General features: G+C 51.9%; 15 protein-coding genes and 4 long non-coding RNA genes across 68 annotated transcripts; 11 read left to right on the forward strand and 8 right to left on the reverse strand.

Annotated features, from left to right (window-relative positions):
• The first annotated feature begins 288 nt into the window (after positions 1–288).
• Positions 289–37,172, forward strand: CD6 (CD6 molecule). 3 transcript variants are annotated; one of them, XM_081280532.1, is made up of 13 exons: positions 289–452; positions 25,974–26,042; positions 26,961–27,311; positions 27,767–28,078; positions 28,594–28,896; positions 30,074–30,139; positions 31,860–32,000; positions 32,369–32,467; positions 33,464–33,586; positions 34,987–35,058; positions 35,284–35,538; positions 35,809–35,916; positions 36,276–37,172. In XM_081280532.1, exons 1-13 carry the CDS (start codon positions 392–394, stop codon positions 36,338–36,340), a joined length of 2,025 nt encoding a protein of 674 aa, XP_081136658.1. In that variant the 5' UTR covers positions 289–391; the 3' UTR covers positions 36,341–37,172. The 3 variants fall into 3 exon arrangements, with proteins under 3 accessions (XP_081136658.1, XP_081136659.1, XP_081136660.1); XM_081280533.1 differs by having other exon boundaries at positions 35,812–35,916; XM_081280534.1 differs by lacking the exons at positions 32,369–32,467; positions 33,464–33,586.
• Positions 37,173–97,003: 59,831 nt separating this feature from the next.
• CD5 (CD5 molecule) lies at positions 97,004–341,356 on the forward strand. 2 transcript variants are annotated; one of them, XM_081311653.1, is made up of 11 exons: positions 97,004–97,114; positions 106,760–106,798; positions 108,947–109,258; positions 109,677–109,739; positions 109,971–110,309; positions 112,027–112,317; positions 113,177–113,302; positions 113,997–114,050; positions 115,076–115,195; positions 115,740–115,831; positions 340,892–341,356. In XM_081311653.1, exons 1-10 carry the CDS (start codon positions 97,063–97,065, stop codon positions 115,826–115,828), a joined length of 1,485 nt encoding a protein of 494 aa, XP_081167779.1. In that variant the 5' UTR covers positions 97,004–97,062; the 3' UTR covers positions 115,829–115,831; positions 340,892–341,356. The 2 variants fall into 2 exon arrangements, with proteins under 2 accessions (XP_081167779.1, XP_081167780.1); XM_081311654.1 differs by lacking the exon at positions 340,892–341,356 and adding an exon at positions 116,095–116,528.
• VPS37C (VPS37C subunit of ESCRT-I) lies at positions 119,438–145,846 on the reverse strand. 6 transcript variants are annotated; one of them, XM_081275570.1, is made up of 5 exons: positions 145,597–145,846; positions 127,011–127,109; positions 123,477–123,648; positions 122,763–122,845; positions 119,438–121,720 (listed from the first exon to the last, which is right to left on the reverse strand). In XM_081275570.1, exons 2-5 carry the CDS (start codon positions 127,101–127,103, stop codon positions 120,992–120,994), a joined length of 1,077 nt encoding a protein of 358 aa, XP_081131696.1. In that variant the 5' UTR covers positions 127,104–127,109; positions 145,597–145,846; the 3' UTR covers positions 119,438–120,991. The 6 variants fall into 6 exon arrangements, with proteins under 6 accessions (XP_081131696.1, XP_081131699.1, XP_081131698.1 ...); XM_081275573.1 differs by lacking the exon at positions 145,597–145,846 and adding an exon at positions 145,156–145,315; XM_081275572.1 differs by lacking the exon at positions 145,597–145,846 and adding an exon at positions 133,737–133,761.
• On the forward strand, positions 165,827–174,721 carry LOC308641906 (pepsin F-like; the record flags this gene model as incomplete). Its single annotated transcript, XM_081280483.1, has 9 exons — positions 165,827–165,879; positions 166,835–166,994; positions 167,790–167,911; positions 168,004–168,118; positions 168,985–169,184; positions 171,633–171,749; positions 173,187–173,331; positions 173,408–173,506; positions 174,572–174,721. The coding sequence occupies 9 exons, from the start codon at positions 165,827–165,829 to the stop codon at positions 174,719–174,721; spliced, it is 1,161 nt and encodes a 386-aa protein (XP_081136609.1).
• VWCE (von Willebrand factor C and EGF domains) lies at positions 200,538–226,708 on the reverse strand. Of its 2 annotated transcripts, none has more exons than XM_081281695.1 (20): positions 225,863–226,708; positions 223,450–223,544; positions 223,231–223,320; positions 222,654–222,782; positions 220,190–220,306; positions 217,880–217,996; positions 216,908–217,036; positions 215,462–215,904; positions 215,288–215,381; positions 213,584–213,666; positions 211,496–211,583; positions 210,486–210,571; positions 209,619–209,736; positions 208,935–209,020; positions 207,621–207,717; positions 206,426–206,508; positions 204,942–205,032; positions 204,770–204,852; positions 204,447–204,537; positions 200,538–201,477 (listed from the first exon to the last, which is right to left on the reverse strand). In XM_081281695.1, the coding sequence occupies exons 1-20, from the start codon at positions 225,970–225,972 to the stop codon at positions 200,873–200,875; spliced, it is 2,835 nt and encodes a 944-aa protein (XP_081137821.1). In that variant the 5' UTR covers positions 225,973–226,708; the 3' UTR covers positions 200,538–200,872. The 2 variants fall into 2 exon arrangements, with proteins under 2 accessions (XP_081137821.1, XP_081137820.1); XM_081281694.1 differs by having other exon boundaries at positions 215,462–215,928.
• Positions 229,434–262,430, reverse strand: DDB1 (damage specific DNA binding protein 1). The gene is made up of 27 exons (XM_081311603.1): positions 262,225–262,430; positions 260,900–261,048; positions 259,634–259,750; positions 259,063–259,284; positions 257,095–257,209; positions 255,859–255,956; positions 254,903–255,061; positions 254,308–254,391; positions 253,555–253,671; positions 252,622–252,724; positions 248,177–248,252; positions 247,980–248,088; positions 245,332–245,510; positions 245,075–245,238; positions 244,891–244,998; positions 244,526–244,733; positions 243,484–243,579; positions 243,283–243,394; positions 241,256–241,379; positions 240,780–240,944; positions 240,014–240,108; positions 233,217–233,387; positions 232,741–232,850; positions 232,310–232,479; positions 232,008–232,110; positions 230,759–230,882; positions 229,434–230,227 (listed from the first exon to the last, which is right to left on the reverse strand). The coding sequence occupies exons 1-27, from the start codon at positions 262,283–262,285 to the stop codon at positions 230,144–230,146; spliced, it is 3,423 nt and encodes a 1,140-aa protein (XP_081167729.1). The 5' UTR covers positions 262,286–262,430; the 3' UTR covers positions 229,434–230,143.
• On the forward strand, positions 262,524–274,657 carry TKFC (triokinase and FMN cyclase). Of its 4 annotated transcripts, none has more exons than XM_081311613.1 (19): positions 262,554–262,628; positions 262,881–262,949; positions 263,928–264,043; positions 266,616–266,805; positions 267,648–267,758; positions 267,856–268,037; positions 269,373–269,451; positions 269,723–269,812; positions 270,428–270,462; positions 270,541–270,625; positions 270,713–270,802; positions 271,507–271,623; positions 271,997–272,116; positions 272,306–272,443; positions 273,448–273,554; positions 273,657–273,760; positions 273,904–273,937; positions 274,052–274,141; positions 274,477–274,657. In XM_081311613.1, exons 3-19 carry the CDS (start codon positions 264,041–264,043, stop codon positions 274,636–274,638), a joined length of 1,737 nt encoding a protein of 578 aa, XP_081167739.1. In that variant the 5' UTR covers positions 262,554–262,628; positions 262,881–262,949; positions 263,928–264,040; the 3' UTR covers positions 274,639–274,657. The 4 variants fall into 4 exon arrangements, with proteins under 4 accessions (XP_081167737.1, XP_081167739.1, XP_081167740.1 ...); XM_081311614.1 differs by lacking the exon at positions 262,881–262,949 and adding an exon at positions 263,321–263,376 and having other exon boundaries at positions 262,578–262,628; XM_081311611.1 differs by lacking the exon at positions 262,881–262,949 and having other exon boundaries at positions 262,524–262,628.
• CYB561A3 (cytochrome b561 family member A3) lies at positions 277,512–287,047 on the reverse strand. 10 transcript variants are annotated; one of them, XM_081311716.1, is made up of 8 exons: positions 286,913–286,962; positions 285,128–285,216; positions 283,549–283,654; positions 282,048–282,246; positions 280,541–280,749; positions 279,766–279,920; positions 278,818–278,974; positions 277,512–278,224 (listed from the first exon to the last, which is right to left on the reverse strand). In XM_081311716.1, the coding sequence occupies exons 4-8, from the start codon at positions 282,229–282,231 to the stop codon at positions 278,201–278,203; spliced, it is 729 nt and encodes a 242-aa protein (XP_081167842.1). In that variant the 5' UTR covers positions 282,232–282,246; positions 283,549–283,654; positions 285,128–285,216; positions 286,913–286,962; the 3' UTR covers positions 277,512–278,200. The 10 variants fall into 10 exon arrangements, with proteins under 10 accessions (XP_081167842.1, XP_081167840.1, XP_081167841.1 ...); XM_081311714.1 differs by having other exon boundaries at positions 285,128–285,212; positions 286,909–286,962; XM_081311715.1 differs by having other exon boundaries at positions 286,866–286,915.
• Positions 287,371–296,198, forward strand: TMEM138 (transmembrane protein 138). 6 transcript variants are annotated; one of them, XM_081311806.1, is made up of 6 exons: positions 287,371–287,509; positions 289,300–289,412; positions 289,553–289,820; positions 291,136–291,307; positions 293,134–293,209; positions 293,441–296,198. In XM_081311806.1, the coding sequence occupies exons 3-6, from the start codon at positions 289,693–289,695 to the stop codon at positions 293,551–293,553; spliced, it is 489 nt and encodes a 162-aa protein (XP_081167932.1). In that variant the 5' UTR covers positions 287,371–287,509; positions 289,300–289,412; positions 289,553–289,692; the 3' UTR covers positions 293,554–296,198. The 6 variants fall into 6 exon arrangements, with proteins under 6 accessions (XP_081167932.1, XP_081167933.1, XP_081167931.1 ...); XM_081311804.1 differs by lacking the exon at positions 287,371–287,509 and adding an exon at positions 287,675–287,792; XM_081311802.1 differs by lacking the exon at positions 287,371–287,509 and adding an exon at positions 287,762–287,900.
• On the forward strand, positions 313,664–319,142 carry TMEM216 (transmembrane protein 216). Of its 3 annotated transcripts, none has more exons than XM_081311856.1 (5): positions 313,664–314,476; positions 315,081–315,182; positions 315,855–315,947; positions 317,476–317,677; positions 317,926–319,142. In XM_081311856.1, the coding sequence occupies exons 3-5, from the start codon at positions 315,902–315,904 to the stop codon at positions 317,939–317,941; spliced, it is 264 nt and encodes an 87-aa protein (XP_081167982.1). In that variant the 5' UTR covers positions 313,664–314,476; positions 315,081–315,182; positions 315,855–315,901; the 3' UTR covers positions 317,942–319,142. The 3 variants fall into 3 exon arrangements, with proteins under 3 accessions (XP_081167982.1, XP_081167981.1, XP_081167983.1); XM_081311855.1 differs by having other exon boundaries at positions 314,360–314,462; XM_081311857.1 differs by lacking the exon at positions 313,664–314,476 and adding an exon at positions 314,982–315,000.
• Positions 321,838–344,830, reverse strand: CPSF7 (cleavage and polyadenylation specific factor 7). Of its 3 annotated transcripts, none has more exons than XM_081311685.1 (10): positions 344,743–344,830; positions 344,004–344,112; positions 338,452–338,670; positions 337,502–337,605; positions 336,958–337,103; positions 332,962–333,376; positions 332,366–332,484; positions 329,732–329,900; positions 328,817–328,984; positions 321,838–323,914 (listed from the first exon to the last, which is right to left on the reverse strand). In XM_081311685.1, exons 2-9 carry the CDS (start codon positions 344,055–344,057, stop codon positions 328,822–328,824), a joined length of 1,389 nt encoding a protein of 462 aa, XP_081167811.1. In that variant the 5' UTR covers positions 344,058–344,112; positions 344,743–344,830; the 3' UTR covers positions 321,838–323,914; positions 328,817–328,821. The 3 variants fall into 3 exon arrangements, with proteins under 3 accessions (XP_081167811.1, XP_081167809.1, XP_081167810.1); XM_081311683.1 differs by having other exon boundaries at positions 336,931–337,103; XM_081311684.1 differs by lacking the exon at positions 344,743–344,830 and adding an exon at positions 344,670–344,693 and having other exon boundaries at positions 336,931–337,103.
• A 33-nt stretch (positions 344,831–344,863) lies between these two features.
• On the forward strand, positions 344,864–379,135 carry SDHAF2 (succinate dehydrogenase complex assembly factor 2). Of its 3 annotated transcripts, none has more exons than XM_081311781.1 (4): positions 344,864–345,010; positions 351,707–351,924; positions 352,003–352,112; positions 379,074–379,135. In XM_081311781.1, the coding sequence occupies exons 1-4, from the start codon at positions 344,975–344,977 to the stop codon at positions 379,118–379,120; spliced, it is 411 nt and encodes a 136-aa protein (XP_081167907.1). In that variant the 5' UTR covers positions 344,864–344,974; the 3' UTR covers positions 379,121–379,135. The 3 variants fall into 3 exon arrangements, with proteins under 3 accessions (XP_081167907.1, XP_081167905.1, XP_081167906.1); XM_081311779.1 differs by lacking the exon at positions 379,074–379,135 and adding an exon at positions 364,758–365,490 and having other exon boundaries at positions 344,866–345,010; XM_081311780.1 differs by lacking the exon at positions 379,074–379,135 and adding an exon at positions 364,758–365,490 and having other exon boundaries at positions 344,991–345,121.
• A 9,282-nt stretch (positions 379,136–388,417) lies between these two features.
• On the forward strand, positions 388,418–394,984 carry SAXO4 (stabilizer of axonemal microtubules 4; the record flags this gene model as incomplete). Of its 2 annotated transcripts, XM_081281207.1 has the most annotated exons (12): positions 388,418–388,526; positions 388,888–389,005; positions 389,284–389,437; positions 390,318–390,446; positions 390,898–390,961; positions 391,352–391,464; positions 391,875–391,934; positions 392,049–392,135; positions 392,373–392,486; positions 392,575–392,669; positions 394,280–394,444; positions 394,915–394,984. In XM_081281207.1, 12 exons carry the CDS (start codon positions 388,418–388,420, stop codon positions 394,982–394,984), a joined length of 1,278 nt encoding a protein of 425 aa, XP_081137333.1. The 2 variants fall into 2 exon arrangements, with proteins under 2 accessions (XP_081137333.1, XP_081137334.1); XM_081281208.1 differs by lacking the exon at positions 391,875–391,934.
• Positions 394,985–400,362: 5,378 nt separating this feature from the next.
• Positions 400,363–403,692, reverse strand: LOC308642840. Of its 2 annotated transcripts, none has more exons than XR_014020653.1 (3): positions 403,614–403,692; positions 401,410–401,699; positions 400,363–401,259 (listed from the first exon to the last, which is right to left on the reverse strand). It is a non-coding gene; the product is annotated as an uncharacterized lncRNA (long non-coding RNA). The 2 variants fall into 2 exon arrangements; XR_014020654.1 differs by having other exon boundaries at positions 401,410–401,694; positions 403,614–403,671.
• A 4,006-nt stretch (positions 403,693–407,698) lies between these two features.
• Positions 407,699–410,565, forward strand: LRRC10B (leucine rich repeat containing 10B). The gene has a single exon (XM_081282282.1). The coding sequence runs from the start codon at positions 408,632–408,634 to the stop codon at positions 409,508–409,510; it is 879 nt and encodes a 292-aa protein (XP_081138408.1). The 5' UTR covers positions 407,699–408,631; the 3' UTR covers positions 409,511–410,565.
• A 2,259-nt stretch (positions 410,566–412,824) lies between these two features.
• On the reverse strand, positions 412,825–473,865 carry SYT7 (synaptotagmin 7). Of its 9 annotated transcripts, none has more exons than XM_081278761.1 (13): positions 473,700–473,865; positions 451,555–451,658; positions 447,055–447,134; positions 443,367–443,498; positions 442,271–442,495; positions 438,629–438,946; positions 434,364–434,486; positions 429,422–429,557; positions 425,283–425,553; positions 422,075–422,244; positions 421,559–421,673; positions 420,846–421,045; positions 412,826–417,741 (listed from the first exon to the last, which is right to left on the reverse strand). In XM_081278761.1, the coding sequence occupies exons 1-13, from the start codon at positions 473,728–473,730 to the stop codon at positions 417,637–417,639; spliced, it is 2,010 nt and encodes a 669-aa protein (XP_081134887.1). In that variant the 5' UTR covers positions 473,731–473,865; the 3' UTR covers positions 412,826–417,636. The 9 variants fall into 9 exon arrangements, with proteins under 9 accessions (XP_081134888.1, XP_081134887.1, XP_081134886.1 ...); XM_081278760.1 differs by having other exon boundaries at positions 438,629–438,997; XM_081278762.1 differs by lacking the exons at positions 451,555–451,658; positions 473,700–473,865 and adding an exon at positions 448,611–449,037 and having other exon boundaries at positions 412,825–417,741; positions 438,629–438,997.
• On the forward strand, positions 449,404–462,241 carry LOC308640836. Its single transcript, XR_014020363.1, has 3 exons — positions 449,404–449,768; positions 460,307–460,613; positions 461,301–462,241. It is a non-coding gene; the product is annotated as an uncharacterized lncRNA (long non-coding RNA).
• An 8,351-nt stretch (positions 473,866–482,216) lies between the features above and the next one.
• LOC308642802 lies at positions 482,217–484,053 on the reverse strand. Its single transcript, XR_014020643.1, has 2 exons — positions 483,942–484,053; positions 482,217–482,603 (listed from the first exon to the last, which is right to left on the reverse strand). It is a non-coding gene; the product is annotated as an uncharacterized lncRNA (long non-coding RNA).
• LOC308642801 lies at positions 483,405–502,637 on the forward strand. Of its 8 annotated transcripts, none has more exons than XR_014020635.1 (7): positions 483,405–483,777; positions 492,487–493,109; positions 494,056–494,145; positions 495,938–496,005; positions 499,886–501,986; positions 502,271–502,420; positions 502,528–502,637. It is a non-coding gene; the product is annotated as an uncharacterized lncRNA (long non-coding RNA). The 8 variants fall into 8 exon arrangements; XR_014020637.1 differs by having other exon boundaries at positions 499,886–500,984; positions 501,780–501,986; positions 502,271–502,604; XR_014020641.1 differs by having other exon boundaries at positions 492,487–492,602; positions 492,904–493,109; positions 502,271–502,604.
• The last annotated feature ends 37,705 nt before the right edge of the window (positions 502,638–540,342 follow it).

Raw genomic sequence — 540,342 nt, forward strand, 5'->3', positions numbered from 1 at the left:
GTGCTAAATGCCAGTGTCCCCTCTGTCACCAGGAATCAGGCATGGCCCTTTTGCTTCCTTTTTTCCTTTCTGAGAAGACTTTTGGGGAAGTGTGTTCCTCTAGGACTCTCTGGGTTCGTGTGGGCTTGGTGGGATCATGGCACAGGCAGCTAGGGCTCCCCCACCAGCCCTTGCAACACGAGCCCGGCTTCCTGGAGACCAAAACCACAAGCAGAATGTAGAGGCGTGAGATCTCACAGGCTGAGTTTGGTCGCTTGTGTGTAGGAGAGAGCAGCAGAGAGAAAGACACCAACAGGAACAGAAAGGGCAGCCCAGGAGAGACGGGCACACAGCGTCCTCCTCCAGACCCAGGATGGTGCTTCCTGTGGACAGGCACGCGTAGCAGTCAGAGATGGTGCAAGACATTTGGCTCTTCTTGGGAATCGCTGGATGGCTGACGGCAGCCCTCTCAGGTAGCCACCCTTCTGTCACCTCTTGCCATTCCGGCTGGGTTCTACCCTCTTGGCCCCGTTCTGGTAGTCTCCTCGTGGCCACCTTTCTGGAGCCTGTTAGCAAGACATGACCAGGAGGCCCTGGCTGGGGTGACAGCCCTGGGGCTTGGAGAGGGCCCAGGAACCCCCCTTAAGGGGCTGAAATGTGGCTGGGCAGTGCTGCTATCCAAAGAGTCCTCCTGGGAGTGAGGTGTTGAGGCATCGCGGGGCCCCGGGGTCTGAGGAGGGAGTCACACCTCCCACCGGTAGGCTGGGAACTCTCCCTGCCCCATTTCTTACCAGCTCACAGGAAGGAGCCTCACCTTCCAGAGAGAAAGGAACATGATAGTCCTATTTTCGACGCCAAAGCTAAAGCTCGGGGCTCACCAGATCCTAAAACCCAAACTCAGAACTCCCAACAATCAGTCGCTGGTGGCTTTGGAACAACCTCTTGGGGTAGTTGAGGGCACAGATAAGCAGGAATGCTCTTGAGAACCACGCCTCGACATTCTGACTGCCTCTGAGTGCCAAGGTACCCTCCCCATTTGGGCCCTGGACCAGGTGGCCACAGAGCTGCTCTTACTAAATTCTTGGGCCCAAGGACCTGTGTGGGAGACAGTCCAAGCCAGCCAGAGCTGGGCAGGGGCCAGAGACGCAGGAGCTGCTGTCCTGTCGGGTGCTCCCATTTGGGACACAGCACTCAGCCTGGGGGGAAGAGGTCCACCCTGCAAAAGGGGAATCGGGTGCTTTCAATTTGGTGTGAGGGAGACTCAAGAAGGCCATGTCAGGCACGGGCATTGAGCTGGCTCCGGGGCTGGGAGCATGTGGGGAGCTCTGAGGGGTGGTCTCTTCTCTCAGTCTCCATCTGCAGGTGTGTGCTCCAAGCCCCTGATGGCACACTGGTTCAAGGAAAGCCACTTAGCTCTGGGAGCCGCAAATCTGTGCATTTTCGGCTTGCAAGGGTCAGGCCTTGCCTGAAAGGGAGCTGGGACCTCAGGGGCCAGGGCAGAGCTTAGAGGGTCAGAGCTGGTCCTTCGAGCCCAGCTCCCTGCCCGTCAGTCTCTCTCGCCCTAAGAGCTGCCCGGCCCACCAATTCCCGGCATCATGCTCTCCTTGGTGTTTTTGAAACTTTGTTGATGTTCAGTTGACTCACTTTTTGTTACAAATACAAGTTTAGTTTTGAAAGGAAAGTTTACATCACGGTTGTAAATGGAAAACCAATATCATTTGCCATAAATAAAAGGTAAAGAGAAGCATTAAAATGAATGGCGGCAAAAAAACATTTTGGAACCGCGGGGTTGTGGCACACGCCTGTAATCCCAGCGACTCGGGAGATTGAGGCAGGAGGATTGAAAGTTTGAAGCCAGCCTCAGCAATTTAGCAAGACCCTGTCTCAAAAGAAAATAGAAAAGTGGTTGGGGACATAGCTCAGTCGTAAAGCACCCTTGCGTTCAACCCCCTGGAACAAGGGGGAAAATCTGTTAATATTCTAGCTGAAAGTTGAAAGGACCTTGAGTCTGAAGCTCAAGGGCACCTCCTTGTTAAAGGGGTGATATGAAGGAGGTGATGAAGACCTTGGCTCCAATTGCTTTTTTCTACTAGGCTTTTCGGAGGGACCAAGGCTCTGAGCAGGGTGCAGCTCCCTCACTATGATGTAATGGCATTCAGAGCTACTCCCTGAGACTGTGCAGGGCCACACATGGTCTGATTTTTCCTGTTGAGAAACACAGCCTGGTGGGAAGGGCTTTCTGGGCAGAAGAAAAACCGCACCCCAAAGCAGGCTAGCATCCCAGCTCCAGGGCCCACGGGAGGGAGGCTGAGCCGCCAGCCCGTGGCTTGTCTGAGCTGCTTGCTGTCTGTCCTGGTCCTCTGTGTCCTAGATCTGCATGTGGGGGGGGGGTCCTGTTTGGGGCCAACCATGTTTGGGGAAAGGAATTAGAGCCTCTAAAGAGAAAAGGGAAATAGGGAGGAAAAGAACCCGAGAACGAGAACGAGGCCTGGGGACTTCCAGGACCTGGAGCCCAGGAGCTACGAGGTCCAAAGCCTGAGTGGGCCGCCTGGCCCTGTGGGCTGGTAGAGTCTGGCTGGTAGAGTCTGGCCCTCTGACCACTGGCAGACCTCCCTGCCTTGCTCCAGCTCTCCAGCCTGGGTCTCCCACGGCTCTCGCTCTGCCCAGGTGGCCTGGGTTCTGGGGTGGCCTCTTGCAGGGACTTTATGTTGTTTGGGTGACCAGGACTTTAGGGATCCAGGCCTTTTGATTTTGCTGCTGTTGCTCCCTGCAGCCCTCAGTCCAGAACCTTCCAATTCTGTGCCTCCGTTTCCTGATCTGTCAACTGGGGATGAAGGGGGCAGAGAGAAGGAACTTTCACTAGGGAGGAAGGATGGGGTCAGGAGACCTGAAGCTTTGGCCCAGTCCTGCCACTAATTCACCATGCACCCAGCTGCTGGTCTCCTCTGGACCTGGTTCCCTGTCCGTGGAAGGGGAGTGTTTGGGGCAGAACTCATAAGGGCCCGTGCAGACCCAACTCTCTGAGGTGGTCACACAGAACCAGGCCCATGACTCTAATCCCATCAGTGCCGTAGGTGGTATGGTCCTTAAGGGCTGCATTTGTGTGCTGAAAAGGCAGTTTGTGGTTACTTTAAAATAACAATATTTTGGGCTGGGCCTATGGTTCAGTGGTGGAGCACTTGCCTAGCATGCACAAGGCCCTGGGTTTTATCACCGGCCTTGTGCAAAGGGAAAAGCAAGAAAAAAAAATATTTGCCTCTTATTAAAAAATTTAAGATGGGGCCAGGGATATAGCTTACAGGTAGAGCACTTACTTATCATGTGTGAAGCCCTGAGTTTGATCCCTGTACCACAAAAACAAAAAAACGGATGGATAAAAAATAAAAATTTAAGAATCTGTTTTTTCCCCCTTAACTTGCAAATTCAGCACACAAACATCATTTTATCAATAAGCCCATTGATTTTTAACAATGACTTTCATAAAGTCTTTAATATTTGAACCAACCAAGCTGAACAGAGTAAGCATCCTTAAATAATACATATCCTTGACATCTGCCGCTAATGAATTCCCTTAGATCTGTGCTGTCCGACATGGTAGCCACTAGAAACACACTTAAAATGTGGTAGTTCAAATTGAGACAGGTAAAGTGAAGAATATATAGCAGATTCTGAAGGTGAGTTCAAAGAAAGGATTTAATCTGTAATCATAGTTACTTGGGAGGCTGAGGCAGGAGGAGTTCAAGTTTGAGGTCAGCCTTGGTAGTGTAATAAGACTCTGTATCAAAGTAAAAATTTTTCAAAAGGGTTGAGGATATAGCTCAGCGGTAAAGTACTTGCATATCATGCTAGAGGGCCTGGGTTCAATCCTCAGTACCAAAAAAAAAGTAATTTATCTCATTAATAAATTGTGAATTACATGTTGAAATGACAATATTTTAGATATGGAGGGTTACTATAATCAAGTTTGCCTCCCTTTTTGCTTTAAACATGGTTACTAGCAAGCTTTAAAATACACATGTCGCTTGCATTGTATTTATACTGAATGCCACTGCCTTTGATATTCTAAATTGCATTTATGAATTTAATGAATCCCATTTTCTTCCTTTTAATTCTTAATTTTGTGGTTCTGGGGATGGAACCCAAACTGCTGTCTGAGTGGAGTGGGAGACAAGCTCCCTACCACCTGGGGACACCCGGCTCCATGGGTCCCATTTTCTTACAGAACAGAAAACAAGGGCAGGGGTGTAGCTCAGTGGTGGGGAGCTGGCTGAGCACGCGGGAGACCCCGGCTCCCATCCTCAGCACCGCAGAAGCAAAACGAAAAGACTTTCCCAAGAATTTCAGAGGAGGCTTTTAGTTCTTAAAAAACTGAGATGGGCCCTGACTACTCAGATCTGGTAAATATTCTAATGGCACTCACAGGCATTGTGGAGTTCCCCTAAATGTTAAACTTGAAATTTGAATTGAAGTCGGTGACTCCATCACATCTGTGAAAAACTCTAATGGCCCACAGGTTCTAAATCCTCCCAAACACAGGACTTCAGGCCCCAACACACAGAACTTGACCCACTCAGTAAAAAAGTACAGCTCCTAGGGATTTTTGTTCATTTTCTTATCTCCACTTTCTGAAGTTCAATCTTCCTGGGATTAAAAGCCCCCTACTAAGGAGAAATCAATTGTGAAATCAGGTGACTTGGGTTATCCCAAGCAGGTTGGAATTTTCCATCTCAGTGGACTTGAGTTCAGGTCAGTTTTTTTGTTGTTTTGCCAAAATTAAGATACAGTTCCCCCAGGCTGCTGCTGACGGACATGTTGCATCCTTTGGGACAGCTCGTATCCTCCCATTGGGCTGGTCCCTCGTCCCCCAACCTCTGCATCCAAATGACACAAACCTAATCCTCTACATCTGTCTCCTCACGCTAAGGGGCTCCCCATTTGATTTGGATTAAATTAAATGCACACATTTATTTTCTGTTCGCCTTTCTTTGCACATTCTTCCTGTTTGCAAGACTCTATCTTTGGGCTGGTGATGTGGCTCAGCAGCAGAGCGCTCGCCTAGCACATGCAAGGCCCTGGTTTCAATCCCCAGCACCCAAAATAAACAAATAAATAAAAGACTAGGTGTCTCAGATGTATCCATAATGTGGGACCAGCTTAGTGTGGCTGTCTAGGTGCAGGTTGGTGACTGGTGAGGACGGTTAGCATGGCCGTTACTGCAAGGGCCATCCAGGGTGGTGGGACTGGTACACTGACCCAGATGGTCACAGAGGGATCTGGAATGAGCCAAATACACTGCCTCCATGTTCAGCCATTTCCCAACAGGAATTCTACTGGGCTCTAGCTGTTGGAGTCTGAGGCTAAGGAACCAGCCTTCTCCCTGGGACGGGTAGAAACAGGCAGGTGGCCCCTACTGAGGCTTCAGGATGGGGGCTGGAGGGCCTCCAAGAGCTGCCTAATTGGAAGAGCACCCAGGTACGAGGCCACCTTCCCCTGGCCTGGACCACAGACGTGAAACCACTGACTTCGACGCCCACGCCGGGTGCTAGGCCTGCACCCTGTGGGGCTGGTGTCCCCAGCTCCCGTCTGCTTTGCCAGCCACAGTGTCCTCTGACTCTCCCCTCATCCTCTGCAGTGGTCTACCTGGCCTGGGGTGTGCAGGGTCAGAGCATGGGGAGTGGCCCAAAGCGTTCTTCCGGGGGCCTCTCATTCTAACCTCCTTTACCTCACCATCCACTTAATGCTCCTTTAATTGATGCTTCGTTTTATTTTTGTTTAAGGAACTAACCACCTAATGAACTGCTGTATTTATTTTTGTGGTGCCGGGGATTGAACCCAGGAGTGCTTTTCCACTGAGCTCTGTCCCCATCCTATTTTATTTAGTTGCTTTTTAAATTTTGAGGCAGGGTCTCACTAAGTTGCCCAGGCCGCCCTCAAACTTGTGATCCTCCTGCCTCAGCCTCCTGGATCACAAGGATTATAGGAATGGGCCTCCATGCCTGGCTTCATCGATGTTTTATAGTGTAAACACATTTATATTTAGAAGAAACTGTATATGGCTCACTCGAAAGGAAAGCAAATGTAAAGCAGCATAATGAGGATAATGGTGAAAACAAACTTAATGGACCCAAAACTATGTCATTCAATCCTAGCGGATGCTTTGCTATTTTTTTTTTTTTCTGGAACGGAGCCATGTGGGTATGGAAAGGCATCATAATGGCTGAAATAAAGATAAAGGGACATTTACTTCCTCATGTAACTTAATGGCACATGTGTCTCGTTGGTGACCACCTGACCATTGTTCGTACCTTGGAGTATGTGCTTCTTGCTTTGAAAACACTGATCCAGAGGGGCTGGGCACCATGCCCCCTTACAGGATTCAGGGGGAGGCCGCCTGCCCAGCGGCCTGAGGACATTCTGGATGGAAGGGCTCCAGACAAGCAGGCCCCAGACACCTAGCAAGCTCCTGCATTTCCCTGGTGAGCCATGAAGTTGGGGGTGGTATGCAAACCATGCTCCCCACTTCAGCTCTGGGAAACGGAGCCCCTGCAACCTGAGGAAGAGAAGGAGCCCTCAGAGGGGTGAGGTAGGAATGGAGTTTTGAAACTATCTCTGACCTTCCCTTGCAGGGTCATCTGAGACAGGTGTCTTCTTTTCTCTGACCCTAGTGCCTCCCTGGAAAAAAAAAATGGGCAAATTGAACACTAAGGATGTTGCTTAAAAATCCTTTCCCTCTAAGTATGGTCCAGGGCACCTCAGAGGCGTGGAGCAGGGCGGCTGGCTGTGAGCAGCAGAATTTAGCTCTAGGTTGGGCTACAACTCTAGCTGGGATCCTGGGGTCAGGCGGGCTTAGGTTTCCCGTTCTAGTCTGCATGACCCTGAGGTTGATTCTGTGCTGCACATGAGAGATAAAACTCCCAGCTCACCAAAGTGTAAAAGTCAATTTAGATAATGCTTCTGAAAATACTCAAGCAAAATGCAGTGCTCAAACAAACAAAAAAAAAAATGTTAGCTTATAAATGTTGCAAGACCAGGTCAAAGAATCCCTGTGCAGAGGAACACAGGGTTTGGTAGTTAACACTATTCGCACGATGAGCTTGTTGACCCACGTGGCAAACCCATTTTATAGATGAGAAAACTGAGGTTTAGCGAGGCTTAAGAAATGTGTCCAAAATATGTAGCTGGTAAGTGCCAGAACTTGGGCTTAGTCTCCCGCAGGCAGCGCAGGGCTCCTCAGTCACAAGAGAGTGGCCTGGCTTGGGTCCAGGAGGGCTGTTCTCAGTGCTCCTCCACATGCCATCCCCACCCCCCCCCCCGGCTGGTGACCTCCCTTCGGAGTTCAGCAGCAGCTGTGAGGGGCCTGACTCCCAGCTGAGGAGCTGAGGTCCTGGGACACCCTCCCTGAAAGGCCTCTTGGCCACAGATGAGAGGGAGCCTGGCTCCCCTGCCCATGGTGGCCCCGCTTTCCTGCCAGTTGTCAAGTGGATCAGGGCCAAGAAGGAAGGAAAAGTCAAAGAGGCGCCATGAGCCAAGGGAAAGCTTACCTGAGGGGAGGCTTCGTCTCTGTGCATTTATTCAGCACCTGCTGTGTGCCAGGCCCTGTGCTGGCGCTGAGATATGAAAGGTTTCTAGTGTGACCAGGGTCAGCCTAGGAATGGCAGCTTACCACCCTCACTGCAGGGACTCACCATCCTCCAAGTCTCTCCTTGGAAGGCTCACCCCACACCGGGACTCCTCCAAGCCAGAGTCTGTGGAGGGAAGAACGGCACCACCTTGGGTTGACTAGTCGACCCCATACCCCGCCGAGCTGGAACTATCGCCCCCATTTAGAGGGTAGGGAAACTGAGGCTCGGAGAGTTATGTAGCTCATCCCCGGTGGTACCTGATGCTGAATTTAAAAGTCCATGTCTGTTCATCTCCTGAATCCTCACTCTAAATCCTTTAGATTTAGGGTGTCTCAGGGAGCTGGGAGTCAGGGCAGGGAGGACGGGACAAGGCTGTTTTTCAGAAAGGGGGACATTGCTGTCTCATAGAGTATGGCATTGAGGAACAGAAGGTGTTAGTACACAGAGAAGGGTGCCGGGAACATTCTGGGCACAAAGGCGTTTTAAAAGGAGAGCGAGCCAGCAAGAACTGGTGTGGGAGCTGATCACGCACCAGTATCGACTTCCTGGTCTTGGCCACCTGCTCTAGCCATGTAACCAGGAAGCTGGGCAATGGCTACACGGCATGTCTCTGCTCTATTTTTGCAATTTCTTGTTATAATTCTTCTATAATTTCAAAATTAAAAGTTAAGGGAAGGAAAAGGATTTCAGGCAGAAAGATTCACGTAAGCAGGGGCTGGCTGTGGGGACTGACCATCGGCCAGCCCCATTGATCTCAGGGGTCCTGTTGGGTGGGGGAGGCCACAATTTCCAGGGAGTTGCAGTCGAGGCTCCTCCCAGCTGGTGTGTCGTGAGGATGTCAGGAGCTGACAGCCGTGAGCACACCACACACCGTGACCGACTGAGCGATGTGCACACCCAAGATGCACACCTACCCGGGCAGTGGCAGGGACAGTGGCCTCAGGGCACAACTCTGTAAATACATAAAACTGCCTTCTCATGGATTTATGATCAACTATCCCCATTTTACTGATTGAGTGACTGAGGCCCGGGGAGGTGAAGGGACTCTTCCTGGATTGTAGCAGATACCAGATCTCTAACTCGACCTCCATCTCCAAAGCCAGTGCTCTTTCTCAGCCCTAGAAATCGGGCAGGGGACCCCACCCACCTCAAGATTTCTGCAGGAAAGACCTCATCCTGTTCTCTGGATACTTTCCACACCCCACCCACCCTCAGCTGGGCTGTCAAGGACCCGTGTAGAGCCATCTCTGTCGCGGCCAGCCTGGGTAGCTGCGCTGAGCCTCGGCTTCCCCAGCTGGGCAGCAGTGTGAAGGGCAGTCCTCAGAGCCCAGGGGTGGGTGCAGCTCCATGAGAGGTGGGCGGTGGGGCACTTGGAGAAAGACGGGGCTTCCTGGGAAGGCTGGCCTGCTAGGAGACCCCCTGGGCCCCAACAGCCAGGGCAAGATCTCACGAGATGGGGCTGCAGAGGGAGAACCGAGAGGGGCCCAGGTTTCCACCCACAATTTCATGGGCTCCTGCGGCCCCACTGCCTTCTGCCTGAAAACCGCACCTAAGAGAGGCCATGAGGCGCCCGGCAGGGTGTTGGGTGGAGGAGGCTGAGTGGCCAGGCCTCTGGCCCTTGGGTGATCCTGGATAGGTCCCCAAATTGGGAAAGTAATTCCTGCTTTCCTCTGCAAGGGAGGGTCTCCCACTGTGTTTGGGCACACAAAGAAGATCCAGCCTCTACACTTCCGGCCACTCCTAACCTCTGTGGGGGACTCCAGGTGGCACGAGCAGATGCCCAGATCCCCTCTGGGGTCCCCCCCCACCCGGCCAGATCACCACAGAGGTTAGGAGTGGGACACAGGCTGTGAAGAGAAGCCTCAGATCTGGGGGGTGGCTCAGGGGAGCCCACCCGAGCACCCCACTTCCACTGCGGAGGTCACCTCCTGCTCTGTCTCAGGCTGGACATGGAGGTACAGTCATTGTCTTCAGAGCCAGAAGCAAAGCTGAGCTCTGCCCATTTTATATCAGAGCAAACTGCTGCCCAGAGACCTTAAGCGGTACGATCGGCGGCTACCGCCCTGGGACCTGAGTCGCCTACTGGCCACTGGCCCACCCCCACCAGCTGCCTCTTTCTGAATGGAGTTGGGGGTAGATTTTATGCGCCTGTCAGTATGTTTTTTGCTGGGGTGTTCGTCAGTACCAGAAGGGGATCCTGGGGGCAGGCAGAGGCGGGGGGAGGGTGGCACATCGACTGCCGGCTGCCCACCCCCACTGTGCCCGGCCCCTTGCATCCCTTCTCCCATCCAGGGATCATGCTCTCCCAAGGAATTAAACCACTGGAGAAACGTGTGGCCCTGCCCAGATGGGCTTCTAGGAATACAGCAGCGTCCAAGCTGGAAGGAACCCAGAGAGCCAGCCGTCGGGTCCTCTCATTTGTCAGAACCGAGCTGCACGTGGGAAGGGAGGCTCCTGAGGTCCAGAGCCCCGCGAGAAGCCGCCTCTGCAGGTCCCACCAGGGCCTCTTCCCACGCGGTACCCCACGCATGCTCAGCTCCCCACCTCCCTGCAAGGTGGCCGGGCAGACTGGGTTCAGCGTGAGCACCGGTGACCCTGGGCTCTGGTGTCCCTGCTGGGGGAATCGAGGGGTGGCCTGTACTGCAGCTCTGCCGAGCCCACCCAGCTGCCTCAGTCCCTGGGCTCCGGCATCTTCTCCCAGGGCTTCTTAAACGGTTTATTTCAGCATGATTTCTGACCTATTGAGACGCTGCAGGACTAACACAGCAAGTTCCAGATGCAGGCTCCGACTGCTTAGAGAACGCCATTTGCTTTATCGTGTCTATATTTTTCTCTGACCTATTACTTTTTTCCTGGACCATTTGAGAGTAGGTTGGGGAAATAAATACTCCAATACATTTTTATTTTGTTTCTTTTTGCTGCTGTTTTTGTTTTCAAGACCCAGTTGCTATTTTATCCATTCTGGTCTCGATTGAGAACTCCCGTCTCAGCCTCCCAGGTAGCTGAGACCACAGGCACGCACTACCACACCCAGCAGATGATAACCTTTACGACAAAAGGAAATTCTGTTCAATGTGCTGCATTTAATTCTCACTTCTCATTCTTCTCCTTTGATCTTGAGCACTTCCTCAGATTTTCTTTCTCTTGGATGACATTGATCTTAAAGCATACGGGCCGCGTGTTCTGTAAAATGTCCCTCCTCTGAGTGTGTCTGATCATTCCTCATTGCTAGGGTTAGATCATGCCTCTTTGGGAAGGAGTATCTCAGATGTGATGTTTGTCCTTCTCCGGGTACCGTCAGCAAGTGTGTGGTATCGCTTGTCCTTTGCTTCGCCTAATTGATATCCCCGCTAAGGTGTCATCTGCTGAGGGTCTCCACTGTAAAGTTCCTCTTGGCCCCTTTTGTAATCTTGTAGGCAGATCCTTGGAGAATAGGTAAAGATCTTGGTGCCCTCCCCGCAGTTGTGACATTATGAATGATCCTAACCTAAGTCGGTTCTTCTAATTATGGTTACCTGGCGGTGATGTCATTCGGCTCCATCATCCCCTCTAGGTTTATCTTTATCAACTGGGTATCCTTGGCTGGATCCTGGGTGGGAGCCAGTGAAAGGCTTGTAGGAATGAGGCAAGTAGGAGCGCTCCCGCAGGCCACCATCTTGCTCTGCCTCAGATTTTGGAGGTTGGCTCCATTCCTCTCCGCCACTATGGCCAGTTCTCATTTGTCACCTCTCTGCTATCATGTGTGGGTGCCATTTTCAGTCACAGAGGTCATGGAACAAAGCCCCAGTCTTCAAGGAGCTTATAGTTGAAGGAGAGACGTGAACAAACAAGTAAACACATTTTCAGAGTAACATAATGTCAGAAAGGAAGGGGGTCGACCTGCTAGAGGGGATTTCGGAGGAATGGGAGAATGGGGGAGATGAAGTTGGAGAGGTTGGCGGGGTTGGGGGCATAGGTACTAGGGTTTAGGATTATTTCAAGGGAAAGGAGAAATCATCAGAGAGTTTTGAGCGTAGGAGTCTGTGATGCGATCTTCCCTTCGTGTGTACAAAATTACTCAATGAGTATTTTTTACATCAACACCTTTTCCAAATCTAAGTTTATTTAAATCTAGAAATCTTCCTTCGCTACCATGTGTCTGGAACCAATACTACTTCAGGGAATAGGATAGACCCAAATACACACATAAAACGTGGAGAAAGAAGGCGTCGGTGCTCAGCCTGCCTGTCCAAGCCTGAGTGAGCTCTTCCTTTGTTACAAAGTGTGGGGTGTCAGGGGCTGAGCAGCCCCCCGCTGAGATTTTTTTTGCAGGAGTGAGGAATTGGAAAAGGCATAATTTTCTTATTGTGTGATTCAACACTATTTCATCTTGCATCTTCAATTGCCTTCTGAACCCAGGCTGGCATGGGAAATGGTTCACTAATTGGTAGAAGCAGCAGGTGGCAGAGGCCGCCAGGGCTGCCTGGCGCAGGAGAAAAGCAACATACAATCTGAGGTGGGAGGCCGGGAGGATACCCCCGACTCCTGCAGCCAGACCTCAAGGGGTCCAACCCAGTCTCTGACCACGGAGAAACTGAGGCCCTGAACAGGGGCAGGGACTTACCCGGGGTCCTAGTCAAGGCTGGCCTCAATTCTCCCGGCTCTCTGCACTCCCACCCAATTCTGGCTGAGAGTTTAGACATGATGTAAACATTAGTCATCCTCATTGTAAAAACCTTGCAGCAACCACATTAAAAGGCACGAAGAGAGAAAGGCAATCTCACCCAGCACCTTCGCACAGCACAGTCATTCGTTCTTGGAGGAGGGAATTTTTGAAGTCCCGGGAGTGTCCCGATCATCTCCGGGGCTCATGGCTTTGGGCTGGTTTTCCTCCACATTGGTGAGGTGGCCGTGGAAGTGTGGTTTCTGGGATTTGTGTTGATTTCAGCCTCCACTGAGAACTTGGGCAAGTTCCAGGACCTCTGAGCTAAGATGGGTACAACCCAGAGGTCGGATCCCCAGCTTCTGTGCTGTAGATGGAGCTCCTTGAAGACCCCGATGGATAATTTTTGGTCACCTGCAACTATGGGGCTCAGTTCTCAGCCACCTCATCATAACCCCGAAACTCAGCCCTGCAAAGCTTTTGTGTGCTGACAGACTCCATGGGTACTGGAAGTGAAGGATGGCATCTCCCTCCATCTTGCCAGCTTCTCTCCTCCCTTCTAGAACTCTAGAAGCTCCTCTGAGCTCCCGCCCCTGGAGGCCTTTTTCTTTTTTTGTGGTGCTGGGGATTGAACCCAGGGCCTTGTGCATGCCAGGCGAGCACTCTACCAACTGAGCCATGTCCCCAGCCCTGGAAGCCATTTTTTGTTGCTGGGCCTGGGTGTAAAAGTGGGTGACTTCATTTCCTAGGGCTGTCACAGCCAAGTATCACAGACTGAGTGACACACACAACAGAAATTTATGTTCACACAGTTCTGGAGGCTAGAAGTCCAAGATCCAGGTGTCAGCTGTGAGGGAGAACCTGCTCCAAGCCCACCATAGCTTCTAGAGGTTTCCTGGCAGCCCCTGGCCCGCCTTTGGTTTGCATCAACGTCTTCCCAATCTCTGCCTTCATTTTAATACGGCTTTCTGCTACAAGGGTATTTGTGTCCTAATTTTAGGACACCTATTGGATTAGGGTCCACCCTCCTGACCTCATTTTAACTTGATCACCTCTTTAAAGACCTTCAAGTAAGGTCTCATTTGAACTACTCGGACATAACATTCCAGCATATCTTTTGGGGGTGGGGGGACACAATTCAGTCTACAGTAGCGGGTGTGTACGTGGGTCATTCGTTACTGTAGATTCAGGCAGAAGTGAAAAATCCCAACCCTACACTACTCAGGAGTGGCATCTCTGGATCATGATGATGGACATGTTTTCCAGAGTGACTGTACCAAGTCTATGCCCCAGCAGTGGACCCGTGGCCTGCCCTTTTACCCAGTCTCCTTGCCCATCTAGGGTGCAGAGTGTCCCCCTGTGGCTGGGCCTCCCTTGGACCACTAAGGCCGGGGACTTTCCTGTGTTTGTGGTCCTGTGGCTCCTCATCTGCCACGTGCCTGTTCCTTCCTGATGCTGGGTTTCCCTCTCTCACCTTTTCCTTTTCCTTTCCAGAGGAAGCTCTCCAGGTGCAAGCGAGGAGAGGCAGAGGAGGGGGAAGTGAGGGTGACCTTTCTGGCCTCATCTGTGTATGTGTGTGTGTGTGTGTGTGTGTGTGTGTGTGTGTGTGTGGTACTAGGGACTGAACCCAGAGTGCTCTACTGAGGAACTGCACTCCCAGACCTTTTTATTTTTATTTTATTTTTATTTTTTTGAGATAGGGTCTCCACCACCGCACTGGGCTCTGTCCTCACGCTGTAACTGAGAGCTGCTCATCCCTGATACCCCTTCAGGGGAGAGGCAGGAAACCTTTTGGGGTCGCAGTCTGTTTCAGGAACCCGCAGGCCAGGAGCAATGGAGAGTTTAGAGTGATCTGGATTTCAAAAAGATGATAGCGTCTGGTCATTATCCATTATGTAATGTCTCAGCAGGGGCCAGGAGAGCTGCTGCAATCAAATACCTTCACACTTCTGTAGCAACATGTGCAGTTATTCACACCACAGAGAGGAAGTCAAGGCCATGAACGTCCTCAGAGGGGTCCAGGTCAGGTCCTGCCACCGAAAGTTACGGAAACACTTTCAAGTGGGGAGGCTCCGCGGGGCTTCCCTTGCAGTAAGGGGTGGTGCAAGAGGATTCCCAGAATGCCACTGGCCAAGCCCCTGGGTGCCTGTTCCCTCTTCGACACCAGTACAGGCATTAAGAGGAAGCAGGGGATTTGAACACACACCTGGATTTCCAAAGTCTACACACTTCTAACTCCATGAAACTGGCTTCTCTGCTCCCCAGGACTCCAAAGTTTGGAAGCAAAGAGGCCAACCACAGGGGCAGGCTGGAGTGGGTGGGGGGGGGGAGGCTGAGCCAGACCTTCACCCCAAAACTAGCTAGCTGCTGGAGGCTGAGGTGCCCTCCCCAACCTCTTCAAAGGTTCCCAAGCACTCATCCTACTAAGGCAGTGACCAAACATGTCTCCAAGTGTCACTGGCTCCGGGCGGAAGGGCTACAGACTTTGCACCACAGAGAGAGGCATTGACCAAAGACACTCAGAGGCTGAGAGAGCCACAGCGCATTCCCGGCCTTAAAGTCAGGGCTTGCATGCCTTTTCCGGGAAGCCCAGGGACCTCCTTGATGCCAGGCTAATGGTGGATCAAAGTGTGTGTGCATAGAGGTGTACAGAGAGAGAAGCCTGTTATCACCCTACCTTCCTCACCGTGGAAGGTGCATGTTAGACAGCTCAGGTTGGGCCAAGGCCTGGATGTCTACTTCTCTCCATTGCTTTTTCATCCCTGAAAACTCCTACTCACCCTCTAAAACCCCTCCAATTTGTCCCTTGTTCTTTGAAGTTAAAATTATTCTCTCCTCCCTCTGTTTTTTTTCCCAGAACACTTTGTTCTCAGCCCTAGGATAGTACTTACATCTGATCATCATCAACTGTAAGCACATCTGTGCCCTCCACAGGGGCATGGGCCAGGCACAGAGCTGATTGAGAGTGAGGAGTCAATGGCGGATGAATGAATGGCTGAGCGTTCAGAGAAGTGAGCACTGGAGGGCTGTGGGCTCCTCAAAAGCAATCTAGATGTGACTTGCAGAGGGGAGTGTGGGGTGATGGTGCATGGGACAGGGGAGAGTGTAGTTGGGATGTAGAAAGTTCTGAAGTCAAATTCTGGGTCCACTTCTTAGTAGCTGTGACCGTAGAGAGACCGTCCCATGCTGCTGAGCCTCAGTTTTCTGACCTGAAAAGCTGAGACTTCACAGGCCCCCTACAGAGGACTGAGGAGTGTGCTAGTCTGTAAACCGGGGTAGGCGGCGGCTGTTCAGAGGCTACCTCCCTTCCAAGAACCCACGTTCATTTCCTGAACTTGAATCCCTGGGTCCACTTGGACCCTGAGCCACATGGATCCACATGGCCACTGGCCACTGCCAGTCCCCAGCAATTAAGGACATGTGGAGGTCACAGAGCATCAGGCTGAACATCCGCAGCTTCTCTGTGAACCCGGATTTAGTGAAAGAGAGGAGGTGGGTGGTGGGTGGGAGAGGGGACCCGTGGGCACAGGGGACAAGCAGGTAGCCGGGGCTGGTCCCAGTTTCCAGCCCAGGCTAAAGTGCCGCCCGTCTTAGAAGGACCATGTTTCCTGCCAAGAAGGGATGCCGAAGACTTCCGGGGGCTCCTGGGCGCCCCACCTCGAGGTTCCTTCTCTTAGAGGTTTTAGGCCACCTTGAACGGTCTCAGCCTCTCCTCCCGGAGTGGGGACAGTTTTCACACCCGGGTTTCATCCACCCAGAAACTGCTGCTCCGGCAACTCTGGGCGACTAAAGCAGGGCCCCTCCGAAAGCCAGTGGGTGGGGGCAGGCCCCCTGGGAAACCCTGCAGGCCGGCGGTTTCAGCTCCATTCCTCCAGCCTGCAGGGCCCAGCGCGCCTCCCCAGAGGGCCGTGCTCTGGGGGATTCATTCTCGAATTCAGTCTCTTGAGTCTCTAGCCCAAAGCACCAGGCCCATGCTCCTTCCAGCGTTTGCTCGTGCTCTGTCCTCTGCTCAGCATGCCCTTCTCCCTCCTCTCATTTGTCCAGGCCACCTACCGTCATGGGAAGGGTGCATCTGGGCAATAAACTTGGGTCTGAATCCCGGCTCTGTGGACTCCAAGCTGTGTGACCTGGAGCGGGCAGCTGAGTTTCTCCGAGCTTCTTTGTGGGTAAATGGGTTTTGAAATAGCACTTCCTCATGGGTTGTAATACGTATCAAACACAGAGGAAGTCCTCGGTAAATGTGGGGTTGCTCCCCTGCCCAGCAACAGCTCCTTGACCTTTAAGCCCTAGCCCAAAGGTCACCTTTCCTGTGTTACATCCTGGACTCTGGTCAGCTCCGCCTGGTCTGAGCAGACCTCTCCCTCCTCTGGGTTCCTCCAGTACAGTAGCCGGTGACTCTGTCCACAGAAACGATTCTAGTTGGCTCTTGACACTCAGACCTCCTAGGTGGACGCTGCAGGGGTGGCTGGGGTCCCTCGCCTCCACCTTCCTCAGAGAAGAACAGGCCTTGGAAATGCTGGGGAAGGTGTGGTGAGTTCTAGAGGTTTCCATCCGTAATTGGGGCAGTTGGGATTTGTTGAGCACTTACCGTGCACCCTGAGGTGATGAGAGGGTGTGATTAGGGGAGCCCAGGAGACCCTCTGTCTGGGTTCAAATCCCCACTCTGCCTCTTATGAGCTCTAGAGTTCCTTCACCTCCTGAATCCTGAATTCTCCCATCTATAGTGGTGATAACAATCATGTTCACCTCTGAGTGCTGTTAAGAGCTTTGCCATAGTTTTCCCAGCAGGGCACAAAGATCCCTGGCACAGCACATCGGCATGGCTTGATTTACCAACGTTTTCCACATATGGTTGTTTTTAAAAATTACTTTTTTTATTTTGATCACTAAAAATCATATATTCTAAATTGTCACGGAATTAAGAAAATACAGAAAGACAAAAGGAAAAAACTTTCCAATGATGCTTCCAATTTTGGGTGGATGGTTTTCTCCTGCAGAATCTTCTACAACGTACACTTATCATTGTCTCTAACATCCATCTAGGGGCGAGGGGAGATCTAGTTCATTCATTTAATGGGAGAATCCAGTCTATGATACAACACAGTATATTTATTTCCAACCGGTGGACTATTGTTACCGTACTTCTAATTTTCTTCTGTTACAAACAGTGGACATCCCTGAGACTACCTTATTTTCTGGGATATATGTATACACATAAAGGTATAGTCTGGGGATTAAGGATCTTGAACTTTATTTATTATCAGCACTTTTTTTTTACTTAAAGAAATTTTTTAGTTGTTGATAGACCTTTATTTTATTTATTTATTTATTTATTTATTTATTTATTTATTTGTGGTGCTGAGAATCGAACCCAGTGCCTCACACATGCCAGGCAAGTGCTCTACCACTGAGCCCCAGCCCCAGCCCCTATTATCAGCACTTTTTTTTTTTTTCTAGAGGGAGGGAGAGAGAGAGAGAGAGAGAGAGAGAGAGAGAGAGATAATTTTTTAATATTTTATTTTTTAGTTCTGGGCGGACACAACATCTTTGTTGGTATGTGGTGCTGAGGATCGAACCCGGGCCACACGCATGCCAGGCCAGCGCGCTACTGCTTGAGCCACATCCCCAGCCCCTTATCAGCACTTTTTAATGCATCATTTTCTAAAGACACGGTCATCCTGTATATGGAGTTGTGATCTGCTTTTCCACCCTCCGTGCATGGGCGAGCACATGCACCTATCTCCTTGGGCACTTACGGAGGCCCAGGAGCTGGATTTGTCTTGTGAGTTTGCCTCAGTCCTATGAGGCTTTCCCAACCATGTGGTGAGGGAGGTAAGTCGGGCACATGAAGAGATTTACCCAAGGTCACACCAGAGTAAAGAGGAAGCTGGGTTTGGAGCCCAGACATTTGACTCTGATCCCATGCACCTTCTGCTGCCCAAGACCTGGTAGGTAGTTTTCTCCTACCGGATCTAAGGGCTCCACGCAAGACCTCCCTGTGAATGGGACTCTACAGGAGGGACCTGGACCTCCCCCTCCCCCACTCAGTGGTCTGAATTCTATGGCAGACCAAGAAGATGGATTCCATGAAAGTTCAGAGTTTCTGCCCCTGTGGGTTTTCTTGGAGCCAAATCCTCACAGTGATCCCTTGGGATTTTGACTGAGGGACTCATGACCCTCCATATGGAGGAGTCTCATCTTAACACCTGGTAGCTGCAAAAAATAAATAAATAAATAAAAATAAAGCACAGACCAGGCAAGCCTTGAGGCCGAGACCAGAACCTCTTCTTTTTAGAGAAACTCCCGTTGCCATGGCAACTGCAGCCCACCTCTCCTCTCCAGGAACACCTGTCGCCATCTTTGCAGAGCCAGGGAAGCCAGCAGGCAGGTTGTGAGTGAGAGGGGTTCTAACAAGGTTCAGAAGAAAAATGGGGAGGGAGGAGGGAAGGTGCAGCCCTGGGGAAACTGGACTTGGTCCTTTGGATAAGTCTAAGGGGCCCTCAGAGTCATCTCGATGCCCAGGATGGAATGAATGTGGAATGAATGGCCAACTGCCCTCTCCTGTCCACTCGGACTGGAGATATATGTATCACATAAAGGTAGAGTCTGGGGACTAAGGAAGTGTTATGGGGGATCATAACAAGAACAACTGCCAAAGCTCAAGTCCCAAGCACTTTCCATACATCATCCACAAACCCCTCAAAGCAATCCTGTGTGGCCTGCCTACGGTGCCCAGAGCCCGATCAGAGCCCAAACCCAGCAGGGCTTAGAGACTTCCCCCAGGTCCACGGAGTTGGTTCCGATTGCTGTTTTTTTTCTGTTTCCAAAGTCCCTCTTCTATGACACAAAGAGTGTACTGAGTTTGGAGGCTGTGACACAGATGGATGGGTGCCTGGGGAAGGTGGCACCTCTTCTCCTCTCTAGATCATTCCACTTACACTTATCTCTCAAATACCCGCCCCAGCTCCCAGCCCAGGGAGCGAGTTCAGCAAATGTTAATGGAATTGAACGCAGGCCAGCAACAGACTCATTTCTCAGCCTTCCAGGGGAATGTGGCCCACACGCTCTCACTTTCTCAGGCAGCCGGGGGAGTTCCAGAAATTTAACATACCCCGGAGCCTATCGTGTGGCATTGATCTCACCGTCCGCTTCTTCACGGCAGAGATTAGGAGTTGTCCTTTACTTCTCCTTGGATTCGGTGGTAGAGGAGGGGCGAATTAAAACCCAGGCATGCGTGGAAGGTGACATGCAGGTGCACGTCCTCTGCTGTGTGACATGGTGGCAAAGTCTTAAAAGTCTGCCTTTCTTTGGCCTGAGTGACTGAAGTCCTTCAGCCCTGGGACTCAGTGAGCCTTTGCCCTCTACTTCTCTGGGTCAGTCAGGTGCATAGTTTTCTTTGGGTCCCCAAGCCTTTCCTGATTATAACCGAAAAGTATAAAAACAGACAAAAACTCCTGTAAAAGAATACCACCACCTGTAATGACTGGCTCTCCCTTTGGCCCTAAAGGGAGAGAAGTAATTCCAGCCTTTCTTCGTTTGGAGACCCCAGAGGGTATGAGCTGGTGCAGTTAATGCAGCAGGTCACATGTGTGAGCCAGAGTGACAGATCCAAAGAAGCCCCCAGCATAGCTTCAGTTTGTTGAGACAAAGCACAGTCAGCCCATCTGGATGTTCAAAGGCAGAACACGGTCATCCTTTCTGATCCAATCATGTTTCTGGTGTAAGCCAGCCCGACACTTCTCCCCAATTTTAACAGAACAGCATGGTTTTTCTTCTTTGTAGTTGCCTAAGTGATTGCTCACGACCAACGACACTAAGCGAATCTCTAAACCCCTCCCGACAGCACGAGCACCCTCCCAGGGCTCCTCCCCTGCTAATTCAATGATTCTGCTAGTTCTAGATCCTTCCAAATGGTCTGTCTCTCCAGCCTCAGAATTGAAAAGAGGGATGTTAGTGACGGAGCCAGGTGTGGGAAGGTGTGGGCACAGCTTGTGGCTGGAGGACCCACCTCTTGTCCCTGCTGTGAGGGGCTGTGGGACAAATGTCCCCTGGGCCCCCTGCCCTGTGGGGAGGAAGGTCTCCTAGTGGCTGCTCATCTTTGGAGTCAGGGACCCCCCTGGTGCTTGCTGGGCTATGTTACTGGTGCTGGGGAGAGGTGGGTGAGGGTTTCTAAGCTCAGGGCTGGTTGAGCACCATGGATTCTGGAGAAGTTTGGAAGATCACCTGGGGCTGTCACCACTCCCTGCCTTCCTCCCTTGGCATGGTCACCCAAGCAGAAAACAATGTGAGTCTCCAACCCAGGGGGAGGGAGTGATTAAGAATGCAACCCTGGAACCGGACAGCCGGCGTCCAAAAAAACAAAAGCGAAACGCTCTGTGCCTCAGTTTCCCCACCTGATAGACTGACTATGAGAATTACATGGGTTCATTCCTCTAAAGTCATTTTTAAAGGGTTTGGTGGGTAAAATGACTGTCTAAATGCCAGCTGTCATTGCTGAGCGGGTTTGTGTCTTGGGGTCTCCCTTTTCCCTATCAGAACATGGGGAGCATCACAACATCCTTCTCTTATCTGCATCTTGGACTTGGGATAAAAAGTAGGTAACTGTTCCCATCAGGGGGGTGGGAAATAGAATACTAGGCACCTCTGGTTGCCTCTCGAATGTCCTGGGAACGTTGGTGTAGCTGGCCACCCACTGCAGCTCAGGGCCAAGGGCAGGCAGGTGTTTGGGGACTACCTCCTGAACCAGCCTGAGCCAGGGCATTGGGAGGCAGGCCAGCCAGGGTGCTCACAGCCTGAAGACACAAAAAAGCTCTTGCTGAAGACACAAAAGACTGGTCTGCCTACCTGAGATGATGGTGGTCTCCAGGTCAGCAGAGGCTGTTAATTAAATATGTTAAAGTAATAGATACTTTACTTACCCCAATATATCAAAAATATTGTCATTTCAACATGCTACCTAGGAAACAATTACTAGTGAACCATTTTTACATTTTTTTTCCTCACTCAATCTTTACAACACAGGGTGGATTTTACCAGTGAAGTACATCTCAATTTGGACACCAAAGTTTTCATTAGCGATACTCCATCTGTATTTAGATGTTAACTTTTCTCCCACGTCATTAAGAACTGTTTATAGCCAGGCACGGAGGCACTCACCTGTAATCCCAGCAGCTCAGGAGGATCACAAGTTCAAGACCAGCCTCAGAAACTTGGCAAGGTCCTAAACAATCTGTCTCAAAATAAAAAATAAATAAATAAATAACATGGGCTGGGATGTGGCTCAGTGGTTAAGCACTTCTGGGCTCAATCACGGGTACTAAAATAAAGGAACTCTTTATAGTTTTCAGCAAAAATTTTTAATGTGCTGTTTCCTAACCAATCCCCCAGTCATTTTTAGACAATTTTCTTATCTCCAGGTCTTGACTATTGTTTGGTGGCTTGTTTTGGATTTTGTTGTTTTACTATGAGAAACAACACGGCCGGAAGCTTTTGTCTCCAAAGCAAAGTGCTTCAGAGCTCTGTGCTCCCTCATGCAGTGATTAAATGTCATCTCGTCTCACCCTCACCACAAGCCTGCAACCTGGGTACACCTCTGTGGGGGCGGGTACTCGAGATTAAACCCAGGGACCACTGAGCTCCATTCCCAGCCCTTTTTATTTTTGATTTTGAGACAAGGGTCTCACTAAGTTGCTGAGGCTGGCCTCAAACTTGCAATCCTCCTGCTTCAACCTCCCAAGTGGCTAGGATCACTGGGGTGCACCACCATGCCCGGCCTCCTGGGTACCTCTTATTGGCAGCTCACAGAGGGACGACCTGAGACTCAGAGGGTTTCAGTGATTTGCCTGAGTCATGCCAATTAGACGGGAAAAGGCATCTCAAACCATCCAATTCCAAGGTGTGGACTCTGGTCTCTATGGAAGGGTATTTGGGACATTTCTTTGGGAGACGTTTCAGAAATGGAAATACTGGACCCAAAGGGCCTGGTTTGCTGCAGCTCCTGTCATTAAAGGCTGTTGACGCATGGACTTACAAACGCTCTCCGTGGATCTTCTCTTCTGGCAGGTGACACATGCCACACTTCCCACACTCGTTCTTTTTGTAGCTCCCACCTCCGTCTTTCTATAACCTCCACTCTCCCGGCCTCCTCCCCCTGCATCCCCTCGGCTACCATTTATTGTGCACCTACTTGTTTCCCAGGGCATCTAATGGTGCCACCCTCCTTTTTGGCACTCACCTTCCCCCCGGTGGCTGGTGGTACCCGGCAGTGTTCCTGTGTTCCCCCAAGACACCTGAGGATCTGTCCCCGGAGTGTGCGCTGGCACTGGGAAGGCCAGGGGGGCCTCGGCTTTCTTCAGTGTCTACACCTCCTCTCTCCCCAAGTCCCTCACGGGAAATCCCAGGGGCCCGGGGGAAACAGGAGACCTCAGAGCCCCATTTCCTCCGTCCCTGGACCAGGAGGCTCTTGGGTGCTCTCACTCCTGCTGTGCCCAGTCCTTTGAGCTGCCCCTTCCCTCGGGGTCTTCCTCAGACTGCCCTCGCCCAGGGTCTCGCCCAGCTCAGGGGCTTCCGCTGGGGACTGGCTTGAAGGGCTGCTCCTTCCTGGGCTGGGGGACCCCCAGCACCTTTCTCCTCCCCCACCCTTTCCTCTTCTTGGTCTGTCACTTTCTAAAACACAGGGCACAACTCAGGATGATTTCTAGGGACACACCAGAAACTTTTAGGCGGTGAATGAACTTAGCATTAAGTAACAGTGCGTCGTGTGGTAAAGAAAATTCAGTGATTATCCTCAGTTCCTTCTGATTCTATCAAAGAACTGGTCTATTTGAGGATGACGGTGTTCCATGCCACTTCTAACAGGGTTTCAGTTGTGCTATGTTTATTTTAACGCCATCTATTTTAAGCAAGCCCTCTAAAACACATCTTTACGTCTGAGTAGTATTTTTGCATGTCAGCCTGTGTAACTAATTCTGCATACACGAAGCCATAGCACACACGATTCTTCAAAGCATGGCCTTTAAAAAACTGCTTCTCTTCATCACTCTCCTCTCTGCGTCTTGCTTTCCCCACTGGACCCAACGTGAAAATCCCTCCAAGGGATCTGGGTCTGTGTCTTCCTTTATAAGAGCTGACAAGGCCCCACGCTGGAAATGGAACCGCAGGTTCCCCCACAGACGGATCCTCACTCCATTTCCAATTTTTTGTCGTTCAAAAACCTAATAATGAACATTTTTATGTCCAGGTATCTTAAGGCAGTAAAGCAAATCCACAGGTTTCTTTTCAAATACATTTAATGCATTAAAAAATAAATAGAATTAACTTGAGGTTAGTTAACTTCAGGGCCAGGCAAGACAGGTAACGGGGACCAGAAGCGCCCACCTTGCCGTGGTCCTGTGTGCAGAGACCAGGAAGGAAGGGCAGCTCAAGGTTGCTTTTGCTTGCTGTTTCAATAGCACCGGAGAACACCAAAGCCAGGCTCATGCCTTGGGAACAGGGACCGTAAAATACCTGTGACACAAAAACCAAAATGCCTGAGTAAAAACCATTTCACTCAACTGCCTTGGAGACAGCTGTCCTCGAAACTGGCAGCTGCCTGCTCTCTCTTCCCTTCGGTCAGTCAGTCGACAAACAGCACACACTAGGGCACAGGGCTGACCCAGCCTTGGGCCCTGCCCACCTGGATTTTCTGGTCTGGAAGAACCCTTATATGACTTAACTTATGAGAGAATGATCCTCCACACCCAGAGAGAAAAGCAGAACTGAGTTAGAGTTCCAATACACACAAGGTCATACAGCCTATCCTCTACTAACACACAGTCCCTCCTGCTCACCCATGTGGGTGTGCACACACATATACACACTGTAGCCAGCACCACGATCTCCTGTCCCCCTCTTCCTGCACATATACGAATAATTGAAAGCTACTCGGGAGAACTGGGACTGTTGCTGTGGGAACCAGAATTCTGAAATCCCAACTTGTAGGCATCTAAATTATTGCTCTGAATATTACATTCGCTGCAGAGTTGTGCTCTGAATTCTGAGCCATTTCCCCTTCAGGGTTCAGGCTGGGCAGCCAACCAGGGAGCTAGCAAGGAAGGGCAATTAAAGCCTGATTACTTCCTGTCGGGGTGATGGAGTGGCCCCGACAGCACTCACAGGAGGGCTGTATCTGCTGGGTGTGTGTGTGTGTGCGCGCGTGTGCATGCTCATGCCCATGGGGCGTGGGTCCACCGGATGTTCTAGGTGAGGCCCTGAGAATGTGCAGTAGCATGCCCAAACCTTCCGCTTCTGCTTCTGGCCAGGCCCAGATGCCCAAGGCTGTGGTAACAACTTTAGCCAGCCCCACATCTTCATGGCTTAGCACAATAGAGCTCTATTCCTTCTCATATGAAACCTAGCCTGGGTCAACATCCCCTCCACCTCCCAGTGCATCTGGAACCCAGGGCATCTAATATCCCACAAGATGAAGGAGGCTCACCTCCTCTGCCCTGCATTGGCCCGGAAGTGGACACATGTCATTCTGCCCAGATCATAATGGCCCAAACTTAAGTGTGTGAGAAACAGGGAATGCACAGGGGCTCACCTGTGAGCATGTGGGCCCCTGCCACAGCCCTCCCCTCAGGCTTGCAAACTAGAACATTCTGGGTCAGAGTGGGATGAACTCCTTGGGGACAGTTCAAATGCTGGTTCTGTTGCTTGCTACTTTGGTGGCCTCAGGTCATGCACATATCAGTCAGGGTCCCAGCAAGAAGCAGGTAGCGCACTCAAAATACAGGAGTTTGGAGAGAAAAGGAAAAGGAGCACTTACGAAAGGTCTTGTGGTAGCCAGCAGCTAGGATCAGCTGAGGTCTTATTTCCCAGGGCCCAAGAAGATAAGACCAGAATGGTTAGGAGACCCAGGAGATGGCAGAGGAGAGGTAACCACCTTGAGAGGAGTCGTGACCTTCAGATAAGGGACAGCCTGCTCAAGGGACCAGAGTAAGGGGAAGAGAAGCCACAACTTCACTCGCCTCCTTCCTCCCTACTTTGTTGGGGCTCCCCATTGGTTGAACCCAACAGGAGCCAAAAGGCCCAGGAAGATGCTAAGGTCAGCCTCCTGGGGCAGAATGGATCGTGGCTCTGGAGGTAGGAGAGGACTCTGTCTGGCCTCTATCATTTGGGCCTCCCTTTCTGAATCTGTAAAATGGGACTGCTATTACCTCCCTTGCTTCTTTGTCAAAAGTAAATGGAGACTGTAAGTGAAGACCTCACGTAGGAAAGACCCTTCGCCAGGTCAGTTTCTCAGCATCTAAAAGCACCCTGGGGTCTGTGGTTCCCAGGCCAGCAGGTGCCAATTAGCCTAAAGTCTGGTATGAAATTCTCAAATTCTCCAAACAAGAATGTTTTTCCTAAATCACTCCCATTTCCCAGCTTCTGCCGTAGGCCAAGTATCTTACAGATTGTCTCACCGTAGCCTCATGATACTTTCCTAAGTGTCACTGTCAACAAACCAGGACTGGCAGAAATAGTCACACAGCCAGCAGATGGGTCTGGCCTCAAAGGCCACACCGTTCCTCCCTGCTCTACTCCCCGCCCCCCACATCTTTTAGTTGGTGCCAAGGACCACGTTCCGTCCAGAGACCTCATATAGACAGGCTCCAGAAAGTGCCACCCCCAGCCCTACCCGCCATCGGGTATCTCTGCCCCCTGCCTGAGCTCACACACCCACCACGGCTGCTGCTGGTTCATTGCAGGTCTGCCGTCTCCAGGCCCTGCAGGCCAGCTCAATACCAGCAGTGCAGAAAGCAAGGCTTTGGAGGCAGGTGAGCAAACAATCTTGGGAGTACGGGGAGGAGTCCATGGTCAGCTTCTTGAGACCAAACAGGTGGACGCTTGGGGTAGTGAAAAAGGCAAGCAGACTTTTAGATGAAGATTCCTGACTTCCAACAACACAGCTCCTTCCTGGCCCAAGGGCTGGAGTCCACCATTAGACTCACTGTGAGATCTAAGGTCTCCCGTGTTTGGACAGTCACCAATAAGTGGCAGGCATGGGCAAGGCATGCTTTTAGCACCTTGAGGGGATTTTTTTGTTTCAAAAATAAGCTAAATCACTCATGGTTGGGGTGCTGGGGTGCCCCCAGATTAGCCTTGCATTTACTTAGCACATGTTTATTAAGGGCACACTGTGTGTGGAGCACACTGGGGTACAATCCTGGGCAAAAATGGGCAGGTGGTTCCAAAGGAAGGGCTTTGGAGTGGGAGGACCAACTTTCGCTGCAGCAGTCTATCTTCCATGTGTGACCAACCCTGTGTCAGTCCTGGGGCCAACTTCAAGACAGTACCTTCAGAGTAGCTGAGGGGTCCCCTGGGAGGGGACACAAGGCCTCCACTGGGCCAGGGCCCCTGAACCTGAAGTTTGCCCTTCTTTGACAAAGGGTGTCCCTAGAGACAGTGGCAAAGGAGAAATGTTTGTAGGACTGGGTGTCCGGTTCTCTGTCACCTCAGGCCTAACCCTCCTAACCTCTAGAATCGCACTAGAGCCATCCTCCAGACTCTAAAGAAAACCAGAGAGAAGGTCAGGCTTGGAAGGGACTTGGGAGTGACCTAGCCTGGCCCCATTTTGCAGACTGGGAGGCTGAAGCCAAGAGCCCTGGGAGGAGGGGTGTTGGCCAAGGTCATTCTGGGTTAGTGTCACTGCAGCTGAATTGAAAGAGGTCCCATCTTGCATCTGACACTTCCAGGGGAGCCGCTGGGGGTCCGCCTGGTGAACGGGAGCAGCCGCTGCAACGGGACAGTGGAGGTCCTGCTCGGGAAGTCCTGGCAGCCCGTGTGCGGGGCGCTGTGGGACAGCAGCGCCTCCGAAGCTGTGTGTCGCGCCCTGGGCTGCGGTGCAGCGGGGACAGCTGCCCCGCGGGTCCTTCCGACTATGGAGGTGTCTCCTGAGTCACCCATGGGGAACACCAGCCGGGCCCCGAATGTCACGCAGGCCCTAGCGCCAGCAGTCCTGTGCAGCGGCTCTGAGTGGCGGTTCTGCCGGGTGGTGGAGCGCCCGTGCAGCGGCGACGGGTGGCTGGCCCAGCTCACCTGTGCAGGTGCGTGTGCCCACCCATACCCTTGGGCCCCACTCCTCGAGTTCTCAGTCACCACCCATCGCTCCAAACACTGGACCCAGGCCTTGCTCTGGAACCCCGTGGAGAGAACCGCAGGGAGCCAAATCTGAGCAAACCCCTCCCTTGCTAGTCCTCGAAGTCACCAACTGGTCCCCCTAGGGTTCTAAATCCTAATCTGGTCTGTTGCTTTCCTTACTGGGCCACCTCACACCCCTTCTTTCTATAGACAGGATCCCTTAGCGCTGCAGCTCCACTGCCCCAGATCCCTGGCCCAGACCCCTGGCCTGCAGTTCTGCCCACGGGTGGGCAGCCCAGAGGGGGTTCCCAGTCCTGCCCTCCAGGTTGCAGGCCCTCTCCCCAGGCCCACACCCCGCCCACACCCTCTGACCCCTCCCTTCCTGACATCGCCCCCTGCACCCAAACCCTCCCACCCTCAGAGACCCGCGATTTGCGGTTGGTGGATGGAGGTAGCCCCTGCGCTGGCCGCGTGGAGATGCTGGAGCACGGCAAATGGGGGACAGTGTGCGACGACACATGGGACCTGAAGGATGCCCAAGTGGTGTGCCAGCAACTTAAATGCGGCCAGGCAATCCAGGCCCTGCCAGGATTGCACTTCACCCCCGGCAAAGGGCCCATCCACCGAGACCAAGTGAACTGCTCAGGAACTGAGGCCTACCTGTGGGACTGCCCCGGGCTGCCAGGAGACCAGTACTGTGGCCACAAGGAAGACGCCGGCGCCGTGTGCTCAGGTCAGTGGGTCCTCAGTGGGCACATCACAGAAGGAAGTTAGTTAGTTACCCATAACACCTCGGCCTAGTGCCCAGGTTAGTGCCGGAGAGCTGGGCCCTGCTCACAGTCCAGGAGGGGAGATGGGACCCAAACAATGCAAGGAGGAGGTGACATTAGGGGTGGGACTCACCCCGGGTGAGAGTCGGTCATCTGGTTTGGAGCAGGAAGGGGGACTGCAGGCAGGGAGTCCTCTGAAGAGCTATTGGGCCGTCCAGGTGAGACTCCAGGTTCTGGTCCGGCCAGCGCGGCTTATTCACATGCACGAGAATGGGGGACACACTTTGGGCAGCCAGGATCTAAAGTGCAGCATCAGGGGTCAGCCGGATGCGGGGCAGGTGAGAGGGGACCGTAGACACAGGAGGGAGAAGACCCAGATCTGGAGGCTGGAGGGCTGCGTTCTTCTCCGCATCTGGGACCTGGAGTTTCAACCTGGAGGATCTGGACCTGACTCTGCCCCCTGCCCCTCCCCCCATAGAGCACCAGTCCTGGCGCCTGACGGGGGGCATCGACCCCTGTGAAGGGCAGGTGGAGGTGTACTTCCGAGGGGTCTGGAGCACCGTGTGTGACAGTGAGTGGTACTCCTCAGAGGCCGAGGTGCTGTGCCGGGCCTTGGGCTGTGGAACCGCGGTGGAGCAACCCAAGGGACTGCCCCACTCCCTGACAGGCAGGATGTACTACTCATGTGAAGGAAAGGAGGTCACCCTCTCTGACTGCTCCTGGCGGTTCAACAACTCCAACCTCTGCAGTCAGTCAATGGCAGCCAGGGTCCTCTGCTCAGGTATCCTCCCCCTGCGCACCCCATTCCACCACCAGATGGGCTAGGAGTGCCCCCTGAATCTCTGTACCTAAGGGCTTGCAGCCCAAGGGCCACAGCTTAGACTGGATCAGCAGGGACCATTCCCTTACCATGCTCAAGCAGACATTGGTAGTTAATCAGGACTTTCTTTACTGCAGGTGCCCAGCTCAGTCTCAGAATCATGAATCAAATGTGTACGAAGGCATTATTGCATGCTAAGCAGTGGTCTCCACTGAAGGAAAGGAAACTTTCCAAGTTGGCTCGGGAAATGAAGCCAATTTGCCATCCCAGAGCTGGTGATCATGGGAAAAGTCACCTTAGGAGACACCAGTAACAATAGCTGCAAGAGCATCTGGGCATTGCCCAGCACTCAGGAGCTCATTTGGGTCTAGCCTCATACCCAATCTATGAGGTGATATTGATCATGAGTCACAGTATCATCATCTTACGTACCATAAAGTAAAACATTTGTTTTTTTATTTATGTGAAATCAACTGTTGACCTGCTGTCAAAAGGTAATAAGGCCATCTTCCAATTTCAAAGGTATAAGTATGAAAAGTGAGATTGACACCTGAAGAAACACAGTGTTGGTACCCTGTGGAGCTCAGACACTTGATCACGGTGTGATTCTGGCTCTGCCGTGTATCGGCCAGGAAGCTTTGAACAGTCCCTTAATCTCTGTGGCTTCAGTTTCCTGAATACGTGGGCGCTGCTAGGCCTTCCATGTGGTAGCTGGGAAATCAGTCATGTCTGTCAAGGGGCCTTGTCATGTCCGCTCCTATGTGGGCAGAGCTGCTCCATGGGAGTGCAGATTATGGTAATGAGGCTAACACACAAGCGTCCCATCCCCTGAAGCCCACAACTGACTAAAGACTGAATGGAAGAGGGATTTGTGGTCTGCAGCAGATTGTACATAAAGAAGGGATAATTCTTCCGTCAGCCCCTATTCTGACCAAAGCACCTTCCCAGGGTGTAATTCATGATCCTCCTATTGCTGGGGGTGAGGGGAGGCAAGTTTCCTTAGCCATGTGTCCCCGATGGGAACACATCCTGTTCCAGGTCACTTGTCTATCTAGTTCAGATTCTAACACAGGACCTGGCACACAGGAGGTGCTCAGTAAATGTGTTGAGTGAATGAATGAGTGGTGCTTTCTGGCAGGTTCTCGAAGATTGCAGAATATCTCTACTCCTGAAGTCCCTGCTAGTGTTCAGCCAGCCACCATGGGTGAGTGCTGCTTCTCTTGGAAGCTCAGTTGCCTCTGTGGTGTGTGAGCGCGCGCGTGTGCACCTGGTGGTGGACTGGTGGTTTGTCCCCCCACCCCCACACAATGCACTTGCCTTTCTGGGCACTGTGCTCCCCTCCCTGACAACTAGCCCACAGTTCACAGGAGTCTCCTCCCCGACTGCTGTGACCTCTTGCTGGGCTGGAGACCCCGGGGTCCTGTAGTCCTGATGCCCTCCAGTGGGGGCACTCCTGGAGCAGACAGGTGGTAGGCTGCTGAAGGTACCAGCCAGGGTGTGGGTCAGGTTCCAGGCACTGCACCCAGTGCCCCGTCACCCTTAGTTCCAGGCCTGTACTCCTCCTGGCAGCTCAATGGGAGCGGTCTCATAACCCTTGCACGGATGAAGGAAGAAGCGAGGCTCAGAGGCTGAGTGACAGCCAGCAGTGTTGCCCAGGACTGGCACCTGCAACTCTAATGCCAGACCCAGGCTTGGTCTGTCTGCCAGCTGTGTGTAGCTTGAGGGGTATCAGAGCAGACTCCTGGGGTTCAAATCCCAGCTGTGCCTCTTGCTAGCTGTGTGACACTGAGCAATTCTTAACCTCTCTGCCTCAGATCCCTGAGTACAGAGGGTAATAATCACAGTTCCCCTCCCCTAATGCTGAATTGATTTTTACCGAGCACTAGCACAGGGCCTGCACTGGGGGAGCACTGCCAGCCGTTCTTATGATTATCTAGTGCAGGCAGACAGCCCCTGGCAGCCCTGGGCTACCCCAGAGTACCTTCCCCTCCCGCCTGGGTTCCCCTCGCCATCTCAGACATCCCAGACAGGGCTCATGGAGAGAGCAGAGGGGCACAGTCCTGCTGGAGGCCCTGGTGGTGGGCGAGGGGCTCAGGAGGGAGTGAGATGCTGGGAACTGCATATGCTGCAGGGGGGCACCTGCAGACCCCAGCACTCCTGTTTCTTCCTGAGGTCAGGGTGGGGGGCCACGCCTCCCCTAAAGAGCAGAGAGAGCAGCCTCCCAGGTCCATGCCCCCAGGACAGCCCTGACCCTGACCCATCAGCTCATCTCCCTGAAGCCCCCCAGCCCAGCTTCCCACCCTGGCCCCCACTGCCACGCAGCAGACCCACAGGGAAGGAGAAGTGAGGGCAGGTGAATCCCAGGCACAGAAGGGAGATCCAGCTTTCCTGGTGGCTTGGTCACGGCCAGGGGTGGCTCAGTCACCTCTCCGAGAAGTCAGCCTTGGTTGCCCCCACAAAGAATAAGGTGGTCCTTGTAGGGCCTCATGTCCCCAAGTTCTCTGTCCTTATCTCCATCACAGCACACGTCTCACCATGTGGGATTGGATCTCTGTTGATCTCCCTCTAGAGAGCCCTAAGAAGATCTAGACAGCCTCCTGAGGCTTTTAACACTGGTGTCTTAACTGCCATCCCTGGGATTCAATGCCTGGTATGCAGTGGGTGCTCAATAATTGTCTATTGAGCAAAGACTAAGGACCAAAGTCTCACAGAGAGTGTCACCGGAGGAAAGTTTTGGGCAATAAATTCCTTTAGTCAATTATTCATTAATTGAGCAACTACTGTATACCAGGCACTTAAAGGGAGGAGAAAGTTAGGTGGAAAGGGAGGTGGCTCTGCTATGGGGAAAACGGAGAGGCAGGCAGAAGGGTGGAGAGTCGCCTGGGCCGCTCCTTTCTCGCTCTGAATGGAGCCCTTATTTCTAGGGTCGTCTGTGACAGTGAAGGTGGAGGACTGGGGGTCCCGGGAGCTGACGCTCCTCGTTCCCTGCATCCTCCTGGCAGTTCTCCTCCTGGTCTCCCTTATCTGCATGGCTGTCGTCCTCTTGAGAGTTAAAGGGAAATACGGTAGGTGGCTCGCAGCAGGGCACAGCAGGCCTCAAGTGTGGCCCTCCCAGGGGCACAGGAGCCTCCGAGGGACCCCAGCAGGAGTGGCATGATCCAGCAATGGCCACCCAGACCTGCCCCTGGGGAGCTCCTCCTGGTGATGGGAAGGATTTTCCCAGCATGCCTAGAGGAAGCGGCAGACCAGATGGGTGTGTGTGTGTGTGTGTGCACGTGTGTGCGGGTGTGTGCGTGCCTGTGAACAGGTATGTGTGTGCCTCTGTACTGGGGTGTGCAGGGAGCATGAGGAGGAGGTGTCTCATTGAGACCAGAACCTGGAAGACAGAGAGGGCAAAAAATGACGTGTAGACTCTCTGCCCGCCCTCCCTCAGCCCTCCCTGTTCCAGCGAACCAGCAGCACCTTCCCACCACCATCCCAGCAGGGAGCAATAGCTATCAAGCGGTCCCCATCACCATCCCCAAAGAAGAAGGTAGGCTGTCACCCACCTGGTGGGGGGGGGACAGGAAGGGTCGACTTTCTGGAAGGTCGGTACCACCCAGGTCTAAGCAGGACCTGGCTGGGAGGAGACCTGGGCAGGTCAAGTCCCTCTCTGGCTTGGAGGACAGATGACATGCCAGTCCAGTCCTCCTGGACTCCGGGCTTTCCAGTTCTGGATAAACGTGGGCCACGGACACTTGGGATCGTGGTTCTCAGAGGGAACCTCTGCTCTATTAATTGGCTCATCCCTTTGTGATATTGGCACCTCCTGCACTATCCTGCCCCAGCAGCTGCCCTGCAGAGCCCCATCTAGATTCTCCGGGGACATAATTTTATTTCATATTTCTGACTATAGACGATCGGATCAGTTGTCTCGATTAATTGGATCAATTACCTCTTGAAAGGCTTGCACAGGAGTTTGAGTTGAATCATTTGCATTCTGAGCAGATCCGATCACCTTAATTTGGGAAGCGTTCAATGCCATGGAAAGCAATAGAAAACTCAGCCACATAGTAGGAAGATGATTTGCACACAGTATCCATGTATTTGAGAAAAGGCTATAATAGAGCGTGGCACCCGCTGAGCCCAGGGAACCTCCCGGAATAGTACCACCTATAATTTAGAACTAGGTAGCCTGCTTCCCTGGGCAGCGGGAGAACCTCTCTGTGCCTCAGTTTCTTCAGCTATAAAATGGGGTTGATAATATCCCTATTTTGCTGAGTTATTATGAAGGTTAAATGAGACCATATTTGTACATGTTAAATATGTTAAAATAGTGCCTGGCACATGGTATTAGCTAAATTAATAAAAGCCATTTAGTTCTCCATATTTGACATGGGGGAGGACCTTGGCAATCGGGGTGGAGGGTCCTGTACAAGATGGACCACCTGGCGCTCTTCCTGCCACCCATGCTCTGGGCACCCCCATGTCCTCCTGCCCACCACATTGCCTGTCCTCCACCCCCCGCCCTGCTCTGTTCTCTCCCCAGTTCCCAAGCTGCCCATCCAAGTCCGGGTCCCACCCCCCGAGGACTCGAACTCCAGTTCAGACTCCGACTATGAGCACTATGACTTCAGCTCCCAGCCTCCCGTGGCCCTGACCACCTTCTACAGTGAGTGCAGGGCCACCTGGCCGCCTCAGGGAGAAGCCCCAGCTGATCTGGGACCTTCAACAGGCCTGGCTGGACAGAACGGCCCTCCTAATCCACCCCCCCCCCCCCGCTGTGACTGTCAGTGGCCCTACACTCAGGTTTTCAAAGTGTCTGTGACCCCAGAGGCACTTGACTCCCACCCCTGTCTCTGGCCACGAAGGGTCTCAACGCCACAACCAGGTCCTGGACATTCCCTTGAGGGGCCATCTGTGTGAGGAGTGGGAGGTGCAGGCGGGGGACGCTGGGATGCCCCTCTGGCCTGCCTGGCCCCTCACCCTCTCTGTGACCCTCCACAGTCCTGCCTGCTCTAGCTCCTCCCCTGCCTTCTGGGATTTAGAGAAAATGGCCCCCACAGCAGGGCCAAGGTGGTGCTGGGGGTGGGTGGACCAGAGGACCCCACAGGTCTTGAAGAGTCAGTGGAAGCTTGTTAGACATTCCCAGCCAGACTCGCTTCTGCTGTTGAATTGTGATGGGAGTTTGTCTGTGTGCGACAGAGATCCCCGAAGGACTGGGCCCTGAAAAACGGGCGGCTTTCTAGCTGCTCTGCAGTCCTTAAGAGGTCACTCCTGTCCCCACTGTCCCCTGGGCCACCTTCCCATGGCAGCCTACATGAAAAGCAAGGTAGACATGGAGGAGTCGCAGCCTCTGTGCCCAGGCTGAGACTGCGGGCTGCAAGACAGGCAGGCACTGGCCACCACCCGGCAGCATGTGTCCAGACCCAGGCCAGAGGGAGAAGGCAGCAGGGGAGCAAGCAGCCAGCCCCGCCCGCCTGCTGGCTTGGCCTCCAGGGAAGGGGTGGGAGGTGCCACGTCTGGGAGCCCCAGGAACGAGTCCTCAGGACCCGGGCTCTGAGCTCAGGCACGTAGGGCACACATGGAGTCCCAAATCCTGTGACACTGGGACTAAAGTCAGTGGTGCTGGATTCCAGGACTGGCTCCTGTCCTGGGTGCTTAAGACTGAACCTCCGTCCATCTGTCTCACTCTGAAACAGAAGGTACCCCAGGGTCTGTGACAGGATTCTAGCCCATGGCTTCTGCTGGGGACAGGTTCCTCCCAGGGCCCCATCAGTCCGTTTCTGGAGCCACCAGGTCCCAGGAGGAAACCCAGGCTCGACTTTTCCCGAAGTGGTGGGAAGCGCCTGGCACTCGGGCCTCTGGCCAGAAGCCGCCTGTCTCGGGGCTGGCTCCGGCCCTGGACTGAGGTCAGCAGTCGGCCTGGACCAGGGCAGGGGCTGGAGCCCTGCAGGAAAGGCTGGCCCCTCTCTCCCTGTGGTGTCCCCCCAGAGAACCGCAGCCTCCTCCCAGGCCCCAAGACAGGGAGGTGAGCCTTACCCTCCCTACTGCCACCTCTACTTTTTGCAGATTCTCAGAGGCACCGGGTCACGGAGGAGGAGGCCCAACAGAGCAGGTTCCAGATGCCCCCTTTAGAGGAAGGTGAGTCTGGGTGGGGGTCGTGGTGAGGTGGTGGGTGGGACGCCAACCTGGCCTCAGCCTCAGGAGCTCAGCTCAGCTTGAGACACACCGGCAGCAACCTCCCTCCATGGAGGGGCCCTGACTTTAACCATTCCTATAGGCAGTAAGTTCTTTCTGGAGTCTCACTTAAGGCCCTCTTAGTATGTTGCTTCCTCTTTCCTCATCATTGTCTCTCTACTGACGCAGGGGCTGAGGAGCTGCATGTTTCCCACGTCCCAGCAGCCATCCCCGGACACCTCATTGCAGACCGTCCCTCTCTGGTCCCCCAGTTTCACCCAAGGATCAACAGTGGGTCCAGCACATCTTCTGGGGAGGATTACTGCAACAGCCCCAGCACCAAGCCACCTCCGTGGAACCCCCAGGGATTTTCTTCAGAGAGGAGCCCCTTCCAGGAGCAGCCCCCCAACTTGGAGCTCGATGGGTCCCAGGCAACTTTTGCAGGTAGCTGTGTGTCCCCCTGTCTTGCTTCCTGTAGCCAGCCTGGCTAGAGGAAGCATAGAGTGGGAGCCCTGAGCCAGGCCAAGTTCAGGATTCCAGTTCCAGATCAGCAGCGATTTGCTGTGTTACCTTGGACAAGTATCCTCCCCACTCTGGGCCTTCATTTCCTTACTTGTCACACTGTGGTCTTGGCACTCCAGAGGGCCTCCCAGCTCCAGCAGTTCAGGAGCTGGCTGTGTCCTGGCAGAGGGTCACTGGTCCTGTGGATCCCAGCAGGACCCTCGGCTGACGACAGCTCCAGCACCTCATCTGGCGGAGACTGGTACCAGAACTTCCAGCCGCCACCTCAGCTCCCCTCCGTGGAACAGCTCGAGTGCCCAGGTGCTGGGCAGGGGGAGAGACCCTGGGAGAGGGGACGGAGAGTGACTGGGGAGTGAATGAGTTGGGCGGGGCAGGCTCTGGGTTCACTGGATCCATCAGCCCAAGGGGGAAAGGGAGGAAGGCGGAGGAAGGAGAGGGGTTCCGCAGTGAGTGAGAGGCTTGTGAGTGAGCTCCTTTGGGGGCAAGGATGCAGGCCCCTGGGGGAAGCCTGCCTGGACCCCAGCTTCGATAGACAGGCAAGGCTCTGCCCTTGGCCCACACCCTGGCCCCGAGGTGCAGTGAGGACCCAGGTCCAGACCTGCTCACTCTGTCCTGTGGGGCAGCAGGGCAGTGACTGGGCCTCCTCCCTGTCCCCACAGGGACCCACAACCCCCATCGGGACTCCACCGACCAGGAAGACTATGATGACATCGGAGCTGCCTAGCCTGGGTCCAGCCCGGCTCCAGGGAGGGCCCCTCTCTGCCCTCCTGCTCCCCTCTCCCTGCCTTCCATCAATCCCAGGGGTCAAGGCCTTCCCTGGGGAGATGGAAGGGAACGTCCCTGAGCCCCGCAGTCTCCGTCCATCCAGCAGACTGCCCACACGGCCCCAAACAGTAGCCCCTGATGGAGGCGGCCCTAGAGCGTGGGCTCCCTCTCAGGGTGAACAAGCAGGGCTTGGGCCATCTCTCTGCAGCTGCTGGAGGGTGGTGCTGGGTGATCCTAAAGCCCCTGCCACCCTTGGGTGTCGGGGCATTGATTTCCTGAGCCTCAGGTAGCTCAGAGGTACTAAGAGTGGCAGAAAGGGCTCATCCTGATGCCACCCAGAGAGGCCCTGGACTGGGATGGCTGAGCACAGCACCTGAGAGGTGGGTGCCAGCCACACACACTGGCTGAGCCAGGCCCTCACTCGCTGTGGTCACTGCACTGCGCGGCCAGCTATCAGCAAGCAGGATGACCATGCATCCCACCTAAGAGCCAGGGCCCAGGGCCAGTCCTGCCTCTGAGACTACCATGGACCCAGACGGTTCTGCTGTGCCCATCCCTGGACACTGATCCTTATTCTGAGCTTCTTATGGTTTATGAGAACTTGGGGGCCCAGTCCCCATGGGGGAGGGGAACAGAGATGATTTCCAGGAAGGGCCCAGAGACTGCACCAAGCCCCGGGTGAACCAGAGAATATGCAGCAGCACGCTGAGAGCCACACGTTTCCAGGCAGCCTCGAGAGGCTCCGCCAGGCCTTTGGCGTCCTGTGCTGATTATCCTGAGATTAAACTGAAATGCTGAATGAAACCAGGACGTGGAGTGAGAGTCCTTGACCTTGGCCAGGCCCAACTATGTGCATGGGAGCATGCGTGTGTGCGTGGGGTCGCCGCAGATGAGGAGAGGCGAGCTGGAGCCCTTATCTAGGGAGTGTCCAGGGGACACCAGCAAGAGCGGGAGGAAGACAGGGGGAAGGACCGAGAAAGTGTTCTTGAACAGGCTGATGTTGTGGGCAAGTGCTCTGCTGAGTACCGGGTCTTAGGACTGTCCGCCAAGGGCAAGGGAGCCGGGACACTGGTCCCCGACCTCTGCCTGCCATTGGCTTAGGGGCCACCACGCCTACCCCCAGTACCCCCCAGCTGCCGTGTACGAGGTGAGCTGAGCCTGCCCCAGGGTCCAGAGGCACTGCCACCAGCAGAAGGCACACCTTCTAGGGCGACGGTGGGGAGGGCGCTCTGCGCGTGCGCTCGGCTCCAGTGGGTGTTGGGTGCGGGCCAAGCAAGAGGCAGCTGTTGGACGACGTGTGAGTGAGCTGGAAACCCTCGGTGGCCCGGCACGTGGAGGATGTTTGGGACACAGGTGCTGTGCTGAAAGAGCCCCCCTGCGTCCCCGGCCAAGGGACTGCACACCGCCCAGGAGGGGTGGAGCTGGGCTGGTGGGGACAGGACTGCAGCCCTCTGTCCACTCAGTGGGGATGGAGGGGACAGAGCCACGGATGCCCGCGCTGGGCAGCGGGGCGGGGCCTGCCTTCCGTTTGAGTCCCAGGGGTGGAGAGAAGGCAGGCGCTCCCCAGGGCAACCGTCACAGGATGTGGTTTCCTGTGATGGGCCCCCCTGGGCCAGCGGGGGATTCCTAGGGGAGGAGCCACGGCTGCGGTGGGCGGGGCCCGTCTCCCGCGGAGCCGGGTGAAAGCCTGTTATGTTAGACAACGGGTTCAATGCCCTGCTCCAGCCTGTCCTGGCTGTGTGTCCTCGGGCAAGCCACACAACATCTCTGAGTGTCTCCTTGCTGTACATTTGTCTGTAGGGTGTGCACGGCAGGAGAGCGCAACTCCAGGTGGTGGAGAGGGTCAGAGGTTTGAGAATGAGTGTCCCCTCTCATTGGTAGACCAAGAGGATGAGCGAGAGACCTCCTTAGAAGGAGGAAGGGGAGAGAAAGAGAGACACGCTGAGGTTTGGAGGCGGAGTGACTTGTCCAGGTCACTGAGTTAATAGCAGAGTCCCAGTTCTGCCCTGTCCCCACCCTCAGAAGGACCTCAAAAACCTTCGGGTCCACTTCTCCCACCTTGCCAGAGCTGCCCGCCTCAGCAGAGACACCCCCAGGCACACAGGGCCAGCAAAGGAGAAACCCTGACACATGTCCCCTGACACTCCACTCCCTGGACAGTCTGGGGACACAGGCTGAGGCGGGGTAAGGGAACTGAGGTCCAGAGGGTGACCACAAGGCCTACGGAAGATGATGAGATAGGAATTTGGGACTAGAGGGACAGACTGAGTCTCAAAGGAAGTGCCCCCAAAGTGTTAAAATCAGGAAACACCAGCAAACCTCTGAAATGCAGAACACGCCCCCAAACCATGGCCACTCCTGAGCAGCAAGCCCTTGGCCCTGACCTTGACCCATGCCCTTAGAACATGAGGGCACCAGGCAAGTGCCGAGAAAACTGGCCAGAAGCTCTGCAGCTCCGTCCGGGCTCCACTTCCAGTCCACCCTAGCAACTGTCCCTCTGTGAACCTCAACAGCCCCTGCGCGCCCCCCTCTGGACCTGGCCCACTCTCCCTGGGGACCACCTACTTTCCTAAGTGAACCTCGATGCCCTCGGCTGCCTGGGGCTGAAGTCTCCCCTCACATGCGCCAAGAACCAGCCTCTCTGGGAACTCCTCCGGCCCCTCTTTGGAGACTTCTCCTCTCCTGGGACAGCAATGGGCACTGCACCCAGAAAGACCCTTCCCCATCTCCACAACCTGCTCCTGAGTGAACCAGCATGTGCCAGGCAGAGCCGGGACAGGGAAACCCAGATACGTGGCGTCCCGTAGGCCGGCTGGCAGGGGAGCTGAGAAGCGAGCAGGTGGCTTTCCTGCTCCTTCAGGAGCCCCAAGGATCAGGATGCCTCAAGAACCCCGGGGAGGAAACGCACAGGTTCAGGTTATGTGAACCTGGCAGGTGGATCCCTGCTGTGGGAATGGACAATATCCTAGCTGTGAGCTCACGGCCCTGCTAGTCCAGGGAGAGAAGGAGGTTCTGGGGAAGCACTGGTCCTGCTGGAGCTGGGGGAGGCCATCCAGAAAGGGTCACCCTGGGAGGGATGCCTGAGCTGGTCCTGTAGGCTGAACGGGCAGTAGTGACCCAAGCTGAGAGGGAGGCGTTCCAAGCCAGCGGGAGTGATGAGCTCAAGACAGCAAGAGACTGAGGCTGGGGACAGTCAGTTCTTATACCAACCCTGTTTTGAAAGCCATAGAACTAAGGCTCAGAGGGGGTAAGTGAAACTCCCAAGGTCACAGAGCTCAAGAGTGGCCATTGGGATTTAAACACAGGACATCTAACTTCAGAAGCTGAGCATTAACTTTGCCTCTTCTGTTGGAAACTTATTCCTGTCCCTGTGGCATTAGAGCCATGCTGAGGGGCCCAGCCAGAGCCCCAGCCTATCTATTTGGAGACAGCGGCCTATCTGTCTACCAATAGCACAGCCCCATGGTGCACTCTGGGATGTGGGGCTTGGGGTCACGACCTGGGTACCCACGCAGAGCCAGACTCTGTGCTGAGCCCTGAGGGCACAGAGAGGAATGAAGCCTGGCTCTTACCTTTGGGGAGTTTACAATCTGGAGGGGACTGATAGAGATGGATGACTGCAGTATGTACCACAGATTGGTGGTGGGGGTGACAGTGAGGTGACAGTGATCAGGTAGGTTGCATTTACCATGTGCCCGGCAGGCATTATGTCATAAGGGCACTCTGAGAAGGTATCATCTCCTCTCTTTATAAATAAGTCAACTGAGTCCCAGAGAAGTTAAGCAACTAGCCAGAAGCCACACAGCTTGGTGGGAAGCATCACTTTTCTACCTAGTTCAGAAACCCAAATGTGAAACACTGCATGGCATAGTGAGGGTGCATCATGGGCACGTTTAACCCACACGAACTTCAGTGTCTGCTCAGCAGCAAAAAGAAAAGAGCCGCGGAGGACACTACTCCTCGCCTGCCGTCCCTCCCTCCCTCTTTTTAAGTGGGAAATACTCCTAAGGGGCTCAAATCTGCAACACCAAGGACCCACGGCAGGATGCTCTCCTCCTCACCTCCTCCCTACCCTTCCCTTCCCCTGCCCCACCTCACCCCAGTAAATGCATCGGCTGATGCAAACAAACAGGCTTGCAACCTCTGCTGTCCCTCTTTCCTATTAAAAAATGGGGTTCTGTCCACACACTCAGGCTCAGAGAACTTCCTCCGGATCCTGAAGAGTAATGTCAATGTGTTCAAGGTCCACCCCGTGTGCCGCTCAAGGCTGTAGGACCTCCACAGCAGATGGGGCTCCACCACGTGGCGCCGGAGGTTGCACAGTCAGAGGAGAAGCCGCTGCCTGGGCAGGGTTTGTTGAAAGGGGGGACACTGGCAGGCCATTGAAGGGTGCGCGGAGTTTGCCGGATGGAGCGTGAAGGACGTTCTCAGGGACTCTCACGTCAACCGAGCAGCATTGTGAGACAGTCCTGACACCTTTCTTCCCACACACATCCCTCCTCCAGCCCGTCACTCCCGAATTTCTGGGGGACATCAATCAGGGATCCTGAGAACTTTGAGGACACCATAAACCATCTTGTGACCACCAGACCCACGCCAACCCCTCATGCCTTCCGGGACCTTCCCCTCCCCGAGTCTCCTTTCACAGAAGAGCCGGGGTGGGCCGGGGGCTTTGGCGCTCGGGTGGCAGCGCTCTCATCCAGCATCTCCGCTTCTCTGGGTGAACCTCTGGCACCCGACTGGCACGTCCTCAAACTCGTCTCCGTGACGTTTGTCATGGAACCCACTCATCCCGAGGTCCTCAGTTGAGGTCCCCATCTCAGGAGCTCCCTCTGTGACACAGGATGGTGCTCATTGCCGGAGCCGGGAGAAAGGGCACCGGAGAGAAGGACCCGGGCACAGGGGAGTGACGAGCAGTTTCTGGGACAGGGGAGTGACCTGGTAGGACAAAGCTCCTGTCATGAAGCAGTGTGAGGGGCAGGAGCCTGAGGAACAGAGGCCAGATTGGAGGTGGCCACGGAGCACAGGTGGCCACAGGGCACAGGTGGCCAAGGAGCACAGGTGGCCATGGGGCACAGGTGGCCAGGACTGGGGATGAGATGAGGGACGGGTCAGTGAAGGTTCCCAGGATGCAGAGCGCAGACAGATGACTTCCCAGCATGCAGCCTCCAGCCCAGGGGGAGGGGATGGCGGTGACATTAACAGCAGCAGCTGCCATTCCACAGTCAGATGGGGGCACGGCATCGACACCAGCCTTGTTGATCCCATCTTACAGTTGAGGAAACAGAGGCTCGGAGTCTCCCCCTTCATCATGGAGGAAGGACCACAGCTCCCCCGAGGGTGGGACGGGCCCACGGAGCTCTTGCTCTGCCTACTGACTGCATGCCCTGCTGGGCAGCCATGTGCCCTGCCGCAGGCCCCGTGGTTCCCCTGCACCCCCAGATGCCTGGAGAGCCCCAGGAGCTCTGGGGGATGGGGGGAGAGCCCAGGCCCGGGCTCCCCTTCCCCGTCCTGCTGGTACCCATCCCTGTCCCTGGAGACCTCACCTGCGAGGTACACCTGCCGCGCTCCACCCCCTCCCCATCCCCCATCTGTGGTTTCCTCTTCCTCTCAGAGACTCCCTGGACAGCTCTGGGGGTGGGCAGAGGAGATGGGCACCCGCGTGGCCGATCAGGGGGCCCCTCTGGGCCACCTGGCCTGCTGAGGATGGGACGGGGTCTCCAGAGCAGGGCGGCGCAGGGGAGCCCCATGAAGGGAGAGCTGAGTTCAAAGTTGCCTCAGTGGAAAGTTCATCTCCCACCACATCCTTCAGCTGTTTACCAGCTCGACAGGGCTCTGCATCCTGACATGAAAAGAGGCTCACCCTCGCCATCATCATGGAGGAAGGACCAAAATAGCAATCAAGGAAGAAGAGCAGAGACGGGTGGGGGAGGGAGAGGAGAGAAGGGGATCCGAGCAGACAAGGGAAAGGATGGGCAGCAGGGCCTGAGGAAGCCCTGTGTCCACCCCCACCTGTGTTCATCTCCACCTGTGACCACCCCCACCTGTGTCCACCCCCCTGTGTCCACCCCCACCTGTGTCCACCCCCCTGTGTCCACCCCCCATGTCCACCCCCACCTGTGTCCACCCCTGTGTCCACCCCCTGTGTCCACCCTCATGTCCACCCCCACCTGTGTCCACCCCCCTGTGGCCACCCCCCGTGTCCACCCCCACCTGTGTCCACCCCCCATGTCCAACCCCTGTGTCCACCCCCATGTCCAACCCCTGTGTCCACCCCCCGTGTCCACCCCCACCTGTGTCCACCCCTGTGTCCACCCCCTGTGTCCACCCTCATGTCCACCCCCACCTGTGTCCACCCCCCTGTGTCCACCCCCTGTGTCCACCCCCCGTGTCCACCCCCACCTGTGTCCACCCCTGTGTCCACCCCCCATGTCCAACCCCTGTGTCCACCCCCATGTCCACCCCCCCTGTGGCCACCCCCCGTGTCCACCCCCACCTGTGTCCACCGCCTTCTGAGCAGGAGAAGTGGCCGCAGGATGGGGGCGGGATGGGCAGGAATGGGTGGGGACGCTTTCCTGGGGAGGGAATCCAGCCCCCCAGGATGGCAGCCAGTCCTGCTCTCTCTTTCCAGGCCACCACTTCTCCAGATGGCCACCCCCCTGAGTCAAAGGAGTAGGGGACCTGTGCCCTGGGGCAGGGACCCTGCTGAGAAGTATTTGGTTCTGAAGGACCAGCTCAGGAGCATTCCCCTGCCTCTGAGTGCCCTGCCCTGGAGCCCTGGCTGGCCTCACTGCCCACACCTTGACCCCCTCACACAGCTGGAGAAGGAAAATGACCCACGTCCACACTCGCCCAGGGCCACCCAGTTCCCTCTTCGAGAACCCATCGCCCTGACCCTGCTCCAAGCCTCCCCTCCTGGCGTCCAGGTGGGTCCAGGTGGCTCTCATCCAACAGGAGATCCTCAAATAATGGGTCAGCTGTCCCCCAACTCTCCTGAATGTCAAAGACACAGAGACTTCCTTTGCCATGTGACCATGAAAGTCACCCTCCGCTCCCCAGTGCCCTAGGTCCTGCAGCTGGCTCTGCCCCTCCTGTTTTGGCCCCCATTCCTCCCACCTGCTCACCTGCTGGACAACCCGAAAAGGTGGGGCAAGTGCTGCAGCATAGGACAGAGAGCACCTGCCCCCAATAATTGCAGCCCCAGCGTGGGATGTGTCCCTGGCAGGGGCCCCACGACAACTCAGGCTCAAGCTCTCCCTCTGGCAGGACTCTCAAGCCCTTCAGAGGGCCCGCTGAGCCTGGTGCAGTGGCACATGCCTGTAATCCCAGCGACTCGGGAGGCTGAGGCAGGAGGATGGTAACCTGAAGGCCAGCGTTGGACACTTAGGAGATCTTTTCTCAAAAATACAACTAAAACAGCTTGGGATATAACTCAGTGGTCAAGTGCCCCCAGGGTTCATCCCAGTACCAGAGGGTCGGGGAAGAGGGCCCTTCTGAGATCTAGAGCCAGGCAAGGCCACCCACCATGGCCTCTGTCCCCAGGCCACCTGCCCTGGGGAGAGGTAGTCCAGGCCACAGTAGCCAGGTCACCGTGCTCATGTTGAGGCTCCTTGGCTGCGGGAACTCTCAAGGGTGGGGGTGATGACTATGGACCCCTGCCCCATAATGACCCCGAGAGCCCACCCTTCGTTCCAGCTCACTGGTGTCCCCGCTTGTCCCCACCCCCTGGACAGGCTTTCCTTTCTGTCAAGGTTATCCGGCACCTGCAGCTGGGACCTACAGGCACCACCTTGCACAAGCACATCTACCTCCCAGGCCCCACCAGCACCCAGGGGAGAGCCCAGCACCCTCCTCTGCTGGGTGAGATGAGCCCCCACCCAGGCCTGGGACAGTCCTCGACTTATTGCCTTAGCCCTGGACCGTGTCTTCTTTTCATTACATGGTTTTTCTTTCAATAGAGATACTGAAATAACTTGGGGTCAGCAACCCCCCAACTTGCCTGAACATCCAAAGCACAGTGACATTCTTTGTCACAAGACCATGACAGTCACCAAACTCATGGCCTTTTCTGCTGCTTTTAAAACAGAAATTTATTTATTTTTAAAATTTATTTTTTAAATATAGATTTATTTTTAAAGGAGTCTTCACACATTTTACGAAACATCGGCATGTACTGTTCAAACATGATGATGTCACAAAATACAAAAATTCAAGAACTGTTTTGGACTAAAGGAGCCAAGGAGACATGACAGCCAGGCATGGTGGCACTCTCCTCTAATCTCAGACACTCAGGAGACTGAGGCAAGAGGATTGAAAGTTTGAGCCCAGCCCAGGCAATTGAGGGAGACCCTATCTCAAAATGAAATATAAAAAGGTCTAGAGATATAGCTGTGTGGCAAAGCATCCTTGGGTTTAATCCCTAGTACCACAGAAAGAAAGAGAAGGGGAGGGAGAAAGGAGGCATAATACAAAGGAGGCATCTTTGTATTATGCTTAAAACTTTTTTCTATATCTGAAATTGTATTAAAATTTAAAACCTGCCGGATGCAGTGGGGCACATCTGTAACCCCAGCAGCTCAAGGGGCTGAGGCCGGAGGATCACAAGTTCAAAGCCAGCCTCAGCAAAAGCAAGGTGCTAAGCAACTCAGTGAGATCCTATCTCTACATAAAATACAAAATAGAGCTGGGGATGGGCTCAGTGGTCGAGTGCCCCTGAGTTCAATACCCAGTGCCAGATAGATAGATAGATAGATAGATAGATAGATAGATAGATAAAACCAATTTAAAGGACACTTGTGTTGCTATTGCAAGTGGAAAACTGTTTCTTCTGGTATTAATTGAAAATGATTCTAAAATAAAGCAACACCGGTACTCTTGCTGGGTACATTTGTCTGCTCAGGTCTGAGCCGAGGACTTCCCCTTCCTGGCCATACGCCAAAACAGCCGAGAGGGAGAGGAGGGAAGATGTCCTGCACCTGGAGTGTCTCCTCGCTGTCATGAGAAGACAGGCACAATGTTAAAAAGGACATTGCTTCCCACTGTGTAGAGAGTCCTGTGTCCTTGAGTTCCAGAACATTGATTCCATGAAAGTCTAATGGCACCCGGTTCCACTGGGACGCCCTGGTGCCAGAGGACAGGCCCTTGTCCTCAGGAAGCTCACAGCCTGGCGGTCCTGGGTGGAAGGTGTCGAGGACAGGGCAGGCCCCTCTGAATCCCAGTGTTCCCAGGGCCCAGGTGTCCAGGGTGGCGGCCACAGAGCTGGCAGGGACCCCAGGAACTGAGGCAGCGGGAGCAGCTCAGAGCTGGGGAGGAAAGAGAGCATCGTCAGTATGGGGGGATGAGCAGCAGGACCGGCCCCGCCTCTTCACCCCAGGAAAACCAGCCCCAGGGTCCAGGTACCCTTAAGCGCCTGCTGGGATTCCTGCTGTCCCTGCTGCCTGCAGGCCCTTCCTCCCCAGCGCCAGACTGCTAATCTCTCAAAGCCACCATCAGGATCAAAAATAAAGACAGCCTGACTTGCCTGATATTTTTGTCACTCACACTCTGACGGAGGTCCTGGGACAGGAGGAGGGGGACCCTGGAGGTGAAGAGCCATTGTCCCGACTTCTAACCCATGAGGTGTGCAGGTGAATGAGACCGGTCACCTCCTGGCCAGGGCCACGCTTGTCCACTGTGGTCACTCTTGCCCCGCCCCCACCTGCTGTACCATACTGAACTCTCTGGAAGGAGCCCATGGTGCACAGCCACCCCTAAGGAGTGGGGAACTGCACTCCACCCCTTAAAGGGCAAAGCTTCTCCATAGATATTTGAAGTATTTCCTCAGGGGGGGTTTGCCTCTGTTCCTCTATCTGTTCAATTATTTATAAATATATATATATATCAGCCGAGCCCAGTAGTGTTTACTCTGGACTGTAGCCCAATACATTTTATTTTATTGCTCAGTTTCTCCCGTTTCGGCCATAGTGAGCAATTTCCATTGGCCCCGTGTGACAGTCTCACATCCTATCCCCCTGGGTTTGTCTTGAGGATGTTCTCCTTATTTTCTGGCCCTATTAAATGTTCCAAGGCTTTAATAAAGGAAGGGTTTCATTGTTGTTGTTTTTGAAACTGGGTCTCATCAAATTGCCCAGGCTGGCCTCAAACTTGTGATCCTCCTGCCTCAGCCTCCAGAGCAGCTGGGATTAGGGATCCCAGATGCGCACTGCCACACCCATCTTAAAAGGAAGGAAATTCTGACTCTTGCTGAGATGTGGATGAACCTTGAAGACCTTATCCTCAGAGAAACAGACTAGGCACAAAAAAAAAAACAAATACCGTACAGTTCCATTTTTAGGCAAATCACAAAGACAGAAAGTAGAGCGGTGGGTGGCAGGTGCCGGGGACCGGGGGTTGTACAGAGGCAGGTATCGGGAGTATGGTATAGATGGTGTGCTGCAGTAGGTGTAGATGGTCACAAAACATTACATTTACGATCACTGAACTATATGCTTAAGAACAGGTATATTTTATGTTATATGTGTTTTACTATCATAAAAATATTGAGGGGGAAATAAAAAGACGCTCAGGCTCATCTGGTCCATCCCCTGCTGCAGCCTTAGAATCAGCCCCACTTTCCCAAGGAGCGCTGCCTCCTTTAGATGGGGAATATCAGAAAATGGGACCTGGGTGCTGCCTGTGGCTGCTCCTAAGCCGTGAGTGTGCGTTAAGGTGGACACGAGTTCATACTGATGTCCCAACCCTAACCCCCGGGGATCCTCCTGCCCTCTCTTTTCTTGAACTGTAACCCCCCCACCCCATGTCTTTTCAAAACAACCTAACCAGTGTTTCTTGAGCACCTACTACAGGTCACGTTCTCTGCTCATCTCCAGGGATGCCCGGGGTCGGGGGTAAGATGTGGTGCTGACCCCCCAGGGGCTGGCACCGCCAGTAGATATTGGATGAACAATAAACGAGGGTCTTGGTGCCGGAGTGACTGATTTTTGCATCCCAAGGAAGGGGACTGTACAGAAACAGGAAGCAAACAGGAATGTAGCTCCAGCAGGCAGGGGCTGTTGCCTCCGCACCGCACCCCAGCACCCCAGCACCCCAAGGAGAGTCTGGCCCCCCGCAGATGCTCAATAAATGTTTGAAAATGGGTCGGGAGGAGCAGTCCGTTTCACCGGGAGCACCTTTCAAACGCCTGGTGCTTTTGTTCCGCACAAGACACGCCTCAAGGTCCCCTCCTGCGCTGAATCTGAATCACCCAGAATCACCCACATCGTCGGGGCGGGTGGGAGCTGCTGCCCGTCTGCCACCCACCTTCCTAACCGTGCTGCTGTGTGCAGTTATCTAGTCACATGGTCTGACTCTATGAAGGTGAGTGGAAAATGGAGACACCAAGGCTTGATTCCAACGAGAAGAGAGGGTCTCACTGACCCAACCCGGCTAAGTCCCAGCGGAGACCCCCGAAACTGGTCCTGAGGTCCACCTTGTCACGTGGCCTGGCCTGGCCTTTACAGGGGGGTTGGGATGAGGAGCCACCAGGCAGGCACACATGCCCGCTAAGGAAAAGGTTCTGCAGCGCACGCGCAGCCTCTGAAGGTCTGGGTTAACTGTCTCTGTGGAGAGGTAGGTTTGCTCTTCCTTTGACACGTTTCTATAAATAGGCCCGCTACAGCCTGAACATCTGTGTCCCACAAAGGTTTTAAAAAGTTGTGAATGGTGTCACCATCTCCCCCATTCCTGCCCCAATTTCAGACAAGGAAGGGGCTCGGCCTTGTCCCTCCCCCGCTCTCCCCAGGCAGCCCCTCCCCACCCTGGTCCAGGACAGGCCAGTTTTCTGAGGGTCCCAGACACCGCCCCTGCTGTCCTTCTCCATGTGTCCTGAGCCAAAGGGGCCCAGGTCCTCCTGGGGGACAATAGAGCCCCTGGGGTCTGGGAGACCGAGTGACACCTCTGAATATTAGCACTCTTTAGCGTACCACTTTTTAATCAAGCAAGATGAAAAGATGAGGCCCGATCAGAAAGCCAGCCTGGGGCGGTGTCCCCAGGCAGAGTGTCTGTGCCGCCTGCTTAGAACCAACAGTTACTCCTGCATTGCCTCCAGTTTTCATTTAATTTGCGAAACATAAATCCTGCTCCTGCTCCAGCCCCTCCTCCTCCCCTTCCACCAGGCCTCTATGGCAGCTACTGTCATTATCTCTGACGTCTAGGGGACAAGTGACAAGAGATCCAAAACTACCGGGGCCCTCGCTCTGCCACCGCCCTCGGGTCTCCAGGACCAGCCTGGCACCAGGGAAGGGAGGAGAGGATGGACCCTTCTCCCGGATCCCCTCAAGGGCTCTGATTTTCCTCTAAGAGAAGGACGCCCACGCGAAGCCCAGAAAGCCGACCTGGGCGTTGTGCGTGCGATGAGTTTATCGTCACCATCTCGGCAGCCGCCCCCTCCCCGGGGTCTGGATCTGTGGGGCGCTGAGCACCTCCGGTCTGAGAGGCTTCCTTAGGTGGGTGGAGGGGCCACCTACACTGGCAGAGCGCGGGTGCCACCGCCCAGGACCCCGCGAGTCCAGCCCCCTGCCCGAAGCAGCAGAGGACGCAGCCCGAGCAGACCCGGCAGCCCACCAGCCTCGGTCCCCTCGGTCATCAGAAGACACTGCAGAGCTGCCAAGCCAGGAGGAGGGACACTTATGGTCCCGGCGCATCTGACCCTCTCACTGGAAGAGGGGCTGAGTCTCACGGCCACCTGCAAAGTCCAGGCCTGTTCCGGGCTTTGGAGATGAAGCTGATGCTCAGAGGCTAGGTGACAAGCCCCCCAGCCAGTGTCCCAAAAGTCTCAAACCGCAACCTGAGGCCAAATTGGACCCGTGGGTGTGTTTTTGAGGCCAACTCAGTGTTTATTTCTATTTCTGGAATAAATGACCAACATTTGAAATCAGGAGACTGGACAGAAAATTCCAGATCCTGAAAGTGCGTGGCCTCCGTTTAGAACCAACCAGGGGCTCCTGGCGGCGCTGGCTTTGCCATGGCTGCCTGGCTGCTCAAAGCTCCCCTCACCAAGGACAGCTGGTCATGCTTGACCCAGGGGAAGGCACAGCACGGAGCCTGGCCAGGGCCAGCTGGAGAGGACAAAGGGGACTCTGATCACCCAGCCCTCCTCTCCACGCTCTTGATGTGCCTCCTTCTGGCCCAAACCCTACAGCACAGCCCACTGGAGTGGATGGGGCCATACCGTTTCTTTCTGGGGGACCTGGAGGGCCTGGACGCTGTGGCCTGTCCCTGTCTGCCTGGAACTCACTTGGCACCTCCCGTGAGACCCACAAGAGATGAGGTTTACAAAGACAGGGTGGGTGGAGAGAAGATACGTGGCCCCGTCCTGCCGTGGAGGCTGGCACCCTGGGTGGGCTGGCCTGAGCCCTGGGTCTGGTCCTCCCCGAGGCTTCTGGGAAGTGTGTGGAAAGGCCAGGATGAGCTTCTGGGGCACCGGCAGGTATTCTGACTAGACAGACTGACTTGCACAAACCTTGTCTGTTCACCACAAACACTGAAAGGGACCAACGCTGGGAAGAGCCCCCTCACCAAAATGTCCCCCGCCAAGCCACCTGTGCCCTACAGGTGTTGCTTCCTCCGGGGTCATTTTTAAAGACAGGTACTCCTGGCAGGTATCGATCATTAACACCTGGGTGTGAATTGCTTTCTCAGACTTCTCAAATCTTTAAAGGTGGGCTGGGGATGTGGCTCAAGCGGTAGCGCGCTCACCTGGCATGCGTGCGGCCCCGGGTTCGATCCTCAGCACCACATACCAACAAAGATGTTGTGTCGCCGAAAACTAAAAAATAAATATTAAAAAATTAAAAAAAATCTTTAAAGGTGGAACAAAGATCACTTTGTCCAAACAACACTTTTTTTTTTTTCCAGATTTAGCCACAGTCAGGAGCAGAGGCTTCCTGAAAACATCCAGATAGCAACTATCTCAGAATTTGCTGCCCATGCCTGCTCCCGTGCAACTACTCAACTCTGCCATAGAACCATAAGGCACGTGCTGACAGTACATAAAATAACATGTGTGGCTGTGTTCCAATTACATTTTAATGCTGGGCGCTAAAATTTGAATTGCATATCATTTGTACATGTCATGAAATATTCTTTTTTCCTTCCCCCCCCACCCCCAGTCATTTAAAAAAATGTAAAAACTCCTCTCAGCTCTCAGGAACTCCAGAGGGCCACAGTTTGCTTACCCCCTCCCTCCCCACCTAGTGGGATGGTTTCCAGAAAGCCACCTTGTAGGCCTTGCGCATTTCAAAGCTGTTTTCTAAAATGTTTCATCAAAAGTGCAAAGAAGCAGGATGTGATTCATATCTCATCGCCAATGTCATATTTTCAATACTGATATTTGAAAAGAAAATTTACACCATCCTTTTAAATAAAACCAGTGGAATTGAACCTTGATGTCCATCACTGTTTATTAGGTATTTTTGTTATTCCTTTTCCCCTTGGAACTTTTATTCTCCATACAATTTTTTTTTTTTTTTTTGGTACCGGGGATTGAACTCAGGGGCACTCGACCACTGAGCCAATCCCCAGCCCTATTTTGTATTTTATTTAGAGACAGGATCTCACTGAGTGACTTAGCACCTCACTGTTGCTGAGGCTGGCTTTGAACTCTAGATCCTCCTGCCTCAGCCTCTCTGACCTCTGGGATTACAGGCGTGTTCCACCACGTCTACATTCTCCATATGATCTTATCCTGATATCTTTCCACGTCATCTTGTCCTCATAAATTTTCATGTTGCTAAGTCTTACAGTGACCTTGAATGATTCTTACATGATTCTTTGAAACCAAAATATATATAAATTAAAATGCTAAGATTTTATCTTAATTCACTGTGGCCATAGGCTCTGACAAGCTTTCCTCTTAAATTATTTGCCAACTACAATCACTGTAAGCACACAAAGCAATATACCCTGGGTATTACAGATTTTGATATTATTTATTTTATCAATATACTTATATTATTTAATGTTATACTTATATTAGCCATAAAAAGCTAAATTTAATTGGAAGTTTATCTTAATGTATTTAGAGTATTTTCCCTCTCACTTAACATTTAATTATATTATTAATTGCTGGAACAAGATAGGAATTAGCATCCTATTTTTAATTTCTATAGATATGGGTACTGAATGCATGGAACTCGGGGGTTTTTTATAGTGATTCTAAGTTCTTCAATCCTGTTGGATGCAAAAAAAAAAAAATCACAAAATAATCTCAATTCAAACCACTTTTTATTTTATCTTATTCTATTTTGTTTATGGGGATTGAACCCCAGGCCTCGCAAATGCTAGGCAGATGCTCTACCGCTGAGCTACATCCTCAGACCTACTTTTTATTTTTTAAAATGTTGAAAATAAAAACTGGAAACCATCTGACTTGCAAAATGATTTGTTCCCCGTGTCAGAGTCATCTAATTCCTCAGCACTCATGCCGATACTTCAAACTGTCCCTTGATTGTGCCACCCAAGTTTTTCCACCCAGTAGAATCCGGAATGGGCCCGGACGGCATCTCTTTAGTGAAGAGGGAGAAGAGCAATTGTGAAGGACACGAGAAGGTCAAGGAGTGTGAGAGGTGACCTGGGAGGAAGGAGGCCCAGAAGGAAGCCAAGGACCCAGAAGCGGATTCCCCCGAAGACCTTCCCATCTGAAGACCCCCAGCTCAGCACAGAGGAAGACGAGCTCGTACCCTGCTTGAGAACTAGAAGTGATCTAAATCATCTTGTAAGAACAGTTCCATGTGACACCCGCCCCCAGACACCAGGCTCTGGCACAGCTTTTAGCAGCCTCAGGTAGTGTCCACAGGATGACCCCGCTCCCTTTGAGTCCCTGGAAAAGCTCAGGGCTCCCCAAAGAGTTTAACGGTTGTTCCAGCCCATAGCTGAGGATGGGCCCTGACCTCCCTTTTCTTAGAGCACTCACTTTACAAACTTCCAATCATAGATCCTCTCTTTGTCCCTGAGAGATGTACCTCGGTATCTCCTGTGACCCAGGATCATCTTCCTCAGGGGCCTGACAGCCATTCCTTTGACCTTCGGTCCCCGGGACACAGAAGGCCTGCCCTCCCAGTCTCGAGGGGAAGGTGGGAGCCTCACTTTGATTCCCGTCTGTTCGCTGATCACACTCGGACCCTTCCTCAATCTTGTCACTTTTCACTTGACTCTGCCTGAGCCCCCTCCCTGACCCCTTGTTCTGCCCTAAGATGGCAGGTCACCTCGGTGCACTGGACTTCTTCCCTACTACAGTGGCCACCACAGAATGACATCTGTCTTTGATCCCCTCAACTGGGGCATGGTTTTGTCTGTCTCCGACAGTGCACAGGCCCCTTCCCCTGGAAGAACCAGTGACACATCGGTGTCCCTCCCCAAGGGACCAGAATTCATCAGACCCCTTCTCCAGGGTGCTGGAGGCAACTGCCAACAGTGGTCACAGGAGCCACCAAGAGGACCCTGAGCTGAGTGGCCCAGCCACCATCACTCCTGCGGAGCCCCTGCCCGCCTCCCCCCAGGCCCGCCGGCCCCTCACAGAGGATTTATTCATCTTCCGGTTTTGTGGGAAGCCCAGTTCAGACGTCCAGGCAGGACAGAATGAGGACCTCTGAGTTCGAGAAGGGCCTCCTGTTCTGGGAGAGGAGAAGCAGGACCCTGATGGGGGCCTGAGAGGAACCTTGATGATCCATGAAGATCACCAAATGTACAGGGCAGACTGCACAGCGGAGTGGATGGGGAGGGCAGGAGGGCACTAAGTGACTTTCCTGAGGCTGCAAAGCTGGTGGAGAACCTCATTCTCCTCCTTCTCAAGCCACCCTGCATGGCCTGACACACGGCTGACATGGGTCAGGTAAATGTCTGCCGATTGACAGCATGAACCCAAGTCCCTCACACGGCTCAGACTCGTTCACCTTGGCAGGTCCCAGATGCCACCGCAGGAGGTCCAGGAGACTGTTCTGGGCGTGGGAAGCCAACGTGGATGTGGATGTGATAAAAATCCAGGTTGAGACTTTCCCTTCTGAAATGGAGCAATGTCCCTCCCCCAGGGAGCTGTCTAGCTGCCTCGTGGTGGGTTCTGGAAGGCCTTCCTGGGGCGTGGGGGGATAAGCAGGAACATTTAACGAGGAGGGTACCTGGGGCAGGGGCTTGGATTCTGGCCCCCCAAGGAGCCCTGACTTCAAGGCCCCTGGAATGACCAGGCTCCATGCAGACACAGGAGTGAGGTCCCATGGTCCCCTGAAGGGGTCTGGTGGCAGCTGCCTCTGAGCTAAAGAATGGATCATTTCAGGGACCTAAGCTCTCCATCCAAAGCCCAAGGGGAAAGGCGGCCACAGGGGCAGGGCCAGGACCAGCCACTCCAGGAGACCCGCAGGCTGCTGGGAGGGGCTTAGACAGTTCCTCTACGGAGCCCCTCATCATGTGGGGCTGAGAGTCAGTGATTGTAAAAAAGTGGAAAAACCTCCGAAAATGCAATCAGGACTGGCTGATCGGTAGTAGCACAGCCTGCGATACGCTCTGCAGAGACCCTTATGGAGCTAGACCAGCTGTCCCCGGGAAGGAGCCCAGTAAGGACATAGTTTAAAACAGCACATGGCAAGACCTCGTCTAGGTAACAGTCCCCTCCCTCTCTCCCTCTCTCTGCCTCCCTCCCCCACCTCCACACACACCAGGCATCTGTAGTCAGCAAAGTGTCAGGGTCAGCGTCCTGGGCTAGGACCTGCATCAGGACCCACACTCAGGGGGGCCTTAAGCTGCAATCTCAATTCTTTTTTTAAAAGAAATGTTTATTTTTTAGTTGTAGTTGGACACAATATCTTTATTTTATTGATTTATTTTTATGTGGTGCTGAGGATCGAACCCAGGGCCTCACACGTGCTAGGCGAGCGCTCTACCCCTGAGCCACAACCCCAGCCCCCTGAGCCCCAGCCCCAGCCCATCTCAATTCTTAATCAAGTAATTGGCCCTGTATGGAATAAATTCCCTTTTTAAAAATCAATTTTGCTGAGGCATAATTTACATGCAATAAAACCCACCCATCTTAAGTGGACAATTGGATGAATTTTGACAAGTGTGTGTGTGTGTGTGTGTGTGTGTGTGTGTCCATGTCCCCACCACCCATAAGGCTCCTCATGCTCCCTGCAGTCAAGGCCCCACCCAGCCCCACCCAGACCAGGTGACCACCGATGGGCTCTGTCTCTAAGGTTAGTTTCACCATTTCCAGAATGTGCTGAAATTGGAATCTCTCTCTCTCTCTCTCTCTCTCTCTCTCTCTCTCTCTCACACACACACACACACACACACACACACACACACACTTGTTTCTGCCTTCCTCCCTCTGGGCCCTTTCCTGGAGTCTCCACATTGTCCTGTCTCAGCAGTTTGTTCTCTGTCTTTGGAGTGGAGCACGGAGACACATCTACACTGCCATTTGTCTCTTCTCCCATCAACGGACATTTTAGAAGTTTCCAGTTCGGGGCTGTAATGAGCCGTGCTGCTCGGAACTCCCACATACGCACAAACATGCTTGCCTTTCTCTTACCCCTGAGCAGAATGGCCTGTCGTATGGTAGGAGTGTGTTCAGTTGAATAAGACGCTGTCAAACGGTTTTCCCAAGTGGTCGGACCATGTTTACATACATAGCTGGTTGCATTTTTAAATACGAGGCACAATATATTTTTCTCCAACTTCTAATGCAAAAAATAGACATTCTAGACTAATGTCCCAAAAGTCTGGTAACAAGAGTTAAATAGGCATCATTTATTGTACTGCTTTCCGCTTCTAATTTACAGGTGCTTCCACCTGAGAAGGTGCCTGGAGGTTGACAAAAAAATATACTGAGCACAGTGGCTGGAATGCGACTCACATCGTGTTGTTTGTTTCATTTGGTTTTGTTTTTCATGGCTCTGCGGATTGAACCCAGAGCTCACGATGCGAGCTAGTCAATGGCTCGACCGCTGAGCTACACCCCAGGCCTCACCTAATGCTTCAAAATGAGTTTATCCTGTTTCCTGAATTATAGGGCTCTCTGATGGTATAAAAGTGACTCGTAGGGTCACCTTGATGTTTCAGGCACTTTATAATAATGGTTGCTTACTTCTCACGACAGAAGCTACAATTACTTGTTGTATTTTTTTTTTTTTTTTACAAATACAAAAGGAACAAAAATACAGTTCAGAATCCTGATTATCATAAGGCCATTTCTGTGTTTGTGTGGGTTTGGTATTCCTAGTACTTTCCACCTGATGTAATTAAAAACCTGAAGTTCTTATCTACAAAAGCAGCACATTATTCTCACAGTTATTTAAAACAAAATGCTAATAATTAAAAAATTTTAAAATATAAGAGGCCCCTCCCCTACACTAACCCCCTTGCTGTGAACCTCCAAATATTTCTCAGGTCTGCTCGGTCCTCATATATACATGTATTTCAACGCTGTGGACTTTTAAACACATGATTTTAAAATTTATATAGTTCTACATCCTATTTTTTTCATTTAGTACCACTCTTTCAATATTCTTAGGGGAAAAAAAAAGGTCTTTAATGTATGCATAATATTCCACTATGTTTGAGCACCTTCATTTATTAAACTATTTCTAAAATGCTAAAGCATTGGATTGAGTCCATTTGTGTGTGTGTGTGTGTGTGTATGTGTGTGTGTGTGTGTGTGTGTGTGTGTGTGTGTGTGTGGTGATGACGATGCTGTCATTAGAATTCTCATCAATAAAACTTGGCTGCCTCTTTGATTCCCTTCTCAGGTTAAAGTCCTAGAGCTAGAATTTCTGGATCAAACATGTATTAAGTTTTTTAAAAAAACTATTAACAAATCATCTCCAAAATATTATGACCTATTTATCCCTTGAGGGATCAAAATTCAGTTGCACCATTCCACAATTTTTAAACTATTTTAGGGAGGAAAATTCTTTTCTAGCTGGTAACAGTGGCACACGTCTATAATTCCAGTGGCTCGGGAGGTGGAGGCAGAAGAATGGTAATTTCAAAGTCAGCCTCAGCAACTTAACGAGACCCTGTCTCAAAATAAGAAGATAAAAAGGGCTGGGCTGGGGATGTTGCTCATTGGTAAAGTGCCCCTGGGTTCAATCTTTGGTACCAAAAAGAGAAAGCCCTTTCTTGTTGCTGAGTTAATGTGCAGGCTCACGGTCATTAGGGAGGCTGGGTGTTCTTTTTCTATGTTTTTGTCTTTTCCTTTAGGAACACACGTCTTCCCATTAAGCTCTTCTCCTTCTCTTATGAAAATGTTAATCATTTAATGTATTTTTGAATCCCCAGCATTTATAACAATGCCTCAAGCGTTGCAAGCTCTCAATAAATGTTAAACGGATGAATACCCATGAGATATCCATCTCTCTTCCCATATGTTGCAAATACATGTTATCAAGCAGCGTACATTTTCTCATGGTGCTTTGTGATTTACAGAAACTTAAAAATCTATTTCTATTTTCGTTTTGATGCTTCCTTCATTACTTTATTGAAAATGAAATTAAATACACATCGCCTATATTATCTTCTAGTTTTGTTTTTATAAAACAATTTTTTTTTTGCAGTGTTGGACAGAACCAGGGCCTCCTGTCCTCAGCCTAAAACGTTTAAAGCTTAATGTCTGGAAGGGCAAGTTCCATTTCACCACTCAAATAGTTTTAGGAAAATTTCTTGGTAACTTTTGTGACTTTATCCTTTAGTTGAACTTTAAAATTACCTAAATCTGCTGGGTGCAATGGTGCACACCTATAATCCCAGCAGTTTGGGAGGACTGCAGGAGGACTGCAAGTTCAAGACCAGCCTGGGCAATTTAGCAACATCCTGCCTCAACATTAAAAATAAGGGGCTGGGGGTGGGGGTGGCTCAATGGTAGTGTACCCCTGGGCTCAATCTCCAGTGCCCCAAACAAACAAAAAAACTAATCTACTACCTCTACCACATGAGTGCCATCCAGGTTTAGGGAGAGCGTCCTGTAACCTATAAATTTCAATACATGGTCTTTTTGTCAAGTACGAAACCACTACTTCTGTCCCCAGGGCTTTGCTGGGAGAGGTGGGAGAGCCACATTCAATGACGCCCATGGCACCCCGGGCTCTGCACCAGCCTGCTGATGTTCAGCCCAACAAGCTCAAAGAGGTGATTAATTTATTAATGAATATCTTGAAAAGACAGCGCCACGTTAATGAGACTGGGGTCCAATAAGTGCTCTCTCACACCTCCGACTGGAATACCAATTGAGACTGTATTTTGAAGCAACTGGAAAATGTGTACTGAGGGTTTCAACAATGTCTGTGCCGTTTGACTAGAAGACTTCCATTTAGGAGCGGCTAAAAAAAAAAAATAGGGGAAAAGGCATATGCACAAAGATGTCCTTGACTATATGAATCACAAGGGAAAACTAGACCTAGGTGTCTCATACCTCGGAAGCCTGTTTAGTCAATTCTGGAATGGAGAGCAGATAGGACTCATGCAGTTTTCAGAAGCGATTCTCTCTACAGATCATAGCAAGAGGTCCAGCAAGCTAGCCTAGAGGTGGTCAGGATACCCTGATGGTGGCATTGCATGGGATGCTTCCCACCCCCGCTAGATTTTAAGAATAGTTTTCCTCATTTCTGACTATGAACATTTATTTGTTTGATAATTTTTTTCATGTTTTACATAAACAATGAACATTTTTTTCAAAATCAATGTAGCTTTTTATTATAACAAATCCAGACTCATCCAAAGAGCGGGGTGGGGGGGGAGATAAAACACTACACAGTGCACAAAACCTAAAGGTAATAGGTAAACATAACTGACAATCTCACCCAAATCCTCCATTTTGCACAATAATAGTAGATATCCGTGTGCATATGCACACCCACCCACAGAGATGTGCTTTGTTTTGCAGGTTGCTTCTTTCACTCATCAATACACCATAGACCTCCTTCCACATCAATAAAGGTCCGTCTACCCCACTCTTTTTAAATGGTCTGCAATTAAATATTTCCACAGCGCGCATCTCATTGTAGGGACCTATCATCCCATATTGAATCACCGTCCTTTGGATGCCCGGGTTGGTGGTCAGCATTGCACTTGGTCATGAGCCTGTCAATAGGTGAGCTGCTCTGGGGTCAGCTGGGTGCAAGTGCACACCTCTCCCACTCAGGGCCTCACTTTCTCGCTTTGTAAGAGGAGGACTCGAGGGAGGCTGAGTTAGCCCTGCGATGCCTCCAGCTGCAGCAGCCTCTGATTTCTTGAGGCGGCAGCTGATTTCTCAAGACGACCAAGTGCTTGTGTGACATTCACAGCAAATGGCACAGCTAAGAATAAGTGTTTCTCTACAAAATGACACTGTAGCAGCCCTCAAACACCTCCCCTGCCAGCTTAAGTGGCACTCTGCGAGGCGGCTTCGGATGCCACCTGGGGTGCAGCTCTGCCTTCAGCCACGCCAGCACCCCCCAAAAACCATGGCCATGCAGCCCCCAGCCTTTCTTCTGAACACAGAGAGCTGTCAGAGTTCTGCCTGTGTTTGTCTTCATCTTTCCTTGAAGCACACACACACACACACACACACACACATGCACACACACACACACACACACGCACACACACACACAAGTCCCTTAAGCTCCGTGTTTGCTCTGAAGCAGATCTCTCAATAATCCACCTTCCTTTCACACCATGTCCCCAGAGATTGCTCAGGTGGTGGGTCCCTCCTTTGCAAAGCATTTCTGATGTTGCATGGCAAGCAGGAGAGTGGCATTTAACTGGGCACAGTGGCTCCAACCCAATGATGACAAGAGTAAACATTAATTGAGTACATACTATGTGCCAGACACGGCTCTAAGCACATTTTTGTGCATCATTTCATTTGTGCAGACTGAGCGGTTTCTGAAGGCAGTTATGGGAAATTCTCCTCAAGAATCCTAGCTCTAATCAGGAAATGAGGCTTAGAAACCAAGCTTAGAAAAGTCCAAATCTTTCTTCTACTCCAATAATTATACCTAGTGGTTTATAAACATCTTTCACGAGCACTAACCTAATTTGTCCCCTGCAGAACTGCTTTTATTAAACTGTCCTTTGGGGCAGACCTTCAGCATCAGGAGATTTTTATCAGAAATGGACCCATGAAACATGGTGTTCATTGTTCAAAGAGCCAATGAGACATCTACTGTTTCAGGACAGAAGAGAGGCTCCCCAGGCTTCCAGGTTACCTCTTTGCTTTGGCCACCAGGAAGCTCAGAAGTAAATCCATGCTCTACAACCTATCAAATTGACAGATCTTTTTTTTTTTTTTAAGAGAGAGTGAGAGAGGAGAGAGAGAGAGAGAGAGAGAGAGAGAGAGAGAGAGAGAGAGAGAATTGAGTGAGAGAGGAGAGAGAGAGAGAGAGAATTTTTTTAAAATATTTTTATTTTTTAGTTCTCGGCGGACACAACATCTTTGTTTGTATGTGGTGCTGAGGATCGAACCCGGGCCGCACGCATGTCAGGCGAGCGCGCTACCGCTTGAGCCACATCCCCAGCCCTCGACAGATCTTTTGATGCATGGTGACAACCTTCCCACCAAATGCACCTCATTTTCTACCCTTGTTTTCCTATCACCCAGATTTTGGTTATTTCCCATCCTTTCCCCAAATGTACTGTTGCCTTATATCCATGGTGGAATGGGAAGGAGAATAAGTGAGAGGCAGGGCCCAGGACTGCTCTGGACGCCCAGCCTGGTGAAGGTACCACCAGATGAGAGAGTCCGTTGATGGGCTGACCTAGTCACGCCCTGTTGCCGCAACTTCACAACAATGTGCAGGTTGCCCCCCTCCATCTTCTTCAGCCGCTCCACCTCTGTTCTCACCCATCAGACAGACCTGGTCTTCTTTCCCACATGCAAAGACAACGAAGACAGCAAACTAAAATGGGCCGTCTCCTGTGGGTCCAGAACTCTCAACTCCCAGCCTGCCAGGTTCCAAGGGAGCAGGCAAGACAGTCTCAACCACCTGGTGGCAAACACCACCTTCTCCCTGGTCCTGAAGCGGTGCCTGGCTGCCCACCCTCTGGGTCCAGCCACCAGGTGCAACGGTGAGTCCTGCCTCCCCCAGAAGCTCTCCCTGACCCATCTATAGGAGGGCAATCTCCCCTCTCCATTCCCACCTATCGCAAGCTCAGCAGGAAACCACTTCCGGTGCCCCCCACCCACCCCACCCCGTGGCTGCTGCCCCTGGTGGAAGCCCCAGGGCTTCTGGTCCTTAAAGCACTAGTCTGGTTCCGGTGAGGTCACTTGAAAGCTCCCGGCTCTGCTGTCCGCAAACCCTCCTTTTTGACTAAGTTCAGCCAAATCTGTCATTAAGAGCTGGCCACGACAAAGAGCCATGGGTAAACCCCAATCTCCCCAGCCCGGCACCGCAAAGCAACAGATCTAAACAGGCTCCTCCATACCTCGTGCACCAACTGCACCAGTGCCCGTGACCTTGAGTTGCACACTCCGCCTCCCCCCGGGTGCCCACCCCCAAGGCTGACTCACTCCCTCTGGGAGTTTCCTCATCCCACCCCCCACCCCAGGGGCTGAGGCATGAGAGCACTGAGAACAGCCTCACAGGACAAGTGCCAGGCGCTGCCACTGATCCCATTATCCAATTAGCGCGTCGCCGTGTCTCGGGTGCAGTGCCAGCACAGGAGCGCCCAGCGGACCCAGCGGCGAGGCCGTCTCTCCGTTTTCAAAGCCCTTGGCGTCTATTTCCCACACGGTCGCAGCTCGTCCTGCTCCAGAGGCTCTCTGTGAACCACCCGACCCACCGCCCTGGGCAGAGGATGCTCCTCTCTCCTCTCAGGCCTTTGGTCTGATTTTGTTTTCGTCTTAAATGAAGTGTCTGGCTTTTCCCTCGCTTGGCTCCTCTAAGTTCTAAAAAGGCATAAATGAAACATCGTCACCACCAGAGACCAAAGAGGAGAGAAGCCACCTGCAGCCCCGATCTGTGTCCCCTGCAAACTGCTGCGCCTGACCCTGGTCCCTTTCTGGTCTTGCTCTGAAGCTCCTTCTCCTCATGTGGCCCCACTGGCTTCTGCTTCCTGCCAGGTCATCAGGCTTTCCCAGCTGCTCCATCTCATCCCAGCCTGTTGGGTTTTGTTTTGTTTTGTATTTGGTTTTTGTGTTTTTATTTTTTTGTTGTTGTTGTTGTTTAGGTTTTCATTATTATTATTGTTATTATTTTGTACCAGGGATTGAACCCAGGGGCGCTTAACCACTGAGCCACATCCCCAGCCCTTTTTAGTTTTTGTTTTGAGACAGGGTCTCACTAAGTTGCTGAGGCTGGCTTTGAACTTGCAATCCTCCTGCCTCAGCCTCCCGAGCCTCAGGATGACAGGCGTGTGCCATGCACCCAGCCTGCAGCCTGGGTTTTAGGTGACCATTCCATCCTGGTGCTTTTCAGCCCTGCCCTCATTTCCTAAGTGGCACACCAGTGTCCTACCCAATGTCTGCAGTGGACATTTTAAATGCATAGATCTTCCTCCTTTAAACTGAGCCCTTAAAGCCAACACATTGAGAATAAGAACTGCCATCACATTTTTGCTGGTTTAATTGTAATCTGCGGTGAAAGGGGGTTGGAGGATGCACCCCCAAATAGAACACTTGGCATCAGGATTGTTTTGAGTGGGATGTAATTGGCCCTCTGCCCTCCCCCTTTCTATCTACAGTGGGGCCTGTATTTCCCTTTGGAAAAGCAGCATGAATTCCTCCATAAGAGGGTCACCCTTCATCACTGGAACTAGACAACTCTTGTCAATGGGGGAGGCAGGGACCTGAGTCTGCACAGCGGCACTTACTATATAAGGTCATCATGCATTAGTCCCCGTCCCATTTACTTACCTTTCCCAATCTGCTAGCCTGAAGCCCAGTCCCCTGCCCCTTCCCTTTCCTAGTTCTGCACTTGTCATCCTTTGCTAAAGTGGTCTACGACCCCGGGTTCTAATCCTCCTCTGGTGTCCACTTCTTTCTCTGAAGTTCCCGTGGGCGTGGGAAATAAGACTTTTCTCTTGGTTATCTGTCAGGTCCCAGCTGCTGAGCTGAGAGTCAGTAGAAGGTGAAGGAAAAGAATTATTTTTAATACCTCCCGTGCACAGCCATATATTGATATTGTAGAAAATACGCACACATCTTAAAATTTTTCTAATTGCCCATGAATAATCTCCCTAGAGGAGAACTAGCCCACCGAGGAACGGGGGGGGGGGCGGGGGGGGGGCCAGGGGCTACTTCTCTCTTCTCTTCCTGGTTGTGTGACCTTGGGCACATCCTTTAACCTTCCTCAACTGTGCAATGGGCACAAAAGGGTGTGCCTCACAAGGTCGTGGTGAAGATTCTATAAAAGTCAGACACAGCAAGGGTTACCGGGTAAGTGGTCAGTACCCACTCAGTGTTAACTATTTCAATCAAAACTTGCATTTTAATCAGTAAACATTAGTAACCTACATTTTACAAATTAAAATTATAATGTATGTATATACGTTATGCATTTAGAATTTGATGTTAAGAATGCAAAATACAGATTATAAGTCCGAACGCGAGGTAGCTGTGATTACCCTGCAATTCTACATTGTGGCTTGATGGTGGCCTGTCACACCCTGCCAGTGTTTATCGCCATTGCAGACTGTTGTTGTAGTGGCAGCACAATCCTCGACCCGTGGAGTCTTTTAACATGCCCGCGTTTCATCTCAATGTCATACCGACACAGTCAGAGAGAAGCTTCATTAGGTTCCCTTTTCCAGGCCCTAAAGAAGCCTTTTGCAACCGGGTTCCCTTGGGCTTCCTTGATGTTACTCTAAAAACGGCTTCCTGTGCATTTGAGCCTTTGATTTACAATCACCAGCTAAAACGAACACGCTGTCTCTGGAGGAATCAAACAGCCAGGGCCTCCACTCTAAGCGCTTGGACAGAACTGGCTTCTTCCAGACCACGCGGTTACTAATTCCTGCGGACTGGGAAGGAATCCACAGAAATAAGAGTCTTGTATACCCAACAGATCACAGCGATGCCTGACAGAGCCAGGACCCAATTAGGCCGGGCTAGGTCCCTGTCTGATGCCCTCCCCAAACCCCCGACTGTGGCTTAGGAGAGAGGCATCCTGAGACCTGGCTCAAAGCAGCCAATATGTGCAGGTCAAGGGCACAGGCATCCCCACCACACCGACGCTTCCATGCCTGACCAAGGATCCCCCCCTGAGCTGAGCACTCAGGTCACATTGGTCATCCTGGGTAGTTCTGGGCAGGTCCTCAACCAAGGATCCTACTTTGCCTGGAGCAGGGCTTCTAACCCTGGGGAGAGGAAGAGAGCCTGGCTTCACCACCAGCTCCCCACCCACTTAATCACAAGGAGCCGCCCTGGGTGGTGGACCCACAGACAGGGTTCCTGCCTTGCCCCCAACTCCCCAGCCATGGCCTGAGCCCTGTACCTTAGGGGACTCCCAGCCTGGGGGCTGGAAACTTGGGGCTGTGGTTGGGGAAGGTGGGTGTCCTGGGAAGTGCTTGAACAGTGAGCCCCCAGCACCTCCAGCACAGCCTCCCCAACACTGTGGCACAGGAAGCAGAAAACACAGCGTGAGTACCCCAGGGTGCTCCTTCCTGGGTCTAAATCCCCAGCACCTTTTTAAATTAACACCCAAGAGCCAGGAGTTTAGAGCGCTCTTCACTCTCCTACCGGAGGGAGCTAGGTCAAACCCAAACCACACATCACTGTCCTCTTTCCCACGGCAGGAAATTACCCTTGCCCCTTGGGAGAGAGTGAACCGCTATTCAGTTTAAATTGATTTCCATGGCTGGCTGGAGGCCGCCCCACGGGGAAGCTGGAAATGGAGTAGAAACTCCAAAGGCAAATGGGAAAATGGCTATCAGGGCTTCTAGCTGAAATCAAGAGCGTAAGGGGACCATGGCTTGGGTCAGGGCTGACATTTGAGGTAGGTTCACCAGCAAGGGACTTCAGCTGTAGAATGGGGGTAGTAATAATCCTCAGAAATAATCCCCTTGAGCTGTAAAATGGCACGATAATGCAAGAAACCAGTGGCAAAACTAAAAACAACCCAAACATCCATCCACTGGGGAATGGACAAGCAAAAAAGGGTCTATCACACAGTGGAACACTCCCCGGAGAGGCGAAGGTACCCAGTGTCAGTACCTTCCACAACCTGGATGGGCCTCCCAAACATTAGGCTAAGGGAGAAAAGCCCAGCACAAAAGCCTACCTCCTGTGTGAGCCTACAGAAATGGTCAAAGACCAAACTACGCAGAAAGTAGATTGGTGGCTGCCCAGGGCCACAGTAGGGATGGAGAGTGACCCCCTAAAGGAGTGTTGGAACTGTTGTAAAACTGGATTGTGAATAGGGGCTAGGGATATGGCTTAGTGGTAAAGCACCTGCCTAGCATGCATGAGGCTCTGGGCTCAATCCCCACGAGAGAGAGAGAGAGAGGACAAAAAAGCTTGGATCGTGGTGAGTATTGTACAGCTTTGTCAACTTACTAAACATCATCCAATGCACAATTAAAATGAGTGAATTTTATTGTATAAAAATCATTCCACAAAGAAAGCTGTCTTTTGAAAGACCTGGCAAATAGTGTTCTTGTAGAGATCAGTTCAGATCCCAGCTAAGGACCTAGCTCAATCAGTAGAGTGCTTGCCTTGCATGCACAAGGCCCTGGGTTCAGTCTCCAGCACCACACACACACACACACACACACACACACACACACACAAAAGACTAGCTGGGATCCTTCAGAGGAAAGGGCTTGGAGTACCGTGGTGGGGGGAGGCCATGGCAGAAGGTGGTATGGCTGCACCACCCACTGAGATCAATCCCAGACTGCAGCACTCACCAGCTAAGACCCTGGGCAAGTGACCTAATGCCCTAGCCTCTGCTCCTGCATGTCCACAATGAGGACAGCACCAGTGTCAGCCTCCCGGGCTGACAACGTGAGGACTAATGAGTTAGGACGTTAAATAACCACAAGCCAACAAACCACGGGCTCTGAAACAGACGGCTTTCATCTTCACTATCCCTATCCCCACAGCTAGAAGAGGTCCCCAAGACCAACAGCAGGGCTGGACACACATCCTGCTCACCAGTGTCCCTTCTGTGGCTCCTGCTGTTTGTCACATTCCCTTGGGCTTCAGATCAGACTCAGTCTCTTGTCCTGAACCCACTCCCATCCAGGCTGGGAGCTGGCTCTGTCCAGCACAGAGATGCTTCCTGTTCCCCAGGTCTCTCCATGATGTGGAGAAGAAGGTGGGGTGCACAGGCCCCAGGTAAGGAAGGAGGTGTCCAGGGGTCAGGAAGAAGAGACAGGTGAAGTCGTGGGGAGCCCCACCTGGCACAAAGACACATAACACCTGCTGACTGGGGTTCAGAGTTGTCTCCCTGCATTATAGTCAAAGAAATTGGGGTTCAGAGAGATGGAGCACCTTGCCCTGGGTCACACAGCTGTTAGCAGCAAGCAGGGGTCTAGCCTGTTTCTGCCTAAGCCCAAGGTCAGGTGCCCAAAGGAGAAGTGGTAAATGGCGGGTTGGGCTGTGAAGGGTCCCTCTCCTCCATACACACACTGAGCACGGATCACCCTACGCTTCCCCCAGGGAATCTGTGAAGTGCTGGTTCCTGGGCACTACCCCAGACACACTGAACAGAACCGCTACCAGGAAACAGGAACCTGCATTTTTAAAAAAGTGCCCACAGGTAATTCTTAAGAAGTTGGAGAATCACCATCCCCAAATAATGCCTGAAAATAGAAATGCACACAGAGAAACATCCAGATGGTCATGAAGTTGCCTATTCAAAGCCCCTCCTGGCTCAGAGAGCTTCTGCTGCATCTGCAGCATCCCCCTCCGGATGATTAGTAGTCACAGTGACTAACAGGCCTTCGAATTACCATCAGACCCGGATGTAGGGCTGAGTATGGGGTGCTCTACCTGGAACCCTGGTGCTGGGTACTGGTGAGCCCCGGGAGCTTGAATCCTCCTCACACCTATGCTCCCCAATCCAGAATCCTGACTTGATGGACCTGGGGTGCTACCCAGGCAGGGAGATTTTTTTATTGCAAGTTTCCAGAGCATCCTAAAGAAAAGACAAGATTGGGTACCTTGGGCCCTACAGGACATCAGGCTGGACTTCAGGCTCCTCTGCACACAGCTGCAGCTTTCCAGTGTAGACACCTGTCCCTGACTTCCCTGGGAAATGCCCGTCAGCCCCGTGACCATGGCAGGCTCACCTGCTTCCGACTTCCTGGCCCCGGGCTGCACCCCGACAGCCACGGCAGATCCTGCGAAAACACGTCTGAGCCAGATCCCAAAGTGCACCCCAGCCAGCCTGCTGGACCCCTCCCTGCTCTGGTGACTCAACTCCAGACCCACCTCCTCAGTGAAACAGGCACAGAAGTCCCTACCCCTGCCTGGCAAGCCCCACAGCTGGGCAGGGGCCACCAGTGTCCGGACTATGCCAGCAGAATCGGCTCTGCCCCGGAAGTCACTCAGGCCAGTGACCTGTCTGAGACAGTACTAGCTGCAAAGGACCTGGAATATTCTAGAATGTGACATTTCCCCACAGGGGCCTGAGGCTCTTCGATGCCAATGCTCACGTCACCACTAGGACAGTCACATCCTCAGTGCAAGCCGTGTGCCGAGAGGTGTCCACAGGTTCTCAGCCCACCCGCAACCAAGGCAGTGAGTGAGGCAGCCGTCGCCACCTCCATTTACAGACATGGAAACAGCCTCGCAGAGGCGAAGGAGCTAAGGGGTAAGGACAGGGCCAGCACTGAGAGTGGCCAGGCCTGGGCTTTTCTTACAAGGCTTCATCTCAGCTCTCACAGGAGGGAGGACATAGGGCAGCCATTCACTAGCTAGGTTGGGAGGTCCCAGGTCCAAAAGAAACAGACTATTAATAATGAGGGTGGGACAGCCCCTGTCCATTTAAACCATCACAAGTGAGCAGGAAGGACATAAGGCACCCAACAGAACACAAGGCACCTCTGCAGACCTGAATCTCCTCACACTCAAAGTGGGGAATTAATGAGGACCCACCAAAATAATTTGTGACGATGCTCCATAACCACAAAGCCTCATCTCCAAGCATCAGGCATTTGGGTTTGCTTTCTAATTCATAGTAACGAGCAATGCTGAGACTGGCGGACTCACTCATGGTCCACCTTGACCTTGGGCAGGTCACTTGGCCACTCAAGACCTCAGTTCTGGTGGTGTAATGAAGGGATTTGAGATGCAAACTGACAGCACAGGGTCCACATTTGCCTTGGGTGACAAGATTTTTTTTGGCCATCAGAGTTTTGAAGCTTTTGAATTTGAGTGCCATAGCACTGTCGTTCCCTGTTGGTTGACATAGGCAGGACACTCTGCCTGGACCCACGGGCATCTGAGTTTGCAGTCCTTGGAACAGACACATCCAAAAGCCCTTCTAGTCCAGAGGGGCTGGGTGTCTTCCGAGCACTGATGAACCTTCGATTCTCTGTAGCTGCACGAGAATTTCAGAACCTCCAAGGACACCAAAACTCGAGACTTCACAAATCCCTTATATAACATGATGGAAGATTTGCATAAAATCTACACTCATCTTCCATATAATTTTAATCATCTCCAGATGACTTATAATATCTAACGCAATGCAAATGCTATGCAAATAGTTTCCTACACCATGTCATTTAGGGAATCACAACAAGAAAAAAAAAAGTACATGTTCAACACTGGCATGATTTTTTTAAAAAATATTTTTGATCCACGGTTGGTCCAATCCAAGAATGTGGAACCCGTGAATACAAAGGGCCTAATTCATGTCCTAAGAAGATACAGACTCAGAGGAGCTGGTGAAATCCAGCATTAGCCTGTAGACGGGGAACACTTGACCTGCATCCAAAACAAGATAATCTCCCCACACACAATACTGAAGGGGGGTGGGGGACGAGTCATCGAATCAAAGGTCCTCACACCTCAAGTGGGTGTTTTGGTTTTCTACAGTTGAACTCATGCCAACCTCCTTGGGTTAAACTTGAATCCTGACCACCAAGCGGACAGTGGGGAAGGGAAGCGCTTCCACCTGGTCTTCCACAGACCCAGGAGACCCATGTGAGCCTGGTGGACTGAGGCCTTGGAGAGGTCCCCGGAGCTCAGAGCCCAGCCACAGAAGGTTCTAGATCCAAGGAGTCCTCACCATTCACATCCGCTCTCCTCCACCCACAAGGCAGAGTTCAAATGGGGTCACTCTTGATGAAGGAGAAATGTCTGCCAGCAAATCCAGCCCAGGGGTCTTCCCCGTGTGCGGCTTCTTGGAGAAGCCACCAGGTACTAATGGCAGGACCACTGACGTTGGAGTCTCGATGGCTTGGCTCTCAAGTCCTGCCGCTGCAGCTTCTACTGTAGGGGCAGTGGGACCTCGACTGAGCTCTGCGACCTCTCTGGGTCTGTATGTGGACCTGCTAAAGGGGATCATAGTGACCCTTTCCTGCCCACCCCCCAGGACACTATCCTAACCCTAGATGCTCACTCCTGGGATCCAGCAGTGGCCGACAGACATGCTGAGAAACTCAACGACCACCCAGCCCTCACACTTCCCCGTCTCTGTCCCAAGCAGGCATTCAGAAGGCTGGCATGCTGGACCTCTCTCTCTCTTTTTTTTTTTTTTTTTTTTGGCAGGGACTGATGGTAGTTATCATCTACACAGAGTGACTGGTTCCAACAGTGTGATTCTTCCCAACTCCATACTAGGTAAACAAAGGTGCCATTAATTGGGCCCTAGCAGCAGGTGAAGCCAAAATTCTAAAGGAACGAGTTCTTTATTGTTCACAATGCATGATCAGGGATGGGTCTGAGGGTTACGTAATTCAGAGACCTTCTTTTTTTTTTATTAATTGTTCAAAACATTACAGAGCTCGTGATATATCATCTTTCATACATTAGACTCAATTGGGTTTTGAACTCCCATTTTTACCCCAAATACAGATTGCAGAATCACAACTGTTACATACTCACATTATTACATAATGGCATATTAGTGACTGTTGTATTCTGCTACCTTTCCTATCCCCTACTATCCCCCCTCCTCTCCCCTCCCCTCCCATCTTCCCTCTCTACCTCCTCTGCTGTTGTTCAATTCTCTCCCCTTCTTTCCCCCCCTCCCCCTTGCCCCTCATAACCTCTTATAATTTTGTGTATCATTGAAGGTCTCCTACCATTTCCATATGCTTTCCCTTCTCTCTCCCTTTCTCTCCCCCCATTCGTCTTTGTTTACTATTAGTCTTTTCCTCATGCTCTTCCTTCCTGTTCTGTTCTTAGTTGCTCTCTTTATATCAAAGAAGACATTTGGCATTTGTTTTTTAGGGCTTGGCTAGCTTCACTTAGCATAATCTGCTCTAATGCTATCCATTTCCCTGAAAATTCTATGATTTTGTCATTTCTTAGTGCTGCATAATACTCCATTGTGTATAGATGCCACATTTTTTTATCCATTCATCTATTGAAGGGCATCTAGGTTGGTTCCACAGTCTAGCTATTGTGAATTGTGCCGCTATAATCATTGACCTTCTTTAAATGAATATAAAAGTACACAAATGAGATTAGATAAAGGACCTCAGAAGGGGTTGTCAGTGAGGGGCCCTGAAGGTAATCTCCAGCTTCACGGTCCATGCACCCAGTCCCTTTAATTCTTTTCCAACCATCCCCTATCACAAATGCCTGGCTGACGAGGAGAATCCTGGGGGTCAGAAAGGACCTTGTCCAAGCAAACTGTCCAGGAGGGACCAGATTCAGGTGCCTCGGGACCCCATGTTTTTTGGTCATACTGTGGGTCTCTTGAAGAAATGTTGAGACGTGGGGAATCGGTACTGATGAATGGAACACAAATTTGGGGCAAGTTTCAGGTTCACCCCATCCACACCCCACCCAACTCCCACCAGAACTCCCGAAGATCATCAATATTCTGTCAGGAGCCCACCCAAAAAAAGTCCCGGGTCATAACTGTATTAGAGTCATGGAAAATGAGAAAATGGAAAAAACCTCCAACATTCCCAGAGAAGACCTGACAGGCCCCACAAAGCTCCTCCCTGTTCCCACCGAGCCGCTTCCGGCAAGCACCTGTTTGTACAACCAGCGAGAAACACACTCACACCAGGCTCCATTTCTTACCCCGCCCCCTTGCTTGGTTCCCTTATGACGCCTGAGTTCGGCTGAGTTTCACAGCATCCTCAAAACGTGCCAGAGTGGGCTGCATGGGACTCTCGGGGCTCGGAGTCTATCATGACATCTCGGTTGCGACCACAGAAAGTTTTTTTCTTTTTTTTTTTTAAACCTAGCTCTCAAAGGCAGAAGAATTAGTCAGGGCTCAGAGGTTCCGGATCGCTACTGTATGGGACCCAAACATCAAGGCCCCACGGCTCAGCCTCCAGCCTCAGCGGGAGCAAAGAAAACTCCCTCCCGGTACTTTACCAGACGCAGAGAGCGGGTGGAATCGTTTGGCGCCGCAGGTTCTTAACCTAGAGTAATAGCGCTTCATGCTTTTGAAAGTGAAAAAGACATCCAAAACAATCTTGATGACACACCATGACTCATGTCAAGCCTGGGGGAGAGGGGCTCGGTCCCTGTCATTCATACCCGACGTGAAACCAGGCTGGGCAGTGAGCGGCTGTCAATTTCACTTCCTGGGTCCTTGCTTCCGTCAGAAGCTGCTAGGAGGGATGCATGTCAATCATAGTGGAGCCAGACAAGCCCACCCCGTTGGGCTTCCAGAAGCACATCTGTGGCCTGGTGGCAAAAATAAAATCTGGATGGAAAGAGCAAGTGCTCTCAGGCCTCCAGGACGCCACCTTTATCAAGGTCCACCACCTGGAAAGCCTCTTGCAGGCCAAGTTTTGTGAGCAGTTGTTTATGGAAAGAAAGACATGCACCCCGCTCTCAAGGCGCATGCAGCCCCCGGAACCTGGGAGGCCAGCGGGTGGTCCACAGGGCACTGTGGGACCAGGGTGGGTGGCACTCTGGAGTCCCTGAGGAGCCTAGGCAGGCTTCTCCAAGGAGGTGACAACCAAGGCTGGAAGAGTGGCGGTGATCATGGTGATGGCAGTGACAATATTAGAGTACCCGGACTCAGCACCTACAATACGCCAAGCGCCTCCAGACCTTCACTTTCATTCTCTCACACCATCTGCCGGGTCACCATCTTGCCTGAGCCAAAGAGATGGCAAATAACTGTCCCAAAGTCACATAGCTGGCCAGGGCACAACAGAACAAGCAGGTTGGCCAGAGCGCAGGAAGCAGGGCAGGACACGGGGAACAGAGAGCGGCCTCCCCCGCACTCACAGCACCCGGCCCACGTGGTCATGCGTGGCCCAGAAACGCTTGTTGGTGTTTTTAAAAAATACATAAACCAATGTTGGAAAATTGGGAGATTTCACATAAAAACCCAGAAAGGGTTGAATAAGCTGGGAATATGGAGTCCGTACTTTCCTGTGGCCTCCGCCTGCCCCAGTTCACAGCATCCCCCCGCGCTCCCTGACGCCTCCCCTCACCCCCTGTCAATCAGTTCATGACCTGACCTTCCTGTGTGCACATGGTGGGCCTCGCGGGGTGCAGAGCCGGGGAGCGAGGACTGAGGGCAGTGTGATTGCTGTTTCAGAGAGAGCCCTCCAGCTGTTGCGCAGAGGAGGGACGGGATGGAACAGGGCATAATGTGGGGGGTGGGAAGGGATGAGGAGACCCACCAGGCTCTGACCAGGTGGGGGGAGTGTAGAAAAGCTCCATGGCTAAATTCCCATGGGGCCTGGTGTCACCGGGAATTTTTGCTCCGTTTGCTCCCGGGGCTCAGGATGTACTGAAGAAGCAGTAGGTTTCCACGTGGAAGTCTGAGGCCACAGAGACTCTGGGGAGATGACTTACAGAGAGCCAGGCAACACGAGGAAGGTACCCTTGGGAGTGCACTTGAAGGCACTGGAGCATTTAACGCGTGAGTCCTCTTCCTGCCCAGCAGACCAACGGCAGAGCCTCAGAAACAGCGGCCAGGATGTGTCTGGGGACAGGAGGATAAAAGAGGGCAGAGTGCTTTGTCCACTGTGGAGTGACCTACCACGGGGAGGGCCTGTTGCCATGGTGTTATTGCTGTCATTGTGGTCGTGTGTCTTTTTTGAAAATAGGGCTGGCCCCAACTCAAAGGGGCAGTTGGCAGAGGGTCAGGGGGCCTCCATCTTTCCTCTCTGCTTACCCAGACTCCTCCAGCTCTGACGCTGTCCCAGGCTATAAAATCCAATCTAAGGAGCTCTTTAGAAAGACCCCCTCTTTCTTCCTTTTAAAAGGGTACCAAGAGGGGCTGAGGCTGTAGCTCAGTGGTAGAGTGCTTGCCTCACAGGTGTGAGGCACTGGGTTCAATCCTCAGCACCACATAAAAATAAATAAAGATACTGTGTGTTCATCTACAACTAAATAAATATTTAAAAAAAAAAAGGTACCAAGAAGTGACTCTCAAATCCCACCTGGTGAGCATCTCTTATAAGTACCGCGTGCTAACCAATGGCGCCACTGGAGCTCCAACCTGGTGAGCATCTCAATGAAGTCAAGCCAAAGCCCCAGATGACAGCTAAGGAGCTCAGCCGAGGTCTAAAAGCGCCCGAGCTCGATGGATGCTTGGCTTTGTACAGACCAGAGTTTGCAGCAGGTTCCAGTTCACAGGCCAGATCTGATGGCCCCAAACAGGGGTTCCAGTGACAATGAACCTGAGCTGCCTCTGGACACCACAGAAATGCTGCCATTGATTAGTGATGCCTGTCAGGGCACAGGATGGAGTAGTGGTACGTGTGCCAGATATTTATTACTCGTGTAGACAGACATCAGGCTCCTTGCTGCCTGAGACTGGGTGTCTGAGGGCACTGCCACTTCATGCTACCCCACCACCCGTCTCACTTTGTTTTCTATTGAAAGCACCCTGTTACCTCTTACGTTTCCACTCAGCCAACAACAACCACGGAACAGAAAGAAAACCAAGATCCCACTTGCCTTGATGGATTCATTTCGATACAACTTCACTCAAGAGCTACCCGCTTCCTGATTTCACATTTCACCATCAAAGCCCAGCACCAGGGCAGAGCTGGGGGGAGCAGCCTCATCGGCATTGCGCTGGGACAAGTGACAGCCTTCTGCCTGCAGAAGTCAATCTGGGATAGTAACTTTGGGCCACAGCAGCCCATCCCAGTAGCCAACATCCACTGTGTGTCCCGTGCTACAATCTCAGACAGCTTTGGCAAAGATCAACCCAAACCTGAGAGACTGTTAGGTCACATGAGAGAAACAGTCCGTGAATCCAGGCCCTCTGCGTGGCTAGCATTCAGCTCTGGCTGAAGGGCAAAATAGGGATGCGTTCATTCATTCATTCAACAAACTCTGTGCCCAGCTCTGCACCTGGCTCTGCGACACGGCCCTGAGGTCTTCAGACTGCTTAGAGTAAAACCATTAACACAAAGCAGAACGCAGAGGCCACACAATGGAGCACAGCACAGCGAGTAGAATAATGCCAAGCGCTGCACCCCAAAACCACCGGTGGCTCTCACAGGCGTCACGAGAAGCCAGAGGACCCATGCTCTGTGGTTCTAGACATCAGAAGCTCGAAAGAGGAGCTGATGCTCATCCACAGAGCCAGAGTTAGAACAGGGCTTGGTTCCTGGTGAGGGGAAGAAGGACGGGAACAGCCCCAGGGACCCTTTTGTTCTATTTCCTGAGCTGGACGGGGTTACAGGGGGTATGTGTGTGGGTGTGCAGCTCACCAAAAGCTTGTTTTTTAAGCTGTCACCACATCTGCTCGCACACCCGCTGGCAGGGCTATGGTTACCTGTGCTCCACCAGTGATGAGCGGCCCAGCCAGCGTCCGTTTTGCGTGAGACGTGAGGCTGGGACCTGCCAGCCCAGGTCCATTTTCTGGTGATCACAGTGGATGGTCCTCCGCACCAGCCCAGGGAGCAAGAGTGTTGGGGGGGACACGCAGCTTGACCTTGGACAGGTCAGCCACGTGTCATTCTGAGCTCAAAGGGAGGGTGACGAGAGCCACGGGCAGCACGGACGGTGACTGCCGGGAGCAGGAACACATGAGTCTCTGGTCGATGACAGACATGGCGGGGAGCCCTGGGCTCCAGGGTGACCTACTTCTCAGAGAGCTGGGGCTGACATCGGTGGCCTCCGAGCCTCTTTCCTCCGCTCAGTGCGAGGTGGAGGGAGCCCAAAATAGCAACCCCCTCCCCAACCCACACAGACAACAGGTGACTAGAAAAGGGAGGCTGGGGGAGGGGAGGAGCGGCCTGCGGGCAGAGCCGGGTGGCCAGGCACTGAGGTCTGGCTCTCTCTGAGGCACAGCTAAGGGCAGGGAAAGGAGGGAAAGTGACTTCACATGATCCTAGTAACAAAGCACCAGCCTGCGTCTCTCGTTGACCATGGTGATGATGTCAACATGTCCCCTGCCTGGGCCTCTCTTGGGACCCAGACCCACATCGGCCCTCTCAGCCCCTCCACTTGGCTGTCTGATGGCATCTCGAGTGTGATACGGCCGGAAGTGAACTCCTGACGGTCCCCATCTCAGGACATGCCTTCTCCATCCTTCCAGGTGCTCGGGCCAGAACCCATGACATCGCCCCAACTCCTGCTTCCCCCACAGTCCATCCAGGAATCCTGCTGGCTCAGCCTCCAGAGTGGGGTCACCTTCTGGGGCCCCAGCCATTCTCACCTCCCACCTGGGCTTCCTGCCTCTTCCAGGGCTCTTTTTGGTGTATTCCCCACACTGACGGCACAGGACCCTGCATCACATCCTGCCATCTACCCCTCTCCCGTTGCTTGGGTCACTCCGACTCTCCTGTCACCCAACACACCACACAGCTCCTGCCCCGGGCCTTGCACGGGCTGCTCCTTCTGCCTGGAAAGTTCTTCCCCCAGATATCCACCTAGCTCCTCCCTCGCCTTGGGCAGGAACTTCCCTGACCACCCCTGCCTCCCGGTCCCCTCCCCTGCTCTCAGCCCCTCTCAGTGCCTGGCACAGGCTGCTGGTTTACTTATCTGTTTATCATCTGTGTCCCCAAGTTTGACTGTAAGAAGCAGGAAGCAGGGACATCTGGGGTCTGTCTTGTTCATGGCTCTATGTCCCCATCACCCAGAGCAGTGCTTAGAGCTATTGTTAATTTAAAAAGTGAGCCCAGGGTTAGCAACCTCCCTGTGGGAGGTGAAGCTCTCGGCTCCCCCAGCCCCTTGGTGCCCACAGTCGGGAGAGGATCGCAGGCATCCCACGTGGTCCAACAGCGCCCGGACCTCCCTGGATCCGATGCCCCAATGCGCCTCTTGCCTCATTGACCGTCCCTCTCCCTCATACTTGTCCTGCCTTCTTACAAGGAGCTGTGGCACCCTGGGAAGGATTACAGCGTCCTGCAGGGCTGCAGGCGGGGACACCAGGGCAAGACCCCAAGACACAAAGCACAGAAGGGGCGAGAACGGCCCTCCTGACACCGGAGCTGGCTCTCACTCAGTTTCGCCCTGTCTCTGCCACCTGCTTCCTCCAGACCAGCACAGGCAGACACCCAGCAAGGACAGTGAGTGCGCTGGGGAGACGATGCACAAAACCAATGTGGCCCTGGCCTCAGGGACAATGAGCCAGAGAGAGACCAGGAGACGGGGGCTGACAGAGGGGTGTGGGCAGGAGTGGGGACTCAAGTGGGCCCGGGAAGACAGCGGCCAACTGTGATGACACAGAACCTGCTCAGAACACAGACGCAATACCCATGGGCCTCGAGTGCATCCTGGTGACCCCGTAACCCTGAGCCTGGGAACTGGCGATAAGGCCACCGAAGGGGTGCTCGTGGTAACCGTGCGTCGGAGTGGCACTGAGAGAACAGTGGACACCATCTCAGTGTCCCCAGGTGGGCACAGGATTAATAAATCATGACTCCTCGAAAACCATATGAGTGCAACTGCACATCCTAACCCAGGAAGCTGCTGGGACACTGGGTACGAGCCCTCGGGTGCCTCGGACTCAGTGTCTCTTGGTTTTGTTTTTAAAATGCATGTTTGCACAAGAAAGTGTCCAAGAAGACTTAGCTCAGAGGTACAGCGGAGCTTGTCTCCAGTTTGTGAGCAGAGAGGGAAGGCTTTCTTGGATTCTCTTCTGTGTTCTATGAATAATTGAAGCTGGTGTATTTCAATGTGCTGAGTAAATAAAACAGGAAAGTCGCCTCCATTTTAGAGAGATCAATGCTCCCAAGGCTTCCCCAGGGCCTGTCCCTCAGATGCTCTCGGCTCAGCCTGTGGAGAACAGCCTGTAGACCTCCGAGGCTAACAGCCGGGCACCTCGGCTGAGCCTTGCTGTGTGACAGATGGGGGGACCAGAGAGAAGAACCACTTCCTGCAGAGCTGGTGGCGATGACAACTCTGGGGGAGGAAAGACACCCACCCGAGGTGGGGCTCCCTTAGCAAACGTGGAGGCAACTCAGGGGGCCGCCCTGACTGGCCAGGAGTATGGTCCCCAGTGCGGTCAGGGCTCAGCAGCACTGCCATCAGCCGCGAGCCAGTGATCGCCGGCCTGCACAGGGGGGTGCAGAGCCTCGCTCCGCTTCAGGGAGCTAAGCCTGAAGCAAAGCAGCAAGGTCACAGGCAGTGGAGTCCCCAGTTGGGGTCCAGGGCCACACTCACATAGGGGCCTCTGGATGAGACGCTGACCTTCTCCAAGGAACATTTGGGCACAGGCCCAGCAGCCCAGGAGAAGTTTAGCAGCCCCGCAACACCAACACCACCATCCCCACCACGGGACAGCCACCCACCTGGGTAGGACAGAGTACAGGGACTGGACTATTTTCTCCCTGGCTTTGTATTCAGGGAGGCTAGTCTGGATCAAATGCGTGGCCCGTGTTCACTAAATGGACAGATGAATGAATTAACAAACCACCACCTACACTGCTGCTTTGAAAAGAACCATTTCGCCAGGTTCAGTGCCTCACACCCGTAATCCCAGTGACTTGGGAGGCTGAGGCAGGAGGATCGCAAGGCCAAGTTCAAGTTCAAGGCCAGCCTCAGCAACTTAGCAAGGCCCTATGTAACTGAGTGAGATCTCGTCTCAAAAAATAAAAAGGGCTGGGGATGTGGCTCAGTGGTTGAGCACTCCTGGGTTCAAATCCTCAGCACCAAGAAAAGACACACCTGGGTGCTCCAGCTGGGCTCCTCGGAGCTGGAGTGCAGCCACGTCCCCGGGAAAGAAGCTGTTCAGAGGTGAGGAGGGAAGAACTAGGCGTGGGGTGTGAGGCCTGGTTACGGGAATGGGGCCGAGGACCCCGTGGCTCAGGGGAGGGGGAGTCGGCTTCTGGGAAGAAGTGGGCCTCACCTGGGGCAGTCCCATAAGTAGGAGGTGACAGTGCAGGGCCTCAGTTTCCTGGTTTTGTGGGTGAGGGCTCAGGATCATTCCCCATGGGCTCCCCACCTGCCCCATGAGGTCCCCAGTCAAGTGCCCCTCGGGTTAGGCTGTGTGACCTGGGATGCTCAGGCTTTCTGTGGGCCCTGTGCCTGGGCCACCAGAGGCTGATCCTAGAGCGCTGGGTGCTGCAGGGAGATGGGCGACTTGGTGAATCAAGATGGCTTCACAGTATGTCACGCTGCCCTGACCCTGTGCTACCGCACTGGGGCCTACATGCATCACCACTGGTCACTGTCACTCCCCAACCACACACTGACTGTGGTCACACACACCCCAGGCAGATGAGAGGGACGCACAGAGCTGCAGACCCCACCAGGGGCTGAAATGACAGAAAGCGCAGGTGAGCCTGCACTGGGGGATCAGGAACCTGAAAGGAGGGCATGGAACCACCTCCCTGGGGTGTTCTCCCCGCAGGCTCCGAGAACAGAGTCCCCTCTGGGATCAGGAGCTGCGGCCCCAGAATCCACAGGCTGTGCATCATGGGAGTTTTCAAGATAAAAGTTGGGGCCTCCAAGAGGCCTGAGTCAGCAGGATGTGGTATCTGCTTGGCCCATTGTGGGGGGAAGGGCAGTCCCCACTCCCCAGCTTAGGAGACCCTCATGCTACGAAACTGGGAATTGTGGGGTGCAGCGTTGCAACTGTCCCCATAGAGGAGAGCTGTATCCTCCACCCCCGAGGGGAATGGGACAAACCCCAAAGCACCCACAGCACCTTCTGAAGTCTTCCTGGCTCTAAAGTTGCTGTGTGACCTCGGGCAAGGGCCTTCCCTCTTGGGGACTTATTTTCCTGGTCCAGAGGTTCCATGTGACCCTAGGAGCTGCGAGAGGCCAAATCTGAACACATTGTAAGTATGGGAAGCAAATAATTAGATTACTAATAGATACACGCCAAAAGCAATTTAGATACAGGCATCGCTTTTACTTTTACTTTTATTTTTTCCTAAGTTTATTTCACTAAAATTGTTTTTTCAGTGGTTGGAGTTAAACCCAGAGCCTCACATATGCTAGGTGAGCACTCTACCAGTGAGCTACATTCCCTGTCGTTTATATTTTTTATTTTGAGACAGGTTTGCTCTAAATCACCCAGGCTGGCCTCAAACTTGTGATCCTCCTCCCTCAGCCTCCGGAGTCGCTGGATGACAGGGGTATGCTACTCTACCCCACCCCAACTGTGAGCTTTTAAAAGGCCACCATACCTGGCCACTCATTATTCCACTAAATGTAGTAAAGAATTTTGCCACCTGCAAAATATTCCCAACGCTGTTGGCCAAGTTGACAGCTGAAGTTCCTTCCATAATATTTTTTTTCCTTTTATCTGCTTTTGCCCATGAATCTAGAACACATGCACTAAGCATTTTGGCCACAAGGTTCTTATATGTGCTTAATCTCACCTGAAAATCCCCCAGAGGTTTGGAGTTATATCTTCTATGCCTTTGTACCCCAGGGCCAGCGTGGTGCACTAGACCCCAGAATGACTCTTACTATTACTAATGGTGTGGTGGAAATACAACCCGAAGGGACCTTCAAATCCAATTCAATCTCTTCTCCTTTACCAACGGGGAAACTGAGACCCAGAGCACAACTTTTTAGTCAAATACCAGATTTTCAGTGGGAAAGCTCAGTATTGTAAACATGTTGACTCCACTTCAAATCAATTGATAAATTCACTGAAATTTACATCTGATTGTATTTTGTTCTGTATTTTTGCTAAGTCAGAAGATTTTAGCTGCTTTGCCCCCACCATCTCCCCCTACACACAGACTAGATAACTAACCGTGGGATGACGGACATGTTAATGTGCTTCACCACAGGGACAGTTTTACTATCTATATGTATCTCATAACCTCATCTTGTGTACTTCTTGTGGGCACAATAAAATGTATTTTAAATAAATGAGTTCAATAGATGTAACAGGATGTTTCAGGGGTTTAACAAACTCGTGTTAAATAAGTTCAACAAACTTATGTTTAAATGGATGAGAATAAGAATTGTCTAAGAAGAAAGAATAATGTCCTTCCACATGTCAAGAGTATAGTTAAAACTTTGGGCTGGGGATGTGGCTCAAGCAGTAGCGCGCTCGCCTGGCATGCGTGCAGCCCGGGTTCGATCCTCAGCACCACATACAAACAAAGATGTTGTGTCCGCCGAGAACTAAAAAAAAAATAAACAATAAATATTAAAAAATTCTCTCTCTCTCTCTCTCTCTCTTTCACTCTCTCTTTCTCTCCTCTTTCACTCTCTCTCTCTCTCCTCTTTCACTCTCTCTCTCTCCTCTTTCACTCTCTCTTAAAAAAAAAGAGTATAGTTAAAACTAAAGGTTTGAAACTGGGTATGCCATTTTAGGAATACCTAAATTAATGGAAATACCTCAATAATGGAAAGAAGGGAAGCCAGAAACTCACATCATTTATAAGGAAATCCAAAGATGTGATGTATTCCTAATCAGCAGGGAGAATGTGGAACTTTCAAAAAGTGGTTTCAAAGCAACTACTCTCCCTTTGAAGAAAAAACTGAAAAGATAAAAACTTTAAAGATGATTTAAAATAATTACACCAAGTCACATCTCACACCATGCTCAAAAATAAAATGCAGTTGAGTCAAAGACTTCTAAGTCACAAAATAAAACAACAAAAATACTAGAAGAAAATATAGGGCCAAATGTTTATAACCTCAATGTGGAGAAGGTCTTTCTAAGCATGATATAAAATTAAAAGTCATAAAGACAAACAAAAAGAATTTGACCATGTAAAAATTGCAAACTTATAAACTGGGAAACACATGATAAAAATAAATAGTTGCAAACCAATGGCAGCCAGAAGAGAACTCGGGCCGCATGTTCAACGGACAATGAATAAATAGCCATTCTATATAAAAAGGTTCTATCGACCAGCCAGAGAGAAAAAAAATCAATACAGAAGACAGGCAAAGAACAGAACGGATAATTAACTAGCAAAAAAGACAAATGTCCACAAAACAGGAAAAAATATTTGATTTCCCTGATAGTTACAGAACTAAACATGTAAAACATAATTAGATACTTTAGACCTATCAGATCAGTAAAAGTTAAAAATATCAGCACCATCAGAATGAGGAGGGGGAGGTCATCAGAGCTTTCCTACCTTGACAGGAGTAATATCAATTGGTTCGGCATTTTTTAAAAGCACCACTTAGAAATCATCTTTCAAAATTGCAAATACTCAGATGCTTAGAGTAACAACACAGATACCATCCTACCCGACGCTCCACAGACAGGATTGTTGACTACAGACCTGTTCTCTGTGCTCCTTTGAAACAGGGGAGCAGGCCAAGTATTGATGAAGAAGGAAAAATATGTCTATGCGGACATTAAAGAGAATAACATAAATTCTCAAGCACTGATACGGAAAGTCACTCACAATTTATCAGAATATTGGGGGGAGCAATTATATAGTCACTAATGTAATCCAATTTTTTTTTTCTTTTTTGGTACTGGGGATTGAACTCAGGGGCCCTCGACCACTGACTGAGCCACATCCCCAGCCCTATTTTGTATTTTATTAGAGACAGGGTCTCACTGAGTTGTTTAGTGCCTCACTAAATTGTTAAGGCTAGCTTTGAATTCACAATCCTCCTGCTTCAGCCTCCTGAGCCACAGGGATTACAGGCGTGCACCACTTTACCCAGCTTAATGTGAACCAAATTTAGGAAAATAAACAAATAAAGATTCAGACCACATTTGTAATGGTGGTCCGTCTGAGGAATGGGGTTGGTGGGAAGTGGTAAAGATGAAGGAACATTGCTTTGTAAAAATTGATGTTGGGGGCTGGGGTTGTAGCTCAGTTGGTAGAGTGCTTGCCTCGCATGCGCAAGGCCCTGGGTTCAATCCCCAGCACCAAAAAAAAAAAAAAAAAAAGAAAAGAAAAATTGACATTGCGTTGGCATTCACTGAGTGTGTTTTGATGATATAGGCAATTTTGTATTCATGTGTGCTTGTAAAATTAACACCAAAACAACATATGCTCACTCACCCTGTGCAAAGCCATCATTATTTTTAATTTTACAAGAAGAGGGCCCTGGGTTCTATGACTTGCTGGAGAAACTTGCACACTGTAAATGACTATGAAGAAATTCCAATCTCTGCCTGAACCAGAAGCCAGGGAGGACCCTTCCCCATGAGAGCCCGCCTGCCCTGAGCACAGAGTTTAGCCATGGGAATCACAGACTTAGAGGATGGCCACAGGGACCTGCAAGAAGCAAGCAATGGATACGTTGTTTCTGTGCCTTCTGTATTTAATAGTAATCAGCATTTTGAAATTTTGTGAACAACATGAATAAAAAAAGTAAAGGTCAAGTAGCAAGTGCTGTCGTTAACTGGGGACCTCTGGAATTGTTAAGAAGCAGAAAGAGGAGAAAAGAAAAGAAAAATAAATCAACCACCAAGAGATCATGACTACTAAAAATTTGGAATTTAAAAAAAAATTGTTGCATTTTTAAACTTTGGTATTATATTGGAGATATGATTTTATACTTTTGAAAATGACCTTGAACCAGAGTCACTTTCTTACATCATGAAAACCACAAATATCAAAATTTGGGACATATAAATTCTTCTAAATAGCAGTACTATTTAATTTCACCTTGCTTGCCCAGGGCCCATCCTGACCTACCAAGGACACCAAAGTGTCCCATATAGGACAGGCCCAGAAATGACCAAGACATCCTACCACACAGTGAGATCAATTCTGGGTGAACTGCAGCGGGGGAAGGGGTTGGGGGGAATCACAGAAAGACTCAAAGTCGATCAGAATATTTATCAAACCTCTGTGTGGGGGAGGCCTTCCCCCCCTAAGGCTATGGCAGAAACCACAAAAGAAAAGATCACTAGATTTGGTAATTAAGATGCTTCAGGAACAACATGAATGAAAAAGTAAAGGTCAAGTAGCAACCTGGGGGAAAAAAAATGCAACAAATATTGTAAAAGATTTCTGGGCATGGTGGCTTACCCCTGTAATCCCAGGGTCTTGGGAGGCTGAGGCCAGAGGATCAAAAAACCAGCCTCAGCAATTTAGCAAGGACCTAAGCAATTTTGAGACCTGGTCTAAAAAAGTGGGGGGGGATTTGCTGGGGATGTGGCTCAGTGGTTAAGCATTCCTGCATTCAATCCCTGGTACAAAAAAAATGAATATATATATATATATATATATATATATATATATATATATATATATATATATCTCCAAGCTGGCTAGGTAGTACACTCCTGTAATCTCAGCTACTTTGGGAGGCTGAGGTAGGATTGCAAGTTCAAGTCCAGCCTGAGCAATTTAGTGAGATCCTGTCTCAAAAGTAAAATAAGATAAAAAGCTGCAGATTAGTTAAGTGGTAGAGTGCTTGCTTAGCATGCATGAGGCCTTGGGTTCAATCCCCAGGACCACCAAAAGAAAAAAAATTAGATTAATAGCCATAATAAACAAAGAGCTTATACAAAATGATAAAAACCACCCACTGAGACCCCAATACCTAATTGGGGAGAGGCTTAGAAGTGTGCTACCCACTAGCCCCTAGTCACAGTGGCTACATAGATTTAAAGTAATGTAATTTAAATTAAAAGACACACAAATGGTCAAAAAACACACAAATGGTCAAGCACCATGGCACCCCGGGGCTGAGAGCCACTGTTTTTCTTAATATGGAAATGTTTAAAAATTCAACTCCACTAAGAATTAAAGAAATGCAGATTAAAACAAGGTAATATTTTATATTCATCTAATTAGGAGTAAACAGGACACTGCTAACTGAACGGCAGAGTTAGTAACCGTCTGGAAAATAATTTGGCAACAAACACGGAGAATTCCTGGGCCAGGAATTCCATTTCCAGGGATACATCCCAAGGAAATAGATAAAAATACAGAAAACGTTTTATGCAGAAACTTATTTATCTCTGAATTATTTACAAATTCAGAGAGACCTAGGCTGAAAGTCCAAGTTCAGGAAAAGTGGTTACATTCATTAAGATTAACCACTCAAAAAGATAAACGAACAATAAAAAATGTTTTTCCAAGAATTTAATGACTTGGGAAATAAGATTCCTATAAGATTAGATTTAGAACACAACAACAACTCATTCCAAGCTGAACAGGAGAAAACCAACCATAAAAAGACGAGGAGGATGTGCACACAGAAAACTGCCGAATTCAGAACAAATATCCCTGGGTGAGAGCAGCCTGAGTGTTCTTTATGCTGCTTGGTGTGCCCTGAATTTTTAACAGAGGTCACTGGTTTCGTTTATATAAAATGAGGAAGGCTATTTAAAAATTCATGCAAGACATAACCCACAGGTAAGAGCAAGAGACTTGGGTTGGGGCTGCAAAGCCAAACCTCTGCTGCTTCCTGCCTCTCAGACTTCGGCCAAGTCAGCTCAGGCTCAGCACCTGCTTCGCCACCCGCCATGTGATAGAATTCAGAGAGACGGTGTCTGCCAAGTGCTAGTCCACCCAGCTACATGGAGACCTATGTATGTAAAAGCCACCGCTTTCCTGTTTTGTTGGCAGGGCTGGGGATTGAATCCAGGGGTGCCCTACCGCTGAGCTACACTCCCAGCCCTTTTTGTCTTTTGAGACAGGATCTTGCTAAATTGCAGAGGCTGGCCTTGATCCTGCAATCCTCCTGCCTCAGCCTCCCTAAATCACTGGGATTTCAGGCAAGCACCATGGCACCCCGGGGCTGAGAGCCACTGTTTTTCTTAATATGGAAATGTTTATGTTACACTGTTGCATGACAAACCAGGACCCAGAATCCTCTACATAAATCTGCTCTTAACTGGGGAAACATATGCTTTTTTTAAAAGTCCAAAAAGATAAGAGGGGGCCATTTCAAACAATGAACAATGGTCACCACGAGGAAGGTGAGAATAATGAGTTTCCTTTACTTAAAGAAGCAAGAAAACATCTTCCTGAACTTTCCATATCTCCCCAAGAAGAATGCCTCCTTCACAATGAAGGAAACAATTTGGAAAGTTTTAAAAAGAAAGAACAAAATTGGAATCCACTGGTTTTGCCAAAGCGGTAAGATTAAAGTCCAGGGTGTCAGCTGACCAGTAAGAGGACCCACCCTGGTGGTTAATAGTGGGGCCTCTGGGCGGTAGGATTCTGGGGTGACTTAAATCTACATGTGTATGCATTTCCCAAACTTACACAGGGGTAGTGAATAGCTACTATATTTTCTAATAAAATTTACAAAGCAATAAAGAAACGAAAACCAGGCTCCCTTCCCCTGCATCAGTGAGTAGACTGAGTGGAACAGCCACGAGTTCTGAGGGACAGGAGGCAGAGGAGGTGTCAGGACAAACACAGCCCAGGGGCCACAGTCACCCAAGATGGCCAAGATGGAGCCCACCGCACTGGGCCCAGGCTGGCGCTGGACCAAGCAAGCCTCAGAGTCTCTCCTGCTCCCCTTGGAGTTTCCCTCCCCCCAGCTCCCCACGAACCCAGGCCCAGCCCAGCTACAAACACCTCGAGGTGACAGTGACGGTGACGGGGGGGGGGGGGGGGGTGCAGATTATCTGCACTGGGAAGCGGTGCCTTGTTATTTTTCTGACCTTATAAAATGTCTCTGAATTCTCTCAGAGCAAACCGAAAAGGAGCTTGCATCCTGCAGTTCACCTAGCCGATAACGGATCTGTCTCTGTCACTGACAGCTTTGTTTCCTCTGAGAACCTGGGAGTGGTTGTCCCCAGCCTACCCACAGGATCTGTGAAAGCTGGACCCGGTCAGGACAAGAGCTTCAAACCCACGGGTCCCAGGTCCCCGAATACCCTGGGAACAAAGGAGAAGCACAGTACATCACAGAGGTCTGCCACCACTGGGACAGGGCCACTCAGACCGGGACAGGGCCACTCTCCCCCCGCCCCGCAGGGACAGGCCAGTTTGTGTGTCCCGATTCCCTCTCCTCCTCGCTGAGGGCCTCAGATTCCCAGGGGCCCAGGTCTCTTTGTCTGGCTTTGCCATCTGAGCCCCTGAATGTGGAATCTGGCTGTAAGAGGAGTGAGCTGTCCCCGGGGCCTGAGAGAGGGATGCAGAAACATGTCATGCAAATTGGAGCAAACAGGGAAAGGAACACACAGGCACTCCAGGGTCAGTTCACAGGGCCATCACCCTGTTTCTGTCCACTCTGGGTCATAGCCTAGTACACCAGCTGAGATTCTGGGGTTACAGGGCTGTGGTGAGCAGTAGGTTAAATTGGTCAACACATGGAAAGTACTAGCAAGTATCAACTCACTCTGGCCCCTTTTCTGTTGTTGCCATAGCAACAGGGAAGGCCCAGGACTGGGGACTAGTTGGGAGAAACCACCCAGGATCCAGAATCTGAAGTTCCACACGTCACTCCAGACTGGCCACCACTTGACCTTGGGGCCTCGGCCTCCCTCTCTGTACATGGGACTTATTTCACCCTAGATGTGAATAAAATAAGCCCCCGCAGCCAGAACAGCCTTGTCACAGGACTGGGGGACACAGAACGATGAGCCACTCCAACCTCTGGCAGAACAACTGACGGCACACAGAACCGAGGGATAGAGACAAAAAGCTCAAGGCGGTCACCGGGTGGCAGTTTCCCAGGTGGGGAGCGACGACACCATCTGCAGCCAACCCCAGCAGACTAGCAAAACCCAAAACCACACTTCCACACGGTGCCGTGACCCTGCACCAGGGACCCGGGGTCTTTGTGCACGTGTGTGCAAGGGAGGCACAGAGACCGGGAGGCCGGACGGACAGCGTGGCCTTCTCCACAGACAGTGCGCACAGTCCCCAGGATGCCGGGCAGCAGGTAGACTCTGGTGCCCAACCGGGCCCCCAGGCGGGGACTGCGCTCCTCCTAGGCAGCAGGAGACCACGTCCCAGGCCAGGGGCCTCCCTGCGAGGAAGCGGAAAGTAGCTAGAGGCCAGGCTCTCAGTGGTCTGTCTGGGCAGGGAGCTCTGCAGCTCTGGAGCTCAGGGCCCGTCACTATTGGTACCTTTCTGCTGTATCTGGGTGGCCTCGTCCCCACTCCCAGGGATTTCCAAGCCCTGGCCAGACAAAGGGCTTCCTCTAAATTCATTCACAAAAGGGATTGGCAGGTAACAGGACCCCCAGAAAGCCGCTGTCTACCCCAGGACTGTTGAGCATCTCTGAGGCTAAAAGGCTTCCCACCAGCACATGGAACCTGGCCCTCGGGCTGTGGCTGTCCCTTCCCTTCAAACCCTTCATCACAGATGGACCGGGAGCTTCTGCACACAACCATCTGCTCTGCGGCATATCGCCATCAGCAGAGCCTGGGGAGGAAGGAGGCTTCGGGATTACAGCTCCGTGGACTTTTCAAGTTTCCATTCAACCTCTGTGTCCAAGAGGGGAGTCAGAGGCAGCCTCGAGGAGGGGGAAGATGGAGGTGGGGAGCCAGGTCTCCACCCACAGTGGGAACCAGAAAGCGCTCGCTGAGGAGGGGGCCTGGGGAGGGCCTGGGGGGCCACCTCCTGCTTCCTCCCAACCCACCTCCTTCCCGGGCCCACCTGACTCATCCGGTGCCCTGCACAGTGGCCAGCCCCACCTTGCAGGGGCCCGGAAGGCACTGAGAGTGGTCTCCACTAGGGTGGGAACCTGTCCCCACAGACAGCCCAGACCCGGGGTTTCGCTGTGGCCTCTCCCAGAGCGCCCACAGGTGGCTTAGTGCGCCCAGGTGGCTTAGTGCCCACAGGTGGGTGCCTTCCACCCTGGTCAGCAGGGGGGTCTGTGACAGAATTAAAGGAAGCACATTCTGGTCAGTCCCCCCACTGGCTCCACCTGCCTCTGAGGGTGGACGGTGTGCTGAGGGCCTTCCTTCCGGAATACCTCCCGGGGGGCAGTGTATGCTCCCTGTGAGGCTGGGGGCTGCTGGCAGGTGGACCCACTTCACCTCGGTCCACCCTCCCCGGGCTCCAGCGAGGTGGGGCTGCTCTCAATCCCATTTCACAGGGACACTTGCCCGGGTGGCGAGGGGCAGAGTTCTGCAGGGGACACAAAGGCGATCTGGAGGCCACACCAACCCCCTGGCCCAGGAGGACTCTGCCACCCAGAACCAGTCTATCTTGTGGCCCTCTGCTGACCCTCAACCCACCACCTCGCGGGGCCCAGTGCTGCAGAGGAGGGGACACGGGAGCCACAGACGCTCACCAGCCCGACCCCCTCTGCTGTGGGCCTCAGGCGTGCCTGCTGACAGGGCTGGGCTCCAGGCCTCAGGCCCCAAGGTCTCAGAGTGGGGTGCAACTTCCCCTCAGGAACACCCAGTGCGGCCGGGGTGGAGTAGCCTCTCAGACTGAGCATCAAGGGCCCTGGGTCCCTATTGGTTCCTTAACCGGCTGTGTGACCACAGATGGGCCACTGCGCCTCTCTGGAAACTAGAGCGACTGTTATCTACCTCCCAGGGCAGTAAGATCACATTGATTCTAACAACAGGTGGACAAGTGCGGTGGGGCGGTCACTGATAATGACCCTGGTCCTGCCCTGGAGGGCCTCCCCCTATTTTGTAAACGAAATAAAGTGAGGCTCTGAGTTTCCACTAAAAAAAAAAAAAAAGAAGAAAAGAAAGATCAGATGTGTGCTTTAAATCGTTCACAGAAGGAAGCTCAACTCTCCAGGCGCCAAGTCCCCTGGAGGAGACAGGGCAATATCTCCGAGGCCAGTCCAGCTCCTGGGTCACCAAACCAAGAGCCAAGGACTAATCACCAGGGGATCTGAGTCCCGCCCCTGGTTTTTCTTTTGTTTCCCGCTGAAAGCCCAGGCACAGGCACCCCCCAACGCAGAGCCTTGGGCAGCGGCGGTGGGGTAGGGGGGACCAGGACCGGGCGACATGTTGCCAGGCGCCTTGTGGAGAGCCACACAGCAGCAGAAGCATGGAGACCGCCCAACCCACTCTCCACACATCCCCGCAAGGCCACTGTGCACCAGGACGGCACCCTTCTCTGTCCTGGGGCTGGGTGGGCCTCACACACCTTCCCCGGCTCCAATCTTGGAAAGAAAGTCCTGTTTCCTGTGTGGTGTGCAGAGACCTGCGGTGCTAGCAGGGCTCCAAGGTTAAAAATTGTACTTTGAGGGCCAGGGATGTAGTTTGGGGACAGAGCTCTGGCTTACAATGCACAAGGCCCTGGGTTCAATCCCAATTACTGGAATTAAAAAAATCAGACTTTGTACAACATAAATGCCTGTCTTGGTAAAGCGGGTAAATCAGTTGTGGAGTAGACGGCAATGGAATACTACACAGTCATGAAGAGAGGAAACACCTCCTAGACAAAAGAATAGGGGTGAGCTTCCACCGTGATGCTCAGTAAAAAAGGGAAAAAAAAGTACAAACTGGGTGATGCCATCTGGATAAAGTCCAAGACCTGGCAAAACCCCCAGGGCTGACAGAGGAAGGGGATACCTGGCTAGAAGCACGGGATAGCTGGGTGGACACACTTAGGGGAGTTCACGGCGCTGGTCACACGGTGTGTCCAGGTGTGAAGTCCCTGCGGCTCTTTAGGATGTAGAGCTTTCTGGGTGCGCGTAAGTGACGCTCTTTTAAATTGAGCATCTGGGTTCAAGTCCCAGCCATGCAACCTCACGCCGCACTATCTCAGGCTAACTCAATGCTCAGCTTCTGCTCTCTCCCCTTCCACATAGGGACAGTAATGACATCTGCCTCGGGTGGCCCCGAATGTCAGCCATTTAGATTTCACTTTCACGTTCCCTTTCCCCAAGTACACAGTGTTGCTATTCTCTTCATATTTTTCCTTTAAACAAACTCCATGGTTTTGCAATCTAAATAAACCATCTAAAAAGGAAACTTTCTATCGTTCCCATTTATCACCGGTTTGGGTATTAATTATTTTCTAGTATATTCAATTAATGTAACTTAAAGCCAACACAACACTACAAAGACACAAGTGTCCATCTATGAGCCACCTCAGGTCAGCCTCAGGTCAGCCTCAGGTCCACGATGGAGGCAGCCTCACTCTAAACAAAAATCAAGATGATGTCCTTAGAGCCCTCGGGGCGGGCAGGCCTCCACACTGTGACCTTTATCATCATCATCATCATCATCGACATTATCATCACAAGCAAAGCCAATCAACAAACACCATCTCACTTTGGATCGTGCAGAGGAGAGTGAGTGGAGGGGAGGGGTTGGGGTGGGAGGTGGAATGAGGAATGAGGACCTGTGCACATGTATGACTGCACCACGGGTGTGACTCTGCACCATGTTCAGCCAGAGGAAGGAGGAGTTGTGCTCCGTTTGTGTGCAATGTGTCAAATGCATTCTAGTGCCATGCATAACTAATTAGAACCAATTTAGAAATTTTTAAAAAAGAAAAAAGAGAAGAATGAAATCATGGCATTTGCAGGTAAATGCATGGGACTGGAGATCATCATGCTGAGTAGACTAAGCCAGACCCAGAAAGTCAAAGGTCAAACATTTTCTCTGATATGAGGACATTAGTCTAAAATGGGGGGGAGGGGACTGGAGTGTGGTAGGGAGATTCCATCAAAATAGAAGAAAGATCAGTGAAGAAGAAGGGACTAACGGGAGGGAGGGGGATGGGATAAGAGAAAAACAATGGAATGAATCTGACTAATTTCCTATGTGCAGACATGAGTATAATACAGTGCCTGTCACCATTGCGTATACCCCAAGAACAAATTTATAAAAAAAAGAAAAAAGAAAAAACCTGTAAATGCACAGCAGAAAGACCAATAGAGTAGAGGAAAAGGAACGAGGGGAAGGAGGAGAGGGAGGAAAAGGGGAAGTACTGGGGACTGAACTAGAGCTGATTATATATCCCAGCATTTATAATCAGGTCAAAATGAATCCTAATGTCACATATAACTAATGTGAACCAATAAACTAAACTAAATACTTAGAGGGATTTAAAAATAAATAAATAAATAAGCACCATCCCATAGGGTCAGCCCAAGGCGGCCCTGCGCCCAGCAGACCTTAAGGAACAAACCACCGGAGCCCTTCCAGAAGTCTCGGGCTGCCCGGATGCACGTCCATTCTCAGGGCTCTCTCTGGGCCCAGACCCTGTGGAGGCAGCTGGGCTGCGAACCTCCACCCTCCCCACCAGCCCAGGCCAGACCCGCCCCAGACTGCCCTGTGGCCTGCGTCCTCCCCCAGGCCGAGGCTGAGGGCCTAGACCTACTCCCCTCCCTCTCAGAACGTCAGTCTCTTCATCCCTAACAGGGGCACGTGGCCTTGGCACCCCAGAACAGCTCACCAATGGGCCAGAGCAGGGACACAACCAAAGACAACAGGAGTCATCGAAGGAGAGCCCCAACACTCAGGAACCCATTGGAAATGTGTCTTGATGTTATCACAAATTTGCCCCTGGCATTGGTCTAGGACCCTTCCTCACTAGCCCAGGGTACCCAGGGTGTCCTTCATGAAGAGAAAATCCCTGATCCCTGAAGTGGCCATGTGCCTATACAGGAGAGTGTCCCTTTAAGTGAGCTCAGCCAATCAGCATTCACCTCCACTAGAACCAAATTGGGGTGGAGGTCACTAAAAGTCTTCAAAATTGTCACAACCAAAGCTAGGGGTGGTGGTGTGCACCTGTCACCACACCACTCAGGAGGCTGAGGCAGGAGGATCGGGAGCCCAGACTGGACAATACAGCTGACCCCACCTTAAAGGAAAAAAACTCATTACAATAGTCATCACTAGAGCAAAAGCTCGAGTGTTTTATGGCATGATATGAAGACTATAAAAAACAATAATACCCTGTGTATTTCAAAAAGCTAAAGAAAGGGTTTTGAAACCTTTCACCCTAAAGACTTGATAAAGGGTTTGAAGAGATAAAATGATTATAACCCCTGATTCAAATAATTCTATATTTTAATTATTTTATATGTATCTATACAAATATATATTAGGCATTGATGGACCTTTATTTTATTCATTTATTTTCATTCGGCACTGAGAGTCAAACCTCACACATACTAGGCAAGGGCTCTACAACTGAGCCACCACCCCAGCCCCTCAAATCATTCCATTGAAATGGGAAAATGACATTTTTTAAATGGTTGTGCAAAAACATTTATCACAAAGTTTGTTCATGTGTGGGTTTATTTTTGTTTTACGTTGCTGGAATTGAACTCAGGGGTGTTTGACCACTGCACTACATCTCAGCCCTTTTATTTCCTTTACTCACTAAATTGGCCAGGCTGGCCTCAAACTTGTAATCCTCCTGCCTCAGCCTCCAGAGTCACTGGAGTTACACTTTTTTCTTTAGCAGATCTTTTTAGATTTCTGCTTTCTTTCCCTTGGGAATGGAACCCAGGCCAGGGCCTTCTGCACGCTAGGCAAGCACTCTGACCACTGAGCTACCTCCCCAGCCCTCTTTACTGCTATTTTTTAATGAATCACAGAATTATAATATACTTTCTTTGAGAAAAATTAATTTCTGAAGAGCATAAATAAAAATAAAACCCCATCCAATCTCACGCCACCATCTCTTCCAAATCCCACTTTCACTCTTAACTTTTTATCATTATTCTGATGATTATTCTGCAAAAAAAAGTAGGGTTTTTTTCTGTAGATGCAGAAACTATATCTAACATTCAAATCACTCCTGGTTTTATTTTGTGCAAATAGGATTAAAATATGCAAACTGTTCTGAAATTGAGTGTTTTCACGGAGCCAAGGCCCCGGCCACCCCCGCGTCCGCACACTGGTGTCCACCCCTCTTCCTTGGCCACAGAGGACTCCCACGTGGGGTGGGGTCAGAATTTGCCCTGGGCCCCTGTTCCGTGTTTTTGTTACACCTAAGCGTCTGCACCCCCTGGTCAGCCCAGGAGAGCTCCCTAAAAGGAACATTCTAGGAGCTTTTTTAAAAAAATGCTGTGGCTTTGGTCCTCTTGTCCTTTAAGACAGGCTGTGTCCACTGTTCAGGTCTCTAAGTGAGACTCAAGCCACAAGTCACAAATTGAGGGACCTGGGAGCCATCTGGAGCAGACAGACTGAGGCCCAGGAGGTGTGACCACAGGCACAGGGCCCGCGGGCCGAGCAGGACGGAGTGCTGGTGTGAGGACCGTGGCCTCTCTCCTGTAGCAGCACCTGTCTCCTGACAGCACCCAGAAGCCTTTGCGCTACCTTCTCTCGGCCTAGAAAACTCATCCCAGCACCAAATCGGAAAACTCCTGCTCCTTGCAGTCTCTGCCTGGATGCCGCCCACTCGGGAAGTCCTCCCTGACTTTCCCAGAGGCCGCCATGGGCGCACCTCCTCCCCAGCTGGCCCAGGCCCGGCCCTCCTCACCCTGGGTCCCAGTTGCCTACATCTTTGGAAGTCCTGCATCGGAGGCTTTAGACACGCTGCATGCTACTCTGAGGGGCCAGGAGGGTCCCCTGCTCTGAACCTGGACCATTTGGATGGCCACTTGGTGTGTTTCCATGGACACCTCAGCCAGGCCCACAATAGCCCTTCAAGTCAGGCCCTGTTTCACCTGTTTCATAACCAGGACCCGAGACACCCCGACCCAGGACACACAGCCAGGTCTACCAGCCTCCTGGCCCCCCAAGATCTCTACTGTAACACAGAAAAACTTCTTAAAGGCCAGAAGAAGCATCAGCCTGAGATGAGAGACAGAAAGGTTTGCTGCAGTCCAGCCTCACTGTGGGTTAGCTGTGTGCCTTGGGGAATTCACCTGACCTCTCTGATTCTCTGGTCCTGTTATTTCATCTGAAAAAATGGGCTTGGTTAACACCTGCCTTATACTAAACTAAGGGGCCTTATTTTCTTAAGCAACATGTACACCCTGCGGTTGAACAAGTCCAAACTCACAAGAACAGTGGTAGAGAAACACGAACGCCAGGTTGTAGGGACCACGGGCCGCAGGAAGTGTGATGCTGTAAACCTGTGGTGACGGTGGGAGAGGAAGGGGACCATCAGTTCACTCAGGGGCCCATGCACAGGGCTTCGGAGAGGAAACCTGAGTAGGGCCCAGGAGGCTGGGGTGGACCTGGGGACTCTAGGGGTGCACGAGGGTTTGCAAGGCCTTTTTGTCTCTCTCACAGAAACTTCCAGAAGCCCTGTGAAGCAGGAAGAGGAAGAGTCTCAGAAAGGGGAAGTGACTTGCCCAAGGTCACCCACCTCATTGTATGGTAAAGTCGGCCTCCAGATCCCCAAGTCCCACACCACCTGCCCTGAAACCCATCTTACGCCAACAACATGGGTTCTAGAGCCCTCTGAGTCAGGACGGCATGGTGCCCTTGACTCCGCTCTTCAACTTCAATCACATGACGCGGAAGAGGCACGGAGGCTCTTGGCTTCAGTAATTACCGGAGGCTTCACCACAGCCATTGGAGGCCGTATTGTCCAAACCAGGCTGGGAAAATAGGGGGACAACGGGAAGTCCCCGGAGCAGCTCCGCCCCCACGGGCGCTCAGGAGTCACACACTGGGACACCTCCCAGACCACTTGGCCCATCCAGGCGACCTGGAATCCTCTGTCCTTTTCCAAAAGACTGGGAGGACACTTTCTCACACAGCTCCCAGAGCAGAGAGGCCCCCACCCCACCCCCACCACTTTCCTGGAACAGGGGAGCTCCTGTCACAGAGGAGCCAGCTGAGGCCCACAGTGCGACATGGACTTGCCCAGGGTCATGCAGCCAAGATGGGTGCCCTGGGCTAGCGCCCCTCCACCACACACATGCCCACCCCACAGTGATCTGCCGTGGGCTGCAATAGAGGTGGGGGAGTCCATGCACCTCTGAGTTGCTCTGGGTGCCCACGGCCCTCCCCAAGGCTGCCAAGTAGAAGGCTTCAGGGGTTCAGGCCACAGAGTCACTCAACAAACATACACAGGAGGGGCCTCATCCTGCCCATCTCCTCCGATCACCACACCACCCTGTCATCGGGGGAACCTTCATTCAGTCACCCAACAAACACTGAGGTCCTACTACGCACAGTCACGTCTCTCCTCCCACCACCCCTCCCTTCCACTCTCAGCTCCTCCCCCCTCCCCGTCCTGGTGGCCCCTTTGGCCCAAGAGGGGGGTGACCAGTCCAGAGGGACAGGGGACTGATCGGCTGGCTGACCGGCTGACAGGCACCGTACACCCTCCCCAGGTTACCTGGTGTGGCCCAGGGCAGCACTGGCAGGTGTCTGTCCCCGCGGAGGCCGCGGAGGTTCTGTCGCCCAGCCTGGCTGCGGGGGCTCGCCAACCCCTCCCCCACCTTGGGCACCACCCGGCGGCTGCTTGGAAAACCCACGGGCTCAGCTGACTTCCTCTCGTGTCATGGAAAGTGCGGTGATGAGGACCGGAAACTCCCGCCAGGGATCTGGGGTCTGAGTGGGGACAGGGCCAGGACAGGGGCCCGGGAGGGGCGGGAGGGACGCACCGCCCTGCGGAGGTAATGGGTGCGGTGGGCGACAGGGACAGCGGAAGGAGCCTGCGGGGCTGAGGCCTGGGGTGGAGCTCGCCCCTCCACTGAGGTCCCGGGGTCCCAAGGTCCCCGACCCCAAGCAGCAAGCAGAGGCCTTGCGCTACTTTCAGTTTCTCAAACACAAAGTACCAAACAACAATAAGAGCAGAAGCCATAACCTTGCCCAGATGATGAAGACTCCAAAACTCGACAAAAAGCCTCTTTGCTTTTAGTAAGGGTGCAGAGCTGGTGACAGTGACGAGGGTAATGTGGGACAAAAATAAGGTGGATTCAAATCACAGTTTAGACCTCCTGGGGACAAGGACGGGGCTTTCTGATCCTCAGTTTTCTCATCTGTGAAATGAGAAACTGAGCCAACTTTCCATGATGGTTGGGAAGGTGAAAGGTACTGCCTGGCTCAAGACAGGTGCTCAGTAAAACCATTTTCTCCCTCTCTGGTTTGATTATGTGAAGGGAGCTTGGAACGGGGCCTCTGAGGGGCCCCTTCATACACACAATAAACACTCAGTCCTGAAGAGCAGAATAACCCAGGGGGTCTTTGGAGTGTAAGCAGGTGGAGGGTGCGTCTCTCATTTCTGCCTTCCTGGAGCTTAGCCCGGAGCAAGGATTTGTTGAATGAATGATCGGACTGAGGGCCAGGAAGCGTAGATGTGAGGCAGGGAGCCAGGCCAGGCCTGGCCAGTCAGAGCTGGGCCAAGGCAGTGCCACCTCTGGGGAAGGGCAGAGGCACCTCCAGACCTCCACCAGGTGGTGGGTGTGGCCCCCAATATCGCCTACCACAGCCTCCCCTTTCCTTGACTTTTCCTTCTGCTAAACAGTTGCAGCACCTGAAACCCTCAGGCCTCGATTAATGGAAACTGAGAAGGGCTGAGGCTGGGGAGCCTAGTGGGTATGCCAGGAAGGGGAGGCCCAGTTGCTGGGGGGAGAGGGGGACAGTGCACAGGGAGGGCCGAGAGGACAGGCACACTCCCTCACACCAGCCGTCATGTCCTTGAACTTCTCTGGGACAGCCAGATTCAGGCACCTGGCCCACTCATCCTGGAGCCTGAAGCACCTGAGAGAGGAACTGGACCCAGCCTGGCCAGGGGACAGGAGCCCTTGTCCTGCTCCAGGTCCCCATTTGCTCTGCAGAATCCTAGAGACCCTGCTTCTTCAGCAGACCCGAGGTTGATTCCAGTCCCTCCAAGATCAGCCTCCACACAGAGGTTTCTCACACACACACACACACACACACACACACACACATACACACATGCACGTGCACGCACGCGCCAACATGGAGATCACACACGGATTCCCTTAGATTCCAGCTTCATCCCTCATCAAGGGGAAGTGGGCTTCTTCCATTTTGGTTCTCGCCACTGAGCCTGCAGCAGGAACCAAGGTCACGTTCCTGACTTCCACCTCGCGCCCCCCAGCCCCACTCAGAGTCCCCTGGTGGGAGCCCTGCCTTGGCACCTCTCCTGCCACGTCCACTCCTCTGCGCTCACCTACAGCCAGGCGGACTCAGGGCCCCACCCCCCAGCCCTGTCCATCAGGATGCCTGCCCCATCCAGGTGTGGGCATCATCGGGGGCACCACCCCAGTCCTGGCACCTCAGGCAGGAAACTGGCGGAGGCCAGGGCCTCCATTCAATCTGGGTGGGTGGTTTTGCCAGGAGGAAGTTGACAGTTCAACTTCAAACACAGTGACGCAGGCCCCACTGCCTGCCGCCGCCCCCTCCCACCCCTGCTCTGCCCGCCCCGCCCGGCCCCCTCCCTCCCTGAGAGCCAGACACCGGGCCAGACACCCTCACCCACGGGTGCCGGCTTGCCGAGGCTGAGGAGGCTGCGCCCATGGGGTCCCAGCATCTGCTGCTGGCCGCTGCGTACCTGCTGGGGACGCTGGGTGAGTACCTTGCCGAGCTCCGCAGGGACGCCTGGGCTCGCTGGTGTGCAGGGGAGTCGGTCATTTCTTCCCAGGTCTGCCTCTGAGGCCTGCCGCTTACCTCTCGGATGTGTCAGGAAGTTTGGGGCCACCAGGGTCCCCGTCTGCTCCCCCAGTGCCGGCTCGGCTCTGGGCTCTGCTATTGGCACCGTCAGTGCCCCGAACCCGTTTCTGTGCTGTCCAGGGCCCCCCTGAACCCCGCCAAGCACATCTGTGCTCAAATCAGACTCAGCCCAGAAGTCAACTGTCCGGCCCCGTCCTGCGCCATGGTGGCCCCCTGCAGGGTAGCCCGTGAGGGCCCAGCTTGTGCTTGGTCCCAGGAGAAACTTGCCAACTCTCTGGGCCAGAGTGAGCCAGGGAAAGCAGGACTCCCTCTGGGGACCCAGCTGAGCAGACGTCAGGGACGCAGTTCACTGTTGGTGGTCCCTACAGCATGCAGCTGTAGGTGGGCCCCAAAGAAGGCCCCAGCTACAGATCGACCGCAGGCCCAGGGTCCTTCTGCTGGCCAGTCAGGAGGCTCCTGGGCAAGCGGGGGGGGGGGGGGGGGGCAGCGGGTGATGTGGCCTGGGAGGCCAAAGCCCTGGGTTCTAAGCCTGACCATGGGTAGCCTCAGAGAGTCCCCCAGCCTCAGCAGGTCTCCAGCTCCCATTTATAGAATGTGGGGAGCAGGCTGTGAGCTGGATGAGGCCTGGGAGCTTCCGGGGGCTTTGGAAGGTATGGCAGGGCGAGGGGTGCTGGACTCCAGCTGTGAACAGGAGGTGGCAGGGGGCTTCCCACTGCGGAGGGGACAGGCTGGGCCTCACCTGCCCAGCAGAGCCTCAGGTGGTGAGGTGTGAGTGCGGGTGTGATGGGAACTCAACATGCGTGTCTGAGTGTGAGTTCGTATGTGCGTGCTGTGTGCTTGAGTGTGAGCACTCTGTGTGCACTTTCATGGGCATTGCATGGCTTAGGTTCCCTGTGAGTGTGCTGTGACACGGCTCCTGGGCACACACGCTCACATGGCGGTCGTGTGCATAACAGCCAGTTACACAATGCCTCTGTACCGCTGTGAGGGTGTGTCTCTGCCCCAGACTGCAGCTGGCTTCCCGCACCCTGCCAAGGAGCTGCCGTGGCCCTCTGGGTCCCCGAGGCTCCTAGGAGCAGATGCTACACCTCTCGGCTCCCCCTCCCCTGTGGCTCACCCCCCACAGACTCCCCCCTGGTCCAGAGTGGGTCCTGCTCTATGGTCCCTCCCACCTGAGCACCATTGTGGGGCGAGGCTGCTGGCGGGACTGGCAGGTCCCCTGGCTCCATGCAACCCAGAGTCGGGAAGATTTGGAAGCAGCGCCTTCACCCAGTCTGGAGACCCTCTGGGGCAGGTGGCTCCTGGGGAGGTGTTTGTGTGAACTGGTGGGTAATGAGTGCTCCCTCCCTTTGCCAGGCGTGGTGGCAGATACTGGCAATCCAGCAACTCAGGCTGAGGCAGGAGGATGGCAAGTTCAAGGCCAGCGTGGGCAACTTGGCGAAACCCTGTCTCAAAATAAAAAAATAAAAAGGGCTGGGGGCGTAGCTCAGTGGGAAAGTATCCCCGGGTTCAGTCCCCAGTACCTCAAGATCATAACAACAATAGTAATGATAATTAGCACCACCTTTGTTGGGATCAAAAGTATTTTTAAAGCCATTGTCTTCTGGAACCCAGTCTGGGAAGTAGGAAGTAGGCGGACTCATTGGCCTCATTTTACAGTGAGGAAAACAGGCCCAGAAAAGCCAAGGACAATCCAGGGAGGAGCAGCAAGTGGGCAGCCGAGCCCAGCACCACCCTCCTGCCTCACAGAGCCGCCCTCTGCACCTGTAGCCGAGAGTGAAGGCCCGGAACCACTCTAGGGGGAGAGAATCGCCATAGGGCCCAGCCTGGACCAGCAGAGAAGCAGCCAACAGGGTGGGGGTGCCACGGGCCAGCACTGGGGCTGGGGGCCAATACCGCAGGCACCTGGAGCCATTCCAAGAAGAGGCACATCGGTGCCAGAGCCCTGGGAACAGCAGCCTCCTGGCTGGGGACTTTTGGGCCACTGAGGCCTAGAGATGCCCAAAGCCTGTCAGGGGTGAAAGGGGAGAGCAGGACTTTGCACAGCTGTCCCCTCTAGCCTTGACCTGCCTGGGGTGGGCTGGGGAGGTGGCTCAGGCCTCTCTCACCACCCGCCAGCCCCAGCCAACGGGACTCCAGAAGTCAGTTTGAATTGAATTCTGCCACTTGCCAGCAGGGTGGCCTTGGACTAGTTCTATAAGCCCCAGTTTCCTCCTCTGTAAATTGAAAATAATAATATACCTCACAGAGGTTTATGGGATTAAATGAATTTGTGCACATTGAATTTTAGTACCATGCCTGGCATGTAGTGTAGTACATGCTCAATAATCATGACCATAACAACAGAGTGTCAACAAGAACAAGACCAGGTAGGACAGGTCGTGGGGGAGTCTTGCCAGACACTGGCCTTTGCAAGGATCTCTTTTCCCCCAGGCCTCTTGGACAGTCTGTTCCTTCCCTCCTTCCTTCCTTCCTTCCCTCCTTCCTTCCTTCCTTCCCTCCTTCCTTCCTTCCTTCCTTCTTTCCTTCCTTCCTTCCTTCCTTCATCTCTACATGTTATAAGTATTTACTGAGCATCTTCTGCCCAGTTCTGGGCAAAGCATCAGGGAGATGGCCAGGGTGAGACCAGTGTCTCTGGCCTGGTGGATCCGCCCAGCGCACAGAAGAGGCCTGTAAGGGACACGGGGAAATGAGTGTCTGAAACACTTAACACTTTTGGAAATGCTGTCGAGAGCAACCCAGGAGACAACCCAGGAGACAGTTGGCTGGGGCCTAATAACAGGGTGACATCTCCCTGAGATGTAAGGCCAGGGGAGGAAAAGAAACAGCCAGACAGAGAAAGAGGGAAAGGGTCCCAGACAGAGATGGCGGAGGTGAAGGCCACGGGGAAAGACAGGCCGAGAGATACACACAGGGAGGGTGTCCACGATGGACTGGGGGAGCCGGCTCCCGAGGGGAGCGGAGAGCCACTGTCCTGGGCTGCAGAGCCGAGACCCTCCTTGACTCTGAGTACAAAGGGGCGCCTGTGGCAGGCCCAGAGCTCCCCACCCTTGCAGGGAATGGAGGCCCCTGAAGACAAGTGGGGCCTTCTGGTCACTCTGTCTGGCCTCACCCCTTCAGAGGGGTCTCCCTGCAGGGAGGGGATCCAGCTCCACCTGACAGAGTTGATGGAACACCTGCTCTGTGTGCGTGTAGGTGTTCTCGAGCGTGAGCACGTGTATGTGCACTGTCGTGTGTGGCCCTGGGGAAGGGTCTCTGGAGCAACGCAGATCTAATCTGATTTCTACTTGGCCACCTAAAGTGACAAAAACCTCTAGGTCTCAGTTTTCTCCTCTCTAGAGGCCAGTGGTAGAGCCCACCTCGAAGGATAATTGTAATCATGATGTTATGGAGAGTTGACTGAGCACCTACTATGTGCTGGGGATCAGTGAACAAAACAGACAAGATCCCTGCCCTGGTGGATCTGAAGGGTCGGGTGAGATAAGGAGAGAGACGAGAGACCAGGTGAGCTAGGGAGTGTCTGGATGCCAGGTCACGAGGTGTGGGCACAGACTGATAAAGGGGGACTAGGAGAGTGGCACTCTGAGAGGGTGGGCTGCACACACGGAGGGCCCGCTGGGTCTCGCCAGAAGCTAATATTTGAGCAGTTGGCTGGGGCCTAATAACAATGTTCACTCAGAGACCCCTGTGGCCGCGCAGGCAGGGGACCTCCGGAAGAGGTCCTGAAGGAAGTGAGTGAGCCCACCACGTGGGCCCAGGGAGAGCTCCAGCAGAGGGGTCCTTGGTGCACAGGCCCACAGGAGGAGCTGCCCCCCACGCCATGGAGGCCTTTTCTCCCATGAACTGGAGGACCACAGGGAAGCAGAGGTGGCCTCTCCAGGTCCTCAAGTTCTCGTCCCAAGTCCCAGGCCAGACGCCTTGGGGAATTCAAAGCTTTCCAAGGACAGAAGGTAAATTGAGCAAGCTCTGTGTGCTCCGAACATAAGCCAGAAGGTCTGGGCGGCGCTCCAAAACCAAATGCATTCCCGCCCGTGCAGTGAGACACAACTTGCACACAACTGGACCCCTGAACGGGTCCCTGACAGGCCACAGAGATGGGGCTTCAGTTCTGACCCTTCCACCAGCTAGGTATGTGACTTGGGCAATCTCTTAGGTCCTCTCTGGACCTCAGTTTCCTCTTCTGAAAATGGGTCTGAACATGATCCTGCCCCAAGGGGCTCAGGGTGAAAGAGCTCCCGGGTGGGAAACAGCACTGGTGTATGTGAAGCTCTGAACCAAAGGGAGGACATGTCACTGTGACAGCAGAGATGCACTATCTGTCATGAAACTCATGCCAATTCAGTTAAACACACCAGGCACCAGGAAGAGAGAAAAATAGCTGCTTAAATAGCAGAGGCCATTCTGACCACCATCCGCTGCCTGTGTATGGACGCAGGCCCTGTGAGCCAGATTAAACTCCAGTCTGCCCTCTCAGTTTCTTCTGGCAGGCTCCATTCCCCTCGCCTCTCCTGGCTTGGGTGATGCTCCAAATGTTTTGCATTTGAAAAGGCTCCCAACCATATCCCAACTCCTTCATCTGGTGCTCCAGCAAGACCCAAAATGTTGGTCATGTCTGATCTTTGGTTCCCCGGAAGCCCTGCTACTATTTCAAGATGGACTCAGCATCACTGACTAATGCTCTATCAGCAAGGTGGGGATCCTGGCCTCCAAGTCAGCCAACGCGGAGGGTGCCAGGGGAGAGATCCTGCGTCCCCCCCAGAGCCAGCCAGGCACCGAGTTGGATGCTGCACACAAAAGCAATTGCTTGGCTTCCTTCTCTGTAACAGTGGTGACAGTCCCCATCGATGAGGCTTCAAGGAAGAAATGGGGTCTTCTGTTGAAAACCCTTGCTCTGGGTTTGCCCCAGGTAGGAGTGAATCCACTGTGATCATTGTCAATCAGGTACCAGCCCTTCCCTGGCTGCCCACCAGATCCTGAGCTGCCCACACCCTCAGTCTCCATTTCCCAGTGTGTACCAGCCACAAACACCACACTGGACCTCTGAGTGGATCAGAGGCAGGGACAGGGGCCCAGGATCTGCAATCAGCGGGCCTGGGCTAAATCCTGTCTCTGCTGAGCCCCCTCAGGAGCACAGTAGCAGCCTCATCGTCTGTAAGACAGGATGCAGCCTGGCGCTCCAGCAACATCCATCTGCGATTCCAAAGCCGGGACTCGCTGACAATCTCTGACAAATGCATTTGGTGTTGAGCCGGACCCGATCCAATGGGAGGCTACAGATCATCTCGTGGCATCTCACTTGGTGTGGAAATTCGCATATTTCACTGCAGACGACATTGTGTGCTTAAAACCAGAACTCTCCAGACGCAGAGAGAAAGAAGGGTGCCCTCGGGTGCTGCCAGATCAAAAGGCAGCCCAGAACCAGGACACCCTCTTTTTCAAAAATATCTTAGGATTTGTTTAAAAGCAGAACAAAAGAGAATCTTTTATAAAATTGGCTCAAATGCATGAGGCCCTGAGTTCCCTCCTCCACAGGATGCGGAACTGAAGGCCCAAGTGGGAATCCTTCTGAGTGGGGAGGGGGAGAGGATCTACATGTCCCCATGCCACCCTCAGGAATTCATGTACCCTCACCAAAACCTCGGGGCAGGCCAGGTCAAAGTGACCGAATTTCTACAGATGCAGGGACAGTGAGGCTGGGGCCTGGGGACAGTGGGCAGTCCCTCCGACTCTCTGGCTTTGAGGACTTAGCAAGTCCAAGCCCTGGATCGTGGGGCTTGAGGGAAGGTGGGTGGGGAAGGAAAGGGCCTCTGAAGAATCCTCACGCCCAGCCGCCGCTCCAAGGACGGTGGTGGATGGTGGGTAAGGAGATGTCGCGATGCTCGCATCCCCTGCCCCTGGAGGCCTCAGAGCCTCAGAAGCGCAGCCGCTGCAGGAGTTCTTTCTAGAAAAAGAATGTGGCAGGACTGAACTGCAGCCCTGAGGGGTCAGGGAGACCCAGAACACAGGGCTCAGAAGAAGGAGGGTATTAGTCAGACACCGGGGAGGATCGCTAGAAAAATGAAAATAGGTGGTGGACGGTCAAAACCGGAAAGTAGCACTGGACAGGCAAAAAATAGGCACCCCATCTCAGCCGCGCATCTCTCTGCCCACCTCTGCCCCTCCTCCCAGCCCCTGAGATACATTAGGAACCACCTTATAGAGCATGGAGGTTTTAACCAAGAGGAAGGTAAGGGGTCATGGAATAGCACTTCATCACGTTAGGATGAGGAAACCGAGTCCAGAGAGGTTGAATGGCTGCCAATGTCACACAGCAAGTCCGTAGTTAACTCTTCCCGTGGCACGTACATGAACTGAACAAAGTCATAAGTTCATTCCCTTCCATCAGGGATGCCTGCCAGGAACATGCAGGAATTGGGGACACTGAGCAGAGCACCCCAGGCCTCCCTCAGAAGGGAGGGGAGATAGCTTGGTCTAACGGGCAAAGCACAGCCTCTGCCACTTGCAGCTTGGACAAATTATTTAACCTCCCTCATCTACAAAATGGGGACCAAAAATGATGACCCCCACTTTACTGCCTTGTGGTGGGGATTGAGAGAGTGAAGCACAAAAATATCCAGAGGAGTGAAAACTGTAAAAATGCTGATGGTGGTGGTGATGGTGATATTGGTGATGGTGATGGTGGTGGTGATGGTGATGGTGATGGTGGTGGTGATGGTGATGGTGATGGTGGTGACAATGGTGACATTGCTGATGGTGATGTGATGGTGACGATGGTGAGATATTGGTGATGGTGATGGTGATACTGGTGATGGTGATGGTGGTAGTGATGGTGATGGTGGTGGTGATGGTGATGGTGATGGTGGTGGACAATGGGTAGTGGACCAGGCAGGCGCCCAGAGGGAGGCAGCGCCCTGGAATGCACAGACGGCTTTTCTCAAGAGCACTTTCTTTTTCAATTCCACTCGGTTCACCGGCTCTTCTAGTCTTTCCTGAGAACGCGCTCTGAGCAGCAGCCGTGCTGTGGTGTGGGGGATCTTCAGGATGGCCAGGCCCAGTCTCTGCCTCCAGGGACTTCAGGGTCTGGCGGCCCCAGCCCTCTGGGTCGGGGTCTAGGTGGTGTCCATCTCTGCACCTCCCAATGTGATGCTTTGGAGACAGCGGCTGGGTGGCTGAGAGCCGGGGGCACGGTTTTGAAGTCAGAATCATGGTTTGAATCCAAGGCCTACCACTTGCTAGCCATGTCACACTGGCTGGGCACGTGCCTTCTCCCAACATTTATACCACAAATACACTTAAATCCCATTATGGGGCTGTGTGGGAGAGTTGCCATAATCCCCGTAAGGAACCATCTCAAGTTCCCGGTGTGCAGCAGGTGCTCCATAATTGGTAGCTGCTGTTAATAATGAAAGTTGACTGTGAGCTCTGAGAATGCAAAGTTCCCACTCTGTATTCCTGCATTCCCTGTGCTCCCTGGGTTCTGGCCCCCTGTGCTTCCCAGACAGGGCCCCTCCTGCCAGAGCAACTCGGGAAGGCCTGCCGTGCCGGCCACTCCTGCCCCAGCCCGATAGGCTCTCCAGACCAGCAGCCCTAGCTCTCAGCACGGAGCCGGGGCCAGGGAGGCACGGGGCTTCCCCTGGAGTGCTTCAGCTCATCTCTCAATGTCCCCAGATTGGTGTCCCACGCTCATTCCACACTGCCGATGAGACTTGATCCCCAGGCCCACAGGCAAGAAGTGACAGAGCCAGCTCAGACCTAGAACACTAAGGAGTCAGGAGTGCCTGAAAACCAGCCCCTGTGTCGTGCGGCAGCAAAGGGCACACCTGAACACCTCTCCCCAGGGACACTCCTCCAGCTGCCTAAGCCCTCGTGCTGTAGCCAAAGGAAGGGGACTCCCTGCTTCCACGGGGCAACTGACCACGGGGAGTAGGAACGAGAGGCCAGGGGTGAGAGGGGAGGCAAGCCAAATGGTCTCCTGCCACCTCTCTCAACATGCTAGGTGCCTGGTCCACTGCCATCAGATGTGATGGACAGCTGGACCCTCTCTTTCCACTCAAGCCAGAGCTCTGGCCAAGAGCGCCAGGCCCAAGACTCCCTGTTCGTAAGAATCAGCATCCCTTCCAAGGCCCACAGCATCCAGATGATGGTGATGGCGTCTCTTGAAGTCAAGGGAACTTATCACAGGGCCACCACAGCTCACTGCCAGGTGCCTTGTGTGGGAGGAGGACGCACCCCACCCCCCGCCCCTTGAGAACACTCAGGCAAGGACAGGCCTAAGTTTTTTAAGACCCAACAATAATTTCTCCGGAGCAATTGAAACAGCTGTTTCCTATGTATAAAGCAGCTTCCCCGACCCAGGGCTGTCCCCAGCTTCCAACAGAGAAGGAACCCCAAGAGCCGGACAGACGGAATGAAATACCTGCTTCACTCCATAAGACGGGTCTCTGAGGCCACGGGAGCTCTCTGTCCCACCCTGTCCCCACCCAGATGATACCTCCTCCCCCACCACAGCCACAGGCAAGCTGGCCTCTGCTGCTCTACCAAGCACCCCATGCCATGTGCTGCCGGGAGTAAGAACCCCAGATGGCCACTGGGAAGACAGGACAACATGCTGTGCTGCCCTGGGCCAGTCCTGCCATCTGAGCCTGTTGTCCTCTGGAATCCAGGAGCAATTAAAGATAACTCGCCGCCGTTCTCATCTGTCTAGAAAGTAGCAAGCATAGGCTTGGGTTCCCCTGGGACTGATGGCTCAGTTCTCTAAAACTAGAGAGGCTCAACTTTTGGAGTGAAAGCTACACAGGGGACAGTTTTACATTGCACCCCCAACCCATAAAAAGAAGTGATGCCCACCCTCCGGATGCACTCTGTCATTCTCTACTCTAGTCCCTTCTTTTATTTATTTATTTATTTTTTTGATATTGGGGCCCTTCACACACTAAGTCACATCTCCAACCCCTTAAAATGTATATATTAAAATATATATATATATAATTTAGAGACAAGGTCTTGCTAACTTGCTTTAGAACCTTGCTAAGTTGCTGAGGCTGGCTTTGAACTTGCGATCCTCCTGCCTCAGCCTCCGGAGCCACTGGGATTACAGGTGTGCTCTCCATTTCATTTTTGAAAGAAAAAAAAATAAAAATAAAAAAGCAATGGTTGCCTTACTACAGAAAGATAGCATGAGGAATCCCTTTGGGCGCCGGCACTGGTATGCATCTGTCTTGACGTGGATGGAGGTCATATGGGTCCTGGGCGTTAAAGGTCATAGAATCATGCACTCAAGAAAAATCCGCTTCACTTCGTACTCATTTAAAAAGTTAAGTTTTTTTAAAAAGAAAAATAATTAATGGTTGCAATCCATTAAATTGATTCATGATCACTTAGGGGTTCTGAGCTGTGGAATAACAGTCCCTGACTTGGAACCCACGAGAGTGGTCCCTGGGGGCAGCCAGGGCCATTGCTCAGCAGAGGGTGGGTGTGCGTGGGAGAGGGCGAGGGAGAGGGCGGAGGCCTCACTTCCTGACCTTCCTGTCTCCTTTCTGCAGTCACTTCCTGCCTCGGTGGGTTCAGCCTGGAGGACCCAGGTAAGGAAGAGCCGGGTGAAGGGCGGCCTGGGGCTCCGCAGGGGCTGGGGTGCTAATCCACCAGGCTGTGGGGGACCTGCCGATTAAGAAGTTGTCACCTGCACCAGAGCGAGCCCCACCACAGCAGTGAAACATGATACATATTTGTGAACTTGGCAGTTCCCCCACATTTCACCACGCCCTGTTTTTCACACCGGCTGGGAAAGCACTGGGGAGAAACGAGGCCACAAGTCTTGTGAAGTCACTGTACCATCAGAAGGAGTTGGCAGGTCCTGGGCTGGGACCTGGACCCACACTGACATCCCAGCCCTGAGCTCCAGCAAGTTCTATGAGCCTCCGGCTCCCCACCTGTGAGATGGGGAGAAAGTCCCTCCCCGGGGGAAGATTCAAGGAGTCAGCCAGCTGGGTGCAGGGTCTGCAAAGTGTCCTACCTCAGTCGGGTGTTGGATCAACCTGCTTTGCATCCAAGTAGCCAGGTGACCTCGGGAAGCCCCCAGCCTTGCGCCCAGGCCCCAAGTGTCCTCATCTGTGGGAAGCAACAGCGTAACCCGTGGTTCCCCACCAGGAAAACCTTCTACCTCAGAATCCCCCAGAAGAGCCTTTTACATTGAATTGTTTTTTTCTTGAATAAGCAATTCATTAAATTGCCTGGCAATTCTTTATAAAAAGTTCTGCAGTGGAGAGTCTCACTTCCATCACTGTCCCCATCTGTCCAGCCCCTCCTCACCCAGTACCCCAGGTAACAGCACGTTTATTTCTTTTTTGTATATTCTTCTCTAAGCTCTTGGTACATACACAAATATATATACAGTGAGCCCTCCGAGTCTGTGGACTCAATCAACGGCAGATAAAAAAATGTAGCCAGGTCTAGGATGGCTGTGTCTCTACTGAAATGCACTAATTTTTTGCTTGTTATGAAAATGACATGGCATTTGCATTGTATCAGGATTGTATATAATCTAGGGATGACCAAAGTACATGAGAGGACGCATGTAGGCTGAATGCATATTTTATTTATTTTTCCGATGCAGGAGATGGAGCCCAGGGCCTTGCACATGCTATGCAGACCCCGCCTCTCACTAAGCTAAATCCTCAGCCCCCCTTTGCCATTTTATGTAAGGAACTTGAGTATCCATGGATTTTGGTATCTATAGGAGGTCCCAGGACCAATCCCCCACCAAACCAATCTGTGCTTATGGGTGTCTATATTTTTCCTTCCACTCATGAAGCATTATATAAAATCACAAAAGCCACGTACCTACTTATGTCCCAGCAATTCCACTCGGGGTATTTACCCAAGAGAAATGGAAATTTGCCCACACAAAGACCTGAGCAAGAATGTTCACAGAGCTTGATTCATAGGAGGAAAAACCCAGGAGCAACCCAAATGGTGCATAAAAAATCAAGAGTGGCAAATCCACACAATGAAATATTATTCAGCAATAAATGGGACGAATCACTGATACATACAGCAACATGCATAAACCTCAAATACATAAATAAATGAGGAGGGAAAGAAGAAAAACCAAAAAGAAAATAAAACGCTTGCTCTATGAGCCTATTCAGATGACATTGCAGAACAGGCAAAACTAATCTCTCATGACAGAAAACAGATCAGTGGTTGCCTACAGCTACCTTCAGGGAAATTAACTGTCAAGAGACATGCAGGAACTTTCCGGGTGATGGACGTGTCCCATATCTAGGTGGTGGTGGTTACATGCTTGTATACATTTGTCAAATTGCTTCAACAGTACTCTTAAAATGAGTGCATTTCACTATATGTAAATTGTACCTCAATGAAACGGATTTTAAAAGTGAAAAAACAAAAAAGATGGCAGACCCCATCTCAGACCTATGGACACAGAATCTCTAGGAATGGGTGACTGCACTGGACAGTAGGTACCTAGAATATCTTACCCACTGCTCCAGGTTTGGAACCCTAGCTTCAGGGCCTCCTGGGTACCCCAGCTTGGGTTTCTAGAACATTCCTGGAGTGCCCCAGAAGGGACGAAGCTCAGAAGGAACAGGCAGTGGGGCAGGCGGGAACCCGGCTGGCAAGGGGCCCAAAGGGGAGGGGACAGTAAGGGCTCCAGGGGAGGGCCCTTCCTCTTCATCCCCCTGACCCCTGCCGCCACTTCTTGACCCCAGATCTCCAGGTGAGGCTGACCGGCTCCAACTCCAGGTGCCAGGGCCAGCTGCAGATCCTGAGTCACACCAGGGCCCTGTGGCACTCGGTGTGCAGTGAGAGCTGGAACGGGGCGCTGCGCCACAGGGAGGTCTCCCAGCAGGCCGCCAGATTCTGCCAGAAGCTGCGCTGCGGGGACTCCTTGGGCCTGACCACCTACTCCCGCTTCAACACACCCCAGACCCAGATCATCTGCCAGGGACCCCCGGGGTCCTTCTCCAACTGCAGCACAGACTCATCATACAAGTGCCACCCGCTGAGCCTCATCTGCTTAGGTGGGTACTGGCCAGCCGCACGGACACCCTTGGGCCGGGCGCCTCCCCAGGTCTGTGCTCTGGACGTAGGCAAGCAGGTGGAAGAGAAAGGGGTCCCCAGTTGATAACCGCCCCCCAGTCATTTATACTGCTTGGGGGACAGAGGAGGAAGACTGATGGGCTGTTGGCACTTGGGGGATGAAGACACAGGCCCTGTTCCTGCCAACTGCTGACAGCCTCATTCCTAACCTCCACTTTCCCATCTGTAGCGTGGAGGACTGCCACCTAGCGAAGGTGAGGGTCAGGTGGGAGTATTGGGCACTCATGTCACAAGCTCCAGATCTTCCTCACACTGCAGGCTGCCCCCCAGCCCTCCCCACACCCCATCCTTCCCTCTTCCACCCACCCCTCCCTCTCTCACCAGAGTGTCTCATTACAGAGCCCCAGACGACGACACCTCCACCCACAAGCCCCCCGACCACCATGACTCCAGAGCCCACAGGTAAGCGGTTGGGAGGCCTCCTGGAGGGTGCACACATAGCAAAGAAGAACCCAGGAGGCCCTGTCACGTAGGGATTTTGGAGGAATCTAGGATAAGCGTGCCCTGTGCAGTGTCTGGGATGCACCACCTCCCATGCCTGTTAGGGATTATCTGCTGGGGTCCAGCAGCGGGCTGTGCTTCAGCAGGCACAGCGCTCAGGACGGCTCCCTTCTCCCGTGCCCCCTCTCTCAGCACCCCCCAGGCTGCAGCTGGTGGCGGGGCCCCGGGGCCTGCGGTGTGCCGGCGTGGTGGAGTTCTACAGCGGCAGCCTGGGGGGCACCATCAGCTACGAGAACCACCACGGGCTCCAGGGCCTGGGAGACCTCCTCTGCGGTGCCCTCCAGTGTGGCTCCTTGAAGCAGCCTCCCGAGGCCAAGGCAGTAGAACCCCAAGACCCAGCAGAGCGCTGGGCACGTAGGCTCTTGCCGATCCGATGGCAAATCCAGAACTCCAGCTGCGCCTCCCTGCACGAGTGCTTCAGGAAAGCCCCGGCCCAGGAGGGCGGCCAAGCTCTCAGCCTGGTCTGCTCAGGTGAGTGAGCCCAGCCAAGCCCCAGGCCTTCTGTGGCCCGGAAGTGGTCATGGGCAGATGGCCAGGCAAGCTCTGGGAAGCCCTGTGCAGCCCAGGGTACAGAGACACCAGAGGATATGGGCACACTGAGCCTGAGACTCGGGGAAGGACAGGAGCGGGAAGGGGGACAGGACTCCGTGACCATGGCTCAGCTGCCCCCTGGGGAAGTAGCTTCGGCAGGGCTTCCAGGAGGAGGCAGGGCCCTGGTAGGTTTGGCAGAGCAAAGGGGAGAAAGTCCTGCAGGGAGCACCTGATGGGTGGGCCTTGCAGGAGGGAATGTGAAAGTCCCCAGGGATGAGTTTGCAGGATCATGAGGGCTGACTCGGGGGTCCCTGAGGCATGGGGCTAGAGCAAGCCCCTAAGAGGGCTCTCTGCCCGGGTCCCTGGGTCACCTCTGACAAAAGACAGAGGTGGTGGTGATAATGTGGTTGAGGCAAGAACCAGGGAGGCTGAGTCTATGGGACTCTAAGGGGCCAAACCAGGATCAATAGACAAAACCAAAGAGACCATAGTTCAAAGTAAGGCAGAACCATCGCAGCAGGCGGGGAGGCCGTGGGCCCACATGTGAAGCCGCTCATCTACCTGGTTCCAGGACCACCACTGGCGGTCTTGAGTTTTCACTGTAGGAAGCAGAAGCTGTTACTATTCCCATTTCACAGATGAGGAAGCTGAGGCTCAGACAGGTTCAGTTTCTTACCCGACATCACAGAACATAGATGGGGTTTCTCCTCAGTCAGGGCCAATCCAGACAACTGCTGCGCCTTGGCTATTTGAATTCGGTCCCTCTGTGCAAGGACCACCCAGGATCTGGTGCAATGCAGAGTCTTGCCTTGGCTGGACCTCCTAACTCTGGGTTTCGGCAGGGTCCCAGAGATTCCTGTACAACGATAGGAGGCATGGCTCTGGACCCGTGGGTTCCCCTGTAAGCAGGGCTCCCCCACTCCACGGGGTACCTGGTACAAACTAGTAAAAGGCTGTCCCCTCCAGGCAGAAATCCCCTCCAAGGGTCTCTTGGTCTGAGGAAGGGACAAGGCCTGGCCCCCAGCCCCTTGTCCTCAGCTAGAAGCCCTCATAATGCAGATTACAAGCTGCAAAACCATACCCAGGGGCCTTGCCTTTGAAATTTCTAAACAGAAGATTTACTAGGACTTTGAAGATGGATGTTACCATGGAAACTGGCCCAAAGCTGGTGAGATCACAACTCACTCTAAACTGAGCTGAGTGGGCCTCCGCCAAGGGCTCCCATCTCCACCCTGCCGAGCAGAAATGAATGAGTCTCCAGCCAGCCCCAAGTCCCTGACAGTCCAGCCCTCGGGGCCCAGGGCCTGGCAGCAGGATTCCTGGGTTCTGCCCGCTGCGAAGCACGAGGACTTAGAGCTGGGTCTCAACTCCCCATCCCTGCGCCTCAGTTTCCCCCTTCTGAAAAGCCCTCTGTCCCTGCGCTGCATCTCAGGACGGACGCTGGCATCCAGAGGCCCCAGGGAGAGTTTGGTCAGGGCAAGTGCTGGAAAGAATGCCAAGGGAAGGAAGGTCGAAAGGAAGGCATCCGACCCCGCATCCTCACAGAGCCTCCTCGCTGCCAGGGCCCCAGCTTTGCCGGTGGCACCGGCTCCAGGGGCCAGGCACGTGGGCTGGTACCAAGCCTGCCACCTCACCTCTCATGGTCTTCACTCCCCAGATTTCCAGCCCAAGGTCCAGAGCCGCCTGGTGGGGGGCGGCAGTGTGTGTAAGGGCACTGTGGAGGTGCGCCAGGCCACCCAGTGGGCAGCCCTGTGTGACAGCCATGTGAGCAGGGGCCCAGCTCGGTGGGCGGAGCTGTGCCAGGAGCAGAAGTGCAACGGCCTCGTCTCCTACCACACGCTGGACGCCAGTGAGACCTCCAGCGGGTTCTCCTGTCCCCAGGAGAAGCTGTCCCAATGCCACGAACTTCAGGAGAAAAAAACCTTCTGCAAGAGGGTGTTTGTCACATGTGAGTTGGCCACAGCCCATGGTGGGGGGAAGGCAGGGCTGGACTTTCCTTCTGGGACCTGGTTAGTGAGCATGTCTCTGAAGGACAGTGCCCCAGAGCCCTGGAAGAGGATGGCAAATGGCGGGGGTGCAGGAGGCAGGGGGGCGCATCAAGGAACAAGAGACAGCTTGACCAGAGCTCAGGCAGCTATAAGCATGAACGATGAAGAGGGGACGTGCAAGGTCACAGGCAGATCATCGTTAGGCAATTGATGGGTGACAGAACTCTGCCTTCTGTGTCCTACTCTTCCAGGGTGGAAACTAGAAGATCAACGGGCAGACAGTATATATTTGCTACATAAAGAATAATTAATAATTCATAGGAGAAAGATGGACAGACAGATGGTGGGTGGATGGATGGTAAATGGTGGATGGTGGATGGATGGTAGATGATGGATGGATAGAAGAACGGAAGATGGTGGATAGTGGATGGTGATGGATGGTGATGGATGGTGATGGATGATGGATGGATGGTGGGTAGTGGATGGTATCGGACAGAGAGCTGGCTGCCTATTGGTATGTCATATATTGGTACAAGACGGTGTATGAGAGGAAGTTGGTCACTTGTAAGAACAAAAGCTGAGAGTTGATGACAAGAGTGGCCAATAGCTGGATAACCAACTCTAGATGACAAGTTGTGGATGGGCCAATTGGTAGCAGGGATTCCTAGAGAAGGAAAGAGGGACAGCCACATACAGAATTCCCTTCCACACATACTGGTGAGTTTCCAGGAGGAGCAGGGGCATTGGGGTAGCTGCCCTCGGAGTGGACAGCTGTGGGTCCCTCAGGACTGGGACTGACGGAAGCCCTCCCTTGCCCAGGCCAGGACCCCAACCCTGCAGGCCTGGCTGCAGGCACCGTGGTGAGCATCATCCTAGCCCTGGTGCTCCTGGCCGTGCTGCTGGTCGTGTGTGGCCCTCTCGCCTATAAGAAGCTGGTGAAGAAATGTAGGTGCTGGTACCCAAAGCCGCCTGCCCTTCATCACCCCATCTTTCCTCTCCTGCTCAAAGTAACAGAATGTCAGGAAAATCATACTCTTCAATTGGCCCATATCTGGGGCCCAGTAAGGGCCCACTACAGGCCAGATGGAGGCTGTGGCCATCCTCTGGGATGTGGCAGGCCCGAGCTGGGTCATTAGCACAGCCTCTGGCGCTGGAGACACAAGGCCTAGGTAGGCCCAGCTCCACCAACCATATGTCAGCTGCTTGCGGCACTGACTGAGCCACTTCCTCCCTGAGTGCTCATCTACGCAATAGGTAACTGCAGCCCTCCCAGGGCATTGAGAGCCTTGCCCCGCAGAACTAAGGGGAAAATTACTCAGAGACAAGGAAGTGAGATTAAGGATGCTGAGAACAGAGAGCCCGGAGGTGGGCAGTGCTGGCTCCCTAATGCTCACCCAGGTCTCAGTTCTGGCTCTAAACATCTGTGGTCGCTCTTCTGGGAAACCAGTTGCATCGGCACCCTCCTGGGCACTCTCCTTTGGACCCTGATGACTCCAAGTCCCCTCCCTAGGAAGTCAGAAAAGGAGGCCCTAAGAGATTGGAGGGGCAGGACCCACAGTCCTGCCTTTGGGCCCCTCCTCCCCCTCCCACCATCATGCCCTGTGCCCTGACCTGATGTGCTTTCCTGTCTGTTGCCCAGTTCGCCAGAAGAAGCAACGCCAGTGGATCGGCCCCACAGGAATGAACCAGAACAGTAAGTGTCCCCAGAGGTAGGGTCCCCCCTCAGCCCCAGGACTCAGGCCACGGGGACAGTCAATGCCGATCATAGAGCTGGTGGCCACTGGAGGCTTCTGATCTCCACCACATTTGGTTAAGGTGTGACCGTGGCCAACAGACATCCTCACACCCGGGAGGGCTGAGGCTTCTTCAGGGGCAGACAACTGAGTGGTTTTTGCCTCTGAAGCCTCAGACACCATGGTGTCCCCCTGTCTCTGTGGTTGACTTATTAAACAGCGGTCCCTATAGCCTTCACCTACCTCAGCAAAATTCCCCAACACAGTGATCAAGAGACGCTGACAGGTAGCACTCACAAAAGGGACTGCATGATGAGAGAGAGCTGGAAAACCAGGAGTTAAGCAAAGCTAACACGGTACCACGTTTCAGGACTTATCAGAGCCTCCAAGGGCATTTTTGCAGTGTTTGTCTCCAAGGCAGGGGAGCATTAAGAAAGGTAGCCCAGCTAATTTTGTCATAGAGAAACTTAAAATTTCAATGCAATCAGTTCGCTCCAGCCCTGGGCTTCAGCCTCTCCTTCTGGTCGCAGCCAGCACTACCCTAATGGATCCAAGCCTAACTCTTTCCTGACTCCCGTTCTGCATCCTTCTCCCCTTTACAAGTCTAGGGCTAAATCCTTCAAGAAGATTCGAAATTGTTCAGTCATTTTTTTTTAATAACATTTCAAAATCCCCGGAGGACTGGGATTCCATCTTCCTATCACTGTGCTCCAAGTCCCTCTGGGTAAATGCCTATGGACGGACTGGCCAATTAGATTGCGAGCCAACCTCAAGATACTCCCAAAGTCTGCCACTACCCTGCTAGCCTGACCCCCCCGCCCCCCGGGGGGAAAGGACAGGGAGGTGCGTTAAAGAGACTGTGGGTGTTCCTGCCCTCTCCCCCCCCCCCCGCCCCACACCACCTAGTGGGAACAGGATGCGCTCTGGGCCCCTGCTGGAAGGGGAGAGCACAGATCTAATGAAGCCGTCCCCTGCATCTGTGCAGTGTCTTTCCATCGCAACCACACTGCGACCGTCCGGTCCCAGGTCGAGAACCCCACAGCCTCCTGTGTGGATAATGAGTACAGCCAGCCCCCCAGGAACTCCCACCTGTCGGCCTATCCAGGTGAGCAACAGGGGGCTCCTAGGCCAGCAGGCAGAGCTGGACCAGTCCTGTCCCCGATGGTCACGTGATGTCCTTGAAGCTCCAGTCCTTGTCCAAAGAGAGAAAGGAGACCCCAGGGGGCAGGGGATCAAACTACCCACTTGACAGCAGGTCACATCAGGGCTGTGGGAGGGACATCTTCATAGACCTCAGCTGTCCCTTTTGAGGCCTGAACCACTCATCTAGAGAGAAGAATGCACTTGGAGGGATGTCATTAACCCCAGCCTCGCTGGGACCTAATGGGACTATTTCCCTGCAGGGAGGGCCGGACAGGCTGGATAGTAAATGAGGCTCCTCAGATTCCTTCAGCTCCAAGAGAGCCATTAAGTGGCCTGCGGGAGCCCTGAACCAAGGCTCCTCGCTGGTGCTAACAATTAAGCCCCGGGGAGCCTGGAGTTCAGCATCATTAGCCATCGCTCGGCTGATTTGATCAAAACAGATACCAGGGGCTGTCGCCAGCTCATAAAGCCCCTGTGATCTTCTGAAGGCCCCTTTCTTTCCCCAGCTCTGGAAGGGGCCCTGAATCGCTCCTCTACCCAGCCTGACAACTCCTCCGACAGCGACTATGACCTGCACGTGGCTCAGAGGCTGTAGAAGGTGAGTCTGTCCCTGGTCTGACGCCGGCTCCAGGACCCCCCAGTCCTGGGGACGGCACCAGAGTGAAGCTGCTCTCCTCTTCCTACTCCCATATGTGAACAGGGGGCCTGAGCACCTCGATTCTCAAAAAAGGGCAAGAATAAGCACCAGCAACTGAGGCGACGGGGCCAACCTGGAGACTAGCAGAGGAATCGTGGATCTTATTTATTTTTTTTCTTTAAGAAAGAGAGAGAGAGATAATTTTTTAATATTTATTTTTTTAGTTTTCGGCGGACACAGCATCTTTGTTGGTATGTGGTGCTGAGGATCGAACCCGGGCCGCACGCATGCCAGGCGAGCACGCTACCGCTTGAGCCACATCCCCAGCCCGGAATCGTGGATCTTAAATCCAACTCAGAAGACAACACAAAAAGATCCCTACGTGGAGAAGCCCCTGGCAGCAGGACAGCCGCTGTCCCAAGACTGAGCTGGTGTGGGCCAGTCCCCAACTCCCCGAATCACCTCCACAGAGCTTTCACCCACCGCCCCCGACTCCTGTCCTTCTCACCCCAAAGAACTGGGAACCAGGGACGAAAAAAAAAAAAAAAAAAAAAAACCTAGAGCCAGACCAATCTGTCCTAAGGAAATGATCGTCACCACTTGGAAGCGATGCCCCCTTTTCCACTCCCAGCAGGACTTGGCCTGGACAGAGACTGGGGTGCCTTTCCCACATGTCTTCTGCCCTCCATGGCAGGCCAGCTCTCAGCCCCGCTCACCCCCAGGCCCTGACCCAGGGGAAGCCAGCTGCAACAGCTTGGCACCTTCCGGGCACCATCGCCTTGAGAAGATGGCACCCAGAGGCAAGCCCTTCCAGGCAGACTCGGGGTGTCCAGAAGGGTCCTGTTTCCTAAGCCTGGGAAGCCCCTTCCTCGTCCACTGGGGTGCAGCACTGAGTAGAATCTGGCCTTTTCCTTGGACTCTGGCCACGTGAAGAACGAGGAGGAACTCACATGTGGTGGGAGGCTGTTTCTCTGTGTAGTTTAAATCTGTTCTTTGTAAATAATGCTTTTTCTACTTCCTGAGAACTTAAGGGTTCTGGCTTCTTCTGTCCAGGGTCCACTCCTATGGATCCTTCTGGGAATGCCCACAAGAGAGACCTCCCGGGGAAGTCTGGAGCTGTCATGGTCATAGCTGCACAAAGACAGCTCAGTGCGCTCAGCATCTACCAGCCAGGGAGGGGTGGGTACCCAGGCTCACATGCCACACGCCTGTGACTCCCCAGGCCCCACATCTGAAGATGCCTTCCTCTCCAGAAGGGCTATCAAGGGCAATGATGCCACCCCAGAGGCTGGCACAAAGGGGCACCTAGTGAGTCTTGGCCCATTAAGCTTTCGGTTTTAAGTGGCAGTTGAAAGTCCCCAGCTAAGGAAGTCTCAGCCAGTCACAGTTAACCTGTAACACGAGAGTCAGAGAAACAGCCTCATGTGCTCCTTTGAATTAAATAATTCCTACAGCTAAAATAGTCTCCTCTGCCACTTGGAGATCCCACACATACAGCTAAATCCAGCAGCACGGTTCCTTAACTTCAAGGGGAGGGTACCTAACCAGGAGCCCCACATCTGATTCAGGGAGGGGCTGTGCTAGGCCACTGGGCCTTTGGCATCTGGCAGCCCCCTCAAAAGATGAAGCAGCTTGGTGGTGACCGGTCCTGGGTGGGGCCCTTCTCCACTCAACACGGCCCTGTACCTCCTGGGAGCACAGGAACTGATGATACAAACCACAACAGCCAACTCTGGGAGAGAAAAAGGGGAGACGCTGTGGTGTGTGCAGCGGTGGGTGCAGAGTTGGAGTGGGGGGGCAGCACTCCAGAAAAATGTCTGATCGGCGCTCTGCCCCCATACACCTTCCACCCAGGTTACGACAGCCTAGATGGGTCACAGATGTGCCCAGCCATGCTGGGAATCCGGAAGCAGGGTCACCCACTACCCTAATGTTACTGGACAACCCCTGGAAGCACTGGCGTGCAGCCCAGGATCTGCTACCTTTGCCTCGTGTTGAGGAAGGCAATCCAGAAGGAAAGCTCCCTTAACCTCTGAGCAACAGGCCTCGCTTCCAAGTTATCAGCATTCAGGGACCTGGGGTTCAGGACAGGCCTGGGGGTTCAGGACGGACCTGGCATCACAGCAGAAAGGACGTTTCAAAAAGGGCCTCACCCAAGTATCCCCACTAGGCTCAGAATCCCTTCCAGGTTGCATGAAGGGTCTGTCCCCTGTGCAGCCAGAGGCCCCCTGAGGTCTGGTGAGGGCCTGAGGAACACCTGAGTGTGCCCCACCATCTCAGGCGCGCAGCCCCAGGAAGGAGCATGGAGAGCAGCTGGTGGCAGCTCACAAGTCTTTCCTTAGAAAGTTGGTCCTTGGTGCCCCTGCTGCTCTGGCACCCGACTAAGGCAGGTGACCTGCTTCTGTGGCCACAGTACAGTCTATAGCTTTCCCCTACAGCTGGGCCATCCTTGGTTCTCCCTGAGGTCCTGTGTCCTCAGCCGCAGACACCCGCAAGGTGAGACCAGTGTGCAGCCAGGACAAGGGCAGTGAGCACTGGACTGGGCTGGGGGCGCTCAGCCATCCTGGAGATGATTCTGGCACCACAAAGGCACGGCAGAGTCCTGCAGCCTCTGGGATCCCACGGACCCGGGCCCCTGTCCACCTCTGCCCCCAGGACCCGGGCCCCTGTCCACCTCTGCCCCAGGACCCGGGCCCCTGTCCACCTCTGCCCCAGGACCTGGGCCCCTGTCCACCTCTGCCCCCAGGCTGGACAACCTGGCCACCGTCCCACCTGCCCTGCAGTCTCCTTCCTATTTAAAAGCAGGGCTGAAAGGGCCACCAGAGGCTCAAGGAGGAAATGTGCATGAGCACAACAATGCTGTGCAGCCCTGCGGGGGACATGGTGTTGGCGGCTGGGCACCCCATCGCCCTCCACAGGAGGCCTGCCCTTGTCACCTGGTGGGAAAGAAAGGCAGAAGGGCTGACTTAAGGGACCGTCAAAACCAGGTCTCCCAACTCCCGCAAAGCTGCTGGTCCTGAAGAAAGCATGACGTCCTCCCCGGCCTCTGAAATCCAGCAGCGGAGCACAGGGAAATGCCAGGAAGAGGGCAGGCGGGTCCTTAGTGGACCAGCCAGTTTAGTGTCCCCGGCCCCTCTGAGCAAGCCCTGCAATTGCAGCTGGATGGGCCATGGCCAGGTTGACCAGCAGACACTGCTGCCAGCCCAGCAGGTGGCAGTAATGTGCCTGTCCCAAGCTGGGCTGGGGCCCAGGCGCCCCCTAGTGGGAGTCCGTGGCCTTGCATGAAACACGCTCCCCCAGGACAAGGCATGGGAGCAGGCCCCGCCCAGAAAATACATAATGAGAACCAAAGAACAGGAGGAAAAGGAAGCCAGAAAAGCCAGGCCCAGCGGGTGAAGGGCTGGGGAGGGCAGCAGCTCAAGAGTGACAGCCAGCCAGAAGGTGTTCTGTGGACGGAAGCTAGAGGCCTTTCAGCAGAGAGTGCTTCTGAAGGCTGCAGAAGAAATTCAGGACCCCCAAGCAGCCACATCTCCATTTCTAAGCCCACCAGAGCCACAACACTACAAGTTACTCATGGAAGTTTATTATGGCAATTAATTACACGAACATATAGGCGGTCATTCATCCAGTCCAGAAGCACTCAGCAGACTCAATTAGTGATTTCTCTTCATAAATAACTTACGAGAAGCAAGCACAGTTGGAGAGGAACTGGCAGCGCTAATCTAGCATCACGCACACCCACAGATGGCACGCAGGCCCGGGACGGGGCAGGCACCAGAAGGTGAGGTTTTCTCCTTGGCCCCCACACCCCCAGGCCCACCAGAGGCTGGGTATTCTGGGAATGGATGTCTCAAGGCACATACAACTTCCTAACCCGTAGCAGCTCCAGGATCCGCCGAGACCTGGTTCACATCTGGTACAAAGTTAATGCTTCATTCGTCACCCCCTTTGGCCTAGTGTAGTCATTTTTACTACTGCACGTTTAAAAGCCCAGTGTGCTAGGGCTGCATGTGACCGTCACAATCCCTGCCCTTTACATTCTGAAGATGAGAGGTGCAGAGAAACTGACTGACGCCGGTGTAGTGATGGTGTTTTGGAAAGCACCATTTGGGAAGTCACTGTTAGGGTGTCTTTTGACGACGTCTACAGGGATATGGGGACCAGGAAGGCATACATGGGGAGATGAAGGACAGAGGGGGCTGCTTGAGAATGAGATTCAAGGCACTAAAGGAATAGGTAGGTGGGTGGGTGGGCCTCAGAAAAGCCAGCCAGAAGTGGGGGGCCCTGAGAAGGAAAGGGTGGCTGGGAGGTGCCCCAACTCCTAGCTGAGCCCAAACGTGACCACAATCTCCCAGGCTAGAGCTTCTCCATTCCCCCAGCCAGAGGGTCCAAGATGACCCCTGGATTCTCCAACCTGCAAGCAAGGTTAGGGGTCGGCTTCACATCCCAGCCCATTCGCTATGCAGGCGCCGCTGGCATTCAGAGCAGCACACGGAGCTTCTGTCCCCAGCCTACTGGGGTTAAATTATGGCTTCACAGGACATAAAAATCACTGTTTTTTCCTAACTCTGTTCTCTCCCTCCAGACTACCCCTAGCTGGGGTATGTGAGGCAGAACATTCTTGAATGGTCTTACACCAAGAGCTGTATCCCTTGGATTGGGACTCCATGTCAAATATGCCAAATCCCAGGGGAGAGGTAGGGGGTGGGCAGGGTGGCCACCTTGTCACTGAGATAACTCTGCAAGGAGTTCAGATGTCCTTGGAAGTGACACGAGAGGATGTGCACTAATGCATGCACACGCCACTAGCCCTGGTTCCCGCTGGCCTGCAGGACCTGCAACCTAGAGCCAGTGATCAACAGGAGCGGCTCCCAGGAGGGCCTGTGGCCAGAAGGTCAGCAAGTTCTGCGAGCTTCTGTCATACCCAACCTGTCACACACACCCTCAGTGCCTTTGGGGGTCCTGTATGCCCCTGGCCAGGTGCCCCTGGGGCCTCCTTGTGCTGATGCAGGCCCACGGGGAGCACTAACTCACTTCCCATTAACCTCAAATCTCAGCGACAGGTGGGCTAAAGGTCGTGGTGCAGGTGGAGGAGGGAAGGGCCAAGGAGCCAAACCACGGCTAGTATCCAGGCCAGGCAGGGCCTGGGGGTGGGGAAAACCCATATGGAGGAGTGGGCCCTGGGGGATACGGGGGCCGAGGGGGCACTGAGGGCTGGGGCTGTCCTGGGAAGCCTGGGAGCAGAGGCTGTGTTGGGTAGGGAGGCTTTCCTCCTGTGGGGAGGTAGGGGGTCTGTTGAGGATAGCCAGGACTGGGGGCCCTGCCCCCCGCCAAGGGGTACCCAGGGCCAGAGGTGCTAGTCGGGGCTACAGGATAGCCCGGCCGAGGTGGAGTGCTCCTCTGTGGGGACCAGGGGTAGCCTGCAGCAGACCTGGGTCCCGGCTGGGCTGACGGGTAGGCAGGGCCCAGAGGCCCACTGTACGAGGCAGAGGGCTGGGCCACCACAGGGAAGGGGGCCGGCTGCAGGGCTCCCTGGGCAGTGGGGCCCATGGGCAGGGCGGGGGATGGGCTGTAGGGCAAAGGGTAGGGAGGCACAACAGATGACTTCGGAGGCGGCTGTTCTTCGGCCACAGGGGGTGTCGCCTGAGGGCCTGGTCGCAGGGGCAGAGGTGGCGGGCGGGGCGGAGGGGCATCTCCAGCCAGTTCCTGGGAAGCTCGGGGCCTCCTCACCACGTCTTGGAGCTTCTCCACTCGGACCCGGCGCAGATGGGACAGCATCCTCATAGAAGAGAAGTCCTCCAGAAACTTTTCCAAGGGCACCTCGCCCTCCAGGAACTTCTCAGCCATGGCCTGGAAAACAGGTCAAGTGACAATGGGGGCCTCCCACTCACCCCTGGGTCAGAACTCTGCCAAGGCCTGTGCTGAGCCCACTCGGGGCTCCCCAGCCTTCCCAGCCCCACCCTGGAGCTTCTCTTTGAGGTCCCTCCTCTTGTGACCCATCCTGTGACCTGTGTTCCGTGTTTCCCTCATGAGAACGTCAGCTCCTTAAGGGCAAGAACTATGTCTGTCATGGTCACCCCAGTGGCCTGCCCCTGACCTGCTAGGCCCACAGTGGTCACTGCACATGTGTTGCACAGCTGGATGAGTGTGAGCTACGGGGTGGCAAATGCATGCTAGCCCATGGGCGAGAAGGACCTGGGAGCTGCTTCCACCCGGGGCAGGCGGAGACTGCCCACAGAGGCCGAAGAAATGCCCAGAGGAAGCAGCAAACAGGGAAGGGAGGAGCGGGGGACCAGGCCTGAGATCCTCGAGGTCCCTGGTGCACCGCCCTTCCATCCAGGTCTATGAGCAGCCCAGGGCCTGCGGCCAGCTATCCAGCTCTGCTTCAGCTAGCAAGGAGAGGTCCCTGACACAGTACTCCTAACTTATCTCCAGTTTCTGCTACCCAAAGACAACCCTGGCCCAAAAACATTAAATGGAAAATTCTGGAAATAAACATTTGATGAGCTTTAAATAACTTTCATTACAGCATATTGTTATAATTGTTCTACTTTATTATAGTTATAGCTAATCTCTTCCTGTGCCTAGTTTCTATATTAGATGAACAAATGCAGGAAAAAAAAACATCATAATGTATACAGAGCTCAGTACTAGCCAAAGTTTCAGGCATCTACTGGGAGTCTCAGAAAGTATCCCCATGGATAAGAGGCACTATGTATTTGTTTCCAAAGGGTCTCCACTGGACCCCAGATACCCTTTTCCTTTGCCACCTACCAAGCCCACCCCCATCTCTTACTCTACAGACACGGGTGTTCATCATGAGTGCCCTGCCCCACGGACCCACACCCCGTCCAAGGGTCACTTGCAGAGGAACATCGACCCTCCACCTCACCTCAGACTCCTCCTCGATCTTCATGCCTTCTATCTGCAGAAGGTCCAACAAAGTCCCTGGCTGGAATGCTGAGGAGAACTTCTCTGGAAGGGAGGGCAGGAAAGATTGGCATCTCAACACTGCCTGCTCCGTGCTGGAGGCAGAGACCTCGGGAGAGGCACTCAGGACACCCTCTGCACATACAGAGCCCAGCTACCACCTGGAGTCTATGCAGAGTCCCTTGGGGTAGGTCTATTGGGCCCTTTGGGCCCAGTTCCCTCTGACGATCCCATTCCTGAGTAGAGTGGGGCAGGAGAGCCCACTCAAGGGCTCAGGCAAGCAGCTCCCGATACCAGCCCCAGAAGGGAAGGGACTGGATCCTGATGGTGCTTCGCCCCACAGGGGGAAGCTCGCCAACCTGTCCGCACTGCTGGCCAGCCAGGACAAGGAATGCAGGCCTCTGGACTCCAATCCCAACACCACCAACTTCTAGCTTTGTAACCTCAGGCGGGTGCCTGGACCTCTCTGAGCCTCATCTTCCTCATCTAGACAAGGTGAATAACAACAGGACCCCTACTCTTACACTCCTCTGTGTATGGAGCACGCTCAGCTCAGGGCCTCCCTGGCGCTGGCCCTTTCCTGTCCTCCAGCTGCCCTCCCCATTCCAACCTTGAATGGAGTCCCTGCATTAACAGGGGAGCCACCAGAGCACTCTCCAGGGCCAGCTGTCCCTACCCAGCTTTGCCTTCTGTTCCTGGCACCGTTCCACAAGCCTCCGCAGCTCCTGGTATTTGTCTGAGAGGTTTGAGCGGCTGATCTCTAGGGGTCCCTGGAATTCCAGGTTCCGCTCAGCCAGGCTCCGGTTGGTGGCTAGTGCCATCTCTCGCTCCAACTGCAGGTCCTGAACCTAGAAAAGTAGGAAAACGAACAGTAAGAACAACTGTCCCTGGGCTAAGGGCTTCTGGGTTCACTACTCATCTTGGGGACACTGGGTGATACTCGGCCTTTAAGCACAGGCAGAGAAGCCTGGGTTCAGACCCTGCACTAGGCACCCTGGCGTGGGTGCCTCACTGTATCCACGACATGGCAGCCCGGTGGGGGACACACAGGAGAAACTGGCATTAAGGTTAACAGCCTGCCAAGGCCACCATGACTGCAGAACTCCAGGGAGGGAGGGAAGCGATCTGTAGGAGAAGCCAGAGGCTTCACACGAGGGACAGGATCAAAGTCCCAACCACTTAACCCCACACTTGAGTCAAGTGGACTAAGGAGGACTAAGATGGCCCAACAGAACACAAGCTGGACACTCCATGATGCCCGGAAGTCAGGCTATTCTGAGGGGATAGGGGAGCCAGGATCCTGGCGTCGACCATGATGCTGATGCAGGAGACCCGCCGCATGTGTCCTGCCTAGAAACTGTACAGATGAGCCACCCTGGACATGCCCTGGAGTGCCCTGCTGAAAACACTTCCCCAAGCCAGGCAGCACGTGCCCCTCGGCCGGGTGGTGCAGCTGCCAGAACCCTGCCCAGCCACCCTGTGCACGAAGCCCTACCCATCTGTTGAGGAGGTTTGGAGAGTCAGGTCCATCACCCCAAGAGGGTGGGGACCACATACCATAGCATCTCGTGGCACCACCAGAGGGGACCACCACAGGGGTCAGGGCACAGCTCAGCAAGACCAGCTTCCTCAGGGAAGACAGGATCCCTGAGCCATTCAGCTTTGCCACCAGCACCAGCACTGGGGACCCAGGCCAGACTGGCCCATGCTCCACCAGCAACAGCAGCCCACGGGAATCCAGGGAGTCCCAAGGAGGGCGCTGGGGGAGGTCTTCCCACCTGCTGATCCCCTGCCGCAGAGCCTCAAGCCCACACTATGAGGCAGGCCACTAGAGAAAGAAAAGCCACAGCTTCCCCCTCCATAAGGAGGCTTCCATGACTCAGGGACAGCAGCGCCCAGCGTATGCCCGGCCCAGAGCCCAAACGCTCGGCCCCTTCACCTGGGTTTGCTGCCACACACACCCTTTTCAGCGACCGGATGGGCACCCTGACCTGTAGACCCTGGTGAGTTTCACTCTATCTGTCAGCTGCGGAAATCATTTTCACTCATGTGGCTGAGTCAGAGGGCATGGCCTCCTGTCCAGGCACCCGACGGGCCGGGGCCCTCAGGCATGCCTGCGCCTCTACCGCACGCCCCGTCTTAACTTATAAAGCCTGACTGCATCATTTTCCTCTAAAACGTGTCCTATTTCTGCTCCCTCTCCCCACAATCACCTCAATTTTTTCTCCTTTAGGGGGTCACCATGAAGCCTTCTCCTATTCCTTTGTACACCGTCAACACGCGTCCTACACCCTGCTCCAAGCAGATCACTCGGCCTGTGCTGGTCCCTCAGTTCACTCTCTTCTATGCAGAAAAAACAGCTCCTACCAACTCCCTTTTCAAGCCATGATCACATCCCAAACCACATGGGCTCCTCTCTCTTCTCACAATTCCAGTTACTCAATTATCTTTTGCCATGGACCATGGCAAAAGAGCTACTCAAAGATTCTTGGAAAGTCTGAATAGCCTGCCCTGTTTTGTTTCTGCCCAGTCCACACAGAATAATTTTCTTCCCTCAGAGCCTTCAAATTGATTGGTCAGGCACAGCTACATGCCACAAGATTCCAGTGCCTTTTGCCCAAGAGGTTGTTTCATCAAGGGTGTTTCATAGAGGCTGAATCACAGATCCTACCAGCCTGCTCAGCTTGGAAGTCAACTAAAGATAATTATGTAAAGGTTTGCTTCTGCCAAGCTCCATGCACCACTGGAACTGGAATCCCCATAACACTGTGCTCATGACAGACTCATGAAGTACTTGGTGCTTAACACACACGGAGCATCCCTAATCCAAAACATCCAAATCTGAAATGCTAAGAAATCCAAAGCTTTTTGAGTGTCTACAGACACTTAAAAAGTTTTGAATTTCAGATGATCTCAGATTTGGGGATTTTGGAGTCAAGTCTACATAAATATTTCAAAATCCAAAAAACTCCAAACTCTGAAATACTTCTGGTCCCAAGCACTTTGAGTAAAGGATAGTCAACCCATGTGTGAGAAATGAATAGAAGAGAAAGGAACGAAGACCTGAGCCAGCTCAGCACCTGTGCCAGGTAAGACAGGTGCGGGCAGAGCTCACAGCCCAGTTAACCATAGAATTGGCTGTAAGCTTAATTAACCAAGACAGCCTCTGCTTCCCATCCTGGATGAATAAGTTCACCCTGCCTCAGGACAGCAGGACACACCATGCGGAGTCTCAGGACCTCTCCTGGTGCTCTGCCCACCAGGAGAGCTTTCAACCTAATCCCCAGCCTCCTCTGTCCCCCAGGTGGAGGAGCAGGGGTGGACAGAGAGCACAGTGAGGGCAGAAGCAGGGAAAACATCGAACTGGGCATCCCGAGAGGAAGGGAAGTACTCTGGGGAGGGACGAGCAGGGAGTGCTGGACAGGGAAGCTTCCTTTCTGATGTTTTTTAATACACTGTGAATCCACAGAAGACACTGTGCCAGTTCATCAGTGAATATGGAATATAATCCAAATGTGACTCAGGTGAGCTGGTGCTGTCTGTGCTTGTCTCTCCCCCACACTAGGGCCATGAGGCCGAAGCATCTAGAGCACTGGCAGGCTGCAGCCACTCAGGGGCGACCAAGCATATTTCCAGCTGGGTAGCCACAGTCAGTCACCTGGCCTCTCTCACGTTGCGGGAAGTCACAAGATCACAGGAGGTAGGTAGAGACAGGGAGAGCAGGAAAGTCCAATGTTAAGTGTAAAACTGTGTATTCCCATGAGGACTCTGTGACTAGGAGTAAGAAGATAAGGTACCAGTTCTGACGGGCACAGATCAAACAGCAATGAGCTACACCCAGCCAAGAAGGTGCGTACATGTGTAAGAGTCGCCGAAAATACAGGGTCACACAGGTCCACTGTGGGGGAAAAGGCAGGCACCAAGCCACACCTTGAGGAACCTGCTGACTCAGGCTGGAGCAAGTGTGCAGTCTCCTGGGGCTGCCGAGTCCCTAGGAGGGCCCAGGGGTCCAAGTCCACATGGGAGCTCCCTACCATTCCCTAGGTTCCCAGATGACCCAAGAACTGGCATGCAACCTCAGGGGACCCTCTGGTTGGTCCAAACCAGGGTGAAATCCACAGAAAAGGGAGATAAGTTTGGCTAAAACTGCCAATAAGCTAAAATCCTTGAAAAGTTTGGTCTTCCTTGGGCCCTGCAACAGCCTCTCTACCTCAGGGGACTCCAAAGCCAGCCGGTCAATCGCCTCCGGGTCATTCTGCATCTCCTCCAGCTCCTGCAGGGTCTTATCTTTCAGGGTCTCCATCTTTCCCTGCGAACAGAGAGTGACACCAAAGTGAGGAAGGGGCAGCAGGAAGGGAGAAAGGCAGACCTGAGCCCACGTATTACGTGTCGAAACAAACAGGAGTTCAGCATGGCACCACCTCACAGGGGAACTCAGGGGGGCAGAGTGGAGGGAGACACTCCTGCAGCTCCGCCCACGCTCTCCCCAGGGAGACCAAGGCACCTCCTTCACCCAAACCATGAGCAACAGGGCATGGGAAGGCCGCTGCACCGGCACAGCAAGATCACCGTCCACAGGGGCACTAGATAAAGCTCTGAGGAGCGGCAGGAAGGAAGGAGTGCGTCAGGCAGTAGGAATGGAGACTAAATTTGGCCAAAGGCCGCCTGCCAGTGCGGAGGCCACCCTGCCCTCTGGTGGGCGTCTATTTCTGTCTGAACCAGAAATACACCAACCCCTCATGTGGGAGCGCTGCTGCTTCCACACCACAGGCTCTGCTGTGTCCTCGCTTGTTATATTTAGAGCACCAGGTTTCCCCGCCACTGCAGTCCTCTCCGCGCGTCACCAAAACGAACTGTCATATGTATGGCCTCATCGGAGCAGAAAAAGAATCACTGAATTGGCCTCTCAGGCAGTCAGGAGGAAACGAAATCGACTGGCCCAAACAGGCCGCCTGCTCTGACAGAGAGCTGGTGTCAGTGGTCTTCTCCCTGCCACTGCCCAGAGGGTCACCATCTGTGTGACAAAAGGGTCACAGCCAGCCCAGAAGGGAAGCTGGGACAGAGAAGAGGAAGCACGGACCAGGCATGCCCTTCCTTTCTGTTGGCAGGATTCTCCATCTTTATGCCTCTCCCCAGGGCTGGGCCTGAACCCAGAACCTCACTCGTACTAGACCAGCACTCTACCCCCGAGCTACATCCCCAGCCCGTGTGGTTTTTTATTCTGTGACAGGGTCTCACTAAGCTGCTGAGGCTGGCCTTGAACTTGCCAAGTGATCCTCCAGCTCAGCCTCCCAAGTCACTGGGATTGGAGGTGTACGTCACGGCGCTTGGCTATTTTTATGCTTTTTATCTTTTCTAGCCGTGCATTTTATAGCTGCAGTTTGGGCTCTTCTCATTACCAGCGTTGCTAGTTTTCAAAAGCTTCCAGCACCACAGCAATCAAGGGTCCCAGGGTCCCCACCATCCCCTCTGTGGGCACTCAGCTCGGGAGCCACGCTGTGGCTCAGCCAAGGTGTTTGGGAAGCAAGAACTACGGTGAAGAGAGAAGTCCCCTCTTCAGGGCTGCTTCTCTACCAGATCAGGGAGGGAAAGGCGTGTCCTAGGGCTGTAGGAAGGTGAAAGGGAGACTGACAGGCAGATTCCTGCCTTTTGCCAGGAAAGTCTGGTCTCCACCCTTGGTTATGCCCTGTTGATGGTAATGCCTTTCATGCTCAAAAACACCCTGCTTTGAAAAACAAATTAGGTGGTCACCCTACTAATGAAGAGCTATCCAAAAAAGGCATCACCAGTATTGGTCATTCACTGAGGACTGAACTAGTTCCAACCTCTAAGCCAGCATGGCCAACCCATCACCCTGCAGGTGGCCAGCCCACCTGCAGCCTCCCCTTCAGCATGCCAGGCCAGGGCCAGGACCTACAGTCCCTCCTGCAGTCATGAAGCAGCTGGTCCAGGGCCAGTCTTTTGGGAAGAGAACACCTCAGGAAAGTCCTGTCACAATGGAGCTCGCTGGCTTCTGAATAGCCACAGCACAAGTTTCACCTGCAGAGTTAAGAACACAAGGTGGCAGCAACTGTCCCATACACCGATGGCAGATCAGAAAGATTAGGTTGGTTGTGGCCAGCAATAGCAAAGCCAAAATTCAAGACTGGCCTCTGTCTATGCCTCACCCTGCTGTGCCAAAACCCTCGCTCTAGAAGCTGGAGCAGAGAACGGCAGCCTGAGAAGAATGTGGGGTGCAGCAGAGCTTGTGAGGCACACTGCTGTTCCAGCGCAAGCCCGCGGGCCTGCCACGACCAGGAGCAACGCAATGAAGACTCATGAGCTCACAGGCTCCAGTCACACAGAGCCAGAGCGAGTCTAGAGCCTGCACTGCAGCCGTGGGCCTCACCCACTGGAACCTCCCTGAGCCTCAAGCACCTCATCCACAAACTGGGCCAAGCAACAGCGCCTCCCTCGCAGATTCAAGGAGATAACACCGGCCAAGCCTGGGCCAGCACAGGCCTTGCTTAAAACAAATACGAGTGCAAGATTTCAACATCACAGAGATTGTGTGGGGTTACCACGGCCTCCAGAGAACCTGCCGGGCCACAGCAGAATGTGCAGAACAGCACTGTCCAGGGAGAGGCCTGCCACCGAACAGCATCTGCTCACTTCTGCAGTCAGGGCCAAGTGCAGTACGTGCTGCAGGTGGAGGATGGAAGCCCCGCATGGGCAGCTGGCTGACCACACACCAAGAGCACCGTCAGCAGCTCCATCTGCAGAAGCAGCCCACAGGGTCAGGACCTGCTCTCACCAATGGAAGTTCCTATGCACCTCGGGAGCCCTGGGACAGTGCCCAACTTCCCCCAATTATTTACCCTGGAATGGTATTGCCAGGTGCTGGACTTTAAGGCAACAGAGTCTCAAAGAGACTGGCAAACTTTTTGTCTCAGGACCCTCTTCACTCCCAATATTACTAAGGTCCCCAAAAAGTTCACTCATGTGGATCACAGCTTTAGTACGTACCATATTAGAAACTACAAATGAGAAATGTTTCACACACAAATATACACAGCACACAGCACATCAGCCACCGGAATGGCATGTTCTGAAATGCCACTGTGCACACGAGAAGGCAGTAAAAAAGACAAAGGTGTCAGAACTATTATGAAAATTGCTCTGAGCTCACGCATAATCAGGAAGGGCCTGGGAGACCTTCGGGTCCTTATGAGAGTCACTGGCCCCCTAGAGGTTAGGAGAACAGACTCTGGACTCAGACTACCTGGGTTGGAATCCTGGCTCCCCCACGAGCTGGGTTATCTAACCTATTGGTGCCTCAGTTTCTCCATCTGACAGAGGGGACCTGGAACATGGTAAGTACTGTGTGAGCGTCTGAAGAGCCTGACAACCATCGTCAACAGTGGGCGTGGATATTACCCCATCCCGAAAGAGGAAGGTTAGAGGTGAAGCCACTAGCCACACAGCTTGGAAGTGGCAGGGCCTTAACAGGTCCAGGATACTTGGCAGGTGCATCAGAATCACCTGGGATACTCGTTAAAGCCAAAGACCTCAGCCCTCCTCCAGATGTAGAACTTCAGAATCTCCAGGGCACAGAAGTTAACTTTAAATGCAGTTTTAATTTTAACTAAGCTGCTAGGGTCAAGCTGGTTTAGCATCTACTGTCTTTATCCTCCCCATCCTCAACACTCCCCAGGAACTCAGGTGGATAGAGCCCCCCCAGCATGAAAAGGCAAGGACCCCAGGGGACAAGGGGTCTGTCAACAGGGTCACAGCAGAGGCAGGTGAGAATGTGAGTTATGCTGTTCCTGCCAAGTGAGGCTCTGCCCAGAACCCCAAACGCACTTCCTACGGTTCCCGTGGCTGCCCTGTGTGGGCATGGAGACGATTCCAAGCTGCCCATCACACCTGGGCCTGGGCTCCAGAGTAGCAGTCCCACAAACAAGGAGCTTCGCCAAGTGAGGCAGCCGCCACGTTACCAGGATCCCAGAGCAGACAGGAGAAGAGGGCCCAAGCTGTGGCCACCACACAGGAGGCGCATTAAAAGATGACGCCTCTGCTACTGCAGGCTTCCCACGGGCCAGGAAACCCGGCCCACAAGGAAGGGCCAAGGTGCTTCCATCCACTCTCGGGGTCCTCTGCCCACAGGCTTCTCTCCTCGGTTCAGAGCACACTGCTGACCCGTGGGGACACACATCTTCAATTCTTCCAGAAGGAAGGGTGCTCAGGACTTCCAAACAACTCTGCCAGGCAGCTAGAGGCCAAAAGTTCCCCTAAAGGGGCTCAGTTTTCCTCGACTCTAAAAACAGGTAAACCAACCCTTATGGTCACGTGGCCCATTTCTTCTGATATCAAAGCCCTTTGCAAACCCTCCCGTTCATTCATGTAACCACCCTACTAAGGAAAGTGAGCACGAGGCTTGCTCACATCTATTCCAGAGATGAACTGGGGCTCAGAAGATCTAACAGGAAGGTCCTATAAACCTCTGAGGGTCAAACAGCCAGAGGTCCCCGTCTCTTCCCTCTTCTGGTATTTTCCTCTGTTCCTGCTCTGCCCATAACAGGGGTATAATGGGGACTGAGTTTATTTATAAGATCCAGAGATCACAGCCACACAAGCAAGCCACTGACCCCTGGGCCCCGCCTCCCAGGTAGAGGTAGCTCACAGGGCTGCCCCCCATCTCGGGCCAGGCAGGCACGGGCTGTCTTTTGAAATCCATCACAGCACCTGCCACCAGAGGCAGCCAGTGCCCTGCTCTCACAAGTCAGGTATCACCCGCTCCTCAGTGCCACCCAGCAGGGGCAGAAGCAGCAAGCAGTTCTGGGGGCATAATTTGCAAACGGAGGGGAGAATGGGACACCACTGTGCCCAAGGCCCACAGAGCAGGCGTCTGAGGAAGCGGCCCCACAGCCAGCCATCTGCTGCTGGCAACACTCTCACTCCCCCCACCAGCCAACAGGGCGGGCAAGTCCAAACAGCTGCTTCTCGGAGTGCCACACCACCAGGGATGTCACAAAGCAGAGGACGGGGGGCAGGGGTGAGATGTTACATGGCGAGCCAGAGTCCACAGGCTTTTGCTTCTGGACAACCTAACAAGTCCAATTTCCCCAGGCTGTGGGCACAGGGTCCTGACCCAGACCCTTCCCACCACCAATGGCCAGCAGAGCTGGGTGCTCCTCTGGGGGATTCTGGAATGTACCATTGGGGGAGGGGAAGAGGAAGGGGAGGGGAAGAGGAGGGCAAGGTGAGAAAGGTAACCCCCTGTACACAAGATTGCTTTATTCACCTTTGTACCCCCTGTGCCTGGCTCACAGACAGCACATCAAAGAGCTTGCCAATAAAGTCAGTCAGCTGGTGGACAAGTACAAGGCACAGGGACCTGAGAACACAGCCTCCTTCCACTTACTCATGCTTCCTTCACTTCTCCATGACTTTACCGAAGGGACATTTACTAAGCAATTACTATGTGCCAAGAACTGTGCAAGGCCAGACATCAAGGGATGAAGGATAAACGGGGCAGAGAGATGTATCTGTTGGGTTCTTCCTTAACATGTAAGCTGAACCCACCTCTCAAGGAACTGTTTGGTTTTAAAAAGCCAATTAAAAAACAAAAAAAACAAAAAAAACAAAAAAACACTGTGAACATAGTGAAAGGAACCAGAGAGGTGGGGTCAGTGAAGCAGGGTGTGGGGCAAGTGGCTGAAGGGGTTACTCTGCATGGGAGCCACTGGGATCTCAGTGGCCTACAGGGAGCCAGGACGGATGGCGAGGCCCAGCTGCACAGCGTTCACAGGTACAGAAGAACAACACCTCTTTGGGGGGCAATGCCATCAGCAGAGAGGCGGTGAGACTGGGAATGAGGAGAGAAGCCATGCCCAAGCTCACATCCGCCGTCTCTGCACCACGAAGAGAAATGAGTCCCCACTGTCTGCCTAATGGCCCCTGAGAAGGAGCAAGAAGTTTTTCTTTTTTCCCCCCTGTTCTTTCTTTTTAAGTTTTGTCTCCTCCTCAGTTTTCACCTCTACCAGAGGTGACAACCCCAGCCACCTATGAAGCCCTGGCCAGCAAGTCAGGCTAAGCACCAGGGAGTGTGTCCCGCTGGCACAGAGCACGGACCCAGCTGGCTCCAGGTCCCTCCTGCAGGGAAGAGGGCAGGCAGCTCAGCCAGGCCCGCCAGCTCCCTGGGGGAGACCAGAGATCCAGACCCAGGCGTATCGCCCAGCTGTAAGTTTCAGCAGATAATTCAAAGTCGAGAGAGATGCATGCATGTACAAATATATATAAATATAAATGTTAAATAAATATAAATGCTTCTCTCCCCCTCCCTCCCTCCCTCCCCCCCCCCTCTCTCGGTGGACCACCAAAACCCATGGGCTATGGTGTGTAGCCTGAAATCAAACCATACCCTCTGCCAGCCACGTATGCAGGGATGACATAACACAGAGAAATGCTAAGGAGAAGTGGGCAGAGGGGAGTGCAAAGACATGTCACAGGCAGCCTGCAGACAATGCCTTTGGCCACAAACCCCTGAAGGGGGTGGTGGGGGGGACAGAGGCTTTAAAGCCAGAGTGTCACCATCAGAGCCAAGGAGACTGCATTTCCAGCAGCCCAGACCTCACAGGCCAGCCTCCGAGGGGAGGGGGCCCTCTGCATCTAGACCTGCTGCTGTGAGCACAGCTTTCAGCTTCTTTTCATTATTTTAGTTTTTTTTTTTTTTTTATTGGGGGGGGACAGCAGGGATTGAACCCAGGGGCTTGCAGCTCTACCACTGAGCCACATCCCCAGCCCTTTTTATTTCATATTGAGGCAGTGTCTCACCAAGCTGCCCAGGCTGGCCTCAGACTTGCCATCCTCCAGCCTCCCCCCAGCTGCTGGGATAACAGGTGGGCCATCACATGGGCTCTTGTTACTTAGTGTCTTAACTAAATTGTTCACATGCCTTGAGCAAGAGTGACAGGATCGAGTGGAGGATCTAGTGGAAGGCGGGAGGCCGGAAGGCAGACGATGGCCAGTGGATTTAGACCAAAGGTGGTGCCATGTCTGGCCTCCTGAGCAGAAGCAGCTGCAGAACCTCTGGGGGGAGCAGTCCAGGGCCCAAACTTGAGGCAGCCTCCAGATCCATTCTTAAAATAGGAAAAACAAACAAAAAAGCAATGTATTGATGGTTCTTGTTCAAGGAAGAACTCTGCCATGATTGTTCAGCAAGAGCAGAGTTCACCTGGTCAGGCAGCCTTCCCCAGAACCAGCTGAAAGACCAAGTACAGCCAAAACTCAACAGCAGAGATTCCTAAGCCACGAGGACACTGAGATCACAGTGTCCACACCAGTCAGAGAGCCTTTCAGGACCCCTTGCTCCTTGCCTCTGCCCAACCACTTAATGCCAGCTCTCCCTGCAAGGATGCAGAGGGAACAGCACAGTGTTCCCACACAGCCAACCTGGGTTCACGCTTGACTCCAGGCTCCTTAACTGTGTGACCCTGACTAAGTCCCTTAACCAAAGGTTTCTAACCTGGTAACTGGGGCACCATGATAATTCTCCCTTGGGGTTGTTGTGTGGTTCAGATAAGCGAGCACCCTGAAAGGGCTTTGCAAATTCCCAAGCACTTAACAAATACTATTTTTTCCACCTCTTGGGGTCACCTGATGATTAGGGGCAATGAGGTCCCCGGGGTGCGCTACTGAGTCGAGCAAAGTGGCTGCTACTATTGAATCTCCCAATGGCCCTGCAACGGGGCAGGGTAGCTGCAGCTCCGATCGCACTCCTCATGCTGCCAGCCAACTGAACTTGCCAGCAAGCCTGAAATCACACTACAAGGGGAGTTGTAAAGCCCCTCTGTTTCTTATAAATTTCCCACATCCACCTACAATACTGGCAGAAGTTATTACCATAGCAACCTGCAAAGTTCAATCGGCACGTGTTGAAGGAACTGGCCCCAGCTGACCCCTCACGTCAAAAACACCTACTATTGCCTTGGAAACCTTCCTAATCCTGCCACTTAAGGAGGAAATATTTGCTGACCTGATCTAGTTTTTCTTTTCACAGAATGATTCTAGCCACATACCCAAGTATCAGACTCCTGGCTTCCCAGAGGAGGCAATAAAAAGAAATCAAACCGTCCTGTTCTCCTCACCTTTCCCAAAACATCACTGACTCTGTCTTCCCCAAGATTGAAAAGCCGGAGTATGTCAGGCATGGTGGCACATGCCTGTAATCCCAGTAACTCAGGAGGCTGAGGAAAGAGGATCACAAGTTCAAGCCAGCCTCAGCAACTCAGCAAGGCCCTAAGCAATTCAGTGAGAACCCATCTCAAAATTTATAAAAATAAAAAGGCCAGGGATGTAACTGAGTGATAAAGTGTTCCTGCATTTATACCCAGAATCAAAAAAGATTAAAAGAAAAAAAAGAAAGAAAAAGAAAGAAAGTAAAAAAAAAAAAAAAAGAAACTGGAGCATAAGACACAGAAAGAGAGGATTTTTTGGTTTTCATTCCTTCTAAGCAATGGCTGGGCTGGGAGTTGGAGGTCCCGCCCCGCCCTCAGCACTGAAGTGTGGCACAAAGAGTATGAGGTATTAGAGCCTAATATTTCCAGATTTAACCCCGCCTGACCTTTTTACTAGCTGTATAACCTTGGGCAAACTTTTCAGCCTTTCTCAGTCTGTAAGATGGACTAACACCACCTCATCACAGGCCGCAAGGACTTCATGAGAATCCCACTCTCCAGGTGCTGGAAGGAGCCTGCAGCAGGCTGGCCCAGCAGCACTGGGTCACGCTGACTCATACACCTCACACCTTATGGCCAGGCAGCCATCGAGGTACACGCCAGAGGACTTTGAAAGAGCTGATCCCAGGGGACAGCACAGGGTGTGGCCTTCTAAAACAGGCACCAAATCGACAGAACAAAAGCTGGCAAAAATAAGCACAGAGGTCCGTCTGTGGGGCCGTGTCCACTCTCAGGGTAGGGCTTCCAGGAGGTATTATGTAATGACCTACAGCTCCTCAGGTCCACTGGGAACTCCAGACCAGCGTCCCCAGGTGAGAAGGTCCTGGAGGGACGGGCCCATTTGCCATGGGGCCCTCAGGAGTGGCTTCTCCACTCCCCGCAAAGAACCACCAGCTGCTCAGGGTGCTCCACCAGCAGACAGCAAGCTGCAGAGCCCACGCCCCAGCAAGGACCCAAGGACCCAGGCATTTTGCTGTCCCTGCGTGACCGCGCCCATCTGTACAAAGACTCCTCCCAAACCTGACCACCTCTCACCTGCAGTCCTGAGACTCCAACTCCAATTTTTCTCTCCCCCAAACCCCACTCCCCTCCAACCACCACTGCCACTGCGAGCTCAGCCTCAGTCACTCAGCGGGCCGCTCACGGCTTTGCCTGGTCAGTCTCTGGAAGCCTCTCCAGCACACCCATCGCTGCCCTGCCACAGGCACCAGACTTCTGCCTCCGGCGTCTCCTCCTTACAACCTCCTGCCACGCACCTCTGGGTCAGTCTGGATTAAAATACTGTTCCTGCTCCCTCTGCCTTCCGAAGGCTAGAAAGCTCCTCCTGCCTCCTCCCCAAACAGCTAAGTCTCAAATCACTGCCCTGAGGATGCCACATTCGCCGCCCCCTTGCCCAAGTCCCTTCTCCACTCCCTGTCAGCGGTAATGTCTTACCAGCAGGGCACAGGAGGGGGCTCTGCAGCAGAAGGGAGGGTCACACCAGGCTTTACCACCTACCTCTCTGTTCCCCTCCCAAGCCACACAGTCCATCAGTAACACAGGACCAATGACAGTCCCTGCGGACAAGATTCAGAGAGTGCTCGGATGCTGAGGGCGCTGAGGGCGCAGTAGAGCACGCAACCCCCACAGCGCTGCAGCCCGGAGGGCGCTCTCGCAGAGGAGAGGTGGTGGTGGAGCCTGAAGTTCAACCTGGGTGGCCTGGCAGGGGGCCAGGTTCTCTGCACCACACATGAAACATAGTGCCTGGCTCTGGGGGGATGAACTTAATAAATGTCATTACTGACAGCTGCCGCTAGCCTCCTAAAGAGTAGGACCCAGGGCTGGGGTTGGGGCTCAGTGGTACAGCACTTGCCTGGCATGTGTGAGGCCCTGGGTTCAATCCTCAGCACCACATAAAGATAAATAAAATAAAAGATCCATTTACAAATAAAAAAATATTTTTTAAAAAAGAGTACGACCCATTAGATTGTGTTCAGAATCCAACCAACACAATGCAGTCCCGACCAATTCTAGCACTGAAACTCTGCTCCTTTACCAGGGCCCAGGCTAAAGCCCCACATGCTCAGGCAGGCACATGGGACCTGGTGCCTCCTCCAGACCCTGGCTCTAAGGGGCAGACCCAGGGGGAAGAGCTCAGCATCTAGAAGGCGGACAACCCTGCGTGCTGGATCACCTGCTGGCTGGGCCACGTGTGGGTAACCACCTCGCTATACCTCAGTTTCTTCTCCAGGACCGGGCTGTGGTGGGGATACGGGGGCTAGCACCTGGAAGCTCCAGCACTTCCCCACCGTGGCTGAACGCAGGGCCTCCGCTCATTCTTACCTCTGTAACTTGAGCACCCCCACGGGGACTCCGGGGGAGACAGTGAAGATTCCTCCAAGACAGCTCTGTCAACAGAGTGGCATAACTCCAATGGCTGGATGTCATCAGATCAATAGTTACCAGCTTCGATCAATATGACAGCCAAGAAACAAGCGATTTAATAAGTAGCCTCCCTGACAGTAAAACCCGGCCACTTGGTGAGGTCTCTTCTTTGGCCTGCGGCTCTGACTTGAAAGAAGAACATCCTAAATCTTCCACCAAACTCCCATTTGTTTCTCCTGTGTCCCGACTGCTCAGCGGGCCGGGAAAGGATTTCCACCTGCAGCTGTCAGTCCTCCCCAGCCCACCTTTCTAATCTGCACAGAGCAAGCTGAGCAAGCAAGTTCCACCATCCCTTAAGGAAGAATGAAGGTGAAGACCAAGCAAAGACACATTCAGGACAAAGATCCAGGAGTCAGTGCAGGGTCATGCAAGGTGTGTCTCTGCAAGGCACAAGATGAGAACGCTGTTCCCACTGGTTTGTGGCAATCCTGGGCTGTAGCTGGTGGGGTGGCTGCAGAGCCCACCTCTGACAGTGATAAGCTTGACACTACGAACTTCTGGGTCCAGCAGATTTACAAACAGGCAGAAAGGTGTGGTGAGGGCAACAGGACAGCCACAGAAAAAGAGAAACTGAGCCAGAGCCTCCTCATGTCTACTTCTCAGGCAGGCCACCATCGGGCAGGCTGCACTGAGCTCTGGACTCATCTCAGGCTCCTGCAGGATGCCCATCCCAGGCCTCCTTTCTAGCAGCCGCCTGCCTGATTCTAAGAGACACACCTTCTTCCACACATCCCAGGAATCTCCAGACACACATTATATGGGAGCACTGGGAGCCATGGAAGGTTGTGCAGCTCTGGTATTTTGTTTAAAATCTTGTGTCCTTGGCTTTGCAGACAATTATCAGCTGACCCTGAACTTCCCTTCCCAGCTAGCCCTCCCTCCACCACCCCTGGGCTGCTCACTCCACCCTAACTTTCCCTGTCCTACCTCTACTTCCAGGACAGAAAGCAACGCTCCAGTCACTTGACCAAGACAGGGATCCTGCCCTCGGGGAGTTCATGGCATCCAGTGCCTTGCCTTTACACTTCGGTTCCCTCCACAGGAACGCTCTTTCCTCCCCCTTCATCATCAGGAAAACCCTGCTTATCCCCACGGGCCAGCCCCTCCGTGGAGCTTCCTTGCCACTTCCTCCCATGCCTTCCCATGGTTCTCTGTAAATGCCACGTAGGCTTTATGATCTGGCAACCAGCAAGAATGTGAGCTCCCTGGGGGCTCAGCCTGTGTCACCTTGGTTTCTGCATCCCAGCACCTACAATCAAGGCTGAACACACGTGAGCACCCACAAGTGCTCGCTAGACAGGGAACTTTGGCTTTTGGCCAACATAAAGGAACAGGGATGCCTAAAACAACTAAAAATCCACACAAAACATGAACCAATCATTTCCAAACACTGGACATCAGAAAGCCCAGAAGAGTGATCCTGAGAACAGGAAACAGGTGAGTTCTAGAGCTGCCCCAGCCTGCTGCCTAGAGTTTCCAGAACGGCACCGAGTTGGGAAGCATTGGGGAGCCCAAGAGGACCAAGGCAGCCAGCGTTCACAAGGTAGAGAACCAGGGAGAGCCACATGAGGTAACTCCAGAAACCTGCAGGGGGTCCCTTCCACTTCTTCACTAAGCACCATTCAGTACCCATCAGAGTTAGAGGGAATAATCCTTAGGTCTCAAATTAAGATAGGAATGTGTCGCCACCTGCCACCGTGGCAAAGCCTCATGGAACACAGGTCATTGGGAAAATACTAAGAAATGCATTAGCTCTGGTCCAGAGGCTACTCTGGTCTTAGCTAACAAAGCTTAAGAGCAAATGTCTCCATGTAACTTAGAAAGCCTCCCAAAACAATGAAGAGAATATTTATGTGAGTAAAAAAGATCTAGCACCCAGGAAGGTAAAATTCACAACATCTGACACCTAAGCAAAAATTACCAGCAAGCACTGGGGTTGTGGCTCAGTGGTAGAGCGCTTGCCTACCATGTGTGAGGCACTGGGTTCAAGGCTCAGCACTGCATAAAAATAGATAAAAATAAAGGTCCATTGACAACTAAAAAAATATTTTTTAAAAATAGCAGCAATGAAACAAGAAAATATGACCATAATGAAGAAAATGATTAATGAAAACAAACCCAAAAATTACATAGGTAATAGAATTAGCAAGCAAGGACATTAAAATAGTTTAACCACATTCCAAGTGCTCAAGAAACTAAAAGAAAAACTAAGCACAGTAAGTAGAGACTTGGAAGATTTTTTTTAAGGCCCAAATCAATCTTCTAGGATTGAAAACTACATTGTCTGTGATTTAAAAGTACACGGATAGAAATATCAGCAGATTAGACACAGGAGAAGAAAAGATCAGTAATTTGAAGATATAACAGTAGAAACCATCCAAAATAAATCACAAAGAGAAAGAGAGACTGGAGAGAAAAAAAATGATCAGAGAGATGTGGAACAACTTCAGGCAGCACTCTTATAAACAAATAATTGAAGTTCCCAAAAGAGGGGAAAAAGAATAGAAAAATATTCAAAGAATTTCTTGCTGAAAATTTTCCAAATCTCATGAAAACTATAAACACACGGATCCAAAGAGTTCAATTAATCCCAACATACAAAACATTAAGAAAATTACACCCAAAAAAATCATAACTAAATTGCTTAAACCCATAAGAAATCATCTAGAAAGGGGAAAGAAACGTTTTGAATAAAAAAAGCAAAACTAAGTTCAGCAGCAGATTACTCATATGAAGCAATGCAAGCAGAAGATTCTAGAACAATGTCTTTTAAAGTACTGAAAGAAAAATAGTCGACCTAGACTAATTCTACACTCAGGGAAAATACCTTTCAAAACAAAGCCAAACTAAAGACTTCCTTAGACATCTAAATGCTGAAAGAAATCATCACTAACAAAACAGCACTATAAGAAATGTTAGAGATTCTGGAGATCCACTGACACTAATTTTTTTTTTCAGTACTGAGGATTGAACCCAGGGGTGCTCAAACCACTGGGCCACATCCCCAACCCTTTCTTATATTTTATTTAAAGACTGGGTCCCAATGAGTTCCTAAGTACCTCTCTTAAGTTGCTGAGGCTGGCTTTGAAGTCTTCAAGTCAGAAGGAACATGGAACAAGTTGGAACCCCAATCAAAACAGAGGAGTAAGGCGCACTGGGACAGTGTACAAGAGAATAAATACAAAGGCCCTCCCTTTCTTTCTAATCTCCTTCAAGGTAAATGACTGTTTAAAGCAAAAGATGATGACAACGTATTGTGAGATTTATAACATACGTAGAAGAAAAAGTGGGACAGTAACATTTGTTTGAAGAAACAAAAATACCAAGACTAGGAGGGAGGAAAAGTCCTGCAGTGAAGTGCTACAGGATCACCTGAAGACAGATGACACCATGTATCTTCAAGCAGCCACTTTTTAAAAAGTATTATAGCTCATAGGCCAACAAAGGAAAGAAAATGGGAGTAAAAAACTGCTCAATCCCCCCCAAAAAAAAAGTCAGAGGAAAAATAAAGGAAAGGAGAACGAAGAACATGGGACAGTTTGAAAACAAATAGCAAGCCGATAAATTTAAACTCAAACGTCAATAATCACATTAAATGTTAAGCATGTCAATTAAAAGGCAAATTGTAAAAAGTAAAATATATAGAAATACAAGGCAAATTGTAAAACTAAAAAAAAAAAAGTAACATCCACCTGTATGCTGCCTATAAGAAATCCACTTTATATAAAGACACAAAGAGTTTAAAAGTCAAAGGATTTAAAGACAGACCATAATTTTTAATCTATTTTAAAACTGTAACAATATACACATAATATTTACCATTTGGGGCATTTTAAGTACACAGCTTAAGTACACAATTCTTTGACATTAAGCACATTTTCTTTATGGCACAACCATCACAACTGTCCATCTCCAGAACTTTTTCATTACCCTAACCTGAAACCCCACGCCCACTAGACACTACTCCCCCCTGCAACCCCCAAACACCAGGCATCCCCCTACTCTCTGCTTCTATATAAGTGACTACTCTGGAAACCTCCTCTAAGAATGACACAATGTTTGTTCTTTTCTGACTGCATATTTCATTCAGCTTAACTCTTCAAAGTCCATCCTGTTGCAGCGTGTTATCAGATTTTCCTTCCCCTTGAGACTGAGTCATGGTCTATCTAAGGTATGTAGCACATTTTGTTTACCATTCACCTGTCAATGTGCTAGGAGCCACAAGCAAATAATATGATGCATGGCACTTTCGGTTGTAAGGTGAAGCCAGCTAGCCATTGAGATGATATGATTATGTTAAGATTTACATTCATATGGAAATTGGACTCCTGCTGTTCACCTTGGCCTGCTACGGGACTCATGCTACGGGACTCATGCTACGGGACTCCTGGAGAGTTCCCATTGGTTGGGGAAGGATAGTAGGAGGGAATTCCGGAGGAGGTCCGCCCCCCCCCTTCCGGTAGACCCACAGTGGGTGGACCGGTTTTTTGGCTTGCCTGCACGTACGGAGTATTGGCGGCTTTTTCAAAAATAAAGTTTTGTTCCTGCTTGAGTGGCTCGTGATTCTGTGCCCAGCCAGACTGAGGCATCAATGCACAAGGGATTACTTCCACCTTTTGTCCTCTGTAAACAGTGCTGTTATGAACATGGTGTAGATACCTGTTCAAGTTCCTGCTTTCACTTCTTTTAGGTGTCTACTCAGAGGTGGAATTGCTGGGTCCTGTGGTAACTCTGTTTCATTTTTGAGGAATTAACATACTGTTTTCTAAACTGGCAGCACCGTTTTGCATTCATACCCAAAATGCACAAGGGTTTCGTTTCACTTTTTCCACATCCTCACTAACACCTGTTTTCTTAAAATAATAATCATCCTAAAGGGTGTGAAGTGGTATCTCACTGTGGTTTTAATTTGCATTTCAAGTGCTTTTTGGCTACTGTTTCTTTTCTTTGGAGAAATATCTACTCAAGATCTTTTCCCATTTTTGAATTGGGTTATCTGATTGCTGTTGGTGAGTTGAAGGAGTTATTTGTGGATTCTGGTGATCCACTAACACTAATTCCATTTTCTTTTTTTTTTTTTTTTTTTTTTTTTGGTACTGAGGATTGAACCCAGGGTGCTCAACCACTGAGCCACATCTCCACCCTTTTTTTATATTTCATTTAGAGACAGGGTCTCACTGAGTTGCTAAGCCCTCTCTAAGTTGCTGAGGCTGGCTTTGAACTCCGTGATCCTCCTGTCTCAGCCTCCCCAGCCACTGGGATTACAGGCATGTACCACCTGCCCAGCCACTAACACTAATTCTTAAAGACTGAACTAGCTAAATTAATATTAGGTGCAATAAATTTCAGAGCAAGGAATATTTCCAGGGATTAAAAGGGTCATTTCATAATAAGGTCAATTCATCAAGGAAATATAATACAAATGTTTATGCACTTTTAGAAATTCAAAATACATGAAACCAAAACTGACAAAACTATAAGGAGTGCTAGAGAAACGCACAACCCCCTTCAGAAGCTGTAATACCCTCTCCCGACACCTGAGAGAACAGCAGGCAGAAAATCGGCAAGGGCACAGAAGACGTGGCCACACTATCAACCAACTTGACTTAACTGAAATTTCCAGGACACTCTACCCGGACACCACAGAATACACATTCTTCTCAAGTGCTCACAGAACATTTATCAAGACGGACCATATCCTGGGCCATAAAACAAGTCTCAGCACATTTAAAGCAAATCATATCATACAAAGTATGTCTTCTTTTTATAAAGAAATTAAATTAGAAGTCAATATTTATTAGGGGAGAGAATAAAGTAATACTACAATGCTTGGGTCGCTCCTCTTACTACTTGTACTCTGGCTGAGGAGGGGCAGATAAATGAGCAGAGGGATTTAAATACTGACAGGTCTTCCATGCTAGGCCTGCCTCACTGGAGTTATGTGGTGTTCCTGGAGATGGTCCCTCCCCTCCTTTCAGGCCTATCCCAAGCCCCAGGGGCCCCACTTGTCAGCCTCAGTTGAATCAAGACAAACCTGTTTGATATTTGCTTGGTCCTTCACCCAACTGGTGAAATCAGAAACAGGAAAGAATGGAAGCAGCACCTGCTAGCAGACAGGCCTCTGTAGCTAGCAAAAGCTACGAAACTGTTGCCATTACAGAGATCTCTCCACCATGGGGCAACCATCTGGAAACAAACAAGAACATTCCAAAAACTCCCGATCCTGCGAGGAAACTGCCAACAGAATTCCCACAACGGAGGTCCAGTTGGATTAAAAAAAGGTCTTCAATGACTTGATTATGTCAATCTGGAAAAACCCTCTACTACTAGCCAACATTGTCCAGGAATGATTAATATGGCTATTTATCCCAGTGTTCTTTTTAACAGCAAATTGGCATGCTTCAAAGCAACAAGTAAAAGAAAACAAGACTCCTTAGTAATAATAATCCACTTCCAGGATACCAGTGGCCCAGCAAATCCACAAACTCTCAATCACATAACGCACTCGTTAAAAAGAGGTTCCTGGGGGCTGGGGATGTGGCTCAAGCGGTAGCGCGTTCGCCTGGCATGCGTGCAGTCCGAGTTCGATCGTCAGCACCACATACAAACAAAGATGTTGTGTCCGCCGAGAACTAAAAAATAAATATTAAAAAAAATTCTCTCTCTCTCTCTCTCTTTAAAATAAATTATAAAAAAAAAAAGAGGTTCCTGGGTTTCCCTCCAGGAAATATCACAGGAATTTCCAGAGGCAAGGCTCTGCTTGGGGTTTTTTGTTTTGTTCTTTTTTTTTTTTTTTACAAGCATCAGAGGTGATTTTTAAGGTCAAGCAAATTTGGGAAACTGAGGAACCTGGGGCAATATCACAGAATTAAAGACACACTCACTTTGAAATGAGACTGAAAGTTCAGGAATTCCAGCCCAGTCACTTACTGGCTGACACTAGCCAAGTTATCTGACTCACTCACTTCATCCGCAAAGTGGGATCAACATATCCTTGGATGTGTTCTCAGAATCCAGTATATTCAAACTGCCGCCACAATAGTGACCAGCGTGTAGCAGCCAAGCAAGAAATCAGAGCTAGTGCTCTGCAAAACAGCCACCTTCTAGCAGCTGTCCAGATGAGGACGTCTTTAATGAAAACGTCCTCCTTAATGGAAATGACAGGGGCCGGGAGCCAGAGTTCCAAGATAATCTAGGAAAAGGCTTGTCTGGGCAGGACCACTGCCAAGAACACAGACTCAGGTCAGCATCCAGTATTTTACCCCAACAGTCCTTCCTCCCACCCAGAACCCCAAAGATCAGGGCTGAACAGGGCTGCAACTCTGGACAACAGCCCCAAGTCCTTCTCACAGCCACCTCCAGCTGTAGGGTCGACGTTCACAGAACTAAGTCAACTGGCCTCATTTTGGGTGCACCAGCAGGAAATGGGACAGAAGGGGCAGAGCTGGTGAAGAGGGTGAAAAGGGCCTGGGGCAGCAATTGAAGAACGTGGATATTACTGAGGCCAAGGAACAGAGCCTGTGAAGCTGCCCGAGGTCAAGAGAGGCATTCGCAGTATGCACGCCCTGGTGTGGCCCAGACCCCGAGGTGTGGCCAGCTCTCCCGGTCACTCAACACTGCCGCAGATAACCCCTTCCCAGCCCACAAAGTGGGACAGCACCCGGCGGGCCGTGGGGGCAGCGGAAGAAGCAGGCACACACTGGGAACACACACCCCCTGCAGGGTTAGGGCTGCTCAGTGTCGCTGGGCTGTCCCACTGGGAATCCTGGGTACAGGACGCGAACAGAGTCCAGGCTGGAAGTTCCGTCCCCTCCCTGCCCTGGGGAAAGGGCACTGGCCAGGATGTCACAGGCCAGAGTCGTACGCCGCTCTTGGGCCTCAGTTTCCCCATCCGTACAAGGGGCAACCTGGCCCTAACGACACCTCTGTGACCGCAGGACGCTCGGACGCGGAGCCAGGGGCTGCCCAGGGAACCAGCAGGTGGAGGGCGGCGGGGGCGGCGGGCAGTCACGCGCCCCTCGCGCCCAATCGCCGGCCTCGGCCAGGGGAGGCGGGCGGGGGCCACCGGGAGCCGCGGCCGGCGCCGCCCCCTCCTCGCCCGCGGCTCCGCCCGCCCGCCGGCCGCGGACCGGGACCCTCCCGGGCCCCGCTCACCTGCGGGCCGCTGCCGCCGCCGCGGGAAAGCCGCAGCCGCGCCCACACTTCCGGGGTCCGCGAGGCCCGCCCCCGCCGGATGTGACTCTCCTCCCGCGTCCGGGCGCCGGAGCAGGCCGCGCTGCTCGTCCCGCGACGTTAGGCGCCCGCTCCGGGGCCCTCGGAGTTGCCACGACACCGTCTCCCACCGGTCGCGGCCTCCAGCGCCGCGCTCGCTGGACGCCCACCGGACCCCGCCCCGCCGGCCTCTGGCCCCGCCCCTCGCCTGGCCCCGCCCACGGGCTCTCGGAGCCAGTGCGCCTGCGCGGGCGCCCGCGGTTTCTCCCGCGGCCTCTCCCGCGGCTCTGGGTGTCCATTCCGGACTCTTGGAGGTCTGCTCAGAGCTCCCAGGAGGAGCCGCCGAGGGGAAACCAGCGGAATCCCAGCACCAAGGGAAGGCCTTGGGTGGGTTAGGCTCAGTCCGCAGACTCTCCGGGCCCCCGCGCACTCCTTTCCATAAGTTGGCCATAGGACTGGCCATGGATCCAAGTGTCCCCTGACAAAGGACCAGCCGGCTCCTCCGAACAGCTTCCGCTTTCCCCAAAGTAACCCGTTTTCCAAGCCCCTAGATTGCACTTCGAGTCCCTTATGTGCGGTTAGTGCTTCTTAAACCGCAGCGGGCCTTTTATGCATCCTCGCTTGTCTAGCATTGACAAGACCCGAAGTGACACAGCAGGTCTGTGAGGCTACTGCTATCTGCTCTGTGCAGCTTGTATCAACCAGGCCTGCAGGCGAATCCATTCCTTTTGCCTTTCAACAGCTGTGAGCTTAGCCCAAGGGCACCATACTCCTAAAATTCCAAGTCTAGTTAGATGTTGTTTGAGACCATTCTTGCTTACCCAGAAACCAGCTCCAACTAGCTTGTGGGAAATGCGATCCAGGGGCGGTGGTAGCACCCAGCGCCAAATCACTCCATGTCTTATCCTTCTCCACTTGACAGTGTTCTTTCTTTTTTATGTTAGCACCCTTTCAGTAAATTCCCTCAAAAGTGTTTTTTTCAAATTCTACAGTAAATGAATCTGATTGGCTAAGATAATCATCTTGCCCCTAGTGTTATTCAACTCTGTGACACTGTGTGCCAAATACCTGACAAGAACAACTTAAGGGAGGGAAAGTTTATTCGGGCTCCGAGTTCCAGAAGTTTAGTCCATGATGGGCCGAGTCCATTGCTCTGGACCCAAGTAAGGCAAAACATCAAGGCAGAAGGGTGGGACAAAGAAGCACCACTCAGCTCATGGCATCCAGAAAGTGGAGAGAGAAAGAGAGAGAGAAGGGGCTTCGGGGAAGATGAACCCTTCCAGGTCATGCTCCACTGACCCACCTCCTCCAGCCATGTCCCCCTGCCTAGAGTTACCTTGCATTCAGTCCACTAAGGTGGACTGATAAGGTTATAGCTCTCATGATCATTGCACCTTAGAATATCCCTGCATTAACATGGGAGCTTTTATGGGACACCTCATATCCAAACCAGAACATTCAGCCCCTAGCCCTTAAAAGCTCATGTCCATCTCACAATGCAAAATGCAGTTAGCTCACCTCTAAAAGTCCCGCAGTCTTAACAATTTCAGCATTGCCCAAAAGTTCAAGCCCAAAATATCAAAAGCAAGTTACACATGTCCAACATACAGTGGCACAGAGTCAACATTTCCATTCCAAAAGGGAGGAGTGGGGGCATGGAAAGAAGGGGTGGGACCAAAACAAAACCAAAACCCAGCCAAGCAAGCAGGTCCTGTATCTTTACAGCATCTAGCACAGATGACAGCAAGATGTGCTCTCCAAAGGAGAGTCCCTCCCCCTTGGCGGGTAGCAATGCATGTGGGCTGTATTAGCCTGGCTCTCTCCAAAGCAAGCTGCCTTTCTTGGGAGACAATCCATACTACTGGCCTCTCTAAATTCCTGGGGTCTCCATGCCAGCTTCAGCTCACCTTCAGAGCTTCCTGCATCACCCTCTCCAGGAAGCCCATAGGGATTCTGACCCTGGTTCTCTTTGCCTGGCCTCCCAGGCCTTCCTTGGAAATCTCAGTGGCAGCCTCCATGACTCCTTAATTCCAGCATCCTGATCATGACTGTAGTGGCCTCCGGGCAGCTGAGCGCAGTTACTTCCTAGCCCACCCTGTGAGCAAGGTGCCCCCATGATCAGATCTCAAAGGAGTTTTCCCTTCTACACCCTTGATCCTGCAATGGGTGTGGTCCTGCAAATTCCTGAGATGCCTGCAAGGCTTTTTCCCTCTTGTGCAAAGTACTCAGCATCTCTTTAGTGTCTATAACCTCTTTAGCAATCACAGCTTCCTTGGCCCCAGGTTTACACACATTTTTCTTTCAGTCAGGCTACGGAGTTTCAAAAATTCTTTAGCTCTGCTTTCTGTTCCCAATTCTCACATTACACCCAGATAAAATCTACCAGCAAAATCCATGTCACTGCTTAAATATTGTGTGCTGCCTTGAAATTGCCTCCACCAGATTTGCCGCAGTCTTGGCTGGGCACAGAATCACGAGCCACTCAAGCAGGAACAAAACTTTATTTTTGAAAAAGCCGCCAATACTCCTAGGCGCCGACAAGCCAAACCCGGTCCTCCCACGCGGGCGTCTGCCGGAACCGGGGGTCCCCCGGACCTCCCCCGGAATTCCCTCCTACTATCCTTCCCCAACCAATGGGAACTCTCCATGAGTCCCGTAACATGAATCCGGTAGCAGGCCAAGGTGAACAGCGGGAGTCCAATTTCCATATGAATGTAAATCTTAACATAATCATCTCAGTGGCTAGCTGGCGTCACTTTACAACCAAAGGTGCCATACATCGTATATTTGCTTGTGGCTCCTAGCAAGATTAATTAATCCATCATCTTTAAATTCAGTTTCACATAAGATCCCAGGACATGGGCAAAGAGTAGAGAAGTTCTTTGCCAAAATGTAACAGGGATGGCCTCTAGTCCAGTTCCTAACAGAGTCCTCATTCCCCTCTGAAACCTCAGGAGGGTTAGTGTCTCCATTCTGGTCTGCTGGGCTCCCACCATGATCAGCCCCTGTAGCTCCCGTTACAACATTCAAACCCTTTTCCAGCCTGCATCCACCACACTTTTCCAAACTCCTCCTGCAAACTAGCTCCAGAGGCTTTTGAATCCCATGGTCTGCTTAGTTACAGCCACGACCCCACTTCTGCTACCAATTTCTGTGATAGCCAGCTTTGTGCCACTGTGACTGAAATCCTGACAAGAACAACTCAGAGGAGGGAAAGTTTATCTGGGCTCATGGTTTCGGAGTTTCAGTCCCTGTCAGCTGAATCCTTTGCACTGGGCCCGAGGTGAGGCAGAACATCATGGTGGAGGGGTCCTGTCCACCTTGTGGCATCAGGAAGCACAGAGAGGAAGGGGCCCCAGGGCAGACCTGCCGGTGGGACTCACCTTCAGCCACTCCCCACCTTCCACAATCCACCCAAACTAGGACGGTTAGAACTAGGATCAGGTCAGAGCTCTCCTCACCTAAGCCTTGCATCTCTGGATATCCCTGCATTAGCACGGGAGTTTGGGGGGACACCTCATATCCAAGACCCCTGTGGAACAGAACTTCCTCGTGCTTGCCACCTCATAGGCCACCAGAGAGCCTATGGACTAATGCCCCTTGCATCAAGTGGCCACCCTCTCTAGTCAGTGGCCACCCCTCAGAGCAGCCTATTCTAGAAGGGAGCAGTGGAGAAGCCAACTCAGCTGCTGCCCCCAGTGCCTGGCAGTTCCTTGGGGGTACCTTGTTGTTGGTTTTGCAAGCATTTTACTTTGAGCCTAATGTAAGAACTAGCATTGACAGTAGGTGCCAGAAAACTAAGATGAATTATTTCACTTTAGGTCAGGAGAGCCAGGGCTGACCACCTTGTTTTTGCCACAGTCCCTTCTGAGCTATGCAGATCAGTTTTGAGGGGGAAAAAATTAGAAAGCACTACAGATGGATTAGCTGGCATTTATATTCAACGACACTTCCACTCACTCATACCATGCAGGAAGGTGGAACGTGATGGCTGGAGCTAACGGAGTCATCTTGAACCATGAGGCAACTATGGAAATAGGGGCCACACCCAGCAGCAGGAACAAAATAGTAGACCCCTGGACCCTGACACCACAGGGCACCATGACACTGCTGCATTCCTTCCTCTGGACTTTCACACGAGAGGGAAATAAGCCTTTGTGTAAGCCACTGTTGTTTCCAGTTTTCTGTCACTATTCGTCCATTAGATGTCTCAGACTCTGCTTCCTCTAGAAAGTCCCTCTTGTATCCTGAAGGTCAGGCAGGTGTCCCCTTGTATGTTATCCACGTCCCCCACGTCCCCCTCCTTGAGCATTCACATTTTTCTGCACTTAACCTCCCCCCCTTCCCTCTAGGCAATAACTTCTAAGGATGGGCAGAGACCTGGGTTCCTGCACCGTCTCCTGCCGACGCCAGGAACTGCTAAAGCTAAGGACCCGTGAGTGCCACCGGCACCTTGAAGTGCCAGGGCGAGGGACAAAGCGCTGCATTCTCAGTGCCCTGGATCATTGCCAAGCTCTGGCGGTGGGCTGGGCCCTGCTACCACCAGAGATGGGGGGCTCCGGCAGAGGCCGGGGAAGGCGGAGGACAGGTGGCCCTACACATGGGGGGGAGGGGGATTTCCTAAGTTACAGGACAAAGCCAGTCTGAGAAGCGTCGCCTCCTCTTCTCTCTCCTTCATTCAATCATTCCACGCCCCCGGACCACCTGCCCACCCACGCCGTGGACACACGGTGAGCAGGTCCCCAGGCTCAGGGGAGCCACATTCTTCACCGGGGTTGAGGGAAACGGGGAGGTCTGCCTTATCCCACATGTCTCCGCCCTTCAAATGACCTTGATCAGGAACAAAAAATACTCAAGTGGAGACTTCCAACCGCTTCCTCTCTGCCGTCTTCTTTGGGTTTCTGCCGGCTTGTCCACCCGGTGGGTGGGCTGCTCGGGTCTGGTGACGCTGGTGCAGAGGCCGGCGAGGGGCTGGGCGCCAGGGAGGCTGGACAGAGCTTGAGGCCACTGTGGAGACCTGGGACGGGGGGTGGCCACTGTGGAGACCTGGGGACGGGGGTGGAAAGGCAGCGTTTACAGGCGGGGTCGCAGGGCTGCATGCAGAGCCCCTGATGGGGTCCCCAAGACACCGTCAGTGAGCACGGGGTGCCGCCCGTTTCTCCCTGCGCCTTCCTCCGTGTGCGCAGCCTCCACAGCCCAGAAAACTACTGCGCCTGGGGCAGGGCCTGGGTGCTGCCTACAAGTATCCATTCTCCACCTTCCCCAGAAACACAGGCTATTGTAGGTAGAGTAGCAATGCTCCGCAGCTGAGAGCTGACAGTTCCCAACCTCCTGGGCTGCTAGACAGGTCTGGGTCATGTTGTGACAGAAACAGAAGTGTCGAGGTATTCTTAAGGCTTCTTTAAAGGAGCAGATTCAGCTGGGAGGTGAGTCTTTGTGACATCCCCCACCTTATTAATTGCTCTCTAAGATTTCAGATGCGATGGCTGGACCCCCCTGTAGTCATACTGGACTGTGAGGTGAGCTTGGAAATAGAAACTGCTCAAACTCTGTGGAACCTACTGTCAAATTTGTTTGAGTGGAAGAAAAAAAAAGGCAAGTTTCATCTTGCTTAAATTATGGTTATTTTAGATTTTCTATAACCTGTCTTAGAGTGCTTGGGCTGCCATTAAAAAATACAGAAGCCAGTTGCAGTGTGGTGCACACCTGTGATCCCAGTGACCCGGGAGGCTGAGGCAGGAGGATCAAAAGTCTGAGGCCAGCCTCAACAACTTAGTGAAACCCTACTCAAAAAAATAAAAAGGATTGGAGTTATAGTTAACAGAGCACCCCTGTATCCCCAGTACCAGAAACACACACACACACACACACACACACACACACACACACACACACTAGGGTGACTTAAACAATAGAAATTTATTTTCTCACAGTTCTGGAGGGTGGAAGTCCAGGGTCAAAGGACCTCAGCAAGGCCAGGTTCTGGGGAGGGCTCTCTCCCTGTCCTCAAGTGGTGGAGAGAGAAGGAACAAGGTCTCTGGGGTCTCTGGGGTCTCTGCTCAGCAGGGCACTAATTTCTCAGGAGGACCCTATGCTCCGACCTCCCCAAAGCCCCCATCTCCATCCAGGGTCGCGCTGGGCGTTAGGACTTCAATATGTGAATTGGGGGTTAAGGGGGTGTCCTCCCCTGCAATGGCACCGAGATCTGTAGCTGGGAGGGGGGGTGGGAAGGAGGGAAGTGTTGGCCCCGGGCCATGGGGGCCACTGCTGCTGCCGCCAGGTGCTCTGAGCAGGACCACGCCCCCAGGGAGGTAACAGGGGATCTACTGTGACCCGTGGAATGCGGGCAGAGGGGACGGGTGTCGGTTCCAGGTGGAAGCAGAGTCCAGCTTGCCATGTGTCCCCTGGCCTGCGTCACCAAGGAGCATCCGTCAGCCTGCGTCCCTGAGTGACGGTGATGAGCGACCCTCCCTGGCAGCCTGCTGACTGAGGGCGGGACGTAACCTCGCTTCTGAGGAACCACAGAGGGTGGGGACTGCACCTCTCCACAGTATGACCGGCTCGTCTTCACTGGAACAGGAGGACATTGCAGAGACCACTCATCACCTGCCTCTTCCTTTAGCATTGAAACCCCAGCTTTTACCCTAGACTACGGCCACCAGCTAGAGACTACATTTCCCAGCCTCCCTTTCACTAGGTGGGACTTCCTTAAGGCCAAGGAGCAGAAGTGATATTTGCAACTTCTGGGTTATGCCCTTTAAGGAAAGGGGGATATCCTGCTGCTTCCTTATTTCCTGGCAGCTGGAATGCAGATGTAATGACAGGAGATGGAGCAGCCTTAATAGACAAGGAGACAAATACCACATATTTGAGGGTAGCAAGGCAACAAGAAAGAGTTTGGGTCCCTATCACTGTAGAGTCACCTGGACCGTCATCTGTGAGAGTGACGAAATCGTCTTTTATTTAAGCCCCTGTTGTTTGGGTTTTGCTTAGAGCAGTTGAACCTATGACCTCATATAGAGGGGTCTCTCTGTGTCCGTCTTGCTGTGATGATCAGGGAAGACAGAGGACATGAACCGTGAACAAGTCAGGTGGCTCCCCGCCCTCAGGAACATGGCCTGGCAAGGGGTTCAGAAAACCAGGCCACAGCCACACTCCCAGGCAGGAAAACTTCAGGGTACTGTAGCAGCCACTGGAAGGGAGGGGACCCTAACCCAGCGCACAGTGCCACCCCGCTTATCTCTGCTGGAACAGGAGGACCTACAGAGACGGTCATCCCCTGTCTCCTCCTTCAGCATTGACGCCTCTGTGGCTGCCTGTACCAGGGCACCGCCTCAGGCACCTCTGCAGAAGTCACCTGTGACACGAGGTTTGTGACAAGCGACTTGTTTCAAAGTTGCTGCTGGAAGAAATCAGAGAGGGGACAGGAAGTAGGACAGGGAGAGGATGAGTCCTGCAGTGGAAAGGTCCACCGCCCACCAGGAATGGAAAGCACCGCTGGCCACCGACCCCAGGCAAGGGAGAGGCTGTCCTGCTCCCACCCATGCCCCTGGCCACAGGCCCCGGGCACAGCACCTGGAGCCGTTCTTAGATCCTCCATGGACAGACAGTGGGTCTGTTAGGAGGAAAAGCACCCCAAGCGGAATGAGAAATGAGCCTCAGATCACCCTGGGTGGTCCATACCCTCAGAGGTCTCCAGTCACATCAGGAATCCTGCCACAGCTTTGGGGAAGGGCCCCTCTGACACCCAGAGGCGAAAACACCCCCAAATATGAAACAGATGTTTCTTTTCTTTTTTCTGGTACTGGGGATCAAACCAGGGGAGTTCTATCATTGGATTACATCCCCGGCCCTTTTTATTATTTGATTCAGAGGCAGGGTCTCACCAAGTTGAACTTGTGATCCTCCTGCCTCAGCCTCGGAGTCTCGGGGATCACAGGCCTGTGCCATTGTGCCCTGCTCGAGACAGACGTTTCCTAGGAGCCACACGGAGGGCAGCAGCTGGGCAGGGGACCGACGTTGGGGGGAATCCCTGCTCCCGCAACCCACAGCCCCCAGCAGCACAAGCAGGTAGCGGTGCCACTGTTATCCCGCGCTCCACTGAGACTGCCCACCCAGTCCCTCTGGTTTGGCTCCCCAGGACGGTCACACGTTTGGTGCCACACTGCAGGTCCCACCCGGATCCCTGTTGGCACCGGTGTTTGGGCAGGAACCCTCAGTGTGAGTCCTCAAGCCTTTGAAAACAACTCCCTATCTGCTACGATAAGGTCCCAGAAAGTCAAACAAACCTCCTGGGACCCACAGGCCAGCTGCCCAGGCCAGCTGAAAGGACAGCCTCTCTTCTGGAGGCCGGCAGCCCCAAAGCAGCCCCCAGGCCAGCTAGAAGTCTGCCGCTCCCCGGGCTCTCCCCGGGCCCACCAGCGGTCTGCACCGCGAAGCAGCCACTCATCCCGTGGCTGGACAGCCCCGCAGCTGACCCGGGCAGCCCCTCCAACCCCAGACTTCCAGCCCCTGCTTTGCTGCTAAATCACTTTGACCTGGGTCAAGCGTCTTCCGTTTCCTGGGCCTTGCTTCCCTGTCTGTCTGTAATGTCAGGGACTGATCCAGCAACTTCCTCTTAACCCGAGATCCTGGACAAGCTCCCACCTACGGTGGGTAATAGGTATGAATTTGAGTCCAAAACGGTGCACACTACCTCACTTATCATGATCCTAAGCACCCTCTAAATATAGCTCATGCCAAGCATGTCTGTAATCCCAGCGGCTCAGGAGGCTGAGGCAGGAGGATCATGAGTTCAAAGCCAGCCTCAGCAACTTAGTGAGGTCCTAAGTAACTCAGCAAGACCCTGTCTCTAAATAAAATATAAACCAGGGCTGCAGGTGTGGCTCAGTGGTTAAGCACCGCTGGGTTCAATCCCTAGTACCAAAATAATAATAATAATAAAATATGAACTCATTAGATTGTTGTTTTCTCTATATAAAGAAAGGTAAAGCAAGGCACAGAGAGACTAAGTAATTTGTCCAAGGTCAGGCAGCACAAAGATGGCTGAGCCAGGATTTGAACCTAGAACCTCTAGGTCTGCTACTGGGTTTGCAGTGCTGAGGATGGAACCCAGTGCTTTGCACATGGTGGACAGGAGCTCTTCCACTCAGATACACCCCAAGTCCCACTACTGAGTTCTTGAGGTCCACCCTCTTAGCTACACTTCCTTCAGCTGCTGGGTGACATACCAGTGTCCTCTGTCTCCAGGAAGGTGACAGAGGTGCCCCTCGAGGGCTTGGACCAGAGCACAGGCCAGTCCTAGGACTCCTACCAGCTCCTTTCCCACGCTCCACAGTCAGCCCCAGCACCCGCAGACCTACCATCAGAAGTTCTGCCTCGGGCTGGGGCTTCGGGTCAGTGGTAGAGCCCTCCCGGAGCGGGCACAGGGTCCTGGGGTCCATCCGAGAAGAAGTCCTGCCCCTCCCTGCAGCCCCCTGCCAAGCTCAGAGCCCTGCCTCCCTGGCCCCCACCGGGGGCTTCCTGCTCCTTTCCTGGCCCTCAGTGCTACCCACCTCCAACCTGAGGGCAGCCTCGCGTGACCCACCTTCCAGACACTGGCCCGGAGGGGGGCAGTTCTCTACGGTGTGTCCTGGAGAAGTCGAAGCGGGTGCCCGCCTGCAACTCCCCCTCTGCACCAGGCCTGGCCAGCAGCTGGGACAGCAGGAGTTGTTACAGATCGAGGTTAGATCTGCCTCCCTGCCATCGCGGGCCTTTGTCCCCGTCCTGCTCTGAGAACTCTCCTGGGGTCTTCACAGGTGTCGGTCCCTTGTTGTCTGAAAACCTTTCCAGACCTTTGAGTCTGGCCTGAAGCTCCACCAAAGAAACAGCCCAGGACACTGCTGGGCTTCCTCTTCCCCATGTCCCCCCCATGTCTCCTTCCTGTGAAGGGGACGGTCGGACCCCAAAAGCCATGACCTCCTCTCAGTGTCCCCCGGCCCCCGTTTCTACTGCTCCCCTCTGTGTGACTCCACGTCCTTCCTCTTTTGCATTTTTTTCCTGTTTTAGCCTCATTTTCCTCTTTTCGTCTCTATTTTCTGCAGTCCAGCATCTCACCGACCTCCCGAAGCTTCCTTCGCCCACAGGATAAGCCCCATGCCCCTGACCATGGCATTCAAGGTCACCGACCGTGTCCTTGTTCTCCTTTCCTGCCTCACCCCATGTGCCATTGGCAATGTTCTCCAGATTTTTCCGGTCTTTTCTCTTAGCTCCTGTTGGACTCCACTGCCGTGCCCCCTTGAAATTCAGTGTGGCCATGTGACTTGTTTGGGCCAATGAAATGGAATAAAAACGACATCACTCCTGGCAGATGCTTTGACAGCCGGTGCGTGAGTTGGCATGGGTCCTTCCCCCTGGCAGATACCAGTGACATTGCAGACCCCATGGGTCTGAATCCCTGAGTGAAGGTGTCTCCAATCAGAGCCCTAGACTACCCACCATGGACAAAAAGGAGAGCCAGAGAGGGCCATTACTACTTTAGAACTGGGTGTGGCTTGTTACAGCAGCAAGCACTGCTCATTCTGACTAACATGACGTCAAGGGATTCCACGACCTTGCAATCTAACCTTGCCAGGCCACGTATGATCCCTGGGCCCAGATGATGCCAGTGCTACCCCCACAGTAGTCTCCACCCATGCCCACCTGGCAAAGTCCTTTCCTTCCCTGAGACGAGCTCAGTGGCCCAAGTTTTGGTTTCCTGAACTTCTGACTACTGGCCCCTTGGCCTGGCCGCTGTGTTCTGGGCATCTCTGTACCTTGTCCTCCTAGGTCCTGCCTGTAGGTTCCCCCTCTTGCAGCAAGTGTCCTGTGGATCTGGCTTGGAACATTCTCAAGACGTGTCCCCTGAAAGAATCAATGGTTTCCAGAATGTGGGGCCCCTTCTCAGTCATCACCTCCCTCCCCCGCCTACTCCTCCTCGTTTTCCTCTGCACCATTTCCTGATCCCCCAAACCCAGCACTAACAAGCAGCAAGATGGTCAAGGCTGTGGCCTCTGTGGTCAGAGAGACCCAGGTCCAAGTCTTGACTGGGCCACTCGATGGCCGTACATCCTTGAGAGGCTTGTTTAGCTCCCCCAAGCCTCGGTCTCCTCATTTGTGAGTGGGGACACTACAAACTCCCTAGGGCACCCGTGAACGGGACGTCCATGGGCTGGGTGTGGATTGTGTTGCACAGAGTAGCCTCTTGAGGGGACAGGCCTGGCTCTGCGACCTCCCTGTCTCCTGGGATCCCGCCCAGCACCTGAGATGGTGTGACTCGCCAAGATGTCAATCAGTCTGCTGACCACGAGACATCACGAAGCCAAGACTCCACCTTGAAACCTTATCCTCCTCTGATGTCTCCGCTATAAAAATAAAGGGAACGCGGGCTCACCGTCTCTTTTCCCGTGCTCTTTCCAGCGTGGAAGCTGACCCTTAAAGTCACAGAGCCATCCTTCCCTCAATCGGAAAAACTTCTCTCTTGTGTCGCATAGTGTTTCACCGCTTTCTTAATTTAATGTTGCATCCAGCTCTTTTAAACTCAGTTCATCTCGTCTATGCGGGTCATTGGTGGGAAACAGGTGCCTACAGGGCTCTTCCAGTGAGTCAAGTTCTGAGCCTGGGAGACCAGAGCGGCCAGGGAAGGAGGAGAAAACATCGGAGATGACAGCCAAATGTTGAGAAGGAGCCAGATACCCAAAGAGGGAATGTCCATTTCCTGTCATTACCACAAAATGCCAGAGGCTACAACTTTATAAAGAAAAGAGGTTTATTCCAGCTCACAGTTTGATTTCCAAGAGCAGGAACCAGCATCCACTTGGTTTCTGGTGAGGGCCCTGGGCTGCCCCATGCATGGAGGACTAACAGAAGGGCAAGCAATACAAAGGGAAGAGATCACATGGCGAGAGAGGAAGCAGAGAGCAAAATGCAGAAGCCAGACTCAGTCTATAACAACCTGTTTTAATAGTTTTCAGTCTGGTCTCAAAATACCTGACACAGTCCCGAGAGATAGCATTGATCCCTTTCCAGGGTGGTACCTCCATGACCTCTCTACCTTTTAAAGATCCTGATATCTCTCACCTGACACATCTCAGGCTTCTCCCTGATCAATGGGGACAAAGCAGAGAACGTTCCAGATAGGAGGGACAGTGTTGCCAAGGCCCAAGGTACCCAGGCTCCCTGAGGGGCTGCTTGTCCGTCCGCGGTCTCTCTCCCACACTTGGACACACCATTACCAACCTGGAGACAACTGGACCACAAATGACCCACCACGAGCTGGTGACAGCAGGGCTTGCTGGATCAGTCGACGCAGAGCACGTTACGAGCAGCCTGTCCCCAGACTGGCAGGCAGCGCTGGGGCTGGGCTGCATGCAAACTGAGGTCGGCCATCGGGCTGTCGATAGAGCCAGGTGTGCTCAGCCTGGCTCAGAGCCATGGGGATTGGCTGGTTATCACAGTCGCACCAGCTCCCAGGGGCCCGTGGACGCCCCCGCTCCAACAGTGACTCTGGCCCTCTGGGTTTGCTTGTCCTCCTGGGTGGGACCCCCAGCACATTGACAGGACCAGGACAAAAGTAAACGTTCTTGTCTAATCTTCGCCAGTGTGACAAGAGGGCACCCGGAGGCGGCCACTCCCTTGGCAGAGTCTGATTCCCCCACTTCCTTTACAAAAGGTGGCCATGTGAGGTATCAGCACTGGCTGTGCCTGGCCACAGGAACCCCACTGGCAATTAGCCGGGACCCAGGTGTGCCCCGCCGTTCCCGCGGGGTCTGCGTGGCCTGTCCTCTCCCTCCACCCAGATCCATGGAACAAGGTCCCCATGAAGCACCGCGGTTTCCTCCCCCATCAGGGCCTTCAGAGCGCCACGGTCCTTCCTGATCCCCAGGGAGGCAGCAAGTCCTTGAACCCAGCCTCATCTGAGCCTCGGAGCTCAACTAAGTTCCCTGAAGAAGGGCTGAGACGCTGGGTTTAGTTGTCCAAGTACAACCAGAAAGTGCCCGTGACTAAGTACGGGTCAGTGCCACGCTGGCTTATGAGGGTCAGTGTCACCGGACGAGGAGGGGAAGCGGTGAGGCTGCGAGCTGGGCATGAGCCAGGCACCACCTGGTACCACCCCTTCCTGCTTCCCGGTGCCCTCTGGCTGCACTGGCCACACTGCCTGGCACTGGGGGAGCCGGAGGCTATGGGATGGCAGGTCTGGTGCCCCACGCGGAACTAGACCCGAGGAGGCTGGGGAAAGAGCACCGGCTTCTGCTACCTGCAGACCTCTGGGTGTCACAACAGCAGGGAGCACAACAGAGCAGTCCCCGACCTCCCTTTCTCCAAGCTCCCCGAGCCCGTGCCCCTGTGGGAAGAGGATCACCTGAGACCCCAGAAGTCCTGGGTGCCAGCACTCCACAACCTTACCTTGCAAAAACCGGGTAAGCGACACACTCCAGCCCTCAGTTTCCCCTTCTCTAGGGTGAGGAGACCGGGCTGCTTCTAGAACAGCAGTTGTTCCAGACTGAGTGCCAACACCGGCTCCCGGGATGTGTGGCTGACGGGGGTGTGTGCTGCTTAGGATTCTGGGGTCACATCCAGCCATCAGGAGTGCTGGGATTGCCTGGTGATGTCTGTCTTGCACTTGGAATGGAAAGGCGCAGACCAGGTGCCCCTGCACCTGCCATAGCATGATCAGAGGACCTTCCTGCCCCTGTCCATCGGAACGTTCCGCCCCTTGGATACTGGGGATGCAATCTGATGGCTCCAAGGCAGAGGTTACCAACCAGGAGCCTTGTGGATTCTTCAAGAGGAGCCTTCCTATAGGAATCGACAACAGGACAAGAGGCCTAGGTCCAAGACAAGCCAAGAAGAGTTAGATAAATGAGTCGCTGTTTTAAAATCAGAGGGTTCTGGATGCCTTGTTCTTTGGCTGCCCAGCGTGAGCTGATCCCAACAGCCAGGGAGTCCTCAGCGGACCACTGGAAGGTGACAGTTCCCTTTCCCATGGCTTGGAAGCAGCGAGCGCCAGCTACAGCCTCCAGGTGTGGAGCAGGAATTCCAGCAGGAAGGAGGCAGCCGCCAGAACCAGCTACCTCAGGCTCTAGTGGGTCTGGACCACCAGCAGGTACTGCAGAGTCCCACCTCTCCTCCCCGTGGCCGGACGCTCTCTGTTTGAACTGGGTCTTTGGCTCGCTGCACACCTTACGCTGCTGGTGGACACCCTTTTGCAAAACCTGTTTCCTCTCTTCAAACCTCCGTCCCTTCCCAGGCTGTCCTATCCTGGTCCCTCCGGGCCCTGCACCAGCCCCCCTCCTCTGTAAGCGTGAATCCTCCTTCCTTCCCCTGAAAGACTTGTCTGGCTTCAGGCCTGGGTTCCCTCCCCACCAGGATCCCTCACCCTGCAGGTGACACGCCAGTGACACAGAAACCAGGGAGGGGGATAAATGGAAGCTGGTCCACCCAAACAATGGCGTATTGTTCAACACGAAAAATAAATGAGCTCTCATGTCATGAAAAAATATGGAGAGCGCTTAAATGCAGATGCCGGGTTTAAGAAGCCCATCTGAAGAGCTGCGTACCACGTGATTCCAACTCTGTGGCGTTTGGAAAAGGCTGAACCATGGAGATGGTAAAAACACGAGGGCGAAGGGAGGGGAAGGACCCAGTGGCCGAGCAGAGAGGATTTTGGGGGAGGGTGGAGGGAAGCGGGTACCAGGGATTGGACTCAAGGGCACTCCACCACCGAGCCACCTCCCCAGCCCTCTTTGGATTTTATTTAGAGACAGGGTCTCACTGAGCTGCTTAGCCCCTCGCCTTTGCTGAGGCTGGCTTTGAACTCACGATCCTCCAAGCAGAGAGGACTTTCAGGGCAGTGAAACTGCTCTGTAGGATCCCACTATGGGAGCGCCTGTCATTATACATTTGCCCAAACCCTCAGAATGGACAGCCCCAGTGTAAGCTGCGGACTTTGGGAGGCTGTTGGCCAATGTAACTTCCGCAGCTGAAACCAACACACCACTCCAGTGGGGGATGGTGATAATGGGGGTGTCTGTGCCTATGTGGGGGAGGGGCTGTCCGAGAAATTTCTGAACCTTCTGCTCAATACTGATGTGAACCACAATCTACTCTAAAAAAAAAAAAAAAAAAATACAAAGTATATCTGAAGGGGGAGTCTTTGTCCTATAGAATGTCCCACCTGTTGGAAATTCAAGAGGTACATGATTTCCGGTTGTCCCACCTGCAACTGTACTAGTGGTGACCGGTGGGTTCCCCTGTGGTCAACCTGATCATGAACCTCCTCTTCCACCTTCCCTGTTATGGTTTTAACAGCCATTGATGGACGACCTTGGCCACATCCATTATTCAGAAGGAGCTGTGCAATAGCAGTTCCTGATTCTATGATTGCTTGTGAGTTTAACCACTGGAATTTCTCATTAAAGAACTTTGTTTTATCAACTATTCATGGTCACCTAAAAAACAGTTTATACAAAAAAAAATAGCACGAATATTGGCATTTCCCTTTATCAATGATCAGGATGAGTTGGTGTCCTAGTATTCAATGTTTCAATATAGTGTATTAAAGTCATGATTTTTATATTTTTATTTGTTTCAATGGATCTGATGCTTTTATCAGTAGGACCCTCTTTTATGAATTCTTGAGGTTTTAAGGCCCCTTAATGGTATTTGAAGTTCCCAATTTTCTAGCCCTCAAGATGAACCTGGCTCATTATGTGCGTTTATTGGTCCAGCTCTGAAATCAACCATTTCTTTAAGAGTCCCTGGATCTTCTTAAAGGAAAATGGCTTAGAGGCCATGAGCTACACTCAGGGTATTTATTCACTGTTATTAGTTTTGTCACTGTTGCTGAGCTTTTCAGTGGCCAGAACTAGGAAATCGGTATTTTCTAAGGAAAAAAAAATAATGAATTAGTACAAACTCATACCTCCGATTCAGGTTTTAAGATTGTAGGTCATTGCATAATCTTGTTAAAACTTTAACATCTCTTTTCTCTTACTGAAAGTCTGACTCCATCACAACACTAACATGATTGTTATACTATAACATAAATATAGTAGTTTCAAAATACCGGTTATCTAGGCTTGGAGGCGGGAGCCTTGGTAGTTGGAGCCTCAGCTACTTGGGAGGCTGAGGCAGAAGGACTGCTTGAGCCAGGCTAGGCAATAAAGCAAGACCCTATCTCAAAACAAGTAGGGCGGGCTGGGGATGTGGCTCAAACGGTAGTGCAATAGCCTGGCATGCGTGCGGCCGGGGTTCGATCCTCAGCACCACATACAATCAAAACAAGTAGGGCTTTCTACAATTAGCCAGGCACAGTGGTGCACATCCTGAGCCTTCCAGTGGCTCAGGAGGTTGAAGCAGGAAGATCACGAGTTCATATCCAGCCTCAGCAACTTAGCAATGCCCTTAGCAACTCAGCAAGACCCTGTCTCTAAATAAAATACACGATACGGCTGAGGATGTGGCTCAATGGTCAAGTGCCCCGTACCAAATAAATAAATAACAGTAGCAATATTACCAATAAGTATTAAGTATTCAATAAGATAATTGAATACAGTTTCAGATTTGTTCTCTCTCTCTCTCTCTCTCTCTCTCTCTCTCTCTCTCTCTCTCTCTCTCCTGCTCTCTTATTTGTCCTTAGAAAATATCCCTCTGTGAATATAGAGTCAAAATTCTGCATTTGGGGCTAGTGTTAGCTCGGTGGTCGAGCACTTGCCGAGCACCACAACACAACAAAACCAAACCCCTTCAGCTTAAAGTCCCTTAGTGTTCTGCTGTGTGTAGCTGTGTCTACAACTAATTAACTCATTTGTTTCTGTTGTTTTTCGATCTTAAGAGTTTTTTTTAAGATTCCATAAAATATTTACATGGTTGCAAGTCAAACTATAAAACAAACAAACAAACAAAAATCTCATTTCTATCCCTGCCCTTCCATAAATAACAATTTTATTCATTTTTTGGTTTATTCTTTCACTTTTTCTTTTTGAAAATGTTGTGTATGTGTGTGTATGCACAAATATATATGTGTGTGAAAAAGTAGCCAACTATAAACACCATTTTATAGTTTGACTTGCAACCATGTAAATAAACACCATTCTGCCTTCCTCCTTTTAAAAAAAGAGAAAAGGCTAAACTATATGCTCTGAAGTCCTCACCCATTTCACCCTTTTACCATCTGCGTGAACTCCACTGTGTGTCTGCTGCCTGCAGTATAGCTTGTTCCACAGTCACTAACAATCGACATTTCTGATATTTTCTAACCTTTTGCTACTTCAAATAATGTTGCAATGAATGACTTGTGCATACTTCTTTTTTGATACTGTGCGAGTGTATCCGTGAGATAGACTTCTAGAAACAGAATTGCCCAGTTAAAGGGCATATGTGTGTGTAATTTGCTAGATGATGTCACATACCATCTATAGGAACGTAAAACTGAATCTGATCAATGTGGAGAAGTGAGAAGACCGAGAATTCCCACCCCACCTACCACCCAAGACTGGGGATCAGATCAGACTCCCCACTTTTCCACCCCAGACAGGCCTACCAACACAGCAGGGTCCTGAAAGTCCTGGAATGGGCCATATAATTCCATTTTCTTGAAGGAGGTAAGCCTGCTCATCCCAGGCTGAGCAAAAAGTCTGAGTGGTTCTTATCTTCTTTGATTGACAAGACTCTTTTTAAAAATTATTATTATATATGTTTGGGTTAGCAGACAAACTGTTTACAGTTTGGATCCTCTTAGGGGAATTATAGTAGGTGTTCATCGCATGGAAATTATTTTTAAAATTCATCAGTTTATCTGGCCCTGGTGGTCTTTCTTTAAAAATGGAAGGAAAGCCGGGTGTGGTCCATGCCTATAATTCCAGTGACTCAGTAGGGTGAGGCAGGAGGATTGCAAGTTCTGGACTAGCCTGGGCAACTTAGCCAGACCCTGTCTCAAAATAAAAAGCAAAAAGGTCTGGGGATGTGGCTCATTGGTAAAGCACCCCTGGATTCCATGCCTTGTACCAAAAACAAACAAAATGTGATTGAACCAAAAAGGAGCAATCTAATACTAATAGATCCGGCAGGAAAATCCACCAAGTCCCGTCTGTTGAGATTCTTGGTCTCTCTGTGCAGCGTTTCCTGTCCAGGGTCTGAGAGAGAAGGATTTATGTTCCACTATCAGACAAGAGCTGGTCAGAGGATTTTGTATCCTTTGCTCCAAGCCAGAAAGACAGGGGAGTTTCTATGGCCTGCCCTGGGGTCCAGCTGCTTTGAGGGGAGAGGAAGTTTTGATTCAGGACCAGTAGATGAAACCCAAAAGATATAAGCCATAATATCACAGTGACTAACATTTAAAGACTAGGAATTTCACATTAATATCCAGACATCTAACCTGTCTTGAAAACCTGGCCAACTTGGCACATGGCTGCCTTCCAGCATGGCACCCAGGGTGGGACCCCAGTAGAGGCTGCCCCCTTGTGGTGGGACAGTGTGCCCCATGCCCACCAGAGTCCCCCAGCCCTCCATCCATCCACTCGGCCAGCCAGGTCTTGAGCTCGTGAGTCTTGCCCTAGACGGCAAGTTTCCTGAAAGTAAGGATAAACCATATCTTCTCTTTGCTTTTATTTTGCTTTTTTAGAAAAATTAAACATTTGAGTTCATTAATTCATGAACGTGTCTAGCAAAAGCCAGACATGGTGGCATATACCTATAGTCCCAGTTACTCTAGAGGCTGAGGCAGGAGTATCGCAAGATGGAGGTCAGCTTCAGCAACTTAGTAAGAACCTTGTCTCAAAATTTAAAAAAATTAAAAGGCTGGGGAGGTAGCTCAGTGGTATAGGACTTGCCTAGAGTGTAGGAGTCCATGGGTTCCATCCCGAGTACCATTAAACAATAAGTAGAGCTGGTCTCCACACTCAAGGTAACTGCGTGGGACACCATGAAATCACTCACAGCTTAGAGGGGGACAAAGGGCTGGAGAGACGATGTGCATTCACCATAAGGACCATGGGGCGTCATGTACTTGTGTCCACTGGGACAATGGGACACTTGGGAGAGGATGAAAAGCCATCTTCTTCCATCCGATCGATACTGGACAGGAGGGCCTGCTAGAACAGAGCAGCCCACGGCGTCCAGGATGACCGCAGGGAGGCGGTGGCAGAGCCAGCTGCTGGGGACAAGAAATGAGGCTTAACAACAAACGCAAGCCAACCCGAGCCCATGGCAGCCAAGCAGAAAACGTAGACCGTTCTTATTTTCTCGTGCCCGTGTCTTACAGGACTTGACTTCCCAGCATCCGGCCCAGACCCAGCACGCAGTGGGTCCTCAATAAATGCTAACTGGGGAACGCAGTATGTTTTGGATGCAGGCAATGACATTTCCTGCAACCTTAAAATGGTGTAATTAGCCCGGCGTGGGGGTGCACGCCGGTAATCCCAGCAGCTAGGGAGGCTGAGGCAGGAGGATCGGGAGTTCAAAGCCAGCCTCAGCAGCAGCGAAGCGCTAAGCAACTCAGTGAAACTCTGTCTCTAAATAAAATACAAAATAGGGCTGGGGATGTGACTCAGTGGCCAAGTGCCCCTGAGTTCCATCCCTGGTACCTGGCCCCCCTGACCAAAAAAAAAATTGTGTAATTATCATCCATCTCTCACCTCCATCCTTGAAGCAGATTGGCATCCCAAATGCCTCAAAATAAGCTGTCCCCCAAGTATACCCCGCCCCCCGTCCCAGTGGGCTTCCTCCATCAGGTGCACTGTGCATTAGACCTCGCCTCCCCCGCCATGTCCTCTCTGGACTGCAATGACAGCTCCCTGGCCAGCTGGGTATGAGCGTCAGACGCGGCACCTGGCACTTATTCTGGTCACAGTCTCCACGGGCCTTTATCTCCGAGATAGCCAGGGCTCCCCCTCCTCCTTAGGTCAGGTGTTTGTGTTCCTGCAGCCGAGCCCCAGGAAGAGATTACACGGGAAATCTCTGAATTCTGAGAATTTGAGGGCCCTGGCTGCTGTTGGGGTAAAGATCATAGTTAAAAAAAAAAAAAGGTTTGCATTTCTTATCGGACCCATTGTGGCCCTGGGGTGATGAGGGCTGGACAGAGAGTACTTAACCCGCAGCCCTGGGCAGCTGTCATGCTCAGACCCACTGCCACCTGGGAACCTAAACCCGGGAGGACATGAAGGGGCTTGGGGTCCTGGGGCTCGTGGCCCTCTCCGAGTGCTTGGTCACGTAAGTGGGGGACAGGCCTCACCAGTTCTTCCTGGGCTCTTTCTGGCCCCCTTATTCTCTGGCCCTCTATTCTGCTGCCCGTCCAGGGTGGAGAAGGAAATGGAATCTTCCTTGGCTTTCATGAAGTTTAAGTCTCTGTTTATTGAAGAGTTGCTTGCCATGTGTTCTGGGGGACCCAGTCCTGCAGGGTCACAAGACACATCATCAGTTATGTGAATGGCACTCCCCAGAACTGTTCATATACAACCTGGGCAGCTGCAGGGGTGAACACATCTGGGAACAGCATTTCGGCCACATTTATTTCTAGGTCTTCTCTGTTCTCTCCTCCTCCTCTCCTCCTCCTCCTCTCCTCCTCCTCCTCTTCCTCCACCTCTTCCTCCTCCTCCTTCTTCTTTCTCTCTCTCTCTCTCCCCTTTACCTCTCTCTCTTGGGCTTCTTTGCACATGGAGAACTAACTTACTTACTTACTTTCTTTCTTTCTTTCTTTCTTTTTTTTTTTTTTTGTTTGTTTGTTTGTTTTGTTTTGTGGGTTGGGGATACCGGGGATTGGACTCAGGGGCACTCAACCACGGAGCCACCTCCCAGCCCTATTTTGTATTTTATTAGCAACAGGGTCTCACTGAGTTGCTTAGCACCTCGCCATTGCTGAGGCTGGCTTTGAACTTTCGATCCTCCTGCCTCAGCCTCCCCAGCCACTGGGATGACAGGTGTGCACCACTGCGCCTGGTTCCATCTGTTGACAGGGAGGGTAACTGTGACTTAGAGAGGTCACATGGCTTGCCTGAGATCATACAACAGAACCTGGATTCAAACATAGGTCTGTTGTTCGTGGTCTTCCCATGGCGTGCAGTGACCTGCACCCAGGACACTCACGAGAATACTTGTAAGATGCCCGCAGTCATATTGTAGCCCAGGGCTGTCTCTCATTTACCCTCTTTCCCAATGGTATTTAAAGAATCCCCCTGATGGAGATCAAATCCATGCGAGAAAACCTGCAGGAAAACAATGTGTTGGACGATTATCTGGAGAAATATCCCTACAGCCTGGCCTACAAGTTTCTTGACAACAGCCCAGACCCAGGAGTAGCCTATGAACCCATGAGGAACTACCTGGACGTGAGTGTGGGGGGTGGCTCCAGAGCGCCCCCTAGGGCTTCTTCCAGCCCTGGGCTCCTGGGGGAAGTGTGAGCCAGCTGGGGGGGGGGGGGGGTCCTGCAGGCAGAAGCAGGGGGAACGGTGGCCTCTCCCCCTAAGAGAACCCCTGGCCTCGGTGGTGGGACAGTGGAGACTGGGCCTAACAGGGACCAGGTTCCAGGTAAGTCCTTTCTGTGCCAACAATCGTTGCGGGCACCCAGGAGCCACAGCGTTTGGTTTTTCATTCTTTCCGAAGTAGTGGATCACTGATCCCCACTGAAGGGTGAGCCACGTCTAATCAAATGCAAAACTCCAACCAGAGTTCAAGTTCCATACTTGAACAGGTAGAGGCTGCTCCACCGCTAAGCTCCAAGATTTGCGCAGATAAAGTCAGTGCACCTGGTGACGTGCAGGGTATAAAAACTGGGAACCAAGATCCTCGCCTCTTCTTGCAGAATCTATAGCCCAGCCAGAGAAATGGGCAAAGAAAAACTGAAGGTCAAACACAAGGGCCAGCTGTGGAGTGCCTGCTCTGACTTTAGAGAAAGGAAGGGGCACAGGGGCTGGGGTAGCCTGGGTGCTGCATGCAGGAGAGGAGAGCGGGGTGGAAAGGACTTGAGAGCCACAGGGGAGAGTGCAGGGCGGCCAAGTGGAGGCCCTGGCCTGAGCGGAGGCGCGAGGGGGGCAGTTGGGAAGTGGTTTTGGGGAATTTGGGGCAAGCACCGGGGGAATCAGAGGGATGGGCCGGGAGCCTGAGCCTCGCCCTCCCGCCCACAGGTGTCCTACGTGGGCATCGTCAGCCTCGGCACACCCCCCCAGGACTTCAAGGTTGTCCTGGACACGGGCTCTGCTGACCTGTGGGTGCCTTCCGTCTACTGCCGCAGTGGGGCCTGCAGTGAGTGTCCCAGTCCCCTGCCCTGCCCCCTCGTGTCCCTCCACCCTCTGGGCCCCGGGCAGCCTCACTGGCGCTCCCCCGATGTCTTGCAGCCAGCCACAGCAGCTTCGACCCCCTGCGCTCCTCCACCTTCCTGGTCTCCGGCCAGCTCTTTCACCTCGTCTACGGCTCTGCAGCCATATCGGGATTTCTTGCCTATGACACCGTCAGGGTAACGTAGAATCCAGAGGCTGAGGCAGGGCGGGTCCTGGGAGTGACCTCCACTTACAGAACCTCAGCAGGGTCAGCTGGGACTGCCTGTCCCTCCTGGAGTCTCCCCCTCCACCAACCGCTGGCCACCCACCCTGCGGGGCTGTGTCCCCGGGGGCACACTGGCTCCCCTGGGGTAACCCAGAGAGTGGCCTCCTCCAACTGCAGGAGCCTGGGGTACAGAGATCAGCAGGCGCAAGGCTGGTTCTTCCAGCAGCAGGGAGATAAGTGGGTTAAAACTACCCACTTCCCACAGCCCGCTGCGCCAGGTATTCTGTTGAATTCACTGGTCGCATCCTCTCCATAACCCCACCCCCACCCACCCCCACCCTGGCAGGCACTGCTGTGATCTCCACTCTCAGAGGTGAGGGAACAGAGAGGGGGAGGGCTTTGCCCAGGGTCACACCGCGGGTTAGTGACAGACAGGGGTGTGGCTCAGTTTTCAAGAGAAAGTAGAACTGGCTCCAGATGCCACTCAGGAAAAACAGAGGACAGAATCCGAAGCTGCTGAGCGGTGGGCTCTTCCCCGAGGGGTCCTGGAGGCCTCTGACAATCTCATCAACCTGTGGCCTGCACCCTCCCAAAGTGTCCGAGTGCACACACATGCACCACCCCCAGGAGAGCTGCAGGCAGACCTTCAGAAGCCCCAGGGACGCTGGGTGCCTTGGACCCCACAGATGCCCTGGGGGCTCCTGCCTGGGAGAATCTTCTGAGGCGCCACCGTGGCGCGTCCTGGCCTCAGTGCTTTCCCAGGGAGCAGTACCCCCTCCCCACCCACTCCAACCCAGCCCCACATCCCAGCCCCCACGGTGAACCTTCTCTCCGCAGATCGGGGGCCTTGTGGATGTGGCCCAAGCCTTTGGCCTGAGCCTGCAGGAGCCTGGCAACTTCATGAAACACGCCGTCTTCGATGGCATCCTGGGCCTGAGCTACCCCAGCCTGGCCTTCCCGGGAACCACCCCCGTCTTTGACAACCTGTGGAGACAGGGCCTCATGGATCAGAACCTCTTTGCCTTCTACCTGAGCCGGTAAGTTGGGGCCAGCAAGCTCCTTCTCCAATTTGGCAGTACCACACGTCCAGTTGCACACAAAACTGTGACTGTCTGATCCAGAACATTCCTTAGAAGTAGTCGGGTCCAGTCGTCAGCAGACTGTGACCTGGGTCCAGATGAGGCCCACCATCTATTTTGTAAATGAAGACTTTTATGGAGAAGGGAATACCAGGGATTGAACCCGGGGGCGCTTTACCGCTGAGCTACATCCCCAGCCCTTTTTATTTTTTATTTTGAGACGGGGTTTTGCTAAGTTGTTGAGGCTGGCCTTGAACTTTCGACCCTCCTGCCTCGGGCTCCCAAATCGCTGGGATTACAGGTGTGCACCACAGTGCCCAGCCTTGTAAATGAAGTTTTATTGAAACACACATGTGCTCATTCATTTACCGATGTCTGGCTGCTTTCACACTATGGTGACGGTGCTGAAAGATGCAAAAGATTTTGTGCCGCATGCAAAGACCAAAGATGGAAAATCTGGCCCTTTATGGAAAGAGTTTGCTGACCCCTAGAGCCCAGTGCCTTCATCTGGCAGATGAGGCTCAGAGAAGGTCATTACATAAGACAGTCCAGTCTGGTACTGGTCAAGGCAGGACTTGCCCCCAGTCCTCAGAATGCTCCCCCACAGTGGGGGTCAGTCCATTCAGTCTCCAGCCACAGCTCTTGGCAAAGAAAAGCTGAAGTTAGCCAGGTGAAGTGTCGCACAACTGTAATCCTAGTGATTTGGGAGGCTGAGGCAGGAGGATCATAGGTTTGAGGCCAGCCTGGGCAACTTGGCAAGACCACTTCTCAAAATAAAAAAATTTAAAAAGAGTTGGGAGGTGTGTGGCTAGAGGCAGAGCTCACCTGGGTTCAATCCCCAGGATCTCAAAAGAAAAAGAAAGAAGACAAAGAAAAGCTGAAGTCTGCTGACCTGGGGTCTGGCAGAGGATCGAGGAAAGGCAGAAGCACAGACAATAGATCTGTGTCAGTGGTTGAGCCCTGAGCTCTGGGGGGAACCAAGATCAAATCTCACTCTATAGCATGACTTCAAGCAAGGGTTTTAACCTGAGCCTCAGGAACACTCCTACTCAATCAAAGGCGTTAATTCATTCAACAAACATTTATTGAGCACCTACTATGTGTCAGGTGATAAGAGGTAGAGAGGAAATCAACAAAGAAGTAAACAAATAAAAGTGAATAAACTGGGGACAGTAATCGGTTTGGTGAAAGCAATAAATCAGGCTGATAGAACAGACAGGGATGGGGTGGCCTTTCTGAGCTAAGGCCTCACGCTGGGAGTGGCTCCAGAGGCAAAGTTCCCGCAGGGGGAGGGGGAATGCAAGTTCCCCAGGAGGAAGGAGCAGCCAAGGACCAGCCAGAGGGCCGCATGGCCCAGGGTGGGGCCTGGGTTAAGGGAGTGGGGGTCTCTGAAAGGGGGTTGAGCAGGGAAGTCCTGAGACCTGTTTTTGTTTTATCTTCTATTTGAGTTTAATTTTACTTTAATCAACTTTTAATAATTGTTCAAATTTATGGGGTGCCATGAGTTGATTTGATACATGTACCTCTTGTGGAATGATCAAATCAGAGTCATTAGCATCCAGTTTGCACATGTGAAAGCTCACCCTGGGTGCTCACCTGAGAATCCCCAGAGTGGAGGTAGGGAGGCCAGGGAAGAGGCTGCCGCAGACTCTTTAGGAGAAAGGGCAGATGCTCAGTCTAGGGGAGAGGGAGGAGTGGAGAAGCCAGGCCGTAGGTTGAAGGAAGAGGTCACACAACTTGCCAGAGGATCAGATGTGGAAGGAGAGAGGTCAGTCGGGATGTTTCCTCCCTCACAAAAATTTTACTGTGAGTCCAGGACCAGATGCATAATTTGCAAAATAATATGAGGACTGTGTTCCAGAATATCTAAAAAAAATCAGGGGTGGGGGTGAGGATCAGTGGTAGTATGTGTTTAGCAATTCACCAGACCCTGGGTTCAGTCCCTAGCACCAAAATATAAAGCACTGAGGACAGCAGAGGTGTGGGGCCCTGGCAGGCCCGGGGCCTGTGGACGGCACAGGTTTCACGCTCACGAGGCCAGCCTGTGTGGGCCTGGACACATGGCCTAGTCCCCAGTAGGAAAATGCCGGGCTAGACCTGTGGAGGTCAGGCCCCTCTGGACACAGCCTCTTCCAGCTCTATCTGAGTCTGCTCAGATCCTGGGGGGCACCTGGCCCTCTTCAGAAGAGCAGGTGCTCAGAGCCCCACGGGGAAACCAGACTGACCCCAGCCTTGCCGTCAGGAGCCCTGTGACCAACCTAGGGAGGTCCCCACCCTCTGCCCCCAACTTCCCTGTCTGTAAAGTGGGCAGCACGATGGGCCCGCCCCAGGGCTGCCTGGATCCAGTGAGCAACATAAGCAACCCAACGGTGACATGCAATGACCTTCCGCCTCCTCCCCCTCCAGCAACGAGGAGAAGGGCAGTGTGCTGATGCTGGGCGGGGTGGACCCCTCCTACTACAGCGGGCAGCTTACCTGGGTGCCCGTGTCCAAGCCCTCCTACTGGCAGATAGCCATGGACAGGTAAGCCCCCGCCTCCTCTCCCCCCACCCCAGGTGACGCCGCCCGGACCCACGCACATCACACGGACACGCAGGTCCACGCTCGGACAGGCACAGGCACCACATCCACGCACAGCAACACACACGGCCACCGGGGTGGACACACACAGTCACAGTCACCAGACACGCACACAGGGTCACACAAAGGCAATCACCCAGTCGCACACTCACACACAGAGACACACACACCCTCACACACACACACACACACACACACACACACACACACACACACACACACCCCTCCTAGCCTTGGCTTCGGAACCTCTCCAGGCTTCTTGACTAGACAAAATGGAGCAGGCCCGAGCCGAAGGCTCTGCAGGAGGGCTGGGCTGCCGGCCAGGGGAGCAGTCATCTCTGGAAGAGCCATGAGGGTGCCCCATGCCCGGGGCAGGTGGGAAGCAGAGACCAGGGGTCAGGGAGAAGTCCAGCCGGCTGGACAGACACGACAAGCGACCACCATCCCGCTGTGCCTAGGACCTGGGGTTCCCCAGTACACGGGGCGTTCAGTTTGAAAACAGGGGAAACCCTGGGCAGCCAGGAAGACTGGTCACCCATGAGCCCAGGCCAGCGGCAGGGAGCAGTCTGCTGGGTTTTTAAGATCTGGAAGCGTCCACAAGAGGACACGGCACCCAGCCCAGCCCAGCCTTCCCCTCAGGCTGCCGCAGCCATTTCCTGGATCAGGGGCCGCGTCTGAGCCAGGGACTGCCACGGATGGAACCGCCATCTTCTCTCTGGCCTGGAGTTGGTCTGACCAGAGGCAGCTCTTGGCTATCCCTGGCTCCTTCCCTCCCTCAACCAACGTGTTGAGCTGCAGTGGCCGTGTGTGGGTGCCGGACCCTGCATCTGGGAGGGCTGACTATGTGAACAACGGGTCACACTGTTAATAAAGTACCACTGGGCTACCTGCTGGGAACCAGGAGGGCAAGGCAGATGTGACCAAGAGAGAAACCCATCTAGTCTGCGGGCAAGACTCCCCGAAAAAGTGACAGTTTAGCTGGAAACTGGAGGATGAGGAGAAATGAGCCTTCTAGGAAGGGAGACCTGCTTGTGCAAAGGCCCTGGGGCCAGAAAGAGCAGCGGGATTTCAAGAATGGAAAGGCAAGCGGGCAGTGGTGGAGGGCTATAGGACCAGAGGCTGAGCTGGAAGGATCACTTGAGCCCAGGGGTCGGACACCAGCAATAGAGAGAGACAACAGAGAGAGACCCCATCTCCAAAATAGAGACCCCATCTCCAAAACAAACCAAGTTAAAGGCAGTTAAAGAGGTGTAGGGTGACCGACACAGAAGGAAGCAGGGGCGCAGAGGCCAAGGTGCCGTGCCCTTCTGCAGACAGCCAGGGATCGGCCGTCGGGCGGCTGCACCGTGACCCTGGTGTCTGCTCTGCGCCCTGTCTCAGCATCTCCATAAACGGGAAGGTCATCGCCTGTGACGGTGGCTGTCAGGGCATCATCGACACTGGGACCTCGTTGCTGAGTGGCCCACCTGACCACGTCCTCAACATCCAAAAGCTCATCCACGCCCAGCCCGACCACCACGGCCAGGTAAGGGGTGGAGCCGCAGCTCACTCTGGGCTCCCCACACCCGGGACCAACCTTCTGCTCCCCACCCCCCCCACAGTATGTCGTGGACTGTGACACCGTCGACACCCTGCCTGACATCCTCTTCACCATCAACGGCGTCGACTACCCCGTGCCAGCCAGGGCCTACGTCCGGAAGGTGAGGAGCCCCATCCCAGGACCGGCCCTCCCATCTGGGGGCTGGTGGGAATCCTGGGGCTGAGAGGAAGGAAGGGCCCCCCCCGGTGGTCACAATGTGAATTACGGCGGCTGCCCAGCCCAAGTTGCTGGGCGGGAGCGTCCATAACACAAGCATCGGACAGGCATAAAGAGCAAGCGTCACCCCAAGCTGGCACAGCGTGAGGGGCAAGGAGAGGGGACTCAGATCCTCTGCCCCCCAGAGGTTATGTGGCTCCAGTGGTTTAACATGGAAAGTGAGCTATTGCCATCCCTGAAATAGGCCGAAGCAATAGTGAAGGGACAGTCCTGCCATCGTTATGAACAGCGCTCCCTTCCCATCTCAAAACCGCCCTGGTTTGGATGATACGTGCTATGGTCACCCTAGCCCGAGGTCACAACTGTGTCCTGCTAAGGTCCAGTTCTGACCTCCATAAACCTCAGCGACAGCCAGGGGGTAGGGATGTGGACGTGAATGGCGGACGCACAGGGACCCCTGGGCACAGCCCACAGGAGAGGCTCAATACAAGTCAGTGCCCTTGAGAGTCCAGAGCAGGCCAAAGGGACTAAAAGAGACTGTCCACAGAGAGGAAACCAACTCATCCCAGGCACAGTGTGGCAGGAGGGGGCCGCTGGCCAGGGGCAGGTCTACCTGGGCTCCGGGCAAATGGTGCCCAGGACTGTGTGAGGAGAAGGTGTGGGCAGGCAAGTCCCCAGAGTGGCCTGCAGACGGGGGATGTCCCAATGCTGAGGGGCACCAAGGAGTGACCCAGCCCAGCAGGCAGTGGCTGAGGCTGGGGAGCTGGGTCCAGAGGAACTGCTGGGCCCGCGGAGCCCAATGCTGTGGAGTGAGGGAGAAGCAGCAGAGGGCAGGGGAATGGCTCAGTCTGGCCCAGCGGGACACCCCACTTCTGCAGCCACACAGGGGAGCCGCTCAGTGACTCCTGTGAAAGGAGGGGTGTGACACTGGGAAGCCACCGGCTCTGAATACTGGAGGGGGGGACAGGTGGGGCTCAGAGTGACTAATCCGTGTTTCCAACTTCTCCAGAGTCATTCCCACACCTGTTACAGCGGCTTTGAAGGTCTAGACCACCCGTTTTACCCCGAGACCTGGGTCCTGGGGGACATCTTCCTGAGAGTCTATTTCACCGTTTTCGATCGGGCCAACAACAGAATCGGCCTGGCCCCTGCAGCCTAAATGCTGGGGCTTCCCCAGGAGGCTGCCGGCCCGCCCCAACACAGATGGAGGCCACAGCTGTCAGATTCCCACCCAGGGAAGCCGAGGGGAGCTGTCCGGGGCTCCACAAAGCCTCAGGGTTGGTGGAGAATAAAGGATTTCATTTGCAATGGTGCTAACACTAGTAGTCACTTTCGCTCTGTCGAGGAGGCCCCTCTCAGTGAAGGAAGATTCTAGAATATAGTCTAGAGCTCAAGGGAGAAAAGCCAAATCCAACTGGCTCGAAAGCAAAAGAGACCTAAGGAAGAAGCGTGGGCCAGCTGCAGAACCAGAGCCGGCCCAAAGACCCTAGAGGCCAGTTAAAGAGACCAAAAGCCCCTGCTCGTCCCCGTCCCTGGTCTTTGATCCTCTGCCCTCTCAGAGGGGACAGCAGTGCCACCTCACTACCTCCTCATCCAGAAGAGGGGCAAAGGATAATTGAAATAGATTCTGCTCTGTCCACCTCTAAAGGACCTTTGACAGGAGGCTTCTGCTGGGAGTGGCCCTGGGTGAGCGGCCCTGGTGGCTCCCCAGCTCCTCACAGGACGGAGAAGGAGCTCCAGCCACCAGCTCTCTGCCACCCACTCCTGCCATGTCCTTCCCAGCTCTGCTTCCCACAGGATGGGCCCCTGTGGATGCCGCAGCCATTCCCGCCCCACAGATGGCCAGCTCGGCTCTCCTGCTGGCTTCAGACTATCTTGGGGGGAGAATCCCATGAAGGGGGACCAGGTGGACAAAGCCCTCGGTCTTCTGGAGCAGGTCGCCCAGGAACAGTTAGGAAGCCATTTAGTTTAGGGTGAGACCCAAGATGTCAGAGGGCAGAGGGAGGGGAGTCCCGAAGGAAGAAGGATCAGGAAGAATAAATCAAGGGGGAAACGAGGCTGCTCTCCAGCAAAGCATGGCAAGAGTGGTGCTGTCGTCCCCCTCATCACCCTTCCCCTCAGGACCTACCTACCACCTACCCACCCGCTGTGGGGGGCCCTGGGATACAAGTTTCATAGGAAACTTCAAGCTAAAGGGCCACCTGGCTGATGGCCTGCCTCCCCCAGAGAGCCACTGTCCCCCCTGTGGTTGTCCCAGAGGTCATCTGTCCTTGGACCCAACTCCCACACCCCACCTCCCTCCTCTGGATCAGGTGACATCCCAGGAGAGAACTCTTCCTACCTTTTAGGACCTGACTGAATGAGTTGACCACAGGAAACTTTCAGAGCCCAGCCCGGCGCAGTAGCCTGAGCGGCTGCAGCCTCAAACACACACAAGACGAAAGCCCAGAGGCTAACCAGGAACCAAGGACATCAAGTCACCATGGTGACATCCGGAGGCCAATGCTAGGGGCAATTTTTTTTTTCTCTCTTCTTAGACTTGCCTTAGGTTTTTTTCAGCGATTGCTGTTAAGGAGAGGGGGAAAGCTAAGCGTTATTTTACAAAAGACAGAGCGAGAGCTGCAACACAGAGCAGCCTGTCTCTCTGGGGCTGCCTGGGTCCCTCCTGGGGCGGGTTGTTTTCCCCAGAAACAGCCTCCCCAGCACTGACACCTACAGGCCAAGGTGGGCATGACACCCACCCACCGCACACAGATTCACCAGGTCTCGGCCCATGAGTTCCAGCTACTTGAATGGCTACTTGGCAACATCAAATCACTGTCTTACAAACTCTTCTTCCTTCAGGCCTGCTAATCCCACTCTAACAAATAGACTCCACATAGGTGTATATGTAGTACATATATATACATATATAAATGACACATATGTAATTAGTAGCTAATAATTGCATACTTACACACACATATACATATATCTGTAACTATCAGCTATAAATTGTTTATTGACTCTAAAGATTTCCCCAGGGAATCTACACATACCCGTGAAAACTGGAAACCACCCCAGATTCTAAGAGCAGGGAATTTATTGACGGGAAAGACTCTTCTGCTCTTAGAATGATGCGTGTGCACTAAGTCTTTATAAAGAAAAGCACCTGGAGCTGTAGGGAACAAGCACTCTTCCCCCACAGTCTGCCCCCCTCCTGCTCCCAGCTCCCTCCGGCATTACAGTCTCACAAGCTCTAGAATTCACTTCGCTTGCTGATTTTCTGTCTCCTTTCCTGGAGCATGAGCTCCGGGGCAGAAATTTAACTCTTGTCTTGTGCTCTGGTGAACCCGCATTGCTTAAATTAGGGCCTGGGACGTAATAGATGCTCAGTAAATATTTTGGGGCAGAATGTTATGTGAAATCAATGTTCAGAAAACACGACCCAGTAACCCTGATACCAAGACCATACAAAGATGGATCAAGGAAAGAAAACTACAGAGCAATATCCCTGATGAACAGAGATGCAGAAATCCTTAGCAAAATCAGAGCCATCAGGCAAGAGAAGGAAATCAAAGAGATACAAATAGGAATCCTGGTCCTCTATACAGAAGACCCCAAAAATTCCCCACCAGAAGGCTTCTAGAGCTTATGAATGAGTTCAGCAAAGTGGTAGGACACAAGGTCAGCACCAGTCATCCATAAGTCAATAACTTTCCCATAGTCCAACAGAGATGCAGTGGAGAAAGAAGTTAGGAAAACCTCAAAAAATAAATTAAAATACTTGGGGATTAGCCTAACCAAGAAAGTAAAAGAGCTCTGCAATGAAAATTATAGAACACTGAAGAAATAAATCGAAGATGCCTTAGAAGACGGAAAGACGTCGCCCGTTCTTGGATAGGCAGAATTAATAGTGTCAAAATGATCATCCTACCAAAAGTAATAAACAGATTCAATGCAATCCCCATCAAAATACCAATGACATTCTTCACAGAAGTAGGAAAAACCATTCTAAAAATCATGTGGAAGAATAAGTGACCCAGAAAAGCCAAAGTAATACTAAGCAAGAAAAGTGAAGCAGGGGACTGCCGATCTGAAATTATACTGCAGAGCTGGAGTAAGAAAAACAGCACATAAACTGAAATCAAATTGCAGGCATGCATGAAATTGTGGGGATGAACCCAACTGCTATGTGTGACTATAAAGCTCAGATTTAAAAAAAAAAAAAAAAAACTTCAAAATAGACGTGAAGATCCGTGGGACAGAATAGGAGACACGGAGACAAACCCACACACCCACAGCCATCTGATACTTGACAAAGGTGCCAAAAATATATTTTGGAGAAAAGACAGACTTTTAGACAAGTGGTGCTCGGAAAACTGGATAGATATATGTAGAAATGAAACTAGACCCTGGTCCTTCACCCTGCACAACAGTAAATTGAAATGGACCAAGACTTAGATATTGGACCAGAAACCTTGCAACTGCTAGCAGAAAAGCTGGGGTCCACACTCCATCACATAGGGGTTGGTACCAACCTCCTTAACAAGATCCCCAAAGCACAAAAATAAAACCAAGAATCAATAAGAGGGATGTCATCAAACTAAAAAGCTTCTGCACAGCCGAAGAAATGATTAAGAGCATGAAGAGTGAGCCTACAAAGTAGGAGAAAATCTTGGCCACCTACTATTCCAAGAGGGGATTAATATCCAGAATATATAAAGAATTCAAGGGGCTGGGCTGGGGCTCAGCAGTAGAGCACTTGCCTAGCATGTGTGAGGCCCTGGGTTCCATCCTTAGCATCATATAAAAATAAATAAATAAAATAAAGATATTGTGTTCATCTACAAGTAAAAGAATTTTTTAAAAAAGAACGTAACACAAAACTTCACATACATACACACACAAAATAATAATAATCCAATTGATAAATGGGCAAAGAATTAAACAGAAGCTTCTCTAAAGAGGAAAAACAATTGGCCAGCAAATATATTAAAAATGTTTAACATCCTTGACGATCAGGGAAATGCAAATCAAAACTACACCAAGATTTCATCCTACTCCAGGCAGAATGGCCATGATTAAGAATACAAACATTAATCAGTGCTGACAATCTTGTCGGGGAAGAAGGTGCGCTTGTACATTGTTGGGGGGACTGCAGACCAGTACAACCACGTGGGAAAGCACAGGAAGACTCCGCAAAAACTAGGATGGAACCGCCATATGACCCAGCTATCCCCCCCTTGGATTTTCTCAAAAGCACTAAATTCATCATACTTTAGCAATACAGCCACATCAATGTTTACAGAAGCACAATTCACAATCGCTAAATTATGGAATCAATACCGGGGCCTGTCGATAGATGGATTAAGAAATGATGGTACCTGTATACAACGGCCTTCTTCTCAGCCATAAAGAGGAATGGAATTGTGGTGTTGGCTGGTGAATGGTTGGAAATGAGAATATCAAGCCAAGTGAAATAAGCCCGACTCAGAAACTCCAAGGTCAATTATTTTCTGTCATACGTGGAAGCTAAATAGGAAAGGAGGAGGGAAGGGTAGCATGACATAAAGATAAAGGGACCATCCGTAGCACCCAAGGGAATAGAGAGGCAGAGCAGAGGGTGGGAAAGGGGAGGCAATGAGGCCTAAATTCTTTTTAAAAATCATGTCATGTGTGCATATAAATACACCACAGGGAGTCTCACCCTTACACCTAAGTAAAAAGAATCTATCAAAGAGAAGTCAGTAGATGAGCGAAAGAAAGTTCTAGAAGAGAAGAGGAAGGAGAACAGGGGAGAGGAGGAAGAATGGGAGGGAAAAGAGAAAGGGGGGGTGTCGTGAACTGAAGTCGAATTGCATGCACCTATGAGTTTGTCGGGATGGACAAACTATGTGTAATTGTAGAGCTCTAATAAAAATCAATCAATCACTCAATCAATAAACCTTAAGGGGGGGGGGACACGATACAGGTTCCCACTGAGTGTAACTGTACAAGCAAGGATTTGGCGTTGCTGTCTTCTGGGTTCACTGAACGGCCCACAGACCAGGGGCAGAGAGGGGCTTCAGCCACAGAAACTTCTGATCTCACAGTTCTGGAGGCTGGGAGTCCAAGGTCAAGGTGCTGAGGCTGGCTTCTTCCGAGGCCTCTGTCCTTGGCTTCCTGATGATGTCTCCTCCCTGCTCATCTGTGTCCTCTTTGGTAAGGTCATTCGTCATAATTGAACCCACCCTCGTCACTCCATTGAACCGAGATTACCACTTTTGCGTGTGTGCGTTAACTTTTTACTCGGATATGCTCAGACATAGACACAGTGCACAGTATGATGACCCTCTGTGTCCCAACAGCCAACTTCAACAATTATCCTGGCCAACCTGTCTACAACCCTTAGTCTCCCCCCATGATATTTCAAAAGAAATCCCCTCCACTGTGTGATCTTATCCATAAATATTTCACTAGGTAGCTCATTAGAAAGTACAAAACACGGGCTGGGGCTGTAGCTCAGGGGCAGAGCACTTGCCTCGCATGCGCTGAGGCCCTGGGTTCGATCCTCAGCACCACATACAAATAAAACAAAGGCAATCTGTTCATCTCCAACTACATAAATAATTTTAAAATAAATAAATAAAGGCATTCTGTCCATTTACAACTACAAAAAAATTAAGTATAAAGCACGCAGTTAAATCTCCAGGGGCTTCACAACTGTCACACGTTAAAATCATAATAATTCATACATCAAAATCAACCCGCATTTCTCTCAAGCCTCTTACTCTGTAGGTTCTTTATTCCATTCTCTTTTGGGCCCCCTTGTGATACTTTTGTTGCAGACAATGGGCTGTTTGTCTCCTGAGTTTCCCGAAGCCTGGATGTTGCCGAGTGCTTCCTACCACGTTGTTTAACAGGTCCCTTTTCTCTCTAGTCCCTGTGTGGATCCAGAGGCTTGATCAACTCAGCTTCCCTTTTTCTTCACTTTGGGTTCCTGGTGTGTCCTTCGATCAAGAGGCACGTGAGGTCTCCATCGCCCATCAATTTATTAAAGATTACAAAATAATGCGACGATACTGATGCTATTTCTTTATCACTAACTTGATAAAAATCAGATTCTCCTCCACCTGTGTCTTGACCACTGGGTGATAAAGTTTGTATAGGAAAGAAGGTAAAGCTGGATTCTGCCCCTTCCTTCACCTGTTTTCAAAATAACAAGTCGCTCATTAGTATCTTCCAATTAACAACTAACTGGGCAGGATTTTTTCTTAGTTTCAGTATCATCTCATGGCTTTAAACATGCTCGATGTGTTGCAATCCATTGCAGTTATTATCTTTGTTAACGCTCTGACTGTCCCAGCTTTGGCCTCTGGAGGCATCAAAAGGGAGTTCTGACATGACCCAGGTCCTCTCTGGAAGCTTCCTTGCTTTGCTATGATCAGATGTTCCTTCCTCATCTTGAACATTTTCTGCTCAAGACCTGCAATCCGCCATTGCTCCCAGAAGTTTGGTTCAATGGGAAACCATATATCAATATCATAAACTGGATGGGGTGCAGTGGCACACGACTATAATCCCATCAACCAGGAGGCTGAGACAGGAGGATCACAAGTTCAAAGCCAGCTTCAGCAACTTGGCAAGGCCCTAAGCAACTTAGCTAGATGCTGTCTCAAAATAATAAGGATTGGGGATGCGGCTCAGTGGTTAAGTGCCCTGGGTTCAATCCCTGGTATAATAATAATAATAATAATAATAATAATAATAGGAGGAGGAGGAGGGGTGGTAACTGCTCCTAGGTTAGTCCCTGTTTCTTGACCTCTTTGTAAAAGGACCTGGTATTTAGAAGATTTTGAACCTTTTCTCTTCTTACACGTGTATTTGCTTACTCCCACATCAAAGCATCTCTGTTGTCCATGACACCCAAGGCCAGCTTCCCCCAGAGTGTTGCAAAGCAGCCGGGGGCGCCTTCTGGGTCAGTCCTAAAGGAGGAGCAGCTCGGTCCGCGGTGGACTCCTCAGCACTGGGGAGGCTGCGATGGGTCAGGGAAGACGGGCGAGCGCCCTCTGTGGGCTGCCGGCACTCAGCACAGGACGCCAGCAGTTCAACGGTGCACGCGCGCCCCCTCCTGGCGGCCCTTGCTGTTCTCACCATGAGGCTCCCGGGAGCGGCGGGCCACTTACTCACCTGGCCGTCCCCAGGGATTCTCTTGTCTGGGGCTTTAACGACCCCATCTGGCAACAGGTTAGGATTCTACATATGCACTTTGAGGAGGACGCAATTCAGCCCATAACACCGATAAACAAAGAATGTTGAGATGTGTTAAAAGAATACAGAATCCAGCTTAGAGGGGCTCCTTGAGACCAGATCAAGTGTGGAAGTGAAGATGGTAATAATGGATCACAACTCCTTGGCTAAAACAAAAATCTATGACTCCGTACTGATCACTAAATACAAATGGAGGACTGGGGGTAGAGAGCTTCAGGTGTGAGGGCCTGGGTTCCATGCCCAGTCCAACAAAAACAAATGCAGACAGCCCTGGGCGCAGTGGTGCATGCCTGTGATCCCAGCGACTCCAGAGGTGGAGGCAGGAGGATCACAAGGTCAAAGCCAGCTTTAGCCACTTAGGTCCTGTCTCTAAAAAATGGAAAAAAAAAAAAAAAGGCTTGGAGATGTGGCTCATTGGTTAAGCAACGTTAGATTCAACCCCTGATATCCGCCCCCCCAAAAAAATACAAACAGCTAAGTTAATAGTAAATTGCATGAAATGAAAGCTCTCCTTGCTGTAGAATGCCAATTAAAAGATGTAAAAGAAATGGTAGTTAGAAAGTCCCACTCTGCAACCATCATTTTAATAATGGATGTAAGCATAAATGGATGCTTAAAACTTGGGTGTTTGACAGGTTATTTATAGACCCAACTTATCTCCCTACAGAATACCTTAATAAGCACAAGGCGATAACTGCAGTGAAAATCCTGGTGTAGAGATTCCCCTTACTGTGGTCAATAATGGAACAAAACGTGATACGAGGCCGTGAGGCGGTCCACATCACTTCTCTGATACTCCTGCTAAAAAATGGGCAGCCTGAATCTAACCATGAGAAAGCAGCCAGCAAGCCCAAAGTAGGCCATTCTGGAAAAGAAAGAAGAAAAGAAAAACTGGTCAGTACTCTTAACAATGTCCAATGTCATGATGGAGAAGGCAGGACCAGCCCCAGCCTGAAAGAGACCAAGGAGACCCAGCAACCAAAACTAATGCCTGGCCCTGGGCTGCATCCTGCACCCGAAAATTTAAAAATCATCAGAAAGGGGCTGGGGGTGTAGCTCCGTGGTGGAGTGCTTGCTTAGCAAGTGCAAGGCCCTGGATTCCCAGGGTGAGACAAGACTGAGCTCGCCACCAAGAAGGAACAGGATCCAGCTAGGATCAGACCAGCTCAGAAAAGGCAGCGGAGCCCAGGTGTTACTCAGCTGGGAGCAATGTGGCAGGAGAGGGAGCAACACCAGGGGTAAAGGAGCTGGGGTCCTGTGTGGGGACTTCAGCCTCTGTCCCCAAGGGAGGCTCATCTCAGGCACCAGTTTAGTAAGTACTCCCCAGGGTCCTGGCAGGTGGGCTGGCTGGGGGAGGCGCCCTGGGGAGGAGCCGGTACCGACATTCCTTTGTCCCGCCTGGAGACTGGAGCCCAATTCCTTGGTCATGCTCCAGTTCCCAGGAATTTTCCAGTGCCTGCTTCAGGGCTCCATCCCTCCTTCTCCATCCCCACCCCCCCCCAGGCCACTCCCAGGTTTCCTCTTCTGCTTCCAGTTAACTCCTGCTCTGCCCGGTACCAAATTTCTGCTGCTACTTCCTGGAGAAGCCCTAATTCTGCATGTTACCTAACACGGGTACCAGAACCCTTTCAGAGGGCCAGGCAGCTAGTGGTGGAAGATTCGGGTTCAGACCCCCGTCACCCCCCTCTCCCTTTCCAGACTCTGGTGTGAACACATTCCTGACCCCAGGAACCATAGGGCCTCCTCAGCTTCCTGACTGTCCCCTGAGGCCCTGGACCACAGTCCTGGGCCCGTGCTGCTCAAGGGCCCCAAGATCCAGAGCTATCAGGGTTTAGAAAGGTTTATATTTTGTCTATTTTTTCCAATTATTACATTGTAAAAGATAGACATAACGTGAAATTTACCATTTTAATCATCTTAAGGGTCCAATCAGGGCTACTAAATACATGCATAATATTCTGAACCATCCCGCCCCTTCGTCTCCAAAACTCTTTGTCTTCTGTAAAACTGAAACTGCGTCCCCTTTGGTCAGTAACTCCCCAATTTCTCCCTCTCCCCCAGCCCCTGGCAACCCCCATTCTACTTCCTGTCTCTGAATTTGACTACTTAAGGCCCCTTAAATAAGTGGAAGCCAATATTTCTATTTTCGTGTCTGGCTTATTTCACTTAACGTGGTGTCCTGAAGGTTCATTCGTTCTACAGTGTTTCTCAGAATCTCCATCTTTTTAAGACTCAATAAGACCCCATTGTAGGTATAGACCACATTTCACTCATCCATTTATCCATCAATGGACACCTGAGCTGCTTCCAAGCTGTAGCTATTGGGAACAAGGCAGCTATGAACACAGGGGTACAAATATCTCTTAGGGACCCTGCTTTTTGTGTAGATGCCAGAAATGAAATTGCTAATCATAGGATAGTTGTTTTTTTGTTTTGTTTTGTTTTGTTTTTTGGTTTCATTTTGTAGTACCAGAGATGGAGCCCTGGGATGCTCTACCACTGAGCCACACCCCTAGTCCTTTTTATTTCAGTTTGAGACATGGTGTTGCTAAGTGGCTGAGGCTGGCCTTGAACTTGAGATCCTCCTGCCTCAGCCCAGTGACATCCTTCCAAATGGAGCATTGTCCACTCACCTTGGAACTACTGTCCACACACCAAGCAGTTCTTGGTTGGTCAGTTGAGAGGTGTTCATGGGACACTGCTGAGCCCGGCAGCTCTTCATGCAGTTCCTGAGTCAGTCTGGAGGAGAAGGGACCCTTTGCTTGTGTCTCCTGTGTTCTCCAGTTGACGTGGTCCCAGACAAAGCATCTCCACTTAATTATGGAACTCTTGTGGACACCCGGACACCATCCTAGACATTATGGGCATCTCAGGTTTCAAGATCATCTTATGTCCTTCAGTCACAGGAGTAGCTTCCACTAATGTCCCATCAGGAGTGCCAAGTGCCCTCGGGCAGAAATTCTGTAGCCCAAAGTCCTAGTAATTGTCAGGGGAAAGCTCACAGGCTCAGTCTAGGTCCCACAGGAGGCCATCCAACAGAGAATGGGTCCCCAGCACTCCAGCTGCCACACCTCACTCTGAGCCTAGTCAGTCTCCCTGGTCCCACTGGGCAAGTCTAATTAATATTGCTAGAAGGTGGCTCCTGTTTTACAGTACTATGAACATGAGTCCCAGTCAGACACAATGTCTGTCCCCATAATACAACCAGGTGGAAGGGAGGCCATGCTGGACATGAAGCATGTCTTAATATGCCCGCGCCCCCACAAACTCCTCCCTGCACCCACCACCCTTGGCTTCCCTATCTGTGGTCTCTGTGAGGACTTTATGCATGGCTTGTGGTTATACAGTAGTTAGGGAGGGAAAGAGCTCCCCAGCCAGGCATGACATCCCATGCGGGCACATATAGGGCAGGCGCAGGACCTCTCTACCTAAGTCCTGTTTGAACCAGCCCCTTTCATAACCCTTGGCAGCCTGGGTTCTGTGTCTAGTCCCAGAACTTGTCTTCATTGCAGACCATTTTACCTTCTCTGCTGTAAAAGGCTTTGTACCCGCAGGGGTTTGAGCCAGGGGACCTTCCGGCATTCTGTTATCTGACTGTTGCCCTGGACAATTTCAGATCAGATATCTCATTGCAATCTCTGCTTCTTGACTTCTTCAATTTCTCCAAAGGGGAGAAATGCAGGAAAAACCTGTTTGGAGCCCTTTAATGGTGACCATTAGGGGCTCCCTTGGGTCCTCTCGATGTTCTGTAGTGCCGTCTTAAAAGCCCAACTTTTTGTCTGTCTGTCTGTCTGTTTGCAGTGCCAGGGTTGGAATCTATGACCCTGCAAATGCAAGGGCTCTCCCGCTGAGCCCCCCAGCCCCAATCCACTTCCTAAAACACATCTGAAGATTTCCACCCTGCTGGGATAAGTCCCAAGACCTTCCTTTTTCTTTTTTCTCTTTTTGGTTTCACCTTTACAATGCTGTGTTTATGCCTCCTTTTTTACTGGGGATTAAATCCAGGAGCGCTCTATCCCTGAGCCACACCCCCAACCAAGACTTTTTATTTTTTATTTTGAGACAGGGTCTCGCTAAGTTGCTGAGCCTGCAGCCCCAGCCTCCTCTTATTTCTGAATGACCATTTAAAGTTTTCCACCTTCCTGGGAGAGTTCTTCGATTCTCCCCTTTGCCCTTACTGTTCTCTGGTTGAATAACCCGATATTTTTATTAGCATCTGGAGACTCAGGAGGGGAGCTGGGGAAACAAGTCCCACAAGGCTTCCCAGATTCTCTTTTATTTTGCAGCAGGGGGAGGGGGGTTCCGCAGTGCAGGAACCCCCTGTGTCACAACCATGATCCGGGCAGTGGCCTGCTCAGCTGGTCACCATGGAGCTAGTGCATGGCTGGAATATGAAGCACATGAGCTGCTTTGGCGTATTCCTCTTGTCCTTGTGAGGTATCTCTTCAAGGCCAATGGACAGTCCAGTGGCTTCGATCCCGTCCACCAGGCTGGCTAGTCCCTTGGGAGTAACCGGTGTGTCTGGCTCACATGTAATCTGCGATTGCTCCATAGAGAGCTATGGAGCCTGGATCAACCTCAACGTGTGCCGCTCTGCAGCATTTAAAACCAAAGCAGCAGATCCAGGTGCCGTGGTGCACACCTGTAATCCCAGCTACTGGGGAGGCTGAGGCAGGAGGATCAAAAATTCAAGGCCAGCATGGGCAATTTAGATCCTGACTCCAAATAAAAATGGCTGGGGCTGTCACTTAGCCACAGAGCAATTGTCTAGGATGAGCCAGGCTCTGGATTCAGTTCCCATACTGGAGGGTAAAAACAAGAGAACTGTGATTTCTAAATGATGCCTCTCACAATCCACTCCAGTAAAAGGCTCCCCAGGGAGCTGATGATGGGGATCTAAGAGATGAAGCTGGTCCTTCACACTCACCTGCTGGTTTCCACAGCTTCTTGCCCCCCCACCACCACCACCAATTGATGCCTCCTTGGGAGTCCATAGGTCTACAAGGAACTTTCTGTTTTGTTCCTGCAAAAATTTTCCCCTAGCTCTGAGGCCAGTGGCCAAAGCCCAGAGCCACCGAAATCTGAACTAGATCTTGATTAAGGTTCGGTCTGCACCGCTTTGACTTTCATTTTAGTTCTTACAGATAACAATAAGCAAGGGACTGTCCATTTTGCTCTTTGCTGATCAGTTTGCGTTGCTAGACCTCCAGGGAGCCACCTCCCCAGGAGGGGGAGCCACCCGTAAACGCCACAGGGAAACTTTTCATCACTGACTGCAGCCGCGTGGCCGCCAGGGAATCAGACCTCCTCATCCCCCACCCTCCCGTCCCTTTTCTTCCAGAACCATGAGAAGTCTCCGAGAGCCAGGGCTGCTCCAGTAGATCCCACATCACTGACGTCAAATCCATGTAGGAAAAGAAAAATCGACTCAATCTCAGACTCCCTTTCTCCTACTGTGACTCCCACAACATACACCACCTGTGACCCCAGATGCTGCGGCGGAGGAGGGGGTCCCCACACACCAAGTGATCAATTCTACAACCGTCGACCCCAGATTTAACTGCAGTCTGACACCGTCTACCTGGAGACGCTGTCCAATCTCCCAGTGAGAGGCTCGGTCCCCCAGGCAGTCCCTACTTCAGACCTAGTGGCCAGTCTGGGCCTCCAGAACTTCTGACAAACTGGCCAGCTGCAAATTGGGGTTCCCACAGTTCCACCCTGGGGTTCCATTAATCTGCTATCACAGCTCATAAAACTCAAGGAACCCTATACGACCTGTACCAATTTCCCAGGGGAACCAGAGGATGCTTTAAAGGATGCAAGTGAGCTGCCCGGTGAGAGGAATCGGGGGAGCTTTCCAAGGACAGTAGATGGGTTAGCAAAATAAACAAACAAACAAACAAAAAACCCAACCAGGCCCTTTCTCAAAACAGCTAGATTTAGGAGTAAGAGATCCAAACAGGTCTCCATGTTTAAGTGGTTTGTGTATCGTCCAGTGGTCAGTTTAATGAGCAAGCATTTGAGTCTCTCCTCGCCAGGCGCTGGGGAACGGTCCCCATCTAAGATGGCAATGCCAAGGTCGGAGGCTGGCTGAAGAGGGAAAGCAGATCCTCACCAGGTGTCGTGCCCCCAACCCCTGGAGGGGAGCAGGCAGGCTCAGAGAAGACCTCCAGGAGGGTGGACACTAAGGCTGGCCTTTAAAGATGGATACCTTGGATGGGGAGAGAAAGGCAGAACAGTGACTGAGAGGTGGAAAGGACAGGACCCGGGGACAGCCCCTGGGAAGCCCCTGCCCCTGCTGCCCAAATGGCCCCGGGGGATCCTGAATGTTCAACTCCTGGACCTCAAACAGGTCCCACGTGTAGCCTACTGGAGTCCCTCAGGGCTTCGCTCAACGAGTGTTTCCTGAGCACCTACTAGGTGCCAAGTGCTGGCGCTCAAGTGCCCTGGGATAAGAAATGATGACTCAGACGCGGTTCCCGCCCTAGGGGTGCTGGGAGATGAACGGCAGAGAGCAGAGAGATGGAGTTGGCCACAGTGAGACAGGCCTCAGGGACCCACAGGCTCAGCCCCAGGGTGAAGGTCACACGGGAGGCAGCGCTCAGAAGCCTGGAGATGAAAGAGGAGATTGGCTTTTTAATGGGTCATCGCGGCAAGCCGCGGACAGTGCTTCAGATTCCCCTTGCGGTGTTTTTGGTTGTTTTGGGGTGCTGGACTGGAACCCAGGTCCAGAGCACAGGAGGCCAGCGCTCGCCCAGGGAGCCACACCCAGCCCTCCTGGTCCAGCTGTTTAACCTGAGTGTTAGTTAGGAGGAGTCCCCGGGGACGCCCCTCATCATAACTGGCTGTCGGGGTGCCTGTCACCATGGCAGGTCTGCTGCACTGTTTAGGGCTTGTCCCGGGAGGTCCTTAGGAGGACCTTGGGTGGACTGTGACCTTCCATCCACAAGAGGGTCCCAACACTCCAACACACCAGGAATGGACCCGGGGTCCCACATGGAGTCTCTGGCTCCAAAGACCTTGGGAGAAAGGTCACCTGAGCCAGTTCCGGGAGGACACCGCCAGCCCATGACCCTCACTGGCTTTTGCACGTTGACCACGTCACTTCAACCCCTGCATGTCCTCCGCCTCTGAGTCCATCCACTGACCGGAAGCTTCCCGTCACCCGCAGCCCCGGCTGCATAGCGGTGTCCTTGGTATGACACCGTCTGGGTGAGCACTGCCACCTCCTCCTGCCCAGCCCTGGGGACTTGGGGACCGTGGCAAACCCCCCCCCAACAAGCTCGCTCCAGCCATATCAGTCTATTGATCCCAAAAGCCACCTGATTGGAACTTGGGGTGGGGAGAAATGGTGGATGTGTCCCACCCATTTCAGGCTGGGCACTCCTGGATAAGAGCCGTGGTGTCCAGAGCCTTGAGCCTCTGGATGCCGAGTGTTGGGAGGGGTGGGGAGCAGATAAGGAAAGTCCTTCTCTCAGCACCCCTCCTTGCCCCTCCTCCCCCGGGGCCCCCTCCAAGTCACAACAGCTCTACCGACCTCCCCACTTCCAGGGCCTGGCAGGGCCAAGGACTTCAGTTTGCTTTGCATCTGCTCATAAGAAACACAGGTCCACAGCCACCGTCTGTTCTGCAGCTAAATACCCCACATTGTCACAGATCAGCTCCGTGGTTTCCTCTGGTGGAACCACACGCGTTTCAGGTGACAGTCCTGTCCCTTTCAACCTAATCCCCGGAAGCCAAGTGTTACATGAAATGAAGCATGCTGTCTCTAGGCCCAGGGCGGGAGCTCATCGGTGCTCAGTGACCATGAGCTGACGGGGACATCATCTTGGTCCCCCCCACGCAGATCTGAATCACAGACGACACAACCAGATGTTCGTGCTGCCGGAGTTGGAGCCAGGCTCCTGAGGGAAACACTTCCCCTGATGGCCTCGTGGGTCTGGCTGCCCCAACATGGCCATCAACGACGCCTCGTGGAACCTGGTGCCCCAACACCTCTTCTGCATCCATAGGAGCCCATAATTTGGGTAAGAAGGGGCTTTCCCCAGAAAGGTCGCCTGGCCCAGCAGGGAACCATCCAGGGCTGGGTAGGGTGGGAAGCTCTTAGAAGCTAAGGATTCCAAAAGCTACCACCTAAGGTTGGAGCCGCACCATTGCCAGGCTCCCTCTGAAGAGCCACTGGATCCCATCCTTAGCAGCATCAATCCCCGTCCCCTTGACCTACACAACCCAAATGCCACTAGCCACCTGCTCTCCGGCCCCAGTTCCCTCATCCTTAGCCAAAAACACCATTTAAAGTGAATCCACTTAAAACTGGAACCAATAATCATACCAAAAATCGAGAATATTTGATGGGAATTTTATCTGGACTATGAGACTTCTTTTTTCCTACCAGGGGTTGAACCCCGGGGCACTTAACCACTGAGCCGCACCCCCAGCCCTTTTTATTTTATTTATTTATTTATTTGTTTGTTTGTTTGTTTGTTTATTTATTTATTTTTTGAGACAGGGTCTCACTAAGTTACTTAGGGCTTTGCTAAACTGCTGAGGCTGGCTCTGAACCTTCAGTCCTCCTGCCTCAGCCTCCTGAGCTGCTAGGATCACAGGTGTGCGCCACCACGCCAGGCCTGAACAATGAGATTTTAAAGTGATGAAAGCAAGTTTCTTACTATTTAACAAAATCTAGGTTCCCGTTATGATGCTGAGTTCATTCTAAGCATGAACAAAGAATAGACCTAGTTGGTTTGAGTTAAGCAGAGTTTTATGCAAGAATATTGAAGGGTGTCATTGATTTTAAGCTCTTCCACTCCCCTCTGACAGACACCTTCCTCTTTGGAAACAGCTCCATTGCTTCTGTTTCCTCCGACCCCCCCCCCCTCCCAGGGTTGGGGAGAGAACCCTGGGAAGGGGACACACCACCACTGACCTAAATCCCCAGCCCTTTCATGTTTTGAAACAGGGTCTTGCTAAATTTCTAAGGCTGGCCTCCAACTTCTAATCCTCCTCCCTCAACCTCCAGAGTCACTGGGATCATAGGTACGCGCCACTCCCATGATTTTCTTCCGTTAACTTTCCCACCAGCTCCTCATTTTATCGCATCTCATTGTCAGATGTGTACAGGACAGTCAGGGTGCATCAGTGACTAGGGTCATGGTTGCAAGCCATCCTTGGGCTGAGTGTGTGAGCTATGTGCCTTTGAGCGTTATGCGGGGGCAGGACTGACATTGCTGCCTAATTGGGCTGTGACGTCTGTGTGCCACTTCTCTTCCTCTGCCTGAGACCCCACACAGCCCCTGGGATGGGTGTGGCTTTCCAAGATGTCAGTCAAACGGCTGACCACAAGACATCACCCAGCAAGACTCCCCCCTCTGAAATCCAAGCCCTGGCCTTCGTTGGGTGGAATATTCTATGAATGGCCTCTCCCCAATAAACAGGGGTTCAGGTGTGCTTGCTCTTGCCTGCCTCGTGCCTCGTGCCTCCCTTGCTCTCCTGGCCCTCCAGCGTGGGAGCTTGATTCTTGAGGGGGAAGAGCTGTCCTGAACCCCGAGAAAGGTATTTTCTGTGTTTTGGTTTTTTCGTCGCCAGTCCAATCCACCTGGAGTGTCCCTGATTCCGTCACGTATTGGGACAGGTCATGTTTTACAAATGGCCAATTCTTTGATAGCTAATGTCTTCCAACTGTTCGTATTTTCTTTCCCTGTCTAAACCTGAAATGCAGATTTAGAAAATGAATATTTCAATAACAAGGACCCCTGCAATTTACACAAGGGCTATTTATCCTCCCAGCCACTTAACTATTCCAGGTGGCTCTTAAACACGACTGCCTTGATGAGTACTTAAGGGTTTCATGTGGGGCCGTTTTAGGTCTCCAGCTGGCCCACCTTTCTCAATCTCAGCTCTGCTGACATTTTGGAATGGGTTATTCTTGGTGGTCAGGGGCTTTCCTGTGCATCGTGGGGTGTTTAGTAAGATCTCCAGCCAGATACGGTGGTGCATGCCTATAATCCCAGAGGCTGGGGAGGCTGAGGCAGGAGGATCAAAAGTTCAAAGCCAGCCTCAGCATCTTAGTGAGGCCCTAAGCAATTTAGAGACCCTGTCTCAAAATAAAAAATGAGCAATCAAGGGTAGCTGTCAGGATGCATGCGGCAGATGTTCAAATGAATGAATGAATTCCCGTCTTCTCCCCTAGCTCTCCTCAGCAGTGACCAGAGGAGCGTGGTGACCTTCAGTGGCATCAGCTCTTACTATAGTGGAGATCTGCACGGGGGCCCGTTTCTGCTGCAGGTTACTGGGGGGTTGCCGTGGATGGGCAAGGCCTCCGTGGATGGTCAGGCTCCTGGCATGGGCCCCAGACGCTGTTTCTTTATGGACTCTCACTTAGCTAACTTTCCAGAATCCCCCTGGAACACACCCCAGGAGGAAGGTTCCCCAGAACATTCCAGGTGCCTCCCTGGAAGGGGAGGGGAGAGCTGTGTGGGACCCCAGAGGCTCTGCCAGGGTAGAGACACCTCCTCTTGGTGGAGAAGGCAGGGGAGCACCTCCCGTCCCCATCTCAGCACTGAGGGCACCTGTGGAGCAGGACACACTCCTTCCTCTCCAGGGGGGGGGGGGAATGGCGGGAAATGGTTCCAGGCCACTCCTGTCCACCCTCCCCTCCAGGGCCTGCCCCCGGATCTCAGCTGCTCTGCTCCTGCTGGCCCCCAAGGAAAGCCCACCATAGAGTGAGCAGGTCCCAGGAAAACCTGGATGCACTGTGGAAACCGATGTCCCTCCAGCCCGCCCCAGCTCCCGCCACCCCGACACCCGGGGCCCTCTGCCTGTCACGGCCTCCTGGGATCTTCGCCTGCCTGCAGCCTCTGGGTGTGTGTCCCCCTCAGAAGCCTTCCTGGCCCTGCGCTGTTTCTGCTCCCTGCTGTGAGCCCTGGTCACTCTCCAGGGTCACTCACCTTCCCCTGGTCTGGGAGCTCCCCACAGCAGGAAACCACGTGGCCCTCTTGTTCAGCTGCACGTCCCCTGGGCCTGGCTTGGAGCAGGCACCCAGGAAATACTTCTTGAATCAATGAATGAAAACATGAGGGAACGCGCTCGTGAGTGGGAGGAACTGGAACTCTAGGTATTGGCCAGTGGCTGGGGGTGGGACCAGGCAGGGTCAGCGGGTCTCCCCGGGGAGATGCCTCCCCAGGGGCTCGGGGACGCTTGCTTCCTCTCACCCTCAGATCACCATCCATGTGGAGGCGCTCACTGGAGCTGGAGCTGCCAGGCTGTCACAGACCCCGCACCTCTCCACTAACTGGCCCCTCCAAAGCTCTTCTCAACAGAGCTCCATCAAAGCCACCGAGGACTCAAACGGCCAGGTAAGTGCAGCCCCAAGTCCTGTGCTAGACTTAGGTAGTGCGAGTGCCACACGGAAGGAAGGGAAACCTCCTAACCCCCCTGCCTCGCTCTTTCCAGATAGCCAGCAGGGCTTAGCCTCAACACCCTGCCCCAAATCACCTTCACCACCATTGGCTTCCAGAACCCTCTGTCCCACGATGCCTACATCGTGCCATTAAGGGGACACTGGGCCATCCCCCAGAGATGCCCACACAGAATATGCCCACATAGTCCCCTCTGCACAAGAAAAAGAAAGAAAGGAAATTAAAAATGAAGCACATGGAGCTGGGCCCAGTGGCACATGCCTGTAATTCCAGCTGCTTGGGAGGCTGAAGCAGGAGGATCACAAGTTCAAAGCTGCCTTAGTAACTTAGCAAGGCCCCAAGCAACTCAGTGAGGCCCCGTCTCAAAATAAAAAATAAAAAGGTCGAGGGATAGAGCTCAGTGGTTAAGTGTCCCTGGATTCCACCCCTGGTCCATGAAGAAGAATTTGGATGAAACCTCCCGGGGGGGGGGGGGGGGGAAGGAGAGATAAAAGCTGGGGGTGTAATCGGACTCGTGTTTGGCAACAGCGGGCTGAGTCCTGGTCTCCGTTAGTAGCCCTCTGATGCTGAGCAAGTAGTGGCGGCTCTCAGCACCGCTATCCTCACATAAACACCAGAGATGTCAGCTGTCCCCACCCTCAGAGTGTGGTTAGGGCAACCAAGTGACACTGACCACATCAAAGCAAATGGAAGTCGCATTTTTCATAGGTTTGGGGTTTATTGAGGCTCCTGACATCTCTACCAAGTACTATCTTTAGTCAAATGAGCCCAGGAAACTCTCTTTTATTACAACACCAGGTGGAGAACTGATTCCACTCAGTGGGTTGACATTATCCATCAACGAGGACTGACGTCCGGACCCTGTCACCACAATTCTAGCAGAAAGTGAGGCCTGAGAAATGGGGACTCCAAAGCCCCCAGATGATTTTAAAGTGTTACCACGGTGGCAGCCAGTGACCTAGTGAAGGAAAGGGATTGGCAGCTGACCTGGCGTGCCGCTGGACGAGAGCCAAGGTCATCAGGACTTCGCAAATCTTCCCTGCAGCTCCCTAAACCCCTCTTCGGGTCTGTGTGTGCCAGAAACACCAGATAACGGCCAGTAATCCGCCGAGCCCGAGAGCCCAGTGAACGGCTTATAGAGTCAGGACCGCCAAGCCCTTGGACGCTGGGCCGGGAAGCTCCTCCCTGCGGGTGCCGCGGCCGGGACTTGGAGCCCTGGTGACATATTACCCAGTGACAGTCACGGCTGAGCCTGGCTGCACCTTAGGTTTCCTGGTCCTTTTCTCCAGACCCACAGGCTGCAGCAGCCCGCGGCTCGCAGGACATGGACATCCCCAGGGACACCTCAGAGCTCCGGGGCCTGGGCAACCTCTTCAGCCACCAGCCTTGGTCATGGTTGGCAGGACCATCCACCAAGTCGGCCTGGCCCTCCTGGCTCAGGTCCGAGGATCTTGCCAGGAAGACCTGGTGTCCGCCCGGCGCCCCCTGTAGATGTTTCCTTCCTCCCCTGGGATCGCGGAGCTGGACTCTTGGCCCCATTCTTTGTCATGTTACAATTTAGAATAAAAAACAAACTCCTAAAAAGTGTCACGGGGCAACGTGGTTCTGTTAGTATTTCTCCTCCACGTCACCAGGGTCAGACACCAGCACGGAGGACCACAAGTGACTTCGTCCACTGGGATGGTACCCAACACAGTGACATCAGTGGCAGGCCTCTCATAATGAGCTAAGAAGACCAATGGGCCTCAGTAGGTCCGGCCGTAAGCATCACAGAGAGGCGTGGGGACCAGAAATGCTAGGCTCGTCGTCCCTCTAGAATAGAGCACCTGGGCTCTTGGGGTTAGGGTCAACTTCCTTCCCCTCCCAAAGCCAAAGAGAGAACAAGGAAAGGAAAAGAAGTCGGGTGTGACCCCTCATGGTGACATGCTTAAGCAGACAGGACGAGGCAGGGTCACCTGCTAGACACAGGCAGGAAAGTGACAGAGGCTGACACCCACAATCGTCCAGGCTGCACTTTATTAGCCAAATCATCAGGGCTCTCGAGAACCTTCCAAGAGTCTGGGTCCAAGACACCGAACTGATCCTTGTCCCCATGGGTAAGTCACAGAGGTTGGCTTTCCACTTTCCACTCCCCTGAGTAGTCTGTGAGAGGGAACTGAGCATGCTCCAGGGAAAGGGGAACAGGAAGCCTTCCCAGCAGTGGTTCTCAGGGAGAGTTTGGTAGCAAAACGTTCAATGAAAAACAGTTTCAAGCCGGGCACGGTGGTGCACTCCTGCAATCCCAGCAGCTCAGGAGGCTGAGACAGGAGGATCCCAAGTTCAAGGCCAGGCATAGTGAGGCCCTAAGCAACTCAGCAAGACTCTGTCTCTAAACATAATATTTAAAAAGGGCTGGGGATGTGGCTCAGTGGTTAAATGGCCCTGGGTTCAATCCTCAATACCCAAAAAATAAATAAATAGACAGTTTCAAGGTAAGTGTGGAACACGCTACTCCAGGCCCTAGTCCCAACCTCCCAGTCACAGTCCAATCAAAGGCTCTGAGAAAGCCTGCTGCAAAGCTGTCTGCTCAGCTTGCTCTCAGTCTCTCTCTTACAAGTTGACCTTTGGTTTGCTGGTCCTGCACTCCTGGGCATGCCCAAGACTCCCACGGAGCCCACCATGGTCCACAGCTGACCACATTGTCTGCTGGAGGCGCTGGGCCCAGGGCTGGAGCCAGGCTCTTGGAAGGGCTGGGGTGGGCTGTGAGCACCCCAGCTCTCCCAGGGGTACCCCACCGTCCCCCCAGCCCATTGTCCACACCTGATCAGGTTTTTGGAAACATAAATTTGACTGCATTCTTCCCTTGCTTAAAACCTTTAGTTAGCACTGTGCAATTGCCCCTGACGGAACCTCTGGCAGGTCTTCCATGCCCTGGTCCCTGTGCCTCCCCCTGCCTCCCCTGGATCTGCGTGCTCTGAGCTCCCTGCACGCGGGCCTTCCCCCACCTCCACCCACAGCCCAGGGCTTTACTGCCACCTCCAGACCTCAGCACAGGGTGTTCCCTGTCCTTTTTCTTGGTTTGCTGTCGCTTAGAATCTGCAGATCTCAGCTGAAATGTCACTGTCCTGTGAAGTGCCGTGGGGCATCTCCACCGTAGAGCACAGCCCCCCCTTTTCCCTTCATAGTACCAGGTGCCACAGATAATCTTGCATTAATTTGAGTATATGTTTCAGGTCCACAAGGGCAGAGACTGGGGTTGTTTGGTTTATTGTTGAAGTTTCAGGAGCCTGAGCTGAACCTGGCGTATAGTAAGTGCTCAATAAAGAGTTGTTGAATGAATGACTAGAGATAACTTTTTAAAAAGAAACAGCTCAGTGGTAAAGCACTTACTTATCATGGACAAGGCCCAGGGTTCCATCTCCAGCCCTGGGAAATAAAAATATCAAAGTCAAAGGAAATAACTAAGATAAGAGGAGAGAGTAGATATAGTCTGACTTCAGCCTAGTAGGAAAACAGATCAGTTGGCCCTCACTGCCACCAACATTCTTTCCAGGCATATTTGGTCACAGTATAATCAGGTGCTTTCTCAGCTTTCTGCAGAGGAATTTTGCCACATCTGGGCTCCTTTAATCTATTTGGTGTTTTGTTTTGTTTTGTTTTGTTTTTAGCGGTGGGGGGGACATTTCCCAAGTACCAACTATAAACCAGGCACTGGGCTAGGCTCTGGGGATGCAGCCAAGTCTTCCTGGACCCTGCCTGTCCCCTGCTCCTGGTCCCATCCTTCTCTCCCTTTTCCAGGCAGCCGGCGACAGCTCAGCCTGCATCTCTCGGTCCCTTTCCTTCCCCTCATCCTGGGATTCCTGCCTCCAGATAGAATCTAAAGAGATTCCTCATCAGGAAGATAATTAGGACTGGAAGACCCTGTGCCAACATGTCTGGTCTGATTCTTCTCACGTTCTCCACAAGACAAGCCGGGTCCCCGCCACGTTCACACAGGCCTCTTCTTCCTGTATCTTTCTCTGAGGCCTCGGGGGTCTTTTATCCACACGGGTCGAGGAGCGCCCCTTTAATCTCACCGGTTCCCGGGCCATCCGTCCCATCCCTCTCCAAAGATTACTCCCGCACGTGGCTGGTGGGAGATTGAATTTGCACCTCCCCTAAGGAGGGCGACGTGTCAATATCTATCAAAATGAGAAGCGCATCTATCTGTTGGCCCAGTAACTTCGCTTCAGGTAATGTGTCTCAAAGATTCACTCGCACACGTGCAAAATGATGGAAGTACAGGGTTATTCTGTAGCCTCTGCAGTAAAGAAGCAGGATGTGAGCAGTGAGCCCCGACCCGGCTGGATGAAGGAAACAGGAGCATACTCACTGGGCACTGGGACGAGATCAAGCACAGAAAAAAATAACCAGGGCTCACTGGGGCCTGTGCTGTGATAAGATTTGCTTGTACATAGAGAAAGGAACTCAGGCTGGGCACCCAAGAACCAGAATCCATGGCAAGAAGAAGAGGGGAACCAGGTGTTTGTGAAACAGGGGAGCCTTCTAACCAGATATGATTTACAATTTTACGTATGTGAAACTGGCATGTGTGTGTTTTGAATGATGTGGGTGTGCTATACAATCAAATGTATTTCTTCAAGCTGTTTTGCAACCTCTGAAAGTTTGTCCTAACTGGAAACCTACTGGGATTTGTCTGCAGGCCTGGTTGTCGGATAACCTCCAAAATCAGGTCTCTTGAAACAGGCCTGCTCATTCGGTCCCTTGGGAAGCTCCCAGGACCCGAGAAACTGACCCCAGGGAGCAGTTCCTTCATCCCCTGGGGAGTCTTGGGCATGCCCAGACTATCCTGTTTCTCAGAACCCTAAAAGTGTAATCCTAAGTAAGGGAAAATGTGGGTGTTCCTATCTAAAACAAATAGCCCCTTGCTTCTTGAAGCCCAGGCTGCTGAAAATTCAGACCACTTCTTCAAAACCCTTCACTCCCAGCTGGGGACCCTATCATACTTCTAGCCTTCTGGTGACAGCCGACCTGGTCAGGGGATAGAGGCTTACCCTGTTTTCCTTTCCCCTCCAAACTAGGGATAAAACCCAGGGGCACTTTACCACTGACCCACATCCCCAGCCTTTTTTATTTTGAGACAGGGTCTTGCTAAGTTGCTGAAGCTGGCCTCTGACTTGGGATCCTCCTGCCCTCAGCCTCCCAAGTCCCTGGGATTTTGTGTGTGCCACCACACCCAGCCAGAACATGTTCTTACCATGTTGGATCCCACCAGGGCCCTCCCAACATGTCACAGTGAGGCCGCCTGCTGAAGGGGGAAGGAGGACTGCTCTGAGCCCCAGGGGTCCTGAGAAGGACTGTGCTGTTGATGTCCTAGTCATAGCCCTGGCCCAGCCAAAGGTCCTCCGCAGACAGCCCTGGAGCCTCCTCCCAAAGAGGCTTCCCGTGCCTGGGAGTGAGCAGAAGGGAGGCAAGCCTGGTCCTCTGAGGGGACGGCTGCCCCTGCTGGACAGCGAGCAGCCCAGGAGCAAGGCTCAACCAGGGGGACAAGCGGCAGGGGGCGCTACCCTTGCATCTTTACACCCTGGGGGACAGTCCTGAAGCATGGATGACAGTCTCCCAGCGGGTCCCCAGGACTGAGCCAACAGCCCAGAGCAGTGCTCGGCTCCCTGGGGCACCGGATCTGCCATCTGGACTCCTGTCCAAATCCTTACCTCTGAATCCTCATCAGGGAACCTGAACCGGGATCAGGTGATGGGGCACCCCGCTGTGAACTAGCCGCCCTGAACCCCGGCTGAAGGACCGAATCAAGGGAGGTGACAAGGGAGCAAGCTTGGGCTGGCGCTGGAAGGGTGAGTTCCTGGCCTGGCTCAGCTGCCATGGCCTGAGCTCCTTAGGACACTCCCCGGGCCACTGGGCCTCTGCCCTCTGCTGCGCGAGGAGGGGAGGGAATCCAGACAAGCGACACTCGGACCAACTAGGGGAGACGCTCACAGCCATCCCCCTGCCCCTGACACTCCTTTTTTAAACATTGAAAAAGAACATCCCTGACGGAGGCGGAGACTAGTATTAAAACCTAATTTCACTCTTTATTGAGTGGAGGGAGAGCGATGAGAAAACTGGCAACAATTTTTCGCCACTACCACCTCGACAGCCGGGCTTTCCTGAGAAGCTGGGACGGGAGCAGTCGCTTTGCTGGCTGCATCTGAGACGGGAGGATCTCTGGGTGGCGTCCCACTGCAGGAAGCTCAGGGCCCACAGGGCCACAGCACAAATCTCTGAGACGTCTCTCTTAGCCACCACCCTGTCTTATTGGACAAAACAATTGCCACATCCCTTGCATCTACCTGGCTGCCACGCTCCTGGCTCCAGGTCCTTCATCATTCCCACCGCTGGGCAGTTGGCCTGCAGATGCCACAGCTGAAGACTCAACCAACCGCCCATCAAAAATATTTTTTTAAAAATCGCACCTGAACTGAACACGTACAGACTTTTTTTCTTGTTGTTTCCCCTAAATACAGCACAGCAAATAACAACTATTTATGTGATATACACCTGTACCGGGTATTATTAGTAATCTAGAAATGAACACAAAGGGATGTGCACAGCTTACAAGCAAATGCTGCACCACTTACGTGGGACCTGAGCCTCCCAGGAGGTTGGGCCTGGAACTAATCCCAGGGATACTGAGATGAGGTACCCAGGCTGGGACCCAGCACCTGCTGCGCCTGGGCTGGACACCCAGGAGCCACTCTGGCAGACCCATCACCCTGGGAAATGGGTTGCAGCAGGCCATAGAAGGGCTAAGAAGAGGGGTCTCAGCAGCCCTTCAATGGTGGCAAGGTGGTCAAAAGGTTGTGATTGACAGCTGTCAGCCATAACCCTCAGAGTGCATGGCCCTGGCTGCAGAGAGCTGCCTGACTCACCCCGCCTGGGACAGCCCAGATAAAACCACTGCGCCAATGGGGCACCAGCCCAGTTCCCTTGCCCCAGCCCAGGACAACCCTGCAGGACCACCCCAGCCTCGGGCTTCCAGAAGGGAAAGGCTGAGACTTCAGCTCTCCCTCCCCGCCTTTCCTCCGCCCACTGAGGTCCTGCTGGGAACGCCCTGCCTGCATCTCCATCTCAGAGGGGCCTTCCCAGAGACCCCAACCTGCAAAGCCCTCGCCTCCATCTTTCCCCTTCTCCCTTAGGAATCCCCAACCTCAGAGGCCCTGGGGTGGGGCAAGAGTCCCTCCCCAGCAGGGGGTTAAGGCAAGAGCAGGGATTCACCACCCACGGACCTGAGGTTCACCTCCCACCTCCACACAGGCGAGATGCCAATGAGCGGGGAAGCCTGGGAAACCAGACACCTTTAATCAGGAACCCAGGAGAAGGTGGCCCGTGGCTCCTCCTCCCAGAGAGGCTTGGCAAACCCGACCTTCCTCCAAAGCCCAGCCAGCCGAGCGGTCCAGGAAGGATGCTGACGCGGAGACCACTGTCTGCGTGATTCTTACAGCACGTTCCGAATGCTTCTCAGTAACAAGGTCACGTTCAACCTTGGGGTTCCCATCCCCACCAGGAGCCCTGGGAGATCCAACCCCTGGCATCGCCTGCCAGGTCTGCCCCTAGGACTGCCCTGCAGTTCCTTGGGCCACTAGTCAACACTCTCTGTCTGGAGTCTCTCGGGTGTGGTGACCAGCTTAGACGGTGGATTCCTCCTCCCTTGAGGTCCCCTCTGTGGGCTGCTGGGAACCAGAATGAGTTGTGGCCACAAGGGCTGCAGAGAGTCTCTGAGGCCTGAGGGAGGTGGTGGAGGTCTCTGAGGGGCCAGGGGACATTGTGGAAGGTGCTGAAGCTTCAGTCAAGAGGGTGGCAGGCAGAGGCCACCTGGACGCTGTCTGGGCCCCGGAGGCTGAGAAGGAGCGCTCGGGAGTAACAGGAGGTGGCCGACGAGCCCCTGAAGAGGCTGGAGGTAGAGTGGAGGGTTCTGAAGGGGTGGAAGGCCCTGGGGAGGGCCCAGGGGACGGGGAGGCTCTGGGCTCCCCTGGCCTCAGAGCGGGTGAGGGCGAGGCCTGGGCTTTTGAGGGACCTGTGGGAGAAGTCTGCACGTTGGACAAGTTCATTCTTTGGAGGAGCTGGAAGAGGTGGAGCGCTGGCCTTGGAGGGGCTGCCGGTGGGGGCGCCAGGCAGGAGCTGCAGTTGATGGGCACCTGGGTGTCTCCGCGGGGACTCCGAGCGGCTTTGCCCAATACCACGTCGCCATGAGGGGTGAGCCCCTGCGTTTCTCCCAGAGGAAAAATGGAATCTAGAGAGAAGAGGGAGAAACAGACTGTACAAGGGTTTCCCTGGTGGCTGAGGAGGCTCCAGTCACATGGGGACAGACACCCATGCTCTGTCCTCCAGGGGGACTCAGTCCACCTGGGGAGGACCAGGCAGCCTCTGCCACCAGGGACACAAATAGAGGGAGGCAGTTCATCCAAGTGGCTCTGCCAGGATTTGCAGTGTGACTTTGCACATACCTTCCCTGGGCCTCCATTTTCTGATCTGCAAAGTGGCACAATAACAAGGACTTAAACCTGATGAAAGGGTGCAGAGGAGTCTCGGCCTAACCCTCATGTAAACTATAGACTTGGGTAGTAATGCCGCGACCACGTGGGTTCACGGATGACAACAAATGTACCACTCTGGTGTGAGACGTTGACATCAGGAAGTGGGGGTGGGAGATTACAGAGCCGGGGGTCTGAGGGAACTCTGTATTTCCCGCTCCATTTTGCTATATATGTGTATATAGCTCAGCATGTGCAAGAAAAGCCCTGGGTTTGATCCCCAGCACTGAAAAGAGAAATTTTTTTTAAGTCTTGACCAGGAGGCTGGTACACCACAATGGCTTAGCACATGGGAGAAAGATAGGGAAGGAAGCGGCTAAACAAAAAGAAAACAGAGGATGAAAGGCAGGAGGAGAACCCTGAAGAAAGGTGTGATGGGAAGATGGACGCCCTCCAGCACGTTTAAGAATCATCCCAAGGGTGGTTAACAGCTCTGTGAACAGCTGGAAACCACCTGAAATGTGTGAACTTTGTGGTCTCTGAATCATATCTCAAAGAAATCTGCTGAATTATTTTTAAATGATGGAAAGGAAGCAATTCCTATTCTGCTTCAATCAGAAGCTATTTCCCTTCAAGGTGCTCTGGACCCTGCAGCGGAGGCTACATGTAGTTCCAGGCCAAGGGGCAGGCTGTGTCCATCGTCTCCTGGGGCCTCAGTTTCCCCATGTAGAGTCCAGAGAGCAGAGAGCAGAGGAGCCCAGGGTAAGGAAAGAGAGAGAGCCCTGGGCTTGAGTCCAACACCACCAACTGAGCTTCAGTCTCCCATCTGCAAAATGGAGATCACAAGTGCAGCCGTGCCAGAACGTTCCACAAGCCATCAGTTCAATAAGGCAACACGAGCAAGATGCTCAGTATGCTGCCTGGCACGTTCCCTACCAGTGACTCTAGAAAGCCAGGGGAATGACATCTATCTGCCTGCAAAGGAGTGTGTGGTGGTTAAAATGAAGTAAACTCTGTCAACTACCAGCAGTTCCCAACATCGTGGACCCACTGGCTCCGTGGTGTGGCTGGCACCACAGACCGAAGAAGCTGCCCGACCATCAGAAAGCATCCTTCAGAAGGCTACAGGACATCAACAGATATTTTATAAAAAGACATTCAGGCCCACAAGCTCATGAAAAAATCCACTGTTCCTAGAAGTTCAGAAAATGTTAAAAGCAGCCACATTTAAGGTACTTCATGTGGACACAGAAAGTTGGAAAAGTTAAAATTCTGAACGTGGTTGGGGTGTAGCTCAGTGGTGGAGTGCTTGCCCAGCATGAGCAACGCCCTGGTTCCATCCCAGAACCACAGGGGGAAAAAAAGGTCTAAACAGTTTGAGAGAATATGCAGAAATGTCAGCAGGAGGTAGGCAAAGCAACACAAGGGAATACAGTGATCCCCCCATCCAAGGTCGTGTTCTTGCATGTTCAGTTACCAATGGTCAACCACTGTCCCAAAATTTTAAGTGGAAAATTCCAAAAGTAAACCATTTATACACTTGAAATTGTACACCATTCTGAGTAGCATGATGAAATCTCCCTTCGTCTCACTAGGCCTTGCCTGAGATGTGAATCATTCCCTCATCCAGCGTATCCATGCTGTATATGCTACCAGCCTGTTCATCGCTTAGCAACCTCCGTTATCAAATCAACAGTATCACAGAGCTTGCACATAGTACTGTTCACAGTTTCAGGCATCAAAGGGGGTCTTAGAAAGTATCTCCTATGGGCAAGGAGGGACTATCGTATTTTACAATTTTTTTAAATGGTCAGCTGGGAGCAACATCAATACTTGAAAATCATGTACATCATCATCTCCTGTTTATAACTACACAAAAAAAGATCCATATGGACGATCCAGGTGCTGCGGTGCATGCTTGCAGAGCCACCTCTTGGGCAACACAGCAAGATCCTATACATACACTAACAGGGGAAGATGATAGATGAGGCAATAATTTTCAGGAATCAATACCTTATAGTGGCTGAGAAGCATTTACTGAAGGCTCAAATTCTGGCTCTATCACCCACTGTGACCTGGATCAAATCACATCACTTCTCTGTGCCTCAGTTTCTTCACCTGGCAAAGGTGGGGATGCTAATAATATGTATCTCAGGGGGCTGCTACCAAGAGGGGAGGTGGACACTGGAAGAGCCCAACATAGAGTGAGTCCTCATTCACATGCCGGCAACGACTGTCCCACAAACCTGACTCCATTCCCAAGTAATGATTTAAATAAGGAAGAAAAGTCCCAGTTACCTGGGAGGCTGAGGCAGGAAGAAGTGTGAGGCCAACCTGGGCAACCGAGTGAGACCTAAGCTACACGCGCCTGAGCTACACTGAGCACGTAGCCCAGGGGTACAGCATCCCCGGGTTCAATCCCTACTACACCATTTTAAAAAAGGAAGAATAAAAGGAAGAAAGCAGAGGAAGAGACTGAGGAAGGAGACAATGGAGAAGAAAAAAAGAACAGGAAATAAACAAACAAACATGCCCGGTGGCCCCTAATAGTGTGGTATAAGGAATGCTTGGTGAGGCACAGGCCAGCTCCCACTACTGTGTGACCTTGAGCAAGTCACGCTCCCTCTGTGAGCCTGGGTTTCTCAGCCACAGACCTCTCTAAGATCTGTGCTTCTGAGAATGGAGAGGAAGAGGATGATGGCGGACTCCAGGACCCAGAGCCACTTACCTGGGCAGGAGGAGCAGCAGTCCCCCGGGGGCGGGGAAGAGTCGGTGCAGGCCTGCTGGCAAGGGACCTTCTCACAGCTCACCTCGCCCAGCTGTGGGAGCAGAAGTACACCCATGAAGCCGCGCGGTGCGTCCTGCCCACCCAGAGCAGCCCTCGGGAGCCTCCCGCGCCAGCCGTGGGGTCCCACAGCCAGGTCCCTGTCTGGACTTCCATAGAAGGAGATGGCCAGATCCCAGGTCTGGGTAGTCAACCAGGGCTGAAGAGCAAGCGGCTGGTTCGAGGGCTCCCCGTGGCCAGGAGCAGCGAGGCCCGGGCCAGCTCACCTGGCACGTGCAGCGGGTACAGGGCTCATCGTCCAAGGTGAACACCTGGCCGTTCACCACCTTCCTTCCCTCGTAGTTGCAGTCTGCAAGGCAGAGGGGACAGGCCTGTAAGAGCCAGGGCGACCTGGGCGCCTCGGGCACAGGTGGCTCGTCCCACTCAGCCCGCACTCACCACGGCACACCGGGCAGCACTCGCCGTCGGGGTGGAAAGGGTAGGTGCAGGCGATGGGACAGTCCACTGGCGAACAGGCCACCGAGCCCAGCTGCAGGACAAGAAAACACACCAAGCCCTTCACAGAGGGCAGCGGAGGGGACACTCGGGAAGGCGCCATGTGCCCAGCGGAGCAGCCAGCGTGGGGGAGCTGTCCGGGGCGGGGTGCGCCGGGGATGGCCGAGGTGGCAGACACTTGGTTAGAGTCCACTTCCTGCCAGAACGCACACCCCACAAGGGCAAGGCCTGGCTGGTCTACAGGTTCATCTACTGCTAGGCGTCTGTTGAACGGATGCATGAACTTCCCAGGAAAGGGGGTCACCAAGGACCCGGAAGGGTTGGGCTGTGGCTCAGGGCAGAGTGCTGGCCTGGCATGTGCGGCACCCTGGGTTCCACCCCCAGCACCGCAAAGAATTAAAAATTTAAATTAAAAAAAATTAGGGAAGAAAATAGCCAGAAGCAAAGCTCCCTGCAGCATGTGGCTGTGGACGGATGTGGCCGACCAGCGAGGGTCGGTCTCTCAAGCCCCTGTGTGTGTACCTGGCTTCTCGAGCTTTCTGCACACCTTACCCCTTTCCGTGCACCCCAGCTGAGGCTCACCCACACCCAAGATACTCTAGGTGGCTGTAAGCGCTTTCCCCCTCTGTTTTCCAAGTACTAAACTAGACCGTGTGGGTTGACCAGGCAGGATGGCTCGGGGTGTGCACCCATAGGTCCCCAAGTGAGAAGGCCGGGGTTCGGAGCTCTGCATCTTGATTTACTAGTTGTGGAATCATGAGCAAAGGACTTGGTGCCTCTGTTCTCTCTTTAGAAAGAATGAAGTGCTGGTGCCATGAACTCTTGGATTCACTGGGTTCATGCATCTCTCTTTTTTTTTTTTTTTTTGATACCGGGGATTGAAGCCAGGGGCACTCAACCACTGAGCCACATCCCCAGCCCTTTTTATTTTTTATTTTGAGCAAGTCTCTTATTGAGTTGTTTAGGGTCTCGCTAAGTGGCTGAAGCTGGCTTTGAACTTGCGATCCTCCTGACTCAGCCTCCAGAGTCACTGGGATTACAGGCCTGAGTCATGCATCGCTAGGGCTTAGAATAGGGACTGGCGCACAGGGAGGCCTCAAATGCTTGTTTAAAAGACTCTGAAACAGTTTGTGTTCCTGACCACTCCAGCAAGAGTCCCCGGGCCACATTTCATACTTGCAAGGAACCAGCCCCCAGACACTCCCTGGTGGCTCAGAAGCAGAGGACATCGCCCAGCCAGGGCTTAAAATAGTTCCCTGGTCCTGGTTAATGATTCACCCTGGGCAGGCTGGAGGGAGCTGTCTTTCACCAGGCCCCAGGAGTGACCCTTCTTGGAGAGGGCTCTGAGTTTGGCCTCTGCAGTCAGGAGCTGGTGTCGGTGGCTGGGGCACTTCCAGAGCCAGGGGTTGGGGAACGGTGGTCCATACCAGGCAGATGCAGCTCAGACACGGGTCCAGCGCCGACGGGAAGGTCTCGTTGTTGTAGAAGATTCTGCCCATGTAGGTGCAGCCTGCCAGACAGAGCACGTGGTGAGCAGCAGCCAGGGGTGTGGATGTGGTGACCGGGCCCCCAGCCAGGGCAAAGGTCTGAAGCTTATCTGGATAACAACGGTCAGGACATGCGCCTCCCTGTGCGGTGACCTGGGGGTCAGGCCAGTGACAAAACACCCCTGGGGAACTGGTATTGACTTTTGCTGTGCTGGATTTGGCAAGGGGTCACAGGCCTTGGCCTTCAGTGTTGTCACCCCAGATTGTGGGGAAAGGCCAGAGGGCATCAGAAGGAGAGCCTGGGAGACAGGAGGTCCCCGCCCTTCCCCACTCAGCCAAACCCAAACCCCATACCACAGCCTCTGGTTCCTGCACCCCCAAAGCTCAGTCTAAGACTCCACCATGATGAAAGTCATCACGTGACTGGTAAACATGACCGCAGGTGGCAGAACTATAGGAAAAGACTTTGGAAGAACACACTCACCTAGCACACATCTGTTGTGTGTGTGTGTGTGTGTATGTGTGTGTAAACTTAAGGTTCACTGTGGTGATGGGACTTTTCTTCTTTGTACTGAGGATTGAACCCAAGAGTGCTCAACCACTGAGCCACATCCCCAGCCCTTTTTTATATTTAGAGACAGGGACTCACTGAGTTGCTAAGTGCCTTGCTAAATTGCTGAGGCTGGCTTTGAACTAGAAATCCTCCTGCCTCAGCCTCCAGAGCCTCTGGCGTGCACCACCGATCCCGGCTGGAACTTTTTCTTTTTTTTTTCTTTCTCTATTTTCTTAAATTTCTGCAACTGCTAATTTTGAGATTGTGAAAAAGGTAAAAATTACTATTAAGAAAGCCAGCCTCGTTTTTATTTCCTCTCGTGGAATCTCTAATTATTTAGCAGATACAGTTCCTGGGTGGCCCCACCCAGGCCATAAGCCCTGAGTCTCCTTGGTTCTTCCCCCAGCACCCCGAGACTGCACCTGCTTACTTCTAGGAGCCTCAGTGTCCTCATCTGTATAATGGGGTTGCCCCACGGGGCTGCTGGGAGGCTTGCTTGGTGCTCAATGCAGAGGGGCCTGGGCATTGGTTCCCCCTGTGCATCGCTGCCTGGGGGCGGGGGGGGGTCTGGCCAGGAGTTACCTGCAGAACAGTCTGGGCAGCACTGTCCGGGGATGCGGATGGGGTGAGGGCAGGAGTCCACGCAGTCTGTCGTCCGGCAGCTCACCGAGCCATCTGCCTGAAGGAAGGAGCAACTTCACCAAGACCCACCTGGACGCCAGGCCCTGCCTCCCGCCCCAAAGAGGCAACTCTGCACACTGGCCATGGCTTGCCCTGAGGGCTCCAGGATGCAGCTGGGAGGTGGTAGGTCCCCCCAGAGAGGACCACTGCTTAGGCAGAGTGACAGGAGCCTTCCTGAAAGGTTTCGCGTGTCTCGGGAGAGGGGAGGTGAGAGCTGGGACTTCAGTCTCCCCGGCTTCCTGTCCCTCTGCAGTGGCAGCCAGAGGCCGCGCCATCGCCCTCTTCCAAATTCTTCTCTCAGCGTTTCCCTGGATCCCTGGCTCCCCCCAACCCTATCGAGTACCATAAAACCCTATTTTTATAGAAAACCATTCAGCCGGAAATGTCTATTTCAGAAGACAAAAATGCCAGACAAGGTTTCTTTTCCTTTTTCTTTTTCAAGAATCTGAATGTTTATGACCCTTTATTTCACCCTCTTGTAAAAGGAGTGACGAAGGCGTCCTAGGGGAGAGAAGAGGCATGAGACGGACTTTCCTCGCACTCCAGCCAGTGAAGTGCTCCAGCTGCAAGGCCTCAGGCACCTCGGAGGCTGTGCGCAGGACCACCTGGAGGTTAAAAGGCAGATTCTGCCTCCAGGGATGTGGGCAGGGGCTGGGGACTGCATGTCCCGTAGGGGCCGCCAGCGAGCCCCTCCTCGCTGCTGGGGCATGGACCTCAGTTTGAGAAATCAAACTCCCAGGGACCCACAGTTGTTTTAAAGTGGCAAGGAGCCCAGCGTGCAGGTAAACCATGGGCTGAAACAGCCGCATTTCTTGGTAAGTAGCTGAGTTTGTGCTTCTGTCCATCTGACTCTCTAACCTCGCACCTTCTCCTGAACCACTTCTGATTAGGGGAGGGCACGGGATTCGTGGACAGGAACACGACCTGCTTCACAGGGACAGCGGCACGCACGGCCTGGGCTGCCCGGTGCCCGCAGCCAGCCACACCCCGGACCACCCTCTGGGAGGGTTCCTAAGTCTGACCCCAGGGGCAGCAGCTCCCTGAATAAGCGGACTGCACTGTCCCCAGCCGTCTACCCAGGACAGGACCAGCCCTTCTGGGAGGGAGGCTGAGCCTGGCCAGAGGCAGCTCTGCCTCTGGGGGGACGGGGAGCTCTCTGGGCGAGGCGGCGGGACAGCGGGTAAAGCAGCTGAAGGCGAGCAGGTTGTCATTCACCTGGCAGATGCATAACTCACAGGGATCACCAGGTGACCAGATCTGTCCAATCGGAAACTCAACCCCGTTGTCGTCCAGAGAGCAGCCTGGCCGGGGACAGTGAGGGAGGAAGGAGTGGGCAGGACTGCCCTGGGGACCCACAGCACCATCCCACCTCGGAGGACCCCTCACACTCACGGACACACACACACACTCACACAAACCTGCTTCCACACACAAACATACTCAGACATAACACACAGACACACAAACCTACACACATGCTCAACAGACACAACTCCCACACTCACATGAACGCACAGTGACAGGGCTGGGGCTGGGGTTCGGGGCAGAGCGCTTGTCTAGCACACGTGAGGCCCTGGGTTCGATCCTCACCCCACATATAAATAAATGAATGAAATAAAGGCATTCTGTCCATCTACAACTACAAAATACACATTTACTACACACAAATGTACACACTCACAAAGACACTCCAGACACCATACATGACTCAAGCACACTAAAAATAACACAAAGACACACACACACACAGGTACACTTTCACACAGTTATACCCAGACACCAGCACAAATCCACAAACACACACAGTCGCACACTACCCGTCTTGGCAGCAGAAGCCGCACTCCCCCCTGGGCACCCCAGCCCTGCGCTCCCCCCCCCCCAGCCCTGGCTGGGCCTCACCTGTGGTGGGCGTGGGCTCCCGGCAGGTGAAGCAGCACTGCCCAGGACCCAGCCACCGGTCCTCTCGGGGGCAGTCCAGCTCTGGACATGGTGTGAAGGAACACTCCACCTCCCCCTTCTGGAAGAGAGCCCAGGGCACGGCCTTGACGGAGCTCCCTCCTGCACCCCTGGAGGCTGAGGAAGAGGCTGGCGGGTGGCAACTGCCCTCCCGGCTCACGAGGAAGTGCTGAACCCCCGGGGGAGCAGGCAGGGCTGGTAGGGCGCCCCCCAGCCCCAGCTGGGTCTCCACCTCTTGCCCTGCCCCCTGGGACCTTCCCGCAGCCCCCACTGCCCTCCTCTCTGGCCCCCATCTATGCTCCTCTGCAGCCAGAGAGTCAGCAGGCCCCAGTCTGACCAAGTCACTCCACCACAAATCCCAGCTGCAGGTGGCCCTTGGCTCCCCTGCAGAGGAGCCTGGGGGAGCAGCCGGCTGCCTCCTGCCTGTCCTGCCTCCCATCTGGCCTAGAACCAGCCTCCCCCCTCCAGGACCCCAGCCGGCGGCCTGCTCCCCTTCACTCAGTGCTGCTCCACCTCCCCCTCGGCCAGGTGACCCCCTGCCTGGCACGGCCCTCCCTCCGCTCCTGTCCCCTCCAGGTCCCCACTCAGCATCCCTCCCTCCAAGAAGGCTTCCGGTGCTGGTGACCTGGCCACGCCTGCCTAGGCCGGGGGCTCTGCCAGGGCAGTGCTTCAAGGAGCCTGGGGCTGGGGGATTAGTGGCCCTGCTGCCTCGGTCTCCATTTGGGTCCCTCGTGGTGGTTTTCCCCGTCACAGCATCCTGGGTAAACCCCTGGCGGCCCCACCCCCTCCCTGTCACCTCAGCCACCCTACCTGGCAGACACAGGTGGTGCAGTCGTCACCACCCCCACTGAACACTGCCCCGTCTGCGTACCAACGGCCGCGGAAATAGCACCTCACTGCGGGAGAGAGGGAGAAGTGGCCCGAGGCCTTCGGGCTGGGCAGGAAGAGGGGCATGTGGGCAGGGGCCTGGGGTCCCACTTGGCACCACCTGCACCACCGGCCCCCAGCTCCAGGCACAAAAGTCACAACTTAAAAACTGACAGAATCACGCAGTGGCGCAGGCCTGTAAGCACAGCGGCTGGGGGGGCTGAGGCAGGAGGATCATGAGTTCAAAGCCAGCCTCAGCAAAACTGAGGCACTAAGTGACTCAGTGAGACCCTGTGTGTGTCTCTCTCTCTCTCTCTCTCTCTCTCTCCCTCTCTTATTTTATTTTTTATTCTAATTTGTTATACCTGACAGCAGAATGCATTACAATTCACATTACACATATAGAGCACAATTTTTCACATCTCCGGTTGTAGAATGAGATGGACATCATTACCCTAAGTACATGTGTGAAGACGCGAATGGTGTGAATATACTTTGTATACAACCAAAGATACGAGACCCTGTCTCTAAATAAAATACAAAATAGGGCTGGGGATGGGGCTCAGTGGTCGAGTGCCCCCGAATTCAGTCCCCAGTACTCCCTCCACCCCCAAGAAAGGACTAGCTCATTAGGGGGTACACAATCCCTCCACAACTAGCCAAGGAGCAATGCCAAGGGTGGATGCAAACCCCTTCCTGCCTGCCCTGAAGGTGCTTCCTAGGGCAGGGGGCAGGCCTGGCTCTGAGCACAGTCCAGCATCCAAACCACCGAACCACTGGGCATATAATAGGTGCTCAGTAAAAGAGGGCAATTAAAATGCTTTACTCAATCTGAATTTCTAAAGTAGAAGCCACTCTCTCCCCATCTCCTTTCCTCCCCCAACCCAACACACACTCAAAAGACACCCCTCCTTGCACACAGAGAAAAGCACATCTCCAAGAGAGTCACTAACCTGGGACACAAGTACAGCAATCTGACTGTGGGAGGGTCTCACAGGGGCCAGGAGGACACTCGGGGGAGATGCAGGACACGTTTCCAGCCTGAGGCAGTGAAAGAGAGGGGAGGGAAGGAGGATGTGCGGGTTCTGCCACCTCCAGGTCCATCACAGGTCGCTCATGCCTCTCCCACCACACCTTTCTATCACGAGAGCTGCCCAGGGGACGCCACCTGAGAACTTCAAATGTCGCATGGTCACAGAGACTTGCTCCTGTGTTTATTATGGTGGGGCTCAGAAGGCGCCCCTTTCCAAGACATGTGGTTTCTCAAGAAAGGCCAGAAGAGAACGGAGAGCAAAGAGACGCAGACAAACAGCCTCGCAGCAGAAGGTCTGCAGGGAGACCGGGCAGTGGAGCGCACAGGACCCTCCCATAGGGCAGGAGACCTCCCCTCACCTTCCGTGCACCTGAGTCTGGGCCGGAGTGCTCTTACCAGCTCTTCAAAGAACTGAATTTTAGAACAAAATTTTTAAATTTAAAGTTAAAATCAAAAAGCCCTTGGGGGCTGTGGATATGGCTCAAGTGGTAGTGCGCTCACCTGGCATGCGCGGGGCGCTGGGTTTGATCCTCAGCACCACATAAAAATAAAATAAAGATGTTGTGTCCACCGAAAAATAAAGAATAAATATTAAAAAATTCTGGGGCTGGGGATGTGGCTCAAGCGGTAGCGCGCTCGCCTGGCATGCGTGCGGCCCGGGTTCGATCCTCAGCACCACATACCAACAAAGATGTTGTGTCCGCCAAGAACTAAAAAAAAAATAAATATTAAAAAAAAAAATTCTCTCTCTCTCTCTCACTCTCTCTCCTCTCTCACTCTCTCTTTAAAAAAAAAATATTAAAAAATTCTCTGTCTCTCTCTCTTTAAAAAAAAAAAAAGCCCCCAACTTTGGAATGAACCAGACGTGAGTTCCAGTGTCTGCCCCTCCACCGACAGGACTTTGGGCAAAGTACATCACCTCTCTGAGCCTCAGTCTCCCTGTCTGTGAGATGGGTGGAACCTGCTTCCTTCTCGATGTACACGATGTGGTCACCCACTACGCTTGGCCACCGTGTGTTAGGTACACAGGAAGAGCTCAGTGCAGGGTGCTGGCAGCTGTCCAGACACCCCTGACCTTACGCTCCAGTCCCACCATAGATGCCAGTCCACAAGCCGATTTTTTTTTGTGGCAGGGGAGGGTGCCAGGGATTGAACTGAGGGGCACTTGACTCCTGAGCTGCACCCCCAGCCTTATTTTTTGTTTTATTTAGACACAGGGTCTCACTGAGTTGCTTAGGGCCTCAGTAAGTTGCTGAGGCTGGCTTTGAACTCATGATCCTCTTGCCTCAGCCTCCCAAGATGCATGATTACAACCGTGTACCTCATGCTGGGTTAGAACCCACTGTTAAAGACAGTCAGAGGGTGGCAGTGAGGATTGGTGGACAGAGCTGGACTTAGGACTCACTCAGACCTCAGCTCAAATCCTAGCTCTGATATTTCCCAATGCCAAGGGTGGATACATCTGCTACAGTCTTTGCATCTGTAGCAGAGGGATGGTAAAGCTGGCCTCGGGGACCCCAGACAAGGGATCAGATGAAAGACACCCATGCTGCACACAGTGGGTGCTCATGATCAAATACGCACGACAGCACTCTGGCACACAGTAGGCACTTAATAACCATCCTTGCAGGCGTGGAGCGCCTAAAGCAGAGTACACTGGACAAACCCAGCGTGGTCCTGAGCTTTCTCCCTCCCAAACCGAACACCTTTGATTGTGCTGGCAAATATTTTGCCTGGAGAGAACAGGCTCCCTGGAGGGGAAGTTTCCAAGGGAATTTCATCCCGTCCCTTCCGAACAGATGGACCCTGTTCGCCTGGTGGCTCTTTCCTCCCAGCGCCCTGCAGTCTCCGGGCTGGACGCTGCAGGTTCCGACCAAAATCCACAGCCTGGGCACCCTCCTTCCTGGGGCACAAGCTTACCTTGAACATCTGGGCTCTCCCCCTTCCTCTGAAACCCCTAAAGGTTAAGAAAACACCCAGGAGCCTTCTGGGATCTGATGCCGCTTACCAGACAGACACAGACCGTGCAGTTCTCGTTGGGAGGTGAAAACACGTCGCCTTCCGCTCTGACGGCGCCACTGTAAAAGCAGCCTGGGGAAGACAAACAGGAGGGGCTCAAGCCCTCCTCAGACAGGAAATGAGGTCCAGGCCTAATGCACCTGGACCTTCGGTCACTGCCCGGGATGTCTCAGCAGTGGCAGATGCAGGGTCCCTACACTATGGAACAACAGGGGAACCCTGGGGCTCTACCTATTGCCATCTGCAAGGATCAGCTTCTCTGGTGGCTCCGGGAGGGTCCACTCACATCTGGTAAAGCCACAACTGTCTTAAGACTGCAGTGTCTTATCCCCATCAGGGAGGAAAGACAAAGGACAGCCCTGCGCTCACACCTAGCCTACCGGCTCAGTTTACCTGGGTGACCCTGGACACGACGCTTTGCCTCTCCAGAACTCCCAGAACTCTGACACTTTCACCACAGAATGGAAATATCACCCAGTGGGAGACTTGGAAGGATCTGCAAGCTAGGATAAGCTTGCAGATAAGCCCCAGTACTTTACATCCAGGGCTCAGTACCCAGTAAGGACATAGTAAAAGATGTCATTAAGAAAATCAGTAAAATAAGTGAACTTATATTTCCACATCCAACCTTGGCAAGACTTTTTTTTTTTCCCTGTAGTGCTGGGGATTGAATCCAGGGCATGCTGGGCAAGGGCTCTACCACTGAGCCACATCCCCAACCCCCTTGGGAAAACTCTATAACTGCTCAAGGCCCAGCAACCTCAGCATCATATCACCCGGAGATTCAGAGACACGCAGATTCTCAGACCCAACCCAGACCCACCAACTGGGAGACTGTATTTTAATAAGAATCTGGGCAATTTGTGTACAAAGCGGATTTTGAGAAGCTTGGTTGAAGGAGCTTGGGTCTCCATCCCACGAGCCATGGGAAGTAAATAAAAAGTTGCAAGTGGTTGGGGGTGTTCGGTGCTGGGGATGGGACCCAGGGCCTGTGCATGCAAGGCAAGGGCTGGACAGAGCCACTCCCCCAGGCTGTGCAGGAGTTGAAACAGCTGCTCCTCCAGCCAGGGGCAGGAGTTAGGCAGGGGAAGGAGACAGCCGGGTGAGTCTGGAGACTCACTCTGTGAATTAGTGAAGCTCAAGAAGGATGCCCAGAAGACAAACAGGTCCTCTTGAGGGGCACTATGGCAGAGCCAGGCGCTTCTCCAAGTGTGGTCCCCAGAGTGTGACCTGTAATCCCGTCAACTCAAGAGTCAGAGGCAGGAGGATCACAAGTTCAAGGATCAAGTTCATGTATGGCTCCTAGGTGAGAGCAGGGAGAGGGCCTTATTGCCTTGGCAATTGATACCCTGTCTCAGAATAAAAACTTAAAAGGGATTGGGGATGTAGCTCAGTGGTAAAGCACCCCTGGGTTCAATCCATGGTTCTGGGGTAAAAACAACCAAAAAATAAAATAAAATAAAAGTGGTCTCCAGCCCAGCAGCCCCTGGGAGTTTGTTAGACGTGCACATTCTCAGGCCCCCAGATGTGCACATTCCCAGGCCCCCAGATGTGCTAATCAGGGGGCGGGGCAAGGAATCTGCGGTTTACAGGGTCCTCCATATGATTCCAGTGTAAGGGACGACTGCAGAACAGCAGGACCACAGGAGGGCCAGGGGAGGGAAGAGGCAAACTGCGTCCTTCCCGCTCTTACCTGTGCACAAGGGGCAGCACCCCCCGTCTCTGGGGGGAATCGGGTGGGAGCAAGCAGCTTCACATCTCACCTCTCTGCAGGTCACCTGTCCATCCTGGAAGCACAGCAGGGGTTGCAGCCACCACCAGACCCCAGACCTGGCACCAGGACAGCCCAGGGAGCCCTCACACCCACCTCACACCAGCACTGGGAACACCTGGGCTCTGTCCAGTGGCTCCCCGACTCATGCACGGCTCCCAGGTGCCAGCAGGGAGAGGGCCTGGCTGCCAGCCTCGGGCTCCCAGGGCCCCTTGGTGAGGAAGGGGTCCCTACCACCTCCCCCTGGAGGAAGGAGGGAGGCCTGGGGGTCCTCAGCAGGGCGGCACTAGGCCCTGGGGTGGCCATCAGGGTGGACAGCAGCCGGGTAGGAGCAGAAGGGAAGAACGAGGGTGGTGGCGAGGTGGGAGATGGCAGGTGGGTCGTCCTGGTTCCTGCAGGAGGTCCTGGGGCCCCCGGAGGAGGGCTGTGTCCTGGGGACAGGGCCGGCCTTCCCGACTCGGGCAGCAGCAGAGGCATCTTGTTGGGGTGCTGCCGGGGTTGCAGGATGGCAGACGGGGCCTGCACGGCTTTCGGCAGAGCTGGAACAGAGGCGCAGGGGTCTACTGAGGAGGAGTAGGGCAGAGGTGGGGCCCAGGGTCAGGTGGGGCTCCGCTCCACCAGTCACTGTCTCTGGACCTGGTTCCTGATGGGCACAGGGGTCTAACGGTGAGCTGCTGGGGGGCACCCTGACAACCACGTGGGAAGACAGACAGGAAGGTGGCCACGAGCTGGAGGCCACAGGCTGGCGCGGCTCTTTCAGACGCTGCATGACCAGACTGACCAGATCTCCTTCCTTGCTTGCCACGGAGTGGACACAAGTTTCCCTGAGCCTGGGATCCACCCTGGGACTAACGGCCCCCCAGCTCCTATGTCCTGATGGGCCAGTGTGTCCCCTGCTACCCCACCCAGCTAGGGCTTCCCTGGCGCTGGGGATGGAGCCCTGGAGCCTGGTATCCTCCAGCCTCACAGTGTGTGAGGAGGCAGGAGAGAGAAGGCAGAGGCCGGGGGGGAGGAGGGAAGGGCCGGGAAGGGCCGGTCAGCGACCATGGGTAGGTGTGCTGGGTAGACGAGTGGGTGGCTCTGAAGGGGGGGCAGAACAGCCGCGCCCACCACCTACACGACTGCGGGTACACGTGTTCCCAGGTGCCCAAGCATGGCAGAGCCCTAGGATGCCACTGTCCAAAGCAGTTGTCCTGGGGCTCAGGTTACTGGGCTCTGACGTCACACCTTTCTCTACCACCATGGGTTTCTTTCCTCTTAACCATAAGGAAACATGAAGATGGAGTGGAAGGTAACACAAGGAGGAGGGTGGACACTGGAAATAATGGACAAGACGAACTGAACAAAGAGGGCCTAAGGACCTGGGGACCTGGGGACAGGACTGGTGACCTGGGGACCTGGGGACGGGCCTGGGGACCTGGGGACAGGCCTGGGGACCTAGGGATAGGACCTGAGGATCTGGGGACAGAGCCTGCGGATCTGGGGACGGGGTCTGGCGCTGGGCAGCTAGGCCTGTGGCTAAGAGCTGGACTCGGCACTCACCTTCACAAGACACACGGTCGGCTCGAAGCCTAAAACCAGGGTGGCAGGAGCACAGGAAGCTGCCCACAGTGTTGTGGCACGAGTGGTGACAGACTCTCCTCTCCTGCGGCCTCCGGCACTCGTTCACATCTGCAGAAGACCCCGGCCGCTAGTCTGGCTGGGATCCCTCCTTGCCATCCCTTAGTCAAGAGGCTGGGGGAGTTTTCCTGCCAGCTTCTTGCCGGGTCCTCCCTGCTCCAAGGTGCAGGATATGACTCCGGCGGCTAAAAACGGGGCCAAATCCAGCACTAGTCACCTCGGAGGTTTGTGCATGCAGCAGTCATCTAATGGGTGCATCCACAACTCATCCCCAGCACCTCGCAGCCATGATCAGGGTGGACAGTAGGAACAAGACCTGCTGGGCATCTCACTCCACACCTTCTACTGCCCACTTTTTCTTTCTGAGAAAGGACTTCAAGACTCACTGTGCTGCTCCAAGTGGACTTCAGGACCAACACCTAACTCCGCGGGGACAGAGTCTCTTTGAAGCCCAGGGGACCCCCACCTTCAACCCATGAGCCAAGCTCAAGCCAATCTCTTTCCGGAAATTTCCACTAATAAGCTGAGAAAACAGGGGTCTCCTTCTGTATCAGAGGAATCAGGTATAAACATGCTTTATTTACCCCGGGGAACAAAGAAGGCCAAGAAAAGGGGTGAGCAGGGAATCCTTGGTGTATCTGGGAGAGATCGGGGTGGAAGAGAAACCTAGTGGGATGACAGGGGCCGGTGGCCAGGAGAGGTCAGTGGCCAGGAGAGGCCGCCACAGGGTCTCCGTGCAGAGCAGTGCTGACCCCGGACAGAATAGAGGTGCAAACCCTTGGGGTTCCAGGAGACCCAGAGGCCTAAATTTTGACCTTCCAGGTCCAGGCGCTGACCCTGTCCATCTTGCTGATGGGCAGCCTAAGTGTGCAGACCACAGGGTCCTGACCTTACCTATGCATGAGTGCCGGTTGCCATGGAGATGGAAGCCAGTGCGGCAGGAACACTTGTAGCTGCCGATGCTGTTCCTACACCTCTGCTGACAGGGGGTGCCCAGGCATTCGTCGGTGTCTGTGAGGGGGAGCACAGGCTGGCATCCACCTCCCCATGGAGCTTTAGAAAGGGGCGGCCCCCACCCCACTCAGGGCGGCAGGGGACGTCCTTAACCCCCATGTCCAGTCTAACAGTCCCTAGACTCCCTTACCCTCACCCAGCCCTGACCACCTGCATCTCCCAGCTGGAGAACAGACAGCCTCTAATGCATCTCCCGGCCTCTACCTGTGCTCCTTCCCAGCCTCCTCACAGGACCCCCAGGATGTTCTTGCCTAAGGGCACTTCTCCTCCTTCCTGCTCAAACCCCTCTGGGATTCCCATGTGCAGCCCACCACAGAGGTGCTCACAAGGCCTTTAAAGACAGTCCTGTGGTACACACCTATAATCCCAGCACTTGGGAGGCTGAGGCAGGAGGACCGTGAGTTCAAAGCCAGCCTCAGCAATTTACTGGGAACCTGAGTGACTCAGTGAGACCCTGCTCAAAATAAAAAATAAAAAGGGCTGGGGATGGGGCTCAGTGGGTAAGTGCCCCCGGGGTTCAATCCCTGATACAAAAAAAAAAAAAAAAAAAAAAGCCGGCTCTGGTCTACACCGACTACCCAGCATCCTCCCCAGCCCTTACCATCACTCTAGGTTAATTAAGTCCTTGCCGTCTTCCAAACACAACCCACTTTTGCAGATTCCTCCACCTCCACTTTTCTATCTGCCCTGGATGCCTTTCCCTTATCTGGCTAGAAAACTCTTACATCTGCTAACTCAGTTTCTGAGCACCTCCTTGGCACAAGCTTCCCTGGGCTCGTGTGTGGAACTGTTCACCAACACGAGTTGGTGAGCTCTGGGACGCTTGCCCTGCAGAGGACCAGGCCGCAGGTAAACGGAACAAGGCAGGCCTGTTTACCCAAAGGTGGAAGATCTTTAAGACCAACTGTTCAGGAAAAAGAAAACAGTGGAAGAAGACCGGGTTCAAATCCCAGTTCTAATGGGATCTTGGGCAAGTTGGTTGATTTCTTTAAGCCATGGAGATAAACGGTGTCACCATCATGGAATAATTTCAGGGATGAAATGAGAAAATACAGGGAAAGCACAGAGCCAGGGACCGGGACAAGACAGTTGGGCAGGGCACTCAGCCTGATGACGGGTGCTCTGATTGAGTTGTGCCCCCTGAGATTGCTTGCTGTGATGGTGTCTGGGTGCCATCTTTGGGAGACAGTTAGGTTAGATGAGGCATGAGGGTGGGATATCGTGAGTGGATTAGTGTCTTCAGAAGTGACACCAGGCTGCCTCTCCCCTCCTCCTTTGCCATCCTGTGAGGACATGGCAGGACTGTCATCTGTAAGCCAGGAAGAGACTCCTCACCAGGAATCACATCCACTAGTACCTTGAACTTAGACTTGCAGCCCCCCGGAACTGGGAGACGAAAGCCCTGGTGTTGGACCCCCAGGCTGCAATCTTTTGTTACGCAGCGGGAGCTGACTGCGGTGGAACGCCAGGGGTAGTCTATGGTGAGAGCGGAGGGTAGCCATGGAGGGAGGGCCTGGATTGGCACCTATGACTTTTATTGTTTTTCAGATTGTGAAAGTTTATGTATGCTTTATGAAAATTTTACATGCAGAGAAAATAACAACACAGAGTCAAGGGGGTGTTTCGTCTCCTCTGCTTGGTGTGAGACTGTCTCCTTAAATAACCTGTGTCAGTGAGTCACCTGAAAAGGAGGAGCACTTATTGTAAAAGATCTTATCCAGCTCAGGTAGGAGGGGAAGTCTCTTTCCTGGGCTCTCACAGTCCTTAGGCTTCATCCCTACCTTGTTCTTCCCCAAACTGCCATACAGGGTGGGGTTTGGGGCCCTACAGCCTGGGTGTCCCCAGAGCACCAAGGCAAGAAGAACCAATGCATGCAACAGGCTGGTGACTCCATGACAACGCTCCACCCTGGCCCCTGCACCTGCTCCCACCCAGCCCTCCCAGCCCTCTTTCATCTGGGGGCCTCCACCCAGTGAGTCTGCTCCCCTGCTCACCCCTGCACCCTGCAACAGCAGAGCCAGGGCCTAAGGGCCCCGCTGGGCTTCAAACCCCGACTCCACCTTTACTAAGAGCCTTGGTTTCCCCGTCTGTAAAGGGGGATGGTACAGCATGCCACTCAGGGGACTGTGGCACGGAGAAGGTCTCGTGCAGGGCTCATCTAGAGCCCCCACCTCTCCTCTGTCCACTCACCCTGGCAGCTGTGACGGTCTGCGGCCAGCTGCATGCCCGGCCCGCACTCGCACACGAACCCACCCTCGGTGTTCACGCAGTGGCCCTCGCAAGAGGAGCTGAGGCATTCATCGATATCTGGGGAGAGAAGATGCTTGCACAGCTCACTCTGAGCGTGGCCGTGACTCAGGGAAAACTGACCCCAGGCGGAACACGTGCCCACACTGGGCCTGCCCTTGGCAGCACGGAAGCCGGTCATCCTGCAGGAAGAAAGAGCAGGACCAGGAAAGACATCAGGCTATGAGAGAGGCCGAGGGGCTGGGCCCCGCCTGACCACGCAGATCGGATGACCTCAGGACGGCTAGGATAGAACAGTTTCCGGTGGCCCCAACTGTGGAGCAACCCCTCAGGCTTCCCCAAAGAGCAGGGGCCAGTGGACAGCAAGGCTGGTTGAATTATCCAGTGTCACTGCCTTAAATATTCACGGAGCACCAACGAGGGGGCCCAGGGACCAGGAGCATCAGGAGGAGACAGGGATAGAAACGCCACAGCGCAGTGGGGCTCTCGGAGTCTGCACTGGGCCCCGCGGGGCTGAAGCTCAGTTTCCTATCAAGGCAGTGGGAGACAGGGCTAGGGTGAGACCAGGCTGTGCAGCCCAGAGGGGTCCTGCCCAGGAGGTGAGGGGAGCTGGGAGACGGGACTCCGCAGATCCTGCTGCGGGCATCCCCCGCTCAGCACCAACCGGGGCTTCCAAGGATCTACAGGACCAGCTCAGCCCACTTCAGTTTGCCCTTGAGTCTCCCCACCACCTGGCCCTCATGCTCAAAGGACACCTCCACGCTCTTTCCCCCTGCTGGGCCTCTGTCTGGCACCTAAGTGCTCTTGGGGGAGGCAGGCCCTCTGAGGCCACGCCCACCGCCTCCAAGGAGCCCACCCGACTAACCCCATCCCAGGGAACCTCATGGCTGTGGCCGGCACTACCCTGTCCTGTGCTTGCTTTGACATTGTGTGTGCCCAGTGTGCCTCTGCCGTGAGGAGCACGAGTGGAAAGCAGTCCCCAAGAAAGTCACGCTAGCAAGATGGGTGGCTCTGCGGCTTCTCCTTTCTGGAGGATGCGGTACAAGCAGCCTGGAGATCCAGACCCTTGACAAGACCCTTTCAGCCAAGAGTCCTCCTGGGAAACAGTCAGACAAGCTGGCGGGAAGCCTCTTCACTGCAGCATTATTTTTTATTATTATTATTATTATTATTATTATTACAGACTACCTGGGAGAGGGGAGGTGGCCAGCCAGGAACCGATAGCAACTACAGCGCCACGATGGCAGCCCTTAAGAATAGGTCAAGCCTGGCGGTCGATCCCAGCAGCTCCAGAGGCGGAGACAGAAGGATCTCAAGTTCAAAGCCAGCCTCCACAACTTAGTGACAGCACTAAGCAAGACCCTGTCTCAAAATACAAAAGAGCTGAGGGTGTGGCTCAGTGGTTAAGTGCCCTTGGGTTCAATCTGCAGTACCAAAAAAAAAAGAAAGAATTATGTCAAAAGGAATATTTGGGGGGCTGGGACTGTGGCTCAGCGGTAGATCGCTCGCCTAGCACGGGCAGGACCCGGGTTCGATCCTCAGACCACATAAAAATAAAGGCATTGTGTTGTATCCATCTACACCTAAAAAAAAAATATTAAAAAAAAGGATTATTTGGGGATTTCCATACTATGAAGCTAAGTGGGAAAATTAGTGAACAAAATCTACAGCTGAGATATGATCCAACTTTATAAAACATACACAAATGCATGCTTTACACATACACATATAACACACACACCCAGGGAAGAGGGCAGAAAAAATACTGCATTTTAATAGCAAGCATCTCTGGGTGGGGCACCCCGGGGATGTCTATTTTTATCTTTTTACCCTTATTTTCCAAATGTTTGCAAATAAACTATCATTTACTTTCTACTCACAGAGGGAAATAGTATTTTTACAAAGTTAAAACTAAAAAAAAAAAAAAAAAGTTTTTGTAGCCCTGGAAAGATAGGCAAGAAACCGGTTCCTCTTAAAAATCACAAGCAAATTCTAGTTTTACAAAAGAATAGTTATTGAGTTTTGCTTTGTCCATCTTTCAGATGTCACTTTCCCAAGGAGCCGTCCCTGCTCACCTGACCCTCAGCCTAGGCGCCAGGGTGGCCCCAGCATGCTGCACTTCCCCAGTTACTGTCCCCATTATATTGAGCTGACCTTGTCCTTGTCCCCTTTCCCCATCTTTGGAAGCCCCATAACAGCAGTGACCAACTGATTGTCCTCTGACCCTGGCCCAAGCTCAGTTCCTGCCCTTAAGAGGTGCTCAGTCAATATTTGTGATCTAACAAGAGTGACAGCCTCTTCCTTCGCAGGCCGTCCTGGCTCGGCCTCCAGCTCTCTGGAGTCCATCTCAGCAGGATGGGCGGACACATAATCTCCCTCCCCTCCCCCACGGCCCCAGGCCTCTCACCTGTACACCTGATGCCAACAGCTGTCTCTGTCATGGAGAAACCTAAGGGGCACACTCGGGCCACCTCCTGACAGCCACCATGGTTACAGGTAAGGTCACAGCCATACTCCCCGCAGGGGCCATGGGCTTCTGAAACAGGCATGATACCAAACTGGTGAGCACCTGCCAACAGCACAGGCTCCAGGTGGCCGTCCCAGCCCCCCTCCCACCGAGGCTCCTCCAGAATCCTGTTGGAAGGGTGTTCCAATCCAGCTCTGCTATTCCCTAGCCTTGTGGCCCAGGTTAAGACGGAACGTTCTCCTTAACGTGGGCATAAAAATGCTCCCTAGGGGCTGGGGACATAGCTCAGTTGGTAGAGTGCTTGCCTCGCATGCACAAGGCCCTGGGTTCAATCCCCAGCACCACTCCCCCCCACCACCACCAAAAAAAAAAAATGCTCCCTAATAGCAGGGGTTGAAAATAACAAGCTAGCACCCAAAGTCTGGCGCGTGACCTCAGTAAGTCCCTAAGCACTTAAGCTAAGTCCCCAAGCTAATTCAGGTGTTCCTGTCATCTATTGACCGTCCTGTCCTGTTACCTGGGCAAGTGGCCCCTTGCTCTCCGTCCTGGCAGGAACACACATTGGGAGCGATGCAGACTCCACTCCCGCAGCCGAAGGAGCAGAGAGCTGAGAGGAGAAATGCAGGTAAGGAGTTGGGGTCCCCCGTCTGCCCTTCAGACCAGGGACTGAGAGCCCTGGCAATGCACCCTGCTCACGTGTACTGAGAGGGCTCAGGGCACATGGATGGCCACTTACGCAAAGTGCAGTGCCCACTGCCCATGGAGGGTGCCCAGCCAGGGCAGCAGCCACTCCCAAAGCTAGAGAGGCAGATGTGGGGGCCCAACCGGCGTCTGCAAGAGAGGAGAGAGCATTTTCCACATTCTGTCCGGGAAGACACTGGTCAACTGCAAAGCCTCCCAGACAGTCTGTGAGTCAATTAACAAACAGTCCTCCAGAACCCCCTGGGGAAAACAATGGGAAATTTTCAAAGAAAAATGTCAATCTCTCCTGGAGGCAGGACAAAGACAAAAAGTGTGAGAGAACAGATACCAGCTTCCTATGGATGTCTTCCCCATGAACATGAATAGTGGCCTGGAGAGGGAACTCTGAGCTGAGGACACACGCTGAGGCTCCCAATATGGCTGCCTCAGGACGTTTGCACTTGCAGGTCCCTCTGTTGAGAAGGTTCTTCCTCAGACGCATACCCTGCTCACTCTCACCCTTTTCACAGGTCTCTGCTCATCATCTCACAGAGACCTTCCTTGCTTTATTCTTCTCCATAATACTTCCTGAGACACTATTTGTTAACTTGATGATTGCTCATTGTCTGTCTTCCCTACGGCTCCCTGAGAACAAGGGCTTCTTTTTAGTTGTTCATGCCAGCACCACTAGCCATGCAAAGCACATAGTAAGTATTCAATAAACGGCTGCTGAGGGAAAAGTTGGAAGTCGGGAGGGCACCCCGGGGCACCAGAGAGCTACCCAAAGTTCCCCGAAAGAGGCTCTGCTCCATCAGGGACACTGAGCTGGGAGTGAAGAACCCAGTGTCCAAAAAGGACAGAAGTCCAGACAGGCCTTCAACTGGGTGTTGGCTGCTGGTCAAGGCATGGTTGTAAAGCCACGAACATGCCACTGTCCCCACCTACAAGGAACGTTGGATCGTCAAGGAGCCAGGTAATGAGAATACAGAGTGACAGTGCCTTAGTGGGCTGGACAATGAAGCCCTGAGGAGGGCCACCGGAGGGGTCCTGAAGTGCATGCAGCATAGCAGCTCAGGTGAGAGGGGACACAGACTGGTGACTGGCACTGACTGTTCCCTAGATGGGCTGCACAGGGGCCATACATCCAGCCCAGGTCTCTGCCCACGTTCAGAAGCTGGGGGGCTGTCATTCTGCCAGGCGGGCATTTTTAGAGCACCCACCATTGCTTATTCCTACACCAGCCTCTGGGGACATGGGACAAGACAGATGTGCCCTCTCCTTGGAGAGAATCGTCTATGACAACTGTGGTGTATTCTGGAAAGGGAAGCTCAGGCGGATCGTGGAAGTACAGAAATCTGTGGGAAACTGGCCCTGGAGCCCAGGGAGCCTTTTCCGTGTCTCCGGAGTCATGGGGAGGGGGTGCTTGTCTCACCCATCCCCTCGCTGGAGCCACACTGGCAGCAGCCTGGGAGGAGGGGCTGGCAAGGGGCCGGCAGTTCCAAGCTCCTCCAACAGCTAACCAGATGAGCCTCTGGGGGCTCTGAAAAGGACAGGCGGTGCCCCCAAAGCAGCAGATGGCAGGGTTCGGGGGAGGTTGGTGGCATTGCACCCTCAGGCAGGAAAGAGTGTAGCGCCACTAGTGCGTCCCAAGGAGTCTCCCATGGCTGGTGGTAACCAGAAGACAGGTGGCAGGAGCCTGTGTGCCACCGCACAGCCTGCACCATCTGAGCAGGAACTGGTGGGGGCTGCGGAACACACGTGCGAGATGCAAGCCTAGCGGGGCAGTCCCCGCCGGGAGCCCCCCAGGACCTGGCCGCCGGCCAGGCCGCCCGCTGACACCATGTTCCCTCACTCCAAGCATTAAGCACACAGGCTCACCGCCTGCGACCGCTGGGGAGGGGGCAGCGGCGGGGAGGGAGCAGCGGCGGGGGCAGCGGCGGAGGCAGCGAAGGGCCCCACCCCCTCGCACACACCGGCGGAAACCAAAGCGTAACCCAGAGAGACGCCGGTGGCTCCAAGGTCCACTGAGCGCGCCGAGTCAGGACACAAGGAAAGCCCCCAAGCCCAGAGCGGCGGGCGCAGCACGGGAACCAGGTACTGCCAGGGCGGATCGTTCTGGAGCAAACTCCAGCCAGTCCAGAGCTCAGCGCACATCCCGGGGTCCCTTCGTCAGGGATTCGCACCCCCAAGGCGCCCTCGGGCTCAACCAGAGTCTGGGTCGCCGTCTCCCCCAGGTCAGTCCCAGCCAGAGGTGCACGACAGGCACTGACTAGAGGCACAAGTTGCTGTCTTTTTCCGGAGCCCAGGGGGTGCGCCCGCGCGGACAGAGCCCCGGAGGATGCCCGATTCCCCCCCCCCCGCCCCACCCCCTGCCCGCAGCTGGGGGGCATCCCTCGGCGCCTCGGCGCTCCACGCCTGTTGCGCTCCCCTGAGCTGCTGTGGCGGGTCGCGGGTCGCAGGGCTCTTACCTCTCCGGCGCGAAGTGCCCGGGCGGCTTCCTCCCCGTGTAGCCTCGGGCCGGGGTCTCCGGCAACAGGAGTGCGGCGCAGGCGGCCCGGAGGAGCAGTCCGGCCCACATGACCAGAGGCTGCGGGTCTCCCCGGCTCCGCTCAGCTCGGGCGCTGCGCGCGGGGGAGGGGGCTGCGGGCCCTCGCCCCTCCTCCTGGCAAGGAGGGGAGCGAACCAGCAATCCCCGAGCTGGCACGCGGAGTGGAGCAGGGGGGCTGGGGACGCCGGGAGGAGGGGCCCGGGGGCAACGGCGAAAGGTTGGGAAGTTTCCCGCACCACCGAACGGAACACAAAAGGCAGCTCCACAGGCCAGCCGGTGCCTCTCCCAGCGGAGCGGAGCCGGGGCGGGGGCAAAGATCAGGGACCCCTGGGGGCGGAGTTCAGCCCTAGGCCAACACCCCCAGCCTGGGTTTGGGAGTCGGCTTTCTGCGAAGGGCTGCGGGCGTCAGACCGAGGCCCTGGTCCGAAAGAAACTTCGGGAACAGGGCTAGCAGCGGGACACTGCGTGCCCTGGGGCATTGCCCGTCTCGGAGGAACCCTAGACGCCTCTACTGTCAGGAAGGGAGAATCGTGGAGATCCGAACTCAGGACGCTGCGTCGTCGCGCCCTCCGCAGTTCTAGGCTTGCCCTCAGACTCCCAGCAGGTCTGCACCCGGGCCCTTGCGTTCGTGGACTGGTGGGTCCGCCAGCTCCCTGGCCAAGTCTTGAACTTACAGGCTATTTGAGCACCTCGGGGTCAGATGGCCAGGCTCCCGGGGGTGAGGCGGGCGGGGAGCCAGGAAAGCAGACCTGGAAGGCTCTCTTTAGCCTCCTTTTACAGCTGGCGGGTCAGAAGCTGGTAAGCTGCTAGGGGTTTAGGTATGGAGTGATAGCCCATCCAGTGGGACGCTGAAAGGAGAACCAGATTTTACCTTCTGCGGGGACCAGGAATCTTCCCAATTAGTCAAGTTTTTGCATAAATTCCCTGGATAAGGAATTCGGTATTTGTCAAAAGTAGCCCAATCCCATTTTGAATAAGCTGGGTTTTTTGTTTGTTTTTTGAAAGTGTCTACTTCCCAAACTGGCCAATTCTTTTGGTTCTGCCTCCTCCTGTCACTGAGGTCCTTGACATTGGTGGCCACAAATAAACACTGGGTGCCTGCCAACTGTGACCTGGACACTCCCCCTTCTTCTTAGATGCCCCAGACTTTTATGCAGCCAAATGTGGCTTGGCTGTTTGGGCAAACTTATGATGCTGTTAGTTCATGACACGCTGTTTTCAGTAAAGGAAAACCTCAGGAGTGTGTGTGTGTGTGTTGATGTTGATGTCAAGTTCTCAGTGAGTCAGTTGCCAGAGTGTTCTGTATCATAGGTTGAGTGTGACCTCCATGTGTATGTGCCTTGAGTCCTAGGACAACTTTCCTTCTTGCTTCAAACATCCAAAGGTCACCTTGCCTCCTCACTGCCAACTGGACCACTCAGTTAAACAGGCACTCCTCCTTCCTGGCCCCCCACCAGTTTCCTTAACACAGACATCATGGCATGAGCCGGCTTTCTCAGCACCCTACAGCACACCTGGCAACCTCCATTCTGAACTCTCATACTTTAGGTAGGCCCGCCCCCTCCTCCATCCTGTAAATTCTCTGGTAAGGTTTACTCTGCACCATCTACAAGCAGATAGAAGAGGCTTTATGCAGCTTTGTGTTAGAAGCAGGCCCTCATCACCCCATGAGGAATTCTGGATACTTAGCAGGTACGGAATTCCTCCGAGGAATCCCCAGGCCCCTTTCCGTGCCACTGGACTCCCTTCATTTCTCCTTTCGCTTCTGGACATTCACCTTGCTCCATGGGAGCTCCACAGCTGGCTCCTTTAGTTTTGCTTTTGCTCTTCTTTTTCTTGTCCTCCTGTTTGACCCTGAGCTTCTCGGTTTGGATTAAGAGGCTCTAACTTAACACTTCTCATCTTTGAGGACTAGTTTGGGCATATCCTTTAATTCAGGTTCCTCAGTGTTTCTTCCCCACTTCTGTGGCTTGTGGCTTCTCGGGAACAAAAGGGACCCTTCACTGAGGGTGGAGGATCCAAGTTGCTGGCTGCAGACTGACGGCCTCTGGCTCAAGACCCTTCCAAATGGTCATGTGATGAGTCAGTGTTTCTATTATTCTCCCAAAGGTCCCTTCACGCAGAGGCCTGGAGTGAGGCTAGCTCATCAGCGCCTACATGGAACAGAGCCTGTCCAGCTGGCTGCAACAAGGCTCCAAAGACAACCTTTCACCCCTAGAGAGGTGATTAATAGTCTTTAAGAGGGGTGGGAGTGTGGCAGCAGAATGTCAGTGTCCAAAGGGTTGCTGGAATACAATCCCAAGTGAATATACCCAAGACTAGGAAACAAAAAACAGCAAAACATGGCAAGGACTTCCAAATTCAATACCGAGGCTACTGAATACTGAATGTAGTGGGTCCCCGTGGCCATGGGTCAGACCACTAAAGAGCACCAGAATCATCCTCCCACCACATTCTTTTTAATATTGGCACCTTATAGTCAATCCACCCATCCAGGATTAAATTTAAAAAATAATCACAATCCGAGACTGCTGCTTGCCTGCCTCATTAAAGCTTGTCTCTGGCATGGGGCAGGCCTTTTTCAAATTCAAACCATGACTTTAAGAATTCAAATCACAATATTGAGTTTCAAGTTCAAAACTGTGGCTTTTGACATGCTATTTTCTCTCTGAAGACCCTTACCCCCCACCCTCAGAAGTCTCAGGAGAAGGGAAAAAAGAGGGCAATAAAATTTTTAAAAATGACTCCTGGGCAGGAGCCTTACTTAGGAAGACCCCAAAGCTAGGATGCTCCCTTTGTGCTTGAAGCTAGAATCTCTCAAAACCACAGTTTGAACGTGAAACCACAATTTTCCTGACACTGTTTCAAAGGCTGGACTTAAAAGGACCAGCTGGTATGTCAAGATCAACTCTATCCCACTTTTGGGACAGAGTACCCTTTATTCCCACTGGATCACTGGCAGGGGATGGGTTCACTCTGACCCGCTAAGCTTAAAGATGGCAGGCTCTGTTTGCAGGACTGAAGGGCAAACTTCAAATGTTCATTTGATTAGACCAGAGGAAATGAAATTCTAAAGGGCGTATAGCAAGGAGGAACTAGGAGGTGCATGAGAAGCTATTTGGTAACCGAGTCTGGCTAGGGGATGGTTGACTGTCAAAGGAGGCTAGGAACGGCAGCCCAAGCAGCCCAGGGCCTGCAGATTACTAGCAAAGAACTGAATGGTGACTTCAGTCAAATGCAACCAAAATCACCACTGAATTTCCAAAACCAGACACTCAAATCACAGCTTGGAATCCCACCAAAACCAATATGTAACAAAGGAGAGGTGCAGATGTCATTTCACTGCTTGAGAAGCATTGTTCTAATACCAAGGACAAGTGACTGCAGCAGTTGCCATAAAGCAGGGGACAGTGCCTAGGTGTGCAGTAAATGGGCAGGATATACCTAGGATGCTGGACAACAAAGCAAAGGGAAAAAAGCAAAAACAAATGTATCTTTCTTAGAGTCTACTTTATTTGGTAAAACTCAGAAACTAACAACCAATTCCCAGCCCCCCACCTCCTTCTCTCTGAAGAATGGAATTCCCAGAGACAAAGGGCTGTGGCTTGGGGATCATCCACCATCTCCATGTTACACTGGGGCAGCCCTGGCCCTGAACAGGTCTCCAGGCTTGATGCTCTCAGAGGCAAGAGAAGTAAAAGGAAGCTCTCACTTCAGTGACAATGAAACCCTCCTGACCCTCTTCCCCTCCACCTGCAACCTCCCACACCCACAACCTAAATAATAAAGGAAGGGAGAGGACAAAGCATGAGTGTCTCACACACTCAGAGAGAGAGGAGAGAGAGCGAGCGAGCGAGCACGCGAACTTCCTTTCAACCAAAGAGCTGCAAAATCCCTCCCAGGAAGGAGGACAAGTGGCAACACCAATCAAGGCTTGGTGGTCCAAAGTGATGGCTGGAATCATATAAGACTGGTAAAAATCCAGGGAGAAAATATTCCGCCTTCAGCCCATTCCCAGGTGTCTAGTGAACTGGTTTTAGTCCTAAGAAAGCCCCATTTCCACACAGGCGAACTGCGGCCTCGGGAGCAGCTGGCTTAGGGAGAGGCCTCCCATAGCCAAGAAGACAATGGTGGGGAGGAAAGGGATGGCAGGAGGGCAGAGCTTTTGGGCAGGGCCAGGAAAGGGAAGCCCTGCCCTTGGCTAATGGATCCGGGTTAACTCCTCCACAACCTTGATCAGGTCGTCTGCAGTGGCCTCTCGCTTCATACCGCTGCCATCGTCATACTGCAATGAGAGGGGGAGAAGGTCCTGAGGCCAAGAGGGCTCCCCTCCTCAGCAGGGGAGGGAGAAGCCCAACAGCCATTGCTGCCACATGAAGGACAAAGCACTCACCAGAAACCCACCCTGCCCCTTAGGGACACATAGGTGAGCAAGGTCCTTTGAGGCAAAGCTAGCTCTTAGGCTGCCCCAGGTGCACCATCTCCAGGGAGCAACAGCCCGAACTCCAGAATCATGGACATTTCTCCTGCCTGCAGGATCCTGAGCCTACCTCCCACCCCTGGGTTGTGCCAGAGATCCCGGATATGCCCAAACGTGCCCTCACTGCTACAGTAGAGGGGCTAAGGCGCCTGCTACCTCGAGTGAACCCAGGAGCCTTTCCCTCAGACTCATTCTCACGCAGTGAGGGTCACTAAAGGCCAGACAGGTCTGCTGGCACCTTGCATCCTTGGAGGACAGTTGTCTGAGTCCTGCCATTCTTCTGGCAGGCCCTGCCCTGAATACCACTTGGCCCAGAGTGAACTCCACACAGCTCACCTGCAGGTTTGCCACGACCTCCTGCATCTTGGGGCGGCTGATATCCAGGAAACTCTCAATCAGGTCGCCATCAATGAAGCCCGTGGCAGGTTCTGTCTTTCTCTCAGTGTGAAAGGATCTCCAGGTGGACAGGTGAGTTAAGGGAATGTGTGTTTACCTGGAAACACCCTGACAATTATCCCCACTTTTCAGCAAGCCCACAATCTACAATGACTGCCAGGACTGAATGGGAAAAAACAGTTTCAGCTGAAACACATACTGCTTTTTGGAACTAAAAGAAATTTTTTGCCTAATCCAATGGTTCTTAATTGGGTAATCTTAAAATATGTCTTTAAAATATAGGTCAGGGATTAGCAGAAAGCCCTAACACACATGGGTATTTTTTTTACAAGTACTCTAGGTGAGTATGAGGTACACACCTGGTAAGAACCACCTGTCAAGTCTAGCCCCAAAGCATCACGGATGAATACACAGAGGCTCAGTGACACAAGAGGCTGCCCAATGTCCTACTTGTTAGCAAAAAAACCAAGACACCTACTCCCTCCTTGGGCCAGACTCAGAGAGGAGCCCTTCCACCCCACCCCTGGAGAGGACTCTTGCTATCTCCACACTAAACAAACTTCCAGCCACACCTGGGCTCTGCGTGTGCCTGCAAGACTGACCCCGGAGTCCCAGCTTCTTCACTCTCCTCTGTTCTCCTGCTGGGATCTCTGGTGCCAGTGAGAGCTGCCCTTCGAGAGATCCCTGAGAGGAGACACTCCTGTGCTGTGATCTGAACTGTCTGACCCCCAACCAAGAAGGCCAGACACAAACAGCTGAGGAACATGAGTCCACCTTCTTATGACCAGCTGTACCTGGGTGATAAGCACGTGGGACTCATGGTGCTATTCTCTCTCTACTACTATGTATGTCGGAAATTCTCCACACAAAAAACTAATGATGGGGCGGGGATTGTGGCTCAGAGGCAGAGCAGTTGCCTCGAAAATGTGAGGCACCGGGTTCAATCCTCAGCACCAAATAAAAATGAATAAATGAAATAAAGATTTTTGCATCCATCTATAACTAAAAAAAAAAAAAAAAAAAAAAAAAAAAAAAAAAAAAAAAAAAAAAAAAAACACAACTAATGAGAACAAGAGTCCTGTTCTGTACAGAAACATAGTCAAGACATTCCCTGAAGCAGCTCAAAATAAGCAGCTCTTTGCATTGCTGGGATGTGCTTCCCAGCATGGGGAGGGCTCACAGAGGATATAAAGAGTGCTCGATCTTGCCCACACTTTTGATGACTTTATTGAGGCGATTCTGCATGTCCAACAGGAGGTTGTACCAGCTCTCTGACAGTGAGGTCACCAGCCCTGAAGGAGGAAGAGGGCAATGAGCCACACAGCAAGCACCTTCTAACCAGGGCAGCAAGCCAAGCACCAGCAGGAGGAACATGTTTGCTGCAGCCTCTGGCAAACTCCAGGTCTGTCTACTTGCCCTCCCAGGTCCCTCCAAATGGCAGTCCCAGGAAAGAAGACTGTGTGGGAGCAAGCCCTGCAGGGGTGACCTTACCAATCATGCCGTTGACCGTGCCAAAGAGCACAGAGCCCTGTGTGGGGGTGGAAGTCTCGCCCAGATTCTGCATGACCAGAGAGCCGTGGCAGAAGACGTTGACAAACTCTCCCAGGTGGAAAAGCCCGACCTCCTGCAGGTGCTGCCGCTCCTCGTCAGTGGTGGCGGCACTAAAAGGTGGCACGAGAAGTCACTACTCAGACCCATCTCCCTCATGAGGCCGGGGTACAGAACTACCTCAGTGAACACCCTGTGCTGGGCATCCTGGGGAGCCCCTCTGAAGAGGCCGGTCGGCAGGTCCACACGGCCTTTGATTTTCATGAAGGAAATTCTACCCGTCAAGAGCAATCGAGCCTGAAGTAGCATCTGATGTCCTCAGCCCCACAGACCCAGGGCTCTACCCTGCCCACCAATCTGCCATTGTCACTCACCTGTCCTTCTGACACACAAACAAGTTAAAGGCATTTTCAGCCCCCAGGAAATTGTCGTCATCCAGGATTTCCACAGCACTCATCCAATTGGGATTAAAGTCTCGGGCAATCTTAAAACAGATGAGATGCAACAAGAAATGTAACTGGACTTTGTATGGAATCCAATTCTGGGACCTGTCTCTTTTAGTCAGAAGCCCAGACCCTACTCTGCAGAATATATAGCCCCATGTTTAACAGTTGCCTTAGAGATTTCCCCCAGATCTGCAGCCAACACAGGCTATTTGGTTGCAACTTTACAGAGATGGAGCCTACTTGAGTTCCGGTTGTGGGGGGTGGGAGGTCCTCAAGAAATACTTATGGATGCAGAATATATGCTCAGGGAACATGTCCCTGCCCCGGCTGGGCTTAAACACCCTCCGCACCAAACGCCAGCAGGGGCTTCAGCTGCCAGACTGCACCCCAAGCACCCCCACTACCTCTTCGAAGTTCCCCTCCATGGGCTTGTATGCGAGCAGCAGCACTGAGCGCATGAGGTCGCCCACCAGGATGAAATCGCCCTTGGTCTTCAGGTAGAGCGCCATGATGTTGTTGTAGTGATTGCACTCGGTGCGGAGCTCCTTCTCTGTGGTCCACTCATAGAGCCGCACCTGGAAGGCACACGAGCCTCAACCTGGGAGCCAGGTCCTTGGGTGCCCGTTCCCCAGCAATGCTCCACTGCAGCACTGCATCCCAGGGGGCAGTGTGGGTGGGCACCTGTCTGATGTGGCACTGGACGAACATTTTTTATTTTAGTTTTTATACTGCTGAAATAGGAAAGGAGGGCAAGCACGTCAAAGGAAGAATACAATGTGTCTTTTACATGAAAAAACAAGCCCACGGAAAGGAGGCAGCAGTGCTGGTGTAACACTACGGACACAGTGAACGGGGCATCTTGTGTTCAGTTTCCTCATCAGAAAAGAAAAAGAAGGGGCTGGGGCTCAAGTTAAAGCACTCGACTAGCATGCGCGAGGCACTAGGTTTGATCCTCAAAACCACATTTTTATATTTATAAAATAAAGATATTGTGTCCACCTATAACTAAAAAATAAATATTAAAAAAAAGAAAAGAAAAAGAATACCTCCCAATCACCTCTGAACCCTTCTCAAAACTCATACATTCCTGGGACTTTTTTATATGAAGCCAACAAGTAGAGAAAACTAAATGGGAAAGTCCTACAGCAAGCACTACCAGTAACTAAAGGAATCTAAAGAACCAGATTCTGTGGCTGCCCACTACTGTCCTCCAGGAGGTCAAAAGAAACCCTATTTTTCTTCTCCATTGTAATCTTTCTTTAATTTCAACCACAACTCCAAAAAACTGAAGATGGTTTATAATCAGCAGCAAAGGGCAGATAACTCAATACAGCCCCGTGCTAAGGAAAACAGATTCAAGTTGTCTGAGTGGACAGGCCTTCCCTGGCAGGTCCTTCAGGGCCCAAGTCACCCTGCCATGGCCTCTGCATATTGAGGAACTCCTGAACAGAACACATTAAGCCATGATTTCTCAAGTGATGTCCAAAGAACCCCAACTCCTCAAGTCACTTGTTGTAATTATAATTGCTACCACACCTCCATTCACGGGTCCCTCCAGAACACCCATCTTCAAGTAATCCTAGCACTTCTGGACCTCCATACTCCAGCAATGGCAGTAAGGAAGGCTCCTCAGAGCTCCACAGGCCCTGACAACACCCCACCCATCTCCCTCTCACCATCTATCATGGAGACAGTCAAGACCAAGGTCAGACTCATCAAAAGCTTGACTCCCATTCTCTCCCCCAAAAATTCATGAGCTCTGCTGTCCAATATGGTAGCCACTAGCAATGTGGCTAGTTCAAGTTCAGATGTACTACGAATATAAAATACACTTCAGATTTTGAAGTTTTAGTATGAAATAATGTAAAGTATCAAGTTATTTATACTTGTTATGGTTTGGATGTGAGGTGTCCCCCAAAAGCTCATGTTTGAGACAATGTGAAGGTTCCAGGGAAATGATTGGGTTAGAATAATCTTATCCTAATTAGTGAATTAATCCCCCATAGGGATTAACTGAATGGTAATTGAAGTAGTAGGGTGTGGCTGGAGGAGGTAGGAATTGGGGTGTGACTTTGGGGGTACATATTTGTATCTGATGAGCAGAGTCTCTCTGCTTCCTGATCATCATATGAGTGGCTTCCCTTCACCACACTCTTCTGTCATGATGTTCTGCCTCACCTTGAGCCCTAAGGAATGAAGCCGGCCTTGTATGGAGACTTCTGAAAATGTGAGCCCTAAATAAACCTTTTCTCCTCTATAATTGTTCTGATTGGGTCCTTTAGTCACAGCAGTGAAAAAGCTGACTAAAACAATGATGACATGTTGATATCATTTTAGATAGTGTTAACTATATTATTACAAGTAATTTCACTTACCATTTTTGGGAGGGAAGGGGTACTAGAAATTTAACCCAGGAGCAACTGACCACTGAGCTACATCCCCAGCCCTATTTTAATACAGGGTCTAAGTTGCTTAGGGTCTCGATAAATTGCTGAAGCTGGTCTTGAAACTATGATCCTCCTGTCTCAGCCTTCCAAGCTGCTGAGACTATATGTATGCATGCACCACGGCACCCACCAGCCTCAACTACTTTTTATATTAATGCAACTGATAGAAAAACTGATAGAAAAGTTAAAATTCATGTGGCATTTCTATTGACCAGGAGCACATGAGACATCTCCTGAGCTGACTGCCCATCCCACTCTTCCCAATCCTGACATCCATTCACTATGCATTCTGGAACATCATTAATCAAGGACATCCTCTTTCTCTGGCCAGTGCCCTTATCACTCCAACTGAAATGTGGCCCTCCCACTGTCCCTCACTCTGCTGGCCTAGAGGCAGGATGGTCTTCCATGTTCCTCCTCACCTAGTAATTTCAGATGTGTCCCCTTCCTCTCTCCAAAGACCCCAATTTTGAACTTTATACCATCAGACTATAGCACCGTGTCCCTTGGAGCAGCCACTTGGACACTCATACCACCTTAGGGCTCTTCTACAACATGCCTACAATTCTTGATACTTTACTTTCTTACCTTTCTGCCCTCTTTCCCACTCATCTTGTCCATTTATATGATCATCATTTGAGGCTGTCATTAAAAAGAACTGCCCCTGCTCCTGAATCTCATGTCCTCAGTTGCCAGGCATCTGTCATTATCCCCACAGCTCTAGAGATTCTCAACTCCCATACCCCCTCTCCCTTTATCACATTGGCCAGACGACACCTGCTTGTGGTCAGTCAATGACAGGAGAAGGTGAACAACCAGCCAGGATGACTGTGCTCATTTTAAATTCAAGACTGAGAGGAAGGGGTCTCCTACCCTGCTTAGTAACGCACACATCCCTAGTCCATTCACTTCTTTGGTCCTTAAACAAAGAATCCACAGCCTCTCTACTCCCTCAAACCTCCAGCACCTCCCACAAGCAAAAGGGCTTCCCACATGTCCCGACTCTGCCATCTCAGACCCACACGGCGTACCACATCCCACCCCTTCTGCCCATTCAAGAACGAGACTTTGGGAGTCAACCTACCAGCACGGTGTAGCAGTATGTCCCATACTGAAAAATTTAAAACAAAAACTTTCAAGCCGACATTTCCCTCTAGTCACTGTCCTCCTTACTCTCTCCTAAGGGGTTTTCTATACTCGCTGTCCTCTCCTCCTCATCCTGGTTGAACCCACTTCAGTCAGGTTTCCACCCCACCATGCAACCAAGAGAGTTCTGATCATCACTACTGACATTTATGTGGTTAAAACCAATGGTCAACTTCCTTTTTTTATTTTTTACAGTACTGGGGATTGAACCCAGGAGTGCTCTATCACTGAGTTACAACCCAGCATTTTTATATTTTTGTTTTGGAGACAGGGTCTTGCTAGGTTGCTGAGGCTGGCCCTGAACTTGTGATCCTCCTTCCTCAGCCTCCCAAGTCATTGGATGATAGAGGTGCACCATGGCACCCAGCTGAAACCAATGGTCAACTCAATGCATGTTACCTGACTCCTGGCAGCATTTGCAATTTGCCAGTTCTCTCCTGCTTGACATATTTTCATCCCACGGCTTCCAGAACACTGCTTTCTCAGTGCTCCTCCTACTTCATGAAGTCATATTCTCTGTTCACCTAGATCTTTTGCAAGCAGGAGGGTACCAGGGCTGTCTCCCTTGTCTACCACTTTCCATGCAGGGGTGATGCTAAGAGATCTAATCCAGACTTCTCACTTAAACGTCCCCTAATAGCTGCCATGCTACTTTCCAGCCTCCCTCTTCCTTTGACTCCAAACCTTTCCATCCCAGTTACCTGGGTGACATCTCTACTTAGTTACCCACTGGGATTTAATATGTTCACAACCAAATGTCTGGTTTCGCCCTTCAACCCTGCTCTACTCACAATCTTCCCCGTCAATCACCGGCAGCTCCAACCTGCCCGCTGCTCAGGCCAAGATCCTTGTTCCTGGCCTCTCGCCCTCATGGGTTTTTTGTTTTATTTACTTCAGTGATGCTTGATTTTTAATAAAACAATGCAAAGCAAGCTAATTTTTGTTTCCAATAGTTAAAAGCACCCTTTAAAAAATTAAAAGATTAGAATATGGATCACACGGAGCTGTTTTCTTTAGAAGCACATAAATAAACAAAAATGCCACAAGAATATCACATGCACATCAGATCAGCTCAGGACAGGCAGGGGGCAACAGGGTTCACCCGTCTAGCTTCATCCCGGCAGACATTCACTATAGGGCGCAGTTCTGCCTTTGGGCATGAAGCAGGTTACAGAGGTACATGAGGTATACAAGACTCATAAGACTCACATCTATGTTAGAATACCAACAACATTTGTCTTTGTTTTCTTTTTCAGATGGTCTCACTGTGTTGTTCAAGCTGGTCTCAACTCATAGGCTCAAGCAACCCTCCCACCTCAACCTCCTGAGTAGCTGAGATTACCCCAATCCCAGCTTTTACCCCCATCTTCAATGCATCAAAGCTCCCCCATCCCATCTTCATAACATGCATAATCTTATTTTTCTTTTCCTTTTGTGGGGTCTTGCTATGTTGCCCATGCTGAGCAATCTTCCTGCCTCAACCTCCCAGATGCTGGGACTAGAGGTGTGTGCAACAAACCACATTTAGCATCTGAATACTCTTTACTTTATCCCCTGGTCCCAGAACCACTAACTGACATCTGGATATGATAAGAGCCTCCTAACTGATATTGCTTTGACCCTTGGTGCCCTGTGGCCTTTCCAAAGAAGCATAGGGTATATAAGACTCAAGAGATTTCCATTACCCTCAGAATAAAACTGAAAATCCTTTTTTTTTTTTTTTTTTGCATACTGAGGATTGAACCCAGGGGATGCTACATGCAAGTCCCCAGGCCTTTTTGTATTTTATTTTGAGATAGTTTCACTAAGTTACTGAGGTTGGCCTCAAACTTATGATTCTCCTGCCTCAGACTCTCAAGTAGCTGAGATTATAGGTGTGTGCCACAGCACCCAGCTAGAACCACCAGCCTCCCAGAATGTGCCAGCCCCTTGCCGCCTTTGACTTAGCTCCCCGGACACCGGGCCTACTCTTACCTGGATGTCTCAGTCATCTACTTCAGATCCAGACAGGGCTCCTCCCTCCCTCTGTGGAGCCTGTCCCAGTGTGATGGCATGCAAGAGACCCTCCTGACTATCTGCTAGGAAAAAGGACTCCCACCCCCATGGCCCTCCCCCAGCCCAGCCCCCTTTACTTTCACTATATCATAGCTTGTGTATCTGTTTGCTCTCTTAAGCTCCAAAAGGGCACCTCTCTGTCCATTTTACTTACAACCGAATCCCAACTACAGTGCCTGGCATGCAGCAAGTGTTCAACTGGTATTTTCTGAAGGAACAGACTGACTAGAAACTTCTGATCTAAAGTATTCAAGTAACACTTCCTTACTTTCTGAACCTTTTTTTTATATATATTTTATTTTTTAGTTATCGGCGGACACAACATCTTTGTATGTGGTGCTGAGGATCGAACCTAGGACGCACGCATGCCAGGCGAGCGCGCTACCGCTTGAGCCACATCCCCAGCCCTTTTTCTTTTTTTCTTTTTTTTGAGAGAGAGAGAATTTTTCAGTTTTTGGTGGACACAACATCTTTATTTTATTTTTATGTGGTGCTGAGGATTGAACCCAGCGCCCTGAGCATGCCGGGCGAGCGCGTTACCGCTTGAACCACATCCCCAGCCCCTACTTTCTGAACCTTTAACATGCTATGATTCACTGTGACCCTCCAAGGCAGAAGGGTTCCAGGACACAGCGTTTTCCCAATTTATTTCACTATAAAATTTAAAATGGTTTTTAAACAAAACATGAAGTTGTACACCTTAAATATGTATAATTTGTTTCTTGATTATATCTCAATAAAACTCAAAGTTTTTCTTTTGCAAGGGAGAAGGTAAAGTCATGGCAGAAAAAGAAAGAAGTGGAGGGGCTGGGCTTGTGGTTCAGTGATACAGCGCTCGCCTCACGTGTGTGTGACCCTGGGTTGGATCCTCAGCACCACATAAAAATAAATAAGTGAAATAAAGGTATTGTGTTCTGCTACAACTAAAAAAAAAAAAAAGAAGACGATGTGGAATATTTTACAGCACTAGTATTTCAAGAAACGTGGTAGGATAATATGGTTTGGCTCATTATGTTCACGTGGATTACATGTTCTTTTGACACTGAACACCCTGATTTCAGGGGCTACAGCCTTGTTAGTCCCCTCAGCACTCAGGATCTGATACACTTGGTTATATTATCCAAGTGCAGAGGCCAGGTGCAGTGGTGCACACCTGTAATCACAGCGACTCAAGAGGCTAAGGCACAAGGACCACAAGTTCAAAGCCAGCCTCAGCAACTTAGTGAGACTCTGTCTCAAAAAATAAAAAGGGCTGAGGATGTGTCTGAGTGCTTAAGCACCCCTGGGTTCAATCCCTGGAGTTCTTTCAAAAAAATTAATTAAAAAAAAAAAAATATATATATACACACACACACACACACACACACACACACACACACACACACACATATATAAACCAATTGCTCTGCTCCCCCAATTCCCAACTTAGAGTTCCATCCTCCATTCCCACTAGTTTGCTATCCTCAAAATTCTATACACACAGAGCCCCAGGTAAACTTAAGGGAGAATGTTGTGCAAACATGGTGTGCAACCTGAAGTGGTGTGAGTCTCACCGTGCTATTGATGCTGGCGAGCAGCTTCCCGTTAAATTCCACCATGGAGTACACAGCCCCTTTTACTTCCTTCTCAGCCACAGTCTGTAGTTTTCCTGGGAGGAAAAAGGATTTTTCAGTCTTTTATGAGAGCCCACTTTACCTCATATGGCTAGAGCCACTCTGGTTCTAAACCCTTCATCTGAAAAGCAAGAAACACAGAATCCATATAGAGAGAGGTGAACCACCCCCTAGAGGATGAGCCCCACGGCAGGTGCAGTGATCCAGGGAAGTGTGCAAGCCACCTCCCCCCTGTGCAGACCAAACTTCATCTTGGCCTCATGGCTGGCTTCTGGGCTGATAGTTAATCTTTACAAACATCTAGGGTAGGAATGGTGAGAAAAGGTGCAGAGAAATAAATGCAAAGTGCTAAAGCTGGAATGGAAAGAGCTCCTAAGTGCTTGGGCAGCCAAGAGGAAAACCAATGGGGGTGTCTCAACTCCTACACTGGCCACAAGAGTCTCTCATTCACAGTTCATCTGTCCCCCTCTCTTCCACCTCTCAAAACAACAGACAAGGGAAGAAACCTAAGCTAGACTTAACTGTGCCTGTGCCCTGCTCACCTACTCTGGAATTCAAATAGTCAACTGCTCCAGAGGAAGAACAGAACACCTCTTCTTGGCTTCTAAGCCCAGTTCTTCTGTTGCTTAACTGAGGCTGAGACCTCAACAATCTGTCCCTTCCCGGCACTTCACATCCTTCAGAAGTGGGAGTTGGGGCCACTTACCATCAGAATACTGAAAGACGACAATTCGACCCTGCTTGGGCTCTGCCTCTTCAGGATACACCATTGCTGTGCCCACAATGAAGTATGTGTTGGGGTCTTTGCCCAACTTGCAGGAGACCAGGCTGAGTGCATATTCATTCTGTAGAAACTGGTGGGCGTGAAGCACTAAAAGGGGAACACAAGGGCAGGGCCTGGCTGATGTCCCCTTGCCCCATCTCTATACACACAATCCCATCCTTCCTTGAGGCTGGTGGCTTACATCATGATAGAACACGAAAGTCTTCTCAGGCTACCCATCTCCCATCAACCCAAGTTGACGAGAGGGTACCCAGCGCTCCACACTCACAGCAACTCCCAAAGGCCCACCCCCTTCCTCTCCTTCTAGGAGGGTCTTCTAAACGGTCAGGCTCTGGGGTTTTTTGGAAGAGCTCAGTTTAGGGAGGATGTGAGGAGGAAAAGACAGAGCTCATTTGCACCTTCAAAGGTGTGCTGGTCGATGATAAGGAGGTTGTGCACCTCCACCTCTTCTCCAAAGGAGGTCTCATGAGGGGCGGTACTGCTGGAGAAGAGCTTGCTGGAGCTGACACTGCTAGACAGGGCCTGTGAACAGAGAGAGGGCACATCAAGAACCTAATCAGGAAGGGATCAGTGAGATCAGGGCACAAGGCAGAGACTGAACAAGGAGAAGAATGGGCTGGGGCTAGCTCAGTGGTAGAATGCTTGCCTCACATGCACAAGGCCTGGGGTTTGATCCTCAGCACTGCAAAGCAGGGGTAGGGGGAGAAGCTAATGGCTGGCAGAGTGAGTGAAGCATGACAAACAGTGCTTCAGAGAAGATGTTGGAACCAATGAGAAGAAGAAGCCAGTTTATGTATGCAACTGACATTCTGGCCCAAAACCTAAAGTCAAACATCATTAAAAAACAGTTGATAGGGGGCTGGGGATGTGGCTCAAGCGGTGGCGCGCTCGCCTGGCATGCGTGCGGCCCGGGTTCGATCCTCAGCACCACATACAAACAAGGATGTTGTGTCCGCCGAAAACTGAAAAATAAATATTAAAATTCTCTCTCTGTTTAAAAAAAAAAAAAAAAAAAACAGTTGATACTTCACGGTGGTATATGCCTATAATCCCAGGGGCTTGGGAGGCTGAGGCAGGAGGATGGCGAGTTCAAAGTCAGCCTCAGCAACTTACTGAGGCTCGAAGCAACTCAGTGAGACTCTGCCTCTAAATAAAATACAAAAAAAGTTGAGCAACCCTGGGTTTAATCCCCAGTACCAAAAAAAAAAAAAAAAAGATACTGCAAATCAAGAAAACCTGAAGAGGAAAACGGGTGACCAATAAAGTGACAACTCCACCATCTTCAACAGGAAGAGCAGGGAAGCACTTCAAATGAAAACATAATATAAAGGGCTGGGGATGTGGCTCAAGCGGTAGCGCGCCCATCTGGCATGCGTGTGGCCTGGGTTCGATCCTCAGCACCACATACAAACAAAGATGTTGTTTCTGCCGAAAACTAAGAAATAAAATATTAAAATTCTCTCTCTCTCCTCACTCTCTCTTAAAAAAAAAAAAAGAAAACATAATATAAAGATCTTCATTATCAATTAAGAAAGGAGGTCCTGTCAGATGTGTGGGAGGAAGAAGAGAGAACAAGCAGCAGAAAATGATCCACTAAGCCAATGATGTACACCTCTAGTTTTTCTACTGTAGTCATTTTACAGATGGAAAAAACTGAAGGCTAGGCTTGCCCAATCAAGTCACATGACCAGCACTGACCCTCAGACCAGTTCTATCAGAACCCTCCCGCTCTTGCCTATTATACCATACTGCCAATGGAGTCATCTGACTGATAGGACAACAGGAATTGTCCCTGTTGCAAAGTTGTCAGGCAACAACCATGTTTGCTTCTCTTTTGCAGCAAAGGAGTAAATCCAGAGGCACCCTACCACTGAGCTACATCCTCATCCTTTAAATTTTTTGTTTCTAGACAGGATCTCACCAAGTTACTCAGGCTGGCCTCAAAAATCATCATCCTTGCCAGGGACAGTGTTTCACGCCTGTAACCCCAGCAGCCTGGGAAGCTTAGGCAGGAGGAGCCCAAGTTCAAAGCCAGCCTCAGCAATTTAGTAAAGCCCTGAGCAACTTAAGATTCTATCTCAAAATTTTAAATAAAAAGTGTTGTGGATGTTGCTCAGTGGTTAAGTACCCCTGGGGGTTCAATCCCTGGGCACCGAAAAGAAAGAAAGAAATTGCCATCCTCCTATCTCAGCCTCCTGAGTAGTTGGGATTACAGGCGTGTGCTGCCACACCCAGCTAGCAACCATTTTTCATAATGTTTTACTGGAACCAGCTAGGCCCACCTGTTGCCTTTCAGGCTACAATGACAAATGTGAGAAGCTAAGACTGACCCCATATGACTTGCAAAGCTGAAAACACTTCCCATCAGACCCTTTGCAGAAAGCCTGCTCGTCCCTACCATCATTTCTTTGCCTGCTGCCCTCACCTGGGTGCTGGCACTGGGCCTCAGGGCAGTTGTGCCTCCACTTGTGTCTTGAACTTCAATGCGGCTGGAAAGGACCCCAAAGCACTGGGACACTTCCTGATAACAGATCTTCCTGCACAACAAGTACAGAACAACAGGGCCACTCAGAAAATCAGAGGCGTTCTCCACCCACTCCCGGCAGTTCCCACGGCCTGCACTCACCTGGGAGACTCGTAGAGAGGAACCGTACGAATGTGCAGCTTCTGGATCTCATCGATGGTGCCAATGGTGAGGGTGCTGTTGTTGGCCAGTGCCAGGCTGGAAAGAAGGGTCTGGGTTTAGATTGAGTAGACCCAAGGAAGGGAAGGATTCCACGAGGCAACTCCACAGAGGGAAGAAAAACAAGGTAGAATTATACCAGCTTACTCTAGGGCAGGGTCTCAACCTTGATTCTGCTAAAAATTACTTGGGGAGAGTTCATTCCGATGCCTAGTTCCACCCACAAGATGCTCCTATTTAACTGGACTGGATGGGTCTGGGTTTAGATTCTTAACAGTTTTCTATGTGATGCTGATGTGAAGCCAAGGTTGACAAACCAAGTGCTCCTGATCTAAGCAGGACAGTGATTCTCACACTACCGTGTGTACCAGCAACGGCTAGCTGCAGGGCTCTTGCTGCCACCAACCTTTACAGTTCTTTTTTTCTTTTGGTGCTGGAACTCAAACACAGGCCTTCCTCTCTACCACTGAACTATAACCCCAGCTTCAGAATTCACATTTGTAAGAAGTTCCCAAATAGTGCTGGCTTTGGTTGGGGCTACCCTTAAAAAACCCTGCTCCAGAGGAGTACATGATGATGCCTGAATCTGGGGTTCTGAAGTTTAATCAACTGAATCACCTGAGAAGTTTTCTGAAAATATATATTATACAGTTGAACCTCAGATCTACCCAATCAGACTCTAAGAAAAAAAGATAAAGCTCTTTTTATTTGTCTACGGCACCAGGGATGGACTACATCCAGGGCCTCACATATCCTAGACAAGCACTCTCTACAGGACATTATCACCTCAAATCTGTGTTTTTTGTTTTTTAAAAACTTTTTAATGTTTCTAATGGACAATCAGAAGTGAGAATCTCTGCCTTACACTTCCCACCACAGTTATTTACTAACTTTGACATTAGGAAAAAGCTTGAACGGAAGGGTTTGAAGACAACATGATGACCTCAATCAGTGGCTGGTGCTGAAGAAAGAAAAAGAGGCTCACCTGTCAGGGTAACCATCTGAGTTGAGGGGACACATGTAATTCACTTCCTTGAGGTTGACATTGGAGAAGACCAACTTGTGGTTGCTGCTATAGATGACAGTGGGCCGGTCAGAGCAAGCAAAGACATTGGTGGTAGAAAGAGAACGGAAAGTCCTTAACACTGTGGGCTGGGTGCCCAAAGTCACCTTCTTTCGGTCGCTCAACAAGCCTACAGAAAGAATGGCATCAGATACAGTGAGAAGGAAAGAAAACAAGACAAACTGCTGGGTGGGAAGAAGGTTCAAAGCAGAGGCCTGAGGCCAAGAACTCCGTGTAGCTCAACACTCCCTGTCTGGAAGAGCCCCTCACTCCAACACTCTTCCTACCTGTCTCAATGTTGAGCCCAAAGTAGAAAAGGGCTCCATCTCCCAAGGCACAAAGGAGGTAGTGGCTACTTTCAAAAGTGGTCATCAGGATGGAGCGAGGAATGATCTCTGTAGGAAAGAGGGACATTAAGTTTTTGTTCCACATTCCAAGTGATCCCACCCCAAGTCACCAAATGACATATACCTCCACCCAGCATCTCCTTGTGCAGTAGTTCAAAAGAAGGCAGCTTCAAGATACGGGCAGAGATGTCTGTCCAGAGGCCAATGGCACAAAGTGGGGATAGTCCATTGCTGTCCCCTAATGGGGTGATGTCCAAGCAAGCCACCTCATGTTCCATCTCTGTATGGCTAAACAAAAAGGAATATGGCAGAATAAGGAAATTCAAGAAAGAAAGCAGTCCCAGAGAATAGGGGAGGAAACAAGTGACAAATCACACACACCTGACCTGCCGGAGCTCCTGCGGATGGATCTGCAGGTAGTAAAGGGCCCTCCCCACAGCAACCACCACCTGACTGCTATTGCATGAGGCCACGCTGATGTTCTTGCCCTGAGGTTCCTTCCACTCACTGACCAGAGCTTTGGGCTCTTGAGAGACCAACCTCACAGATGCTGAAGTGATCTAGAGAAACAGCAGCAGTGGAAAGGGGTCAATGTTGCACTTGTAGAGACCTAATAAGCTACTCTTCTGCCCCATCATCATCCCTCAGTAGCCACAGGGGACTGGGTCTAGGACCCCAGCGGAAACCAAAATCTGCAGCTGCTCAAGTCCCTCATATAAAATGGTATTTATATATACCTACACACACTCTCCCATATACTACAAATCATCTCTAGATTATTTATAATTCCTAAAACAACGTCAATGCTATGTAAGTAGTTAGAAAATGAGGACAAGAAAAAGCATCTGTACATGTTGAGTTCAAACGGCAATTTTTGCTCTCAAATATTTTCAGTCCAGGGTTAGTTGAGTCCATGGATGCAGAACATATGGATATGGAGGGCTTTTCCCACAGTCTTCCAATGATTAATTACCACCAACATTTTTGATGCAGCCCTGAAAGAGACTGCCTTAAAGCTGCTTACACACCAGGATGGGTGGATCTTATTTCACTCAAATGAGGCTTACTAGAGTAATGCAAACTGCATCCTGGGAAAAGGCATCAATAGCATCAGTCTGTGATGACTAGTCTAGCAGTTTCTTTCTTTCTTTTTTTTTTTTTTAGAGTGAGAGAGAGAGAGAGAGAGAGAGAGAGAGAGAGAGAGAGGAGGGAGGGAGGGAGGGAGAGGGAGGAGAGAGAGGGGAGAGAGAATTTTATTTTTAATATTTATTTTTTAGTTCTCGGCGGACACAACATCTTTGTTGGTATGTGGTGCTGAGGATCGAACCCGGGCCGCACGCACTCCAGGCGAGCGTGCTACCAGTTGAGCCACATCCCCAGCCCTCTAGCAGTTTCTTTCAACACCAAAATGAGACCTTCAGGATATCCAAGTTCTTAACTATGCAAGAGTCATTAAAATTACTTGAAGGTCCTTAGTGAAGGCCACAAACTGTATTGTAACATGCATTTGCTTGTTTTGGTGCTGAGGAGCAAACCCAGGCTTTCATGCATGCTATGCTTACTAAGCATATGCTCTGCAACTGAACACCACTCCGAGCCCTGAAATATATTTTATAATTTTATTTTATCACTGAAATTAAACAAAAAAAGTTGATAACATTGCATCTATTGATTTATCTGGGCTGTCATGACTGAGTTTACATTTAAGGATAAAATAATAGGTAAGTAGGCTGATGCCAGCCTTCAAATCAATTCTTATATACCAGGGACAAAACAAAGACTTATTGGGCTCATTTCACACTTGGTCCACAGACAGAACTTGCCTTTTAGTTCTTACTAGTATGTCACTGCCAATTGGCTAAGAGGCAAATCAGTGGATAAAAAGATGGCATAGTTCATTAATCTTCACCAGAAAGACCCTGACTCTGACCACAAAAACAGAGAACAGTTTAAATATCAAGGAAAAAACTAAAAGCTGTCAAGTCACTCCACTCCAAAAGATGGCTGGGAGGTGGGAGGGTGTTCAGAAATCAGGCTCTTGTCGATACATGCCAAATGGCTATCTGCCCCATGTCACAGACACATTTCAGGTAAGGATAAGCACAGAAGAAAGCACTGGTTGTGATTAACATGTGCACGGGGCTGCCAATGATCATGTAGATGAAAGCATCATAATTTTTTGTCTTTCTTTGTGCTTTCAGTATTCCAAATACACATGTATCAGAGTTACAATAGGGAAAAAGTTTGATGGTCTCAGAAGATATAATACAAAGTGCTAAAATAGGACCCAAACATATATAATTGTGTGTAAAAGAGACCCCATCAATAAATACAATACTTGTACAATTGTGGAAGAAAAATAAACCTAAGAGGAGCAACCATGAAATCAAGAATTGTTATTTCTGTTGGGCACAATGGCATACCTATAATCCTAGCAACTTGGGAGGCTGAAACAGGAGAAATAATGGGTTCAAGGCCAGCCTCACCAACTTAGTAAGGCCCTAAGCAGCTTGATGGGACCCTATCTCAAAATAAAAATAAATGAAAAAGGCTGGAGATATAGCTCAGTGGTAAAGAGACTGTAGGTTCAGTCCTTAGTACAAAAAAAAAAAAGTTGTTATCAGGTGATATCTCCCCTCACCAACCTGAATTCCTCCATTATTTTCAGTGTCATAAAAACTGATGGTTTTAAGCCAGATGCAGTGGTGCACATTTGTAATCCCAATAGCTAGGGAGGCTGAGGCAGGAGAATCATATGTTCGAAACCAGCCTCAGCAACTTAGTGAGGCCCCAAGCAACTTAGTTGTTAACTGGGATGAAAAAAAAAAAAAAAAGAAAAAAGAAAAATGGGAGGGGGAGTGGCTAGGGATGTGGCTCAGTGGTTAAGCGCCCTGGGTTCAATCCCAGGTACCAAAAATAAATAATTTTTTTTAAAAAAACATAATGGTCTTAAAATCCAGTGGTACTCTGTACTGCACTCTAGGCAAAATTTAAGTAAATGGTAAAGTGTGCCCTTCCTCAGTCAATACCTGGATAAGCTGCTGATGAGCCACATTACCACAGAAGAAAGTCTGCTGATCATCCACAAAACCCATCAGTTCAGTTTCTTCCACCTCTTCTCCATTTAGCATGAGAACTCTGCAGCAGGACCAAAGGCCTGAGTTAGTCTGGGACCAGCTTACCCACCTCACAACCTTCATCCCAGCGCCCAAAGCGCTGGCCTTACCGTGTCTGGCCAACAAAAGAAAGCACCAAAGTGTCATCAGTCTCTCGGTTAGGGTCAGACCGCAGTGGCCATAAACCTGGAACAAGGAGAAAGGATTAAGAGACACACCACAGACCAATGCTCAACTTGCATACCTAAGGGAAGGACAGCCTGGCTCACATAGGAGCAAGAATGTGGGAGTCAGAGTCCTGAGCTCAAATTCCCTTTGTGCTTTTCTAGCTCTAAGATTCTGAAGAAATCAGATTTTTAAGAACTTTTTTGAACTGGGACAGGTGGCTCACACCTATAATCCCAGGTACTTAGGAGGTGGAGGCTTGTGAATTTGAGGCCAGCCTGGGCAACCTATTGAAACCTCCATTTCAAAATAAAATTCTAAAATGGGCCAAGGATATAACTCTATGTTTCAGTACCTGCCTAGCATGCAAAAGGCTATGAACTCAATCCCCAGTACCACAAAATAAATTTTTTAACTGTTTTTTGTTTGTTTGTTTTAAAATATTTATTATTTTTAGGTTTTGGCGGACACAACATCTTTGTTTGTATATGGTGCTGACGATCGAACCCGGGCTGCACGCATGCCAGGCGAGCGCGCTACCACTTGAGCCACATCCCCAGCCCATTTTTTAACTGTTTTGAGCCTGATATTTTATATTTATTTGTTTTTGGTACTGGGTACTGAACTCGGGGGTCATTACCACTGAGTTACATCCCTAGCCCTTTTAATTTATTGAGACCAGGTCTAAGATGTCCTGGCTGGCCTCAAATGTATAATCCTCCTACCTCAGCCTTCCAAATCACTGGGATTACAAGCATGCGCCACCCCACCTAGCAATATTTTACATTTTAATTTTAGACTGGGTAATATTTTTCCATGACTCAAAGTTAAAATTTATTTTTAGTTTTGGGAATGTAGTTCAGTGGTAGAGCACTTGCCTAGCATGTATGAGATCCTAGGTTTGACCCCAGCACCCCAAAAAGATGACTTTTTTAAAAGTTCACAGAGATTTCTCACCACCATGCCTTTCCAACCCACCCCCCAAGGTCATCCCTACCCATTTTTCATCTAGCCTTCTAATTTTTTTTTTTTTAATTTAAGGAAATAGGATAAACACTATTACAAGCAAATACAGACATAATATACTATCACTGTTCTTTTTACTTAACAAGCTATTTTGGAGCCCTCATGAGAACACAGCACTTCTTCATTTTCTATCCCTACACAGTAAAATTAGACAGATAGACCCATTTATTAACAATTCTCCACTGACACTTTCTCAACATTGTGCTCTAACATATAACACCATAAGGAATGAGCTTGCACCCAGGCCACTTTGTACACATGAAGGTCTGTGGAGTAGCTTCTCAGAACCGGGATTGCAGCTAAATCACAAAAATCAACTTTTTTTTTTTTTTTTTTTTTTTTTTGGTGGTCCTGGAGATTGGACCCACAACCTTGCACATATTAGAGAAACACTCTACCACTGAACGATATCCTTAGCATTTTTTTATTTTGAGACAGTCTAAGTTGCCTAGGCTGGCCTCAAACTTGCAATTGGCTTCAGCTTCCAGCCTTCCAAACAGTTGGGATTACAAACATACATCACCATCTGTGCCTCAAAATGTAATGCTTCATGTTAACACATTTCCTTCTCTAGAAAAGAATGGTATAGGGGCTGGGGATGTGGCTCAAGCGGTAGCGCGCTCGCCTGGCGTGCGTGCGGCCCGGGTTCGATCCTCAGCACCACATACAAACAAAGATGTTGTGTCCGCCGATAAAATAAAAAAATAAATAAATATTAAAATTCTCTCTCTCCCCTCTCTCTCCCCCTCTCTCTCTCTTCAAAAAAAAAAAAGAAAAAGAAAAAGAAAAGAATGGTATGGCTGCTTGCTTTTTTTTGTACCGAGAATTGAACTCAGGGGCACTTGGCCACTGAGTCACATCCTCAGCCCTATTTTGTATTTTATTTAGAGACAGGGTCTCACTGAGTTGGTTAGCACCTCACCATTGCTGAGGCTGGCTTTGAACTCGAGATCCTCCTATCTTAGCCTCTCTAGCTGCTGGGATTACAGGTGTGCGCCACTGTACCCAGCTTGCTGTTTTTTGGGTGTTTTTTTTTTTAATGGTAGATGGACACAATACCTTTATTTATTTATTTTTATGTGGTGCTGAGCATCGAACCCAGTGCCCCACATGTGCTAGATAAGCACTCCACCACTGAACCATGTCCTCAGACCCTGCTGCTTTCTTCTGATTTGCATTTTTCTTATGTGACGCCTGTTACCTATCCATACATATCCTTTGTCAATTGGGGAACAGAAAATCTGGTGGTTTCTTTGTGAAATTTGTTATAAATTAGGGAGACTGGGCTTTTGTCTAAAAGATGAACCACAACTCTTGTATCTGTCATTTCTTCTGACTCAGCTTGCAATGTTTTCTGTTTTTATCTGCAGAAATGTTTTGATTTTATGTAGTTGAATTTATTGACCTTTTTAGCTTCTGTATCTTGATACATAGTTTAAAAGACATTCCCCATTCCAAAATTATAAAGGAATTCACTTTTTCTTCTAGACTTCATATTTTATTTTTTACATTAAATCTATTTAGCTTCTAGTAAAGTATATAATGAGCAGTAGATAAAACAGATAAAATTGTAACCAAATTTATCATTTCAGAAGTGGCTACCAATCATCTCTATCCCACTGAATCAAGATGCCACTACTATCATAAAATATATTTTCACATGCAATTCTATTTATGGACTTTATGAATCTTCTATGAGATTTTGTCTATCCATGCACCAATAATACACTACTTTTTTTTTTGGGGGGGGGGTGACAAGGGTACCTCTATATTGCCAGCTTGCCTTGGAACTCTGGGTTTAAGTGATCCTCTTACCTCAGCCTTTAGGATAGCTGGGACCATAGGTGCTTTGCTAAAGATCACACTTAGGGCCTTGATCCCACTAGGCAAACACTCCACCACTGAGCTAGCTACATGTCCAGCCCCCGGCTACACTTTCAATTACTGAGGCTTCTGAGTGGGTTTTAATATCTGATAAGGATTAGTTCCTTCTCATTACTCTTTTTGAAGTTTCCTAGCTATTCTTACTTCTTTTTCTACTTGAACTTTTTTAGGTCAAGAAAATAAAAAATCTAGTTATTTCTTGGTATTTTACATTTATTATTGTTGTCTCTTTTTTCCACTATTCCTTCTAGTTGACTATGTATACATGAAAACTATTGATTTCAATGTATTATTCTTATACCTTGTTGACTTAAGAATTCTTATCTGGGGCTGGGGTTGTGGTTCAGTGGTACAGTGCTCACCTAGCATCCATGAGGCACTGGGTTCAATCCTCAGCACCACAAAAACAAGAGATAATGTGTCCACCTAAAACTAAAAAAATACATATTTTTTTTAAATCTTATCTGTAAGTTTTTCAGCTGATTCTTAGGTTTTACAGTTATCTTTTCCTGTGTACTTCCATGCACCTCTATTTGTCTTTTCTCATCCTGTCTTTATTCTGACTTACTTTTCACAAAATGTACAACTTAAAGTTGATTTTGCTTTAGATTCTATCTGACATTTCTCCTTCCTAATAGGTGAATTCACTCACCACACTTAGTGACGTGATATGTGTGATATCAACTCTACTACTATTTCAGGTTGTGTTTACTATTTATACATTGTAAAAATCTTTCACTATATAGCCTTTCTCTAATCTCCTTTTGATTATAATTCTGAAATTCAAGAAGATTTATATCTTATTCTAAAAGTTATATTTAAGTCAAATGCGGTGGCAAAGAACTATAACTCCAGTGACTCGGGAGGCTGAGGCAAGAGGGTCCTAAGTTTGAGGCCAGCCTGGGCAACTCAGCAAGACTTTCAGCAACTTAGCAAGATCCTGCCTCAAAATAAAAAGACCTTGGGCTGGGGTTGAGGCTCAGCGGTAGAGCGCTCGCCTCGCACACGCAAGACCCTGGGTTTGACCTCAGCACCACATACAAAAATAAACAAGTGAAATAAAGATGTTGTGTCCAACTACAATTAAAAATAAATATTTTAAAATAAATAAATAAAAGAGCTGGGGGTATGGCTAAGTGGTAGAGCATCCCTGGGTTCAACCCCCACCCAGTACCAAACACACACACAAAAAATGTTTATACATGTACACTTATGTTTAAGAATTCTATCAGTTCTTCTGTCTAAACATTATGTTTAACCTATACTCCTTTCTTCTTTCCCTACTCCTCTATTTCAATACCTGAATTTGATCAGTAATTTTTTTTTAAGTTTTCCTTTTTTCTTTAATATATGTTCAAGATTCTACCACAAGATTTGTAATGCCTCTTCTTACTCCTTTATTTTGCTCTGGCTCACACCAAATGTCTTCATGATAGGTAACAAACCCAAGACCTACAGCCTTTGTCCACCGAGAAACTACCTTTGATGCCTGGTAAGTCGATGCTGGCATGTTCATGGATTCCAATTCCATTCCGGATGATCCGCAAGGAACCTTCCTTGAAAGCCCCAGAGCAAGTGACCAGCTGCAAGTAGAGAAAAGGTTTCTAAGAACTATCAACACTGGGGCAATCATACATGCTATCCCTAAATCCCAGCACCCTTACTATAAAGCTCGATTTGAGACTGCAGATTTAGCAGAGGTCGATCTCCAGAGTCGCTCAAATATGCCAAGCAGACAGGATGTCTTACTTCTGGAAGTCAAAAGTTCCCACCATTGATTGCTCCTAATAAGCTTGCTTAGATCCAAAGTCTAGTTTACTAGAAAGAGCAATGATCTGGAGCCAGGCACTCCTGCCATTTATTTATTTATTTATTTTAAAGAAAGAGTGAGAGAAGAGAGAGAGAGAGAGAGAGAGAGAGAGAGAGAGAGAGAGAGAGAGAGAGAGAGAGAGAATTTTTTTTTTAATATTTATTTTTTAGTTCTCGGCGGACACAACATCTTTGTTGGTATGTGGTGCTGTGGATCGAACCCGGGCCGCACGCATCCCAGGCGAGTGTGCTACCGCTTGAGCCACATCCCCAGCCCCACTCCTGCCATTTATTACGCAGGTGACATTGGGCAAGTTATTCAAACTTTGTCAGCCCTAAATTTCTTTACTTCTCAGATGGCCAAGAATCAATTCCTGTCTAGCAGGGTAATGTATATAGGGTGCTTGGCAGATGAAGACAGACACGTAATGAATGAAAGTTTTCCTTACATCCCTGGGATTAGTGAGTAAAGCTCTTAAAAGTATGTTCAGTGTACACTTCTAGATAAGCATAGCAAGAACAGTTTGAGTGAGCATGACAGTTTAAGTGGGCTTGACAGTTTGAGTAGGCATACCAAGTATCCATCTCCACATAACCCTCTTACCTGTCCCTGCCCCTGCCTCTCCAGGTCCACCACGCACATATCCACGATGGGTCCTAAATTGGTAAAGGTTTCCATGGCCACTACATAGGAGCCTTGTTCATTGCTGTCAACATTGAGCTAAGAGGAAAGAAAGATATTAGTCCCAGAACAACCCCTAACAGACCAACAGTAGAGATGGTTATTATCCAAAAGAAACTCTCAATCCTGTAGATCTGTCCTTCTTGTACTCCAACAGATGCTCCTAGAAGGGGACTGTTAACTTAAGGAACATGGCTACTCCACGTGACATGCTAACTAGTCAGCAAGTTCTAATTCAGGGTCTTATACACGGATTTCAGAGAAGCAGTGATTTTAAAAATTAAAGTAAAATGTTTGCATGCATTTTTTTTTTTTTTGCAGAGCAGGTCCAGTGTTAGTACTCTAGAGGGGATCCATTACCTTACACTGTGACCTATTTGAGAGTAGAAACCAGGTCTTGCTCGTCATGGCACCCACAGCACCTAGCACCTTGCCTGACACATTTGCTCAAGAACCATGAAGTCAAAGAGCTAATCAGGGGTAGGTTGTTAAATTAACTAAGTAGAAAGCTGCAGAGCAGGGATGTGGAAAAAGTGTGAGAGGCACAAACACAGAGAAATTTGATGAAGAAACAATAAGTATAGCAAAAAAAAAAAAAAAAAAGAAAGAAAGAAAGAAAGAAAGAAAGAAAGAAAGAAAGAAAGAAAGAAAGAAACCGGAAAGATGTCCTCTCACCTTCACAAGCTGGGAATCACCTAAGCGAGACCCGACAAACACAACACCATTATCGAGGTACGTCAGGCATTCAGCAATGGAGGTCTAGAAAAAGTCAGCACATGAGAGAAATCAGGATGGAGCCCACATGGCCTCTAACACCTACAGAGAAACTCTCCACTGAAGCCACCATTCAGAAACTTTTCTCCACTCAAATCCCAGGCCACACTAAGCAAATGTCACTACTATATCATTGAAGTTTATGATTCACCCCTCCACTCAGAAAAGTCTATAATTTAACTTGTACATGCCGCTCCAAACCTCTAAATGTCACTGTATAAGCATTTAGCTTTTTGGGAACCCCCTCCCAGGACTATCAACACTACATTAATCTTTTAATTCCATACTGTATCATTTGTTTCTGCTTGAGGTAGTGCCTAGGAGCCTGTGAGATTCTCTAACATATAACTCATTTGAAAATAAACTTTTTCACATCAGGACTGACAGCTTGTTGCTAGTTGTTAAGCAACATAATTCCCAGAACAGAAGTGAGAAAACACATCCATCATCACTAGGCACCTAGGAGATGAGGCAGAGGAGTAGGGACAAGTCCTACCTCTCCGAGGAGTTCCACACGGAGATCTTTGAGGGTGACAGTGCCATCCATCTGCTCCTCCTTCTCCAAAAGCAGCATGAAGAGTCGTCCCTCCATGTCTCCCAGTAGGTATCTAGAACCGTTAGGATCCACCCGATTGTGGCACACAATTGTGCTTTGCTGCCAGTGGAAGGGAACAGTCCTTAGAGTAACAGCACGCAAACCTGAGCTGACCACTCCCTTTACCAAATCCAGCCATTTCACCAGCAAGGAATACAGTCTACTTACATTACATGATAAAAAATGGACAGCTCTATTTATTTTTACCATGAAAATGATTTTGTGAGGCACTCAATTAATATATCCTAAATGTTTACTCACATATTGTTCTACGTAAAACAAAAATATATAGAATTAGGGGGCCTAGAGGGTGTAGCTCAGTGGTAGAGCCCTTGCCTAGCGTGTTTGAGCCCCTGAGTTCAATTCCTAGAACTTGCTGCAAAAAATAGAGAGAAAGGGAGAAGCTGCAGGTGCAATTATTTCACTAGACTCTGAATGTATCACTGATGTTATTCTTTATTCTCAAAAAGAAAATTTTTTATTAAATTTTTAAGGTTTAATTTTCATGATTTGAATGTTGAGGCTTGAAAATTTTTGGCTCATTTTTTAATTTCTATATAATTTATCAACATAACTTAGCAATAATTTATCAGTATATTATATGATTTGAATCAAAACTTTTTCCTTCTTAAAGTTGCCCAAGTTGATGAATAGGATAAACCTATTTTGACTGGTATTTCTTTTACTTAACAAGCAAGCTCTTTGTAAGCAAAACAGGCCAAACCATTTGTTTATATACATAGTGAGTAATGTGACAGATGTCTGTAAATCTCCTTTTGACAAAAGGGGACTAAAGGAGTAGCAGAGTAAGAACTAAGAAAGAAGAGGTCTAAGAAAAAGGTAAAAGGCTTGTTCACCTTGATGATAGGAGGGGCAATCGCCAGGTATTTGTCACCATTGTGATAGGTGATTGACTCCTGTCCAATGATGATGGCTCCTCCAAAGGGCTCTGGGACTGCAGGAGAAAAACAGCAGGGTTAGAATGCTCAGCACTTTGGACTTGCCAAACCAGAGGCAGCAAGGGCACTAATCCAGATAGCCCTAAGGCAAACTTGAAGATAATCATTATTTTAAAAAGGACATTGAAGACCTAGAAAAACAACAGCCTTTTGAGAGTCCCAGGGTCTCCAGCAAACTAAGCAGGCACTCTGCCATTGAGCTACATGCAGCCAAAGGATTCATTCTTTTTTTTTTTTAATATTTTTTTAGTTGTTGATGGATCTTTATTTTATTCATTTATTTATACGCAGTGCTGAGAATTGAACCTAGTGCCTCACACATGTGAGGCAAATGCCCTACCACTGAGCCACAACCCCAACCCCATCCTTTCTTTTAAGATGGGATCTCCCTATGCTGCCCAGGCTGCTCTTGAATTCCTTAGCTCAACTGATCCTCCCACTTCAGTCTCCTGAGGCTGGGAGTACAGGCACCTAGCAGGGTTTTTTGTTTGCTTTGGCTTCTCTTTTAGTGCTTTGCTCTTTCCATTAGCAGGGTATCTTCTTCACGTTCTCCCACGTGCATTCTCCCCATTTTCTCTCTCAAACTCATGACCCTTTCTAACAAGCCTCAATTGTTCCTTAACGTAAACTCCCCCCATTATCAGGGCCACCATTCTGAAGAGTCAATTTTCTCTTAATTTAAAGAGTTTTAAAACTTCTCTACCAGGCAAGACAGATGACATAATGTTGGGGAAAGAACACAGGATAAGGGGTGGTGCAGCCTGGATTCTCGCCCAGGTCTTGTCACTTCTGTGCAGGCCTGGGCAAGTCCCTCTGGCCCTGTTTCCTCATCTATGAAAAGAAGTCAGATTAGATAAGCTCTATTGGTCTCCTTCAGTTTTATGTTATGTCCAGCAATAAAACAATGAGACTCATCTCCATATGTCATTCTGCATCTCAAGTAAAAGGAAAGTTATACTTTCGAGGGGAGGAGTAAAAACAGAAAATCCAAAGACAAATGGAAAAAGCATTAAAAAGCACATGAAGATGAGGAAGGGTAAACAACACACACCACCAGTGCTAGAGCACCAAAGGTGAGAAAGGCAACAAGAACAGGAGAACCGAGGGAGGCAAATTCCGGAACCCGTAACCAACCTGCAATCACCATGGACGCTTCAGCCTCTACGTTTTCCTGCTTCCATGGGCCCTTATTGAACTCCTTCTCTCGGAGAGACACCTCATAGGTTTTTACGTGCCGCCCCTGAGGGTCCTGGGGAGAAGGTGGAATGATTAGCCCCTAGGAATGGTGATTCTTGAACTGCCAGTCCTGAAAGGGGCCAGAAACCACCACCCAGGTTCAGACAATTCTTCCCATCTTTGTCCATCAGCATGCAAACAGTCACCTGCTGAGCCTGTGATTACTGTTTCTAAACCTCAACCAACTGAGAAAGGTTTCAACAGAAAAAAAATCAACCTGTCACCTTGCATTGAGCACTGGAAGAGATGCGTGTATGTTCCTCAACCTCAAGGAACTTACAAAATAGTCAGAGAAAAACACATTGTGAGGGTAACTCTTAAGAGATTAAAAAAAAAAAAAAAAGACACAATTCTTAAAAGCATTCTGTGGGGTGGGGTGATGGGAGAGCTCCTCTACAGGAGGACTCCTCTTCAGTACTGCCACTGTCAATGCCATCTTCCCCTGAATCGTGACTCTTCCCCTCCTTTTTTGGAATCATGACTCACGTCAGTCGTCAGTCTTGGGGCTGCCAAAGTCACCTTTCGAAGCTAAAGAGCAGGGACAGGGAGAAGGTTATATACAGCCAATGGAAAATGGCTTCAACAAAGGCCAAAAGAGTTTAAAAAGTTATGGAAGGAATTCAATGATGTATTTCAGGGCAGGACCACACCTCAATCACTGTGACAGCTCCTGAAGCACAAGCATGAGTACTTTCACATGGGAGGCACTCAATTATTTGTCAAATTAAATTGTTGGCATGAAACAGGAGACAGTAATTTTTAGTTGATGAAAAGACCTTCCCATTAATGAGTAAGGGTAAGACCCATCTTTACAAAAAAGTTCAAACAAGGGTGGATTGGGGCCACTGAGACAGAAAAATGAAGACGGTTCACAACTGACAGCCCTGGATCTGGGAACAGTCAGCCAGCCTTGAAAAATCATCAGCACTAATGTTTTAGTGACCTGATATCTACAATACTGCAGAAGGGAGAGAAATTCACAGGTTTTTATGTTTTTTTCAGCTCTGAAAGCTAGTAGATCAAACAAAATCTCCTAAACCTGTTTCAATTTTATTTAATTAAACTTTATTTCAACCAGCCTTAGACTATAGCACTTACAGTTACGCTAAGAAATACACAAAAGTACACAAGTATTTCCAGCACTTTACACAGCTACCAGAGTGTTTATATGACACACACACTACCCTGCTATGTGGAATTAGACAGTCACTTCCTTCTGTCATTTATTCAGCCACATGGAAGTGAAATGACCTCAGGCTGGTCAGGCCTTTGTTAAAAGTCTAGGATTTTACTAAGATATTGGCATGTTAGACTGGAGCTCCACAACCCCACCCCCACTTAACAGATCTGGACCAGAGAACAGCTGCCCAGGATCAGCTCTGCTGAAGTTTTAGGCACAGACTAAAATAGAAGTCAAGAGCCAGCAAGTCACCAGAAAATGAGTACTAGACAAATGCAAACCTCTTCTTAGAAGACAGATACAGACATTTGCTCTTTGCTCACAAAGGCCAATTCTAGATAATTTCTCTACGACTAAGTTTTCATAATCCCCTAGCATTCCGGTAAGAGACTCAGACAAAGCATAAACTGGGTCACCCTATAAAACCTCCAAGGCCTACAAACAGAGTATAATCTCAGGATTAAAACCTGCTACAAGCCCTACAGAGCTTGCTGCCTCTACAATAAGGACTTTGCACTCAAGAAGGAACCAAAATCGGGCCCATATTAATTGTATCGTTCAAATACTTTAGGACAAACACATTCAACACTTCTCCCTATGCTACTACTAAATTCAGACAGTCCATTAGCAAAAACCAATTCCCATCATTCCAACCAGTTTTTCCCTCTCTCCTCCCAATTCAGTACCTGGTAGACAAAGCAAATGGTGGGTGCTTGACAACCATATAGGAACTTGACATCGATGACATGCAATTCCTCCAGGCGGATGTTAAAGGCCTTGAGCTCTTTATTGTCCCGATCTAGTGGAATAACCTTGAAGAGGCCATCGTAGAGTCGCAGGCCAATCATTCGACACTCTGGGTCAATGATACCAATAATGCCAGTCTCTGAGGGGCGGCCAATACGGTCCTAAGAAACAAAACTGGGATTAGGAAAGAATCTCAACTTCCACAAAGTAACAAAACATCAGGCCAAAAAAACTGTCCTTCCCAGGATGATTTGAGAGAGGCAGGAAAATGAGTAACATCCACCTGACGTGCCAAGGAGCCCAAATACTAGTACGTACCTTTTTGGTTTAACACTGAATCTCAATACATTATTCCCTGTGCCTTGGACTCTCAAAATAGCTCAAAACCTTAAGTGTTTTTTCCTTGTTTCTTTGATCACATAGAGGGCTACCCTGGCACTTCAGTGTTCCTCACTGAATCATGACAGCCCTACCTGAAAAACTCTCATCAGCCTGAAGCAGCCACCTCACCTGGACGTTGCCATGGGCTCGCGTAATGATATCAATGCTCTCGCCGCTCTGCTTATACTCCAGGATGCAGGCATTGTATTTAGCTGTCAAGATAAACAGCAGGTCCTTGCTCTCCCCCTGGAAACCAACATTATGCCATCAAAAGAGGTCTTTCAAAAACAGGAACAACCTGTCCAGCCTTTAAGCATCATTCTTTAAGCATGCTAAGCTCTTTAAGAACTTCCCAAATTCTTCTCTCCCTAAAGAGAAAATACATTGTGAGTTTGTAACATACACTATGTACACACAAGCCCTAAGGGTATGTACAAAAGGCCAGAACTGATCTGGTAAACACCTAGTCCTTGTTTTCATGATTCGCCATATCTGCTCTACATACACTGTTTTCGTCTATTTTGCACTCAGGCTAATCTCAATCATTCCATTCAAATTCTGAAAGAAGAATGTAATTCCTCCCCATTCCTTTCCAAATATTTAGAGAAAAAAACGTGATGATAACAATGAAAGCAAAAATGAATCTGCAAAATCTTAACACAAACTTTAAATACATTAAGTGCTTTGTTCAAAGAGTTATAATTGAAATGCTGAACCCACAGTTTTCTTGTCAGATTCAGTTAAGATATAATGAAACAATGGTGGTTATCTAGATAAAAACATTTGAATTATAATAACAATGATTATGAGAGTTGTTAACATGATGGTGAATGCTTCTTATGTGTTAACACCCTGTGTTACTGAGTCATTTAATCTTCACAACCCAAGGGATTGATTACTATTATCCCCACTTTGTAGATGGGGAAATCAAGGCTCTGAAGGGTATCCCAAGTGATAACTAAAGTGACACCTAAAGTGAGAACACGAATGAGGCTAGGACTGTTCCACTCGATATCTCCTACCCTCTGAAGCACTAAGCACTATGGTGACCCATATTTCAAACTGCTTTAATTTCTCCTTCCTGAAGAAGTCAACTTAATAAACGTTTCCCTATTGAATCTCCCCTACTTCCAGGAAGTTTGTTAGGAAAAGTATACCCTGAAATCTGCTGCCAAAACAACCCAAGGCTGGGGCTGGGGTTGTGGCTCAGTGGTACAACACTTGCCTAGCATGTGTGGGGCACGGGGTTCAATCCTCAGCACCACATAAAAATAAATACATACATAAAGGCTCATAAACAAAAATGTTAAATAAACAAACAAACAACAACAAAAAGAAAACAACCTAAGACCAACAGTTTTCCTTTTATTGCTCATCACAACTGGAAACACTTACCTTGGGCCTGAAAAGCTCCATGACTGCAATCTTCCCATACATGCCCACCTCCTTGACTGGCCGAAGCCCCTCTGCAGTGACCACATAGATCTCTAATCTCGTGTTTTTGGCAATCAACAAGTTCAAGTCTTCGGCTGAAGTAAAGTGTCCTGAAAGAACAGGTCCTCTAACTTTTGAAGCTGAAGGAAGGGCCTCCCAAGCCCTCTAAATAATCTTATCACATGTACAACTAAATACCCCCAGAACTTGCATTTACTTCATGAATTTCTGACTTCTTCTGTTTACTCCTCTTCTTGCTAAATCCAGCACCCCCAGGAGTCTCACTTCACGCATTCAACAAAGCTGCTTCCCTAATCAGACTAAGAAAAGTGAACTAGAGGCCAAAGAGCAGAGTGTCCTTCAATGGACAGTGACTGAACACCCTTCAGATGACTGTTGAATTTTACTATACAATAGACTCTAAATGAAGATGCTGGAGAAAGTGTTTGTCTCTTCCAGTCATCTAAAGCCTCGCCCAACTTTTGCCAAACAGATGGGGTCAAATGAAGAAAATTCCCAGAGCTTTCTGTATTTTCTCTATGCCTCTTGCCCTCCCAGCAATCTACCAATACCACTTTTAGACATCTAAACAACGGACGTTTTTTTCTAGAATCATTATTAGCGTTTACATAAACGCACAAGTTCGGGGTCTGCACATTCAGCCGAGAAAGTGAGTTCAAGATGAATATTCTTTGGTTCTACACCTCATTGTCCTTTATGATCCTAGCACACAGTCAACAAGGCAAATCCAGCCCGGGGCTGGGCCAACCAAAACCTCTTCTCCAGCAGCGCCCTCAAGTAAACAACAGCCCCAGGCGAGAGGGTGGGTCTGGAGAGGGCTACTCTTACTCTCTGGGTGAGTGCGGACATAGCTCACATTCCTCCACCTCCCGGGGCCCCCCAGACTCCCCACGTGAAAATTCTGATCCCAAAGGCGCCATCACCACCACCCCTTCCCCCGACCACAAGAGGCCAATCTCGAGGTTCAAGCAACGCTGCACAACCAACTCACACTTGGCTCTCGGTCCCACTGGACCCGGCCGTATTCTCGAGGCCAAGTGACCTCCCAGGACGAAAGGGGACCCTCAAGAGCAGGTTCTATTGCCCCAGAGGCGCGTGTTGGAACCGCGCCTTTGAGCTCGGGGCTGGGGACGTTCCTCCGCCGCCGGCGCCTTCCATTCCCCGGCCCGGTCCTGCCCGGCCGCCCCCGGGGCCGCGAGCCTCCCTAGGCCTCGGTTCCCACCAGCTCCCTCCCTCGCCAGGGTCTCCGGCCCTGGAAGTCTCACCGGTCACGCAGCCGTTCACGGCAGTGGGCTTCTGTGCCGTTACCACGTAGTTGTACGACATGTCGAGGCCTGGACCGGCCCGTCGGGAGCCGAGGGCGACGATAGAGAGATGGACACGAGCGAAGAGACAGGGAGCCCCCACCCGCGCGCAGCCAACTCTACTGCCGCTGCCTCCGCCCCAGAAACACGTTGCAGCCCAGAGCGGCCGGGGCGCGGGGCATCACGGGACGGCCTCACCTGGCCTCTTGGAGGACTTCGGCAGCCCAAGGCAGCCAACCAAGGGAAGCTCCACCTCCCGGGGCTCCGCCCCGTCCCTTACCGCCGGAGCTCGCAGTGCCCGGATGAGGGTGAAGCGTTGGGGGCCCTAGCGAAGCCCACTTGCTGCGGAGCTGGCCGAGACCGGGGTGAGGGGGCTGGAAAGGTGCTCCATTGTCCCCTGCGTCCTCGGAGCTCGCCCGCCGACCCCTGGCCGCAATTCTCAACCCTCGTCCTTTCGCAGACTCCGTCCTCTTTTCTCCATTCATTGCTCCAAAATTGCTGAACCCCTTTTGGAGCCGGAAGGAATGCAAAGGCCCTGATAAGGGAGGGAAGGCACAGGGATCCTGAGTAGAACCCCCACCACCACCGCACCCTTAACTCTGTTTTCTTGAATCCAGCTGAAGTCTCCACCTGGCCTTAGGACACCTACCCCGCCTCACCTAGGACCCACCAGGACGCTCACCTGGGTATTTTATTCTTCACACTCTGAAGGGTCCACTAAGACACTTGCCCAGCATTATTAGAGCCCCCTCCCACCCCAGTTGTACGAATTCTGACCTCAGACACCAAACCAGAACTTCACCGGTGAGACCCTTAATGACCCAGGAGGGCATGGCTGTCAGTCCTGCAGCCTTCAGGCCAGGCCACATCAGACAGGCTCCCCAAAGAGTAGGAGGAGCTGTGGCTTGCAGCACATGCAGAATGCCAGAGAGGAGCTAACTTATGTTTCAAAGATAAGAAAGCTGAGGCTTAGAGAGAAAATGGTTTTAAGACCCCCCCCCCAGTAAGTTGAGGCAGATGTAGGTGCAGAACCAGGTCTGGGTTGTTCTCAGTGCAGGTGTGCACAGTGAACCTGGGTGACCCCAAGACACAGCAGGACCAGGATGAGCTGAGGTATGTGATTTACACATGGGGTTTCCTACAGCAGGACTCACCTGACATGGAGCACTGAATTATCAGTAGAAGCAACACAGGCTTTACAAAAAGACTGTAGACGTACGTTTGAGCCTGACTCAAACACCAGTACACTTGGACAAGGAACTAGATAGAGCTCTGTTTCCCAGAAACAAAATGGGGTCACACAGTTGGCTCTCTCCTAGTGTAGTGCCCAGGAAAACAAGAGTGAGTGTGTGAAGACCTTTGTAATTTTTTCACCATAAGCTATGCCCATGTAAGTGATGAAGTTACTCTGTGGGTAACTTTGCTCCTTGATTAGGAGGTGGGCGCACTGCTCCTGGACATAAAGGCAGCACCGTGCCCAATGCAGATCGATCTGTCTCTTGGCAGCCAAGCATGAGTGTGAACCTTGGTCAACCCCATGCCGTTCTCCATCCGGAGCTCACGAACTAGAGTTTGAACTTGGATCAAAGTCTAAGGCAGCTCCCTAATTCCTGAGGCACTTGAGGAGTGGTTGTGCCATTCAACTCAGCAGCCTGTCCCCATAGGTGCTGTTTTCACCTCCACTGTGCTCAGACCGTGGTGACACCCATAGGATTGTCCATCCTACAGCAGCTCAGTGCAAAAGTGTGGACGCAGGTTGCTTCAGAGCCTCCCCACCATGGTGAGTCCTGGGGGTGGGAGGCCAGGGCAGGGGAAAACATGGTGATCTTGAAGCAGTAGGGCTTCCCTGTCCTGAGCATCCTGGAATTCCTTATGCCCTGACAGAAGAAATACTGTTGCCTCCTGAGTTTAGGAGGTTAAAAGAGAGGCTCATCCTCTTTCAGGGCCTGATCTCTGCTTCCCTCCCTTTGATCAGGCCACTGGTCCTAGCCAGGCCTGAGGCTTACCTCTAAGCCCCTCTGAAACCTCTCTGTCTGGGCCTGGGTTGTACATTTAGAATATTAACAGTTACTTGCTCTGTAATAGTTGCTGTACTAGTCACAAAAGGAATCAGGAAGTATGACCTTGTGCCTATTCCTGAACCACATGTGGTCTGGTCTCACAGCTGGGGTTTATGATACGGGAAGCTCTGGGCCTTTGCTCCAAGCCCACTCTAAAACTCATCTGAACCTAAGCAAACATTAAACAGATCTGAGTTTAGATTTTAGCCTGCCATCCACCAGCTGTGTGGCCTTCTACAGAAATCTTGACCTCTCTGAGCCTCTTTGTCTTCATCTGCAGAACAGCAGATTAAAGCCTGCTACCAACTGTCTGTGAGGTGTTGATCAGACCAGAGTTCTCTTGTTCTTTCATAATGCCTGATCTCCTTTCCCTTTTCATCCCCTTAGGTCTCTGGGAACCAGAGATGGCACTGGTCCTTAAGCCCTTCTCTGGCTCTGATAGAGGGGTGGTTAAGACAGATTCTTGGAGGATAGTGGTGTTGGAAGCTGAGCTTGGAGTTGACCCAGCTTCCAACTTTACTGTATGTCCCAGACCCTAGTAAGCTCTAAGAGCCACATATCCATGCCCTTTCTAGGGCAAGACCTGTCACCCTGCACCTCCCTTCAGTCACTTGAGAAAGCAGCCTGTTATGGCCAAAAGGGAACCAGCTTTGGAGCCAGGAAGACCTGGACACTTGCTTGTTGCGTAACTTTTGGGCAAAGTCTTTTAACTGTGTCTCAGTTTCCTCCTTGGGCTAATCCGTCCTCCACAGATTAACAGGGAAATGTTCAGAAGCACTTAGAAACAGGCCTGGCTCAGCTCCTGCCCGGGAGATGCAGCGGGATTCTTATTCTGCTTGCTCTCTAGTGACCTCATCTTTAAGCAGCCATCGTGGACCTGGTCCTTATTGGACCCAGGAAAAGACTTGTGGGCAGGAAAACAACCTGTGCTGGCAACCTCAGAAGGAGCTGAGGCCCGAAACGTGGCTCCTTAGGACCTAAATCAGCTGCAGGCTGCCCCTGGACCACAAGGTGGCGCTGAGAGCCTCTCTGGGCCCACACTAGGCCACCTTTCCCAGTCTCTTGAGGACAAAGGCAGGAGCTTCATCTCAGGTCCACAGCCCTAGCTCAGCGGGCTCCTGCTTTCAGGGCCTGTTTGGGGCATAGCTGCTTTTTATTGAGCTTTTGCTGAAGTCTAGTAAGTCTCTGTTTTGAAGAGAAAGACTTGAGCTCTGGCCCAGCATAGTGGTGTACACCTGTAATCCCAGCAACTCAGAGGCTGCGGCAGGAGGATTGCAAGTTTGAGGCCAGCCTCATCAACTTAGCAAGGCCCTAAGCAACTTAGTGAGACCCTGTCTCAAAATAAATAAAAGGGACTGGGGATGTGGCTCAGTGAAGACTTAGAACAAGAATGTATCTTCACTGAGTTCTCACATGTCTGCCGAGCCCAGGTTCCAACCACTCTAGCCCCACACTGCTCACCTCTCCCTGTACCCCGCCATCAGCTCCTGAGCTCCACCTGCCCACGGCCTGCCTCCTAACACTGCCCATGACCAAGCAGCTACTGTGGGGGCCCTGCACACCTCTCTTGCAGGCCCCTGGTTGCTCAGGATGATCTAAGTTGTCACCTGGAGCCACCGTACTATTTCACACTCCCAGGCTGTGGCTGGATACCCTCCGCCTCCTCCCTCCCCCAGGACCCACTCCCTTTTGCCTGTCTCCTCCGTACCCTTCACAGAGACTTCCAGTTTGTCCTCAGGAGCTGAGGTCCTCTCCTATGCTCCCTTGGCATATGTGCCTTCCCCTGGTGCAGCCTATGGAGATGGTCTCTGTTTCTACTGAGGCGGGATCAGCACTCTGCTTTCCTTACACGCAGTGCCCAGCACTGGGCCTGGCCCACCAGGAGCCCAGGCCAACGGGCCTGCATTAGAGCATTGGGTAGGTGTGGTGCCTGCCTGGACCCTTCCCCTCAGGAGCCTCAGCCCAAGGCATCTCCTTTGACTAAAGTAGGTGTTGGGCCCCAATTTCTTCAGTTTTGTATACTGAGGATTCATCTCCCCCATTTTCTTTATATTGAAGTCATGGTGCAAAAAGTGAATGAACTTGGCACTGAATAAAAAGTCACAAATTAAAAAGGGAAGTCGGAGACTAACATCTACCAGGTCAAATGTGGCCCAACTCAAGATAGTCCTGTGGTCACCCTGGAGCTCCTGAGCGAACAGGAGCAGATCTCTGGTGTAGCCCAGTGCCTAGGAAGGCTGCAGGTATCCCTGCTGACCACATCCTGAACCTCCCCCTCCTCCTCTCTCCCAGTCCTCTAAGAAACTGGTGAACTCGGTGGCAGGCTGTGCTGATGATGCCCTGGCTGGCCTGGTGGCATGCAACCCCAACTTGCAGCTCCTGCAGGGCCACCGTGTTGCCCTCCGTTCTGACCTGGACAGCCTCAAGGGCCGGGTGGCACTGCTGTCAGGCGGGGGTTCTGGCCACGAGCCTGCCCATGCTGGTGAGTATGCTGGGTTTGAGGACTCGATGCTGGTATGAGGTACAGGCCAGGTACGGAACAGGGGTTGGTTCCCACTTACCTCCCTCAGGCTCAGACCTGGGCCAGCCATAGCCTCTCTCTGCACCTTGATTTCTATATCTCGGGAGCATGAGGTTGGGCAGGTGAACCCCTGGGCTCTTGTAGCCCTGAGGTCAGTGCTTCTGTGAACTTCCCTGGCCTTCCAGGCCCAGCTGGCCCACCCCTTCCTGACTGTCTAGCCAGAGCAGGACCCGTCTTCTGCACCCCACTTTGTGGTTTCCCACACAGGGACAACCTGGGTTTTCTTCTGTTTGGAGCCAGGGACATGAGCCCTGCTTGAGAGCTCTTGGAAGCAGTTGCCCAGGCTTTGTGTCATTTGTACCTTTCCTGTCTCTCTTCAGCAAATCTGTTCATTCACTCAGCCAACATCAGTGGGCCCGCTGTGTGCCTGGCCTTGTCCTTGACACTAGGGGTACCCCAGTGAGCCAGACAGACATGGTCCCTGCTTCCATGGAGCTTAGATCCCACTTAGGGCAGACCTGTAAACACAGAGAGTGCAAAGGGACATAGAAAGACCATAGGACAGCGTGAGGACCAGCGAGCCTCTAGAGGGGGTGACTGCCTTGGGGTGAGAGGTCAGGAAAGGCCTCTCCAAGATGACCCCTGAGAAGGTGTCAGCCATGTGAAGATCTGGGGATCTTTCAGCACAAGCACACAGTAGGGCTCACCAACCATAGCTCTTAGGCACGTGGGAAGCCCCAGGGACAGTGACGGCAGACACAGTCCCCACCCAGCGTCTTCACTCCACACCTCCTGGTCTCCAGGTTTCATTGGGAAGGGGATGCTGACAGGAGTCATCGCAGGAGCCGTGTTCGCTTCCCCAGCCGTGGGCAGCATCCTGGCGGCCATCAGGGCTGTGGCCCAGGCGGGCACAGGTGAGGCTGGTGTGTGGGAAGGGGTGCGGAGGGGGGGAACACCCTGAGGGTGGGATGAGGGTCGGCACTGAGAGGGCTCTGCTGGCTGCTCCTGCAGCGGGGACCCTCCTCATTGTGAAGAACTACACTGGGGATCGGCTCAACTTTGGCCTGGCCCGGGAACGCGCCCGAGCAGAAGGCATCCCTGTGGAAATGGTGGTCATCGGGGATGACAGTGCCTTCACGGTCCTGAAGAAGGCCGGCCGGAGAGGCCTCTGTGGCACAGTGCTTATCCACAAGGTGAGCGCCCACCCAGGGCACTGAGACTGGCCACTGTCCCTTTGGGCAGCATCTGGTAACTAGACCTTTCCATTCACTCCTCGCTGACCCAGGAAGGCCCACCATCCCTCAGCACCTAAGTCCAGAGTGCAGGCACTGCCCATCCCCCTCGCTTCCCGCCCCTTCAGCCAGGTGGTGGCCCTGTTCTGGCACCTCTCCACGCCTGTGTTAGCACCTTCTCCCCGCTCCCTTCCTGCGTTGCCTTGGTTCAGGGCTCATCTGACTTGCCCACCTCACCAGGCTCCCCCTGCTTCCTGCCTGGCCAGTCGGCTCTCCACAGTACCATCAGAGGTGTCTTTCAAAAATGTGTATCAAAGCCAGGTGCAGTGGTGCACACCTGTAATCCCAGCGACTGGGGAGACGAAGGCAGGAGGACCACAAGTTTGAGGCCACTTAGGCAACTTAGCAAGACTCTGTCTAAAAATGTCATTAAAAGGCTGAGGAAATAACTCAGTACTAAAGCACTCTGGGTTTAATCTCCAATATCACCTCCCCCCAAAAAAGTGCTATCTGACCAGTGTTTGCTCACTGAAAACATCTTGGGTTACCAGAGTCAGCCCAAGCTCCTGGTCAGGTGCCCACCACACTCCTGCCCTTCTTCTCTGACCCTCACCCCTGGCTTCACCTCCCAGCCTCCCTGCCTTCCTCCATGCTCTGGTAGCCCCAGGCTCTGTGCCCGCTGGGCCAGGCTCACCTCTGAGGCTTTGCTCGCACTGTATTTATGGCCTGGCGGCTCCTTCCCTGGCCAGCCTCCTGTGGCTTTGCCAACCCTGCCGTCTCTAGCCTCAGCTCTGAGGTCCCCCGCCTGGGAAGCTCTCCCTGCTGGCTGCAGAGCCCCTGCTGGCTAGGAGGCGCTCAGTGCTCCTGTGACGCTGCCACCTTCTTCCCCACCCGTCTCCAGGCGGAGTTTCCTGAAGGCAGCGACTGTGGCTCACTCCTCTTTTTTTGTTTCCCTCACACATAATAGATAGCAAAATTGGGTGGGTGAGTATGTGGATGGATGGGTGTGTGGATAATATTCTGTGGGAGAAAACTCTAAGAAAACTGGTCACCAACTGGTGCCATTGGACAAGTCACCTCTGTCTCTCTGGGTAAAGTTCCTCCTGGCTCCCACAGCCTGGAAGTCTTCAAGATTCTGGGCAAGTACATTAAGTCGGGGAGGACACTCTGCCCTGAATGTGATAAGCCAGGTGACTGTGGAAATCCTAGGACCCCAACAAGAATTCTGTCCCCCAGCCCATAGTCTAGCCTCAAGTAGTATAGTGACTGCCCCCCTGGGGACCTGTGTGACTGCAGGTGGCAGGTGCCCTGGCTGAGGCAGGTGTGGGGCTGGAGGAGATTGCAAAGCGGGTGAGCGAGGTCACCAAAAGCATGGGTGAGTATGACCCCAGGGATGGGGTGGGCCAGGGACACTCCTGGGGACATAAGAAAGTTCCTGTCAGCTGCATGGAGGGTTTTCCATTTATTCCCTAGGAATGGACGGAAGGGCCTGGTGGCCTTGGGTACAAGAGCTAGGTTTTCTGTCATTACTGAGATATGACAGAGAAGAGGACGCCTCAGCAAGGGCTTCTATGGCATTGTGGCTGCCCATCATGATGCCGAGGCTGAGAGCAGAACAGCCATCCCTCTGTGTCTCACTCTCCTAGGTACCTTGGGGGTGAGTCTGTCCTCCTGCAGTGTCCCTGGCTCCAAACCCACCTTCGAGCTTGCGGCCGATGAGTTGGAGCTGGGTCTAGGTAAGTCTGTGGCCACCCCACTCCCAACCCTGCCTGCTCCTCTGCCTTGGGTTTTGCCCACTCTAAGCCCTGAGCCATCCTCCTAGTCCTCTCTACTCTCCTAGAGCTGTCCCCTAGGTGGTCTCAGTATTCATAAGTGGGCACTTGAGGCCCAGCCTGGCTTGGCCTGCCTGATTTCTTCCTGCTCACCATCCACCCCAGGATCCAGCCACGACTCTGTGCCTCACCCACTTTCCTTTTCTCACACCATTCCCGGTCCTGCCCTTGCTCAAATGCAGCCCTTCTGTCAGGGACACCAGGCTGCAGCTGTGACGCTTTCCCTTGTCATCCCAGGTGTCCAAAGTGATGGGTGTCAGCCTCCTGAGGTCTTGGCATGACTGATGACTGCCTCCAGTTAGAGCCACTTGGGTCCCTGGCTACCTCCATGTTGTAGCTCCCCCAGAGCAGAGACTGTGTGTCTTTTATTGTTCTGACCATTTCCGTCTCCGTTATTCTGTCCATTTCTGCACTCCCAGTGCCTAGCCTTTTGCTGAGCACTTAGTAAGTTCTTGATAAAACCTGACAAGTGAATCCCCAGGCCCTGAGCAGGTCGGCAGTGACCACATCTCTCTGCAGGGATCCACGGGGAAGCTGGCGTGCGCCGGGTAAAGGTAGGTGGACTCCCTGGCCCGGGCCAGCACAAGGCTAAGGCCACCCAGACACAGCTCATTCCTGGCTCCCTCTGACAGATGGCAACTGCCGATGAGATTGTCACACTCATGCTTGACCACATGACGAATGCCTCCAGTGTGTCCCATGTATCTGTGCAGCCGGGTGAGGAGCCTGTCATACCCTGTCTGTCCTTCCTAGACCTCTGGGCCAGTGGTACCCAAAGGACTTAATTCGCACATCCACCCACAGGCTCCGCTGTGGTTCTGATGGTCAACAACCTCGGTGGTCTCTCATTCCTGGAGCTGGGCATCATGGCTGATGCTGTCGTCCGTTCTCTGGGTAAGTCCACACTGGGAAGGGACCCACCCCAGCCCACGCTGGACATAAGAAGAGCATCTGAGCCGGATGTGGCGGCACACACCTGTAATCCCAGCAGCTCAGGAGGCTGAGACAGGAGGATCTTGAGTTCACAACCAGCCTCAACAACTTAACAAGGCCCTAAGCAACTCTATTAAAATATAAAAAGGGCTGGGGATGTGGTTAAGTACCCCTGGGTTCAATCCCTGGTACCAAAAAAGAGAAAAAGAAAAAAAGAAAAGAAAAGCAACTGAGGAAAGATATTGAGATGGCTCAAAACATGGACTGTGCAGTCACACGAGCTTGAGGAGAGTGTCACTGCCACTTAATAACTGAGGGCCTTGCACCTGTTTCCATAAATTGAGAGGAGTAGTACCTGCCTTGTAAGGTGGTTATAAGTTTAAATGAAATCAAGCCTACGTAAGACAGCACAATACCTGGACATCAGTAAATGAGACCTGCAAGTACCCAACTACTCCCAAAGAGGGGACACCTCGAGAGAATGTGGTTAATTTGGGTGTTATTGAGAGACACCCTAAGAAAATCAGGCCATCTCCCTACTGACTTCAGGGCTCCAGCTTCCAAGGTCCTGATTTTCTGTTATTCTCTTTCTTTCCCTGGTGCCCTGAGGAGGAAGTCTGGGACGAGGGCCTGTCCCTCATGGACTTCCTTGCTCTGTCTTGCAGAGGGCCGAGGGGTGAAGATCGCCCGCGCCCTGGTGGGCACCTTCATGTCAGCACTGGAGATGCCTGGCATTTCCCTCACCCTCCTGCTGGTGGATGAGCCCCTCCTGAAACTGATAGGTGAGAGCTGAACTCTGGGCTGATCCAAGCCAGGGCTTCTTGTCACCGGAAGGAGCCAGCAGGACTTGCAGAGGCCCGTCAGGCTGACTGTGACAGAGCTCTGGACCTGTGAAGGCACCCTCTGGCTTTTCCAGCCCTCTCCTCTCTCACTTGACTCTGGAAGAATTGTACTAGGACTCTCCCCAGATCCGCCTGAGTTTTCCCCAGGGACCCTCTGTGCACCCCCCACAGTAGCCTCTCAGCACATCCTTGTCAAAGGGTACAGTCCTCTTCCAGGCTGCTGAGGGAGCCAGGCCCCAGGTTTGGGTGGGAGTCCAGACTCTGCTTGATCTCTGGCTGGCCAGTTATGCCCGAGTTGTCCTGCTGTCCCTAGATGCTGAAACCACTGCTGCAGCCTGGCCTAATGTGGCCAAGATGTCTGTGACTGGGCGGAAGCGGAGCCGGGCAGCCCCCATGGAGCCCAAGGAGATCCATGATTCCGCCACTGCAGGAGGTACCAGACCCTGCTGCTGGGGAAGGAGCAGGCATCATTGGTGGCACAGGGCTTTGACTTGGGCCCCGGAGGGTGCAGGAGCGTGCTGTGAGCTATGCAGGAATCCTGGCACCCATCCCTCCCACATATGACAGGATTGGTCCTGAGAAGGGCCAGGTGGTCCTCTGCCCCACTGTCCTCCTTTTCCAGGTGTAGCCTCTAAGCATATGGTACTTGTGCTGGAGCGGGTGTGCACCACCCTCCTGGGCCTGGAGGAACGCCTGAATGCCCTGGATCGGGCTGCTGGTGATGGGGACTGTGGCACCACCCACAGCCGTGCTGCTCGAGGTTGGTGCCAGGGCCCTCTGGGGTCACAACGGGATGGTATGGCACACTGGTTCTTAGATTTGGGCATTTTATGAAACAGAGTAGCTTCCAAAATATTTAGAGAGTTGTTGGGTTGCCACCTTTTCCTTTGCCAAATAAGGTCACTTGTGGAACCCCAGCACCCCTCTCACCTATTTTCCTCAAGAAAAAGTACTTTGGCCTGGGGGTGTAGCTCAGTGGTGGAGCACTTGCCTAGTGGGAAGGAAGGGAGGGAGGGAAGGAGGGAGGAACTACCAATGTGGAAGGTTGTTGTTTCACAAGAAAATGGAATCCTTACACTGAACAAAAACGGATTCAAGCCAGACTCATCTGTCATCCCTGTTTTTCTCAGTTTGCCTACACCAGTGAAATCTTTTAATGGTCCAGCATCACTCATTCAAGAAAAATGTATTCAGTGCTTCCTGTGGGCCATGCTCATGTGTCTGTGATTAAAAGAGTGAATGAAGGGGCTGGGATTGTGGCTCAGCAGTAGAGCGCTTGCCTAGCATGCGCGGGGCCCTGGGTTCGATCCCAGCACCACATAAAAATAAATAAATGAAATAAAGGTATTGTGTCCAGCTACAACTAAAAAATAAATATTAAAAAAAAAAAGAGTGAATGAAGCACACAGAAGTCACCACTCTTGCTAGGTATGGTGGTGCATACCTGCAGTCCCAGAGACTCAGGAAGCTGAGGCCAAAGGATCGAAAGTTTGAGGCCAGCTTCAGCAACTTAGCAAGGCCCTAAGCCACTTAGCAAGACCCTGTCTCAAAATAAAAAATAAAAAAGGGCAGGGATATCAGTAGTAAAGCACTCCTGGTTCAATCCCTAATACCAAAAGCAAAAGAAAAGAAAAAGAAGGTGATTACTGGATGACCCTCAGTAAATAAGACCAATCAATAAAACATTTAGGCTGTCAGCACGACAGGCCAGGGAGAGAGCGAATCGGGGCACGCTGAATCCCTCACAGCACTTTCTTTCTGCAGCCATCCAGGGGTGGCTGAAGGAGGGCCCACCTCCTGCCAGTCCTGCACAGGTGCTCTCCAAATTGTCCGTCCTGCTGCTGGAAAAGATGGGAGGCTCCTCTGGGGCGGTGAGTGTCGGCGACCTCAGGAGCAGAGGGCTGATGGGCAGGATGCCAGCTTGGCCAGGACCTAGGCCAGCTCCACAGGCTTAGCCTTTGCATCCTCCCCAGCTCTATGGCCTGTTTCTGACTGCGGCTGCCCAGCCTCTCAAGGCCAACACTGACCTCCCAGCCTGGTCTCTTGCCATGGACGCCGGCCTGGAGGCCATGCAGAAGTGAGCCAGAGCCCTGTCCCTTAGAGCCCAGGGTGTTCTGGGGGAGGTAGTTGATGGACTTCACCTGCTCCTATCCCCAGACCTTATCCCCACTCCAAAGTGACTGCCTACAGCAGACCTTGTTCATTCTCTTTTCCTGCCAGGTATGGGAAGGCTGCGCCAGGGGACAGGACTATGGTGTGTACTGGGTAGTGCCCCCTACCCTCCTTCCCGCCTTTGAGCCTACAAGCCCTGTAGGCCATCCTCAGCGGGAAGGCCCCTCTCAGCCCCTCTCTCCTCACCTTTCTCCAGCTGGACTCTCTGTGGGCAGCAGGACAGGAGCTCCAAGCCTGGAAGAAGCCAGGGGCTGATCTCTTACAAGTCCTGACCAAAGCTGTCAAGGTGAGTTAGGCCAGGCTGTCCACCCAGGGAGACAGGCATGGATCTCCATGTGACGTCAAGCAAGTTAGTCACCTTCATGTGCCTCTGTTTCCTCCTTTGTAAAATGGGGATGAGTCTCTGTCTCAGAAGGCGATTGTGAGACTAATGAGATCTTGAGCCCACCACACCCAACCTGGGACACAGCAGGGCCGCAGTAAATGGTGTGCCTTTCCCTCTCTATTAGAAGGAAGTGAAAGGTGACCTCTCCACTCAGTGATAGGGCAGAGGGCGCTGGGTCAGGCTGCAGGGCAGAGGCCTGGTAGCCTGTCCTCAAGCCCACTCCCATGCCCCCTCAGAGTGCTGAAGCTGCAGCTGAGGCCACCAAGAACATGGAAGCTGGAGCCGGAAGAGCCAGTTACATCAGCTCTGCTCGGCTGGATCAGCCAGACCCAGGAGCAGTGGCAGCTGCCGCCATCCTCCGTGCCATCCTGGAGGTCTTGCAGGGCCAGGGTGTGTGATGGCTTCCCTCGGCCTCCGCTTCTCTCTCACTGCTGCACTGCAGTGCTCGACGTCACTTCTTTTTGCCTTCAGTGGTCACCTTCCCCCTTTCTGACCGCAGGGCCTGTCCTCTACCAGGTCTCTAAAAACTGCTCCACCGCAGACAGCTCCTGAGCTGGAGTGGGCCCCAACCCTCCAGCATTGCTCTTTCCCGCCTCAGGGAGGGTGGAGCCCCCGGGCTCTCCCCACTCAGCCGAGCTTCAGTGATAAAGCATCCTGCTGGCCTTTGGTTTTAAGATTCCAAACCTCTCCCTGTAAAAGGCCTCTGCACCTGAAACCAAGTCAGTGTGGAAAAGAAAGCTAATAAACCATGGTAAAGCCATAAAGCCACCGCCTTCTCCCAGGGTTCTCTGCCCCAGTTGCTGTGATCATGACCCCCTCTTCCCAGACCCTGTGTCGCTACCTGTGCCCAAGGCAGGCTCTGCTCTGCCGGGCTGGTTCTGTTCCCATCCTCCTGCCCACACACACACACACAGCACACTGATGTGCCTAAGACTTTTTTTTTTTTTACCAGATTAACAGTTTAGTGGGTCTTTAGGGATTGGATGGGCATTTGGGACATCAGAAGAAAAAGAAATTACTGTACTCTAAAGCTCAGCTATAGATCAGAAGTTGTAGCCATGCCAGCCCCTGGTTCTTTCTAGAACAATCATTGATGGTCCCTGGACCCCAGTTGGCAGGAGGGACTGCTGAGTGGCGCTGATAAGAGATACCACATACACACAGCCACACCTGTATGTTCTCAACACAGAGTGGCTGAAAGCACTTGGCCATGGACTCCAATATCCATGGTGTGAAATCTGATTCTGCTTTCAACCAGCTGCATGAACTCAGGTCTATGCCTCTGTGATCTGTAAAGTCAGAAGAGAGCGCCCATCTTACAGCGATTGGAAAGGATTCCAGCGAACCAAGAAGGTGATTCAAGTGCAGACTGAGCACTCGCGCTCTGAGAGTTAGTGTTATCACTATTGTCAGCCACCTGCCCCTCCCATCCATTCCACTACCATGTGGTATCTACAGCTGATCACATTAGGAAAAGGGCCCCTTTACCCCCAGCACCTATTTCACCCAAACTTGACTCCTGGTTCTTGAGCTTCTCTGCCCAGCCATGTCACAGGTACCTGACCATAGATTGGTGTCAGCATGTACAGGTATGTGCCCAGCAGGCAGGAAGAAGGCTGGCAGCAGACTGTGGATCCCAATTCTGCCATTTCCTGACTGGTGACCTCAGGCCAATCATTTGTCCTTTTTGAGTCTTGTTTTCTAGATTATAAAACAGGAAACATTTCCTTCCTCATAAGATGAGCCAGTGCCCAAAAGCCACTATTTAGGACATCCACACAGACATGAATCACATGCAATTCCAGGAAGAAACACATTATGTGGATTTTTAGTACCTTGTGGCTGACCTGTCCCTAGGTCTATCTGTGAGGGTCAGACATGTCCTGAGGTTTTGTTCTAATCTTTATTCATTAATTTATACGTGGTGCTAAGAATTGAACCCAGTGCCTCACACATGCCAGGTAAGTGCTCTACCAGTCAGCCCCAGCCCCAGCCCCTGAGGTTGTTACAAGTTGCCCCAGTGCTCATTAACAGCAGTGTCATTTCAGCAGAGACAGCTTTTGATATGTTTTGTCTTCTCCAAATTCACATGTGGAAATCCTCACCCCCAGGGTGATGGGGTCACCAGGTGGGGACTTAGGAAGGTAATCGGGTCATGAGGGTAGGGCCCTCATCAGTGGGCGTAGTGTCTTCATTTACCAGAGGCCCTGAGAGCTCCTTCCACCTGTGGTTCCAGGGAGAAGAGTTCTGTGATGGAGGGGCCTCACTAGACACCACCGCTCACATGCCTCCATCCTGGACTTCCAGCCTAACACATGTTGTTTTTTGTTTTGTTTATTTATTTGTTTTGGTACTGGGGATTGAACTCGGGGGAGCTGAACCACTGAGTCAAATCCTCAGCCCTTTTTTATATTTAGAGACAGAGTTTTGCTGAGTTGCTTAGGGCCTCGCTAAGATGCTGAGGCTAGCTCTGAACTCGAAACCCTCCTGGCTCAGCCTCCCAAGCCACTGGGATTACAGGCATGTGCCACCACACCCAGCCTAATAACGTTTTCTGAAGTCATTCAATTCATGGTATTTGTTAAAGCAACCTGAACAGACGATGATGAACTTTGATTCTTAAAAACATTTAATGGAAATCAAGCTTCAATAAACAAGTAAAATGCCCACTCATATGGAGACAGGGAACTGCTCATGACCCAGGAGCCTGGCAGTCATCCCAGCAGCACTGAAGTTTTCATCCAACCAGGAAGTCCAGTCACAAGCCTTCTGCCAACATCTGGCAATGGAGACTGGGGTAAACAACCTGGTGGCTACCTGCCAGGGAGCACAGGGCTGCAAACCCCAAGCCTCATCCTTATCTACTAAGCACAGAAGTCTGGAGCCTGGGACCTGCAGGGCTTATTTGGAGATCCAAGAAGAGCCACATGCCAGCACCTCTCCACCCACTTTCTCCTCAGAAGAGCAAAGCTTGGGGCTGCAGCATGCCACAGGAGGCTAGGTCTACCTGGGCAAGCACCACTGTGGAGCAGGAGCACCTGGTATTTAGCAAGAATCTCCTCCAAAGGTGGCGATGGCTTTGGGGCACTGCTGGGCACAGTGCTGTGCCATGCTGGCCTGCTTCATGGTGGGCTGGAGGGGAGAATCAGCTGGGCTGGGGCCCTGCCAGGAGAACAGGCTGGGCCTGCCAGCAAGGGAGGAAAAGGGGGCCAGGAAACCTCTGCTACTCATCACTCTTAGGATTCTGGGAGACAGGTAGTCTGTTCTTGGGACAGCAGGTTACCAGGGCTCGTGGGGCTGCCTGGTGGAGACAGGCATGTAAGTCACAGGAAAAGGGCGGGATCCAGGCCCCAGCTGGAGCAGCATCTGGAAGAGGTGGAGCCATAGGGTCAAAATACCACACAGACTATCTCAGAGCAACCAACACCCCCCTCCCTCAGGCTTCTCCACAGATCTGCTCCATCCTCTCCTTCTTCGGTCACCCTCCACCAGGTGCACACCTGGCCAGGGCTGGATGGGTGACAGCAGATAAAGCCGGCTCTCTGGTGGGTGGCCTGACTGAAATGCATGCCTTCAACTGGAAAGCCGACCTTCCTCAAGGCCCACTTTATGGGCTGCAGTTAAGTCCCAGTTTTTCCAAGCTGTTGGGATTTTCTGCCACATCCCTAACAGTTTAAAGGGGAAACCAGCTGGACTTCTGCAGACACAGCAAGAGTGACTGGGGTAAGGAGGGCTTGTGCAAACGCAGGCCCTGAAGTCAACGCCGAGAAGCCAAAGCCACCAAGAAAAGCAAATGGGCAGTAAGTGGCTGGAGACAGCAGGCCTGACACCAAGGCAAAGAGAAGTTTGAACCCAGGTCCCAAAGAAAGTCTGTTGCTGAGACCAGCCGGGAGCTCAGGTGGAGCAGAGCTTCTGAAGCGAGGACAGATCAACTGCTGACTGTTCCTGGGACACCCCGGCTCACTCCCCGTCATGCAACAAGGGCTGGAAAGAAGGCAGAGCACAGGAGTTAAGACTGCCCCTGACCTGCAGGAGTCACAGCAGGCCTGAGCTGCTCATAGAGACCCCCAACTTGCAGGGTGACCCTGCCCAAGCCACCAGATCTCTTAGGAAAGCCCCGAAGTCCTCGAGTCTGGTCCACACCCTAACACCCTCCAACCATCAGAAGCCCAAGAACAGGCAAGACTTGCTACAAGCACCCAACTTGTCACCAAGCACCAGTCCCACTAACCTAGCCCCAAAACTGTCACAGAAGAAGTTACTACATACCCTCATCATACTCAGGAACTTCCTTAGGGAAGGTAAAGCCATGCATACCTCATCTCTCAGCGCAACAAGAATTGGGGTGGGGGTTGGAATTCTGAGAGGTGCTGAGCCTGGACAGCCACACTACTGGGATATGCTGCTCTGAAACCACTGTCCCTGTCAACCACCCTAATTCCACCATCAAGCCACATGGCTTCTCAGCAGACTAGTGGACCTGTCTTCACAGCAAGGCCCACGTCCTTCCTGGTTGGTCCTTCTCTACACTGGCCCTATCCGCACCTCACCCTGGAATGGAGGGCAAGCAGCCATACCTGTCTGTCAGTCAGGATCCCTGGTTCTGGGCGTTTCCAGGATGAAGCCAGAAGGACGTAGAGAACCAGCAGCCCAAAGGCCACCACCAGCAGCCCAGTGCAATTGGCAAAGACAGCCTCGCTGGGCAGGCTGGCATATGGCTTGGTGGCATTTTTCCTAAAGATGACAAGACAATGTGGGTCCTCGAGAGACTTTTCTACCTGGTTTTGCCCAGGGGGAGACTTGATGCTACTAAAAGAGGAAACAAAAGCTTCTCGGGACCACTTGTGACCTGGAATTTTAACATACTTTTTAAGTCCCTGCTATAATAACAAAACTCTATATAATACTTTTGACTTATCAGGAAATTGAAGTTCAAAGGGATGAAATTAACTCACCCAGAGTTACATAACCAGTAAATAAGACAGCCAGGATCTAAACCCAGGGCTGACCTCAATCTTACTTATTTATTTACTTATTTATTTTTTGCAGTCCTGGGAATTGAACCCAGGGCCTTGTGCTTATAGGCACGTGCTCTACCACTCAGCTACTTCTCAGCCTCTTATTTGCTTTTCACTATGCCCCCCACCTCAAAAGAGTGGGCAGCAGTGAATCCCAGTTCTGCCACTTATTGGCTGTGCATTCTTAGTAAGTTACTTAGTTTATTTGTGCCTCAGTGCTCTCATTGGTGGCATGACATCATCACCAATGTCATAGGGCAGTTGAGAGGATTAGATGTAAGGCAATTAGAACAGTTTCTGAACCAGAATAGGTACTAAATCAACCTGATAATAAATATTTGTTGACCAATTTACCAGTCTCAATTTAAATACCAATTCTCTCATCTTCCAGATCGGGAATAGGCCCAGCCCCGTGGGGGGGGGTCCTATGATTGATTATACAGTGCATTTTCTGAAAACCCTCTTGCCTCCCCTCTGTCTTAAGAGGTGGGACCCCAGAGCACTCACAAACTGAAGAAAAGCTTCTCATTAATGCCGGAAATGACAGATGCAACAGACAGACAAAGGATGGCAGCTCCAAAGAAGACGTGGATCGGTTTCAGGAGGCTGCGCAGCCACAGGGATGCCCAGGGCAGGAGGAAGATGGCAAAGCCCAGGGACCACTGCGGACACAAGAAGGAAGTCCCTGACTACACCATGTGTGATGAGACGCACCAGCTCATCCACCCCACAAGCACTTCCTGCCCATCACTGTTGCTTGGCCCTTCTTTCCCACCAGCATTGCCCCACCACCATCCTTTGCCACTCATGTGGGCTGTCTGTTTCTATTACACAAGCAGCAAGAACGGTACAGGAAACCCTTAGCTCCAGTCCTGCTCTCCCAGCAAACCGTCATCCTCAACTGTCTGCTTCTTGCCAGTCCTTGCTCATAAACTCCTCTCTAGTGCAGGACTGATTGGAATACAGAAACCACTTCTACAGTTGCTTCTGGTTCAAAGAGACACAGGAGTGGGCAAAGCAGAAAGGAGGTGGCTGATCAGAGTTAGCATGGTACATGCTATGACAAAATTGGCCCAGAGGGCTCTGGGGTAGCACACAGGCTGCATGATGGCTATAAGGAACAGGGCAAGCGCAGGAGGCACCAACTCGCCAGCCATGTAGTCTGCCAAGTCTACAGGGGGTGCCCAGCAGGACCCTCTCCAGGCAGTGAGCACAGGGACTATCTGGAGTTGCTGCTAGTAACCCCCAAAGAACCCAAAGGAAGCGGGTGGTGATGACCCACCTGGCAGGCGAAGAGAATGACGGTGGTGATACCCAGCCAGCTGTGCAGAGAGTAGAGGTGGGTGATATTTGAGTGGCTGTGAAATTGAAAGACAGCAACCAGCCCCACAACAGTGAGGATAAAGGCCATCAGGTGCAGGGCCGCATGGAGGAGTTTCCAGGGCAGCTTGGGTCCCACCCATGACTGAGGCAGGCGGTACACCAACGATGCTGCAGGAGACAAAGCAGTCCTGGGGCTCAGCCTCAGTCCCCTGTGCTCAGCCACACTTCAGGGGAATCACCCTGATGTGATCCCACCCAGCCTCCCAACGAGGGGAGGAGGAAATGCTAGGATACTGGCATCGACTCTTCAGCATCTATCACCTTCCCATCATTTGTGGGGCAGCCATGAAGGGAGGAGAGAAGAGCCAGTTAAAGAGTAAGGGGCCACAAGTACAGTGGCACACAGCAGTCAGCCCAGAGATTCAGGAGCATCACAAGTTTGAGGCCAGCCAGGACAACTTAGCAAGACTCTGTCTTGAAAATACAAAGGGCTGGGGGTGAACTCAGTGGAAGAGCGCTTGCCTGGCATGCATGAGGTCCTGAGTTCCCCAGCACTGGGAAAAAAATCCAGGCTCTGCCTCTTGGCTGTTGGGCCTCTCCTTTCTGTTTCTTTACTTATCAAATGGAGACAATAGACCCCACCCCACAAATTAGTAAAAACAAAACAGATGATACATGAAGTGCACATGATAAGCTGCTATTAGCAATATCATGATATTACCATTTACAAGTGGGGGAAATGAGGCTCACTTCCCATTTTATAAGGCAAAGATTTCAATGAGGCAAAGACGCAGCCTGGAAGAATAAGCAAGTGCCTCAGCTGGGGGCCTGCCTATGCCGGGGGAGCATCAGCCTTAGAGCAGGAGTCAGCCACCATAGCTCACAGGCCCATTCCCACCTGCTGCCTATTTTTATAAAGTTTTACTGGATTCACAGCCATGCTGCTTGTTTGCTTATGTATTTTCTTTCTTTTTTCTTTTGTAGTACTAGGGATTGAATGCAGGACCTCACACAAGTTCTGCAAGTGCTCCAACACTCAGTTATAGCCCCACTCCTTTTTTAAAATTTCAAGACTGGCTCTGACAAAGTTGCTAGGCTGGCCTCAGCTTCTAGTGTAGTTGGAAGCTTCTGACCTGTTTCTATTTCTTCTGTGGCTACTCATACAATACAATGGCAGAGCTAAGTAGTTGTGATATAGATGAATGGCTGACAAAGCCTGAAATATTTACTTTCTGGCCCTTCACAGAAAGTTTGCTGACACTTGTCCCAGTGTATCTGTGAAGCTGCTCTTCTGAGATGCCCTACTCTTACCATTTCCTCCCCTAAATGGACCCAGTGGCACTCCAACCCACTCTACCCCAGCAGCCCCAAACCCAACACTGACAAAGGCCAGCCTTGGGAGAGGGGAACTGCTGACCTGTCCAGCCTGGGCTCCATCATACCTCCCATACCAACCTCTTACTCACCAGCTCCATAGAGTACCACCATGCCAGACACCATGAGCACTGGGTGCCAGTTGAACATGTGTATGCTGCCATCCCAGGCAAAGCCACCACGCCAGTACTGCATCCAATAGACAGTGAAGAGGATGCACATTGAGCCCAGGGATCCCATCACAAGGCAGGACAGGTAAAACTGTCCTGAAGCCATTCTGATTAAGAACTCCTAGAAGCAGAAATCACATGTCACTGCTGGCTGAGGTGTATCTCACACACCAACTAGCAGAAATAACACTGACCTCTCTCTTGGCCCATGGTATGGAAACTTTTTGCTTCAGTTCCCCTACCATCAGCCTGGGTACCACCCCCATAAGGGCTCAAAGGCAAAGTGGACTCCATGTCTAGTTACAGTCAATGAGTGAGGCCCCACCCCAGCACTGGCAGTGTACAGAGCAGCAAGCTTAAGCTGGATGACAAGGCCTGGTCCAGAACCCTGGGATTAGTCTCCCCTCACCAGGACCAACCCAGGCAAGAAGAAACAAGAATCAAAATCCAGGCCAGACTGCAAATGCCCAAGCCCTGACTTCTAACAGCACAACCTGAAAGGGGTATACACACTACAGGCTGGAAGCAGAAGCGTTTCAGATTTCAGAGATTTTTGAATTTTGAAGTATTTGCATATTTGAACAATTTGAGCATCCTGTTTGTGATAAAAAAAATTATATTTCAAGACAGATATGCTTGAATCAGAAGGCTGATGTAAGAGGATCTCAAGTTTGACACTAGCCTAGGCAAATTAATAAGACCATGTCTCAAAAATAAAATAAAAAGGCTAGGATGTAGCTCAGTGGTGGAGTACCCCTGAGTTCAATTCTCAGTACCGCAAAAAGAAAACGAAAGGGAAGTTCTTCCTCCCCAGATGGAGTATTCCTTGGGGCTAATGCCCACTGGGGAGGTAAGATCACGCCTTCACCCGAATCCTCACATTTCATTCCTTGAATTGAGTGATACCGCTCAGCTGTTTTCAGGCCTGAGACTTCTGCTTTCTCATCCACTAGGGAAAGTCCAGAGGAGAAAAGAGGAACCAAGAACTCATGGTCTAGAAAGCAAGAGGTTTATTTTGAGATTTCCGTGTGTACTTGATAAATTCAGAAACCAACTTTGGGTTCAGGCCTGGTTAATATTAACACCTCTGAGAAGTTGGCTCCTGAAAGCCAAGTAGAAGACATGGTGTACAGCTCAGTGGTAGAGCCCTTGCCTAGCGTGTGTGAGGCCCTGGGTTCCACCCTCAGTGCTAAAACAAACAAACAAACAAACAAAAAAGCAGGCAAAGGCACAGGCACAGGACCAGCCCTGCCCTGCTTCCAGCAAACGTGGCCAGCATGGGCCCAGACTTCCAGGCTGTCGTCCTGTGTACCAAGAAGACAATACTGTAGTTCCCTCAGTTGAGGTCCCTCCCTCTAAACCAGCTAACAGAGAGAAGAAACAGCCAATAGCTCCCAAGGAGGGACAACCCCTGGTTCATCACCTTTAGACCCAGCAGTAAGCTGACGACAGAGGGATGGATGGCCTCTGATTCTTACAAACTGCGCACCTTAAGCAAAACACTTAACATTTGCAGGACTTGTTTTCATCTGAAAGAAAAGCACAGCAATAAGAAAACTATTTATTGAGCTTTACTGAGCACCAGATCTACCACACGTCCCATTTACTCCTCCTGACAACCCTGTGAGGAGAGTCACCCCTCTCATACACATGAGGGAACAAGGCTCAGAAAGAAGTAATGAGCACAGGACCCAGTAAGTGGGCAGAGTTTCAAATCCCTATTTGTCTGTCTCCAAGGCCAATAGCTCCATAATCTCCCCTTGACCATAGGTTGTCAGTCCAAGTAAAGAAACATATAAAGACATCATGAGGGCTGGGGTTGTGGCTCAGTGGTAGAGCGCTCGCCTTGCATGTGTGAAACCCTGGGTTCAATCCTCAGCACCACATAAAAATAAATAAATTAAGGTATCATGTTCATCTACAGTTAAAAAAATATTTTAAAAAAATATGAGAGCCAAGCATTATAACTCTTCTTAGTTATTGCTGTCATAGGATTTTTATCCTAACAAAAATATGGATGGTAGCTGGGTGCAGTGGCACTTGCCTGGGGAGGTTAAGGCAGAAGGATCATTTGAGCAAAGAAGTTCCAGGACAGCCTGGGTCACACAGTGAGACCTCATCTCAAAAAACAAAAACCTAGGGCTGTATTTGTAGAGCACTTGCCTCACATGTGTGAGGCCCTGGGTTCAATCCTCAGCATCACACAAAAATAAATAAAACAAAATAAATATATTGTATCCATCTACAATTAAAATATATGTATATTTGTATATTAAAAAAAAAAACTAGAGCTAGGTGCAGTGGTGCATGCCTATAACCCCAGTGGCTTGGGAGGCTGAGGCAGGAAGATCACAAGTTCAAAGCCAGCCCCAGCAACTTAGTGAGGCCATAAGCAACTTACTGAGACCCATCTCTAAATAAAATATATAAGGGGAAAAAAAGGAAGGGGGAACTGGGGATGTGGCTATGGTTAAGCATTCCTGAGTTCAGTTCCTGGTACCAAAAAATACCAAAACAAGATCTAAAGCTCATGGTCCTGGCATTTGTCCAGTCCTCTCCATAGCCCTGATAACGTGCCACGTCGGGCATCCATCTAAGCAGGAACAGACACAGACTCTTACAAAATGATCCAAGTTAGCAGTGATCTTTGAGAGACTAAGTTCTAAGAGGCAGGGAAGAAAAACAAGCTTCCTTGAGGAAGGCTGGCAGGAGAAAAATCATGCCACCCAGCTTCATGACTCAACTACTAAGCTCAAGATTTGATACCCAGTCTCAGAGCTGCCTCCCCAATTCCTGCAAAGGCAGAGGAAGCTTTAGGTCACCACATGTTTAGCTAACACACCTTCCACTCCATTGGTGAAATGTTAAGTCAGCATTAAGGAGCTCTCGGTCAGCAGGCTCCATCTATCTGACAGTATCTCTTTCTACATTTTTTTCCTTTGTAAAGAAATATAATCCAAAAGGGACTGTATCCCTATCCCTAGAAGTCCTAGATTACTTACTGCTCTCTGACACAGTGATGACACTTTCCTGATAGAAGGCAGGAAACTTAAAACTGCTTTGCTCATAATACACAGGAGAGCCCTCCTTCCTGAAAGTGCAAAAGCAGAAGAAATGAAGAATGCAGTGAAAATTACATGCAAATGCTGAGAACATGCACTCATTTGTTCTAATACAGCAGGCTGGGCCAGGACTCCAGAATGTGCCTATCATTCCTGTTCTGCCCTCACTGCACAGAGCCCCTTCCTAAGGTAGGAGTTAGTAAACTCTTATGCAAGAACAAGGTAATATATATTTTAGGCTTTGCAGGACATATGGTCTTTGTCACAACCATGTCATGAACTTTGCTGATGTAGTGCAGAGCAGCCACAGACAATAACTTAGCAAATAAGCATTACTGGGTTCCAATAACACTTTATTTATGGGCACTAAAATCTGAGTTTCATGATTTTCATGTATCACAAAGTCTACCCTTTAAATTTTTTTCAGTCATTTAAACATGTAAAAACCATTCAGGAAGGCCAGACTTGGCCTGTGGGTTATACTTTATTGACTCTGATCAAAGGAGTCTATTCATTAATCCAATACTTTCCTTAATTCCTTGGCAGAAAGCATTCCCCTAGATTGAGCTAAACCAGGATCAGGCCTAGAAGTTAGAAATGAGTATCTACTCCAGGCACAGTGGCACATATGCCTTAATCCCAGAGACTGGAGAGCTTGAGGGAGGAGGACTGCAGTTGGGGGCTGGCTGGGCAATTTAGCAAAACCCTAAGCAACATAGTGAAATCCTGTCTCAAAATAAAAAAATAAAAAGATCTGTAATGTAGCTCAGTGGTAAAGCTCCCCTGAGTTGAATCCCCAGTACCAAAGAAGAAAGAAGTATTGCCCATTCACCATTCAACCCTTAATCTTAGGACAAAGCTCTATTTCAAACTCCTGTAATGTTATTTTTATAATTTACAACCACAGATGAAGGGACAGAGAGTCAGTTTGTTGCTTTTCCTTCATAGATGGATAGGGGGGTTTTTAAGAATCCTAAAACTCAAGCCTAGTGTGGTGGCATATGCCTGTAATCTCAACACTCCAGAAGCTGAGGCAGGAGGATCCAAAGTTTGAGGTCAGTCTCCACAATTTAGTAAGGCCCTGTCTCTGGGGGAAAAAAAATTCTGAAACCCAAACATTGGGTTCAAGCCCTATCCCTTTATCTTAACAGATCAAAAACACTGTTAACACTGGTGCCCAAAGAAGGAAAGTGACTTGGCCAAGACGACCAGCTGAGCTGGTACAGGCACTCTGGTTTACTCCTCCTCAGCTCCTAGGACTCCTTACTTCCAAAGGTAGCTTCGAAAGTCGGGATTCAGGAGTGTGTAGCCCAATATTCCAGCCTGGAGGTAGGTAAACAAAGTCTTCCTTAGCACCACGGATCACAGACAGTCCTTCAGACTGCGTCAGGTCTAGCCATTCTAGGCACCCAGGGGCCCTATTCTGACTCCTCTGCTAGGCGATCGGTCCCAGCAGATCTTGGGTGAATAACAGGTGTGCGGGCTCTGCCAGCTTTTTGAGGCTTCCGAAAGCGTTCGTGCCTTTTATTACCACCAGCTGTGGAAGGAAGGGTACGGAGAAGAGAGTCCATTTCCTAAAAGGGAAAACTGAGGCCAAGCGAGGGGTCGCGACAGCGCGAGAGGAGGTAGTGGTAGTAGCGGAGTCAGCCCTTAACTCCCACCCCGGGCTCTTTCTCACCCCTAACCACAGTGGGACGCCACGGGGCCGGGGACTCCGAAACTCGCCTCTCTCAGCCCGACACCAGAACCGCCACTCCCCAGTGTCCTGGAAGGTAGAGGTCCCACTCCCCGGCAAGCCCGGTTCAGCTGGCAGTGCAGCGCCCGGCGCCACCTCCCGCTCTTATAGGCTCACAGCACTTCCGGTGGCGCGCGAGGCCGCCTGGGAAATGCAGTCCTGGGCGCGGGATCGCCCGCTCCCTGCGCGGCCAGGTGCCGGCTCCCCGACCCGGTTTCTCCACCGGCGTTTCTTCCCCACGCCCGAGGAGCGTCACAACGCGTCTGCCCTGTCCTTCCACCCCATCGAGGAGACGGAAATGTTCAGGTTGATGCACTGCTTGCCGCCAGGATCAGACCCTAAGCAAGGTCTCCTGAGACGTGGGCGGGAGCCCTGGTCAGCGAAAGGCGACGCTGGGACGGCCAGGACCAGGCGGGCCCGGGAAATCGAAGGCCAGAACATGGAGGCTGGGTTGCCGTAGAGAGGGGAGAGGAAGCCGAGGTCAGTTCGCAGAAAGAGCCCGCGTCCGCCATCTACTTCCGGGATTTGAAGCCGGCTTCCGGAAGCCGGAATGGTGTCCCCATGACAACCGACGTTGGTTCTTTGAGGTGAGAGTGAATGATGAGCAGTGGGGAGAGTGCCCAGAAATCTGGATTTTTGTTGCCGTTCCTTTTGGTTGGGCTTTTTGCCAAGCCCTTTTCGAAGTGGTTAAGAAGGACGCGGGAAGCTGCCCCAAGAAAAGGAGAAGGCCCGAGGTAGCGGTGGACGAAGGGCGAAGAGCGCGGCTGTGCCTCGCGAGTCCCCACCGCCCGACGCTGGAAGAGATGAGCGTCCAAGTCGGGAGAGCGAAGTGTGTCTACCTGACAGACCTCGCCAGAGGCCTGTGAAGTGGTGTGTGCGTCACCCGAGTTAGGAATCCTGGCTCTGCGACCAGGAGGAGTGACGAACTCGGACCTGGTGTAGCATGGGGAGAATTCTTTCCTACCTTGCAGAGTTGTTGTAAGGATTAAAAGAAATTATCTTGTTTAACAAGTTGATTCTGGTGCTGGTACCTGGGTGATAGCTATCAATATTATTTAATTTAATGTGGGGAAACTCAAGCTCAGAGAAGCCACATTCAGCCATCCAGTAAGGTGGGACTAAACCCGGTAAGCTAGTTGAGGGCTTTAACCTTTTAGAATCTCCATGCAAATAGATATTATGTCTATGAAAATGCTTATTTGTAGGATAGTCCTAGAATTAAGTGGTTATAAAAAATAATTTGTGACTTTTTATAGTAGAATTTGTTTTGATATGATTGTACAAGCATGGAATAAATCTTATTCTAGTCAGGCTAAATTTAGAGTGTAAATTTTAAACATTTTTACAGATGCTAATTTAGTCACTCTAACACTTTAAAGCACATTGAAAATTTGATTTGATCTAAGCTGCAGGATCACAGAGCAGCTTGTGGGTCTTGAGATGTATGAAAATAAAGGCCCAGCTCCCCTTACTTGATGCCTCTGTATTTCTTCCACAACCAGTAACATAAAGTTTTTTTGGAGAGCACTGTTTCCTCCCAGCTCTTTCTGCCCTTGCCACTTCCATGTGGACATATTTTTCTTACCTCCTTACATATCAGTCTCTCAGACTTATAGACCTACATATACACATAGCTGTCTACGTAAGAGGCAGCTTAGTGCAGGGGTTAAGAACACTCTGGTTATGTAGCTCAGTGGTAGAGTGCTTGCCTAACATGTGAGAGGCCCTGGGTTTGATTCTCAGAACAGAAGAAGGAAAAAAAAAAAAAGCAGACTCAACCCTGGGCCACCTGGATGAGAACTCCAGTTCTGCCACTTACTAGCTTTGTGACCTTGGACAAATTATTTTGTCTTTTCAGTTTTCTCACCTGTAAAATGGGGAAAGTAATAAACATGTTTTCTATTTCATGAGGTTATTATGAGATTTGAATGTTAGTGCTTACAACAGTCCCTGACTCACTGCAAGTGATGTATATGACTGCTGTTAACATTACTATTGCGGGCTGGGGATGTGGCTCAAGCGGTAGCGCGCTCGCCTGGCATGCGTGCGGCCCGGGTTCGATCCTCAGCACCACATACCAACAAAGATGTTGTGTCCGCCGAGAACTAAAAAATAAATATTAAAAATTCTCTCTCTCTCTCCTCTCTCACTCTCTCTTTAAAAAAAAAAAAGAGAGAGTGAGAGAGAGAGAATTTTTAATATTTATTATTTTTTTTTAGTTCTCGGTGGACACAACATCTTTGTTGGTATGTGGTGCTGAGGATCGAACCCGGGCCGCACGCATGCCAGGCGAGCGCGCTACCGCTTGAGCCACATCCCCAGCCCCTCACTCTCTCTTAAAAAAAAAAAAAAAACATTACTATTGCTACATGATCAGGCAGACTCTTCTCTGAAGTACCCCTCGGTTTTTTGGTTAGAGAAGTTCTGCATTTAGAAGGATCCTGGCATGGAGAAAGTTTGACTGTGAGGGTCCCCAGAAGGAATGACAAGGTGGGTTTTTTGGTTGTTGATTTTGTTAACTAATGTATCCCAATCACCTGGAATCATGCCTGACATACAGTAGTAGGTGCTCAGTAAATGTTTATTATATTAGTGGATTTCTAACCTTGCCTCTCTTTTTGCCCCAACAGGTCCTTGTCTGAGAACAAGGGCAACAGCTCTTGATTTGGAAGACTTAGACACTTCTCCTCAGTGTTGGAGAGAGAACCAAGAACTCTTTTTAAGGGAATTGTGGAATGTGCCCTTGGAGGCCCAAGAAAGCAGAAGAAAGATGCTTCAGACCAGTAACTATAGCCTGGTGCTGTCCCTGCAGTTCCTGCTGCTGTCCTATGACCTCTTTGTCAATTCCTTCTCAGAGCTACTCCGAATAGCTCCTGTCATCCAGTTGGTGCTCTTCATGTGAGTGCAGAGGGTAGATCTGGAAAGCTCAACGTAGGCAGTTTGAAGGCCCTGCTTAAGTTCATGACTTAGCATTTTTAAAGTTATTAGTAGGTGGGCTTGGATTGTAGCTCAGTGGTAGCATGTGTATTTACATGTATACTTACATTCATGAGGCCCTAGATTCAGTCCCTGCCAAATGAAATAGTTATTATCAGAGAAATACCAGGGAGAATAAAATTTAACAATGTCCTGAGTTCTCATGGTATACAAACGTAGTCACATGTCCTCTTTTTATATACTTTTTTTTTTCTGTTTTTATATATGTCTAACAAGAGTTGGAGAACAGTTTAGATAGGAAATGAAGGTCTACTAACCCTGTCATTTTGTTCATCTGGGGATAGAATACTGTCTTTGCCTTAAAAGAGAATTACAATATAGCAGGTTGAAAGAACAATCATGAGGCTGAGGCTGTAGCTCAGTGGTAAAGTGCTTGCCTCGCATATATGAGGCACTGGGTTCAATCCTCATCACCACATAAAAATAAATAGATACTGTGTGTTCATCTACAACTAAATAAATATTTTTTTAAAAAAAGAACAATCACATTAATAATATATGACTCCTGTAGGATGGAAAGTGTTGGCATTTATTCTCCACAATAATTTACAGATTTCGTGAGGCAGTCCATAAGCTGCAAACCACACCCCTGGAAGGAACTTCCTTTGTTCAGTGAGCATTCATTGTCCTGGAAGCCAGTGTTCTAGTTGCAGTGGTAACCTGACCAGTTCCCCCTCAGGGTTTCTGTTCTCCTGGAGAGACAATGGCGGAGTATAGCAAAATAAGATTTTAATATAGTGACATCAGACGTTGGATGTAAACTAGCTGCAGTGAGAGGGGGGATTTACTTTAGTTAATGGGGTTGCAGGAAAGTTTTTCTAAAGAGGGAGAACGTTTGAACTGGGACTTGGATGGCACGAAGGCACTGGCCACCCAAAGATGGGGAAAGTCCATTGTTGTCTTTCCAGATGAAATCATCTGGCAGGACGAGGTTATGTGACACACAGATTTGGTGTGTGGGGGAGGAAACCAGGTTCTCAGAAATGCCTCGTTGGTTTATTAAATTAGGACTGTCAGAGGAGCACATTGTGTCTGTGGGCTGTAATTCTGGGTAATTGCAGCTTCATGTCATTTGGGTCCTAAAGCTGATGCTTTCGGTGAGGGTTCTGGGTGACTAAATCTCAAGGCAGGACAGATCTCATGATGTCCCTTAGGCCTTAGGGCCAGCTCTTGGGTCCTCACACATTTGGCCGTCTTATGTTTTATATGTCTGCAGCATCCAAGATATTGCAATCCTCTTCAACATCATCATCATTTTCCTCATGTTCTTCAACACCTTCGTCTTCCAGGCTGGCTTGGTCAACCTCCTATTCCATAAGTTCAAAGGGACCATCATCCTGACAGCTGTGTACTTTGCGCTCAGCATCTCCCTTCATGTCTGGGTCATGGTAAGAGTGGAGCTCTGAATTCTCAGATCTTTAAAGAGCTAATAAGATCTTTTCTCTGGGAATCCAGCATTACTCATGTGCTTCCCTCTGCCTCCTTGGTGGAAGATAGGTGAAATAAAGTGATGGGCTAAAGCACTGGGTACATGAGAGTTTCATAAGGCACTTGGGTCTAACTCTCTGTGTTGAAGAACAGCCTTATCCAAGAGTCTAAGGACTCTCCTGGACTATTCAGTGTACCTTTGCACCAAAGAGGCCTGTCAGAGCTAAAACAGGAAGTTGAATCTGATTTAGCTACCTGGGTAGATGGGTTGATACAGGGTACTGCATAAATTCTTCCATTTCTGGATATCTTGTGCATCTTTCATGTGGTGTGTTTTTTGTTTTTTTTTTGGATGGGCTGGGCTGGGGACATGGCTCAATGGTGGGGTGCTTGCTTGTACCTAGCATGCATGAAGCCCTGAGCCACAATCAATCAATCAAACAAAATACTCAGGGTCTCTAGTCCCTTCATTACTAGAGTTTTTTTTGTTTTGATGAGCTGACTGGGGACAGAGTTTGTGATCTCATGGAGATAAATAAGCTTATAGGGAAGGAACAGAACAATGTTGAAGTCTGAAAGTGGTACCAGCAGGTGACTTTTTTTTTTAAACTGGGAATTAAACCCAGGAGTGCTTTACTGCTGAGTTACCTCCCCAGTCTTTTTTATTTTGAGACAGGGTCTTGTTATGTTGCTGAGGATCTTGCTAAATTGTTGAGGCTGGCTTCGAACTTGTGCCTCCTGCCTCAGCCTCCTGAGTTGCTAGGATTACAAGCATGTGACACTGTCTGCTTCCTGCAAGGGATTTTGTACTCCAGGTGCGGGAACATAAATAGGTCCTCCTGGCTTTGTCCGCTAAAGCTGTTGATCTGATTACACTGAGTGTTCCAAAGCTTTTATCTGACAGGAGCTGAGCTTGACATTTTCAAGGCAAGACAGCAGCAGAACTCCTGATACAGTCCATATCATTTCTGCTTGGCAAAGGCAGTGGAGAGAAAAGGGATAAATACCTCAGTTCAAACTTCCTCTCTCAGGGTTAAAGGATATCCTCTTTGCATAAAAAAAGGGAGCTCCCTGTGCTTGCCTGTAATCCCATGGGAGGCTGAAACAGGAGGATTGCAAGTTCAAAACCAGCCTCAGCAAAAAGTGAGGTGCTAAGCAACTCAGGGAGACCCTGTCTCTAAATAAAATACAAAATAGGGCTGGGGATGTGACTCAGTGGTTGAGTGCCCCTGAGTTCAATCCCTGGTACCAAAAAAAGGGGGAGGGAGCTTGAGGGGCTAGAGTTATGGCTCAGTTGGAAAGCACTTGCCTCGCACGTGTGAGGCACTGGGTTCCATTCTCAGCATCGCATATAAATAAATGAATAAAATAAAGGTCCACCAACATCTAAAAGATATTACAAGAAAAAGAAAGGAGGAGCTTGAGGCTCCTTTCAGAAACACTCCTTCAGCCAGGATTTGGTGGTGCACACCTGTAATCCAGGCAATTTGGGAGGCTGAAACAGGAGGATTGTGAGTTCAAGACCAGCCTCAGCAATTTAGCCAGGCCTTAAGCAATTTAGCAAGACCCTGTCTCAAAATAAAAAGGTCTTGGGATGCAGCTCCACTAACAAAGGATTCAATCCTCAGTACAAAAAAAGAAACACTTCTTGGCCTTACAGAAAGCAGGAAGGAGGGGGGAATAGCATGAATTTCTACCAAGTGGCATCTCTGCCTCTAAACAAGTTGGAGACGTTAGAGCCACATGCAGCTATTAACCTTTTCCTTTCTATTCATATCTTCTTCAGAACTTACGCTGGAAAAATTCCAACAGCTTTGTTTGGACAGATGGACTTCAAACGCTGTTTGTATTCCAGAGACTGGGTAAGGACCACAGCAGCCCCAGGCTTACTTATTGTGCTGGCCTTGATCCTGGCCTTGTAGCCCCTCACAGCTGGCCTGGGATGGTTGGGACAGTCATGTCAAGAACAGAAGACTCCTTGCGGGGAGACAGTGGGAAGCCCTGAGGCAGGCCCTCAGCTTGGAGGCTGGGTTCCCACCCTTAAAGGAGTTCTCAGGGTCACCCCAGAGGCTTCTTCTCTGCTCTGTCCCCAGCGGCAGTGCTGTACTGCTACTTCTACAAACGGACGGCCGTGAGACTGGGTGACCCACGCTTCTACCAGGACTCTCTATGGCTGCGCAAGGAGTTCATGCAAGTCCGAAGGTGACTGCTTCTTGTCACACTGATGGCTGCCTTTCCTTCCTGATAGAAGCTCTGCAGGAAGGGTCGGCCTCTGCACCAGGAAATAGCTGGACTTCCCTAGGACATGCTTGGGCCAGTTGTGTTCTCACAAGTTCCCCAACAGACTCCTGTGCGTAGTGCCTCCTCTCCCCTTCCTCAGTTCCGCCCTTTCCTTCCTTCCCTGCCCTGTTCCACTCCTTCTGCACCCCTCCCCTCTGCCGAGGCTGTGGCTCACCCTTTGAACCTACTAGTCCCCACCTTCCTGACACCACACTCTGGTGACCGAAGAATGCAGAGTGGTAGCTGGGTGTTCTTGACTGATCCCCTCTTAGACATTTAGATTTTTATACCTAAGATACTTTTTTACATTTTGTAAATAGGAAATAAATTAAATTCTTTTTTTCATAAATGGTGGAATCTGTCTAGCTAGATCGCTCCATGGTTAAGAGATATACTAAGTCCTACCCTCAGCACCTATTTGACCCAGTGGGCAGATTGAGCCAGAGAACAAATATGGACATTTACTGAGTTCATTATGAGATAAAGTATTTCTGCAGAAGTTCAGGATGTAATTATCTGCTGCCTCACCCCCCGGATTCCAGACATCCATCTATGCTTCATTCAGACACTCTCCCTATCAGAGGCTGAGATTGTCCTCAGAAGAATAAAATGCTCCTTAGCTTTTTTGGCAGAAGACATTTAAAAATCCCAGTGACTCAGGAGGCTGAGGCAGGAGAATTGCAAGTTCAAAGCCAGCCTCAGAAATTTAGCAAGGTCCTAAGCAACTTGGTGAAACCCTGCCTCTAAATAAAACATTAAAAATGAGTGTAGGGGAGGTGGGGTTGTGGCTCAGCTGTACTCGCTTGCACATGCGAGACCGTGGGTTTGATCCTCAGCACCACATAAAAATAAATAAGTGAAATAAAGGTATTGTGTTCAACTACAACTAGAAAAAAAAAAGGAAGGCTGGAGTTGTAGCTCAGGGTAGAGCACTTGCCTAGCAAGTGTGAGGTAAATAAAGGTATTATGCCCATCTACAACTAAAAATATTAAAAAAAAAAAAAAAGGTACTGAGGATGTGGCTCAGTGGTTAAGCACTCCCTGGTTCAATCCCTAGTCCTAAAAAAAAAAAATTCACATGCTAATCCCAGCAATTCCATAAGCTAAAATAGGAGGATCACAAATTCAAGGCCAGCCTCAGCAATTTAGCAAGACCCTTAGCAACTTAGCAAGACCTTGTCTCAAAAATAAAGACCAGTGGCTCAGGAGGCTAAGACAGGAGGATCACAAGTTCAAAGCCAGCCTCAGCAAAAGCAAGGCACTAAGCAACTCAGCGAGACTCTGTCTCTAAATAAAATACAGAATAGGGCTGGGGGCGTGGCTCAGGGGTCGAGTGCCAATCCTTGGTACTTAAAAAAATTTTAAAAATAATGAAAAGAGCTGCAGATATGACTCAGAGGTAAAGTACCCCTGGGTTCAATCCCCTGTACTAAAAAAATAAAATAAAATAAAAAAATAAAAATTCATGTGCTATTTTCTGGTGGCAAAATAATGTGTGACAAACCACTGGCAGACTTAAGTGGGATACAACAAAAAACAGTTCCCTGGCTCCAGAGTCTTGGGGTTCAGCTGATCTGGGCTGGGGCTGGGTGGTTTCTGCTGGACCTGCTCACATGTCTGTCTGTGGTCAGCTGTGGGTGGGCTAGGCGGTTGTGATGATCTTGAGGTCCTTAACTGTTGGCTAACCCATGATGACCTCAGGTGAAATGACAGGTTACTCAGCTCTGGGTCACATGATTCATTGTACAGCTGACTAGCCTGTTCACACCACAGAGGCAGAGGAGCAGGAGAGAAAAATCTCCAGTGTGCAATACCATTGTGAGCCTCTGCTTAGACTCCCACTGGGCAAAGCGAGTCATGTGACTGAGCCTATGTGGAAAGTAATACAAGATTCTAGACAGAAGGTATGGCTAAGGGCAGGAGTGGAGCTCAGTGGAAGAGCATGTGCTTGGGATGCTCAGGGGCCTGGATTCAATCCCCTGCACCAAAGGGGAAAAAAAGGCTTAGATACAAGAAAGAGTGATCAAAAACAGGCACTATTAATGCAGTGAGTCTATCACACCAAACAGCAGTGGCTCTGTGAGGCTCTCATTCAGAGCCCTTTAGCACAGGAGTCAGCAGACTTTCTGTGAAGGACCAGATAGCAAATATTTCCGATTTTTATGGTGAACCTCCTTGACCCTGACAAAGGAGCATGAAAGCAGCCATAGATAATACGGTACATAAAAAGAATAACCGTGATGGCTATGTTCTAATAAAATTATTTATGGGCACTGAAATTTGAATTTCATAATATTCTTTTGTTCATTCTTTCAACCATGTAGAAATGTCAAAACTATTTTTAGTTGTAAAGGACTAAACAAAAACAAGTTGAATTGGCCTCAGGCCATACATAGTTTGCTGACTTCTTTAGAAGATTGGAATAAATCCTGTGAGAAGAGTATTGGAAAAAATATAGGGACTGTGGACACATCGGTGATCTCAGCCACTCAGAAGGCTGAGGATCATAAGTTTGAGGCCAGCCTCAGCTACTTAGACCCTGCCTCAAAAGAAAGAAATCAAAAAGGCTGGGGATATAGCTCAGTGGTAGAGCAGTCCTACATTCAATCCCTAGCACCCCTCACAAGGAAGAGTCTAGGTAGGGATGGGCATATAGCAAGTTGGTAGAGTGTCTACCCCACATGCACAAGGCCCTGAGTTCAATCCCCAGGACCACACACAAAAAGAGTCTAGGTAATCAGACGTCAAGATTTTGAAAAGTTAAAAAGGAAAAGGTAAGCCTGGCCCTGTGGTGCACACCTAGCTATACTAGGAGGCTGAAGCAGGATGATCCCTTAAACCCATAATTTGATACTAGCCTGGACAACATAGCAAGACCCTATCTCAAAAAAAAGAAAAATGAAAAACAAAACTCATAAAATGCTTAAAGTTCTAACAAAGCCATCATCTGCATTTATTATACCTTTGTGGAAAAGGCTGAACAGCCTAATTTTAAATCTCTTCACAAAAATATAGGGATCACAAATAACAGGAACATTTAATAACAGCAATTTAGCTCATGGCAATGTCTTAAATAAATAGGCAATTTTCGGGGCTGGGGTTGTAGCTCAGTGGTAGAGTGCTTGCCTCGCACATGTGAGGCCCTGGGTTTGTTCCTTGGCATCACATAAAAATAAAATCAAAATAAAGATATTGTGACCGTCTACAACTAAAAAATAATTTTTTTTAAATAGGCAATTTTCTGTGCCCCAAAATAAAACAGGGCTAGGTTCTTTCCTATTGTCTTTACAGCTAATAAAATAGAACCAATTACCTGTTTCCTCATTCATAATATTTTTTTTTAAAGAGAGAGTGATAGAGGGAGAGAGAGAGAGAATTTTTTTAATATTTATTTATTTATTTATTTATTTTTAGTTATTGGTGGATACAACATCGTTGTTTGTATGTGGTGCTGAGGATCGAACCCGGGCCGCACGCACGCACGCCAGACGAGCGCGCTACCGCTTGAGCCACATCCCCAGCCCCTCATTCATAATATTTATGTCACCTTCTGGCCCTATAAGACTCTGTGTGTGTGTGTGTGTTTTCCTTAATATAGTCACATGGCACAAAATTCAAGTTATAAAAATGTTTAAACCAGGCACAGTGATGCCTGCCTGAAATCCCAGTTTACTTGGGAGGTTGAAGTTGGAGGATCACAAGGTACAGGCCAGCCTCTATCTTAGCAACTAATTATTTCTTTTTTTTTTTTAAAAAAAAAAGACATTGATGAACCTTTATTTTATCCATTTATTTTTATGCAGTGCTGAGAATTGAACTCAGTGCCTCACACATGCTAGGCAAGAGCTGTACCACTGAGCCACAACCCCAGCCCATGAGATCCTTTTTTTTTTTTGGTGGTGCTGGGGATTGAACCCAGGGCCTTGTCATGTGAGGCAAGCACTCTACCAACTGAGCTATATCCCCAGCCCCATAAGATCTTTTCTTTTTTTTTCTAAATATTTTTTTAGTTGTAGATGGACACAATATCCTTATTTCATTTATTTTTATGTGGTGCTGAGGATTGAACCCAGTGCCTCACACATGCGAGACAAGCGCTCTACCACTGAGCTACAACCCCATCCCATAAGATCCTTTTTTTTTTAATTTTATTTTTTAGAAGTAGTTGAACATAATACCTTTATTTTATTTATTTATGTGGTACTGAGGATCGAACCCAGGGCCTTGCACATGCTAGACGAGTGCTCTACCGCTGAGCCACAGCCCCAAGATCCTTTCTTAATAAATAATTTTATAGGACTGGGGTATAGCTTAATGGTAGAGCACTTGCCTCCCATGTGTGAGGCCCTGGTTCCGCCACTTCTCCTTCATAATCTATATTTATTCATAACTTTGTTTTTAAATTGCAGTTCTAGGATGGAGCCCAGGGCTTGCTCATGCAGGCGAGTGCTCTACCCTGAGACCTAAACTTTAGATCCCTAGACCTTACATACCTCTGTTCAACACCAGGTTTGAAAAGCCCCCAGCATGCTGTTATACTGATTCCAGAGAAATAACTTGGAGGACTCAACAGAGAGGGTTTGGATATTTTATTACGGACACACTCGTGGGCTGTGGCGGGTCAGGATATAAGGAGAACCGCACCCACCCACAAGCAGGAGGAAGCACCTGCGGGATAGATGGCATGCCGAGGGCACAGAGGGTTCCTTCACATGTTTTGAGTACATGGCTTGACTTCACAAACAAGGCTGTCCTGCTTTGATCTCCTCCTAAAGACTGGAGATAAGGAAGGTGGCCAGCTTCCCTCCTCCTTGACCCACAACACATTCTTGGGAGTCCTTAGTTCACCTTCAGGAACAACAAGCCTTCTGGTCATTGCCTTGTAACCTGACAACTTTCAACAGACAATGTAATAATATTGCAGAAACGTTTTTACACAGAAAAAATTGCTATCATCCTGTATCAATCACTTATTTCAAATCTTTGACAATATGCATATGCATTTTATGCACATTTGTGATTATGGGGAATAGGTGATAAAAACATTTCACTTTTTTGTTTGCTTACACTGTTGGGACAGCCAGAGACCCCAAAAAAAGCAGTACCCTTTAAGGGAGTAAAATCTTTGAGAAAGGAATGAGACAGGGATTATCATAGACAAAGGGCAAATGCGCTCCTAGGCCTTGACTCATGGCTTGTAAACTATGAAGAGCATGATACACGCCCTTTCCAACTTACCCACTCTCAGTCGTATTGGCCTCAAAAAACAAAACTAAAAAACAAAACAAAAAAAAAAATAGATATCTCATTAGAACCTGGAAGCCCTCCTCATAATTCTTGAAGGACAAAGAAAAAAAAAAAAAAAAAAGGATAAAACTGCTAAAACAGCAGGTTCCCTTAACCTGTTACTTGCCATGATTTGTGTTTTCTTTTACTCTCCCTCTGTGTGTTCTCTTAACTGTTCTCTTGCTGCTGCAACTCTTCCTTAGCACAAGACAGAGATGTTTATACAGGACGCAACTTCGACATGAGAGGAGATATGCAATATTTGGCGCCAGAATGACTGGCTAACTACGCGTCCTGCAAAGTTAAAGTGCAGGGGAAGGGCTGGAGATGTGGCTCAAGCGGTAGCGCGCTCGCCTGGCATGTGTGCAGCCCAGGTTCGATCCTCAGCACCACATACAAACAAAGATGTTGTGTCCGCCCAGAACTAAAAAAAAAATAAATAAATATTTATAAATAAATAAATAAATAAAGTGCAGGGGGAAAAAACTATGAAGTATACCTAAACTCAATTAGCATTCCTAAACCTTAGTCCCCTTGCAAAGATCCTTTCACCTGAATAAAACTAGCTATCTCCTTTGTCCTGGGAGCCAGCTTGACACTCTTGGTCAGTACTGTGTCTCCCTTCTTCTCCAGCAAGATGTCCCAATCAAGAGCCTTGTTCCCAGGGCAGTGGTGCCTTTATCAGACTCTTCTGAAGGAGAGCAGAAGAAACCACCCGCCAATAACTCTGGGGACATAATTTTTAAAATTTGTTCTCTGCCTGGATTCCTGTCACATAGTTCCTAAACTCCTTGGAATTTCTAAAGTGGCAAGTGTCTTGTATGTTGATGATGATGGTGGCGGGGACTCTTGGATTGCCCCTATGTGGGCTGGGTGCCAGAGTGCCAACCATGTGGTCATAGGGTTGGAACTTTCAATCCCCACCCCAACCTCTGGGGAGGGAAGGGACCTAGAGATTGAGTTAATCACCAAAGCCAAAGATTGAGTGAATTGTGCACAAGTATCGGAACCTCTGTGGAAACTCCAAAGGACAGGGCTCAGAGAGCTTCCAGACTGGTGAACACATCCAGGTACTAGGAGTGTAGCACCCCCAGCTGGAGAGGGCACGAAAAGCCTTTGACTGTTTTCCACACCTTGCCCTGGGCATCTCTTCCATCTGGCTGCTCCTGAGTTGTATCCTTTATCATATATCAGCAATCTAGTAATAAACTATTTGTCTGAGTTCTGTGAAATTAAGTTTCTGGGAATGTGGCTCAGTGGTAAAGCACTTGCCTAGCATGTGTGAGGCCCTGAGTTCCATCCTCAGCACACAAAAGCAAAAACCACATTACAATAGAATTTTTCAAACAAGTACCAGCTGGACAACTCCTCAAATGGAGGAAAAAAACAACAGATAAGCACAGGGAGGCTTATGAAATAAGGGCCATTTGGGGCCTTTCAAAACAAGTCATTGCTTCTAACTTTTGTATCTTACCTAACATTCTTATGACTATTAGGTAAGCTTTCTGGGATGCGTGTTTGGTCTTGTTAACTATGCACAGCTTGACAAAAAACAGACCCTCATTTGACTGATCTTCTCCCCAAGAATGCAGTAAGATACCATCTCAGTGCAGTGGCCAAAATTTTCCCACTTTACCTTGCCCACCCATGTAATCCATGTGTTCCCTGAATGTATTGATTTACAATTATCTTTGTTCTCTACCTATAAACGTGATTACAACTTCTTTTCCTTGGAACCCTCATTCAGGGCATCTGGGGCACAGGTCACTCATATTTGGCTTAGAATAAGTTATTTTCCTGTTTCCTTCAAGGCAGTGCATTAGTTTGTGTAGACAATTCTGTAAGTTATCCTAACAAATAATCACTGAACTCAAGGATCCTTGAGTATTGATTTATAGCCGTTGGGTCAGAGGTGCAGAGGCAGGGACTTGGGATTGGCATCTGGAGCAGAGGCAGTCCTGTGGTCTCTCAAGCTGACTCCAGGTAGTGCCGGATGGAATTGCAGGCACTCAGCTGGTGTCCAAGAAGTAGTGGGTAGGCAAAGCCCACACACTGTGTGTCAGAAGTGAAGCGCTGTAGGGCTGGGGACAGAGCTCAGCTGGTAACTTGCCTTGCGTTACAAGACCCTGGGTTCAACCCCAGCACCACACACACACACACACACACACACACAATGTTGTGACTATAGAGGAAACGTTTCATTTCCCCTCTTATTCTCTTAGCAGCAGCAATGTTTTTTTTTTTTTTAAGAGAGAGTGAGAGAGGTGAGAGAGAGAGAGAGAGAGAGAGAGAGAGAGAGAGAGAGAGAATTTTTTTTAATATTTATTTATTTATTTTTTTAGTTCTCGGCGGACACAACATCTTTGTTGGTATGTGGTGCTGAGGATCGAACCCGGGCCGCACGCATGCCGGGCGAGCGCGCTACCGCTTGAGCCACATCCCCAGCCCAGCAATGTTTTATAATATGATATAAATGAACTCCTAAGGAGCATTGATGTTCCAAGTACAGAGGAAGGAAATGAGCACTTCAAAAGTGCTTACAGAGTTCCACTTTTAGTAGGATGAAATTGCTTCTAGCTAACCAATCTCTAGTCACAAACTAGCAAAACCAAATAAAATTTTAAAAGTCTCAGCTGCTGAAGGAAGGAGAACCAGAGGGCCCAAAATTCTAGAGTAGAGATAATCATAGAGAAGCGAGCTAAGCATTGCAACATGCTTTTTCCTGGGGCATTTGCTGATTCTGGATTTGAGCAAGAGGCTAACAATCCAAGCACTGCCTGGAGGGTAGAAGCCCATGACCAGAGAAGCCAGTGGCACTGAGCAGTCTCATAACACTGGAGGAGCAAAACTGGGGACTTGAGGAGCCTTAAAATCACAACAAACTTTTGGCTTGAGATATTTACCAAAAATATGAGGTAGAAGCTATAACAAACTAAGCCTCAAACTCTGAAAAGCAGAGAAATTTTGACTGATGTGCTGCTGATTAGTATTAAGAGCCCACTAGGGCCAGGGTGCATCTACAGGGCTGTCATCTGAGGGCTCAAAGGAGCTCCTCACTAGAAACACAATTAAACAGACAGGCTAAGATTCATCAAAAGTACAGTGCTAAAGCAGGGCATGGTGGTGCATGCTTGTAGTCCCAGAGACTTGGGAGGACAGGTAGTGGGGATGACAAGTTTAAGGCCATCCTGGGCAACTTAGACCGTATCTCACAACAAAAAATAAAAAGGGCTGGGGATGTGGGCTGGGGTTGTGGCTCAGTGGTAGAGCTCTTGCCTCACATGTGTGAGGCACTGGGTTCAATCCTCAGCACTCCACATAAATAAATTAATAAAATAAAGGTATATCAACAACTAAAATATATATATTCTTTTTTGAAAGTGGGGGGTGCTGGGGATGTAGCTCAGTGGTAGAGTCCCCTGGGTTCAATCTCCAGTACTGGGGAGTGGGGAGGGGGGAGGAAAAGGAAAAGAGAATCTCTCACTATAGTCCCACATCATATAGTCTCTGGTTGGATTAAGATGACCAGCTTCCCTTCTATGTGTCTAGTAACGGAAATGGTGGAAGAAAAACAAACTAGAAAAGCTGAGTTTTTTAATACATAATTTCTGCATCTAAAGAAAATTACTAACATGCTAAGTGATAGGATCATATTATATAAAACCAGAGAAAAGATAGAAAATAGAAACAAGATCCAAATGTTGGAAAAAGCAGGCAAGGAGTTATCTAGGGAGGGATGCTCCAGAAAATATAGGAAAATATGGAGGAAAGACCATTTGAACTACCCTCTGGGACTCTGTGTCCAGTGACGGCTCATTAGATCCTAGGAAGGGGCTGCTTCACTTACAGCTATGAAATCTGGGCAGGACACAAAAGGCAGCTACTAGAAGACACCACAAAATGAAGAGAAGGCAGTCACCAGGGAGCCCTTTCACACAAGAGGAAGCTGATGTCTTTACAGTGGCGCATGAACGTGGGGACTGGGTTTTCACACCAACCTTTCCCTCCAACCTTGTCATGACGTGCACTGCCCAGGTGATGGGGTGGGGGGAATGATGCTGGAAACCTTTCTTATGTTTACTCTGGTACCTTGGCGTCAGGCAAAGCTGTTAGCATGCGACAGCGAGGAATGGGCAGGAACCGGGAGAAAGGAGGATGACTGTAAAAGGTCCCCTGACGCAGAGGACTCAGTACCCATTGTGCATTGACCCACCCCATTTTGCAAGGAGGTAACCTTTAAGCACAGGAACCCCGCCTTCTATTGTGTTGGGTGGGGCTATGGAGGAGATCCATCTGGGTGGGTGGGCAAGTAACCCAAAACCCATCATCCTGGACCTGCAGCCAGCAAATTGGCATGGATCCTCTTTCGCAGGGCACACATCCTGTTTTCAAGGTAGCACAAGCTATGACTGGCAGCACCAAGGTCAGCTGAGGGCAATAAGGGCTTTCCTGGGTGGCACCAAACCAGAAAGGGCAAAAGGAGCCAAGGGTACAGACACAGGCATAGGCATGGGCAACAACTGCACCAGCACTGGAAAAGGAGTGACGAACTGTCGCGCCAAAGTTTTGGACCTCTTGGAGATCACACCCTTCCAATAAAAGCCCCCAAGTCCAACCATTCCTGCACAGTCAGCCTCTTGCGGACTTGCTACCTCGGACTCCCGTGTGTACCTTCCCTTTGCAATAAACCTGCTTTAAGTGCTCTGTGTCTCACTGTGATTCTGTCCTGCACCCAGGTAGTGCCCAAATCTCAGGCATTAACACCCAAGAACCGAGGACCATTCAGCTGTCTACTTTGAACACCAGGCAACAGCGCATTGTGGAGGGCATGCTGGTAGAAGACCACAGAAAAGGAGCCCCGAGTTAGGCCCCAGAAGTCAGGAAATATGGGAATCCAGGGAAGGAAAGAGCCAGACAGGGAAATTCCCAGATTTTGCCTACTTAAGTCATTTTCAAAGCTCTGAATTACACATACACAATTCGCACTCAAAGTAACCCCTTTAAGGAAAAGCAATGTAGGCTCAGTGTGTAGCTCAATGGTAGAGCGTCTGCAATTCCCAGCATTGCAAAAGGAAAACAATAACAATAATGAAACAGGAGCTCTAAGCCTGGTTTGCAGTGCTACCCACCCAAGGTAACTACCCCATGAAACTTGGAGAAAAATAACAGAAACCAGAGTCCCTGCAATTTAACACTCAAATCTGCCACTATCTCAGATATTGGAACTGACAAGGATATCAAAACTTCTGTAAAAATATGTTTTTAGTGACTAAAGACAGGAAACCTCAACCATGAAATGAATTATTTTCTGAAAAAACAGATTTTAAGAGGAAATACAATAATGATCAATGAACTAGAGGAAGGCAGACAACAGAAACTATCCAAACAGAAGAATAAAGGAAAACAGCACCTGCCTCAGGGCCTGGTTAGATAACATCAGAGAGCTTAACACACAGTCACTGGGGCCCCAGGAGGCAGAGGGAAAGATGAGCAGAAAAAATATTTACATCATTATCCAAAGTACATGTATGAAGACACAAATTGGGAGTCAACCTACTTTATATACAAACAGAAATATGAAAAATTGTGGTATATATGTGCAATAAGAATTGTAATGCAAAAAAACCACAAAGTACATGTATAAAGACATGAATTGGCGTGAACATACTTTATATACAAAGATATGAAAAATTGTGCTCTATATGAGTAATAGGAATTGTAATGCATTCTGCTGTTGTGTATTTTAAAAAATAAAATCAATAAAAAAGGAAAAAAATTTAAAAAAATAATAGCTAAATATTTCACAAATCTGGTGAAAGAAATTTACAGATTTGAGATATTCAGTAAACACAACTTGAAACACACACACACACACACACACACACACACAAAGGTATATCTGGGCATATCATTGTCAAAGTATTAAAAACTAGAGATGGAAACCAAATCTATTTGTTTGTTTTTGGTGCTGGGGATCCAAACCCAGGGCCTCAAATATATTAAGCACATGTTCTAACTACTAAGCCTAAACCCCAAGAACAAAATTTTTTTTTTCTGGTACTGGGATTGAACCAAGGGGCACTTAACCAATGAGTTACATACATTCTTGGCCCTTTTTATTTTTCATTTTGATACAGAGTCTCATAAGTTGCTTAGGACCTCTCTTAGTTGGGAGGCTGGCCTTGAACTTGCAATCTTCCTGCCTCAGCTTCCTGAGTGCCTGGGATTACAGGTGTGTGCCACCACACCTTGCCCAAGGTGTGGTGGCACACACCTGTAATCTTGAAAGCAGCATGAGAAAAACCACAAACTGCACACAGAGGAATAGCTTTTAGTTGACTTCTCACTAGAAATCACAGGCCGGAAAAGAGTATTTTAGAATAACTCTAAAATGTTAAAGGTAAAAGATTCACTCAGAATTCTATATTCACCAAAAATTGACTTCAGCATGCACAAGGTCCTAGATTAAATCATCAGTACTGCAAAACAAACAAAAACAAAAAAACCCACAAAATTTCAAGAAGGAAGCTGAAATAAGATGTTGTCATATACAAAAAAACTAAGAGCACTGGATGGTGTAGGGATGGAAAAGGGGTGATCCCTTTCCTGCCCATCACGCCAGGTCATGGACTGCACCCCTGTAACAAAAAAACAGGTGGACAAGAGGAAAGCTAACACATTTATTTGACCTTAGTTTTATATGAGATAATACTTCAGATGGAAGACCCAAAGGACAAGAAGGAACCATCCATGTTCATGCTTACGTGCAATGAAGAGGGACAGCTTGGTACAAATGTGTCTGCACAAGAAGGGTCTGAGCTGATGGAAACAGCTGGTGTGGGCACCCAGCAGGCCTGTCTGCTAAGATGCTCTCAGCCCCGGGTTCTAGCATTTCCTCCTCTTGGGTGTGAGGCAAGGTCTCTCTAGAATGAGGCTCTTGATTTCTTTATGGACAGTATTATAAGGAAAGACTATGGGGCTTAAGGAGAGTTAGAAGAATATTTTTAGGCTTTATGGCAGGCTTTGGGGAAAGGGGGCTCTGGGTTATGTGATCTGTCTTGGAGAACAGAGTTCTAATTTCTAGGGCTTGCCTTGGGAGACAATAAGGAGCAAAAGACAGGCAGGCAAAAAAAAAAAAAAAAAAAAAAAAAAAAAACGAGAGAAACTTTGCTTCAAAGGCCTTCATTTTGGAGTATAATTTTCTGAGGCCCCATACTGCCAACAGTCCTGTAATATAAGAAACCCTAAAGATTTTCTTTGGCGTGAGGGGAAATGAAAAGATGGAAACTTGGATCCTCAGAAAGGAATGAAGCACAACAGAAATATTGAGTATCTGAGTAAATAAACATAAAGATCTTTCCTTCCTTCCATCCCTCCTTCCTTCCTTTTTTTTTAACAGAGGTCTTTATAATTTTTTTTTGAGAGAGAGAGAGAGAGAGAACTTTTATTTATGTTTTTTATTTTTTTTAAAGAGAGATTGAGAGAGGAGAGAGAGAATTTTTAATATTTATTTTTTAGTTCTCGGCGGACACAACATCTTTGTTTGTATGTGGTGCTGAGGATCGAACCCGGGCCGCACGCATGCCAGGCGAGCGCACTACCGCTTGAGCCACATCCCCAGCCCCAATATTTATGTTTTTTAGTTTTCAGCGGACACAACATCTTTGTATGTGGTGCTGAGGATAGAACCCAGGCAGCACGCATGCCAGGCGAGCGCGCTACCGCTTGAGCCACATCCCTAGCCCCTTCCATCCTTTCTTGAGATGAGGTTTCCCTATGTTGCCCAGGCTGGTCTCCAACTTCTGGGCTCAACCAATGCTACAGGCTCAGCCTCCCAAGCAGTTGACAATACAGGTGTAGGCCACTGCACCCAAATGAAGATTATTTTTAATTTTTCTGTTTTTTTCAATTAATTCACTTACAATATCTAAATACAGAATGATAATTTTTCAAATACAAAGAATATTTACCAATAAGCAAGATATGCTGGGCCATAAAACAATTCTCAACAAATTTAAAAGAACAAATTTAAATAAATTTAAAGAATAAAGAGAATTTTCTTTGCTAAGTGCCATGGCATATTCCTGTAATCTCAGTGGCTCAGGAAGTTGACAGGAGTACTGTGAGTTCAAAGCCAGCCTCAGCAATTTAGTGAGGTCCTAAACAACTTAGCAAGAGCCTGTCTCAAAAGAGAAAAACTCCAGGATGTGACTCAGTGGTTAAGTGACCCCAGGTTCAATCCCTGGTACCAAAAAAAGAAGAAGAAAGAAGAAAGAAGAAGAAAAAAGAAAGAAGAAAGGAGGAGGAGGAGGAAGAGGAGGAGGAGGAGGAAGAGAAGAAGAAGAATACGAATTATTATTATTATTATTTGACAATAATGGAGCTGAGTTAGAAATCAGTAAGATAGGTAGATATTTGGTCTGGGCCAGATCAGGATACAGAAACCACACAGTAATTGAAACATGGAAAGGTTTTTGTTTGTTTGTTTGTTTGCTAGGGATTGAACCCAGGGCCTCAGATATACTAGACAAACACTCTACTACTAAGCTACACCCCAACCTCACATGGTAAGTTTAATGAAGAATTATTAAGCAATAGCCAGGCAAAGGGGTACACGCCTATAATTCAAGCCACTCAGGAGGCTGAGACAGGAGGATTGCAAATTCAAGGTCAGTCTTGGCAACTTAGACCCTGACTCAAATAAAAAATAAAAAGGGCTAGGGGTGTAGCACAGTGGTAGAACAAACCTGGGTTCAATCCTCAGTACCAGAGAAGAAGAAGAAGAAGAAGAAGAAGAAGAAGAAGAAGAAGAAGAAGAAGAAGAAGAACGAGAAAAGACTTTGGGTTTTATTCTGAGGGTGGTGAAAACTTCTGGAAGGTTTGAGCAAGGACTTAAATGTGATTGAATTTGTTTGAAAAGGTAATTTTGCTTCTTTGGTCAGGCCATAGGGGATGTGGCTCAGTAGTGGAGTGTCTCTGGGTTCAGTCCGCAGTACAGGGGAGAGGAGGAATTATTAAATGATGATAGAAGAACTATAAAGACGTGAAGAGAAGAACAGCCAAGGAGGGGGCTGGGGCTGTGGCTCAGTGGGAGAGCACTTGCTTAGCATGAATGAGGGGCTGGGTTCAATCCTTAGCATCACATAAAAACAAATAAAATAAACATATTGTGTCCATCCACAACTAAATCAAATAAAAATATCTGACTTGACAGAGTCCCCTTTCCCAGGCTGCATTCAGACCACACTGTAGTCCACTGAGTGTTAGAGAAAAGTCATTGGTTTGCCACTGGTTTGCTGCCAGAGCTGATTTACAGTTGCCTGGCAAGATACAGCCCCTGCTCCAGGACACAGCAACCGAGGCGAGTGGGCAGTTGTGCAGGTAGCATAGGGACATCGCCTGCAGGAACAAGGCCCAGAGCACACAGCACCCATGTTGGGAGGCATGAGAAACACCCCTCCTAGACCCAGTGAGCGGAGGCCATTGTGCAGATTCCCAAGGAGCTGGAGTCCTGCAGTCCACAAAGCGCATGCGGAGTCAACTCTGAGGGGAGCAGACGTACAGAGGGAGGTGGGACACTGCTGTGGGGCAAGGCATCCATTCCTGGAGGGCTTTGGGTTTTAAAACCATCCAGGGCATAGGTAAGCCAAGACAGTGGGGCAGGTGCACAGAGGTTAGTCCTAGATGCAAGGCCTGGAGTATGCAGCAACCTTGACAGGAGGACCCTAGCAAGGTAAGCACCGAGCCTCGCCCAAGTCCGCAAGTTTTCCCAGCGCCTGCCTGTGGCATGAAGAGGAGCAGAGCACCACCAGATGTCCCCCAACACATGCACTCCTGATGGAAAGCTAACCAGAGCACAGTGAAGCCAGGAAGCAAGCCCTCATCTTCCTGCACTGTCCCTCCAGTGCCCTCTACTGACCAAGTGCAACACTGCAGGCACTGAAAGGCGGAAATGCCCAGTCTATTTATTATCCCACCTAAGGTGCTCAAAGATGAATACCCAGCTGAAGGCAAGGGAGTGCCACACTAGGAAACCACTAAACATTTAGAAATGAAACAATACCCCTTAAATAATCCATAGGACAAATAACAAACCATAAGGGAAATCATAAAATACTTTGAACTGAATGATAATTAAAACGCAACCTAAATCAAAATGTCTGTGATGCAGTTTTTATCAGAAAATAAAGAAGAAAGCCTGGTGCAGTGGCCCATGGCTATAATGCCCGTGACTCAGGAGGCTGACGTGGTTGGATGGCAAGTTCCAGGTCAGCCCAGGCAACTTAGTAAGACTCTACCTCAAAACAGAAAATAAAAGAGGGCTGGGAATGTAGCTCTATGGTAAAGCACCTCTGGGTTAAATCTCCAATACAAAGAAAAAAAGAAGAAAATATTAGTGATTTTACATATATTAAAGGGATTTGTCCAGGGTGGAGGGAGGTACCGGGGATTGAACTCAGGGGCACTCAAGCACTGAACCACATCCCCACCCCTATTTTGTATTTTATTTATTGTTTTTTGTTTTGTTTTTTGGTACCAGGGATTGAACTCAGGGGCACTCGACCACTGGGTCACATCCCCAGCCCTTTTTTTTCATATTTTATTTAGAGACAGGGTCTCACTGAGTTGCTTAGTGCCTTCCCTTTGCTGAGGCTGGCTGAGGCTGGCTTTGGACTCAGATCTTCCTGTCTCAGCCTCCAGAATCTCTGGGATTACAGGTATGTGCCATCACGCCTGGCAGGATTTGATTATTTTGAATTTGTGCACACTCACACAAATTCCAGGTTTACATGGCTTCATCAATAAATTCCTCCAAATATTTAAATAAGAAATAATACTTATAATCTTTTCCAGGAATTAAAAAGAGAAGACAAGCTTTTTCTTCATTTTATGAAGCTAACTTAACCTTGATCCACAACTTGACATGGTTCTGGCAAGAAAGTAAAATTACAGACTAATCTCTCATGAACATATGTAAAAACTTGAAAAAAATATTAACAAATGAAGTCCAGTGATATACGAAAGATAATCTATCTGTACCGGGAGCCTCTGAGGCCACAGGGAGGTTCATGCACTGCTAGGAGGACTCACAGGACTTGGCATGCAGTTGTACTCATGCTGTGACTTATTATAGGGGAAGAAGAAAGCAGAATCAGCAGAGGAGAAACATGCGCGGGCTGCAGTCCAAGGAGAGCAGGAATGTATTTCCAAGGTCCTCTCCCAGCAGAATCACAGTCCTGCTCAATCCTTCAGCAAAGAGTTCCCACAATGCACATGAAATGTTGTCTACAGGGAAACTCACAGATTTAGTGTCTAAGGTTTTTATCAGGAGCTGATTACCTAGGTACATTCTGCCTACCATGTACCAAAATTCCAGACTCCCTGAAGGAAAATAGATTTTCATTATAAGCCACATTCTTTGAACAGTTTAGGCATAGGAGGTCACTTTGGATTCTTGGGAACACTTCCAAACTCCAAGTTCCCAAATGCCAGCCAAGAGCCAACCTTGCCAACAGGCCTTTCTAGGATAGTATTGTCACAACTTTTTTTTTTTTTTTTTTTTTTTTTGGTACTGAGAATTGAACTCAGGGCCTCACAAATACTAGGCCAATGCTTTCCACTGAGCTACACTCTAGCTCTTTTTTAAAAATTTGAGATCGGAGGCGCCAAAAACATATATACTGGAGAAGAGATAGTCTTGTCAACAAATGGTGCTGGGCAAACTGGAAATCCACATGCAGCAAAATGAAATTAAGCCCCCATCTTTCACCAGGCACAAAACTCAACCCAAAGTGGATCAAGGATCTAGGAATTAAACCAGAGTAATAGAATAAAAAGTAGGATCAAATCTTCATCACATCGGATTAGGTCCCAACTTCCTTAATAAGACTCCTATGGTGCAAGAAATAAAATCAAGAATCAATAAATGGGATGGATTCAAACTAAAAAGCTTCTCAGCAAAAGAAACAATCAGTGAAGTGAATAGAGAGCCTACAGAATGGGAGCAAATTTTTACCACATGCACATCAGATAGAGCACTAATCTCTAGGATATATAGAGAACTCAAAAAAACTTAACACCAAAAAAACACAAATAACCCAATCAGTAAATGGGAGGAAATGAACAGACACTTCTCAGAAGATGACATACTATCAATCAACAAAGATGACATACTATCAATCAACATCTCTAGCAATTAGAGAAATGTAAATCAAAACTAAGATTTCATCTCACTCCAGTCAGAATGGCAGCTATTAAGAACACAAACAACACAGACTGGGGTTGTGGCTCAGCGGTACAGCACTCGCCTAGCATGTGTGAGGCCCTGGGTTCGATTCTAGGCACCAAATAAAAATAAATAAAATAAAGCTATCATGTCCAACTACAACTAAAAAAAAAAATACAAACAACAATAAGTATTGGCGAGGATGTGGGGAAAAAAGGAACACTCACTCATACATTGCTGGCCTATAAATTGGTGTAAACAATATGAAAAGCAGTATGGAGATTCCTTGGAAAACTTGGAATGGAACCAGCATTTGACCCAGCTATCCCACTCCTCAGTTTATACTCAAAGGACTCAAAAACAGCATACTGTAGTGATGCAGCCACATCAATGTTTATAGCAGCATAATTCACAATAGCTAAATTGTGGAAGCAACCTAGATGCCCTTCAGTAGATGAAAGGATAAAGAAACTGGTATATATACACAATGGAATATTACTCAGTATTAAAAGAGAATAAAATCATGGCATTTGAGGTAAATGGATGGAGTTGGAGAATATTATGCTAAGTAAGCCAATCCCAAAAAACTAAAGGCTGAATGTTTTCTCTGATATGTGGATGCTGATCCATAATGGAGATGTGGGGGGAACATGGGAGGAATAGAGGAACTTTAGATAGGGCAAAGGTAAGGGAGGGTAAGAGAAGAGGCAGGGGGTAGGAAAGATGATGGAATGAGAAGGACATCATTACACTGCGTACATGTATGAAGACACGAATAATGGTGTGACTCTATTTTGTGACCAACAGACATGAAAAATTGTGCTCTATATGGGTACTATGAATTGAAGTGCATTCTCCTGGGCTGGAGTTGTGGCTCAGGGGTAGAGAGTTTGCCTATCATGCATGAGGCACTGTGTTCGATCCTCAGCACCACATAAAAATATTGTGTTCATCTATAACTAAAAAATAAATATTAAAAAACAAAAAAGAAATGCATTCTTCTGTCATGTTTAACAAATTAGAATAAATAAATAAATTTAAAAAAAAAATTGAGACAGGGTTTCTCTAATTTGCCCAGGTTGGCCTCCAACTTGAGATCCTACTGCCTCAAGTTACTAAGATTAAGGTATGCATCACTACACCTGGCCTATTTTAACTCTTTCCTGCACAATTTAATAACCAAATGGTTTGTTTTCAGAACAGTAAGATTGGTTATACTCTGGAGTAATCAATGTAATAATCCATTATATTAGCTGAGTAAAAGGAAAAAAATCATATGGTCATCTCAATAGATACAGAGAAAGCACTTAATAAAATGTGCTATAAGCCTTTAAGCAAACTAAAAAGAGACTTTATTAATCTTCTGAGTATCTATAAAAATCTATATATTAATGATGAAATATTAAATACTTCCCCTTGAATTTGATCTAAGAATTTGATCTCCAACATTCACACACACACAAAAAAAAAAAAAAAAAAGAAAGAAAGGAGACAGTATTTCAGATAATATCCATTATTACCACTTCTACTCAACTTTATATTGGAGGTCTTAACTAGTGCAATAAGGCAAGAAAAAGAAATTGAAGGTATAAGGATTGAAAAAGAAGTAAAAATGCTGTTAATGTGTTATGTACATAAAAAGCTAGATGTATCTAGCATGACCCATCAGGAATAATCAGTTTAATAAGGCCACTGGATATTGGAACAGTCTGCCATGGGCCCGCAGAAGCCCTGTACATTCTTACTGAGGGTCCTCAAAGGCCCTAATACTGAGCACACAGATAGTTCAGTAGGTCAAGGCAACCATGTGACTACTGTTCAATTTCTCCTTCCCCAGAGGAAGGGGCTTAGTCTGATTTGCTGCTTGCTAAAAACAAAACAAAACAAAAAAAAATGTGTTGAGCCCTTGGCCCTGGGCTTCTCAGCTGTGGCAAAACTGATTGTGCATGCCACCATCTGGGCTCACTGAGTTATTCATAGACTTGAGGACAGATGATCCAGGCTGCCATGCTGAGGCTTCTGTTGTTTGCTGTGTTGTGATTTGGTCTCACTGTCCATTTTTGTTACTTATGGAATTGTGGCATACTCTGACATGGATCAGCAATGTTTTTCTTAAAGAGTTAGATGTTATTTGTCACTTTTCATCATAGAATGCAAAAATAATACCTAATATGTAAATGTTGGGTATGGAAATGGCCCCCATTTAAAACTTTATTTACAAAGTAAGTAACTGGCCCATCTTCCTTCCATCTGAGGCTCAGAGTAGGAATTTGTCTAATAGCTTTTGTCTAGTAAGTAGTAGAGATGGGGGTGGAAGATCTGAACCCCTTTTCTCCTTATTTATCACTTTGCTAGAGGGACCTTAATAAAATGTAGTTGAAGTTGAGGCAGTAGCACATACATGCCTGTAATTCTCAGCTACTTGAGAGACTGAGGCAGGACAATTGCAAGTTCAAGGTCAGCCTCAGCAATTTAGTGAAAACTTGTCTCAAAAAGTAAAAGAAGGCTGAAGATGTAGCTCGGGGGTAGAGTATTCCCAGGTTCAATCCCCAGTAGGGCTTCCCCTGTCCTCTAGCCTGCAGTTTTGCCAATGGAAGGCCCAAGCAGAGATCAGGGTGCAGAAGTTGGGAGGCATAAAGGTAGGACATTTATCCACCAACTTCCCAGGCCTTCCCAGGCCCGGTGAGAGGCCCGCTACACACAGTACTTTCTCCAGGTTCAGGGAGTTGCTTAAGCTTATAGAGGTAACAAGACTGACCCACCCACACTTCAACTAGCCAGGTGAGTCACTCTTCTCCAATTACCCAGTTGAGTTTGCCATCTGTTACCTGCCTGCAATGCCTTGACTGACAAAGGGCTAATCTCCGTCTAACCTCCGGCCCGCATCTGTACAGCACTGTCGCGCGTACCGTTTCTCATTTTTCACACGCTGATAGAAAAGAGAATCGTGGGACCAGGGTCAATCCTCTGGTGACACTACAGCAACTGGCCTCTTATGCTCAAAGTCCTGTAACCCAGGATAAGGAGTGTCCAAAGCTGGCCCTGCCTCTGTCCCCAAGAATTGCGGACAATAGGCTTCGAGAGTTGCCACTGTTCTCGCTCAGGGTGACGCTGACACCCGACCAAACGCCATTTGCTGGGGATTCTTCCCGCGCATGCGTAGTGGACCCGCGATCGCGCGGGTAACCATAGAGTACCGCAGGTTGGCAGAGGGGCCAGAAGCCGGGCCGCTCCGTCCCCTGCTTCCGGCTGCGTCTCCCTGCTCTGGGAGCGGCTGTTGCCGCGTACGCAGTTTCCATGGGGACTGAAGATGGCGCCGCGAGGTGAGATTTTGGAGGTGTGTGAGTCTCTAGTCCCGATCCCATCGGTATCCCGCCAGCCCCGCTACCCTCCTTCTTTTCCAGAGCTCGACCTAAACCTCCCACTCGCAAGTGTTAGGGACATCGCTCCTCCCTTTGCAAGGTGGGGTTTCGCAACCCCGCCCACCTTGAGTGCCTGAAGGTCTCCAGGTGCAGGTCTCATATACCGTAACCCTACATCCTTGCCTGGGCCTATTCTGGGATGGCTCAGTTACGAATCTCCTGGCTTGGAACAGGCCAGTGCTGGTCTCTGCATCCTGATTTCTCCTCCCAAGTAGTGACGAGGTTACATCTTTGAGGTGCCTAGCAGCTATGATGACCTCTGAGTTACTTTTGACTTTCTCCTCGCAAGCCAAAAGAGCAGAGATTGACAGTAATTCCTGGGAAAGAAGGAGAGGAAGCTCATGAACACCACACCCTTCACCCCCACCATCTCATTATCAGCAATCGGAAGTGCCTTTAAGTAGCCCACCTCACTGGCTGTGACCTCATGTTTTCTGAGGTTAGACATTGAAACATACAAGGAACAGAGCTCCAGCTGTTCCTTCCACCCATCCCACTTCTCTGTGCTTGTCTTTTCAGGTAACCGGTTGTCCTCAACACCCCTGGAAATCTTGTTCTTCCTGAATGGGTGGTATTATGCTACCTATTTCCTGCTAGAACTCTTCATATTCCTGTATAAAGGTAAGTCTGGGCTTGACTACCCCTGCCCCAGCTTCCTTTTCTCACTTCAGCTCAGAGCAAACTCCTACGAAGAACCTTCTTACTTTTTGTTCTTTTCTGCCCCCAGCATCTCCTCTTCACTACAAGGCTGAAGTCTCTCCATCAGATGGCTTCTTTGAGAATGATTCTTTAGGAAACTCTTTTTTTTTTTTCCCTTAGTTGTTGACAGATCTTTATTTTATTTATTTATACTTGGTGCTGAGAATCAAAGCCTCACACATGCAAGGCAAGTAGCTACCGCTGAGCCACAGTCCCAGCCCTGGAAACTCTTTAACAAGAATTTCTGAAGTTTGGGAAACGTAGGTTTCTCCATCTGCCTCTTTACTATCACTTTTCTTTGCTGAACCCCAGTTTCAGCCCATTGGTGACCCTCAGAAACTATGCAGTGGCCTCTGTATCCTTGTATATGCAGTCATTTTGAAGTGGAGATCCCATAGACTTAGAAGTAAAAGCCTGCCTCCCTCTAATAGACATAGTCGCACTATGAGATAACATTTCCTGAGGCTGTAATAATGCCCATATCTCCCTAAGTAGTTCATGGAAAGCTAAGACTATGTCCTCTTTGTTCTCAAGTATATGGCAATTCTTGTGGGTGTTATATGTTGTTGGTAGACTCTGGCTTTTTATTGGCAGGTCTTTTGCTGCCATATCCAACAGCCAACCTAGTATTGGATGTGGTGATGCTCCTCCTTTATCTTGGAATTGAAGTAATTCGACTGTTTTTTGGTAAGTGTTGTTCAGAGAATATTTCCATTCCTTATGAGGCAAGCTGGTATCTGTAACTTGATTAACAAGACAAAGTGCATAACCTGGGTTCACTGTTACAGATTTGATCTGGTGGTATATTCCATTACTCCCTCTCTGAAGCATCAAGCTGCCACTTTATATGTATACATAAATATGTGTGTGTGTGTATTATATATTACAAGTGTATGTATGTGTGTGTATATATTTACACATACATATGTGTGTGTGTTTGTGTGTGTGTGTGTGTGTGTGTGTATATATATATATATATTCCCCCCCCCCCCCCCCAGTGCTGAGGATGGAACCCAGGGCCTCACACATGCCATTACCACTGAGCCATATCCCCAGCTTCAAGCTGCTGCTTTATATTTTGGGTCAGGGTTTATGTATCTGTTGCTCTGCAGGGGTAAAGGCAGGCAGTAGCATGATATCTTAGATAATTCCTTTGCAGTTGCCTAACTACTGCGAGAATGCCTGTTTTCTCTTAATGATTTGCTTGGGAGAATGGATTAAATTGTAAACCGGGTCTGGTGCCGAGGCGTGCCTGTACAGCACTATGATCCTCTCTACTTCTCTGGATGAGGACTTTTTTATTTTTTAATTCTTTTTGCAGTACTGAGGATTGAACCCAGGAGCATTTTACCACTGAACTACATCCCCAGTCCCATTTTTAATTTTGAGACAGAGTCTCACTAGGTTGCCCAGATTGGCCTTGAACTTGCAGCCCTCCTGCCCCAGCCTCCCAAGTTCCTGGATTACAGGCACATACCTTTGTACCCGGCTGAATAAGAATCTCTTTTGCACAAGTTTTATATTCTCAGAAATAGAGAGTAAAACCCTTGTTAACTAGACTGTCTCATCCCCGGAAACAGTGTGAAAGCACAAGCTGAGGGAAAAGTCCTTGAAACATACAGGAAAGGAGAAAAAAGGCTCACATTAGTCACTAAAGAAAAGAAAATAATGTTAAAAAGGGACACTAATAGTTCAAGTGAGAATAATTACAGAGGACCAGTAAATTTGAAAAGCAGCCCAAATTACATAATAAAAAGCAAATGGAAACAATAAAGCAGCACTTTTTTTCACCCATTGGACGGGCAACAATAAAGATTTACAATATCAAGTTTTAAAGAGGGTGTGGGGAACAGACATTTTTATACATTCTGATATATAAAAATGCATGCTTTTTATGTTTTCTAAAAGTACTTTTGAATTAGTTGAAAATTTTTCAATGATTATATCATTTTTATAATTACACTTTTTTTTTTCTTTTTCTGAAGATCCCATTGTACTTTGTGTGGGAGCCAGACTGGAAGCAGGACCCCTGGAGTAAATGACTCCAAACCTGTAACTCCCCCAAGCTTTTTAGGACAGTGGGATTCACTTGTAAACGTGCACCTCCCCTCAGAGTACTTCTCTGCTTGCCAGTCCCTCATATCCTTCCCACCTTTCCCTTGAGGCCAGTGAAAGTAGGCCACTTGGAGGTGACTCCATGGGCTATGTTTGACAGGTACAAAGGGAAACCTCTGCCAGCGAAAGATGCCACTTGGCATTAGTGTGGCCTTGACCTTCCCATCTGCCATGATGGCCTCCTATTACCTGCTGCTACAGACCTACGTACTCCGCCTGGAAGCCATCATGAACGGCATCTTGCTCTTCTTCTGTGGCTCAGAGCTGCTGCTTGAGGTGCTTACCCTAGCTGCTTTTTCCAGGTACTGCTGCTGAGGGCCGGTTTCTTACCCCAGGGAGGGAGTCCTTGTTCTTTGGAGGCTTGAGGGGTCTAGAGGACTATATTTAAGGGGGTTTCCATGGGACTGCCTCTCCCACTTCTGGTAGATGGAAGGTCCCTTAGGAATTCTTCCAGTTGTTTAGGGCTAAGAGACTTGGAATATGAAACAGTTCAGACCAGCTGTTCTTGTTCACTGGTCTTTTAACATTTTCTTTTTCTTTCTGCCATCAGTATGGACAGGATTTGAAGTACAAAAATTTCAGCCTGCAGCTGAGGCTGATACCACACAAATATACTTATGGTACTGTTGCCTGCACCTGTGAGAAGCGGGGGTCACACTGGCCTGGAAAGGTTGTACGGCTTTTCCTCAGCACTGACATTTGGGTATCCAGCTCACAGAAGGCCAGTGGGCATGATTGGCTAGACCAGGACTGTCAGCCCCAGAGACTCTTCTATACTCCATTCTAGGGAGGGGCAAGGCTATCCCCAACCTGGTTCGTCCCACAACAATCTCTTGCTGACCTCAAGTTCTCCTCTTTGACCGTTGTGGCCAGAGCATCTTGTGTGGACCATCTAGACTCCTTGGGCTTCCAGGAGGACCCGAGCAATATATTCCCTGTATGTGCTGTGCCACATCTGACCTGTATGCACACAGAGAGCTTCATGGTGGTGGGCTCCCGGAATGATGCAAAAGCCTCCTACCCCATCTCTCAAGGACAGTGAGCTCCAGAACCTTTGTAGTAGCTTATGGTATTATTTTTCTACTCTGATCATGAAGCAAACACTATTTTATAATAAATATGTATTTTCGGTTGTGGGGTTGGCAGCCTTTTCCTTGTGACACCTGTTCCTAGAATTTCATCCTCTCCAAGAGAAGGTAAAGACTATTACAGCAGTATGTTCTGAGGCTGTGCTTAGTAATACAGTGTGACATAAAGGCAGTGATGAAATGGTGTCCTACTGATTGTCTTCCTTAAGCTGCAGCATGAATCAATCCTGAAAGGCACTGACTGTCTTCAGTTGTTATTTGCAAAAGACTGCTTAAATGCTCTCCCTCTGCCTCAGAGTCAGTCTTGTCTTCCACTGCTCTTACAGATAACTGGAACTCCTTTCCAAGATGGGCCATGTGTTGTTGGAAGAAACGTATTCTAAACTCAACACACACATTTCCTTTTCAGTCATTGATGTAAAATTTTTGACTTAAAGGAACACATACTTTCTTTCTTCTTTTCTTAAAAAACTGGAGAAAATGGTACCCAGGTAAATGTATCATTTCTTCAGATAGCTTTTGAATTCTTCTCTTTTAAAAAAAATTATTTATTTAATTTTAAATTTGTTATATATGACAGCAGAATGCATTTCATTTCATATTACACATTTAGAGTTGTTCTGTATCTTCTTGTCCCAAGAAGACACCAGGAGCCATGAAATACAGCATCCACTTTAGGAAACCTTGAGGCCTGTGTGTCTGTTATCAGATGTATCCTAAAATATCTGCTTTTACTAAAAAAATATTGACCTTTAAATCTTCTATGATGGTTTTTAACTTGGCTTTTTTTCCTCCCGGTCATTAGGCTCTTTCCTGTCTTATGGTCTCCACTGTCCAAAGCATTGATGCTTTTTCTTAATTTCCTCTCCGTGCTATTGCCTCCCAGCTGCCCTTGGGGTCTATCCAAAAACTACAATGGACAGGTCTCATCAGCCATAAAAAATAATAACAAAAAGTACAACAGGAGCTTCCCTGATAGTTCAATCTCAAATTCCATGAGTACCATTTTCTGCTGCTTCTCACAATTGCTTTCTCTGGCCCTGCTTTGATATAATCATTAGTATCCAACTGGAGGGGAATCCATCCTTCCTGACCTCCCAGTTTGATTTAGAGGTTCAGTGGTTATATCTATCGTTCAAGCAGCACAGATAAATAAACGGAAAGTTCAGTTGGAAGTATAGAGGTGGCTTATAAAATCTCAACTTTAGAATTCAGAGGGGTGCATTCCTGTAATCCCAGCAGCTAGGGAGGCTAAGGCAGGAGGATCTTGAGTTCAAAGCCAGCCTCAGCAAAAGTGAGGTACTAAGTAACTCAGTGAGACCCCATGTCTAAATAAAATACAAATAGGGTTGGGGATGTGGGTCAGTGATCGAGTGCCCCTGAGTTCAATCTCTAGTACCCCCCCAAAAAAAAAATTCAGAGGGACTATAGAGATCAACTAAATCTAATTCCCTACTTTGTAGCATTCACAACTGGTTACTGACAGGTGGAACTAGAAGACTTGTACAAGTTTTTTTTTTTGGTGCTGGGGATTGAACCCAGGGCCTTATGCATGCTAGGCAAGCACTACCAACTGAGCTATATCCCCAGCCGTATAAGTGTCTCTAGATGAAGAAAATTCCATTTCTCAACAGGTACCACTTGCAGATGAGAATAATGGTCAAAAAAAAATGAGGACATGATTAGGTTAAGTGAAAGCATAGACCATTGTTTCCTGAGGGTGGCTCCATAAATGGCTATTCTTCTTGAAGTTGTTGAGGCCCTTTGGGCACACCAAAGAAGTGTGTATAACGAAAATCAAGGCAGTGGAGGATGGGAAGTCTTTTCAGTTACTGTGGCCAGATGCCATGTGCATTGGAGTGTGAGGAAAACCACTTTATGGCCAATACATAAACGTTCTGGGACAGTGGAGAGGGTCTGGTCATGCAAGCTGGCAGACTGCTCAGTTGCTCACAACTAGAGCTAGTAAGTGGACTGCATGGTCATCTCTACTACAGATGAGAAAGCTTTAGAAAAAACAGGTTTAGGTTTCTGGCTTCATCCCATGATGGAAACTTGTGGGAAACAAATTCATCCAGTGTCTTGAAGACAATATTTAACCCATATAATGATTCTACGGGGCAGAAGGAGATACACTCATGTTGTCACGTCACATTATGTTCAAGGGTATTCAGCTTAGAATTTGAACTACAGGTAACCCACACATCTGTCTTCTTTTTTTTTGGGGGGGGGGGACTAGGGATTAAACTTTGGGGACACTTAAAAACTGAGCTACATCCCCAGCCTTTTAAAAATTTTCTTCAAAAATATTTTTGTTGTAGATGGACACAATACCTTTGTTTATTCTTTTATGTAGTGCTGGGGATCAAACCCAGTGCCTTGCACATGCAGGTGCTCTACCACTGAGCCACAACCCCAGCTCACATTTTTCGTAGATGATATTGTGAACCACCTGACTCTACTGAATGCTGTTTCCTCCATTCATATTTAGACATCAAATGGATTATAGAGATCAACTTGGTTACATTATTGGGTAACGACATGCTGTTAACCTTGAACTCCTTGTCATCAGAATAGTAAATCTGTGATATGATTACTCTGCTTACAGACCTTCAGCCCTGCGCAAACTTCTTTCACCAAGCTTTTAAATAGCTTTTTTGGAAACCCAAGATTACCCTATAGCACTTCTACTAGGCTTTCTCATCTATTATTCCTCCAATTTAGATGGACATATTCACATTTTATCTCTGGTTCTTAAAACATTCCTGTGTGAAGACAGGTGCCCCACCCGCCTGTAGTCCCAGTTACTGCGCAGGCTATGTGGGAGAATCACTTGAGCCCACGAGTGACCAGCTCAGGCAACATAGTGAGACCCCACACCTTAAAAACAAAAATGAAACAAAAAAACAACAAAACCCATGTGTGAAGACAGAACAGCTACCATTTTCACCTTTTAGATGAAAGAGACCAAGGCTACATTGCTTTTCCATGATTAAATTGATGGAGGAACTAGGCACTAGTGATCAGATAGCTTTCTTCCCTACATGAACTTGATGCAATGTAAACTGAGCTCTTATAAAGTAGGAAATATTCTCTGGAACTAGTTAAGTCTTACTTTGATGGGTAAAGGATGATTGAGAAGTTTCCTTTAACCAGGGTATGAGAAGGCTAAGGAAAAAAGCTAAAACTTCAAGGGGCACCTCCAAAGTAGGCCATATCCTGCCCAACTTGCCTCCTTCCTCACTCCTCCTGATAACTTTGCTAAGGTCTCTTAGGAGGCTCATCAGTCAATCTTGGCTGTAGAGCAATGTGCAGTTCCAGCCCATGCCCATGCCCAACACCTCAACAAATCTATTCAATGCAGAATCCACAAAACAGCTCACACCCCATTTATTATTTAAAAATATTTTGTTACAAAAGGAAAAAAAATACAATGCAGTATAAAAGATTGACAGCGTCATCAAGTTTATTACACAATTTTCAACCTATCAGAAAGACAAACAAATCACCGACAACAGGGGGATGGGGGGGCCTTGGCCTTTTTGAGGGCTGGTTGGTTTTTTTTGTGGTTTTTTTTTTTTCCTTTTTGCTATCAGGAAATAAAACTAAAATTGTCATTGAGTAAAAACAAAACGAAAATGGGGAGAAAATAATTCTCCGGGTAAACGGCTTTTCAGATATTCTATATACTGTTTTTCCTTAAACTGTCACCTTACTTGGTTTTCTCTACATTTTAAAAAGACACCCGGAGCTGCTCTCGAGGATAAGCACATCATTTAACACTTGGCCAGTTGGGCAGGGTGCCATGTTCTGAAGTGGTAGGGACAGGGTTGGGGGACAGGGGGGAAAAGCTACAACCTGTAGCCTCTGTCCCAAGGGAATGTGCCTCTCCAACCCTGGGGGATTCCCCCAGTGACTGAGGGGTGTATCAGAAACGTGCTGGGAACAGAGGAAGGGTTCAGTCCAATTCAGTCTCTCCCTTCTAAGCCAGAAGGGTCTCCAGTGACCCTATGCCTCACATGCCGTCTCATCTTACATGCCACGTCTCTTCTCACATTAGCTGTCATATGCCCCGTAGATATATGCAGAAGTAGCATCACCCCATGGGTACTGCAGGACCCTATTGCTGCCGCCTTCCTCAACAGCAACCACATCACAATTTGGATGTTATGGGAAAAGCAATTCCATTTGCCTGTGTAGAAAATGGCCCCCAGAGTGCTGGTCCTTAGAACTCTGAGCTGAGTTCATTCAAGTCAGGCTTCATTTCTTCCTTGCTCCTTATCAGAGGAAGTACCTCCAGGCAGAGTGAGTGGAGCTATTACATCAATGTCAACAGATAGAAAGACACCAAATTTGTGACCTGCCTACCAGTGCTGGGTTATCCCACAATAAGTAAAAGTATGTACCTGGGGGATGCAAGCCCATGCTTACATCAAACCTGAAGAAAGAAAAGCCTATGGAAGTAGGCCATATCCTGCCCAACTTGCCTCCTTCCTCACTCCTCCTGGTACTTTGCTAAGGTTCTTCATTGCTGAGGTCCCGATATCCCCATCTCCCAATGGCAGTAGCTTCCTTTAAAACAAGGAAGCAGCCTTCTTGGGGGAAGGGCTCCATGTGTTAAATGGAAAAGCCCCAGGGAAAGGGAACACTTCAGAGAGCTGGTTATTGCAAGAGCAACCAAGCACTAAGCAGCAGAGGGTGGCAATTGGCTCTGCCAGGCAACCTAGCAGAAAGCAACCTCAGGGCCTTCTCAGCTTAGGAGGGACAAGTCCACTGAGAAGGCTGGGCAGCAGGGAGTCGAAATCTCAAGTTCAGCCCTCTGGGAGGTCGGGGAAATAAACCGTCAATATGTGAGAGGGGAAAACCAAGAACAGAAGTAGCTTTTCACAAGGTATTTTCTGTTCTCCTGGTCCCTCCTCAAAGGGCTGAGAAGGTAAAGGAGTTAAACAAAGAAGTGGTATGTTAGCAAGGGGTTTGGACCCTCTTGACCCCATCAAATCTAGTGCTGAGGGCAGGACGCTGGGTATATTTTGGCATACCCAGTTACTCTCCAAGATCCCGCATGGAGAATCTATTTTCTTTGGGAAGGAAGTCTTCCCATCAACCTCACCACTGCACTGCTCCTGGAGAATCAGATACAGTTCCATGGACAAAGCACCATTCTCTATGGAGACCAGGGCCTGAACATGTTGCTTTCTTCCTGTCTGCCACCCCTCCCAACCACACAAAGTCTTTAGGTTCTTTCCCCCAGCACACAGGAGTGTGGGATTGGGAGGGCTGCCAAGCCATCTTCAAACCTGTAGGGCAGAGGGTATTCCCTGGGTGTCAGGAGGGAGTTAAGGGTTTGGAGGAAGGGGAAGAGGTGGAGCGGCCTCCGTCCTTTCCTTTAGTCCTGATCAAGGTGAGGAGATGCAAGTCCATTAAAAAAAACATTTGCTTCCAACCAGACTCCTGTAAGAGAATATCAGAAGAGGAGAAATAAAACACAGAGGTTACTTTCTTATCAGTAGGGGTTTGTATGAAATATGCTAGCATTTTCTTAACTTACAACGTAAGAGTTAGGAGATATAGACAGAGAATGCAAGCCCAGGTAGAAGCAAGGAAGCAGATCACCTGACACTGAGAAGCAGTGAGGGAATGGATGCAGTTGAGAAAGAGAAAAAAAGCAATAACATCTTACTTTAAGGTAGGGAGAAAACACAACACAAAGCAGTTTGAAAAGGAGATTTTGACTAGCAAAGTATAGAAACTGTTACATTTCAAGAAAAGTTGCTGTAAGGGAAAATATGGTAAGTTTAAATACTGCTTCAGAAAATCTATTCTAAGTCACAGCTTATCTTGAGGGGAAGGAAAAAAATGAAGAAATGGGAGGTACGGTGGTAAGAAAAAAATGTGTGTATAAAACCAAATCCATCAACCCCCAAAATGTTCCAGCAGGGAGCATGAACTTCTAGTTAACTCCTAAGTTTTATTTTTGTTTAAAGAAACACTGGGTAAAATAGGTTCCAAGCAATGTCCTTATAAGTAGTGCATGTGCGTGCACACACACAGGACCAGGGCTTTTCTTTTTCTTTTGGTACTGAGGATTGAACCCAGGGGTGCTTAACCACTGAGACACATCCCCAACCCTTTTGTACTTTATTTAGAGACAGGGTCTCACTGAGTTACTTAGGGCCTTGCTATGTTGCTGAGGCTGGCTTTGAACTTACAATTGTCCTGCTTTAGCCTCAGAGCCACAGGGATTACAGGCATGCATCACTGTGCCCAGCCCCCAGAGCTTCCTAAGCTGTACTAAAACTCAAGAAGATTTAAGTTTTTCCACGGATGATAGCTGTGAGTGAGACCAAGAAATATATGAACACGAAGCAGGAACAACTTAAAAAAAGCAAAGCATGGAAGGAAAAGAAAATAATCAGTAGCAATTACCATCAAAGAAACCTAAAAGCCTTTGCCCAAAGGTCTGTTAATCTACTTGTCACACCACCGCCAACCTTAAGGTCCCCAGTACACTCAGCCCTAGTTCCAGTATTGTAGTATCTATCTGCAGATGGTAGTGTGCTCAGCCTGATGATATAAAACAGCTTAATAGTCAAAAGGAAAAAGGAGAACTAAATTCAGACTTAGAATTATAGAATTTTTGCTGAGTTTAGTGGTGCACACCAGTGACTCAGGAGAGTAGGGCAAGAGAATTGCAACTTCAAGGCCAGCCTCTGTAACTTAGCAAAAACCTATCTCAAATTAAAAAAATAAAAAGAAATACAGCCTTTTTTTTTGGTTGTTGTTTTAGTATTTGGGATTGAATCCAGGGCCTTATGCATGCTAGACAGAGTTTAGAATTTCCACCAAGCCCCAACTAGCAACACAGCCTACACACAAATGCTCACCTTTTATATATGCATTTTTTGTACAGAGGCCTCATAACACCTGGAGGAGCTAGCCTAGGAAAAAACGCATCCATGTGGCACTTGACCCTTCTAACCCTATAATGGCACTATTTTCAGCTTGGATCTCCAATCTGTATGGCCTCTGTCTTGCTGCCTTCTGTAACACCTATGTAGGCAGGTATCTGTCCCATTTCCTTTTATTTTTTGTTTCACCACCCCCAGCTCCACTCCCACCCCGCCTAGCACTGCAGGTCAAACCTGGAGGCTCCTGTTTGCTAGCCTGTCCCATTTTATATAAGTGAAAACTGAAACTCTTAGTGAATTCTCCATGTCACACCATTCAGGTTTCTCAATCTTTGAACTAGATCAAAACTGAACAGAGCTCAGTTTTTCAATGGATGAGGAGGATAGGAGGAATATGGTGAGAATGATTATATTTAAAATAAAATAATATTCTAAAATAACAAGACAACCGACATAGTTGAAAACTACAGAAAACTGAAGCCAGAGAACATTCTCAAACTTCAGAACATGCACATATCCCAGGAAGAGATATGATTTGTAAACTGTTCTTACAAATCAAAATGCAGAGAATCACTAGTGTGTCAAGAACATCCAGTTCTGAAAAGTCTATGGCTACATTCTATGGTAATGTTGAATGCAAGCAGAAATCAAACACTGCTTCAGTGGGCCAATCAGTTTTTAGGTCTAGAGCTTTGCCCTCTATCAAGGAAGGAAGGACAGAGAAGGTTGGTGCTCTATTGCCTCTGGACAGAACATACCCTTCCTGCTCAAGGACCTGTTAACAAAACAGAAATAGAATTTTGTTCTTTTAACTGCTTGCACACACAGCTTGAAAAATTAAGTTTGCTAAGGTAAGTAAGATGGCCTATGTACCATCTCTGCAGTATGAAACCTCTTAAGACACAACTTGGTAAATGCAGGTTGAATTGAATCCTTAGAAAGAGAACATAAAAAATTGATATTTTGGGGTATCTTATTAATTTATTCTGGACTAAACAAAATAGGATAAAAACATATCTAAAGGGTGACCAGGAAAAGCAGGGCAGTGAAAAATCTGGCTTAAAGTTAATATTCCTTATCTGGTCATAGACAAGCATCAAATGACTATTTTCTGAAAATACTATTTTAAGACTTTCAGAATTATTCAAATTGAATCATCCTCATAATGGGAGGTATTGTCCAATTTTGTAGGTGGAAAAAATGAGGTAAAGTGACAGCTAAAGACTTAAATTGAGATGCTCAATCCCCAAAGCACTGATGGCTCAGAGGATCTCGCCTGACAATTTCCATATTCATAGCCTGCCAGGAACAAAGCCACCATGAATGGTGACATGCAGTTATATATTCTAACTAGTAAACTGAATGTGGCCCCAGAGATATAATTCATGCTTTGCACAGACCAATCAACCCCTATTTGTTAGCTCTAGGACACACACTGTGGCCTGCCTGCATGATGGGGGGTAGGGGGTGGTGGTTTTTTTTTATCTCAAGTAACACTACAATTGTGCCAGCTCAAATGAGAGGAGGAAATAGTACTAGTACTGAAGGGGTGGTGCTAAACCAAGACTATTCTAATGCCTACCCTTCTGCTCACTCCCTGAGACTAAAACAGGCCAAAGCCACTTGTAAACTCCCCATCTCTATATATTAGGTTGCTTTGCCAGAGGATATGTGAGCACTCCCAAAACTCAACCTGTTGCAAAATCTAGAAGCCCCACAACCTAACTGTTGGTGCCATGTGGGCTATCCTAGACTTTGTGTTGTCAAGTATTCTAGTTCTTGTGGAACCAGTGGTTGAAGAATGGAGAAGGGAGGCAAACAAAAAAATCAGTAACTTCTCATCTTCTCACTTACTTGCCTCCTATGGCAGATGAAAAGAACAACTAGCTATAAGTCTATTTATAGTTTATGGCACATAAAGCCAAACAAAAGAGCAAAAGGCAAGAGCCAAAATAAGAGTAACCGTTTCTTGTTTGTTAATAGGCTGTAACTAGACAAGACACTGATTTTTCAAATGTTTCAGTCCAGCTACTGCTCATGAACTACAAGGACATACAAGTGGTAAGGATTTTTTTTCCCTTCTTGATCCAGCTATCCATTTATCTACCCCAAAGATGCCAAACAGAACTACTATTTTTTTTCTTGCCCCCCTTTAATTACCATTATTACCTCAGAACAATTAAACAGGCAAAAGACCAAGGACATCTTTATAATATACTTCATATAAGACAAAGTAAGTAGCACCAGAGACTCATTAGTTTGCAACTGCAAAGTTGAGAACAGCTCCCAAGGTCATCAGGATCATGCAGTAGTAGCTCCCGGGAACCACACAGAGACTCCTAGCCAAAGCCTGGACTACTTTAGAGATCTCCACAGAAACAAAATCAACAACTGCTCGTTTCCTTGCTACAAGCTTTCTTTCAGTTAGACTGCTAACTGGCGGGCTGTAACCCAGAACTACAGGCCCTTCCCCTAAGACAGAACCTTTCTGAGAATGAAAACATGGAGAGAAGTAGAGTTGAGAGGCAGGAAGGCTAAGTCCTGCTGATGCAGCCAGAAACCCTGAATCCAGGCAATTCTAACTGAACTTTTCAATTACCTGAGTTAATCATTTCCTCTCAACCTGACTGCTTTTGCTTTACTTAAAAAAAAAAAAAAAACAACAAAAAAACAAAACAAAAACAAAAACAAAAACAGTACTGAAAACAAAAATATCCTTCCACATAGTCTCTAAAGTTACAAAAGATTTTTTTTTCCAGATCAGCTTTCTTTTCTGTAAAATCCCAATATTCAGAATCTTTTTAATAGATACTGATTATTAAAATCATTAGTGTTGTACCTTAAAAACTAAATAAATTAATAGCCTTGTTTTTTGTCTTCATCAGTTTTCCTATTTTTTTTTTCACTTGAAGGTTTGGTGGGTTTAAAACATGATAATGACAACAACAATGGTTACCATCTATTGATAACTTACTATGTGACAGGCACTAAGAGTGCTACATGGATTATCTCACTGAACTGTCAGCAAGCTAGTAAGATACTTGTTTTTATTATCTTCAGTTACACATGAGGAAACTGAGGAACACAGTATTAAGGTTCATTAACGGAGGAGCTGGGATTCAACTTCTGGCATTTGACACCATGCTCTCAACCATTACGCCATGCTGTTGCTCAGACGCCAGGTTAAGGCAGTCCAGAAACCAATTAAAACAGCTTAGTCTCAGGGTTAGACTCCCCCCACACAAGCAGGAAATCTGCCCCAAACATTTAGTAACTGAAGTCAAAAGTCCTTTACACCCCTGCTGCTTTACTTGCTTGGTGGAAAAGAGAGAAGAGGAGAAATAACAGGGAGGGGGAGGAAGACAGAGAGAGAGGAATGTTCACTATGAATAATCTTTCTTTTATAAAAGACCATCCACCAGTCAGGAAAGGAGATTCTTCCCACCTTTCTCAGTGGTGCCGGTCCCGCTCTCTATCCCGGTGTCTCTCGTGCTCCCGGTTCCTTTCTTGGAAATAATCATCATGTCGATCTTCATTATGAAGCAGATCCCGGTGCCTCCTGCTGCTCTCCCGGGACCGGCTGGGTGACCTCTCCCTGGACCGATGTCTTTTCCTATCAGAAAAGATCCTTCAGCCTCATTCAGAGGGCCTACCACATTCTTTCAAAGAGTGTGGTGTTTGGAGTCTCCCAGTATTTGCTTAAACTACTCTTTCACTCCTCTACCATGGGCCTACTGTCCAAGGATCTTAGCTCTTTGAAGACTAAACTTTTTTGGGAGAATGATGACAGTTAAATTTGTTAAGATCTTTACTAATGTATCTAGCAGTGGTAAGTGTTTTTATGTGCCTTATCTGACCTCATCTTTACAACAGGTCTATAAAACTACTGCTACTATTGTTCCTTTTTTAGGCGTAGATAGTAGATAGTACCACATAAAAAAATAAAGATATTGTGCCTAAGACTTAGTGCTTCACACATGCTAGGCAAGTGCTCTATCACTGAGCTACAACCCCAGCCCCTATTGTTCCTTTTTTAAAAGAAAATGACACTTGGAAGTGGTTAACTAGTCAGCAACAGAATTGAGATTCAAATAGAAGTGTGTATGATTCAAAAGCCCATGCTCTTAATATCAAGTCTTTCTCCTAACTGAGCCCATGGCCTCACCAGCACAGATTCCAATTACAACACTAATTAACGAAAGTGTGATTAACTCCTCTTAAAAGACATGAAGTCTAGGTCCACTCTTTCAGTCAGGTGTCAGGTCCTTTTCAGATACCCTGGGCTCCCCACCTGTCCTTCCCAAGCCATGGAAGAGTGTTGCTCATGGCTGGGAGGCTGCTGGGACAATTATCGACTCACCTGGAAGAGCTCCCGCTGGCACCCACACTGTAGGACTTGGCCTCAATGCCATGAAGACAGTCCTTAAGAGAGGAGATGAGGACACGGCAACGCTCATCATTGGCGACCCGGGACTGTTTGATAACCGCAATGGCTGTGAGCAGGGTCTCAATTGCATCACTGTAATCCCCTGACAGGAGATGGATGGGAAAGGACAAGGGTGAGCAGAGGCAGTAAACTAAGTGGACCAAAAGGAGAATTCAGGAGGACACAAACCAAAAGGAATTAGCTGCTCCAAAGAACCATGTTAAAAGGGAGGAGCAGGCATGGCAGGTACAGAACTGGAGAGACATATATTCCACTGAGCTGAATCTGACAGATGTTGCCAGATGCCAGGGCTATTTGACAATATCTATTAAAAATGTGCTTCCAGCAATTCTACTTAAAATTTTCTACTTCTGCTCACAAAAGTATGTGTGCCTAACAACGTTTCAGTGTGGTTATATTACCTTTGATAGGATCTGGCTATATACATTAAGGAATAATGATCACAGACATAATTACATAGTTGTTAAAAGCACACAGTAAATCTGTTATGTAAACAAAGTAATCCATGTAAAGTGTACCATGTGCACACTGACAGTAGCAAGACCTCAATAAATATCAGAGTTTATATATTAATAGGCTTCCAGGATATAGTAAAAAATGCAGAGAAAAACCGTTGGTCTTGTGCTGTTCCTTCTATAGAGGACTTTTGTTTTTTAACATTGCACTTTTCTACGGATTTTTTTTATTATTTTTTTTAAGTTGTAGGTAGACACGATATCTCTATTTATTTATTTTTTATGTGGTGCTGAGGATCAAACCCAGTGCCCCAAACATACGAGGCTGGCGCTCTTACTACTGAGCCACAGCCCCAGCCCTCTCTGAAATACTTTTAATCTATAATTGGACTATGTGTGTATATGTATAATACATGTATCTCTCTGAAACATGTAAATAAAATATATAGTCTGGGGGATATATTCTGAGCAATACGCTATTAGGCAATTTCTTCTCACTGTACACAAACCAAGTCAGTTATGTTGTTACTGGGGGTTAAAATTTTACAGGACCGTCATCATATATGTGGTCTGTTGTAAACCAAGACATCATTGTAACTGTACTTACACATTTTTTAAAAATTATGATGTTGTCAATAACCAGACCTTTCATTTACCAAGTCTAAGCAATGCCTGGCTCAGGGATAATCATGGTGGAGTACTTGTGCACTACTTTTACAAGCTAAATTAAAAGCATTAAGGACAGAAAATACAAGGGTAGGTGGAATCCACACAGGGCAGTGTAAATGAGGAGTGGTAGCTTAGTTGGGAGATGTAATAAGAACAGAAAAGAGTTTCTGAAGAACTGTTATCCTGCAGAGGCTCAGGAGCGCCAGGACATCAGTTTCACTTAGGCAGGAAACACCTGTTTGTTTTACAGGCACATTCAGTAAGTATTTGTGATGTGAAAGACTGGAATAAGAACAAAAAGGGATGGAGATAAAGGATAAAGAAACAGTTACAAGTTATTGGTTATCTCAGGGTGAAGGCACTGGCAGTGAAGAAGAAACAATGATTATGTTTTCTAAATTCCTCTGTACATTTGACTTGTTACAATGAACATATATTACTTTTCAATTTAAAAAGATTCACTGAAGTGGGCACATTTGTAATACTAGCTACTCAGGAGGCTGGGGCAGGGATTGCAAATTTCAGGTCAGCCTCGGCAACTTGGTGAGACCCTGTCTCAAAAAAGAAAAAGGGCTAGGGATGTAGCTCAGTGGTAGAGCACTTGCCTAGCACATGTGACATTTTCGGTTCAGAGTTTCCAGCAACAGACACACCCACACACAAGATTTACTCAGATGCCAATATAGGTTTTTCTGGTGGGAAAAAAAAAATGGAAGAGAACTCATACACCTTGTTTTTAACCTCCTCTGTGGATTCAAGTTTTGCAGCCAAAAATGAGATATTATAGAAAACAGATGTTAATACTTAGAGTTATTTCTTAGGACACTGTTCAGGTGGTAAACTCATGGGAAGTGAACATAATTCATGTCACGATGTGAAACTAAGACCACATTACTGAAGCTTTCAATAGACTTTTCTTTTAGGAACCAAAGATTTCACACTCAGGGCTTTTAGAATTATAATTTGCTACTTCTGCCCATTTAATACAGGGAAACTGAGCTGAAAGGGCACAATATGCCTTAAGATGACATCCAATATACTTGCCTTCCAGTACAGGCTAACCATCACCTAGTTAAGGCAACATTCTTATCTGGCATTGGATCCAGTTTAGGTCTAAAGATCAACCACTGAGATGAAGACCTCCATATGTTAGGAGTTTCATTTTACAATAAATACAACAATGTGTTAGTATCTATTAGTTGCTCATTTTGTAGGCACTAAGTTGGTTTTCATAGAGGCAGGTGTAGCCACAGGTTAAATAACACCACTGGAGTTTTCTCAAAGCCAAGAAATCCAGTTAGCTATTGCTCTTTGAAGTGTGCCACACATGATATCTAAGAGTGTACCAACATTAACTTGTGGAACTTTTGCTGATGGAAAAACCAAAAGTAGGGAAAAGGCAGCACAGCTAAGAGTTAGTTACCTGCACTGGCTCCAGACACTGCTTTGGAAATGGCACTGCTGGAAATTGCTCTGTTTCGCTTCATGATCTCTTCAAATTCAGCTTCACTCACTGTAGAGGGCGGAGGGCCCGAATCTCGGCTGAAGGGAGATAATATCACCGATTGTCCACATCCCTTATTACTTTTACCATTTTCTATAGTACTGTATTATTTAACTATGCTCTACTGTCTTAAATTGTTCTCAGCCTGTTCAGGTATTTTATGTGTTCCTCTTCTTTTCAAGGACAGGAATTATGTCATATACTTTTGTAGTTTTGCCAGGACTCAACATTGCTAGACACTGTAGTTTTTGTTGTAGCCATTTACGGCACTCAACCTCCTTAAAAGAGGATATGAAGGATAGGGTTTGGGCCAAGTGGTTAAGATACAAACAAAAGCACTAAAGAAAAAACACTGATAGATAGTAAGTTATATTCCAAGACTCAACACTATGGCAAGTTTCCATAAGGGAAAGCATGAGTATTCAGTGTTCACTTCTTCATGAAGAACAAAATGCTGAGCACTGCTGACCTAACTATTACTGGCTTATATCTGAAGGGAACAAGATGCTCCTCACCTGCCATGGTGGTTATAGGGTGTTGAGGCCTTCATGTAAGTATCTGGTGGAGGCCCCACTGTAGCATTTGGTGGGGGGAAGAAGGCTGGATTGAGGTGAAGGGCAGGTGGAATGGCCCCAGGGGGAGGTACAGCCAGATGTGGAGGTAATCGAGGAGGGGGGGGCATGAGATGCTGATAGTGGATGCCAGGAGGAGGAGGAGGGACCCCAAAGCTTGAAGACAGAGGTGGTGGGGGTGGAATTGGGGGTGGGGGCAGACCCATCAGGGGAAGGGCTGAAGGAGGGCGATTGAAGTAGGGCAGCACGCTGGGGGGCTTATCCACACGAGCAGATGAGGGTACAAGGTTCTCAGAGGGTGTGGCACGTCCGTCAGCAGAATCACTAGAATCTCGAGAGTGTGCCCGTGGAGGTATTCCTATAAGGCAAAGCACAGCTAATGTTATTACCCAGGCTTCAGACATATCCTAGACCAGCTTATCCCTCAGCAAGTCATCTGACACCACACTGAGGAAGGTAACTGACTTGGCTGAGAAAAAGGAAACATTTGGGGCTGGAGCGGTAGCCCAGTGGTAGAGTGCCTGCCTCACACATGTGAGACACTGGTTTCTCCTCCCAGCCCCACACATATAAATAAGTAAATAAAGGTCCATATTAAAAATATTAAAAAGTAAATACAATAATATACATAATAATATAAAAATATTTTTTAAAAGGGAGGAAACATCTACTGCCTTTTCTTTAGTCTCAGAGAAAAAGGTCAAAAGCATCTCAGTTAAGAATAAACCCCAAATGCTAAACTCCGCTTAAGTTTTATTTATCAAAGGATGCTTTTACTCAAAACTCTCAAAGTTTGGGCTGGGGATGTGGCTCAAGCGGTAGCGCGCTCGCCTGGCATGCGTGCGGCCCGGGTTCGATCCTCAGCACCACATACCAACAAAGATGTTGTGTCCGCCGAGAACTAAAAAATAAATATTAAAAAAAAAAAATTCTCTCTCTCTCTCTCTCTCTCCTCTCTCACTCTCTCTTTAAAAAAAAAAAAAAAAACTCTCAAAGTTTTCAGAACATAATTTACCCTTGGATTTTATATTTTTAATTGCAGAATGATCCTAATAATCCATAGAAAATGACAGCACTAACGTATGTTCATTGATGTTCAGCCCAACTCTGGATGAGATGAAATCTCACAACTCTTGAAGAGTTCAGAGGCTCTCCTTAGATTAGGACTAGGTGACCTTCTCAAGCATGCTGTACTCTTGCAATGCTCTTTGCTACTGAGCTTTGGCCAGAGGATTTGGGCAAAAAAAGGGGAGGGCATGGCATAGTTTGATTTTCTTTAGCCACATACCCAAATTGGCAACTAGAAGAGAAGAGACACAATGAAGAGTATAAGACTGAAGGTTAAGTGAAAGGTAAAGAGAAATTGGGGGATAAGCCAAGAAAAGGCCTACCCACAGAATGAGCAGATGGCACACAGCTGACAGCAAAATGCTTAGCAAATGCTTGGTAAAAAACATGTTTCAAATCTGGGGAACTCCCACTATATTTCAATGGCCTAACTTTTATACCCTTCAGGGTGGCCTACTGGGAACATCATCAGAGCACACTAGCATGGTGTTGTTTACGACAGGAGCAAAACATAAAAATAAATGGAAACATGGCTTCTAACACTGTCATTTGGTTATACTTGTTTCCCCAAATTTCAGTTTAAGCTTGGTTAATGTAGATTTCAAAAGACTGTGATCATATGGCCTTGAAGTCTTGGAGATAGAAGATGCTTATCAAGTATAAAGAAAAAGAGAAGTGCTTCTCAAACTTAAACTCGGGAATCAATAACCACCACCTTGATTTCTTTACTGTGGTACATTGCCAGTACTCGACACAGAACTCTTATTCTTCATATTTCAAATACATGGCAACCTTCCTTGAGTTCTCTCAATCGGAATAAAGTAGAAGGTTTAAGAATGTGTGATCCTCTGACATCTAACTACCTTCTCAGCTAGTTTCTTACATCTGCAAAGGTTCTGTTTTGTATCTATGCCTACAAGTCCCCAGAGAAGCAGCCATTCTTAAGCAAAGGAAATACACCAACTTTACTTAGTGAATTTAAAGAGTCTAAGTCCATGAGCATGACAGAGCAGAAATATAGCACTCAGCCACCACCATCTTTTTGACAAAGAAAGGAAACACTGAGGAGAAAACAGGTGAGAGGCAGCAATGTTACCCCCAATGCAGATGTAACTTATGCATCTCAGAAAAGTCAGGGGAAAGATGAATTTAAAAGATTCTCAAACACAAAGGACTCGGGAGCTCACACCACATCCATCTAGGCTCTCAATCTAGCTAGGAACTCTTGTTCCTATGAAAAAGAGAAAGAGCCATATTTCTACCAGAAAGATGCACCAAAGTGATAAAAGGTATCATTGTTTTTAGAGGGGACCTAAGGAGTGACAGAATGTAGTTGATGAAACTGCTATTCCCCACAGTGCTAAAAGAAAAGTAAAGGCAGCTGGTTGTCTTGAGCAGGGCCTTGCAGGGCTACACCTTGTGAGGCCAGGGCAATCCAAGGTCTGGTCTTCAGATTTCAGTTTCAGAAACTTGATTTTAACAGTTTACTAGGGGTAACTGAACCCTAGAAGATTGATTCACACTAACCAAATTCACAAGAGACTGATTCATAAATCATAATGCCAATTTATTAATTTACAATGAGAAATAGAACTGCCAAGCAGACCGGAATACTTGTGTCGGCTGGTCGGCGCATTCTCTTCCCAGTAGGAGAGCCCAGTTGGGAAACCAAATTAATATCAGAAGATGGCTTAGTGAGTCAGAATAAAGTGAGCAAGGTGAACTTAAGGGATACTGTTATCAAGCTAAGGTAGAACGATACAACTTTCTTAACTAATAGAGTAGACTTGCCAAGCAGATGGAAACATTTGATGCCCTCTAATGTGTGCCCTCTCTTGGACAATACTAAAGAAACACTGTTAAATTATTATTCTCAGACTGAGGATGTAGCTCAGTAATAGGCAGCTTGCCAAGCATGTGCAAGGCCCTGAGTTTGATCCCCATCACCATAAAAACAAACAAATCCTTTTTTTTTAAAGGGAGAGAGGGAGAGAGAGAGAGAATGAATTTTTTAATATTTATTTTTTAGTTTTCGGTGGACACAACATCTTTATTTTATTTTTATGTGGTGCTGAGGATCAAACCCAGTGCCCCACGCATGCCAGGCGAGCGTGCTACTGCTTGAGCCACATCCTCAGCCCCAAATACTTATTTTCTAATACTTCTTTTAGTCGACTCCTTAAAGAGCACCCTTGCAACCCATGCTCATGATGAGATTATAGCCATGATTATACATCTTAGTTACTTTTTAGGATGAATGCGTCTTGTAAATTTAAAGAGAGGCATGTCTTAAAAGTCAGTCAATTTTTAGGCCAGGCATGGTGGAGCATGCCTGTAATTCCAGCAGCTTGGGAGGCTGAGGCAGGAGGATCACAAGTTTAAAGAGAGCCATAGGAACTTAGTGAGACCCTGTTTCATAATAATAAAAAAAAAAAAATACAAAGGGCTAGGAATGTGGCTTAATGGTTAAGCCCCCCTGGGTTCAAACCCTAGGTTCTTCTTCAACACGACAACAACAAAATGCCAATTTTTAGAAAGAAATACAGAATTCAGAGTTGACAAGAACTTTAAACATTATACATCTAGTTCATGGGGGAAAGAAGCCCTAGTGACTTGCCCAAGGTCACACAATGATGATAGAATCCATTATTATTATAATCTGAACTTCTCTGATTCTTTGAAAAAGAGCATTGCTTTCATATAAACCTCTCTTTGGCCTCCCCATCCATCATGCCACCACCCATAAGCACCAGCACCCTCCCCCAAACTCCATGTAGGCTGAGCCCACACTACAGAAAACAAACCCACAGCCTTCCCCCCTTCATACAGATGGTCTCCACGTACCCCCTCTTGGGACTCGGACGCACTCACGTTTCCGAGCCTGTGCCTCAAACTGTGACAGGTTCTGTCGGGTGGCCGGCCTCACATCCACTTTTTCTCCATTAAGAACTTTTCCAGGCAGGAGTTCTAATAATTTGTGAACAGAGTTTTCAGAGGCTACCACCACCTCAGCATACCTTAAAAAAGAAAAAGTGAAATCTATTTAGATAACTGAAAGAGGAACTGAGAAATTCTCTTCCATTTTCAGTGAAAATTGGCAAAAGATACCTCACTAAATTACACTTACACACACACACACACACACACCTACACATACACGCCCATTAACAAAAAAAGATGCCTTCCCATATCCTCATTTTTTTTTTTTTTTGCATAGAAAATCAGCATTCTTTGCCCCTAAACAGATAATTGTTCTACTACATTGCAGGTAGGTTCCCATTCTAAGGTAGTATGCCAAGACCAGGCAGTAAGTTGAGCCATGGGTAGGAAGGGTTAAAACACAGGGCTAAAATATAGTGTAGTTGTTACCCCAATGGTCCAAAACTACAAGGGGCTTCCCAAATGCAAACCTCACCCTTTGGACTGTCCATTTGCTCGATTCTCTGCAAATTTCAACTCCACCACATCATAGACTCCTATAGAGCGAATAACCTGGATCAGCTGCTGGTCTGTGGTCCACTGAGGCCGGCAAGATGGAAAAAGGAGAAATGTCAAGAGCTACACACTCCCTCCCCACCCACCCACCCAGAATGTCCCAAACCCCGCTCCCAAACCTAGGATCTAGTCACATCATGACCTCCCCCTCCATAGGAAAACCCAAAACCCTAGCAACATTTCAATTAGTGTAGGTTTTTCCATTTGTCTTCACCCATACAGAATTTCAAATCACCCCACCGCCCAATCACCATCTTTAGGAATTAAGGTTAACACCTATTTTAATATTGACTGCCATTTGGGCTGGCTGGTCATTAGTTCAAACACTGATTGCTAGGAACTTTTAGTTATAGATATGACAGGCTGGAGTTGACCACTGCCAAGAATATTCCCCTCAGTATATATATAGTTCCTAATTTGGAAAAAACCTCCCCCACCAGCCCAAAAACATGTCACACAATAACTTTTGCAGAATAGTCACCACCTACCCCAAGTGTACTAGAGCTATCAAGGTCTTTGATCCCCATCACCCACCATTATCACAGGACCATCTAATGACCACCAAGAGTTCAAGGTGTTCACTCTGAAATCTCGTCCCACAGATGACCCTGCTAGACATAAAGCCCCAGGGTCAGGGGCAGTAATAAGATGGCAGAAAAAGCAACTACCCACTTAATCATTGCTTTCTTCGGCACCAGTACGTCCTCAGGATAGTTCTCTTTCAGAGATCAATCCAACCTGATCCCAGGAAAAAGAAATCCAACCCCATCAGAGCACAAAACAGTGCAACAGTGGTTTCTGAAAATGCCATCACCTCCCAGTGCTCTCCCCCTCCAGCCACCCATAAGCCTTTTGGTTACCCTTGCTCACCCAGGAGAAACTGCCCACATAGACAGCTGCTCGTCTATTGCGCAGGCCACTGTAGGTATACAGAATTGCAGGGGTCTTGTTGTTGGGCTTGGGAGATGGCTCCTGGCGAACAGGAGGAGGTGGCTCAGTGCTGCTGCTTCTGTCATCTGAGGGCTGTGAGGTGGCTGTCAGCACATCATCATACAGGTCAATCTGATCTGTATTGTTGAACTCAGGGTCCTAAAAGATGAGGGGTTGGCAAAGGTATGCACCTGCAAACCTTTCATTTTGTACCTTGTATTTTATTCTAGTTTACATAGAATCTACAACTACTTTTGTAAAATAGTGTACAACACTTCGTTGTCCTATTCTAGGAAACAAGGTAAGAAAAACTTCCTGATTTGAAACTATATCACTCAGCTATCCTTATGCAGGTTTCTCTCCCAAGACCTTGTTAACAGTATGCAATGTTTCTGGCTTTAGCCCCCTGTGAGAGTCAAAGACACACGGTGAACAAGCAAGCAAACTAAGAAGGAAATATGAGACATGTACTACTGTTATCAACAAGGTCAGTTCTAAAGACCGCATTCAAAATACATCAATGAAAATTTACTTTTAACATCTATGCTATTTTAAAAATCATAGTAACAAATAATAAAACCACACGTAATCTATATAATACTATTATATTTAATAAAAATAGAGTTAATTTATCTAGAAATGTAAAGCAGGGGGAAAGCATGTTACAGTGGGTACCACAATGCAAAAAAAAAAAAAAAGGTTAAGTGTTACTGATTCAGATCCTTCAGTTTATACAAAGGACTTAGGTAAGCTCTCAAACTCACAGGATTCAATCTCAACTAATAACTATCAAAGAACAAAAAGAACGGGGCTGGGGATGTAGCTCAGTGGTGATGCATCACTCATCTAGTCATGTCTCAGATCTAGTGATTTGCCTAATAATTCAAGGTAGTGCTTTATCCTTTTCTCAATTGTTTTTTTTCTGTCTTTCTGCTCTTACCTTTATTAGTTCCTTGCTTCTCTTCACTCTTTGTCTTATTTTGCTTTTTTTTTGGATGCTGGGGATTGAACCCAGGGCCTTGTGCACGCGAGGCAAGCACTCTACCATCTGAGCTATACCCCCAGTCCAGTGCTCTATCCTTAAGAATGCACTACAGTTGGCCTTCTATATCTGTGGGTTCCAAATCCACAAGTTCTGCCAACTATAAACTGAGAACATTAATTAATTTTTAAAAATAATTCAAATAAAAATTATACCATAACTATTTACAAAGCATTTTCATTGAATGAGGTATCATAAGTACTTTAGAGATAATTTACAGTACAAAGGAAGATTGCACATAGATCACACAAAGACTACATCATGAGTATCACGGGACTGAAGCATCAAAGGAGTTGTGGTATGGGGTGAAGGCCCTGGGACCACCCCCCTGCCCCTCATCGTATCAAGGGAAAAATGTACTTCTGAAGGGGGGAAATCAAGGATTTTCAAGTGAAACTTAAAAGGGAATAAGGAAACACAGCATCATGGATTTTTGAAGGAACCAAATTGGAACTTCTTTTATCTGTGATGTGTCTAAAAGTTGTAATACAAAAGTATCACTAAAAACTGGCTAGTAAACTAACATGAAGATATGGATAGCTCAGAAACCAGATGCATTACCAAGAAGTCCTTCATATTTTAAGCCTGAAGGCAACCAATCTACTTTTTCAAGATCTTTTAAAGAATTGGAAGGGCTGTGGCTCAGCGGTAGCACACTTGCCTGGCATGTGTGAGGTAATGGGTTCAATTCTCAGCACCACATATAAATAAATAAAATAAAGGTCTATCCAAAAAAAAATTGGATACTCTCAATCCTGCACAATCTTAAATTTATGGACACCACCTTAGAAACAAAAGGATTCAATGAAAACAAAATTGTCAAATGGTCTCTCTGGGCCAAGAAGTTGGTGGGAACAACACAGGGAAAGTCTGATGAGAGTTCTAATGGAGAAACAAGGTATCAAGTTATGTTGGGATTTAAATCTGCTAGCAACATCAATTCATTTTACTTGTTCAGCTATTAAGGCAGAAAACTGGATAAGGCCTGAGGTTTTTCAGATTACCAAAGCTGGCGTTAAAACAAAACCTAATTCTATAAATTAAGTGAAAAACACGATTTTCATGCAGAGATGTTGAAAGTTTTATTCCATTAAGATTAAACAGGGGGCTGGGGTTGTGGCTCAGCGATAGAGCACTTGCCTAGCACGTGTGAGGCCCTGGGTTCGATCCTCAGCACCACATATAATAAATAAATAGAATAAAGGTATTGTGTCCAACTACAACTAAAAAATAAATTAAAAAAAATTAAACAGGAAATTCTCAAGAAAATTTTGTGTTCAATAGAATACAACTGTGATTATCTCAATAAACTATTTTTTTTTAATATTTATTTTTTAGTTCTTGGCGGACACAACATCTTTGTTGGTATGTGGTGCTGAGGATCGAACCCGGGCCGCACGCATGCCAGTTGAGCGCGCTACCGCTTGAGCCACATCCCCAGCCCAATAAACTATTTGTTTACAAAAGAAAACTTGTGTGATTTTGAATTTAAAATAAGATTTTCCCTACCACTGTACTCAATTTATCTAACCTCCAGCCCCCAGTATCTGACACAAGGCAGAAATTAGCCTAAGGTTTACTTTTCTCAAAGCAACCAACTTGATACCATTGTTTTTAATTTTGGTACTGGGGATTGAACCCAGAGCATTTTACCACTGAACTAAATCCCAAGTCCCTCTTTTTTAAAAATATTTTTTTAGTTGTTGATGGACCTTATTTTATTCATTTATTTATACGTGGTGCTGAGAATCGAACCCAATACCTCACTTGTAAAATAAAGGTCTATCAAAAAAAAAAAAAGAATCGGATACAGTAAATCCCGCACAATCTTAAATTTATGGACACCCCCTTAGAAACAAAAGGATTCAATGAAAACAAAATTGTCACAAGAGCCACAATCCCAGTCCTCCAGTCCTTCTTATTTTTCTGAGACAGGGTCTTGTTAAGTTGCTGAGGGCCTAACTAAGTTGTTAAAGCAGATCTCAGACTAGCAATCCTTTTGCTTCAGCCTCCTGAGTTGCTGGGATTACAGGTGGGTACTACCATGCCTGATTTCATTGTTTCTTTTCTTTCTTCTTCTTTTTCTTTTTCTTTTTTTTTTTTTTTTTTAGAACCAAGGCTCTTGTATCAAAAGTTTCGGCTTCATGACAACTGTCTCCAGGGCTGGGGATGTGGCTCAAGCGGTAGCGCGCTTGCCTGGCATGCGTGCGGCCCGGGTTCGATCCTCAGCACCACATACAAAACAAAGATGTTGTGTCTGCCGATAACTAAAAAATAAATATTAAAATTCTCTCTCTCCCTCCCTCTCTCTTCAAAACAAAACAAAAAAACAACTGTCTGCATAGTTCTCACCTTAAACCTTTCCTCCCCATCACTGTTATCTGTTACACAGCTTAGCACCCATCACCTTCACCCTTACCCACCGGGCCTCGAACCTTTTTTGAGTATACAGATCCATTTTTTTCCCTTTTACTTCACTAGCCAACAGTGCTTAGGAAACACTTGTTGATGAAAGTAAGGAAAAGAACTGAGCATAGGGTGGAAAGCCCATCTCAGTATGAAAAAGAATAAAGACAAAACACTCAGCAGAACAGCAATACTCGGTCACCTTTCCAGGGTTTTCTCCTCAGAGATAAACAGCAGTTGTAATTACCAGGTCTTCTGATATAACAGGAATAAAGTAGCTGTGCAAAAGAGGTTTTTGTAGCACATGCTATAAGAGATCAGGGAGTAAGCACCATTAGGAACTCTGTTAATTTTCCTTGAGGAGCAAAATGCACGTGCAGGGATTCTTGGATCAAATCAATGACATTCTTAAAACATTCTAAAACACAAACTACATTGGCAGCTGCTTTCATTCTGAGTCAGCTTCTAACCGCCCTAAAAATCTTTTATCTTTTAGCAGCTTTTAGTTATACTAAAACCAGTTTTGCCAAAAATTAACTCATGGGGATATAGTGCCCCTTCTTCTATCTTCTCTAACAAAAAAGACATTTAATACCTACACTTTCTTCAACTTCTCTAGTATCAAATATTGCCTGTTTGATATAAATATAAAATTCCACATATTATTTTTTGCCTTAGACACATTGGACAAGGCCTGTGTCCTGTCTGAATGACAAGTGATATTGCTAAAGAACTTTTAGTGCCTGCCATATAATAATAATAATCAACAATATCTGATATTTTCACTATTAACTGTTGAAGCAGAATCTGACCAGTTGTTCACCAATCTGTTTTCCTTCATTACTGAGCACACAGCTAGACTACACTCTAGACTTCCATTCTATTCAGAGTGACTATGAAATGTCCTGGTGAGTGAGACATAGAGGAGACAGATTATTGTGTTTGGGTCTGGTCCACCAAAATCTCTATTCTTTACTCTTTTCCCCTATTTGCCACCAGATGTCAATGCCCAGGTTTTGGGAACCATGGGATAAAGATGGCAACATCTCTATCAACTTGGGCCCTTGACTATACAGAGCAAAGACATGTTGCCTCCATTACAATCACCTTCATTACTGACTGTGGACTTTATGTGAGTGACAAACTCCTGATATTTGTTAAAAAGAAGAAGTCTGATTGTGGTGGGGCTTGCCTATAATCCCAGGTACTTGCAAGGTTGAGGCAGGAGGACTGCAAGTTATAGGTCAGTCTAGGCAACAGTGAGACTCCATTTCAAAATAAAATAAAAAGGGCTGGGGATACAGAGTTCAGAGGTAGGGTGCCTCTGGGTTCTATCCCCAGCACCACAATAAATAGATAAATACAAACACACAAAAACTGAACTGCATAGATAGGTACATGGGTGGGTCTACAATAGCTTTTTACCTAATTTGTCCTACATCTTTACCACTTCTCCATAAATAGAATGGTTCATCAATAAAACTTATCACACCAAAATGCCTACAAACTTAAGGTCAGAGTCAAAGATCAGAGTCAAACTATTTATAAATGACGCTTGAAACAACTGGAATGGAGCTGAAACTAACAAATTATGTTTTACACTGTGTCTTTTGCACCTTTACGGGGGAGGAATGCAGTCTGAAAAGAATAGCAAAGGATCAGGTATCAACATTGTCCTCATGAATACAGTTAACAAACGAGCTGCTGTGTGGTTAGCCTTGAGGAGACTAACAGCCAACTTTGGCTTTCTGGGGGAGCAAATTCCACGAGTTGATTCACAGACGTATTACACTTGATTTTTATTTGCTCTTAAATCAAACCCTTTAAAACGAAGCCTCCGGGTGCAGATTAACATAAAGCGAAATGGTCAGTAGTCTCTAAAGTCTCCGCTAGGGGGAAATTTGGGATGCCAGGGGAAAATTTTTAGAACCAATAGACGCCTGTTCAAGCCCAGGACGGGCACAGCTTAAAAACGCTGCAAGTTTGCTGGAAGTGATTCCTCAGCTGATGGAGGAAAATCCCAAAGCTCCTGAAGACCCCTCACCTGATTGAACTCCTCATCAGCGTATATATCAATCAAGTCCACTCCTTCTGACATGGTTCCGTAAAGAGGACCTTGAGCCCGAAGAATAGGCAAAGTAAGAAAGATGCCACTGCAGTATTCAAAGAAGGACAAAAATTAGAAGGCATGAGGGTCTCAGGCTGGGAGGAGGGCAATGGTTGCCAACCTCCCGTCTCCAGAGACGCAGCATCCCGGCAGCCCAAGCTCGGCCCCACCCGCTCCGCCCCGCCCCCGGGCTCGCGCCGCCCCCCGCACTCCCAGGCCGCCCGGGCTCGCGGGGCTCGCTGCCCATCACCCGCGGGCCCGACCCGAGTTGCGCCGAGACGGCGCCGCGGCTGCCTGTGGCGCGACGGGAAAGTCCAGGCCTCGGCTCTCGGGGGCCCTGAGGACGGGCTGTGAAGAACGGCCGCGGCGAAGCCCGCAGCCCCAGCCCGCCGCACCTGCCTAGGCCCCAGGGCGGCCCCGGCCAGAGCCCTAGCGGGTCCGGGAGCTCCAGCCGCCTCCATCCCCCGCCCAGGCCCAGTCCTCGCCCCAGCTAGGCCTGCCCCACTCCCTCCCCACAGCCCCGGCTCGGCGCCCACAGCCCCCTCCTCAAAGGCCCGCGCCTCCCTCGGCCCGCCGACTCCGGCCGCCCCAGATTCAACCGACCCCCTCCCCGCCTCAGCGCCGACCCCAACCCTTCTTCCGGCCCAGCCGGCCCCCGGCCGCGCGCCCCCGTTACCGGGAATATGGCGGCGGCGGCGGCGAGTCCGGACTAGGCCCGAAGCGCGCGAACCGCTCTCCGCCCCAGGTCCCGCCCCCCCGCCGCCGGCGTCACACGCACCGCTACTTCCGCCATACGCAGGGACGCACCTTCCGGCTTAGGTCCTCCCAGGCGGCCGAAGTCGGCTGTTCTGACTGCTCGGAGTTTCCGGAAGTGCCGCATTGCAGGCTTCCGGTGCGGGTAGGGAAAAATGGCGGTGTTCACTGTGCTCCCGACTGTGGCGCGGGTGAGAGAACGGAGGTTCTAAGGTCCCGGGCGGGTGGCAGCTGGGACTGAATTTCGTCGTCTTCTGTGATCGTGGAGGTTGTAGGGAGCGTTCAATTGCCCGATCGCCGAGGTCAGGGGCACTTCCAAAGCGTGGTCTATCCTACAGCTTAGGATATTCAGGTCGCTTCCATCCTTTGGGGAACCCACGATGTGCTCGACTGGTAATACTTGGTGATGACTGGTTGAATGGTCAGTTATCGTGCGAGACTGACCCAGTTCAGGTCTCACCTAGCCCCAGGCAGAGGTAGACCAGCTGTCTGTGAGTGCGCCCTTTTACCTACCAGTTTTTTTTTTTTTAAAGAGAGAGTGAGAGAGGAGAGGGAGAGAGAGAGAGAGAGAATTTTTAATATTTATTTTATTTTTTTTTTTTAGTTCTCGGCGGACACAACATCTTTGTTGGTATGTGGTCTGAGGATCGAACCCGGGCCGCACGCATGCCAGACGAGCGCGCTACCGCTTGAGCCACATCCCCAGCCTTACCTACCAGTTTTTAAGCGCCTATCGTGATTTCACATAGTACCTTGAGCTCTTTATTTTTTTTAATGTAGGCATTCACCACTATAAAACTTACTCATAGTGCTGTTTTTATTGCATCTCATAATATTTTGTATATTGGGTTTTTATACTTTTAAATTTGCCTATTTCTGCTTTGACCTTTTGGTTGTTCAAGAGTATACTGTAGCCAGGCGAGGTGGAGCAAGCCCGTAATCCAAGCTTCTCCGGAAGCTGAGGCAGGAGGATCGAAAGTTCGAGGCCAGCTTGGGCATTTAGCAAGACCTTACCTCTAGAGAATAAAAAATAAAAACAAGGGCTGAAGATGTAGTTCCGCGGTAGAGCGCCCCCTGGACTCAGTCCCCAATAGTGGAGGCAGTTTAGTTTCCACATACTTGTTAATTTCCCAGATTTCCTTCTGCTACTGATTTGCAGTTTTATTCCTGTGCAGTTGGAAAAGATACTTGGTATGATTTGTCTTCTTAAATTTAAGAATGTTAAGATTTGTTTTGTGATATAACTTGTGATTTATCCTGGGGAATATTCATTTCCCTGTGCACTGAGAAGAATGTGTATTGTGTTGTTGGATGCAATGTTCACATATGTCTGTTAGTGACATTTGTTCTACAGTGTTATTCAATTCCTCTATTTTCTTTTTGATCTCATGCTTGGATGGTTTGTCCATTTTTAAAAGTGGGGTATTATCCTTTGTTGCTATTTTTTCCCCTTCAGTTCTACCAGTGTTTGCTTCATATATTTGGATGCTGTAATGTTAGGTGCTTATATGTTCATAATTATTATATCATCCTGGTGAGTTATTGTTTAACAGCTTTGTCTTATGACAGTTTTTTTTTAAATATCCATTTTTTTTAGGTGTAGATGGGCACAACACAATGCCTTCATTTTTATGTGGTGCTGAGGATCGAACCTGGGTCCTGCCTGTGCTAGGGGAGTGCTCTACTGCTAAGCCACAATCCCAGCCCCTTATGACAATTTTTGACCAAGTGTTTTCTTTTCCTGGTATCAGTGCTCTCTTGCATGCCATTTGTATGAGGTATCATTTTCCATCCTTTCACTGTATTTATCCGTATGTGTCCTTAAAGCTAAAGTGAGTCTCTTATAGACAGGTTATTGTTGGAGTTTGGGTTTGTTTGTTTGTTTTGGTACTCGGGATTGAACTCAGGGGCACTTGACCACTGAGCCACATTCTCAGCTCTATTTTGTATTTTATGTAGAGACAGGGTCTCACTGAGTTGCTTAGCACCTCGCTTTTGCTGAGGCTGGCTTTGAACTTGCGGTCCTCCTGCCTCAGCCTCCTGAGCCACTGGGATTACAGGTGCCACTGTGCCTGGCTGGAAGTTGGGTGTCGTTTGTTTGTATGTGTGTTTTGTTTTGTTTTCATCTGTTGGATCACTTCATATCTTTTGATTAAGAAACTTAATCCATCTACATTTAATTACTGTAGGTATTACTATAAGAAAGGAGTTGTCATTTTTTGTTTTCCATCTTGTAGCTCTTTTGTCCCTGTTTTCCACTTCTTGCTGTCATCCATTGATTTTTTTTTTTCTACTCTTGATTTGATTTCTCATTTTCTTTTGTGTGTCCTCTATAGGTGTTTTCTTTGTGGTTACCAGTGGGGTTACATGAAACATCTTCTAACAATCTATTTTAACCGGATAATTTAATTTCACTTTCATACAAAAACTCTGCTCTTTTACTTCCCCCTTTTGTGTTATGATGTCACAAGTATATTTTTAAAAAAATATGTATTTTTTTAGTTGTAGGTGGATACAATACCTTTATTTTATTTTTTATGTGGTGCTGAGGATCGAACCCAGTGCCAAGTGAGTGCTCTACCACTGAACCACAGCCCCAGTCCACAACATATACTTTTTATGTTATATATCCATTAATATTTTTATAGACTCAGTGTTTTTTATACATTTTATATTTAACTTCTACATCAGAATGAAAAGTGATTTACAAAGGGATCCTCTTGTAGTTCCAGTTTTTTGGGAGGCTGAAAAAGGAAGATCCTAGAACCCAGGAGTTCAAGACTAGCCTGGGCAACCTAGCAGGACCACCTCCCCCAATAAAAGTGATTTCCATACCATTTATAGTGTTAACTTTTGGGGGCAGGGGGAAGAGAGTACTGGGGATTGAACCCATGGGCACTTTACCACTAACCTACATTCCCCAGCCCTTTTTTATTTTGAGAAACGGTCTCCCTAAGTTGCCCAAGCTGGACTTGAACTTGCCGTCATCCTTCCTCTGCCTCCTGAGCTGAAATTACAGACATATGCTAGTGTGCCCAGACAGCCAGTATTTTTTTATCATTCTATGTATTAACTTTACCAGTGAGTTTTATACTTTCATATGTTATTGTTTTACTATCCAGCATATTGTTATTTCTACTTGACAGGATGTTAAGTATTTCTCTGTTCAGCATGTCTTTTTTTTTTTTTTTTTTTTTTTTGTGTGTGTGTGTGTGTGTGATTATGGGGATTGAACCCAGGGTCTTGTGCATGTGAGGCAAGCACTCTACCAACTAAGCTATATCCCCAGGCCATGTTCAGCATTTCTTATAAGTCAGATTATAAATCAGGAATAGTGGTGATGAACTCTCCTAGTTTTCATTCATCTTGGAATATCTTTACTTCACCTATACATTTTTTTTTTCAATTGGGGATTGAACCCAGGGGCACTGAGACACATCCCCAGCCCTTTTTTGTATTTTATTTAGAGATAGGGTCTCGCTAAGTTGCTGAGGCTGGCTTTGAACTCTCAGTCTTTCTGCCTCAACCTCCTGAGCTATATGATGACAGGCATGTGCCACTGCTCATGGTTTCACCTATACTTTTGAAGGACAGTTTACCAGATGTAGTTTGTTTGGTCAGTATTTTGTTTTTCTTTCAGCATTTTAAAATTATCACCCCACTTCTAGCATGCAATATTTCTGTTAAGAACTCCTGATAGTCTTATGGGGGATTCTTTCTTGTTGCATGCAAGATTCTTTCTTCTTTGATTTTTGACAATTTCTTTTTGGAAAAACAATTTTTTTTTTTTTAATACTGGGGATTGAAATCAGGGATACTCAACCACTGAGCCACATCTCCAGCTCTATTTTATATTTTATTTAGAGACAGGGTCTCACTAAGTTACTTAGCACCTCGCAATGCTGAGGCTGGCTTTGAACTCACAATCCTCCTATCTCAGCCTCCCAAGCTGTTGGCGTTATAGTTGTGCGCAACTTCACCCAGCAATTATTTTTAATTAACAATTATTTTTAATTAACAAAGGATATAAACGTGAACTTGAGAAGGGTACTTTTTTTTTTAATTTAAAGCTATTGATGGCTACAAAGATAACACAAATATATATATGTATTTTTAAATATTTGCTTTTTAGTTGTAGTTGAACACAATATCTTTATTTTATTTATCTATGTGGTATCGAGGATCGAACCCAGGGCCTTGCACGTGTGAGATGATCGCTCGACCACTGAGCCACAACCCCAGCCCAACAACACAAATATATTGTAGTATAAATTTTCAGTAGTAATTTATACTCAATACTGCACAATTGCCTAGGACTTATGGATCTATGCCATGCCTAATATTGCTCCATTTCTGAAATGCTGCCTTGATACTAACAGGGAAAAAAAAGTGGATGAACTAGGTACAGTGCTGCCTGCCTGTAATAACAGCTAATTCAGGAGGCTGAGGCAGGAGGATTGCAAGTTCAAGGTCAGCCTTAGCAACTTAGTAAGGGTGTCTCAAAAAAAAAATTTTTTTTAAAGCATGAAATTTGGCCAGAATGAGAGATCCAAATTAGAACAATTTCCCCACACTGATGATGATAATCCTCTCCATCCTCTTTAATTTTTATAGAAATTGCTCAGCCAGTTGTGTTACTGTAAGTAACATTAGTCTGCTTATCATGACCAGCACCTATGGCCCAGTAGTAAATATCCCAGTCATTGCTATAAGTAACACAACTTCGACAAGCTCAGGAAGATGATGCTCAAACAAAATGAGAATTTCAGTTAACAGAAAGTATTTAAGAATGAAGCAAATAAAAACTTTGAAGCTAAATACAATAACTGAATTGAAAAAATTCACTAGAGGTGTTCAAGGACGCACTTGATGGAACAGAAGAACGTACAAACTAAGACAAGCCATTTGAAATTACTGCATCAGAGGAACAGAATTTTAAGAAGAAAGAGAAAAGAAAATGTAGGGGACTTAAAAAACATCATCAAGCAGAAAGTAGGAATCCCTGCCTCAGTGTATACCAGAGTCCTTAAAGGGCTTGTTAAAAATGCATTTTCCAGGTACTAGAGATTCTGATCCAAAATGTTTAGGATGGGGCTTCAGAAACTGAATTTTCTATATTTTATATTCGTTTGCTTGGGCTACCATAATAAAACACCTCTATCAGAAAGTGGCTTAAACAACAAATTTATTTTCTCTAGGTTTCAGAGACCTAAGGTCCAAGATCAAGATGTTGGTTGGTTTGATTTCTCTAGAGGCCTGTCTGGCTTTTAGATGGCACTTCTTGTTGTGTCCTGTGGTCTTTCTTTGTTCATGTACATTTCCTCATGTCTTTTCTGACTGTACACAGTTTGGTTATAATATGTCTTGGTGTGAACTTTTCTGGGTATGTGCTAGTTAGGGTCTCTTGGACTTCTTGAATCTAGATACCCATTTCCCCCCAAATTTGGAAGTTTTCAGCCATTATTTATTTAAATAAGATTTCTGCCTCTTTTTAGGCTCTCATAATGTGAACATTGGTCTGCTTGATGGTGTCCTCTACGTCCCCTACATTTTCTTTACTCTTTCTTTTTAAAATTCTGTTCCTCTGATATAGTAATTTCATTTTTTTTAAAGAGAGAGTGAGAGAGGAGAGAGAGAGAGAGAATTTTTAATATTTATTTTTTTTTAGTTCTCGGCGGACACAACATCTTTGTTGGTATGTGGTGCTGAGGATCGAACCCGGGCCGCACGCATGCCAGGCGAGCGCGCTACCGCTTGAGCCACATCCCCAGCCCCTGATATAGTAATTTCAAATGGCCTGTCTTAATTTGTTGGTTCTTCTACTTGATCAAGTGTGCCCTTGAACACTTCTAGTGAATTTTATCAATTCAGTTATTGTATTTAGCTTCAAAGTTTTTGTTTGCTTCATTTTAAAATATTTTCTGTTAACTGAAATTCTCATTTTGATCAAGCAACATCCTCCAAACATCTTTGTGACAGTCATTTTGAATTTCATTTGGTGGTTTATATACCTCTGACTCTCTAGGGTCAGTTTCTGGAGACTTATTTTGGTCCTTGGGATTGAGCCATGTTCCCCTGTTTATTCTTCTACTTTACAAATTTGCATCGGCATCTGTGCATTTAAAAAGCATCCCCCTCTTCTGGTCTATGTGGATTGGCTTAGTTCAAGGAAAGACCTTTATCAGTCAGCCTGGTTAGAGATTCTAGGGGCTTCAGTCCTTTTCTGTGGATGTGTCTTTTCTAGACTTAATGGGTATAAATTTCCAATTCAAGTACTTCACAGTTTTTTTTTTTTTTCAGGCATTCATTATTTCTTGTTCCCTCTGATATCTGAGTGTGATGCTTGGAACTACTGCAAGTTGCTCAGCTCTCTTATTTTCATTGGTCCCTGGACTTCTCTGGTATGCCAGGGCTGCCAGTGCTCTGGGTTAGGCAAGACAGAAACCAGTCTCCCACGCAGCTCCCTAAAAAGCCTTTCTCTAGATTGTATCCTTTGGGAGATTAGGGACCATACCATCTGTGTATCCTCAGCTTTCAACACAGTTGAATGATTAGAATACAAACTGTACTGTAAGACTTTTAAAGGAATGTGAAGGAAAGAGAAAATATTTCTGCTGTGACAATTTCTGGAAAGATTGGCTAAGATGTGTTTTGCAGTTCTATTTGGAAGACTGTTTATCCTCTCTGAGCCTTGAATTCCTGGATTCCTCAGATTCCTGGATTCCTAGACTGTAAAGTAGGGACAATATCGGCACAACTTCCCCACAACTAAATAAAAATATAATTGAGCACCTACTGCAGCACCCAGTGCAACTGTAAATGTTGGCTAAATGACAGTGATGGTAGTCTTGGTTATTTTAAAGATGTTTGTGGTTGGTTTGTTTCAGATGCTGCCAAGGCTCAGCCTGTTGTCTCCTTTGCTCAGTGTGACATCATTCAGACGCTTCTACAGAGGTGACAGCCCAACAGATTCTCAAAAGGACTTGATTGAAATCCCTTTGCCTCCTTGGCAGGAGAGAACTGATGAATCCATAGAAACCAAAAGAGCCCGCCTGCTGTATGAGAGCAGAAAGAGGGGGATGTTGGAAAACTGCATTCTCCTTAGGTAGGGGCACAGCACCCTGGGTGTCAATTCTCTTTGACTGGAGGTAGTCTTTGCAACCTCTCTCTTTCTTGTTTTTAGCCTCTTTGCTAAAGAATATCTGCATCACATGACGGAGAAGCAGCTGAACCTCTATGATCGCCTGATTAATGAGCCTAGTAATGACTGGGATATTTACTACTGGGCCACAGGTACTGATCGTGATAAGCAGACTAATGTGAAAATAAGATGACTTAGCTGATTTGAGTCTGAAATTATATCCTAGGTAGTTTTTCTTTTTTCATTCATGTTATAGGCACTCAGTTCAAACACTGCAAATGTTTCCAAAATGTGCAGAATTTTTTAAGGTTCTTTGGTTGCAAGAGAGAGAAACTTACTATAACTTAAGCAAAAGGGGAATTTAGAGCTGGGCACTGCGGCACACGCCTATAATCCCAGAGGCTCAGAAGACAAAGGCAGGAGGATTGAGAGTTCAAAGCCAGTCTCAGTAGCTTAGCAAGGCCCTAAGCAACTCAGTGAGCCCCTGTCTCTAAATAAAATATAAAAAGGGCTGGGGATGTGGCTCAATGGTAAAGTGCCCCTGGTTTTAATCCCCAGTACCAAAAAAATAAAGGGAACTTAGTGGAAGCAGTATGTGAAGCTCACGGATCAAAGGGAAGGTTGAAGAGCCACTGGGCTGGGAATGGAGAAAAACTGTTAACTAGTCCCAAGTCCGGCTGCTTATCATACGACAAGTTAAGTTAAGAGATGAGATATTAAGGCAAAAAAGGCAACTATTTGAAAAGCTGACTGATAGAGAAGTGGGAAGATAGATAGTCATTTAAAGTAAATCTTGATGCTCAGGGCTAGCATTTGCATTTCTAAAGGGGAGTTTTAAGGAAATGAGAACAATCAGGTGCATATAAAATCAAGAAGTTATTTTTGAACTGCAGGCCACTGTGTCATGAGTGTCTCCTATCTCTGGTTGATGCTGTCTGGACCTCCCAAGGTTCCTGTAACACTCAGTTTCTTGTTACTGTGGACAACTATCTTAAGCTCTACATAGACAGACCATAAGTTTCAGGCCTGCCTATGAGCCAGAATTCAGGTTGCTTAAAGGCTGTGTTTATGTCCACTCTGTGTTCTATGATATTACTGGTGCATTATTAAAAAGTCATGAGTTCCATGTTCCGCCTGAATTGCTGCTCCTTCATCCTCAGCATGATCCTAGAAAGCTGTTGAAGCTATATCTGTCCTGTCCATTATTTCCATTAACTATTGCTCAGTTACACAGCTACATCTAGCTAAGAGGAAGAAGCACCTAACTACACTGGGGCTTTTGTTATCAATGAAAATAGGAGAATGGATATTAGGTGACATCTCCATTTGTGCTACACCCTGGGTATCTTGTTTCTGTGTCTTAGTACAGTCATGTACTGTATAACTTTTCTGTATGAGTAGTTCATAAGATTATAATCTAGGTTTTTTTGTTTTTTGTTTTTTTGCGGTGCTGGGGATTGAACCCAGGGCCCTGTGCATGCAAGCCAAGCACTCTATCAACTGAGCCACATCCCCAGCCCCATAATCTAGGTTAAGTATACACTTTGCCATCTAGGTTTGTATAAGTACTCTTCATGATTTCCCACAGTAGTAAAATCACCTACTGACACAGTTCTCAGAACATATGCCTGTCATTAAGCAATGTGTGACTATTAATATCAGGAAATTGAAGCCATCCTGTAAGTTCTAAGTATGAAGAATGAGTATAGAAGCTTATGTGATTGACTATTGGAAAGCCCACAAAGCCTGAATTATTTACTCTGGCCCTTTACAGTACAGGTGTGTTGACTTAATATAATACATAATACAAAATAATACATAATCCATGTTGTTATTTATATCATTAATTCATTCTTTTGTATTGTTGTGATATTCTGGTGTGTGGGTATTCCACAGTTTATTTATCCATTGATCAGTTGAGAGACGTTGGAGTTCTTTCCAGTTGTAGGCATTACCAATAAAGCTGCCATAAACAATTGCATACAGATTTTGTGAACATAAGTTTTAGTTGTTCTTGAGTAAATACCCAGGAGAAGGCTTACTGGGTCATAAAGTAAGTGTATGTTTAAATTTGTAACGTCTTTTGTAATAGACCAGATATAAATATTTTAGGCCATGTAGTCTCTATTGTAATTCCTCAACTGCATTTTAGATTTCATATAATTTTCGTGTCATGAAGTAATCTTCTTTTGATTTTTTTTTTTCTCTCCAGCCATTTAATAATTATTCTTAGCACACAGGCCATTACAAAATTAGGCTGTAAACCATAGTTTCTCGCCTTCTGTGTTAAGTGAAAGAGGCCAGATTCAAGGAGTACCTGTTGTGTGATTGTGTTTATATGATGTTCTGGAAAAAGCAAAACATCAGGAACAGAAAACAGAATCAATGATTACCAGGGACTGGATGTGAAGGAAGGGATTGATGCTCTTCATTTTCATCAATTCTCCATGTTACCAGCATTTTGGTTATTCACCATTCCCAGAAATATATAGTGGAAAGAACTACAGTGATGTTTTAATTGCCATGTTTCTAATAACTAAGAATATTGAGGATCTTTTCAAGCGTTTATTTACCATTGTATACATCTTTGTTGATGCTTCTCTTCGGATATCCCACCACCATCACCATTTTTATTAAATTGTGTGGTTTGTTTTCTTATTGAGTTGAGGATTCTTGAGTTACTTTGATTTCAAATCTTTTATCAGATATGTGTCTTGCAAATATTTGTCTTTTCATTTTCTTTTCTTTTTTTTTTTTTAAGAGAGAGGGGAGAGAGAGAGAGAGAATTTTTAATATTTATTTTTAGTTCTCGGCAGACACAACATCTTTGTTGGTATGTGGTGCTGAGGATCGAACCCGGGCCGCACGCATGCCAGGCGAGCGCGTTACCGCTTGAGCCACATCCCCAGCCCCGTCTTTTCATTTTCTTAACAATGTAATGGAGCAGTTTTTAATTTGGTATAGTACAATTTTAATGTATTGTGGCTTGTGTGTGTGCGTGTGTGCACACGTGTGCGTGTGTGCACGTGCACACGCTATGGATTGAACCTGGGGGCTTTTACACTAAGCTACATTTCCAGATCTTTTCATTTTAATGATTAATTTATTTAATTTGGGGGAGTCCTGGGGATTGAACTCAGAACTCAGAGGCATTCTACCACTGAGTCAAATTCATGCCCTTTTTTTTAAATTTTATTTAGAGACTGGGTCTCATGAGTTGTTTAGTGCCTTTCCATTGCTGAGGCTGGCTTTGAACTTGCAATCCTCCTGCCTCATCCTCCTGAGCCACTGGGATTACAGGCGTGCATGACAGCGCCCAGCTTTTTATTTCATTTTGAGATAAGGTCTCACTGAGTTCCCAAGATGGCTGCAAACTTAGGATCCTCCTGCCATAGCTACCGGAGTAGATGGAATTACAGGCATGCATCACAACACCCAGCTTGGTTTTTGCTTTTGATATTATTAGAAGAACTCTGCCAGTCTAACGTCACAAAAGATTTTCTCTTCTAAAAATATTAAAGCTGTTTGATTTTTTTAAAATTTCTTTTTCTTTTTTTTTTTTCCTGTGCTGGGGATGGAAGCCAGGGCCTCAAGTATGCAAGTCAATCATCCTAGTTTCTTATTTTAAGACAGGGTCTTGCTAAGTTACTCAAACTGACCTTGAACTTGAATTACTCCTTCCTCTGCCTTCTGAGTAGCTGGGATTATTGGTGTGTACCATCAAACCAAATCTTATTTTTGCTTTAAGAAATAAAATCCCTAGGCTCAATCCCTAGTACCACCAAAAAAAAAAAAAAAAAATCTACTTGGATTTTGATTGCGGTTGTGTGAAGTTAATAGTTTTTGATTTGCAAAGATATTACTGCATTTATTTAGGTCTTTTTGAATTTCTTTCATCAGTGTACCAGTTTTATACAATCATCCAAACTTAATGGTTTAAAGCAATTGACATTTATCTTAACAATTTCTCTGGGCCTGGAATCCAGGCTTTACAAGGTTGTAGTCAAGGTGTCAGCCCATGGTCCAGTCTCATCTGGAGGCCTTACTAGGGAGGGGTCTGCTTTCATTCTCATCTTGGTATTCTGGTGTTGGCAGGCTTCAGTTCCTCACGGACTTTTCCATTGAGGGTCTCTGTTTTTTGCTAGGAAGTCACCCTCCATTTCTTGTCACAAAAACCTCTCCATAGGCATCAGAGCATGAGAGCTTAGAGAGAAATGAGTCCTCCAACAAGATGGAAGCTACCATGTTCTGAAACTAAACACAGAAGCGACATTCCAATACCTTTGCCTTATTCTGTTGGTTAGAATCAAGTCATTAGGTAGCCCACACTCTAGGGGAGTCTAGGAGGCAGAGATCAGTAGGGGCCTATAGCATTCAGTGTTTCATGGTTCTCACCATATTTTGTTGATTTATATCTAGATATTTCATGTATTTTGGGTTTTATTAGAAATTGTGCTTTTTGGTACTGGGAATTTAACCCAGGGGCACTTTACCACTGAGCTACATTCCCAGACCTTTTTAATTTTTTGAGGCAGGTGAGGCTGACTTTGAATTTGCAAAGTTCAAAACTCCTGCCTCAGCCTCCTGAGTTACTGGGATTATAGGGGTGTGCCACCACATTCAATTATAAAGTGTACTTTTTTTTTTTTTTTTCAATTTCAATTGTTTATTGCTAGAATGTAGAGAAACAATTGATTTTTTTTTTTAATATCGATTCATATCTATGGCCTTACCAAACTTAGTATGGAAGTTTCTTTGTACATACTTTGGGGTTTTCTATGGAGATGGTCAGTGCCATGTGTGAATAGAGGTAGTTTTTTTTTTCCCTTTCCAATCTATATGCCTTTTATATGTTTTTCTTGCTTTATTATTGCACTGTCTAGAACCTCAGGTATCATGTTGAATAACAGTGGTGAGAGCAAGTGTCTTTGACTGTTCCGACTTTAATATCCAGACCCAGTCTATCACCTTTGAGTGTGTTAGCTGTAGATTAGTTGTAAATGTCTTTTATCAGATTGAAAAAATTTCCTTCTGTTTCTAGTATATTGAGTATTTTATCATGAGTGGATGTTGAATTTTGTGAAGTGCTTTCTGTGCACCTATTGTGATGATCATTTCTTTAGTGATGTGATGTGAGGCAAGTGCTCTGCCACTGAGCCACAACCCGAGCCCCTCTAGTTTCTTAATGTAATAGCTGAGCTCATTGGAGAAAGCTCATTCTTTCTCATAAGCATTTGACACCACAGATTGTCCTGTAAACACTGCTTTGGTGGCATATTACATACTTTGATGTGTTATGCTTTCATTTTCCTTCAATTTCTCTTTGATTTTCTCTTTGACCTGGGTCAAAGAGAAAGTCACAAGAGAAATTATATTACTTAAATTATATTATTTAAACAACATACTTATAAGTACTTATATTACTTATAAGGATGTTGTTTAAATTTCAAGTACTTTCCAGACTTAGTTTTAAATCCATTTCATAACCTGAAATGTGGGTATCTTGATAAATATCCCATGTACACTTGAACATAATGTGTTTTCTACTTGGGGGTAATGTGTTCTGTAAGCATCAGCCAGATCAGGTTGGTTGATATTGTTCTTCAGGTGTTTTCTGAGTACTTTCTCTCACTTATTTAGAGAGTGATATCGAAGTTTCTAGCTATAACTTTAAATTTGTCTTTTGCTCCTTTTACTTCTCTCATTTTTTGCTTCGTGTATTTTGAAGCTGTGATGTTATGTGAAAACATATGCAAGATTATTGTATCTTCTTGATAAATCACTTCCTTTATCATTTATTATTTATTTTGTCTGTTTTTATTGCTGATAGTGTTCCTGGTTCTGAAATGTCTGATGATAATGTCCACTAACATTGTGTGGTGTGTCGCTTTCTGTCTATATTAGTTTTCTGTTGATACATAACAATTACCACAAACTTTAAACAATATCTGTTTATTAGCTTTTGGTTTTGTAGGTGAGACTGAAATCAGTGTCAGACAATGTCATCTTTGTGTTAGAAAAACAAAGGTCTTATTTTCCCTGTCCTCTCACACAGTCAACACAGATTTGAATTTAATTCTGACAATATCTACCTGGAGTTAGTGTTAGATCCCACAGGTTTGAGAGTTCAGCCTCCAGGACCATGTCCTGCCCCTTTTCCGATGCTAGTTGCAAGCCCCAGGTTATTTTACTTGTACCTGTAACTGATCAGCTATAAATCAAGAGTTCCTACAACACCCCACTTGGGTTCAGTTAATTTATGCAAGTGACTCACAGAATTCATGGAAACAGTTACATTTCCTGGTTTATTGCAAAGGAAATGTCAAAGGATACAGATGGATGCAGAGGGTGAGGCATGGGAGAAGGGGGCACGGAACTTCCATGCCTTGTCCAGGCAAGCCACCCTCCAAGGCCCTCTGTGTGTTCTTCGAGTCCTGTCCTTTTGGGGTTTTAAGGAGATTCATTGCATAGCCATGATTGCTAGTAGACTAGGTGGGGAAATTCAGCAAGGCCTGTCCAGATTCTTCTTGGCCTTTCTGTGTAACATTGTTCCTTCTAAGGTATGTGGCAGGACCCTTACTCCCAATCCCCAGAATGAGGAGGGTCTTATGACCTACTAGTGGGCAAGGGTGAGTCAGAGAATCTGCTTATGGGCAGCTCCAAGATAGAAAGGGGGAAATGTGAGTTTCTGTGGCCTGCCTTGGGAAGGGAATTATAGGCCAGGAACCAAGATTGAAAACCAAAATTCATAAATCATAATACCACACACTATCATTTTTTTGTATTTAAATTGAGTTTTTGTAGACAGCAAATATTGTATTCAATCCGATAGTCTCTATCTTTTCACTGCTGTGTTTAGATCATTTATATTTATTGAATTATCAATGTGTTTGAGTTTAGATCTACTGTCTTTTTAGTTGTTTCCTGTTTCTTCTGTTCTTTGTACCTCTCTCCTGTTTCTGTGTAGTTTTTAAATTCTTTCATTATTTACTCCACTCTTTGGTTTATTTATATTTCTGTCATTATTTTTAGTAATTGCCTTTGGGTCTATAGTATACATTTTTAATTAGTCACAGTCTGACCTCAAAAAATATTATATGAATCCTGCCAGGCATGGTGGTGCATGCCTGTAATCCAACCTCCTTGGGAGGCTGAAACAGGATCACAAGTTCTAGTCTGGCCTCAGCAAGTTGACAAGACCCTGTCTCAAAATAAAAATCAAAAGGACTAAGCTGGGCATCATGGTGGACCCCTGTAATTCTAGCAGCTTGGGAGGTTCGGGCAGGGGGATCGCAAGTTTGAGTCCAGCCTCAGCAACTCAGACAAACCCTGTCTCAATAAAAAATAAAACGAACTGGTATATAACTCAGTGACAAAGCACACTTGAGCTCAATCCCCAATACCCTGTCCCCACTGCATAAAGAAAAAGAAATACCGGGGCGGTGGTTGTGGCAGAGCGCTTGCCTTGTGTGTGTGTGAGGCACTGCATTCAGTCCTCAGTACCACATAAAAATAAATAAAAGTATTGTGCCCATCTACAACTAAAAAATTTAAAAATAAAAAATAAATGGGAAAAAAAGAAATATGAATCCCAGCTACTTGGGAAGCTGAGGCAGGAGGATTGTGAGTTTGAGGCCATCTGAGCAGCACAGCAACACCCTGTCTCAAAAAAGGCCTGGTGCAAGTAGCATGTGCCTGTAATCCCAGTGAGTCAGGACACTGAGGCAGGAGGGTGGCAAGTCTGACAATAGCCTGGGCAACTTAGTAAGACCCTATCTCAAAAAATAAAAGGGCTAGGGATGTAGCTTAGAGGTAGACCACTGGCCTAGAATATGCTCACCCTGGGTTCCATCCCCAGTACTGTAAAGAAAAGGAAATGTGACTTCGTGTGTGACGTCAAGGCTTCCCAGCACACACCAGGTCCTGCTCTCATCTCTGGTGCTCATCTATATTTTTACCCATACTGTAAGCGACAGCACGTTTCTATTGTTTTACTTAGGACAGTCTAACTAAGGAAAAGAAATACAAAATATATTTTATATTTTAACTATTTCTGGAGATATTAATATTAATTTCTTTATATAAATCTGTGTTTCTGTCTGGTACCATAATCTTTCTGCCTGAAGAACTGCCTTTGATATTTCTTGTACAAGTTGGCTGTTTGGAATTCTCTTGGCATTGGATGTAGAGTTGTAAGTTTGTGGGTTTTTTCCCCTGGCACTTTATGCGGGCACACTTCTATTTCTAGGCCGTTCGTGTGCACAATCAAGTTGTCTTGACCTGAGTTTAGCTGCACTTGGGTTTGTCTTTGCTTCACTTCCTTTCAGTCATCACCAGCTTCAGATTCCTATAGTGTTGAAATGTGATGCTTTCTGGTTTGCCTAGTTGCAGATAAGAGGTCTATTGTATTTTTGTTTCTTTCTCTATAATATATCTTCTTTCTGAATGTTTTCAGTATCTTATCATTAGTTTGTAGCTGTTGGAATATGATGTGTGTGTTAGTTTTCTGTCACTATCTCAGAGATGATCAACTTACAAAGAAAAGCTTTATTTAATTTAACTTATTTACATTTAAGAAATGAAGTCTTGGGCTGGGGATGTGGCTCAAGCGGTAGCACGCTCCCCTGGCATGCGTGTGGCCCGGGTTCGATCCTCAGCACCACATACAAACAAAGATGTTGTATCCACCAAAAACTAAACAATAAATATTAAAAATTCTCTCTCTCTCAAAAAAAAAATATTAAAAAAAAAAAAAAAGAAATGAAGTCTTGGCTTGAGGTTTTAGCTCAGTGGTAGAGCACTTGCCTATAATGTGTGCAGGCTTCCCACCCCCCAGCACCAAGAGAGGGCTTCCCAGGCTGGCTCTGAACTCCTAGACTCAAGCAATCCTTCTGCTTCAGCCTCCTGAGGAGCTGGGACTGTGCACACGTTCCACCACACCTCACTTTGGAAAGGCTTATTTGGCTCACAGTTTGGGAGGTTTCAGTCCATGGTTAGTTGGCCCATTGGTTTTGGGCCTGTGGCAAGGCAGGATATGATGGCAGGAAGCAGGCAGCAAAGCAAAGGGCTCACCATAGTCAGGAAACTGGGCAAGAGCTGGGGCAGTCAGGGAGGCTGGCTTTCCACTGTCTTCTTCAAGAGCTTGCCCCAGTGACCGGAAGACCTCCAGTGGGCCCCGCCTCTTAAAAGTTTGCGCCACCTCTCAATAGTACCAGGTGGGACAAAGCCTTTAACACATAGTGGACGCTGTCCTTTGAAGAATAGATCCAGACTATAGCAGTGTGTCTGGGTGTCGTTTGTTTTGGTATTTATCCTACGCCGGGTTCTGTTGGATCTGTGTTTTGGTATTTTTCCTTCTTGTTGGAGGAGAATTCACTGTTATCCCTTTTGTGTCATCCATTCCCTTTTCTTTTGGGATTTCACTTGCATTTAGATTAGGCAATTTAATATCTCACAGTTTTTGGATTCTCATTTGTGTTTTTTACTCTTTGAATGTTTGCTTGGGTAGTTTGCACTGGGTGATATCTTTTGACCTATCCTCCTGATTATTTCCTTCTGTCAAATCTCAGGATAAGCCTATTGAGTCAGTCTGCGTATCTATTTTTAGCATTTCTATTTGACTTTTAAAGTTTCTGGCTCCCTGTTGGAATTCTTCATCTGTCCGTACATTTTGTCTGCTTCTTCCACTAGAACCTTTAATACAAGTTATAGTTATTTTATTTCTATTTTTACTTTTTGGTTTTGGGTACCAGGGATTGACCCCAAGGGTGCTTAACCACTGAGCCACATCTCTAGCTCTTTTTATTTTTTATTTTGAGATGGGTTTTGTTGAGTTTTGAAGCCGGCCTTGAACTTGCAATCCTCCCCAGTCACTGAGATTACAGTCATGTGCCCCCACGCCTAGCAGTCATGGTTACTTTAAATCCCCTGTCTCTTAGTTCTAACATCTGAGTTCTCCTTGAGTCTGTTTCTGTTGATTTCTTTGTGTTGATAGTATATTTGTTTTGTTTTTCCTAATTTTCTGACTGTGTATCATATTTAATTGATGTTGATGTCATGGGTAAGACATTAGAGACTCTGGCTGGGGGGTTTATTATGCCTTGAAGTGGGCGTACTTCTCCTAGGCTGTTCTACAGAGGATCAGGTCAGTGGATTAGAAGACAAGCTCTCTGTTTGGGTTGGTTTGGTTTCTGAGCATCACCAGCTTCTAGTGCTCGGGGTACAAGCTGTTTCCCAGGGCATTTCTCCATATTCCTGTTCTGCCCTCAACTCTCAGTCTTCCCTGTACTTCTTGTGCCCCACACGGACGCTCTCTTTGTCTTGCCCTCCCCCAGCGGTGAATCCCTGGTGCTTTCCTCATGGTGCTTGCTAGTCTGGGGGAGGAGTAGTTGGAAGGGCCTTCCTTCTTATCCCTGTGCAGCCTAGGCTTCAGGTCATCCCTTGGGCCTGGCTCCTGGAGCTGTGGTTTTCAGTGATGCTGACCCCTCCCAGGGGTTAGAGTTTCTTGTTGTTCTTTCACCCTTCTTCCAGCCTGCGTGGGTCCTCCCTGCACGCTGTGGGAGACAGGGTTTTCTTGCCACTGGAGGCTTTTGTTCTGTAGAGGAGGAGGAGGACCTGGCCTGGGCCTTGTGCTCTTTTACCACCTGGGCTACTCCCCCTTTGTGGGCTGGGTCACTGAGGGAGCTTCCGCCAGCCTCCTGCTCCTTACCGTCTTCATCAGGAGGTGCCAGTGGAGGCTTCTTAGGAAGAACCCAGGGAGGGTGCGAGCTCTCCTTGGCTGTGCGGCTCCCAGGGCTCAGGCCAGCACACGCTGGGCTTGGACAGTTCCTAGAAGTTTTACTGACTTCTTCTCATCTGTCTGTGTCCAACCCAGAGTCTTCGCCCTGTGCCCCAACAGGTGAGAGGAATTGAGCAGCTTTCCCTCTCAGGGCTTCTCATTCCTTATCTGTTAGTTCGGTTGCCTCGTGACCCCAGCTCTCCGACAACTTCAAGAAAAGTCATGATATTTCTCATTTTCTGGTTTTTCCTTATTGTTAACGTGAACTTGATGTTCTTTCCAACTTTCTACATGCTAGGAGGAGGCCTGGATTTCTTGGGTCCCCCTTTTCCTTGAGGAGTCCATTGTCACAAAAAGCCCAGAACACTTACCAGCCCAACCCTGTGCTGAGTTGGGGGAATCTAACTTAGTTTCAAGGAATTCCCTCCCTAGCGTTGTACTGAGTCTTGATAGGTGGGTAATTCTGGAGTGCCTTACCTAAGCTTTGCCAGTGAGAGGCTTTGTTTCTAATTGGCATCGTGTGTGTGTGTGTGTGTGTGTGTGTGTGTGTGTGTGTGTGTGTGTTAGTGCTGAGGGTTGAACCCAGGACCTTGTGAATGCTAGGCAGGCACTCTACCAACTGAGCTATAGCCCCAGCCCCCCTCTAATTGGCATCTTAAGCAAGGGTGAAAGACAGATTGGCGCTGGCAGCGCACCACCTGATTGCCGCTGCTTGGCTGAGCCTGGCACTCTTGTTTTTCTGCTCTCCGTGCTGCCTTGTTGCCTGCTCACCGACATGTGGTTTTCCAGGTTCGGGTTAGTTTTATGAGTTCTAATAATCCTCCAATAAATTCCTTTGTGCTTCAGTTGCTAGAGTTATTAAGTTTTTTTCACTTATAACCAAGGACTTCTAACGGATAAAGAGCTTTTATTTGAGGGAATGTATAGAGGAAACACAATTCATTAATCCCTCTTTGCAATGGGGAATACATTTCAGGATCCCAGTGGAGGCCTGAAACTAGGTAATATCGAATCCTGGATAGCCTATGTTTTCCCTATGTGCTCTACAGTGTCGCTGCATAGTACCAAAGTTAATCTGTCCTCCTGTGTTTTATGCCCTGGTGCCTCCTTTGTATCACTACATTTATCCTTTGGGGTCATTATTAAGTAAATAGAATTTTACAGTCAATCTGAAAAAACAGCTATTGAGTGACTGATGGGTGGGTATAGCATGGATACACTGGATAAAGGGTGATTCATATCTAAGGTGGGCTAGAGCAAGATGATATGAGATTTCATCATGCTACTTGGCATAGCATGCAGTTTAAAACTTATGAATTGTTTACTTCTGGAACTTTCCATGTAATATTTCTGACAGGTAACTAAAACCATGGATAATGAAACTATAGGACAGGTGGGACTACTGTACGCAGAAAACAACTGACAGACTAAATGTAAAGCAAAGTAGTAGAGCCAAAATTGTGCAGGTCTTGAGTCAGCAAATTTGTTCATAGAGAACCAGATAGTAAATGTTTTAATCTTGCATCCATATGCTGTCGCCACATTCAGTTCTGCCATCGTAATGCAAAAGAAAAAAGAAACCTATAGATCAGGTGCAAATAAATAGGAGTGGCTGTTTCCATATAACTGTTTACAAATAGAGGCTGACATGGTTTGTCACCCCTGGTGTAGTTTAATGTTACATATATTTAGTGGAATGGAGACAGTCTGTATATCTATCTGTGGTTTCTGGCCAAGGCCAGAGTTTCAAGTTTTAAGATCTTTAGTCTGGGCTGATGCCTATAATCCCAGCAGCTCAGGAGGCTGAGGCAGGAAGATCACGAGTTCAAAGCTAGTCTCAGCAAAAGTGAGGTGCTAAGCAACTCAGTGAGACCCTGTCTCTAAGTGAAATACAGAATAGGGCTGAGGATGTGGCTCAGTGGTTGAGTGCCCCTGAGTTCAATCCCGGTACCAAAAAAAACTTTAGTCTGAGCATTGACTGCTTGTGGCATAATTCTTTCTGCCCACTATTCTCTTGCAGAAGCAAAACCAGCCCCAGAAATATTTGAAAATGAAGTCATGGCACTGCTGAGAGACTTTACTAAAAACAAAAACAAAGAACAGAGACTGCGTGCCCCAGATCTTGAATACCTCTTTGAGAAGCCACGTTGAATTGTGAACTGTGCACCACTGCCTGCCCTGGGACTCTGGCTGTGGACGGTAACCACTTATGACACTGGCCTCAGCTTCCTGTTGCTCTTAGACATTGCCCCCTCAAGTGATGGACACATCTCTCTCCCAGGACAGACATGTAAATGTGCACTGTGACTCGCGCTGACATTTTTTTGTTGGACTCTAAGCCTATAATGTAGTTTGTCAGTGCTGTGGGCACTCGGCCTGTTTGTCTGGCTGTTGTAGTGCAGGTCTACCACAAGAGGGCACTGTAGGAGAGGCGACTGCACCTTGCTTTTCTCCTGCCCCAGGTGTGCTCAGTGAAAGGCCTCAGCCAGGCTGTGCTGAATGAAAAGTTGCCCTCCCACCCCTTCACCCCAGTGGCCCTGGGCTTTGTAGAAGTGAAGTACCCCCTTCCAACCAGGGATGATCCTTTCTGCCCCCTGAGTGGAACCCGTCAAAGACACAGCGGGCAGAAAGAGGGCAGGATGCGGGAGTGGCGTGGGCCTAAGAGTCAACGTCTTCATCATCAGATTTCTTTTAAAATGTCCACTTTGTAAGTTGAAAGATCATGAATATTAAAGGATATTGAAACAAGGAAATTGACAGTTTTCTAACTCACAATTATTTTCATTTTGTCTATTCTCATATAACCCATAGTCACATATTTATGGAGTTTTGCAAGGTCATAATCATAGGTTTTCTTTCCAAGTAACCCTTTCCCCCTCATTTCTGTAGTCTTCACAATTATTTTAGTCAAATAGTAACAATCCATTACATGCAGTAGTTAGAATGAATTAGTTCTGCAGAGAGCTCTGTGCTGCTAGAGGTGGTCTCGTGGAGGGGCTTTGCCCTCAGACCTGTTAGAACTGAGTCAGGCACTCAGACTGGCTGGGAGCATCTAAGTGTTGGCCAGAAGATGGCCAGAATTGATGAGCACAGAGTCGTGTGGAGGAAATACATTCCCAGCATTGTTGTTCCGTGAATCCCTTGGAGCCTCCGCGTGGGTCTGGCTCCCCCTTTAGTGGCCCTAGCCATGGAGGGAACCAGCCCTTACTTACCTCATCTCATGGAAGCTGCATAGCGCTCCCACAGACACATGGTGCTGGGCTGGGTGGGGGTGGGGAGTGAGTAATCTGCAAGTTCAGGTAGGTAGGTAGTCAAAAGCCAGAATTTACTGTAATCCACCCTGCCTACACAGCTCGTGAACTTTTTGCTAAAAGTCTTTACCTTATTGCTGAAAATTTAGTAGAAATCTGCACTTGGGGAAGAAACTAAGTTCTGAGACATGACCTCTATCACGGGCTGGAAGGCCACTAAGTGCTCCTGAAGAGAGTAGCTCTGAACCTGGCCACCCAGGTAGCTTTTGTTGGCCAGAAACTGTGCAGTGCCCTGGTTGGAAGTTCAGACCCTGACTCTGCTGCTTACCTGCTGGCCAAGCTAATGGAACTGAGCCTCAGTTTCCTCATCTGTGAACCTGGACACAGTAATCCTTCCTGTCTTGGATAGGTGAGATCAGATGAGATGAAACACACACTCTCTTTTGTGGCACTAGCACACAGCATGCACTTGGAACACGTGAATGTGAGCATTTGGTCCTGGCTTCTGCCTGAGACGAGAACCTGTGCCCGAACACAGATTGCCTGGCATATCTTCAGTGAGGTCATCATAGGGACAGGCAGCACAGTCTCATCTGCAGGTCAGAAAGCTGAGCCTATTAAAGTAACCACAGAGGATTCTAACCAGCTGCTGAAAACTGGAAATAAAACAGATCTTGGTGACAACAGGTCCTTTGATGGAAAAATCTAGCACTCTCACCTAAGCGAGGAAGGGGAATGAGACTTGGGAGGCAGCAGCAGGAGCTTACCAAAGACTGGCCATTCTCTCGGGTCTCTTCTGATGCACCGTGGGTAGAATGTTAAACAGCCAGAGTTTATATATAGCACTCTATCTGGACTGTGAGGAGCGCACATGAATCGGCAGTGACTTACCCATTTATCCTGAGCACATTATGCAACAAACCCCAGAAGCCAAGTATGCCGCTGGGCTTTTTCCCCTCTTGGGTTTGATCCCTTCTTACCCTGATTTTGTCTCATTTAACATGACGCTCAGCAGCTGCCACTTCACCTGGGAGTGGCATGCTTCTAAAGGAATTGTTTTCCTCCCAGGCTGCTGGCTTGTGTCATCTTTGAAAGTAAAGGGTCTTGCTAACCTCAGCTGCTCAGTGTCAGGCCCAAGGGTGCTATGTCAACAGTTTTTGCCTTTATTAGGCATTAAGTAAAAGTAGGCTGACCACAGTACATTTTCAAAAAATTAATAAACATATAGCAAAGACCAGTAGCTCCGCAGGAGCCGGGTGGAACAGCAGCTAGGCCCACGCCTCTCTGGTGGGCACACCACCGCTCACTGACCTCATTCAGAGCCTGCCCTGGGCACATGAGTGTCTGCCTCCCCTGGCCAGTCTGAAGTGGTCTCGTGGGTCCTGCACAGGCCTCCGCGTGACACATGAAACTGGCCTGGGACAGGCTCTACCCTTCTCCCCCGTTTCCTTGCGTCATCATTTTAAGTCTTAAAAATCAATATGCCAAATACCTTGTGCCCAGCTCTCCGTGGCTTAGGCAGAGTATCTCTTGGGGTTCACTGGAGAGGTGCCTTCTCTTACTGGCTTTGAGCACTATCTGGAGGTCATCTGGTCTGTCTGTCCTGCTCAGCCAGGGTGGCTGCACAGCCTACTTCGTACTTTTGAACATTATCAGGGAAAGCGACTCCACTGAGATGGTTGAGAGTCTCACATTCATTTCTCAGTCTGTCTGCTGTTTCGTGGCTAGTTAGGGAGAGGAAGGCCCGATGGCAGGTGAGCTCCAGCAGCCATGATGCATGGCAAGAGGGTCAGTGAGACTGGAGCTGCCAGCCCCTGTGCTGGACTCCTCCTTACGGCTGTCCACTGACAGCACTGACTAAACTGCCTCATGATAGACACCTTAGGCTCCCATGAGCCCCTTGGGTCAAGGGGCAATGTTAGCGTCTTCCCCAGTCCAGTCAAAGAACGTAGCTGAAGGCCAGTAGTACTCTGGCTTGGGGAGACACATGTCCAGCCAGGCATGGGGGCTTGCACCCATAGTCTCAGCTACTCAGGAAGCTGAGGAAGGAGGATTCCAGGAGTTTGTGACCAGCCAGGACAACAGAACAAGACCCTGCCTCAAAAAGGGGGGAAAAAAAATGCCTGGTAGGAGTTACTGGGGCTTTAGGAGGAGTGTAGAGAAGTTTAAGCTGTTCAAGACGTTATCAGTCTCTAAAAGAGAAGACATGCAGGTGTGGTGGTGTACCCTGTAATCCCAGCTTCTGGGGAGGCTGAGGAAGGAGGATCATAAGTTCAAGGCCAGCCTTGCAACTTAGTGAGGCCCTGTATCAAAATGAAAAATAGAAATAAGGACTAAGGGACGTAGCTCAATGTAGTTCAATGGTAGAATGCTTGCCTAGCGTGCGTGAGGCCTAGGTTCCATCCCCAGGACCAAAAAAAAAAAAAAACAAGACTCCTCAAGAAGAAATCTACTGCCTCCAGCCCATAATGAAAGAATTAAAGCCTTTTGCCCAGCCTCTCCTGACTGCAGATACTCCTGCCAAGGAGAATGTTCTTTTTACAAAGGGTAAAGTAGATACATCATTTTATGTCACTAAGCGCCACAGCATGTGATTTTAAAAAGCAAACGAAGTGAAGGTATGCACTGTTTCCCAGTGGATTTCAGTTTTGTTAGTATTTAATAAAATCCTCACCTTCGGTTATGCCCTGGAATGTGTTTACAGGAAAGAGCAAGGGTTGTTCAGAGCAGGGGTTTCTTGTTTTACTGATACTGGGGACTGACTCCAGGGGTGCTCTTCCACTGAGCACTGTAACCAGTTTGTTTGTTTTTTTTTCTTAAATGTTGAGACAGGATCTCGCCAAGTTGCCCAGGCTGGCCTCTAACTTGCAGTCCTCCTGCCTTAGTCTCTTGAGTTGCTGGGATTCCAGGCATATGCCACTGCACCCACTTCAGAGCAGGTGCTTAGAGGGTGGGGTGTAGCTCAGTGGTAGAACTGGCCTTGCATGCATGAGGTCCTAGATCCATCCTCCAGCCCTCCAAAAATAGGAAATAAATAAACAGCAACTATTTGGGAGTCCATTGATCACCTGTGACCTTGGACACATTATTTAACCTCTCCACACTTGTGTTTGTCATCAGTGAAAGGAACCCAACCTCCCAGTGTGTGTGTAAGGACTAAACGAAGTAATGCTTGTAAAGTGCTTGATACAGTACCTGGCACCGTGAAAACACTAGAGTGCCGGGTGCCGTGTGCACGCCTGTGATCCCAGCACCTCAGGAGGCCAAGGCAGGAGGATCGAAAGTTCAAGATCAGCCTCAGCAACTTAGCGAGGCCCTAAGCCAGATCCTGTCTCAAAATAAAAAATAGAAAGGGCTGGGGATGTGGCTTAGTGGTTAAGCACACCTGGGTTCAATCCCTGGCACACTCACACACACACACACACACAAAAAAAAAAAAAAACACAGAAAGAGTTAACAATGACTGCTTACTACGAGCCCACGGGTAAGAGTTTACCTGGATCCTATCATTTAATCCTGACCACAGTACTAGGAGATGGGTCCAATTATTATTCCCCTTATACTTGGTGGAAAAGGAGGCTGGTGACATTGGGCTGCTTGTCAGACACAGGAAGGATGTAGTGGGACAGAGTATGAGGCAGGCGGTGGCCTCCAGGGTGCTGCACTAGGCACAGGTGCCATGCTGCCTCAACACGTGAATACCGCCCTTCCCCGTCTGAGGACCCAAGGCCTTCTCACCCTGGATCCCATCTTGGCCCATGGGAGGCTGCTGGTGCAGATGACTCACAAACCACCCTCGTGTCTCCCTGTAGGACCCAAGGGTCACAACCCTCACAGAGATAATGTCACTGTCTCAGCAACTACCGACTTCACTCCTTGAGCTGTCCAGTCGTGCAGCTGAGCTCCCCAGGTGGTGGGCGAAGCTCAGACCTCCTTTGGATTTGTGAGGAGCCAGAGGGAAGGGTTCAAGTCCTGCCAAGCTTCAAGGGGCTCCTCTTCACCCTGGGCAGCAGAGAGGAGGCCTGATGCTTTCAGGGTCTTCCTGTCACTTGCTGACTGTCCCTCCAAGGGGGAGCAGGTTGGCTCACTTGGAGGAGTGTGGCGCACACACCAACCTGGCTCCGGCTTCCGCACTTTGCTTGCCCTTCCTGCGGCCCACGCTCTGATGCTTTTGCTGACACTCAGCACTGGTTCCTCCTGAGGCCAGAGAGGCTCTTGGCCACCCATCCCCGTGAGCAGGACCCTCATGACCTGTTTGTCTTGATGGCCGTCCCTCAGCAGGGTCGTGCAGAGGTTTTCATAGATGGTGCATCAGATACTGTGTTTCCAGTGTAAGCAGAAACCGGCTGTCGTCCAGGTCCAAACAGGAAAAGCGATGCTCAGAAATCTAATTTGAAAGCTAGACTGTAATGGCTTTCACTAGGCGCTGGGGAGGGGGGAAGGCCTCTCGTCTGTCCTTGAGGCACTCACTGTTTATTCGTCCATGCTTTATTTCATTGATTGCCAAGCAAGTGCTCCACCGTGTGCCAGACACAGCAGACAGATCAATGAGATACAGCGCATGCCTTAGGGACTCTGAAGGAGGGGTAGTGAATGGAAGGCAATGGAGGATCTGTCCATGACGCTGAGCCCTGAGAGAAGGCAGAGGACATCCGGCCTTGGGTGGCGGCCTGTGGGGATGTGGATTCCAGGCCATGGAGCTCTGAGCCATCCACCTTTAGAATCATAGAAATAACTTCCCTTGTCCTTCATTCACCCTCACCCAGCAATAGTATAATGGTCTGGCAGGTTCTTTGTGGGGTTTTTGCAGTGTCGGGGATGAACTCAGAGCCTCTTATGAGCTAGGCAAGCACTCTGCCACTGGCCCACATCCCAGGTTCTCACCCTATATCCACACCCTTTGCCACATAGCTTTGCTGGGGTCAATTGTGACCCTGCATTGGCCAGCAGGGTGGCATGATTATAAAGCAAGCAGTGCCTTGACAAGGGCTTGTCCTAGCTCTTGTGTCTCTGCCACCACCTGTGAACCTGCCCAGGCTCCACATCTGAAGAATGAGAGCCTTGTCCAAGGCACCTCAGTTTCCTCCGCCAAAGTCAGCCAACAGGCAGGCAGGCCTAGCCGAGACGAAAGAGTCAGCCAGACTCAGTCCAAATTGCCAACCCACAGACCAGGTTGTTATTTTATGCCACCAAGTTTTAGGACAATTTGTTACACAGCATTATTGTGGCAACTGGTAACTGATAGAGATGGTAACTGGGCTTCCTGTATAGATTTGGCCATAGGGAGAAAAATCATTTACTGGTCAGGTTGAATGAGAATCCCATGCCTGGACAGGTGACTCTCCCACTTTAATTTTTTTTTTTTTTTTTTTTTTTTTTTTGGTACCAGGGATTGAACCCAGGGGCACTTAACCAATGAGCCACATCCCAGCCCTTTTTATTTGTCATTTTGTCCCTAGTTCCCAGTACATAGTGCATAAAATGTGGTCCTAATGATTTAACAAATAACTAACAAATCAGTCAATTGGTGGATCAAACTGGTTTCCGAGCTCAAAGAAAGCTCTCTGATAGACAGAGCGATGGGCCTGCTGTGTCAGAGGCCCCTGGGCTTCCTGCTGAGATGAGCTTATTTTTCCTTCTCCAGTTACAAGGGTTCAATATGCCTGAAGAACCCAGCTTCCAGATGGCTGGATGCCCCACCCAGGAGAAGAGTTTTAATAATTAGACCTGTCTTGCTGAGCACAGGGCAGGTTCTCTGTCCAGGCTGCCAAAGACCTGGGATGCTAAAAAAAGCCAACTCCAGCCCCAGGTGTGCTTTGAAAAGTCATCGCTGCCTCACTGGGCCAGGGAGCCTTGGGCTTGGGGGTGGGCATGACCTTTCTCAGGAGGAAGACAGGCAGAAGAACAGAAGCAGCTGGCCGCTGTGTGTGGGGTGCGTGTTCTAGCTCCTTCTCCATTCAGTGGCAGGGACCTCCCCAGATCTCTCCTGCTGCTTCGTCCCTACACATGTGCGGACTTCCTCCTGGATTAGTTAGTGTTCTCTAGAGGAACAGAATCAACAGGACTATGATTATATAAAGGGGATTTATTAGGTCGGCTTACAGGACCAGGAGCTGGACTGTCCACAGTGGCCGTCTGAAGGTTGGAGAGCTGGAGAACCAGTAGCTGCACAGTTCAAGGGCTAAAGCCTCAGAACAAGAGGGATCAATGGTGCTTACTCTAGTCTGAGACCAAAGGCTTCTGGAAACTCCTTGTAGAATCATTGGCAGCATCCAATTTGGAAGAGTGAAGAATGGAGGGTCTGATGTCCTCAGGCGATTGCAGAAGCAATGAACAACTGGTTCAAGAATCAAGCTTGCATCTGCTGCTGCTTCCTGCCTTGGCCTCTTGAGTTACTGGTTTTACAGGTGTGCACCAGTGTACCTGGTTACTTATCTCTTTAAAATTGAGGTCTTTTTTAATTTAAATGAATAAATTTTAAAAGGAAACTTTATATACAACTATAAATGGAAAAATCGCATCAATAGTGTCCCTAAAATTAAAAAGATAACTCCCAAATCAAATGTTTTTGAAAACTTTGTAGCGTTTTATTATAAAATATTTCAGATATTCAGTAAAGGTGAGCTTTATAGAGAACACCTATAGAGCCATGATCTAGATTCCACCCTAAACTTATTTACTCCCTTGATACACCCTCCATCTTTCCATGCTCCTCTCCCCTTATTGGTCCATCTACTCCATCTACTATTTGGTGCATTTCACAGCAAATTACACACACCAGAACTCTTCCCTAAATGTTTTTTTTTGTTGTTGTTGTTTTTTTTAAGTTCTCGCGGACACAACATCTTTGTTGGTATGTGGTGCTGAGGATCGAACCCGGGCCGCACGCATGCCAGGCGAGCACGCTACCGCTTGAGCCACATCCCCAGCCCTTCCCTAAATGTTTTGAAATGCATACTATTAACTTGAGTTGGATGTTTCTTCTTTTGCTACAAATTTATATTCAATGAAATTGATATACAATGAAATGCACTGTCTTTTCTTTTTTCTTTCTTTCTTTCAGTACCAGGGATTGAACCCAGGGCCTTGCACGTGATAGGCAACCACTCTACCACTGAGCTATACCCCCAGCCCTAGAATCCACAAATCTTAAGTGTATGTTTGCTGAGTTTTGACAAATGCTCATGACAATTCCTCTTAAGACAGAAATTAGCCAGGTGTGGTGGTGTCTCCCTGTAATACCAGTGACTTGTGAGGCTGAGGCAGGAGGATTGCAAATTTGAAGCCAGCCTCAGCAACTTAGCAAGGCCCTAAGGAACTTAGCAAGACTATGTCTCAAAATAAAATAAAATAAAATAAAAGGGCTGGGAGTGTGGCTCAGTGGTTAAGCATTCCTGATTCAATCCCTGGTACCAAATGGAAAAAGGAAAAAAAATAATAATAAAAGATACAGAAATTGCCATCAGCTCAGTAAGTTTCCTCATGCTCCATCTCAAGTCCAGGCAGCCATATCTGATTTTTGTCACTATAGATCACTTTTGTCTAGAATTTCATACAGATGGAACTATACAGTGTGTACTCTTTTGTGTTTGTCTGCTTCCACATGGAGACATGCTTTTGAGACTGAATCACTTCCCGGCCTGCATCAGTCATTTGTTTATCATTGAGTCGTTCGGATTCCACTGTATGACGCTGCTGTATTTGGTCTCCATTCTCCTATTGATGGATACCGGAGCTGTTTCTAATTTGGGGCTAGTATGAATAAAGATACTACAAGTAACTCTCTTTGTGAATCTGTTTTTGTTTTTCTTGGTGCTATAGCTTGGATCTTTAATGTCCCCAAAAGCCCATGAGTTGAAGGCTTGGTTGCCAGCCTGTGCGGGAACTTTGAGGAGGTGGGTCCTAGTGGAAAGAAGTGAGGTCACTGGAGTGTGCCCTTGAGAGCACCCTGCCCTCTTCCTGTGTCTTTTCTTCCTGGCCAGGAGGTAGATAGCTCCTCTGCCGTGGGCTCCTGCCACAATGAGCTGTGCTGCCACAGGCTCAAAGCAACAGGCCAGGAGACCCTGGGCTGAAACCCACAATATTCCTGTCCTCTTCTTAAGTTGATTTATCTCAGGTAATCATTACAGCAGACAAAAGCTGACTGCCAGATTCGGGTAGATACTTAGAGCTGAGTCAAATTGCAGGGTCATTGTCTAGTTTAAAAGAAACTGCCAGAACCATTTCACATTCCCATCGACAGTGGATGAGAGGTCCAGTTGCCTGCCACCTTGCCAACAATTGGTATTGTCAGTGCAGGTTTTAGCTGTTCTGATGGGTGTGTCGTGGTGCCTTGTTGGGATTTTAATTTGCATTTACCTGATGACTAATGATGCTGAATATTTTTGACGTGCTTATTCACCATTCATATGTCCTCTTTCATGGAGTACCTGCCCATTTTTAAATTCAGTCGTTATGATTTTATTGAATTGTGAGGATTCTTTATGTATCCTGCATACCAGTCCTTTACCAGATATATGTTTGCAAAATTTTTACCTAACCCATGGTTTGTCTGTTGTTCTGTTGGTTTCTTTCTTTCTTTCTTTCTTTCTTTCTTTCTTTCTTTCTTTCTAGCTATAGATGGACACAATATCTTTATTTTTACTTATTTTTATGTGGTGCTGAGGATGGAACCCAGTACCTCACGCATGCGAGGCAAGTCCTCTACCGCTGAGCCACAACCCCAGCCCTTGTGGTTTTCTTTTCTTTTTTTTTTTAATATTTATTTATTTTTACTTGTAGTTGAACACATTTCCTATATTTTATTTATTTTTATGTGGTGCTGAGGATTGATCTTAGCGCCCCGCATGTGCTAGGTGAGCGCTCTACCACTGAACCCCAACCCCAGCCCCTGTTTTCTTAACAATATATTTTGAAGAGCCAAAGTTTTAAAGCTTGATAAAGTGCATCGGTTGCTTTTGTTTTTTCCTTTTATGTTTGTTACTTTTTGTGACCCAGCCCTTCTTATCCCCAAGTTATAAAGATATCTTCATATCTCAAGTGAATTTTGGGGGTATTGTGTGAGTTTGTTTTTTTTTCCTGATATAGATACCCAGTTATTCCAACATCATTTAATTTAGAAACTTCTCTTCCGGGGTTGGGGTTGTGGCTCAGTGGTAGAGTGCTCGTCTAGAACACGTGAGGCACTGGGTTCGATCCTCAGCACCACATAAATATAAAATACAGATATTGTGTCAACCTAAAACTAAAAAATAAATTTAAAAAATACTTCATACTGGATTGCTTGGCATCTTTGTCAAAAACTATTATCTGAAACTGTAAAAACAAATATCAAATAACAATAACAGTGTTATTAAATTAAAAAAAATTTAAATAAGATGTTTCCATGAAAATTAAGTGTAAGTAAGAGCAATCTAGTTGAGTCACAGGAATTCATATATAAAAGTTCCTAGTAAGTTGGCCTTGGTGGTATGCTCCCGTGGCCCCGTCTACCTGGGAGTCAGGGGAAGGAGCATCACTTGAATCCAGGAGTTCAAGGTCAGCCTGGACAACAGAGTAAGACCCCCATCTCAGAGAAACAATTCCTCACTGAGGAAAACGGGCCTGACCGTGGCTGGAGTATATTAAAGGAGACTCTGGGACATTCAAGATGGTGGACTAGAGGAAGGCTGTGTTCCTGGTCCCTCCGTGCTTGAAAAGCAGCAGGAGTGCTGCTTCTCATCGAGGTGAGGCCACACTTTGAAGTACCAGAGACGTCAGCCACCCACGTACCCGAGCCATCTGTGCCCGACCAGGTAAGGGCTCAGACATGAAGGAGGACCTCGTAGATCATAGAGCCCTAGGAACATGCTCAAACTGTAAGAACAAACCAGCCAACACACAGGAATGGGGAAAATATGAAACGTTTACTGTTCTCAGCCACGAGGCTTTGAGGCGGTTTGCTATGGATCAAAAAGTAACTGAACAAAGAAAACCCTGTAGTGACGTACATCTGGTATTGAAGGCCTGCCATAGAAGGCAAACCCCCTTTAGGGTGTGATTGCACCTATTATCAAATGCATGAATGATTACCCTTATTATGACATAAAATAATAATAAATATATATGATAAAAATAAAAGGAGAGACTCCATTTAATATTGTTTGCATCTAAAATGAAGATAGATTCTCCATCAAAATGCAATTCTCTCTATAAGCCTTGATCTTAGCCAGCACTGGCAACGCCAAAGCCATATGTATGTAGGTGGAAAAAGCAAAAGATTTTAATTGCCTCCTCTAATACAAGTATTAATCCATTTGTCACATAAAAAATTGTTGTCAGGGGGCTGGGGTGGTGGCTCAGAAGTAGAGTGCTCTCCTAGAACTGAGTTTGATCCTCAGTACCCCATAAAAATAAAAAAAAATAAAGATACTGTGTCCACCTATAACTAAAAAATAAATATTTTTTAAAAAAATTGTCATCAAAGCCAGGAGCAGCAGTGCACACTTATAATCCCAGCTACTTGGGAGACGGAAGCAGGAGGATTGTTAATTTGAGGCCTGCCTGGACAATTTAGGGAGACATCATCTCAAAATAAAAATAAAAAGGGCTGGGGGGACAGATCAGTGGTCCATCCCTAGTACAAAAAAAAAAAAAAAAAGTGGTTGTCAAGGTCTAAAAGTAATGTTTCAGTGAAAAATATGTAAATTCATTGATCAGAAATCCACACCAGAGATCCCGCCATTCACACCACTCACTGACAACGCGGCAGGAGGCTCAGGGCTGGGATCCTGGGTCGCATGGTGCTCTGGTCAGTGTCAGGAAGGCGGCCAAGATGAGGCCTCCTTATCCTGCCTCTGCCCAACGAGGCCTCCTTTCCCAACACCGATAACAGTGTGAAGTGCTCACCGCGTGTGAAGGGTGCTTCTAATTTATCTCGTTTACTTCTCATAATGAAAAGAAACAGAGGTGCCAGGAAGTGGAGAAGTGGCCCAACTTGCCCAAGGCGGCTAGTGGGGGTGTGGGACGAAGCCGGACGGTTCCATGTCCCTCAGGCCCCTGTCTGTGTTGCCTTCTCATAAGCAAAGGCCTTTGGTGTGCTGGTCAGATGAGACGCGTGTGTCCCTTACTCAGCAAATAAGACACATAACTTCAAATTTTTAAAAAGTTGTTTGCCTCTAACCCTCTTGAGCAGCAGGGCACATGCCCTCTTTGGGAACACTGCACCGCTCTCTTGGGCCTGCTGCCTGCCTCCCGCCCATCAGCTTTCCCTCAAGGCCACCATCCCAGGCCACAGCAGCCACAGTCCTCTGAGCTCTGCACTCCTGCTGGACCACAGGACGAGCCCCTCCTGTCCCTTGTGGTGGTAGCCACACTTCCACTTATTAAATGTGGCCTTCAGCTATCAAAACAAAACGGGGCACTCCCTGGGCATTTCCTCCAAGAACTGTCAGAGCAGGAAGGGACTCTCAGACCTGGGCTTTAGAACGAGTCCCGCAGGCCTCTGGGAAAGGCCTTCCAGGTGGAGGGAGTTGTCTAGGTAAAGGCAAGGAGGGGGAGTTCCAGGCGCCTGGAGAGTGTTGAATGTCTGACCCATGAGGCCAGAGCGCCGGCATCTGGTGGCAACGGCTTAGCTGAGGCTGGGAAGGGTTGATGGCAGATTTCATGGGTTGCGCTGACTTTTACACTTCATGCTAAAGTAAAATAATCCTGCTAGTCAGTTTTCCATCACTAGAACAAAACAACGGTGACAATTAACTTACAAAGAGAAAAATTATATTGACTCACAGTTTCAGAGGTTCTAGTCCAAGATCGGGCAGACCTATTGCCCAATGGGGGAGTTGGGTGACAACCGCAGGAACGTGTGGCGGAGCACACTGCTCACCTTCTCATGACCAGGAAGCAAAACAGAATGAGGAAGGGTTCATTGTTTCACAGTCCCCTACAAGGACACCCTCAATGACCTCAGGACCTCCCACAAAGGCCCTCTTCGTAGAGGTCCACAGCACCTTCAGTAGCATCACCGCGGGGACCAGGGCTTTAACACATGGATATTTGTGGGTGGGGGGCACTCAACATGCAAACTGTAGGAATAAAGATATTTAAAAATTATGGTGGCTCGGGCTGAGGTATAGCTCAGTGGTAGAGCACTTTGGCAGAGCAGCTACATCTGGACTGCTCCAGGTCCCAGTAGCAGGTGTCAGTCTGTCCAGCCTGTGTCTTGGTCCCTTTTCTCTTCTGAAGCTACGTCAGAACACTACAGTCTGGGTAAGTCATAGATATTGGAAGTCCCCTGGTTCATGGCTCTGGAGACTGAGTCCAGGAGCACAGTGCCAGCCCCTGGGCAGGCCCTTAGGGCTGGGTCATGCCATGGCAGAGGGCAGGTGAGCACTGGAGCCAGGGAGGGAGTGGTCAGCTAGAAAGCCACTAGTGCCCCGCCCTCACCCCCCCATCCAGCCCTAATTGCTCCCTCCTCCAAGTGCCACCAACATGCACTGGGGACTAAGTGTTCAACACAAGGATCTTTGGGGATGCGCTCTATCTGTAGGGGGCTGCCATAGTACCACAGGCTGTGGCTTAAACAACAGCGGTCACTTTTCCCACAGCTCTGAGGACCGGCAACTCCAAGGGCAAGGCCACTGCCGGGCTTGGTTTCTGGCTTGCCAGGGCCACCTTGTTGCTGTCTTCCCATGATGGAGAGGGAGAAAGAGGGGGGTGTCTGCTGTCTCTTTCTCTTTTATAAGGAAACTGTCCTCATCCTTATGAATTCATTTGACCAAAATCAGCTCCTTAAAGACCGACCCTCCGGGACAGTCACACTGCGGGGCTTCAACCTATCTATCCACTGGGGGTGGGGGCTACAGTTCAGGCCATAGCAAGAGGAAAACGAGTCCTGGACGGTCACACCATGGCAGTTACATGCTCATCTTACAAGTGACACCTTTCATTACCACACACAGCTCACTGCCAGAGCTAGTGACACAGCCCAAGGAATCCAGGAAGCACAGGTCACCCCACACCCCGTGGTAGAGACTCAGAAAAACGGGTAACTGTGCTGATTTCCACCACAGTAATGACAGATATTTCTGAACCTTTCCTATATGCAGGCACCACCCGTGGGCCAGGCCCTGAGGACCAACCAGCTTTTAAATGAGGAAATGGCATCGTCAGATCTGCGTGACCAGAAGCGAAGCTCAATGATGGGAAGACGGAGGCCACCAGCACTGAGCTTTGGCCCCCCCACTAATGTTCTGTGTGGCCCTAAGCAAGCCTCTTTCCATCTCTGAGCTCCAGTGTCTACATTTGCAAAATGAAGACAATCTCTCAGCACACCTAATCTACAGAGCACGTCCAACTGACCTGGCATCGTATGGGAGCCAGGCTCGCAGGCTTTGGAATCAGCCAGGCCTGGGTTTGAATCCCACGCTGCTGCTTTTTACTTCTGTGGTCTGAGCAGGTGGGCGGTTGGGTGTGAAGCACTTACTACGTGTGCCAAGTATATATTATGTGGAATCGACGGGGACTGGCGCCCAGGCAGGTCTGCCTCTCATCAAGCAGCTTGTATAGTATGTCACCTGCATGGCCCCTGGGCCAGCACAGTGAGATCATTTATGTCTAACATGCTCCTATGGCAAGTTCCACTTGGGAAAGGACTGTGTCGTGTTCCACGCTGTCCCCTGCTTTAGCACGGTTCCTGGAAGATAGTTGGTGCTCACTGAATGCTATTTTAATGGACTAGTGGATGAATGTGGGTAGAGACTCTTCCCAGAGCTGCCTCTGCTAGTATCCGGGACCGTGTCAGTCTGTCCCTAATGGAGGTTGTTTATGTGGCCCATTAAGTAAAGGGACATTTTGTGGGATGTCCTCTAACACCCCAAGCTGTCTAGATGTTTCCTCTCCTGCTGTGTGTGACCCAGCTCCTGTCTTTCTATTAGGGAACTGAAGCGGTCACCTAGGCCAGACGATGATAACAGTGACAACCCCAAGTCTCAGTGGCAACAAAACCAGGTTTCCCTCTCCCTGTGCCAAGGCCAGTGTGAACTGGGCAGCTCTTGAGGACTGCTCCTGCACATGGTGACTCAGGATTCAATGTGGGGGGCTTGGCAGCTGCCACCAAAAAGGGTGAGACATGTGACACTGTCATTTTGCACAGTCCTTTGACCAGAGCTGGTCACGTGGCCTTGCTGAACTGCAAGGAGCCTGGGAAGCACGGTTCTCGCTAGCACTTGTCCAGGAAGAGGGACGCTGATCCGGCTGAGCCCTGGAATGCGTACCACAGCCCGCTCTCCTGTCTCCAACCCTGCCTTTGACTCACTCTGCTTTCTACCCATAATGCATAGGGGCCCTTCCCAAGAAGAGCCAAGGGGATGGGCAGCTCCAGCCTCCAGCCCAGGGTCTCCTCCAGCCCAGGGTCTCCTCCAGCCAGGGTCTCCTCCAGCCCAGGGTCTCCCGGGTCTCGGGAGCTTAAGCAGCAGGCTGATCGCTCATGTTTGTGAGTGCATGGAGCTCTCTCTAGCGGGTCCAGATGTGTCCCCTCTTTTTTTTTGACGGGGGGAGGCACTGGGGACTGAACTCAGGGGCACTGACCACGGAGCCACATCCCCAGCCCTATTTTGTATTTTATTAAGAGACAGAGTCTCACTGAGTTGCTTAGCACCTCGCTTTTGCTGAGGCTGTTTTTGAACTCGTGATCCTCCTGTCTCAGCCTCCTGAGCCACTGGGATTACAGGCATGTGCCAACGCGCCCAGCCAGATGTGTTCCCTCTAGATCCAGAGATGTATCCACTTAAAAGGCAGGTGGCCAACTCTGCCCACACTCAGCACACCAAGGCAGAGACCGGATAACCTGGGTAACCGCACCCCCGGGAGGTGGCCAGCAGGCTCTGGTCTGGATTCTGCCGGCCACACTTGGTGGGGAGGGAGGTCCTGTCTGCTCGGGGTATGCCCATCACCCAGAGGTGCTTCCTTTCCCATGACCCTCCCTGCCCACACCTGAAGTGTGCATGGTGTGCTCTGCCTCCAGGAGAGCTAGGTGGGCGCCTCAGTCCACTTCCTGCCTGTGTAAGTTGTAAGTCTCAGTCACAGACTTTAAAAGACCTGGCTCATCATTTTCTTTCCATGACTATTCTCAAAACTTCAGGAGGCTTCTCATCTGTCTGCTTCTAGTAAGTTCCCTATGCCAGAGCGTGCTGGTTGATTTTCTGTGTCAACTTGACTGGGCCATGGGGTGCTCAGATATTTGATCAACTCTCATTCAGGTATTTCCGTGGGGGTATGTTGAGATGAGATTAACATTTAAATTGACAAACGAATAAAGCCTTCCCTGATGTGGGTGGGGCTCATTCAATTGGTCGAAGACCTGAATAGAGCAGAAAGTCTGACCTTGCTCTCAGTAGAGGGAATTTCTCTTATTAGCTTTTTTTTTTTATATACCAGGGATTGAACTCAGGGGTCCTTAACCACTGAGCCACGTCCCCAGCCCTTTTTTAATTTGAGACAGTTCTTACTAAGTTTCTTAGGGCCTCACTAAGTTGCAGAGGCTGGCTTTGAACTTGCTATCCTCCTGTCTCAGCCTCCGGAGCTGCTGGGATTACAGGCAAGCACCACTGCGCCTGGCTCATCTGTCTGCCTTTGAGGTAGAACATCGGCCCTTTTCCTGCCTTCAGATGCAAACTGACACATTAGCTCTTCTGGACCTCGAGCCTGCTGGCTTTCAGATGGGCTACGCTATCAGCTCGACCGATTCTCAGGCCTTTGGACTTAGACTAGAAGTAAGCCATCAGATCCCCTGGTTTTCAGCTGACCAACCGATTCACTCCGAAGATCATGAAGCTCTTGGGACTTGCCAGCCTCCAGAATTGTACAAGTCAATTCCTTACAATAAACCAATAAGTCAGCGTGTGTGTGCGCGTGTGCGTGCGTGTGTGCGTGTGTGTGGTGTACGGTATTGGTGATTTCTCTCCAGAATGCTAATATAAAAAAACCGCATCCTAATTTCTTTCCCAAGAGGTTCTAAAATCCTCATTGCTTTGCTTATTCCACAGCAACAAACAAAACTCCAAAACACACCTCAGGCGCACAGCAGCAGGCTTCTGTCTCGCAGGCCCAGCAAGGCAGGAAAAATAACTTTCCAGGGCACCGACTCCATGCGGTGGCTGGGTGGCCAGGCTGCTCCATCTTTTCTTCCAGTCCCTCATGGGGTCTCTGTCCACAGAGTGGGAACCTCACACCCACCCCTGACCACCTCCCAGCACATGGGCCAGAACTAGCCAGGTGGCCCTCTGGTCATTAGGAAGGCTGGCAACCCTCGTGATAATAACCTTCAACATTTCTTGAGTGCTTTCTGAGAGGCAGGCTGCGCGTTTCCGTCTCCCCCGCATCCTCCTCCCAACTACAACTAACTGTCCCGGAGCCCATCACCCAGCCAAGGAAACAGGCTTAGACCAGCTGAGGAAGTGTCCAGAGGACACATGCCTCACAAAGGCAGGGATGGGACCTCTGTGCATCCGACCCCTCCTCTGACCCTTGCCCTGGGTTTCTGGCTGCTAAGAATGTCTCCGTGTCACCTGAGGATGGGATTAGCTCTGGTTTTCTGCCCACCTCACTCCATCTTCAAATCTCGTGCAAGATCAACAAGTTCACCCAGAGGAGACCATGAAAGTAACAGGCAGAGACAGAACAGCCATCAAGCCAGCCCAATAAGGTGGCCATATCCACGGAAGGGAGATGAACTACAGGAAGTTGGGCCAGGATGGTGGGAGGGGGGACAGAGACAGAGACACAGAAGAGAGGGACAGGGAAAGAGAATGGACTTAGACCATTAGGCTGGGGCGATTTCGGTTCCTGGTGGTGACATCACAGTGAATAGAGCCCCCAAAGCACTTTTTAGAGGTCCCAGGCCTGGTAGCCCGCACCTCACTAAGGCTTGCTAGTCCCAGTGGGGAACCACAGGGCGCCCAGATGTCTCCTGGCCCTGATCTGCCCACCCATTATCACACCACCATGTGGCCGTAACCCTGAGTATCTTCTTGGCGTCCTCATTTCACTCACACCGGCCCAGGGAGCAGCTGTCCCCATTATCACGAGGAAGCGAGGTGCCAGGAAACAGGGCCCCCGACGGTGTTTCCCACATGAGCCCCTTAGGCCATGCGCAGCTTTAAAGTGCTCCCCGGGGAGGGTCAGCTGAGCAGCCAAGAGCTGGGTGGTCACAGAGAAGAGGTCCCTGGCCTGGGCTAGGGTTGTCAGGTGACCTCAGAAGAATCTGGGATTGGAAACAATGTTCCCATCAGCAGCATGAAGGGTATGATGTACTCTGTTCCAAGGACACTCGTGTTCTCCACGAATACTGCTGGCGGCTGGGCTGGGAGGAACTGCCAGGGCAGGTCCCTCCTGTCCCAGAAGGCCAGGCTGAGTGTGGGCTGTGGGCTGGGTAAGCAGATCCCCCTCCACACTCCTCTGTAACAGGCGAGAGAAGGACCTTGGGAGGGGATAGGCTGGGTCCCGCTATCTCACAGATTGTGTGGGGTAGGGAGACGAGACAGGGAGCCAACCCTCATTTCAAGGCCAAAAAACACAACCCAAACTAAAATAAGCCAAATCCTATTCTGGCTCAACTGAATCTCTTCAAAAATAGCAGGACCAGAGAGGGGCTGTTAGTTAAGAAAGGTCACACAGGGGCTGGGGTTGTGGCTCAGTGGTAGCATAGCATGTGTGAGCCACTGAGTTCAATTCTCAGCACCACATATAAATAAATAACAACTAAAAAAAACCCCTAAAAGTCTTTAAATTAAACAGAAATGCTAGAGAATAAAGTCTTTAAAAAAGAAAGAAAAAGAAAAGACAGGTCATACAGCACTATCTGTGCCAGAGCTAGACCTCAAACCAAAGTTCTAGAAGAGGCTCAGAAAGATGACATCAGCTCGCCCAGCACATGAGCATCTAGGCTGTTTCTGGGTCAAGACCTGATCCTATCCAATCCCCCCACCTCATCCCCCCATTCCCTCCTTTCCTGGGGGGGGGGGCGCACCTGAAGCCAGTAAAAAAATTCTCTTTGTGCTTGCTCCAATCTCAAAAGCCTGAGTATAATGAAGGCCCCTCGCCACCAGCCTCCTGGTCCCCACTCTCCAGCTGCATCCAGGGCCCGCTTCCCATTCTCAATCATCTCAGCTGATGTGGAGGATTTCAAATCTTTTCTTCTATGGATTTTTGGCCCAGCAGTGACTGGTACAGATCAAGGAGCTAGGAACGGGAGAGATCACAGGAAGGAGAAGGTTTATTTTTTTAAGGATTTAAAAAAACTGTCATCGAAGGTCAAATTTTGAAAACAGCTAGGAGAACCTTCGGCTTAACTTGTGAAGCTACATCAAAGTGGTCAGCAACATGGCCTTTGGAGCCAGGATGCCTGGTTCAAATAGCGGCCCCTCCTCTTACTAGCTGTGCCATCCTGGACAAGTCACACAGTCTCTCTGTGTCTTAGTTCCTTCATCCGTAAGATGGAGATGCTGGTCCTCCCCACCACATGGGAGTGTAGAGATTTAAGTGTGGGAAGTGCTTGGACAGTGCCTGGCACTCGGTAAGCCTGAGAGAGCCTGCTGTTACCAACAGCCTGTGATGCTTCACTGAACGCCTCTTGGGACAGGGAACTCACTTCCCCAAGGGCAGCCTATTCTGGGTTTGGTGTGTTAAGAAGCTTTTCCCTCCATTAAGCTGACCTATCTCTTTTGGACAAGAGCCCCAGTTCTGCCCTCTGAGACGGCCATAAAGATAAACATCAGCCAAAGCAAAACAACATGCGCTTGGGGGTGATCTCTCATCTGCTCCAGTTCCTTGTCATTAGGGGCCCGCAGCCCACACAGCCCAGAGTCCAGAGCATAGACATCGGTGTCAGTTCAGGACTCGGGGTGGTACATTCTGGCCTTGGAGGGCCTGACCCCATTTGTCCCAGCTAAGGAGGTCTATGAGCCTGAGTGGCCAAACTGTCCCCTCACTGGGTCCCTAAGCTTTGACCCCAGGCTTCAGAGGGGAGGCAGAGGCTAATGTGTTAGCCCATCTTCTTACCCGGGAAAAGGGAAGGAGCTGGTCTGTCTGGCCAGCGCAGTCCATCTCTTTGGAAAATCACTGAGCTGGACCAAGTGGTGTTAGAGCTCTCTGCGGCTGTCCCTGCACTTTGCAGAGAGCTTGCCAGCCTTTCCCTGCAGGCCCGGCACAAATTCCCCGAGTGGAAGTTGGGTGTGGACCCAGCTCCACTCCTTCCCACCTGCGAGGCCTCAGGCTGTTTCCCCACAGGTAAGGAGGTCGTGATCACAATAACCTCGTAGTGAAAAGCCGCACATTTGACACAGAGGAAGAGTTTCATAAATGGGGACAGTTATGGGAAGGCAGTGACATGCGATGGGCCCCGATTTCCTAACTTACACTCAGATCTGGAAGGATTGTTGGTAGTCTGTACCTTCACTGTACAGACAGAACCGAGGCCCACAGGTGAGAAGCCCCCAAATCACCCAGCAACTTGGTTACTGCTAGGACCTGCGTCCTGGTGGGCAGCCCGAGGCTCCTGCTCCCCGGGGGCTCCAGCCCTGCCCCTTCTGCTTGGTGAGTTGAGTGGGGCTGAGCGCTGCGACCGGGCCACCAGCCGCTCCGCCCCCTCCTGGAGCCCCGCCCCGAGCCCCACCCCCGCCTTATCAGGGCTACACCTGCGGCCTAGCCTGCAGTTCCGAATTATGGTCGCTAGGTGTCGCCACACAGCTAAAAACCACAGGCCGCGGGGACTACCGGTCGCTGCCGGACCGCAGCAGAGCGCAGACCCAGCGAGCAGCCCCCTCCTTGAACCCCTGCCCAAGCCCTTGGTCAGCTCCAGCAGCCCAAGACGCCCTAAGGAAAATTTATTGTCTGCTCCTTCGGCCCTGCTAAAACGAGACATGGCCACAGCCTCCGTGGGGCTGCTTCTCCCTGCGGAGCCAGCCTCTCCATCCTCCAGCCTCATAGGACCAGTCACCTCCCAGCACAGGGTCCCCCACTGTGCACCTTGCTGGCTTTCCCTGCTCTCCACCTGTGCATGTCTCCTACTGCCGGACTCTATGCCTAGGGCATTTCAAATCCGCCAGTGACCCTGCCAAGTAGGCTTGTTAAGCTCTGTCTACATGTGCCCAGAGACAAAAAAAAAAAAAAAAAAAAAAAAAAAAACCCTGCAGCACAAGCAGGTTTTGAGCTCAGGCTTTGGAGTCGACACTGTGTCTGGGATCCCCTTAGCCTGTGAGTTCCCTGATGGCAGGTCCCTGTCTGTAACCCATGGGCCCAACTCTGCCTTGCAGGCAGGGAGCCCTGGGACTGCTTCCTCCTAGGGCCTGTCCCTAACTCTTAGATGGCCCTCACCATGTGCAGGTGCTGGGCCAGATACTTCATCTTGTGGCTGAGGAGGGCGTACAGGGGCTTGAACTCAGGGGCACTCTACCACGGAGCCACATCCCCAGCCCTATTTTATTCTTATTTTGAGACAAGGTCTCACTGAGTTGCTTAGGGCTTCGCTGTTGCTGAAGCTGGCTTTGAACTCTTGATCCTCCTGCCTCAGCCTCCTGAGCCCTGGGATTACAGGTGTTTGCCACTGCGCCCGGCTAGGTGCTTCATTAGTGCTACAAACTGAAGGTGGATACCATTATTACTCTCATTCTCCAGAATGGGAAACTGAGGCATAACCTGCACCAATACTACATTGGTAGAGATTGAAGTTACAATATAATGAATTATACTAAAAATAAAGGTAAGACATACTTAAGACTCCTGGCTTCCTAATTATGTCAGCACATTTTTTAAATATTTGTGCCTTCAAGGTTGCTCACGTCTGTTGGATCTGTAAGGCAGAAATACTGTACAGTGTTGAGACCGCTTTGCAAGCCCTGGTTCAATGACATCACATTAGTGGTTTGAAAGTAGCCACAGTGGAAGTATTTACACCCCAGAAGTTATCAGCAAATGTTACAAATCAGCGCCTTCTCCTCCCCTCCCAGAGATCTAATTGTGACAACATTTGTAAGCCTGCATGCGAACTTGAGGCAAGAGCCGTCACGAGCCATGGAGCCATGGAGCTGGTGAAATGCTCTGTTTGAACCCCGGTGGGCAGGAAGGTTGTTATTACCTCCATTCACCTCAGCCAGGTGCTGAATCCATGTGCTCATTAATCTGCCAACAGCTCGGGGGAAGTGGGTACAGTCACATTCTTGGTTAAGACGGGGAAGTGGGGGCGTCAGGAGGATAATAAGCGCCTCATCAAAGTTGACAGATCGGGTTTGAACCACACTTTTAAACGGCTGCTGTGGTTTGTGGGCCTTACGGTAAGTACCCAGTTCACAGGGTGGTTTTGGGGACTGCACGAGGTAATGTGTATAAAAGGGCTTAGCCCAGACTTGGCTTCCAGCAGAACATAGTAAACATTAATTTACTGAGAAGCGTAAGGAGTGGGATCCAGATCCACCTACACCTGATTCTCAACCGCATTATTTTCTGATTGTGAGATCTCCGGCCCGTCAAGCCGCTCTGCGAATCTAAGCCTCGTGTTCCCCCCTGTGAAAATAGGGTAATAATAGCCCTAGAAGAGCATGGAGGATGGAGATAAAGGATGTAAAGTGTCTGGCCAGAAGTGGGCACTCAATAATGGGAGTGATTGTTCGGGATTATCTTTTAGTTCTTGTCACTCAGACAGCAACTCATCCTGGCCTTGTGCAGCAGGCTGGAGATGGGGCCCTGAGCTCTGCTCAGCTCCTGGCCTTCTCCTCCTGGCCAAGTCAGCCCCTCAGTGGGCCCTGGCCCTAGAAGGGCTTCAGAGGCGTGGGAACACTGTTGCCAGGCACCGGTTGCTAGGAAACCCTCTGTTACTCCTGGCTTGGCCAACTCCAGGAGGGCCCAGCCTCTCTGCAGCGGCTCCTGCCTCCTGTGGCCTCTGGACCTCAGAACCACTGTGAAGGGCAGGTGAGGGTGGGGCCCACGACTGCTCACCCCAGGAGAGCAGGGCCAACTTCCAGTGGATGGTGGGCAAGGCCAGGGAGCTGAAGGGGAGCCAAGGAGGTAGGTGGGCCTGGCGGTGAGTGTCGGAGCTGGGGTGGCCCAGGATTCCCGCAGATGAGGGATGACTTCAGGGGCCTGGAGTCACAAGGCCAGGTCTGAATCCTGGCTCGGCCACCGATTATGGCCAAATCCCTCATTACTTAGAATGGGTTTCCCGGCTTGTAAGATAGGAATAGGAAGAGTTAATCATTAGGTGTTGGGAAGATGAAGCAGGGAACAAGAGCCGATGAGCTCTGCTCTTTCTCCATTTGGGGTGTGGGTGTCAGAGGGAGGTTGAGGCCTGGGAGAAGGGGCCAGCTCTGGGGGCTTGACTGTCTTCCTGGTCTGGACTGGGGACTGACAAGGGGCTCCTGTGTCCCTTCCTAGGCCCTCAGGGGCCCTGCCCTACAGCATCATGATGGGAAAACTCCCTTTGGGGGTTGTGTCTCCTTATGTGAAGATGAGCTCGGGGGGCTGCACGGACCCCCTGAAATTCTATGCCACCAGTTACTGCACAGCCTATGGTGAGTGCAGGAGGCCCTCCAGGACAGTGGGGAGGAAGGCAGGGGTCCTCAAAGAGAGGAACGGCCCGTGGGCGAGTCACACTGCAGCCACCCTCTATCCTGAATCCATCCATCCCCTGAACCCTCCGAGGAACCTTCCTGGTCATTCTGACAGTGTGATTCTGCCGCCCTGACCTGGCCCCACCCCATTTGCTGTTCTCGCAGACCTGAAGGGCCAGCTTCGGTCACACTGGGGCTTCCCCTGTCACAGTGACCCTGGGCTCCTGGGGGATGCTATACTGATCCTGCCTAGAAGCCCTGCCCCCTCCTCCTCCCCCACTCTGCTGACCCACAGTCCTGTCTCTCTCATCCACCTCGGCAGGTCGGGAGGAATTTAAGCCCCGGATGGGCAGCCATGTAGGCACTGGCTACAAATCAAACTACCGGCCTGTGGTCTCCTACCAGCCCCACCTGGATACCCTGGACAGCCCCGCCATGGGGTACGTCGGCTCCACTCCCTCTCCCACTCCTGCCCGGCTGGACTTAGCTCTTGGGAATGTCAGAGCAAATCGAACCACTCAGGCCTCCCAGGACAGGAACTCAGCCTTGCCAGGCCAAGGCCTGGTGCCCAGCGTGGGTCCCAAGGCCAGCATGTTTCTAGGGTGCCTGGGAGAGGGCTGAGGGAGGTGAGAAGCTTCTGGGCATCAGCAACTCAGCCTCCAAAGAACCAAAGCAGGGGGCCTTGGGGGGCCTAGCTACTGCTTGTGTCCCCTGCCAGGGAACAAGCCCGGAGCAACTTCCAGTCCGTGACCAGTCAGAGTTACTGTCCCCTGGAGGTGCCTGATGGCACGCAACCACTACCCTGGAACATGTACCAGACTACCTCTGCCTACGGGCGCGAGAAGCCCAACGCAGGCCTCCTCACTAAGGAGGTCAGTGCCCGGCCAAGGCCAGGAGGCAGCAGAGCTCCGAGTGGAGAGGCCCACAGGCTTGGGAGGCTGGGTGGGGGGTCCTTCCAGAAGGCAGGGACAGCACTGACAAGACCTCATCCCTCCACTTCCCTCCTTCCATCCTGTGGGGATGCTGTCACCATCCCCACCTCTGTCCTGATCATCACCAGCATCTCCTCCACCTGTCCAAGCCCCCGCCACCACCCTCAGGGTCCACCATTGTCCTTATCACCCCATATTGTTTGTGTCTAAAGTCACTTTATCATCGCTCGTGTCACCACCATGACCACCTAGCACCTGAGCACTTATCCATTTGTCTACCAACCAATCTATCCTGATCATCGCTATTGCACGTGTGTGTGTGCGTGTGCATGTGTATGCGTGTGCGTGCTGCTGGGAATGGAGCGCAGGGCCTCCATTGTGCTAGGCCAGGCTCTAACCCTGAGCCCCACCCCCAGCCCTGAGCATCTTTTTTCTATTTGAAGGTGATGAGAGCCAGGGGGCAGCCAGCAGGGGAAAAGGGAGAAAGCAGGAGGGAAGGACTTGGGACAGCTGGGTCATAGACACTGGAAAGACTTGAGGGAAGCTGGTGCTTCTCCAGTTGCAGCCATCTGAGGGAAGCATTCCAGGCAGTGACAACAGCAGGTGCAAAGGCCCTGCGGGCTGCTGTCAGGACGTGGGGCTCAGTGAGTGTGATAGCAACGCTGCAGGCTCTGAGGGGAGGACGGACGCTTGGCTCGTTATAAGGGGTCTTTCTGGCTGCCAGCAGGAACTCTGCAGGTGTCAGGGGCAAAATCAGGGTCAGGAAGTGATGGCCCGCCCCTCACCTTCCCGGGAAGCTCACTGGTGTTCCCTCCTCCAGGTCAGGAAGGTCCATTTTGACACCCAGGATCATGGAGCCCAGTCTATCACAGGGCTGGAGCCCAAGGAGGTCCCCCTGCTCCACCAGCAGCAGGGCAGGGGCTCCCCGGATTGGGAGAACTCGCGATATGTGAGTGGACTGAATGGACGGCTCTGGTCACCATGGAGCTGGCCCCAAGTTGGTCACCTGTGGGCTCAGGCACCGAGAGACAAAGGATTTGTGACTTGACATTTCCAACACAGCATCACAATGATGATCCCGGTCCCCTCCTCTCCCTGGCCCCACTGTGCCCTGAGCCCTCAGCCTCTCTCCTCCCTTCGCAGCCTTCCTGCCTCGGGGTCCCTGGAGGCTCATTTCCGGAAGTTGAGGGTGGTGTGGGACTTAGTGATGGCTGGAACGGGGAAGACCTCTGACACCTTGGTGCACTGTCAGGGAAAGATTCATGGCCCATGAGCTATTCACGCGCTCCCCTCCCAGCCCCACGGGAGCACACACAACCCAAAAGCTAGTGCCACTGCCACCCAAAGCCACTGTGCCCTGGTCTGCCTTGTGTCCCCCAATGCTCCACCCTGTGTTCCAGGGCCCACGCTTCATGACTTCTGAGTACAATTCCAAGTACCTCAAGGAGCCGTCCATGCAGCCAGGTATGCCCGAGTCTGAGCCAGTCTGCCCTGTAGCCCACCTCCATCCCCCACCTCCATCCCCCACCTCCATCGCCCACCTCCAAGAGAGACCACCAAGGGCAACCTGGTGCTGGCCTAGGTCTCAGAAGCCACCAGCAGAAGAAAGGTAGGTGGCTTGAGGGAACTGTCCCCCGACCCGGGCTGACCTCAGTGTCCTGGGCCTGACCAGAGCCGGCTGCTGCCCTCAGCACTGCCCCTTCCTTCGGCCTTCCTCTCTGGTTCTCTGGATGGACCCTGGAGCTCATGGACCCCCGTGTCCTCCCTTCTCAACTTCCCCCTGCTGGGATTCGAGCCTCAGAGCCCATGGGGGGGAGGAGGTCACCCAGGCCCCATGGGGACTTGTCTCTCCAGATCTCTTGCAGAAGAAATCAATCGGCGCCAAGGAGGAGACCGGCTTCACGGAGGACGCGGCCAAAAGCCCGATGGTCTTTCCTTCTCCTTCCCAGGCCATGCCCGGGGACCCTGTGAGTTCTCTGCTGGAGTCTCAGGGGGATGGAGGCCCTCCCCCACCCCCCACCCCCCGGGGCGTTTCTAGTTTTTCAGAAAACCGTCAGCTGCAGCCCTGGGTTCCAAACAAGGTGAAGGAGCCTGGGTGAAATCCTCTCTGGTCATGTCTCATAGATGGAAAGACTGAGGTCCAGGGAGGCACAAGGGTACCGCCAGGGTCAGACAAGAGCCTTCCTGCTGGGTCCCATTCAGGGACATGTCCTCCCCCTCCCCCCACCAAGCTTTGGCCTTTCCTCAGCCATCCCAGCAGCCCCCATTGGTGCCGAGTCTTGCTGCGTGTTCAGCCAGTGGGGACGAGGAGGCTGAGTGGGGGGGGCGGGGCTGGCTTCCTGCGCTGGGCTGACCCTCCTCCTGTGGGTCCCTCCAGGTCCTCCTCTCAAACCGGAGTGTCACCAAGTCGGACTTCCTCCCCATGACTCACCCTCATGTAAGCTGCACCGAGGGAGGTCAGGGACACCTGTGGGGACAGCTAGTGTGGCTCTGGGGAGTTGCGGGAGGGACAGCCACCTTCTCGTGCCCACAGCTGCTCTGCTCTCTCCAGGGAAATGAGTTTCTGCCTGTGCTGGCCAGAGGCTCTGAGCGGGAGACAGGCTACAGCAGAGCAAATGAAAGGACCCTGAACCCCAGAGTGAGTGACAGGGAGGTTTCCCGGAGGAGCTGGGGTGGGGGCCAGGCTCAGAAGCATGGGAAGGACAGGCCTTCGGGAGGAGGGAGAGTGGCGCCCCGGGGCTGGGACGGAGAGGTGTGTTCCGGAAAGGCAAATGAGATGGGCAGGAGAGGAAAGTGCCTCGGTCACCACCCCTCCCACCCCGATGCCACAGCCTGGCCACCCCAGCCTGCCTTCTTGTGGCCCTGCCCCCTGCAGGTGCCCCCTCCCAGCCCGGAACCCAGCAGCATGAGCCACCGTCCATTCCAGCCCCCACAGCGGATGCAACAGACCAATGTTGCCCTGCTGGGCCGCGAGGCCGTGGGGAACAAGGTGAGGCCCGCTGCGCCCAGCCCGCCCTCCCGGTCCCCCTCCCCAGCCCTCCAGACCCGACAGCTCCCTGTCTACCCCTCTTGTTCAGGAGCCCACAGGATTCAGCCTTAACAACCCCACCTATGTCCGGAGCTCCTATGACCCCGACAGGGATAGCCGGTACCTGACCACCTACAATCAAGGGTGAGGCCCCTCCCTCCCAGCCCAAAGCTGAAACCCATTTGACAGACCGGAAGACTGGGGCTGGGACTGGCAATGAGCTCACAGCCTTGGGGAGAAGATCAGCCCTGAATCAGTGCAGGCTCTGCTAGACACGCTCAGCCAAGCATCCCAGAGCAAGGCACTTTACTGGGTGGGTGGGGAAGGGGAGCGCAGGTGTCCAGTAATGGGGCTGTTACAAAGCCAGCTGCCCCATGGGGAAACTCTGGAAAAACAGCACAAAGCACACAGCTCGGAATTTTCCCAGCCCAAAGGCAAGAGAGTGGGGGTATTTATACCCCACGCCTAGCAGTCACTGCTACAGGCTGTCACAGGGAATAATAGAGGCTAGATGTCTCTCTGTTCAGGTGAAGCAGCTTCCAGCAACCTGAGGGTAGTTCTCTGAGAGATGCAGAGTAAGACAGTGGAAGGCTTGTGGCTGGTGGGCACGGGACAGGGGTCAGCAGGAAGAGCAGCTACTAAGACAGGGAGGGCTTCCAGGAGGAGGTGGCCCTGGCACCCTGGGGGAGCCTCCCGGGGCCAGCACTGCATACAGAGGGCATTTACAGGAGTGGAATAAAGGAAGTGTAATCTGGGGGACAAAATATTTGAGCCGGGAAACCCAAGTGGCATCCATATTCATACTGTCCCCCCAACACCTCGGTATTCCAAGGTGCCCCACCACGCCCTCCCTTCTCAGGCTCCCCCTCTCCAGACCCCTGATCCACTCACACGTGTCCCTCTGCCCTGCTCCTCAAGCCACCTCTCCTGCCTCCAGACACCTCGCAGATCCGTTCACGTCAGATTCTCACGGAGCCCTGAGTGCCAGGGTGTGAGCAGGAGACAGGAGGGTCAGGAGGGCCGGGGGTAGGACCTAGAGAAGGTGACATTCCTGTTGAAAAGAAGAGAGGGCAGGGGGCAGCTTCAGAAGGAGTGTTAGCCCGCTGAGGGGAAGCCCTGCCCAGAGACCAGAGATGGAGCTGGAAGCCCTGGGCTAAATCCCTCCCCTTGGGACAAGACGCTGAGCTCAGATTTGGAGCAAGTGGCTGCTCCAGTTCCCAAGGAGTCCAGGGGGAGGGGCAGAGGCTCACTCAGGGTGTCAGGGACCACTATGTGCCTGCCCTTGGGGAGGTGGATGTCCCCTTCGTAAGGATCCAGCAGTTTGGGCTGGTCCTTCCCCTGTCCACCCGCCTGCCTGCTCCTGGGCTTCTGCCAGATGTCAGGCACACACTGGTCCACCCTGTGCACCTGGACCCCCCAAGGCATTAATATTGACTTCCACACTGACCTATCTGTAACCCCTCTTCTGAGCTCAAGGGCAGGGCTTGACACCCTCAGAGCCTGGCTCAGGGCTCGGTGAGCATGGGATTCGATGGGAGGAGAGCAGGACCCCAGGGAGAAGCCGGGGAGGCAGGTGGGAGGGCAGGCTTCCTGAGGGAGAGTTCTCCACGTGGACAAGGGCTTCGAATGACCAGGCGCAGGGGACACAGGCAGAGGCAAGGAGGCCTGAGGGATCCGAGGGCTGAGATTCCTGCAGAGGCCATGGAGGTGAGTAGAGGCCCATGGGAGGCCAACAAGAGCCCCCTCCTCTCTAGGTACTTTGAGAACATCCCCAAGGGTCTGGACCGAGAAGGCTGGACTCGAGGTAGCATCCAGCCTCAGAAGATGGGAGGCTATGCACTCAACCAGCCGGTCACTCGCATGGAGGCCACTCCCAATCCCACAGAGAGCCTGAGGCGCCTGCACCCCCATGTGGGAAGGTAGCACCCATCCCAGTTCTCTCCCTCCTCACGTCCTGGCCAGCTCCAGGCCAGCTCCAGGGCACTGGACACCTGCCTCTGTCTGTCTGTCTGTCCCTCTGAGAGGCCATTTCCTCTCGATCCTGGCCTCTGGCCTCTGTCCTCCTGCCCTCCTGGGCTCCTCTCCTCCTCTGTCCAGTGTGTCTCTCTGCACGGCTGCTGCCCTGGTCCCTGCGTGGCCCTTGGTGGCAGGGGCAGTGGAAGATGCATCCAAAGATGAATGGATGGAGGCTCTGCCTCTCCCGTCACTCCTTGCTGCTCAATTCCTCAAAACCTACGCTTTCGCAACAGAGGCCGACTTGGCAGGCAGCGAGTGTCTGTGGCTTGGCCGCCCTGACAGGCTTGGCGTCCTCTCAGGCTCCCTGGGAGGGGCCCGCAGAAGAGAAGGCCCAGACCCCACAGCCCCTCTCTCCCACTGTCCTCCTCTGCAGAACCCTGACCTCAGTTGACCCCTTCTACCGAGACACACCTCACAGTAGCCGCTACCCGGCGTCCAGCTGAGCCAGAGGCTCTGGTAAGGCCCGAGCCACCTGCACCTCTCCCTGCGTGGGGGGCAGTGGGGACCAGCCCATGCCCAAGCCCAGGTCAAGCAACCTTTTGGGGACCTGAGCCCTGAGTGGGGGTGGGCAATCGGGGGGCCTCCCAGGGGTCAGGGCCTCGCCTCTGCTCTTTGCTCCCAGGTTTACGGACCCCACAGGACAGAAGTCAAGCCTCTGTCCCCACCCCTCCCCCACAGTGCCTCCCTAGCTACTTTCCTGATGAAATAAAGAACACTGAAGGAGAGAAGTGTCATAAGTGTCATGGTCACTGTCAGGGTGGCTGGAAGGGGAGGGGTGAGCCGGGGCAGTGGGTGCAGGAGGTGGGGTGGAGCTAGCGCTGGCTTTGGAGTCAGGGGCTCCATTGGAACTTGTGAGTCACATGATTCAACAGATGGGGTGCTTCATTCTGTGCTGCCTGGGACCGTGCCTGGTTAAGTGTGGATGGCAGGACCCTGGGGACGGGGAGAGGGAGGTGGAGGAGGGCGGGGTAGTCAAGAGGCAGGTGGCTGTCCTTCTCTAGGTTTTGGCTACCTGGTCTAAAAAATAGGGGTGAAGATTGGGACAGGGCTTCCACATCCCTCCTGGGTCCCACAAGGGATGGCTTCCGAAGAGGGTGTAGCAGGGAAGGGAGAGTGGCAGGATCTGTCTCCGAGACGGAGGCGAGTCTGAAAAGAAAGGGCACTGGACACCGGCCCGGGATGGGGGTGCTGATCACAAGGATTGGGGCTTCTTTCCCTTCAACCAAATGACCAGAGCAAGGCAGCCCCTTTGTGAGAAAGAGAACAAGGTGTTCACCAGAGGTGCATCTCACCTGAGCAGAGGCCCTGCTGAGCCATTGTCTGTGGGAAGATATTTACATGTCTTCCTCCACAGGCTGCAGCCTGGCACCTCCAGACCTGAAGGCATGATCTGGGCTGGCTCTCAGCACTTTTGTCCCCTTAACCAGGGGCCTTTGAGCAGTGCGCAACTATACAGTCGAATGCTGTGGTCCTGCCAGTCCCTTATTTTGTACATGAAGAGCCTGGATCCAGAGAGGGTACATGAGCTGCTGAGGTCATATGACACCAGCCCAGGGCCAGGGCTGCCCCTGTGCCCTGCTGCTCAGCCTGGTGTGCAGAGGGGCGCTCAGGGTCCCTGCACCCAGCCGGCTCCTTAGCGGGTGTCTGTGGAGCAGCTCTGCCGGCCCCGGATCCTAGCTGTACCCAGTGCAGTCCTGAGTGGCAGGCCTGGGGCTGTCCGCAGCCTAGCTGGGGCTCCATGTGGGCTGTGGGTGGCCCCAGATGGTTCCAGCATTGGAGGAGGGGATTCGAGGACATAGAGTCTCTGGGCTACAAACCCAGCCAGACTCAGGACCCAGTGACAGCCCCATAGACTGTGGGTGGGGACCTGCTGGCCCATAACCACCAACACTTGAGGGTGAGTCACCAGCCCTGGGACTGAGCTGGGCTCCAGCCATGAATTGGCCATAGCAGAGTGACGGTGGGAGTGAGGGGATCCCACAGCCCCTCCCTGCCCAAAGACACACACAAGTCCACACTGCCACTGCGAACACACAAATGCAAATAAAAATGGCACAGACCCTCGGGGACAGCTCCCACAAATGCACAGGCACGTATGTGTCAACAGACAAATATACAGACTCGGCCACCACGCACAGACACCCAGGACGAGCATATGTGGACATAAGAGGTCACACGAAGAGCCAAGATGCTCTCTCACATAGGCGTGTGTGAGCACAGAGACCTAAAGGCATGCACAGACAGGGGCACGCAAAAACCAGAAGCGTATGCAGAGGAGACACAACACACACGCCACCCTCCCCCCCAACCCCACCCCACGCGCTTTCCGATTCTCCTTTCCGGGGAGGTCCTCTCTCAGCTCGAGTTTCCTGCTCATCCTACTTCTACCTGGCCAACAGGGGATATGATGTCGGGGACACCGGAGCCTGCTTTCACGTCCCCAGCCCCACCCTGTCCTATGGTCCTGCACCCGGTTCCAGGTCACGAGAGCTGGGCCACCTCACGAGGAGGCCTGAGCCCACCCAGAGCAGGGGAATGTGGCCTGCCTTCTGGCTTTATCTGATCCTAGGCCCAGGCCAAGGGGCTGTGTGAGGACGGGTGGCCCAGGACATGGGGTGCCAGGAAGAGGGTCCAGGAGGGGCCAAGACGGCAGTCCTGGAGCCCCTGCCTGGTGCCGGTGTGGACCTCCCCATCTCAGAGGCAGACATGAGGAGGTGGCATGGGGCCGGCTGGCCAGAGTGGCAGCATCTGGTAGGGCATCGGTCACCTCCAAGTTGCCCTGGCCTCTCCGGGGACCACGGTGCCTGGAGTTACTAGGGCAGTTCCTCATGGAGGAGGGGAGGGCTCCAGGGGAGGTGGGGCCGTCCCTGGAGGTGGGGCCTGCAGGTGAGGACAGTGGAGGGGATGAGCCCCAGGCACGGCAGGGACAGGGGACAGTGAGCCTAGAAGTGGGTGCTCCCACAGGGAAGGCAGGTGGCTCCAATTCCAGGAAGCCTTGAAGACCATGTTAGGGATCCTCTCTCTACCCCGCTTCCGATGAGGAAGCTCAACAAGGGGACATACAGTGTCCGTCCTGTTCACAGCTGAGACTCCATAGCCCAGGACAGCGCCTGGCACCTTTGGAATTAGTGAACGTTCCATGGAGGAAGGCACCACCTGGCCTGCCAGCGGAGGTGTCCCGTGTGGGCTTCTGACCATCACCCGCCCTGACCAAGGTGTCAGTCGGCCGGGCTCCCTGCACCTCTGCAGCTGGCAGTGGAACCCTGCTGTGTGCCCTTGCCCAGCTGCCTCTGTTGTGGCCTGAAGGACCCCTACTGTGCTCAGGGTGTGCCTCTTCTCTGCACCGTGCCCTCCTGGTCTCCCTCACATGGCACCTGCCCACCTCTGACCAACTCCAGCCAGCTCCCTGTGCGTGGCCTGAGGGACTTCACATTCCAACCTGGGCCCCTACAGGCCCCAAGGCGGTGCTGAGGCGTCCTCTGCCTCCCCAAGCTCTGCAGGCTACTGAGCCCCAGACAGGGACTGGCTGGCTGCGTGGGTTTGGCCCTGTCACCCTCCTGCCCTGTGCCCTCAGGGGAGTGTAGGAGAGCTCCTGCTTCTCAGCAGGCCCTATGAGGGGGCGGTGTGATGGCTCAGAGATGAGTGACAAGCAGCCAGCCCCTTGGGGACAGCTCTGAGAAAGGAGCCCAGTGAGGGGTGTGCACTGTGGCTTCCTTCTTCAGTGGCCTGGACCCTTTGGCCCTCCGAGGTTTGAGCCTGCAGCCTGGCCCCCCACCAGGGAGCTCTCCTCTCCAGGACAAGGTGGGTGGCAGCGTCTGGTGTCCCAGGCCTGGGCTCTGGAGTCAGCCAGGGTTCAAACCCCAGTGCTCCACAACCTGAGGGTAGTTTCTACAACCAGAAATGCAACCTCCAGTTGGTCACTTAACCATTCTGAGCTTCTGGGCTCAGAGCAGCCCCTGCCTTGAGGGTGACATCAGATGCTACACTCAGAGTACTGACAGGACAGTTATTTTATAGCAGGAGCAGAGAGAACAGGCCTAAATGGGATGAGAGCTAGACCAAGCCACTGCTGATGTCATAAGGTCTGTCCCTTGTCTCCTGTGTGGCCCTGGATGGGCCCCTCTGTCTCCAGGAGCAGACCTCCCTGATCACTGGTGGGTGATCAGTCTGCACAGCCTGACCGGGCGGCCCTGGCACCCCGTCCCTAAGGCCACCCTCTGCCAGGCCCTGCTGGCAGCTGCCTGCCTGTCCCTTTACCCAGTAACCAGCTTGGAGTGTTCATCCGCGTCACCCCTTCCGGCGGGTGACTCTCGTAGCTGCTGCTGAGTGCTCCCTCCCCCTCCCACAGATATTTCAGGGAGCTTTCTAGGTATGCGGAGATGATGATTAACCTTTCTGCAGCTCCCACCGCCTGCCAGGTGCAGAGAATATTCTGTGGGCCTTCACCTCGAGCAGTGAGAACACAGGAGGGCCTCCCTCTGGGGGAGGAGGGCTGGGGACACAGGTGGGAGGGGTGCTGACGGCAGGATGTGGGTGTGGGGTCCAGAAGGATGGTAGGGCAGCAGGGGTGGGGACTGGTGCACCCACCTCTGACGCATGGGGACATGTGTGAGGCTGCAGCTTGTCATGGTACCGTGGCAGCTGATGTTGACAGGTACCATCTGGCCTGGGTCACATGATGACACAGAACCATCAGCTCATGGGCCTGACAGCTGTCCAGCTGGGAGAACAAGGCTCCCAGGGGCCGGGGGTGGACGGTGGAGGTGTTTAAAGGCATCTGTCTGCGGGAACCGGAGGCGGCTGGGGTGGTGGGAAGCCCTCATGGGGAGGCTGGGGCTGGTGGGGCTGGTGCACAACAGATGGAGTGGGTGAAACTCTGAATTGCTTTTCCCGTTTCCTCTCTGACCATCTGGAGAGCCCTCCATTCCTGAGGTATCGTTCCCGGGGAACAACAAGGACAGGAGGAATCCGACCCAGGAAGCCCCGACCTGGGGCCTCACAGGGGCTGCTGCAGGCAGGCTCTGACAAGAGAGTCCTCTGAGTCATAAACTCTCCCCGAGGAGGACCTTTGTGACAACCAGGTCATCCTGGGCCAGAGAGAAGAAGCCACTTGGCCAAAGCCACTCGACCTGGTGAGCACACGTTGTCATTCTCTGTTCTGAACATGAGGATCCGCCCCTCACCTCGCTTGCCTGGGAGTCTGGGGTGGGCAACAGTGGGGCCCGGAAGCTTCCCTTCTGTAGCCCATGGTAAGAAGGGGACTTTGTTTTCTTTTGCTAAAGAAGGAGTATGAGAGCTGGTGTGTGTCTGTGCATGTGTGTGTTTGTGTGAGTGTGTGCGAGTGTGCCTTCAGAGGTCCCCAGGTAAACAGGTAAGACAGGCACCTGTCTGGCCTACCTGACCTCAGATTGAGTGGAGCTGTGTTAGGGGCAAACTCTAGGACACCTTGGGCCCAGTGACCCTGGGGGGAGGGTGATGACAGCCTTTTTTTTGTGAAGCCACGTTCTCCTCGTGGGCCTGGCACCTGGGACAGAAGACTGGTGCTGCTGAACCCAAACTTGTTCCTGAGGATGGAGGAGGAACAGAGGGCGGGGGTGGGGTGGGGGAGGGGCTGAACATGTGGCTGCCTGAGTGACAGTTGCTTAGGTATCAGAGTTCCCTGCAAGTCACGGAAACCAGCTTTGGCTAATTTAAGCAGAGTAGAAATTTATTAAATGGACTTTGGGCACTTATATCATCCTCAGGTGGACCCAAGGACAAAGCTTAGAGGGTACCCAAGCCAGTAACATGGCCAAAGTCACCCCATGGACCTGGGCTGGTGAAGATGCTGGCTTCCCTGTCACTTGTCCTCGGAAGGGATCCCAGATGGTCCTTCTTCTACTTGGCAGTGCTGGATTTCCAATTCAGAATTGAGGGTGGGTATGTTGGGGAGTGACTCCCAGGTCACATGCCTGCACCCAGCCTGCAAGGGATGCTGGGAAAGTGAGTTTCTGGTGTTCAGCTTCTGCGCTGGAAGGTGGGACTCTCCAGTAGAAGAAGGGTCTTCAGATGCTGGGAGGCCCAAAGCATTCAAAAGTCCTTCCCTCACAGGGGCCATCACCAAGATGGCCCTGGAGTGTGACTGCGAGTCCAGTGCTGTACACACCTGGCAGGGATTACTGATCTGAAGGACCCTTCATGAGACATGGGAAAGACACCGGTTCTTAAGAGGCCTGACCCAGCTATGAATTCCTGATACCTGGGACCGTCAGTGACCGCACAGATTCATCAATCTAGATACTTCTAGCCCGACACAGTCTCCTTTGAATGAAAGCTCTGCTGTTAAGGATCAAATCCAGTCTGTTCAGGAGTTCTGCCCCTTCTTCCTGGGAAGCTGCGCAACTTCCATGGAGCTTGCATCCCTCCCTGTGTGATCTTTGTGGCCTTTGGTCATCCACGCCTGTCCTCCCAGAAGCCACTATGACCTTTGGCCTCTGTTTGCCAGGGTTATGCAATCAACTCTGCAGCTGCCTAACCAGAACTGTGCATCCCTTCAGTCTGCCAGTCTGCTCCTGGCCATACCTGCATCCACTTTGGAGGAGTAGAAATTTCTGGCTTCTCTCCAGGTGCTGTGGTGCATGCCTGTCATCCCAGCAACTCGAGTGGCTGAGGCAAGAGGATTCCAAGTTCAAATCCAGCTTCAGCAATTTAGCAAGACCCTAAACAACTTCAAGAGACCCTGTCTCAAAAGAAAAAAGAAGAAGGACTGAGATGGGGCTCAGTGGTTGAGCGCTCCTGGGTTTAATCCCCAGTACAAAAAAAAAAAAATTATGGGTTCTCCTCCTTGTGACACTGGTGTAGAAGGAGTGGGGGGCAGTGGCTAGCTCACCTTCCATCTACTGAGGCCTCTCCGTCCCCAGGCCACACACCTGCTAAGGGAGGTGCACGTTGATCCCAGCATCCTTCAAGTGTACCCAGGGGCTTCTCTCATGCCACCTAGACCCCCTTTGGCCCACATCTGTGTGAGGGTTGTGACACTGTCCCTTCTCTTCCACCTGCAGGTCAAGCCTCTCTCTGCTTTTGGGTGGGATCTTTGCTTCTGTGATGACGCAGTCTTCCCTTCTCCAGGGCTTAGGGCATCAGCTGTCTGCTCTTCAAGTTCAAAGCGAGGCTTCTGGACTGACAAAAAAGATTTCTCTTTCAAAACCCTGCTCTTGTAGGGCTATAGTCTCAGCTCTGGGTTTCAAAGCCTCTTTTGCAACTCAGAGCCAAGGATTTGACTCTTTGTTCTGGTTTTCCCGAGGAGAGCAGGAATCAGAGGGAGCCAACTCAGCATCTGAATGGATATAAGGAAATTGTCTACGAAGAACAATGGTTAATACCCGCAAATGATCTCAAATGATCAGAACCTTATCTCCCTGTTGCTTCATGCTAATCCCTCAGGGGCAGGAGCGATGTGCCCATCATGGCAGACCTGGCACCAGGGTGAAAGGAGCAGGGCACTTGCCCCCCAGGGATGATATTTAAAGTGCAAACAACAACTTCATAATCAAGTAATAGTTTGATGTAATCAGTGTGTGTGTGTGTGTGTGTGTCTTGGATTTGATTCTGGGGCTCCTCTACCACACCCCCACCACCTGATTTAATCATTTTTTAAAATAAAAATGAATGCCAAAACTTCAGGATGAACAGAACTTCAACATTTTAAACAAAAACATGATTAGTATTACTGCTGTTTCTTCTTAACCCCACGCTTGTTGAGTAAGGGCTTCATACTGTATTGATCTGGTCTTTATTTCAAATTTCAATATTTTGTTTATCATGATTTTTTTTAATATTAATTTCGAATTTTTAAAAATATTGCATGAAACCAGGCCTGGTGACACACGCCTTTAATCTCCAGCCACTCTGGGGGGCCTAGGCAGGAGGGTTACAAGTTCCAGGCCAGCCTGGGCAACTTAGTGAGACCCTGTCTCAAAAAAAAAAAAAGGCTGGGGATGTAACTCAGAACATCCCTGGGGATGTAGCTGGTAGACCACCCTGGGTTCAATTCTTAGTACTGAAAAAAACCAGAAAACAAAACACAGAAAAAGACCATCAATAACCACCCCATCAAAAACAAACAACAATAAAATACTAGCAGAGAAGGTGAGCTACTCAAGTGGCTAGTTGGCCCCAGAGGAACATGTGGGAGAAAAGTCTCTATCCTTTAAAAAAAAAAAAACTTTTATGTGGTGCTGAGAATGGAACCCAGGGCCTCACACTGGGTGCAAGGCAAGCGCTCTCACTGAGCCACAGCCTCAGCCCCTTTCTATCCTTCTTTAATTCACATCTATAGGGGAAACAGCCTTCAATCAAAGAGTCCACAGTTAGTTATTTAATTATAATTGAAATACTTTGAAAACTATATAGGCACTCAAATTTCTATACCGTGGGGATTTGACATACTCCTGGAAGGATTCTCAGAGACAGGGAGGTTTTAGCAGAAGAGGATAGTGTGAGCCAAGCAGAGGGACCAACATATGCAAAGGTCCTGGGTTGGAAAGAAACCGATGAACTGAGAGGAATTATGTTAGATAGTCCAGGTGGATTCTATAACAAACAGCCCCCAAGTCTAAACAACTAAACACATTAAACATTTATTTTGTATTCTTGTCACAGTTGAAGTGGGTCAGGTAGCTTTTATCGGAGTGATGACTCAGGGGCCCAGGTTCCTTTCCATTGTTAAAATGGCAGAAGGTAAAAGAACATGGAAGATTGCACACTGACGCTTCGGTCTCAATTCTGCCCATGTCCACTGATTGACCCAGCGCTCGTCCCAAGGGACCACCCCCCAGGCCTGGGAAAAGTAGTTTTGCTCAGTGTTCAGAAAGGGAAGATAGAAAACAGAAGTCGGTGACCCTCAGCAGCCCCTGCCAGAGGGCAGGGGACTAGTCTAGGGGTCCTTGGCCATCATGGTTGGAACCTGGGTCTGTATTCTTTGAGTAAACAATCCCATCTGTACTTGGCTACTGATTCAGAAGATAGTAACAGAAGGGCAGCTGCCAGCAATTACGGCTGCGAGTTCTTCCTAGGAGGAAGGGACCGTCATACCTGGAATCCAGTTTGCAACCAGGGGCTCACCAGATCCCTCAGAATGATCAGGTTCCTGTCGGTAGCATGGAGGTTTGGCCTTGGGCACCAACGTGGCCTCTCCCCTTCCGCACACTCCCTTGGCCTCTGTTACTCCAGCTCTCATGTTCCCAGAGCTAGGTTTCCAGGGGAATGTGATCCCAAGCCACATGTAGGCTCGGGTTTCTGGAAGGGGGTGGCGTTGGAGAAGCAGGTTGGTAATGGCTAAGCCAGCCAGGAGTTTCACATCCCACTGAAGGTCCCGGGGCTAAGTGGGCCCAAGAGTATCTGGAATTTGTAATCAGATGAACCCTGAGCCCAGATCACAGGCATAGGGTGACCTTGGACTTGGGAACCTTTTTGTTCTGTCCTCTTGGACCTACTTGGGGGTTCCTAGCCTTGCCCTGCAGATTCCAGGACCCCCCCACCCTCCAGGTAGGCAAACACTGAGCCCTGGGACTTGGGATGGAGCAGGGGAGGGGTACGGCTCTCAGCCACCCTTGACTTCTCCAGCAACATCCAAAACTCCAAGTAGGGCACTCCCGGACATCTTTGTGCTGTTTGCAGGGCAGGGGGCACTCTAGGTGGTATCTTTAATTTCTCCCAGCTGAGAAGATCATTGAGACCTAATAGAAAAAGCCCCGGTTTCGCAATAAGATGGTCTGGGTTTGAATCATGGCTTAGCCTCCTACCAGCTGGGTGACGATCGAGTGACTTAACTTCTGAATCTGTTTCCTCATCTGTGGAGTGGGAGTGTGGGGAATACAGTACTTGCCTGGCAGAGCCGTGATGAAGGGTAAATTAGACAACCTGGAGGTGCTCAGTAAATGACAACTATCATTATCGTGTGGGAGGGAACAAGACGAGAAGGGCCCGGGTTGCACATAGGCCTCCCCAGCATGCGCACATGCCTTTCCTGAAGCTGCAGCCCAAAGGCTCTTGTTAGGACACGTGCACTGTGCTCAAAGCCCCCTCACCCTCAATGCTGAAGTCTTCAGGAAGGCCACAGTCCTCCATGTGCCATCCCCGCTCCTCACCCCCTCCTCACTTTCCCTCTCTGACCTCATCTGCTACCACCTTCCCTCTTGCTGCAAGAGCCACCCTGAGTGCCTCCTGCCCACCCGCAGTCCCCTGTGCCAGGAACACACCCTCTCAAGACTTCTTCAGTGGCTCTTTACCTCCCCTCTCTCATCTTGGCTCAATGCTGTCCTCCCAAAGGGGCCTCCCCTGGCTACTCAGTTTTGAAGGACAGCTCTCCCAGCCTCCTTTCTCCTCCTTGCCTTATGTCCCCCACAGCCTGATTAGCCCTGGACTGGTGGGTTTTGTTGATTATCTCCACTGGCGGGAGTATAAATCCACAAAGGCTGGGATTTTTTGTCTGCAGTGTTCAGTTTTATAATTAATATAATCACTATATCCCCAGTGCCTAGCCTTAGAAGCGGGGGCCCAATGTTTGCTGAACAAACCTGAAAGATTTAAGGTACTGAAGTTTGGACTGATACAGAGAAGGGGAGTGGGCCGTGGCATAAAGGGACATCATGGCTTTTCTTTTTGCCAAATGAGGGAACTGGACTAGAATTCCAGGAGACCAGGAACCTGGGGAAAGGGCACTTTGTTGGGTGAGAAGCTGCCTCCATGCATTTTTCTGGGACAAGCTTCTTACAGACATTTAAATCAGCGGCCTGCGGGGAAGAGCTAAGCCCCCCTCCCTGCTCTGACATTTTGTGATTGGCTCTAACAGGCTCAAGCCCTCGCTTTCGTGGTCCTGGCCCCAGAGCAGGAAGGAAGAATCCCAGTGGCCTTGGCAGGGTCCGTGGGGAGGAGGCAGAGGTGCCTGTGGGGACGTGGAGGGAGAAATCAAAGGAGCCTTCTGTGTTACGTTGCTGTTTTCTTTCTTTTATTTAAAAGGAAAGAGATTGAAAGCGAGTATGACAAAATGTGAACAATTGTCAACGCTGGAGACCAAGCATAGGGGTGTTTATCACAGAGAGCTTTGTACCTTTTCTGTATTTCAAAAAAATTCATTTAAAAACACAGATTTGGGGGTGGGTGTGATGGTTCTCGCTCATGATTAGGAGCAGGGAGGCAGTTCCCAGGACCTGGAGGACCTACCCACTGGGTATTTTTGCGGTGAGTGGGCAGAGGGCATGGCCTGGGACCGTATCTGGAGCTGTCAGAGACCTGCTCCTCCTCGCGCTCCCTTTCCTGCCTTCCTGGGGAGTAGGGGAAGGCTGAGAGGCCCCGTACTGGGGGTGAAACTAATTCATTAGTGACGCCTCGGCAAGGACCGGGCGCCCGCGGTGCCAGTGTGATTCATCATGATGATTGCCCCGCTGCCAGCCTGCGTGGGCCCGGAACGCCAGCACATTTTACCTTTACCCACTGAGAAGGGCCCGGTGGGGGGTGAAGGTACAGGATCTACCAAGAGCAAGACAAAGACTTGGGAAAGAAGAGGGCTGGACCTGCATGCTCCGGGCCCAGGGACGCTATGCCAGACTGGTACCAGAAAGCAGGGGCTCATGTGGGCTGCTGCCTGTGCCCAAGAGGGCTGGTTGGTGCTGGAGTGCCAGCCCCGAGCAGGTGGCGAGGGTGGGATGGCTGTGTTTCCTCCCCCACAGCGAATGTTCCCTTGCTGAAGCTGCTTGGGGGGCAGGGGTGGGGAGTACTTGTGTTCATCTCATCAGTCTGGCTGGGTTTTCCCTAACTTTCTGGTCTCTGAGGTGCCCACCTCGGAGCAGGAGGGAGAGAGTTGGACCCCGGCTTAAGCAGATCTGAGAGGAGCTTGAGGCCCCTCCTACTGGGGCTGAGAATCCTTGTCCATCCCAGGTCTGGGGTCTGGCTCTGCTCGTTCTTGGCCTGGGTCCCCTACCATGGCTCTGGTACCAACTTCATCTTGGCAGCCTCTCCTAGGATGAGGGTCTACGGGGTGGAGGGGGCAGGTTCCTGGCTTAGACCAATATTTGCGTCCGCACCTCCTCACGCATTACACCTCTGTTGCTCTGCCTGTTCGTTTGTCGGTTCCTCCACACATCAATTATCAGAGCAAAAGAAGCCAACAGGAACAAAAGTGTGTGCTGAACAACTTCATGTAGGTGAAGTTCAAGTACAGGCAACACTGATCCCTGATGATAGAGGTCATAATCATGGTTGCCTGTGGGAGGTAGAAGAGGTTCCTGGGAACTCTTGGGTGATGAAATGTGACTCGGATGTCTACATTTGTCAACATGCATCCAGTGGTACCCTTAGAATCTACACATTCCACTGGATGTAAAGTTGCCTCCCTTTTCTGTGTTTTCCTCTTCTCCCCCCCCACGTTTTTCTTTTTGAGATGGGGGTCTAATTATCTTGCCCAGACTGGTCTTGAACTCCTGGAATCAAGCCATTCTCCTGCCTCAACCTTCTGACTGACAGGGTATCTAGGCATGTGCCACCCCACCCAGCTTCCATTTTCTTAAATGTTAAACATTTTAATTGCAGTGGGCAAGGAAGTGGGGTAGGTTGGAGGGCAGGGTGCTGCCCTGAGATTGTAGTTCAGTCAGTTGACACAGCCCACGGGTTCCAGAGAAGACGGGATGGAGGAGGCATGGAACTTGCTCCCTCCTAACAACCTCTCCTCACTATGTGACCTTGAGAAGGTTGCTCCCTTGGGATTAATAACACCTTCCTTGTAGTTTTGCATTGAGAATCAGAGGTTCTGTTTGGGGGAAACATTCGTTTGAGTTACATTATTCCATTTATTGCCAGCAGTGTATGGTTAAAAGCCCAGGCTCTTGAGTCACACTACCTCACTTCAAATCCCTGCAGCTCACCAGCTGGGTGACCTTGGGCGGGTCACCCAGCTCAAAGTCAACCAGCTCAAGTCAAACCTCTCTGAGCCTCAGTTTCTTTATCTTTGATATTGGGGTAATAGCTGTGGCAAGAATTCAGCGCAAAGCTTTTAGCGCTGGTTCCATGATAGCCTCTCAGTAAACCCGACAGCGCCTGTCGGCCAGGACCTCTGGCAGGAGGTCTCTGGTTGGGAGGCGAGAGGCACGGTAAATGGCGGTTGGTGGGAACATGCGCAAGAAGTTTCAGACTGAGGATGGACCTCATTGGGGGTTCTCAGAGCCGTTCACCTGTCCCATGCTTTTGATTATCGCAGATACCCACAGTTCTTGGGCATCGAACAAGGCAGGAAATAGGGGTGTGGGTACACCAGGGAGGAAGCTATTGGGCAGTGGACTGTATGGGGCGAGCATCGGAGTCAAGCCGTGAGTTCCTGCAAATCCTCAGATGTGAAAAGGGACAGAAAGCAACAGTCCTCCGAGTTACTATCCTGAAGTGACCCCACAAGGAGGCTGGTCGCACGTCGCAGGACTTGAATGGCCGGCAGTGACAGCGCTCCACAGTCCCTCCTGGAGAGCTCTTTGTTCTGAGCCCTGGGAGTCGCGCTGGCGTTTCTTGGTCCGGGGTTTCTTTTTTCAGGACCCGCGGCCCGGGAGAGCACAAAACCTGCGAACAGCTCGCCGTTGTGTCGGACGTCGGGTCTCGGCGCCTGCACGGCGCTGGGCTCGCTGGAAGGGATCCTTCGGCTTGTCCCTGCTCCAGGGTGGGCGGGATTGGCTGGCAGGGGGCGGGCTCGGGCGCCGGGACCCCGCTCGGGCGGAGCCTTGGCCCCGCCCCTCCCCGCCCTCCCTCCGCTTCATTGGCAGCCACGCGCGCGTCGGGGGTTGCCAGGGCGACGGGTCGCTAAGCTGCGAGTCAGTGCGAACTCTAGCCAGTCGGCCTCTGGCAGAGGCAGCGGGGGAGGCCGGAGGGCGGGCGGCTGAGCGCAGCGCTCGGCCCCAGGCGGGCGCCTCCTCCCGGCCCGGCACGGCCCCCCTCCCGGCGCAGGGGCCGGCCGGGGCGGGGGGCCCCTAAGCCGGCGCCGTCCCGGCCCCGTCGGGGCAGCCGAGGGGCGGCCGGGGCGGGGCGATGCCGGGCAGTGGTGGTGGCAGCGGCCCCGGCCGGGGCCCGTGACCATGGGCATCGCGGAGTCTACGCCGGATGAGCTGCCGTCGGACGCCGAGGAGCAGCTGCGCAGCGGCGAGCAACAGCTGGAGTTGAGCGGGCGGCGGCTGCGGCGGCTGCCCAGCGCAGTGTGCGCGCTGAGCCGCCTGCAGAAGCTGTACGTGAGTGGCACCGGGCTGCGCGAGCTGCCCGAGGAGATCGAGGAGCTGCGCGAGCTGCGCATCCTGGCGCTCGACTTCAACAAACTCGAGCGCCTGCCCGACGGCCTGTGTCGCCTGCCGCGCCTCACGCGCCTCTACCTGGGCAGCAACCGGCTGCTGGCACTGCCCGCCGACTTCGCGCAGCTGCAGAGCCTTCGCTGTCTCTGGATCGAGGGCAACTTCCTGCGGCGTTTTCCGCGACCGCTGCTGCGCCTGGTGGCGCTGCAATCGCTGCAGATGGGCGACAACCGGCTGCGCGCGCTGCCCGCGGAGCTGCCGCGCATGACGGGCTTGCGTGGCCTCTGGCTCTACGGTAATCGCTTCGAGGAGTTCCCGCCAGCGCTGCTGCGCATGGGCCGCCTGCATATCCTCGACCTCGACCGCAACCGCCTGGGAGGCTTCCCCGACTTACACCCGTTGCGCGCGCTGCGCGTCTTCTCTTACGACCACAACCCGGTCACCGGACCCCCGCGCGTCGCGGACACGGTCTTCCTCGTGGGCGAAGGCGCCGTGGAGCGCATGGCGGAGCGCGATGAGCCTACGCCGCGGCCGCTCCCCAGGCGCCCGGCACGGGCCTTTGAGGATGAGGAGGAAGAAGACCTGCTCATAGGCGGCGCTGGCTCCCGGGTCCTGGCGCACCCGGGGGGCAACCTCCGTGCTCTGGAAGGCCCTCCAGGACTGGGCACCTGAACCCCTGCGCTGGGTGGTGGGCTTCGGTCACTCTGGAAGGACGGCCTTCGGAAGACTATGGCTTCCTGGGTCTGTAGGACGGGTGGGAACCTACTTGGGGGCAGTGAAGAAGCCTCTTTGGGCTGGCTGTTGGGCACAGGCAGGCCTGGGGGCCATCTTCAGACACTCCTGGGAATAAGAAGACTGCCCCCTCGTGGATCTGGGCAGTCTTCAGACCAAGAAGTTTGGGCTCTGTCTCCTCCCTGATAGAGCCATTGACAACAAAACAGGTGCCCGTTTCCTCCTGGAACCAGGGTCACTACTGTCCACGCACGAATCATATCAGTCACTGAATCTGGATGCCCAGGGTACCCACCACCCTCCTCCTGGGGTTTGGATCTCCTAGGCCCACCTTTTCTGGTGCCAGAGCTGCTACCTCTGGGGTGAACTGTGTAGGGTAGAACTGCCCTTGGGGGGAGGTGCTGCCCAGGTCAGGGCCTGGGAGCCCTGGCCTGTGCCCAAGATAGAAGTAGGAGACAGATTGAGGCCTAAGGCCACAGCTGCCCCCACCTCTCACCAGGGCTCCTCATACCTAGCTCCTTCCTCAGGCGCCCTAATATTTGTATAGGGCCAAGAAGGCAGGGCTTCCTCCGCCACCCTTCATTCTGGTCTCTTCTCCCAGTATGTACCTGGACTCTTGCTGGGCAGAGAGAGCTCTCCCTCCCTTTCCCACAGCTTTGAGCCTTCAGCTGTCAAGATTGAAAAGAAGCCACTGTGCCTCCAGGGCCTCCTGCACTGAAGAGAGGGGCTCTGTGCCTGGGAGGCTGCTCCAGGCCTCTCCTGCTGCCTGCACTCTCCATTCCCTTAAATGGGCACAGCCAGTGTGGCTGGCACAGCATGGGGCACGGGATGGGCACTGTGTGCCTCCACTCCGTCACCAGGGACAGCCTCAAGGGGGTGAGGAGAGGGGCCTTGCTCTGCAATTCCCAGGGCCAGCTCTTTCCCATCCAAGCAATAACAGGAGGAGGGGGCCAGGGCCAAGGACACTCAGGGACACTGTCAGGGGCAGTGGCCCCACATGTTAGTGTTTTCTTTAGGAAGAAAAAAAACTGGCTGTATACATAAATTATATTTCTTGGAGAAAGAATGTGCATTTCCCACATGCCTGTTTATTTATAAGCCCTGGGAGCACCAGGTCCCTCTGCCCCCATCCACGTGCCCCAGCTATGTGTCAGGCCGACCCTGGCAAAAAGTCGTGTCCTGCCTGTCTGGGGAACAAATGCTCAGAAATGTCTTGAGCCATTCAAGGCTGGTTTCCCGACATCTTGGGGTGACTTACTTCCTTCTCGGCTCGGCTTGGCTCGCCCCCTCTTTCAGTTCGGCTCTTGGATTTTCTGAAGCTTAATTTTCAGTTTCCTGGTTCTTGGGTGTTTTCCCACCAGCAGGGCTGACCTTTCTGTATTCTCTCAGCCGTGCTCCCCCCTCCTGCTCTGAGACTACACGTCTCCATCGCATCCTCCATTTACCTCTTCCTCTGTCTCCTCCATAGTCTTTTTTTTTTTTTTTTTTTTTTTGCTCAGTTTTGGCATTTCTCTCTCCCCTCATTGTTCAGGGGGAAAATATTTAAAGAAAGGAAGAAAATTAAAATCTCAAACCTAGAGGCCCATCTCCCATGAGAAGATCCTGCAGGCCTCCATCACCATGGCAACAGGGGCTGATGTCATATGGGGCTAAAAGGTCAGGCCCTGCCCAGCAGGGCTGGCACACTGAGCTGGGCCCTGGTTAAGGAGGAGTCTGGGCCTGGATCTGGAACAGTCAGCTTGCAAGTGAGAGTGACGGCCATGCCGGGACAGAAAGAGGTGGAGAGGTGGGCAAGATCAGAGGAAGAGGGTCTGGGGCTTGGCTGCAGACCCTGGGAACATTCTGGGGTCCGGGAGGGTGGGGATCACTCAGGTGGGGTAGGAGCTGCAGCTGACCAGGGACTGTCCTCTTGACCTGTAACTTGTGTCACACAGGGGAAATTTCAGTCCTAGTTTTGCTATGACTAAGTGACCTGACTGAAGTCGTGGCCTGGCTGGGCCTCTGTTTCTCCATCAGTATACAAGGAGCTGGGTTTATTTAGAGCTGAGGCTACAGAACAATACCCCAAACATCCTGGTGTCCATCTGCCTTCTTTTCATAGCCAAGTTTCCTTCCTCTGTTTCCCTGTACTTCCTCCCTGCTGAGTCCCCACCCTCTAGGTCAGAGCAAAGACCCTTCGATGTCCCGGGGGCTATCACAGGCACACAGAGCCCTCCCTTTTCGCGTGGCACCCTTCTCCATGGCTGTTTGCCGGCCAAATGGGGGCTGCCCGGCTGTTTCTCCCCAGAGCCAGGAGAGTTGTCAGGGCCTGGTGTGCTGTTCACTTGCTCCCCACAACAGGAGCCAGTTCCTTCTGGAAAGTGAGTCTGGTTAAAGCAGGTGCTGATGCCTGGCTTGAGAGAACTATTGAGGGTCTCCATTTCCACAGAAAATGAGGGAGACCAGGGAATTGAGGGAGCCATTGCAGGGTGCATCTGGGCATCCCACCTCCCCCTGGTACGGAGAGAGCACTGTAGAAGGAGTCTAGCACCCCTCACCCCACAACTTCCTTTGACATCCATGTTGGTCTCTGGGAAGCAGAGAAAATAGAGAGGTGAAGGGCTAGCTGCGTCTGTGGTTCCCCACATTGTCCTGGGGCAGTCAGGCATGGGTGGGGAGCAGGGCATGAAAGCCCCAAAGAGTTGTGTTTATGCAAGGGATGTAGGGGAGAGGCCAAGGGTATTTGGTGGTCAGAGCAGGAAGGAAGGCTGTGGGAACTGAGATGAGAAAAGAGCAGGGGAGGTGGCGGCCACAGGGCCAGAAGGGTAAGTGACTTGCCCATCAACAGATGTGTGGACTCCCAACCCAGTGATCACTCCACACACTGCTCTGCCCTTGATTGGCATCAGGTCTTTGAGTGGAATGGATGAGAATTCCAGGCTGTCGCCACCCTCCCCACCCCTGCCACTGTGCCCAAGCCTTCAGACAAGCAGGCCTCCTGGCCAGCAGAACAGTGCGGAGATGAGGGGCAGGGAGGATCGTTTCTCTGCTTCCCCCACCCCCAGGGGCTTGGGATAGGGGGACAAACAGGTACCTGGGACCCAGGGGTCCTGCCTTTAATGCTACCAGCAGGCTTTTTCAACCATTTGTTCCAAAGCTTCCTCAAGACACCCGGGCACTGTTGTTCTGAAGACGGACATTTATTAGCACACCCAGGCGTGCCACATAGAACAAGTGTTCAGACAGGGATCTCTGCCCAGGGGGCGCACAATCTAAACAAGACACAACACACACGCACATAGGCACATACATGCACGCACACACATGCGGGGACAGAGACATGGGGAGTACAGTGTCTTCACGAGAAACGTGTTCAGGGGAGCCACGGGTCGCGGTCCTTCTGGCTGCCTTTGTGGGGGAGGGGGAGGAGAGTAGGACACGGCCTTCCAGGGAGCGCTGTCGACTAGGAGGGTCTTGCAGGAGAAAGAAAACACTAGAGAGCAGTCCAGGCACAGGGAGGGGTGGGCGGGTCTCTCAGAGCAGGCGGATGAAGACAGATCGAATGAAGTGAAAGGGGTACTTGCACATGTACCAAAGAAGTGGAAGGCCGGACAGACAGTCCAGGGAAGAGGCCCTGAGCCATGGTTGGGGCTGAGCCGACTCCCACGGGGCTGTTCTCTGAGAGCCCCAGTAGAAGCTCCTTCCGCCAAGGGAGTGCCCCTGAGGCTACTTACCTGACCCCAGGGCTCCCTCCAATCTCTGAAACAGAGATCTGAAGCCAAAGAAAAAAAAAACATTTTTTTTTTCTTTCTTTGTGGTGCTGGAGGTGGAGCCCAGGGTCTCCTGTGCTAGGTAATCTCTCTACACCTGAGCTACATCCCCAGCCCACAACCAGCTTGGAAAAGGAACATTAAAACCAGGTTGTAGGAAATGGAGGGGGCAGAAAGGGAGAAGGTGGGCAGCTTTGGTGGAGGAACTTCAGGGCAGCTCAGGAAGGCCGCTGCCAGCCCCAGGAGCTGGGGAGCAGGAAGTGTGTGGCCCCCTTTAATCCAGAGTGGGGCAGGGGCCAGCAGGTAAACACGTGACCAGAGATGCCAGCATTCCTTTTGTCCTATGTCTGAAACAGATGTAATGCCTCCCTTCTGAAGTCCCCTGAGAACTAGCAGGTCTGCTGCCCCTGGGCGGTGCAGGGAGGCTGGGATTATTGCTTCTGAACTCTGAGAGCAGAGGGAGGAAATGGTTGCACAGGGCCACGCAGGCTGGCGTGAGATAGGACCGCCCTTCCCAGGCTACTCGGCTGGGGCTTGCCGTGGGCTCTCTTGAGTCGGAGAGATTTTTCTAATCCTAAATAATTAAACTAGAGAAAATGGTGGAGAGAGGCCACAGGTCTAGCCAACAGACCCAGAGCTCTCCCGTCCTTTACCCTGCAGGAATCAGGAAGGGGACACTGGACCGGAAACCACAGCAGCTTCTTAGGTGGTAGTGGAAGGTGAAGGGTCCCGCTTTGGTTTTCTGACCTACTTGGAGGATAGCAAGCCCCCCTTGGGAACTGAGGGAGGGGATGTCCAGTGGGGTGGGTAATCAAGGGGCACCCCTGAGGCCTAAAGGAGACTCCTCTCCCAATAAGCCTCCCACCTGATATGGGAGATGGAGCTGCCTTTGCTTCTGAGGCAGCTGGTGGGGTCATAGTCTGGATCTGAAGATGGGCGGGCAGCTCAGGAAGGGCCAGGTCACCAGTGAAGTCCCAGAGGTGACAAGCTGAGGAGGAGAGACTCAGCCCCAGGCTCCCCATCCCCTCACCCAGCTGCTTCTCCCTGGGGAGGGAACAGGCTGGGACCCACAGAGGAAAGAGCCAAGGCCCTGCTTTTTCACGATCCTTTATTAATCAGAACAGGCCTTGCCACAAAAAGCAGGGCCGGTTCCCACAAAAATATGATTTTGCAAAGAGGAAATCTTGCTGGCTTAGAGGGTGCGTGTGGTGGAAAAATTTTGTATGTTTTTTTTTCTTCTCCAGTTTTTTCTTCATTTCTCTTTGCTGCAAAATTTTTTTGTGTGTATGGAAGTGGGTTTTTGTTTTATTTTTTATAAAACACTTGCGCTCAAGGACTCAAACACAATACAAACAGCGGCCACCCATCTCCACCCCCTGGGGCCCCAGCTGGGCTGGGCATCCCCCCTTGGCTTTTTTGTGGCTGTATTCCTTTGTCCCTTGCCTGGCCTCTGGTGCCTGAAGGCAGGTGTGGGGGTCCTAGGGCAGGTAGAATTTGTACAGCAGTTACAGTGGGAGAGATGGTCACAAGAAAGGAACAAGGTAACAACTAAGTCTAGGGTGCCCACAAAGGTGGTATAGATGACACTGAGGGGGGCTGGAACACAGTGAAGAGACAGTCAGCCCTGGAGGCCTCGCTGTCCCTGGAGGCTCTGTGGGGGAAGGGCAGGTGGGCCTTGCTCTCAGCCTGCGGTAATAATACTTTGCTCCCGGGTAGCACCTTCAGAGTCCTCCTGCTTTGACCCCCAGTTCAGGTGACGGCCTCACAACCTCCCCATGAGGTAGGTGAAGTATTATTACCATCATTTTACAGATAGGGAAACTGAGGCCCAGGGAGTGTGGGTGACTTGCCCAGGATCCTGGGACGGCGGCAGGGCTCTGGTGCCCTCCCCCGCCCTCAAGTTCCCCCATTCCTTGCTCTCTGATCGCCCTAGACTGTCCTGTCTCCACCCCAGATCACCTGCTGCCTCTCGTGCCAGCCCACCTGGCCCTCAGACCACCACTTGCAGACCCTCGCCGGCTTCCGGGAGCGAGCCCCAGCGGCCCGGGGCGGGGGGGGGGGGGTGGCGGTGGCGGTGGGGTGTTGGGGAACCCAGGCGGGGGCATCTGCGTGCCCGCCTGGGGTCCAAATGAGAGCGGACTCCGCAGGGGAAGCTCTCTGCATGTGATTGGCTAAGAGTTCCGTGGGCGGGGCTCGGGCAGGGGATGCTGTTGCTTCACGGCCTCGGTGTGAACTGGGTACCGAGGGCTCAGGCCGGCCAGGGGCCCTGGGTGGGGCTCGCTGCCTCGCCACTCGCCACTCGGGGGGTGGTGCATTGGAAACCCGGCGGATCCGAGGGAGGGGCGGAGATTTGCTAGGTCCCTCGGCCTCTCAAGACTTCTGCCTTCCTACTTCCACACAGCCTCCAGGGACCCTGCTGGGGACTGCTCCCCAAAACCGACCTGTTGGGGCAGACCCCATTTAAAGCAAAGCTAGACTAGAGGAACATTTGGATTTACAAGGAATGTGGGCGACTATTTGCTTTACATTATTAGCATTCTTCACTCTATAAAACGGTTCACCTACTAAGTATGATAGTCCTCCGGATCCCAGGGGCAGGGACGGGGTGGGGGCGGTGGGAGGGCACATTTTGACATGGGCAAAAGGTGGCCTGACTATGGCGTAGAAGGAACGCTCAAGGGGAAGCCAGCGGAAGGAGAGTGGCTTCCGAACGTCCATGCTTTCACTGTGCTCTAGATGTGGGGACCCTGTGCGAACTCTCCCTGGGGGGCCAGGCCCATCCTGGGTAGAACTGTCGTGCAAGACCGTGACCACAGACGTGGTGTTCTGGCGCCACCTGGCGGTGCGTCCTGCGAATTCCGGCCCAGGCACGTGGAACCCCAGGATTTGAAACTGTCACCAGCTGGGTCTTGTATCAATACACGGCCAGCGAAGGGATGAGAGGGCTTAAGCAGGGATCATTATGAAATCTGCTGTCTCCAAGGAGAAGCCGGGTCTAGTCTCAGCAATAGCTGGGGAGGAGAAACCACAGCTTCTTTGTGTGGGGAAGCCTCAGAATTCCTGGAACGGTCCCTGCTTATTTGCCTGCGGCGGTGGGAGGGCCAGAAGGAGCTCTTCTGGAGGTCCAGGGAGGGGTGGGGAAGGTGAGAAGACAGGTGATGGAAGATCAGAAACGACTCAGAGGACGGGGAAGGAAAGGGAAGGTGTCCGCGCACCAGGGGGGTTGAGAGGTCGGGAGTGAGGAGGGGGCCGGTTCTGCACAGGCAGGGAGGGAGGAGGAAGGGCGGGGAAGCTGAGAGCATGGAGCGAGGTTCCAATTTGGCTGGAATCCGAGACCTGGAAGGAGGGGGGAGTCTGGGTAAAGGTGTTGGGGAAGAGCTAGTGAGGGATTGGGACCCCTGAGCAAGAGGGGAGCAGGTGCATCCTGGCGAAATGCTGTGCACACAAGAGGTGCCTAAAAGTTGTGAACGGATGTCCAAGAGATGAAGTCACTGGAGGATTCTGAGCAGAGGAGGTCTCTGAGGGGACAGGGTGAGGAGAGGGGGATGGCAAATAGGCAGCTGCCCGTCTGCCCCTCTCCCCTCCTCCACTGGCCCTGACCCCTAGCCTAGACCTCTCCAGACCTCCAGCCCCACCCTGCCTTCACGAAAGCTTGCTTTCCCACAGTCTTAGCACTGCTGGCCCCAGGGGGACAGGGAGCAAGCGCCCCCACCTTTCTCTCTCTCACACACACACAGACACACACACACACAGTGGACACAACACAAGTACACAGGGCCCGGGCTCCAGGACCCAGGAGCGGGCTATCTACTACCCTTGGCATTCAGGGCCCAGGCGGCACCTGAAACTGCCCTGGGGCTGGGCCTGTCTTGGCTGAGCCAGGGCCAAACGCCCCGGCTCCAGTCTCTCGGGCCCGCAACCACGGCTGTAGGAGGGGCGGCTTCTCTCCACTCCAGGCACTGCCTTAAAGAAAACGGGGGGCCATGCCCACCTGGCGGGCCTCTGGAGGGATCTGCCCGTCTGCCCGGCTGGCTTTCGAGCTCTCCCCCACTTCTTTAGTATCAGCAAGTCAGGAGGGAAAGGGGCAAAGCAGGAAAATGGCTCCCAGAGCCCCGCCCTGAGCTGGACCGGTGCAGGGTGGGGCTGGTGCTTCCTAGAGTGGGGCCCCATTGAGTCCCAGGACCCCTCCCTGGCTGAGCCCTCAGGGTCCTCCTCTCACCCGTGGCGGCACAGGGGCAGGCCAGGCATTGTGCATAAAGTGGGTGAGGGCATGATGGGGACCTGGGCCTTTGCCCCCTGGGCCTCCCGTGGCCCCACTCAGGCCTTGAGCTGGTGCCACTGGGCCACAGGCTGCCGGGGACGGGCAATCATGTCCTTCCAGTGCTTCACCTCCCCTGGCCCACTCTTCCAGGACAGGTAGATCTGGGGAGAAAGGGAGGAAGATGCATTAGGCCCGTCTCAGGCTCTAACTCCTGCCCCCACCAGCGGGGACACCCCAGGCCGTAGTGCCAACCAACCCCACAGAAGATGTCCTTGGTGGGGCCCCACCTCGGGAGCCTGGGCCTGCCTGGCCCTTTGAAATCAGCCTGTGGCCTATTTTGCAGTGGAGGGGGCGAAGGCAGCAGTGGAGGCCGTCTGTGTCCATGGCCTTCCCTGCCCTCCTGTGGGACACTGCCTAGCTCACCATGACTGCAGGTGTTCCCACCTCCTGGGGACCTACACGCCAGGCACTGAGCTGGGGCTCTGTATCTGTAGATCACTGCATCCTTATAGCTGGGAGCAAGGCACAATGACATTCCCAGCCTCACAGTCACAGGGGTTTAAAGTGGTGCAGAGGGGTTTAAATGCAGGTCTTGGGGCCTGGACTCCCAGCCCCCTCCTGCCCAGCCGCTGTGTTAGGGCCTTCACATCTTGTGGGGCTGTGTGTGGGGATCTCCAGAACCCCCCAGGGCAGACCCAGCTGACCACAGCCTGGAGAGTGCACTGTTCGGAGTGCGGGGAAAAGGAGTGGGTGCTATAGGACACCTGGTCAGCACCCCTCAAGGGTGTCAAGGTCCCAGACAAGAAAGGAAGACTGAGAAACTCTCAGAGGAGACCAGGGACATGACGGCTCAGTGCCATGTGACACCCTGAACTAGATCCTAGAACAGAGAGAGAGATTGATGGAAAAACTGGTAAAATACAAAGTCTGAATTTTAGTTCCTCGTAAGATCCTCAGGCTGTGAGGAGTGTAGTATCTTCATGTGACAGACTGACAATGGGGAGTAGGGGCGAGGGGGACATGGGAACTATCAGTACCACCTCTGCTACTTTTCTAAAAATCTAAAACTATTCAAATAAAAAGTATTTTAAGTGTTGGGTGGGGGGGAAGAGCAGGGCATGGTGAGGTATGCCTGTAAAGCCAGCGACTTGGGAGGCTGAGGCAGGAGGATCAAAAGTTTGAGGCCAACTTGGGCAACTCAGCAAGATCCTATTACACAATAAAATAAAAGAGGACTGGGGATGTAGCTCATGTGCTAGAGCACTGGGTTCAAGTTCTGAGCGGGGGTGGGTGGGGAGGGAGAGAAAGGGAAAGAGAAGAGGGAAGGGAGAAAGAAGAGAAAGGGTTAAAAAAAAGATGGGGGCGAACCCCAGCTCTGCCATATACGGGTGGCGAGACCTCCCTGAGTGTTGATGGCGGCTGCCTTGTACACAGTTTGAGATGGTGAGTGTCGCGGCTCTGTGGGCACGTGGCGCATAGTAAACCCTCTCAGTGGTGGGTTCTGTGTCTGTAGCCGGCTGGCTGTTCACTCCCAGAGGGTCACAGAGCTTGGGGGCCACACTGGGAAAGGTCCTCATTTGCAACCTCCGTCCAGCATGGTGCCCACAGCCTTGAGCTCTGCTGTACCGAAAAGAGGGCAGGTTCCTGGCTTCCGAGGGCTGAGCAGGGGCTGGAACTCAGAGGGTTGCCTAAACTCCCCAGGCCAGAGCAAGAACAGATCCGGGGCTGGGGACACAGCTCAGCTGGTAGAGGGCTTGCCTGGCAGGCACCAGGCCCTGGGTTCAGTCCCCAGCACCACCACATACACACAAAAGAACAACTCTGCCTCTGCCTGGGTTCAGTAACAGAAAGAAGGTCCGTTGCAAAAGGACCTGCCATTGGTATCTAAGGAACACCCAGTTCCCAAAGGTGAAGCTTCAGAAGATCCTAGAAACAGATATGGTTTACACGTCCCTTGGCCTGGGCTGGGCCTGGGAGGCTCAGCAGGCCCTGCCCAGATGTTGGAATATGGGTGGCACTGTCCTGTGACAAGTTGGCTGGTCCCGCTCCCTGGGCCAGACTTCTGGCAGGCAGGGCCAGCTCGCCTCTGGGAGGCCAGACGCCTCCCTCGCCTCCATAGAGCACAGCTGCGCTCTCCATCCCTAGCTGAGGGTTGTCCCCAGCTCAGCCCCCTTCCCTGCCCCTTCTGAGCTGACTTCTGGGCCCACCCTGTCAACCCCGAGCCACATACACACACAAGGACATCCTTCCGTGTTTTCCCCCAACAAGGCCATGGCCCAGACAATCTGTTTCACCCTCGCTCACGCTTCCTGTTCTTGTCACTGGCTCCCCCGTCAGCTCCTAGACAAAATGCACAAGCCCTGAGTAGGGGGTGCATCTTCAAAGATGACTTTTATCCTGGCAGCAGCTATAGGTATGCTCCAAGTACTGTGCTAAGCCCTGGCCTGGGCATCTCATTTAGTTCCCCCGTGCACTGTGTGGTTAGGAGAATTAAATGAGAGGAGAAAACGAGGCTCAGAGAGGTGCCGCCTGCTAACGGTGGAGCTGGAGGGCTGGGGGTAGGTCTGCCTGCACCAGGCCCTGGGTTTGATCCCCAGCAAAACCAGAACAAGTGGTGGGGCTGGGCACTGGGCTCAGGCAGGCTGGCTTCTGAGCCCACCCTGTCCACACTGAGCTACATACAAACACAAGGACAGACATTTCAAAGTAGAAAAGTGGACGGGTTTATGCCACAGAATCACCTCCTAGAAAAACTCAAGGCCAGGAATGGATTTGTGGATTAGCAGGCGGGAGGAGAAGGTCACCTTTGATAGGGAGGACATCTACATATCTTGGGCAATTCTTCTCTCACACTGGAAAGTCCTGTAGCCCCATCTTATAGATAAGAACCCTGAAGTTCAGAGAGGGCAAGTGGTTCGCCCAAGGTCACCCAGCTGTTAGTGGGCAGATCAGGTGGGACCTGAGGTTAGGTCTTTGGAGTCTGAGGGTAGCTCTCGAAACTGCCCCACACAGCTTGTCCTCTGAAGATGGCCCCTCAGAGCAGTCGGGGGCCTGTCTGAGGAGCCTCATTTCTCTGCCACTCCCTTCTTTCCCTCCCTCCCAGGGGTCTGACCTGAGCTGAGCGAGCCCCAGGAAGATGCCTTGTGGGGGGACCTCAGGGAGGTCCCATCTGATGCCCTCATTTTCCCCTGAGGTGGGAAGGACTGTCCCACTCTGGTGTCCAGCCTGCTGGGGGCCGGCTGGGTGCACCCCCGGCCGGGCCTACCTTGCCTATGACGTCGTTGCGGCTGAGCTTATCCTTGTCCATGACGGTGATGACGATGGTCGTCTCCCTCAGCTTCTCCGTGGGGATGTCGAAGGCGAAGGACTCGTTGAAGATGGGGTTCAAGTTCCTCTTCATCGTCACCGTCTTCTTTTTCTCCACCCGCTTGTCTTTGTACATCAGCCACACCTTCACGTAGGGGTCTGGGGAAGGGACGGGAGGGTTAGGGGGACAGTGTAGGGGGACCCCTAGGACCCTCTCCTCCTGCCATGTGTGGAAGCCAAGGCGGGGGGTGGCTGTGTGCTTCCCCCTCAGGGCAAGGCCAGGCCCAAGACAGAATCCGGGGGAATCAGCAGACCATTGGGAGAGTCAGAGGGGACCTTGGCTGTCAGCCACCCAGAGCCACCTGCTAACATCCACGAGGAAACCAAGCCCCAGAGGGGCCAGTTGCAGCCCGAGCTCAGAGACAAGTAGCATCAGGATTTGAACCCAGGCCTCCTCAATAGAACAACAGTCCTGTTCTTCCCAAATCCATAAAGGACAGGGTCTGAGATGTTGCTGTCCCTTAGGATCACCCAAAGGGGGCCCCCAACATCTCTAGGGTAGAGGAGCTGGGACCGGAATGGAGGTGTGGGGGTCAGGGAGGAGGGCCGGCGGTGTCCCGAGTCAGAGCCTCCCCTGGCCCGCCCGCCTCCTGCCTCCAGGAGCCCCAGCACCTGATGTGCCCCCGATGTCCATGGCTTTGAGGTTCCGGGCTTTGATGATGTTCACGATGATGGAGTTGGCAGAGGGGTTGTAGCAGAGAGACAGGAGCAGCTCCCCTCGGCTCCCCTGGGAGGGACAGGTGAGGGATGAGGCTGGGCCACGGGGAGGGAGGGGCACGGGGCTCCCCTCCCCCGACCTCAGGGCCCCTCTGGCCTGACCTGGCACCCACCCCTCTGTCTGCCATTGTTGTCACACTGTGTCCCTTCCTCTGGCAGGTCTCTACACGCCTGCCCCCAGACTCCCCACTTCCTGAACAGAGCCCCAGTTCTTTCCCACAGCTCAGTGAGTCACTGAGGGCTGAGGGACAGTGCTCGGACCATGATGGGACGGCACCTCCTTGGGGACTGCCCGCCTGCACCCCTCTCCAAGCCCAGCTGGCATTCCTACAGCTGAGGTGGACTAGGGTGGACCTGCCAGCCCTGACCAGGCAGCCCCCTCCAGCCAGAGGCCCACGGGGGAGGCCTTACACTCCCATCGCTGCATGGCTTCAGATCCTTCCAGAAGGTCTGCATCTGGGTCAGGTCCACCTTGTTGAGGGGGATGGACACCTCCCCGATGGGGTCATTACGGCTGAAACGGTCGTAGTCCAGGACTTGGAGGTAGAGAACCCTCTGTACCACCTTCTCGTAGGGAAAACCTGAGGGACAGACGTGAGGTGAAGGGGGGACAGCAGGCCATACAGGCAGGGCCCAGGAAGGGGAGACTTGTGTCCTCCTGCTGCCATGACACTGAGGACAGTCAGGGCTTTCCGAAGTGCTAGTAAGAGCTGCCACCGGCCATGTGAACCCCTCAATGGTTCCTCTTTGTTGGAGTGTCTTGTCCATTTTACAGATGAGGAAACTGAGGCTCAGATGGCTTAAATTACCTGTCCAAAGTCCCATGGCTTACAAACAGCAGAAGTGGGGCATCCATTCAGTTACCATGTGTCCATCCCAGTGATGGGCGTTTCTGAGCTACCACTGCCATCATACTGAGGCAAGTCTGGGCAAGTGGCTCTGTCTGAGGCAGACCAGGCTGCCAGCAAGTCCCCTGGGGGACCGAGGTGGGGGTGGAGAAGCAGGAATGGACTGGTGCCCTGGGACACTCCTTCCCTTTCCAAGGTGGCCTGTCCTTCCGTTCTTCCTGAGCAGATCCTGCAGCCCTCCCCTCCTCCGAGCCACCTCCCCTGTCCAGCCACTTCTTGCCTAGACAGCCGCAAGAGTCTCCAGATCACTCCCCCCACGTCCGCGCTTCCTCCGGGTCCATTCTCAACGCAGTGGCCAGAGTGATCTTTTAAAAATAGCAGCACATCACAGCACTCTCCTGCTCGGAGCCTTTCAATGGTTGCCGGTGCACTTAGAATAAAAGCTGGGCACCCTACCTTGGCTTTGGGTCCTGCCACAATTTGGCAGCTCCTGCTCTGACCACTCAACAATGACAGGCTGCAGCCTCCTTCCTGGTCCTCTTCCTGCCTGGCCCCCACCGCACCCGCTGGCTTACTCCCATCCTTCAGGCTTAGCTCTGTCCTGACTTCGCGGCTGGGTGGGATGCCCCGGTGCATGGTGCTCTCCTTTCCGCCAGCTGTGAGAGGTTTACTCGTCTGACTCGCTCACTAGGTTGGGATTCCCAGAAAGGCATCCCTGTGATCACCCACCAGACCCTGGCATCTAACACCATTTCTGGCACATAGTAGGCACTTGTTAAGAGGATAAATAATTGAACAGATGAATAAGTGCCAGGGGAATAAATGGTCTGCCGGAGCAGCAGGAAGGTGCTGGGGTACACAGAGGAGCTGAGGTGCAGGAGGTGGGCGGAAGGGGAAGAGGAGGAGGAGCCACAGGAAGACGGGAGCCAGGAGTCAGTGTCCCCCGGGAGGCTTAGAGGTGGGGCTGGCCTTGCGGGTAGAAGGGCACAGGCCACCCTGGACGCCTGGGGGGCTGAGATCCTGAATGAGGGGTGAGCAGGAAGGATAAGGAGCTAGAGGATAAGGCTCAAAGTCTTTACTCTTGTCCTAGGTTGGGGAGGGGGAAGGAAGGGGTCAGTCCCCAGCCTGACTGGTGGAGAAGCTGCAGGGAAGAGCTCTGGAGGGTTCCAGCACCTTCACCCAGAAACAGCAGAGGCACAAAGAGGCACTTGCAGGAGCAGGGACAGGAAATCCTCTGAAATCATACAGAGTCCCTGTCCTCCTGTTAAGGGGGACTGGGTCTTGCTCATCTTGGAGGACCTAAGGGATCTTTCCCAGGTGGCCCTCGGCATCTATTCAGGTGAATGCATGTGGACAAGTGTTCTGGGGAGGCTGGCAGCGCCTGAGTCCGCTCTCTTCAACACCAGAGGAGGCGGGCTCTTCTCCGGCACACTCCTGCTCATTCTCCAGGACCCACCTTGAATGGCCCCTCTTTGGGGAAATCGGCACCACCAAGGGAAGCCCATACCGGGTTCCTGCAGCGGCTGACATCCTGGGTGTGGCCAAGTCTCAGCCCCTCTGTGTCCTCCATGAGAGCAGTAATGTCTCGGGGGCCACAACAGGCTGCATCCTTTTCTGAGCTCCCAGTTCCCAGTTCATAATTGACGCTGGGTGCGTTTGTGGAAGGGATTGGGGGGCCGTGGCTCTCTCCATCATCCTCGCCCTATCAGCTGGCCACATATCCCTCCAGATGGCCAAACCTCTGGCTAGTTGTACCATCTCAACTGGACCCCGTGCTGAACAGGAAGGAGGGGACCTGCGAACACCTGAGCTCACCCTCCCTTACTTCGTGGGTGAACTGAGGGCCATCTTGCAGATCTGGAGGGGGCCGAAAGTCCTGGACACCAACTGGGGAAGAGTCCCTGCAGGTTCTGGAAATCAGGGGACCGGACAGTGGGAGCCATAGGGGTTTATTCTCACGGGTTGAACCAGGCTCCTGGGAGAATTATGGCCTCTCTAATGGGGGGTCCCTGGGGTAGAAACTGCTCCTGAGCACGCAGCCGGCCCGGTGGCATTGATGCCACCAGGTTTCAGGAGAGAGGAAGGACTTTTGCCTCAGTGGCCTCCTGGAGCCAGAGGACAAGGCTCAGAGCCTTTACTCTTGTCCTAGGTTGGGGAGGGGGAAGGAAGGGGTCAGAGGCCAGCCACAGAATGTGTTTAACCAACGGCCGTCAGCATTTTCTGAGTGCTTTTCACACTTTAGTAATTTGTTTAATACTCGCCCTTATTATCTCTTTTACAAATGAGGAGACCAGGTACAGAGATATTTAGGAAATTACCCAGGGCACACAGTTAGTAAGTGGAAGAGCTGGGATCCAAACCCAGACAGGCCAGGCCAGGCCTGTGCTCTTAACTACTGCACTCTGGGTGCCCCGGAACACGCCATCTCTGAATGCTGTGGGTGCCTCCTGCCTGTCCAGCCCTCCCCAGGATGAGGCCCTCCTTGGCCTCTGGGTGTGAAGCTGGCTCCTTCTGGCTCCCGAGACCTGATCCAGCTACACACAAAATGCATCAGGTCGACTGGGCCGAGACAGGTGCCTCTAGAGCGTGTGTGAGCACTTACATGCACGCACGTATCTGTCCATGTGCACACACGTGTGCACACACGTAGACCGGCTTGCCCGTGCTTGTGCACCTGTGTGCCCCCAAGTGTGCGTATGCGCCTGTGCCCGTGGCCACGTGGGCGGTGGGGTGGGGAGGAGGGGGCAGTGGGGAGGGGGAGCCGGTCTCACCTTCAAAGAGGAAGGTCTCGTTCCAGTGGGGGTTCAGGTTCTTCCGCTTCACCTTGGTCTCCAGCTTGTGCTTCTTGTCCGGCAGCAGGTAGATCTTGACGAAGGGGTCGCTGGTGCCGCTGAAGTCCTTGGCTGGCAGCTCCTGGGCCTTCATGATCTTCACGGTGAGCGTGGACTCCTGGAAGTTGTAGCCGACGCTGAACTGGATCCTGCCCAGGTTCTCTCGGCTGCAGCCCTCATGGGCCTCGTCCTCCTCCGAGCCTGGGGACAGCTGGGGGCGGGTGAGAGGCAGCAGGTCGGGAAGGGCTCTGCTCCCCGGGGCCACCTGCAACCCAGCATGGCTGAGAGGCCTTGCTGTGCTGGAGGCGGGTCCCGCTGCCACCAGCTGCTCTTTCCTGCTGGCTGGAGGTGGTGGCCCAGCCCGTATTCATGGCCGGAGGAGGGGGTTCAGGCCAGCGAGCAAGTACCTTGACCCAGGTCTCTTAAGGAGAGAGGGAGGCGGATCCAGGAATGGCCCCCTCTTCTGAGCCCCGGATCTGTGTGTAGAGACCCCCTCTCCCACCTCCTGTCACAGTCCTGGGTCAACCCACTCCAAGTGCTGGCCACCACAGCTGCCCTCATCTCCCCAGGTCAGGATGCCTCTGCCTTGGGGCGTGCGGGTCCCTGGGTCCCCTCCACTCTCCCTCCTTCCCTAGCCCTGTGGGCCCTGTGGACATGCTGACCCAAGCCTGGGCTGGAAACAGGTGGTAGGCTGCTCACAGCTTCAAGAGTTTAGCACGGTGTTTCTGATGAAGGCGACTCTCTGGGGTGCTGGGGTGATGCAATTTACTAAATCAGAAAGGCAAGCGTTCCACGGGCGATGTCTATTTGTGTGAGGCAGCGTCACCAGGGAAATGAAGAATACAGATCTGCCCCTCCCTGTCCCCAGGGAGTCTGATTGGATCAGGCTGGGTGGGCCCTGGCATCGATACTGTCTCCAAAGTGCCTCAGATGGCTGCACTGCGTGCCGGGCTCAGGACCACTGGAGGGGACTGCACCTGCCCCTGGTGCCCACTCTCAGGGCGGGCGCTTGGCAGCCAGGGACTCAATAGGAAGTCCTGGGGAGGGTGATTCCCACCCGACGTGGGAAAGTAGGCAGAGCTGGGGGAGGTCTTCCTGTCCAGGGTCTGAAGTGTGGCTACATAGAGGGGGCATCTGGGCAGGCTTGAAACCCTGCCACTTCCAGCTGCTGGGGTCTAGACCCATCAGGTCCACTGGCCCCCTCCCTGCCTCTGCTGATTAGATGGGAGCCAGGAATTGGACCTGGGGTGCCACTGTTCAGACAAAGCTGCAGGTGGCTATCTATTCTCCACATCCCCTCCTGCCTCCTAGAGTGGCGGCCACGGGCTCTGAAGTGCTCCATGATACAGGAAATAGTAATGCAGATAGGGTGCACCTACCATGGCAGACGACTCTTACGTCACCTTCTTACTGCCGGGCCAGGCAGTTGTCACCGCTCTCTAGCTGAGGAGACTGGCTCAGAGAGGTTAAGTCATATGTCCAAGATGGCACAGCAGTATGAGCCCTCTCTGACTTGAAGGCCTGCTCCTTCCACCAGAGCAGGCCCACACCCTAGGGGGATAGGAGACTCCCCCCAGCCAGCAAAGCCTTCCCTGTGCCAGGTGAGAAGCTATGGATCAGCTGCCTGCCACCCCTGCCCTGTGCCAGGTGTCCCACCCTCACTCCTTACTCCCAACGAGGCAGGCACAACTGTGTTCCAGTTGTGCACAGAGAGGTTGGGTAACTTGTCTCAAGCCACCTTGCCTGAATGGTGAAGTGGAACCTGCACCCAGGCGTTCTGAGCACTGGCACAGGTGGGCAGGGGTGCCAAGCAGCCTTTGCTGGTCTTCCTCACAGTGGAAGCCTGGACCCTTGGTTGATCAGATAGCCCTGGAGCTCCAGCCCAGGCCCTCTGAGGACACGGCCACCCGACCAGGGTCGGCTCATGGGGTCCTCTTCACCTTGGACCTCCGCGTCTGCATCTGCAGAACGGGTGCCACGGGACATAGCTTGTGAGGTTCCTGGGTGGTTTAGATGGGTCCATGTTCCTTCCACAGTCCTCCTCTGTAGCCTGATCCCCTGGCCCAGGCACCAAGAGCCTGGGGCATCCCATGGGTAGGCAGGGCCAGCAGGGCCACTCACCTTCCCCTTCCCTTCTAAAGTTGGGGTGCAGTCATGGGTGACTAGAGCCCCAGCTGAGGTCCTTTGGCCACTTGGCTCTTTGCTCCCCAAGAGAGTGGTCTAGAGGAGTCCTAGGTGGCTTTCACATCAGAAAGTGCCCACTCCCAGCTTCCTAAGCCACAGCCCTGAGCCCTAAAGAGCTATCTTCCTGGCACCCAGGCTGGCCACCCCATCCCAGCCCCTGGGAGGTGCTGCCTGAGCCCCTTCCCCAGTAGTTAACCCCCCAGGTCACCCAGCCAGGCCCTGTGCCAGGGCATGGGCACCTCAGATGTCAGGGTGGTCTTGACACCCTCCCCTTCCCCTCTGCTGGTCGGCTCTGGGGGCCTGACTCCTGTCTCCTGACTCCAAGCCTCTGCAGGTTGAAGTCACAGGGACTTATTCTCCTGCTTATCTTTACAGTCACTGTTAATGCCGATGACCTGGCGCTGGCATACGACTGGGCAATTAGACTCTGCCCTCCCACCTCTGGGCATCTGCTGAGCACAAGAGGGAGATGGGCCTGCACTTCCTTCCGCTGCCACGCCTGTGGGCCCCTCCCTGAGGGCAGCAAGGGGCAGGCAAGCTGGCTGGGAAAGGGCTGTCCCTTCTGGGAACCTGGCTACTGGAAAATGTAACCAATTACTGGGCTGTGGTAGAGGCAGGTGGGCTGTGGCAAGGAGTGTCCAAGGCAGAGGATGACCAGGGCTGTCTGAACAGGTAGGGGAGACAGGAGGGAGATGGTGCAGGGCCAGGCCTGTGGGAGTCTGTGGCTGGAGAGAGATGGGGGTCCAGAAGCCACCGGATCTGGGATGGGAAAGTTCTGATGCCCTAGCCTGGGTCCAACAGAAACGTGGACCCTCCAGCCTCTAGAGCCCACGACTGGAAGTCGGCCTCTCACCAAGGTGGCTTGCGGTCTGTGTGCACATGGGAACTTGGGAAATGCCAGGCTAGCAAGGGGCAGCGGGGGTGGCTGGTTAGAGCTGGCTGCAACCCTAAATGGCAGAAGGGGGGTGCCTGGAGGTTTTGTGGGGCTCAGGAAGGGTGGCAGGTGGGAGAACTCTGAATTGATGTCAGGACTGGGAAGGGCCAGAGGGTCCCCAAGGCCACTTCCCTGTCTCTATAGGAGGGAGGGTGACCAAGGCAAGGACTTGCCCCAGGTCGTGTCCAGTAGGAACAGATCCCACCCTTAGGCCCTCCTAGATCCTTCTTGGGACTTCTGAGCTGCCAGAGCTTTAATGGTGCTGTCTGGAAACCCCTCTGGCCTAGTTCAGGGACTCTTTGGAAAGTACAGGAAGGACAAGTGGCCTCATTGCGGCCACCAGGGGGCGCCATATGAACCACACCCTTGGCCTTGGTGAAGCACTCTGGGGTCTGAATCCTGCAAGCTGTGGAGAGGAGCACCCCAGCACAGCTGTCCCCTCAGAAGAGTCAGGACCTGTGGCTCTGCTCCCCTCTTCTCTGAGCCGCCCAGCAATGGGAAGTGGGGAGGGTGCTGGTGTGGGGGTGAGATGGCCTCAGCTGGGAGTTCCACCCCAGGGATCCCGCTCCAAGTCATCCTACTGCCCCAAGTCTACTACCCGGCTTTTTATCTATCAGCCCTTCTCTCTCTCTCACGAGGTCCCTTCTCGATCTGGAAGGGGATCAAAGCAGGAGAGGCATCCTTACTTTCACCCGACAGATGAGGAAACTGAGGCCCAGAGAGGTCATTTTGGTGAAAAGAGCTGAGAAGAGACCCCAGGCCTTGCTCACTCAAGTCACACTGTCAGCACACTGTGCCCAGCTCTCCAGGCTACTGCTGGCTGGGTCCCCTGCCCAAGCAGGCCAGTCCCAGGCCGTCCAGTTTCCAACACACACACACACACACACACACACACACACACACACACGCCTTGCCTCCCAGCCCAGCTCTCTGTGGGGCCCAGGCCCCCTGCCTTTCTCACCATGAGCATCTCGCTGGTGAGGGAGTTGACGAGGTCCGAGACGGAGGAGCGGGGCTCGGTCCGGCGGTCAGACTCATCATGGGGCGTCTGGCCTGGCACTGGGGCCGTGTTCACGGCCTTACCTCCTGCAGGCAACCTGGGAGAGGGGGAGTCCCAGTGAGTGCAGACTAGAGCTGGGCTGGGCTGGGCGCCACGGGCCTGGAGTGGCAGCGGGACCTTCTCGGAGGACCCAAGCCCCTGCCACCTTCTGCAGGCCGGCAGAGGCAGAGCTCGTGTCCGTCAGGAGGCCTGTTTTTCCCCAAAGACTTGTGCTCAGGGCCCATCCCCCTTGCAGCCTCTGCCCCAGGTGCCTCTCGCTTAACTAACCCCATGGGGGGCTGTTTGGAGTGGGGTTCCCCCTCTTTGGGTTCCCCAGAAGCCTTCTAGCCCTCAAGCACTGGCTTGCATGGTTGGTCTCTGAGTCTGCACCCCTCTGCTGAGGACTGCTCCACCCTGCCCCCCAGCCTGGGAGGGGGAGGCTCACTGGGGAGGCTCCCGGTGGAGACCAGGTGCCTCTACACGTCATTACCCTCTGCAAACATGCCAGTGTCTGTCTCCAGGTGTCCCACCTATTTACTCAGGCTATGCAGAGCACAGGTGCTCTTCCACCCTCGGGACCAGGTGAGGTCAGGACCCCTGTCCACACAGCTCACTCAGGCAGAATTTCTACCAAACCTAAGTGTTCTCTGTCTGAATCCTCTGAAGCACTAGCCACTGGCCACACAGGCGAGCAGGCATTTGCAATGCGGCCAGCATGACTGAGAACTGAAGATTCTATTTCATTGAAGCTGATTTAGATTTAAAAGCACCTACTGGGTAGGGCAAGTTGTCACCTCTGTGCACCCCAGTCCCCACCCTGCTCCTACTCGGAGGTGTGCACACTTGATGAGGCTCTCACCCAGGACCAAAGAAAGATGGGGGACCCACCAAGCAACCAGTCAGCACCCAGCTCCATGCCGTTCCCAGGAGGCTAGGAGCTCTGGCTCCGCGGCCGGGTGGGAAGCCCAGGTTACGGTCAGCTGGGAGTCAGGAAGGGGCTCCTGAAAGCCTGCCCAGGGACCAGGCTGGAACGTCCCATGAGAAGGAAGAGGTGGGGGCAGGCAGCGAGGAGGTGATGGGGACCGGCAGCCGGGGCCTGGGACAGGCTAGAATAGAACAGCCTTCAGAGCAGAGTCACAGACTGGGAGCCACACAGGATGGACACAAGCCTCGGCCCTCTGCTACAGACTGGCCACCAGCACACAGGTGGCCACGACGGGCACATACAGACATGCACGGACTATGCCAGGCCCCGGAGGGGAGGCCAGGACCCAAGAGCAGGGTGTGCACACAGACACGCACAGACACGCACACACCAACACACGAGGCGGGCAGACACCCGGGGCACAGGGAGAGAATAGCATGGGCATCGGGCAGGTCAACCAGAGCAGCCGTGAGGACACACACAGTGATGGGCACACTTAGGTCCCCGGAGGAAACCCACTCGGGGACACCCAGGCGTACCAAGGTGCGCACGTGAACCGGGACAGACTGAAAACAGAAAGGAGGAGGAGGGACAGACAGCCCAATTATCAGGTGCCTGATACACCTGCTGTGAGAACCTGGCCTTGCTGTGACAACAGGGAGCCACCCACCCGCCCTCAACAGGCTGGACACCCTTCCCAGAGGCACGGACACGGCAGCACACGCAGCTGGGGGGGCGCATGTGCGGCCCCGCACACACGGGGACACACACACACACACACACACACACGCACACACGTGGACACGTGCTCACACAGACAGCGCGGGGAGGAAGAGGAGACTGAAATAGCTGGAGAGGTAAAGTCAGGTTAAAAATAGAGCAGGAGAGGAGGAGAGCGGAGATTGACTGCTGAAGGTATGAGAAGTCGAGTTATTTTGGCCACGCCACAGCTCGGCACAGCTGCAGAGCAGCCTGGGAAAGATGGTCAGCGCCACCAAAGCTGTCGGAGGTCACAGGACAGAGAGACGGAGAGACAAAGGCCCGGGGAGAGGCAGAGGGAGAGGCCAAGGGGCCTGTCACCGGCCCAGGGACATCCCTGTGAGGAGCAGATGGGAGGAAGGAGGCAGAGAGAGAAAAAGAGGGAGAGAGAGAGAGAGAGAGAGAGAGAGGGAGAGAGAGAGGGGCCAAGAAAAGTTAGTCAGAGACATGTGAAGAAGGCTGCTGGGTGGACAGGGACAAGGAGGAGCGAGGCGGCCAACAGGAGAGGCAGAGAGGAGGCAGGGGACACACAGGGGCAGAGGAACATGGTGGCTTCGGAGGAGGCGAGCAATGGGGGTGGCCTGGCCCCGCCCTGCCCCCCACCGGGGTGGGGGTGGGGCCACGGTGGAAACCATTTGGATCCCAGGAGCAATGGAGAGAGGATGGCTGTGAGCATGAGGTGGGTGGCTGGGTGGGTGGTGCAGAATGAGTGAGGCAGTCGCCCGCCTGGGGCCAGTGGCCAGCTCCCCCCGAGGCCCAAGAGCACTGCGTGGTCCCACCTAGAGGCCCAGGGTTTGGAGGGTCCTGGAGTGGGGGCTTTGGGGCCTTCTGGGATTGAAGGGATGGTAGGGACTGCCCCTCCCACCTTCCCGTGGTCCCTTGGCCACACTGCCATCTTGTCTGGGACCTGGAGTGGCTCTTCCTCCTCCGTTGGGCCCTGTCTACCACAAGCCTGTTGCTACGGGCCAAGGGAGGCATGTTCTCCCAAACAAGAGCCACAGGGTCCCTGGGCTGGGAGGGGTGGAATGGGGTGCAGAAGGGCAGACTCTGGGTCTGGAGGGGAAAGCTGAACAGGGACAGGTAGTCCAGCCAGTACTATAAGGTTGGAAGTTACCGGCGCCCAGAGGGTGGGGACCAAAGATGCCTGGGCCTAGCCAAGATGGCTGCGCCAAGCTTGGGGGTGGGGAGGGCCTGCTAGGGGAAGCACTTGACTCTGTAGCCCCGCTGTGGTGGCCCACCTTTGGGGAAATGCTCCATGGGCCGTGAGGAATGAGTTCCCGGGTGGGTGGGCATGGCCGGGTGGGAATGGTAGGTGTCCACTGGGAAAGTCAGGTTGGGTGGGGCGAGAGCTGCCACCTCCACGCCCCTCCCCCTTTCCCAGGAAGGCAGAGGACAAGCTGATGTCATGATCAGAAGGGATGGGTGTGTTAAAATATGAAGTGAGACCTAAGTGGTGAGGAGGTAAAAATAGGCCGTGGGTGACGATGAGCCGGCTGGTCAACACGGGTGGGGTGAAATCTCGTTTCCAGCCTGCGTCTGCTCCCTCACGCTCCACACCTCTCCCCAGCCAGAGGCTCAGGTTCTTAGCAGGCTTTCAGGGGGCTCTAGCACCCCCTGCGTCCTCTTGTCCGTGACCCTGGCCCTCTCCCCATGACCCTCTGGCCTGCCTGCGGCCCAGCATTGAGAAGGGCGCAGGGGGTTTGGGAGTGGCAGGTCCCGCCTCTCCCCATACCCCAGACAAGGGCCCAGAGCCTGACACCATCTGTGCCAAGGAGTGAAAGGCCAGGGCCCCACTCTCCCCGCCCACTCTCCAGGGACTCGCGGCCCACCACAGACATGCAGCATGGACTCAGCGGGAAGGAGATGAGAGGGCCGGTCTCCAGAAGCCGCGGGAGGGACAGCCAGTCCTCGGAGTCTCAGGCTATCCACTCTTTCCTAACCCACAAGCCCCTGGCAGCAGCCCGGGCCAGTCCTTTCCTGCCCCCAAAGGGTCATCTGTCCAAACAGTCCCTGTCCAGCTCACAGGGTCTGACAAATGCTCTAGCCCAAGGCCCATTTCTTCAATAGAAGCTTAGCATGTCTGAGCCGGAAGGGCTGCTCCTTAGAGGTCACCCTGCTGTCCCTGACTCGACAGCTGTAGAAGCAGAGGCCTAGGAAGGGCCGTGACCTGCCAAGGCTGCAGAGTGAGGCGCTGGCCACACCAGCGGTATGGGCAGTGTCCTGGCTGCTGGGCCTCACGACCCATTGACCTCGTGGGAAGCAGGCCTAACATAGGTGACGAGCCCTCCTCCCATCTCTGGGACCACAGGTGTGTGATCATCCCAGCCTAAGGCCAGGTGGGGAGGAGGCTGGACCAGATGCAGGATGCCTCCTTCACTGAGGCCCCCCACCTTTCCCCTTCCCCTGAAGCAGTGCCCTCCTGGACGCTGGGGGCAGTGGGAGCTGCTCCCCTGACCTCCCCAAGGCCCGGGCTGTGGAGGTGCGAGTGCTCAGCCTCTGCTCCGCCAATGCTGCGGCCACATGGCTATCCCGGGGCTCTGCAGGGCCCTGAGGGTAGCAGCGACCCTGGGCGCTGACGGAACCACGCCCCCCCCCTTGCGCCAGCAGCTGCCTCAGCTGCTCTTGGCCCTGCCATCCTGAAACCTGGCCTTAAGGGGCTGCCCTTCTGGTCACCAGGCCTCTCCCATGCCCCATCCCCTCCTCACCAGGGGCTCCCCTTCCATGGCTGAGCAGCCCCACAGGACCTCCAGGCAGCAGGGGGGTTGAGGGGGCGGGGATGAGGGGGTGAGGCTGGCGCCCTCCCCTGACATCCCCTCCACAGTCCACCAACCTCCAGGGAAACGGGGATTTCCGGGTCGGGGGTGGGGCAGAGATGAAAGATGGAGGGGGCAGCAGAGGGGGGCCAAGCAGGGAGATGGGGCCAAGAAGGCTGGGCTTGCTCCCGCTGCCCGCCAGGGCCAGCATGCTGGGGAGCAGGCTTGATCCAGAATGGTCCCTTCATAGCCCCAGGGATACCACCAAGGTGGCTGTGAGGGGGCAACAGCGGGGGAGGGGGCTCGTCCTCCTGCTCCAGCGTCCGCTGAAGGCACCACCGCCTGGTCCAGCAGCCGGGCCGGTCAAGGCGGTCGGCCTCCCGTGCCTCCGTCTCTGCGGCGCCGCGGGCCTCGCCCGTGCTCGTACCTCTTGTCCCCCTGAGCGTTCTGGTTCTGCTGGGTTCCTGGGTTTTGCAGGTCAGGGATATTGGCAAAGTCATCCTGTTCCGAAAGCCCTAAGACCAAGGATAGCACCACCATCCGGCCTTCCCTGCCCGGTGGGCAGCCCACCAGCCAGGGCGAGACCAAGAGGCCCCACAGGCAGGGGCGGGGGGGGGAAGGAGAGACAGAGACAGAGACAAAGAGAGAGAAGAAAAAAGCGTAAGAAACTGGCCCTGCAGGAAAAGAAAAGCCAACTTCAGGACTGTCAACAGTGGTGGGACAGAGGAGGGAGGCGGGGAGGGCACAGAGGGGAGCTGTCCTCAGCCTGGGACCCTCTTGCCTTGGGCCAAGAGCAGACTGTGGGGGGGGGCGGTGACATGACACAGGGCTGAGATTGTCACTGGTGGGTCAGTTCCAAGGGAACACATAGAGACAGCTGGGGGCGGTGGGGGCAGGAGTGGAGCTCAGGTCCTGGGACATGGCAGATTTTTAAAGGCTAATGAATCCCCAGCTGAAGTTGCTCGGGTCATCTTGGGCCCTGGGAGAAGGGGGCGGGGCTCCATGACCATCTTGTTCTAGGATTGTGCATGCAGGTTCAGGTTCTCAGAGGGGATCATCTTTGGTTTTTTTTGTTGTTGTTGTTGTTTGTTTGTTTTATGAACCCAGGGCCTTGTGCATGCAGCTGAGCGATAGCCCCAGCTCTATCTTAGAAATTTGAAATCCAATGGGCACTGCACCCTGTGATCATGGAAGCCCATCACAGACCTCTCTGGGTCATGGTCAACCAGATGTCCTTGAAGCCAGAAGGGGCCCAAGGATGTACAGCCCATCAGAGGAGAATGGAAGACCCTTCTGGCATGTGGTGTACTTGGGCACAGCAGACCCTCTCCTGTGTCCCCCTTTCTAGAGATCCAGGGAACGCCTGCCAAAGACTGCAGGTCCTGTTCAGGGGCCTCTCACTGGAGAAGCAGTCCAAAAGGCATGGAAACGCGACGGCAGAGAGAGAGTGCAGGAACTTGGCAAGGTGTGGAGAAGCCTTGGCAGGACTGCAGGGAGCCTGCGCCTGCAGAGGGTGATGGTGCTTTGAGGGCAGCATGGCCAGGGCAGAATGGGTGGGCAGGCACGGAGAAGGCCAAGAGTCTTGGAGTGGACAGTAGTCTGGGGTCAGAGGTCATAGTGCCTTCTCTGAGAACCACTGGGCAATGCCAGGGATCTTTGCTGGGGTCACCTGCATTTTCCTGGGAAGAAAAGGAAGCGTGGGTGGTGGCTGCCTCTCGAAACCATCAGAGTCCGTGAGCATTTTCTGGTGGCTTTGTGGAGCTCGTCGGGTGTTATGTCTTTCATGAAAACAAGGAGGCATTCTCAGATGGGGCGGGCCTGAAAGCCAATCACAAGAAGGGCCAAGGGAAAGGTGACAAGACGGATGGAATGTTCTGGAAGGGAGAGGGTCCTGGGTCAGGAATCTACCACTTCAACCACTGAAGGAAGGCAAGAGCTGGCTGTGATTATTCCCCAGAGAGACCATCAAAAAGGAACTCAAACAGGTGAGAAATGGCCTCTGAGATGAGGGCTGAGAGCACAGGGGTTCTGGAGAGAGGAAGATGCCCCTGGGGGCTGAGCACCGGGAAGAAGCTGGGTAGCTGCAGGGTCCTGCTTCGTCTTTGTGTCTTGGTCCTGGGCACCGCCACTGCAGGCTGACACTTGTTCTTGCATATAACTTTTGGGGAGCAACGCTGCCGCTTCCTTCAGGATGAGTCCTTGTTCCCTCTGTTCCTGCCCACCGGTACTCTCTCAGAGTTGGTAAAATTCCATTTGGCTGCTCGGGAGCTGTTGGAGCTGGGGGAAGGCAAACCAAGGGAAAACAACATGTTTTTCCCTGGTTAATGCATTTTTCAGAGACTCCTTTTGCTCTTCTTAAAAACAGAGTGGCCTCTGCATAAACACCCAACTTGTCACTCTCTGCAGCTTTGTAGGCCTCAAGGGCAGGATAAGGGGCAGGAGCCAGAGAGTAGGGGGAGATGCCGACCATGTTGGAGGGGATGCCTATTGACCAAAGGATGGGTCCTGCAGGGCCTGGACGGCCCCGTCCCAACTTGAACCTCTGAAGGGGCCTTGGTATTGGGAGCAAGAGAAGAGTCTCCAAAACAGGTCACCTAAACTGCATGGCATGGGTCAGCAAATGGTGGTCTGTGGCCTGTTTGTGCACAGTCCATAGGCTAAGAATGTTTTGTACATCTAATTAATTAATTTATTTTTTGGTACTAGGGATTGAACCCAGGGGTGCTTAACCATGGAGCCACATCTCCAGCTCTTTTTTTTTTAATATTTTTATTTTGAGATAGGCTCTCACTGAATTGTTTAGGGCCACGCTAAATTGCTGAGGCTGGCTTTGAATTTGCGATCCTCCTGCCTCAGCCTCCCGAGCCACTGGGATCACGGCATGTGCCACCGCACCCAGGTGGTCTATATAGTTTTAAAGGGCTAAGATTAAAAAAAGAAGAAAGGAAAAAGGAACATGTGACGGAGATGACGTGAGTCCTGCAAAGCCTAAAATATCATCAGGCCTTTACAGGCAGAATTTGCTGACCACTGCTGAGGGGCAAGTAGAGGAGGTAGGGGCTGAGAGGCCGGTGACTTGGGGGCAGCAGCAGGTAGGGGGAGTGAGAGCTCCCGTGTGGGTAGAAGGGCAGGCACAGGATGCTGGCACGTTGAGGGACACCCATCACAGGATGCTAGCATGTGAGTGGCACCCATCAGGTCCTGGTTGACTAGGAAGGTGGCAGGCACTTGGTACCCAGGGCTCCTCCTGCAGCTGGGGAGATCCTGGACACATTCCGATGCCATGAGGACAGGAAGTAAGGAGCAGAGAAGTGTGGGGTCCAGCTGGCCTGCCGTTCTCTCCAGGCCATGGTAGAACCAATTCCTTGACTCTTCTAGATCTACTCCAGGGCCACAGCGTCCATCCCAGACAGGGGGCTTTGCCGGGCATCTTGTGTGGTGCAGGGATCCCGTGGATCTGAAGGGTCAGCGGATAGGCTGCCCTGATTTGTCAGAGCCAGGCAGCACCCTGCTGGGCTGGGGCCACAGGTCTCTTGCATGGGCATGAAAAGCTGGTTCTTCTGTTGGAGGGCCTTTCCCGGGGGCACTGCCCCCAACTGCCCTGGAAGCTCAGGCTGGACTCTCAGCTGGATAGACAGACGCTCTGAGGAGCCTGCATGCCTTCCAATTCCCTGTATCTTGTCATGAGCTGGGCCTCTGTCTTGGGCTTACCCTTCTTCCTCCCCTTCTCCTCTCCCAGTCTTACTTGGCTGGTCTCCAGCTCCTGAAAAGTGTTCCCAGGAAAGACCCGGGTGATGGGAACGGTCCCCAGAGCCTGGAAGGAAGCCCACGTTAGGCTGGAGGAGGGTGTGATGCTGGGAACTACAGCCCACACGGTCTTGGGCTAAGAGCGAGTATAGGTGCCCAGAAGGCTGTTGGGGAGGGGGCTTCTGGGCAGGGGCCCATCCCTTAAGGCAGGCAGCAGGGGGCGCTAACAGCTGGGGGAAGTGACTAAGGTTGGATGCTGGCAGCGGGTTCCTCCTGGGCCTGTGCACTTGAGAGAAGGCTGTGGTTTACAAGTTCGGAAGTTTGGGAGCATCTCAGGTTTGTCAGGGGGCAGGGGCATTATGGGGAGGAAGGAGCCCTGGGAAGCCATGGCAGGAGCTGGAGGACAGGTGGCTACAGAAGGTCAAAGAGACAGGGGACAGGCTGATGGCAGGGACAGGGGAAGTGAGAGGGAGGGAGGAAGTGTGGGGCAGGAGGCTGGCAGAGTCAGGTTACAGAGAGGAGGTCAATTGGAGTGGAGGAGGGCAGGACCCTGGAGGTGGAGTGGCAGAGAGGGTTAGGAGGGGAGTAGGGCAGAGGAGAGGCTGGCTGGGAGGCCCAGAGCAGCCTGGGCCTGACCGGGAGGAGACGGACCTCAGGGACTTCTGTAGCATGGTCTAATGTCTCCATTTAACTTTGGAGGTGTGGGTCCTTTCTCTGAGCACCAAGAGGGTCCGGGGGTCCTCAGAGTAGAGGTAGCTCAGGTTACAGGGATGCTCCGGCACTAGCCACAGAGGCTGCCGAGGGGACCACTGAGACTGCTTGGCACACTGCCAAGGATATGGAGGACGAAGGATGACATGTGACCAGCTGCTCCCAAGGAGATTTGGGGGGAAGGAGGCTGGAAGGGGAAGGTGGGGGGCTGGCCCGCTCAAGGGGAGGACTTACAGGAAGGATTTCATGTCCAAGCCTCGGTTTCGAATCTGCCCCACCACGTGGTCCCAGCTGCCTGGGTTGGAGCGGCTGCGGCCCCCGGCCGCCCGGTACTTGGAGCCGGCCGAGGTGGCCTGCCGAGCCTGGCCCCGGCCATAGGCCCGGGGGTTGGAGCCCGGTGCCGAGGCCGCGTGGGCCTGCAGCTGGCCCAGGCTCTGGCTGGTGGTGGGCTGGCTGGGCTGCCGGGCCCGCTGGTGCTGGCTCAGGGGCTGCTGCAGGCTCTGCTGCCGCATCAGGGTGCGGGGTCGCTGGCATTTCGGCTCTCCCGTGGAGCTGGGGATAGACTCAAGGGTAGTGGCCGTGGACAGGGTGGAGTCCTCGAAACTTGGGGCGGGTGGAGGAGAGGAGAGAAAGGAGAAGCAGGTGAAGGGATCACAGTGGAGGAGAAAGGAGCCCAGGGCCAGGGCTTGAGGCCCCAGAGCAGGGTGCGCTCGCTCGGCTGGACCTCACCAAGCCGCCATCTGAGTCGTCCTGGCCGCCGTCGCCGCTACTGCCTCACCCATGAGGCTAAAAAGCCCGTGTGCCCGCCCGGAGGCCCCCAGGTCGGCCCCACCACCCTGCCCTCGGCCCCGCTAGGCTACAGCCCCGATGCCTCCTGTCTGGGCCGACCTCTCTGCCAATCTGAGGGCGGTGGCTGCGTGGTGAAGGCAGGTCCCGGGGCCCTGAGGCTGCTGTGGCCGCTGCTCCCTCTGCTCTCTCGAGGGGGGACACCAGGAAATGCTGTCTCTGTGTTCTGAGTACTACTGTCCTTCGGAGACAAGAGGAAATCCAGGCCAGCACCTGAGCTGGCCTAGAAATGCCTGGTGAGGGGGATCAGCCAGTGGTCCTTAGAATCTGTCCATGGAGGGGAGGGAGGAGGAGGTCTTGGGCTCGCAGACCACTGCTCTGAGGTCAAGGCTGCCTCAGGTGCTGGGATGTATCTTTGCCCTCCTCCCAGGACTCCCTGGCCATTTGACCCAGTGCCGACAGAGACTCGGGTGACCATCTTGTCTTATTCCTGAGAGTACTCATGTCACAGGCCCACAGCTTCTCTGAAGAACAGTGGGGAGCCGGACAGGTAAAGACAGGAAATAGGACCTGGCAGGTGAGAGGCCGTGTAGGGTCAGAGAGACCTGGGATCAAAGCCGTCTCTGCCACTTACTCACGAGAGATTCTGGGAAAGGTGTCTCCTCTCTGGGCCTCAGTTTCTTCATCTGTATGATGGGAGTTTGAAACAATGGTACAACCTGAGTCACCTCCATCACAGAGGTCAGGGGAAGCGCTATATCCGTAAACACTCTCACGCCACTGTCTGACGTCAGGAGTCTGTGGTTCCCCTTGACATAACCTGCCTGCTTTGTGCCCTGGCCAGAGATTTCAGTACATCCCAGAGGCAGGGCCAGAGGCAGGATGTCACTAGAGCACCAGAGACTGGGGCCAGCGCCTGGGCTGAACAGCTCCAGGTCAGCTGCTTCTCCTCCCTGAACTTCAGAGTGCAAACCTCCTCTTCCACCTCCCTTCCCTCCCTCTTCCAATCCAACGACTAGGGCAGGGGTTGGTAACTGTGTGGCCTGTGGGCAGCATCCGGCTCAACCCTGCTTTTGTAAATAAAGTTTTATTGGCACACAGCCACTGGCATGAGTTTACAGACTGTCGGTAACTGCCTTTCTGCTGCCGTAGCAGGGCCAAGCAGTGTGAGAGACAGCTGGCCTGGCAAAGTCTAAGTATTTCCTAGTTGGCCCTTCACTGAAGGAAGTGTGCAGGCCCTGGCCCAGGACCACGGGGAAGCACCCTGGTCAAGTACCCACGGGAGTACTTGAGAGGAGGTCCCAGGGCCTTTGGGAACCACGTTCACCACTGCAGCCAGACCTCAGCCTTGCTCACCCCCTGAACCTACCCTGGGAACCAAAAGACAACAGTTAGGCTGCCCCTGTGGGCTGAGAGAGAGAGAGAGAGAGAGAGAGAGAGAGAGAGAGAGAGAGAGAAAGTATAGTAAAGAGAGAATGAAAGAGAAAGAAGAAAGCAAACATGGTTTCAGCTGCAGTCTTGGAGGGGCAGCAACCTGCCTGCCTCAGGCCTGGAGTCAGGGCTATCACAGGGGCAGGCCCAGGCCTGGCTGGCCAGGTAGGCCCACAGCTCCCTGGGGGCCGGCGGAGGCAAAGGGAGGACAGCACATTGGCGGCCTCCTCCCCCTCCTCCTTGCTGACCTCATTTTGGTTTCCTATCACATCCAAAATTAGTCCAATTTACAACCTCTCAGTCACAGGAAACTAAAATTGGTTCCTTCAGGCCTGGAGCCAGCAAATGGCATGGCGGCCTAGCCAGCCTGGAGACTGGCGGGGGGCAGCTTGGGGAAGGCGGGCATGGGACCTGACTCTGGAGGGGTGTGGGGCTTCCTCTGGGACTTCCCTGAGGCTAGATGTGAGGGGAGAAGTAGACATGGTTCATTTAAGCCAGCCAGCAAGTGAGGTCTCAGCCTGGTGGCCCTCAGGGGTCCCATTGGTGGGACTTCTAAAGAGAACCAGGTGGGCCCTATATTGAGCAACAGGAAGGCCCACAGCTAAGAAGGGGTCAAGGCTCTTGGCATGCCAAGGGGGTGGCTGATCCACTAATGGAGAATGAGGCTGTTCCAGTAGCTGAAAGTGGAGCCACACCCCATGTATGAGAATGGCCACAGTTGAGGGTCCTAGGACAGGAAGGGCTCCACTGCGGGGAACTTGAAGTTTCTAAACGCCAAGATGAGAAAATCCTGCCCCTCAGGAGGGGTGCATATCATCTTTGGAAAACAGGGACCAACCCTATGTCCATCACCCAAGACTGGGACTGACTGACAACCTCAGCTATTAAAAAGGGACAGCTCTTCTGCCTGACATCCAGATCGTCCTCTGGCATCTGGAGAGAAGCTAGCTGGGGCTCAACAATCCAACCTCCAAGAACACCCAATCCCAGCAGCTGACAGAGGGACAGCTCACTGACCAAGACTGGGACAGCCAGTGGGGATGGCTGAGATGAGATGAACCAATGGGGCGGCCTGGCGGCCACTCATGGATGAAATTCTGCAACAGATGGTGTCATGGTTGACAAGCAAGACTGGGGAAAGCTGATGGAGTCACCAGGTGTTCCAGGATGGGTGGCTCAATGTCGGGTCTAGAGCCACCTGCTGGCTGAAGGAGGAAATGCCCAGGGGCTGATGGGTGGCAGAGGCAGGCTAAGGTGGGCTGGCTCCACAAGGATGGGATGATCCCTTGGGGACAACCACGGGCCTGCTGCCTGTGGAGGGTGACCTGACAGCTGAGATGAGGTAGCCGGCCAAAGAGGATGGGGTGGCCCGAGGACTGAAATGAAGCTGCTCTGCAGGGGAGAATGGAATGACTGGGTGCTGGCAAAGGGACAGACTGGCGGGCAGCCACCGGGGGGCTGGAATGGGACGCTGCATGGCTGAGTTGGTCGTGCCCAATGGCAAGGACGATGGGAGAATCTTGTGAAGAAATGGAATGAGCCAGAGGCCGAGGACGGCACCTCTGGGGGCAGAAGCGGGCATGCCAGGGGTCCCGCTGTCCACCTGGCAGGGGTGGGCCTGCGCTTGCGGCTCCCGCGGCCTGGGGCGCCATCACTCACTTGGACAAGTTGAGCTTCCCTGCGGCCAGGTGGCTCTGCACCGTCCGCCAGCGGCCTCTCCCCGCCTTGCCACCGCTGCCCGGCTCGCTGGGGGCAGCCCCGCCGCTTCTCAAGGCGTCCTCTCCGGGTGGTGGCACCGGTGCCGGCTTCTCCCCCAGCCGGCCTTCCCGCTCCACCGCCAGCCCCGCCACGGCGGCCACTTTGGCGCCCGACAGGAGGGTGCCACTGAGGCATGCACGAGGCAGCCCGGCCAGAGGGGCACCGGGGGTGGCGGTGGGGGAGAGAGGACAGGCCACACGTGGGGGTGGAGGGGTGGAAGAGGAGGAGAGACAACGACAGATAAAAGGAAGAAAGAGACAGCAAGAGAGAAGGAGAGAGACAGACGGACAAGAGACAGACAGAGAGAGAGAGAGAGACATCAGCACTGCAGATGGGTTAACAGTGGAGCCTGCAGAGGAGAAAGGGGCACCGGGTGGGCTGGGGTCGGAGAACAACGCACCACGACAATGGAGGGGGGCCCCTCCCCACCGCCTGGGGCAGGGGCGGCGGGGGTAGGGGAGGGCAGCCACCTCCAACTCTATCCCACAGGACAACGAAGGGTTAACGACGGAGGAAGAGCGGGCTGTCCAGGCCAGGAGGCCCCCAGGCAGGGAGAGAGAGAAAGCCATGTTAGTCAGAAGTCATCACCACCACCACCACCATCACCGCCACCACCGCCACGGACCACCGACCACCGACCACCGACCACCAGCAGCCACGGCAGCAGCGCACAGCAGGGAGGAAAAAGCGAGCCACAACCAAGAGGGAGGGACCGAACGGGCAACCCCATCCTGACTGCACAGAGGGTGGGGCAGTGGGGCCAGGCGGCTGGAGGGGGCTCTCCTGCGTGGCTGGCCCTGGGGCAGGGGTGGGACGGGGACAGGCAGGCGTGGGGCAGGAGGGGTTGCTCGTCTCCATGGCCAGCCTGCCCATGGGGCGGACGGGTGGGGAGGTGGGGCAAGGAGCAGGGGGGAAGTAAGTGGGCCGGAGAGGGCAGGGGAGAGGAGGGCGTGCGCGGATACTTGTACATATGATCAAACCAGGTAAAGTCACTCACTTGAGGGACAGTCGTGGGTCGCCATAAGGGGCGTAGGGTGAAATGTTTAGAATAAACTCCTTGGGAGGGTAGGAGCTCCATTTCTGCTGCACTGTGCTTTCATTGTTATTCCAAAAGTCTCTGTCTAGATCGCTGGAGGGGCAGAGAGAGAGGGAAGAAAACAGGGAGATACAAGAAGAAACAAGAACTCCAAGTCCTGCGGGGGCAGAAGGGACGGGACCGGGGTGGGCACCCACAGGGCGGGGCTTCGAGGGTCTGCTCCTGCGGGAGGAAGAAAGGCAGGCGGGCGCCACAGCCTGAGCTGGCACCTGTTCACGCGCACACGTGTGCAAGCCCATACACGCACACGCACACACACTGGAGGGCTGGCCAGGGGAGGCCACGCAGAAAGGAGGCAAGCTGCGGATGGGCAGACGGGAGCCTGGCACCTGGGAAGCTGGTGGGAGAGAGAGAGACGATGAGAGCAGGGCACAGAGGGGGAGGGGGTCGGGGACAAGCCTGGGTGGGGTGGGTGCAGTGGGAGAAGGTGAGGCGATGGTTTCTGGCTAGAAGAAGCTGGAAAGTAGATCCGATCCTGCTGCCAGTGACCTCTCCTGGCCTCAGGCCCCTGGCGTGTACCTGGCTGGCCAGCTAGGGCAGCCCTTTCTGTGCCCCTGTTCTTTTCTAAGGTGAAGCTGCTGGGCTCCTAAGGGACTCTCATCTCGGGGTCCCCGACCCTCCTGCTCTGACTTGTCCTGCTGGAGAAGCCAGTATGCTAGACACATCCAAAGTATGGGGACTTTCAAGAGGGCAGGTGGCCAAAGTTCGGGTGGCCTGAAGACCCTGGTAGCCAAGAACAAGAGTCTCCACCACTTTGTCAGACTCCTAGGGTTCCAAGGGACAGAGCAAGGAGAGGCAGCTCCCAGGCCAAAGGACCGTTCTGGAAGGGAGCCCCCTCTGGCCCCTAAGAATGCTGCTCAGGAGGAGGCTCTGAAGGAGCTGGCAGGTGCCTGCCATGTGCATGTGTGTGTATGTGTGTGTGTGTGTGTGTGTGTGTGTGTGTATGTGTGCGCGTGCGCGGTTGCTGAGGCTGAGCCCCTGCAGGTCCTGTCAGGGGTGGTTGGGGGAAGGGCACTGTGGGGGCACACCCCCTGATGATCAGGCAAACGTTGGGGGGGAACCTGCTTCTTTCCCCACTGAGAGTTTGACCTTGGCCTTGGTTCTTCACCTCACACTCGGGAACAAAGGACCAAAAGGTGACAGAAGCTGAGATGCCACCATTAGGCTCAGAAGAGTTAGTGGGTTCAGAATGTCTGACTGTACGAAATTCACCTTGGAAAAGTCTCATGATGGTGGTGGGGGCTGTGTGCACAATGTTCAAAGCCCCAGCCCCGAGCCAGTCCCAGGGACAAGGAGGCTGGGGTGGGGGCAGGAGAGGCAGGATGGGCGCCAGGGGAAGCCGCTCCCTTGACAAATGACCCCATCCCCATCAGAGCTGTCCTTGGGGCCCCTTGGCAACGGGGTATCACACGAAGGTGTGGATGGGGCCTCCCTACATCAGGTGTCACAGAGCGGGAGCAGGAGGATGGCCTCCCTCCCCCTTCTCCTTTCAGATCTCCAAAACTGAGAGCCACCCAAGGTCTCTAGGTCCTAGAGAGAAAGATTCACCCAGTGCCACTGCCAGGCCGGTTTCCTGCCCTGTGTCCCATGGAGCTCCAGGGTCCCTCAGGTTCTCACTGTGGCACTAGAAAAGAGGATCTTTAATTCAGGAAGTGTGTGTGTGTGTGTGTGTGTGTGTGTGTGTGTGTGTGTGGTTCCTTTACGAAGACAAGGCAGAGCCTTTAACCCGCCCATGACTATCAGTATCACCAAAAGGGAGACAGAGTACACACACAGTGTTCCCTAAACTTGATTGCAGGTGGAACCCCTGATCCATGGCCAACCATTAATCATTTATGGGGCACAAGTGCTCCAAGGAACACGGTGAAGGAAATGCTGATCAAGAACGAGGCTTCCCAGAATCCTTGACAAGACAATCCCTTCGGGAGGTCCTAAGTCCACCAGGAGTTGTGCAGTAAATAAGTGGCACAGGTCTGGGAATATGGGTCACACAGACATAGGCAGTGACTCCCTTCCCCTCGCCCAGCAGGGTGAGGGTGGTCTTAGGTTGTGTGGATGGTGGGCTCAGGGTAGAGTCGGGCTGGACGGTGCTGCTGCCTCACCTTGTCTTAGAGAACCCTCACGGGCACTGGTCCCAGCCTGGCGGAGATGGCTGCTGGCCCTGCTGGCCCTGCTGGCCTGCCTTCCCTTGCTGGGAAGCCTGTCTTCTCTCGTGGCCCTTTCCAGGATTCCTGGCCCGCTACAGGCACCCCTGTTTGATCACCTGGCACAGATAGTCCCTCTGCCCCGGCCAGTGGCTGCAGACAGCCCAGCTTGGAGTGGCACAGGTGCCGCCCCATGCTCCCCCACACTGTCCCTCCCACCTTCGGAAAGCTGGGGGCCCGAGCTCTGCACCAGCCCCTGAGACCTGCCAGCTCTCGGCTTTGAAGACTGGAGAGCACGCAACCCAACCCAGCTTCAAAGACTCCCCACAGCCTCCTCCTGAGGCTTCCACCCACCCAGCCTCAGCTGGCCCACCCTTCCTGCAGCCCCACCCCAGACACACTCCCGCAGCTTCTGTAAAGGGGCCAACCAGGGTCAGAGAAAGAGATGAAAACAGGGGAGGGGCAGGGAGGGGCCCTCCAAGTGGGAAGGAGGGGGAGAGAGGGACCGGGGCGGGAAGAGAAGAGAAAGAAAAACAGGGAAAACGCTGGTGGGGGGAGGGCAGCAGGCCTGGAGGTGAAGGAGGGAAGGGGCTGGGGGCTTGGCTTCCTGGCAGAGCCCCTCGGCCAGCAGGTTTGGTCTCAGACAGGCTAAGAGAGGGCGACCATGCCCACTAAGTTTCCGGGAAAGGCTTGGGTTCCACAGGAAGAAAGGGCCGGGATGGACCGGCTCCAGGGAAGCCTCCACTCCCAGAGGCCTGCCCACTCCCGCCAGGTGAGCAGGCGCTTCTCCCGGGATCTTCCAGGGACCTCAGTAATGGGATGGCCAAGGCAGTCTGCAGGGGGAAGCCAGACCTGTCTGCCACATGGGTCTCAGAGCAGGTCAGAGGCAGCAGGACCTGAGGTGGGGACAGGGGAGGGAGGCGACTCTCCCCACGGTTCTGCTTCCAGAGAGGTCCAGCACTGGGACCAGCTGGGTCCCCAAGGTTTGCCTGCCCCACCTTCCAAGTTGCCCTCAGAACACGGGTAGAATCTGAGCCAAGAGCCTGAGCCCAACAGGAGGAGGCTCCCAGCCCAGGAGTAGGGCCCGGGAGGAGCTTAGAGGTCTAGGGACCGGCCAGGGGTCAGCACAGGTGTGTGACATGAAGGTTGGATGGAGGGAGCAGCAACCAGGCTTGAGGCAGAGAGAGACAGTGCTGGGGTGGGGACAGCCAGAGAAAGGAACCGGGGCTCTGAGAGCTTGTGAGGGACCAGTGGGGGCACAGGCAGAGAAGGAGGGCCCTGAGGGCCCAGAGATGCTGGGAATATGCAGAGCAGATACTGAGCAGGGCCTCGGGGGGGTGAGGGGATACTGTGGACTGTGTGTGTGGCCAGGCCTGAGGAGGAGGAAGGGGTTCCTCCCACCTGGGTCGCCTATGTGCCCCCCAAGCTGGCAGCCTGGCACCTACTTGATGGCCTTCTTCTCACTGCGCCCACGCCCTGAGTCTGGCGTGCCCACCGTCTCCAGGGAGTTCTTGTAGCGTTTGCCCTGTGGAGACAGCACCAGGGTCACTCTTAGGGGTCAGGGCTGGACTCTCCCCACCTCCCCAGAACAGGAACCCCAAGGTTAAGGGAGGAGATCAGAGTCCAGCCTCGGCAGCAAGGTCCAGAGCCCATGTGTGGGAGTATCACCACTGGGGGGTGCCAGCCCATCAGTACCTGCTCCCTGGTTGGTGGCTTCTGGGCCCCAGTGGGCTCTAGGATCTGCCTGCCACTCACCATATGCACCTCAGCCTGACCCCCAGGTACCAGGCTCCTCCTGTCTGCCCATCTCCTGGGCGTTGGCCTGGCTCCCAGAAACAGTTCCCTCTGCCACGGACAGACGGCTCTCAGGCGCCTGGCCACGTCACACTGTTCACGTCACCACCCCCAGATGGTGGGGGCGGCACCCTGTAGGGCAAGGTTGGCAGTGGCCAGTGACGTGAGCAGTGGGGGCAGGGAGAGGGTCACGTGCCAGTCCTGCCCATGGCTATGTCCGTCACTACCTGGGGGCTCCCTGGGGTCCTGGTGCCCTGGGGCTGTGAGGGCCATTTGAAGAAGGGAGCCTTGGGAAGAGAGGCTGTAGGCTGGCATAGGTGTGGGGGGCAGCCTGCCCCTGGACATCCCCCAGAGTCCCTCATAGCAGCATGAGGAGGGGACAGGAGAGGGAAGGGGGTGGACACCCAGGCCCTCCAGCTAGAGGAAGGGCCACTCTGCAGTGGCGAGTGGGCCTGCCGGCCAGGAAGGTGAGCGCCAGTCACCTTCTCGGTTTGGGTTTCTAAATTTAGCTCATGCAGAGCCCGGCCCCATTAACATTCCTGGCTGCCACCAAGCGTCCTCATACGCACCCATGGGCCCCGGGCCTGGACCAGGCTCTGGACTGATACAGGCAGTGGAGGGTGGAGGCTGCATGGGGGCTGAAGCGGTCTCCCCCACCAGGTCCATTTACTCATTGGCACTGGCCTGCCCCTGCCTGGCTAGGTGGGGACAGTGGGGACAGACAGACACACATGCACCCCATGCTTCCTCGACATTCTGTCCTGTGCACCAACACCACAGCCACAACAGTCAATTATTCCATTCTCCTGAAAGCAAAATGAGAGTCACCAGAGCGGCATTTCCCTGAGCTCCTGCCAGCGGCAGCCCCTGCCCGGCCACGGGAGCCGCCTGTCCAGGGACAGGCACGGAGCTCCCGGCAAGGGGCCAGGGAGAGCCCTCACTCTACCTCCAGCACCCCTCCATCACCCCAGTGATGTCAAATGTTCCTTGTGCCACTCTGGCCAAGTCCCTTCCCCTCTGGTCTCTTTCCTCTGGTCTGAAATGGTGTGATGTCACTAGATGCGCCCCGCCCCCCCAGGATGATATGCCCTGCTCTAGACTCCATTGTTTCTCTGTTGGCTTACTTCAGCTCCTTCTCCCTGGAATGGAGCTGCACAAAGGCAGGGTTGTCCCTTCCCTGGTCCCTAGAGGGGGACCTGGTACTCACCAGTAGTGGAAGCATCTCTTCTAGGGACCCACCCACAGTGGGGGTCTGGGCCCAGCTGGTGCCAGAGCCAGAACCTTAAGAGTTAAATTACAGAGCCGCTGGACCCTCTGGGTCTACAGAGTGTTCTCTCTCAGCTCTGTCTCCCGTCACTCCTCTCATTATCCGGAAGTTCAAATTTCAAACTATTCCAGTACTGACTGGGAACATCTAGGGGCCACGCTGTATTTAGCAGGACCCTTGGCAGGAGCCTGGTACCCACTGTTCTCTAGGTCTCCGACAGGGTGGGCCCTCCTGCAGGCACCCCCCAGGAGGGATGAGGCACCCCCCTCATCCTCTCTCATATTTCTGGTCTTGACTGGAGAACTTGCTCTGGCCAGCATCCTCTCCTCAGGCTAGTTGGCTGCCCCTTCCCCAAGGCCAGGCAGGACTGGGCTGAGGTAGGTGATCCCACTTCACCCAGGGCATTCTGGGGGCTTCTGTCGGCCCCTCTTCTTCCTACAGCTCAGAGAACCATCCCCTCTGACTGCAGCTGTCCCTGGCAGCAGGAGGTACTGTGGAGAAGGACCAAGGCACGGCTTGGTTGAGAGGGGGCAGGGGACTTTAATAGGGCAACCCAAGTTAATAGGAAATCCAGGAAGGGTTAGGAGACATTAGGTGGCTCCAAAGGAGCCCATACCCCCAGCAGGCTTATCAGGAAGGGGGCTAGCCAGGCTGATCTGGAAAAAGCCAGCTGGAGATTAAGGAAGTTATTAATGTTTGGAAATGGGATCTGGGCTGTCAGGGTATCACGTCACTGCTGCTGAGGGGACAGGCAGGCAAGGAGAGCCCAGCAACTGTTCGTAGGGACAGCATTTTAAAGCTCCTTCCATGGAGCAAGGAAACAGCCCAGTCATAAAGCTCCCTGATGCCTGGTACCCATGGGGCCAGGGGCTGGGGGCGGTAGGTTGAAGGACTGAGAAAGTAATGTTCTATTGAGTCAAGAGGGACAGACTGTAGTTTGGAGCCCTGGGAGAGTTCCTGGCTGGTGGCTGGGGGCATGCTGGGACCAGGGAAGAGGCTGGATCTGCATCTCCCAGCGCTCCCTGCACTGCTGGCCCCCTCCTGCTTCCAAAGCTGTCATCTTTGAACTCTTGACTGCAGGCTTTGCGCTGATTGGAGGTGAGTGGGGCTCAGAGTAACCTGGTCCTGGAAGGCATGTCTCAGCACACATGCATGCACACATGGACATACGCACAGAGTGGTGCACACACATTGTGGCACATGCAGGAGAGGCTGGGATGGAGGCATACCTCAGTGCCAGTCACACAAAGATCTGATGATATAATCCACATCTCACTGCTCAGGATGGACACACAGACACCCGTGCACATACATATACACACACATGCTGCACCAGTGCCCTGAAAGTCAACACACGCTGCACAAATCACACACACACACACACACACACACACCCCACCCCCATGCACACGCAAAGTCACCAGCAGTGCCTGTTTGTACAACCTTTCCCCCTGCCTTCAAATATAGACAGAAACACAGAGTCTTGCAATACACAGGGCTGCAGTGTGAGCTGTTATTTCCATGGCCTCAGAGGACACTTGCACACCAAGGCACGTGGCCAATTCCCCTCTGACACCTCCCCTGAAATTCTGAGACAGACATAGACACAGGGAACCTGGGAACAACGCACAGCAGCCAACCAAGGACCACACACCTGCACACAGGGAGTAGGCCAGGTCACACACACTTGCACACATGTACATATGGAGCTGGCTGGCCTCCGTGGCTCTTCCCCAGGGGTCAAAGTTGCCTGGTGCTCAAAATCCCCGGGTGGATGGAGAGGTAGACCCCGGCTCCTGAGTTTGCCTTTCTTGAAGGAGATGCTAGGTTATGGGCTGCTTGGGTCTCATAGGCCCCCTACAAGACCCCACAACCCTTTCCCAAGGCTATCTGCTCCTCCTCTTCCTCCATAGGAATGGGGCATGGAGCCCTATCCACCTTATGGCACCTCTGGGAGTGGGCAGGAGAAAACGGGGTTCCAGATTTGGCACCCTGCCCCCACTCACACCATTCTCGGCTCGGGTTGGAGGATGCCTGCAAAGCCCTGCACCTCACAGACACCTCTGGGCCCGCCATCGGGGAGCCCCCTACAGACCCCTGCAGCCCACCACGCTTCTGGGCAGGGCAGCGAAACACCAGATGAGTGGCAGGGAGTGAGGGCCTGCGGGAAGTGGCCCTTGCAGAGCTGCGGGCTGCAGGCTGCGGGTGGGTGGGTGGGTAAGGTGGCAGTAGCCCGCTTCCCCTCCCGGCGCCCTCGGGTGATGAATGTCCCTCTAGACGATCTCGTTACTTATTGATGGCCTAATCCTGCTCTTTAATTTCCCAGCCCTCGTTAAAAATGAAAAGAAGCCGTTTGTGCTTGTACAAACCCGGAGAATCAGGATGGATGTGCCGCGGCTGGGGGTGGGGTGGGGCGGGGCGGGCGGTGCCTCCTCATTGGCCAGGAGACTGGGCTCTGCCACGCCCATCTAGCGGGACAGCGAAGGGAGGGGCGCGGCGCCGGCGCTTGAGGGGCCTCAATTCTCAGTCAGCGCGTGTGAGTCTGCGGTTCTTTATGCGGGAGGTGGGGCGCGTGCGCACGCGTGCACGCATGTGTGTAGTGCGGTGACTGAGACCGAGGTCTGTCCATGAATGTGTGTCCGTAATGTGTGGCTCTGAGTGTAAAAAGAAGTACGGGATTAAGACCCGGGCAAACTCAGGGTGTGTGTGTGTGTGTGTGTGTGTGTGTGTGTGTGTAGTGGGAATTTCCGTGAAGTGCGTCTGTATGGGCAAGTGGTCCATCTGGGCGGGCGCACACTTGTGAGAATGCGCAGCCCGTTGCTGCAGAGTGAGGGGGTGCAGGGCCAGGCCCCGCCCACGCCCCAGGGGCCCTCAGGAGCCTCACCAGTTTGCGCTGACACCAGTGGCAGAGGCCGCAGAGGACGACCGTGACGCTAAGGCTGACGGTGATGATGGCAGAGACCAGCAGGACATCGCGGGTGGGTGCCCCTGGGGAGGACAGGCACACGTCAGACCCTCACTGGCCAGGGACAGCCACTCTCCTTCATCCCAGAGCTCCTCAGAGCACCCCGCTTTCCATCTTCTGGCCTCAATGCTGGGAGCTCTGAGTCCTGGTTCTACTCCCACTTCTGCTTTGCTGGGTAAACTGGAAATACCTCACCCCTCCGTGTCTCAGTTTCCTCATCTATAAATTGGGAGAATTGTGCCAGCTGGCATCTTTTTTTGGTGTCTCCATACCATTCTCCAAACTTGACTCCCTGAAAGGGAGAGGCCATATGTGCCCCTCAGCTCAGCCAGCCCTTAGTAGGTGCATCAATCCCTCTAAAGTAGGTGCTGTGTCCTCGTGGCTCTCTGCCCTTCCAGGTCCCCAGGCCCCCCACACACACAAACTGAGTGACAGCTACAGTGAAATGGACCTAAAGGACTAGTTCCTACAGTCCCTCTTAAGGGTTTGGCCAAGACTCAACAGCCACATGTGTAATGAGAGGGGAAATCCCTGGACCCCTCTGCTCACCTTAACTCAGTTTCCTTTGGGCTGGAAGCCCACCCCACTGGCCTCTGCCCACCCTTGCCTTCTCCAGCTGTGCCTATGAGCTCACCTCTGCCCTCCCACCCACGGTTGCAACCCCATCTCACTGTTTTCAAAGTCCCAAATGCTCAGGGTGGGGGCTACCCTGCGGCTTCCATTCTGTGAGCTCAGGGCCATAAGCTTCAGGGAGTCCCTCCACTTCCTAGCTGGGTGGCTTTGCACTAAGCCACCTCCCCTGCCTTCTTCACAGGTGGTTGTAAACATCAGCCCCAACCAAGTGTAAGGAAGGCGAAACCTTGACCAAAAATGATCGTGTGGGGGAGTGAGTGGAGAGAAGGCAGAGCCCCACATGCACAGTAAACAGGAGCGCCCTGCGACGCGTTCCGAAGTCAAGGAGATGTGGTTTATTTACAGAGGCGCCTGCGTGGGCTCTTCAGTGCCAGTGATTGTGGTAATTAAGAGTTGACAATATCTGTTTGGTCCTGGTTCCCGCGGTTTTAGCTTCCGCCTTCTCTTCCTCTCCTGGCGTCTCCTGCTTGGCCATGAGGAAGGCCCAGCAGTCATGCCCAGTTCCGAGGGCTCCCTGGGCTCCCTCCCACCACTCCAGGACCCTGTAGCCCATTCACTACCTGTTCTCTCCAGAATGCCACGTGCGCCCCATCTCTCCCTTCAGAGAAGGCTTCCCCGTGTCCACCCACCGTGCCCACAGAGCTTGCTCCTGTACAAGTATGCAGCCTCACGCTGCAGGAAGTCCCTGTGCCCAGTTCACTGTCAACTCCAGGGCCACAGCAACATGAGCTCTGACCTGGACAACCTGCAGCAACCAAGTCCTGCCCCAGGGGCAAGTCACTGACATCAGTGCTGCCATCTGTGGAAAAACTGACCCTTCCTTGCTCAGAGGATGAGCCAGGAGTTCCAGGTGCTCCGCGTTGCAAGAGTAACTTAATCCTCACAGCAACAACTGAGGTAAACATTGCGAGTTTTCTGGGGCAACTCAGTCACAGAGGGGTCAAATGCCATGCTCAAGGTCATTTGGCTAGTGAGTGGGACAGCCAGGGTTTAAACCCTGGTGATCTGCATCAGAGTTCATATACTCTTTGCCTTGACATCCCATCATCCACTCCAGAGGTGGATGGTTAGTGGTTCTCAAAGTGGGCTCTTTGGAACCCCCAGGGTTCCCTGGAATCTCTCAGGGGCTGTGGTGGCGGAGGCTGAGCAGATACGGCTGTGGCCTCTCAAGCCCTGTCCAGTCAGAGCAGCGTCATTTCCCTCAGCTTCACATCTTGAGCTTTTGCAGGAAATTCCATTTGAAGAAGGGGATGTGCTACTAAGGGAAGTTGAAACCCCTCTGGAACTATGACTCTAGGGTCCCCTGCAGTGTAAAGAACGCCATCATCTTTTAGGAAGCCGACTCTTCCCCTCCCCAAGATCCCCGACCCCCCTCAGCATCCCTTGGACAGTCCTTGAAGGCAGGGTGAGACAAACGCTTGCCACTGCAAATTGCCTTGATGTTGGGAGTAAAAGTGACAAGGCGTCCTTGGCCGGCGTGCCCTCAAGTGATGTTACCGTCAAGGGGTGCAAGCGTGTTCTCGCCTGCCAGTCAGAGCGAACCATTTCCAGAGCAGGGAGTCACGGTGTCTCTGGCTGGAAGAGACCTTGAAAGTCATGAGTCAGGCCCCACCGCCGCACAGCCCCCTGGGCAGCCCGGGCAATGGCAGGGAGCTGCCTCTGCAGGAAGCTGGCCCTCCCCGATGCACCGATGCACCGTGAGATGAGGCCCGCTGTGCCTTGCACTGAGCCGACTCCCTGGAACCCTCCCCTGTGGTCCTGAGCCTGCCTCCAGAGCTGCAGGGAGCAGGCGGGCTGCTCGGCCGCAGGACGGGCCTCCAAATCCTTGCCGACAGTTTTCATATCCCCTTCAAGTCTTCTCCAGGCAAAGCTGCCCGGGCCCTTCCATCCCTTCCTCAGATGACATACATGGTTTCAAGTCCCCTTATTGTCAGCATATTAACATCTGGGGAAAGAAAATATTGCAGGTCTAGTCAGCCTTTGACAGGGCTGAATTCTGCAACCTATCCTTGGGCAGAGGAGACATCCCGGGTCCCTGAGGGTGAGACGCAGACAAGGGCAGACAGATGACATCGGGAGACCTGGGAGGTAGGGTGAGCCGGGAGCTGGGCAGAACCAAGCCTGCCAGTCCAATCCCGGGGGTGTCTTGGGAGTGCTGCGTGGGCTCAGCCTGCTGCCGCCCCCCACCCCGGGTCTGTGGTGGGCATGCAGCTAATCAGAGCTCCGGGCGAATGCTCTGAATCCTGTGGGCAGAGCCGGTGCTCCTGGCTGTGCTGCTTCCCAAGCAGATCTCAGATCAGGCCTGTGAACCCCGGGAGGTAGTCCCACTCCAAGGGAGGACAAGATGTCCATCTCCCCCTCTCCAGCAAGTCAGCTCCATGAGGGCAGGGCTTGCTTTCTTGCTCACCACGATATTTATTCCCAGCACTGAAGACAAAGCCTGGCATATAGTAGGTGCTTGATAAATGCTTGTTGTAAGAATGAATGTGGAAGAAAGCCAGCCCTCTTGGAATAAAGATAACAATGGAGGCTACCAGTTATTAATCACCTATGGTATACTACACAGTGTGGCCTGTGAACATAGGAGCTATATCTGCTTTGCTTGCTGCAGTACCCTTTGTGAGAAGTATGGTATCTGACACACAGAGTTGCTTAGCAAATATTTGTTGAATGTTCAATGCTTGTCTGTGATCTCATTTGTCACCCAAACAAGATGGAAAGAGGAGATTGGGATAGCCATCAAGGACAGAGTTTCAGAGCCACTTCTATACAGACACACCCCCTCCAGGACCCTTCTGTTTCCCCCCATGTCCCACTTTGCCTGACACACTTCTGATTTTTCCTAGACCCAAATGAAAATCCCACCTCCATGAACCTTCCTTAATCTGCCCTGTGGGGATTAATTTCTCCTGCCTGAGTACCCCCCTCACATTGTTTCTGCCTCCAACTTGGATAGCAGTGAAGCTGGGTGGCCAGGGCACACTCCTGTAATTCCAGATCTCAGGAGGCTGATGCAGGAGGACTGCAAGTTCAAGGCCAGCCTGGGCAAGTTAACAAGACCCTTAGCAACTTATCGAGACCCGGTGTCAGAATAATAAATGAAAAGGTCTGGGGATGTAGCTCAGTGGTAGTGCACCTCGAGTTCCACCCCTACTACCAAATGAAAGGGAAAAAAACCCACAAAAACGTGGAGTAGAGTGACAAGTGCCAGGGCTGGAGTCAGACTGCCCGGGCTCAATTTCTGGCTCAGATTCTTCCCAGCCGTGTGACATTATCTCTGCATGCCTTGCTTTCCCCATCTGTAAATGGGGGCTAATGACAGTACAGTTCTCACAGGTCTGTTGGAACGTTAACAGGAACGAGTGCATATAAAGCACTTGGCACGGGGCCTGGCACGGAGTAGGTTGGCAATAAATGCTAGTTATTATCATGGCATTACCATGTCACGCCCTGTACTAGAGATATCTAGGACACGGAGCTCAGTGAGTGCTGAATGAAACGCCAAACTGGAAATACTCTAGCTTTCCCCACAGGGCAGCAGAGGTCAGGGGTCCCATCTTACTCAATCTGTGCACCTACCCCCTGGCCCAGGACTTGACCATCGCAAGGATCTGTGAACATGCATGACATGGAAGGGGGAGGGCGGAGGCATGGGGACAGGGGGTGGGGGTGGCAGCTGGAAGTCAGGCTGGGACTCAGGTGTGAACTGTAGACCCAACTTGGTCCCTTGCCAGGGCTCTGCCCCCACTCCCAACCCCTTCTCATCTCCTCAGCAAGTCATGATTTATGGATGAACAGAATCAAACGGCCCTGCCGGCTGCTGGGATGCCCCGGGGAGCTACTGGGGAGAGAAGGGACTTCTGAGAGCAAGTGCAGCAGCTGCCCGGGGGGCGTGGGAGGAGAGCCACAGACACCCAGGGCTCTCTCTCTCTCTCTCACACACACACACACACACACACACACACACACACGTGTCATGGAGACTCACCCTGGCACAGTACACACGTGCACACTCACACATACAATGTACACACCCACGGGCACAGCCATGACCATGACCATGTCTGGTGCACGCTGCCATCCATGCATCTGGACACTCACACACTTCCTCTGGCCTGGAACTCTCTCCTCCACAAATTTGCCATCCTGTGTCTGCTCACATTCTGCCTTTCCTCCTGAGGCCGAGCAGAACATGAGCCGTAGACGTGGTGGCAGATGACCCAGGTACAAGCCCGGGCTCCGTCCCTGACCAGCTACATGACCCAAGGCGAGGCCCACAGTAGATCTCAGTGCTTACCTTCAAATGATGATAATAAATCTGATAATAAATCCTGACTTCCTCTGCTGGGGTGCTGCCGGGATCAAAGGAGAGCCAACATTCATGGAGGACATGTAGGGTGGCAGATACTGTGTCAGGACATTTCTATGCACCTCAGGCCATTCTTACCCCCATTTCACAGGGGAAGAGACAGAGGCAAGGAGAAATAAGGCACTTGAGCCGGTCCTCTCCTCCCATGCTATCATGGCCTCCCTCTGAGCAGAACCATGTGGCAACATCTGTACCGACTCCACGGCACCATCCACCCATACCCGCCTCTCCTCCTTCCTGCAGCAGGTCTCTCCTCTGCACCTCGGGGTCTCGCGTGAGCTGTTACTTCTGCCTGCGCGGCCTTTCCTTACATTCTCGGTCCTCAAGGCACCTAGCCGAAGATGGTCTTCATTCCCTCCTACAATTCTTTCTGCCTTCCCAGGAACTATATCGGGTTCATAATTGGCTCTTTCTATGTCCTTTCCACACTGGGGGCCCCTAGGGGACTGAGACCCCAGGGTCAGCCTTCATCCCTGCAGTCAAAGGTATATAGCTGGATGCACGACTGCTAAGCACATGCATGGGATTTTTCAAGACTCCAGGGAAGCCCACCTCCTCCAGGAAGCTCTCCTCCGTGACAGACACAGCAGATGCTTCCCTTCCCAAATTTGAATGATCTGACCCTCTGATGGATCCCCTTTTCTTGAGGCTAGAACTGCACCCTGAATAGAGCCCATGGGGTGACACCTTGTCTTCCCATTTCTCAGAGTCTTCCTTGTCCTGCAGCCCAGACCACAGTGCAGAGAAGCCCCAGGAGGACACAGTGAGAATCTGTACACATGTCTCTTCCCCAGAATTTACTTGCTCTTGCACTCTTAGATAGAGACATGCATACTCCCTATGCCCAGTCCTTCAGGGGCTCCCCAAACTGTCCTGATATAGACTGTCCCCTCTCTGGAAGGCTGGCACCCCCAGATCCCAAGTTCTGCCCATTTCACAGTGAAGGAAACTGAGGCTAGAAAAGGTTCAGTGCTTCCCAGGAGCTCACAGCAGAAGAAAGCAAAGCCAAGACTGGACCTGAGGACGGTGAGACTTAAAGTCCGCAGCTGTCCCTCTTGTTCACCCCAGGGGAGCTATGCCTTGAAACAATCACTTGGAAGACAGTGGCTAGAGGAGAAGGCGCCAGAGTGAGCACTGAATAGAGAGCAGCCAGGGAGGGGCTCCCACTCGCCCAAGAAGTTTATCAAAGAGTCAGGGCTGAGTTTCCCCAGGCACTTCAGAGGCCCCTAGGTCACATGTGTTTCCTAGAACTGTCCCCCTCCACCAGCCCAGGCACTGGCCTTGGTAAAGTGCCCTCTGTAGATGGAGGCTCAGGCCCTAAGGGCCCCAGAACAAGCCAGGGAGTAGGTACTGGAGCTGGGCAGGTTAGAAGTGAAGGCTGAGGGTGTTGCCCGAGGATGTGCCCAGGGCCCGTCTCTAGTACTGACTGGGGTCCAGCCACTATTCGGAGATGGAGCAGAGTGCCCTTGGGGTGGTCTGGGCTCATCTGCCAGCACCTTCCCAGCCTGAGCCCGCCTCCTCCCACCGGATTCTGCACTCTGCAGCTCCTTCCCCACCCCCCTGGGATGATGTTCAAGGTGGAGAAGTGAAAGCTGGAGTCACAGGTTCTCAGGAAGCACCTTCACACGCAGGCTGAGCAGATGGGAAAGGGGGGAGACGAGAGGGCACTGGAAGTGGGCAGAGCCCACGAGCCCCAGGGCAATGTGGGCATGGGAAGGGGGACATTTTTGTTGCCTATACTTCCTCCTTTCTGGCCCCCGACCCAACACACACAAGAAAACCAGAAAGAGGCAGGAGTGGGGAGAGAAAAGAACGGAAACCAGGGAGCCAAACCCTGAAGCCCAGACAGCCAGGCAGAGCTCTGCTTCTTGGCAACATGCAGAATTCTGTGTCCTCTCTCCACTCTGAAACTCCCCACTCCAGGCCACCCACCTGGGAGCAGGGCAGCTCTTTTTCTTGCAAGAGGAAAAAGACAATGAGATGGGCGGGGAGAAAGGAAGCACTCCTTCCCAAGAAAATGGGCCTTGATCCTCCCCCCACTGCCCGCAGGACTTTCTCTGTGAGTGTCCTTCAGAAAGCAGCAGAGATGCCCACAACCCCTCAGGCCTCACCTAGGGTGGGGGCAAGGCTGGCAGAAGAGGAACCCCAAGGGGAATTGTTTTGGAAAGTTACAAGAAGCTGAAAATAGGGGCTTAGCACGAGCAAGCTTCCTCAACCTTGACTGTAATAAAAACAGATAATGCGTGAGCGAGCCAGGGAGAGCCTGCTGGCAGGGGCCGCAGAGGCCGGCTGGGTGCAGCCGGTTTAGAATTCAGACGAGATGCCAAGTGAGTAAACAGCGAATGAAGGATTATCTGGATGGGCCAGGAGTCTTTCCAGCAAGAAATTGGACGGGGACATGTCAGGATCCACAAGCATTTCGACTTCTCACCAGGGAGGCAGGCCTGGCCAACCACGAGGGCCTCGTCCACACCTTCCCTACCTCCACTCTCTCCTCCAGCAGAGAGGATGGCCTTGGGAAGAACGTCTCCCATTTGCACGACGCTGAACGGTTTGCAAAGTGCCGCACACTATACACAGGGCTTCACATCCACTGTCACATTTAATGGAGGTGGTGGGGGCGGTATCCTCTGCCCGCTGCCCCCACCATCCACAATTCTTGGCTTAGGAAGGTCTGATGAATCCAGCTTGAGTTCAGCCTCCAAAGAAGGGGGAGGGACGGGGACAGGCCATCTGTAGACCCCAGAGAGAGCTGCTGAGCCCGGAAGTCACCAGGGTCAAAGCTATTCAGGATGGACATGGCCAGGTGTCAGCTCTGAGCAGGGAGCTCAGGCTGAAGGGAATGTAGCAAAGAGCTAGCCAGGAACGTGTTGCCCTCCCCACCCACCTTGATCCCAAAGCTGATGAGATGCCTGGGTAGCCATGAAAATGATCGTGTCTATCAGAGCAGCAGGAGCCCAAGAAAGGAGGAGCTCAGATGGAGGGCCTCTCCACCAGGAGTGCGGAGCGGAGGCAGGACCGGGACGTGTGATGATTAAGTGCAGGCCTTGACCACTAGTTACTCCTATGAATAATGCATTGTTGTGCCTTGGCCTAAATCAGCATCTTATTGTTATTAATAATACACGGCTGCAAAGAAGCTGGGGTTGGAACAGTGTGCTGTATTTCCTTGGAGGATCTCAGAGCACTAGAGAGTTCCTCAGATGGATGACTCAACCCTATGTCCCCAGGCTTCCTTACAGGCCAGGGCACCTGCCCTTCCCTGACTCCCTCTCACTTGAGGCCTGGATCCATGAAAGGCCCCCGGAGCAAGGAATGGTTCATTCTGGAATTCAAATCCTCAGCCGGGGTTTTTGGTGGGGGAGGGGAGTGCTCTTAATCTTTGCCAGCTCAAGAGCTCTTGAGGATGCGACAGAACGTGAAGGAGCTCACAGGGGTGTTTAAGAGAGAGGGAACTAAAGGGAATCCAGGTGTGGGAGAGACGGATGGAGAGAGACCAGTGTGGGATCTAAATCTAGTTCTGCTACTCACTGGCTGTGTGACCTTGGTCTACTCACTTACCTTTCTGGTCCTTGACCTTCTCACTAAAATTTATGGTGTCAGGTTCCCTCTCGCGGGTGCTGTTTTAGTATATTCTGGGGTACTATCATTTACACCACAAATTATTAGGACGGAGCAGCGTAGCACGCCACCCTGAGAGCTGTCCGTGGTGCCGAAACCCAAGCCGGACGCCCCGTCCCTGTCCTTGGTGCTGAAACAGACCTCGGTCCTGCAGGCGGCCCTCTGCGACGCTCCTGGAGAGCAGAGCCACGTCGTAGCCTAGTGCTTCCGCCTCCCTCGGCCACACTCTCCCTTGTCGACCCCTCGCTGGAACCACAGCAGAGGCTGCCCGACCTCGAGGGCTCCGTTTCCCCGGATGGCGAGGACCCCAGTGAGATGTCCAACTCCGGGACAAAAAGAGCCTCCCCCAGCTAAGGTAAAGGCCACACCCTCTTCCCTCCCGGAGAGCCCGCCACACTGCCTCCTGGTGCCCGGCGCGGCACTGCACCCAGAGCAGGAGCACAGAAGGTCCCCAGCGGTGGCGCTGGGCGGGCAGGGAAGGAACAGCAGACGGCCTGGCCCCCGCCGCCCCCTCGCCGCTCCTGGGGCAATCTGGCACTCTGAGCTCGCGGCGTTGCCCAACACCCGCACGCTCCAACTTGTCCCACTGCGTTCTGGCCTCTTTGGGCGCCATGCTGCCCAGGTCACAGAGTAGACTCCCTCCAGCTGGCCAGACCTGGGACAGGCAAAACTCCCTGCTTCCTCCCCCAGGTGCGTGGGGTAGACTCGTGGAAACAAATACCAACATTTACTCCCTCTGCAGGGCCAGTCCTCCAAGATGAATGCAAAGGCCTCTAACTTGTCTCTCCCCAGGGCAGAGGCCCCCAACTCCACACTCATCCAAAGAGAACCTTGCCCACTGGCCCTCCCTAGGAAAAAGTGGGGGAGGGGAGGGGGTAGAAGACTACAACTGCAGGACACTCCTATTTCCCTGCCCTACAGGTGGGGGCTCTTTGAGAAGCAGTTATTCTTGGTATTTTTAGACTTGAGATGAGCCTAACTGGTGTAGAAACTCTCCTCTTTCCAAAAAACTCTCCTCATTCTAAATGAAAATTTTTTCCAGGCAATTAATAAAACCACCTGAAGACAACACCCAAAATCATTGCTTCTCTGGATCCCAGGCAGAGAGTAAAGATAATAGCTTTTAATTATGGAAGATGTGTCTGGTATCCTTTATTGAGCACTTACTATGTGCCAAGCACTGTAGTTAGAGCTCTTACAAAATCCCCATGGGAGGCAGCATCATAAGATGAAGAAGGTGGGCTTCAGAGGGGTGAGGTGACCACTCAGGCGGTGCAGCTGTTGAGTATTAAGATTGGCCTGGGGTGGGGGCTGGGGTTGTGGCTCAGCAGTATAGCGCTTGCCTTGCAGTGTGGGGCCCTGGGTTTGATCCTCAGCACCACATATAAATTAATAAAATAAAGGTATTGTGTTCAACTACAACCTAAAAAATAAATATTAAAAAAAAGATTGGCCTGGGGAACTGCACCTGTCTGCCCTTAATCTTGCAACTTAGCTAGATCCACCTTACCATCCTTCCCGGCTCTGGAGCCTCACTACCCGTAGGTAGCTCCAGGACCATTTCACTTCCCCGCCATCCTCACCTCTCCGTCGAGAGCCACATGGAAGAAGGCAATACACCTGACACTCGGCAGCACTTACAGCCCTCTCTGTGCTTGCAAATCCACCATCTGAATTGAACCTCAAGATATTGAGGGGCGAGGCAGGTAGGGATGGCCCTGCTCTGATTTTAGAGGAGAGAAAACTTAAGACTCCAAGGAATAAGTGGCTCTCCCAAGTTGCCATGAGCAATCAGCCAAACCTCAGCTGAAGATGGCAGGATTGTCAGCCCAGGGCTTGCTTCCCACTTGTCCAAGGCAGGGGTCCTAAGGGTATGCTGGGCAGGGAGTCCTAGAGACCTTCATCTCCTAAGGGGCTTCCTGAGGCCATGACCAGGGCTGCTTTGCCCTCCTGCTCCCCAGGGGCCATCAGCTGGCTCAGCTTTAACTTGGAGTCTTGGAGTCTCATTCTAAATGAAATTTTTTTCCAGGCAATTACTTCCTGCTAATTAGGAAGCAAGGCTGCCAGTCCCTGGGCCCCGAGTTGACCCCTTTCTCAACTCACAGGAGTGGGGGTTGTGGAGGTACTGGGTAACAGCACCAGCCACAGACACTGCCTGGGTCAAGGCCTGCCAGGGCAAGCAGGCAGTGAGGGGCTAAGGAGTTCCAAGGAGCTGGAAGAAAGGAGGTGGAGATCCTCGGGAAGCGGGGCTCTGAAGTGGAAGAGAGCCAGCGGACCAGGAGCCAGAAGGAACTAGACATGCCCATGCAGAGTGAGAGGGACGGAGGCTGTAGAGCAGCAGAGGTGCCAGGAAGAGCCAAGACGCTGGGATCCAAGGAAGAAGGAAAGCAGGCATCTCAAGAACCAGAGACAGAAGGGGGCACTGCCCCCTGCATAGGGAGAGGAAGGAAGAAGGGACCTGGAAGATGGTCAAGATACAGGCGAGGAAAAGTCAGAGAGGGAGCTACCAGGAGACTCCAGGAGAGGGAAGGAGAGAGGAAGGGCAGGAAGGAAGGAGGAACTGCGGAGGAAACCCCAGGGAGAAGGGGGAGGAGAACAGGGAGGACGGCTTGGAGTGGCAGCTCCCAGAGTCCCAAGAAGGGCTCTCTCTGTGTCATTGTCCTTGAGCCTCCCCCAATGTCAGTGCCCAGCCAGCCGGGCCTGCACACCCTCCTACGCAGCCACAGGTGCAGGCGGGCACCATGGCAGGCCACCAGCCGGCTCAGGCCCCAGATGCTTCACATACTGGGGGGAGGCAGCTGACCTCCCTCCCTGCCAACCCAGTGGGCCAAGCCAGGGTCCCCCTGGGTCACACAGCACTGTGACCAGCTGCCTGTGTCCGTGTGGTCCAGCCTTTTTCCATTTCAGAGGGAAGATCAAGGCCCAAAGAGAAATGGTGCTTGTCCAAGGTCATATAGCAAGTGGGCGATGAAGCCAGATGCAGAAGGCTCAAGGGCTGAGTCCCAGTGGTGGGTCCTGCTCTCTCCAGAGGACAGCAGGAGACAAGATGGATCTTGGTTGCTAGCAGCCAGTCCCTGATCAAAGCCCTGTGGCGTATGGGTGGCAAATGGAAGGAACAAGGATGGCCAGGGGCTGGAAGGGAAGCAAAGGAAGTCAGTCCTTCTGGAGCCCTGAGGGAGGTTCTGCAGCTAACGTTAAGGAGCACTCACTAGGGACAGTGTGCCAGCTCCTTAAGACACGGCCTGCAGGATCCTATTGACCCCATGACAACCCTATAAAGTACACATCACTATCATCCCATTAAAGGAAAGAAAGCGAGACTCAGGAGGGTTGAGTGATGGCCAAGTCCACAGAGCCAGCCAGTGGCATGAATGTAACTCTGGTCACTAGCCACGTTGAGGCCGCTGCCCTGAGGACCCCTCTGATATGACATTATCCGAAGATGCTGAGGTCCATGAGCTCCCAGGACCCAAACCCAGCTCTGGCAGGATCTAGGCCCCAGAATCTAGGCAGCTGTGTATTGTGGGGGATTCTTGGGGCACCCGAGAACAGAGGCGGTACCATGAGGTCCTAGACTTGAACAGCCCTATGTTAAGGCACTGCAGTCTGATACCCAGACTTGGCTCTGCCTCCAACTTACTGTGTGATTCTGAGTGCATTTGCCCTCTCTGGGCCCTGGTGTTCTCACCTGTGCCATCAAACAGTGGGACCAAATAATAATGACAGTCCCTACCTGCATGGTGCTGTGACAGACCCAGTCTTCCAACGGCCCCAAGATGGGGCAGTCACCTCCATTCAACAGATGGGAGATGGAGCTCTGCCAGGCTACAACGCCTGGTTTACAAAGCAACCAACACATGGCAGACCTGGGACCTGAACCCCATCACCTCTGGTCCGCAGTCCCTGCTCCGGCTCCCACTCCACGTTATTTCCTTAAGGACCCTCTCAGTCTTGTGGGGTGCCTCAGAGATGTCTGTCCGTGGCCCTCTGCAACGGCACATGTGCCATCGTGTTTTCACTTGGGAAACATACATTGTCATGTGCCCGCAGGAAGTGACGTGTCTGCTCAGGCTTCCATACCTGCTCCTGTTTCTACCTGGCACAGCCCTCCTGGGTCACACATGTCCACAAGCAGTCCCACATCAGGAGCAGGCCCACTGCAGCAGGTACACACACACACACACACATGTCCCCCTCTCTGGGTACTGTTTGATTGGTGGGGACCACGTTCCACACTGCAACACACAGCCACATGGCGGTGACGTGAGCCACCACACCCTTCTCCTCTGCTTCCCTCTAGTGCCTGGGTGGCTGACACGTCACACCACACACCTGCCGCACTCCCATCCCCGCTGCTTTCCTCACGCCTCTCTCCTCACAGAAGCGGGCACCTTCTCCAGGAAGGAAGCAGGCTCCAGCACAGCCCGGCTCCCACGGCCCGCAGATGCCAGCCAGCTCGGGGGTGGGGAGGGAGAGGCGGGCATCCACCAGAGGCTCTGAGGGGCCTGGGGTCCACAGTTCCCATCAGAGGAGAAGCCCTCTCTCGGTTCTGAGTGCCCAGATGAGCTCCTGAGATTCTAGGGACACTGGCCCTCCTCTGTCTTTGCCAGATTGGGGGCCAGATGGGGGATCTGGGGACAGAGGGTCTGAGCAGGACTATGGTGCCACTAGGGCTCCTTCCCATTGCACCCCTCACCCCATCCCTGGTCCCTGCTCTCTCCTCCCCCTGCCCAAGCATCTCAGAGTCCTGGGTATTTTTAGGCCTCAGCTGACAGGCTGTGAAATCGCACCTCCCCAACCAGGCGGGGGCTGGAGAGGGAGGAATGAGGTTGGGGGGGGGCACACAGACAATTCACCAGGCTCCTCCAGGGCTGGCAGGTGCCAAGCAGGGAGTAAAGGGCTCCTCCCTTCTCCCTGAGCCTCCCCTGGTGAGAGGATCCCTCCACCTTGCCTGGAGAAGTGAACGGAGACTGGGTGGGAAGGAGACTGTTCCACTCAGGGATCTGAGAACAAAGGCTTCAGGGGACAGCCCAAGCACTAAAAGAGGCGCTAGGGACACCCTCTGAGTCCAGCTCTGCAGCCAATACCAACTCCGAGTGTTCTCTTCTGAGAGACAGGCTGAGAGACAGGCTGGCTTGGATCCTAGTAGGATACAGGAGGCGCCAGGCAGTGTAGCCCAGTGGTTAAGTCCCAGCCTTTCTAGTGCGTCTGACACAAATCCTTATTCCTGCTCTGCTGAATGGCTTGGCAAGACCCTCCAGCTCTCTGGGCCTCGGTTTCCCCATAGGTATAACAGCGATAATGATAGCTCCCTTGAGGACAGCTGCAAGGATGAAATGAAATAACGTATATAAGGAACAAAGCAGATGGGGGGATTCTCCCTGGCTGCTTCCCTGGCCTTTAATTCATCCCAACCATCCCTTCTCTCAGCTGGCTTTCTTTCTGTGATCCCTGAGACAAAGTCTTATAGCTGTCATCAGGCTCTCTGGTGACTGTCTGGCCACCCACCCCATACCAACGGAATGAATCCTTGGCTGCAAAGTGTGAGCACCTTAGTCCACCTTCCTGCTTCCCTCTGCAGGGAACATATGCATAATCAAGTGTGCACATGGACCCAAATGTCAATATGTGTGCACACTCCAGCACCTCAGCGTGGATGACCCCCGATGGGAGTGGGAAGATGTACCCAGGCCTGGCTGAGAATGGGCCCCTGTGCCAGGGGCCGTGGGCATGGAGAGGGAGGCAGCCGCCTAGTTGCCGTGGATACAGGTTGGTTCTGGTGGGGCTCTGGAGCGCAGGCTTGGCGGATGGAGTGTGAGCTGTGTGGCTCCCCCAGGCGTGGTGCTGGTGCCCATGGCTGGGTGGGGTGGGTGCAGAATTGATGCCTACGAGCATTAACCGTGTCTCTGGGGCCCTGAATCTGCTCACCTTGGCTCCTCATCTCTCCCAGAGAGGCCTCCTCTGATGCCTCAGGCACCAGGACAAGGTTCCTTGGGATGTTCAGTGATGCCCATCTGCATCAGGCTACCCTGACCACCCATTACTTGCCACAAGCTTGACAAAGGCAGGGCCCCAGTCCAGCAGGGTGCTGCAGATCTCTAGGCATGAATGCCCTGGACTCAGCCAGGTGAGAGGCAGAGGAGGGGCTAAGCAGAGACAGGCACAGGTAGTTCACCGCCAAGACTCCAGTGGCATCTACCTGCCTGCCTGCAGGCTCCCCTTCCCCCCACACTAGAATCTGCTCAAAAGCCTCCAGGCCCAACCTACCTTCCCAAACCAAGGGAGTCCCCAAGGTCACCCTTGCAATCACATTGAAGCACTCATTGCTGCCTCAAATGGCCAAGACCCTCAGCACTCTGGACCACTGCCTGTGCTGTCCTCACCTTGCCAAATGCCTCACTTGTGTTGCTCACATTGCAAACTCTTATTCTTCCTTCAGGACTCAAGCCCTGCACCCGCAGCTCATGTTGTTAGGTAGTGGCATGGCTGGGATCCCAGACAACTCCTTTTTTCTTTTGTAGTATTGGAGATTGGGCCCAGAGGCATTCTACCACTGACCTACATCCCCAGCTCTTCTTGATTTCGAAACAGGGTCTTGCTACGTTGCTGAGACTGGCCCTGAACTTGTGAGCCTCCCGCTTCAGCCTCCCAAGTCGCTGGGATCACAGACATGCACCAAAGGACCAGGTTCCCAGACCAACTTCTACTTCCAAGTTCCTACTTCTCAGGGTATTCTGAGGATGGACCAGCTTCGAACAGCACCTGGTGCACATCTTCGCCACTCTGATGGTAACTTACTGGCATTGCCTTGGTGTAGCCCTCCCCAGCTTCTCCACCAAGGAAGTGGCAAGCATGTCCTCCTCAAAGCTTCCAGAAACCTCATCCCACACATCAATCTCTGATACCGGATAATGTTGATAACAGCTGCGGTTGGCTGAGTGTTTACTATGTGCTAGGCCCTCTGCGAAATACTTTTCCCACCTTATCTCACCTCATCCTCAAGCCACCTAGGAGGAACCATCATCATGTGCATTTAAAAGAGGAGAAAAACTGAGGCCATGGAGGTGGAGTCACGTGCTGCAGGGACACAGCAGCTGGTTCCTCTGCCAAGGCTCACTCAATGGCTGTTTGAGACCGGAGCCTGGTTTCAGCAAGCCATTCCTGGTAGCACACATAGAAGATGCTTAGCATCTACCAAGCACTCCACAATAAGAGCTTGCTGTTGGGGCACCATCACTGTTATCAGGAGAGGGGGCAGGGTATGCTGGGTGACCTGAGAGGGGACTGCTTAAGCTTGAGGCCCACAAAGCATGAGTCAACCCCTCAAGAGAGAAATGGCTCTCAGGAGCCATTGGGCTGTTGGGGATGGGGTCAGGGATGGCAAGAGGTAGACAGGTAGCCCCAATAACAAGACACGGTGGGCTTGGGGGAACCTGAGGGGTGCTGGAGCGAGCAGCGATGTGAGGGGCCGTGTGCGTCCGGGGTGGACAGAGCACGGGGAGGCCTACCATGTGCTGGCCATGCTAGCCATAGCTCTCTGGTCCCGCTGACACCACCCCGTGGTAATGAGACGGATCCAATTTGTACCCAGAGCCCCGCCGGGAGCAGCTGCCGCAGCAGGGTTTGAAGTAATTTAATTGGACACATTAGCCACACGGCTCTCTGCCTCTCTCCTTCACTCCCCTCACGCAGGGCCTCACGCGGGCACCCCTTCATGCTACCAGACCCTGGCTGGGGGCAGGGTGCAGACACATACCCCCCCACCCCGAGGACTGGCCATCAGCGTCCCTGGAGCTCCTGGGGGCCCAAGGACCAGAGTGCTCTCAGGAGGTTCTCACCTTTCTCTGGTGCAAGAGGAAACTACGGGATCCACTGAGCCTGGGATTCAGACCTCTCCGGCTGTTTCTTCTAGTGGACAAAATGGGGTCACCCCCTTTCCCCCCTTGGACAGCCCTAGAAGTACCCCGCCTCCTGGTCTTCAGAAAGGACACTCAAAAAACAGGGCCATGGCACATGCCTGTTCTGACAGCATCTTTGGCTTTGTCGTTATTAGGGGCAGTCCCCTCTTAGGACTCTGGGGGAGGGGTTCATACACACATGCACAGGAGTGGCTACAGTCACACACAGAAGAGCCAGATGAGCTCAGCACAACCCAGCCAGACACACATACACACACACACACAGTCACACAATGCTTGTGTCCGACATGGAAAGCTCCACGAATATCCACACCCACACCCAAGTGTGTTAACAGCCAGGTGAGGCCCTCTGTGCAGATGGAGGCCTTGAAGGTAGCCAAGCAGGCAGGTGGGAGGGTGTGTCTGGGGGCAGGCAGGGTCCCTGGAGGTCACTGGCTCTGCCTGACAGAGTACAGGGCAGGAGGGGGAGGAGCCCTCCCCAACGCCTTCCGCCACAGCTCCCTGCGCACCTCCACGCACCTCCCTACAAATACACTCATTAGCTGCTGTTTACAGCGGGCACGGCACTCGGATGAGCGCAGCTATTACGGCCGGCCAGCTGCCGCCCGCACACGCAAACGCACGTAGGTACATACAGACCTGGCAGCGCACGCCGCCCCGCCCTCCGCTGCCACCCGCGCTGGAGACCCGAACGCACAGTCACAGGAATAGATCAGTTCCCCAACATCCCGGCTCACCACGCAGGTGGACTCCCAACCCGGCCCCACAGGCCACACACCTGCAAGGGGCCCTTCCAGGTGGAGGCTGCTGAGCCCCCCAGAGCATGGCCAGTGACCGCCAGTCCACCTTCACACCAACTGGTCTGGAATTCCAGGCGCAGGCTCTGGGCGCCATCCAGCCCCTTCCACAGGTCCCACGCCGTCTGCCAACTCTGTTCCAACCCTGGGGGAATTCTGCTGGGTGAGACCAAAGCCCTGCCCTCCAGACACCAATTGGACAGGGCCCAGGAGGTCTGCCCCTGTTGCCTGGAAGGTCAGTGACTTTCATGTCCATAGAACTGGCACAATTCGCTTGGCACCACTGGCTGGGCTTCCCTGGCAAGGCAGGAGGGCACCCAGGATGGGGCTGGCACAGGCTGGCTCCGGCACCTAGCCAGACCAGTGACCTCTCTGAGAGAGAAAGCAGACCTCACTGGCTAAGAGTACCACCTGGCAGGCACTGCCCATGGAGCAGGGCCCGCTCTGCCCACCTGAGATGCCTCAGCACCTCTGAGGCCAGGGAGCTGAGACTCCTCCTCCAACCGAGAGTCCTCTGCTCAGTACTGGGTCCCCTTCTCCCCCACGCGGCCCCCCTCACCAGCTCCTCCCTGCTGTTCTCAGACTCACTCCCTTGGGGGAAGCAGTTATTGAAAATGGTCCATCAGATTCAATAAGGATTCAGTCCCTGAGAGGATGGGCTGGGACGTGGCTAAGTGTTAGCACTGGCCTAGTGTGTGAGAGGCCCTGGGTTCCATCCCCAGCACGGGAGGGAGGTGAGTCCTTGAGAGAACAGTGAGAGGACCAGAGTCGGGGTGAGGGGGAAGGGGGTAAGGCGGGGGGAGAGAAGGGGACCATGTCCTTCTCTGCCCTTCCCACACAGCAGCGCTGGGGGCTGAGAGGAGCAGCCCCCATTGGCATGCTATGTCACCTTCAGTGTCCCTGAGGCCCAAGCTTAGGGGGTCAGGACCCAGCTGGCCAAAGGCAGTCTTTGCTCAACTGATACCCACCTGTTCTTCTGGCTTCCAGCTGTGCCCTCACCTGCCACCAGCCAGCCTGTAGGTCCTCATCCCAATTCAGCCTGCTCTAGTGGCTTCCCCCCAGCAAGGAGGGGCTTTGGAGCCATCTCTGTCCCCACCATCCTCCAGTCCTTGGGCACCTAGCCTGTTGGTGGAGCTGTCCCCACAAGGCCATAGAGCAGCATGAATCAAGGCCAAAGGAGGGGCCAGTCTCCACAGCAACTCTATAGCTGGGAGGTGGGGACTCTGGCCCACACCCCTAGAGGGCATCCTCTCCCACCCTGGTGTTACACCTGCTCAGCCCAAGAGCCCTCTCCCTGCCATAACTTTTGGGAGACCAGACGACAGGGTGACCTGTGACTGGGTACATGGGGCAGCTTGGGAGAAGGTCAGAAGGTGGTCAGTGAAATAATGGGACAGAATCAGGCCTCCTCGGACCATCCCACACCACAGCCCCAGCCCTAACCCTGGTGATCCTCATAGGGCACCTTAATCTGCCCTGTACCCTGTGCCCCTAACTCCTGATTCATACACATAGCCTCATCAGCCTCGGTCCCTAACTTGTGCCCAGTGAGTGGAGGATTGCCGGGACCAACTCTGTGGATCCTTCTGCCTTAGAAAGGAGACCCACCATGCCAAGGGACCCTGCCCCAGGCAATATGAAAGAGCCTGGTACCCACGCCCCCAAGAAATGGGCTGCCTGACAGAATGTCTGTAGGGGATAGATCCCACTAACAGGTGGGACAGACGCAGGTTTTGCGCACAGCTACCCTTGAGGGAACAAGCTCACAGAGGGCTGGGGACTGGGGAGGCAGCCCCCGGGACCTGACCTCTCTCCCAGCAGTTCCCTCTCTGGCCTTGCTCCCTAGCTCACTGCAAGGTCACCTCTCCCTCCCTCCTCCTCCCTGCTGCCATCCTGCCTGCCCACTGCAACGCTGACCCCTGCAGGCCTGTTGAGGCCCTGCCGGGCTTGGGGACAGGCAATTGGAGAGACAGAGGGAAGCCCAGCCAGGCCAGTTTCGGGAAGCAAAAAGATAGAGCCTGAGGGCAGAGGGGGATTGCAGGTATAGCTGGAGAGACTGGGCAGAGTGTGGAGCAGGGGCCCATGGGTGTGCATGGGAGGCGACAGGTCTGCATTCTTGTTCTCCATCAGGATCTCATTTTTTCCCACAGTCTCTTTCTTCGTAATACATGGAAGAGAGTGTAGTGCCTGGGGGACAGGAGCCCAAGTGGGGAGGAGGGAATAGCACCTGCCAGGTAAGGTCTTAACCCTACGTGGAGCCCTGTGGGGACCTGCAGAGTGAGTAGGGAGAGAGCACCAAAGAGACCCTCTGGCTCCAGCCAGGGGCCGGGGGCAGCGGGAGAGAACAAGAAATGTTTTTAAAAGCAGGATTGGGCCGCAGGTGTTCCTGAGAGGGGGATAAGACCAGGATAGAAGAGGTTCTGGTTCCTGGGGGACCAGAGGGGAAGGGCAGGACTGGCCTGAGTCACACAGGAATCAATTTGCATTTCTCACTCCCACCTGGCAAGGCAAAGGGGGACTGAGGTGGGCAGAAATGAGGGACAGAGCTCTGGCTGGAGGAACAGCATCTCAGGCAGCCTTGAGTGAGCTGAGAGAGGAAGTCTGACTTGGAGCTATAGGGATTATAGGAGGTGGGCACAGATCCCAGGGGGACACTGAGGCCAAATGGAAGTCTGACCCCTTGGAGATCTCTGGATGACTAGGATCCAAACTGTCTCTATCCTCTCCAGACTATTTCTGACCCCACCCATTGAGTGCTTCAGGTCAGCCCCCTTCCTACCCAGAGTGCCCCTGCCAGGGGCCCTAGTGGGCCCTGTAGCTGCAGGGGGACAGGACAGGTCCCAATCCCAGACAGGGAGATCCAACCAGGGAGGGGGAAGGAAAGGTCAAGGGGATGCCAGTGTTGGCGTCTAGGCCCTTTGCCCAGAAGATGCCAAGCCCTTCAAAGTTGGCCTCCGTGGAGAGGGCAGAGGTGCTTGGAGAAATGGTGATGTCATAGTGCCCAGGCGTGGGAGTGCTGAGGAGTGGGGGAGAGGGATGAAGACAGGGCCCCAGGCCAGTGGCCTAACTGGAAAGGAAGGGGGAGGCTGCCAGCCTGGCAGGGCAGGGGGAAGGGAGGCTCCTCACTGCACCCCCTTCCAGCCTACTACCCTGAACTGGTCTCTCAACAAAACTATTGCCTTCTGAGAAGGTGAGCCAAGCAAGAGATGCCCCTGCACTCAGCCCTGGTGCTGGAAGCTGGCTCCTCTTGGGGGAAGATGCCAGGGTTGTGACCTGGGTCCAGATAGATGAAGGGAGGACTCTCCAAAGGCAATGCCCCTGTAGCCCTCACCTAGAGGACAATCATAGAAGGGCACGAAGTTCCAGAGGGAAGACTGAGTCTCTTTTCCCCTTATACCCAAGTGCTAAGTGAGCATGATACCAGGAGCCCAGTAGGTGGTCCCCAGTCCACCTGGGCTGAAATGAACTGACAGGGGTGACAGCTGGTTCTTCAGGAGGCAGGGATGGGTTGATTCTGTCCCTCCAGGAAAGAGCAAGTGCAGGCTGGGGCCAGAACAGGTAAAGCCAGTGCCACCAGCCTGTCCTCCCATCAGCCTGCCCTGGAGAGCCTCAGGAGGAGCTTTCTGCAGAGGGTCTTAAGCCTTTCCTCCCTCCAGCACCTGCACCCCAGGTGCAGCAGACAGCCCACAGACTCTTCATCCGGGAGTAGGTCCTAGATCCGAGTGGTGCTTTCAGCATCGGACAGCAACCCAGAAAGAGACCCCGATGGCAGAATTGGTGGATGGGGGGGGTGTCCTGAGTCAGGGGGAGCACCCCAGATAGAAGCTGGGACTGAGCCTGGGCAGGAGCTGCAGGGGACCTGCCTACAGGTGGGCACTGCGTGAGGAGGCGTCAGGAACCAAGGAGGAAATGGCAGAGCAATTTCCCGAGGAAGGAGAAGGGATTGCTGGCTTGGACTTGGAAGATGCTAAGCAGACAGTGGGCTCCCGGCCACTCCCTTTGAGGAGAAATGCAAAGGGGTGCCGCCCCTCCCCCTTCCTCCCCGACAACACTGGAGTGAGTTTGGGTTCTTTGCTTCCCCCTCCTCAAGCCTAGGAGAACATCCCCCCAGCACCCCCATTGTCATCGGCCGCTGCGCTCTTTCCCCTCAGGTACCCCTACCTCCCCTCTCACGCTCCTGCGGTTCCCCACCCCCCAGAAGCCTCCCAGCCTTGCTGCTGCACCAGATTCCCACCTGCCCCCTGGCACCCTCTCAATTCACAGTTGGCACGGCCAATGCCACTCCGCTCCCCTGTGCCCACGATCTTGGCCCAAAGCGGCAGGATCCTCGCCCTGGGGTCCCTCCGCGCTAGCCTCCCCGGGCACTGGTGCTGGGGAGCGGGGGTACCTCTGAGGGCACTGCCCTGCTCCCGCGGGGGCAGTGGCTCCTCGCTCCGCCACACACGTTGTCCTTGGGCTGCTGGGGGGCGGGGGGAGGAGGTCCTTGTGGGGACACTGCGAAGCCGGCCCCAGGCATCAAGCCTGGCAGTGTCCAAGACTGCGGGTTCAGGGTCCGAGCCGCTGCCACTCGAACCCGAGCCCCCAGGGTTGGGATGACCCTGGGGGACAGGCGGTATGGCTCCAGCCGGCAGCAGCCCCAGGCTGAGGCTCCGAGACGGCGCCCGGCTCTGCCGCCGTCCTGCCCGCCGGTGCGGGGCGCCCCAGCCCGCGCGGGGCCGCGCTTACCTGGGCTGGCCGCCTCCGGGTCCCGGTACATGGTCCCCTCGTCGCCGGCTCCCTCCGGGCTCCTCAGAGCCGCCAGCGGCCGCGCGCTGCTCCGCCGCCGCTGCAGGGCATGGGGCCGGGCGACCCCCGGGGGCGGGTCCGAGGGCGGGGGCCGCGCGGGCTTCACAGAGCGGCGGAGCCGGGGAGCGGGGGCCGCCCGCCAGCCCTCCCGCCCGCCCGCGGAGCACGCTGCCGCCGCTGCCGAACCGCACCGAGCCTCCTCCCTCCGGCCTGCGCGCCGCGTGTGCGCGCCGGAGCGTATGTAAGTGTGTACGAGGCCGTGTGTATGTGTGTGTGTGTGTGTGTGTGTGTGTGTGTGTGTTAGCGCGTGTGTGAGCGCGCCCGGGGCACCGCCGGCGCCGCCCGCCTAACGCCGAGCGCCGCTACCACCGCCACCGCCTGTGCCCGCTGCCGCCCGCTGCCGGCCGCGCGCCGCGCTGCAGCCCTCGCCCGCCGCCGCCCGGTGCCGCCCCGAGGGCACGGCCGCCGCCCCGCGCGCCCCGCCCGCCCGTGGCCCCCGCGGGGAGGGTTGCAGAGCCCCACGGCGGGACTCTTTGAGCATGTGGGTCCCTCCGCACTGCGCGACCAACTCCGTCTGTGCACCCCAGATGATCGCGCCTCGCACGGGGCAGGGCGGCGGAGCCGGCCACCTCCTCCGAGGTGCCCTTTGGCTCCGTCCCGAAAGGCGTGGAGCTCCACTCCGGGTTTTCCGCTGGGTGGCCGCTCGAGGGCGTCAGCTCCGAACTCGACACCGTAGCCGTACCGGGAAGACGAGATGGTGTGTGCAAAAACCAGGAATGGAGTTTTGCCAGCACAGGGCCTGCGCCCGCGCCCGCTCACTCTGATGGTTCCCAGAGCTTGCACGCAGCGGGAGCCCAAAGGGCTAGGAACTCTGCCCTCTATGGGGCACTAGGTCTACCGACCCAAACCCACATAAGAAGAAAGCGTATCTTTTAGCTTCTGCCCATCCTTCTCCTGTTTGTTCTTCCTCTGTCCCTTCCCTCTTTTCCTTGACCCAGCACCTCCTTGGTAGGAAAGAAACACCCCCTTTCACTGCCAACACTCGGGCTCTCTTGGCCCTCTCTGCCTCTATGCCTTCTCAACACAGTCCAAGTTCGGGTAAACCCTATTTCTCTTACTTCTCCTTCCTCACAGAATGGGAATGATTTGATTTGGGGAGAGGGAAGAGAGACCCATCTCCCAAGAATTTGAAAGGCCTGTAACTGAACCACTGGTGGTAGCAGGTATGGACACCTCCTTGCACACACCTACAGAACTAATGGGCTGCTACACACAAGCACACAGACAGGCCTAGCACACAAAGAGACACAGACACTTCCATAGTACAGGTCTTGCCCCTACCTTGCACTTAAGCCGGCAAAATCCCAGGTTTCTGGCAGAATCCTGCCTTCCCCTCTTCTGAGAATGCAGTTCACAGGTGAGCCAGGCTTTCCCAAGTTCAAGATTCCTATTTCCATCCCAGAAATCCACCTAACTGCCTTAATCCCAGGCAGCTCATGCCCAGCCACACCCCACCTTCCCACAGCCAGTAGGTAGCTAGGACCCAAGGAACAAATCTCTGTCCCAAGTTTCCCCTAACACACACACACACACACACACACACACACACACACACCATCCCCTGGAACTCACAGGGAACCTCCCCCCCCTCCCCACCAACACACACACATACATTCACCTCCACCCACAGCTTTTCCTGTTGAGAAACAGATAAGGAAATTCCCCCAGAAAACCTTCTCAAAGACTGTTCCAGTGAAGAACAGATTTCCTGGGATTGAATGTTCTAATTAAAAATGGAAGGAAAAAAAAAAGGCATCAGTAGGTTAAGGCCTGCGATTCCCCAACAGCCAGAAATTTCAGCCCTTTCCTTCTGATCAAGTGTTATCTCCGTCCCTCCCTCTTTTCCATATACTCTGTAGCGGTCCTCATCTGTAGGCAGCCGAGAATCCAGGAGCTGTCCACAACTCTCTTTTGGGCCTAGAAAGCTCCAGAAAACCAAGCCACAGGCAGGGATTCCAAGGTCCCTTGCCTCAGCTTCCTGCTCCCACCCCCAACTGCATCTCTCATTGCTCTTATTAAGAGCAATAATGCACCATGGTACACACCCACTCCACCAGGCCATCACAGCACACACAGAGGTCCCCATTCAGGACTCTCCCCACTCCAGAGCCCTCCCTGTCACCAGCCTTCGAGCCTGGAGAGGGACAACAGAACCCCTAGTCATTGCAATGCAACAGGTCTTTACTGAACATCTGGAAACACGTGCTTTCTCAGAGTTAATGGAGAAGACATCTGAGAGATGATCCTGGCACCACTCCTCAGGTGACAGAGGGTGAAGCCAAGGCCTTTAGAGGAGAAAGAACTGATTCAGAGATCTAACAGCCCAGGGAGCTGGTGAGAGAACCTGGAGGAGGAACCCTTTACCAACCATTGTGGGATTTGTGAGAAGACCCAGTGCCTGCTCCTGCCCAATAGCATGCAGCCTGTCCCTTAACAAAATATAAAAAGGTCTTATTTACTCCCAGGAGGCATTAGACAACGATTGTTCCAGAATGTAGGAGCTGGGTAGTCCTCAAGCATACTAGATGAACCCTGTAAAATATTGTGCAAACTGAGCCTCCCAGGCATTCGGAATCTTGGCAGTATTTTATTTCTTGCCTGCTTCATGAAAAACTTTGGACACACCCTTTTTCTGGGCCTTAGTCACTTTATTAAGGGTACAGAGTTATCAAAAAGAGAAAAGAATACAGATTTCTGTGGCTTTGCCATTCATAGCTGTTTTTACCCTGGGCAGACATCTCTGAGCCTTAGTTTCCTCATTCCATATAATGGGAACAACAATACCTATTTCCTTTGACTTTTGTAAGATTAAATGTAATGGTATGATTAAAGCACTTAAAGTAATGCTTAGCCCACATACTTTATTCTAGATAGATACCGAATACCATTATTATTGTTATTTGTTTATCCTTACCAGAGATACCACATACTCCCCATTCCCATGTTTTGTTCCTGTCAAGGAAGTCCTTTCAGATGTCTAACCTAGAATCATAGTAGCATTTCAAGGCTACTCTCTGCTCCTGGAGTATCATGAGATCCAAGCCAATTGTGAGTTCCTGCCTTCTGAGCACTCACAGAAGACTGGAGAGAGGAGGAAATGGAGTCTGCCTAGGAGAGCAGGTCCTCAGAGAAAGGAGATGGGAGGCTGGGCATCACTTGTGCCTTGCCTTCAGGTCCTGCCTCTTGTCAGGGAGGTTGGGCCTCTGCTGTTCTGCTGTTTCTCTCTGGCCCCTTGGAGGAGGCCCAGAGAGCCCTCTCACTCCCTGATGCTGCTGGGCCCTGTGTCCTGGGTTCCATGACGTGGCAGGAAATGCTGGCAGCACCTGGTTCCCCAGGGACTGGCTTGCTGCATGCAGTGGACCCCTCAGGCCTGTTTCCGATCTGGCTTCGTCATCAGGGCCAGGTGTCCTGGGTCGGCTTCAGGGAGTGACTGGAAGCAGGGAGGGACATTCTGTCCCTCAGGAGCAGATGCCAGGCCTCCACTTTCCCAAACAGGGCCCCTGAGGCCACCTGGCTGTGTTGCTAGGTCACGGCTGGGAGGCATGGCTCCTGGGTTCCCCTCTGGACTCTACCTGGCATGGTCTCCGCTGCTGCTGTCTACCCACAGCTCCTGTCCCCTCACCCCCCACCCCCTGGGCTACAGGATGAATTATTAATAAAAATGCTGAGGAAGCTGTTTGTGCAGCTCACGTGACAGAACAAACACACCTCTCTCCTTGCCACCATCCGTGTGGCGAGAGACTCAGGCCGAGCATTGGCCTGATCTAGGAAGGATGGCCTGAGACCAGCCAGAAGGGCAACCCAGGTGCCTGCCGATTGTGCCTGGCCAGAAGCAAACACTTGTTCTGCCACCCTGTCCCTGCAGCTAGCCCCCGGGCTCCCCCTTCCTCCTCTGCAGAGGCCAAGAGTCTGCAGAGGGCAAAAGCACAGATTTAACAGATGTCATCCTCCCAGCAAGGACATGATGGCAAACCCCTAGACGGCAGCTGCAGCCGTCCCCTTGACCACCTCAGCATAATAGAGACTGGATCAATACTTGCTGATTAATTACCTCCTGTCTCCAGACCCAGTAACCACCAAATCTCGTGGCCTACCCAGGGCCCAGGCTTGTCATACTTCTGCCGGGCTTTGCTTTGGAGGTCTGGTCCTGAAGAGTCAGGGTCTGTCCCCACAGCATCAAGAGAAGAACACGAAGCTGGGCACTGTGGCACATGCCTATAAGCCACTTTGGAGGCTGAGATAGGAGGATCTTTAATTTGAGGCCAGCCTGGGCAACTTAGTGAGACCCTGTCTCAAAATAAATTTTTAAAAAGGGTTGGGGATGTAGCTCAGTGCTTGCATAGTACGTGTGAAGTCCTGGGTTCAATCTCCACTACAGCAAAAAGAGGGAGACGGGGAAGAAGAGGAAGAGGAGGAGGAAGAAGAAGAATCCTAGACTTGAGCCCTGCTCCTGCCTCTGACTGTTCTTCTAGTTGTTTGGTTTTCATTGCTTACTTGACAACTAGGGGCCTCAGTATTCTCATCCATATAATAGAAATAATTGCCCTACAGAGAGATGTAAAATTATACTGAGGATATGGCAAAGACTGGGTATCTGTCCTGGCATCCAGGGGTTAACTCCAGGCACCACAGATCCTGATCCAGGCTGACCTTCTATAGTTACAGGCCCTCAAGGGTCTCTCAGGTCATGTTGCAGGGCCAGAAACAATCTTTTGCCAGAAACCCCACCTCCACCATATAAGTCCTCCCCTTCATTTCTTCCTACAACCTCCTCCCCATCTAGATTCCTTCTCTGAGAATTTCTTTTCTCCATGACCACCTTGACACCCCTGTGCTTGGATCAGCCCCTGTCATACCTCACCACTCCTGAAAGATGAAATCCTGCGTCCCTTCATCTAACCAACCCCTGCTTACGAGATTCTCTGCCAGAATGTTGTCCTTAGCCTCTGCTCTTGCTAGGGGCACCTCTGGGACCCCTGAGACTAAAGATCCTGTGGAAGCACCTCTTCTTGCCCATTCCAAGCTAAGTGACCTGGAGTAAGTCACTCAATCCTTCTCAATGTACCAGTAGTGTGTACCATGAGGACATTGCTTTTGCATCTTGATTAAGTCTCAGACTCCTTTCAGAATCTCATAAACCCAACAGATCTTTCCTCCCTGGAAAAATGCACGCACAAACACAGACACAACACTGTGCCTGTCCTTGGGTGTGTGTTTCTACAGGTTCCAGATAAAAATCCCTAACCTGGAGGCCTCAGGTGGCTTCTAGCGCTTGACAGTGGAAGCCGGGTTCCCTGTCCTCCCCAGCCTCCCCCACAGTGGCTCTGGGTTTAGGGAAGGTGGGCTGGTGGGCTGTCTCTCTCATTTCTCTCTCCCCCAGCACTTGCTGTGGCTGGAGCCAGCCTGTCTGCAGCTCAGACTGTTGTTTTAATCCCTCTCGGAACCCATTGAACCGGCCTCACCTGCCTTTCAAGGTATTTAAAGGTTCTTTGACCAAATGCTTTTTGATCCTCCACTGATGGGAACCAAGCAGAGGCTCTTTCACCAACTGCTCCCCTTCCCCCCACATGATTAGTCTCTAAGAGCTCTTTTGATATTGCAGAAACCTTCTGTGGTTTGTTCAAAGCCCTATCCTTGCCACCCCCCACCCCCAGGAGACCCAAGCCGGTCAACTCCAGCCTCCAGGCCCATCCCCAGCTATGGCCTAGTTAATGGGGGCCTCCCAGTGCCTGTCCACTCCTCCTGAACTGGTTGGGACCTCAGACCCATTCTAGCTGGTAGAGAGGGTCAAGTGCTGCTCCTCCCAGGGAGCCCCAGCCAGGTCGGGGTAGTAGGATGGGGTAGAGTTCAGTGTCCGCAGACCTCAGGGGACCGGACTCTGCCTCTGTTTCCCACCCACGAGAGGATGGGCATGCGGGCCGCGTATCCCTTGACCTGTCTGTCTCCAGTAAATTAGATCTTAGCCTCGGGCTGGGATGGGGAAACTGAGGCTCTCAGAAGTCCCGGGTTCGGAGCTCGGTATGTGTGAGGGGACGGGAACCTGAACACACCGACCCAAGTCCTGGTGTGCTCCAGCAGCCTGAGCTTGGGATCTCCAGTGCCCGCGGAAGGCGCTCCTGGGGTGGGCTCCAGCTGCAGAATTGGGGGTGGGGGAGGCGCCTTGGATTTTAATAGTGGAGTCGGCAAGCCTTCCTGCCCGGGATGGCCACCTCCCGCACTGACTTCCTTCTACCCAACTTGGAACAACCCACCCTGTGCCTCTGTACTGTCCCGGCCCAGGCGCCCCACCCCCCACAGGGATGCGCGTGCGCGGAGGGGGCACCGCGGAGCCCGCGTGAGCAGGCAAATTACCGCGGACCAGAGAGGACACAGCCGCGCGCAGGAGGAGGAGGGGGCCGGGACACAGAGTAGAAAGACACGGCATGCTCGAAGGACCCCCGACCCCCTGACGGAGGTCCAGCCTTCGCCCATTCCCAGCTGGAGTTGAGGACTGCAGTGGGGGTGGGGTCCTAACCCTCCGCAGGTGGAAGCCGGGGAGCGCAGGGACAGCTACTACCACTGTCCCAGTTCTCTGATCCCGGATCCCTGGCTCTGGGCTCTTCGAGGGGGCCCCAGCACGCGGGGAAGTGTTCAGATCGCCAGGCCCCCTCCCTCACCGAGGCCTCTGGGGGCTCTGGGTTGCTTGGCCCTGCCAGACCCAGCGCCAGAATTCAATCCCCGCTCTGTAATGATCATAATAGCAGCAGCCACCATTTATTGAGCTCTGAGGGCTTGCCAGACCCGAGTGCCAAATGCATAACACGCATTATCCCACTTAATAGTCACAGCAACTCGATGAAGAAGTCCCGTTGTGATCCCCTTAGGAAGGCGAGGAAGCGGAGGATCAGTGTCTACGTGGCCTGTCTGAAGTCACAGCCAGGAGGAGGGCGCGGGCATGGGTCAGCCAGGAACCACTCCTGGACCTGACCAAGTGCACTTGGAAGGTTTGGGCAGGCAGCAGGGTCAGCTCCTCAGTGGGATGTGGCCCTGCTCATGGAGGTGAGGGGGAGCAGAGGCCCGGGTAGCTTGGAAAGGATGGAACAGAAGAAGGATCACCAGCCACCTCCGGGGGCTGCTCCATTCCTCCTGGGTCCTTCGGTTCCTGCTCCCACCCCTCCCCAAGGCTCTGTCCTATCTTTAGCTTCCTGCCCTCCCCACACTCTTTGCAATTGCATCCCCTCAATCTCATCCACTCCCGCGGCCTAGGATTTTGCTTCAGCCCAGCTCCCAGCCCTGCCTCTGGGGCCTGACCTCTCTCCCAGGCCCAGCATCTATGTCTTAATGAAGACATAGATGTCACCCAAGTGGAGTGAACTCATTACCTTCCTAGGGAAGCAGTGCCTCCCTGGATCACACCAGCCTCATGACTGTCCCCAGCCCCAGATCAGTTCCCCGTAGTCCTGATGCTCTTCCTCCAGCTCATCAGACCCTTTCCCCTGCAGAGCTTCTCATACCTTAGGTGTCCCTAAGGCACTTCCCTAAGACACATGCACACTCTCTGCCTCAGCAGTGGCTCCTGACCCGTTGTCTGCCTCCTTCAGTCCCTTAGACCCAGTGCCCTGTCCTCTTTGGTAGCCCCATCATGCTTCCTCAGCACTTTGGAATAGTCTAATGGTGTTTATGCTCCTCTCTAACCCTGCAATGGACTGGGAGCTCTTGAAAGGCAAGAGTCACTCAATTACTATCCATCCTCATCTTCCTTCCCCCACATTTTTATTGATCCGTTCAGCAAACATTGAGTAGTTACTATGTTCTGGGCACCAAAAATACAGAATCCTACTGTGTACTGTGGGTTACTTCTGGGTGATAGACATGTGCCAGAAACAGAGCACTAATGAGGCATGCTCGGGGTGCACTCAGGGGTAACTCTGCCCTGGGCAAGGACTTCCATTCCCCCAGGCCTCTGAATGCCAGGTCTGGGTCTGGGCAGATGGGGGAATGCAAGCTAAAGTAAGACGGAGCCTTGCCCTCCAGGACCGAACAATGAGGGATGCACAAATCAGGTGTGAATCACATGCTCTGGGATCATAGAAGATGCAACAGTGGGCTTACCCCTGGGGAAATGCACAAGCCTTCCTAGTGCCCAGAGCTGTGCATCAAGCATGAGTCTCATAAATCTTTGCCGAATTAAATTGTTTGGAGGAAGAAAGGGGACATAATGGAGACTGGAGAGGGAAAAGAAGGTTATGAGGGGAGCAATTTTCACAACAGCTGCACAGAGTGGCCCTGTCATCTACCCCAGTGAGATGTCTTGTGGACAAATGAGATCATGGGTATGCAATGAACTCTTGGGGAGAAGGATAGTAAACACACACACACACACACACACACACACACACACACGCACACACACACACACACACACATAAAGACGATATTATTCGTCTGTCCCCAGCAGACCAGGTCAGTCTTTACCCATGAAACCTTCATTTCTTCCCTGGAAAAACCAGGCCTCTTTGGGTCTTAGTTCCCATCCACAACGTGAAGATGTGGGAGGAGATGGTCCTGAGAATTTCTGGCTTCACCAGTGAGATGCCCCATGGGACAGCCATCTGTCCTCCTGCCACACCCTGGGCTGAGCTGGAGAGTCCTCAGGGAGTCACAGAGGCCACTCACTGTCATGTTTGTCTTTCTGTTCAAACAAGGTCATGCAGAAAGGGAGGAAGTGTAGACTTTTCTGTTGGAAGTTCCCATATAAATCTCGAAACAGTGCGTCCAAAGCTGGGGACATGTCATGCATGGCACCTGTGGTGGGAAAAGTGGGACATCTGCTAGGGCAGGAGCTTGGGATGAGTGTCCATACAGGCTTCAGGCTTGATTTTCTAAAAATACCCCTTGGGTGGGCCCCTTCCCTACATCCCAGGCCCAAGGTCTGGGTTCCCCTGAGCACCCAAATCTCCATAGGCCTTGTCCTTTATGGCCAGGGGTGTGGGGGCACTAGATGCCGTTGGTGAAAGTGGGTGGGGCTGCAGTCAGGGAGAAGCTTCCCCATAGGCCTTCCTTACCCTCTGTTGTGGGCCCCTGTTCCCTTCCCTTGGCTAATGTCACCATCCCCCACTTTTGTAAAGCAGAGACCTCGGCCATGTCCCTACCTCCCTCTTTTCCCTCCCCAGCACATTTACTTAGTGCAGGTCCTGGCCTTCCCGACTCCCGGCTGTCCTGCAGTCCTTCTCAGCCTCACCCTGCCCTAGCCCAGTCCTCCCGTCTCTCTTGGGCTTTCTCCCAGGCCCCCTTTCCTCCTCCAGCCCGGCTTCCCTCTCACCCCCTGTCCTCACAGCACAAGGGTGACCACGCTGCCCCTCAGCGCCAAGCCCTTCCACGGATTCTCACTGCTCTTTGGGAAAATCCAGGACCTCCTGTCTGGCAGGAAGGTCCCTTCCTGACCTTCCAGAACAGTGAAATGATCTTTGAGAGGGTTGTGAAGGCAAGAGAGAGCTTGCCACAGGGTGGTTCTGGAGGGCACCTGTCCGACAGAGGGAACAGCGGGTCCAAAGCTGGGGAGATGTCATGGCACCCGTGGTGGGAAAAGTGGGACATCTGCTAGGGCAGGAGCTTGGGCTGAGTGTCCCTGTGGATCAGGTACACCTACTGTGGGTCAGATACTGTTCTCCTGCTGGGGATGCATCAGGGACTAAAACAAAGAGCCCTGCCCTTGGAAGCTGGCGTTCCAGCAGGGGAGACAGGCCATCGGCAGCACATGTATTGTATCTCAGATGATGAGTTTTGTGGAGTGAGAGGCGAGTGGGGAGGTGTGAGGGCTTCGTGGATGTTGAGGGTGGTTGGCAGCAGTGAGACGGGGTGGACAGGCAGGCTTCCTTGAGAAAGTGACATCTGAGCAAGGACGGGAGGGATTGGCCTGCAGACCTGTGGCTAGCATCTTGCCAGAGACGAGGAGCAGCAGCCGTGGGAAGGCTCCGAGGTGAGGCTGTGCCCAGTGTGTTGGGGGCGTGTGGGACTGGGGTGCGCTGATGGAGGAGGACAGGGCTCAGGACAGGGAGCGGGAGGGCCAGCCACTGTAAGGGCTTCGGGGGGCTGGAAAGCTCCTGCCGTGGTTTTGAAGCGGGAGGAGGAGAGCTGACTTACTCTGCTGGGTGCGGAGAGACCAAACAGAGGCTGTCGTAATAATCCAGGCGAGAAGCAACGGTGGTGGTCGGATGCCGTGGGGGTGGTGGGGAGGGACTGGATTCGGGATCTATTTTAAAGGCAGAACCGACAGGATTTCCTGATGGATTAGATGTGGGTTGTGACGAAAAAAGGAGGAGGTGACATCGCCGCCAAGGTTTTGGCCTGCGCAGTGGCCAGGTGGGCTTGCGATGGCTGCAGCAGGGAGTTTCTGTCAGCGCCATGCGGTTCCCCGATCACTTTTCATTACCACCCACCCAAGGCGCCTTTTCAGACCTTTCCCTCCAGTCACCCCCTCCTCATGGAATTTTAATGCAGCAGCTATCATGGGCACATGTTGATGTACTTTGGCTCTTTGGAGAGTCACAAACCACTGTAATATCTATGATTTTTTTTTTGTCCCCCAAGATTCAATTTTTGCCTCTTTGGGGAGATAGCATCCCATGGAGTTGTGTGTGTTAGTGCAAGTTGTAAATGGAGAGCAGAGTCGGCTTTGCCAGGGTTGGAGCTGAGCCCTCTGATGCAGGAGGCAAGGTGTAGACAGGTGGGCATTTGAGGTCGCCGCTGGAGGTGTGGATTCGGGAGTCGTCAGCAGGCACATGGGTGCTGTTTAAAGCCATGAGACTGGGTGAGCATGCCAGGGGAGTGTGTAGAGAGGCACCAAAAGCAAAGACTGAGCTTGGGATACTCCATGTTCTCGAGAGGTTTAGAAGAAGAGAAAAAGACCAGAAAATACGCCAGAGATGTCATAGAGGTAGGAAAAAACCCCACCCTCAGCAGGCAAAGGATCTGAAAGCCCAGAGGAAACAATGTTTCAGGAGGAGGAAGGCCACACTTGCTTCAGGGGGAGCAAGAACAGTGGGGCTTGGTTGCCCACACCTGTAATCCCAGGGGCTGGGGAGGTTGAGACAGGAAGATGGCGAGTTCAAAGCCAGCCTCAGAAAATGCGAGGTGCTAAGCAACTCAGTGAGACCCTGTCTCTCATTAAAATACAAAATAGGGCTGGGGATGTGGCTCAGTGGTTGAGTGCTCCTGAGTTCAATCCCCAGACCCAACCCCGCCCCCAAAAGAAGCAACAAGTCTGGGAACTGACAGGAGAGGAATCACCAGGAGGCCAGTGGAAATTCTGGAAGGAACATCTTTTTATTTCTGGCATTGGGGATTGAACCCAGAGCTCATGCATGCTAGGCAAGTGCTCTACCACTCATAAAGCCCCCATCCCCCTTTTTTGATTGATTGATTGATTTTTAAGATGGAGTCTTGCCCAGGCTGGCCTCAAACTTGTGATCCTCCTGCCTCAGCCTCCTGAATAGCTGGGATTATAGGCATGCACCACTTTGCCTGGCTCCAGGAACATATTTGATGGAGTGGTGGGGACAGAAGGCAGATTGGAGTGGGTTTAAGAGAGAACAGGAGGAGAGGATCTGGGAGGAGTTTTGCTGCAGAGGGGGCCAAGGAAATGGGCAATAGCTGGCCTGGGAAGAGCCAGGATCCAGAAGGATTTGCATGAGATGGGAGGAAACTCAGCCTGCCTGAGAGACCCAGTAGGAACTGAGAGGTGGGGGTGGGGTGAGAAGTTTCTGGAATGATGTCCTTGAGCAGATCAGAGGGCTGAGCTCCCGTGTGTGAATGGGGAGGAGCGTGGGAAGTCATCTCTCCCAGGGCTCGGGAGGCAGAGTGCGGGTACACAGGCTGGTGGGGGTGGATGTGCCCATGCGTCTGGAAGTGCTTCTGAGAGAGGGATTGTCTTCGGGGAGTGGGAAAGAAGGTCAACAGCTGAGAGTGGGGAGGGGAGGAGGCTTCAGGGTGTGGGGACAGGGGAGCCTTCCTGACCCCGCTCCCCCAGCACGAGTCAGCGGCTCACCTCTGCGCTCCTAGGACCCCCTGAATGCACTGAATTTTAAGGTCTGGTTCCTCCAGGACAGGGTCCTTTCTTTGGTTAGTATTCCAGTGACCGGCGAGGCCCATGCAGCCAGGCAACCAGCCTCTGATTCTCCTGCACTATTTACTTGCTGTGTAAGGTGGGACACATTTTTTCTGTTGTTTGTTTTCCAAGTGTCCCCGGCCTGTGATCTCCTCTGTGAAACAGGAGCGAGGGCAGGGGTATGCTTGCGCCAGTTGCTGTTTTGTACTTGGCCAGGCTTCCAGAGGGGCTCAGTAAATGAAGGGGAAGGGTGAGGGAGAGGAGACGACTTTGCTCTGGCCCCTGCCTACCAAAGAGCAGGGTGAAGAGGGCGATGTCACATCTCTGTCCTGACAGAGGGAGGCCCCCCGTCCCCAGTGCTCACCTCCACTATGTGAACTGAGTCCCACGTCAGGGTTCTCAGGTGGGCGGCGACCACCTGGGGACAGAGCCACCAGAGAGCCCAGGATAGTCCTTGGCACAGCCCAAGGCCAGGCTACACTGGTCACTCTCAGCAGCATACCCCGGACAGGGACAGGCCTCCCTCCTTGGGCCCACCCTCAGGACTTCCTCCCCAGCCTGGCCCTTCCTGTTTTTCTTCCCTGGCCCATGGAAGCCATTTCCTCCCTGGGGTCATGGCGGATATTGCTGTCTCTCTCCAGAGCCCAGAACTTTCTGGACTTATGAAGCTCTACAAGTGAGCTCTAGGAACCTCTAGAGAGGTTAGCCCCTCCCCAGGGGCTGCGATGTGAGGGGGTCGACCTGCTGAGGGTTGTCTGGTGTGTGTGTGTGTGTGTGTGTGTGAGAGAGAGAGAGAGAGAGAGAGAGAGAGAGAGAGAGAGGAGGGGCTTGAGGCTTGCACTCTGCCTGGCTGGCAACAGACCATGGAGACCACAGGAGCAGAGCTAGCAGCCTGGGGGGGCCCCGGCTCCTGGAACTTCAGTCTCTACCCCATAAACTCCCTCACAGGGGACCCAGGAGCAAGGGCTAATGGGCCAGAATGGGCTCCACCGTCTATTAGAGAGCCACAGTGTTCCTGCCCATTCCCAAATGCCAGTGGGGCGGGCTGGGGAGGGAGCTGCTAAGTGCCAGGTGGTGCTGAGGCTGGGTGGAGGTGGGGGCCGGCAGAGTGCTCTCGGCAAAGGCTCAGCCCTGCTTCTCAGCCTCTTAAGGAAAAGCCAGCTTCCACCAGAAGCTTCCTCCCCAGGACCTGGTGGAGGCTGGTGCCCCTCTCACCATGTCCTGCAAGCAGCCAGCCCGACAGAGTGCAGGCTCTATCCTTTGTGTGTCCAGTCCTGTCCTCTGGCCCCCCAGAGGGGAAGGGTCAATGCCCTCTGGCAGGGCCATGGTACAGGGTCCAGGAGCAATACTCAAGCTGGGGGACTTCAGTCATCACTTAGCAGTGCTCTACCTGTCCCATGGGGAAACCAAACAGAAAGGGCAAGAGAATGTGAGGCTCTTGTTTTTAGGCCAGGCTGCTGTCTCCCTCTGCAAGAGCAGCTCCCTCCTCTTGGGGAGCAAAGGGGTAAAAGAAGTTACCTCTCTCTGCCCCCACTAATGAGGTCAAGCCAGAAGTAGCAAAGGACAGAGTGATAATCCCTGTTCCCTTTTCCTGAGGACCCACTATGTGTCAGGCGGTACTCTCGGTACCAGGAGCACTGTGGTGAATGAGACAAAGTCCCCGTGGAGCTCACCTTGTTGAATTAAAAAATTCCTGTAACATGCTGGTGTGGTGGTACACACCTGTAATCCTAGCCACTCGGGAGGCTGAAGCAGGAAGATCACAGGTTCAAAACCAGCCTTGGCAACTCAGTGAGGCCCTAAGCAACTTAGCGAGACCCTGTCTCAAAATAAAAATTTAAGCAATTTTTCAAAAGGAGGTTGGGGATGTAGCTCAGTAAAGCACCCTTGGGTTCTCCCCAGTACAAAAAAAAAAAAAATCTTACAACACCCCACATGGTTAATGCTGCTGTCCCCAGTTTACAGATGGGGAAACGGAAGTTCAGAGAATGTAAATGACTAGAGAACACAGTCGGGTCCCACAGCAGGGGAGTGGCAGAGCAGGGCTTCCTACCCAGCATGTCAGGCTTCATCCCAGCCTGGCCTTGAGCCATGGGGATGTAATAGGAATCAGAAAACATGCATTGGCCACTCCCTGGAGGCTGGGGTTGGGGACAGCTTTCCTCCCTGTGGCCCTCAGTTGCCTCTTCATCATATAGGATCCAAAAGTTTCCTTCCAGCAATTCTGGAAGGTCTACAGACCTGGAAGTCTGGCTTCCAGGAAGTTCCAGGCGAAAATCTCTCCTCTGCCTGCGGCTGTACCTAACCTGGTGGAACAGGAACCTGGCCTTTGCTGTGTAGCGGGGGAACAGAAGCTGTGGTCACGCTTGGACTCCCGGAGCAGACTGGCCTGGCCTGGCTTTGCCACAGTCCTCTAGGTGACTCTGCATTTCATTTTCACCACTGGCCTGTCCTGGCCCTGGACTGGGCTCAGAGGCCCCGATTCTAGTGCGGACTCTGTCTCGTCTAACCTGCTATGTGACTGGGGAAGCCCTGGCCCCTCTCTGGGCCTCAGTTTTTGAATTTACACGATGAGATCATCCCCGAGGTTCCCTGGCTCTGCACATCAATTTGCAAAAGCACGTGGACTCTTCGCGGGGCCGTACTTTCCGGGAACTGAGTCAGGCTGGGCGTGTTTGCTGGCTCCTCCCCTGCCTTGATCTCCGCCCCCCTGCAGACCAGGAAGGGAACCATGACCTGTCCCACCGGGTCCTAGGGTTCCCCTCCCATCTGAGTCCTCAGCCCCATGGGAAGGGGTCAGGAGGAGCGGGGGGCATGGAGAGGACGGGGGTGGGCAGCTGGAGCCTCGGGGTCCGTCGGGCTGGTGGTGAGGAGGCTCCGAAAGACCAGCTCAGCTGGAGAGGCCCTTCTCATCGTGGGCTTGCCTGCCAGGTAGTGGGAGGACCATTTCTTTCTTTTCTTTTTTTATCACTATCCAACGTGGATGGGAGTGAGGGGGCCCAGGGAGAAGGACTCCGGAGAAGGGGATGAGCCAGGGATTCACGGCCTGGGCTCAGATGGGTGGGCACAGCATTCAGGGTCTTCCCCTGTCCCATACCCTTGCAGACCCAGGCCCCACCAAGGTCACCCCCTCGCTGGGTAGAGGACGGATGGGGCCTTCTCTGCTTCCTCCAGGTCTCGCATCACCCTAACATGTGGGTGTGGGGGTGGGGGTGGGGGTGCCTCACCCCACTTAACAGATGAGGCAACCGAGGCTTAGGGCAGAGGAGTGACTGGCTGATTATGGAGCATGGGCCAAATAATGAGCCTCCTGGGAGTTCTCTGGCCTCTTCAGGCAGGGACAGGTTCTGGGAGACGCACCTGATGGGAGGAAATCATCCCCCCAACCCCCCACACTTCTTTGTTAAAGAGGTAGGAAGAGCCAAGCAATGGGGAGGGACAAAGAGGCTACCCTCTCTCCCAAAAGTCCCCAGAATTCACCACGCCTTCTCTGTACTCCAGACCCCTGCCTCCTTGAACCGGTTCCCCCAACTGGCTAACCCCTACTCATCCTTCAAGTCTCAATTTAGTTGTTGCCTCCTCCAGGAAGCCCTCCCTGGTCTCCCCAGAACTGCAGAGCCCAGATTTTTTGTGTGTTCCTGCTGCCACCTGGTCTCCCCTCACCCCAGGACGGCCCAGCATGGAGCTGGGTACATAGTTTGCCCTAAGAGCTGTTCATTGAGCGGATGAATCATGGAATAGACATCTCTATAGCTCAATAACTTACGAGGCTCAAGCAGGGGGGTCCAGTGACAAATGAGGCCTGGCCCAGCCCCATGGAACACCCACATGCATGGTGGCCCAGGACAATAGCGAGGGTGAGCCGGGGGAAGGCAGGGCGGGAGCTCAGAGGAGGGAGGGATGGCATTGCCGTGGAGATGTTGGGAAGCTCCGGAGAGGTGCAGGGGCCTCAAATGACTGAGTCTTTGGAGCAGGAGCAAGGCTGGGCGTGGTGGGGCTACTTAGTGACCTAAGAATAGGCTTCTTTGTCCTGAGCACAGGACTGTGCCCAAGAGTGGACCAGCGGGGTGTGGTGATGGGTTCTGGAGAGGGAAGCTGAGACACCAGGAGAGCCTTCTCCAGGTGGGACCAGAGAGCCACGCCTCATGCTCTAGGTAGCACAGCTGGGCAGTTGCCCCAGACCTGCTCCTCCGCCCTGGCAGCCTCCTGCCACAGGCTCTGGGGATGCAGCATCAGGGGGAGGTGACGATAAAAGCTTATCAAATGGCATGTAGGAGGCAGCCGCAAATTTCAGCGGCGAAGTACTCTGTGTCTAAGTACCGTTCACTTAGCAGAGTGCGAGCTTCTGAAATGTCAGCGCCCGCGGTCGCCCCTGCAGCCGCGGAGCTGCGGAGCCCAGGGAAACGGAGTCCCTCCAGTAGTCAGGCCAGCGTGGAGCCTGGTGCGGGTGGGGGCGCTGCGCTGGAGGAAGCAGGAGCCTTCAGAGGCTGGACCACCCCCGGGGAGCAACCCTCATGTTCAGTCTTGGCAAGGTCATTGGGGAGCACAGTCACAGTGGCCCTTGCGCAGACAGGGACGGGGGCAGCTCAGCCGTGGGAACCCTCCGCTGCGTGGCTGCAGAGCCTGGCTTTACCCATGAGCCTCTGCGGGTTTTTTGAGGGCCCTGAGAGTGGGCCCCTAAGAGGCGCAGGGAGGATCCTGCCCTTGGCCTGTCCCTTCCCACCCAGGACCGTGGAATGAGCCCCTGCTAGGGCCGTGCTGAGGGAGGCCCCAGCTCAGGGCTTTCTGAATGTCGAAGCCCTACCTTTCTGAATGCCAGAGGGGTCACCTGGCCCCATGCAGGGCTTTGGGACCCACCTCTGCCCTGTGTCCCCGGGTGACTTCAGGCAAACCCTTGGACTTCTCTGGGCCCCAGGGCCCCCCACCTGTCAAGTGGCTGGATGTCCTGTCCTTGTAGATTGTCTTACACATGACCCATGAGGCCGTCACCCCACACCCTGTGACCTGGGAGTGCTTTTCTGTTCTCTGGGGCCCAGGGTCTTTGTTCTGCCACTTCAGTGCCCCAGGCCTGTTGCACAGTAGGTGTTCAGAAAATATCGGTGGTTGTGACACTTGCAGTGGCCGCCCCCTCTCTTCCCTGCAGGTCCCCTCCTCTTGGTCAACTTCCCAGTTCAGCCCCCTCCCATCCCCCGGGCTCGGCCGCACAGACTCCTGTGCACGTGCCGGTAGGCAATTCTAGAAGCCTCCCCCTGTTTCTATTCCACCTTCTCCTTTCCATGGTGGGTGCGTGGGTGCCTGTCTTCTTTTAGATCCCCCCCGGCACGGCCAGGACGCGTGCCAGGGCCCTGGTGGTACAGCCGGTGCTCCTGGGAGTGTTTACAGCCTGCCAGTGACTGACTCACCACCGCGGCCCGGGGAGACTGCCCGGCCTGGGCCCCGACCGGGGAGAGGGAGGGGGTCGTCTTCACAACCCACCGGGCTTCTGGAATGAGGCCCCAGAGGCCGTCCACCCCGGGCCTAGGGAGGCAGGAGGGGGATTGGCGAGGCCGAAAGGGGGCAGGACGGACAGGCTCGGTGCTGTCTCGGGTCCACAGCTTCATTCATCCCCAGCCTCTTGGGCACCGTGACCTGGGAGCAGGGGACCCTGAGATGACCCAGCCCAGGTCTTGGCCTCTGGAGCTCTGGAGATGGAGAAGGTAGTGGGATAGGGGGTGATGTGGGGGGACAGTCGAGGGGGCCATTCATTTGGTGGGCTCAGGTTCCACCAAGGAGGGGCTCTTCTGACACATGCCAAGCTTCAGAGAGCTGTGGCCAGCAAGTGACTGATGCTGGCCCTGTCCTCTGTTCCCTGTGGTCTTGCCCCCTCCCCCACCTGGGAACTGTCTCCCCCTCTGGTTTGTCACAGCCGAGGTGGGTACTTGGCAGCGGGTCACAGTTTGTCCTCAAAGTTTCCGTGGTCTCCCCAGCTCTCACAGGGGGATTCTGGGGGAATGAGAAAGGGCCAGGTGCTGGCAGGCAGGGACCTGGGTGACAGTGAGGTGGCTCCTTGTGGCAGGGCCGGCAGGACAAACAGGGCTGTCTCTTTAGGCAAGGAGGGGAGCCAGGAGCAGGACACTGCCAGCCAATGAGGCTCTCTCTCCAGGCCCAGTGTTTGCTGATGGAATAAGGGAGTCGGGTGTGTCAACAGTGGGGAATGAGGTGGCCCGGCACTGCACACATGGCTGTCCCCGAGCAAGCCATGCAGGGCGCTGGCAGGCAGGACCCCTGGAGCCAATGCTCCCATTAAGTGGGGTGCTCAGAGCGTGCAGCCCAGGCTGTGTCCCCAGCCCTCAGCCTCGGCTTGAAGAAGGGGACAGGGGTGTGGCCCCTGGGGGGGGGGGGAGACAGCTCCAGGGGCCTCCTGCTTCACCCTCCTGCGGAAGCTCCACACAGGTTCTATCTTGGCTCTGCCCCCAACTTGACGGATGGCCCTGGACCAATCCCTTCCCTCTGTCCTCTTCAGTTTACTCTCTGAAACGAGAAGTCGGGAGGGACTACGTTAGCCATTTGCCAACGATGGGACCCTGTCTTTGCTTCCTCCAGGGCAGTTCCGCCTGCGCGGCCTGTCTGCTGCTCCTTCCCGCACTGGGCGATGGCTGCGTGCCTGCTGCGTGCCAGGTGGGGGTGACGCCAGGGAGCAGCCAGCTTCTCCAGTCTCCGTGAGCTTCTCCTCCGTGTGGGAAGCTGTCACCAATCTGAGCTCAGGGCTTCCAAGGGGGCAAGATGGGTGCGTGATCAGCTTTACTTATTATCATTGCCAAGGATCCCCACAGCCTTGCTAAGTTCCAGAAAGGGGTGACCCTGGAGGAAAAAATCCCGTAGGAGAGAGATAGAGAGAGGGGATCGAGGACTCCAAAATTTGTGGGCAGCCTGGGGCTGAGCAGAGCCAAAGGTGGTGGGAGGCAGTGCGTCTGCAAGTCCCCCTTTCCATCCCCCCACCCACGCCCACCAAACCAGCAGTGCAGTCGTCTGTAAATTGGTGGCACTCAGCAAGCACCGTGCCACGGAGCTACGTGCCCAGCCCCACAACTGTCCTTCGTGGACACCCTGTCACCTCAACCTGCGCACGCAGAAGCCCCAGGCCTTGTGTCGGCAAATCTCCTTCCTGCACTGAGTCCAGTTGGCTAGAGAAGGAGGAAGGACAGTGGACAGTCCTCCCATCACAGGTGGGGAAACCGGGGCCCAGGTGTCAAGGAAACCAGCCAAAAGAGAGACCCCAGACCTCCTGAGCCCTCAGCCTGGCCCCCTGCCCTATTTTTAGGAAGGTCAAGTGTACCAGAGCCCCACCCACTGCTGTCCTTCCGGGGGGGGGGGGCAGGCTGCCTGAGACACCCTCTGCAGAGCCCGACTCCCCAGGGCAGGCAGATGGTGCTGGAGCCAGCCAGGAACTGGCTACCCTGGAGTCCAGCTGTTGCACAGATGTGCAGGGGGAAGGATGGACGACGGGGTGCTGGAGGCAGGGACCCTTGGCCACTCAGGCCTGAGTCACCGTCAGCTGCAGGAGTGGTAATGAGGGGATTAGGCTGTGACTCCGATGACTGGGAGCGCACTCGCTCACCCAAGCAACCACCGGCAGCGCTGATCTCACCAGGCCCCGGGCCCTGCCTCCCATTGACCGCCACACGCCTCATTAGAGCTGCCTGGGCCGCGGGGGGGCGGGTGGGCACACGGCCCAGGCCCCCTGCTCCCCTTCCAGGGCTTGGGGGGGGGGGACTCCGAGCCTGACTTGGGCCTTGATAAGCAGGGGCAGTGACCTCTGGTCAGGGTGACAGGTGTAAAGTCCCTCTCCCACCTGGAAGTGGGCCAAGAACAGGGCCACCAGACCAGGCTTTGTCTCTCTGGTCACCTCCCAGGGGAGTGAAAACAGGGTGGGGGACATCTAGATCTGGGCTAGGGACACCTCCCTCCCCAGTGGCCAGCATGCCTGTGTTCCCTCTCAGAGCAGGAACAGAACCATGTGTCCAGGTGGCCCCAGGGCAGGGACACGGGACTGAGGACCAGGGCAGTGGGGACAATAACAAGTGGCAAGCACCCAAGACTGGCTTAGTGCTGCTGCCTCCTAAGGCGCCGGCCTGAATGCTGGGCACGTTTCAACTCTTGTCTTCCTAGCAGATCTGTAGGTGGCTGCGATGTCATCATCCCCATTCTATAGACAACTTAGGCCCAGAGGGGTGAAGTAACTGGCTCCAGGCCACACAGCAGGTAAGCAGCATGGCTGGGCTTCTAGCCAAGCATCCTTCCTCCCAGAAGCCTCTCTTTCGGCCACCACCAGGGTTTCTCTGCCTGAGTCGGTCCCTCGTGTTGTCCCCACCTTCCATCAAGTCCATTTCCAATGGGAAACTGCCCACGTGCCCAGCGCTCCCTGAGAGGTTTCCTCCTGGCATTGGGTGCCATCCAGGCTGGCCACCCCCCAGGCCCCCTCTGCTCCCCTCGCCTCACTCCCCACGTTCTCGTCCGCCTCGTCGTGCCGCTGCCTGGAGAGCTCTCCCCTTGTCCCTGTCTGTCCGCCTGAGCTGGCCCGGGAGGCGCGGGAACCCACGAGTCACAGTCAGAATCTGCAGTGGGGACACTGGCCCCAGCCTCCCCTGGGGGTAACAAGGACCTGTCCTAAGGGCCAGTGCCCAGTGGCAATGGACCTGTCACCGTCGGGGGCGAGCAGGGGACATCACCTCCACTCAGGCCACCAAGTCATCGCTTCGGGTGCTGGCACTGCTGTCCCTCCGGAGCCACCTACCCCCAGTGCCTCTCTGCTCTGGTGTGTCACCACTGACCGAAGGCCGAGAAAGGGTCTCTACACCAGGCAGCCCCTAGTGACCGGTCCAGGTGGAGGGCCCTCACCCACCTCCAGGAATGCGTCCCCACCCGTCCCCAGGCTGGGAGTGGGTGGCTGGCACCCGCCTCCTCCGCGGCGCTGCTGCCTCTGAGAGTCAGAATCCAGGGAGACCGTCTCCTGGCAGCCGAGCTCCGCCGCCCCGCGCGGGAGTCCGCCACGCTGCCGTGCCCACCCGGGGCAGCCGGCTGGCTGGCAGCAGGCCTGACGAGACCCTGCCGTGGGCAGGGGGACCCGGCCAGCGAGGCTGCAGCGGAGGTGCCCGCTCGCCAGGGGGCACTGCTGGCTTGGTGTCCCCGCCCCTGGACTGTGGGCAGGAGATGGCAGTCCTGGCTGCCCCAAGCTCCTGTTCCAAAGTGAGGGGAAGAGCATGGGGCACAGGGGAGTGGCATGTGTCAGTGATGGGGCAGAACGCTTCTGCCATGGCCACTGGGAGGAGGGGATGTTCAGCCCTTCTCCACAATCGAGGCGTCGCTGACCTCAGCCCGGGACCTGGCTCCGTCAGCGTGCGCTCACCTGGTCCCCCACTAAGTGGCTGAGGCTAGCCTCCAACTTGTGGTCCTCCTCTCTCAGCCTCCCAAGTTGCTGGGATTACAGGCGTGCGCCACCACACCCTGGTCATTTGTTCTCTCTTTAAAATGCGTGCACACCCTTCTGCCTACCTGGCTTCCCTCGCTTGAAGATTTGTCTTAGTTATCGTTCAATGTCATTTGAAAACAGCTTCCTCGTCTTGATGTTAGGGCTGGACATTCCTTCCTTGTATTCAGCTGATCCCTGAGTGATGCGCATTCAGCTTGTGTCCAGTCTTGGGCAGTTACATTGAATGTTGTGATAAATGACCTTCGAGTGGGCCGGGGAACCTGGAGCTGGCACAGCCGCTAGGTGACATGGGGCCACATCGGGAAGGGACCCCGAGGGTGGCTGCCCTCCCCAGACGTGGCCTCGGGCTCTGCTTACACCAGCTCTCCACCGGCCTCTCCCCACGGCCTTGCTGACCAGTGTGTTCCAAACTGCACGAGCTTTGCCAATCTGATATTTCGACAATGGTGTGTTATTGTGTTTAGAGACTTTAAAACGGCACTTGTGTTGGTGGCCATCTATTTAGCAGGAGGACACCAGGCCAGGCACATGCCACATGTGACACGATGCTCATTTCTCCCACAGGACCGCTGAAGGCAGATAAAAGTTGCTCCGTTTGCTCCAGAAGAAAACTGAGGCCCAGAGAGGTTAAGGTACCTTTCCTGAGGCCCCACAGCCTCCACGAGCAGAGTGGGGATTTGAAGCCAAACCCTCTGACCAGCTCCTTCTCTACTCCAGGCTCCCTTTCAGTGCCCCAAGCCTGAGGTCCACCTCCACCTGCCCTGCCCAGTCCCACCTGGGTTTGAGACAACCAGAGTGTTGCTCCTGAGGCCTGGGGATGTGCCCGGAGGCTGGGCCCCCCACAGACTTGCCTCAGCCAGAGCTCGGCTCCGCGGGAGGCAGGCAGGTTGGCACCCCCTGAAAGCAGAGCCGACGCCACCTCCCTCGGCGCTCACGGGTGCACTTCCCGGCAGCCGCTTCCACCATCTGCTCCCGGCCTCTCCCTTTCCGGAGCCTTCCTGCCCTCCCCAGCACAGGTCCCGGGGCGCAGCCCCCTCCGCTCTCTGGCACAACCAGGATCCACCTGGGGAGTGTTTGTGGCCTCCCTGCTTCCCAGGGATAGAGGGAGGAGGGCAGGAGCCAGCGGTCCTCAGGCTCCTGGCCATGTGGCCCTGGGCAAGTCCCTTCCCTCCCTTGGCCCTCACTGTCCCCGTGGCCTCCTGCAGACTGAGGTGCTCCCAGACCTGCCGGCTCTTCTTCAGAGCCAGCCTCTGCCCCAAGGAAGGCTGAGAAGGCCGCAGCTGCCGGGAGGGGCTGTCCCCACTCTCTCGCCCACCAGGTGGCTTTGTGGGACCATGAGGCCTTCACCTTGGTGGCTTTCCCCTGCTCCACTCCTGCCTGCTCCAAGTGGCCCAGTGACAACTCTGAACTCTGACCCTGGCCTGTCCAGGGTGGGGCAGGACAGTCGGTCAACAGCGGGAGAAACGGAAGGTCAACAGGATGAAAGGCTCTGAGGGTGCCAGAGGCAAGCAAGGGTGATGTCACCTGCAACGGTGGACAGTGGGCAGGGCTCGCAGGCGGGTGGACAGAGGTGAGGGACGGAGAGGACAGAGGAAGAGAGAAGCCGCAGACAGAAGGCAAGAGAGGAGAGAAAGGCACCAGGAGGAAGGGGGGGGACAGCGAGGGACACTGAGGCGGAGCCCAGGGAGACAGGGGAGAGCCGAGGGGGGAGGGGGGCGAGCGAACCTGCAAAGGGGACAAGTGGAGCCTGAGCCTCAGCAGCTCTGCCCCGGAAGCCTTCCAGGGACTTGTCACCCAGGCAAGGCTGGACGTCTCAGGATGGCAGGTTTGTCACCAGGCCAGGGGGACGGATAAGCACCCACCAGGCATCAGGCTCCCAGCGGCTGCCAGGGGCCGGGAGCTGGCAGAACAGAGGACGGGTGGCCTCCCCGGGGTCCAGCAGGCTGAGGCCCTCGGGGACCCTGATGGCCACCGGGTTCAGAGGCCACCCAGCCAGCCAGGCGCCCATGTGGCCCAGGGTCCAGGCTCAGTCCACAGGACCACAGCACTGCACAGCTGCAACACAATCACACTCCACACCCCACACACCACACCACACACCACACAGCACAACACACCACACACCACAACACACCACACACCACACCACAACACACACCACACCACAAAATACCACAGCCACACACCACACACCACACTACACCACACACCACATACCACACACCACACCACACACCACAACACACACCACACCACACACCACACCACACATCACACATCACACCACACACCACACCACACCACACACCACACCACACACCACACCATACACCATACACCACACCATACACCACACCACACCACATACCACACACCACACCACACACCAGACACCACACCACACAACACACACCATACACCACACCGCACCACATACCACACACCACACACCACACCACACCACACACCACACCACACACCACACCATACACCATACACACCACACCACACCATACACCACACCACACACCACACACCACACCACACCACACCACACACCACACCACACACCAGACACCACACCACACCACACAACACACACCATACACCACACCGCACCACATACCACACACCACACACCACACACCACACCACACCACACACCACACCACACCACACACACTACACCACACATCAGACACACCACACATGTACATGCCACACACACCACACATACATGGACATGCGCATACACTCACACACCACACACTCATGTGCACATACTCACACCGCATGCACATGTTACGCACCAAACACACACACAAACCACACATGCATGTGTATGCACACAGCACACATAGAACACATAGCATAAACCCACATGCCACACACACACCACACACCACACCATACACACAACACATAGCACACACCACACATATCACACACACCATACCACACACCATGCACACACCACACCACACAACACACACACATACCACACACAAATACCACTCAAACACACACACATGCACATGTGCACACACCACACACTTGTGTGTGCATACACACAGCACATGCACACATTACACACCAGACACACAAACCACACACGCACATACCACACACACCACACATACTCTGACACCACACACCACACATATCACACACATACACACCCTCCATGCACACGCCACACACGCCACACATGCATACTGTACCACATGTACCCCCCACACACACACACCACACAAACACACACCGCACACTCGTGTTCACATACACACCAACACACCACAATACATCACACTCCACATGCACACACTCCACATCACACACAAACCACACATGCACACTCCCCCCACACACACACTGTGGCGCTTGGTGCCTGGTGAGGCCTGAGGACTGCCGTCCAGGCCTGCGTGGCTAAGCCAGGTGCAGGCAGGTGACCAGGGGGATGTCAGCCCTGCTCCCGGGGTGACAGGGCGCGCCCGGGCTCTGCCTCCCTGGTGTAATCCCTTGGGCACGTTCTCCTCCAGCTCTGGCCTCCTCTCCTGGGCCCAGGGTGACAATGGCGGGGTTAAGAGGCTCAGAGGACAGCCTCAGGCGCCTGGTGGCCCTGGGGCTGCCTCCCCCCCCCAGGTCATGGGGTCAGCAAGGTCTCACGGGAAGCCACTGGGCTGAAAGACGCGGGTGACGCAGGATGGGGGAGGAGGGTGAGTGGCCGGCTGGCCCCGCGGTGCTGGCCAGGGGGTCTCAGCCACGGGGCAGGGAGCCTGGGTCCAGAGGACGAGGGACCTCGCACCCGGGGCCTCCTCCCAGAGTCTGTGGGGGGACCCTGCGGCCTGCGAGGCCATGGCCTCCAGAGTGTAAATTCCACATTTGCATCGTGGCCTGCCCGGCCCCAGGGGCCGCTGACCTTTACAGCCTGCTCCCCCGCCTTCTCCCAGGCCTCGGCTCAGGGGGCTGGGACGCATGCGAGCCCTGGAGGCCGGCAGCCAGGGCAGGGGCTGTTGGGCAGGGGCTGGGAGGGACCACAGTCCCCAGCTTGACCTCTCCTCCCTCGGCTCACTGTCCCCTGGCTGTCCCCTGACTCAGAATCAGCTGCCCACCTGCCGCAGGATTCCCTGCGCCCCCCACTGCGAGTCACTGCCTGATACACGACAGCTTGGGTCCCCAGATTAGCAGTCACCGAGACATCATCGCCCTTGGCTGCTGAGACGGCCCCCCAGGGACTCCCTGTCTGTGCTGAGTGGCAGCCGAGCTGAGCCCATGGAGCTTCTCTGTGACAGGAGGAAACCCCTCCCCAGCCACCCAGGTCCCCAGAGGACTCTTGTCCCCAGCGGCTTGGTCAACCCCCGGAGTGAGCAAATCCCCCAAGATACATCTAAATGAAAACCCGTCTCCAGCCCCCGGGAAAGCAGGGTCTGTCTCCGGCCCCAGGAGCTGGGACACCTGTCCTGGGGTCAAAGGGCAAGGACCATATGTTCATTTTTAGGGTCACCCCCACAGGTGTCCTCTGGCCACATGCTGGGGAGCTTTGGTACGCGTCATGGATTGAACCACGTTCCCCGCAAAGGATATGCGGAAGCCGGTGTCCCAGCATATCACGATGTGACCTTATTTGGAGATATGGCGTGGCAGATGTGACCAGGTGAAGGTGAGGTCCTCCTGGGGTGGACTGGCCCTTCATCTCTTAGGTCCGTGTCTTCAAGAAGAGGGAAGACGGCCAGCGGTATGAGGGCCCTGACACAGGACACCAGGTGACAACAGGCACAGAGACTGGAGCCCTGGGCCTACAGGCCAGGTAGGAGTCTCCCTGCAGGTCTTGGTGGGAGGGTGGCCCTGCAGACCCTGGATGTCAGGCTTCTGGCCTCCGGAGCTGTGAGGCAGCTCCTGGTTGCAGGTTTAAGGTGTCCAGTTTGCGGCTGGTCATTTGTTAGGGCAGCCTGAGGACTCAGCGCCCAGCGTGTCAGGGTCCTGGGGCTGCTGGAGCTGGCGAGGTAGCGCCGGATGGAAGGAGGAGCCAGGCAGGTTAACAGGGGCGTGCACAGCGACTGGACTTCGGGCTGCCGTAGCTGGCCCTTATCACTGGTCACTACCTGTTGGCTCTGTTGCATGTCTTTCTTCTTTTGCTGGTTTGTTTGTGGAGACAGGGTCTTGCTATGTTGCCCAGGCTGACCTTGAACTTCAGGGCTCGGGAGATCTTCCCACTTCAGTCGCCCAAGTCCCTGGGACTGCAGGCACGCGCCACCCCGCCGGGCACCTCGCCTCGCGGGTCTGGCTACATCCCCCGGGGCTGCCCGCTCCGAAGCTACTGTGCCCACTTCCCAGACGAGAAAACGGGGGGAGAGGCTGGCCACGATGGTCGCAGGCGGGGAGGAGGTCCAAACCCAGGCCCCTGGACCAGGCCCCTCCAGCCCCGTGCTCACAAACGCTGTCCCATGCAGAGGGCCAAGAGGGGAGGAGGATCTGGGGCGGGGACCCTGTAGAAGAAGAACCGGGGTCCTTTCACACACCAGGCCACAGCCCTCCTCCTGCTCAGACCCGCGGGGGCTCCCGGGTCTGGTGCGCAGGGCTCTTCCCGCCCCTCAGCCAGCGCCCCGCGGAGGTGAGCAGCGAAGCCAGCCCACGGGGAGGGGAGGGCAGGGGTTTGAAGTGAGGTGACCCGAGATCGAGTCCTGGTTCCGTTTCCTAGTGTGACTCCAGACCCGGTCCCTTCCCCGTGACCTGGGCAGGAGAAGGGGCCCCTAGTTGCGAGGGGCTTGCTGAGCTGCAGAGGGCACCGCGGCTCCCAGCGGCGCTGTAGACCGGTCCCCACCTGGGCCCCCTCTGCCCGCAGGCGACCAGGCAGCAAGCTGGCCCTGACCTGCTGGGGACCCGCGGCCTTGGCTCAGGGGTCCCCCGGGGATGCCTTCCCTCCTTCCAGAGTCATGCAAAAGCACCCCCCTTCTGACCTACCGTTGTCACCTGGGTGGGGTGTCCCCAGGGCCTCTCCCAGGGAGGCTGGAGACTGGCCAATAGGAGGAGCCTGCCCTGAGCTCACTCTCTCCCTGGGCCGTCTGGTGGTAGGTGGACCCCGTCAGTGGCCCCCCACAGTGCCTGGCGCCCTTGCCCACCCCCACCCCGGGCCCTCCCTCACTGTCCCCACCGCAGTGGCTCCCCTCCCTGCCTCCCTCCCTGGCTGCCCGTGGTCACCCTTCCCCCTACACAGTGCCAGCCTCCCAGGGGTGGAGGACAGAGCCGCCCCCCCCCCAAGCCCATGGGCGGATTCCATAGCTGTCTCCTGGAAGATAGCGGGTGACAGGGTAATTAGCCGCCTGCCAGCTAGCCACCCCAGGAGCGGCTCTGCCCTGGAGGGTCGGTGACAACAGGAAGGCCGCTTCACCCAATCTGCCTCCCTCAGGGCTGCTGGGTGCAGGCAACTTGAGTGGACCCAACCTCCCGGTCCTTCCGGGGCCTGGTCAACCATGGAGCCGCACCAAGTTGGGGGTGGTGGAAGGAGTTGAGCCTGTTCCCTCAGAAGGCCTGGGTTCCAGTCCTGCCCTGGCTTTGCTGTGTGATCATGGCAAGTCATTCGCCCTCTCTGAATATCTCCAGGATGGCAGATGAGGTACTTAAAGCCCCCTCCGCTGTGTGGCTCTGCAGACCCTTGATTGCCCACCTGATTACTATTCCCTCCCTCTCTACTTGCTAACCGTACTCTAGTTTTGTTCCAAATTGTCATGGCTCCCATCCCTGTTGATGGGTCAGCTTCTTCACTTTCTGGCTGGCCAGTGAAGCCTAAACAGAAGTTGTTGACCACTCAGGGTTCCAAGAGAGTCTTTGCTTTTTTAAATAAGGGGCTGACTGGGCTAGCAGATTCCTTTAGGTCTCAACCCCTCTATTATCTTGCAGGAATCTACATGTGATGCCTGGAGGTGCAGCAGCCATTACGGCACTACAAGATTGAAAGTCAACATCTAAAACTGGGGGCACAGGAGGCTGGAAGACATCTGGATACCAGCGCTCGGGCCCTGGGACCCTCACCTCCAGATTCCTTGTTAGGTGAGAAGACCTGAAGTGTTTAAGTCACTGTTTTCAGGTTTTCTTTGACAAATGCATCCCTCGTGACACCAACTGGAACCGGGTTGTGGATGTCCCCACCGCTCTAGGACACTTTTGGATGTTTGGAGCCTGTGACGTGGTGGCACTATTGAACACCTGTTGGCTGACTAACCGGCTGGAGGATGAATGAATAATAAACATCGGGTTTCTACAAGTTCATGATGATGATCATCATGTGTCCTTATTTCGATGACAGTGGCCCTAGGTAGTGGGGACGTGCTGTACTCTCTGTCTGAAGCACTATCTCATTTAGTCCTCGCGGCAACACTGAGGTAGAAACCCGACTGTGCCCATTGTGCAGCGGAGGAAAACCGAGCCTCACAATAGTCAGCTTCCGACGCCCTCACCCGCAGCCCCAGCTCCATCGTTTGGTCTCTTGGCCAAGGGCAGTGTGGGAGGGAGCACCGCTGCGCTGGGCAGGTGTCCACTGAGTCTCCTGGTCACCCTGTTGTGCTGGAGCTGGGGTCGGTGGGGGGAGCCGGGCTGGCAGAGGGGGCCCAGCAGGGAGGGTGTCAGAGGGCTGCGGTCAGCCCAGCAGCGAGGACTCTGTCTCCAGGGCCCCAGGCCTCAGCTCTCAGGTCTTAGGGGACCACAAGGCACCATCCACCTGAACCACTGCCCCTCGGAGTCCCCCGAGACACCTGCAGGGAGAAGGGAGAAGTGGAGGAGGGGGTCAGCTGCCCTCCGAGCCCCCTCTGCGTGGCTCCCCCCGGCTCAGCCAGCTTGGCCCACGGCCCAGGGCCTCGTCTGGAGATGAAGAGGTGGGTGGGCAGCAGGCCCCTGCCCCTTCTGGCCTCTGCTCCAGGTGAGCCCCAAAAGGTGGGGGAGCCCAGGGGCGGGCATCCCCCCCCGACCCGACATGGAGGACGGGAGACTCAGACCAAAGGAAGAGAAGGAGATGCTGGGCAAGAAGCAGGAGAGTATTCCGGAGGATGGAACTGGCACGTGCCAAGGCCCAGTGCAGCATGAGGCCGGAGAGGGGCCGCCCAGGGCTGGGCCTAAGGCGGGAGGGACCCCAGGGATCGTTGCCTGAATGGAGGGTGCAGCAAGGGGGGCAGCGGCAGGGAGACTCAGGCTGTTCAAAGAAGGACCAGGCCCAGCGGGGCCTGGAGCCCGGTCCCTGAGGCTGGAGCTGGACCGCAGAGCTCCTGAGAAGCACCCGCCAGGCGAGGACGAACCCGCTGGGAGGGGAGGCCTGGGCAGGGCCACGTGCACAAGGGAACATGCACCAGGCCCCGAGCTCAGTGTGGGCCACTGTCACACCACCCCCAACCCCTGCTGGGTGACTGGGGGGGGGCCCAGAGGACCACGGCGCCTCTTCTTCTCTTTTGCTCGTCCTGGATGCACAAGGCGATGTGGGTCAGATGCCGTGGGGGGATTGAGGGCTCAGCCTCTGCTTCCTGGGACGGGAAGTGCTGAGCTTAGGACCTTAAATGTCCCCCAGGCCCAGGGGCTACAGGCTCAGCCCAGCAGGCACTCTTGGGAGCTGGTGGAAACTTAGAGTTGGGGCCCAGTGGGAGGCCTGAGGCCATGGGGGTGCCCTTGACAGGCACAGGGGGGCTACTCCTTATCTCTCTTGTCTCAGCCACCAAGAGATAAGCAGCTCGCCCCCGCTCAGTGCTCCAGCCGTGACATATGGCCACCCCTGGCCCAAAAGCAAGGGGCCCAACTAACCAGGGGAATCATGAAACCTCCAAAACTGTGACCCAAACACACCTTTTTTTCTCTCGTTAGTTAATGATCTCAGGTATTTTGTTACAGTAACAAAAAGCTGACTAACACATTGAAAAGACAAATGAATTAACTTGTCAAATCCTCCCCTGGGAGAACAGAGATGCGATCGATTCTGGCAAACCAATGACTTTTCTCAGCAGAGTCAAATGTCCATTTTCTTGCTTTTCTTCATGTACCAAGTCTTGGTTCCAGAGATTCTTGTGAATTAATGCAATATCTACAACGATGCCCACAGCGGCTGAAGGACCTTTTGCAATGTTTAAACAGATCCTATTACTCATATTTGTATATATAAATTTAGATATAACATGCATAAAATGTGATACTGATCCTTTATATCACCAACTACATGGGCACTGAACACTACAAATGCCAATAAGATGATCGTTCCCAAAATGGCAAACAAAATTTATTACAATTTCAGAGAAAAATAAAAATTTACATTTCATTTCAAGTGATGATTTTAGACTGTTGTATTGATTAGAAAAATGATAATTTCAAATACAAATTATTGATTATAATTTGTTTTTTTGCCTTCTCCTTTCATCAAATGACTTTGAATGTTCTAGAAAGATCCCATTTTGGAAAAAAAAATGTTTTCAAGATTTTACATTTACTATGATGTATCTTTTTTTCATGAAAACCATATTTTATTTCTTTCATCTTTTGGCTCATCCTGTCACTGGAACACAAATTAATAATTTTGGTGAAACGAAAGCATGAATATCTTTATGGACTAAGACAATAATAATCTATGAATTATGTATGTCTTTATTTCACCCCTTGTCTAAACACAGCCGGCGCATCCGCAGAATACCCAAATACAAAAGCGTTCCAGCATATAAAAACCAGAGCTTCAGATGCACTTCTTCATTTTGCCACTATAAAGGTATATTTTTCAAGGCAAGAGGAGAGGACATACTTTATTTAGTAACTTGTTTGCTTGCTTTTTAAATATTTAAGTACGTGGTATATGGGTCTTTGCTTGTGCTTCTGCTGTAGATCCCAGAGGCGACCTGGATTTAAAAAAAAAAAAAAAATGACAGTTTTACTGATATAGAAATTCACAAACCCTGAGCACTCTGCCCCTGAGCTCCATCCACAGCACTTTTTATTTTATTTATTTATTTTTATTTTTTGGTACCAGGGATTGAACCCAGGGATGCATAACCATGAAGCCACATCCCTAGCTCTTTTATTAATTTACTTATTTTTTTATTTTGAGACAGGGTCTTAGAGAGTTGCTAAGGCTGGCCTTGAACTCGTGATCCTCCTGCCTCGGCCTCAGAGTCACTGGGGTTAGAAGTGGGTGCTGCCACTCCTGGCTTCAGTGATTTGGGGAGTTTTTTGGGGGTTTGGGGGATTGAACCCAGGAGTGCTCAACCACTGAGCCACATCCCCAGCCCTTTTTTATCTGTTATTTAGACACAGGGTCTCGCTGAGTTGCTTAGCGCCTCGCTAAGTTGCTGAGGCTGACTTTGAACTCGCGATCCCCCTGCCTCCACCTCCCAAACCGCTGGGGTTACAGGCGTGTGCCACCGCGCCAGGCTTTCAGTGGTTTTTAATGAATTCACAGAGTTTCCATACTTCACCACTAATTCCCAAGCGATTATATCACTTCTGAAAGAAGTGGTCCCCATTGGCCGACGGTCCCTCTCCTGCCCACTGCAGTCCCTAGACACCACTAACCTTTCTATGAATTTGCCAGTTCTGGACATTTCATATAAACGGATTCCTACAATAGGTGTCCTCTGTGCCCAGTTCTTTCACTTACCATGTTTCCAAGTTTCACCCGCGTGGAAGCGTGAGTCAGTACTCATTCCTCTTATTGCCAAATAATATCCATCACAAATATTCCATTAGATGGCTAGGCCCATCGTTCTTGAGATTTGCTGGGCTGGGCTTTATTCTTGAGGACCTGCCAAATGGTTTTCCAAAGTCATGGAACCACGTTGGATGCGCACCAGCCAGGCACACGGGTTCCGGGGTCTCTGTGTCCTCGCCAGCACTTGTTATTGTCTGTGTTTTTCTGACCACCCTCCCGCTGGGTGCTGAGGTCTGGATTCGCCTTTCCCTGGTGAAGGCCAAGATGAGGCTGAGAGCTTTCTTATGTGCACATTGGCCCTTTGTAAATCTTTTTGGAGAGATGCCTGCTCAAGTCCTGGGTTCTTTTTCTAATTGGGTGGCTCAGGTCGGGCTTAACACGGGGACAGGGAGGCAGCACAGAACTCGCGTGCTTGCTGTGACATTGGGGCCTGTGACATTGGGGCCTGTGACTTTGGGACAGACGGACACGGAGGCAGTCGGGCTGCCCGGACTCCTTCTCCCCTCCTTTTCTGCGCAGCTCCCGGGTCTCTGATAACCCTTCTCTCACCGCAGAGTGATCCCTGGCCCTGGGACATTGGGCTGGACCAGCTGGTGGCTGTGGTCGAGAACTCGGGCTTGGACCCGCCTGCCTGGACCCCGCTCGGCTGCCCCCCACCCGCCCCCCCCCGGGCTTCGGCGGCTGTGCACACCTGGGCAGCCCACCTCCCAGTTCCCTGCTCTGTGCGATGGAGTGACACCGTCCGTCCAGAGCCATCGGAGACCTGGCTGAGAAAGTACAGGTCTACCGCACCTGCGTGTGCCCAGCACCCGGCACCTGGCCCCTGGGCACAGGACTCCCAGGGACAGCGCTCTCAACCCGCAGGACTTGCCGCGGATGGATGGTGGAAGGAAGCCCTTGGGGTGTCCGGCTGACACTTGTCCTCCTGGGATCACTTCTGAGGCCCCCCGTGGCACAGGGCAGTGTCCTGGCCCAGGCAACCCCTCCTGGGAGTCCTGTGGTCTGGGGCGGAGGCCTGGTTCCCACCTCCAGCCCCCGTGGTCCACCCACGCCTTTCCTCCCTCCTCTGTGTCACCCGGGCCTCTGCCCTCCTTCCCAAGTGACATGTGACTCAGGGGGTGTGAGAGGCAGCTGGAAAGTGACATAACACCCCTTAATTACCCCCCTGTACCCCAGCACTTAACATTAGCAGCAGAGGCTGGGCCCGGGGGCAGCCCTCGCTCCCCACCCCGACCGGGCTTCTCACCCTGCGGCTGCTGGGTCAGGTAGAGCCAGGGGCCCTGCCCCCCAGGGTGCAGCTGGCAGCTGGGGCTGTGAGTCATGGGGAACAGAGTGGCACTTGCCCACCCCTGCCATGGTTTTTAATGTTGGGGAAGCCCGGGAGGGAGGGTTGGAGAAAGTGGTCAGAGTGTGGGGGGCACAGGCTCTGGAATGGGAGCGCCCGCAAATGGTCAGCCTCCTGCTAACTGTGTCCTTCGGCAAGTGGCCAAACCTCTCTGGGCGTGTTTCCTCAGCTGAAAACACACACTTCCTAAGCCCAGGGGCCACGAGATTGAAATGAGAGGGTCCAGGAGAAGCAGGTGACACCAAGCCAGATGGACAGACCTGGTCATTGTCGAAGTGCCACACTTCAGCAGTGCAGTGGGACCAGGTCCCCAGACTCATCCCTCATTGCACCGAGTCCCACCCCTGCTTAACCACCCTGCTTCTGTCCCAGAGGGGACACTGAGGCAGGGGTAGCCTAATGCCAGACCCCAGGTCGCCCGGCTAGTCCACTGTAGGACTGCGACTGGAGCCCCACCTGGGGCACCCGAGCTCTCGGAGGCCATGTGCTTCCTTGTGTGGCCTCCGTTAGGCCCCACTTCTGATCCCCTTGAAGAGGCCGCCCCCTACAGGAAGACTTCCTGGCCACCTCTAGCAGGGTCCCCCATATCCCCAGGAGCAGCTCCAGGGCAGGGTCTTCTGGGAGTCTCCGGGACAGAGCCCATGGGGATTACAGGTCACTGTTCCTTTTGGTGAGTAGGAGAAGGGGGACCCAGCAGGTGTGGGCAGAAATGTAGGCTGGGATGACCACTGGACCTGGAGGAGAGGGGTCAGGAGGGGAGGTGTGTCTGGCCAGCTCTGCACCCAGGTGGGTGACGGTGGCTTCGTCCCCAGGGGTGGCCTGGTCAGGAATGGAGGGCTCCAGGTCTGTGGGATCCATGGCCCTAACTCTGGGTGCCTGCTCCTCAGCTGTCACCTGCAGACAGGGGCAGAAACGGCCAGCCTCCTGCACAGAGGGAGGATGGAGTGAGGAGCCCAGAGGGGCCGGTCCCTGCCTGTTCCCTCCTGGTCAGTGGTCTCTGGTTCCGAGCCTGGGCCTCTCCTGCCACCTGGGCATCCACTCAGGTGTCCACCCCTTGGAGGACACTTCTAGAGGGACCCCTGGAGGGAGCCAGGTGTGACTTAGCCACATGCTCCCCCTTCCTGGTCACGCTGGAGCTCCCGGCAAGAGCCCTCGGGGGCCCAGCAGGGAGGACCTGGGCATCCCTGTCCTACTGCCCTCCCCAGGCCACCAACACAGACTGTCTTCTGGGTCCTCATGCACATACTATCTCATTTAACCCTTCAAGGTGTGAGTGGGGAAGCCAGGGCCCAGGGGACCCTCCCAAGGACAGGGCCATCAGACCCAGTGTGTGATCAATGGAGGACACCTCACCTGCCCCCTCCCCAGTGGGCTGCCAGGACTCCAGGGATTCGAGGAGAGGGAGGTGGCCCTGGGGCGTGGGCTGGAGGGCCAAGTCCTTCACTGGCCCGTCCCCACTGAGTGGCTCAGGGGCCCCAGCTTCTCTTTTGAAACCCCTCCCTCGGGTGGGGAGGAGCCTTCCGGTGGGGGGGGGGGCACCGTCCTGAACCTGCTGGGCACCTGAGCTCAGATCCCCCCAGGGCTGCTGGTCAGGGGGCCACACCCTGGGCAGCTGCTCTAGGGTCACCCACGCCCTCCTCACCTCTCCTCCCCCAGGTGCCGGGGAGCATCCCACCCTCACCCACCAGCAGCCAGATCCTGAGGGATGGCCGGGCACACCAGCCCCAGCATGGCAGGGAGGGGCGGGCTTGGCCCCTCCTGGCCACCCCGGCTCTCCCTCCACAGGCCACGGGGTCCACATGCCCGGGGGCAGCACAGTTGTTCCTGAGCACACATCAGACTCAGAGGCGGACCAGCCCGGGGTCCACGAGGAAAAGAGGAATGTGTCCCCAGCTCCTCCGATGCCCCCACCCGGGCTCCAGTGCGCGAGCCTTGAACAGATGCTCCCTCGTGACACAGGACGCACGCAGAGGTTGTTCCTGGAAAGGGTTCCCGGAAAGGGCTCAGCCGAGGGCTGCCTCTCCGTTTCCACCCGAGCCAGGGGGAGGAGGGCCCTGGAGGTGCCCGGGGTCTCCCTGCGGTGGCACGTCCTCCTCATCATTGTTATGGTGACGTCACAGGGGAGAGAAGACCACACAACCCTGGGCACTGGGAGAAGACGCAAGGAGCCACCCAGGGATGTGGAAAGAGTTCGTTCCCCCACCTGTCTCCCTCCATGCAGGGAGAGGCTCATGGCCCTGGGGACAGAGGAGTCACAGAGGACATGTCCCTGTGGCTGGGGGCCTGGCCCAGGGACCAAGCTCATCTGCACCAAAGGTGGCACATTTCCAAATATCCTACCAAACTGCCTTCCTGGGAAGGAAATGCTGAAGGGCCTGGGTGCAGGTCCAGGGTAGAGCACCCGCCCAGCACGCTCGGGCCCTGGTCCCGCCCACAAACAAGAAAATTAAATAAGGCTTTGGAAAGCTCCCGAGTTCGGGTTGCTATTGGAATGAGATTGCATCTGCCTGTGGCTGCTTGGGGGATGTAAGTGCCCCCTGGAGTTTTTCTCTTTTTGCCTAATTCATGCATTTATTTCAAAGGCAGAACAAGTGGGCACAGAGGGCTCTTGAGAGATTCCTTCCCAACCTGCATGGAGACAGCAAAAAACAAAGAAACTGTGGCAAGCACTGTGGAAGCCGAATCTTCCCTGAGGTAAACAACACTTGGAGGTATCCGGTCCAGAGTCGGTGCGGCAGCTCCACAAACAGGCATCCAGATTTCTGGTAGTTTGTTCATCCTTAACACGTGCCTTCTACCTTGGGATCCAATGTGGCTGCTCCAGCTCCAGCACTCACAGGTATATTCCAGCCAACAGAAAGGAAAAAGAGACAAAAAAAGTACAATTCCTTGCCTCTGAGAAAAAACTTCTTGTACTCCATGGAAGAACTTATTCGGTCGACTGTGCATGACTGTAGGGGATTCTGGGAGACGTCTTCGTTTCAAGTAGTTTCGTGCCCAGCTAAAACCAGGGGTTCTATGGCCAAGAAGACAGAAGAACAGATGTTGGAGAACAGTTGGCAGTCGCTGGCCTGTCATATCCTCAGCTCCCCTGGGGACCGTTGGCTGTGTCCTTTCTTGGCACCATGCCCCCTCGGCTTTGGATTGCTTGTTCTTTGTTCTTCTGGGTTATTTGTTCTGTGTGTCACTCCTGATTCTCCAGCACAAAACCAGAGTTGCCTGAAAAGCAAGACTCGGGGCCCAGCACGGAGCCTTCACTTGGTCACTCAGAGCCCTTGGCCACGGGGTCTCCTCGCCTGCCGCAGCCCTGCAGCCTCTACCCGCCACTCGGGGTCGCCTGTCCAGTCCATCCCTGGCTCCCTCTGCCCCAGTGCCCCTCCTGGGCTGCGCCGGGCTCACCCTCTCTCCTGCCCTCCCTTGGGCTTCCGGAGCCTTCCGTCATCTCTATTTATAGTTCAAGTCAGGTGCCCCTGGACTCGCTGCTGGCAGGGAAGGGCCTCGCCTGGGAGAGCAGGTTCTGCCACCTGCCTGGGGGAGGGCCTCATGTCCCCCTCACTGTGTCCATCCACGGGGGAGACGGCCCCCAGGCCGGGGCAGCTGTATCCCATGCACCGCAGTCTTGCTGTGTGCCCCGTGGCCAGGAGGTGCCCAGCTCTGGGCCTGAGCCTGACCCTGGTCCTGCCTCATGGGTGTGGGTTCGCCTGCGTACCGTGTCAGGTGGTGGAGAGGGGGCTGAGCGGGGCTGGGGACGGAGGAAGGCCCCCGGTGGCAGGGCTGGGTGACCTTGCGGGAGCTGGCTGGGCGGCCAAGAGCCTGGGCACTCGGCTTCCCTCTGCTTCCACCCAAGTGCAGACACGCACCATGGAGGGGGGCAGCGGCCCCTCCAGGAAGCGCAGCGTGGGGAGCGGAAAGGCCATGTCCCCACGCTCAGAGTCCCCCTTCTCCCCTCACCCAACCAGCTCCTCCCGGTCGGCTCCACCGGGGATCAAATCAGAATACCCAGGGGTCCTCGGCTGCCCTCCCCCGGCAGCCCATCATGGCCTCCGCGACTCCGATCCCAGAGGCCTCTGCCCACCAGGCTCCAGACGTCCCCATCCCCACCCCTCCAACAGGCTGACAAATCTGGATTGGGGGCCAGGGGACCTGGGATCTCGAGGCAGACCCGAGCCCCTGACCCACCCCCACTTACACACCCATTTTCAAAGGCACAGACGCGGATGCCAGGGACACCCGCCTGCTGTCTGCTGGGTGTTCCCCTGTCCCTTTTATAAGCCCCCACGCCCAGCCCTGACTACCTGGACCCAGCCCTTGACCCTTGAGCGACTGTAGGAACATCCTGTGCAAGGCTCAGCCCTATTGTCACCACTGAGGTTGTAGGCCCAGTGACCAGACCTTTCTGTCTGGCATGGGCCACGTGACAGCAGAGCTCCGTGCCTCTGCCCTGAGCCTCGCCTGAACTCTTCGGCATTCAGAATCAGATGGACCTGGCTGTGTGACCTCAAGCAAGTTACTAGCCGTCTCTGAGCTTCAGTCTGACACATGGTGCTCCCAAGAAGCCTGAGAAAGGGACTTATTGTCCCCCATCTCTATAGGTTTTAGATCCCACTCTCCCTCCCTCACTCTTGGAAGGTAAGGGGGCAAGTACCTCTGTGGGGGTGAGTTGGGAGAGAAGAGGACCACTGTGTTCTGTACTTCACTTCAGCAGCTGTGGCCCCAGTGGCACCCAGCTCAGAGACCCTCAAGACCCTCAAGGGTGCGGGTGTCATCCAGGAGACTCAGTCTGGGGCGCCTCCTAGTGGTCGCCAAGGGCACGTCTAGTCCAGACTCTAACTGGGGGCTCTCAGCCTGAAGATGAGGTCCAGGACTGACCCCATCACCACGAGGAGTGGCAGACGTCATCTCCTTCAGTGAATCTCAGGTTCCTCATCTAGTAGAGGTCATGACAACCACAGTGACACTTCCACGCGGTGGCCCTGGAGGCCTGCCTTGCACACGGTGGTGCTTGCCAGTCCAGAGGGGCAGGGACTCCTCTGAGGGCCGCCCTGAGTGGTGAGCCATGGGGTGAAGAGCCAGAGGGTCGGGCCCCTGCCCTGAGCTCTCTCCACAGTGGACGGTGACCTCAGGCTCTCCAGGCTGTGTCATTCCTCCAGGGGGCTCTGGGCATCTGCAGATGTCCTAGCACCAAGGACCCTGCCCACCGGGAAGGAGGCTCAGGACCACATCCAGTTAACCTCCGCCAACAGTCCTGGCTGTGACCGCCTTGCCAGCATTTGCAAGGGATATCTGTCCCCATCTTCCTGGAGGACACAGTCTTGCATGAGCCTCTTTGTGGTGTGACCTGGGTCCGCGAGCCTGGGGACAGGGTCCTCGGCGGGAGCCAGGGCTGGCCTGCTGGGCCAGGGCCCCGCGGTGCTTCTGTTCCACAGAGAAGTACCTCGGGGTGTGCCGGTGGGGGGGGCTCCCTGGTGGGGGGCGGGGAGCAGCAGGATTGGCCTGGATTGATTTGCTCTGGTGGTGGTGAGGGGGCCTCCTGACGTGCAGGCTGGGTGGGGCAGCTCCGGGTTCCTCCATGGCGGTGGGGCAGGTGCACCCCGGGGACGTCCACAACACAGTGGGTTGTGAGTGTTCATGGGGGGCTGGGGGGGCTGGCGGGATGTGGGGCTGAGCTCTCCCAGCTGCCTCTGCCTGGGTGTCTCTGGCTGAGGCCCTGGAACCTCCTCTCACATCCCAGGAAGGCCCTGGGCCTGGGTGGTCCAGCAGACACGCCTGCCCACCCCCACTGCCCCTGCCCCTGCCCACCCCCCCTGCCCCTGCCCACCTGTTAAGGAGCACCTGTGGGCTGGGCCGTGGTTTGGTGGGGGGGAGCCTGCCGAAGCCCACCCCAAGCCCTTTTGGTGGGAGTGGCCAGCTGAGGAGCCAGCGGTCCTCCTCCCAGCCCTTCCTCAGGGCCCTCACCGAGGAGGCAGGTGTCGCAGCAAGGACCAGGGTCTGAAGCTGGTGACTGATGCCAGACCTGGGCAGGACTGGTGGCTCCAGGAGCAGAAGGTGGAGCCCGCAGGCGATCGCCCCAGCCCCTGCCCCTGCCCCATCACCCTCCCCTGCCACAGCCCCTGCCCCATCACCAGCCCCAGCCCCTGCCCTATCCCCTGCCCCATCACCAGCCCCTGCCACAGCTCCTACCCAGCCCCTGCCCCTGCCCCAGCCCCTGCCCCAGCCCCTGCCCCATCACCAGCCTCTGCCCCTGCCCCAGCGGAGCAGACCCGACCTTCACCAGCTCCCCCATCCCCACCTTCCCACCCCCATCTTTGCTCTTCTCCCAACTCAGCCATCCCCTCCCTGACGGGGGACCGACCCTTGGCCCCACCCCCTCGTGCCTTCCCCCCCACTCTCCCCACCCCCAGCCCCTCTTCCAAGGCCCCGCGCAACGGCTCTTTCTCTGAAAAGCTCCCCCATGTGCCCCACGCACGGAATCAAGCCGCGCTCGGAGCTCCCGGCCCGGCTGGACCTCTGCCACCAACCCCAGGGCTCGGGTGTAATGCTCCGCGCACGACGCCAACCCTGACTCCAGGCTGCTGAGAAGGTTGCACTTTTCTTCTATTTTGTATCAAGGGAACGGAGGGAGGCCGCGAACGGTCTTAATGGAGCTGTGTGATAGGATCGGATTTGAGCTTTACAAGTTCTGGGGCAGCCCTGTGCGGGGGAGGCAGGGAGGGTCCAGAGATCGGAGAGATGCCTGGAGCACGGCCTCCCCACAACAGTGGTCTCCGAGCTGGCCACGGACCAGAATCCCCTGAGGAGACGTAAAAATAGATTCCTCAGATGCACTTTAATAGGATCTCAGGGGTCAGGAGCAGACTTTTTTTTTTTTTTTCTTTCAGTAATGGGCTGGAATCCAGGGCCTCTCATGTACTAGGCCAGCATTCACCACTGAGCTACATCCCCAGCCCTTTCTTAATTTATATTTTGAGACAGGGCCTCACTAAGTTGCCCAAGCTGGCCTCAAACTTGCCATCCTCCTGACTTAGCCTCCAAAGTAGCTAGGATTACAGGTGTGCACCACTATACCTGCAGAGCTGAAATTAAGATATATATCTTAATTTCATATATATATATATATATAGAGAGAGAGAGAGAGAGAGACAGAGAGAGTGTTAAAAAAACATTAGCATAAAATTAATCATTTTAACCATTTGTAACTATACAGTTTGGTGTACATTCACATAGGATATTAAGTATATTCACATAGTATATTAAGTATATTCACATAGTTGTGAATCTCCAGAACTTGTTCATCTTTCATCTGGAACTTTCCACCTATTAAACAATAATTTTCTAGTCTTCCTCCCCCCATCCCCAACAGCCCCATCACACCTCTGTTTCTATTAATTTGACCACTTTAGAGAGAATCCTGCAGTTTGTCATTTCATAACTCAGTGTGTGTGTGTGTGTGTGTGTGTGTGTGTGTAAATCCGCCTGTGGCTCTGAGGCATCTGGTCATGGCCAGGAGTTTGGGAACCCCCGTCCAAGTCACTCAGGCCAGAGGTGCCCTCTCCATCCCTTTTCGCCCTTTGGAGCAAACTCAGAGCCCAGTCCCCTGAACCTAGAGCGGGGGTTCTCTTCGACCTCTGGGGTGACTCTTCTCCCAGACGGGCCCAGCGCCTACTGAGTCAGACCAGGTTGGAACCCCACATCCCAAATCATGGTTAATCTGATGACCTGCATTTGTAGAGTGTTTTCAAGGCTGCCTACGGGCGTGGGCCTGCATCCCCCAGAGCCGATTAGAGGAGCCCTCCAAGGTCCCAGCCCTCACTGTGGAACCACGATCAGCACGTAGGGATGCCTCCGGGACTGGCAGGTGGGCGTAGCCCATGCTGGGAGCACAGCTTTAGGTTAACAGGGTGGGGCCCTGGGAGAGGGGGGGCCGGCCTCTTGCAGGGATAGCTGAGAGGATGGGAGGTGGTGCGGGCGGAAGCGGCCTGCTTCTGTCTCTCCTGGCCCACTGCCTTTGAGTACAGCTGGCCCCACACCCCTGGACCTCTGTCACCTGCCTGTGGTTGGCCCTCCAGGCCTCAGGTACCAATCTCCAGGGTGGCCTTGCTGTGGGAACATGGCCCTGCCTTTGCCTGCTTGGTCACAGACCCCTCCAGCAGGGCACTGGGTCTCAGGAGGTGCCACCAATCCCATCTGGTTGTACTTGAGCACTTAGGAAGTGCCAGCCGGCTCCAGGTCACTCCGTCCTCACCGGACCTCAGGAGGAGGCCACAGGGATCATCCCCATTTGATAGGGAGGACAAGGCCCAGAAAGGTAAGTAACTGGTCCAAGCTCCCTTCAGCAGGAAGCGCCAGGCTGGGCTTGGGATTCCAGGTGTCCCCTGGGTCGGAGTTCTTACAGAGTGCCTCTGTCCTTGCTGATGGTCACAGAGGAGGACCCTGGAGTTCAGCTTCCCAACGAGCCCCCAGTCACGTGGCTGTCTGGTGCTAGACTCTGCTGTGAGCTCAGGACTGGCACCTCCACACCCCAAATCCTTAGGCTGCTCAACCTGGGTTGTTTTTTTAACTCATATGACAGATGTGGGTGCTGGGCAAGCCAGCCTGAGTTTGAGACCCTCCCAGGGCTGACCTGTCCACCTGTCCAGCCCTCTCCACTCGTCATCTCGGCTCCACCCAGCGCTGATGAGCCAGGGTCCTGGGAGCTACAGCTGCAGCCCAGAATGCTCAGGGAGCTCAGCACCGCGGGGAGAAATGGAATCTGGCACCTCCAGGTCCCGCGACTCTCGGAGTCCGTCGGGGTAGCAGATGGCACACCTGGGCACGGGAGGTGGCCAAGGGCAGCAGCTGTTGGCGGATCAGGAGGTGGCGGGAATGGAAACTGACGGTGTGGATCAGCTGCTTACCCCCCATCCCCAGGCACCACTGGGTGTCCATCACGCCTGGGAGGGAGGCTGGGCCAGGGCAGGGGAGGAGGCTACAGAGGATGGTCCTGGTCAGTGGCAAAAGGAGGGTAGCACCTTCCAACTGGCTCAGAGTGCAGCAAGCTCGCTGTCAGTAATAGGATTATTATTAGGAACCGGGGCAGCTCTGGAGTGTGCAGAGCAAGTTGTTGAATGAAAACATGGGGCCAGTGCAGTCCCGGGCTGCACTTTGGACTCCCTGGACTCACCTGGTCTGGGTACATCCTGGGCCCTGGAATTTCTAAAGCCCATCTTGAAGAACTTCAAGATGGAGGGAGGAGAGCATGAAACCCAGAGCGGGGCCCTTCTGAGCAAGGGTGGCTGTGAGGCCGCACAGGTTGCTGCCCACGAGGTTCCATTAGGAGATGGGACACCGAGGTCCAATAACGGGCTCAGCAGCCTGTCCTGGGGACCGGCGCCTGTTCGCCCTACACTGGCGCTGGGTGGAGGCTTCCCCATCCCCCCTCGTGTCCAGATCATTCCAGCAGAAACCTTGTCTCCTAGGAGCTCCTGACAGCAGCTTCTCATTAGTACATTCATTTGTCCAGCACGAGAGAACAGATTCCCTGAGTGTTGGGGTGAATGGCTCTTTGAAATCACCCCATGTCCACCCCAAGAGAGCCAGGCGCTGGCCAAGGACACACAGGCCCCAGCAGGGGGGCAGGGTGAAGGTGCAGCCTCTGAGGCCCAGAGCTCCGGGGCAGGAAGGTGTGCAGAGGGGAAGGTGGGGAAGGCGTGTGTTGGCCTGGGCTGTCCCTCGGGTGGGGACAGGGACGTTTCTGTTCTCTTGGCTTCTCTGTGTTTTCTGCAGTGGCAGAAATTGCTTTTGTAATAGCAGAAAGAAAAAAAACTATAAATGAGCCTCTATTTAAGAAAAAGCACAGCGTTCTCATAGGAACAAAGACGAGCCCCTGATGCAGAGTATATTCAAGGAAGAAAATGTTAAAAAACACAGAGATGGTGAGATTAGAGCAATTGATCTTGTACTCTCTCACCACTCCCCCCCTCCACGAGAGCTGGCTGGAAGGACTCGGAGGATCAAGTGCCCCCTGGGCTGTCAGCGTCCAGGTGGGAATGCAGGGTGTGTGTGTGTGTGTGTGTGTCCAGGTGGGAATGCAGGGTGTGTGTGTGTGTGTGTGTGTGTGTGTGTGTGTGTGTGAGTGACTGAGAATGTGAGGTGGGAAGACAACAGCTGGTCCCCCCAGAAGCTGGACCAAGACTCCCACAGGGATGCTCATGGCCGTGGAGTGGCCCAGAAAACACAAGGGCTTTGGAACCAGGCAGAACTGGGTTGGAGTCCCAGCCCCACCACACCCCTGTCACTTCATCTTCCCCAAGCATCGGTTCCTCCATTTATAAAATGGAGAAAACGATGTCTGGTTCACAGGGTTGTAGCTGCAAGGATTCAAGGACAGGAGCTGGCAGGAAGCACCAGCAAGCACATAGTAGGTGCTCAGCCAGTGCAGAACGCTTCTCTCCCACATGCAGAATGGACTTGACGGCTCAGAGGCTGGGCCCGCTGTGATCTGTAACCTGACCCCAAGAGATGGCAGGGATGACCAATAGCATCCATGGAGGCCAGGGCCTTGCACCCTGTATCCACCAGTCACCTGCTGGCCAGGCTGTGGGTGAGCTGCTGCCCGCGGAGCCCTCGTTGGGGCCTTGGAGAAGCCATTCGGCGGAGCGTGGAGACCCCTAGTGGCCATACTGGGGACTGCACCTTTTGTTCCAAACCTTCCAGAGACCCTTCCTTCCCAAGCTCTGCAAACACTTCTTGGGAGTGCCTGGGCTTAGGCTTTGTCTTGTGAACATAGAGAGGAGGTGGTTTTCAGTCCCCAGAAGACCACCAGCAGGAAAGCTGCAGAGGCTGGGCCACCCATTCCTTCTTCGCATTCCTACATGCATTCTTATAGAAAAGAGTTCAAGGTTCAGTCGGGGACATCCCCTGTCTCACTCTGCATGTAGGGCCTGTGAGAGTGAGACCCTGCAGCGTGCCTGCAATGAGCAAGAGTTCAGACATTCGTGTGATTATTAAACGCATGACAGGCAGACAGATGGGCCGTAGATCTCATTCTCTAGCTCGTCTCTGAGCATGTGGGAAACGGCCAGATGCGTGCTTAATGTCGGTTCTCATGATGTGCAGGTACTGGGAGAAGCCCTTTGCAGAAAACATTTCATCCAGTCCTTGAAGGTCAGTGCTGTGAGCCTGGGTGAGGGCTGAAGCTCTGGAGGCTTGGGTAACATGGCCATATCGGTCATCAGGATTTGAAACCAGGACCCTGGCTCACAACTCACCAAGCAACTTATCTCTCTGGGCCTCAGCGTCCTTCTTGGTCAAGCTAGATGTTTCAATTTGTTTGTTTGCTGTTGCTATTGAAGCCATGTGGGCATTGGGTCCCCGCCTCGGCTGTACTTTGGACTCCCTGGATTCACCTGGTCTGGGTACATCCTGGGCATTGGGATTTTGAAAGCCTCCCAGGGGTTCCAATGAATAAATGGGGTTGAGAAGGACCTTGCAGGCTATAGTCAGGGATTCAACTTTATTCTGGGAGGTTCTAAACCTGCGGAGGCCCCCTCTGCCGGGTCTTCTCAATTGCCTTTTATTATTTTTTGTTAGATGAAATCCACCTCCTTGAAGGATACAATTCAGTGGAGCTTAGCACATTCGCAAGGCTGGACAATGATCATCATCAGATTGCAAAACGATTTCATCACCCCCAAAAGAAACCCTGTATCCTTAGCAGTCCCTCCCATCCCAGTTCCCTAATTTGCTTTATGTGTTAGGGATTTGCCTGTTGCAGGCATTCATACGAACAGAATCGTATGCTCTGTGGCCTTCTGGGTCCAGCTTCTTTTATTTAGCACGTTTTCAAACTCCATCCACACTGTAGCATGTACAGTGAGTGCATCATTCCTATTTATGCCGAATAACCTTCCACTGCATGACCACAGCACATTTAAAAAATGCACTCACCAGTTGGCAGATGAGGGGTTTTTGTTTATTTGTTTGTTTTTGAGATAAGGTCTCACTATGTTGCTCAGGCTGGCTTTGATCTTGTGATCCTCCCGTCTCAGCCTCCTGAGTGGCTGGGATTATGGTGTGTGCCACCATGCCCAGCAATGGCAGATGGTTTTAAGGCCCTGAGTCTCTGGGTCGAGAGAGGCGATTGGACTGACCTAAGAGGTGGACAGAGAGAGGCATCGGGAAGGAATCATCAGGAAGATGATGCAGGAAGGAATCATCAAGCAACCGGTGTGAACATAGCTGTATGCACGGAGCTGAGTCACAATGGCATTGCCCAAACAACGAACACCCAGAGATTACCTAAAGGTCCAACGGTGCGGACGGAGGAGCCCGCAGAGTCACGAACGGCCCACGAACGGCCCACGGTGCTTCCTGGCCAAGCCCTGTTCGTGCATTTCCCAAGTGCTGACTCACCTTCCTGCACAACACCCTGCAGGAAGGTGCTTTTATGATCCCCTCTGTGCAATGTGGAGACAGAAGCGGGGAGCCGCTCAGGAACTGCCCCACATCTCCAAGGAAGAAAGCCTCGGAGTCGAGATGTACAGCGGGGTCCCTTGCTCAGTCTCTCCGCCATACCTCCTCTCCCGGGGTAGGAAAAAATATTTACTGACGCGAGAAATTGTTCACAAAATATTGGTTGAGTGAATAAATCAGGTTACAGAACAGTGTGCAGAGCATGAATCAAGTCTTGGAGGAAACACGCCAGATTGCAAATGGAGGCCATCTCTGCACATTCGGATTATGAGTAATTTCTACTTTCTGCTTTGTGATTGTATTTTCCCAATATTCTATGAGGAATATGACTTGTTTTCATGGGGGAAAAAAAGAAAAGCATTTCATTTGGCTTCCTTGAAAAAAAAACAAACAACTTTCCTATGTGGCTGGGGGGAGGTATTCAATGTGGAGGGCAATTTTGTTGTTATTTATCAACGTTGCAAATACATTAGCCTTTGACTCAGCAGTACTGAGTCCAGATTTTATTCCCACGGGTAGAGCTGTACGTACATGGATGAGGTTACAAGATCAAAAGACTGGAAGCAACCTAAACATGGAATTTACAGGGGTTGGATTAAATAAACTGAGGAGTACTACACAGTTGTAAAAAAGAACAAGGAAGCTTTCTGTACTGATGAAGAAAGAGCACTGGGGTTTCAATTTAAAAAAAAAAAAGGCAAGATACAGAGCAGTGTGCTTATAATGTGTAGGAAAGATGGAGGTGTCTTAGTTCAAGAGGCTGTAACAGAATACCGTCAGTTGGGTGGCTTAGAAAGAACAGAAATTTCTCTCTCACAGTTCTGGAAGTTGGAAGTCCTGGATCGGGTGCCAGCATGGTCAGGCTCTGGGGAGGGGACTCTTCGGAGTCAAACTGCCAATCTCGCATTGTATGCTCGCTCACACAGAGCCAAGAAGGCTGGAGAGCTCTCCCCGGGTTCCTTTTACAAGGGCACTAATACCGTTTGTGAGGCTCCACCCTCCTGGCCTAATCACCTCCCCAGGCCCCGCCCCCTACTCACCTTTCGTTGGTGGAGGATTTGACAAACATCCTGCTTGGTGTGGGAGGGGCAGAAAGGTCCCCGTGGCTTATCACAGAGATACGGAAGGCAGGGTCATTGTCAAAATACTTGACCAGCCGTCCAGAGAAGACCGCGGCTGGCGTGTGTGGGCCACTGACAAAGGAAGAGGTCACCCACAGAAATGGGAAAATGGGGCAAGCAGGGGGTGCTAATGAGGCTTCTCAGCCCCAGCCTTTATAATGCTGTTTTGATGTTTAGGCCAGGGGGCAGTAGGGTCTGTTTCCAAAATAATCAACATTTAAAAAAAAAAAAACACTGCATGCCCTGCCACTGTGGGGCATACCTATAATCCCAGCAGTTTAGGAGGCTGAGGCAGGAGGATCATGAGTTCAAAGCCAGCCTCCGCATCTTAGTGAGCCCTAAACAACTTAGCAAAACTCTGTCTCAAAATAAAAAATAAAAAGGCCTGGGGATATGGCTCAGTGATGAAGCACCTCCGGGCTCAACCCCTAGCACCAATAATATAAATATAAAATAAAAATAAAACCCCACAACTTCAACTCCCCCATCATGGAGGTGTGGAGAGGCTTGGAAGAGGAGAGGGCTTGGAGGACTAGGGTGAGCCCTGAGGATGTGACACCACTTTGGGGTGGCACCTGTCGTTGTGTGTGTTTGCAGCTCCAGCTCAGGGGGAAGCCTTGGAGCTCTTCCGGGGTCTTAACCCCCTTACACTGGCTCAGGTATGCAGAGACATAGGTGAGAGACCAGGCTGCTTCTCCCCTCTGCAGAGATTCCACAAGCTTTCCTTTGGGGGCCAAGATGCCAGGGTTTCCTCGACATCCTTGGCCCGGCCCAGGCATGGGCACATAGTAGGCCCTTAGCGTGCTTTTGTTTAATGGCTGCCCCACCTGCCCGGCTGCTTCACCCTTCGGGTGGTAAGCCTCTTACCCACACAAATCTGCCCTGGTGTTAAGCCATGGAGTTGCTGGTACGAGGGCCATATTACTTTAATCAGATAATCAGATTACTCCCTCCCTTACATCTGGCAGGGATCAGTGCCTTTGGCCAAGGGAAGTGAAGACCTAAGGCATCCAAGCCCTGGGGCAGATAACTGTCAGGTACCTGCTGTGTGCAGGCGGTAGGCCCAGGCTCTACCTAAAGCAGGTGCTGGGACTTCTGTCCACCCCCCCCCATCCTGCAGGTGTGACTGGTCACAGCTAACCCATATGGCACATTGACATGGATACGGTGCTATGCTGAGTCCCGTCTATGAACCAGTTCACTTAATCCTCATAATCATCCAGGGCTACTGGGTGCAGGTGCAAGAAATGAGACTCACACTGACTTAAAGCAAGAAGAGATTTTTACTGGCTCACACGACAGGTTATCAGACTTCAGGTATGGTGGGATCAAGGTTCCAGCTGCTTCTCTGCCCCTTCTGGATTCCATTTGTGTCACACTAGCTTCCCTCGTGGCTTTGACAGAAAGGCTTCGTTGGTCCTGTCCAGCAAAAGAAAGACTCCGATTTCCAGGGTTTTCTTTCAACAATGAGGACGATTCTTTCCCAAAAGTCACAAATAAGTCTCATCTCACATCCCATTAACCCAAATTGGCTTAGAATTGCTCATCCCACAATCCAGTGGGTCTCAACTCTGACTGCACATCAGACTCACCCTGGGGATTTTTTGGGAAAAAAAAAATGTGCTCAAGGACCACTCCAGTCCTATTAAACCAGAAACTTTGTGGGTGACACTCAGCCATTAGCATTTTCAGAAGCTCTCCGGGTACTTCTAAAACACAACGGGTCTCAGGGTTAAACCCTGGGCATTATCTCCAAAGAAGTTTCTCTTCCCAGTGACCGGGAGCCTGGCCTGGCTACACAAAGACACGCGTCCAAAAACTGCACGCCCGTGGTCCGTTGATAGACCTCGTGGCCCTGGGTGTGCCAGCAATTAATAATTTTAATAAATCCTGTAATTTTCTTGTGAATAGCATAATTACATTGCTTGGCAATTTGTGTGTGTGCTAAAAGCATTAATTTGTTAATGTAAACATCTGAAATATGCCGCAATTATTGTAAGCCCGTAAAGCATGTCTTGATTTCTTAATATCCTGGGAGCTTCCAGAATTGGAAGGGGCCCGGGCCTCTCTTGGATCCTAGAGATCCCAAACCTGATGTCCCGGCACAGGTTGAAGAGCCCTGGACCACAGCCCCAGCCCTGCCCTTCTGCAAAAGCTTGCAGCTTTCATCCCAATTGCCCTGGAGAGGTAAAAGGCGATTGCCCCTTTACCAGGGCCTTGTGGTGAGACGTGGACACTCTGCTCCTCGACTCAGAGCTTGAGCATGTGACGTGCTTGCATCAACCAGTGGGACAAGCATGGACAGAGGTGTCCTTTCACGGATGGGCTGGTCCCTAGCACTTCTCTGTCCCACTGGAAGAACACATCCAAGATCAGCCCGAGCCTGGGGTGGCTAATTTTATGTGTCCGCTTGACTGGGTCTTCTTGGTGGTGTGTGTATGAGGACGGTTCTGGAAGAGCCTAGCATGTCCATCTCTTGGGGATCACCTTTACCAGTGGGGCTAGAGCTCAAACACCCCATGAAGGGCCTGGCCGGAAGGGAAAGGTGAAGGAAGGGAGGAATTCTCTTCTCTTCTTGAGTGGACACATCCACCCCTGTCTCCTTGCCCTTGGACAGCGGTGTCTCCAGATCTTGCGTCTTTGAGCTCAGATTAGCACACGCCGCTAGCTCCCCCGGTTCCCCACCTTGGAGAAGGCCGAGACTGTGGGAATTCTTGGCCTCCGTAACCACGTGAGCCAGTTTCCATAATGAATCTCACATATGTTTATTTTTATTTTATTTTTATTTATATTTTAGCCGTGCTGGGGATCAACCCCAGCGCCTCACACATGCCAGGCAAGTGCTCTACCTCTGAGCCCCGTTCCCAGCCCTTATTATGGGTGCTCTATTGATTCTGTTTTCCGAGGTGACCCTGACTGGTGTGCAGCGACCTCTGGGTGACATAAGCAGCTCAACTGAGCTGGACCTGCTTCCTGGAGCAGAGCCACGTGGCCAAGTCCTACCAAGACACATTACCTAGGAGGGCGAGAATGTAAGCCCAGCAACTCTGGGGGCTGAGGCAGGAGGATCTTAAATTCAAGGCCAACATGGGCAATTTAGCAAGATAAGACCCCTGTCTCAAAATTTTAAAAATAAATAAATAAATAAACAGGAGTGAAGATGTAGCTCAGTGGAAGAGTGTCCCTGGGTTCAACCCCCAGTACCACAAAACCAAACCCAAACCAAAACAAAACAAAGCAAAAACTATGATTGCTATTTGAAACCACTGAGTTTAGGGGTATTTGTTACACAGCATTAATGCAACAGTAATTACCTGGTGTAACTTCTTCAACTGTGCTGTGAACAGACAAACCGACCCCAATACTTTTTATCCCAGAGGACTTTAGGGGCCTAACCCAATAGCAGAGAGTGGCTGAACAGCACTAGATCCCTTTTGGGACCCAAATGGCAGCATCTCACATTGATGATGGTTATGACCAGGACTAAGTTTAAGCATAGTAATTGCAAGCATCAATTTTTTTTATTTATTTATTTTTTTTTTGCCATTAGCCTGATTCCTGGGTTTGAAACCCAGCTCCACAACTTGTATGCTGTGTGACCTTGGAAAGGCCACTTCCCATCTCTGGGCCTCAGTGGCCTCATCTGGAACTGGAGGATGAAAGTAACTGTAACGCCTTTTCATGCAGATTACCTCTTGGTATAAAGCAGGCAGGGCAGGGCCACAGTAAACATGTGCAAGCAGGAGATCCCATCTGCATTTCAATCACTGGACCAAACTGATCAGGATCTTATCACTGTTCTTAGCTAACAGAACTGAGGTTAAGAGAGGTCAGATGACTTGTCTGAGGTCACACAACACAGGAGTCACTGACTCCTGATTCCAACCACCTGATTCCAAAGCTTGTGTGTGCATGGGTGTGTGTGAGCGCGCGTGTGCGGTGTGGAGATTTCACACAGGGCCTCACACCCGCCAGGCCAACACTGGACCCTGGAGGTCCAGCTCCAGCCCCCAAACCATCTCTTCTCTCTGTGTCCTCTGCAGGGAAAGGTGAAGGAAGGGAGGGAATCTCTTTCTCTTCTTGGGTGGACACATCCACCCCGTGGGAGCTTGGCACACACCAATTGAGGAGGAATATCGCTGGAGGCGGGAGGGGAAGGCCGACTGGAGCCTGAGGAGAGCTCCTTACCGGGTGTCCTCTCTAGTTCATCGGGCTCATAGCTGGGCTGGGGACGGGCTGGGCAAGAGGAGCTTCCCCCGGTTGATTTGGGAGGATGGGGCCCCATGGGGTAGCTGCCTTGGGCTGGGAAGTAGGCCCAGCTCTGTCTAGGCCCAGTTGCTTTCCAGAATAAGATTCCATTTTCTCCCACGTCTAAGCAGGATGGCGCAGGAGGCAGGGCCAGGGAGTGAGGGCGGCCAAAGCGGGGGCCACCTTCAGAGCTCCCCGCCTGGGCCCTGCTGCCCGTGGATTGCCTCCTCCCTCTTTCCCAGAGGGAAACTTGAGCCCTGCTGAGCTGGCAGATTCTGGGGTCCAGACAGCTGTGTCCCCCACCCCCCTCCCAGAGCAAGGGCTTGTCCCTCCAGAGGGCAAGGACGGGTGCAGGGCTCCTCAGGGCAGCCGTGTGCCCGGGGCTTGCCCCACCGCCCAGGTCCAGGGGGCTCAAGGGGCAAATGCACTGAAGCCTCTGCTGGTGGGAAGGTGGGCAGCTCCTGCAGCCTGGCCCAGCAGGGAGACAGAGTGCCCAGCTGTGGCCCTGCAGCCCCTCAGACTCTGTTACCCTGAAGAGGGAACAGTAACTCGCGCATCTTGGGCCTGTGCAGATGCTCCAAAGAGGGTCCCTGGAGGGTGGAGGGGATCCTCCGTAGACCGCAGGGACCCAGGTCTAGAGGCTGCTCTCGGCCTCAGTTTCTAGGTCTGCAAAACCGAGCAAGGACTCTAGGAGGACTTCCAGCCGGGACACCCCCCAACCCAGTCCAGTAAGAAGTCGTCCCTCTCACTCAGGCCCACTCGTGAGCATTAGGATGCTTCCAGTGTGACGCTGCGGGAGGTGCCAGCGTCCCCTGGGATGCCTACTGGCTTGAGTCCAGCAATTTCCAGTTGACCGAAAATACAGGACACAAAGGAGCAAACTTAATGAAACAAGAGGGACCCAGTAGAGGCAGATCAGCAAAGTTGGGTATTTTGCAAAACAACTGGTCCAGTCTTACCCAGTCCCCGTCATAAAACAAGGGACTCGCTGGCCTGAAAGAGGCTCAGGGCTCCCAGCCAGAGGCTTTGCAGTGTCCTCCACTGCACCAGGTTTGCAGGAATCGGCATAAAGGACATTTGAGGGGCACCAAGGGAACTTGAATATAGACTGTTCGTGAAATGAAGACGTATGGACCGGAAGAAGCTGTCGTTTTTAACTGAAGAGACAGTCAGGTCTGCTCCAGTTAAACAAAATTATATGCACAAAGGGTAGACGATACCTTGTTTAGAGGGGCACTGCCCAGGTGGTGAGAGTTGAGCTGTTTTGTCTCTTATATTTGCTCAGCTGTGTGTTCTTACAACGTTCACAAACAACTTTGGTGATACTGAGAGGTTATTTCATTATTATGATGATGATTTTGAGATGTGGTCTCACTACATTGCCCCGTCTGGTATAGTACACCTCGGCTCAAGAGATTCTCCCGCCACAGCCTCCTGAGTAGCTGGGACTACAGGCATGCACCACCCTAACCAGCCAGGAGTTTATTCTAATTACTTATTTATTTAGGGTGCTGGCGATTGAATCTGGGACATTGAACATGCTAGGCAAGTGCTCTACCCCTGAACTGTACCCCTGGCCCTTAAAAAGTTATTTTAGCTGGACCTGATGGCACACACCTATAATTACAGCTACTCGCGAGGCTGAGGCAGGAGGATTGCAGTTCAGGAGCAACTTAAGCAGGATCCTGTCTCAAAATAAAATGGGCTGGGGTGTGGCTCAGTGGTAGAGCACTTGCCTAGCATGTAGGAGGCCACAGGCTCAAGCCCAGCACCGCAAACAACCAAACCAAACAAAACAGTTATTTTAAATCAGGGAGGTTCTCTGCACAGTACTAACCCCGACAGCCTCCTTCCGCCTCAGCCTCTTCTCCATCTGGAACCCACCATCAGTACTGACCCGGGCACTGGTATCTCAGGCCGTAGCCTCTCTCACCTCCAAAGACCACCCTTTCTCCCCTGCCTCCCGCTGATGGTTGGAGGGATTTTGGGTACTTTTTGGGGGAGGAACATGCACTGGATATCAGTGATGTCAGCCTCACTGTCTGTTCTATTCCTTCCCCTTCCCCTCAGAGAAGAAATGACGGAGCTGAAGGCCAAGTCTGGGAGGAGCCCCCGGGGCATTCCTGGCCCAGCCCATCTCTTTTGGAAGTCTTTGGTTTTTTTCCCAGCCGGGCGGTCAGCAGCCTCTGACATCCTCGCTGGGCCAGGCACTGGGCAGTTTCACTGACGAATGTCAAGTTCAACTTGACATCAAGGGTGTTGATCGCAGGAAGCCCACTTGGCCGTGGATCTGACGTCACCGCTGTCAGGAAACACTCTGGGTCTCTGCTGGCCTTGTGCGTGTGTCTCTCAGTTGGCTCCAAACGTGGATGGGAAGAGACATGCTCTTCCCTGGATCCCCTAAAATCCACCATCTTGCCACCCCTCTCCCAGGGGCTACTTTTCTGTATCCCACTCCAGGCCCAGGTGGAGGCCAGGTTTCTAGAGGCACCTAGACGTGAGAACTTTGGGACTGAGTTCCTGATAGAGACAGGAAGGAGAGTTTTACTGGATACATTTGGAAGTGGGGGGGAAGGTGGTGGGGAGTGGGGCAGGGTGGAGACCTGGGGGAGGGGCAAAGGCAAGGAGGTTGGGTGCAGCTTGGGAGAGAGGGCTGGGCCGAGCGAAGGCTGGGCCTCTTTTGCACCTGGCTTCAGGGACACCCACTAAAACCGTGGGGGATGTGGGGCCACACGGGGTTTTGAGGTGGGTAGTGTTTGCACGTTGGGCACGTTTTCTGGGGCCGCTCTGTGGAGGATGGATCGAGGGAAGCAAGGGTACCATCCCAGAGTTGGTAACTCGGAACACTTACCGAGGTGGGGAAAAGGGTTATTTAAAAGGATCAGCAGCAGCGGCAGCTGCACATCCCCCAGGTGGGGGGGGCTTAGTGCTTCATTTCAGAAACAAATCACTCCCGGTTGACAAGAGCTCAGAAATGGGTTTCTTGAATTATGCAAAGGTGGGCCCTTGAGCAGGCCCAGCCCCCGCTCAGATGGCAAACGTCTTCCAATGCCCCCTTCACGGAGCCGAAATGAAATTCATGAATAATCGAATCTACCCTCACATGTGCTATTTTAAAAAAAAATCAATATAATATCCTAACTGAAATATGAAGAAGCAATAAAAGGAAAGTAATTTATAATAAAATAATACAAATTTCTGGAAGCAACAGCACAAGCCAAGGACAGGAGGGGACGGGATGACTTGGCCCCACATGCGCTCCATGTGGCCCCGCTCACAGGGGCCGTGGCTGCCGCAGAGCAGCTGGACACAGGTGGCTCTGAGGGTGACTCAGACAAGCACCAGTGGCGCTTCGGTGGTGACATGAATTGGGCACCGAATCCTGGCAAAATGCCGAATATAACAAGGGACAATCTTCTCTCCGTGTACACAATAGTTTCATTCCCAGAAAATTCTGTGTATATTAGAAGCATGCAAAAATGACTTTGTGTTTATATATAAACAGATCACACACACACAATACACACACACACACACACACACACACACACCCATTGTGACAGTGAAAGTTGCCCAGGAGGGGCAGTCATTGTCTTCGAGCCACATCTGTAATGACAGCAGTTGAGACCAAAATGTAGGCATCTGCCAAGTCAATTTTGCACCTTTGTCCTGGTCGCCGAGAGACGGGTAGGAGGAGGGTTGGAAGGAGGGTCCAGAGAGAGGGGCGGTGAGCAGGCCCCAAGAAACGGCATCCAACCAGGGCCCAGAAGAGACATCTGGCTGCTGAGACATTTCCTGTGATGGTTTGAACAAAAGATGTCCGAGAGGATCAAGTCCACAGGTCAGTTGTGATTGTCTCGATGCTGGGCTGTAATCCCTCTCCTCTGTTCCCAAACTGTCCATAAAAGCCAGCTGTACACAGCAATGCTTGGTCGGAGATAAAGACCTCTTCACGGCCAGATGCTGGGCGTGTTTTACCCTCATCAAGTCCTGAGAGGCAGGAGGCTACGGGCTGACGTTTACAACGGGGAAAACTAAAGCCCAGGAAGTCAGATTGCCTTGCCCAAGGTCAGCCAGCTGGTCCATGAGCAGCAGAGGGAGGCTTTGAGCCCTGGCCCCTGTGACCCATACTTGCTCATCCTGCCAGCAGGGGCCAGGCCTGTGTCTATATCTGGGCTTCAGAGGTCTCCATCTGTAGATGACAGACTCCATTGCTCTGGGCACGACATCATGGCGAAAGGGCATGGTGCAGGAGAGCCGTTTAGGACAGGGCGACCGAGAAGCAGAGAGAGCTCTGCTCACCAGGATTGAAATCTAAACCAAAAAGCACATCCCCAGTGACCTATCTCTTCCAGCCACACTCCACCCGCCTGCGGTTACCACCCAGCTGATCCCCATCAATGGATTAATTCACTAATTAGGTTACAACTCAGAATCGGATCAGTTCACCTCTGAACGTTCTTGCATTATCTCACATGAGCTTTTGGGGGACACCTCATTTCTAAACCATAACAAAGAGATGACAGAGGGTCAGAAGTGTGCCTTGGAGAGTCTCAGAAACGCTGAGAAGGATGCAAGGTTTCCTGGGGACGTAGAACTGGATCTGACGGGGAGGAGGACCCCAGGGAGGTGGAAGACTTGTGCTGTTCTGTCTTGCCGAGAACCCCCTCCCCCAAATGGCCACTTTGGCTTATCAACTTTGTCTTCTGAACTCCAGATTTCAACAGCTCACCTATTTCTCCTCCATTTGTTAATAGCTGCATTTTTAGTTATCTGTTGGCTGAGAAAAGACAGCATAAAAGACTGCTGCGAAGTCAGCAAAGCTTTCAGTGAATTTGAATGTCATCAATCACAATGGCACCCGCATACGTTGGGAAAAACATTGGATCCGTGGAAGCCAAACGCTTTCCAGCTCCTGCTTGGGGCACCTGCAGACAATGCAGGGGAGGACGCAGAGGTGGGACCAGGAAAAGGCACAGGAGGAGTAATTATTGCACCAGGCCCACAGCCCCCAGGCCCCAGAGCTCCAGTGGAGGGGCTGAGGTCCCCACGGCCATCCTTGTCCACATCACCTACACCCTGCAGGTGTACAGGTCCTGAAGACAGGCTCCGATGGACAGAGGTATGATTTGGATATAGTTTGAATGTGTGCCCTAAGGTGTCACGTATTGAAATTTATTCCCAATTGTGAGGCATCAAGAGGGTGGAAATGTGATCTGATTATGGTGTCTAGAAGTAGAGCCTTTGGCAGGTGAGTGGGGGCCTTCACTATGAAATCCTGGTGGTTTTATAAGAAAAGGGAGAGAGATCAGAACGCACGCGCGCGCGCACACACACACACACACACACACACACTCATTCTCCCTCCCTCCCTGTCTCTTCCCGTGTGATGCCCTGGGCTGCCAGGGAACTCTGCCACCAGATGAACTCCTTGACCTTGGATGGTCTTCCAGAACCATGAGCCAAAATAAACCTCCTTTCTTTAGAACTCCCCCAGTCTGCTCTGTTGTGTTAATACCAACAGAAAACAGATAAGGACAGGCATTCCTAGTGCCACGCATTGAAGAGAATCTAACTGCCTGGGAGTTTAGTTACGTGACCTGTCCGGTGCCTAGGAGGTGCCTTCAGATGGGAGACCAGCCCAGCATGATCTGCTGTGGCTGGGGGAGCCATGGCAATGGACGGAAAAGGAACAGGTTGGGGCCACCTTCCTCAAAGTGACTGGAAAACTGGCTACAATTGAAAGGACTGTCCTCAAGGATCTGACCAACTGAAACTGGCTACGTGGCTGGTGGAAAAAAATGGGAAAACCACTTTGGAAAACTGGAAAAACTGACCAAATCTAATCTACACACAGAATATCTATTCCTGGGAATACACTCAACATATACTCAACGGAAGTGAGAACATATTCTCAACAAGATTTACACACACACACACACACACACTCATAGCACCAAGTATCCAGTGACTATAATTTGGAGATGTGTGAGGTCGAACCTTGTGAAATAGCCTTTCTTGTATATAAATTAGGTAAAAAATAGCGATTTCACAGGATTGAACCCAACGCATAGTTTATTCATAAGATGAAATACTATAAGCAATGAAAACAAATGAGCTCTTGCTGGCTGCAGGGCTAAGGGTGAGTCTCGCTGGCACGACACAGTGAAAGATCAACCACAGAAACAATTATTCTTTATTATTCCCCTGATGTGACGTTCTAGAGCAGGTTCCATCACCCACGTGAGAGAGGTCGGAATGGCGATTGTCCTCGGGAGTCCTGACAGAGAGGGGGCGTCCAGGGCCCTCCTGGGGAGCTGGGATGCTCTAAGTCTTGATCTAGGTGATGAGCACCCAGTCGCAGGCATATGGAAAATAAATTCGTCAGGCTGCACACTCATGATGAGTACGTAACTCTCACTTCAATTAAACAAACAAAAAAACCCTCCTATTCTAAATGGCCCACAAGCAGGTGAAGAGATGCTCCACATCATTAATCATTAGAGAAATGCAAATCAAAACCACAACAATTACCACTCTATTCCTGCTAGAGTGGCTATTATAAAACAAAACAGAACCAAAAGTTACACCAGAAAATAACCAACATTGGTGAGGACGTGGACGCACCGTACACCGAGGGTGTGCACAGAGAGACTGTGGAACACACTAGGGTGGACCCTCAAGTCATTAAAGAAGGAATCACCAAGATACCTGGTTACACCTCCCCAAGAACCGCAGCAAGGATTGAACCCAGGGGTGCTTAACCCCTGAGCCACATCCCCAGCCCTTTTTTATAATTTTATTTTAGAGACAGGGTCTGGCTAAGTTGCCTAGGGCTGCCCTAAATTGCTGAGGCTGGCTTTGAACTCACCATCCTCCTGCCTCAACCTCCCAAGCTGCTGGGACGATGGGCGTGCGCCACAGTGCCCGGCTTCAGGCAGGAATTTAAACAGATATTTGTACACTCGTGTCCACCGCAGGCGTATTCAAGATAGCCAAGAGGTACAGACGACACACGTATCCATGGAAAAATGAAACGAGGTTTTTCAGCGGTGGATTGAAAGATGGTGGGAACCACGCAGTCCTGACACACGCTACAACCCCGATGAACACTGAAGACCTTGTGCTAAAGGAACCGGGCCAGACACGAAAGCTCCAGTACTGTAGGATTCTGCTGATAGGAATATGCAGAACCATCAGATTCACAGATATGGAAAGGAAGATTTTTTTTTAAACCACCAAAATTATCATGAGCCCCTGTATCCATGGGTTCACCATCCACAGAGTCAACCAATTGTGGATTAAAAATATTTAGAAAAAGCCGGGTGCAGTGGCACACACCTGTAATCCCCAGCAGCTCAGGAGGCTGAGGCAGGAAGATCACAACTTCAAAGTCAGCCTCAGCAACTTAACGAGACCTTGTTTCAAAATAATTTTAAAAGGGCTGGTGGGGGGCGGTGTAGCTAAGTGGTTAAGAGCCCCCGGGATCAATCCCTGCTACCAAAAAAAAATTTTTTTTCCAGAAAAAAATGTGTCTTTACAGAACATGTCGTTCTTCTCTGAACAACAGAAAATAACAAATATTTACAGAATTGATGTTATATTAGGTACCGCAGGTCCCCTAGAGATGGTTTAGGATATGGGAGTCACGTAGGGTACATGTAAATGTTATGCCATTGATGAGGCTTGAATGCGGTGGATTCCCGGATCCTTGGGAGGTCCTGGAACTAATCCCTTTCAGATATGAAGGAAAAGGTTCTCAGGGAAAGGATTCTGAGATCTGCCCTGAGGGTTCCTGGATTCACCCCATGCCCCACAGCATGTGCTGTTCTGAGACCCCATTGTCACCTTGTCCCCAGAGCTCTGGGGTACTCCTCTTCATGCCAACTCAAAAGGAAGGGACATCTTCAAAAACTGCTTCAGCCACTGTGGGTCCCATTAAGAAGCCGTCGTGAATTTACCAAAACGCCTGCCTTCTGGCCCCAAGGAAGGGTCATCCTCAAGGGCTGGGTCCTGGGTTTCTGCTAACAACGCTCATGTTCCTTAGAAGTTCCCCAAACCTGGGTCAAAGGGTCAGGGAAGCGCTGACTATGTACCGATTCCTAACCACCAGCCAACAAGGATGGTATTGGTCGACCCATTTTCCTGATTAAGAGACTAAGCCTCAGGGAAGTTCCCACAACCAAAAAAGGGGATTCAGGTTTAGAGCTGGCTCCGCGTGACTTCAGAGCCCAGTTGTGGAGCCTGCAGCCCGCGACTGGCCTGGGGAGGGGCAGGCTCTCTGAGCTGGGGGCTGCACCGCCCTTCCTCAGAGGAACAAGGAGGTGAGGAAGAGCAGACAGCCTCCACTCCTGCCAGAATAGGGTCTGGCCCCTGCACACCAGGACCCGGGGTCTTCACCCCATGTGCATTTGGTAGAGGAGGGTTCTAGCTGTAGGGGCTCCCGTGCCTCCCACAGGGTCCCTCCCCTCCCCCTGGCCAGAGTCACCTTGAGGCATGTTTTGAAAAGAGACAGTGAGGGGTGGGTTGAGGAGCCTGTCAGGAGTGGAGGAGAGGCTCCCAACAGGGCGGGGCACTCCTAGTAGTACTGAGTGGAAAATGCTTGAGTGGCAATCAGACTGGCGTGTCAGTCCCGACTTAGCCTCCACCATGCTGTGCAACCTGAGGCAAGTCCCTTACCCTCTCTGTGCCTGTGTGTGTGTGTGTGTGTGTGTGTGTGTGTGTGTGTGTGTGTGTGTGTATTGAACCCAGGGTCTTGTGCATATGAGGCAAACACTCTACTAACTGAGCTAGATCCCCAGCCCCTCTGCCTTTGTTTTCCTATCTATATATACAACACGGGGGTTGGAATGCATGATTCCTACAGGCTCATCCACTGATTGCACAAGTATTGAGTCCTACTTCAGCTACCAGCCAAGTTCTGGGCTGGTGGGAAAGACGGATACTGAAATAATTACAAGGCACCATGCATTTTGGGGGAGAAGCCTACAGGGATACAGGGACCCTTGGCTAACAGATTCAGCCCAGATTTGGGGATTGGTTGTAAGAATGAATAGCAACCCTGGTCTCCCCTGGGCTCTAACCTGGAACCCTAAGTCCTCCAAAAGCTCCAGGTCTCCCAGTCCCTGCCTGGAATTAGCACATCAGGGACTTCAGATCCCAAATGAGGGACTCTCACCCTTGTCTTCCTGAAGAGCCTGAAAATAGACCTGGCATTTTGGCCAGCCTGGTGGAATGTGCCTATAATTCCAGCAACTTGGGAGTCCAAGGAAGGAGGGTCATAGGCTGGAGGCCAGCCTCAGCAACTTAGTGAGGCCCTAAACAACTGAGTGAGACCCTGTCACAAAAATAAACAGGGCTGGGGACATAGCTCAGTGGTATGGCACCCATTAGTTCAATCCCTAGTAACAACTAGACCACCACAAGAAAAACCAAAAAACCCTGTCATTCTCAGAAATCAAAACTCCCCAGAATCAAGCAGAAAGGACTGAGAAGAGCCAAGGCAGAGGCCCTGTGCAGCAGGACTTGCAGGTGGGGGGCCGGGGCGAGGCCTGGAGGGCCCAGAGCTCTTCCAGCAGGGCAGGGGCAGCTCAGGCAGCAAGGACGCGGGTCCCTCTGGCCCAGGGGTCCTCCACCTCAGCTGGGAGCTGGGGTCACTTGCGGAGTTTTTAAAAACTCCAGATGCCGGAGTCTCAGCCCCAGAGAATGTGCCCTAATTGGCCTTGGGGTGCAGCCTGGGCAGGACAGGCCAATGGATTCAGTTGGGAATCCGTGACCCGGCAGAAGGCCAGACACTTCACAGAGGCCAAACCGGTCAGAGGGCAGCCAGCTCTGTCCAGGGAGCAAGCAGCTGTGCTCTGGGCAGTGTGGGGGCGGGTCCCCAGAAGGGCAGTGAGGCAGGGAACAACCCACCCCACTCCAAAGCCCAACCCCAGACAAATTACAGGAGACCCAGCTACACTGGGACTTCAGAAGGACAACAAATCGCTGTGTGAGTACGGCCCACGCAGTGATTGGGTTGTATTTGTATTTTAAAAATTGGCTATCATTCATCTGAAATTCAAATTTAATTGTGTGTCTTATTTTTTTTATTTGTTCACTCTGGCAATGCATACCCCCTACCTGCCCCCCCCCCAACACACACTGAGCCCAGAGACAAAGGTGTGGGATTTGGGTTCCAGCTAGATTCTAACACGTCGGTGGCCTTGCCAAAGCACTGCCCCTCTACAAGCCTGATTCATCGCACCTACTGTTGACATCCCTCCTGCCTCAGGGGCCAGGCCTGGAAAGACACTGAGCTTTCGGTAAAGGCACAAGGGTCTTCTCACTAAGAAATCAGCAGTTTGCAAAAGCCTTCTTGACCTGGGGCTGCTAAAATGAAAATCAATCTCTCTCTCTCTCTCTCTCTCTCTCTCTCTCTCTCTCTCTCCCCCCCCCCACTTCCTTCTTTCTCCCTCCTCCTCATCTCACTCTTGCTGACATCCTCAGCCCTAACAAACAGAAAGAGTTCATTCCATGTCACCAATTAGTGGTTGTGGACCTACTATGTGCCAGGTAAATAGCCTACTAAGTGCTGAAGATATGATGTTGACCAGTTCCTGGCCACAGAGAGCTTCTAGTCTGGGGGTGAGGCCTGAGCGGACAAAGTTGAATAACCACCAGGACGAGGTGGTGGAGGCCAACCTTGGTAAGTGCTCTGAAGGAAACGGCTGGCGTGCTTTCGGAGGGCCAGACAGTGTGCCCGACCCTGCTTCCTCCAGGAAGTGTCCTTTGAACTGTTATCTAGAGGGCGGGGCAGAGGAGGGCTGTCCTGGAAGCCTGGTGGGGCTGCCATGTGGAGGGAGGGCAGGCAGAGAGTGGCAGGAGAAGAGGGCGGACAGGGTGGCGCGGCCAGCCACGCTGGGTAGTCGAGTCTCTCCCCGGGTCTCTGACCCAGAAATTCCAGTAGTTTCCTGTTACTGCTGCAACAAATTGCCAAGACTTTGGTGACTTCAAACAAACCTATTATCTTACAGTCCTGAAGGTCAGAAGCCGGAAGCGGGTCTCTCTGGGCTAAAATTGGGGTGGCAGCCGGCTGTGCGCCTTCTGGAGGATAAAGGAGAAGCCCGGTCACCTTGCCTTTTCTAGCCCCTATTCCGTGGCTCATTTCTGAAGCCATCCCTGACTGGTCAGGCCTCTCCCAAGCTGCTGTCTCTGGTTCTGTCCCTCTCCTTCCCCTCTTCCATTCATAAGGATTCTTGGGTTGACACTGGGCCTATCCAAATAATCCAGGATAATGTCGCCATCTCAAGGTCGGCTGATTTTCAAACTTAACTCCACCTGCAGCCTTGATGATCCTTTTCCTTGTAACCGAATGCATTCATGGGTTCTGGGGATTAAGATGTGGACAAAGGACCATTATTCTATCCACCCTGCTATCAAAGGAAAACAAATGCAACGTCCACCGAAAGGCTCGTTCGTACAAGCGTGTCTCCAGCAGGCTCGGTTCCGCTACTACAGCAAAACGTCTTAGACTGAGAAACTCATCAACAATGGAACTTTATTTCTCAAAATTCCAGTTGTCGGAAAGCCCAAGATCAAGGTGCAAGCAGATGCGTGTCTGGTGAAGTTCAGACTCTCTGTCTTTAAGATGGTGCCTGTCGTGGTTTAAATCCAGAAGGTCCCTTCAAAGTTGATGTGTTGAAGACTTGGTCCCCAGTGCAGCCATGTCCAGAGGTTGTGCTTAGGTGAAGTGATTGGATCATGAAGGCTCTCACCTCATCAGTGGATTAATCCATTTGATGGATTAACAATTCGAACTACTGGGAGGAGGTGGAAACTGTCGGCAGGTGGGGCACGGTTGGAGAAATCAGGTCCCTGGGAATGTGCCTCGGAGGAGTCTATCTTGTTCCTGGCCCCTTCTTCTCTCTCTCTCTCTTCTCTCTCCTTCCTGGCTGCCATGAGCTGAGCAGCTTCCCTCCCCCACACCCTTCCACCATGATGTTTTGCCTCACTTTCGGCCCAGAGCAATGCAGTTGGCCTACCATGAACTGAGACCTTTGGAACCATGAGCCAACGTAAACCTTTCCTTACGTTGTCCTGTCAGGTATTTTGGTTATAGCAATGAAAAGCAAACAAACACAGTGCCTCTTGCTGTGTCCTTACGTGGCGGAAGGGACAAAGGGGGCTAGCTAGTTCCCTTGTACCCTTTTAGAAGGATGCTAATCCCACCCACGAAGGAAGAACCCTCATGGCAGAACTACCTCCCAAGGGCTCTACCTCCAAGCGCCACCACCTTGGGGGTCAAGTTCCAAGAGATGAATTTTGAAAGGACACATACATTCACACCATAGCACAGATTTATTGGAAAAAGACTTGATATTGGTCAACAGCAGAATAGACTAGCAAATCAGGGTATCTTCACCCAATAAAATATTGCATTGCAATGAAAAAGAATGTTACCCACAATAACAAGGATGGATTTCACAGAGATGAAGTTGAGAGAGAGTGAGATACAAAGGATGCAGAATACAGGATTTCATTTACAAGAGGTTCAGGAACAAATAAAACCAATCCATGGCTCAAAAGTTCAAACAGTGTCACTTCTGAGGGGTAGAAGGACATGAAGACCTGGAAATTGTTCTGAAACTTCATCTCAGTGTGGTTACATGTATGTATGTGTGTAGAAATTCACCAAGCTGCATGCCTTACCACGTATATGTTGTACCTAAGAAAAATTGGAGTCTATCTTATGTGCGTCTGTGTGTGTTTCTGGGGCTGGGGCTCCAACCCAGGGCCTCCCATGGATGGGAAAATGTTCTAGTGCTGGGCTACACCCCCAGCTGAGGGAACTTACCTTACCAGCAAGGGGAAACTGCAAGAGGGTCAGAAGCAATGGCGTGACATCATCTGATGTTCACTTATAAAAGCTTGATCTATCTGCTGAGTGGAAAATAGAAGAAAAGAAAGAGCCATTGCAGTGTCCCTGAAGGCACCCCGGACTTGGAGAGTACTGGTGGGAATGGACAGCAGTGGGTGGCTCAAAGATATGTGGCAGGAAGAATCAATAGGACATGATTTAGGAGGCAGTTGAATAGATGGACGGGTGACAGATAGATGGACTGATGGACAGACAGATGATTAAGTGGATGGGTGAGTGGGTGGGTGAAGGGACAGATTAGGTGGATGGGTGGGAGGGTGGGTGGGCAAGTGGGTAGAGGAGTAGGTGGGTGGCAGAATGAGTGGGTGGGTGGGTGACCTGGTGGATGGGTAGACTTCCTTCAGAGGACAGACTCCACTCTGGTGGTTGGTGTCCAGATAGTGCAGATGAATCACACTAGTTGGTAAGCACACACGCTTTCCCCTGAGACATCTGTGTTTACACTCTGGTAGCTCCCCAGTGCCCCAAGTAGAAAAACTAGTTACTACGATGCCCCCCGGGGAGCAGAACTTACAAATAGGCTGGTTTAATGAGATGGGAGGATCTCCCAACCCTCTGGGCATTGCAGGGAAAGTGCTGGAGATACCCACGTGATGGGGGACAGGGGGGTGGATGAGGCAGAAGTGGAAAAACCTCCCAGAAGGTCCCCTTGGAAGCATGGGTCCTCTTTCTCCTCTGTGTCATCACCACTGTCACCAAACCACCATCACTATCACCTTCTCCAGCGTGTCCCTCATCACCCTCCACCCTGCTCCCATCCTGTAGATCTGTTGAGACTCAGAGGACGGCAAACTGTGATAATTCAGGTCAAAGATGCGGGCTTGCAGGCTCCCCTCCGGTGGAAGGGAATGAACGGCTTACCTCTTGGACAGGACCTTGGCGTACATCTGCAGTGGCTGACCTTCCAGTCCCTGGACTGCCAGCAAAGCCATGTGGTTCAGCCCCCACGTCCAACCTGTTTGCCCAGTAATCCAGCCCGGTCACTTCATAGCAGTGGGCAAGCCAAGGAAGTCAGGGGAGAGGCCTGGCAGCGGAGGGAGAGCAGCTGTTTGCAGGGGCAAGGGGGTCTGAAAATCTACCAGGGGGTGCCCAGATGATGGCTCCAGGTGTTCCAGACCTGATTCCCACACATTTCCTAGACCTTGCGACTGGCTAGTTTCTCTCCCTGTGGGAGTCTGACAGCTCAGCCTCCAGAGCTTTCTGTCCCCTCCCCAGGCAGGCTGAGTCGGTGCTGGAGCTCCGTGGGTAAACAACACTCCCCTCTGTTGTCAGAGGAGACTTATTACCTGGTGGCAGCACTGAGCAATTCCTTCCACCCACCCCTAGCAGAGGCGCCAGGACCCAGGATGGGAGCCAGCACCCTACAACACTCAGGGGTGAAAGACCCAGCCTCCGGGGGTGGGCAATGATCTCACACTAGCCACAGGGCTCGGTAGTCAGTGGCCCCAACCATCTCAGTCTGCAGCTGCTGGGAGCTGAGGGTCTGCAGCCGGGTACAGCTGTGCCAGCTGTCGGAGATGGATTACGTGATGAGGCTCCACCGTGACTCACATTCCAGCAGAGGGGAAATTGCGCAAAAGTTATATGTTGTCTTTGGGGTGCCCAAAATCCTCTTGGTTTTGTCTTGCAAGATGTTCGTTCGACTTGCAGAGTGGATCATGGTGGCTGGGGTGGGGGGGTCGGGCGAAGGAAGGGGGTGGGGGGAGGCAAGGGGAGCCTATCTGTCTCCCGTCTCCAGCCGACTCTGCCTGTCACACACCCTCCATCGCCTCTAATAACAACACTCAGCATTTAATCAGCCCCTTTGTGGAAGCAGGCGATGTCACACTCATTCATTAGTTAATCCACACAGTCCCCTGGGAGGAGGAGCCATGTTATTATCCCTACTGGGACCCACAGGGAAACTGAGGCCAGAGTGGGAATTTAGCACGGAGCAGAGGGAACGCAGCCCAGCAGCTGGACCAGGACCAGTCTATGGCTTGTCATTGTTTCCAGTGCCCACACTCTTGTCCTTCTCCCCAGCTCCAGGCTCCCCATGACCCTGCTGACTATCTCCAAAGGCCCCTGGCCCAACTTCGTCAGAACTGGGCTGAAAGTGACTCCAAGAGAAAACCACAGCGTTGGAGCTTCATAGCTGCAAAACCAGGCTGTTCTTCCAACGGGTCTCAGAACCAGGGGTGGAGGTGATGGTAGTGTCCCCCACCGTCATCAACAGGTTTG

Source organism: Spermophilus citellus (assembly GCF_964194105.1).
Source record: "Spermophilus citellus genome assembly, chromosome: 2".
NCBI lineage: Eukaryota > Metazoa > Chordata > Mammalia > Rodentia > Sciuridae > Spermophilus > Spermophilus citellus.

What these genes read in the sequence shown, in the direction of transcription:
- SDHAF2 (XM_081311779.1), top strand. Translation starts at nt 344,975, where the DNA reads ATGGCGGTGTTCACTGTGCTCCCGACTGTGGCGCGG. An exon ending in TGCTCCCGACTGTGGCGCGG is followed by an intron (nt 345,011 to 351,706) that starts GTGAGAGAACGG and finishes GGTTTGTTTCAG; the next exon opens with ATGCTGCCAAGGCTCAGCCT. An exon ending in GAAAACTGCATTCTCCTTAG is followed by an intron (nt 351,925 to 352,002) that starts GTAGGGGCACAG and finishes TCTTGTTTTTAG; the next exon opens with CCTCTTTGCTAAAGAATATC.
- VPS37C (XM_081275569.1), bottom strand. An exon ending in TGGCTTTGGAGTCCCCTGAG is followed by an intron (nt 123,649 to 127,010) that starts GTAGAGAGGCTG and finishes CTACTTTTCTAG; the next exon opens with GTTCAGGACCTGCAGTTGGA. An exon ending in AGATCGAGGAGGAGTCTGAG is followed by an intron (nt 121,721 to 122,762) that starts GTGAGGTGGAGG and finishes CCTGTTTTCCAG; the next exon opens with GCCATGGCTGAGAAGTTCCT.
- CPSF7 (XM_081311683.1), bottom strand. Translation starts at nt 344,057, where the DNA reads ATGTCAGAAGGAGTGGACTTGATTGATATATACGCTGATGAGGAGTTC. An exon ending in CTGATGAGGAGTTCAATCAG is followed by an intron (nt 338,671 to 344,003) that starts GTGAGGGGTCTT and finishes CTCATCTTTTAG; the next exon opens with GACCCTGAGTTCAACAATAC. An exon ending in CGTCCGAGTCCCAAGAGGGG is followed by an intron (nt 333,377 to 336,930) that starts GTACGTGGAGAC and finishes TTTGCCTTATAG; the next exon opens with GAATACCTCCACGGGCACAC.
- SYT7 (XM_081278760.1), bottom strand. Translation starts at nt 473,730, where the DNA reads ATGTACCGGGACCCGGAGGCGGCCAGCCCAG. An exon ending in GGACATCGGGGGCACATCAG is followed by an intron (nt 421,046 to 421,558) that starts GTGCTGGGGCTC and finishes TCCCTTCCCCAG; the next exon opens with ACCCCTACGTGAAGGTGTGG. An exon ending in GCAACGACGTCATAGGCAAG is followed by an intron (nt 417,742 to 420,845) that starts GTAGGCCCGGCC and finishes CTTTCTCCCCAG; the next exon opens with ATCTACCTGTCCTGGAAGAG.
- TKFC (XM_081311611.1), top strand. An exon ending in CCACGAGCCTGCCCATGCTG is followed by an intron (nt 266,806 to 267,647) that starts GTGAGTATGCTG and finishes CCTGGTCTCCAG; the next exon opens with GTTTCATTGGGAAGGGGATG. An exon ending in GCCCCTCCTGAAACTGATAG is followed by an intron (nt 271,624 to 271,996) that starts GTGAGAGCTGAA and finishes TGCTGTCCCTAG; the next exon opens with ATGCTGAAACCACTGCTGCA.
- TMEM216 (XM_081311855.1), top strand. An exon ending in CTTCATATTCCTGTATAAAG is followed by an intron (nt 315,183 to 315,854) that starts GTAAGTCTGGGC and finishes TTTTATTGGCAG; the next exon opens with GTCTTTTGCTGCCATATCCA. An exon ending in AGTAATTCGACTGTTTTTTG is followed by an intron (nt 315,948 to 317,475) that starts GTAAGTGTTGTT and finishes TATGTTTGACAG; the next exon opens with GTACAAAGGGAAACCTCTGC.
- VWCE (XM_081281694.1), bottom strand. Translation starts at nt 225,972, where the DNA reads ATGTGGGCCGGACTGCTCCTCCGGGCCGCCTGCGCCGCACTCCTGTTG. An exon ending in TTGCTGTACTTGTGTCCCAG is followed by an intron (nt 210,572 to 211,495) that starts GTTAGTGACTCT and finishes TCTCTCCCGCAG; the next exon opens with TGAGGTGCTATTTCCGCGGC. An exon ending in GTGAGTTATGCATCTGCCAG is followed by an intron (nt 207,718 to 208,934) that starts GTGAATGACAAC and finishes TCCTTCCTTCAG; the next exon opens with GCAGATGGCTCGGTGAGCTG.
- TMEM138 (XM_081311806.1), top strand. Translation starts at nt 289,693, where the DNA reads ATGCTTCAGACCAGTAACTATAGCCTGGTGCTGTCCCTGCAGTTCCTG. An exon ending in ATCCAGTTGGTGCTCTTCAT is followed by an intron (nt 289,821 to 291,135) that starts GTGAGTGCAGAG and finishes ATATGTCTGCAG; the next exon opens with CATCCAAGATATTGCAATCC. An exon ending in CCCTTCATGTCTGGGTCATG is followed by an intron (nt 291,308 to 293,133) that starts GTAAGAGTGGAG and finishes TATCTTCTTCAG; the next exon opens with AACTTACGCTGGAAAAATTC.
- CYB561A3 (XM_081311713.1), bottom strand. Translation starts at nt 285,193, where the DNA reads ATGAGCAAAGCAGTTTTAAGTTTCCTGCCTTCTATCAGGAAAGTGTCA. An exon ending in GAGAAGCTTTTCTTCAGTTT is followed by an intron (nt 278,975 to 279,765) that starts GTGAGTGCTCTG and finishes TGTCATCTTTAG; the next exon opens with GAAAAATGCCACCAAGCCAT. An exon ending in GGATCCTGACTGACAGACAG is followed by an intron (nt 278,225 to 278,817) that starts GTATGGCTGCTT and finishes CCTTCTTTCCAG; the next exon opens with CCCTTGTTGCATGACGGGGA.
- CD6 (XM_081280532.1), top strand. Translation starts at nt 392, where the DNA reads ATGGTGCAAGACATTTGGCTCTTCTTGGGAATCGCTGGATGGCTGACG. An exon ending in GATGCCCCCTTTAGAGGAAG is followed by an intron (nt 35,059 to 35,283) that starts GTGAGTCTGGGT and finishes CTACTGACGCAG; the next exon opens with GGGCTGAGGAGCTGCATGTT. An exon ending in GTCCCAGGCAACTTTTGCAG is followed by an intron (nt 35,539 to 35,808) that starts GTAGCTGTGTGT and finishes TGTGGATCCCAG; the next exon opens with CAGGACCCTCGGCTGACGAC.
- LRRC10B (XM_081282282.1), top strand. Translation starts at nt 408,632, where the DNA reads ATGGGCATCGCGGAGTCTACGCCGGATGAGCTGCCGTCGGACGCCGAG.
- DDB1 (XM_081311603.1), bottom strand. Translation starts at nt 262,285, where the DNA reads ATGTCGTACAACTACGTGGTAACGGCACAGAAGCCCACTGCCGTGAAC. An exon ending in CCTCTCTACGAGTCTCCCAG is followed by an intron (nt 243,395 to 243,483) that starts GTGAGTGCAGGC and finishes CTTGTTGTGCAG; the next exon opens with GAAGATCTGTTATCAGGAAG. An exon ending in TCGCCAGCATCAATAGCACG is followed by an intron (nt 233,388 to 240,013) that starts GTGAGACTCACA and finishes TGTGCCTTCCAG; the next exon opens with GTGCGGCTCTATGAGTGGAC.
- CD5 (XM_081311653.1), top strand. Translation starts at nt 97,063, where the DNA reads ATGGGGTCCCAGCATCTGCTGCTGGCCGCTGCGTACCTGCTGGGGACG. An exon ending in CATGACTCCAGAGCCCACAG is followed by an intron (nt 109,740 to 109,970) that starts GTAAGCGGTTGG and finishes CCCCTCTCTCAG; the next exon opens with CACCCCCCAGGCTGCAGCTG. An exon ending in TCTCAGCCTGGTCTGCTCAG is followed by an intron (nt 110,310 to 112,026) that starts GTGAGTGAGCCC and finishes TTCACTCCCCAG; the next exon opens with ATTTCCAGCCCAAGGTCCAG.